Source organism: Puma concolor, chromosome A1 (genome assembly GCF_028749965.1).
Source record: "Puma concolor isolate L17-30 chromosome A1, mPumCon1.1.hap2, whole genome shotgun sequence".
In the NCBI taxonomy this organism is placed as follows: Eukaryota; Metazoa; Chordata; class Mammalia; order Carnivora; family Felidae; genus Puma; species Puma concolor.
The window spans coordinates 193,198,212-193,774,927 of NC_141667.1; the positions used below are offsets into that span (position 1 = coordinate 193,198,212).

General features: G+C 38.7%; 1 protein-coding gene across 30 annotated transcripts; it reads left to right on the top strand.

Moving 5' to 3' along the window:
• Positions 1 to 4,120: 4,120 nt before the first annotated feature.
• On the top strand, positions 4,121 to 457,474 carry KLF12 (KLF transcription factor 12). Of its 30 annotated transcripts, XM_086710577.1 has the most exons (14): positions 25,487 to 26,394; positions 28,484 to 28,543; positions 31,064 to 31,141; positions 46,465 to 46,524; positions 47,614 to 47,709; positions 64,226 to 64,277; positions 151,992 to 152,055; positions 204,612 to 204,701; positions 293,596 to 293,662; positions 306,602 to 307,148; positions 336,005 to 336,140; positions 386,467 to 386,529; positions 429,371 to 429,528; positions 447,572 to 457,474. In XM_086710577.1, exons 10-14 carry the CDS (start codon positions 306,629 to 306,631, stop codon positions 447,751 to 447,753), a joined length of 1,059 nt encoding a protein of 352 aa, XP_086566703.1. In that variant the 5' UTR covers positions 25,487 to 26,394; positions 28,484 to 28,543; positions 31,064 to 31,141; positions 46,465 to 46,524; positions 47,614 to 47,709; positions 64,226 to 64,277; positions 151,992 to 152,055; positions 204,612 to 204,701; positions 293,596 to 293,662; positions 306,602 to 306,628; the 3' UTR covers positions 447,754 to 457,474. The 30 variants fall into 30 exon arrangements, with proteins under 30 accessions (XP_086566533.1, XP_086566646.1, XP_086566639.1 ...); XM_086710407.1 differs by lacking the exons at positions 25,487 to 26,394; positions 293,596 to 293,662 and adding an exon at positions 4,121 to 4,486; XM_086710397.1 differs by lacking the exons at positions 25,487 to 26,394; positions 293,596 to 293,662 and adding an exon at positions 4,505 to 4,741.
• Positions 457,475 to 576,716: the final 119,242 nt, after the last annotated feature.

Here is a 576,716-nt window from a genome sequence, read left to right on the forward strand (position 1 = left end):
AGACAGCTCCTCACACAAATCAAAACATGCTGTTTACCATGTAATCACATAATATCACCAGCTGTTTGCATTCATAGTAAGTCCTCTTACATGCCTTTCTCAGACTTAAAGAGAAAATTCCCCTTTGCTGAACATTATTGCCAAAATAGAACACATGAAAAAAAAGGGGGGGGGCATTGAAACCTAGCAATACATATTCACTTCTGGCCCTAGGACTGTATTTTAAAATATATGAAAGCTTTGGAAATCACTTTTATTTTCACTTTGAATCAGCTCTAATCTTTCAACACAGCTTTTACTTCTGAAAATGGACTCCATTTTCCCCCATCCCTGCCTGGAATTACATTCGTGTTAAATCATCCATGCAATCTTTGGCATCACTAATCCTAAGGCTTAAGAACTTTAAATATACATAGATACTGAAGAGAGTCTTTACCTTAGAGAAATCAGGGTGTGGTGCAAGTAATACTCTTAATATTGTAAAAGAGTTTTCTACCACTGACACTAATTTTTCAAAATGTATCACCACTGGTGAAGTGGAAGTAAGATCTGACAAAAAGTTGCAGGTAGGTAACGTTTATTTTGACATTAGCAACTTAAAATCTCTAGTTGCAAGTTGTGCCTTATCACGTACATTGAGTACATTGAACGAGATAGATGATCTGCTTTGGGGGGTGCTTGTGTTCTTCTCTTTTCTAGGATAAGATGTTAGGTAGAAGAATACCACGGTTAAGAAACTCCGAATACCGACCTCCATCCTCCTCGTTAATTCATTCTTCTTTTAGCATTTGCGACAGTGAACACTAAGTAAAATAGAAGTATATGAATTTGGGGAAATGAGTCATCTTTGACCCAAATTATCCTGGTTTTAAACAGAACTGAAATACGATAAAAGATGGGATTTGAAAGATACTTTCAACACTTTTTTTTTTTTTTTTTAGAGTTTGTGTGTGTGTATGTATGTATGTATTTAAAGAGTGAGCGGAGATGGGCAGAGAGAGAGAGAGAGAGAGAGAGAGAGAATCCTAAGCAGGTTCCACACTGAGCCACCCAGGAGCCCCTCAACATTGACATTTTACAATTTTGTGATTTCAAAAATTTTTTTTTTGTGCGACCAGAATTATACATTCCTGGTAAATTAATTTTGCCATGTTTACATTTCCTGATTTTTCATATTCTTGCACACACATGGAAGTGGAGGGTAAGGGACTACATGTAAAGATATGCACATATTTTTGCTAAACTATGTATGCTATTTTCCTAACTTCTCTCCTTCTGTTCACACCTTAGTTTGTTTTACCCTAAGTTCTATACAGGGAATGAATTGGAAATGTATGCCTGTACACAAACACACACATTTACTCCAGTATCCTAACTCCCAGTGATGACCACCTTCTTCATTCTTTGGTTTTGATCTTCTGCTATCTTCTCCCTTGCCTCTTTATATCTGGAGAATTGCCTTAATCAAACATTTCTATTCTTTATCTGTCAACAATTATAAAAAACAATCTGCAAATATTTTTTCCCCTAACTTGATGTAGTTCATTTTTTCAGCCACATTACCCAGAGTCTGGATATTAACCTTGACTTTCCCCTAATTTCCTTATCTCTCTGGAATGGAGTCTTGTACTTTTTCTATCTTTTGTCATTCTATTAACATGCCTGTGGCTGTTGCCAAAAGGAGGGAGTGCAGCTTGGAATGCTTCTACACGTGCAGAAAAGCGCTGGCTACAGAACATATTTATGGTCAGTCCGCTACTCAGCTCTGAGAAAGAGCTGTTAGGACAAGAAGTGCCACGATGACATAATTTCTTACAGCATCCTTCACTCTTACAGTTAAACTCACTTCCTTCACTCTCTGCCCCACCTACAGGGAAACTTCACAGTGTTTCTAGTAGAGGCAAGTTTTCCATTTAAACATTGTACATTTGTCAATGTTCTACCATTTTTGAAACTTGTCTTTTCATGTTTCATCCAGATGTAGTGCAGTGTAAAGGGCTGTTTTACCTGATTAGCCCAGGGGATGGGGTCCGGAGCCCCTTCCCTTCCCCCCCCCCCAAAAGAGACTCCACCCTGCTACCGCCCTTCTGCGTGCCCGCCCCATTTTGCTCCAGGGTTCCAGATTCTTGCCCCACCCACGTCTTCAGCCGTGGGCATCCCTCGCCTTCCTGCTCTCCCCACAGCTTTCCTGTTCTCAGATGACTTCACTTAAGGAGTGGTCCACGATTTTAAGACACTGTTACACTTATCTCATTTGTTCTTCTTCGGCACCCTAAGAGCCGGGCAGATCCCTCCTCGCAGTCCTGTTTTGTGTCTAAGAGTCAGGCCCATTGACTCATCCCGTGTGGACTGGAAGTGGGCTGCTGTCGACTCAGCGTCCAGGCGGGACCACCTTTCCCATCATTCCTCACGTAGATTGTGGCAGGTGGCAGAGGCCACACCAGGCGGTACCCTGCCTTTGTTTCCATTAATAACGCACACCCGGCCTTTAGAAGTGTTTGGAAAATGCCACACAAAATGTAGAGCACGGCTTTTCCTGGCTAGAAGTCGTTCCTTTGCTCTCATTTCCTGTTTCTCGGCCTCTCCCTTGTTTCTCTTCCCACCCCACTTACTGCAAATCTTGCTCTCCCTAACATAAACTTCCCCTTCGCAGCCTTCCCACCGCCCGGGCGGTTTCCCGCGCGGGGCGGGCTCAGGGGCACCGCGCAGGGGTGCCTCCGGGCTCGGGAGCTCCAGCGCGCTCACCTAGGTTTGCAAGAGAAGTGGCGCACGCATCTCCACCGCTGACCGCAGCGTGCGGCCAGCCCACCCTCGCACCCCGCCCGTCCGCTTCCGCCCCGTCTCCTCCCCGCCCCCGCCGACCCTCCGGCGCGGCGCTGACCCCGCGCCCTCCGAGTCGCGGCGGGAACGGCCGCCCCGCCGCTGCCTCCACTCTCCCGCCCCAGAATCCCGCGGATCCGCTCCCCCAGGCGCGAGGGCGGGGAGGGAGGGGCCGCAGGGGAGAGCGGCTAGGGCTCCGCTCCCGGTCGCCCGCTACTCGTGCCTCCCTCCTGGGGCGCAGGGCCGGGGGCTGGACTCCCCTACGCCGCGGCTAGGAGCCCTCGGGGCCTCGGCAGGGGTCTGGAGCTCCAGCTTCCTACCCCTCCTGCAAGTTCGCCTGCTTTCCCGAATAACTAGCGCGGGCAGGCACCCCTTCTCCCGGGTTTCCCGAGCGAGGCATGCGTCTCCCCTGCCCCCATCCATCCCAAGGTGAAGCACTGGGAGGGAGGACGCCCCCGCTTCGCCCACAACGTGCGCTGCTCCCGAACCCAAACAATGATCCCGCTCCCTTCCTCGCCCAGCCCCCGGCCCGCCCCACCCCCGCGCGTACCCCAGCTCCGAGGGCACCGCCCGCCCGGCTGCCCCTGCTTTGGACCCCATTGTTGCCCGACCCGGGCGATGCCCGGCGCCCGGGGGCGGTCCCCAGGAGCCGCCGCGCCGCCGTGCCCGCAGCCTCGGCCGGCCGCTCGAGCCGGCTCCGCCCACACCTTTCCAAGTTAGCTGGCGGGCGAGCCGCGGGGAAGGCTCGGGCGCCCGGCCCCCTCCCTGCACGCCCCCACCCGGGCCGGAGCGGGGAGGGGGCGGGGGGCCGGGCGGGCTGCGCGCTCGATTTGCCTCCGAATTCTCTCCCGAAGGCTGCCTTGCGCGCTCTGACACAAAAGAGGGGACTTTCTCGCGGCTCAGCGCGAGTCCTCGCCTGGCGAGTTGCAATCCGGGGGTTCCTCCCGCCGCGAGGCCCCGCGGGCCCCCCTCGGCCGGCGGCTCCCAAAGCTCCGTTGGCCATGTGTAGGTTATTTTGGGTGCCGCAGCAAGGTGGTGCAGGTGAAAGGGAAGCGCGGCCGAGGCCGGGGGGCGGGGGCAGGGGTGGGGCGGGGTGGGGCGGGGTGGAGGCTCCGCGGACCCACCCCCCAGCCCGGCGGCCCGGGCGGCGAGGCGAGGGCCGGGCAGTGGGTGTTGCCTTCTACCTCTGCGAGCGGGGAGGGGTTAGTTTCCCACAGGGGATTTCAACCATCACACTCAGAGCCCGCCTCCTAATCCTCGGGCGGAGCGGCTCGGGGGCCCCATTTTATGGCAATAAAGCGACTTAGCGCCTGCTGAGCGAGCCCCTCCCCGCCGCCGCCCCCGCCCTCGGCCCCACCCCGGGGCTCGCCCGCAGCGGCGGGGCTTTGTTTCTGGGGAGGAGGACCCGGAGCTCTTTTGTTTGGGGGTTTGGTGTTTTCACCCCCCCCACCTCACCTCACCCCACCCCACCCCACCCCCCACGCCTCTCCGGTTTCCTGAGCTGCGGGCTGCAAGGGAGGAGAAGCGGCGTCTTGCAACCCCCTCGGCTGGGCCCCGGGGTAATTCGATGCGGGCCTGGCGAGGCTCCCCACGCTAGACCGGGGCTCGCGTCTCGGCAGCCTCCACCCACCGGCCCACCCTACATTTAGCGCATCATGTGATCCGGGTAAGTCATTTGCAAGTACAACAGTTCCCTGGGTTGCCCCCCATTCATTTCCTGAGAACTGCAGAGAGCAGCTGAGAGGCTCTGCCTGTGCGTGTGCGAGTGTGCGTGTGAGTGTGCGCGGGTGACGCCGTGTGTGTGCGAGAGTGAGTGTGTGCGCGCGCGTGTGTGTGCGAGAGAGAGAGAAAGGGAGAGAGAGAGGGGGACTCTGTGTGAGGGAAAGAAAACAATTTCTCCTGCTCTGCAGCTTCTGTTCAGGTCTGTGCCGATTCCGTTTCTTATCAAAATAAACAACCCCCTCCTTTTTTTTTTTTTTTTTTTGCCATCCCAAATCAGACCGTGTTCTCTTAACATGTTTTATTTTCCTTCTGTCATCTGCTCAAGTTAAATCATTTTGGTTGGTCTGTGTTCTTAAAGGGGGAAAGTGTTGGGAAGCGGGAGGGGGCCGAGGGAGGGCGATGCTATTGCAAAGCAAGTAGCGTCGGTCGGATATGTGAAGAAGAAAGAAGGAGGTTTCTCTCTCCACCCCCCCCGCACCAATTTTTTTTTTTTTTTTAAAGAACTTATCAAGTACCGTGAATTAAGCAAATGTTTTTCTACCCCTGGTGGAATTGTTGGTTGCAATGTTTGCCTGACGGTTGCCAAGGATGGGACATAAAACACCCGGGCTGAATCGGGGAGGCGGGGGTGGGGGGTTGTGGAAGTAGTTTGCCCCCAGGAAGAGAGCGAGTTCGGTGAATAGCTGCCGCACCGGGGCTGTGTGGGCTGTGGGTGTGCGCTGGAGAGAGTGGAGGGGAAGGGGTTAAGGCGGAGATGACACTGCTGGCATGAATAGTGGTCCTGGTGCTACATTCATTATTGTCTCTGGTCGTAATGATGTGTAACTGTCACTTGCTACAGTGCCTGGTCCGCGGAAGTAGCCAGGGGCTGGCCCGTGGCTGTTATTTTCAATTACGGGGGAGCCGGCCGGAGTTGACAAGGGGCAACTTTGCACGTCCACCCGAGCCGGGCAGCCCGCGGAGCTGGCCTGGGAGCCCTTTCTAGCCTCAGAAGCTCGCTCCCAGGACTCGGACTTGACCTCCGAGACATGAGTTGGTGTTCGTGTTAGATGCTCTCCTATGGGGAGAATCAATCCTGCTTTTGTTGGGTAGAGAGCTGCGTATTAGAACTTTGAAAAACTTTTATCTTTGGGGAAAAGGGTGGGGTGCACTCAACAGTTCTGTTTCGAAGTGCATTTGAGGCAAACGCTTGGAAAAAGTACCAATTCCTTTGTTATATGCCCTGCGGCTTCCCAGCCCCCCTTCACCCTGCGCTTCGAGTTTTGCATACTTTAATAGTAATACCCTTAATTCAGCTGATAAAAACTGACTGTGTTGAGTTAAAGAGTGTTAGTACAACGGAATGTGTAATCTGGATAAACAGTTTGTATGGTTAATATCGTCAGCTCTCTAATTTAACAGTACAGATGGTTTAAGTATCGTTCTGTATGGATTGTTTTAAGCAATCCCACTGGCTAATAGAATTCTCGGCCGAGCACTGGGATATTTTATTGTAAATCATCTTTAATATTCTCTGTTTCCCGGTCACACCAGGGAGGTGAGCAGGTCTATTTACATTTGGTGCCTGTGCATCCAGTGGCCTCAGTAGACATCTGTCAATCAAATAACGTCATTGTGCAAATCCACCTAGACGCCTCCAGGCCCTTTTCTTACTGGAGGAGAGAGTTGTTTAGATAAGTAAATGCTTTGAAATAAATTTGGTGTCTTTTAAAAGGGAGCCTCTTGTGATGGGAATAGGAGTGGTCACTCTGGAAGAGTGGGTGTATTCCATCATGTAACAAATGCTTTTTGGAATTGGCATTTAATAAAAACAGTGACTCCCCCCACCCCCCCCCCCCCAAAAAAAAAAGCCTGGTTGTGCTGTTTGTAGACCCCATTCGCATTTTGTTTACATTCTTTAAAACCACGCAGAAATTGGTTGCGATAAAGGGGTATACTTTTAGGCTAGAAGATGTTTAACTGTGGAAGCTTAGTAGACATGGGATGGTGAAGGGCAAACATTTCAGTTGCATAAGTTGTATCTTTATCGCTGCAGCCTGGTCAATCGATTGGAGACTAGCTTGAGTATGGTAAGCTTCTTTGAGTTGGGGAGGGAGCAATTAGAGCATAGAAGTATTGGCAGAAATTGGTAATGCATTTAGGAGCGAAGTTTATTATTCTTGTCTTGTAATTCATAACTATTATGAAGTATACCGAAGCTGGTGAAATTTGGAAGTTTCAAATTTATGAACCAAAACCATGTAACTAATATAGTTGTGTGAGATACACAGAACATTCTTGAGGAATTTCTGTTTATTTTTGAGTTGCTTCAGTTATTTATCTATTACTTAGCGATGCCTATTTAAAAGAAGCTTCGGTCAGCTAAACTTTATTTTGGAATGCTTTGTATTACTATTTATTGAATGAAAATTGTTGTGCCAGTGGGCCCTTAACATATATTTTTTTTCTCCAGAAAGTTCTTTTTCAGTAACTGAATGTCATTTGGGAGAAAACTGGTCCTGGTGTAGCATTTGAGACCTTGACCTTAGCAACTTTTGGCTGGTGGTTGTTTACTACAGCTGCAGCCTCTGTGTGTACAGAAAGGGAAGGGACTGCAAACACCAGTGCGCTCACTCTCCCCAGGCCAAGGGAAAAACAAATCAGGATGCGTGATGTTCATTCATTCCGAAGAGGGTGCATCAGGCATAGAATAGCAGTAGTGTTCTGGTCATTTAAAAATATATATGTTCCTCAGGGATTACTTCCCTGCCTTCTGTGAAAGGTAAACAAGCACTTGAACAGACTGAGTGAGTTTTAAATGTTCTATCATGAAGCAGGCTGTTATCAAGTGAATGAAATAATTTGGTCTTAAACATAGGTGTGGTTTTTTTTTTTTTGTGTTTTGTTTTTTTCTTTTTCCTCTGCAAAGAGGACGTAAGTGCTTAGGCCTCTAGGCCTACACTGAGGGCATTTTGAACTCAAGCCAGTGTTGGTTAATCTAGAGTACTGAGTCGCCTTACCAGTGAGGTGATATTGTTAAGCAGTTGAACATACGAAGGTCCTCGCTGTTTTTGCCATTGTACAAAATGGAAAGTGTGGAATTTCATATTTATGTGTGAATTTCATTAAGATAATCAATTAAATTGGAGGTGTCAAATGGTTTTCTTTAGATTGTGAGAGAAACAGTCTTCTTAGAGGGTTTAGTTCATAAATGTAACTAGATGATTTGTGTATTGATACAAACTAGTTGTATTCTACAAAACTAGAGGTGCAGACTTACTTGAAAAGTTACTTGTTTTGGATAAGGAAGTCTTCCCGCTTGTGCTTTCACGCCGATTAAGGAGCAAGAACTAAAAATCTCAAAACTGCTTTATTTAACAGTTTTATTTAACACCCATGGTTATCTTTTTCCTTGTAGAAAACAGCTTTCATTTTTATAAATAATTTCTAAAATAGGTTGCGGTTGCTTGCCTTTATCATTTATGTTTTGAAAATGCTGTATGATAGTAGAGTGGTAATATCTGTATTTTTGCCCCCTGTTCACTTATTTTCTTTTATGTTTATTTTTCAGCTGACAAATTACACACAGCTTTCAGTCTTTAGTATGTACAAGATGTAAGGGTAAAAATATTAAAATTAAATCACTGGCGACACCCTATAAACCACAGCCTTAACTCATCCACCACAACCACAGCTCCCAAAATCAAAACGCAAGTAAACAGATGGGCCTTGCCCTATGCCCAGGAGGTCAACAGCCCTGGGCTCTGTGAGATCTGCTGTATTTCCAGATCCCAAACCCGTTCAGGGAAATGTCTGACTTCAACAGGCCAGAATTCATTTTCAGGGCCTGGACCAGCCACACCCCATCTGATGTCAGCTTTTGAGTTCTTGTGGCTGAGAACACATGCTGTGGATTAAATGGTTACTTTCTCTATATATTCTCAGTAATTATGTTACAAAAGGATTTTTCGGTTTTGGGTGTTTATTGTCATAAAAGTGGCTACTTGAGTAGTCCTGTTGCTCCATAAAAATTTGTTTGGGTCTGGCAGTAGACTATAGGATATTCACCCAGAGAATTCTGCTCTTGGCGTGGTCTTTCTTCCTGTCTTTTTCTCCAGTGAAAGTCATATACTTCGGTTGCTGTTTCGTGGTATATTTTTTTGATTATTAGCATAATTGGACTGGTCTGAAGAGTATTGCTTTTTAGGTACAGATGGGGTAGCAGGAAGCCTTTGCTGCTGTACTGCTGCATGGAAGGTGAGAGAAACCATTGGAGAGCTTTGGGATAGTTTTCTCCGTCCCATCAGAGGTAATAGAAGCCGCAGCTATTACAGTTTACTGGCCTAGACAGCCAGGAGTTGTGTTCCCAGTGCTACAGTCACAACACCTGTGGGTTTTTAGAATTATTCTGGGCGTGATGTATGTGTGTATATTACATGTATGTGTATTTGCTATTTTACGTATATTTTATGTATATATATGCATGCATATAGTATTTATGAACGTGAATTTTTATATTCTGTATGTTGGTATATATCCCCCGGCACCCCCGACGCTACATATATTACGAAAAAGAATTACGGTAAAAAGTCCCCCTCCTCCCACTTGTATACAAAAGAAGGAAAACACACAGTTTGTTTTTTCCAAATCCTATGTTTAGTAATAATGTTCTCACTTGGTTTTGAGTTTAGGAAGCAAACTTAGAACGTGAAAACAGCCTTGCCCCAGAGAAAACAAACCAACATAACTAAATGAGAACCAAGATAAATGATTGTGAAAAAATGAAACAGCTAACTGTAAAGAAAATATTTATTCATTTCACAATCCGGTATCTGCTAAGATTATATATCCTGGAATCTGGACTGATTGAGGTGGCAGAGATATCACAATCTGAAGCAGGGTCTCTTGGTTACTAAAACTGGACGACCTTGGTTAAATTTCTTAACCTGAGTCTGTAAAATGGGAAAAATAGTAGACATCTTACAGGGTTGTGGTGAGGGTAAAAGAAGATAGTGTGGGTACGAATCACTTTGTAAAACTAGAAAGTACTAGTGTGGCAACTGATTTGACAGGAAAACCACTCCCTCTCCATCCCCCACATCCCTACAAGGGATGAACTTTCCAGCCTCTCTAAGTGAGCATATAAATTACACTTATGGAGAAGGAATTTCCGAGTGTGGGTAGAAAACTTCTGGCAGTCAAAGGTCATGAATTCCATTCCTGTCTCACCAGAGATTTGCTCTGTGACCTTGAGAAAGTCATTCTTAAAAAGTTTCTCTGTAGCTGGTATGAAACTTTACCATTAACATTTGTATAATGCAGGTGAAGTATCTGAGCTTTTCAAAAGAATGTACATGAAAATACAGTTCCCATAATCATTTTACAGAAAACAGAAAGTGAAGATCAACAGTGATTTCTTAGAGATTGTAAACCTCCTTCAGTGAGTCCACTAGTCATTAAAAATACCCTTATTTTTTTATAGAATCATTAATTTTGTGCTGTTATTCTATAATTTAGGACAGTCTTATTGAACTGCAAATCCCTAGTTAAGCGAAGATTCTGTTGATTAAGCTATGTCTGATTTATGGCTTAAGCCAGAAATAAAGCGTCTTGGTTAGACTCAAACATTGTTGTAACACAATAAATGCACAGCCAAGAGAGGTAAATGATGGAGATATTACATGGATATTTGCAAATTTATTGAACATATTTTATTTATGCACACATTTTTTTCTGCTGTGTACATTTCTTTACACACATACATTTGAGAAAATTAACAATATTAATTTACATAATTTCTCCCCAGCCACATTTTCTTCAGTTAAGAAACAAAAAAAATATTTTTTCACGCTCTGTGTAAACACTATTCTTGGAAGAGCAAAGAAATTGACTCACACTAGCTCATCAATAGAATTCATTTTAGACTCTCTATGTCACACATACACCTTGCCTAACTCCTGTTCCTGTTACAACTATCACTGTAAACATCACTTCCTCTGGGATTCTTACCATCCCTTACTTTGCAAAGTACTTAATAAGAATACTGAATAAGAATAAGAATTCTGAATAAGAATATTCAGGGTTCCAGGCTGTGTTCTATGGCCCTATAGTACATGCTGTTTTTCTGGTGCAACTGCTTGTTGATTTGCTGGTCCCCTCCCAATAGTAAGCCCCTTGAGAGCAGGAAATGATTCTTCTTCATAGTTACTGTACTGGCTTCTCACCCAGTGCCTACCATGGTGACAGATCACACAGTGCTAAAATACTTGTACAAGGAACAAATTAAGGAGTGCAATCTCTGTGACTAACCCTCCAGTAGCCAAGTGCCATTATCATGGATTTTTCCTTCCTAAGTCTTTTGATCTCTCTCTAGCTAAGCATATACAACTCTATTAGCCATTCCACAATTCACTACCTTTTCCTGCCTTTTTTTTTTTTTTTTTTTCTTTTTCTCTTCGCGAAATGAAGCTTTGTAGTGGAGTCAAAGGGTGCTGGATTTGAAACCTCAGACTACTCGGGTTTGGCTGTCTGACTGGACAAGTTAATTCTCCAAGTCTCTGTTTACGTATAAGTAAAAACAAAAACAAGAACAAATAATGTCAACATTGCAGAATAGTTTTGAAGACTAAAATTGTGGTAATGTCCATAAAGTGTCAGGTGTATAGAGCCTTGTACATATTTAGTGCTCAATAAATATTAGTCTGCTCTAGGATATTGGTGCCTCTCTCTCTTTCTCTGTCTCTTTTTTTTTGTATTATAATTTTTAGTTCCAGTTAGTTAACATACAGTGTTGCATTAGTTTCAAGTGTATGATATAGTGATTCAACGCTTCCATACATCACCCAGTGCTCATCAGGACAAGTGCCCTCCTTAATCCCTGTCACCTACTTAAACCATCCCCCCTCCACCCTCCCCTCTGGTAACTATCAATTTGTTCTCTACAATTAAAAGTTTGTTTCTTGACTTGTCTCGCTTTCTCTTATTTTCCCCCCATTGCTCATGTGTTTTGTTTCTTAAATTCTGCATATGAGTGAGATCATATGGTATTTGTCTTTCTCTGACTGACGTATTTCGCTTATTGTTTTAGTCTTTAGCTGTATCCGTGTTGTGGCAAATGGCAAGATTTCATTCTTTTTTTATGGCTGAGTAATATTCCATTATATATATATACCACTTCTTTGTCCATTCATCAGTCGATGGACACTTGGGCTGCTTCCATATCTTGGCTTTTGTAAATAATGCTGCTATTAGTATTCTTGTATTCTTTGGGTAAATACAAGTAGTGTGATTGCTGGATCACAAGGTAGTGCTCTTAAAAGCAGCCATTCAGAATGAGTAGTAGCAGCAAAATAAAATAGCTACTCTTTATTGTTCAGAAGTTAGGTACTGTGTTTTTCACATGTTAGTTTATTTGATATGTACTCTTTACTACACAGGTATGTATGGTTGACTTTCAAATAATTTACACTTTGAATACTGTATGTGGAAACCCCTAAAGTACCTTCTATACACTGGATTTTGACTTAAGGATGCATTGTTTTATAGCAGTTGTGTGATGGTGCTCACTGCCCAGTAAGAGTTCCCCTCCCCCAATGACTTTGCTATTTTTTTTTTAATTTTTTTTTTTCAACGTTTATTTATTTTTGGGACAGAGAGAGACAGAGCATGAACGGGGGAGGGGCAGAGAGCAAGGGAGACACAGAATCGGAAACAGGCTCCAGGCTCCCAGCCATCAGCCCAGAGCCTGACGCGGGGCTCGAACCCACGGACCGTGAGATCGTGACCTGGCTGAAGTCGGACGCTTAACCGACTGCGCCACCCAGGCGCCCCGACTTTGCTATTTTTGACAGTGTTTTAAAAAATAATTTGAAAATTTGGGGCACCTGGGTGGCTTATTCTTATAAGCATCTGACTCTTGGTTTCGCCTCAGGTCATGATCTCGCGGTTCATGAGTTCGAGCCCCGCATGGGGCTCTGTGCTACTGGTGCAGAGTCTGCTTTGGGTTCTTTCTTTTTCCCCCTCTGCCCCTCTGCCCCTCTCCCTCTCTCTCCCCCTTTCCCTCTTTTGTCTCTGAGAGTAGGTCTCCTTTTTTTAATTTTATTATTATTTAAAAAAAAATTTTAATGTTTATTTATTTTGAGGGAGAGAGAGACAAAGTGCGAGCAGGGGAGGAGCAGAGAGAGAGGGAGACAAATAATCTGAAGAAGGCTCCAGGCTCCAAGCTGTCAGCACAGAGCCCGACGCAGGGCTTGAACCCACAGACCATGAGATCATGACCTGAGCTGAAGTTGGCCGCTTAACCGACTGAGCCACCCAGGTGCCCCAAGAGTCGGTCTCCTTTAAAACATGAGTCTGGTCCCTTGACATATAGAATTTTTTTAAGTTTTCAGAAGTGCATCACATATTAAAATATGAGATTCCTCTTTTTATTCATTAAATATTTGTTGAGTACATATGTATGATATTACGGTTTCTATTTTATAGATGTAGGGGCTGATTTTAACCCAATTAATGCCAATAACCATGGTCAGTAGCCAGTTAGCTTTAAATATTTTTTTTGATGTTTATTTATTTTGAGAGGGAGAGCAAGTGGGGGAGGGTGGCAGAAAGAGAGAGAGAGAGAGAGAGAGAGAGAGAATGAATCTCAAGCAGGCTCCATGCCCAGCGTGGAGCTTAACACGGGTCTCTATCTCACCACCCTGAGATCATGAGATCATGACCTGAGCTAAAATCAAGAGTCGAATGTTTGACTGAGCCACCCAGGTATCTCTAAAGTAAAGATTTGAACGCTGGAAAGCCGTTGTGTTATGCCCTATTCCCTGTATTACTCTTAACTCCCTTCAGCAGTAAGTATGATAGTCCAGATTTAATCTTCTTGTAGAGTAAGAGCAAAAAATGGGAGTATTAGACAGATACTGTATTTACAGGCTGTTATTTTGTTTGTAGATACTGACCTACTGCACTTACTAGCATATTTACCTCAATACAGAAGCCAATTTTGTGATGGTTGATACATGTGCTAAAACAAATTGTGAGACCTAATCCAAAAAATTGCTTTAGAAGGCAACTGCTATAGGGTATGTCAAAGTGGCAGCAATAGACCAGTAACTTCTGGCCAGTATGCATTCTGTCATTTGATAAAGCTGTTACAGTCAGAGGCATCATACGAGTAACAAAAAAAACATTATTTCTATAAAAAATGCCTTACCCATTTGACCTACACTTATTTAGCTCCTATCATGTAATCCGGAATCATGTATGGAAACGGATAGGGCATTATCATTAATTAGCTGAAAATCAAAGAGGGAAGGTGAGACTTATGTGGAAACTTACAATACAAAGTAAGTTGTGATACATGGACCAAGTTGCTTAAAATTCATGGGAAAAAATTCCTTGTATCTGGGAAACGAAAGGTTTTAGGTTTTTAGTGGATATGGCAATAATTCTTCATGGAAAATGTTTACTTTTTATAGAAAAGAGAAAAAAATCTGCAAGAATAAGAAAGCAAATTAAAAACATTATTTTGGCCACTGTGGTGGTTTCACACATCCTTTTCTGTTTTCTTTTAGAGCTGATGGCTTTATGGTGTTTTGGCAAACTTTTATCATTTGCCATAACACGAGAATATTGTGATTCCCAAAATTAGAGCCTGGGATATACTTGGCTAGTAGGACATGCCGTGTTATAATGAGTTTAGAGAAGGTTTATTTGGGCAAAACAAAATAATAATGTTGATCGGTTAATAAAATTTTAAAAATACACTTTATATGGGGGCGTCTGGGTGGCTCAGTTGTTTAAGTGTCTGACTCTTGATTTTGGCACATGATCTCAGGGTTCATAGGTTCAGGCCCATGTCTGACTCTGTGCTCATAGGCAGAGGCCACTTGGGGGTTCTCTCTCTCTCTCTCTCTCTCTCTCTCTCTCTCTCTGCGCTTCTCCCCTGCTTGTTCTCTTTCTCTCAAAATAAAGAAATAAACTTAAAAAAATAAGTTAAAATAATGAAAAAAATATACTTTATGTGAGGCTGTATAGTCAAATTTTTTTCATATTGCTAAATTTAAGCAATGACCAAGAACTTTGAATATAGGAATAAGAGGTTTTGTTTGTTTTTAACATAAGAATAATGGAAGGAAAAACTTGGAAACTGATCAATTTTCTGATCAAGAAGGTCGGAGTCCATTGTAATTTATCAGAGGTGTTGCTTGAAGGCATATTTAGAAAGAAACTTTACATTAAAGTGGTTGGTTATTTAAAGTGACATCCTCTGGAATGTGCATTAGCTTTCTGCTTTAGGTATAAATACAGAACACTTAAAGAAACACAAAATATTTCATTTTGAGATAATACATAACCAGAAAGAAATTCACTCTTAATGAGTCTATAAAGAGCATTGATGGAATTCTTATTGTACGCTGAGCTCTCTATTGAATATATTGGGATTATACCAAGGCTCTGAGCTGAGGCAGTTGTTTTTATTTATAAATAGCTTGGTAAATAAGACACTTTAGAATACTTGAGAAGTATGGGATAGCAAAAAAAATATATATATATATAATATATTATATATATATATTGGTTAGTGCTTTTTGGTTAGTGCTTGGTGGTTTACAGAGTTGTTTTTTGATAATCTTATAAGGTAGATTGGACACATGTTATCATTTTATTCATGAGGATATTAAGGTCATCTGAAGGTAGAATAACTAGAAGGTGGCCAAGTTGAAACTAGAACCTTGATTTTCAACACCAGTAAAATAATTTTTTCCATTTCATCTGATTGCTGTCTTCCTAAGTTTCATTTAGTTTAAGATAGTCTCCATTGCTCAAAGGAGGTGCCAATGTCTAGTGTCTAGCTCATGTGAGATATTCAGTGAATATTGATGAATTCTTTCTCCTTCCAAAATGTACTTTAAAGGGGCATAAAAAAAAAAAAAACCATATAGCTCAGAAAGAGCAACTTAATTGTAGAAGACACTGTGCAAATAGAGGCATGAATACTCTGAAGAAAATTAGGGAGGTGGTTCATCACTTACTATGTACCAGTGCTTGTGCTAGGTGCTGAGAATACAACAGTAAATAAAACCTGGGCTTTGTCTCAGGTATAAACAGATCAGGAGGAACCGGCACAACTAAACCCAAAGAGAGGGCCTTGCTCTAGTATATTTCGGTTTATTTTATTTTCATTTAGATCCTTAGTGTGCCTAAAAATAGTACCTAGATATTTTTAGATTTATGTTTTAGTTTCTTTTAAGTACTTTTTATCTTATCAGAAAATCTGTTTCCATTTAAGCATGTGATTGTCTTAATTTCTTTTCCTTTTGAAAAAAATATTTTGCATTTATTGTACTTAAAATGTGTATGATACACTTAAACGCCGTTATCTCATTTAATGCTTGTAACCAACCCAACGTTAGGTATTTATTTAAATTAATTTATTATTACTTTTATGACTTAGGTTTTCAAAGGACAACAGCTTAAGATCTGTGTTCCCAGGGATAAGCTTTGTTTTGCAGAAACTCACTCATTGAGCAGGGTTTACAAATATATCTCTCTCTAATAAAAGTATGTGTGTGAAAACTTCATTTTTTTCTTTCTTTCTTCCTTTCTTTTCCTTCTTATCTTCCTTCCTTTTTACTTAGCTCCCCTTGTAGCTAGCGGTAACATTCCATTCCCCCGTAACCCATGTTACCGGGACTATGTGTCTTTTTTATTGTTCTCCATATTCTCGGTGTTATAAACACATTCACACAAGGTTTTTTGATCACTGATTATAAAAATGGGATTATATTTTGGAGACTATTATCACCTTTATTTTTGGTTTAGTACTTTCAAAGGGAAATACTCCCACTCAACCACTATAGCTCTACTCCATTTACAAAACAAAAACAACTGTTGCATGATACTCTAAAGTATGGTTATTTCATTGTCTAGTTAACCATTAATTTACTGATGGGCAATACTTTGTTTCTACCTTTTTCCACTAAAAGCAATATTGTAATACATATCTTTATAGCTATACTCTGACAGACCAATGCGATAGATTCCCAGGATGCAGTTATGTTCTGCTTCAAAATGTTGCCACATTGCTTTGAAGAAAAAGGCTGTAACAGTTGATGTTTTTAACAGTAATGTGGGCAAAATCCTTTCCTTGAAAGTCCATCAGCAATGGACTTTTCCAGTCTGATAGTTGTGTAGTAGTACCTCATTGTTACTTTAAATTAGTATTTCCTGACTGTTGGTGACCTTGAAGATCTCTTCCTATTTGTAGCTACATTGGAATTGTTTTCTGAGAATGGCCCTTTCACACTTTTTTGCTCATTTTTCTACTTGGTTGTTGTCCTGTGGGAGTTTATATATTATAGCTATTAACCATTGGTCTGGTACCTGCATTGCAAATATTTTTTTTCAAAAACTGATCTTTTGGGGCACTTGGGTGTCTCAGTCGGTTAAGTGTTCTGTTCTTGCTCTCAATTCATGTCTTGATCTCAGGTTCCTGAGTTCAAGCCCTACATTGTGCTTCACTCTGGGTGTAGAGTCTACTTCAAAACAAAACAAACTGATCTTTTCTGTTTAAGAAATATCTTTTGATGTGTAACATTTTTAAATTTTATGTAATCATTCTGTCTGGTTAACTTTTTTTTTTTTTTTTTTTTTTTTTGAGAGAGAGAGAGAGAGAGAGGAAGAGGGAGAGACAGAGCATGAGCTGGGGAGGGGCAGAGAGAGAGGGAGACACAGAATCCAAAGCAGGCTTTAGCCTTTGAGCTGTCAGCACAGAGCCCCATGTAGGACTTGAAACCAAGAACTGTGAGATCATGACCTAAGCTGAAGTCTGATGCTTAACCGACTGAGCCACCCAGGTGCCCCTGGTTAACTTTTTGTTTTCTCCATTGGTAAAAGAGATGTGTAACCTACACTTAGATTGTATTTTTCTTTCCACTTTGATCTTATCTTTGGTAAATTTGGAATTTGTAGTTATATGTGCTATAGGAGAGGGATCCACTTTTATTTACTTTCAGATACATAACTGGTATCAGCACCATTTTTAAAGTAATGTGTCCTTTTACAAGTAAATACAAATTCCCTAATTGTATTGTCTTATGTTCTAATATATCCTATAATACCAGATTTTTTTCCTTTTAAAATAGTAAAGTGCAAATCTGAGGAATATTTCATCCATTGTTCCAACCTCCCTGGGCAAAAGATACACAAAAACTCTGTTGTGAATCTAATTAGAATTGCATTAAGTTATATATACTCTGGGAACAATTAACATTTTATTTATTTATTTTTATTTTGTTTATTTATTTTTTATTAAGAATACTTTTATTTTTAATTTTTTTCAATATATGATATTTATTGTCAAATTGGTTTCTATAACATTTTAATACTTTTAGTGCAGAGTATCATCCCAATTCAAGAACATGGATGTCCTTCTGTTTGTATCATTTTTTATGTTTCAAAAAGATTTTAGTATTTTATTTGTAATAGTTGTTTCCTGTTTACTTGAATTTAGTTATAAGTAGTTTTATAGGCTTTTAGCTATTTTGTATTTATTGAGATGATATATGGTTTTCTGTTTTAGTCTGTTAATTTAGTGAGTTAATTGTGTTTGATTTGTGTGTGTGTTGCTTGATTTTAAATGTTGTGTCAGCCTTTCATTCCTTGTATAAGTCTTACTTGTTCTTGATGTGTCATCTAATTATATATAGTTGTATTTGATTTTCTTATATTAATAAATAAAAAATATATAAGTTCATGGGACATGGTGGTCAGTACTATTTATTCTTTTTAGTGTCTCTATCTGATTTTGCTTTCAGGGTTATTCCTCACCTCCTAAAATAACTTGGGAAGTGTTTTATCATCTTCTGGGTTTTTTTTTTTTTTTTTTTTTCTTTTTTCTTTTTTGGAATACTTTGTGTGGAATTATTTCTTCCTTAGATGTGGGGAAGAATTCACAAGAGGCTCCATCTGGGTTTAGAGGGTTTTTTGTTTTGTTTTGTTTCTTGTTTTTTTCTTTCCTTTGTAGGAAGGTTTTAAACTATAAATTCAATTTATTTAGCACAGAGCTATTCAGATTATATATTCATTTGTGAATGAAACTTCTTAGTTCATGTTTTGAAGGAATTTGGCTTTTTCATCTGAGTTACAGAATTTATTGGCATAAAGTTGTTTATATTGTCCTATTCTTTTAATGTTTTTAGGATCTACACTGACTACTTGTTATACCTGATGTTGGTGACTTGTGATTTTTCTCTTTTTGTCTTGATCAGTCTGGCCAGAGGTGTATTAATTTTTTTGATGTTCTGAAAGGGCCAGCTTTTGGTTTCATTATTTTTTTCTCCAACTTTTACTTTTTCTAATTCTTTATTATTTCCTTTCTTATGCTTGTCATGGGTTTAATTTGTTCTGTTTTTAGTTTTTTAAGATGGAAGCTTGAGACCTTTCTTCTTATATAAGGATATGATGTTATAAATTTTACTTTGAGCACTGCTCTTTTAAAGTTTAATTCAGTTCAACTACTTTCTAATTTCCATTGTGATTTCTTCTTTGACTTTGGATTGTTTAGAATTGTGTTTGTTAATATTCAGATACTTGATCTCACAGATATCTTTCTGCTGTTGGTTTCTAGTTTAATTCCATGGTTTTCAGAGTCTGTATGATTTTGATTCTTTAAAAGTTTTCTGAGATTCGTTTTATCACTCAGTATATGGTCTGTATTGGTAAATATTACATGTACACTTGAAAACAAGGTTTCCTGTCATTATTGGATAGAGCATTCTATGAATGTCAGGTTTATATTTTATAAATATGATTGAGCCATGTTGGTTAATAATGTCTTCAAGTCTTTGTCAACTGATATTTTTCTCTCTTCTGTCAGTTATTGGGAAAGATGGGCTTAAGTATTTATTTATTTATTTTCAATATATGAAATTTGTCAAATTGGTTTCTGGCTTAAGTATTTAAAATACAATTGTGTGGGGCGCCTGGGTGGCGCAGTCGGTTAAGCGTCCGACTTCAGCCAGGTCACGATCTCGCGGTCCGTGAGTTCGAGCCCCGCGTCAGGCTCTGGGCTGATGGCTCAGAGCCTGGAGCCTGTTTCCGATTCTGTGTTTCCTTCTCTCTCTGCCCCTCCCCTGTTCATGCTCTGTCTCTCTCTGTCCCAAAAATAAATAAATGTTGAAAAAAAAAAAAATTTAAAATACAATTGTGAATTAATCCAGTTCTCTTTTCAGTTTTAGTACGTTTTGCTTTATGCATTTTGAAAGCTTTGTTATTAGGTGCGTACATATTTAGTATTATGTTTTCTTGGTGAATTGACCCCTGTAATATTACTCTTTTTCCTTTATAGACAACATATAATTCTATAAGTTATAATCGTACTATATGTATGTATACACACACACACACACAATTATACGATATATCATGTAACATGTAATTGGGTGTGACTTTTTAATCCACTCTGTCTCCAACTTTTGTTTAGAATGATTTGTTAGTTTACATTAAACATTTTTATGTGATTGGGTTTCTATGTACTAATTTGCTATTCATTTTGTATTTGTCTCACCTGTTTTTTGCTCTTATTTTTCCATTTCTAGCCTTTTTTGGGCTTGATTATTTTTTAGTAGTCAATTTTATTTCCACTAATGGCTTATTAGTTATATTTCTTTGTTTTATATTTTTAGTGGTTATTTCCGGGTTTGCAATATACATCATGAATTTCTCACAGTCAAATGATATAATACCACTTTCTGTATGATGTTAGAATATTACAACAGTATACTGCCATCTTTTCCCTCCTGTTGATGCTATTTTCCTAATTTATTTTAACTTGCACATATAATAAATCATATGTTTCTTAGGTATTTGCTTTAAAGATTTAATTCCTTTTAATAGTGATTACAAATCAGAAAAGAATTTTTTATATTTATGGATTTTTTTTTAAATATTTCAAAGGTTCTTTATTTCTTTGTTGTAAATTTCTATCTAGTATCGTATTACTTTTGCCTAAATAAAATATTTCTTGAAATGTAGGTCTGCTGACAGTGACTTTTCACAGTTTTGCTTATCTGAAAGAGTCTACTTGCCTTTGTTTCTGAAATATTTTAGCTGGGTTTGAATTTTAGTTTGACAGTTTTCTCCCCATTAGTTTCAAGATGTTGCTATATTATCCCCCAGCTTACATGGTTTCTGAAGAGATGTCCTTTGTCATTCTGGGTTTTGTTCCTCTATATGTAATGTTTCTCTTTTTCTCTGGCTGCCTTCAGGATATATATATATATATATTTATTTATTTTATTTATTTTTTTTAATCTTTATTTATTTTTGAGACAGAGAGAGAGTGTGAGTGGGGGAGGAACAGAGAGAGGGAGACACAGAATCCAAAGCAGGCTTCAGGCTCCGAGCTGTCAGCACAGAGCCCAATGCGGGGCTCAAACTCACAAACCTTGAGATCATGATCTGAGCTGAAGTCGGACACTTAACCAACTGAGCCACCCGGGTGCCCCAGGATATATTTTTTTAACTCTGGTCTTCATTGAAACCAAATGTGCATAAGTATGTAGTCATTTGTGATCCTATTTTGGGGTTGTTTTAGCTTTTTTGATTTGTAGTTTATTGTCCCTTCTGATTTTTGATAGGTTTATTTCTGTTATCTTTTTGAGTATTTCTTCTGCCCCCTTTTCTCTCTTCTCTTTCTGGACTATTTTGACAAGTACAGTAGTCTACTTCATGTTGTCCCACAGGTCTTGGATCCTCTGTAGCGGCCACCCCCCATTCAGTTTTCAGTCTGAATAATTTCTATGGTCTAGCTTCACATTTACTAATTCTTCCTGTTGTGGTCAGTTTTTTGTAAACTCAGTGAAAGAATTCTTTGATAAAGCGAATTCTTTGATGAAGCTATTTCTTTAGCATTTTCTTATTAGTTTTTAAAAATTTCTACCTATTTACTGAATTTCTTCATGTATGCATGCTGTTTGTCTTTATCTTTAGATTCTTTTACATTTAATCATAGCTATTTTAAAGTCTCTCCTTGGTAGTTTCAACATCTCTGCCATCTTGGCATCTGATTATGTTGATAGCTTTATATCTTAACAATGTGTAACTTGCTTTGTTTTTGTGTCTTGTAACATTTGATTGACTCTATGACATTATGTATAAAAGAACAGCAGAGACTGAAGTAAATCATTATGCTAAGAAGCGGACATATCTCATATTCTGCAAGCTACTGGTGTCTGTGCAGGGGGAGGATGAATCGGTTTGGTCAGTAGATGTGCTGAGTTTTTACTTGGTCTTTGCTCTTGAAGTCTCTAGTGATGTGATAGTTCTAGTTCCTTCAGGAATTCATTGCTTTTACCTTGACACTTCTGTGATTTCTGGAATGTCAGAATTTTTCTTCTCTGTGTTCCTGCTATACCCTCAACTTTCAGTCAGCTCTGAACTCCAGTGTCATAGGAAACCTCCTTTTGTCCTTTTTCTCTATCCCAGCAGGTAGTCTGGGTAGAGGTGCAGATGGGTGGGAGGTGAGGAGGGGGGGGGGCCTCAGTTCTTTTACACCAACTTCAGCCTTGGGCAAGCCTGGTCTACCTCAGTCTGAGTTGAGACTTTGAAAGCATGCCTGTACCTTCTTTTGGTGGCCAAATTGTGTTGTGTCAATGGCAGGCTTATGTTTGTGTGTGTTTTCTGTATGCCAGTATGTCTGACTTCATTTTTGAATCATTTTAGAATTCTGGGCCTGAGTGAGTTTTCTGCCTTATCCCAGGAGCAGAGGAGTTTTACCTAGTGTTCAGTGCAGGGGCAAGTGTGTGTGAGTGCTCTTACCCAGCGGCTGCTTTTCTTTGAGCTTAGGGAAGGGGATAGTCAGAGAGTCTAGTCTCTCTTCCAGTGGCTTCACCTCCTTCTCTAGCTGTAGTCCATCTTTTCATGGAAGAAGCAGGAGTATTTACTGTCCTGGCTCCTGTGGCAGATGGCTTTTGCTTCAGTTGATAGTAGAGTCTTGGATGAGGCCAGTTTTTATCCTTGTGTCCCAGTGGTAGCGGATGTCTCCCTTTGTACCCCCTTTCAAGGCAGGGCTTTCTTAGGTCTGTTGTTACATTCTTTTGTCTTAGTACCTTGAGGAGACTTGCAAAAAGAGCAGGGTGATGACTGTGGAGCGTCTGTCCTTGCATCAGGGGCTTTCTGGAATACTAATTGACCGTGCTAGCCCATACTGAGCTTTTAGGAATTTGATAAAATTTTAGTCGCTTATATATACGTTTAAAAATTAGAAGAAAAAAATTTTTATTGCAATAAAAAACAACAAAAATACCATCTTAACTGTTTTTAAACCTACAGCTTAATAAATGTCCATTCTATTCACATTGTGTGAAAGATCTCAACTTTTTCATCTTGCCAAACTGAAACTGTATACCCATTAAAAGCAACTCTATTTCCCACTCTCCTGAGTCCCTGACAGCCACCATTCTACTTTCTGTTTCTTACTTGCTTTTAGGACTGTTCATTTTTTTTTTTTTTTTTTTTTTTTCCATTATTATGGCCAAAGCAATAGCCTGTTTCTCTGTGAAAGGGGCTTGTTACCCACTGGAACCTATCACCTGGTTGCCTTGTGACTTTAAAAGTCTTTGGCCTCAGAAGCATGATTTTATAGGATATTTATCCTAAGTATTTTCCTTCTCCAGTTTACCTTAAATGTGCTTGATTTATTTCCTTTTTTTTTTTTGGAATGCTTGTTGAATTTTATATAGGTATTTTTAAAACTCATCTGATAAATCATCTTTCTCATTTAGTTGACTGTTATAAAGCATTTTAAAAATTTATTTATTTATTTATTTTTGGGGCGGGTGCAATTGGGGGAGAGGCAGAGAGAGGGGGACAGAGAATCTGAAGCCGGCTCTGTGCTGACAGGCTGACAGCAGTGAACCTGATGTGGGGCTCGTAGTCACAAACCAGGAGATCATGATCTGAGTCGAAGTCAGACGCCCAACCGAGACACCCAGGTGCCCTTGTTATAAAGCATTTCATTAGAGGATTTATTAACATTGAACTATCTTTGCATTAGGGGATCAAACCCTGATTTTTCATAATTTATTTTTGTATAAGTTTTCTTGATTCTGTTTGATAAATTAGAATGATACTTAGAATATACACATCTGTATTCACAACTGGGATTGGTCTATAGTATTTTCTTTGCTATTGAATCATATTTTTATACAAATATTTTGGTGGAGGGTCACCTGGGTGGCTTAGTTGGTTAAGTGTCTGACTCTTGGTTATAGCCCAGGTCATGATCTCATGGTTTGTGTGTGTGAGGGTTTGAGACCTGCGCCGGGCTCTGTGCTGACAGTGCAGAGCCTGCTTGGGATTCTCTCTCTCTCCCTCCCTCTTTTTACTTAAAAAATAAATAAATATGTTGGTGGATACATAAATTGAGAAAATATTCATGTCTTTCCATGAGCTACATTTAAAACTGTTCCTTATAGGCTAGTATTAGGTGCGAACCATTAGGTCATGGTTTTTACTTTTTTTTTTTTTTTGAGTGGCATATATATATTATTTTTTTCTAATTTCTTCTGTGTACTTGTCCATTACAGTTGTCATCTTCTTTTTTGGATTAAGTTTTGGGTAAGCAATTGCTCATGTGTTTTTTTTTTTTTTTTTTAATTGATTGAGATATAACTGACATAACAGCTTAGTAGTTTTAGGTATACAACATATGATTTGCTGTATGCATATATTGCTAAATGATTAGCACAAGTTAACATCTATCACGACACAGCTATAATTGTTTCTCTTTTTTGTGATGAAACTTTTAAGATTTACTGTCAGCAACTTTCAAATACAATATATTATTGATAACTGTAGTCACCATGCTGTACATTGTATGCCCAGAACTTACTTGTCTTATAACTGCAAGTTTGTACCTTTTGACCATTTTTATCCATGCCATCCACACCCAGACCCTGGCAACCACCACTTTGTTTTCCATATCCATGATGTTCATGTCCGTCTCTACTCATGTGCTTCATAAGCTTTCAAATTTGTTGCCTTAGGATAGCATTTACTATTCCCTACCATGTAATTACATTTCTATCGTAAAGCTTCTGTAACTTTTTAAACTCCTAATATGGTCTTTTTTTAACTGTTTTTTTAAAAATGTTCCATAAGTTTCTTTGCTATTTTATTATGCTTAAAAAAAAAACTTTTGAATTTTGCTTCATTTCTATTGCTTTTCTCTCATGACTTTTAGCTCATATTTTCTTAATTATTTGTCCTTTTTTTTTTTTTTTTTTTAACTTCTTTAAAAGGTAAATCTTGGGGCGCCTGGGTGGGTCAGTCGGTTAAGCGTCCGACTTCGGCTCAGGTCACGATCTCGCGGTCTGTGAGTTCGAGCCCCGCATCGGGCTCTGTGCTGACAACTCAGAGCCTGGAGCCTGCTTCCGATTCTGTGTCTCCCTCTCTCTCTGCCCCTCCCCCGTTCATGCTCTGTCTCTCTCTGTCTCAAAAATAAATAAACGTTAATTAAAAAAAAATAAAAAATTAAAAAAATAAAAGGTAAATCTCCTTTTAACTATGAAGGCATTCAAGTTAGAAATACTGTTCTGACTAAACATCCTTTGCTATATTCTATGCTTTTTTTTTTTTTTTGGAAGAATTATTCTTCCAAATATTTATTTGGAATAATTCCAAACAATATTCATTGTTCCTAATTTTTGTGATTTTTGTTGTAATTTTATTATAATTTAACTTATGATTTATAATTGATTTTTTCTTTGAATCAAGGATTTCTAGGACTATGTTTTAAAATTTCTGAGTATTAACTATTTTTAGGTCTTTATCTTGTATTTATATTTAAATTTTGATTTATATTCAAAGACTTTGTTAAATAGTCTCATTTAAAAATAACTATTTTTCTTTGTATCTATATGATTTGTTTTTAGAAATGTTTCATAGAGATTTGAATAAAAGTATTTTCTCAACTGAGGAATGTGATAACCCATTTTTCACCTGTTAAATGGAGTTTAACAGGTTGAAGTGAGTTGATTTGTTTTAGGTTATTTTAAGTTATACCATTTTTTTCAGTTAAATTGGATTAATTCAAAAGGTGGTGTATTAAATTCTACACTCTGATCTTGTTTTTGTATCTTCATTGGATTTTTAAAATTTATTTTTTATTATTTTAAATTATAAAATATAAGCAACATAAAATTTACCATCTCACCCATTCTTAGCGTATAATTAAGTAGTGTTAAGTATATTCACGTTGTTGTGCTGTGCATCTCCAGAACTTACTCATCTGGCAAAACTGAAACTATATACTAATTACACTACTCCCAGTACCTGCCCCCCCCCCCCCCCCCCCCCCCGGCCTCCCCGGCAACCACCATGCTACTTTCTGTTTCTAGGAGTTTGACTATTTTAGATACTTCTTATAAGTAGAATCCTATGTTGTCTTTTTGTGACTGGCTTATTTTAGTTAGCATAATGTCTTCACAGTTTATTTATGTGCGAGCGTTTGTCCAGGTGTCCTTTTTTAAGGCTGTATAATGTTAAGTTGTATTTATACCACATGAACATGTGTGTACAAATGTCTTTGAGTCTCTGCTTTAAATTCTTTTGGACACATAACCAGAAGGGGAATTGCTGTATATTGTAATTCTGTGTTTAATTTTTTAGGAATTGCTATACTGTTTGCCGTAGCACCTGCACCATTTTGCATTTCCATCAGCAGGGCACAGGGGTTCCGATTTCTCTACATTCTAGCTAATACTTGCTATTTTCTGGAATTATTTTTTTTTCTTTTGATAATAGCCATTCTGATGGGTGTGAAGTGACGTCTCATTATGATTTTGGTTTGCATTTCCCTGATAATTAGTGATGGTGAGCATCCTTTCATTTGCTTATTGGCCATTTGTATATTTTCTTTAGAGACATGTCTGTTCATTTACTTTGCCCATTTTTAGTTTTGATTTTATTGTTGACTTTTAGAAGTTCTTTGTATATTCTGGATATTAACCCCTTATCAGATACGTGATTTGTAAATAGTTTTCTCCCATTCTGTGGGTTGCCTCTTCACTCTGTTGAGAGTGTCCTCTGAGGCACAAAAGCTGTTAATTTTGTTTTCGTCCTATTTATCTGTTTTTTCTTTTGTTGCCCATACTGTTGGTATCATGTCCAAGATCTCCTTGCCAAATCCATTGTCATGAAGCTTTTTACTTATGTTTTGTTTTGAAAGTTTTGTTGTTTTATGTCTTCATTAAATTTTTTATAGCTTTGCTTGTATGTTTATTTGTGTATTGTTTGGTACATATAACTCCATGACATTTCTTAAAATTGCTATTCTTTTTATTGAATGCCTTTAAAATGAAACTTATCCTATACTGATATTCATATTGCCATTCCTGTTTTCTTTTTGAGGAAGAGTTTAACTATATTGGATTTTACTCTATCAATCTATTTATTCTGTCATTAGCTTTTCCTTTTTAATTTGTTTTGTCTTATAAAGTAGTGCTGTTGTTGTTGTTGTTTTTTCAGTATCTAGGGTTTTTTTTTAACTCATTTTCTCTGCTTTTTAATAGTTACATGTAACATAACAACCATATACTTTTTCTCAGTTATGATTTTTTAGCTATTTTTTCTTCATAATTCCTTTTGTGAATTTAATCAAAGTGGATATTTATTTTCTTTTATTTCCTACATGACTCCTATCGATTTGGAGGATGCTCTGTGCTTTACCATTTGACTAATCATGCTTCATGTTTATAGCCACTGTTAGCTCATATAGTGCTTTGTGTGAGAAGGAAAATGCATCATTTCCTTAAGACTACTCTGATTGACAAAAAATTGTTGTAGTATACAGCCATCCAGAACATTTTGCTAACAGATACACAAATCTCCGAGGTCTACAATGTGAAGGACTCCCTCTAAGATGTGAAGCCCTTGGCTGGATATAACTTGCTGTGATAAGAGTAGGGAAAATAGATTTTTTACTATGTTTTATAGCAAGGTGACTGCCATTTTTCTTACTTTTTCTCTTTTGTGAGTTTTCATTATCTCGGTCCCCTGGTATGGTGAGGTATACTAGGGATGCTTTATTCTAAGAATATGAGTCTATGGATATTGTACTGCTGGCATTATTTCATAATTCTCTAGAGACTTCTGTGTTAATAGAAGTTCATTGGTTTCTTCAGTTAATAATATAAGCCTTGGGGTGCCTGGGTGGCTCAGTCGGTTGAACGTTCGACTCTAGATTTTGGCTCAGGTCACGAGTCCAGGACTGTAGGATCGAGCCCCATGTTGGGCTTGGCAGTGAGCATGGAGCCTGTTTAAAATTTTCTCTCTCTCCCTCTACCCCTCTCCCCTGCTTATACTGTCTCTCTCTCTCTCTCTCTCTCTTCAAAACAAAACAAAACAAAACAAACCTGGGCAGAAAAATTATTTCAGTCCTAATTACAGCTTATAGATGTTTTGAACTTGTTATCTTAGTTTTTTTTAAATACATATGCTTTAGATAGCACACTTTTTTGATGTTGATTTTTAATTTTTGAGAGAGTGCACGTGAGCGTGAGTGGGGGAGGGGAGGAGAGAGAGGGAGACACAGAATCTGAAGCAGGCTCCAGGCTCTGCTGTCAGCAGAGAGCTCAATGCCAGGCTCGAACCCACAAACCACGAGATCATAACCAGAGCCGAAGTCGGACGCTTAACCGACTGAGCCATCCAGGCACCCCTTGTTGTCTTAGTTTTTAACCCTAATTTGAAAAGCACAGCAATCTTTGATCTCCATATTGTTAAAATATTTTTGAAAAGTCTTACTATAAAATCATAAACTGTGTGCTCGGAACACTCACAGTCATGGAAATCAACTAATTTTCATTGAGTGTTTATAATGTGCCTAAGATTGTGTTTAGATCTTGCCTTAGTTTGCTTGGGCACTAGGTAGTTTAAACAACATAAATTTATTTTCTTACAGTTCTGAAGAGATCCAAGATCAGGATCAGTTCCTGGTGAGGACTTTCTTCTTGGCTTGCAGGTGGCTACCTTCTCACTGTGTTCCTATATGAAGGTGGGGGGGTGGTGCGGAGAGAAAGGGAGGGGAGGGAGCTTTGGTATCTCTTCTTGTAATTAAAGCCCTATCTATGACCTCACAGGCCATATTTACAAATACAGTTGTTGCCTTGGGGGTTATACTTTCAACATAAACATTTTGGGCAGACAGACATTCAGTCTATAACAGATTCAGAGCCTAAATTCTTGAAAAATAAGGCATTAAGTCTTAAGTTTACTGTAAGAGTGAGTTCTTAATAGTTTGACTTTGTGCCACAGTAATAAAATTACACATTCATGGTCATATGTAAAGAATTTAAAGAGATCAAAACCTCATCCAGAGAGCATCTTGAAGAATTACCACGTATTCAAGAGTATTGGTTTGTGGGGAAGGATATATAACCCTGGACTTTTCTTCCTAGAAGTGAAGAAATGGTCTCCAAACATAGGCTGTTGGGTACCATGTACGGTAATACTAAGGACTCAGCAAGAAAATGCTGTTCAAGCTTCTGGCTGTGCCTCAGTGTCTGCTTTTCAAACAGAGCATTGGCAAAAACGGGGAGGAAATAAAGATTTTCTTTTCCCATTTTGGGGGGATAGGTTTTGTCTAGTATATGTTTATTTTATTTGGATCTAAAGCAGTATGAGCATGTATTTACTGAATGTGCTTGGTAGTGGATTGAACGGTGGTTGTTAAGAAGAGATACGTCCCTGTCAATCTCACCAAGATCTGAATGTTATCTTTTTTGGAAAAAGGGTCTTTGCAGATGCAATTAAGAACATTGAGATGAGATCATCCTGGATTACCTGGGTGAGCCCTAAATCCAATGACAAGTATCCTTGTGAGGGTCAGAAGAGAAGTCAGTATGAAGACTGAGGCAGAGTTTGGAGTAGTGTGGTCACAAGCCTAGGAACACCAAGGAATGCCAGCAGCCACCAGAAAAGCTGGAAGGGGCATGGATTCTCCCTTAGGGTCTTCTGAGAAAGTGTGGCCTTGCCTTCACCTTGATTTTGGGATTCTCGCCTCCAGAGCTATGAGAGAGTGATTTCTGATTTTAGCTACCAAGTTTGTGGTAATTTGCTAGGGCAGCCACAGGGGACTAATCCCTACCCACTGTGAGGAATTCTTTCTGCCAAATGTGAGGGGTCCAGAATTGAGCAAGACAAATCCTTGCTACCAGGAATGCAAACTTTTTTGAAAAGGAAACAAAAACATAATTACATATTACAATAAATTGAATATTCTAATTTTGTATAGGATGTTCTGAAAGCACTGAAGGGTACAGCTACCTTGGTTTAGAAAGTTTGGAGGATTTTTGAGGAAGAGACTTTTGATCTGGGTTTGAGGAGTAAGAGTGTACCTGGACGGAGGGGCTGGAGGGAGAAATGCGTATCAAAGGGTGTGCCCTGTTCCTTTAACCCCCCTGTGACATGAGCACCCCATCTGAAATCTTATTATCTTCAATTAGAGTAAAGCACATTGTCAATTTGAGGCTGCCTTATCTCATACTCTAGTAGTATGCCTAGGTGGTAAATAGAAAAGATAAAAAAAAAAAAAAAAAATCACCCTCCATCCAGGCCCCATCACTTATTCTTCTGGCTCAGTATGAAATCAGTGGCCTACACATGAGGCCACGGGTATAAAGAGCTGCTTACTCTGTGATGGGGCAGGGGAAAGGGTTGGTAAGCTTCTGTATAAAGGGCCAGGAAGTAAATATTTTATTTTATTTATTTTTTGAAGTAAATATTTTAGACTGCTGTCTACATAGGGTCTCCAGGGCTGTGCATGTATATGTATATGTGTGTATATATATAAATTTTCAAAACACACATATATAAATTACAACTTTTTAAAAATATGTATGTTCTACAACATACATATTTGTTGAATATGTATGTTGAAAAACTTTTCTTGGAGATCAGGCCTTACAGAAACAGGTCCTGCGCTCTATGTGGCCTATAGGCTGCAGTCTGCTGACCCTTGTTCTATGATATATTAAACTAGGGCTTTCTTTTTCTTTGTAAAGGAGAGTGAATATTTCTGCTGTAAAGAAGAGATATAAATATGAACAACTTAAAATCTGAGCCAAGGTATTAGCTATTGAAATTTACGACTTTCTAACCTTAAACAAATATTGAACAAGCTTAGAAATGGCCAGGAAATTTTCTTTAACATCTTAAGTTTTCTTTAACATCTTTGCCCCTTTAATAAATGGAACTTAAAAAGCATATTTCAAAGATTCAGAAGAAGAGGAAGCATGACATGTTAATGTTTCTCTAATAACACCACTTTCAAAGGCTACATTTCTAGTTTAGTAACTAATAACATTTTAAAAAGCCCATTTCTTTTTCATTAGCACAGATGTTTTCCTATGCGAGAGGTATTGTATTTTGAAAGATGCTTTAACGACATTATGTTCTTTAGGATGTAATTGGACATTTTTGCTCGTCTTATGAGGGAACTTTGTTTTTTAGGCTTTTTTTTCCTTCTTTTTTTCATTCATAGCTCCTGAAACTTCCCAAAGTGCTGTAGCTTCAGAAATTGCCAACAAATTATTTTAGGATTATTTTCAGTTCTCTTAAGGTAAGCTACTATAGGTATCTCAAAGATGACTTATTTTTAGTTCCTACAAAGCAGTTACAAATTAGGTGTTATAAAAAACTTTACTTTGAGCTTAAAATGAAAAGAATATTAAGGATGTTTTCAAAAGATGTCTTACGGGTCAGACTTTCTTTCAGGCTATAGCACAGTTCTCATCTGTTTTTTTTTTACCCACTGGGTACATACAGTTCAAGTGGATCAATAAAATTTGCTGAGGCAAAAGGTAATTTTGAATACAAATTGTATTCTGGAAGTCAATCTGAGATACAAAATTAGGATGCTTAGCAGTCGGTCTCTTGTGTTCCACGTGGTACTTGTATCTTATTTCTAGGTTACGAGCCACCGATTCCTTGCCCTCCAACTGCTTGCTTTAGCTGCATCTCCCATCCCACTGACCTCCTTTCAGAGAAAGATCTCAAGTCATTTCAGTTTCATTCAGACCAACTGTGATATCGTTGGTGAAGTCTGGCAAAACAATTAGAATTTTTGCATTTGTTGAGTGGATTACAGAAACTGCAGTCCATCTCCTTGGCGTAGACTAGGCCATTAGGTTGTAACACGAGATATTATTTGTTCCCATTCCCCAGTCTAGAGGAAGAGACCAAGCACATTGGATGACCTCTAGAGTTACGCTGTGATAAGAACTGTAGTCCTGGCCATAGAGGGAAAGTCATGGTAACTCCTAAGAATGCTCTGTGGAGGGATGGCCTATGAGCCACACCTTGATGGGTGGGTTGCTTTTGAATGGGTGGAGGGAGAGGAAAGGGCTGTCCAGGCACAGGAAGCAGCTTGAGCTCAGGGTGAGGCAGGAAGTGCTGGGTGTGTATAGGGCTGAGGTCCACTGTGGCTGATTGAACCCACAGAAATGCTTTCTTTGGAAATATACAATGCTTTCATAGATTTAAGCCAACAGAGAAACTTGAGAGACTTCACTTTAAAAATTTAGATTTCCAATTTCTTTTGAAAACTTTGAATATCTTACTTATAACCATTGGTTGAAGCTTATCGTTATTCCTTGGTCCCACGTTATTTTAATTACTATATTTTAGACATTTTAATGTGGATTAAAGTCTTCCCTCCCCGCCTGCCGCCAAATGTCTTGGCTACTATGGCCACTTTATTCCATATCACTTTTTTTTTTAATGTTTATTTTATTTTAGAGCATGTGAGCAGGGGAGGGGCAGAGAGAAAGAGGGAGACAGAGGATCTGAAGCAGGCTCTGCACTGTTAGAGCAGAGCCCATTGTAGGGCTCAAATCCATGACCTGAGCTGAAGTCACTTAACTGACTGAGTCACCCAGGTTCCCCTGTCTTTTTTTTTTTTTTTTTTAAGTTTATTTATTTTGAGAGAGAGGGAGGGAGAGAGTGAGTGAGCATGAGCTGGGGAGGAGAAGAGAGAGACAGGGACAAGGAGAATCCCAAACAGGCTGCACATTGTCCATGCAGAGCCTGAATCGGGGTTCCGTCTCACAGACCATGAGAATATGACCTGAGCCGAAATCAAGAACTGGTGTTCAACCCACTGAGCCACCCAGGCACTCTAATTCCATAGGACTTTTATAATTATTTTATTTTACTAGAAATATGGTATGTATTTATAGTTTACTCAAACTTTGTTTTATGTTGTTTTTCAGTAAAACATAGATTTGAGTTCTATAGATATTTTATATTTGTAGTTGCTATTGTGAATGTACCCCTCGACCTTTTATATTTTTTAACTAGTCATTGTTGGCATGTTTTTGTAGGAAATCCCCATTGTTTGGATTGACATTTTTATTATGTTAAGGAAGTACCCTTTTCTGTTTTCACTAAGAATTATAATCAAGAATAGATTTCAAATTTTATCAAATGTTGGGCATCTTATAATATTCCTTTTTGACATGTTAGTGCTTTGGATCATAGTATGTGGCTTTTTAGTAGTAAATTAGTAAGCTTCACATGTTTTTCTGTGTTCTAGAGTAGTCAGAGCATCAGAATGATCTGTTAAAAGTAATTTTGACATCTATCATCTGTTCTTTGAATATTGGGAAACTTGATGTCTGTATCTTTTTAAAATAGGTAATTATTTAGGTTTATTCCCCCCACTGCATCCCACATAATCTGTTCTGTAGCATTGATCCATTCAGATTTCCTACTTCTTTTAAATCAATATTGATTGATATTCATGGTTACCTCTAAAATAATGTTGTAGTTGTTTTCAGATTTGTTAGCATAAATGTAAACATGTATTTAAAAAATTTCCATTTGGTGGTTAAAAGTAGTTCTTCATTTCATGATTTGTTTATTTTATATCCTTGAAAATTAGTTTATGTCTTACCATTTAAAAAATATTCAAGTTTAGTACTTCTGTTTTCTGTTGCATTTCCTAATTGGTTGTTTGAGTATGGTTAGAGTTTAAATTTCGTTATTCTTTTTCTTTCTTTCTTTCTTTCTTTCTTTCTTTCTTTCTTTCTTTCTTTCTTTCTTTCTTTCTGGAGAGAGTGTGTGAGCATGGAGGGACAGATGAGAGAGAGAGAGAGAGAGAGAGAGAGAGAGAGAGAGAGAGAGAGAGAGAATATGAATGAATGCATGAATGAATGAATCTCAAGCAGGCTCCATCTCAAGACCCTGCAATCATGACCTGAGCCGAAATCTAGAGTCGGATGCTCAATGACTGAACCACCCAGGTGCCCCTAGTTACTCATTTTTAGTTAAAACTGATACTTTCTGTGTTTTGTCACACAGTATATGAGTAGTTTAGATAAAATTGCCACATATATTTAAAAACAATGTGTGAACTCAATGTAAAATTTGATGTAAAGGTGTTAACCTTAGTCTGTTGTTCATAAAGAGTTCTCCTTGGCTTCTGGAAGAAAGATCATATGTAAGTGAACATTTAGAGCTTTTCACAGTTGTAGAGCAGTCAGTAGGAATTCAGCAGCCATCTGGTACCCTAATAGTTTTGAAAAAGTTGATCTACAGAGATTCTCAGGAAACCGGGGTGATGTAGACATAGGTTAAGTTATTGCTACTGTTCTAGAGCACAGTGCATGTACTCAAAGAGATGGGGGGACATACTTCAGAAGAATGTGGAAAGAGCCTTTTGATAGGATCATTACTGGATGAGTATGAAGTGTCTGTGCCATCACAGACATGTGGATGCATTTAGTTTCTGAGATGGCTGATGCTATAAGAAGTAAAGTGTTAAAAAAAAAAAAAAAAAGGCGGGGTGGGGAGGAAGAAAATAGCACATGGAAGATTGAGCATTTTTATCGAATGGAAAGTAAAGGACTATATGTAGAGTGGATAAACCTAAACTTTGTTTTATCAAGACAAATGATCTAATGTATCTCATAACTAAATATTTTTGTGAGAACAATTGCTTTTTCTCTTGAAACTTGTATAAAATGTATTTGTCTCGACTGTTTGCTGACCAGAATCTCAAGGCCTATATGTGGGCATTTCCACTTTGATGTCTTCTCTTTGCTCCTCAGCAACTCATGTTCTGACCAAGTGGATGCATCATTTTTCAGGTACAGGGCAAGTTTTAATGGCTTTACTGGGCTTTCCTTGATTTCTAGTGTCTGATGAGTGGTTTATTTCTCTAAGCTTTTTTTTTTTTTTTTTTTTTTAATTCTTTAAATTGGTATACATACCTAGAGACCTCAGAGTTAAATAGGTAGAACATGAAATGATCTAAAAAGTGATGAATGAACATTCCTTTTTTATTTTTATCTCAATAGGGATTATTATCTTGAAATCCAACATATTTCTTTAACATAGTGGTACTGTAATTACAAATTTTGATTGGAAAGTGTAGAGAAAAATTGCATAGAGACTCTTACCTGGAATATTTGCTCTTGGAAATGGAATCCTGAATACACATGTGTCCCATGTAGCCATCGTTAGCTTCTTTTCATTCGAGTTGTTTTGAATTGGAACTAACTCCCTTGGCGAGGGTGTACTGTCATAATACAGAAAAAGAATAAGAAAGTCTTTCTTGAATTGTTTTGCTTGGCTCTGTTATATGGTCAGTGGAGAGATAGTTTGAGTTGCTACAACACCGTATTGTCTTTATAGATAGAGAAAAATGCCTAACAATACTTGTGTTAGAGAAGATGTCTAATAATCATTTGCTTAGCATAATAAAATTATCTGTTTTCTAGACAGTTTTATTTTGTCGAATGTGACTTAATTTATGGTCTTCATAAACCAGTGAAAAAGTCATAATTTATGTGAGCAGTTTTGTAAGTATGCATTTATTTTAACTCCAGAAAATGTCACTGCTTATCAATAATGCGAACGTTTTGAAAAAATGTTGAAAAAAATTTTCAAATGTTGAAAAACATTTGAAAATTGAAAAAACAATTTATGTCTTGAAATGTAGTGTTGAGTAAAAGAAATGGGAATTTAATTATAAAGTGCCCTAAATTTGTCTCACTTTTATTATGTTAGAAAACTTTTCATTTCCTCTTCTAGTGAAGTGTATTAATCAAGACATCACCAATATTTAAATTAATAAGTGAACTTTTCAGATAATTAAATGAAAATTTTATGTTAAATATTTAAATGCAATTTTAATGTCTAAGATGTCCAATTAAAAAATTGATATAGTTGTTGAAATACCTGTATTATCAAAACAGTCTCAAATATCAGTTTAGATAGCTACTTGTTTAAGACTGCAAGCATTTCCTATATACAGGTAAAGCATAGATGAAGCCTTTAATAGCTAGTAAGCAGCAAATGTGATTATGAAATATAATTGACTATGAGTGCCTTGAGGACAGGTACAATGCTTTATAAATAGCCTTGAATTCTTAGCTACTGTGGTACAAGCTATATAGAGTAGGGGCTCAATCAAGTGTGTGAAATTCAATTATACCATTTCTTTTTAAAGCTGACAAGAAATTGCTATCTCATAACTACCTTAATTTTATTACAATAAGAGGTGATGCTGAGAGCATCAGTGTCTGGACTTGAGTTCCCCTCCCCACACACTGTCCTTACATATGATATGAAAGGCGTTTTCTCCCTCTCACTTTACAAAAGCCTTCTTCCTCCTCTCCTTGGGAGATAATTAGGCACAGTGTGTATTAGTTTTTATCCTTTTATTTTCAGTGCTTGAGTATTGAATTATTTGAACAAGCACTTCATCCTTTTATAGAAAAGGTCCTCCTTCAGAAGCTGTGTTTCTGTTAACATGTTCAGGTTGGAAGCCAAGTAATGCTGTCTCCTGCACTTGTGCCCTTGGTGAGAGAAGCCAAGAAGTCATCCTGTGTTTTCCATAGGAATCTATGAGTTTACTCTTTTGTCAAGGACCTTTTCCTTCTCCTCTCTACTTTTTCCTTCCCCTTGCTGGCTTTCTCAGTACTTTTTTTCTCTTTGCTTTGTGAATACATTTACAGTAATGTCAAGTTATTCTACTCTGTATTGTATGATGCTTCCAATTAGACTATTTCAAATATGGTAATGATGTGATTTTAGTGTTTTTGCTTCTTCCCATTTTCCCTTCATTAATCAGATTGATATTTTTCAAAAAATTTAAACAACTAGTCTGGTAAAGTTGGAGATAATTTGGGACAAAACTAAATTCTGTTTTGGAGATTTAAAATTCATTTAGTTGTAGTATTTCTAGAAAATACTTGAATTTTAAGAAGTCTGAAATGGCTAAGTAAGTTACTATTTTTTTTTTTTTTTTTTTTTGGCAGTATATCTCCTGACCTTATGTTTAGACCATTGGAACTGCATAATTGTTACCAACTTTCTTAAGAGAGTTATGAATACAGTTATCCAGTAAACCTTGTATTTATTTAGTAAAAGAACAGGTGTTTTTGACCAGCATTGAGACAGTCATTTCCTTATGCTGCACTTGGCCCTGGTGATGTACCAAATATAATGGTGACCCAGTCCACTGTGAACTATGCAGCTTATGGTCCAGTAGAAAAGACAGACATCCAACAAATAATTTCAGAAATTAATTAAATTAATAATATGGGTAAAGGGCTATTGAGGAAAAGTATACAGTGCCACTATGGAACCTATACAGACCACAGAAGTGGTCCTAACCTACTTGAGTAATGTTTACTCATCAAGTTTAAAATACGGGCATCTCTTCACCATACTTCATCTCACAGTTTCCAATGTCTGTTAGTTTTGGTGATTCTCTTTTAAGTTATTAGCCTATTGCTTCTTGAAAGCTAATGAATTTAGGAGTCAGTAGATTTAATTAGGAAGACTGTGTGTGGTCATGAACTTCTATGCTGAATGAGGAAAATGTCTTCTTTATAGAATATTATTGACTCCAAAATTATGTATTAGCTATCTCTAGCTATATTATATTTTCAGTGTGTGTGACAGGGAAAATGGTGATGCCATGAACAGAAATAAGGAAGCTGAGACAAATACAGGTGATCTGGAGACAACAGTAAAAGCCATATCTGACTTGACCAAGAAAGTCGGGTCCTGATCACTCAAAACTTTAGGTATATAGATTCACTGAAACCATATGGTATTGAATAGCATGTAATCTTTAGTGATTCAGAGGACATGCAAGTCAAGAAATTTTGGTACCATATTCATCTTTATGAATCTCAATTTATGTGAATGTGCAGAAATGTCAGGCTGTAAAGTTATGGTTGAATAAATGTCGGATAACAGAACATGAGTTTAATCATTCAGTGAATATCTCTACCTGTCCACAGAGGAATAATGATGTAGTACTCAAAACTCTCTGGAAACAAAATGTACAAATCATTGAAATAATGTAACAAAAATATGTTCAACTGTGATGATTCATAAGCCCCCCCAACATACCTCATCTGGGACTTTTCATTATCTGTATATGCTTCTCTGTTTTTGAATGGTGTGTGTGTGTGTGTGTGTGCCTGCCTGCATGTGCGCACGTGTGTTTTAATAACTGGGTAAAATAAATTTTGTGACCCAGTTTTGGAAGGGTAATTACCCCACTGGAAAAAATGGCTCTGAGTTTAAAAAAAAAAAACTTTTGAAAGTTTATGTATTTTTGAAACAGAGAGAGAGAGAGAGAGAGAGAGAGAATATGAGAACATGAGTGGGAGACACAGAATCCGAAGCAGGCTCCAGGCTCTGAACTGTCAGCACAGAGCCCGACCAGGGGCTCAAACCCATGAACCGTTGGGTCGTGACCTGAGCCAAAGTTAGACACTTAACCGACTGAGCCACCCAGGCACCCTGCTCTGACTTTTCTTGTATTAAATTCACTTTTTAGGATCTATTGCAATGTTATGTTTTAGCTAACTCCATTTACTTCTAACAAAACTTCTGTCATTTGTCTTAAACCATTATGTAAACTGGGATGCTGTGATAAAGTAGGTCTCATTTTGTGGTGATGAGTTATTTGTGTAATCATACTTTATTTGATAGTATCATAGTAGATCAAGCCTTTTGAAACTTGGCAGAATTGAATTATGGCTCATCAATACATATTCATAGTGGTTTTGAAATTGTCTCTTTAATTTCAAATCCTTTAAAGGAAAATGAAACATTTCCTTAATTTTGATTATTTATGTTTTTTCCTCAAAAAGATCCACAAAGTCAACACAAATAGCACATTATAGCTTCACCAAATACCTCTAATTAAAAATGTGGACTTGGTTCTTCAGAATTCTCTGTGGGGTGTACTTAGGCTATGTAGGAGATTGTCTGCTTGTTAGTGACCGCTGATAGCCAGCATATCCCTGCTCCTGCTACATTCTGCTATTTTAGATTCAGAGTACCTTCGAATGGGCATTTTTCATGCTGTATTGTTGATATTTCTTAGCAGCTGGGTTAACGTCATTGAAATTTAAATTTTTCAGATCAAATTGTTTTAATTTGACACCATGAAGAAACCCTCAAACTACCAGCTAAAAGGATCTTCCTAGTTAATAATCTTAGAAAATTAAAAAAAAAAAAAAAAGGAAAAAAATCTTAAGTGAAATTTGTTTTCAACATCTGGGGTGAAATTATACAGTGTCCTAGAAGTAATTTTCCAATAGAATTTTTAGAAATAATAATTTTTAAAGTTATCTATTAAGAAATAATTTCAAATTTATAGTAAGTTGTATTATCAGTACAGTTGTTAGCATTTCACCATGTTTGCTGCCTCATATGCCTCTGTCTCCCATTATCATTGGTGTCTTAATGAGACATTTGAGAGCAAACTCTGGACATGATGCCCATCATTCCTAAATTCTTTAGCGTATTTTTGCCCAAAAAAAGAACACTCATGCATAACTACCATACATACGATGAGTTCCAAAGTCAGGAAGTCCACACTGATACAACACAGCCATCCAGTCCACAGATGTCGTTCATGTTTCACCAACTACCCCATTGCCTTTCCATTCTGGTGAGGAAGCCATCCAAGGACATTCACTGCAGTCAGTGGACATGTGTCTTCAGCTCCTCCAGTTGGGAATATTTCCTCAGTCACTTCGGCTTTTCATGTCTTTGACAGTTGTGTAGGATACAGGCCTTACATTTTATAGGATTATCCTGAGCCATTGATGGTGTTAGTTTTGATCATCTGGTCATGTTAGTGCCTGCGATTTCCCTTCCATAAAGGCACCATTTACCCTGTGTAATTGATTAGTGCTAAAATTATACCAGTATCCCTTTCCTCATCATAGTTCCATCCACCAGGCTTGTTTTCCATGAATGCTTTGCCTAATCAGCTACTGCAGTGATACTTGCCAAGTGGTGATTTTCATTTTGTGTCAGTTCTTCTACTGGTAATGTGCTTTGTGGAAGAGCCTTCCCTTTTCCCTCACTGATTTATTTTTTCATGTATCGCAGATTCCTAGTTCTTTCAATGGGCTACGGTATGTTACTATCCTTACTTATTTTGATGCTCATGTATATTATCCCAGGCTTGGCAAATGGAAGTATCTTCTAAGTAGCTCATGTGTCTTTTGGCCCATCCTCATCAATTTTTAAGTACTTCTTTATTTTGGGGCACAGTAGGTAGTGACAGTCTCACCTTGTGGTAGCCCTCTCTTTGTAATACATTATCTCTCTTCAGGCACCCCTTGTTCCTGTTAGTAGAGAATGGTACTTAGACTGGGGTGGGTAGTTGTAAATAAATGGCTTCTGGCTTTTGCCTTCCCTTCTTTAAAACAAAACAAAACAAAACAAAACAAAACAAAACAAAACAAAACAAAACAAAGGCACAAGTAAGTGGACCCACACAGTTCAAACCTGTATTGTTCAAAGGTCAGTTGTGCTCCTGGTTTCAATCCAACATTTCAGAGTTCTTTTTAGTGTTTGCCCTTTCTGTTTGTAAATACTGCTCCAGCGGTAAGAAGTCTAGGCTTAGCTTCAGCGTATGTGATTTATTTGCTCAATCATTTTACCAATTTCCCTATCCTCTCTCTCTGTCTTACTGCCTGATATCACCTCACCCTCCATTACCGGTGCCCTGTGTCCTTGGTCTCCAATGGTCAGCTGCCAGCATGCCTCTGTGCTGCTCCATTCTGTCCCTCCCCTCTCCAGGACGTTGGAGCCACTGCACATGCTCACCTGCACATGCCCTCCCCCTTCCCCCACAGCACTCCTTGTCCTCTAAAGCTGCCAGGCACAAATCGGTGTTTCGAGGTTGAATTCATACCATTGTATGCCGTTAACACTATTGTTAGAATGTGTGTATGTGTTTTGTTTTCAGTTTACATCCACCCTCAGCCCACGCCACATACTCTGTCTGAGGCATCACGCGAGGTATACTACAGAAGTGAAGAAGGTAGACAGTCTCCATCCATATGGAACCATGACTGGGGGGTGAAACCATTGAATTACGGATGATGATAAATGTTATGGAAGTACATTGGAAGTGCTTCCCTAGTACCCCTGTACTTAATGTTATCTTTGTCCTCCAAGATTTACTGAATGAATTACTTGGTATTTGTGGTGTGAGTATATGTATATAGCTAGGTTCAAGGAGAGGCTGGGAGAGGTACAGAATCTATGAGTATAAGGCCATTACTCCCATGTGATGGTCTCACACAGTCTTCCTCTCTTGGTCGGAGGGTACTAGCTCATGTTTCTGAATAAGGTGAGGTTCATATTGTATAAGTTTATATGCTTATGGGGGTTGATGTAGGGCAAAGAGATTTCTTTAAAACCATTTAGAGAATAAGAATTAGGAATATAAGTCCAACAGCAGAACATGAGTTATCAAAATAGCCTTTTCTGACATTCAGAAAGTAAACACGTTAATGAAATGTCGCTCATTTGTGTTGTATAACATGGCCTATGGCATGCAACATTATCATTTTAAAGATCTGAAATATTAAGTGTTCTGTGTGAACTTGTTTACTTGTTTGGTTAAATATAAACCTTTTTATGTTTTGAATACAATTGCATAATAATAGTGCAGAACTATATAAACTGCCTAGGAAAGTATTTTCTAAAAAATGTTAAGCAAGCAATGAAGACTCCTTGCATAAAATTTGAAAAACAAAGGTTACCAGAGTCTAATTTTTATGATGGCTCTTTCCTGTGATGTTAACTAAATAAATATCTGAGAAGTACACATTCCTGTCTTGTGTCAAAACCTACATATGAGGTTTGGTAAAGCCATTCATTATTCAGTCTGAGAACTTGAGGGCAGTAGGTCTGAAGAGTCCCGGAAGCTTGAAGGAAGTTCAGAAATTGTCTTCCGAAGACAAAAGTAAAGTGACTTGTCCTAGGTCTTTGTAGAGTTTGAATGCAATAGTGCCAGGGTCCCAGATAGGAATATAGCTGTTGGGATGCCAAGTCAAAATCTGTATCCCAGGACTCAGTGCTTCTGGAGGTGGTGGTGGTGGTGGTTTAATAATCATGATTATAATGATTATTGTAATTATTATTATTTGATTGGGCTAGCAGTTTGTAACACCAAGCTGCTGCCAGGAGGTAAAGCAATACTGATGGTAATTGCCTGGATCATTTTTAGCACTTAATTAAAATGGGCCCAGTGTCCTCTCATTATCTGATTTCAAGATTCTGAGCAGTGAGTTCAGCATTAGCTGTGAGTGAGAAACTGAAAATCTGAATTACCTTTAGTATTAGGATTGAAATGGTTACATTCCTGGGACCAAGATTTCTGGGATTCTAGGAGGAGGTGAATGCCACAGAGAGAAATTTAGAGCTGAAGTGTCTAAATACCATTTGATAGTAGAAGCTAACTGAGGCTTATAAAATTTAGTTGAGCTGCTGGTTGCTTCCATTTCTTAGTTTCTTTCTTTATTGGGTCTATATGTGTCATGAAGGGAAGAGAATAGAAAATTGAGTTCTGAATATCTGTGTGTAGGCCAACAGATGCACCTAAAAGTCAAAAGGAATATTTTTAAAAAGTACTTGGAGGAAGCAATTTGTGGAGTAGGGGCCTCAGTATGGAAAAATAATGAGTTGCTGCGTTAGAAAAAAGTTGCTTTGCAGACATTTAAATCCTAAAACACATGAATATATGTATAACATTTATATTTTAAAGTATGCTGTGTGGTTAAGTGTTTGTGAAAATACTGGAAACTTAAAAATGTGTTAAGAATGTTGGGATGTAGTGTCTGAGTCTTGTTAGCTCAGCAGCATATGTAATATTCCGTCTTTGGGCCAAGGTTGTGATGCCTTAAACGTTACTGTGATTTAATAATAGTTTTTAGAAATTTGAAACTGTTTAAGCAGACTCTACACTCCCATTTACAACTCATACGTGATGTGATTTTGTGCCCCAGTTTTCCTCCTGTTTTTGGTTGTTAACTAAAGAAAAAAGCCAGAGCGAGCTTTAGTATTACGGATCCAGCAAAGGGTATAGTACACACTAATCACATTCTCACCGTTAAAAGTTCGTCCACAGATGTTTGTAGAAGTGATACTTCATTGTATTTTCTGAAAATGCCAGGTATCCCTGGAACTCTGAGAGCTTGCCAAATTAATTTATACTAGTCATAAAATCCTTGAGAAAACACCTGTTTCACCATCTTTGAACATGGCTCTCGCAGACTCTTTAAGAGCTTTGAATTTGAACTCAGAAATGTCTGACTTGATGTTGCTTATGAATCCAGGTCTTTAACTTTTTTTTGCATCACCTTTCCCATGATGAATTAAGCTTAAGGCCGCAGATGGTGTAGGGCATTTCCTGAACTTGGTCATAAACCCCTTTCTAGTTTTTTAGAGTTCTCTGGGCAGAATTTTATTCTGTTTGCTCCTCCATCATACCATTGGAGAAGAAGCAGGCTGAGAAGGTGGTGTTTTGGCTCCCTTCTTGTTTTGATTTTCAGTGATCCTGGAAGGTAATTTTTTCTTCTAATAAGTGGTAACCGCATGTGTGAGCCAAGGATAAAAGGAAAAATGACCCTGGTAGAGTTTTCTTGCCGTAGGTATAACCTACTTAGTTTCCTAGGAAACAGAAACATGATTTACAAATACTGATTTGAAAAAGCTTGAAGGAAATCCCAGGCCATTGTTTCTGCCTTTAAAATAGTTTCTCTGAAGAGATCAAGTTAAATCATTGAATCTTGAATGATCACATTTTATTTAGAATGTATCTTGTATATTGAGAAATTCTCTAATTTGGATTGAGGTTTGTTATGGTTGCAATATTTGGTACCCATCTCTCATTTATCTGTGCTGGAGAAATCGGCGGGCAGTAGACCTTTTGCTTTTCTGAGCCCTGTACTGAATGCCAATGAAATGATCCAAAGGAAGATAAACTTAATTTAAGATGCACCTAAGAGTTTAGTTAGAATGTTGAACTCTTACAGTCCATTTTGTGGAAAACTTTTGGAGCTGTTTGAATTCTGCTTCTTTCAGTATTACCAAATCAGATGGAATCTTTAAGTTTTATAACTAAAAGGGGAAGAAGAGAGCCACCAGAAACAGCCTCTGAGCACTTGTCAGCAAATTAACGTAGCTAAGAGGAACTGCTCAGGATCTGTGTAAAAGTTGAGCCTCTTCAGACAAAAAAAGGCTCGCTCGTAACATGATGAAAGATGGTAGGAATCTGGGTGGGGAAGCCTACCTTCAGGGGATTCCATGAAGGTGTAAGAGGTACAGGGTGCGTTTTTGTGTGTGTGGAACTGGGTGTCCTTGATGGCATCACAATACCATGCTGAAGAGAACTCAGCACACCCAGTGCTATCCTGGAATCTGATATGTGCCCTGGCAGAGGTCATTCTCAAAGTAACCAGTGTTCAAAATGGTAACCTCAAGTCACTAAGAATAGTTAGTTGTTTTCAGCACATTCTTTATAAGGAATTGGAAATATGCAATATAGTTTATAAACATTTAAAAAATTACAATAAAAATTATAATACTTAAGTGTTCATTGTATCAAAAATTCAGCCATTTTCGAGGACTTATTCCTTGAAGATTCCAAATAATTGAGGTTTTACTAAATACAGTTATATTGTCAGTAACCCCTGATATTTCTTTTTAAAATTTTTTAATTAAAAAATTTTTTGAATGTTTATCTTGAGAGAGAGAGAGAGTGTGTGTGCACACCCTAGAGGGGGAGGGACAGAGAGAGCAGGAGATACAAAATCCAAAGCAGGCTTCAGGCTCTGAGCTGTCAGCACAGAGCTGGGTGCGGGGCTTGAACCCTTGGACTGCAAGATCATGACCTGAGCCGAAGTTGGAGGCTTAACAGACTGAGCCACCCGGGCACCTCTAACCCCTGACATTTCTAATCTGAAATCCCATGTGGGGTTTTTACTTACATCCCAAGAATCTGGGGGAAAAAAAAAAAAGGAAATGAATTGATCTTTTGTGCAACCTGGAGATTTGAAAAAATGTAAACTTTTCAGGCTGTAGAATATATGATTAGAGTCTATAAAATGCAGACCTGTGGATCATATCTCAGAAATCTGTATTAGAACTGAGTTCTCCCATGAAATCTGAACAATATTAAGTGTAAAACAAGTGAAAGAAATAATGCTGCATACAATGAGTAGAATAACTGTAAAATATATTATGTATGTGAGGTGTTTTATATTGAAAAAATCATCAAAAATGCTTTAAAGATATAGGCAAATCAATAGGACAATGAATATAAAAGCTTTTTTGGTTGTAGAAAAAAACATTTACTGAGTCCTTCCTATGTGACAGGCATGGTGCTTCATCTGGGGGTTCCTGGCCCAATCCTTTTCCCTTAGACACACAATCTGGTGAGGAGATAACTTATGTATGTAATATACATGTGATATATGAAGGAAGGCACAGAGTCCTTTGGAAGCCCATTGTGCTCAGATCATTTCTTCCCCTCCATGAAAGTTACGTGCATATGCTTTTTAAAACCTATAGTTTTCTAAATATCTTCAGATTGTATATATTTAGTCATAATAAAACTGTCCTTTTGCTTTCTCAAATGGTGAAGGATTAGAGGATAGATCATTTGAATGAACATGATTTTAAACTTTTCATGCTGTGTGTGTGTGTGTGCTTGTATGTGTGTATGACAGATATTTAGGAGTATAATGTGTGTGTGTGTGTATATATATATATATATATATATATATATACACATATATATATATATGGTGTACTTAAAATATATAAAATTATATACATCAGAATCTATATCCTGATTTAAATTCTGGAACTGCGTACTTGTGTAACTTAAATGTAGAAGATCTCTTCTCTTAGCTGGTTTTTTTTTTCCTCATTGTTTTTCACTTACATACCTAATGAGGTCTGAAATATTTGGGATAGATTGTCCTTCCCCAAGGAGGGAAATTGATATGCAGGTGTTTTTGGTGACTAACTTATGTTGAAATCAAAGTGGTTGAAATAGTGGATTGCTATTTAAGTCAGAGTAATGCACCTTACATTAATTTGTATTTTTATTTATTTTACATACCTAGAAAAATTGACCTGAGGAATAGTGTGTTCATTATAGGCCCTCTCACTATATGTAATTTTTAGAATCCATTCTTGACTACATTTTCTTTTTTGCATAGGATATATTCTGAAAAACCTTACAATTAGAACTTTATAGCTAGAATGCTCTTTAAAAACTAATTTCATCTAATTCCTTCAAGCTACTTACAAGCAAAGGACAATGACTATATTATGGTTATTCATAGTTTACAGAGTTTTTCATTGAATGGAACTCCAGCTTTGCCCAAATATGTGACTTCCATATTTTAATTTCTTTATTCTTTGTTTGATGTTATTTTGGGAACTAATGTCAGCAAAGGAAGCTAAAAAAGTTGCAGTGGAATCTCCATGAGATCTGGGACAGTTTTTAGATTTTTGTAGATGTTTATTTCACTTATATAGATAAGTGGGAAGTAATTGTGAGAACTAAGAGACACCGCATATAATTTTTTCATGTAGATGGGAGAGGGAACAGGAGAGACCTGGTTTTGATGAGGAAAGAGCATGCGCATAGGCAAAGTAAGTAAAATAACAGAGTATTTTGTGTTAAAGAAAAATGAGGAGACAGAATGTGTTACCCAGAAATCACCTTTCTTTACCATGTTTTGGGTATATGCTTGCAATCTATCCCAAAAAGATGATTTTTGCCTCCTAAAGATGTCCATGGTGATTTTTTTTTTTAACAACTTCACTAGCGCGAATGAAACAACCACTACTTTTGCCACCACTATCCACTTTACTTTTTAGCAGGCATTTAACTCAGGCTGGTTGGTGGTGGTAGGTTATGGAGCACTATTTTGTACTCCATGAGGGATCTAATGCAACTTTTCAAGTACAGCAGCAATATGGTGAAAACAGTAATGCAAAAAACTTAACCTGAGGAGCATGCAGATTGGATATAATGGGGGAGAAACTAGAGTCAAAGAAACCAAGTAGAAAGTAAAAATTGTGGTCTGGCCTCAAATAAGGGTGTTTGGGAATGCAAGCAGTAGATAGAATTAACAGCATTTCCTGAAGAGTATTTTGAAGCCAGAGAACTACAAATATAGAGAAAGAGGGAGAGATTGGATGGTGAAGTTTCAGGGCTGGGTGATTTGGAGAATGATGATGCCATTCCCACAGGGTCATTGTGGGAGAGGTGATTTGGGGTTATATTCTGAGTTCAGTATTGCTTAAATATAAGCTGCTAGTGGGGCATCTGAGTGCATGTGTACTCAGTCATTGGGATTAGGGAACTGGAGCTCAGGTAAGATTTTTGATCTGGAAAAAGACTTTTGAGCACAAGAGTTCTGGGCAGACCTTTAAGACATGATTCAGTACAGGGGTGAGGAAGATAGTTTGCCTTTATTCAGAAATAGCTATTTCAGCACTTGCTTCCAAGATTGTATTTCTGGTCCACTTATCCACTGGGATTTCCTAACTGTATGATTCAGGCAATTAAGATGTGTTTGATTATGAGTAAAGAAAATGAATTCAAATTGGCTTTAGTAATAAAAGGGGCTTTGGTTGCCTGATAAGAGAAAGTCCTGAGTTAGGTAGGTCTTCAGAATTAGTTTGGTTTAACATCTCAACAGTCTTTCTATCTCTCTGTGTCACCTTTAACTTCAGGCTGACTCCTGAAGTATACAGGAGTGAGAAGGAAGGTATCTGTTGTTTTACTTGGAGAGTGAGAAGAAGTTGGCTTCTGGCAGCTCTCTTCAGAAGGTGAGGAAGCTTCTTTCTCAGGTGCCCCTGTGATAAAGATGCCCTAATTCACCACGATTGTGGGATATTTTTCCATTCATACAGATCTTCTTTAATTTCTCTCAACATTGTTTTGTAGTTTTCAGAGTATAGGCTTTGTAATCCATTTGTTAAATTTATTCTCAAGTATTTCATTCTTTTTGATGCTATTGTAAATAGAGTTCCTTTTTAAATTGAGGTATAGTTGACACAACACTGTATTAGTTTCAGATGTACAACCTAACGATTCGATGTTTGTATATTTTCTAAAATGATCACCACAATGGCTAGTTAACATTCCTTATCATACATAGTTACAGACTTTTGTTTTCCTTTGAAGGTAACTTTTAAGATTTACTTGGTTAGCGGTGTTAAATATGCAATATGGTATTATTTACTAGAGAGTAGAATTGTTTTCTTAATTTCATTTTTGGATTGTTTATGCAAGTGTATAGAAATAAAATTAATTTCTGTGTATTTATATTATACCCTGCAGTCTTTCTGAACTATTTATTCTAAGTTTTAAAATGGGTTCTGTAAGAATTTCTGATACACAGGATCATATATTTGTGAATAGAGTTAGTTTTACTTTTCCCTTTCCAATCTGAATGGCTTTCATTTTTTTTCTTGCTTAATTGCCTTGGCTAGAACTTTTAGTATAGTGTTGAAGAAAAGTGAGAGTAGATATTCTTGTCACTTTTTGATCTTGGGGAAAGCTTCTGTTTTTTCACCATTAAGTGTGTTATAATCTATGGTTTTTGGTAAATGGCCTTTCTCATATTGAACACATTCCCTTCCATTCCCACTTTGTTGGGTATTTATATTATGAAAGGGGATTGGCTTTTTCGGATGCTTTTACTGCATTTATTGATATGATCATGTGGTTTTTGTTTTTTGTTTTTTTAATTTTTTTTTCAACGTTTATTTATTTTTGGGACAGAGAGAGACAGAGCATGAACGGGGGAGGGGCAGAGAGAGAGGGAGACACAGAATCGGAAACAGGCTCCAGGCTCTGAGCCATCAGCCCAGAGCCTGACGCAGGGCTTGAACTCACGGACCGCGAGATCGTGACCTGGCTGAAGTCGGACGCTTAACCGACTGCGCCACCCAGGCGCCCCTGGTTTTTGTTTTTTAGTCTATTGACATGACACATTACATTAATTTTCACATATTAAACCAACATTGTATATGTGGGATAAATCTCACTTGGTCATGATATGTAATTCTTTTTATATGTTGCTGGATGTGGTTCCACTGGTGTTTTGTTGAGGATTTTTGTATCCGTATTCATAAGTGATAACAGTATGTAGTTTTCTTGTCTTTTTTGCAAATAATTCATTTTTAAATGCCTCTGTTTGGATTAACGGTGGAATTTTCAACAGGTTATTGATATTTTTTATGGACTTATCAAAGTACACACTTATTAAATAACATGGCTATGAATTAACAGTCTACCATCATATTTTGAAGATATATATATACACCTGTATATATGTACACACATGTATATGTGTATATATATGTATATATGTATATATACACATATATGTGTGTATATATATGTATATATACATATACATATGTATATATGTATATATATACGTGTATATGTGTATACATGTGTACACGTATATATATATTTAAGGATTGGGACAAGAACACAGTAACATTTGTTTTTACAGGGGAAATACAGAATCTATTTTATTTATGAACCTAGTGTGTTTTCCACTTTTTTTTTGCGTGGGTGGAAGTGTTTATTGACTGTGTGAGAGAGTGTGTGTGTGTGTGTGTGTGTGTGTGTGTGTGTGTGTTAATAGACTTATTTACCCCATCATATACCTGAAAAGCAATGGATATATTACAATATGAATAAAATAAAAATGAATTTTATGGAAATTAAACTTGGGTTTGTATTTAGAATTTTATTAACTTTTTTTGATAACTAAAGCATGAGAGTTTTACAAATGATAATTTCACAGTTGCACTAGAGGTGGTAGAATAACTTACTGCATATTATTTTTTAAGAACTTTGGACACAATATAGTTGTTTATAGCACAGTCTAAAAAATAAAGCCTATCTTGAAGCATCCTCATATGCATACAATTGAAGTTTGTATCTTTTTTTTTTTTAAATGTTTATTTATTTTTGAGAGAGACAGAGACAGGATGTGAGTGGGTTAGGGGCAGAGAGATAGGGAGACGCAGAGTCTGAAGCAGGCTCCAGGCTCTGAGCTGTCAGCACAGAGCCTGACGCGGGGCTCGAACCCATGAGCTGTGAGATCATGACCTGAGCGGAAGTCGGACGCTCAACTGACTGAGCCACCCAGGCGCCCCTGAAGTTTGTATCTTTAATCATAATTACTTGTAAGTGATTGTAACACTTCAAAGAACTTTCACATTTGTTATCCTATTTGGTCATCATCAAAGCCTTTTAAAAAATAGGAAATACTCTGATTCTAATTTGTCAGACAAATTCCGTTGTTGAAAGACCTTGAGGTTGCAGATCTGTGTAGTGATCTAGAATACCGGAAAGGTATTCGGAATCCCAGCCATATACTCTTTCTTATAAATCAAGTTAAGTCCATAAAAGTATCACCTAAAGACCATATTCTGATTCTGAATGGTCCTCGTCTTTTTCTCTTAGTCCTTTGGCATGCTAGAGTAGAAACAGCAGCCACCAGCATTTTCACTAGTGCAGGAGTCTCTGTGGTGGAGTACATTTCCCCGAAGGATGGTATTCTTAGTGGAGTTTCTGAACAGAAGGTTTGCCAAATACTAAGAGTTGTTTGCTCACCATCTTTCGTGGAGTTTTTAGTAGACCCCTTTCTGCTTAGGGTCCCGTGGTGTCGAGGGAGAACAGGACCGTGTTTTTGTATCTGGTCTGTAGGGTATCACTCCCTCCTATAATCATTCATCCTTGTGAAGTTTCTAAGAATACGGGGTATGCTGCTAAAACTACCCTGGATCATGCCCTCATTAGTGTTCTTGTTAAAAATGCACCTGGGTGTAGTAACAGGCAGTGCTTTCTTTTCTGCTCCTTTACTGTTTGTGCATTCAGCAGGGGCTTCCTGTAGAGCCCCCTTCTGTCTTCCTCTTCACGGTGTACTGGGAACCACCAATTAATTCTGTAGTAGTGCCTTACATTATAGAGGTTTTCATTTGACGCTAACAACTGAAGACCTTACTGCCTCTAATTTACAGATAAAAAACCCCTGAGGCTCAGGAACTTTAACAACGTGACTAGAAGCTTAGAATGACGTGACCAGAAGAGGGTGGCATGAGCTGGTCTAGAAGCCTCACTTCTAGCAGATAATAAGCTCCTTGAGAACAGGGAGTACATTTTAATCAGCAGTTCAGCTGCAGCACTTAGCATGTTTCTTGGCCTAGACATGCGTTCAATAAATGTTGAGTCCCTGGTCCCGGGCCGAGTGGTTGACCCCAACTCTGCTAGTGTGACATTGCTTATGCAGATGATTCTGAACGTTTACAGAAAGTTGAGGCTCTCCTAGGGCCCAGGGGCTTCAGTTACTTTCAGAAGTGAGAACATCCTCCCAGGACTTTTTTTTTTTTTTTAAACCACGTTGCTGTTCTGTCTCTGACCTGCGCAACTTCTGCAGTGGACCTGCGTCAACATTCACATCATGTGTGCTTGCTGCTTGCCAAGCTTCTGGTCCCGTGTGCTTCCGATGGCCGAATTCATGTGACTCCTGCTTCATGTCCGAACTCCCATCTTGGGCTGTGACCTACTCCCTGTCCAAGAAATCGTGTTGTCAGAAACTAACTCCACATGACGTTATTGCCAAACAACATCCTAGTTCTTCTCCAGCATCCCCAGTGGCACGTAAGAAAAACGTGCTAGGCAGTTAAGTTTTGGAAGATGCAAGGAGAAGTTGACATCTCTAGATTTACATCTTTAAAACAAAAATGCTGCTGATCATCAGTCAGCCTCTCCCTATGCCTAAAATATCAGTGATTTCTTTAGCTCGGCATTTTAACAAAAATTGGCTTTTGAAATTTAAACCTCTTTTATATTTACCTCCGTATTAAAAACTCCATATAGCTTTCATAATTTTTTTTTAATTTTTTTTTTTCAACGTTTATTATTTTTGGGACAGAGAGAGACAGAGCATGAACGGGGGAGGGGCAGAGAGAGAGGGAGACACAGAATCAGAAACAGGCTCCAGGCTCTGAGCCATCAGCCCAGAGCCCGACGCGGGGCTCGAACTCACGGACCGCGAGATCGTGACCTGGCTGAAGTCGGATGCTCAACCGACTGCGCCACCCAGGCGCCCCTATAATTTTTAATGCGTAAAAATACAAAGCAGGCTGAAAGATTAGTTTAAAATCTACTTCAACTTTTCCTCATTGAGGGTAATCGTTTGCTCAGATTATGATTTTAGCAGGCACCAACGGTCTCTGTTTCCATACAGACACTTGGCTTTTGGCTTGGATGCTATATGGTAGTGTAGTATTTTTCAGTGTGTGTTCCACTGACAACTTGCACCAGATTTACCAGAAGTATGTGTTAAAATGCAGGTTCCTAGGCCTAATCCAAGGGGACTAAATCAGGACATTTGAAGGTGGAGCCCAGGAATTGGCATTTAAACAAGCCCCCTGTTGACTGTGCTGAATCCCAAAGTTAGAAGCCTGTGGGCCAGCTAAGGATCCAAGTCAAAGATCTTGGATTTAGTCCCTCCACCACTGAAGGCTCTTTGATATTTATACTTTGACCTTTGTAGCTGAAAATAGGAATGATGGTAACAGCTACCTCAAGGAGGTGTGAGGATTCGGGGAATTATATGTAATTAGTGCAGTGTCTGGGATATCACAAGCACCCAAGAAATGCTGCTACTCAGGCTTGTTGTTACCAATACCGTTGCACCCAAATGATACAATAGCTACGAGGATTCGTGATCCCTTCAAAATGAGGATAAGCTTGTTACCAGAAAGACCACTTCTGAGAGTTAAGAAGTCAGTGCCAGATGTTGACAAATGATGGCCCACAGCCTGCCTTTATAAATAAAGTTTTATGGGTGCACAGCCACCACGTTTGTTTAAGTATTGTCTGTGACTGCTTTGGACTCTGCCTTACAAAGCCGAAGATACTTACTTTCTGGCGCTCAACAGAAGTTAGCTGACTCTTGCTCTGTTCTAATGTGGACTTTGGTGAAAGCTTCGACCATGTCAGTCTGTTGTGCAGAGGCAGTCAGGCGTGGGTAATAAGAGAGAGTGCTGGGAACAGTGGCCAGCACCGGTTTCAGTGCTCCTGCCATGCCTGCTGCCTCAGATCCTTAAGAAAAGCCAGCCCTTCATTGTGCCTTTCTGCCACTGCCTTCTTGCTCCACCTAAAAATCAGTGACGGGGTCCTGTGCCATTTTTGTATCTGGGAAACCAGATGGGTGAGTACTTTGGAGGCTCTCAGGACTGTGAGATGTTATAGTCCCTACGAATAATAACACAGAAGCTAAAACAGCATATGGCGAACATCTAGACAAAACACAGTTGCATACCCTGGTGGGCTTCCACCCATCAAGTTTGAATTCACACCATGTGCTAAAAATGTGTTATTGTTCATCTCCCATCACCTATGAATTAAAAGCCAAAACCAAACCACACCCAACTCTCAGAAAAGAAAAAAAAAAGTGACACAAAATTGTAGAAGCATCTTGTAAACAATCACAACCTGATTCTCTAAACCTGAAACTCTAACTGGAGATAAGATTATTGAAATTTGTGGCTACATTTCACAAAATAAGCTAACCTCCTAGAACTTTTGTGAACAAGCTTTGTATCGTGCCCAGGCATACAAGCAGTGATTAATTTATGATGTTTTGATATTTCCCAACACTTTTTTTTTAATGTTTATTTTTGAGAGAGAGAGAGAGAGAACGAGAGAGAGCGCATGAGTGGGGAGGGACAGAGAGAGAGGGACACACAGAATCTGAAGCAGGCTCCAGGCTCCAAGCTGTCTGTGCAGAGCTGGATATGGGGCTCGAACTCAAGAGCTGTGAGATCATGACCTGAGCCAAAGTCAGACACTTAACCGACTAAGCCACCCAGGCGCCCCTTTCCAACACTTTTAATAGGAATATTTCACTTTCCCAAAGGCACTAGTTATATTCTTCTTGCATTAGGGTCTAATGTTGTCATGGGCTCTAGCTGAGAAAGAACCTCTGGACTATGGGTTTATATTCAACTATTAACATAATTTTGTATGGTCTTTGAGGCAATGTATATAAGGTATCCCCATTTTTTCAGTAAAACCTTGGTTTGCAAGCATATTTCGTTTAGAAACATGCTTGTAATCCAAAGCGCTTGTGTATCAAAGTGAATTTCAAGAACCATTGGTTCAGTTGTGATCATGTGACGTTCGGCATCACGTACTACTCATGCAAGACCTCACTCAGTGCAAGACCTCGCTCGTTTATCAAGTTAAAATTTATTAGAAATGTTTGCTCATCTTGCGGAACAGTCGCAGAACGAGTTACTCGTATTCATGAAACTACAGTAGACATCTAATCGTCAGCCAAAATGTTGTGAGAGATCAAACAGAACACTGTTCTGTGTTCTTTTGGGTTTGATTGTAGGTGCTTTTCTATGTATTCTGCAGTGTTTTCTGTTTTTCTCTGTGTGTGTGTCTCATTCCTTCTTCACTTGGTCCCTTAACTCCATTCTTCCCCTTGTCCTGTTCCTTTAACGGGTACTTAGTGCGTCTCTTGGGTCCAGTATTTATGCAGTGTAACTAGCACAGTATCTGACATTTCTCTTTAAAAAAAAAATTGCTGCCAAACAAAAATTTTTTATGTGCCCTTTGATTAATATTTTTATTAGCTTGCTGACTCTCTAATAAGAAAAAAGTTCCCATCCCCTGTTTTCTTGGCTTCTTTGTGTTGCTGGCTCAGAGTGTTTTATTGTTTGATGGAGTAGATAAAATTCCCCTGATGTTTCCTACTCACTCTAAATTTGGAATACACCTACAGTATTCTTTTAGGCTTTATTGTTTCCTAAACCATCTATTTAAATGCAGTCCTAAAGCTTAAACGGAACACTGTTATTGTGGCTAAAAATAATATGTGTAATGGAGCAGTAGATTTGACTTCATTACCGTCTTCATAACCATGCAAAAGCCACCGTTCCCACAAAGCACTCAGTAAGGTCTAGTGATTATTAAATTTTGCCAGTTCCATAGTAAATGGGTTACTTGCAGTGATTTGTAAATGGAATGGTGGGAAGAACTTGACCTTTAAAATTCAGTAGGGCCTTTCCGAAACCCTGATGTTTAGAGCAAAGGCAGAGGCATCCATAAGGACACTAGTCAAGGGAAAAGCTCTTGCCCATTACCGAACAGAATAGTATCTGATACACTCTGTCTATAGCAGAAGGAGGAGCTTTTAGTGTATTATTTTATATTGAGATGTCTGTGAACCTGAGACTGTTTGTAGCTCTTTTATAGGGAATGGTTGATTTGATCTTCTTATTTAATTTTCTTTTTATCATTTTTCAGAAAAAATTTTATATTTATTCTAGAATTAAAAAAAATTATTTATTTTTGAGAGACAGAGAGAGAGAGAGAGAGAGAGAGAAATAGAGTGTGAGCAGGGGAGGGGCAGAGAGAGAGGGAGACACAGAATCCAAAGCAGGCTTCAGGCTCTGAGCTGTTAGCACAGAGCCCGATATGGACAGTGCTTGAACTCATGAACCTTAAGATTATGACCTGATCTGAAGTCAGAGGCTTAGCCAACTGAGCCACCCAGGTGTCCCATCCTAGAATTTTGTTTGCGGTTTTTTTTTTTTTTTTTTTTTTTGATTGTGAGACAAATAAGTTTCTCCAGGTTAATTGAATTTAAATTCTGTTTTTATTTAATTTAAGTTTTTTTTTAACATTTATTCATTTTTGAGAGGGAGAGAGACAGAGCATGAGCAGGGGAGGGGCAGAGAGAGAGGGAGACACAGAATCTGAAGCGGGTTCCAGGCTCTGAGCTTTCAGCACAGGGCCGGACACGGGGCTTGAACTCACGGACTGAGAGATCATGACCTGAGCTGAAGTCGGACACTTAAGTGACTGAACCACACAGGTGCCCCAAAATTCTGTTTTAATAATGAATCTCACATACTTGCTCAATGACATTAAAGTAGATGATTTTGCCATTTGAATTATTCTATTACACTTTTATGATCCTATACTTATGTTCTTGCTTGTCCCCAGTCTAAAATTCCCATCTGCCACTTCTTCCTCACTATATTCCTTCTTCTAACTATTCCAACTCTCAAAACCTGATTCCTCGTTCATATGCCATCTGCTCAAAGAAGCTGTCCTGCTTTGCAAAGTCAAATGAATGAATTTGGGTTTTTTTAAAATCTTAATTTCTGTACTTATAGAGACACTTTGCCTAGACCTGTATTTCATAGTTATTTTGTTGGCTGTCAATGATAGGCGTTATGTATTAAGTTGAACCATATGAAATTACCATTATTCAATTGTTTTTGAGGTACAGACATGTCAAGTTCATATGTCTGAACCTAATACTCATATCAACATTAACTGCACAAACCTCTGAAAATAAAGTATGGTCTGAGTTTATTAAAACACATTTTGGACTTGGATTTATGTCTGTATCCTAGAATACTTACAGAGTTTTGTACATAACAAATGTATTAAAGAATCTTTTTTGGAATGAAATCAGTTGGATTGTCTACATTACTGTTACTCTTTATGAGCTAACTAATAATTGCTTTAGAAATGATGCCTGTTCTCTGGGGCACACTGTTGTAAAACCAGGATATTAGAGGGGTGCCTGGGTGGCTCAGTTCGTTGAGCATCTGACTGTTGGTTTCAGCTCAGGTCATGATCTCCTGGTTTGTGGCTTCGATCCCCATGTCTGGCTCTGTGTAGGCATTGCAGAGCCTGCTTGGAATTCTCTCTCTCTCCCTCTCACTCTGCCCTCTCCTGCTTGTGCTCTCTCTCTTTTTCTCAAAATAAATAACACTTAAAAATTTTTCTAAAACCAAGATATTTGAGTCCACTGTGCAATTTCATCTATTACCCACTCATTTTAGTGGTCATATACCTGAAGTTAAACTTCTTGTCTGAAAGTCACTGTTCCTCATGTTTTAGTTGTACACTATATTGCCTTTGTCGAAACTTTTCTTTACTTGGTCTATACTTGCCTTATTTTGCTTTACTTATTGCAAAAGTAATAATTCTTTTCATTTCTAATTCTCCCCTCTTAAAAATTTTTTACCAACTTACTTCTTGGTTTGAAGGACTGTCAGTGCCCTCCACCTTGGAAAATGTTTCCTGGCTTGCTTTGTTTTATCATGGGAAAAAAAACTTTCTTTTGAAGTTATATTTTGTGCTTGCTAAAGGTCCAGTTAAATCACAGGAGATAAAAGCTGTACTGACAACCTTGGACATTCCCTGTCCTTTGCCAGAAATAGCAAACTAGATACTCATCTTGTACAAAAATATGTGCATGTTCATCCTCACTTAAAAACATCTTGTCTTGGGTCATTCTTGCAGCAAGTGGGAGGAGTCTAAGCCCATAGTGTGGAATCTGGGGGTTACAGGACATGAGGTAGGACTGGAGGGGAACAAAGTATGGTGCTGAACAAATGGAGAAAATGGTGCTTTTTCTTTATTGACAGGCTCTTTAGTTTTCCATACCGTACAATCTTTTTCTTAGCTCCTTACAATACCATACAATTTCCTCAAGATAGGTTTTTTTTTTTTTTTTTTTTTTTTTTTTTTTTATCTCACTTAGGCTTTTTTCCTAACTGGAAGAAATTTTGCATGAGAAAATGAGATTTTGGAATTACAGAGAAAGTTCAATCTGTGAATATGTTGAAATATTTTATAGCATCACATAGAAAGATGTTTTTGTGAATTTCTTTTGTCCTTGAATCGATGACTTTGTAGTAGACTACTTTAATTAGGTAGAATTTGTGATCAGCTCTCTTACAAGTTATGAGGCATGTATAGACATTTTTCACTTTTAGACTCCATTACTTGAGGTGTTTCAACATGAGACTATGGTCTATACAGTTAAAATTGGTAGTTTTAATGATTAACTAAGGTGACTTATTTTCTGATAAGAGTGGAGTAGGGGAACAGGTTATTGTAAATCTATGGGAGGAGTCTTTTTATGCCTGTATGTAGTGATACATATATGTGTGTTTCTGCTGTTCCAATGAATAATTCATTAAAATGGACTAGATCTTACTGAGCATGGATTGTAAACTCGGGGGTAGAGATCAATGTATTCCCCATGCCTAGGATGTTGTCTTGCGTGTGACAAATCTGTAATTATTATCTGTTGAGTGAATGGTTGAATTGATAAAATATCTGTTGGTTGCCTAATACCATGTTTTGAGCTCCTAGGAACAGAGAAAAAACATAACATTAAACATGGTCTTTAAGGTTGTAAATTAGAAGTAGAGACAAACATCAATGCATATTAATAGAGAGAATGATTAGTACTGAGATCTGTAGTGCTCAAAGTAATTTTTTTAATAAAAAAGGAGATAGATGGAAGAGGCAACAATAGGGATAACGTCATTTTCTAATTACCGAACACCTACTTTGTACCATTTATTGCACTAGGTGTTTTATAGGTATTATCTCAGTGCATCTTCGTGACAGATCTGATTATTATCCGTGTTAGTCCTCCATGTGATAATCGAGGTTCAGTATCGTTCTCAAGATCGCCTGGCAGTTAAGTGGCGGTGCTGGGTTATAAGACTTCTGTCTGCCTCTTTAACAGTACTACTGGTTTATTGCTTTGCTAGCTGCCTGGACCAGGAGTGACCCAGGTTGGTAGTTGGGTACCAGAGGCCCTCTGGACACCTGTAGACTAACAGAAGCCATTGAGCTCTTCCTAAACCAAAAATGTAACACAAATTCTGCTGTCACTGGAGCTGGGCTCCACCCATTGGACTGGGTTCCGTGCTGGGAAGAGGGAATACTATGTAGAGACTTTAAGGGGCTTCCTTTGTCTCTGCCCTCATCAATATCAGTGTTAAAATCTACACACTTTTAGTGATATCTTCAAGCTGGCCAATTCCCACTATAGGCAGTATTTTATGTATACATATAAACAGTTGTTAAAAACAAAGTGTGGTATTAATCATGGTTGCCATTGTGTTTGAGTTGCTTATAATTAGAGAACTGGTATAATTGATAGATCTCTGCCAGCTGGTTCTAGATTTCTCACCTGGGGAACTTTTTACAAATACAGTTGACTCTCTTTTTTTTAATGTTTATTTTTGAGAGAGAGAGAGCACATGCTCACGTGAGTGTGCCTGAGAGAGTAGGGGAGGGTGTGGGGGGGTAGAGGATCTGAAGTGGGCTCTGTGCTGACAGCATCGAGACTGATGGGGGGTTCAAACTCACAAACTGTGAGATCGGACACTTAACCGACTGAGCCACCAAGGCACCCCAATACTGTTGACCCTTGAACAACATTGGTTTGAACTGCACAGATCAACTTCTGCATGGAGTTTTTTTTGATAAATACGGTGCAGTTCTGAAATGATTTAACATTTTTCTGTAGATTACTCTGTTGTAAGAACAAACTATATAATATACATAACATACAAAGTATGTGTTCATTGACTATCTAAAATATGTTATTGGTAAGGCTTCCAGTCAGTAGTAGGCCATTAGTAGTAAAGTTTTTGCGTAGTCGGAAGATATACTTGGATTTTCAATTGCACGGGGAGTTGGCTCCCCTAACCCCTGGGTCGTTCAAGGGTCCTCTGCTTTAGTACCTTAGCCCAGTCTCCAGAAAATCTAAGTAGGTTTGTATGGGGGCTAAGGAAATCAGTCAACCTATTTATCTATTCAGATGATTCTTGATTTTTTTTTTAAGTTTATTTATTTTGAGAGAGAGAGAGAGAGAGAGAGGGAGAGGGAGAGAATGAATTCCTAGAAGGTTCCACGCTGTCAGCACATAGCCTGATGCAGGGCTTGAACTCACAAACTAGGATATCATGACCTGAATCAAAATCAAGAGTCAGATGCTTAACTGACTGAGCCACACAGGGGCCCCAGATGATTCTTCTTTGAATTTTTTTTCCATCTAGTGATTTTTAAGCATATAGGTCACATTCTCTCCTGTTTCCTCCTCACACACTTTTTAACATCTCTGAAGACAGCTTAGTATTGTGTAATAGTTTAATTGACACAGTTTTTGTTTCTTGCATATAAGATAGTTGTACATATTAAAACTGCTGGGAACTTCTAGTCAGTGATGGCTGGGCAGGTGATTTCTATAAGGGAAAATGGTCACCTAGAAAACATTCATTTAGGGATGCCCTTACGATTCCCAGTGTGTAAATGTTTTAATTTAACTAAAGAGCAGAGAAGCTATTTCATTTCATTAATCAGTACATTCGAATCATTACACTGAATGATTATGCTTCATTTATTTTGTGTCAGAATGTTTTCCACACAATAATAGAGAATAAAAGTGCATCATTAATTATAGCTGAGCAGCTCACACATGTATGGGTATATATATTTCCATATCATCATGCAATGAAGGAAATGTAATATAAGAAATAATTAATCCTTACCAAAGAATTGAAGATTCAATTAAATAGTAGTATTAAATTCACGGTCATTTGTAATCATGCCTTGTAACAGTTTTAAGTAATGCTTGACAAAGTTTGTAGAAACATTTCCATTTGCCTGTGTCTTCCCCTTCTAAATGGAAAGCTTTTTTTTTTTTTTTTTTGTAAGAACATGGTTATCTTTTGGGGGTAACAGTTACTTGTTTTGGAGAAGAGTGTAACTTTTTTTTGGAAACAGAATTGATTCATTTGCAGAGCTTCACTGGGATGGGATTTCTGAAAGAGAAAGACTAATTACCGTAAAAAAGTTGCAATTCTATGCATGGAAATTTGGATTTGCTCCTCTCTTGTGAATAGGGACCCTTCCTGATAAGAACCTCTGTGTCATGTGCCCTTTTAGTTATCAGAACTTCAAAGCTGCTTAATAATGTTTCTTCTAGTTCTTTTCCTTTCCCCTGGCTGGCTGGGACTCTTGTTAAAAACCCACAAAACAAACTAACATCCAAAATCTGCTTGCCGTATATAATTACGGTATCCTAAAAACCCTCTGTATCTTCCTAGGTCCAAAAGGGGCAAAAGGACTCCAGGCACCAGTCATTTCATTGGCTGCACTTATTTTCCGGAATAAAGTAGAGGACTTAATTTATAGTTCAGTAACTTCTAAAGAGGCAAATATGTCTCTCCTTTATAGATGAGAAAATATGGAGACGGGAAAAATTTAAGCAGTTTAAGAGATGCTACAGGGAAAAGTGGGTGGAGAACAAAATTTTAGAGATTCTTGGAACACGTCATAGACTCTCTGAACTTGGTGATCTCTCTTTTTGCAACAAAGCCAAAATAATTTCAACACTATTTTTTTAAACACCAAACAATTTTCAAATGGTTTCTTAAACATTGCTTCAGCTTACTATTATAATGAATTTCTGACTTACATTTTTATAGCAATTTTATAGTTTGTCTAAGAATACTCACTTCACAAATGATGGGGTCATATCTAGACCTTGGGGGCTTAAGACATTTAGGCCCAATTCATTTCCATCACATCACACTTAGTGATTCACTGATAATCACATATTTTTTTTGAGTTTATTTATTTTGAGGGAGGGAGGGAGGGAGAGAGAGAGAGAGAGAGAGAGAGAGAGAGAGACACGCACCGCAGGAGGGGCATAGAGAGAGAGAAAGAGAGAATCCCATGCAGGTTTTGCACAGTCAGTGCAGAGCCCAATGTGGGGCTTGAACTCACGAACCATGAGATCATGACGTGAGCCAAAATCAAGCATTGGATGCTTAACAGGCCAAGCCACGCAGGTGTTCCACTTAATCACATCTTATCCCCTGCTCCCCAGTTATGACATCATTAATTGCAGTAATTCAATGTGACTTTTTATAATGTCACATTTTTGCTTCAGGCTGTGATTTTTTTTAAAAAAATGTTTAATGTTTATTTTATTTATTTTTTTTTAAATTTTTTTTCAACGTTTACTTATTTTTGGACAGAGAGAAACAGAGCATGAACGGGGGAGGGGCAGAGAGAGAGGGAGACACAGCATCGGAAACAGGCTCCAGGCTCTGAGCCATCAGCCCAGAGCCCGACGCGGGGCTCGAACTCACGGACCGCGAGATCGTGACCTGGCTGAAGTCGGACGCTTAACCGACTGCGCCACCCAGGCGCCCCGTTTAATGTTTATTTTTGAGAGAGAGAGAGCGAGAACACAAGCATGGGAGGAGCAGAGAGAGAGGGAGACACAGAAACCGAAGCAGGCTCCAGGGTCTGGGCGGTCAGCACAGAGCCTGACATGGGGCTCGAACTCACAAACTATGAGATCATGACCTGAGAGCCAAACTCACATGCTTAACCGACTGAGCCACCCAGGCACCCCAGGCTGTGAGTTTTAAAAGCTGTTGAAGCCAAAATTCTTTCAGTATGGCTTGCACCCTTGATTTTAGGAGAATATGAAAAAGAAAATGAAATTTAACATTAAAAATGGATTTATACTAATAAAACAGCCACTGCCCATGTACAATTATGAAAAAACTCATTTCTAATTGAGAAGATAAGTCTACTCAAAAAATTTCTTTTATATGTAGAACTTTATTGACATAGTTGGCATGCCGATTCAACCTATCTAAAGTATACAATTCAGTGGTTTTTGGGACAGTCACAGAATTGTGCAGTGTACCACCATCAGTTTTAGAACATAAAACCTACTTTTAAAGTGGAGGTATTCAGGTATATCCTGGTTCTTTTCAATTTGGGGCTGTTATGAATAGAACTGCTTTTAAAAAGTATAGGTAATTGTAACAAAATAAGGAATCTTCAAATTAATGTCAGAATCATGTGTTTGAAAACTTTTAATTATATTGTAATTATTTCTCAGCTATTTAGAGACATTTTATATCGGTGTGCTGAGCTGGGTATCTAAAGCTTTTTTGGAATTTTTGGTTGTATCAGTGTCTAGTGTTTCTCCATTCCTGTTTTCGGTCATGTTTGCTTAAACAAATGAGTTTCCTATATTACTGTACAAGCTATAAACATACACATGGTTCTTAAATATAGGTTGCATTTTTGTTTTAGCTTGTCAGGTTCATAGTAGACCCTGGTCAGAAAACTTTATCATTATTTATGGAACAGTGGTTCTCATTATTTGTTGCAGATTAGAATCACATGAGTATTTAAAAATAGTAATACCTTTACCTCCTCCTTGACGATTGTAATTTAATTGGTAATTTAATCCCACACGGGACCCAGGTGCCAATAGCTGGCATATTTAAGTTTCCTACATAATTCTCATGTGTGGCCAGGATTAAAAACTTGTTTTAGATTCTTGTTTTCAAAACGTTTGCAGCAGGAGCCTGAAGCTTAATTTTTCTAAACTAGTTTACTTTTCATTTATCTGTCTGATATCTCAAGAAAAAGTTGATGAACTCAAAGCTGGATTAGAAAATGGGGTGAGGCCCTGATTAAGTCTCCAGCTAGCACCTCTGAAGTTCATTTGCCACGTTGTTCAACTTTGTATCCTCAGTTCCAGCAAATGCCTACTCTGCCCAAGTTCCTTACTTGCCTGCCTTCCTTTTCTTTCTTTCCTTTTCTTCCTTTCCTTCTTTCTTCGATATTAAGTGCCTGCTGTCTGTTCCAGCACTGCTTTATATCCCGAGGACATAAACACAATTTGGAATCCTTCTTACATTTGAGTTGGCAAAAGATGCGTCATAAATATTTGTTGAATTGAATAGATTCACACCTGAGCCCTCTTGGCATACTGCTGTGCTGTGCCTCAAATCCTGTGTAGAAATTACGATTATTTTTGATATTCCAGGAACATTCCAAGCATTGTCTGTCACTTCCTCATTTGTTTGTCTGCTTCCCTGTTACATTCAAGGACATCCCAAATCTAGCCAGGCTTAAACCATCAGGATAAAGTTGGTTAGGACGTGTAATTCAGGTCTTATATCTCCACGTATCACAGACTCACATGGAGACTCACAGACTCACCTACCAACAACTGAGTTTTGGGTAATCTCAGAGTCAAGTTAGGTGACAAAGACCAGATGCTGTGACTTGTGGGTTGTAAGTCAGTGGAGGCTGTCCTGAGGACTTGTACAGCCTGACTACCAGGTCTTAGAACCCTGTCGTCTCTTCATCCCCATGGCATGTTTTATTTTCTGGGAGCAAGGTAGAAGGGGGACATGGTGTTATCCTCTACCAGTTTATAAATTCTGACGGGGTTGATTATCTCTCCTACGCTTGGATATTTCAGAGTTGACTTACCCCAGAAAAAGAATACTTACAGGTAGCAAAGTATCCACGTGAGCACACCTGCACTCATGCACCCCCCACCCCCATATTTAAGAATGAGAAAACAGTAGCGGAAGACACAGTATTTTGTTTTAGTTTTTAATCAGTGATTTTGTTTTTACTTATTTGTAGCTTTCGCAGCCTCTCAGCATGTAGAAAATACCTTCTGAATACGATTAAACAGGTATGTGGTGCTGGGTGATGAGTCTTGTGCTGCTGCTAATGGAAATGTAAAATGGGGGGTGGGGAGAAAGATTGCAAAATGTAACAACACATTACTTCTTGTTGAGCCTTTGGTGCCACTCTCGGCATTATTAAAATATACATGAAGTACTGAATAAATGTTGACTAGAGTCATAGCATGCCCCGTGTTCTTAGGAAAATATTTTAAGAAATACATTCTGCCTTTAAAGCGGAGTAATTAAAGCTTAGGCATTGAGGTTTTTCCTTCACACTGCATTCCCTCCTGAATTCTTGCACTTTTTATTTGGGCTGTTTGACTTGTTTATTTCATTTTGCAAATAACACAGTCTCTGGACATGTGTGTATTTGTGTGTGCCTTTTCAAGGATTCGGTTTGTTTGGGAACTATAAGTATACCAAAGGAGCCTCTGTGGCCACCTTTAGAACAAAGCTTCCTAATTTCAGTGTCATTAAGTTAGCAGCTGGTGCAGCTGAATTCAAAGGCACATGCATGGTTATTGACGGTTTCCTCTGAAAACAGCCTGAACAAAGCATTTCCTTAAGCAATGTTGAGCAGGATTTGGAACTTCCTATGCCTCAGAAAAGTCTTAGAAAGGTTTATGGAATTGCAAAGGTCAACATTACTGCATGTGATTCACCTCTACCCCCAATCCATGGTATTTGACTCCTTTAAAAAAATCTTGTGTTTTAAAATCATATGGTCAGAATCCCTAAGCAAAGGAAAAAAAGAGAAAAAAATCCAGTTAAATACAGTTATATCAGTTACTCTTAGATAATCCTTAGTAATTTCATAGGAGTGTGATAACACACATGCTAGTTAGTTTAAGAGCAAGAAAGTTTCAAAAGTTGTAGCTTGCACTATAGCATTGATAGGCTACTCTTACATATTATGTTGTTTAGTTTCTTGTATATAGTTAAGGAGAGTAATCTTTTATATAAATGTGCATTCTATGAGTATCTTGGAAATGGTAAAGATCAGGAGTTGGCAAGAATTCATGCATTTTTATCAAAGTGATCATGCTTTTATTATTTTTATCATGTTTTCATTAATTTTCTTTAAAAATATTGACATATAATTGACATAACATGTTAATTTCATGAGTACGACGTAATGATTCAGTGTTAGTATATATTGTGAAACGATCATCACAATAAGTGTAGTTAACATCCATCGCCACGTACAGTTAACACATTTGTTTTTCTTGTAATAAGAACTTGGAAGATATACTCTCTTAGCAACTTTTGAATATACAATACGGTATCTACCTTTCTTTTTTTTTCTTTTTCTTTCTTTCTTTCTTTCTTTCTTTCTTTCTTTCTTTCTTTCTTCCTTTCTTTTCTTTCTTTCTTGAAAAGAGAGCATGAGCAGGGGAAGGGGAGAGAGAGAGAATCCCAGGTAGGCTCCATGCTGTCAGTACAGAGCTTGATGGGGGGCTTGAGCTCACAAGTTGTGAGATCATGACCTGAGCTGAAACCACGAGTTGGATGTTCGACCAACTGAGCCATCCAGGTGCCCCTACAATACAGTATTTTAAACTATATTCACTGGCTGTATGTTACATCCGCAGGACATGTTTGTTTTATAATTGGAAATTTGTACCTTTTGACCACTTTTACCCATTTCTCCCACCGCCACACCCTACGTTGTGTTTTCAATGAACATCTGCCATATACCAGACTCTGTTAAGTGCTAATAGGTATAAAAGAAAGGCATGATAATATGCAAACATTTAAGTAATAGTAAAGATGGAACGTAATTTTTTTTTTTTAATTTTTTTTTTCAACGTTTATTTTATTTTTGGGACAGAGAGAGACAGAGCATGAACAGGGGAGGGGCAGAGAGAGAGGGAGACACAGAATCGGAAACAGGCTCCAGGCTCTGAGCCATCAGCCCAGAGCCTGACGCGGGGCTCGAACTCACGGACCGCGAGATCGTGATCTGGCTGAAGTCGGATGCTTAACCGACTGCGCCACCCAGGCGCCCCAAGATGGAATGTAATTTGATGAGAAGTTAGGTGGCATGGATCTGCTTTCCTCTTATTTCCAGGTAAATTTGTATTTTCAGATAAAATTTCCTTTATATAGAGAGAACTCAGGTTGAGTGGAGAAGGCTGAACACTATTCCTGCATTTCCATAATGTAGTGTAAGTTTTTGTGGTAGATTGTTCAGTTCTAAGGGGAAGGAAAATTTGGGAGGTGCTATTTATTAGATTGACATTGTATTTTACATTCTTTTGTTTATACATGAAGAGTTGCTCATATTTTTCCATCAGCACCAATTTAAAATCATTATACAGGGTCAGACTCCTGGCCAGTCAGGGAGAGTCTTGTCTCTGATGACGCCATGACGTGGTTGCCCTTTTAACATAGCCCACTGACATCTTAATGTCTTAAACTACCACTTGTTTCTTTTGAGCCCATTTTAGTTCACCATCCATTAAAAATAATTCTCGCACAGATTAATTTTATGTAGGTTTGCTACCTGCCATGTAAAGTAGTGATTTTTCCTTTTGTATGTGTTATTTCTTTTTCTTTCTGGTTTTAATGAAATATACCTGAGTGTATCTCAGCCAGCATTAAATGGTATAAATTGTATTATAAAGTCCCTGGAAATTAGGATCTTATAGATTATTTGGCTTATGTTTCTAGACCAAAACACTATATCATTTTCATATAGCTCTCCCACATCGTCATAATCATTAAATTGTTACGTAGGTGTCGTGTTTAACATGCATTATTTAGTAAGGTCTGGTGGTTAATACTATGCAGAGCATCACAACTCTGTAAAGGTGTAATGCTGTATGTTTTAGTTTCAGTTCTATTTGGATAGTGTTTATGTTTTATTAATATATTTTTTATTTTTTTTAAATGTTTATATTAGAGAGAGAGAGAAAGAGGGAGGGTAGAGAGAGGGAGACACAGAATCCGAAGCAGGCTCTGGGCTCCAAACTGTCAGCACAGAGTCCATCGTGGGGCTCGAACTCATGAACTGTGAGATCATGACCTGAGCTGAAGTCAGACACTTAACCGACTGAGCCACCCAGGCACCCCTGTTTTATTAACATTTTATGTGTTTCAAGAGTGTATTAGAAAAAATATCTTTTTTGAGTTGTTCATAGTGACTTTTGGGTGCTAAGTTTATTAATAACTTGCCACCCATGATTCTATAAACATGTACACTGATAATTTTCCCATCATGAAATGACCTTGTGTTTTTCCATGAGGGAAATGTTCCAGACCCACTCCCAGAGTCTCAGGAGGTCCCCTGTATTGCCCACAGGGAGAGTTTTGAAACTTCACTGCCTTTCTCATTCCTTCTACCAAACAATGCCATTCTCACTGTCACCCGATTAATGTCTGTGTCCTTGAAACAATAGGTGTCTGTAGGTCAAGAACATCTCAGCTTCTCACTTGACCAGTTTGTAGCCCTGTTACTATCTAGTGCTATGCACCTCCTTCCCTCCTGCTTGCAGGCAGGTAAGTTTCTCTGGGTTAGGGGTGCCCTGACATCCGTGCTCTCAGAATCTGGTTACTTCCTGGCTTTTCTGAGGTCAGTGCCATCACCATGTCTCCCATGTCTGTTTTCATCTCCATTGACTAAGCTCAGGCTTCTTTTGCTAGTAATCTCTTAACTGCTAAGTACAATAGTTTCATTGGTGATCTTATTTGACCTTGCTTTTGTTTTTGACATGGTTGGTTACTTCTTTAACTTCCCTTTCCATATTATTCCCACGTTCCTCTTTGTTCCTTTTGGTTACTTGTTAGTCTCCTATATTGGTTACTCCTTCTCTTTTTGGCCCCAAAGTTGGTATTTGGAAGTGTGTCATCTTTCTCTCTCCTTTCTTAGTGTGCCCATTTGTTTCTGCATCTTCAAATTCTATCCATATGGTCATGAGTCCTAGAAAGACACCTTCACCTCTGGATTACTAGACCTGGAATGCCAACACCCTATTAAATATCTCCATCTGGATAATATAATAGCATTTCAAAATCATCATATTCGCAACTGTGCTCTTTATGTTTCTTCAGAAAGCTTTCATTTCCTATTTTTGTTAATACATTTTTCACTGTCAGCTGCTAAATTCCCAACCCTTGATTCTCAATTTTTTTTTTATTAAAAAAAATGTTTTTAAATGTTTGTTTATTTTTGAGAGACAGAGAGATAGAGCATGAGCAAGGGAAGGGTCAGAGAGAGAGAGGGAGACACAGAATCTGAAGCAGGCTCCAGGCTCTGAGCTGTCAGCACAGAGCCTGATGTGGGGCTTGAACGCCTGAATTGTGAGATCATGACTTGAGCTGAAATCGGACGCTTAACGACTGAGCCACCCAAGCGCCCCAGATTCTCAATTTTTGACTTGTTTTCACTCACCCTTCTGTCTGTCATCTGATTTTACCTCCTTAGTATTGTTCCGCTGTGATTTTATTTTTTTTAATAGATTATTTTCATAGTCTCATAACTGGTATCTTTACTTCCATTCGTTTTCTAAACTGCTTAGAAAAGATGCTGGGCTGAAATACAAGTATGACTCTGTCATTCTTTTGTTTAAAATACAATGATTCCCTGTCATTTATCTCTGAAACTTAGATAACTTTGTACCTCACAGGTCAGCTCCTGCCCTACCTTTCCAGCCTCTTCACAATTTGGGAACTTTGGTGTTAGGGGACCCTCAGCACTTTTTAGCGCTGCCCTGCTTTTGCACATGTGCTCTGTCAGAACGTGTCTTCTCACCTAATACATATCACTTGTACTCTCTCTCCTGGCCTCATCTAAAGTCTGTCTGATTCATTGAACTCACTCCATTGCTCTCTAGACTACGTTAGATTTTTTTTTTTTTTTTTTTTTGGACACTTAACATTTACTTATGATGCTTAGTATAATGGATTGTTATTATTTGTTAGCATTCCTTCTACCCCATTAAATTTTGGCTTTTTGGAGGGCCAAAACCTTTTTCTTTGTATTCACAGCCCCTGTTATAGTGCTTGGCACATAGTGGGCATACTAATAAATACAGTGGAAAGAAATAAATGAAAGAAATAAAAATCAATAGTTGGTCAGTTAGTCAAAAAAGTTGTAAGAGTAGAGGAGCATAAAAGTGATATACACATATCAAATATTTTATTCAAACATAAACTTGCAAATACATACTTTCTGACAAACCTTTGATACAAGGCCTCGACTTTTTCTCCCAGTGTGGATCCACAGATGTTTCTTACCAAAACCAAACCCATAGTGGATTGTCTATTTTTTCTGACTTTGAAGTAAAAACTTGGACACGCTCTTGCAGTTAATTATGATTAATTTTTCCCATTGTTGTACAATTATGAGGCCCATACCTTATTCAGTGCCAGTTTTTAAAAAATTGTATCTTTTATGAACTAATCTTTGGAAGTTTTCCAGGCATTCAGCTTGCTTTTTATAGAAACCCACAGGCATCTTTTCATCCTCCTATTTCATTTATCTAAGTAACGCGTCACTTAAGAAAATCACATTATAATAAGGTGTGACTGCATACGCAGGTTTAGGATCCGTGCTATTCTTACTAGAAGTGCGGTTCAGCTGATTGCGGGAGAGGTTCTCAGCCTGCTCAGGAAGGAGCCTGCTGGTCGGACTGTTCCTGGTGCATCAGTCAGTATGACTTAAAACGGGAATGGAGGTCGTTGGTTCATCTGAACAGTTAAGTGGAAGTTGGTTAAAAACATTTTACCATGTTTGTCAGATTGATGCTAAAAAGATGCTTATGTCTGTTGGCATTTTTGTAACTAGAAGAGTTTAATGCAAACTTGCCTGCTTTCCTGTGCATTTTCTCATCCACGTCATTTATAAACATGTTAGATGAGACCCCTTTGAGCGCCTGTCTGCTTGGAGTCCTGCTTCTGCATCTGTCTCTTGGTCATTTGTCTACCGCTTTAACCGCGGCAAAATGTGATTTTTAGAACTGGTCCTTGGTTTCTTCCAGTCTGTTGATTGCTCTCAAGTAGAGCGCTCGACCATGTTCATTAATTCCTGTTTATTTTTGTCCCTCAATACGTTGTTTTCTTCAGTGTTTGGAAGGTCTTCGTTTTGACAGCTCTGTGGCTGGGCACCCTGTTAACATCCTTCTGTGGAGTGGCTGGTTGCAATTAAAATTTTATATTTGAGCCAATGGTTTACAAATTCCACCTTGCGTTTTTAATTCTATGATCATGCCGATCAGATTTTTGTTACATCTAGTTTAATAGTTAGGTTTAGACTGTCCCTTAAGTTAATTACTGTTTGATTTAGTTCCTGCAACCTGTTTCGAAATATACGTTGATATTTTCAGTATTAATACTTCTCCTAATAAAGACCACAGAAACAGTTACTCAGTCTCTCTCTTTTTCTCTCTCATCTAAAATATATGCTTCACAGAAAATCTTACTTTGTTTCCAAAGGTGTTATCTTTTTGAGCAACATTTTTTATTTGCTTTGGAGCACTTTGAGAGGTTACTCACAAATTCCTTCTTGTCAAGCCTAATGAGCAGTTTGTCCTTGACCTGCTAATTTTTGAGGGTTTCCCTGTATTCCTTGATAGGGCTCATCCCAGATTGTGAAAAGCAGTTGGCTATTTATGTCCCCTCCGACCCTGGGCTTTAAACTTCCACGACGGCTTGGTCATTTTGGTCCATAGCGGATGTTTATCTCGGGCTCTGGCTTAGGGCTTTAAGATGGTCTTCAAAATACTTATGGTTTATTTTCTTAAAGCTGCGCATTTCCTTTTTTTTTTGCAACAATGTCCCATTTGTAAGGGTTAACTAGCAACCTGTTACAGCTGTCTTCCAAGACTGGGGTGATGGTTTTATCTGGTTTGGCAGGACTTTTTCCCAATGGGCAGCTGTTTTTGATGTTTTCAGTGATAGATCAAACTCTCCTGCCTGAGACCCAGAGGTATATATTCAGATTGCATTACCATTTTCTTGGTGGTTTTTTCCCCCCCACTATGTTAACTAAAACTGCGAGACTATTATCTAAAATGATTATAAAAGGAGTATCTCATAGTTTGACTGTACCGGCTCTTTCTTTATAATATGTATATGAGTTGGTAATGGCTAGATTTCATAATGAAGGGAAATTATTTATGGATGGAGAAAGCATACTAGACTATTAGAGCATGTAGCTTAAGAAAGCAAGTGTTCAAAATATTCACCATCTGCTTCAGTAGACTTTATTAGAATAACATAGTATGGTCTGAAAACCCCCCAAAGGCGTCTCCATTTCCCCTTCATAGTCTCCTCTGCTAAGTATTTTCTCTGGGCCCACAGGCCTTACTAGACTGTGGATGTGCAGAGGCCACATCACCCCCAATGCGCCTGCCTGCATCTTGCAGGACTTCCAGCCCCTTTTAAAATCTCCTCTGAGGGGCGGGTCCTCAGGGCCGCCTTCTGTGTACTGATGAATCTTTCCATCAGTTAGTTACCAGGAAGAATCTCTTGCATTTCAATCTGTATTTAGGTTACTAGTCTACTCTCAAAAATGAGGCATAATTCCTAAACAGGAAACATGCAGCTTTAAGAAAATAAACCATAGGTATTTTGAACACCATTTTTGAAGACCTTATCCATAGGTATTCAGGGCCATTTAATGTGTACTGATGAATCATTCCATCAGCTAGTTACCATGGAGCGTCTTCTCAATTTCAGTCTCTTGCTCACTTCATAAAACTTCTGAGAGAACTTCTCCATTGCTAATTCTAACTCCAGTAAGAACGCTAATTTTGTATATTTAGAAGGATCATTCAGAGTGCTCTGAATTGTCAACCCTTGAGCAGAAGAGGGAATGCCCCTTGAGGTCACACTCTGTAGCCAGGGTCCTAAGCAATGTGCCTCAGGCACTTTCTCCACATCACTCCTACACTGCTTTATGGTCTCAGAAAGTGGATATTTGTGCTGAAGCAAGGACATACAATACCGTTCTGAGTCTCTGGTGGCTGTGCATATCCACCCCCTTACCCAATAATATGGAGCACAGTACAACACAAACAGTTCTAAAATCCTCACCTTTGAGCCAAGAAACAGAAGTTTTCATGCAAATGGATACCAGAGGGGTCACCAGATTTCCACGTCATCATAAATACCTAGATATGTGTCATTTCCTGTGTAGTCCCTAGACACTGTGATGGAGGTAAATGAGAGTCCAGATAAATTGCTACATAATAGAAATATTAATAACTTTGAAATAGTCCCGAGTGTCTTTCACATTTGAATTTCTCACTTTGAATAGTTTGAATATGAATGTGATTTATTATATATTTTAGTGTATATGTGTATATACTAGGATGTAAGAATGTGCATATGAATTAGATACATGGTGGTATAGTATGTGCGTATGTATATATATGCAGTAATACAAAATAGATTGATACATATATGAATAAGTTGTGTATATGAATCAAACAGTGCGGTGTACATATGTGTATATATGCGTGTTGTGTTTGCATGTGAATCAAACACAGGATGGTATAATGTATATGTGTGTATGAACTCAACACAATGATACAATGTGTGAATCAGACACAGTGTATGTGTGCATGTGTTTTTGTGTATGATTCAGACACATGGTAGTATAATGTGTGTGTGTGAGAGAGAGAGAGAGAGAGAGAGAGAGAGAGAGAGAAAGAATCAGACTCAGAGTAGTATAATTGGATAAGATGCAGGATGTGAAAAAAAACCATATAGATTCCAAAATAACAACATCTATGTGAGTGCACAAATCGTACGATCTTTCTAGACATCACTAGTAAAAACTGAGAGTTTTACTAGCTCTAACTAAGGTCCTTTATGGTTTTGAGATTTGATGGTTAGTGTCGTCACTGTCACAGACTACCTAGCCCATTCTATCACTGTGTGAATCATTATATCTGTAATGACATTTAGAGTTGACCTTTCAGCATTCCGAATCTCCATTGTATCTTTGTTTATTAGCCTCTGCAGGAGAAAGACATAATAACTCTAATTTCATGATTATTTCTCTGAACTATGCCCAAAAAGGTCCTGGTTTTTATAATTAAGGGAATCTAATACTTCCTTGGCTATATATACTATCAAAATCAAATTTTCTAAATCGTTGCATTAACATAAAGAAAAAATGGCAGCGATCGTGTGTCTTCTTGTTAAGGCTACGTGGCTATATAATACCTAACTAAAAAATCTTTGAGTGAGTGAAATCCGTGAGGGCAGTATTCGTCTTTGTTGGCTCTGGATAGTACTTGCCACATGCTGGATACTTAGCAAATATTTATGGAGTAAACAGATCATTGTAAATTGCATTTGAAAAATTCATTCTCATATATGTGCCCCTGTGTTCTCTCAAGATTCCTGTCTGATGTTTAGGTTGGGACTACTGGAGAGAGGTGATTTCCTGCCATCCTGTCTGCAAGAAGGCAGTGCCATGGAGATGCTGTTTGTGACAGACATAGAGGGATTGAGGGGCAGTGGGAGTAGAATGTTAGTGCCTTTCTCTCTTTTGGGAACAGTGATTGCACCCCTTTTAGAGGAACCATCTTAAACCAGTGAACCAAATTATTTCATTAGTTCTATGTCCATACAATCATATGGGGGCTTTTTCTCCAGGCATAAATCTTATGTCCATTGGGCACTGAAGCAGTTAATCTAAACGCTCTCTTTTGGAATCGAAGTGCAGTGTGGACGTAGCACTGAGTTATGTTGCCAGAACATCAGAAGGTCCTATTTTTTTTTTTTTTCTATAGAATATTCTCTTACTAGCATGTGGTTACTCTAAAAGGAAGTGAAAAATTCTATAAGGGAAAATTATCAACATTTATAAGAATATTTGGTGATCTCATAGAGAGCACCTCTTCTGTTGCATGAATGCCTTACACATTTTTCTTTCAATTTCAGAAACCATTGACACATTAATTATTAGGTGTAGTGGTAATTAATTTTTACTTTGATACTGTATGCCAGCTTTCTTGTGGAAAAGGAGCAAACATGAGAAATAATGCTTTAAAAATCTGATTATCGGTTATCACAGACATTCTTCAGGAAGATATTTGGCCCTAAAATGAATGAAATGAGAACATGTTACGTAAGGTTAGTATACCTAGCAGTTTTGATGTCCTTGAAGTTTAGCACAAAAAATGCTAATACAGACTGGGGTGCTCGATACTGGCTATAGGTTAGCTCTTTTAGTTCAGGCCTCTTTGCAGGGTTTTGAAATTTTTGCATGAGGTTTGTACTGCACTTAACCTTACAAAGGAGGCTTCCTCTGGAGTCAAAATGAAACTGAATATTCATATTAGGGGTGGTGGGGAAAGAAAAAATGTCCTCCCGTTAGAAGCAGACTGCATGAGAGTTCTGCCAACTGGCCTGTTTGTGAGAACTAGTGAAGTCATCAGTGCAGAGCTATTTTAATACACTGACACGGTGCTTCAAGGCAGCTGGAGGTGCGGCACAGAGGAAGCTCTGAGAGAGAGGTTTGCAGAAGCAGAAAATTTTCCTGCTGACTGACAGCATCAGCATTTCACACCGGCTGGGACTCTGACATCTCTGGGAAGCATGAGGGCGAGTGTAATGGCCCAGGCAGAAGGAGGGGAAGAGGAGTTTTAGTTATTACAGGTTATCCGAAGCAGTGTCTCAATATCAAGATGCCAAGACTGTCCCACAGAATGGGTTGCCATGGGTAAGGAGAACGGGATGGCGGAAAGCTGGAGATGAAATCTTTTGTTTATAGAGCGAGGTGGTTTCTTTTTCTTTTTTCGTTTACTTGAAAAGGTTGCAGATGCAAAGCCTGCCCTTTTGCTGATGCAATCCTGTAGGAGATTGAGCAAAGTAAAGGAAGTGGGAGAGATATATACATATATATATATATATGTATGTGTATATATGTGTGTGTGTGTGTGTGTATATATATATATATATATATATATATATATATATATATATGTATGTATGTACAATTTATCAGTATCTTGAAAACAAATGGATTACTGTGCTGGACAGGCCCAAAGTGGGAGAATATCCTGTTAAGTTGCATTTTCAAACCCTTAAGAAAAAGATCTATCACTTGTGAAGAAAAAAGTTTTTAACCTGAAATGCATTTTAATTTTCGGATTTTGAGCTCTGCCGTGTGGACCCTGTCATTCAAGATCGTTCAGAAAAGCATAAATGAGTATTTGATTAGAGAATCATCTACCGGATGCTATTTTAACCACTTCCGAAACCATCTAAAAGTGTACACAGAGCCTCATCCCTTTAGAGACTGAGAAAAAGTCCACATACATCAACCAAATGGAGGTAAATTCAGACATAATGAGATACTGAGTTTGAGGGTAAGAAATGAACTCTTTTTCAGCTTCACTGATGCAGGTATTTTCAACCCCCAAAGTAAGGTGTTCTCTGATTAGTAGCTTCTCCTACAACGGGGAGTGAATCAAAGCAGACACTCTTTAGCGTGAGGGCACTCAGGGGTCATGACTGTGAAAAGCTGCCATGATTCAACCCCAGTTGAGCAATGGGAAGCCAGAGACAGGAAGCTGCCTTGTTTATTAGAAGTAGGGTAACCACAGTCTCAGACAACTCAGGAAGATTCTGCTGGCACTTTCATTCTGAACAGCAGGCCCTGGTGCAAAAGAAAAAGAAACAGCCAAGGTATTTGGCATAGGTGTTTCTATATTACTGACACGTACAGAGCTCCTGTGTACTTCTTAAAATTTTTAGCTTCACAGGCACAGCCCTTGACGTTTCTTACTCATTGTTAAAAGTTTAACAAAGCTCTCCTATAAAGTCAGGGTTCAAGACACTGCATGGCCTTCATTTATGCAATGTGAAATCCAAGTAACGTAACCTTTATTTAGGTGACTGCTTCCTTCAGACTATTCCAAAAGACTTTTATCCAGAGATTTCCATCGTGTTTCAGCAGGAAGATCAAAACTGCCTTGGGATTCCTAGGAAGGTGGGGGAAGGGATTGCAAAGTAATTTTTTATTTGACAAAATTTGGGGCATCACTTGGAACTTTTGCCCTTACAGATGAAAAAACTGAGACCCAAAAGTGTCTTTCTCACCTGAAACCTCACAAGTCTAGGAAGTATCTTGGAAATTAGATATATGAATCAAATTACGAAGTACTATATGTCCAATAGTAGACTTGCTGTTTTGGGGGCAAATTAAGAAACAGTGCAGTGGGGTTAGATTAAGGCTTTCTGGGATGTAATTTATGCTTTCTCTGATACTTAGAAGGTACTTGAGGATTCATGAGATTTGGTGTAGTTTTTAAATGTTGGGCTTGAAATCTATCTCACCCATTATTGCTGTGGGACCTTGGACAAGTGACTTATTGTCTGTGGGCCTCAGTTTCCTCATTTGTAGGGTAAACTTAATAATAGAACCTATCTAAAAGGATTGTTGTGATGTTTTGAAAGAATAGATCTTGCATACCTTAGCTTGGTGCCTGGTTTGTAGAAAGAGCAAAAGAAATGTAGACTTGTGATGACTAATACTGTTACTTTGTTGTTCAGTACTTCAAGGCCCTTGTTTGAAAGATGCATTTTCCTTTGTGTCCTCTACACAAGGGACCAAGGTCTAGATTTGGCCCGCTGCCCTCACCCCTGCATCCTGGAAAGTTAGTTTCCCTTCTGGTGGGCTGAAATAAATGCTCTGTAAGGAATAAAGATCGAGAAATTAAAACCTGTGAATAGAGATCAATGAACATTTCAGAGAGAGTAGATAATAGGACTAATAGCCCCAAGTTCATAGTGGCAGGTTTCATTCATGGTCATTTTGTATGTTCAGATTTCCTCTTTCCTTCTACATCTAACTCTGGGTTGTGTATGGGTACGCACATACTTTCATATATTTTTATATGTTGCTTTTAAGTGATCAAATTATGAGAAACATTTCTTTGTATCTGTTCTACAGATGAGAAAACTGAGGCTCTAAGAAACTTAAAATAAATTGCATAGAGTTAGGAGAGGTGGTTCAGTTGGTTAAGTGTCCGACTCGATTTTGGCTCAGATCATGATCTCATGGTTCGTGGGTTTGAGCCCCGCGTCGAGCTCTGTGCAGACAGTTTGGAGCCTGCTCGGGACTCTCCTCCTCCTCTGTCTCTGCCCCTCCCCCACTCAGTCTCACTTGTGCTTTTTCTCACTCAAAATAAGTAATTAAACTTAAAAAAAATTATGGAGGGTGAATTCATCCACTGTTTAATTTTTTTTTTTTTTTTTTAAATTTTCTCCCTCCCTGTGTCCCCATATCTCCTCTCATTTCATTTCTTCCTCCTGAGTGTATATTCTTGGCTTTTTTCCTTTTTGCTCTTTGTCTTTCTCTTTTCCCTTTGCATGTTACCATTCCCCTCTTTTATTTTCCTGATTTCTCTGATGTATAGCAAAAATAACTTTGAAGACGTTGCTGTCTCTAATAATATTTGAATTCTTATGCTAGTCTTAAAAGCAGATGATATGTTTTCTCTCAGAGGTGTTGAATTAAGTTGCAGTTTGTAGCAAATGATGTAACTCATCTCTCTTGTGTGTCCCTGACTAGCTGATAGGAAAAGTAATTTGCTATTCCTCTTTAAGAGGTGGAGGCAAGTCATTGACACAGCTGGAAGATTCGCTTCTTCAGTGATAGATAATTCAACTTACACTGAGTGTTCTGGTTCTAAAAGACATCATAGTAGCCACCCTTTTGATTGTTTTAAATCTGTCTTTTTGGTACAAAACCTGCTGTAACCCGCTCTCTGAGAGTCCAGTGAAATTAGCCCCTTTTCAGAAGTAATGGGAGGAGGTCAGGGTTTTCTCTTGGTCTATGGGGATGGGGCGGAGACTGTGGACAGGAGGCCCCTGAGCTCTGCTTGTGTCTCACCGTCTCAAACTGGCTGTCCCTGTTGCACTTTGTACCTACCCATGCACACACACAGCCCCTTGCCCTGGCTTTTTTTTTTTTTTTTTTTTTTTTTTTTAAATTACAAAGACCATGTGGAATTACCTTTATGAAGACAAGGGAAATAGAAAAGTTAGATGTTCAGGAACAAAAAGCTTGAAATTGGGTCCTAGACCATGTTAGTAAAATTCCCTCATCAGTTTTCAACAGCTTGGGCCTGGCAGCCCAGCATAGTCTGTAACCCTCTTTCTTGCTCTCCTCAATGGCTCCCAGCAACTTGAATAACTCTGAGCTCTTAAGTTATGCAGAGTATTACAACTTTTCTCTGGCTCTGATGACCAGACCCAGCTCTGTACCTCCTTTTGCTCACGTAAAGACCGTATTTTCTGAGTCTTCTGTTTCCTTCTTTACTAGGCCCCACAATGGCAGGGGAAGAATGCAGACTTCTGTTACACGGAGTTGAATTTCACTCCCCTTCCCTCCCAGAGGAGGCAGACATGGCTTCTCAATATTTTTCCACTCCTCTTTTACATGTAGAATTATAGCCAAAACAAATTACGGTCATCTTGGCTTTTTGGTTGACTAGACTTTTGATGAGTTGGAGTTGACTGTAACTTTGAAAGAACATTTTTTAGTTTGACAATATAGCTGGGTAGCCCGGTTTTCTTTTTCGCAGATTACTTTTCTGATCCTATTTGTAGACCAAAGCATGGCAAATACTTGAACAACTTTCACTTCTGTCTGTGTAGGAAACTCTTCATGTTAAATAGGATTCTTCTACAGTCAAAGGGGTATACTGCATAATTTCACACCTAGTGCCATATAAGTTGGATTTCTTATTCATCACACACCATATGCAGTGTTATTAATCTTTACTGTAAGTAGAATGACAAGTGAGCAATAAAAGCAGGCCTTAAAAAAAAAAAAAAACACTACCAACAAACATACAAGAAAAAAACTCCCTAGCAGATGCTTCCGAAAGAAGTGACAGTCAGTGAAATGTGGGTTACATGTATGTTGCATAACTGATGCACTGATGTGTATGCTCAATATGGTCCTCGGTTTTCACTTCAGATCACAGTGTGGTCTCCGTTCTTTTCTCCTTCTCCCTCTCTGCTCTCCCTTCCTTCCTCCTCTGCACTTCCCACAGCTCTTAAATCCTATTCAAGCATCTTCTCTGGGTGGGAACCCCTGGACTCTTCCTCTGCCCTCTTCCAGGCGGATGTTGCATTTGTCTGTCTGTGATCCCAGGCACACTCATCTTTGCTCAACGGGGTTGAGAATAGCCTTTGAAGGTGGTTGGCACTGCTCGAGCGAGATGGTTCCTGTTTCCTCTGCCTTTCTTGTACAACCCAGGGTGGCTCGTGGGGTTGTTTTGTCTGTTGTTATCCATGCCTGCTCTGCCAGCTGCACCTGGAACTTGTTCCCGGGCCTTATGCATGCAACCGTTTATCCTGGCCCTAGGGTTGGTGCTTTAGAGCTACTGCCTCCTGGCCGCCTACTGCCTAGAACAACTGTGTTTAGGGTAAATTGATGCTGTTGTTTTTCTTCCAACTGTCACCATTGCTTATCCGTACCCTTCTCTGTTAAACGAAAAATATTCCGTGGACACATCTTGACTGTTTCATGTGCTGAGGCTTGGTGAGCCCTGCCTACAGAGAAGTTAAGACCAGCCCAGAGGGAGAAGGGCTTTGTTATAGCAACCATGGGGAGTAGGTTAATGGGTGCTGATTATGCCCACAATTTGTTTCCATACTCTGGGGATGAGCATCATATGTTCACGGTGATACAGAAACCAGAGCTGCTGGGGTAAGCCTCGTTGCTTTCTACTGCATCTTGTAAAGAACCAGGAAATTACAATTTACAACTATCTTCAAATACTCTGATGGCAAGGCAAATGCCTTGCACTGATTTGTTATTGTAGCCCATCAGCAGAAGGCATCATTTTTTCTTCTCCTTCTAAATAAATTGTGTTGCAGCCAAGGTTTTGCTTTTTAAAGACATTTAAGTGAATGGAGTAGATTTGAGAAACTGATGTCTAAATTTCCAACTTTTGTGTTGCTAAGACTGCGAGGCATTTTGGTGAGAATGTACAGGGAAGAATTTGACTTATTAAAACTTCAGGTTAGCTTGCCTTTGGTAGTTTTTCTTAACATGATTTTTTCTGTCACTTTTAAAATATTTTTGTAATGCTGTCAGTCGCTGGTATCCTGGGAGTTGAGATGTTTTGTTCATTGTTGCCTATTCTGCTAAATGCTCTTGAGCAAGAAATTTAACTTTTGTCTTAACTTCCCTGTCCATAAGATGTTAGTTACTATGCTTATTCCCCACTTTTTCATAGGGATGTCAGGACGCTTTGGCACCATTGTTATGTGTAAATACAAAGTATAATATTTTAATGGAATTTTAATTTTCTTTAATGTCAAATCTTTGCTCACTGAATTTTAGTCAGGATAGATGTGCAGTGGAAATGTTTAAGCTCGTGAGTCATATTTCTTAGTAAGATCGTAGACCTATTCCTTATGCTTTGAGAAATGGGGCAAAAGCAATTCTATCAAGAATGGAAAGTACACTATCCAGTGAGTGAAAGCCCCTGATGTTAACGTATTCAGTAAAATATATGAGCACACTGATGTGTCCAGAATGACACGAATGGGGAGGCCACACAGCTGGGAGAAAATGTCTAGGCAGGGACGCCTGGGCTCCGATCTTGACGCGGTCTCTCATTAGCTCTGTGCTCCTGGGTAAGTTAGGGGTTGTTTTCTTATTTGTAAAATGAGTCGTTTGAGCTTGCTAATTCCATAGTTCCCTTGTGTCATCTTAAAACCAAGTTTCTATTCCCTGCCCTTCCTTGCCAGCCTCTCCTGTCAGTGTCAGGTCTTGGGGCTGGGCCCACTGCAAAGGAGCTGATGCAGAGACGTCCGTGAGTGCCACACTCTGTGGGACGTATGTTGCCAGTGAAAAAGGAGTCCGGCTCCTGATGATAGTGCCTTTAGTGTTGTTGTTGTTTTGTTTTGTTTTGTTTTTTGAGAGAGAGCGAGCGAGCCAGTCGCATGTGCGTGTGCATGCTCGCAAACAGAGGAGAGGCAGAGAGAAAATCTTAAGCAGACTCCATACCCAGCTCAGAGCCTCATGACTGTGAGATCATGACCTGAGCCAAAATCAAGAGTCGGATGCTTAACCAACTGAGCCACCCAGGAACCCCCTACCTTTAGTGTTCTTTAAATAATATTCTGTATCATGTATCCATTACTTTTGGCCAAAGTGTCTGGAAGCTTACATGATGACACTGAGTTAGTTGCTTTGACTTCTTTTTGTGAATTGTCCTAGCTGCTTTGAGTAGCCTAGTGGTTTTTAAATTTTGGAGTTAGGGGTCGACTTTATATGTTTTGTTTTTAACCCACTTTGGTCTAAGAATTTTGATACTGTGAGTAGTCTGAAATACCCCTTGAAGGTATACTGGAGCAGTTTCAAATTCAGCATACTACCTTAATCGTGTTTTATAAGATGGAATACATGGAAAATTTACTGGGATTGGAATTTTATTAAAAAAAATATGACTCACGTTACTTTTCTTACAACTAATAAAGAAACCTTTAAATGTGCATAGCAATATTCTGTACTCATTAATCCCACAAAGTAAATGTACCTCGTTTCTCAATGAGTATGAGTTTCTAGGTCCCATTTTACCCTTTATCCTGACCAACATGCAGATATGCCACAAGATTTTCTTTTTCCTCCACCTCATTTTCCCTCTCAACAATGTACTAATATGTTTTTAAGCAATATTTTTAGCATTTTTTTTTTGTTCAACGAGATTTATGTGATAATGGTAAGCTTTATAGCCATTCCTTTTACTTATTGAACATCTGTTGTGCTCAAGGTCCAGCATCCAGGTGTATGACCTCCACTTTCTCTAAAGCATTGTCCTGGCTGTTACTGAAGCCAGTGGAGGCAGTATGTTGAGTGAGTAACAGCACCAACCTCTTACTGCTTGCTTGGCTTGTGGCTTTGAGCAGTCTTACCTTCTCTACCCTGGTAGGATTATTGAGAACATGAAATGAAATAGTTGAGAATTCTGTCTATTACAAGGAATATGGGGGCGCACAGGTGGCTCAGTTGGTTGAGCGTCCAGCTCTTGATTTCAACTCAGGTCACGATATCACGGTTCGTGATCTCACGGTTCGTGATCTCACGGTTCGTGATCTCAGGGTTCATGTTGGGCTTTGGCACAGACAGCGCAGAGCCTGCTTGGGATTCTCTTTCCCTTTCTCTCTGTCCCTCCACTGGACAAGCTTGCTCGCTTACTCACACTCTCTCTCTCAAAATAAATAAACCTTAAGAAATGTAAAATATTACAAGGAATATGTATTAAATATATTATGAAGTATGTTTAGATATAGTTTTTCACCACAAATGGCCAATGAAATTTTTTTTGCTATAAATATTTTATTTAATAGCTTATATAAGATAGTAAGTGTACTTTGATACTTAATCGAAAGTGTACTTTGATGCCTTAATTTAGGTGTTGCGGTTTATTTTAGCAGGTATCTGAACATGCTCATTATGAACATATGGCCAAAAAAACCAAAAAAAGTCTAGATAATAGAGTTTCCTGATTGATGCAAGGGCTTTCTCCTGTTTAGGTGTAAGTTAATATACATGAGTTTTCTTACTGATTGCTGGTACGGTGATGGTAGATGTAGAGTATAAGGCAGCCAGGGAAGACTCTGGAGGTTTTAGAGGGAAAGCAAGACTGTGGGTTGGAAGAGGTGATGAGAAAGGCCTAGAGCCAGGGAGTAGAGTATATTGGGTAGTTTATGAGGCAGAAGTGAGCAGAGTACATGCAAAGGAGAGAAAGCTAGTTGCCTTCCAACTTTTCATATGAGCCATAGTAGTGGGAGAAACGGACAGGTACCAGGAGGGCTGACCTTATTAGAGGGGGTACATTTGATTCTGTTTAATTTATTTCTCATGGCTGTGATGTTCAAATAGCATTCACTTTAACACTTTGGAAACTGGAATAAGAACTTGCTTCAGGGGAAGAATTCTTGCTTTGAATCGTGTGTGATGTGATCTGGCCAAGATGGTGGAGTGTGGTGTTGGGCAGTGTAGATAGTCTGCTTCTTTGGAAGTTAACTTGATCCTCAGCTTTGATGGATGGACCCGTTGTTATTTCCTTTCCATGTATCAAAAAACTTATTTTCAGTACTAGTCTTCTCATGAGTGGGGCCAGTAGAAAAGCTTAAAAAAAAAACAACTTAGAATAATTGATTAAAAAATGTAAATTTTCAGAATTACCTGATGGGAAGCAGGTGAGCAAACCATAAAAATGCGTATCTGCGGCACTATTTCCTAGAAAAACTTACACAGTATGTATCATGTTTCTGATATCATTTAATCCTCAAAATTACTCTGAGAAGTTACTGTATCTTCCTTTTTTTTTTTTTTTTTTTTTTAAATACATAAGGAAACCGAGGCATTGAAAGGTAAAATAATTCGTTTTGGGCCACACACTTAGAAGGTTTGAGAGCCAGACATGGAATTCTTATCTTCTTATTCTACTTGTCTCTTCTTTTTATTTGACCTCACTTCTACTTCTTTCTACTTGATCCCAATTCTGTCTTTCTCTTTCTTTCTCTCTTTAGGGGTCCGTTTGGTGTGAGTGGTGATGGTGCTTTTGATCCTCTGATGATAGTGGACTCCATCCCACTCCCAGACCATGCTCCACCTCCCTTCCTGGTACCCTAAGGCTCTTCCCCTGTTTTGCTGTTTCACTTTCTTTTTCTTCCATCCCTCCCTCTGTTCCTCTCTTTTCTTCCCTGGTCCTCACCAGCAGCCAAGCACACACTCCCAGGTCCCTGAAATATGTCCCTTGATATGGAGGAGACCTTGCGGAGTTATCTGTGGTGTTTGTAAGTGTGTGTGTTTACTTTCTACAAGTGGTTTCATGCTATAAAACTCATTTCCTTTTCTTACAGTTCACCCAATTCTGTAAGTTCCGTTTATGTTGCTATTAGTTCTCACTTCTGGGTAGTATTCTGTAACATCCACCTACCATAATTTATTTTTCCATTCCCTAGTGGAAATCTTGAATGCCTTTAAGTCCCAGTACTATAGTCTTGCCTGAAACATTTCCCAGAATGTGTCCTTAGGAAGAGTGACGTTACCTGATCATAGAGGGCATAAGCACACTTCATTTCATTAATTACTGCCATATTTTTATTTTTTCCACAATTGCTGTACTAGTTTAAATATCTACCAGCTGTCTGTAAAGTTTTCCCTTTCCCCAAACGACTGCCCAAACTTGTTATTATTCTCTTTTTTAATTGTCTTCATTCTGATCAGCATAAAGTAATGTGTGGTATTTTGATGTGTATTTACTTCTAGTGAGTTTTCACTTCTCCCTTAGACTGTCTCCCTCATTAGAATATATCTTGCCTTTATTGAAATTCAGACCCTTATTAATTCTTACTTGAATGGTTGAAATGCCATTCTGACTGGAGTCTCTGCCTCTCACTTGCCAACTTCCCTGCTTGCTAAGATTCATCCTCTTAAACTTGTCACATGGGTCCTCTGCTCAGAATCTCTAATGGGTTCACATCCTTTTTGGTGTCAACTCTTCTTGTGTAAATTGCACGCCCCACCACACCATGTGGTTGGACTCAGTGTGTTCTCGGTCTTGACCCCCGTGGCTCCCTGTGACCCCTGATACGTATTAGGTCTCCTCACTGTTCATTACTCCACGTGGAATACCCTCCTGCTTCTTTCAGAAATCTTCTTCATTTTATCTTTTAGTTTTGATGTTCATCAAGATTTTGTTTGCACATAGTTTACAAAGTCAAAATTGACCAACAGAGATTGTGAAGACAAAGCAGCAATTCTTTGCTGCCCCCCCCCCCCCCCGCCACACTGTTTTTCCATCCTCTAAGGAAATTTTCTCAACTTGTACAGGTTCTTTTGATTTTTAAGCATTGTATCTCTAAATAACTTGTTTATATTGCTTTTTTTTCTTTTATTTCCTTTAATGTTAGCCTTATCTGTGGACCTCCCAGTGTGTAACATGTGGATTTAGCCCTTTTCATCTCCATTCCCCCACTAAGCACACAGCTTTCTTGTCTCTCCAACGTAGTTGACTCAGCCTTGATGAAATCAGTGTTAAATGTTTACCTAAGTATACCTCTAGAGGTGCTTCTCACACTTGTGCTATGATGATTACCTTTCCTTTCCTATAGATTTTATCCTCTGATTTTGTTTGCTGAGTTTTCTTTTCTTTCTTTTTTTTTCTTTCAAGTTCATTTATTTGTTTTGATAGGGAAGGTGCAAGTGGGGGAAGATCAGAGAGAGAGCAAAGAGCGAGAATCCCTAGCAGTTTCTATGCTTCCAACGTGGAGCCCGACATGGGACTCCAACCCACAGACCTGAACAAGACGTCAGACGCTTAATCCACTGAGCCACCCAGGTGCTCCATGGTTGCTGAATTTTGAGCATTCTCATCCCTGCTTAATCCCCCAGTTGTCTGATACTTTTCTCTGTGCATTCAGAGTCACAGAAAGTTGTGTCAGATCCTTGGGGCGTTCAGCCCTACTCTGCCTTGTGCACAGCTCTTGGCCTGGGGTCCCACGACCATCCTTTCCTTTTTTTTGTGCCCTCTGTCTCCTATCTTATGGTTCCTCCTTTGTTTGCTCCTTTCTTTGCTATGCCTATCCTCCTGAGGAGCAAGATTGTAGGAGAGATACATTTTTGACATCTAGCATGTTAAGAATATCTTTACCTTTGTACTTAATTGATAGTGTTGTCAGATCTGGGATTCAGGATTGAAAATAATTTTCCTTTGGGGTTCTGAGGGTATTCCATTATTCTGCCTTCTGTTTGGATGCCATTATGACCCCTAGTACCTTTGTTAATGGCCTTTTCTCCTCTGACTCTTGAGTTTTCTGTCTCTGAAAACTTGTAGAACAAGAACAAGTGTTCTTGTTCTAAATGTTCTGAATTTCTCAGTGATGTGCTTCTGTGTAGTCTCTTTTCTTCAAGTTTTGCAGGGTACTCAGCTGGTCCTATCATTTTGTAAATGATAAAACATAAATCCTTGTTTTACAGATTTTTCCCCCAAATACAGAAATCTCTTTTTACCCAAATTCACTCATTTACTGAGTTCAGATAAACAAGCATCTGCATTGGGACATGTCAGAGGACCCAGGGTACTGTTTCCTCCAAAGAGTTCCATCTCAAAATTTATTTTCATCACCTATTCAGTTCTTGAAGTAAGAGAAGGAAAATGGGGAGCAAGGGGGTCTCTGGCTGATGCCGTCCTCATCTCCATTTTCAATTTTCTTTTTAACTCCCATATTCAGATGTTGGATATTATGGAATGATATTCCAATGTTTTTATTATTTCATTCCTATTTTCTTTTATTCTACTTTGTGATAGGTGGTGTCTTCATAGTCTTCCCATCCTTTTATTTATTATCTCCCTTCTTTTACTATCATTTTTAATTTCTAAAACATTTTTTTGTTGTTTTGATTCTTAGAGTAATCTTTTCAAAATGACATCCTCTTCTTGGTTTCTGAATGCATTGATAATTGCTGTCATCTCTGGTTGGAGCACTCGGCAGATTCGTGGACACTCTCAGCAGAGTCACCGGCTGTGCTCCCGATTTTTGAGCCCCTGTGGCAGGAAATATCTGTAGGCTTGATTCTAGGGCTAATTAGTTCTCTACAGAAAGACCTTCCAGACTCCTGCCAACAGGAATAGGCCAGGCATGAGGTTTGCAACCTGAACAAGAAGAAAACTGGACATGTCAACACACTGTTCCCTCTTTCACTGTGTTCTCTACATGATTCCTTCATCCACATGGTGTCCCTCATATCTCAGTAGAGGCCCCAGGTTTTACTCTATACAGAGAATAAACTGCTGGTCTTCTAGGATTAGGAAAGGTAGACATCTAACTGTGTTCACCAAGGTAGTATATCTGGAGATTAACTAATTTTTAGAGGGATTGCCAACCATTCTCCCTTGTTTTAGCTAAATTTTACCGCCATTTTTAGAGTCTTATGGAGCTGACAGCTTCCCAGATTTTGGAAGGTTTTTTTGGGTAAGTCATATTGCTTCTCGGTTTTCCTCACAATTGGCCTAACTGTATTCAGCTTTCTAGGGTCTGTTAAATCATTTACCTTTCTTCCATCTGTTTTTTTTGCCTTTCCAATTCTTTTTTCCTGTTATTGACTCATCTCACATTCTATGCCTAAAGAAAAATCTATTACTTCTCATTTTATTTGAATTGGGAAGAGAGCGAAAGTCAATGTGTATAATCAGTCTGCTTTTTCTTTACCCAAAAGTCATATTCTTGTTGGCCATTTGAATTTCCCTTTCTGTCAATCATTTATCCATATGTTTTACCACTTTTTTCTATTGAGTTTCTTGTCTTTTTCTTTGGAGAATTTCTCTATATAGTCTAGATTTTAATCCTTACTGAATTTGTAACAACTTTGGGCCACATGATAAAGCTCTACTCCCACAATGTTAATTTTCTCACCTATGAAATCAGATATTAATATTGCTGAACTCTAAATGTGTGTCATTGTCGTGTGGGATTTCCAGAACATAAATACTACAATGATTTGATGCCTTAATGTTTCTCTTGCTCCCTTTTTTTTTTTTTTTTTTTTTCCAACGTTTATTTATTTTTGGGACAGAGAGAGACAGAGCATGAACGGGGCAGGGGCAGAGAGAGAGGGAGACACAGAATCGGAAACAGGCTCCAGGCTCCGAGCCATCAGCCCAGAGCCTGACGTGGGGCTCGAACTCACGGACCGCGAGATCGTGACCTGGCTGAAGTCGGACGCTTAACCGACTGCGCCACCCAGGCACCCCTCTTGCTCCATTTTTAAAAAATACAGTCACTGAAAGAATACCTACTATGTAGCCATAGGATTTATGTGAATTGTCTTGGTTGGAAATTATAGGACCCCAGCTGTGGCATAGACTGATTGTCCACACAGTATCTATTCTTTCCTCCTTCTATGATAAGAGTTTTTTTACTTGTGTGCCTGGCTGTCCAAAGTAAAGCCTTTGTATGTGGCCAGGTGAGTCCCAGCCAGTGAGATGTAAGTGGATGTAAGTAAGCATTCTGTAAGCCTCCCTCTCAAGTCACCCAGTGCACTCCCTTTGCTTCACCTCTTCATCCTTTCTTTATTTCTGTTGTGTGGAATGTAGATACAATGGCTGGAGGTCTAGCTGTCATAAACCACCACTGGGTGAGGTCAGACTCTGGGAATGGTGGTGGTTTCTATAGGACTTAGGGGAGCAGTATTGTGTTCCAGCTGTTGACTGCCTGACTTTGCATTCCGAACGCTAGAGACAGAACTACTCCAGTCATGCCCAAGCCACCGTCCTTTTAAGTATGCTGACACTCGCATCTGTATCCAACCTCAGCTGATACCCCAACTCAAGCTCGCTTAATTCAAAGCCAGTTTATTGTTTGTTGGCTCACGGAATGGGTTCATCCAAGAGGTGAAGGTGTTTTTAAGTACTGCATTAGGGAGCAATTGAAATGATGTCACTGGTACTCTGTTTCTGTATTTATTTTTCAGGTTTGTTGCTTCTGCTTGCTTTATTCTCGGATTATTAAAATGTGACAACAGTGTGGCTGCTGATCGAGTCCACTATAGGCCTTTTATATTCTTAGAAAAAGAGCAAGCAGTTTTTTGATGACAACATTTGGCTTGGTCACCCATTCCCTAAATCAACCAAGGTGACCAGGGGGAGAATACTCGGTTGGGTTAGACCAGGGTCATATGCCCACTCCTGGCTTGGAGGGGAGGAGACATCCTTACCCAAACACGTGGACTCAGCGGAATTTCTCTGGGATTAAGGAGAGCTGATCCTGAAAAGATGCTGGGAAGAGACATATATGTCTGGTTGCGTGAGATCCAAGTAAACTTCCTATAACTATGATTTTCTTTTTTTTTTTTTTTTTAATTTTTTTTTTCAACGTTTATTTATTTTTGGGACAGAGAGAGACAGAGCATGAACGGGGGAGGGGTAGAGAGAGAGGGAGACACAGAATCGGAAACAGGCTCCAGGCTCTGAGCCATCAGCCCAGAGCCCGACGCGGGGCTCGAACTCACGGACCGCGAGATCGTGACCTGGCTGAAGTCGGACGCTTAACCGACTGCGCCACCCAGGCGCCCCTATGATTTTCAAAACCAATATGTATGTTAATTTCTGGTCCCCCCCCCCCCCCCCCCCCCGTTTTTTAGTAGTTCTTTCCAAAGAAAGCAAAGAATGTTAAAATAACTTACAGGGGAATCAATGACAGTAAAGAGATAAAAAATGAAATTAATAGCTATAGTGGCATAGCAAGGAAGTAGAAGTATTCTCTGCCTGTATAGAAACACAGTAGTAAGGCGAGGAGATGAAAGTAGCTGTGGTACAACAATCATCATCATGTTTTCTACACAGAGATGATTTCTGTTAGTGCTAACTAAACATTCCTTGGTAGAGTGGTTACAGTGTATCTCTGCACATGGTCTCAACTCTAGTCAAGAAGTGAACATCCTGACGTGATTATTTCCAATTCGTAATTTCTTTTGGGTAACTTCTTTTTCTCCTGTGATCCGCTTTGAAGGACCCGCCCAGTATCTTACCCGACCCTAGTTTCTTTTTTCAGGTGGGAAACAAATCTCTAGTAGCCTTTCAAAATAAAATGCGATAGGTTGTTTCTTTTTGTAGCCTGTGAACAAAGTACTTCCATAAACTTCTTTTATGCCTTTTTTGAGATAAGGTATAAAAAAGTGTATATACTAATTGGATGACTTTGAATATATGCATCCGCCCATGATACCATCACCTTAATCATTGTAATAAACATATTCATCACCTCCGTGAGTTTGTGTCCCTCTGCTTTTTTACCCCCTTTTTTGTAAGAACACTTAAAATGAAATCTACCGTTTCAACACATTTTTAATTGTATTGCTGACTGTACTGTAATGTTGTGCAGCATACCATATTGTACCACACCATATTGTTACTTATATGCACTATGTTGTGCAGCAGATCTCTAGAACTTACTAATAACCTTGTGTATCTGTAACTTTATATCCATTGAACAACAGCTCCCCTTCCATAACTTATTTAAAAATTTAGCCTTGTTTAGAAGGTGGGGCAGGCGTTTTAAAAAATAAACTTTACTTTTTTTAAGGTTTAGATTTACAGAAAATTGTGAAGAAAGAATTTTCACTTTCCCCATACCCAGTTCTTGCTATTACTAGTATTTTACATTAGTATGGTATATTTATTACAGTTAGTGAACCAACAGTGATACGTTTTTATTAATCTGAAGTCTATACTTGATTCATATCTCTTCAGTTTTTATCCTTTGTCCCTTTTCTATCCCAGGATTCCATCCAGCATCCCATGCTACATATCGTGGTCATGTCTCTTTGGCTTCTTTTGGCTGTGACAGTTTGTCCGACTCTCTGTGTGTTTGATGACCTTGATAGTTTGAGAAGTACAGGCCACATATTTTGTAGAATGTCTCCAAGTGGTCTTTGATGCCCTTCTCATGATTAGTCTGGGGTTACAGGTTTCGAGAGGAGGACCACAGAGATAAAGTGCCACTGTCATTACATCAAATCAGTAGTACTGACTGTCAAAATGGCATCACTGTCAATGACCTTGATTACCTGCCTGAGATAGAGTCTGTCAGGTTTTTCCACTGTTAAGTTATTCCCTTTCCTTCTTTCCTTACTGTTCCTTGAGCTTAAGGAGCCCCTATGCGTTCCTGACACTTAAGGAGTGGGGAATTCTGCTCTACTTTCTTGAGGATGAAGTATATACAAAAATTAGTTGGAATTCTTTATAGCTCATGAAATTTTCTTCTTATTTATCTGTCTATCTGTCTACACATTTATGTAAATATGGACTTGTGTATATTTATTTTATACTTTAGGTTATAATCTAATACTACTTTATTTTGTTGTTTAAATTGTTCTAGGTTTGGTCATTGGTAACTCTTAGTTGGCGTTTGTATCTCTTTGACAAACCCTCCTTCCTCCCTCCCTCCCTCCCTCCCCTCATCCCTTCAGTCCTTCCTTTTCTTTCTTTTCCTACTTCTCTACACTCTAGCACTACAAGATGCTGCATAGTCATCTTGTATATCTCCTGTCTCAGTCCTAGAATCAGCCATTTCTTCAAGGAGCCCTGGTTCCTGTCATTGGAGAATGGTTTTAAAAATGAAGATCTGGCTGTTAGGTGTGCTTGTAGTTGATGGGATATTGTAAAGCAGGCATTTAGTTATTCATTTTGTGGATACAGAATTAGAGATCCCAAATAGTACTGCTTGGTAGAGGCAGAGGGTAAAAGCATGTGTAGTCGGACTGTAGAATAAGAGGCCTTATTCCTGGGTGGTTTTCCTTTCATTCCTTTGCAGTTTGTGGACCGATAGGTTTTTCTCTTTCACTGATCTTTTTGTGAGGTAGTTTATTTTCCCCGGGCACTCTGATGAGTCATTTATCTGAGGGCAAAGTATAAGAAGGTTTTTTATTAATGTTTTGACTGGAGAAGTTATTCATTTATTGACCACATCTTTTTTTTTTTCATTTTGCCAAAAAGGCATAGAAATGAAATATGATCTGCTGAAAAGCATTGTGTATTGAATAAGAATGGATGCAGAATTCCTTATAAGATTGTCTATAAACATGGAACACTTAAGGAGTGTTTAATGGATATAATGTTCTCCCACTCCCTTCTTTCAGCCTGAACAGCTGTGAGGACTTGCCAAATTTATTATGACTAGATCCATTGCCCAGTTTTTACAATTTTAGTCTTTATTGAAGACATAAATATTGCCTTGAGTAGAGAAATACAAACCTTCCTCAAGGAACTCTTCCTAAGAGAAAATCTAAACCCACAGTGTCTTTGTACAGTATCTAGTGCTTGTGTTTCTTTGCATTAATTAATTACTCAGTGCTCTTTAGATAAGGGAGCTGGGTAGCTTTTGCTAGTTGTCATGGTTGAGGACCAAGACACTCATATAATTAGAATTTACTATATTTTAGTAAAGTATCAAGAATCACTGAAACCATCACAAAAACCAAGAGTGTACGTATGTACACACACACCCACACACCCACACACCCACACCCACACACCCACACACCCACACACCCACACACACACACACACAAGTAAATTTACATTTTCCCAGCGGTAACTGCTCTGTGTTTATCGGGAAGTTGGAAGGATTTTTGTAGTTGTCTCTGTTTCATTGCTCCTGTGTCATCGCAGAATGGCCCTCGATCAAGCTACTGTAAATTATCATTTCCTTGTCCTCCTTCCCCACACCCGTATTTAGCCATCGCTAAACATATTCTATTCTTTTGAAGCATTTGGGTGCATTAATTTTTGATGTTTGAAATGGTTTAATCTGTCAAAAAATGAGGGTCTTAATTTTATTTTCCTTCTGGCCATTAGTGGGATAATTAGAAAAGCTTGAGCAGCACTAGACCCTTATTTCATCCAATCTTTCAAGTTTATAGACTTAATGAAAAAATAATATTTCATGAAGGAAATCTCAGTTTAACCTTGCGGAGAGGTTTTTCATTCAATTAGTCAGACATTACTTATCATGCATGGAATCTTATTTACCTTTCTTCCTTCTTTTCTTGTTTTTTTAATTTGGATAATCTTGAGAAAGATCTTGACCAATCTTTGCTGCTTTCTTCAATCTCTGATTCGTATTTTACTCTTTTTCTTCTTACTTTGCCGTGTCTCCTGACATACCCATGTACTAGAAAGTCTTCCTGCCAGTGGAGATCATTGTGCTGTCTCAGGTTTAATTTGTGCCTCAGTTAATGCTTTGCTCATATTCATTTAAATGCTTTATGAGTTCCTGTTCTGTGAAGCACAGATCTTATCTGTTTGATTGAATGACACATCGCAAATATTTAATGTTACATATTTATGAGGTCCTTCTGAATTATTTTATTACTCTTTTGGACATACTTATCAGGTCTTATTTAATTGATGTTAAGACTCAGCAATCCATTAAGTCTTTCAGTCAATTCAAGCTCTGGCTGGTAACTAGGATTCATAGAAACCTACCTCCAACATTGTTCAACATAGCTGAATTAAAACAGAGATCCTGTGCTGGGTTTGCTTCTTTTGAGCAATCTTTGAGACTTCCTGACCTTTTGGTATCATTGTTACAGTAAAAACATGGATTATTGCCTGGCAGGGAGAGATGCTACCAGGTCAGATCCATTTTCAGAATTGGGTCCTTATGCTGCTAATTGCACGTGACAGCTTATCTATTAAGAATTAACCAGTAGATAATCTCATTCTAAATATTTAAGTAAGTTATGAATAAACCATTACGTTACAGAAAATAATAATAGCAAACACTTACATGGCACTAACTTAGCACATACATGTTTTATATGAGGAAGATACAATGTTACAATCTTTATTTTGCATATGATGAAATTACAGTGCAGGAAATTTATATACCTTGCATATATTCACACAATAACATGTGTGGAGGCATGATTGGACCAGGGCATTCTGACTCAAGGCTGAAAAACTACTGTTTTGCCCTGTGGACTTCCTACCTCACTTTTGGGATATGTATATACGTGTGTCACTGAGCGATCTGGGGAATTCTGTTACTGTATCTTTGAATTTGGATCCTTTTTCACGAGGTTGAGCTCTGGATACTGGTGATTTTGATAATGAAGGTTAGGAAATCACAGTTGCCGTAATCAGCTGAACTACTGAAGTCCCTGTCCTCCTACTTATCAAAACATTAGCCCCGTTTATATAGTGCTTGCATTTGAGAATAAGTCGGTATTTTAACATGAATATTCAAGGTCAGTTCCATTTGATACATGTTTATTTATTCCTCTGTGTACAGTGCCCCAGCTGAGGCACAGTACTCACAAAAGAGCAATTAAGATACATCCTTGACCTGGGTGTGACAAGGGCAATCTTACCCTTACATAAATACTTCCATAATAAATAGTTAGGCGAAGGAACAACACTGCAAGGCTTATGAATCATACGAAGCATACTGTGGGGGTTCATAGATTAGGTAGAGTTAGGTTTCTTTGAGGAGGTTGCTTTAGAGCTCATTTGTAAAGATGAGATTTCTTTTAGATATCAGGTGGGAGGAACAGTGTGAGCAAAGGTGCTATAAGAAGGAAAGGTGTGCCAAAGTAGTATGAGTATGTTTGTTGGGTAAGATGTGTATGTGGCAGGGGATAACATTCGAGATGCGGTTTGCGTTGTTTTAATTTTTTTTTAGTGTTTATTTTTGGGAGAGAGAGAGAGAGAGATATTGAGCAAGCAAGCTGGGGAGGGGCAGAGAGAGGGAGACACACAACTAGAAGCAGGTTCCAGGCTCCAAGCTGTCAGCACAGAGCCCGATGCGGGGCTTGAACCCACGAACCATGAGATCATGACCCAAGCAGAAGTCGGATGTTTAAGCGGCCAAGCCACCCAAGCACCCCAAGATGCAGTTTGTGTTGTATTGCGGATTTTATTTAATGCCATTCTGGACGTGGTGGCAGTGCAAATAGAAAAGAAAGGCTCAATTTGAGAGTCATTTTCAAAACCTACAGAACTTGGCAACTCGCAAATGGGAAAGATCTGGGTGGAAGAGGAGGGGTCAAGGATGATGTCAAGCTTTCAAAAAAATGTCGGGGAGGGTGAAGGGAAATCAAAAGAGCAGGTTTTTGTTCTGGTCTGCTTTGCTGAGGCAAGGATTGTTAGATACTCGGCATGAACCGTTTTTGACTATCTCAGTCATCTGTTAGAAACCTGGGTTGTATGACTTAATATTGTACGTAGTGTGTGTTTAGGCAGAGAGGGCAGCTCTCAAAGAAATTGTGGAGAAAACGCTTATTAATAACCATAGCTTTGTTATGTAGTGCAGTCAGTGTATCTAAATGAGGTACTCAGAGTGTCTCTTATTCATCGTAAGTGGTTTGAAAACAAGGGAGAGAAGTTGTAGGCATACTGATATTAGCACTGAGTTCATAGTACTGGAAATTGATTTTATTCCCGAAACTGTTCTTGCTTGGTAGGCTCCTGAGGTTCTGGAATCTGACCTGATCCAGGATTGTAGGCGTCCAGTGTATCTACTCAGGCATCAGTTGTTTCCAGGAGTGGTGGGTGGTACAGAGCATGGGGCCTACCTTTCCCTTTTCCTTGTAGGTGTTCTCCATGATGGCAGGAAGCCTGTCGACTCTGGATGACCTTTGAATTTTTAGCATTTGGCACTATGCCTGGTACATGGTAGACTCAAAAAATAATAATAATAATAATAAGTGAAGTGATGATAAGTTGTTCCCATAGTCTGCGACAGATTAAGTTTTCACAGACGTGATATTCTAATGGCCTTTTTTTTAAGGCAAAGTTTATATGAAGGTACCTATATGTCTGGTTTACCATTTATTTATTTTAATATATGAATTCTTTCAACCACAGTGTCTGTTTAGCACCACACTCAGGTTTTGACATTATTGAGTTTGGGTTTTGAACAAGCCATATACTACATTCCTTATATATCAATAGTGGTAAGGCACAGTTTTATATTGAATTTCTGGACGGTAGGTTCTCTGTGAACGTTTTGGGGAATTACAGGGTGGTACTCTGTGTAAACTGACAGTTTCACGTGTAGTATTTCCATCTTTGCCTCCTTCCTTAAGTCCAGTGATCATCCAAGCTAAGTCCAAAGATATATGTAGAATTTTCATCTTTATCTTAATGGTATTACGTTCTTGAAACCTAACATTGGTCCTTTATTTTTTTCATTTTTGCCTATTTCCAAAAGTAATATTTTTGTAATAAATCTTCAGTAAAGCTAAAGCCTAATAATAGCATTATTTTCTTATTTTTAAATTTTTTACAGAATTATGTTTTCCTATGTCACATTTTTCAGATACAACATTAGAAGTGTGGGGGAACCTCAGGATCTGATTACACCAACTTGGCAGAAAGATTGACACATTTAAAGTAAAGTATTGAAATACCGTTAATTCAGAATTAATCAGAATCAGAGAGAAAGTATCTCTTAAATAAAAGATCATATTAATTTAAAATGGAGTTGTCTGCTTTTACAAAACTTGTCCAGGGACACACACAACATAGAAAGTGAATCCATGGCTGTAGTTTGAAAAATAGTGACCTCTATTCCAGGTGAATGTTCTTTCATTAGTTACAGATGTTTAAATTTGAGTATCAAGGGGCACCTGGGTGGCTCAGTTGGTTAAGCGTCCAACTCTTGATTTCAGCTTAGGTCACGAGCTCACGGTTCTGGCCCCAAGTCAGGCTCTGCACTGGGTGTGGAGCCTGCTTGAGATTCTCTCCTTTTCCCTCCGCCCCTCCCCTGCTTGTTCTCTCTCTTTCTCTCAAAAAAATAAAAATAAAAAATATCAAGCATTCTTTCTTCTCCTGGGAGGCTACCCTCCCTCAGTTCCACATGCTTTAAACTAAGCTGTAAATTTTCCTTGAACAATTTTAATAACATCTCAAAGATGTATCTCAAAAAGGAATTGAAAAGAAACATTGAGGTTTTGAAGTCAAACACCACTCCCCTTCTTATGAAAGTATTTACCTTATTGTAACTGAACGTTCTTTGCTCTTAAGATAGAAATACCTTCAGGAAAAACTTCTCTTAAGGGTTGAGATTTTTAATGATGTCAACCTTAATTAATATGACCATTTTATACTGACCATACATAATCATTTATTTCATGAAGGGAACTGTGATTGGCAAATACATTTGCTTTCATGTCAAGCTTGACTATGATCTGGACCAATTACAGACTGTTATGTGTCTTCTTTGTATGGAGCACCATTGTAACCTTCGCTTTCCTTTGTACACAACTTTCTTAGTGGATATCTGGGCTGTGAATTCCTAGGGATCAAGGAATATAATCATTTTAGTGTTTGTAGCTCCAGAATGTAGAGCAGTGCCAAGCAGTAGTATATGCTTAATAAATGTTGGTTGAATGAATACATGCCTGACTAAATGTATGTATGTATGTATAGCAAACAGTGTTTGCAACTGACAGGCTTTCTTCTCAAAAAATTTTATTTTATTTTTAAAAAAAAATTTTTTTTTTCAACGTTTATTTATTTTTGGGACAGAGAGAGACAGAGCATGAACGGGGGAGGGGCAGAGAGAGAGGGAGACACAGCATCGGAAACAGGCTCCAGGCTCCGAGCCATCAGCCCAGAGCCTGACGCGGGGCTCGAACTCACGGACCGCGAGATCGTGACCTGGCTGAAGTCAGACGCTTAACCGACTGCGCCACCCAGGCGCCCCACAAAAAATTTTATTTTTAAGTAATTATAAGTTCACAGGAATTCTTCCCCAATCCACCCCTAAATACAGGGTGATCTCAGATCTTTTCATCCGGTTTCCCCCACTGGTTGGTTGCATCTTGTGGGACTGTATTGTGGTATCCGAGCCAAGATATTGGTACAACCTGCAGAGCTTATTAGACTCTGGCAGTTTTACATGCACTTATTTATGTGTGCGTATGTGTATAGTTCGTGCAGTTTTGTCACAGGTATTCACGTAACCATCACCACAGTCAAGGTACAGAATGGTTCCGTCTCTGTCAAGCTTGCTTGTGCTACCCTTATTGGCTACCCCTGCCCCCAACAGGTTTTTAATAGTGCTGACTTTGTGCCTTACATTTGCTTATGCCTTAACTATGGCCTATAAGAGAATTGTGTTTCCGTTCGGGAAAAGAGAACAACAGGGATAGCATTCGTGACTATTCCCCAGTCCCTGGGTCATTCCTCACCCATGACTAGTTTACACATTTTCTGTTTTAAAGAAACATTACCTTAAAGTTGGCTTCTCCATAATTGTGAACTGTCAACATTATCATAATGTTGTTCTCCTTAGTTGGGACCTAGAGACCACAGGATCTATTCATTACCCAGAAAATGCATGAGGTTGCAAAATGTAAATAGAATGCTAAAAATGGGGGTCTGCAGTGTTAATGAGTTAAATATTGGCAAGTGCGTCTTAGGAAATGATTTTAAGAGCAGAAGTTGATGCATTCTCATGTGCAATGAATTGGTGTGTCCCGTGGGTTTTGGTTGTGGTGACTGGATGTCTTGTGCGTAACTGAGGCTCTGAGGATGAATGCATGCACTTGGCCTAGGGTTTCTGAATGGGACCTTATGTGTTGAGAGGAAATCCATTCCTTCAGGTGAATTAGCAGGTTGGGTCGCAGATATAACCACACATGTTTATGTAAGTATAAGGACACTTTTGATACAGAAGAAGAAAAACAGATGCTTGTGGAAGTTTTTCTTTTAGGAAGTAGTTTGGGGTTTTGAAAATGAACATCTTTTACTCTCACGTCACAAAGATAAAAATAGACACCATGGCAAAATTGACATCTGGGCTACAAATTCATCGACGCGAGAGCTGTCTTGTCTTGGGAGAGAAGGCACTGTCTCTCCTCTTCCCTTACCTCCTTACTCTTTCACATTTCGTTGTGCTGGAAGATCCCATAAGGGAAGTTTTTGGGGATTTCATCTTTGGGAGGGAAAGGGTCTTTCCCAGCTGTCTGCACTTAGCACTTTTCTTCCTTCCTCGCCTCTCCTGCCCCACCCTGCAGCTCCTGCTGGGGCAGAAGCTAACATGAAAAACCTGTTTTGTTAAGAAAGGCCTCCAGGCGCCGCTCCTCTGGTCTTGGGATAGGAAAAATATTGCCACCTCCTCAGGTTTAAAAACCTCCAGCCTACCTTGGGAACGCTGTGTTCCTGTTGGGCGTGTTCTTGTGTTTGTGCCCCATGAGCGGATCTGGGAGCCTGCAGGTGGGTGTGGGGGCACCGGCTCTGGGGTAGTATCTGGCACGGCCTTTAAAAATAGCTTGTTTTCATTTTTTGGAACATAACCTCGTGTTCCAGTTTACTAAAATCAGTTTATTTAACTCTTACATTAGGCACCGTGGGAAGTTAAAAAAGCTTTTATCTTTGAAGAACTAACAGTGTCTTCAAAGGATTTATCTACAAGTGGGAGAAAAAGAGATTTGCCCATAATGCCAAATAATAGACCATGGAGTATTTAGGTACTGACAGAATACATTGGCAATATGGTCTGAGTGCAATCTGTGAAGATTTAGAGAACGTGCATTTCGAGATGGTTCCTAAGGAGGTGATGCATGCTAGGCATTGAAGAAGGGAGCACTCAGGGAAGCTGTTGGTGGGGTTGGGCTGTGTGCTGGGGCAGCTAATATGTGCCCGCCTGGATGAGTGGCACATATCCTGGGTTCAAGTTCTTCCACTTAGTAGATTTGTTAGTTTAGGTTGAGTCCCTTCCCTGACTGGAAAATCTCTGTCCTACACTAACTTGTGAATACTCAGTGTAATAATGTTTATAAAACAGCTCAGAAAACTGCAAACCCTGTACAGATTTGTGTCACTGTTCTTCGATTACCAGTTTTCAACATCAAATGTTTATATCTTTTGTATACAATTTGAAGCTGCAGAGCATCCGAAAGGATGCTGATATTTACATATTTTTAAGAGCATGAAATGATACAGAAATAACACCATTTAGGGGGCATCTGGGTGACTCAGTTGGTTGGGCATCTGACTTCGGCTCAGGTCATGATCTCGCAGTCCGTGAGTTCGAGCCCAGCATCAGGCTCTGTGCTGGCAGCTCAGAGCCTGGAGCCTGCTTCTGGTTCTGACTCTCCCTCTCTGTCTGCCCCTCCCCTGCTTACACTCTGTCCCTCTGTCTCTGTCTGTCTCAAAAATAAACATTTAAAAAAAAAAAAAAAGGTAACACAATTCCGATCATTCTAGGATGAAATATATATTCCCTTTTCAGCCTATCCGGAATGAATTTTTAGAATGACCATGAGCCTCTTCAGCTTTTCTGAAACTGTGTGAGGAAGAGTGGTTACTTCCAAAGCAGGTCTGTATGCCAGCTTTGTTTGGTTTCAATCTGACTTTCCATTTTTGTTTCCACACGTACACAAACAAGACAAACTCCCCTTCCTCCCTTGAGCACCTATTCACGTGTCCTGCAGTGAGGATCAAAAATGGTCATCTCTGCTGTGGGTCAGGGAATCAAATTAACAAAATAAATGTATCTTTTCCAACTGAGGTCTGCTACAGAATAAAGGGGAAAATTCTGAGCGCTTTATAATAGGCACCTTGTGAGGCCATTTTCCCTGAGGAAGTAATTTGAGTACAGATGTAAAGTAAGCTGTGGGATAAATAGGCCTGGAAAGCAGAACAGAGGTAGATGGACTGGGATAAAAGTTAATTGCTAAAAATATGAAGCCAGCGTATATGATGTGCCTTTTTATAGTATTCTCCTCTGGAAGCTTAGATAAAGCCGCTTCTATATCATCCTTAATACAGTGGTTTGGCTCAGCATTATGCTTTGTCCAACCTGAGATATTTTCAGAAATAATACTCTAAGATTTCAAATACATCTCCCTAAATACTTTGCCTCATAAAAACTGAATCAGAGTAATATATAAAAGGTACTAAAATAAGATTTAGGTGATTACCTTTATAAATCTTGTATGGAGAAGAAATTTCTAAAAAGTGACACCAAATCCATAAATCGTAAATTAGAAATAGATATATTTGACTAAAACATTAAGCTCATCTGTATAATAAATATTTGGTAAATTTAAATGACAAGCTATAAACTGGGAAAAAAACACTTTGCAATATATGTGACAATGAAAATTGCATATATAAATTTTTTTTTATTTTTTTAAGTTTATTTATTTTGAGAGAGAGAGTGCAAGCATGTGAGCAGGGGAGAGAGAGAGAGAGAGAGAGAGAGAGAGAGAGAGAGAGAGATAATCCCAAGCAGTCTCCACACTGACAGTGTGTATCCTGACATGGGGCTCCAACTCAGGAACAGTGACGTCATGACCTGAGTTGGGATCAAGAATTGGACGCTTAACAGACTCAGCCAGCCAGGTACCCTGAAAATTTCAAAAATTTTTTTTTAAAGACAAATCTTTTTTAATGTTTATTTTTGAGAGAGAGCGAGCGCGTGCATGAGTGGGAGAAGGGCTGAGAGAGAAGGAGACACAGAATCTGAAGCAGGCTCCAGGCTCTGAGCTGGCAGCACAGAACCCGATGCGGGGCTTGAACTCACAAGTGGTGAGATCATGACCTGAGCCGAAGTCAGACACTTAACCGACTGAGCCACCCAGGCGCCCCTTTGAAAATTTCATATTTTTAAGGAAGAAACCTCTTAACGAGAATAAGGCAGCTGCCCCAGTATAAAGATGGGAAAAGACCTAAACAGGGATTTCACAAAAGAAGACATACAAATGGCCAGTAAACCAATGAATTGATGTTGAATCTTACTGGTAGTCCAGGAAGTACAAATTAGAACCATTTTTTTCTGCTGTTCGAATGCGTAAATTTAAGAGATGGCCTTTCCAGAGTTGGGGAAGCTATGGTAAATATGCATGTATGTGCACTTTTGAAGCATGTTGTAAACTTCTACTTTCCTGTAGAAGTATATATAAACATTTAAAATGTGAGTAACCTTTGGACCAAAAGTTCTATTTCTAGGAATTTATTCCAAAACTGTAATTATGAATATGTGCAACGAATTGGCTACAGTTACGTCCACAGAGTATTGTTGTCATTAAACATTGTGAAGCAAGCAAAATGTCCAATAAATAAATATGGTACATTGATGGTACATTGAAGGAACACTGGTCTGCTGTTGAAAACAAAATCTTGGGGTACCTGGCTGGCTCAGTCAGCAAAGCATGTGACTCTTGATCGTGGGGTTGTAAGTTCAAGCCCCAGGTTGGGTGGAGAGTTTACTTAAAAAAAAAAAAAAATACTGAATTTATTGATGGGCAAGTTAGTGAAGTATTTTCAGTTCAAGGAAGCAGATTACCAAGTGGCATTAATATCAGGGATATACAGTTGATCCTTGAACAACATAGGTTTAGGGGCAGCAATGCCCTGTGCAATTGAAAATCCACATATAACTTTTGAGTCCCCCAAAACTTAACTGCTAATAGCATATTGTTGACTGGAAACCTTCCTGATAATATAAGCAGTCAATTAACACAAACTTTGTATGTTATATGTATTCTATACCTTATTCTTACACTAAAGTAAGCTAGAGAAAAGAAAATGTTATTAAGAAAACTGTGAGAGGAAACGCATGTGTGGTACTGTATTTATTGAAAGGAAATGTGTGTGTGTGTGTGTGTGTGTGTGTGTGTGTGTGTAAGTGGACCCATGCTGTCCAAACCCATATTGCTCAAGGGTCAACTGTGTAACAACATTGAAAATCTGTACGTTGGATACTTTGCCAAGTGCTTTACATGGATTATCTCATTTAATAATCACAACATTGCTCTGAGTCAATAGTATTGGCCCCATTTTACAGATGAGTTAACAGAAGCATCAGGAGGCTAAATACTGCAGGTCACACCAACAGGGAGAGTGGAGCCACGACTTAAGAGTAGCTGCTGGAATTTGTACTTTTGTATATGTGTATACATGTAAGAAAGGGCATATACCAAATATGGTAACATTGCTTACTCTTTGCTACTACTATTTCAAGTGGTTTTAATTTTCTTTTTTATACTTCTAGGCATTCTTTGAAGGTTTTAGAATATGCACATTGTATTTTTCCAATCAGAAAAAGAGGGCAAAACTTTTTTAATGTTTGCATTATACAATAAATAGTAATTTTTAGAAGGGCTGGCAGTGCTAGTTTTATTTTGTGTCGTGCGTGTCAAGTTTTACTCAACGAAGAAGACATAAGAAAAATATTTGAATGGTTAGCATATATAGTTGGCACTTTTAGTAACAGGGCATTGCAGTCTAGGAAATTAGTAAATGATGTTTTCTGAGGCATTATTTAGGGTTGATACAAAAAGTTGAGTTGTTTTTTTTTTTTTTTATAATTTTTTTTATGTTTATTTTTGAGAGAGAGAGAGAGAGTCACAGAATCTGAAGCAGGTTCTAGTCTCTGAGCTGTCAGCACAGAGCCTGATGTGGGGCTCAAACTCACAAACTGAGATCGTGACCTGAGCCGAAGTCGGATGCTTAACCGACTGAGCGACCCAGGCGCACCACAAAAAGTTGAGTTTTAAAGAATAAAAACAATGGAACATTAAACATATATCATATTTAAAATTCAGATATTTTTTTGGAAAACCAAAAAAGAAAAAGCGTCCATATAAATGTAGTTCTCTTTTTATCAATAAGCTATCAAGTGTTTACTGAATGCCAAGAATTTTCCAGGGATAAAGAAGTGTCAGATGCAGAATTAACAGTCTTGTTGTGGAAACAAAACTTCAGACCTAGGTAATCCATATTTATGACAGTATAATCAGGAAGTAAATTATAAGCTTTGGTGAACATACTGAAGAAATAGGTCTGAGTTGGAAGGGTGGAGCTGTTTATAAGATGGATAAGGTTGAACAATACTCAGGTGAAATATGTCGGGACATGGAGAAAGTAAGCATTGAGTTGACCCTGAACACTGGATAGGTGGTAGCCGAGGGTGGCAAATGGCAGGATCCAGAATAGCCCAATGGGAACAGGCAGTTAGTTCAGTCATCGTCAGCTAGGAGTCATGGGCAGTACAGTCAGCTGGTGAAGCATTTCTGTAGAAAATTTGACAGATTAAAAAAGTTTGTTTCAAGACCTTCTCTAAGGCTTAATGATACTGGTTTTCCAAAAGTTTCTCTTCAGTTATATAGATACATTAAGGGAAAGTCCTTCACTCAAGAAGAGTCCATGTTGAACAGGTTTGAAAGTTCCTGTTACACATCACAGGGTTTTCTTTTTAGTTTTCAAACTGTATTTTTAAAATATATTAAAAGTGTTTTGTGGATTTTATGGAAGAAATAAGGAAACTGATCAGTTTGATTGGGGTTCTGCACACTTGTGAACAGAATTCTGATTAAGAAAGTCTGGTCTTGGGGCGCCTGGGTGGCGCAGTCGGTTAAGCGTCCGACTTCAACCAGGTCACGATCTCGCGCTCCGTGAGTTCGAGCCCCGCGTCGGGCTCTGGGCTGATGGCTCAGAGCCTGGAGCCTGCTTCCGATTCTGTGTCTCCCTCTCTCTCTGCCCCTCCCCCGTTCATGCTCTGTCTCTCTCTGTCCCAAAAATAAACGTTGAAAAAAAAAAAAATAAATAAATAAATAAAAAATAAAAAATAAAAAAAAAAAAAAAAAAAAAAAAAAAAAAGAAAGTCTGGTCTTGATGGACCCTTTGACATCATTTTGTTTGACTTCCCACCTCAGTAAGGAGATTACTTGGCTCATAAGCCTCCCCAAAGGTGATCGATTATTTACAACTATTTGCCTGAAGTAATGACTAGAAAGAGGAAGATGAGTACTTGAGTTTGTTGCTTAGCCCAGCATTTAAAGTAGATTTTTTTAATCTGTGGAAATATGTGTATTTATAACCAAATAAAAAATTTCAAAGCACACTTTTTTTAAATAAGATTTGTGCTTATTGGAAAACAATCATGTGGAATACTAAATTACCAGTTAAGTAATTTAATCTTGAAAATGCTTTTTAAAAAATCTTCTAATCTTTTACTGCAACATGGAAGAACATATTTAAATCTCTTAAATTGATCGCCCAAATTGAATATTGCTTTTTTTTGTCAGTGACTTTATATGTATTTTAGTTAATTTTGTTAAGTAACATAAATGTCACCTGATTTTTTGGTATGACTGTGAAATAGTATATATTAAGTAATATCGCTTATATTCTACTGATACTATTTTGCTATTTTATTGTTGTTTTAATGTTCGCTTTATAGATGAAAGAAAATTACATCCGTGACTCAACAGGTAGCATATTAAAGATCTGTACAAAAAGTAATAAATTCTGCCTTGGTAGAGGATCACATTTCTTTTACAGCAATGATTTAAATCAAACTGATTATTTTTATTAATGAATGTTTGTGTGCCTCACACAAGTAGATTATTACCAGTAACATATACACATTCTGTAAGTAAACTAAAAGAGACCTATGATTATTGTTTCTCATAAACCTAGAAAAAAGATTAATCCAGTTCTCTGTACTGGAGATCCCCCCTGTCAAACTGAATTTTATACTCTGCTTGATACTCAATATGCCGTGTATCGTAGGCACAACTGGTCATTTAGAACAAAGTAGAACACACCATGTCAGTATTTTTTGAATGTTAGTTTAATGAACGAAGCCATTCAAACAAAAGAAATTCCAGGAATGAACTTTAAGTCACATACAGTAGGAACTACAACAGCATCGCTGGACTGATTGAGTAAATAAGGAGAATTAGTTATGGAAGGCATTCTGCAGAAAGTGAGCAAGAATTTTGAGAGAGCATAAAGGTGGAGGTTGGTGGACCAGAGAAAGTTTCCCTCTGGAAGGAATGGCGGACTGTGGAGTCTATGAACACATGAAGACTTGAACTCTCCCTAATCCTTTGTAGTTCCAGGAGGTAGCATAGTGCCTTGTACATGTTGGTACTCAGTTCTTCCCTTCTCCTTCTTCCTTTACTCCTTCTTCTCCTTTTTACTAAATATAGTGCTTTCACATATTGAAAGGGTAGAAAGTAGATTTTAACAACTTAAAGTACAATATAGCAGTTCAAAATTTAATTTGGAATTGCGGAGAGTGAAGTTGAGTCCTGCCTTAACCACGTGCTTCTATCTCTGTGATGTTAGGCAAGATTTTTACCTTCAAATTATAGTTTGCTCATCTGTAAGGTGGTCTAACAAGAGTACCTATATCCAGACTTGGGACTTTAATGAGACAAATCTTGCAAAAGTCTTTAGTACTGTGTTAGCTTAAATGTTGCCTCCAAAGAAAAGAGAGGTGGGGATATGGGGGGGGGGTGCTACTTTTGTGGTTTCCATTAACATATAAATGTATTCTTGATGGTCTGACCTAAGTTTCTAAGATGTGATGCTAAGTGGCTTGAATGTTATCTGTAGAATATGATTATTTTCTTGGGGCGCCTGGGTGGCGCAGTCGGTTAAGCGTCCGACTTCAACCAGGTCACGATTTCACGGTCCGTGAGTTCAAGCCCCGTGTCGGGCTCTGGGCTGATGGCTCAGAGCCTGGAGCCTGTTTCCAATTCTGTGTCTCCCTCTGTCTCTGCCCCTTGCCCGTTCATGCTCTGTCTCTCTCTGTCCCAAAAATAAATAAACGTTGAAAAAAAAAATTAAAAAAAAAAAAAAAAGAATATGATTATTTTCTTTAGTTTATATGGATTGGAAGTGGGCCAGATAAAGGGAGGGGGTGGGAGGTGAGCAAATGACAGCCAGGTTTTGTTCTCGAACAGTGGAGCTGTTTGGACTTTTTATCTCTTCCTCATGCAGATGTTTTAAAATTTTGGTAAGGGCCATCTTTTTGTTGTTGTTGTTAAGGGCCATCTTAAGGGAGGGTGAGATATCCTTGTGCTAATGAAAGGAATTGGTATTTCACTGGACACAAAGATACAGAGTGGAAGCAGGTAGAGGAAATATGAGGCAATAATATGGCAGGGAAATCCTACAGTGCTGGGCAAGCACTGTCTACTACTCTCAGTTCTTCTCCAGTGACTTCTTTTCAGAAGAAGTCACTTGTATGCTTTATCCCAAAGAAGCATCCCTTCGATCTTCAGTGGACTCCTGTTGGTAATCTCCTCTTTTGTTTTTGGTTTTCCAGTAAGCCCTCCAGCATCCTGGATAAAGCAAATGCACCCTCTCTTCCACTGTTCAGCCCTGCCTGGGGTTCATTCTAGTGCCAGGGTCCAGATCTCTGAGGGCATCAGTTTCTTTGGGTGATTCAAGACAAATAACGACTTAAAGCATTTAATGTAATATAAAAAGGTCTGTGGAGTTTTGCGGAGAAAATTCAGATCTATTTTTGAGAACGTACAGCATTCCAAATCACTTTGACCCCTCCGTGGATGACTCAGGGTCTATCTGCAGCACCTTCTGTTATGCCCAGAATTCGTGATCCCCAAAGACCACTAGGGAGCCGAGTCCGATGCAAAAGCATAGAGCCTTTATTCGAGCTAGCTCGAGCTCAATTCCCTACCTGCACCGATGCAGCGGTGAGATACCAGGGAAAGAGAGTGAGTTTCAAAAGGACAAAGGTTTTATTGGGGCCTAGGGGCAGTTGGTGAGGTAATGGCTGTGGCCTCAGCCGATTGGCTGGGGAAGGATCCTGGGGAAGGATCCGAGTCCTGTTAGGCAGGTGAGGGGGGGTTACTCAAGGGGAGGAGGTGTGGTCAAGGTGAAGGACACAGAACAAGATGGAGTTGGCCGGCGTAGGCCCGCCCTTTCACTTCCTTCCTTTCCATGCTTTTCCACCCACTGCCTTTCCCGCTTGGCCCTGGTTGTGCATTTAAGTGTGGCCGAGAGCTAAGACTTGGTGAGCCGTGCTTTTAGGAAATAAAGTTACAGAACTGAACTCACAGGGAACTGCATGTTTTACTTAGGAAGGGAGCTATCTGCCCAGGAGATAGTTGGAAGGTGCTGTTAACATTGGAATGCAAGGCCCTTCCTAGAGGCTCAGACTCAGCTGGTGCATAGATGAGACATGTGCATAGAAAACTACTTGGGAACAAATAGTAGGAATGATACTGGGTACCTGAGATGCCCACATCCGTGAATAGGTCTTCCTACATACTTATATATCTCGAGTGGCTTCCACACTAAATAAAAAAATAAAAAGCATATCTGACCCAGTATATTCTGGTGAATTATTCATGACGTAGCTATGTCTGACCTAAGGGGAAGTATGATCAGCAGACGTGCCTGTATTAATTTTATGATTTTGAAGATAAAGTTTCTATGTAGTTGGAAATACTTAATAGGAAACACATTGAAGATGATATAGATGACCAATCATGGTGAAATTTTTTGTCCTCTATATAGTTAAGCAATTCTTCCATTGTAAGAGCTGATTAAAAATAAACTGAGGAGGAGCTGGGAGGGAAGATGGCGGCGTAGGAGGACGCTGGGCTCACCGCGCGTCCTGCTATCACTTAGATTCCACCTACACCTGCCTAAATAACCCAGAAAACCACCAGAGGATTAGCAGAACGGAGTCGCCGGAGCCAAGCGCAGACGAGAGGCCCACGGAAGAGGGTAGGAAGGGCGGCGAGGTGGTGCGCGCTCCACGGACTGGCGGGAGGGAGCCGGGGCGGAGGGGCGGCTCGCCGGCCAAGCAGAGCCCCCGAGTCTGGCTTGCAAAAAGCGGAGGGGCCTGACGGACTGTGTTCCGACAGCAAGCGCGACTTAGCGTCTGGGAGGTCATAAGTTAACAGCTCTGCTCAGAAAGCGGGAAGGCTGGAGGACAAAGGGAAGGAGAGCTGCTGAGCCCCCGGACGACAGAGCTCAGTTTGGTGGGGAACAAAGGCGCGCGCCAGCGCCATCTCCCCCGCCCATCCCCCAGCCAAAATCCCAAAGAGAACCAGTTCCTGCCAGGGAACTTGCTCGCTCCGCGCAAACACCCAACTCTGCGCTTCTGCGGAGCCAAACCTCCGGCAGCGGATCTGACTCCCTCCTGCTGCCACAGGGCCCCTCCTGAAGAGGATCACCTAAGGAGAAGCAAGCTAAGCCTGCCCCTCCTGCCCCTGTGCACCTTGCCTACCCACCCCAGCTAAGACGCCAGATCCCCAGCATCACAAGCCTGGCAGTGTGCAAGTAGCCCAGACAGGCCACCCCACCCCACAGTGAATCCCGCCCCTAGGAGAGGGGAAGAGAAGGCACGCACCAGTCTGACTGTGGCCCCAGCGGTGGGCTCCGGGCAGACATCAGGTCTGACTGCGGCTCCGCCCACCAACTCCAGTTATACACCACAGCACAGGGGAAGTGCCCTGCAGGTCCTCACCACGCCAGGGACTATCCAAAATGACCAAGCGGAAGAATTCCCCTCAGAAGAATCTCCAGGAAATAACAACAGCTAATGAGCTGATCAAAAAGGATTTAAATAATATAACAGAAAGTGAATTTAGAATAATAGTCATAAAATTAATCGCTGGGCTTGAAAACAGTATAGCGGACAGCAGAGAATCTCTTGCTACAGAGATCAAGGGACTAAGGAACAGTCACGAGGAGCTGAAAAACGCTTTAAACGAAATGCATAACAAAATGGAAACCACCACAGCTCGGATTGAAGAGGCAGAGGAGAGAATAGGTGAACTAGAAGATAAAGTTATGGAAAAAGAGGAAGCTGAGAAAAAGAGAGATAAAAAAATCCAGGAGTACGAGGGGAAAATTAGAGAACTAAGTGATACACTAAAAAGAAATAATATACGCATTATTGGTATCCCAGAGGAGGAAGAGAGAGGGAAAGGTGCTGAAGGGGTACTTGAAGAAATAATAGCTGAGAACTTCCCTGAACTGGGGAAGGAAAAAGGCATTGAAATCCAAGAGGCACAGAGAACTCCCTTCAGACGTAACTTGAATCGATCTTCTGCACGACATATCATAGTGAAACTGGCAAAATACAAGGATAAAGAGAAAATTCTGAAAGCAGCAAGGGGTAAACGTGCCCTCACATATAAAGGGAGACCTATAAGACTCGTGACTGATCTCTCTTTTGAAACTTGGCAGGCCAGAAAGAATTGGCACGAGATTTTCAGTGTGCTAGACAGAAAAAATATGCAGCCGAGAATCCTTTATCCAGCAAGTCTGTCATTTAGAATCGAAGGAGAGATAAAGGTCTTCCCAAACAAACAAAAACTGAAGGAATTTGTCACCACTAAACCAGCCCTACAAGAGATCCTAAGGGGGACCCTGTGAGACAAAGTACCAGAGACATCACTACAAGCATAAAACATACAGACATCACAATGACTCTAAACCCATATCTTTCTATAATAACACTGAATGTAAATGGATTAAATGCGCCAACCAAAAGACTTAGGGTATCAGAATGGATAAAAAAACAAGACCCATCTATTTGCTGTCTACAAGAGACTCATTTTAGACCTGAGGACACCTTTAGATTGAGAGTGAGGGGATGGAGATCTATTTATCATGCTACTGGAAGCCAAAAGAAAGCTGGAGTAGCCATCCTTATATCAGACAAACTAGACTTTAAATTAAAGGCTGTAACAAGAGATGAAGAAGGACATTATATAATAGTGACAGGGTCTATCCATCAGGAAGAGCTAACAATTATAAATGTCTATGCACCGAATACCGGAGCGCCCAAATATATAAAACAATTACTCATAAACATAAGCAACCTTATTGATAAGAATGTGGTAATTGCAGGGGACTTTAACACCCCAATTACAGAAATGGATAGATCAACTAGACACACGGTCAATAAAGAAACAAGGGCCCTGAATGAGACATTGGATCAGATGGACTTGACAGATATATTTAGAACTCTGCATCCCAAAGCAACAGAATATACTTTCTTCTCGAGTGCACATGGAACATTCTCCAAGATAGATCATATACTGGGTCACAAAACAGCCCTTCATAAATTTACAAGAATTGAAATCATACCATGCATACTTTCAGACCACAATGCTATGAAGCTTGAAATCAACCACAGAAAAAAGTCTGGAAAACCTCCAAAAGCATGGAGGTTAAAGAACACCCTACTAACGAATGAGTGGGTCAACCAGGCAATTAGAGAAGAAATTAAAAAATATATGGAAACAAACGAAAATGAAAATACAACAATCCAAACGCTTTGGGATGCAGCGAAGGCAGTCCTGAGAGGAAAATACATTGCAATCCAGGCCTATCTCAAGAAACAAGAAAAATCCCAAATACAAAATCTAACAGCACACCTAAAGGAAATAGAAGCAGAACAGCAAAGGCAGCCTAAACCCAGCAGAAGAAGAGAAATAATAAAGATCAGAGCAGAAATAAACAATATAGAATCGAAAAAAACTGTAGAGCAGATCAACGAAACCAAGAGTTGGTTTTTTGAAAAAATAAACAAAATTGACAAACCTCTAGCCAGGCTTCTCAAAAAGAAAAGGGAGATGACCCAAATAAATAAAATCATGAATGAAAATGGAATTATTACAACCAATCCCTCAGAGATACAAACAATTATCAGGGAATACTATGAAAAATTATATGCCAACAAATTGGACAACCTGGAAGAAATGGACAAATTCCTGAACACCCACACTCTTCCAAAACTCAATCAGGAGGAAATAGAAAGCTTGAACAGACCCATCACCAGTGAAGAAATTGAATCGGTTATCAAAAATCTCCCAACAAATAAGAGTCCAGGACCAGATGGCTTCCCAGGGGAGTTCTACCAGACGTTTAAAGCAGAGATAATACCTATCCTTCTCAAGCTATTCCAAGAAATAGAAAGGGAAGGAAAACTTCCAGACTCATTCTATGAAGCCAGCATTACTTTGATTCCTAAACCAGACAGAGACCCAGTAAAAAAAGAGAACTACAGGCCAATATCCCTGATGAATATGGATGCAAAAATTCTCAATAAGATACTAGCAAATCGAATTCAACGGCATATAAAAAGAATTATTCACCATGATCAAGTGGGATTCATTCCTGGGATGCAGGGCTGGTTCAACATTCGCAAATCAATCAACGTGATACATCACATTAACAAAAAAAAGGAGAAAAACCATATGATCCTGTCAATCGATGCAGAAAAGGCCTTCGACAAAATCCAGCACCCTTTCTTAATAAAAACTCTTGAGAAAGTCGGGATAGAAGGAACATACTTAAAGATCATAAAAGCCATTTATGAAAAGCCCACAGCTAACATCATCCTCAACGGGGAAAAACTGAGAGCTTTTTCCCTGAGATCAGGAACACGACAGGGATGCCCACTCTCACCGCTGTTATTTAACATAGTGCTGGAAGTTCTAGCAACAGCAATCAGACAACAAAAGGAAATCAAAGGCGTCAAAATTGGCAAAGATGAAGTCAAGCTTTCGCTCTTTGCAGATGACATGATATTATACATGGAAAATCCGATAGACTCCACCAAAAGTCTGCTAGAACTGATACATGAATTCAGCCAAGTTGCAGGATACAAAATCAATGTACAGAAATCAGTTGCATTCTTATACACTAACAATGAAGCAACAGAAAGACAAATAAAGAAACTGATCCCATTCACAATTGCACCAAGAAGCATAAAATACCTAGGAATAAATCTAACCAAAGATGTAAAGGATCTGTATGCTGAAAACTATAGAAAGCTTATGAAGGTAATTGAAGAAGATTTAAAGAAATGGAAAGACATTCCCTGCTCATGGATTGGAAGAATAAATATTATCAAAATGTCAATACTACCCAAAGCTATCTACACATTCAATGCAATCCCAATCAAAATTGCACCAGCATTCTTCTCGAAACTAGAACAAGCAATCCTAAAATTCATATGGAACCACAAAAGGCCCCGAATAGCCAAAGTCATTTTGAAGAAGAAGACCAAAGCAGGAGGCATCACAATCCCAGACTTTAGCCTCTACTACAAAGCTGTCATCATCAAGACAGCATGGTATTGGCAGAAAAACAGACACATAGACCAATGGAATAGAATAGAAACCCCAGAACTAGACCCACAAACGTATGGCCAACTCATCTTTGACAAAGCAGGAAAGAACATCCAATGGAAAAAAGACAGTCTCTTTAACAAATGGTGCTGGGAGAACTGGACAGCAACATGCAGAAGGTTGAAACTAGACCACTTTCTCACACCATTCACAAAAATAAACTCAAAATGGATAAAGGACCTGAATGTGAGACAGGAAACCATCCAAACCTTAGAGGAGAAAGCAGGAAAAGACCTCTCTGACCTCAGCCGTAGCAATCTCTTACTCGACACATCCCCAAAGGCAAGGGAATTAAAAGCAAAAGTGAATTGCTGGGACCTTATGAAGATAAAAAGCTTCTGCACAGCAAAGGAAACAACCAACAAAACTAAAAGGCAACCAACGGAATGGGAAAAGATATTTGCAAATGACATATCGGACAAAGGGCTAGTATCCAAAATCTATAAAGAGCTCACCAAACTCCACACCCGAAAAGCAAATAACCCAGTGAAGAAATGGGCAGAAAACATGAATAGACACTTCTCTAAAGAAGACATCCGGATGGCCAACAGGCACATGAAAAGATGTTCAGCGTCGCTCCTTATCAGGGAAATACAAATCAAAACCACACTCAGGTATCACCTCACGCCAGTCAGAGTGGCCAAAATGAACAAATCAGGAGACTATAGATGCTGGAGAGGATGTGGAGAAACGGGAACCCTCTTGCACTGTTGGTGGGAATGCAAATTGGTGCAGCCGCTCTGGAAAGCAGTGTGGAGGTTCCTCAGAAAATTAAAAATAGACCTACCCTATGACCCAGCAATAGCACTGCTAGGAATTTATCCAAGGGACACAGGAGTACTGATGCATAGGGGCACTTGTACCCCAATGTTCATAGCAGCACTCTCAACAATAGCCAAATTATGGAAAGAGCCTAAATGTCCATCAACTGATGAATGGATAAAGAAATTGTGGTTTATATACACAATGGAGTACTACGTGGCAATGAGAAAAAATGAAATATGGCCTTTTGTAGCAACGTGGATGGAACTGGAGAGTGTGATGCTAAGTGAAATAAGCCATACAGAGAAAGACAGATACCATATGGTTTCACTCTTATGTGGATCCTGAGAAACTCAAGAGAAACCCATGGGGGAGGGGAACAAAAAAAAAAAAAAGAGGTTAGAGTGGGAGAGAGCCAAAGCATAAGAGACTGTTGAGAACTGAGAACAAACTAAGGGTTGATGGGGGGTGGGAGGGAGAAGAGGGTGGGTGATGGGTACTGAGGAGGGCACCTTTTGGGATGAGCACTGGGTGTTGTATGGAAACCAATTTGACAATAAATTTCATATAAAAAAAAAAATAAACTGAGGAGGGGCGCCTGGGTGGCGCAGTCGGTTAAGCGTCCGACTTCAGCCAGGTCACGATCTCGCGGTCCGTGAGTTTGAGCCCCGCGTCGGTCTCTGGGCTGATGGCTCAGAGCCTGGAGCCTGTTTCTGATTCTGTGTCTCCCTCTCTCTCTGCCCCTCCCCCGTTCATGCTCTGTCTCTCTCTGTCCCAAAAAAATAAATAAACGTTAAAAAAAAAAAATTTAAAAATAAACTGAGGAAAGCAAATCTAGTGGGATTATATAAAGAAATATAAATAAAAGTCCTGGTTTTATGTGGTTTATAAGTTTTTTTTTTTTTTTTTTTTTTTTTTTTTTTCTTTTCAGCTATGGAGAAAGTAAGCAAGAAAGGATCAGAACTTGATTCAAGTCCCAGGTTCACCCTGTATTTTTGGTTGGATGTCCTCCATGTAACCTTGGACAAGTTTTATTTCCTATGGGACATTCAGTTTCCTCATCTAAAAAGTGCAGTTACTAAGAGCATCTAGTTAGTAGTCTTGTATGAAGTGGTAACTGGGTAAAACATTTAGCAAGGTGTCTGGAAATCAGTACTCAGGGAATGTTAACTACTACTAATGTTAGTGAAAATTGTGAACTCCTTTTTTATATGTCATCTATTATTGCGGGTTATTTCTCTAGAGTTTTGTAATTGGTCATGTAACTTACGTTCCTTTTAAAAATTTTTTGAGGGGTACCTGGGTGGCTTAGTCGATTAAGCATCTAACTCCTGATTGACTCAGGTGACTCAGTCATGATCATGACTCAGGTCATGATCTCACAGTTCATGGGTTCTGGCCCCACATCGGGCTCAGCACTGACAGCATGAAGCCTGCTTGGGATTCTTTCGTTCCCTCTCTCTGTCTCTCTATGCCCCTCCCCAGCTCATGCTTGCTCTCTCTCTCAAAATAAATAAATAAACTTAAAAAAAAATTGAAAATGTTCTCACTTTATTTTATATATATAAAATAAGCTTATATAATGATGTGATTCTCATATACGTTGTAATTCTCTGCAGCACCTAGCACAGTGCTTTCTAAATTCCTGTTAGGGGCGCCTGGGTGGCGCAGTCGGTTAAGCGTCCGACTTCAGCCAGGTCACGATCTCGCGGTCCGTGAGTTCCAGCCCCGCGTCAGGCTCTGGGCTGATGGCTCAGAGCCTGGAGCCTGTTTCCGATTCTGTGTCTCCCTCTCTCTCTGCCCCTCCCCCGTTCATGCTCTGTCTCTCTCTGTCCCAAAAATAAATAAACGTTGAAAAAAAAAAATTTAAAAAAAAAAAATTCCTGTTAAGGTGAGGACTAATTGAACATTTTAAAATCTTGATGCATTTGTATGTAAGAACCATGTTTGTTGTATTATTTATCATATTAAGACAAATTCTAGGAGTGACCTTATTAATCTTTATATTCTTTTCAATAAACGTTGCTATCTGAAATCGATTAATATATTTTTTTTTATTACTTTTTAAAGTTTATTTTGAGAGAAAGCGTGTGTGCTCGCAAGCAGGGGAGGGGCAGAGAGAGAGAGAGAGAGAGAGAGAGAGAGAGAGAGAGAGAAAGAGAATCCCAAGCAGGCACTGAGCTGTCAGTGTGGAGTTCAATGTGTGAGGCTTGATCTCATAACTGTGAGATAATGACCTGAGCGAAAATCAAGAGTCACATGCTTAACTGACTGAGCCACCAGGCACCCCTATTAATATTTAAAACTAATATTAGGAAATATGCTCACAAAAATTTATATTGTATCTCTAGTTTCTTAGGGAAACATTACAAAGTTTTATCAGTAATGCAAATTAAGATGGGGAAAAACTTTATGCAGAACACCACACTACACTTAACAAATGTTTTCATATATTTTGTTAATTCTTCTTGATATGCAGGTCATTTTTACTTAATACTGCTTTTTTCCTATTTTTATTGATTGTAGCTTATAAATGGCAACATAATAGTCTTATTACATTGATTTACCATAATTGGCCATTTCCTTTTCATGAACTGGTTCTAGTTTTTAGGTTACAAATAGTGTTTCAATGAGCTTTTTACACATGCGGTTTTTCCTTCCTTTTTTTTTTTAAGGGAGGAAAGAGGATTAATTCAGGAATGTTACTAGTGTGTCAAAGACTGTCAACTATTTTGATTCTTGAAACATAAGTGCTTGTAAAAGGGTAGTTGGTGTTGCCAGAGGCAACCTAGGAATAAGGTCGTTTCTATCACTTCCTATCAATGGATGTAATGGGCATTAGTTTTAAATTGGCTGATTTAATTGATTCCAAGTGATATCTCACTTTTTCTTATTTCTTTACAAAGGACAGATAAATTTTAAAGTCCTTTAAGTTTAAAAACAAAACAAAAACCAGCCTTTAAAAATTCATTTCCGGCTTATAGATCCAATTACTGATTGTTTGACTTAATGTAAAGTTTACTTTAAATTCTTATTATCTAAAGCTCCAGTCACCAAATGAAGAATTGGAAACCGCTGTTTTGGTTTTATGGGCATTTAAAAATAGCCTTAGGGGATCTTTATCTTGAGTTTTACTATTAAAACCAAATATACAGAGTTTTTCTCCTTAGCTTGCTTTGCCTTTTACCCAAGTTGTAGGAGGACAGATCTTAAGTATTTACCTCTCCTCTCAAGCTTCTCCCCTCCCCAGCCCCAAAGGGTGGACTTGGTAAATGAATGTACATAATGGAGTAAGGGAATTTCCTTGAGATGCATAATTAGATGGAGAAAAAGGGGGGTGAGGGTGGTAAAGAGGAGAGTGTGAGAGCTTAAGAGAGAGAGAAAAAAAAAAAGCGCATTAGGGAGGAAGCCCTGAAAGTATGAAGGGAATAGATTTGCTTTGAGTTTCCATTGCCTTCAAACTTCTTGGCATATGCCTCTGTTAGCTGAGAGAAAAGCTATCCTTAGGTTTACTGATACACAGTTGATTTGTATTTTTGGTCAAACTAATTTTCCATCTCTTTGCCATTGCCCATTTCTTTGGTGATTCTTGATTCCATTTTATTTTCAAGTAAAGCCCTGACTTGCTTGTTCTGTCTGCTCTGCTGTGGATGCAGTCTCAGCCCCCGTAGCTTCCCCTCCGTGTGAATTTGCACTTCGGTGTGGCACTGTTTCCTGTCAGAAACCCAAGGCAGGCCCCTGACATTTCTAGGTGGCGTTTCACACAGGAAAGAACCTGACAAGTTTCACAGGGCACCTGACTTCATTGTGGGACAAGCTGATCAACATGGTGCACACATGGGTCCCTCCTTTCTACACCGTTTGGCCTCCCGTGGGTCCTAGAGTGGTCAGGAAATTTAAAAATTGCCTATCCAAGAAAACAAATGACAGAAGATTAGAATTGATGTTTAGATTTACCTGGATAGAAACCAGGGTGAATGATAGTGATATTTGCTTCCAGGTCAAGTGAACATAAAATTTCCTGTTTCAGCCATTTTCTTTGTATGTGTTATTTATTTGGCAGGTTCCAGCTTTCCATATTGTGCAAAGCACTTTTCTAAATATTGGAAATTCAAAGATGAATAAGACCTGATACTCGTCCTCCAACAGCAAAAGTAGAGTTAAATCTGTGTATTTTCACATGACTGTGTCTAACTTGGAAATACGTGCAAGTATATGTAAGTTACAGAGATGTAAACCATTCCTTCCCTATTTTATAAACACATCAACCTTTAAATCTCTCTTTATTTTTATTTTTTAATTGTGGTAAAATATACATGACATAAAATGGACCTTTTAGCCATTTTTAGTGTCTAAGGCGATTCTTATTCACTATGTAATTTAAGCTTCAAGGAGAATTATATGAAGTTTAATTTAAAAAAGCGTGAAGCTAAAAAAGAAGTTGATTTGCAAATCTTTCACTTTTTTTTTTTTTTTGGAATTAAAATAACTGGTTTTCTTTCCTCTTCCGCCTTTCTTTATTTTTTACACATATATTTTGGTAGTTGAACTGATGCCAAGTTCCTTTAAACCTGTTTTTCCTCTAATGTCAAAATCATTTCTTCTTTTTCCTTAAAGTCTTAAAGATAGTTTTTTAAGCTGCATTTGCAATCCATGTGTAATCATTTATAATAATTTTATAAAAATAAAAATATGAAATTGACATTTGTCGAAATGTTTCATTTGACAGTTATTAATAAAGTCATGTTTTGAATAAGGGTACCCAAACTTCAGCTGTTTTACTGGGACCATTTTAGCAAATCTAAATTATTTAAGGGAGTCACATTTGCATTTTTCCAAATACTATTTTCTTTCCTATCATGGGGACTCTGGAAGACTGATTGTATGTGGCGGTAATCAAATTGGATACCTGATGTGCATACTTGATGTCTTCATTTAACTGTTTATCTGTAGACATTTGTTTATCTCCTCACATCAGTCCAGTGCATTTCATTGCCTTATTCATTGCTTATTGATTGATGATATAATCTACATTATCTTGTAGTTATGACAATGACTGTTTATGAAAAGGCAGAGCATGAATTTGTGTGATTCTCAATTCCCGGGAGTATCTTTCATGCTCAGTATATGTTAGTAAATTATTAGGGGTTACATAACCACGTGGCAATGAAATACCAGAACCTTTGCAGCTACTTAGACTATTCATGGATTTTTTTTTTTAACCTATGAAGAAACTGAAATGTCCAACGTGTGTAATTTACTAATGTTTATAGCCTGTTAGTTGCGCAATTAAGAACCGACTTTGAAGCTATAGCAGTAGATGGGGCATCGGATGGATTTGGATCCTTCCTCTGGGTAGGTCAGCAGCACAGATTATTCTTCTTGGAAAATAGAAGTAGTTGGGATGGAATGACATTTGCATAAAGGCACTTCCTTTTGCTGTCTTTGAATTTGTTTTTTTAGACATATGGTTTCAGCTTACTCTAGTTATTAAACTGCTTTCAGCTTCTTTCCAAGTACCAGAGCCAAATTGAACGATTTCCTCACCTGTATTTTAAAACACTACTGTCAAACTTAGCAAAGGCAAGCAATAGAGATGCCTTCTTGTGTTTTCAGTTTATTTGCATTTGCTCATGACTTCTAAGGTATTTTATCCCAAAGGAGTTTACTTGCTTTTTAACTCTATTATATATATAAGTTGTTACCTGAAAGGGTCTGCAAGAGATCAAAGTAAATGTCAGCCTAGTAAACAGAAGAGATTTTTTTCTCTTCGAGCTATGTTATAAAGGGAGATTTCTTTCACCTTATTTATGCTGAGAACTTAATGTAGTTAGACACTGAGTTATTAAAGTTTGGGAAGAGTCAGGGAGGTGGGTGCTGTTTTGTGTAGAGTCTCAAATATTTGAAATTTATTGAAGCTTAAATAATTTAATCTATAAAAATCTAATTACTTGGGCCTTTTACCAATTTCCTATGTTTTAAACTTTTTATTTTTCTTAACGTATTTTCATTCATAAAAAAAATTTGCCTAAAATAAATAATTTCATCTCTTTAAAGTAGTGTTTAAATGAATAGCACTAACTTGTTTATAGTGCCAATTATTTTATAAGATACTTGTAAAGTCAAAGAAGATGAAATACATCTGGAGACCAAAAATTTCATTGGAAACTTTGTACTGCATGTATCGTCTACATGTTCACTCTCTCAAATGCCCATGTACTCTTCCTGCTGTAGGCCAGCTGACTGCTGCTTTTATCACCGGGGCTGTTAGCATATCACAAAGAAATTTTTGAGTTTGACAAAATGATACGTGTATTCGTCTATTGCTTTGGTTATTGGGAAAACAAAAACATCTGTTGCATCTATAGCTAGTGAAAGACAATTAAATGTATAAACCATTAAATGGACACAAGGTGCTAAATCAAGGAGAGTTTACTATCTTGCTGGGTATTGGTTAGAATATGAAGTTGGAATTCAGGAAGTATTTTCTCTGAAATATGGTTGGTGATTGGGTATGAGTTTGTTAGAGATTGTTTATTCTACAAAGCACATTGCCTCTATAATGGCCCTTTCCCTTTACAATATAGTACTATGATTATAATCTTATATATGACAGTGTATCTATTGGAAAATGCTTGGATTTTTATATGAAAATTTTGGGGCATTGCTATAGCACTGACAGCAGAAATATGAATATAAGAATTTCTAAGCCATAGGGAACTTATTATTTTAAAAGCTGGACATTGGAAGAAGGGTTCCATTGGATTGGTGGTGATAAACTGTTAGGGCTTGAAATCTCTTTCTAGATCAGTCTCTTAGGGACACTCTTGACTCTGACTGTATTTTCTATACCCCTTTTATTTTCTTTGAGGTTCCTAGAAACTTGGCTAATCTACCTGCTCACTGTCAACAGCTGATGCTTCTTACCTATAGTTGCTATTTCCCCCCTCTTTTCCACTGTACTGGGTTGAACAGTGTCTCTCCACCCAAAATTCATGTCCTTCTTGGAACATCAGAATGTGACCTTATTTGGAAATAGCGTTGTTGCAGATGTAATTAGTTAAGCTGATGTCGTACTGGAGTAGGTTGAGCCCTTAATCCAATATGATTGGTGTCCTTAGAAGAGACATAGACACATAGGGAGAACACCATGTAATGGTGGAGGCAAAGATTGAAGTGACGTGTCTTCAAACCAAGGAACGACAAGGATTTCCGGCAACACCATTAACTAAGATAAAGGCATGGAACACATTCTCCACTAGAGCCTTCAGGGAGAGCATGGCTCTAATTACACCTTGATTTTGCACTCAAGCCTCTGGAACTGTGAAAGAATAAGCCACTGTGGTTATAAGCCACCTAACTTGTGGTACTTCTTACAGCAGCCCCAGGAATCTCCTCCATCGGCCAATAAGAGGGAAAGTTCAGTCCTGAGTTTCTCTACTACAGGCTTGTTTTTGAGGCAAGTGTTGAATGAAGTAATTTTAATATGTGTTCCTTAAGGGTTAGTACTACTAGAAACAGTATAAAAGTTGAATGTAAAATAGGGAAGGTTATAATAGTTAAAGGAATTCCAAAAAAAAAGCTTATGATCAATAGCTCAGAGAACATTGGTTTTTCAGTCTCAGCTTTAGTTTAGTATCAGAGAAAGTGTTTCCGTTCCCTGGAGATTCTAATTTTGTTGCTTTAGGATGGGGTCTGGGCATTTGTATGTTTAAAAGCCTCCCAAGGGAACCTGGGAGTATACAGCTAAGATTGAGAATTAGGTCTAGAGCAGTGGTTCTCAGTTCTGGCTCCACATTAGGATCACTTGGGTGGCTTTTTAAATTTTTTTTTTTTTAAGTTTATTTTTGAGAAAGACAGAGATAGTGTGAGTGGGGCAGAGAGGGAAGGAGAGAGATAGAATCCCAAGCAGGCTCCACGCCACCAGCACAGAGCCTGATACAGGGCTCGAACTCACAAAACTGTGAGATCATGACCTGAGCTGAACCCAAGAGTTAGATGCCTAACCGACTGAGCCACCCAGGTGTCCTGGGTGGCTTTTAAAACCTGTGGCTACCTGAGTGCCAACCCCACAGATTCTCTTGTTATTATAGGTCAGGCATTCAGATGGCTCAGAAGGAGTTTCAGAAGCTCCTAGTGAATTCTAATGTGTAGTTGAAGTCAAGAAATATGGCTCTACAGGTCTTTATGTTCCACTGAATAGGAGGGATACTTAAGATTTAAGACTTTTTGAGGTTGTGTGTGTGTGTGTGTGTGTGTGTGTGTGTGTGTGTGTGTTTGCGCACGCGCGTGCAGTGGATAGATTTAGATAAAGTTGGTTTCAACAGAAGAGAGACAAATTTATGATCTGATTCTTCCTTCTTCACAATGCATGGCTTCCCTGAACATCTTCGAGAAAGAGGGGGCCAGTGAGGTGTGTGGGGTTGGGTGTGTTGGGGGTTAGAGTTGTCACTAGTGGCTGTATCTGAGTAGGGGTGGGGGTTGGTGTGCTTTTTAGATTTACGTTCTCCCTTTTTTTCTATGTACCATTCATTGTCTTTTCTACGACTGGAAAACCAATCTTGGACCCAGCACATTAAGGAAACAAGAAAGAAAATGTAGAGTTGAAAAAAGTACAGAAGACGAGTGGATTCTACAAAGGGAGAAAACAACGGGAAAAATGTCATCTGGCAGAGGTGGGGACACAGAGAGGTAGTGTAGCCAGGGGTTGGCTATTTAATTAGGAATGTGAGGAGCACCCACCAATTTTGTAGAGAGGTGACTTAATGTGTGTGTGTGTATGTGGACATATGTATGTACGGATATTTATCTGGCTAGGGAATAATATTCTTTTGTATGTAGAAATGGGTGCATACAGTAAGTTGTATTCTTTTTTCTGAAATTCTGTCTGTGGTGAATGTCACCATTGTATTTTGTGATGGTTTCATGAAGGTGCGTTCCTCTTGGTCTTGCAATTCACTGTTTTTAATAGACTTGATATTTGGGTTGTGCTTCTAACGTTGACCGAGAGCTATGTGGTTGTTAATACTTCCAGTGCTTTCTAGCACTATTCCTTTGTGGCCATTTCTTATATAGTGCCAGCGTATTTAAAATATCTGTGAAGACATAAAAACACATCAGATTTAATATAGTTCTATTTCACACGGAAGGTTTGGAATGAATGCCACTGTGTTGACTTTTCATTTAGTGCTGGTTTCCTTGTCAAGTTTGCCTACTTCGCTAGCCTTCCTGTGATCATAACTATGTCCCTTTTTGTTTATTTGTTGGTTTCTAAACTTCACTACTCATCTGGCTGTTCAACTATTTTAGGCCTGTGGTCTGGCTAGTGCTGCCATTAAGGAGACGTCATTACTGGTGAAATTCTTAGAGGTTGGTTTCTATAATTTGCACTTGATGGCTGATTCTTTTTATTAAAAAATTTTTTTTTCAACGTTTATTTATTTTTGGGACAGAGAGAGACAGAGCATGAACGGGGCAGGGTCAGAGAGAGAGGGAGACACAGAATCGGAAACAGGCTCCAGGCTCTGAGCCATCAGCCCAGAGCCCGACGCGGGGCTCGAACTCCCGGACCGCGAGATCGTGACTTGGCTGAAGTCGGACGCTTAACCGACTGCGCCACCCAGGCGCCCCTGATGGCTGATTCTTAAACGCAAATAGCATTAGCTATCTAAAGTTCATGTCCTTTATGCACTTTTGCATTATTGTATTTAATTTTCATATGAAACCTTTGAGGTAGATGATAGCACTTACGTTTTATTGGTACAAGTCTGTCACTTGACATTGTAATTTGGAGATAAGCAGTGGTGTACTGGTAAACAGTATCTGGAATAAAAAGCCCTGGTTAGTCGCATGTGCTGATTTCCTTGATATAAATACACTGACGATGATGGATTTCAGGCTATAGAAGTGCAGTTATGGGACTGTGTAGAGATGTCTACAGTAAGCTCTCGCATGCCTGTACTCACCAGCTCTAAGCTCTCTCACTGGATCTTTTTTTTTTTTTTAAGTTTATTATTATTATTTGGGAGAGAGAGAGCGAGAGCGCATTTGAGTGGGGCAGGGGCAGAGAGAGACAGAGAGACAGAGAGTCCCATTGCGGGGCTCCAGCATGACGTGTTCCGAGATTAAGAGTTGGACACTTGGGGAACCTGGATGGCTCAGTTGGTTGAGTGTCCAACTTCGGCTCAGGTTGTGATCTCACAGTTCGTGGGTTCGAGCCATTGAGCTCTGTGCTGATAGCTCAGAGCCTGGATCTTGCTTTGGGTTGCGTCTCCTTCTCTGCCCCTCCCCCACTCATGCTCAGTCTCTGTCTTTCAAAAATAAATAAACTTTTAAAAAAAATGTAAAACAAAGAAGAGTCAGACCCTTAACCGACTGAGCCACCTAGGTGCACCTCTTTCTGGATCTTACACCAAAGCTAGTGTTGTTTCTATTATCCTTTCTTCTTTCTTCCTTCTTTCCCTCCTTGCCTTTTCTCCTTCCTTTTCCTCTCTTTCTCCCTCCTGACATCCCACCCCCCAACCCCTAGTCATTTTACAGAAATCTCCTGTATCACTATCTCAAGAATACCATGTCCTGTTTGCAGCTTCTTCTGCTAAAAGTTTCTTAGAGACATGGACTTACCATCAACTGTCAACTTTCAGGACCCTTATTTCCTCAGACAGGAGTAGAATTAATAGACTAGGATTTATTATATTAAGTCGTCTCTTTTTTATTCTTGATAAGAACAATGTGAGTATGCTATCAAGTCAAATGCCTGATCATTCCAGATGTGAGTAGCAGTTTTATGACCTTATTAGTAACAAGTCAAAGTGAATATACTCCTGACACTCAACTGATCTGAGTTTAATTCAAAACACTTTTTTCTTTTCATGCCTCCCTTTTCTCTGCATAGCCTTTCCCTGAAAGCACTTTTTCTCCGAGATAGGATTTGCTTGACACAGCTATGTAGTAGCAGACTTGGAAGGTGCTGGATCTTGATGGTAATGAAAACCCATGAGAATTGTCAGTCATCTTTCTTCACAATTGCGAAGGAAGTGGCAGGTGTTAAAATCTTTTTCCCATTCCATGTTTTGATGGAAAAGTCTAAACACTTGTCTAATCTCCTTCCCCTTCTCTATCTCTACCTGATTATAAATCTCAGAAACATGTGTCTTAGAAAGTTTTCATTTATCCTGCTTCTGGCTCTAACACTGACTTGCTTAAAAATTGGAGTGCATTCTAAATCATTGCATTCTGTCATGTGTCCTACCCGTGCGGAGACCTCCGGTGTGATGTATTAGGCGTCCGTAACGTGCCGCTGCCTTTGTGGGATTTGTCCGGTAGTGATTAGGTACCCATCTTCTTTCGGGACGGGCTGAATGGGAGTAGAGTGCCTGCATCCATCACTGGCAGGGACTGTTTGCCTTTTTGTGTTACTTTGACTATATACAAGTTGCTTTAGCCCACAAGAACTGAGCAGTACAAAAGAAATGCTAAAATTTCTGAAATTCCTTCTTGAAGTTTATGTATGCATGAAAAGATATTTTAGCCAACATAAATATGAGGTTTGTAAGGTCTTTTTTTTACAACCAAATTCCATGTAAGAATGACCTCGTTTTAAAGGCAGGCTGTGTTTTTCTTTTCCAGCGTGTCAAACCCCAGTAAGACATGGCCACAGGTCATGGGATTTCCCACTCAACAGAATGTCATTTTATGTTTGATCCCCAAAGAGTTTGGAATTGTTGAGATTTTATGACTGCCTGACACTTGTGTTTAACGTGCAGGCCATGACACTGAGCAAGGAGGGCAGATGGGCTTAGGGACCAGGGATGGAGTTTTTGTTACTTTTCCAGGGGAAGCTGAAAGAAAAGACCAGAGCGTTTCCACGTGGTTTGCAGTCCAGACAGTTTATTCTGATTTTGCTGAGGAAATAGTTAAAGGAGTAGATTTTTATCTTCTTAAAATGTTAAAATTGGAAGCATTTTCCCCAAGAAAAAGAAATTTCCCAGAAAAGAGGAAATTTTATTTTGTAGTCTAATTACACGAAGAGATGCAAAGTTATATTGATCTGTTTCCTACTTTGATTTAAACATATAGATCTTTGATTACTGGGGATGTGTAAGTTAAAAAGACCTGTTTTCCATAATTTCTTGATGGAGAAATCTGATTTTCAACACCAAAAACCCAACTGCATTCTGTGATAGTTCTGTAGTAATTGTACTGATTTATGATGAATATATTTGTCATCTGAAGAGAGTTTAAAATGAAATGGAATTACTTCATAGCCAAAAACCTCTTTTCAGTCTGAAGCCTTCATACAGAGAGTTAATAGTATGGGAATAGAAACATATACACATTTCATGATTCTGTTAGATGAATAAAACATGCCTGACATTGGTTGGTTGTTGTCATTAGTAAAGAATAAAAACATGATGTGGCTTTTCACAGCAATAAGTCTTACTGAATCATCTGTTTTAAGACCAGGATGATGCCTAAATAGTGACTGTTAGAGAGTTAAACATAATTTCCAATGAAACAGACAAAATACCTGGTAAAATCTACATTTCTGAATGTTTTGAACATTGACCCGTTCCCAAAGGAGGATTTGCCTTGTTGAAATTATATGTATGGATTTATTTTGTGTACCTTTTCAGCAGTGGTGAGCTCCCCCTTAGGGCATTTCTGCATATTAAGTCACTTTTGCAGGAGATAATTAGCCATGTATTATGCATAAGAAAGCTGCATAACTGGAGGAAGGGGGAGGAGAGAGAGGGGGATCCTGAAAAATTTCTAGTTAGTAAGGGTTTGGAAATGAAGAATTCATCCCGTAGCAACAGTATTACTAATTTAAAATTGGTAAGAATCCTGTCAAAAGTTTGACTTATTGAGGATGTTGCCTTTATGTTTTTAATTAAAAAAAAAAAAAATGTAAAAGGCGATTATCTTAAGGACTTTTAAAGACTTTCTTATGGCCTCAGTTATTCCAACCCTAATTTCTCACATTTTCCTGCCTTGGCATGTACTGCTAAATAATCCAGTGCCCCGTGCACCCGCTCTGGCTGTAGGAGAGCTGGCCACACCTCCTGGTGACAGCTCTGGGATTGTCTGCCTTGATGGTTTCCTACCTCTTCTTTTCTTCTCCCATCTCTCTATGGAAGATGGGTGGGCCATCTTCCATATGCTAGGGCTCTGCTTTTCCATTTCTTTCACTGGCTCTTTGGCCAGTTGCTTCCAACTCAGACCATTTGTTTGAGACGTATGTGTTTAAGTGTAAATATAAATACATGTATGGGTGTATCAATTTTATCTCTTGTGACAATTACCAACTTATTTTAGGAAAACCTCTTCCCTTCTTTTTTTTATTTGTAATAAAAAGATAATGACCCATTTCTGCTCTCCTATCACTTTTTATGGCAACGTTAGGCCTGTGTGTATATAGTCTATATTTAGCAAATAGATTAAAATAGAATTTCCCAGTAAAGAGAAGAGTTAGAAAATAAGATCAAGATGAGATTTCAGATAGAATCAAGTGACTAACTGGTCAGGATTTCAGATTTCTTGGAGTTGTGGGAGTCATCTGTGTTGACTTATTTTTTTTTTAGGTTGAGGACCTTTATTTATTCATTTATTTTTAGTTCACCTTTTCACCGAAGCGCAGTTCACAAGCAGAACAGTGCACATATCGCAGGTGTACAAATGGATGACCTCCCACAAAGTGAATGTATAAACCCAACAGCCACCAGAACAAGTCAGAGCCACTCCCACAAGAGTCAGCCACTATGTCTCTTTTGTCACCAAAGACTGTGTCTCTCAACCCCACATGAGTATAACATGTACTCTTTGGAGTTAAGCCTCTTTCACTCAACATGTTTTCAAGATTTATCCATAGTGTTCTTTTGCTGCATTGCTTTATAATATTCCAGTGTGTGAATTTATCAAAAACTTCCACAGATTGACTTATCCATTTTACTGTTGGTGAACATTTTCTTGTTTCCAATTTCAGCTGTTAGGGATATTCTTGTGAATGCTTTTTGGCACACATATGTGCATATTTCTGAGTGGCATATTCCTAGAAGTGGAATTGCTGAGTCTTAAGGAATGTATTTTCATTTTAGTAGCTACTGCTGAGCGGTTTTCCTCAGTGTACCAATTTATTTTTTTAAATTTATTGAGAGAGAGAGCGCGCGCGCGAGAGAGAGCACGAGTGGGGGAGGGGCAGAGAGAAGGAGACAGAGGATCTGAAGCTGGCTCTGCACTGACAGCAGCGAGCCTGATGTAGGACTCAAACTCACAAACGGCGAGATCGTGACCCCAGCCAAATTTGGATGCTTAACTGACGGAGCCACCCATGTCCCCCACGTGTACCAATTTAGATGTTGATCAACGGTATATGTAAGTTCCAGATGCCCGTATTCTTGCTATTACCCATATTTTCTTGCTGTTTTTCCCGTTTTGATGGCTGTGTATTGGTGTTTCCTGGTGTCTTTAATTTACAGTTTCCTAACGATTAATGTTGATGCGTATCATTCCTATGTTGACGGCCATTTGGCTATCTTTTGGGACGAGTTTGTCTAAGCTTTTTTTTGTCCATTTGAAAAGAAAAACCCATCTTAAGTGTCTCTTTCCTTTTTGTTCATTTCTAAAATTGAACCAGATTCCAAATCCACTATGATGTTTTGGGGGAAGGTGAGAATCATGGAAATGTTACTCAGATAGAAATGTGTGTTTGTTCGTTCATTAAACAAATGGTTTTTTTTTTTTTTTTTAATTTTTTTTTTTTTTCAACGTTTATTTATTTTTGGGACAGAGAGAGACAGAGCATGAACGGGGCAGGGGCAGAGAGAGAGGGAGACACAGAATCGGAAACAGTCTCCAGGCTCTGAGCCATCAGCCCAGAGCCTGACGCAGGGCTCGAACTCACAGAACGCGAGATCGTGACCTGGCTGAAGTCGGACGCTTAACCGACTGCGCCACCCAGGCGCCCCACAAATGTTTTTTAAACATCTCTTATGTTCTGTACCTTTACAGCGGTAAACAATGGTGTCTTCTTAAAGAGTTTGCAGTCTATTGGGGTATTAAGGCAAGTAAAAAAACATCAGGAGGACTTGGTGTTAACTGCTTTGATAGTTAGAAACAAGAAGAGAGTCCGGTGAGGTGCATCTGGGTGGCTCAGTCAGTTAAATGTCTGACTTCGGCTCAGCTCATGATCTTGTGATTCGTGGGTTCAAGCCCCACATTGGACTCTGTGCTGACAGTCTGGAGCCTGCTTTGGATTCTGTATCTCCCTCTTTCTCTCTCTCTCTCTCACCTTCTCCCACTCGTGCTCTCTCTCTCTCTCTGTCTCTGTCTCTCTCAAAAATAAACAAACATTAAAAAAAAAAAGAGAGAGAGAAGAGAGTCCAGTGAAAAAGCATAAGCAGGTGTGCATAATAGGTTCTCAGTTTAAGAAAAGACTTCCCATAAGAGAAGAAAGGGAGCCAGAACGTAAAGGAAAAGTAGGAGTTAGCCAGTTGAAAATTAGGATGGGGAGTTGTGTTTCGGGTGGAGGAAATAAAATCATGTTTGAGAGACAGCAGTGGCTGTGGAAATAAATATATGGGATAGGGGTGGGGGGCAAGGAGTGTTGTTTAAAAAGTCTTAAAGTATTCTTTAATTTATTTAATTATTATTTACTGAGGACCTCTCATGTGCCAAGCCCATGCAAGTCACAAGGACAAAGGGTGGGTAAAATTGTTATCAACAATAATAATGGTAATAACTAACATTTACTAATTGCTTCCTGTGTGCTGGGCATTGTGCTAAACACTTTACTTACATTTTTGCATTTCATTCCCGGAGCCATTCCAACATAGGCACTGTTATTATTCCTGTTTTATATTTGAGATAACTGGGTTCTAGGGAGGCTAAGCATCTTCAGTAAGCCCTAGAATGCCCCATGCCCCCTTGAAAATGTAATCTAGTGGGAGCTTCAAGAAATTGCACAAAAAATTTTACATACAAATTGTAATTGCATTGAGGGTTACAGCACCATTAAGTTATCATTAACAGTAAGAGTTATAAGATATTGAAATAGATTTTGAGAAGAGTAAACATTTTTTATCATTGTTTAAAATTGTAGTTGGAGTGTCTGGGTGGCTCAGTTGGAGGAGCATGTGACCCTTGATCTTGGGGTTGTGAGTTCAAGCCCCATGTTGAGTGTAGAGATAAATAAAATTAAAAAAAAATAAAATTATAGGTATGTAATACTAGATATACTGTATGTGCTGTATTGATACTATATACAAATAGAAATAAAAATATTTCTATCAACTTATGATAACGCAAAGGCAATAAACTATAATACTTAGGAGCATAGATTTGGAGTGAAAATCCCTGGGTTTGATTCCTGACTCCACTGTTTATTATTTAACGAACTATGGCAAACTCTTAGCGTCTCTGCTTCACTTGGAAAAGCATTGTCTTAAATCCCTACTATATTCATTTCAAAATTTAGTGGTCCTGTGAGGAAAAACATTCAAATTTGCCTTTGGTCTTTTCCCTGAAAGTTTCCATTGCTGAACACTACCAAAAAATCATTAGCAAACTGAAGCCTTATAAAGTACATTACTTTCGGGGCTGGAGAAAATTTTTGGTTTGAACTGAAGGTGCTGAAAATGGAAGGTTATAATTGAAATGTCAGCAAATATAACTTTAACAATTCCAGTCGATGCTACTAGAATATTAAATATACCTGTTAAATACATTTTTTCTTTTCGGTATATAAATTTTAATATGCATCCCATATCTCTCCAACCATATTTCCTATATCAATAGTCCCCTGTGGCAACTTTATCTTTGAATACAAACTATTCTTGTTCAATATTTGAGTAGTGATAATGGGTTTTATTCTATAAATAACAGCCTTAGTACCCTAAACTACAGCCAGCATAACTTTACCATTTGTAAGAACTACAGTATTTTATATTCCAAATAGCAATTTTAATGTTTTATTCATTACTAGTAAACAAACGCAGAACATATGAAGAAAGCTATTTATTGGTGTAGGATGGGTGAATGTGCTGTTGTGTTAGTGGGGTGCCCTCTGTCCACTGGGCTGGCAGGCCTCAACTGCTGAAGTTCAGGCTTCCAGGAGCCTTCTAGAACATTTTGAGAATGCAAATTACATTTGAAGTAGCAATCTAAGCCGCCCAGGGCTGATTAAAAATTTCAAACTCTGGGGGTGCATGGGTGGCTCAGTCGGTTAAGCGTCTGACTTCAGCTGAGGTCATGATCTTGTTTGGGAGTTTGAGCCCCGCCTTGGGCTCTCTCCTGTCAGCCCAGAGCCTACTTCTGATCCTCTGTCTCCCTCTCTGCCTCTCCCCAGCTCATGCACACTCACTCTCTCAAAATAAATAATCTTAAAAGAAAAAAAAAATCCAGTTGAATTCATATAAGGTCTAAACATGTATATAAATATTGATAGTTATAACTACACTGTATGATATAATGTAGAAAAGATTGATTTTAGATATAAAGATATAATGTAGAAAAGATTCTTTTGAAAATAGGCTTTCAGGGGTGCCTGGGTGGCTTAGTCAGTTAAGCATCCGACTTTGGCTCTGGTCGTTATCTCGCCGTCCATGAATTTGAGTCCCACATCGGGCCATGTGCCAACAGCTCAGACCCTGGAGCCTGCTTCAGATTCTGTGTCTCCCTCTCTCTCTGCCCCTCCCCTACTTGTGCTCTCTCTCTCTCTCTCTGTGTCTCTGTCTCTGTCTCTCTGTCTCTCAAAAAACGAATAAATGTTTAAAAAAGAACAAAACTTCAAACTATGGAAGAATCCTTGAAAATCTTCTTTTATTCAGAGCTAGTGTAAGAGAGTGTCATCCTCTCAGATGCTTGTCCAGTAGGTTACTTCTTAAATTTTACCTCAGAAGAGGAAAATAACCCCAGGTGTGTGGTTGAAAGTAGCCTGGCTCAAGTAGGAGATTTATTCTGATTCTCTTGTTTTACTTTAAATCGTATGGTTTTTGAACTGTATTCATCATACACTGTTTTAATACAAATTTTTAAAAATCTACAAGTAAAAATGATGCTTCTGTAAGAAACACCATGTTTTATTATGTGAATTTCTATTCTTGTTGGTTCACCATGGCAAAGACCCAGATAAATCTAGGGGCTCTCTAATTTGTAATTTCCTTGGCCTCCTAGGTGTTTTGAATCTGAAGGTCAAACCAGTACAACACATATCATAAACTGGCTGATGTGTGGCTGGGGTTGTTGTTTTGTCCGGTTTTTGTCAGTCCAGCAGTGCAGCCATTTTTTTTTTTTAACCAGGAAATTTCATAAATGGACACAGATTCTACATTTCATTTGAATGTAACTGTAGGGCAGAGGTCAGAAATTGAGTAGCAGTGGCCTTCTCCAGAGAGGACATCCTTCTGCCTCCCATTTCTATGCTTTTTCGAAAGGCCACACTCCTGTTTCAATCTCCTGGCTCTAGTTAGCATTTAGATTTGTAGCTCCCTCGATAAATTAGCCCAGAGCTTCCCACCTGGTATGCGGTGGCTTGGTCGCGGGTATGCTGAGACACTGATTTTTTTTTCCTTTTTTTTTTTTTTTTTTAATTAAAAAAATTTTTTTTTAATGTTTTTACTTATTTTTGAGACTGAGAGAGACCGAGCATGAGCAGGGGAGGGGCAGCGAGAGAGGGAGACACAGAATCTGAGGCAGGCTCCAGGCTCCTAGCTGTCAGCACAGAGCCTGACAGGGGGCTCGAACTCATGGACTCTGAGATCATGACCTGAGCTGAAGTCAGACGCTCAACCAACTGAGCCATCTAGGCGCCCCGACACTAATTTTCTCAGACAGTTGAGGATGACGTGAAAAGGTGTGGTAAGCACTGAATTTGCCTTTTTGGTAAACTTCACGCTTGGCCTGGCATCTCCAGGATGCCCTAGGTTGTGGGTTCAAGGAATGTTGTCACATGAGGGCCTCCCTCATGTTTATACCAAGCTGTCAAGTACAGTCAACTCTTAATGGCCTTCTGCAGACTTAGAAGAAAGACATCCCTTGCCCTTTACCAGGTAGATCCCCTCTCTGAGGTCAAAGATGTATTCTTCAGTGAGTCAGTTTCTGCTGAGTATAGCCCTGCTTCTGTTGCCTGATAGGGATGGGTCTCAGCTGGTGTTACACTAACTCACAAAGTGCCACCCCCTGGACCCGAGCAGGGGAAGAGTATTTGGTGGAGATCTTGTGACTGAAAACATGGTCTCCATATGCAACTCTATGAAAAAAAAAAAAGAAATGAGGGTTGATAAAAGTTACAATATGTGATTGTTTTTTAGGTACTGTTACAGGTCTATAAAAGAGCTGGAAAGTTCATTAAATGTAGAATGAATTCTTCCACCAATTTATACATAATGAAAATCATAAACTCTATGATTCAAACTTGTTTACTCAGAAAAACGCCTGAGAAGAAACATGGAAGGAACAATAGTAAACACAGAACAGATGAAAATGTTATTGTCAGTAAGCTTGACATTTAGAAATTTAGGAGGATTGTTTGCCCTGAGTTTCCAAATGGTGCTGTAACTTAATATACTTGGCTGTGTTCAGTTTAATGATGTATATATTGTCCAATGCATTTCCCATCAGCTGTGAAGTGGATATGTGATGCAGAATATGTTACATTTTATCTTATCAATTGAAATACAGCTATGTCTCAGGACATAACAGTGGATGCTAGGTTATATTTCTGGTCCTCTGGGAATCTTTTAGTTTTAATAGGCTATGAGGATTATGGAAAGCCCTTGACACTTGAGTGCAGGCATGGCTGTGTGTGAATGACTGTGCATTTTGGAAGACACACACAATACTTTTGAGATCACTTTGCAGAGTTTTCAAAGAACTGAAGATTAATAATCTGGTGAGATAAAAATCAGGTACCAGCAAGCATCAAATACATTCTGCACAATTATAGCTCTCCAAGGGGCTCAAGATTGTGCTCAATCAACAGAACATGTTGTGATACATTTATATCCAGATACATTAAACACTAGATTAAACAAGAAAACATACCTTTTGGGAGTATAATGGACAAAGTAGACATGTCATTAAGGTCTATATAAAATATAATTAGAAGCCAGGAAAATTCCTAGTGTGTTGTGCAAGGCTTTGAAATGTGGGACCTTGACCAGTACTGTCCAATAGAATATAACACAAACTGCTTAAGTAAGTTTAGCATTCTTAATTGTGACATTAGAGAGTAAAAAGACACAGGTGAAATTAATTTTATTTTATTTACCCCAGTAGTTCCAGAATATTACCCTTTCAACATGTAATACATGTAAGATGATAAATGAAATATTTTAGTGTTTATTTTGTTTTTGTTTTTGTTTTGTAAAATCTTTCCAAAATCTGGTGTGTATTTCACACTTACGGAACAGCTTAATTTGGACTAGCCACATTTCAGATGCTCAGTAGACAGACACACATGACTGGTGTAACCATTAAGCAGTTCTTGTCCTTTTGTTTCTATAGTACCGTGAACAGAGATTTTATACTATTTCCTTTTGTGGCAATTGTTTTTATTATTATGCTGAAATCTGCTTCCTGAAACCTAGAGTCCTTTATTTTTAACTAGACTAGGGATTTAGTTGGAATAAGGTGGAAGGAGGATAAGTCCTTGTTGATTCAGTGAATGAGTGATTAAAGTTCATAGTGAAAGAGATCAAGATGTGGATTTCCTAATAAGGGAATAAGACCAATGATATTAAAGAGGCAATAAAAGAGAGACTGTAGAAGTTATTGAAAATCAAAGTCTGACTAATTCTGGAATAGCTATAATATTAAGTAATTAAGTTTTTAAAAATAGAGCCAACTAATCTCCATAAAGAGGAATTCTGGATGATGGATTTTCAGAATGAATTCTACTCGGTGAGTTTTAGTTTATTTGGATCATGTTATTATGAAAAATCGTAAACCCATCTTCTGTCACCTCTCTGTTTGTAGAGGAGAGTATGACATATTATTGTATGTTTTCTGGAAATCTGGTTGACTTTCGTACCTACTTAAAAAAAATTTTTTTTTAATGTTTATTTTTGAGAGAGAGAGAGAGAGAGAGAGAGAGAGAGAGAGAGCAAGCGGGGGAGGGGCAGAGAGAGAGAGAGAGAGAGAGAGAGAGGGAGAGACAGAATCCAAAGTAGGCTCTAGGTTCTGAGCTGCCAGCACACAACCTGATGTGGGACTTGAACCCATGAACCGCAAGATCATGACCTGAGCCAAAGTTAGACGCTCAACCGAGTCATCCAGGCATCCCATAGTTGTTGTTGTTGTTCTTCTTTTTTTAATTGGCATGATTTAATAATATAGGATACCCAGAGAGGTTCATATGACTGCTTATGTGATCTCCTTTGGGCTCCAGCAGATTCTGTGGCTTAATAATATTACTTCTGTGTTTTAAAAACCAAAGTAGTATTTCTAAATTAAAAAAAAAAGGGTAATAATAACTAGTATTTTTCTCGAGTGCCTTCTATAAATTGCATTTCTTAGAATATCCAGACATGACAGATATCCTGCAAAGTGGGCATTAATATCAGCCCTTTTCGTGGTTGTGGAAAAACTGAGTTTTAGAGAGATGTGATTAGGCCATGGCTGTATAACTTGGAAATAGAAAAGGTAAGTTTTGAATTGAGGGCAGCACAGAGGCTAATTTGAGCATCAGGTGAATAAAGTGATTTAAGGAAGTCTAAGTGCCCCTGACGAACTCTGCAGTTAGTGTTCATGGTCCTACGAAAACAGGAGGGTTAACTTTCCAGGCACTTCTAGGCTTCTGGAACTGAAGGAGGGAGTGTTCCTGCATAAAATCTCAGAAAAATATTACATTAAAGACCTACATTAAAGACCAAATGCAGTGGAAAATGAGAACTCTGTTACACTTTAATTTGGATCCTGTAGTCCACAGAGCAGACATGGAGAAATGCTGCCCAAGGAGTAGCAGCCGGCAAGCCTCCCCCCCCCCCCCCCCCCATCAGTGGCTCCTGCTCAGACTGGAGAACACAAACAGCGGTCTCTTCAGTGGCTGCTTGATCCACAAAGTAATGCTGCAGTGACGATTTGTGCCCTTTGAGTGCTTGGTGGCATTCCTGAAATCTGGCCACATCTGTAACTGTATCAGTTTGTTCTGGCATAGCACGTACATTGGGCTCACGGCTCAGAAGCTTCTGAGAAGAGGAACTGTGTCATGAGGAAAAGAGTGTGGACTTTGGGATCAGACACAAGTGTGTTCAGATGCTGGATGTGCAGGTTGATAACCATGAAACTTCATTTCTTCACGTGAAAAGTGGAGGTTAATATCCTTTCTTCACAGTGAGGATCACCTAAGATAATGTGTGTAAAGCACCTGCTGCACCTCCTGGCACATACCTGATTGGTGGATTATAGTTTTACTGTGGAGGCACTATTGTAAATAATACACTTCTTTAAATTATACAAGACAAAGTGGCAGATTGATTTCTGAGCTTTCATTTCTGGCTGTGGTAAAACTGTAGGGAAAGAAATTGTTTACAGTCCCAGATAGACTGCGTTATACTGCGGTGCTTTATGGAACTGTGCTTAGAACAGAAATACTCCCTGCCCACCTTCAGGATTCTCCAAGGCCACCTCCAGATCAGTCACTACTGGTGTGTCCATAGGCTCAGCTTTAGCAATAGTGAAAATACTTCACTCTGTTGTCCCCTTTCGATCCCCTAAGAATTTCTCTTCAGAGTGCCATATAGTAAAGCTAAGTGGCTTGCTAAGTTACAGTTGACAGATTAGTTATCCATTGTATTCCTGTAGCAGGTTTGGAGCCCCTAGGAGGGAGAAATTTGGCTAAATTTCTAAGTTTACCAACTCAAAGTTAGAACCCAAACTCTTTCAACCAGTATTCATTTATTCCAGTTCATAGCTTATGTCTTGTAGACTTGTACATTTATTTATTTATTTATTTGTTTGTTTGTTTATTTATTTATTTATGAGCGAGGGAGAGGGGTAGACAGAATTTTAAGCAGGCTTCATGCCCAGTGAGGAACCTGACGAGAGGCTCGATCTCATGACTGAGATCATGACCTGAGCCGAAATAATAGTTAATGGTAGTATTGCAGTACTATAAAGTTACGGAAGAAGGATTGGATTGTTTTCTCTATCTAAGTTTTTAAAAAAAAATGTTTATTTTTGAGAGCAGGTGATGGGCAGAGAGAGAGAGGGGTACAAAGGATCTGAAGTGGGGTCTGTACTGACAGCATGGAGCCCGATGCAGGGCTGGAACTCACAAACTGAGATCATGACCTGAGCCGAAGTCAGACACCCAACAGCTAATCCACCTAGGGACCCCTCCATCTAATTTGACATAAATGTTGAGTGGTCAGTTACAAGAATTCAGCATATTGCTATGAACAGCAGAAACTCCAAACAAAACACATCATATAATTTGCTTGCATTAAAAACTGCTGCTAGGTGTCAAGGTTATTCGAGAGAGTTGGAGTATCAGGTGTGTTTCTAATTGCTTGCCTCCCTGTGGCCAAGAATGCCTCATGTAGCTTCCCACTTGATAATTGGTCCGTAAGTGCCAGCTCACTTGGGAATGACTGTGCATACACTGGACAACACTCAATAACTTGGATAATCTGACTTAAAATTACACATTGGTATGATCAACTTTTCTCATGTAGGAAGAAAATTTTAAGTTAGCTTTTATGAAATAAAATATGCGCAAAAATTATGTAAGTCATAGGGTGTGCCTGTGTAAATTTTCGTAGTTGGACACACTGATATACCTACTACCAACCGTTACCAACCTTGAAGTCTCCCTTGTATCTCTTACTACCCTCCACATGGAACCACCATCAATTAGTTTTGCCTTTTTTGAATCTTATGTGAATGGAATCATACTTGCCCCATTGTAACTGGTTTTTAAGTGGATTAATTTTATCCCATATTGTGTTACGAATTTTATTTTTCATATTCATTACTTCTCCTTGCTATGTAATATATCATTATTTGAATATGCCACAATTTATTCATTCTGTTGTTGATGGACATTTGGGTTTTATATAGTTTTGGCTATTACACATAGGTCAGCTGTGATCTTCTCATAAATGTACTTTGTGAATGTATATACTTAATTATGTTGGGTATGTACCGAGGGATAGGTAGTGGAATTACTGGGTAATTAGATATGTAAATGTTCAGCTTTAGAAAAACTGATGGCTTTCTAGTTAGGTATATAGTTTACCCTTAATATCAACAGTATATGAGAGTTTTAGTTCTTCCACATACATCATCACTAGAACTTGGTGCTGTCAGTTTTGTTAATTTTAGGCTTTCTGATGTGTTTGCAGTGGTACTCATTGTGATTGAGTTTACATTTGCATGATGACCAAAGAGGTTGAGAATATTTTCATGTGTTTATTGGCCATTTTCATAGAGTCCCGTTTCAAATTGTTTGCTTATCTTTTCTATTGAGTTTTCTGTAATTTTTTATTGATCTGTAGAAATTCTTTATATATTCTGGATATTTTGTCAGATATATGTATTACACATATCTTCTGTGCATGTTGCCTTTCCATTCTTTCTATAATGTATTTTGATGAAGAGAAGTTCTCAATTTTAATATTGTCCATTTTATTAGTCTATAATTTATGATTAGTGCTTTGGGTATCCTGTTTGAGGAAGATCTGCCCCTCACAAGATTATGATTTTCTTCTCTACTTTTGTTTCTAGAAACTTTATTATTTTACCTTTCATATTTGTATCTGCATTTACCTGGAATAGATTTTTGTGTATGTTGTGAGATAGAGGTCAAAATTCACATTTTTTCCCAGCATGGCATTCTGTTGACTGAGTACCATTTATTGACAAAGGCATCTTTTCCTAGTTGCAGGACAGTACCACCTTTATCTCAATTAAATTTTCGGTGATGTGTGACCTTACTGATCAGTTTATCTAGGCCTATATATTTTGAAAATATTTTAATTATTAGAACTTTATTATAAGTCAAGATATGAGAATATAAGTTCCCCAACTTTTTCCTTTTTCTTTAAGATCACCAAGGCTATTCTTATTTCTTTCCATGTTGACTTAAAATTTGGAATCTGGGGGCACCAGTTAAGTGACCGACTCTTGATTTTGGCTCAGGTCATTATCTCACAGTTTGTGGGATTGAGTCCTGCATGGGGCTCTGTGCTGAAAACGTGGAGCCTGCTTGGGATTCTCTCTCTCCCTGTCTCTCTGCTCCTCCCCTGTGCTCGCTCTCTCTCTCTTAATAAATATATAAATATTAAAAAAAGTAAAATTTGGAATCTGTTTCTACTGCGCATGCGCGCACACACACACACACGAATATACACACAAATAGTAGATTCAATTTTTATTGAATCTACAGATCAATTGAAGGAGAATTTACATTTTAATACTGAGTTTTCCCTCCCATGAACATGGTTTAGCTCTCCATGTGTTTAGGACTTCTTTAATGTCTCTCAATAATGTTTTTTCAAGGTAGATGTTTTCAAGGTCTTTCATATTTTTAGTTGTTCAATTCTTTAATGTGAGAAATTTTGTTGGCTTTTAAATTTATAATTATAGGGTTTTATTTTCTGGTGTATTGATTTTTGTGTGTTGACTTTGCTAATAAATTCATGTGTTAATTTTAATTTTGTGATTGTAGATTCTTTGGATTTTCTGTTAGTACAGTCTTTCTGTGAATAATTATCCTGTGAATAATCACAATTTTACTTTTTCCTTTCATTATCTGTATTAAAAAATTATTTATTCTTTATGATACTGGCTGAAACCTACAACATAAGTTGTATTGACATAGTGGTAACAAATACGCTTTTTCTGATTTCAATGGAGGAAAACTTTAACATTTCACCATTAAAGGTGATGTTTGTGGATACTCTTCAAGCACCTGGGTGGCTCCTTCAGTTGGGTGTTGACTTTGGCTCAGGTCATGATCTCAGGTGAGATCATGGTTCTTGGGTTCAGGCCCCGCATCAAGCTCTCTGCTGTCAGCACAGAGCCTGCGTTAGATCCTCTGGCCCTCCCCTGCTTGTTCTCTCTTCCTCTCTTTCTCTCTCTTCCCCCTCAAAAAATAAATAAACATTAAAAAAATAGATACTCGTCAAGTTAATGCAGTTTTCTTCTTTTTCTACAGTCTAAGGTTGATTGTTAAACAATGATTACCGTGTGTTCATTTTATCAAATGCTTTTTTGTGTTTATGTGAAGAGGTGAGCCTGCTGAAGGAATTTGCCTGGAGGGAGTGATGAAACTCCTCCTAGAGGAAGGAGAAGAAACCTCAGCTTCTCTTGAAGGGTCATGGTCATCGACAGAAATTTAGACATTGCAATTATAAATAACAAATTCTTGAGACCAGGAGTAACGTGATGAAATATTTTAAATATTCGTCTGTTTTGTAATGTGTACTGGAAAGAGCAGAGGCTAGAGACAACATAGATTGACAATAATCCAGATTTGTTAAATGAGGGCCTAAGGGAGCTGAGGTGGTGAAGGAAAATTACAGAAGTCAACTGGAAGATTCTGGTTTCGGAAAAAAATAAGCAGGATTGTTGTTATATGTTGGTTAGAAAAGAAACTTAAAATTGATTCATAAACAAGGTCCTAAGGTCTGGATGTTAATGGTTTCACAAACTGCAATGAGAAACTGGGAAAAGGATTTGAAGGGGAGAAAGAATAATGACTTCCATATTGGGTGCTAGTAAGTGAGGCTTTCTGCCTGTGGTTAAGATGGTAAACCAATTGTGCGTAAGGGAGCTATTTTGGCTGCAAATCTCTAGTGTCTCTCACCATTCCAGACATGATAAGAATATCTGGATAAAAATCCTAAGAACCTAAGTGTTTGTTAGATTATTCAGTGATACCTATGTGGAAAAAAGAGTCACATTTTGGTGGGAAGTTAGGTTTAGAGATATTCATTTGGGAATAATAATTGAGTCTCTGGTCATTGAACTTCCTCAGAGATCAAAGGAAAGCACATCATCTTAAAACCAGGGAGAATTTTGGAAGATAACTATCCTCTGTGTGTCATAAAGCATTTTGTGAACCTGAAAGTTGAAGCATATTGAAACTGGAGAGTTATGAGTGAAAATCAAAGAAATGCTATTATGGAAGTAAGCAATCAGCAACCTTCAAGTTGAAGGAAATGAGTATGTTTCAGACAAAGATTGGCATCCAGAAAGGTCTCTTTTGTGACCCTTGTGTTCGTTTAGGTGAATGCCGGTTGAATGCTGTTTGCAAATTAAAGTTGAACTACAGATTTGTGTGTGTACTTCATTTTAACCCTATTCTTGATTACTAGCAAGTTGTCATTTCCTTGGTTCTCACGAACAAAATGTAATTATTTTCATCCTCCATATCATGAGCTTTTGCAGAGATGAAGTAGGTGTCAAACCACAACACCTGGTATCTCCCGTTCCCCAGATTTACCAGTGCTTTTTTAGCAGGCTCCGTGGTTTCTCAAATAGCAGCAGGCCGCCTCCAGCCTTTTTTTTTAGTTTTAACATATATGATATGTGAGGGCTTTTTCATTTCTGAATCCCTAGTGATTGAAAAGAGTATTTATTATATAAATGAGGGAATTAATAACAGTACATATGATTATGTAGGGACTTTATATTATATATTAATATAAAATTTATTTGTTATATTAATGGTATTTTAGAAAATGAACTGTTGAAAAGCATGATTTATTTCTGCTTAGCTTTATGTATGAGCATAAGCTTTTTGTTATTTGGTTAATTTATTGAGATTGTTCAGTATTAGGTTATGTTTAATATCTTCAGAATCAGAAAAGAAACTAATGTATTTAGTTGCATTTAAGGACCTTGAGCTGATGGAAACATATTTAGCCAAGATTAGGATAAATTAATCTTTTTTTTTTTTTTAATTTTTTTTTTTTCAATGTTTATTTATTTTTGGGACAGAGAGAGACAGAGCATGAACGGGGGAGGGGCAGAGAGAGAGGGAGACACAGAATCGGAAACAGGCTCCAGGCTCTGAGCCATCAGCCCAGAGCCTGACGCAGGGCTCGAACTCCCGGACCGCGAGATCGTGACCTGGCTGAAGTCGGACGCTTAACCGACTGCGCCACCCAGGCGCCCCTAAATTAATCTTTCAAATTAAGTATTTTAATAGCTGTTTGAGGTAGCAGACTCTGACACAGGTCAGAAATACTCCTTTGAAATGCATTGTCAGAGGGGGCATTATGAAAAATACAGGTTATTTCTGATGTGAAAAGTTAAGTTTCTTTTGTATCTTTGCATATATTTAGGTATCTCTGGTGAGGAAGAGGAAGAAAAGATTTTCATTCCATTCAATAATCTTCGGTTTCATGTAGAAGAGTGTACAAAAATTCTAAAATCTTAAAATCTCCAAAAACTTAGATGAGTTAATGAATGTGTTATTTTTTAATTAGGCGAAAAACCTTTGAAAACATTGGCTTTATTGGCGTATTGGGCAAGATTTAAAATGACAATCAGATTTGGAATGTATTTTCCCTTTCTTTGATTGGAAAAGGCTTTGAGATTGTGCTTTTAATTCAGAAATACTCATTTTAATCTGTTTAAGAGGAAAATAGCAAAACTATCTTGTTTCAGTTGGCTTGCTTATTTATTTTCCACAAACAGAGATGCCATTGCATGCAGGATAATACCAAGTTTATAAGAACCATCATAGCATAATATTTAAAATTATGAAGACTAAATCTTAACTGCTTATTTTAAAATCCTGGATCTGCTGCTTAGTAAGCAGATTACTTAGCTTGTGTGTTACCACATCTGTAAAATGAGGATGATAATACCACCTACCTCACAAGGGTGTGAGGAATATACAAATAGAGTAGTTAGAAGTTAGAACAGTTCCTAGCATGTGGAAATCAGTGTGTTTGCTGATGCTATAACCATTCTTTCTCCTCCACCTCCTCCTCCTTCTCTTCCTCTACTACTGAGAATTAATACCATTGTACTCAGAGAACAATTTGAATTCAGTTCTTTGGCCAGCAGCTTTCCCTCATTGTATTTCCCAAGATGTAGTTAGCCACCGTTGGGAGTAAAGTTAGAGTATTTAAAGGACTGTCTTTTAAAAAATCAGAGGATTTTTTAAAGTTTTATTTATTTGAGAGAGAGAGAGAGCAAGAGAGGGGGAGAGAGCGTGTGCATATGCAAGTGGGGGAGGGGCAGAGGGAGCTAGGGAGAGAATCCTAAGCAGGCTCTACACTGTCAGTGCAGAGCCCGACGTAGGGCTCGAACTCATGTACCATGAGATCATGACCTGAACTGAAGTCAGAAGCTTAACCGACTGAGCCACCTGGGTGCCCCAGATGTTTTTTTGAATGATACTGTATTTAAATTAAATACATTCCCCATGCATATTGGGGAAATACAGGTGAGCAGGGAACCTGCATACTCATGATAATTATTTGATAGTTGTTTCACTTGTGAACATTTCTTAAAAATTAGAATGGAGGTTAATCCATATATTATTTACTTATAGGGCTAATCCTGGTTTTAGTGTTTTAGTTTTATGTATGTCTCCAAATAGGTTTTTAAGGCTGTACGTGGCCAACTTTTGTTTCGAGAGTATTTTTCAAAATGCTTTTGATACTCCTTGGCTGCTACACCATTATTTTTCAAAATCATTTAAATTTTCTGGAGTGTTTTTTTTAAAAAGATAAACTATGTAACTTCCATCCACTTCAGGAATATTTCTCCAGTCAGAGTTTTTAACTAGTGCTTGGCTCTGTGTGTGTCTGCACACATGCATACACACGTGTGTTTACTCTCTGTGGGCATATTTTCATGGATTCATAATTGAATAAATATTTTGAAATATTTTATGAGTGTTGGAGATGTTTAGAAATACCTTCAATCACAGAACATAACAAAGTTCATGAGAAAAATCTTTTAGAGTCATTTTTTGTAGCATTATGTTCTTGAAATCGCTTTAGTGTTCCTGATTTAGCATACATCATATAATTCCCTTTACACTGTAAGACAGCCTCCCTGAGACACAAGAAGTCACACTTGCAGGATTGTTTTTATTATTTACTTGAAGTAAATCTTTCCAAATGACAGGCTTCTTTTCCATATTAGAGCCCCTCTTTAGGTAGCCTGGGCTGGCTCGTGTAGATACGCCAGTTTCTAGGATGTTCCCCCATAGGAGTGTCCCGAAACTCAGATTGAAATGTACTAATTCCCAGTATCTCCCCTTTCCCTGATGTCTCTGCTTTCCCACTTTTCAAGACTCAACTTTGTTTTATCCTCTGTGAAGTCTCAGTGGGCTCCCTCAACTTCCCAGGATACGTCGTTCTTTCCTCAAAGCTGCTGTGGGGTTCCTCAGGAGGTGACTTGATACAGGTTAGAGAGTATGGACTTTTTTTTTTTTTTTTTTTTTTTTAATTTTTTTTTTTTTTTCAAATTTTTTTTTTTTTTTCAACGTTTATTTATTTTTGGGACAGAGAGAGACAGAGCATGAACGGGGGAGGGGCAGAGAGAGAGGGAGACACAGAATCGGAAACAGGCTCCAGGCTCTGAGCCATCAGCCCAGAGCCCGACGCGGGGCTCGAACTCACGGACCACGAGATCGTGACCTGGCTGAAGTCGGCCGCTTAACCGACTGCGCCACCCAGGCGCCCCGAGAGTATGGACTTTGATCACAGTTATTTTTATTGTAAAACATGGGAATTAAACCCTAGGTCATATGCTTTATACATGAGTTTATTAAATAATAAAAGCACCTAGTCAGTGTTAAACATATGGTAAATATTCAGTGGCTGGTAGCTATCGTTATAATTTTTTACTTATATTTGTCGCACCTTTGTTTTCTGTGAGCTCCTCTAAATCAGGTACTGTGGCATACAGGCAATTTGTGGATGAATTAATAATGGAATTATATTTATATATATGGTATATGTATGTTGTACATATATATATATACAGTATACGTTGTACGTATATATACTATATATATATATATATATAGTAATAGAAATTACTATTAAAAGTCAGTGGATCTTCATCATCTGCTAGCAATTACTTGGATTAGATTTGTGTTGATTTCCAATTTCAGTATTTTTCAGGTTTTAAAGGAGTCTTTGAACCTTGTAAACAGTGATCAACCTAATATATCGTGTCATTCTCAACAAATAGTATTTTGATTTTCTGTTATTATTTAGTCATGAGAGAAGCATATGGTTATGCAGTCCATTTGACGGTTTACTAATTTGGTCATCATTGAGAAATACTAATTGATAAATGTATTTATTATGACAGCTAGCTATCTGTGGTGGACCAGATTATGAGCTATATAGGGTAATGATTGTGATGTCTGAATGCACAAACTGGATTGATGAGTTCAGCTGGACAGAACTCTTGTTCAGTAAGGCACACGGCAAGACCTGTAAGACATTCATTAAAAATACCAAATAAATCCTCGTGTTTCTGTATCACTGTATCAAAATGTCAGTAGCACAGATCTATTAAGTTCTTTGATCCGTCTTTCACATCCTGTTTTAAAATCTGCATATCTTAAATTCCTCTGGGTTCAGATATTTGGAGAGATTACACATAAAAGCACCCTAAAAATATCTCAAGTCTGATATTTTCTAATTATTGTTAAATATTTTGAGATTGCAAATTTCATTTAAATGTCAACTGTAATTAAATGTGTGCCATTTGTTTTTCTACTCAGGTTTTACAGTTTGATGGAATGTTTTCCCTACAATTTAATAAATATTTGTTTTATTTCACATGAATTAATTCAAAACTGGATAAGAGCAACATATTTTAATCAACTATTGTTGTGATGGACTAGAAAATAAATGTACTCCCTAAGCAAACTGTTTACTATGCATTTGAATGGAATTTATCTTGCTTAGTATTGGCAAGTTAAACATAGAAGGCAATAATTAATAGGAAAGCCAAATATGTATACTGCATACTGAATAAGGCAACTTATTTTTCTCGCCTCTGTCAGAGATCCTTAGTGTCTAAAATTTGTAATGAACCCATAATATATATGCCTTGTTGTGGTCAGACAACACCCACTGAAGTGAAATAGTAGAGAAATTCTTAGGCTTGTGTGAATTATGCATTTTTAATTGGTACCAAATATGTGTTTATCATGATTTTCTTTTCATTTGTTTTCAAAATTGTCAGCTTGCTTTTTTATGTATACATCACACAACCACATTATACTTCCATAAAATGTTGGGAAGTGAACTGGCACCCTATTATTTCATTTCTCCCACCAGCCCCTTAAAAACTCCCGGGGTTTTAGTATGTTTAGCATGATAGAAAGGATCCTGAGAGAAAGGATTAAGAGAAGGTTGTCCGTGTTCTTCGTATGGGAATGCAAATGTGTGTGGCCAAGTTACTTTTGGCAGAGTGGCGTGTTCTCTGCTGTGGTTTGATGTGCAAGTACAAATTGCACATGCTCATATTTGCGATGCAGTCTAAATCACGTAAATTAGACATATGAAGACAAAATTTAATCATCTTGTCAGTCCTTTACAATACAAATCAGATTTTTGACTGTGCAGTCCCAATAAAATGACAATTACGCTTGAATATGAGCATAGCACAAATTACTTTTCAAACCATTCTATTGAGCACAATATATGTAAAAGAAATGCTTAATTCATTTGCTATGGTTACTTTCTTTTAAAGGTTTATTTGTTCTCTGCATAGAATGATGCGGTGTAGTGGAAGCTGAAAACAGATTAAAAGAGTAATTTCCATGTCAGTGTGCTTTTTGCTTTACCTCTTCCTTCTGAAAATGGGCTGTTTATTCAGTGAACTCTGTTCTTAAATGATTGCTCAAGCTTTGAGGCATACCTTCCTCCAAGTGGGACCTTAATTCTTAAAGTTTTCTCTTTCTGTATTGTCTGTTCTTGTTGATAGTGAAACATTCTTGGGCGGGAAGCATAATCAGAGAAACATAAAGCTGGAAACAGAGAAGAACAATTTTAAAAGCGGAGAATTTTCAGTTGATTTCTATGTAACTAATAGAATTCCATAGGGATTATTGAATTTAGGTTATTAAGGACCTCAGATGCCCTTTCTCCTATTTCTATTAGCAGTTACATCATTGAATTCTCTTAATTGATGAATTGGAGACACTGTATTGTGAGAGCCTAGTGTGGAGATTCTGTCTTGTGTGTATTCCCAGGACCTTCCTGTAGAAAACGCACAACCGTGGTTGACAGTGGTGTCGAGGAAGTGTAACTTGGATTCCACTAGGTCATTGTTCCTTGACCATTGTTCATTGTTCCTTGACCATTGGGTGCTTGATTGTAAGTATGTGGGATAGGGATGGTATGGACATCTGTTGAGTAACTAGCTTGTGCCAGACTTTCTGGTGTATACATTGTATCCATTCTTGTTTTCAGTGTTGGTAGCCCCTGTCCCCTAAAAAAGGAGATTTTATGATATAACTTGAACAAATGAGGAACAGGGGCATATGAAAGTTAAACAGCTTGCCCTAAGGCACATTTTTGCCAAGTGCTAGCGCTGGTGTTGATTCTGTCTGGGTTCGTGTTTGGATCCTTTCCACAGCAACACACAACCTTTCTCAGATGGAGTAGAGCATGCCGTTTATTCTTGTGAGATCCTGAAATTCTGGGTATAGAAGAGTTCTTGATGTCTGCATATCGTCACTTGAATTGCCTGATGAGTCAAAGAACAGGGGTGGAACTATGTGCTCAGGGAAGGGAGGTAACTGTAGAAAGTAGGTGTGTAATTGTAAAATATACCCAGGAAATAATCTACATTGAAGTTTTTTGTATTTTCTTTTTTAATTCATCAGGTCTTTGCTATGCTGCTCTTAATTTTCCATTAATAAACTTAATGAAAATTGGATTACTTATTATAGAAATAATGCTTTCTCTGTGGACTCCACCTATCCTAGTTGAGGTGATTTCTATTAAAAGTTTGAAAATGCATAAAGTGAGGTACAAAAAATAACGATCACTCTTTAATTACAAATCATGAAAATTATATGTATTTCCTATGTAGACGTTATTTAGAAGGTAAAACCATATACCCCAAGTGGAAAATAAAGAACTGTTTTCCTATTTGTGCTGAGAGGCATCTCTAAAATTGGATATTCATATACACATAAATTGCTGACTCCTTACAGCCTATGTTAAAGAATATCTGAACACGAGTTTGCTTCCATATAGAAAATGATGTTTGTGCCACAGAAATCTGTGTGTCTTTTCTCAGCAGTAAGATGTCTCATGCTGTACAAGTTCAGAAGATACGGTAGATGTCACCTGTCACCTAGCAACAAGCTCCCTGCTTTTTGTCTTCAGCATCTCTTTTCATTTTAAGTCAAAATAGCTATGAAAACGTAGCACTTAGATTTGCATTTATCTCCAGAAATATTTAGATTAACCTTCAAATATTTTTAGTTCCCAAGATAACTCACTGCAGCAGATAAAACAGAAATAACTTTAAATGAAAAAAGGCAACTTATATATCAAAAACCTTGATGCACAGGAAGGCCAGGATGGATCGGTTACATAATACCTTCAACTTAAATGCACCAAGCCTGCCTGTCGGGTTCCCTAATCGGCTTTAAAAGTTATGTGAATATGTATATAAACCTTATTACTTGACTTTTTTTTTTTTTTTTTTTTTTTTTAATCAGCCCTTGAAAACACAAGATCACAGCTAATGAAGCAGTGATTTGTAAAACTGAATCTAGAAGACAGAATCCCAGATGGGATCGCAGTACCATTACCAGAATTCAATTTGCTTGAAACAGAGCAACTAAATTACCTTGGGGCAGAAAGTGAAATACCCTGACAAGTCAGGCATCCATAAACACCTTCGAAACTTGTTTCTCTGTCTCTATTTAAAGATACGTAAAGGGATTTTCAGAGGAACTAGCAACAAGTGTACTTATGGGTCCTGAAGTATTTAGAATGTATTAAACACTAACCTTTTAAGATTGAGAACCTAATAGATCATTTAAGATGTGATGAAGAGCTCGTGGCCTGTTACTACTGGGTAATATAATGCCCGTACCCAGAGGTCATTATTCTGAAGTGTAACTCCTTTTTCATTAAGTTGGGTCGCATCCACTTTCATTCTGGCCGTTTCTGTTGTCCAGGGTCCTTCCTTTGAGTTACAAAGGAAGCTTAGAATTCCTTTTAGGAAATTTTAGGGGAGAAAACAAGAGTTAGAAAGTAACAATTTAGAAAATCATTCTCTTTTGCTACAGTTCCTCCAGACTCACCATTCATAGATGAATATTTACTAATACTATAGGCAGCAGTATTTGTTTTTAAAAGTAAATCTAAACTTTTTTTCCAAAATGTAATATTCTGTGTCTTTTCTTCTTTCTCATTTTTTTTTTTTTTTTTGAAGTAAGTAAGTAAGTATTGAAGTAAGTTACCAGCTCTTTTCTGCTTCTTCACCCGACAATGGAGAATCATTTTTGAAGCTAGGAAAGTAAGGACCGAAACCATGTGTGATGAATTTTTGATGAGGACAGTGGCCTTTAAGACTTCTGTGCTTTGAGAAGACTTACTGGATATATTTACAAACCTATTTGGCAGAGTTAAAGTGATCTTTTAGTTGGGAAATTGATGAGATATTAACTGTTGTTGGAAATGTGCCATTTCCCCATTTTATATCATGGCTTGATTTTGAAGGGGTTTGGAGAACAACCCAAAGGCGCCTGAGCATGAGTAAAAGAGAGAGTCATCTGTCTATTTCGTGGCCTCAATTTTGGGAAATCCTGTTGTTTTCTTGTTCAATATCTGGGCCATTGATTGAAGAGCGGTATTTCTTACATGGATGACAACACAGATGGCTGTACAGACATTGCTTCAGTTGAGGTAGATGGGGTAGATAGAGCAGGCTTTATGGTTAGCATTGCTTCTGCAGAGAAGGGAATGGGGGCTCAGAGAGGTTGAATGAATTGTTTCAGGTCAAATGGCCAGTGGATGACAGAGGTGACTGTAGGGGTGTGAGGTGGGAGCTACAGTGCAAGAGATGAACTTGCGCACTCTTTGAGGAGCTTGGATTAAACAGAAAACTAAGCTTAGCATTATACCGGGATCTCCTCACATTTCAAACGTAGGTCTACGTGTAAGTTGTAGGGGGTTGCAAAGATAAACCACAAAGAGGCCTGCTGAGATGTGGAAATAAGGAATTTTGTAAGGACCCTGACATTATCTAGCTGGTTACCTTGGGTGCAAAATTAATCTCTGATCGTCATTGTCAAGTGGATCTGAAAATAGTCCATGTACTCAAGTCACAGAACTGCCTTTAGTACAAATTACATCACTGGGCTACTTTGTAAATCCGAAAATGCTGTCAAAATGTGGGATAGTGTGTTATGTGTAGTTCGTGTAATTTACTGTTTCTTTAAGTCACCAGATTAATGTTAACTAAAAATACAAATTATATAATGAAGGCCCTAGTTACTTGGCTAAGAAAAATCCACATGATTGATAGAGGGGTTTACTTTATTTTTCTTCCTTTAGTCATTATTACCCTCACTTGCTCACTTGACAGGCGTTTACCGATTCCCCGGAACGTGCCAGGGAGCGTGCTGTGTTTCAGGAAATAAAGATGGGAATGGTGCTATGTTAGCATGTGCTGCTTCTTCTGTTGGGAATGTAAATTGGTATAGTCTACTTTAAAAAAGATAGTTTGAAAATTGGGGGGGTGGACAGTTTCTATTATTTTGATCCAGTAATTATACTTGTAGAAGTATATTCTAAGGCAGTAATGAAAGGTGCAGACTAGAGCAGCCATGCACAGGAGTGTAGGCTGAGGGTGCCTGGCTGAGGGGTGAGTGCTGGTGACAACCTACCCTGGGCTGTCCTTGCCAGGCCCTCCCTGCTGAAGAAAGCCTGTCCGTACGGAATCATAAATTATTAGACAAACACTAGGGAGTAAGTTATCCCTACAGTGGAGTATTACGAATTTTGGATTGATCATTAGTAAGGTGGGTATCATGTGAAAATAGCCAGAGTATATATCAAAGTATGGGAAAACAAATTACAAAACTGGAATGTAAGATTGAAGCCAGTTTTTGACATACCTAATACTTTCTGCTAACTTGGGACTGATGGAGTTAGCTCTGTTTTGAAGACTAGAAAGAACAAGACGTGTTTGATAAGAACATGGTGCTATGGATGACTTTTTAATTCTTTCCAGGGATACCATATTATGATTTCATAATGTAAGATAGAAGAATTAGACACTCTGAATTTCAAGAGAATTTTTCTAGGTTGACACTGTAATGTTAAAATATTGCATTTTTATTGCTTTTTAGTAGTATTTCTAGTAGTAAAAGCTCTAGTGTATATGAGAAGATGCATTTTGAGACATGAGACATATATCTTTTTATATAAATATAAATATAAGCACACACACAGAAGTGGGGAGGAAGAGAGCGGATGGGGGGAGAGAAATTGATTAATTGATTTAAAACTGGAATAAAATTAAAGGCCAGTCCCCTTAGAGACCAAGCCCATAGAAATTCTGAGTTGTGCCACATTTCATTTAAGGCCCTGTGAGTGAGTGAACCCCTTTTCTGTTCAAATGTACGGAATTGCATGCAAAGGAAGCTTGGCCCAGGGCTACACTGATTACACACTGGCACGGAATGGGTGCAGGTAAGAACAGGAAGGCGTGGCCCCTCTTGAGTATAATTCCAAATGAAGAAAAAAAAAAAAGTCAACTATGCCTACTAAGCTGGCTTAACGGAATGCCAGTGAAAATTTGCCTCATGAAATGGAAATTCTGAAGCACGTTACATAATGCTGAGTGAAAATAAATAGGACTTTCAAGATACATCCAAGTGGCGCAAACGGTTTATTGTAATCAGAACCTTCTAATCCAGCAATACTGAATTATATTAGGTGAGATCCACATGATCCTGGGGTTATGCGAGCTTTTAAGAAGCAGCATGTATCAGATCAGTTTTTAAAAAGTTACTTGGGTATTAACCAACATGAAGGCACCAGAAAGTATTCATATTAATTATGCTGCGTATTTATACCAACTGTAAAGAGGAAAAAAAAAAAGATCATTTCCTCTGGAAAACAGCATTACTTTAGAAATCTCTTGATTGCTAAGAATAAGGGAGCAAAGTACTCCAGTGGGGAGTATTTGTGACTTCTTTCATATATTAAATTTGCTTTTAAACCAATTCCTGCCATTTTCTCCTCACCTTTCTGTCTCTGTTACCTCCCTTTCTTTTTCTTCCCTTCCTTTCTTATCTTTATCCAGATCTTCATTATCTTGTGCCCAGGAGCTGTCATAGTTGGAGGTCCCGCTCCTATCCCCTCGTCTCTCCACTTTGCCCTTTACGTGGCTGGTAAAGAACAAGCAGAAGACAACTAAAGACAAAAATATTCTTCACTTATGTTTTCATGATGTCATTCACTAATCAAGAGTGTAAAGAATTGTGGAATAAGTGTTTCACCTCCAGTGGAAGGATGTCCTCAACATGTGGAACTGACTCTCATGATTTGTTTCTGTATTCTTCTTGCAGGATCAATGTGACTCTGGAGACAAATGGATGAATGAATACCCATATGAAGAGGAAAACAATAAAGGTTGGTTGGTCACATTTTCTAACTCTGGTGAAAATCTTCTGTTGCACATTACTTTGGGGCAGTGATTCTCATTAGAGCACTTCTGCATCTGTGTAGGAGACAGAGGTCAATACTCTGATCCGTACATCTGTCTGTAAAGTGTAATTTTTAATTTTTAAACCCTTAAATATTAAGACCTTTGTAAGGAGGCAACCCTCTTTTGTGCAAGTGTGGCTGTCATCAGTTTCTAGGACTTAAGCTGGAATGAGAGAGTCAGCTTGTTGATGAATATTAAGAAATGGAGGACCACTGAATACAACTACTCACTGGGACAGAGAAAAACCAAAGAAGCCAGAGTCTCTGTAACATACATTGGTTCCTACGAGCGTAATCCTGATACCAGCGCCATGTGGCATAGTATTGATTGCTGTCATATGTTGTCCTCTTGCCAGCCCGTCAGCTTTGCTCAGAGGAGGGGGATGATTAGGAAAGTCTTCTCACTTTGGTTCCTTACAGACAGGTGCCACACTAAACTAGAGGGGAAAGAAAAAATCTTGTGAATTTCAACAGTAATCAACTGCTGGCCATCACTTTTTGTGTGGCATTTATTTGAGCTTTTCTCAGACTTCAGGCTAGTTGTAATATAAAAATCATAGGTGATACAAAGAAAAGTACAGTATGTTCAACGATCTCCATTTCGTAAGGTTTTTATACTGAACAGGTTTGGTACACAGACATGTGTCTCATAACCCTTGGATAGCTGCACAACACCTGCAGTTTCATATTTTCCTTTCTCCACGGCTCCTGCTCTTGTCAAGTCTGTGTATATCATGCCATGTCTTTTTCTGCCAGCCTACCCTCACAGTTGCTTCCAAATGATTTTCCAGGTTATATGTTTCGTTTAATGTTCCCTTCTTCCCTCGTCGTGGCTAAAATTGCTCCTTTCTAGTATTTGTATCTGGAAGATTTGCAGACACCTAGAGGGAGTATTGATTCACGGATGATACAAGGGAGACTTCTGGTTTTATGGTGATGTTCTTTTTCTTGACCCTAGTATTGCCTACATGGGAGAATTTACTTTGTGAGAATTAATCGTACTGTGTATTTATTTCTGTGTGGATCAGTGAGGTTCTGTTAAAGGGGCTCTGGGTGGTGGGGTGTGGAGGTCCAATCTGTAGTGCTTGTCAATTCCCATTGTGGCTGGTTTCAGTGATTTAATAACCAGCCTGCAAGGATCCTTAAAATTTAACAATTGGTACTCTTTTTTAAAAAAATGTTTTCTTGGGGCGCCTGGGTGGCGCAGTCGGTTAAGCGTCCGACTTCAGCCAGGTCACGATCTCGCGGTCCGTGAGTTCGAGCCCCGCGTCAGGCTCTGGGCTGATGGCTCGGAGCCTGGAGCCTGTTTCCGATTCTGTGTCTCCCTCTCTCTCTGCCCCTCCCCCGTTCATGCTCTGTCTCTCTCTGTCCCAAAAATAAATAAAAAACGTTGAAAAAAAATTAAAAAAAAAAAATAAAAAAATGTTTTCTTAACATTTATTTATTGTTGAGAGACAGAGAGAGATAGAGCACAAGCAGGGGAGGAGCAGGGAGAGAGGGAGACACAGAATCCAAAGCAGGCTCCAGGCTCTGAGCTGTCAGCACAGAGCCCGACAAGGGGCTCAAACTCCCAGACCGTGAGATTCATGCCCTGAGCTGAAGTCAGCTGCCTGACCAACTGAGCCACCCAGGCGCCCCTAACAATTGGTACTCTTGAGCTGGGCATCAACTAACACCAGCACACCTTTGATAATTCCATTTGTAAAGTTAATATTATGTGCCCCTTAAGACCAGTGGGGCAGAGGTAGTAAATTTAAATTGTCCTGTCTCATCCCTAGGTAAACATGGAAACCTTCTTCCCTCATTATCATGCCAGATGTATTTATCCCTTTTATATGATGTTGATATCCTATCACTTTATGTTTTCATTTGATGGTTATTAAATTTTTATGTTTGAATGGATCAGTATTAACTTTGTGAGTTTATACATTTTGACAGTGTCATTGTTCTGTAACTAATTTTATGACAACTAAAGATGATGGCAAAGAGAATCATTGTATTGCTACTTACCCTGAGGATAAACTCTGAAAATATCATCTTGATTGACTATAACTTATGTGATTCATTCTAAATGATTGTGCCTCTTAGCTTATAAAAGTCTTATTCAAAAGTCTGTATAGGGGAGGGAACAATGAGTATTTCACTTAATGTGTTTGTCACAAAGAATTCTTTCTTTTTTTTAAGTTTATTTATTTATTTTGAGAGAGACAGAATGCAAGCGAGAGAGGGGCAGAGAAAGAGGGAGAATCTCAAGCAGCCTCTGAGCTGTCAGTGCAGAGCCTATGTGGGGCTCAAACTCACAAAACCGTGAGATCATGACCTGAGCTGAAATCAAGAGCCAGACAGACACTTGCCTACTAAGCCACCGAGGTGCCCCAAGGATTATTTTTTTCTTATTACTGTTTTTCATATTTTTGATCTGTATTTTCAGTTACAGATGCCTTAGAACGGAGAATACATTGGTGCTTCTTTTTAAGCCTGCTTAAATCGGATGCTGTTAGTTTTAACAAAGTCTGATTCTGGGAGAAAATTGCAGAGTTTGAAAATTTTTATATACTTTAGGTGTATTGACAAGGTCACTATTAAGAGGAAGTTTTAAAATGTCAGCAGTGGAAGAAACATCGCCACTGTCTAATAATTGAAAAGAGATTTGAATGTGGCTCTTAAAACTATATAGTACATTTCTGTTTTGCCAGTGGTGATAAAATCTTGCCAAGAGCCACAGAATATCATGTTGTGCCTTTCTGCCTAGGTTCTAATATTTAAATGGCCTAAATAGCATTTGCAGAATTCCTTTTGTGGCCACACCGAGAGTTTTATTTCCAGGAACAGATGAAGATCTTCTCTTTCCTTAGAAAATAGATATATTTGCATGAAGTTTTTTCCTTTACTCAGTTTTTAAGTTCTTTTATTCAGTTTCATTGCACTTGATTTTGTCCCCTTACCATCTGTCATTATTAAACTTCAAATAAATTCAGAAAAGATCTCATCCTCCATTATTTCCTGCTCACCAGTATTTTGGCATAAAATATGGTATATGTGCTCTTGAATGTATTTCAGCAGTTGCTGTCCTTGTGAATGAGGTGGCTTGTTTGTGGACCCATCTCCACAAACCTGGCACTGCTCCATTTGTTTTCCAGCCGCTTCAATATGTTTACCAAGTGCTTCTCAGCTGCTGGTGTAGAGCAGGTGTCCAAAACATGCATGCATATACGTTAGCCCAGCTCATCAGAGTTCACAGTAAAACTTTTGCTCTGTGCCTACCTCTGATAAACAGCTGCTTAAACCATCCAGCATTTGTAGTGGATGACTTTTACTTCTTATATTTGGAAACTGTGAGGACAATAGCAAGCTTTTCTGAGAAAGCTTTAATTTCCTACAAAAAAAGAAGTTTATAACATAGTGATGGGCGTATGTAGCGTGGTTGTTTTAAATTTCTTTTCTGTGACGTTCCGAGGCTCTTTCCTCACACAGGATAGAAGAGATAGCAGCAACCTAGTCTTTATTCCCTGTTGAACTAAGTAGGCATAGTTGCTCAGAAAGCTCCAGGTAATGTAAATGTAAACATGTGGTCAGCACTGGGCTCCTCTACGTGTATGTAGAGTGGCTGCCTGGGCAATAAACGTGGAATAAAATAAACAAACAAAACAAAGAAAAACAAGTCTTGGCTCTGCAGTGATCTGTGTGTATGATCATGGACCAGTGACGTCTTTCTGAATTTTAATTTTCTCAACTGCATACTGGAACTAAGAACACGTGTCCTATGTCAAGAGTTGTTATGGGGGGTACCTAAGTATGACATATTCGTGAAAATGATTTAAAGGATAGAGTTGTAAATGTGAGTGTGATGCTGATACTCTAATTTCTGTAGCAGAAGACAGAGGTTCACAGCTTTGTTGTATGACATCACACCACAAAGGCAAACATTTTCAGAACTGAAATGCCCTCAAAGCTCACTAACTCTTAATGTGTGACTGGTGTGTGATCACCTTCTAGAAGAGTTGGTTGGTTACTTCAACCTCACATTGAGCACACTTTGGAATTTCCTACTGTGTGAAGCAGTTAATCTATTTCCAGACATATATAATTATATTTCAAGTTCTTCCTCTTATTGAGCCAAATCAGTAGATTTGATAATGACCAAAACTATTAGTTATATCACATATTTATTAAAATATCATCCTGAATTGGGTCACTGTTTCATCAAATCCTTTCACCTTTGCATGTTTAATTTCTCTTATCTGGGAAATGAGAACAAAATGAATGATATACAAGGATGGGAGAAATATCATGCAATTATTGACATAGAATAACGGCTTTATGATTTGAAAAGATGATGCATTGCTCATTTTTAAAACATTAAAGCAGGCAGAGCCCCATCACCTCCTTGCCTCATACCTTTTACATATGGCGAACATTATTTACTTCTCTGTGTGCATATAGACAAGTAAAAGTAAATACAAGAGATGGTTTTACAAAAAATATGGTATTTATTCTTGGTCTTTCTAATGAGTTATTTTTTCAGTCTGCTTCCAATATAGTAGAAGAAATAGAAACTGAATTTATTTTATTTATTGTGGGTGTATATATATATATATATATATATATATATATATATATACACACACACACACACACACATATATATGTGTGTGTACATATATATATGTATATATATAATTTATTGTCAAATTGGTTTCCATACAACACCCACTGCTCATCCCAATAAATGCCCTTGATGGCCATCACCCACTTTCCCCTCTCCCCCCACCCCCCATCAACTCTCAGTTCTCAGTATTCAAGAGTCTCTTATGGTTTGCCTCCTTCCCTCTCTTTTTTTTTTTTTTCCCCCTTCCGCTCCCCCCTGGTCCTCTATTAAGTTTCTCAAGATTCACATAAGAGTGAAAACATGATATTTGTCTTTCTCTGCCTGATTTATTTCACTTAGCATAACACTCTACAGTTCTATCCACGTTGCTATAAATGGCCAGATTTCATTCTTTCTCATTGCCAAGTAGTATTCCATTGTATATATAAACCACATCTTCTTTATCCATTTGTCAATTGATGGACATTTAGGCTCTTTCCACAATTTGGCTATTGTTGAAAGTGGCTACTTTGTTTTGGCTATTGTTGAAATTTGGCTATTGTTGAAATTTGGCTACTATAAACATTGGGGTACAAGTGCCCCTATGCGTCAGCACTCCTGTATCCCTTGGGTAAATTCCTAGCAGTGCTATTGCTGGGTCATAGCGTAGAACTATTTTTAATTTTTTTGAGGAACTTCCACACTATTTTCCAGAGTGACTGCACCATAGAAACTGAACCTAAACTGAAGGAACTTATTAATTTCAAAATAGTGTCCTTTCACCAATGTGATGCTATCACTTGACGAACTTTTAAAAAAAAAAATTATTGAGAGAGCGCACACATGCTTGCACAAGCAGGGGAAGGATTAGGGGCAGAGGGAGAGAGAATCTTAAGTAGGCTCTGTGCTCATACAGGACTTGATTCCATGCCCTGGGATCATGACCTGAGCTGAAATCAAGAGTCAGAAGCTTAATCAGCTGAGCCACCCAGGCACCTCTAGACTCTTAAATATAGAGAACAAACTGGTGCTTGCTGGAGGAAAGGTGGTTGAGGGGATGAGTGAAATAGATGATGGGATTAAGAGGTACAAACTTCCAGTTATAAGTAAGTCATGGAGATGAAAAGTACAGTACAGGGAATATAGACAATAATTGTAATAACATTACATAGCAACAGGTGTTAACTATGCTTATCACGGTGAGCACTAAGTAATGAATAGAATGGAATTGTCTGATCAATATGTTGTACACCTGAAACTAATATGTATGTCAGCTATGCTTCAATTAACAAAAAAATTAAGGGGATAAAACCCCTTTCAGTTCTGGGTTTTTTGTTTTTTTGTTTTTTTTAAATGACTGAATTTAACTTTAAATAGCATCGTTTGACTTTTTGCTAGGAAAAAAATGGGAGAATTGATGACATTACTTTCTACACCCTTTTTCTCTCCTCTTGTTTTACCACCCTTTTAAGATTAAGGTTATTACCATTTTTTTCTTTATTATTAGGGATTATGAACCATAATTATCAAAGCCATTTAGTCTTAATTCTTATTTTTCTCAGAAATATGGAAACATTTCTATCTGGCATCTGGTGTCACCGTGAAGACTGGAGCAAACTGACATCTTACTTATTCTTGTTTTGGTTTTGTTCAGACGTCTACGGACTATTTTTAGTTTGCTAGAAAGTTCAGTAACTTCATCGATTTTGTCTTAGCTTTTATGATTCTGTGTCGGTTTTTCCTGGATCCTGCCATTAAACTCTGAGAAACAGTCTCTTTTTATATCTTCAGATTTTTAAATTGTATTTAAAATATATTTTCTTTTTGTTTTGTTCTCTTTAGTAATCCTGAAAATACATAAAATGTTTCTCCTTGGTTTTTCATATCTGTAGTTTTCATCTTTAACTTTATATTCAAAAAAATATATATGTGTGTGTGTATATATATATATATAGATATTATAGTTTATTTATTTTGAGAGAGAGAGAGAGAGGCAGGGAGGGGCAGAAAGAGAGAGGGAGAGAGAGAACCCCAAGCAGACTCCGCACAGTCAGTGCAGAGCCTGATGTGGGGTGCGATCCCCGAGACCATGACCTGAGCCAAAATCAAGAGTGAGATGTTCAATTGACTGAGCCTCCTAGGCACCTCTTCATCTTTAACTTTTTGATTTCACTTACTGTGTTTTCCCAGGATCCTTTCTTCTTATAATGCGTTCAAATTCTTCATTAATGTTTAGTTCCCGAGGTGGCTTTTTTTTTTTTTTAATTTTTTTTTTTTAATGTTTATTTATTTTTGAGACAGAGAGAGACAGAGCATGAACGGGGGAGGGGCAGAGAGAGAGGAAGACACAGAATCGGAAACAGGCTCCAGGCTCTGAGCCATCAGCCCAGAGCCTGACACGGGGCTCGAACTCACGGACCGCGAGATCGTGACCTGAGCTGAAGTCGGACGTTTAACCGACTGCGCCACCCAGGCGCCCCCCGAGGTGGCTTTTTAAACAGCATCTCTATAGTGTCATCTCTTAGCATTTTATAGCTATCAGCTGATTTTCTCTGTTTTAGTTGTATTTTATCATTCTAACCCTTGTACTACTTCTTGAACATTTTTTTTTTTTTTAATTTTTATTTCATGGAGTGTTATTTGTCCAAATTCTTCATCTGTTTCCTTGGGTAATTCCTCCTGTTGATGTTTGTCGTTCACTGGCTTTTTACTTATATTTCTCTTTTGCTTTTGACATTTGCTGCTTTTATGCACAGTTCCCTTGTGGCCTGTGGTCATTACCCATCTTTGAATGGGGCCAGCATTTGCTACTGTTGCAGGTAGTGTCATGGGCAAGGTCACCAATAGTTTGGGTATGAGCCAGAGGAGTCCAGATCTTTGACTTGACTTTGTTATTTCATATACTCTTTAAGTAAAGCTGTCATTTCCAGAGTCGTCCCTGTTTCCATCGTACAGTAAAGGACTCTTGAGATAAAGGCTCCTGACTGCCTTTCCATTTCAAGTGGACTCACTTCGTGACCGAGCTGGACTTGGTGGAAAAAAAATAATGCTGTCTGTATATTTGCTCTTTTAGTACGACTGTCTCTACTTTCACTGGATAGGCCGTTCATAACTGTGATTTTTACCTTTAGGAAATTCTCTGTTTTGCTCGAGGTCTGAGGGAGGTGTCTGTCAGCTCCCAGGAGCCTCCCAGATTTCACAGTCTTTGATAGCTGTGCTTTATTTGTCAGTCTGGGTTTCTGACTGTTTTTGCTCTCACAGAAGGTGGAGTTTCTTTTTTCATTTTTTCTAAGTTTGCTTTAAAATTTTTCAGTGAGTGTTAAAGGAAGGGTATAAAAAATCCTTAACATTGTCGTTTCTAGTAAGTAATCGTTTATTTTTTATTTTTATTTTTTAATGTTTATTTATTTTTGAGAGAGAGAGACACACACAATGAGTGGGAGAGGGGCAGAGAGAGAGGGAGACACAGAATCCGAAGCAGGCTCCAGGCTCCAAGCTGTCAGCACAGAGCCCAGTGTGGGGTTCGAACCCAGGAACCATGAGATCATGACCTGAGCTGAAGCTGGCCGCTTAAATGACTGAGCCACCCAGGCGCCCCATCAGTTAGTCATAGTTAGATGCCGTAGAGTTTAAGAGCTTGGCTGTGTCCTCAAGCCTCCTGGTTTTTCACTGTGGCTGTGTCAGGGATTCACCTGGCTTCTATTCTTGATTGTCCTGTCTGTGATGTGGAAATGATGATGGTCATGCCTTCTCTGCAAACTGGTTGTGAAGGCTAAAGGAGAAAATTCTTGTGAGGGTTAAATGAGAAGGTTAAATGTGTTTGCGTATTGCTTGGCAATTACTAAGTGCCCATTAAAATGGCTATTTTTATTATTTTAAGCCATGTTAATTGTATTTCGGAAAATTTGCTACTCAGGCCAGTATTTGTATATATTTTTTCCTTTGAATGAAGATCTGTTGGGATGTAGCAGCACACCTGGGGGGTACTGGGTGTCCTACTTAATATTGTCAGCTTCTGGTTTTGGGGTTTGACTGAGGACTTCCAAATTATTCCTCTCTGTTGGTAAGGAATAGATACATTGGGCTTTTTCTTGGAAGAAATAAAATTCCTGAAGACATTGGATATGCTGTGGTGGTTGGTTCATGTATAGAATGCGAACACCTCCACTCCTATTAATCAGGGTTCTCCAGAGAAACAGCACCAACAGGAGGTGTATATATCCTGGATGATATATATGATTTATTATAAGGAATTGACTCGTGATTATGGAGACGGAGAAGTCCCATGATCTGCCATCCATAAGCTGGAGACCCTGGAAACCCAGTGTACAATTCCAGTCTGAGTCCAAGGACCTGAGAAGCAGGGGAGCCAACGGTATAAAAATCCAGGTCCAAAGACTGAAGGCAGATGTCCTTGCTTAAGCGTGCAAGGACTGGCTCGTCTCTTCCTTCACTTTTTGGTCCTCTCTGGGTCCTCAACCGATTGGGTGATACCCACCCACATTGGGGAGGGCAGGCTACTTACTAAGTTCACTGATTCAAACGCTGATCTCATCCAGAAACACCCTTACAGACACACTAGAAATCATGTTTAACGTGGGCACCCTGTGGCCCAGTCAGGTTGAACAAAATTAATCATCACACCTATCCTGCAGTGTGATTAATCCAGCAGACCTATATTTAGCATTTATTATTTGCTAGACACGGGGCTGCGCATTCAAATTAAATTTAGATTCTGACCTCAAGTCTTCGTCATCTCAGGGACAGGCAGAATAAGTTACTACAATTTGATGTGATTAATGCTATAATATATCTCATGAAACAGAGAGTTGATGTGGGCCACGGATGGGTTCGCACATGAAGCGACGTTTGGCCTTGAATGACAGTGTCACGTTGACTGGAGGAAATAGGCGCAACCAAGAAAAAGTTACAATCTTATATTTAAAAAAAATTCACAGTAAATACGAAGTATATTTTCTTTTCTTTGGCTGAGCATAGAAGTGCCCTGTACAATTTCCTCTTGCGGTTCATGGTAAATGTGATATTCAGTGATGTCATTAAATATTTTGGCTAGAATCTGTTGAAGCTCATTTTTGTGTCCAAATAATTTTCTCTTTCCTTCTCCTCTGTCTCTCTCTTGCCTCATCTGCTTTCATGCTTTCACTTCTTGCTCACACATTTTCATTCTCTGGACACTCGATTATAGTCATTCTTCTGCTCAGCTTTATGTCATCCTATTTAGAGTACATTATCAAAGTCATTATATGATATATTTTACCAGAAAATTTCAAGACTGATCATAAAAATGATATGAGCATCTTTTAAACATGACCATTTTAGCTAAGCAGTGTTGATTTAATGAGAACGTTATAGTATTAAAGCAACATAGCAATTGATTATTAAAAGCATTTATGGAAGTGTAATATCTATGTGGTTAATTTTATATTATCAACATATGTACATTAAAAAAAAAAAAAAGTAACCTCCTTTCCCTCCCCTAAGCTGATGTTGGCTAAGAATTAATTTCTCACTCTTCTCTAAAGGGACTTTTGTTTAATAAAATCATGAATAATTATTGACTCTACAATGAGTGCAGTTCTTTGTCTTATACATAATTTAGTCCGTCAGGATACCTTATAGCCTAATGGAAGTAGAACTCACAGAGATTCCAATTTGGAAGTCCATTGATTATTAACATTCAGCATGCTTTGTTTTCCTGAATTAGTTCTGGTACCAAATTCGGTATCAGTCATGGTTTGATCAGGGAAATGGGGCCATGGGAATGGTACAGAATATGGGATTTAGCATCTGGATTTGACCTCATCCAGTTGTAGCAACTAGTTAAGCATGATGTATATGGTTGCTGTTGCTTCTGTGTATTTGGTGATAGACCTGGAGTCTGCAGGGCAGGAAGGAAGGATGAGCAGGAGAGTGAGGGCACACTGGAGGATGAGCAGACCCCACGTAGATTCTTCATTGTGGACAAGCTTCCAACCTTGGGGATGCTGCAGACTGGAGGAGAAGCTGGCACCCCGCCCCGAGTTACACACATCATGGCCTGGTAATCAGATGAGCTGATGGAGAGATCTTGCGGGAGCTGCGGCAATATGGGCAGACTTGCCCTGGACCCGCAGGGTGCGGCAGCACACCAGCGATCGTGTGTGTGAGTTGTGCCTGCATCTGGAGCTCGGTATTGACCTTCTGCGTGTGAACTGGATGTGACTGCCGCTGCACTTCTCCCTTCTGTGTCTCAGCAGGCCGCCCTGCTAACCCAGGGGCTGGGGCATCGTGGGGGGAAGGGAGTGCTGGGAAGTGCCCGTCGAGCTCAGCTAAGTTGTGGCCATTCAGATCCACTGTCTCCCATTGCTTCTCTCCCTTCTCACATGCTGGTCTCCTTCCTCACCTGCCCTCCACCTGGAGATCATAGATCATACACCTTTTGAGTTCTGCACTCGTTGTGATCCTGCTGGTTCCGTCTGAGGACCTGAAGCCCTGTCCCTGGGATGCAGCCTTGTCATGGAGATGAAGGCCCACACAGAGAAGGCTCATCTGCTCTGGAAAACCACCTGCCCGGGCTCACTGTTCTCCAGATTCGCTCATCTGGTGAAAGAGTGCAGGATCAATGTGGCCTGGTGTGGTCCTTGACACAGTTGTTAGTGTCACTAGTGGCTGAGACTCTGTTAGATTTTGACCGTCCGTCTATAATGCGATAGACTGATTGGGCTCAGGCCAGGGCCCTGAGGCTGCAGGGAGCTGCAGTGGAGAGCGCAGGAAAGATAAAACATAGCACAAGAAAAAAAGGGCGGGGGGCTGATTTATTTGTCTGCCTGGTAGAAACATGTGAGTTGTCTTGACATCGAGGGCTTATCCAGGTACCGAAGGTTGGAGCAAGATTGCGAGTGTGAGTGATATGAAAAGTTGGTATTCAGTGTATGAATGAATACACTGTACAGCAGTAGGTTAGAGGCTAGGTGGGGGGGGGGGGGCAGTAGCTGGCGGTCACCATGTCTGGGGACGGTTAATAAGGAGGTGGGCGTTAATTCAGACCAGGAGGCACTAATAATACAGGAGGGAGATACAGTGTGGGTTGTTGGAGGGCAAAGGGCTGCAGCCTGCCATTTCCGAAGTACAGGCAAGCTGGTGGTGCCCCAGGCAACTTCTCTGCCACAGAGCTGGCCTGGCAAGTGGTTTCCATCCCACCTGTCACCTCTCATATCCTGGTGAGATTTCCTGGAGGTCTGTGTTGAGCCCCAGCACAGGACTAGCAAATCCTGTACAATAAAGGAGCAGTTGATGAAGTGAGTGAAAGTAGAGAACTAGCCTCTGATTGGATTCAGAGAGAAAAAGAAAAGCTTTTGAAAACGACCTGCCTTAAATTCCTAGAACTTCATCTATAACCCCAGAAACGCTCTGACTCTATTTTGCGACTTTGAGCGAATTCAGAAGTAGAATTCTAAACAGAGAATAAGAACGATTAGATTGCTGAAAAAAGTTCAGTTACTTGTGGGGATAGACCAGTTTATATTTACACATGTATGCCGTGTGTGTGTGTGTGTGTGTGTGTGTGTGTGTGTGTGAGAGAGAGAGAGAGAGAGAGAGAGAGAGAGAGGGAAGGAGGGAGAGATTGATTCTAGTTTATGGGTAGACTCTTGCTAGATTATTCTGAGTTTTAACTTAAAAATTTTAATTTAATCATTCGATTACTTTTACACTGAATTGCAAATGTAATTCCTATTTCTTAAACATCAGGATCCTATGAATGAAGATATTTTACCTGGTTATTTCCATTGTAGCCTCTGGTTTTTCCAGTGGCGACCACTTCTGGGGATTAATGTTGCCAAACTATAGATAGGAAGGACAGAAAATGTTACCTGTAGAATGTATCATATTTGTGCTTGGAAATTCCTCTCTTCCCCATCATACCCTCATCCTAAGACGGAGAAAGTGGTAGAAAGAGGTGGGAGTGTGGCTGCTGGCCAGATTTGTTATTGGTGACTGTGACAGCGTTTATCTGTCTCTGAAATGCTGAGGGACTTACGGAAGGTTGTGCAGCAGTTAGTAGGAAGGCTGCATCAGTCTAAACTCTGTATTGTAACATTTATTTTTACATCATTTCTAAAAGTGCCGCTTAAAGTGAACGGCCCCAGTAGGGAGATGATTGTAGAGAGATGGTCCTTGTGAAGCTGTCCGCTTGGGAAGAAAAGAGACTGATTGCAGGTACAGGAAGGGAAGCAACACTTTTTTTTTTTTTTTTCTCTTTTAGGCAATTAAATGATAGATTTACATTTCTAAGTTCTGGTTTCACACCAGGACTTGAATGCATCTTAAATGCTCGCTTGTCTAACTGGATAATTACCACAGCCCCACCTTACCTCTCCTCTCTCCGCACAGAGTTTGAAGAAAATTGGGATATCAGTCAGATATTTGTGGGTGGAGCTGGCATGCACTTTGGCACTTGTGCAGCCCACTGCTGGCCAGTTGGGCGCACATAATCCAGGGGAGGCAAAGAGGCAGAAAAGGCTATGAGATTTCTGTTGCGGCTAAGAGGGAGACAAACTCCTTTTCCCCGGTTCTAATCAATTATACAAAAGCTGTTTGTTTTTTGTTCTGCCGGAAACCATGCATGTGGTTGTAACGCAGGAATTTAATTATAGTGGAAAAGTCTCTAATGCTTTATGAGTGAGAAATTGAATCTCAACCGTACTTTGCCTTTAACTGTCGAATCGAGGTACAGCTAGAGCCCCAGCAGTTGCTCTTTCCACATTGAAATAATGTTGGGAGGGTGAGAGCAAGACCAGGTGGGAGGTGGGACCAGTGGGCTAGCTCATTGTCATTCTTCTGTCATCTCAGTCTTGTTAAGTAGTCCAGGGTGGCATGGCTGTACTTCAAGGAGATGATAATATTGTTGGCATCAACAGCAGCTTCCTTTTAGCTTTTCTTCTTAAATAATGCTGAAAATCTCAAACATATATCTTGGAAATGTAGAAATTTGGAGTTGGACAGTACTATAAGAATTATCTCATTCAACCGGATAACGCATAGGAGGAAAAAGATCAGTAAAAATGAAGTTACTTGCTCAAGGTTACCTAGCCCATTATGGACTGGGAGGTTTGGGAGAAAGAAAGGCAGAAAGGGAACATGGTTATTTGCAATTCACAGGTTCAAAAATCCAGTTGAAGCAAGTACTTTTGCCCGTTTCTGAATTTTAAAGCCAAAGGTGCCAGGTACATATCTTTTTAGTGAACGTCTAAATAAACGGATGGGTGGAGTGTGCATGAGAACCGAAGAAAGAATGTGAGAGGGAACATGAGAATGGATTTCTCTGATACTTTTTTCCTTCTTTGAAGAAAGTGTTAGAGTTGTGATCATGTGTGATGGAAGAGAAAGACAGAGGGGATCCTGAAAAATTGAGAAATGGGTCACACGAAACCTGAAACGTGTCTCTAGTCAGTGGTGGCCGAGGAAAAGGTCTGGTTTACAGACCGGAAAATGGCAAGAGAAGGATTTTCATAATCACACTGATGTTATGGTAGAGATATTCTGAATTCACCGCTTAGGCTATGGTTAAATATAAAAGTACAAAAATATTTATATTTGTTGGATAATGCACCTTTTTTCTTTTAGTTTGGTTAGTTGAGTGTTCTGAGATATTCTGAATTCACCGCTTAGGCTATGGTTAAATATAAAAATACAAAAATATTACTCCTGTACTAAATATATTTATGATTATTAATCTCTGCATTTGTGATAGCTCAATACTTTTATCTTGAGGCAGCTAGCAACATAGCCCATTTGTTGGATAATGCACCTTTTTTTCTTTTAGTTTGGTTAGTTGAGTGTTCTGAGGATTTCTCTTCTACCCTCTACTTCCTATGCTTTCAATAAGTTTCAATTCTTGTGTTAAAACCATTGCTTGAGTTATAGGATGCCTATATAGTCTTAATAAAGCAAATTCTAGCCAACTGTGTCAATTTTTTTCATAATCAGTGATTTTGAAAATTCTTATTTAATCACTTAGAATTTTTTCTAGTTGAAAAAGTAAGGGTAGATACTTTCTTGAAGTTATTAAGTATTTGATAGATATAAAAGAATATACGTAATCGATATATTTTATAAGACATGTAACGAAGAGAAACCCAACTTGAGAAATAGAATGTTCCCTATGTTTAAAGACTCGTTTTAGTCTTAGACATGAACATGATCCTGAATTTTGTACTATAATTTCTTTGCTTTTTATCAATTATTAAGTATATGTCGATGAGCTATATAGTGTTTACTTTTGTTTGTTTTGGAACAGCGTGTAAGTAGTGACGTACTATTTATGTTCTTTTCTGATTTGCTTATGCTATGCAAAATTTTTGGTTTCGATAGTCATGCATGCATACTGGTGAGATTACTGACTTCCACAGCTGAAAAGAATTTTATCTTAAGCTTGCAAACCGAAGATATCAGTCTTTTCCTTAGTCAACCACACCTTCCAAACCTGGCTTATAAGAAGCTAAAAGGCAAAAGTCTGGGAATTGTCTTCATCCCTGGCTCTATTTCTAATATGAATGATACAGAAGCATTGTCAGTTGAAGAGTTTTTCACATTTCTAGGTCATGCCTATACCAGGGGCTTTACATGTATTTTGATAGGCCCACATCCTGGGTTTGGAAGGCAACTGTAAAAAGTGTAGCAAGTAGAGATGGCTGATTGCCCACCAAGGAAGGGAAAAGGAAGACTAGCTGGTGCCTTTCTTCCCTCCTTTCCTGGGTGTACCTTCGGTATTCCTGGATTGAGGAGAAATAATAACTGTGATGGAGACTTCGGCAGCAGCCTTGTTACACAGTTTTCCAAGGGTCCAAAATAATTTCGCTTCATACCTTGAGAAAATTTTAATTTCTTCTTCCTCCAGGATTTATAAATCCCTACAAAAATGTGTATATGCTGTATATTACATATATATGCGGTAAGAATATATATATGTATATATATATATATACATATATATATTCTTACATGTACACCCAAAACACTAGGTTTTATTAGTTTCACCAGATTTTAAGAAAAAATCATGAAAGCTTCAAATTTGAGTAAAGTGATTCTTTTTACTTCAAAAAAAAAAATATGTACCATACTTTATCCCTTCTCTAGCAGTAGGAATTTCTATTCTTTCCACCTTTTTGATATTTATTTTGTTACTTTTTTTTTTTTTTTTAGAAAAAGTGTCGTTGACACACAAAGTGACATTAGGTTGAGATGTACCACATAGTGATTCAATAACTCAGTACGTTATTGTTATGCTCACGACAAGTGCAGGCCCTGTATATTACTGTTGCAGTATCATGGACTGTATTCCTTGTGCTGTGTCTTTTATTCCTGTGACTTATTCCATAACTGGAAGCCAGTATCTCCCTCTCCCCTTCACCCATTTTGCCCATCCTGTCACCTCCCTGCTTCTGGCAACCATCAGTTTGTTCTCTACATTTATAGGTCTAATTCTGCTTTTTGTTTATTCTTTTTATCCCCGCATGTGAGTGAAGTCATAGGGTCTTTCTCAGTCTGAATTATTTCACTTAGTGTAGTACCCTCTAGGTCCATTCATGTTGTCTCAAATGGCAGGATCTCCTCCTTTTTATGGCAGCACAATTTTCCATTGTGTACGTATACCACATCTTATCCATTCATCTATCAATGAACACTTAGGTTGCTTGCATATCTTGGCTATTGTAAATAATGCTGCAGTAAACACAGGGGTTAGCATGCATCTTTTCGAATTAATGTTTTCATTTTCATTGGGTACATAGTAGTGGAATTAATGCATCATATTGTATTTCTATTTTTAATTTTTTGAGGAACCTCCATACTGTTTTCCATGGTGGCAAGTACCAACTCAAAGTCCCACTGACAGTGCATGAAAGTTCTCTTTTCTCCAATTTTTTGGTGTAAAGATCCTGTTAGATTTCCACAGCTGCCATAACAAAATAGCACAGACTGAGTGGCCTTAACAGAAATGTGTTTTCTTCTCTGGGGGCTAGAAGTCCCATATAAGGTGTGATGGAGTTGATTTCTCCTGAGGCCTTTTTTCTTGACTCATACTTGGCCGCCTTCTCCCTGGACTATTCATTGGATCTTTCCTTTATATACCTCTGTGTCCTAATGTCTCCTAAGGACATCAGTCGTGTTGCCTTAGGACTCACCCATTTTACCTCATTTTACATTAATTACCTCTTTAAAGGTTCTGTCTCCAAATACAGTCACATTGTGAGGTACTGTGACTTCACCATGAGAATTTTGGGGGGACACAACTAAGCCCCTAACAAGGATGTTCACAGTTGTCCATTAATTATACACACACACACACACATAAATATTTTTTTTAATGTTTACTTATTTTGAGAGTATGAGCAGGGGAGGGGCAGAGAGAAAGGAAGTCGTAGAATCCAAAGCAGGCTCCAGGCTCTGAGCTGTCAGCACAGAGCCGGATGCAGGGCTTGAACTCAAGAACCGTGAGATTATAACCTGAGCCAAAGTCAGATGCTTAACCAACTGAGCCACCCAGGCGCCCCATATTTATATTACTAATAATACTAAAGTTTTATTTATTTTTGAGAGAGCATGAACAGGGTAGGGGCAGGGGGTGGGGAACAGAGATTCCAAAGGAGGCCCTGTGTTGACAGCAACAAGCCCCGTTTGGGGCTTGAACTCACAAACTGCAAGATCATGACCTGAGCTGAGATCGGATGCTCAGTCTACTGAACCACCCAGGCACTCCCTATTATATTTTTAATCTTGTTTCTGTACTTTTATCTCCCTTTTCATTTTATTTATTTCACAATGATTATTTTTACTTTCTTCTTTTTTTTATTTCCTTTGGTAAGTCTTGCCAGGAATTTATCAGCTTTTGAAAGAGCTCCTTTTTATTAGTTGTTTCTTTCTATTGTGTTTTTGTTCTACAGTTTGTTAATTTTTTATTTGTTTTTATTTTTCTTAAAATTTCTTTGTGTTTATTCTCACATTCTTGTCTTACAGATTTAGTTGCTGAGCTAATTAATTTTCAACATTTTTATACTTGAGACATTTCAGTGTATAATTTCATTATATCATTTGGTCCTATTTATTTTCTGTATTCCATTCTAATTTCTTCTAGAATCATGAATTATTTAGAAGTTTGAATTTCTAAATGTACTCATAGTTATTTTTTAGTTACTAGTTACATAGTTATTTTTTAGTGTTACTTCATTGTGTTGTATTTATAGCGTGTTGTTTACTTGATCATAATTCTGTATGGTCTTGCTATATGGCCTCATTCAAGAACAGTTTTTTGTAAATGCTTTGTATGTGTTTGAAAAGAATGTATGTTTTCTTATTGTTGGGTACATCATTTTATGTTTGTCCAGTAAATAAAGCTTTTTAATTATTTTGCTCAAAATCTCTCTGACCTTACTGATTTTTGCTTGGCTAATCTATCCATGAGTGAAAGATTCAGTTGAAATCTCTAATTAAAATCATGGCTCTGTCAGTTTCTTGTTATTTCTGTTTATTTTGGCTTTATGTATTTTGAACTATGTTAAGTAGGTGTGAATACTCATTTAGAATTGTAATATTCCTAGAAAACTGACCCTATGTCTCATTACGTAGTGATCTTTCTTTTTTTTTATAACCCATTTTGCCCGAATGCCTCTTTTGTTGGAATTTAATATACATACTCCAACCACTTAGTTACTTGTAGCGTTATAAGGATGTGATTCAATTTCACTTTAAATGCCGGCAGATTCTTTGAAAGATTGCAAGCAGGAAATTCACATGGTCAAGAGTTGTGAAAAAATAACATGGGCTTCTGTAATGGAAATGAATTCAAAAGTTGCAAAAAACGAGTCAGTGAGGCTATTGTAGGGCAGCATGAGATGGTGGTGGCTTGGCTTGGAGTGGTCACACCTGAGATGGAGATAGAACGAAGTTCTGTTTCATTGGAAGACTTGAGGGCTATTGGTGAATGGGTGTGAAAGGCGATAGAATGTGTGAAGCTCCATTTTCTACCTTGAGCCACTGTTTCCTTGAAATGATCATTTACGAGGCTTGAAGTGATAGGCATGCTTCTAAGTTCGTACCTGTGGAATTTATTTATTTTTCTAAAATATATTGATACTCTCTGAAACAGTTTTCATCTTTGCTGCTTTGGGGGGATAAGCTTAACACCATATGGGTATGCTGTGAAAGAGCTTTTCTAAACAGTCCTATCCGTAAACTTTTTTTTTTTTTTTTTTTAATGATTCACTGTGTGCCGTGCACAGTGCCAGTTTTTCTGGTCTTCCAGCAGCGAATATGGTGAGAGTAGGATGTGATGGCACCGAGTTTAGTAGTAAATGCGGACCAACACAAAGGCATTTATCAATACAGAGTGAGAAGAGCTTTGTTGGTCAGAGAAGTATGTGGTTCTGTGACAGCACAGAGCAGGGGCACTCGACCTAGATTTACTCGGGTAATTATTGTGAAGACTTCCCAATGAAAATAAAGCATGTGGTTCAACTCATTTACTGTGAAAACAGAGGAGAACTTTTGAAGAGGTTTACGGAAGAAATTGGCATGATCAGATTTGCATTTTAATGAACTCTTGAGGGTATGATCAATGGGTTGGAGTGAGAAATAAGGGAAGACCACCAGATAAGGGCTGATGATGATGCCATCTTGAAGTTGGTCTAGGCTTGTCTGTGGGGATGGAGAAACTGGATGGACTTGAAGGAAATTTAGGAGATAAAGTCATGAAGATTTAGTTATTCAGTATATATGGTGTTGAAGAAAATAAGGCCGTAAGAAATGATATAAAGGTGCAGCATGGGCCACTGGGGGCGGCGGGGTGGTGCTACTAGGAAGACCAAGTTTGCAAAATACAATGAGATCTTTTTAACCCATGAGATTGGCATTTCCTAGGAGATACCCAAGGGGATTTTCCAGCAGATGTATTTGAGCCTGTTGCTCAGGAGAGAGTTCCAGGATGGAAACTTAGGACGTCGGGCTATATTGATAGGCTCGAAGCTGTCAGAGTAAGATTTCATTCTTTTTTATGACTGAGTAATATTCCATTGTATATTTATGCCACATCTTCTTTATCCATTTATCAATTGATAGACACTTGGGCTGTTTCTGTATCTTGGCTATTGTAAATAATGGCTGCTATAAACATCGGGTGCATGTATCCCTTTGAATTTGTGTTTTGGTGTTCTTTCAGTAAATACCAAGTGCTATGATTGCTGTATCACAGCGTAGTTCCATTTTTAATTTCTTGAGGAACCTACAAACTGTTTTATACAGTGGCTGCACCAGTTTGCATTCCCACCAACAGTGCAGAAGTGTTCCTTTTTCTCCACATCCTTGCCAAAACCTGTTGTTTCTTGTGTTGTTGATTTTAGCCATTCTGACAGATGTAGTTTTGATTTGCATTTCCCTGATGATAAGTGATGATAAACATCTTTTCATGTGTGTGTTGGCCATCTGGATGTCTTCTTCAGAGAAATGTCTGTTTATGTTTTATACCCATTTTTTAATTGGATTATTTGGTTTTGGGGGGGGGCATAGAGTTTTTTATTTTCTTTATGCATTTTGGATACTAACCTTTTTATTTTCTTTTCTAATTTTTATTTAAATTCTAGTTAGTTAACATACAGTGCAATATTGGTTTCAGGAGTAGAATTCAGTGATTCATCACTTACGTATAACACCCAGTGCTCAACATAACAAGTGTCCTCTTTAATACCCATCACCCATTTAGCCCATCCACCATTCACCTCCCTCCATCAATCCTCAGTTTGTTCTCTATCTTTAAGAGTCTCTTATGGTTTGTTTCCCTCTCTCTTTTTTTCCCCCTCCCAAACGTTAATCTGTTTTCTTAAATTCTACATGAGTGAAATCATATGGTATTTGTCTTTCTCTGACTGATTTCACTTAGCATAATACATTCTTTTAGCTCCATCCATGCCATTGCAAATGGCAAGATTTCATTTTGTTTGATGACTGAGTAATATTCTATTGCGTGTGTATGTGTGTGTATGTTTGTGTATTAGTTGCCGTGGCCAAGGTCAAAGAGGGTGCAGCTTATGTTCTCCCCTAGGATTTTGATGGTTTCCTGTCTCACATTTAGGTCTTTCATCCATTTTGAATTTATTATTGTGTATAGTGCAAGAAAGTGATTCACTTTAATTCTTCTGTGTGTTGCTGCCCAGTTTTCCCAACACCAGTTGTTGAAGAGACTGTTTTCCATTGGATATTCTTTTCTGCTTTGTCAAAGATTAGTTGGCCATAGATTTGTGTGTCCATTTCTGAGTTTTCTGTTCTGTTCCATTGATCTATGTGTCTGTTGTTGCACCAGTACCATACTGTCTTGATGACTACAGCATTGTAATACAGCTCAGTGTCCAGAACTGTGATGCTTCCAGGTTTTGCGTTTTTTTTGTTTGTTTGTTTTTTGTTTTTTGTTTTTTCCTTTTTCAGGATTGCTTTGGCTTTTTGGGGTCTTTTTTGGTTCCATACAAATTTTACAATTGCTTGTTCTAGCTGTGTAAAAATGCTGGCGGTATTTTAATGTGGATTTTATTAAATGTGTAGCTTGTTTTGGGTAGTATAGTCATTTTAACAATGTTCTTCCAATCCACGAGCATGGATTTCCATTTCTTTGTGTGTGTGCTCTTCAGTTTCTTTCATAAGTATTCTATTGTTTTCAGCGTATAGATCTTTTACCTCTTTGGTTAAGTTTATTTCTAGTTGTCTGATTGTTTTTGGTGCAATTGCAGATGGGATTGATTCCTTGATTTCTTTTTTCTGCTGCTTTGTTATTGGTGTATAGAAATGCGGCAGATTTCTGTGCATTGATTTTATATTCTGTGACTTTGCTAAATTTATGTGGATACTAACCATTTGTTGGACATGTTATTTGCAAGTATGTTCTCCCATTCCGTAGTTGCCTTTTAGTTTTGTTGTTTCCTTCACTGTGCAGAAGCTTTTTATTTTGATGTAGTCCCAATGATTTATTTTTGCTTTTGTTTCCCTTGCCTCCCACATCTAGAAAAAAGTTGCTACGGTCTGTGTCAAAGAGGTTACTGCCTATGTTCTCTAGGATTTTTACAGTTTCAGGTCTCACATTTAGGTCTTTAACCCATCTGAATTTATTTTTGTGTAGGGTGTAAGAAAGTGGTCCAGTTTCTTTCTTTTGCATATTGCTATTCAGTTTAATGAAAATAAATTTTAGATATATTGTATTTATACTTGCCAGATTTCAAATATTAACCAAAAATTGAGGGTGAAAAATAGATAAATTTTTATCTTTTTAAATTTTCTGTATACATTTTTATTAGGATAAAGGAACTTCTGGAGTTACAAGGTTATTTTTGTATTACATACTAAATAGGTAGTTCATTCGAATTTTAGATTTTTAGATGAAAATACTTGTTTCACTAATGGAAGAACTAATTTTTTTTAATGGGCATACAGTGAATTTCCAGTAGAAAATTCATTTCTTGAGTTTCAAGATTTTCTTTTACTGAATGACTGAACAGTTAGCAAATTTATTGGTTATGTAGAACTCTCTACCTGGTCCTCTGGAGGAGAAGACCTGCACTGTGTTCTTAAAGTTCATTGAGTAATAATGTAGCTAAAGATTTAAATTGGTTTGATGTACATCTTGGTTCTTTTCCATGGCTTTTCATTGAGCTATTTCTTATAATTTATCTCCTGGTCAACTAGATTTCATTGTCAAGTGATTTTCAGAAAATATCATATCCTGCATTCCCTAAGATATTTTATACTTGAGCATATTAATTGACTACTTCTATACTCTAAGATCAGACTGATTTAACAAAACAATTGGATCGTGCTTTTCTTCAGAAGTTTCTGGTAACTTAGTACCAAAGTAGTCTTTTTGCCACAACTTCTATATTAAGGATTATGTTTGGCTAGATTCCATTGAGTATTTTGTCAAGGACTCATGGATGCCGTATTCCTTGACCTGTTGCTTGTCTAAATATCTGTTTCTTTTATACTTTAAAGCTATTTTGCTTTGTTGTAAAATTCTCAGGTTCTTCCTCAGGTATCTATAGATTACTTCTTTGTCTTCTGGCATTGAGTATTCCTCACAGAACAAGGAAACTGATCTGATTTCCCCGTTGTTAGTAAACCGCTCTTTCCTGCCTGAACACCTGCAGAGTTTTTTTTTTTCTTTAGCTTGAAGTTCAAGTGACCTAAGGACGTAACTTCTTTTGGATCGTTCTGTATCAATTTTTCCTGGAACACTGTCTGTTATTTCAATCTGTTCTTCCTTCATGTTAGGGAAAATTCATACTCCTATTATTTGAGATATTTTTTCTAGCCAGTTTTTGGGTCCTTTTTACAGGATCAGCATTTTCCAGTTTGTTCTTTATGCCTCTTCTGTTTTCTCCATTAAGAAAAATGTATTTGTCTTCCTTTGTGTTCACTGGATTAATTAAACCTTTATTTTTCTACATCAGTATTTAAATTTTTTTAGCCATATCTCCTCATTTTTAAGCATGTTTCCTTATTCCATTGCTGTTTTTCTTCTATTAGTACTAAATTGATAATTTTTTGCTCTTCAGTACATTTGGATCACTCTGCAACACCTTTAAAATTTTTTTCTATTGTTTTGTCATTTCATCTTTGAGTCCTTTCCCACTAGTAATCATTTTTTGAAGTGCTCCCATGTGAAGCTTTTTGTTTTTAGGTTGTGTGTTCTTTAGGAATGAGAGCTTTTTTTTTCTCCGTTCCATGCTTGTTTCCTTTCTTTCCTCTCTTTTCATTTTCTCCTTCTTTACTTCCATTTATCCTGTGATAGGTTTATACGTTTTATTTCCTCTTGTCCTGTTAGTAGATATTCTATTTGCTAGGATACAGTATTGGTTAATTTTTCTTCCCTTCTTTCTTATAGTTGAGACCTATCTGTTTTCACTTGGATTTTACTTTTGGCTTATTTTTGTTTTTTCGAGATGGGGAGAGTGAGAGCTAGAGCAAGCGAGAGAGTGAGAGAGTGAGCAGGGGAGAGGGGCAGAGGAAGAGAGAGTCTTAAGCAGGCTCCACAGTCAGTGCAGAGCCCGATGAAGGGCTTAATCCCACAACCCTGGGATCCTGACCTCAGCCGAAATCAAGAGTCGGACCCTCAACGGGCTGAGCCACCCAGGTGCCCCCTGGTTTTTACATTTTGAGAATTAGTTATTGTCGGTTCCATTTTGCTATCATTCAAGGTAAGCAGTGGCATGGGGCTTATTCTGGGGAAGTGGAGGAGGAAAGGGCTTGGCTGAATCGTCAAGCTGTATCAAAGTGTCCTCCCCCTTTTGGGCCATATGCGGACAATGATGCCCTTTCAAAGGAGCACTCAGGGATAAAACCACCTTACAAAGGCATGCAAACTATTTCTGCACCTTTCAGCTGAGTGTCATGAAGCTACTCCTCAGGGAGCTTCGTGATATTTTGTTTCCTACTGTGGCTTCCCTCTTTACACACATGAGCCCTGTTGCATAGATTTTAACATAATAAAGAACTGAAATTTTCTCCGTAGGATCATTATTTTAAATATTTAAGGTTGTACTTCGGGGCCAGTAGGAACATCTTCTATGTTAAATAACAAGGCCATTTGACATATTTTCTGGAGCAAACCATATATGGAAATAGTAAACAGGCTTTCCATTTCTCTTTTGTGTATATCTTTCCATCTCTCTTCCCGTTGTCAACACAGAAGCACCTTCCTATAAAGTGTATATCATTTTAAGTGATCTCTCACTGGGCATCCAGATTTTCTGTTGTTCTTGATGTTTTCGTTTAAAAAGATGTAGTATTTGTAAAATCCATGCATGAATTCATTGTGTCCAGTGCCTTGTGGAAACATACTCTTTACTTCATTGTATTTATCTCACACAAGGGGAATAGTTCTTTCTTGGTACTGATATAAATCCACTTCTCACATGGGCAAAACATACACACTCGTCAGTGTCCTCCTGGTGATTCATTAAGTCTTGAGGGTGCAGAAGGGCAGTGGTGGGTCACACTAGGGCAGGATTTTAGCCAGGAGTCTGTCACCTTGGATCGATCTACCAGTTACCGGTTTCATTTATGTTTGAAGTTGCTCTACCGTAGCTGTGATTACTGTGGATTCCATCTGAGACATACAAGATGATAACAGTAAACTGAAATTTATAAAGTTTACAAGTATCTCCAAATTAACCTTGACGTCCAGTGTATTATGTTATGTTTAAATGCTATTAGTGCTATACTTCTTTTGAGACGGCAGTAGAATCTTAAGGAAATTGTCAGTTACAGGTGTCAAAGACTGATTATCTGTGTCTGAGGAACTATGTGTTCTAAGTGATTATTATTAATCAATTGCACTGCTAATTTTATTGATTGGATTAATTATAGGAAGTCAGACTTTGAAGACTATTTTAAAGACATTCCATGATTCTTTAGTGGAACATTCACAGTGAAAATGTGTCAGGATAATGGGAAAAGTTTCATTTATTGTCAGCATTCCTTGTCCTGATATGCTGAAAACTCACAATGTTTGAACAGGCTTAAAATTCTCATGCAATAATTATGTTATCTTTAACAGGTGGCTGTGATTTTATATACTCATGCATATTAACTTTTCTTTCCTTCTTTTTTCCAAAGTATTCCAGCATTTTAAGGTTTTCTTTGCCATTATAACTTAGCATTTATTTTCCTGAGAGTCTTTTTGTACCATTCTCTTTGATTTGGTAAACCTTCATTGATTGTGTAATATGAGAAATGGGATTGTTTAGCCAGTGTAATTGTGCAACCCGTTAATTTGTGAGTGGAAAACAAACTGGCAAACAAACAAAAACTGTTAAAATCTCTGTCAATTCAGGTAAGAAAAAATCTTTTAGCTCTGTTTTTTCATAGTTCCTATTACTATCATGAATGCAGTATTTTCATTAGCATCAGTAGTTATACACAAGATCTGCTGGAAAAATGGTGGTAATGAAACCTGTCTAGCCACAGTTAATTAAGGAGTTTTCTTGTTTGAGCCTCAGGAGAAATATTCACCATGCATTTCTTAAAACATGGCCTTAAAGAAACCAGCTTCCTCCTTACAATTTAGTAACTTTTCTTGTCTTGAGGGATATCTTCACGGAGGTGGAACTAAACTGGAAAAGGGTGATGTAGCCCAGATAAATTATATATGCATTACATCGTTGCCTAAGAACAGGGGTCAATAGTTCTCTTGTCTGTTAGAGTATATAATTGTGCCTGCATTAGATGCTGGCAGCTTATCAGAGGCTCAGGCTGGCGTTTGGTCTCGGTTTATTTTATTAAGGAAGTGCATGTATTTGGATTTCATTATGTCTCTCCCCCAAATTATTAACTTCAGTATAAAACTCTTAAATGTGTTTGCAGTTGATTACTTATTAAAAGATTCTGGCAAGTGAAGGGTTTAATTTATAATGTCTAACTTCTTGACTCCTTGCTTGACTGCATCTTTTTTTTTTTTTGGCATCTATTTTTATTGATATATTAACATATTTCTTAAAATAGCCCAGTTTTTTTTTTATCCCTTGCCAAGTTCTGATAACTTTCTCATTTTGTGGTATTTATGTTTATAATATTTTACCATTTGTAGTTGGTATAAATTTAACTTTGAAAACCCCTAACAATTCTTTTGTTTTTTTAAGGGTACCCTTCCAGTTGATATTAACATTTTTTTTTTTTTTTGCAGCTTATATAATATTGTTTAAAAAACATTCTCTGCCCTTCTGCTACTTCCAGCCCTTGATGTAACCCACTGAAAATGGGTACTTTTGACAGCATCTGTACTGGGAAATGCTTTCCAAATTAAACATTTGTTAGAACACACAAACAGTTTATTTGGATGCATCTAAGATCCTAAATATTTGATTCAGCTGCCAGTATGTGCTTTATTGGCTAATGTTTCTAGAGTGTTTCCACATTTTTATAGGCTAGCGGCCAAGTTGTCCCAACAGTCTGGTACCTCTTGGGGAGTTGAAGTGGTTGTGGACATGGGGAGGTGCTGGCACTAGGATGCTCCTGTGTGTAGTCCGTTGGCATGTTAGAACTCACAGAAGTTGACCCCTTCAACCTGGAAACGTATAGATGCTAATGAGCTTCCTTAGTCTGTCCAGAGTGACATGAGGAAGCCCACTCAGATCCCCGGTGACATTGATTCAAGGAAATCAGAACTGTTAGAGCAACTTAGTCATGTTGGACCTAAGGTCATCAAGAAGTTTAGTACAACTGAGATCTAAACTGTCATTATTGTACAAAGATATATTATGGTTAAAAAAATACTGTGTAGTGCTTATGGTGTATAAAGCACATTCTTCAGTGTCTTCTCATTTAATCAATTAAAAAAATACTTGGGAGGTAGATGTGTTATATCTATTTTACAGATAAGAAATCACACAAGCTGGAAATGCTGGTCTGTGGGTTTAAATCCTCATCATTGAATTCTACCTTCTGTGTTCTCTCACGGTCCTACATGGGAAATAAGGCATGGCCAATGGAAGATGGACCGACCTAATGTGACACAAAATTGCACCCAGTGTATATCAGATTAATGACCTAGGAACTCTGCTTGAGGTACCAGCATCAGAAGGTCAATCAGCAACAAGGATTTGCTGATCCTAACTAAGCACTATGGAATTATAAAGTTTTGATTAAATGAGATCTGAAACTACAAGTAGGTGTCTATACAATGAGAACAAAAAGTGGATAAGTGAAGATGCACATTTGCACATTGTCTACCAACAGGTAGACAGACATAAGTATGTTTCCTCTGTGTGTGTGCATATGTGGCATTAAAAGGAAAAAGATTGGACGGTCGCCCTTTGAGGAAGATTTTGAGAATGGTATATGTTAATTAACTGAGACCAGTTGCAAAGGCTTCCGTTCCTCAAATGCAGAGTGCTTTTTATAGATGTGCTTGGTGGCAAGCAATATGCTGGGGTCTGGGGGATACAAAGGTAACTAATACATAGGGCTCAGCCCTGAGGAGGAATTTATAATCTAGCAAACACAGTAGAGGAAATGACTCCTTCAGTTTGGCAAGGGGAGTGAGTTGTCTCTCCTTAGAATTCATGTGTTGAAACCCTAACCCCCCAGTGTGACAGTATTTGCAGGTGGGGCCCTTAGGAGGTAATTAGATCATGAGGCTGGAACCCTGATGTTGAGATTAGTGCCCTTAGTAGAAGAGACGTGAGAGATTTCTCTCCTCAAGTGACAACACAGCAAGAAGATGCCATCTGCAAGTAGAGAAGAGAGGCGTCACCAGGAACTAAATAGACCAGCACCTTGATCTTGGACTTCTCAGCCTGCAAAATTGTGAGAAACCAATTTCTGTTGTTTATCCCACCCAGTGTATGGTATTTGGTATAGTAGCACGAGCTGATTAATATAGTAGAGACAGAGGAGTCTTCACAGACCCATGTTTGGATGAGGATTTGAAGGATGAGTAGGAGTTCTGCCACCAAATAAGGAAGAAGGGGGTATTCCTCCCAAGATAAACCAAGTGTGGGTATGCCCTAATGTGTACAAGAGAATGTGAAAGATTCTAGTGGTTGTATGTTGTTGAAGGGATTTGAGAGAGGTTAGAACCCAGTCTGCTGGCTTTTGACTCTTTTTTCTATTTCTCTATTTTCATATATTCAACTTAGTTTGGTCAGGATAAATTTTCATTATTTACAGTTGTTATCTAGGATATGCTTTAGAATCTCTGAGAAGATAGGCTTTGTATTCTGATCCTTTGTCAGTTTTGATCCATATTTCTTGGCCACTGCTACCCTTCCCTATCTTCCCCCGCCCCCCCCAACACACACACACACACACACACACACACACACACACACACACACACACACAGTGGGAATCCTAACTCAGCAGCAGCCCAGTATTTCCCTTGGATAAATATCCTCCAGCTCCGATATAACAGAAAAAAATTGAGAACAGCTGCCGTAAGCAATAGGAACACTTTTAAAAATTATATATATAAATGTAAATATGTATTGATGTATATATATATTAATTGTATGTTATAGTCGTATATAGAATTTACATACAATACACATATTTTAATGTTTTATTATTTCTCCCATATATATATATATATATAATATAAATATAAATATGTATAGTAGGGAATATATATATAAAATGGGGAAAAAACATCAACCTTATGTGTTTTATAGCAATATAATTCATTGCTGATGTATATATAAGTTGGAAAGGAAATTTCTGGCAGCCGGGAAGCAGAGGGTATTCAATAGTCAGGAAGAGGTGATGACCCGATATAAGGCTGCAGCGGTGGAGATAACATGAGTGGTGTAGAGAAAGATTTCAGAGGTGGCATCAATACTACGTTGCCACTGTTCAAGAAGTAAAAAGGGTCAAAGGTGCTCCTAGATTTCTCATTTGGTGCAGGTTGATATCATTAACATGAGTAGAGAATAATGGAGAAGGAAAAGAAAGGAGGTTTTTGGAAGTATGAAGTGGGAAGAGAAATGAGGAAGTGAGGAGACTTCATAAACTTTCTTGGACACTTCTTAACTCCTAGAGATGCACATAGAGGTTAGGATAGGGAGTAGAGACCTAGAACTCAGGAGGGAGATGTGAGCCAGAGGTAGATTATCTGTAGAGAGATTCAGTTACAGCAGTGGGTGTGACTTGGGTTTCTCCAGGAGGAAGGTGTACCTGGGAGAAGTGATGCAGCCTGAGGTGTTGCACTCAGGTCCTAATGGTGATCCTGAACATGTGATGGATGCTCTAGGGGCTCCAGGAAAAATACAAGAACAACAAGTCATCTCTTAGAGTTTACACCCAGAAATAGTCTTCCCATCTGTACTTGTTTTATGTTTTATTAAGTATTTTCACAAAACCATCTTTTAGAAAACTTCTGTCATCTAAACAAACAATAAAGCAAAGAACGTCTCAAATTAGAGTATTCATTTTGCAGTTAGGTTACTGACCGGCATAGATGATGACATGCACAGATTCTGTTCTTGGGGGCGGGGGTTGTGTGCAGAAATAGAGGCATATCAGATAATTGTCTCCATTGAGAATACTTGGTAAAGTAGAGACGTATAGGAGCATAGTAACATACCACCATTGAGGTCGTAGTTGTCCAGAAACCATGGCTATTTGGGATTCCACCAACAATTCGGAATTACACAGGTAAGACTTCTGAGAAAACAACTAGACGACACAAGGTATATTTACCTCACTTCTACAAGACTATGTTGCGTGCTCAAGTTTCTTACTACTTTCCATGCAAGTTTAGCTGGCTATTTTTTTAAATTAAATATATACAAAAATGAGAAACAGCACATTTGTAATCAGCATTTTACAAAGGACCTTAAGAATTATCTGGTTGAATTTCCTCATCGTACTTAGGCCCAGAGATGCCAAGTGACATGTTCAAGGTAATTTAGCCAGAATGATAACCTAAATCAACTTGACTGTTGGTCCAGCGTTCTTTCTATTCCACCACAGGGCAGAAGGAGCATCTATAAAAAGAACATGATGGCATGAAGAAGTAAAAGGCTGACAGGCTATAAAATGCAGATACAAGGAGCACAACAGTGTATGCAGTATAGACACACTTCAATGGGCCCTGAAGTTATCTCTGTATGCAGCATTGCATAGCCTTTCAGGTTCATAAGTATTGGTCTGAGTCATCAAGAAAACGTTCACTTATGTCCGTTTCCGTGTATATATATATATTAGGAATATTTCCATCCCAAGTGGTTAGTACTTTGTCTTTTAAATTTGGAGTTAAAAGAGATAACCCCTTACCCATCCAGAAAACTAAACTCTCCAGAGTACAACATTCCAAGAAGGCTGTATATGTGAGGCTTATTGGTAAAGAAACAAACCTTTCTTGTGACCTGCTCACTCTTTCATTACGATGATGAGACTTAGATGTTTGTTGCACAGAATAATATGCCTTAATCGCTTCTCGGCCTTTTGGCTAAGATCAAGTGCAGAATAATATGCCTTAAAAGTTGCATGACCTTATTTAGAACCGAAGTCCTCATGATGCTTACAGGAAGGAGTTGTCTGTGTCTTCTGCTGTGCTTGTAAAGCTGATGGCTTACGGCTCATTCTTGGGGGAAGGCATGAGAGCCTCAGGAGAATTTCTTTTTTCACTTTTGTCTTAGAACCGGGTCCCTTAAACTCTTATTCATATATTGTCCACCTCATTCTTCTGTCTTTGAACACCACCCTACTTGAGTTCTGTTATGTAACCGTGTATTCCAGTCTTGGCTGATTTCTTCATCTTGGCATTCCGTGGCTCTCTGCACTCATTCAAACCTTAGTTTCTCAGTTTGGGTGGCTGGCACGACACTATTTAACCAGTGTTCTTGGTTCAGCCCACTTGGCTGTCAATCTCTGCACCTTCTATCCTTTTCATTAGGCCAGGAAACTAATTCCCGAGTCAAAAAGCATTTAACTATGGGCTAGGAAAATGTTACATTTGTATTCATAGGAAGTTATCAGAAAACAAAATTGGTAGGGTTTTTAAAGCAAAGGAACTTGTTAGAATTCAGCATTTTTACTTGTCTTTAACCATATTGCCACATTATTTATAAAATTTCATCTATAAAACTTGCGGGTAAACACACACATAAAATTTAAATGGACACGCTCATTTTCTTTATCTCAGTTTGGGGTATTTAAGTGGCTGAAATTAGTTAGAATTTTTTATCAAGGTGGAAAAGACAGAAGTTGTTTGTATACTGTGGAATATTTACTAACATTTCACTGTATTTCCCAAGTAAAGTTCTGGAAAATTGCTGGGCGTATAAATTGAGGGCTGTTGAGTTTCGGGGCTGCTGTGAGACCTTAGGGGTTACTTCCTCTTGAATAGGGTGAGAGATTGTGGAGGATTGGGGCAGTGTACGGAATTGACTCCCTTGTGTGTCACTGGGTGAAAATTGTATTTTGGCTCAATCCTTTTGCACATGGCACTGCAAGAGGCCACAGAGGTTAGGACTGCATTCAAGCTATTCTCAGAGGAGACCTGGCTGCCCTTTGCTTACAAATCCCCAGGGAGAAGAGAGTCCATGACCTCCACTGACTGCACATTTCAGGGCCTCACAATCGCAGTTGTAAGGAGTTCTTCCTAAAGCCCATCCCTAATCCTTCCTCTTTCAGTTTCTTTTCTCTGGCATTTTTTTTTTAACTTTTACAGATTTTCCCCCTTTTTAATTTCTTTATCAAAACAGTACATACTTATTATGTGTTCATTAGACAAATAACAGAAAACTTAAAAAAAAGTCAGAGACAAAATAAGTAAAGCTACTATCGTCTTCATTACATCCAAAATAATGAGATAATTTGCGATATGCCATTTGTATTTTGGTTTTTATCCTGAAGGATATATAGGGCCAACCTGTTTGTGTCAGTGGATACACTTCTCTGTGTTTTGAATTGATCCTTCATAGGATTTTATTTTATGGCTTGATAATTTATTTAACCACCCTCTGACTTTTGGATATTTAGGTTGCTTCCAAGATTTCATAATTACAAACAGCAGAGAAATAAATATTCTTTTGCACATCCTTAATTATTACCTTAGGATAAATTCCAAGAGTTAGAATTGCTGGAGCTAAAGGCCATGCGCATTTTATGGCTTTTAATATTTTTGGCCAAGTTGCTCTGTGGTTTATAGTCCCACCCACTAGAAGATGAGAGTGGCCTGCTCTTAATTAGTTTACATTGCAGCTGCATTGCAAGAACTTGGAAAAGAGAACTCAGTGGTATGAGATGCTCAGGTCCTAGCTTGAAGAGCATGCTATAATGGGGCTAAATAACCACCATCCTTTTCCTCTACGGGTGCCCCTTCCTGTCACCTCGTGCCTTACGGTTATAGTGGGAAGTTTTTGTGTATTTGGCCTTTTTTTAGAGAGGAGAAATGAATGGTGAAAAAAGGAAGGGGAATGTTGGATCACGTGTGTGAATGTTCTCTGCATTCCCAGCCCAAGTGTGCAACGGGATCACGAACAGCCGTGTAGATTAAAGGCAGGGTCTCTGCATGGGTGATAACCGGCATTCCCATCTATCATCCCGGTCTGCAAACCTGATCAGTCTTTGTCTGTATGGGACTGTACAGAGGTAATCAGAGGCTGGAAGCCTTGCATCTGTTAGTTAGAAAAATCAAATTAGCACAATTTATAAATTTTGTGGAAGAATGGACAAGTGGGCTATCAAAAATAATTTGTGCTTATAAAATATAGTATTTCCTGTGGCGACTTGATATAAACATACTCCCCTGAAGATTCTTCCATCTGAAGCAAATACATGAGAAATTTATTGTCTTAGAAAAATGTACTTATAATGGTGGTAGCACTTACCATTAAAGTATAAAGATACTGACAATAACTTAGTTCACAACACTGCTTTTCGTGGTGGTTTTGTTTGTAACCTAGTCATGTTGAGAGTATTTGATCGTAAGGCAAAGTCTTTGGACTGGCAAGTCACAGTGGTGTCCTGAGATGGGTTACAGGTGTGCCTGAGGTGTCCCATCACTTGAGCCTTCGGGATTGTCTGCAAGGCCAGCCTTGTCTGATGACCCCACTGTGTAGTAGAGTCATTACCTGTTCTATAGATCCACAATGGAAAAACAGTTGGGAAACACCGCATATAGATCTGTTTTGGCCTTTGGCTTCCCTGAAATATTAAACTTCAGGTTCAGGTCAACGGTAATGTGTCTGAGCATCCTTTTACTCCACCTCATATAGATTACTCTGATACTATTTTGGAAGAATTGAGAAATCTAAAAAGTTTGGGGTATCTAGTAGAACTAGACCTACCTAAGGTTCTCATAGAGTGATTCTGAAATTCTAATACAGACTCCAGTGCTCTTTTGCCCTTGAAAAGCACGCCGAGGTAGGCTTGGTTTTGCACCTGTGAACTGTACCATGAACAGAGATGCGCAGATAGCCGTCGGTAAGAGCCATTGAGGAGCTTACTGTTGCGTGGACCTGCTTATTAATATTTGCGCTTCCTTGTAGACTGTGTTGCTCTGCATCCTTGGCTGCAGTTCACGTAGGTGTGAAAAAGTACCGAATACCTAGGCTTCCTCTTTAAGTTACACCGTAGCACAGACCATTTTCTCATTGTCTCAGCTTTGGGTGGAGGATTCTGAATGATATAAAATTAGACCTCAGATATTTGTCCTGGTAGTTTAGGAGGTGCTATCAGCGCTTTCGAGTTAGTTTCTCTATTTGTTGGCTTCCCTGGTAATAAATCGTAAAAGCAGGCCCATGAGTCGAGCCTCAGGCGCTGTTAACTGCTTATGTTCCTCTTTGTAATTGCACAGTGCCGGGTTTTTCCTCCCATGCATCATGGAGTAGTGTGCTCCTTTTTGCCAACCCTCTTGGATCTTTGCATTTGTCAACCAGGGAACCAGATCTTAGCACTCAAGCTGTACATGGTTTCTTACTTAAAAACTAATAGCCCAAAAAAGTGTAAATGTAGAATGCTGTAGCAGGTGATTACATTTAAACAGCTGTATTAGCATTGTATATTGCTTCTCTGTAACGTTTTCTGTCGAAATGTTAAAGGTGGCCCTATCCAGTATTTTGCATGAAAAAATTATCTATTGATGTTATTGCATCATATCAAGTACTAAATCATCAAAAGACTTTTCCATATAGAGAAATGGGATTATTTTGTTGAATACTTTTTAACTTAACGGATGGCTGGTAGAAGGAAAGTTTCCAAAAACATTGTTGAATGACTTCTGCTATTTTTTGGAAGTAGGCAGACTCACTACCTAAAACTGTTTTTTTGGTGTTCACATAATACATTATAAAATTGGAAACAGATTGAAAAGTTAAGGTTAGTCAAGGCAGAGTGCTGTGACTCAAAACCTGCAATTGTTTTTCCCTTCAGACATTTTTCAGAGACATGCAAATCAAAGTCAGATATGTACTTATAACAGATACAACTTATATATGAACATACACACACACACACACACATCCATATTCTTCTGATATCTTCTGGCATAAAAATAACTTTTATTGCCTTATTTAGTCGTATTTTAATCTTAAATATAACAAATACACTGGGTGACACTTTTCTTTATTGCCAGGAGAAAAATGATTAAATGCAGAATGATCTATTTGCCTGTATTTTAGATTATTAAACAATCCCTTCTACTGGTCTTGGCAAAATGTTCATAGTTAATGTTGGGTAATAGAGTAACATTTGAGTCACTGTTTTAAGCATGTTTAAACAATATATATAGTGTGGGAGACTCGTCTGTTTCTTCAAAACTCTCAGGCTAGCATCTTACTACTTTGATGGTTTTATAGACTTGGCAATAATGGTTGTTTTCAGGAATCACCATTCTTGCATGTATCTAGATATTATTTCTGATGTCCTCTGAATAAAGTAAGCATGCATTCTTGAATTATCCATTTATTTTTTAACTGCTTTTTTGAGGCTACTCTAAAGAATATATTCTTGTTTTCAAATTTAAAACACGCAATTTGAGATTAAACTTAAACCAGAGCATTTTTTTAATTAGCTTTATTTTTAGAGCAGTTTCAGGCTTACAGCAAAACTGAGCAGAAAGTATGGAGAGTTCCTATGTACCCCCTGTCTCCTCCACCCATGCACAACCTCCCCTACTATTGACATCCTGCCCCACAGTGGGATATTTGTTAGGGTCAGTGAACCTATATTGATACATAAGTATCATTCAAAGTCCACAGTTTACAGTGCGGTTTACTTTTGGTGTTGTGTATTCTCTGGGTTTGGACAGATGTATAATGACATGTACCCACATTGTACTTTCATATAGAATAGTTCCACTGCCCTAGAATTCCTCTTTGCTCTTCAAGTTTATCCTGCAGTCTTCCTTCACCCCTAGAAACCATTCTTTTTTTTTTTTTTTTTCTTTTTTTACTGTCTCCATAATTTTACCTTTTCTGGAATATTATGTAGTGGTGATCATGCCATATGTAGCCTTTTCAGATAGGCCTCTTCCACTGAGTGATATACGTTTATGTTGCATCCATGTCATTTCATGGCTTTATGGCTTATTTCTTTTTAGCGTTGATTAATATTCAATTATTGAGATGTACTACAATTTATTCATTCACCTACTGAGTGACATCTTGGTTGCTCTCACATTTTGGCAATTATGAATTAACACTATTATCAACATCCCTTTGTAGGTTTTTCAGTTCATCCCATTTTCAGTTCATTTGGATAAATTTCAAGGAGTGTGATTACTGGGTCCTATAAGTAGTAAGAGTATGTTTACTTCTGTAAGAAAGTAGCTATACCATTTTGCATTCTGACCAGTAATTATGAGAGTTTATGTCACTGTACATTGTTGTCAGTATCTGGTATTGTCAGTGTTTTAGATGTTGGCCATTTGAATAGATGTAGTGATCTTGTTCCAATTTGCAATTCTTTAAAAAAAATTTTTTTTTTTAATGTTTACTTTTCAAGGAGAGAGAGACAGAGTGTGAGCGGTGGAGGGGCAGAGAGAGAGGGAGACACAGAATCTGAAGCAGGCTCCAGGCTCTGGGTTGTGAGCACAGAGCCCGATGCAGGGCTCGAACTCACAAACTGTGAGATCATGGCCTGAGCCGAAGTCGGATGCCCAACCGACTGAGCCACCTAGGCGCCCCAATTTGCAATTCTTTAATGACCATATGATACTGAACATCTTTTTATATGCTTTCTTGCCATCTGTTTATCTTCTTTGATGAAGTATCTTTTAAGGTCTTTGGTCGATTTTTTAATCAGATTGCTTGTGTTCTTATTTTTGAATTTTAAAAGTTCTTTATATGTTTTGGTGCTTGATGCCCATACAAGTGGGGGTGGATCTTTTTTACTCTACTGATTCAAATGCAATCTCTTCTGGAAACACTCTCACAGACACATCTATGAATAATGTTTTACCTGCTATCTGGGCATGCTTTAGCTAAATCAAGATGATGTATAAAATTAGCCATCATAAATATTCTTTGTCAAGTTGAGAAACTTCCTCTCTAATCCTAGTTTATAGATGTGAATTGTATCCAGTTGGTTGATGGTGCTGTTGAATTCAATTCTGTCCTTGCTGATTTTCTGTCCACTGGATCTGTCTACTTCTTTTATCTTTTTTCTTTCTTTCTTTCTTTCTTTCTTTCTTTCTTTCTTTCTTTCTTTCTTTCTTTCTTTCCTCTCTCTCTTTCTTCCTTTCTTCCTTTCTAAAGTTTATTTATTTATTTTGAGAGAGACTGAGTGTGAGTTGGGGGCAGACGGGGAGAGAGAGAATCCCAAGCAGGCTCCACCCTGCCAGCATAGAGCCTGACTTGGGGCTTGAACTCATGAACTGAAAGATCATGACCCCAGCTGAAACCAAGAGTCGGATGCTCAACCCACTGCGCCACCCAGGTGCCCCTGTTCATTTCTGATAGAGGGGTGTTAAAGTCTACACCTGTAATAGTGGATTCACTGATTTCTCCTTGAAGTTTTACTTATGATTTTGCCTTATATATTGTGATGTTCTGTTGGTAGACACATACAGATTAAGGATTGTTTTGTCTTGGGGAGTAGTGACTCCTTTATCATTATGTTATATCTTTCTCCACCCCTTTACTTTTAACGTATATGTGTCTTTGTGTTTAAACTGGGTTTTCTGTAGGCAACATATAGCTAGGTCTTTTTTTTTTTTTGATCCACTCTGACAATTTCTGTCCTTTAGTTGGTATGTTTAGACCATTAATATGTAAAGTAATTATGTATGTAGTTGGATTAAATCCACCATGTTGGTTACTACTTTCTATTGCCATTGTCGTGTTCTTTGTTCCCATTTTTTTCTTCCACATTTTTTCTAGTTTTTGTGGTCTTAATTGAACATTATATATAATTCTATTTTCTCTTCTTTCTTAGCATATTAGATTTCTTTTTAAATTATTATAGTGGTTGCCCTAGAGTTTGCAACATACATTTACAACTAATCCAAGTCTACTTTTAAATAATATTATTCTGTTTCATGGGTAGCGTGAATGCCTTATAATATCAAAGGATGCCTAATTCCTACCTCCTGTTCCTTGTATTAGCCCATCCAAGGGATTGTTCATTTCTGTTACAGTGTTTTCTATGATCACTAGCATTTGTTTTTGAGTCTTTTTTTTTTTTTTTAGAAGTTCCATTTCTCTGCTTATATTATCCATCCATTCTTCATGTTGTCTGCCTTTTTTATTAAAGCATTTTAAACATAGTTTTGGGGCACCTGGGTGGCTTAGTCAGTTAACTCTTCAACTCTTGCTTTCTGCTCAGGTCATGATCTCACAGTCAGTGAGATCAAACCCTGCATTGGGCTCTGCACTGAGTGTGAAGCCTGCTTGGGATTCTCTCTCTCCTCCCTTCCCCCACCATCCCTCTCTTGCTTATGGATGCACATGTTCTCTCTCCCTCAAAATAAATAAATAAACATTAAAAAAAAATAAATCATAGTTTAAAATTTTCTGGTCTCATTACTTCAGACTTCCTGCATATTTGACTGGTTCTGATGTCTGTTCACTCTCTTCAAATTGCCTTTTAGTATGCCTTGTAATTTGTTGTTGAAAGATAGACATGATATAAATGAACTGTAGTAAATAGGCTTTTAGTAATGGTGAGGTATAGGGAGAGAAGTAGTGTTCTGTAGTCCTATGGTTAGGTCTCAGTGTTTGGGTGAAACTGTGCCTCTTGACTATGAACTTCACCAGTGCTTCTCAGCTTCCACCCCCCACCCCTCTTCTATGAACAGAATGGTTGGAGGGGGCTGCAGTTGTGTATTTCCCTTCCTGCAGGTAGGTTAGGTGCTAATAAGACCCCAACAGGGGAGGCTCTGGTAAGGACTTATCCTAAGGGCAGGCCTTGTTAAGAAGAATTTGGTGCTCTGACATTTTTCAATTGAAATGAAGGGATAGTATGAAGGGACTTTTCTCACATTCACTGTAAGAACATGGTACAGCTCCTGGAGATAAAGCTCTCATAACTGCATTCCGTGGGAGTTTTTAACTCAGGCTGTCCACCCTGAGCCTCCAGTAACTCTTCTATTACAGTTCAGTTTTTCTTCCACATTCTTCCACTGTCCATCACTGGGTCCCGCAGGTTTTGTTCAAGGGCTTTTTGCCCTGGTAAGGCGTGATTCTCTACATCCTTTTGTCTTTACAGTTTTTAGGGCAGCAGTTGGCCTTATGACCTCACTTCTTCGATGGATCTAACAAAGTTGTGATTTTTGTTTATTTGGCTTTTTACTTGTTGTTACGACTGCTTGGTGACGTTAAACTGGTTATGTGGTGGCCTGGAAACTGAAAGTCCCTGAGGATACTTTTAGTTCTTCCAAAAATGCAGCATTGAGAATCCAGTTCTTTTCCTCTTAACTCTCTAGGAATTTCCTCAAATAACAATTCCAGGATTGTTATGTAATCAGAGATCTGTACAACAAGCAGAGAGTGTAGTTGTTGGTGGTTATTATAAGATACTACACTTTGTTTCAAAATCTGATGAGTGGAAAGCTTTCTGTTCCTATACTTTTTCACACAAGAGCAGAAAAGATTGATATTTCAAAAGACTAAAATCTTTTAAAATTTACTCACTGCTGCTCTATGTAGTAAAAATAAATAAATAGAAGTATGTGGCCCATAACTGCTTTTTTCAGGATGCTAAATTCTTGGCACAAGATAATAGTATCATGTGTCCATTTTTCTATTGTGGAATTGCCTAGAACATAATTTGCAGACTGAATAGCAGTATAGCACAGATCTCTCTGCATAATGAAAATATTTGCAAACAATTGATAGCCCACGTGAAGCAATATAACAGGATTCAATGCCTCAATTACAAATATAATTTAGACACTAACTTACTTTCAATTTCACTTACAAGTTTTTAGATTTGCAGTAGTTAAATGTTAGCTGTAGCACGAATGTACACATGAGTGACTATGCATGTGTGTGTGTGCATGCGCTTTCCTGGCTAGAAAAATGATGTGACACTTATATACTTTATGAGAGAATCTGAATAAAAACATTGATTTCTCTCCTTTGGTTTCTCTCATCTGTTCTTCTTTTAATCTGTTGCTTTTTTATCTCAAAATTTGAACACTCACGTATTTCTTTTAATTATACAGAAACGTGAAATTCATAAAAAGTGAGAAAATTTGTCAAAGCAAAAATGAAAACTATCTCTCCATGCCCTTTCACCTGTAATTTTGAATGTGTATCCTTTTAGTTCTTTCTGTCCATCTCCCTCCTCTTTTCTTTATCTCTCTTGCACTCTCTCTCTTGGTATGAACTTTGGTTTTAAACATGGCAACATAGTCTTCTGTCATCCCTTTTTTCACTTACGATCGTCCACCAACTTCAAGACAAAAACCTACATATCATAAATTTAATGCATAAATATTCTTCAGTGGTTTGTGTATCTCATCATCCATTCAACTAGTTTCCCATTGTTTGGCATTTAGATGGATTCTTTTTGCTTTTTTGTTTAAATACCGTAAGCAGTTTGGTGTTATACACACTTAACATATGTGCTTGTTTGGTGATTTTCTTAAAGAATAGCATTTGCTTTCATTGTTTGTACAGAGATGCTCATAGGCCTTGATGTTTCTCATCTACTTGTGTGTTTTCAGCTTTTTACAGAGTTTAGTAAGCTTTTAGGTTAATGTTGAAATAGAAAATTGCTTTTTGTGGTATTTGAGGCTGTTGTTCCTATAATTTTATAACATTCAAAAGGTGGTGATGGTTTACAGTGATCTGATCGTTAGGAATAAACCATGTACTTGTGAGCACGATAAACTTTACCTTGCTTTGCCCTTTTAAATCTAGCAGCAATATCTTTAATTTTAAAGATAGCGTTTATCTGACATTATGTTGAAAAATAATGCTTCTAAAATAAATCTTTGTATTTAAGTAATCATACTTGTTAATTATATGTTTAAATATATTACATGATAAATATAGTACATAACCTCATACATATATATAACCACATATATGTAACTTATATATAGTACTTTACCTCTTTTATAAGTCACTTTCAATTCTTATGTACTAATAGCCTTATTTTATGACTTTTCCATTATTTAACTCTCTTTATGATGCAGTTGAATTTTCTAAGGGTTCCTTGTGGCCTTAGAATCCTGATATCTATGAAGAAAAGTAAAGTGTAAAACATGATCCAGTAAACCAGATATAGAGCTAAGAATTAAAGCTCTGTCTTCTAGATTCTTGTTGCAGGTTGCATTGCCATATTTGGGTAATTACAGTTTCTTTGGGGATTTTTGAGGCTACTTGGGTTGGTTCTTACCAGCCATGTCTAAGAATGGGTCAGGAGAGCTTCCTAGAATTGCTATATTAATACTGAAATTCTCCAGGTTTCTTTCAGGCCCTTGTAGCTTGAACTAAAGAGCAGATTCATAGCTCCTTCCTGGGATCTTTGCATTTGTTTAGTGGGAAAATTAGAAAGGGTTTTGGAAGGAATTTAAACAAAATAATAAAACCATCTTAGAAAACTAATTTCCCAGCAGGTGTGTTTTAAAGTAAACTATAGATATTCTTTATATCGGATATTACTTTCTTTTAATATTGCGGTAGTGTTTATATTATTGGGCAATAAAATTCAACATAAAATTAAGATTCTTTCCTAATGAGTTTATAATATCAGTAATTACAAAATAGTGCTTCTTAAGTAGGGGCACCTTCCTCCTCTCACCATCCCCCTCCCTTTGACATTTGGCAATTCCTGAGGACATTTTTGGTTGGTACAACCGTGGGGGTGAGAGAGTGCTACCAGGGTCCGGCGGTAGGAGGGAGGGAGGCTGCCAAACATTTTACAGTGCACAGGAGAGCCCCAACAACAAAGAAGTCTAAATGTCCATCTGGTCTAAATGTCCATCTCGCAGATGTTGAAAAGCCCTGGTCTAGAAGAATATTTGAGTGATGGCATTAGACTTCCTAAGCAGGGCATATTTATTCTCTTATATGCAACATTTATGTTAGCCATATTCAGTAGCAAGTAGCAGAAAAAGGTAATAGAAACTTCCTGGGTACAGTCAGTTATACAGGTTCAAAATTATACTGTTTCTATTTTTATGGGTCCAATTTATTAAGAGGCTGACAGGATATTCAAGGCCTGAGTAAATGCCGTGCACTTCTGTAATTCCTTAATAAAAACGTGTACTTCAGATTTCTGTTGAATGTATTTTGTTTCTTTTTTGACTTTCATTGTGTTACATTTTAGAATTTGGAAAGTACCCATAAAAGGGGAAGAAAAATAGCCCTGGATTTAATTTATATACACATGCACACATATACATACCTTAGAGAATTTCTAAGATGGGATAAGGATGGTTGATAAAATGAGGAAGTACAGGGATGGGTGGGGGGAGGACGTTGATGATGACGGCAGCATAGATAATGACATGAAGGTGTTAATATCACCGACTTCATACATTTTAAACTTTCAGCCATTTGCATTTATTGTATCTTCTCTGTGGTTCTTTTGTTTTCCCCCATATAATTTTGAAAGTTTTACACATTTCAAATTACAGGCGCCTCTGTAGGTATCTTCTCTAGTAACATACATGTGAGATATGTTGTAGTAGTAAATATTTTTCTTTAAAACAGTGTACTTCTGGGCAATCATGTGAAGGGGAACCAGAAAGAAAGGTTACTGTAGCACTGCATCAAATAACATTTGGTTACTGGGAAGGGCTATATGACACTTTCTGGTTGTGTTTAGTAGTTAGAGATGTTAAATGCCCTCATTGGGGTGCCCAGGGAGAGGCAAGTTGTGACCTTATCTAATTGGTGCACATCGTCAGTTTTAAACAGACAAAATAGTTCATTCTTGTCATTCTTCTGAGCAAATATATTTTAATTGTGTAGCTCAGTTATCCTTCAGTTTCCATCATCACTATTTTTAAATAAATTTACCATTTCCATTCTACTTTTATAATAACTATAGAGAATGTACACAGAAAACTGAATGGGTTCTGCAGAATCAAGCAAAAATCAGATTAGAACATCCATACCTAAAAGTAAGTTTGGAAAGAATGGGTAAGATAGTATTCCTATTACTACTACTAACTAAAATTAATTAATATAGCTATTACCATAAAAGACTTGTGCTGAAGCATTTTCTGTGATTATCTCAATGAATGAATCCTTAAAACAGTTCTGTGAAGCAGAAAGTTATCTGCATTTTACATATAAGAAAACTGAAACCATAAGAAGGTTAAACACCAAACAAGTGTTTTGAGTCTAACCCAGGAAGCGTATTCATTGAGCCCGTGTTCTAGGCAATATTCTGTTCTTATTCACACTTGTGTGCAATTATGAAAGCATCCAGAAAAAAAGCGTAGAAAGGAAGAGAGAGTGCTTTTAAAAGGTAAACGATCAGGTAGTGTGAATTCTTGGAGATGGTATTGGGATAAAATGAAAGTAGGTGTGTAATAGTATTGCCAATAACAATGTCGACTTAGGACAGGATTTGGATTATACATCAATTTTAATTATTACACCTGAAGACATCATTTGGGAAATGTGGAAGAATCACAGTTAGAGGTGAATATACTTGGAAACTGACAGATTACGTTTTGAGTTGAGCCTATGCATTTGGCAGTCAGCCAGTAATGTCTTCACTGCATTCCCAGGATCCAGAGTATTGGGGCGGGGGTGCGGAAAATGGAGGAAATGCATGGCCACTTTGTGATATATGTGACATGACTGGCCAGACAATGCAAACTATTGCAGCTTCATTGTTGATACAGTCTTTTAATAGCAATTATTTTTGCTGCATTTTTTGACAACATGGCTAACACTGCATAGTGCTTTTACATGCTTTGACAATCTTTCTTGGATGAAATAACCTGTAAAATTCATTGTTTGCTACCGTTACTTTTTTGAAATGTGTTAAGAACCAATATTGTGCCTAGAGTTTTCAAGTAATATTATATTTGGTACAAAATCTTAATAAATGTTTACAGCATAAAATAAAGGAGTGAATAGTAGATTCTTTGAGAAAAAGACAAAAGCTAGTTTACTTGTTTGCAGTTTACACATCTTTCTGGCCATGGAGGAGACCGCTAAGGTCAAGCTTTCTCTTTTTGTTTTCATTAGAATAGTCATAATAAAAAAAAAAAATTAACTTGGATTTTTAATTCTCCCCAAAATCCTTTTACTTATTCCTAACTTCAGTACTGTTTCTTCAGGCTGTGCTGGAGACAAACACTCAACAAGCCCATGTTTTAATAAGATAATCCATTTGAATTTGATAAGGAGCCTTTTGACATCATTGTAGACCAGGAAAGGTGGAAGTATAGGTCAATAGTCATTTCCCTTGTTTCCTGCAGAAAATAAATGACTCAATACTCGATAGTAATCTTACTTTTCTCTAGACACAGAAGACCAGTGTTGTTATTTCATTACATAATCCAGTCAGTGTTCTGGATGTGTTTTCATAATTATCCATGTGATTTTCATAAAGGGTAATGGCTGATGAATATATTAATGTACGGTCCTTTTAAACTTTCTTTGGCAAATATCTGGTTTTGTTTTTTGTTTTTGTTTTTTTAAGTTTCAGTAATCACAGAAGTCTGGAAAACTTTACAAATCCTGGAGACAGTGTTAGTAAAAGCAGAGTTAGTTCTTGTCTTGAATATATAGCTAATAAAATGATATATGTTTGCTTTATTTCAACCAAACCTGTGTTTCTAAGTTTGGATAAATCTGACTTTCTGTATCTCTTACAAGATCTGAACATAATCTGTCTAAGAGAAATCTTCCTCTGTGTGTAACAGATCTTGAGTATGCAAAAATGTTGAAATTAAATGATATACCCAAATATTCGTGTTTCCCAGAGTACAGTAGGTCCTTTAAGGGATATTGGAGGAATATATGATGTGGTTGGCTTTTCCTATTGAATTTCCTGCCTTCACCTTCGTGAACAGTCTACAAAAATCAGCGCCATTCTTGACACTCCCTCTCGCTCTATCACCACACTCTCTCCTCCTCGTCAGTCATCAAAGGTGGTTCATTCTACCAGTGAACTATTTCTCAAACATTTTTCCTCCTCTCTCTTCCCCTTGCCATGGCCATCAGTCAAACCCTGACCACCTCTCCCCTGGGCTGCTGGGGTAGCCTGTGAACTGGCTCTTCTTTCTGCATCAAGTCCTATATGTTTAAAGGGCATCTTCCAAATGAATTCTAGTGCTGTCTTTCGAAACACAAAGCTTAAACATACCATGTTTTGCGTAATAAGCCTTCACAACTCTCAGTCACATATTGCCCAAACACATTTCTTCGGGAGCTTTTCTGTCTTGTTCACTTAGGCCTCTAGTAGCTAGCATATGTGGCATTAACGAAACACGTTGTAATGAATAAATGAAGATGCCATAACGTATAAGACCCCTTACCACTTGACCCAAAGTTACCTATCTGATCTCCTCTCGAGTTTCTCTTCCGATAAGCAGTATGTTCCAGCCACACCAAATGTTTTACCATTCTTCCTACATGTGGGCATTTTATAGCCCTAACATTGTGCTTATCCTTTTCTTCTCATCTGTCAGGAATCAATGATCACCCAGGCAGTTAGACCCAGGGGAATGAATTGACCTTATGTCTGCCTATAGTTATTGTTTTCATTAGCCCAACAAATATTTACTGAACACATACTATCTCTTAGACACAGTTATAAGTCTGGGGGTAGGGATACTGTTAGTGAACAAAAAGATAAAGTCATGCCCTTTCTGGAACTTACATTCTAGTGTAATAGCAAATCAAGAATTTGTCAGGTGATGATGGATATAAAGATGGAATAGAAGACACAGGCCCAGACGAGAGAGCATTTTTTTTTAATGATTATGTTTGAGAGAGAGTGTGCTTGTGCATGTGAGTGGGGGGAGGGGCAGAGAGAGTGTGGGATAGAAGGCCCAAAGTGGGCTACATGCTTTATAGAGAACCCAACATTTGACATGGTTAAAATGTAGTTGAGGGGAATAGTACCAAATGGGATTGGGTAGTGGGTTTGAAGTACATTGGACAAATAATCAGAGGGACCTCCTGTAGGACAGGGTAAGGGCTTTGGACTGGTCTCAATACTCTGCCTTCAGTGTACCCCTAATCAGCATGACTCTGCCTTGATGCTCCAGCCCTGATTCCAGCCTTTTGTTAGATCAGGAGCCTGAAGCGCACTAGCCAGAGTGGCTTTGGTGGCTCTGGGCTCTTGCAGCTTTGCAGCCAATGTCTGACTACTCAGCAGTTGATGCTCTCTATCCCTGGTAGCAGTGGGAGGTAGACTTAGCCCCAGCGTTAGACCACCTACCATCTTGGGCAGATTCCCTCATCTCTCTGAACCTGTATTTTCTTGTCTAAAATGGACATAGTTTAAAAAAAAAAAAAAAGGCTGTTAGAGGGATAAATGACTAGAATGTAACCCTGTAAAACTTTCTCTCTTGTGTTCACTGATAGACCCTAAATGCCTAAACCATGCCTTGTACTAAGTGTTTTTTGAGTGAATCCGGAAATGTATGTTTGAACCATGTATAAAGCACATGAAACAGCACCCAGTACATAAATGCTCAGTGCACAGCAGCTGTTGTTATTATAGTTGTTCGTGTTTTTATTTTTAAAATGATGTTCCCTGTGATCATACTGTAGTTGTGTTGCAACTGTTTTTCCCATGTGTGGGGCTTGTCTACTGCAATGGCCATTCTGCCTGGGCTCATGGTACCTGCTTTCTGTGTTTATACATACGCCTAGGGAAGCGGGCTTGGGCTGGGCACATGCTTTCTGATTCCTGTTCGCTCTGTTCCCTAGCTCTGACCTCAGAATTAGTTTCTGCTAGCCCTGGAGAGACTCTTGTTTCTGGCTTCCTTTTCCAGAACTGAACTCACTTCTCCCTCAGGTTTGTTTGTTTGTTTGTTTGTTTGTTTATTTATTTATTTATTTAGATATCATTGACAAACAACATTCTATTAGTTCCAATTCTATTAGTTCTATTAGTTCCATTAAGTGATTTGATGTTTGTATATATTGTGAAAAGATCACACAGTAGGTCTAGTTAGCATCGGTCATCTTACATAGCAAAAATTTTTTTTTCTTGTGATGAGAACTTTTAGCATCCATTCTAATAGCAGTCTTCAAATATGCAATGTTTATTAAATATAGTCACTCTGCTGTGTATTACATCCCTATGACTTACTTGTTTTATAACTGGAAGTTTGCACCTTTCGACCACCTTCCCCCACTACACACACATACATACTCTGCCTCTTGCAGCCACCAGTCTGTTCTTTGTATCTATGAGCTCATTTTTTTTTTTTTTTTAAGATTCTATGCATAAGCAAGATCGTTTGATATTTGCCTTTCTGTGACTTACTTCATTTGGCATAACATCCTCAAGGTTTATCTGTGTTGTTGCAAGTGGCAAGATTTCCTTCCTTTTTATAGCTGAGTAATTCTTTTATCTTTACATGACATCAAGACTACTTGTGCGCTCATCCTGATAGCCAAATACCTGCTCCTGCGCTTTAGATCTCTCCCTGCAATGTTAACACCTGTGTGGCTACACTGAAGTTTTGTCGTTCCCCGCCCCCCCCCCCCCCCCCCCCCCCGGCTCCTGGGGAGTTGCTGGTGGGTTGGCACTTCTCTTGCCATGATATTGTCCTGGATTTTTACCTGGTTTCTGTGCTTCCGTCTTTGGCCTGCCCCTGTTATTTGCCCCAGTGCCTCATGATTCACAGATGTGGCGTGGATGGAATGAAGTGACTTTGGCATAGCAGAGACCCTCACTGCATGTTTATGGAGAGATCTGGCTAACTCACAACCCCCAAGTGTGTGCAGTTCTTCAGAATACGAATGACAAAAATAACATTCTACTACACTTTGTATTAATGCTGGGGTGGGGTGTTGTTTGGAATCTCAGTTGACATTTTTAAAATATCAGTGTGAACTGCATCGTCGTGGTAATTTAACACTTTGCCAACAAAGGAAACAGTGTGATCCTTACTATCAGGAAAATATAAGTTGCTGCATGGCAAATACTGTTTTACCAGTCCTTATGAGAGACATAATGTGAGGTATTTATGGAAGGGTTTTGTTTATAAGAGTAAAGACAGATATTTTGGAGTAATGTGTGTATGGATCATTGAAATCACTGAAGGGGATTTCAGCTGAGATTCCACTGGGTCTCTAGTTTAGCTCTTAGTTCTGCCAGTATGGTCATCAATGTGATGTCCTCTGTCCCATGCTACAAAGGAGTGGAAGAGGAAAGGCTGGGACAGAATGGCAAAGTAGGTTTGAACTGATGTTTATTTGGTACCATTTGAGGTACTTTGATTATGCATATGCCTGTACCAAATTGATTAGTCATTGTGAGGATATGTGAGCTTAGAAAAATATACTTTTACACTTAACCTAAGTGATTATAAATTAAATGCCCAGCTATCTCTCTCTTGAGTATCTGTCCAGTGTAGGAGATGAAGTTCCTGTATCATGCAAGTACATGAAGCTCTTGCGAAAATATTGAATGAGCCACCAACGGTATATGAATATTTTCAAAACACTGGGTAGCAGATGAGATTACCATAGATTTTTCTGGATGTTGAAATCAGGATGGGATTGACTTGCTAAATTAATTATGAGATATTTCTAGGATAGGATGTATAATCTCATAAAGCCAAGAAAATATGTTGAAAGTTTAAAGAAAGAAGAAAAAGGAGATAGCTTTGAAACCATGGTTTTATTTAACCTGTTACTGGTATTTCCCCAAATGTTGATTCTCATCAGTGACCAGAAGGTATACATTCAGTTCACCTACTAAATCAGCTCAATTCTGAGAGGAGCTGTGCACTGAGGTCCCAGAGCTCCTGAGGGAGAGATGGCGGGGGAGGGGGAGGAGGGGGCAAGGAGTAAGTATGGGGGAGGGCGGAAGAATTGGTTTGGAACAGAGGGATAATGCTTAATAATCTTGAGACCTTGGACAGTTTAACCTCCTTGTGTCTCAGATGCCTCATCTTCAGATAACACAGCCTTGACCTCTGGGGTTGCTGTAAGGACTAAATGAGTATCTCTTGGTACAAGGCCTCATCCTTAATAAATATGCAAATATTACGTTTTATTGTTATGTTTGGTACCAAGATAATAAGAAAATGACTGTTTTTGTATGCTATGATGTGTTTTGTTGCATAGCGTTAGATATCTGAAACTGTTGGCTGAGTGTAATTCTAATTTCTTAGGTTTGTTGATCCTCACCTATAAAAAGCAAGAGGAATTCACTGATTCTCTAGTGTTTCAGCACAAGTTTGGGGTTGTGATAAAATAGTTGCGTTTTCTCCAAAGAACCAGATGGCCCACGGTCAAGAGGAGAGAGAAGAAAAGACTTGCATTTTGGGAGGACGAGGGGAGATAGATTGTAGTAGTTGCCCTGGGAACGTTACTTCCCCATTCTGTGTTTTTATTTATTTATTTATTTATTTATTTATTTATTTATTAAAAAAATTTTTTTTAACGTTTATTTATTTTTGAGACAGAGAGAGACAGAGCATGAACAGGGCAGGGGCAGAGAGAGAGGGAGACACAGAATCTGAAACAGGCTCCAGGCTCTGAGCTGTCAGCACAGAGCCTGACGCAGGGCTCGAACTCACGGGCCGTGAGATCATGACCTGAGCCAAAGTCGGATGCTTAACCGACCAAGCCACCCAGGCGCCCCCCCATTCTGTGTTTTTATGAGATGATCATTGAGTATCGGTCCCAATTCCTGCACATTCCATTCAAAATATTTTGTGATGTTAGGATCACTGAAGTTTGTGCTTGTACTGGTTGAATTAGGAGAGCTGCTGTCAGCTGGACTTCTGTGTTGCAGATCTTACCTGGCAAACAGGAAGGTCCAGACACAGTTCTCATTCAGTGCACATGTAATTGGTCAACAGCGAGCTAATAAATCTGATGGTAACTTTTGCTTTAATTAATAAAATGTACTCATGCAAAACAAGTAATTTAAGTGTATACGCATATGTGTGTACCTGATAATATGCATATATACACACGTATATAAATTATATAGAGTTTTATAATATTAAAATGCTTATTACAACATAAATATAGGAAGAGTACCATGTTACTAAAATTGATGACTGTGTAATTTTATTTACCTCTTGGGAATCAATTGAGCTATTGATTCCACAGCAAATGTGTTTTGATTAAGATCATGGCGAGATATGTTTGACAGCAATTTCAAATTATTAGAGTTTATTACATATTCAAAGTCTACAGTCAACTGAGATGGTATGTATCTGATTTTAGCTTAGAGAGATAAATCTATTATTTTGTTTCAGGTACTATATCCTCTATACAATTACCATGTGCCTTATAAAAACCCTACCCTTTCTGGGCTGGTCTGGAATATGGTATGATGCTCAGTGTCTATGTTTATATTAAATAGGGTTAGAATCATGAATGTAGAGATTAATGTGCTTTATAAATATTTACAGTATTGCTTTCAGGCATATATACAGATTGAATCTGCACTAGTTGAGTTTAGTAGTTAATGATTGGTTTTTTAGTTGTGAACATAGTTATTTATGGTGTTTATTATGACTGTGGCAGTGGATGATCCTGGAAAATCACGGAAAGGGAATTATTTCCAGAGAAAGCTTAATTCCTTGAAAAACTTTCAGTAGGTTTTATTTTTCCACTTTTGTATGAAACTCAAATGTACATCCTGTCTTTAACACATGTAGAATTATTCAAGAATAACAATTAAAAAATCATGAAAATACAGTGATATTTAAATGTGCTAAATGGAACATGGGCCCAATCAGGTTTTCATGATTTATCAGTTTTTAACTTCAAAGACTCTGGTTAGCTTGCATTTTTTAAACTAATGAGTTTATCACAGCCCGTGAGGAGCGTGGTGAAAGTATATCAGCTGTAAATTGGTACAAAGCACTAAAAGGGACATTAGCCTCTAATCAGATTCCAACAGTTCATTAAACCTGTCTTTCCAGAATCGCTCTTTGTCTTTTCCCTGCCTTTGCAAGGCATCTTCTTCCCTTTTCGTCTGGGCAAGACCTCCTCTGGGGTAGGAAGCAATATCAACTCATTCTTCATTGTCTACCAAGCAAACAGCCTAGGGGATGCTTTGTTAGGGTAGGTGTCTGGCCGCTGTGAAGGGCAGGGGTGTTGAGGGCTGGCCGTCTGCGGGAAGGCTTTCTTGAAACTGGGTGGTTGCAAGCCAAGCTGGCTGCTTCCAATCACGGAAGCAAGTGGCACATTAGGATTTGAGATCCATGCCTGATGTGTAAACAACTCACCAGCCTCCATGAAAGGATTTCAAGCTTGGAACAAATTAACTGAGCTTGCCAGGGATACCACAGTTCTTTCTGCTCTGAGCTATTAGGATGCAAAATGCCTACAAAATATGGACGAGTCAAAAGCACAAATTTAAAAAAATGTATCCTGCCAGTTTTAATAATACTGCACATTTCTAAGAAAAGAACCTGACAGTAATTTTTCTTCTTTTTATTACCTGATAGGCTAGGTAGCATGGAATTTTTAAATGCTCATTAGTTAGCTCAAGAGTAAATTTGCTTTTTCTTCCTGTTGATGTCTCAGAGCAAATATTTGTGATAAGAGGCCCTATAAATTTTATTTCTTCTTTTTCTTAAACAAAAAGGAGTGGCAAGAAATAGAGATAATTAGAGCTTTACTATACTGCACTCTGTCGGTATTATTTGGTAATAAAAACATTTATGATTTGTCGAAGTGGGAGTTGTTTTTATTTAACTGTCTATTTGATAGAAAAGCAGCTATGTGAAGGGCAAAAACCTGCAGGTTTAGAAATGCTATTAACCTTTGTCATCATGTAGGCAAAATATTTGGAAACAGATCTCTTTTTCTTTTCATGAGACCACGTTAGTATCATGTGCTTATGTTCTGTGACTGAGTAAAGAAACCATTCTAAAAACTCAAGTCTAGTCATTTTTGTTTCTTAGTTTGGACAGGATATGAAGGTAAAATTGCCATTCTAAACATGTTTTAAAACATGATTTTGGCCTGAAGCAAGCACTGGTAAGTGTCTTTCTGACTCCCTTCATAGATTATTGACTTTAGAAAATCCCCAAAGCAGTGAAAAGTAGTAGAAAATAACCTTGATTTAATCTGTTTGTAAATATTGTTTGAAATTCTATTGAGTCACAATAGAAATAGGTTCTCCTTTAAAGAAGTGGCAAATTCAGCCAAACATACACCAAAACAGAAAACAAATTTATTTTTTGGTCACGACTTCAGCTTAAAAATTCATTCTGAATCCAAAATTTATACTAGTTGTTCTTGAAATAGATGTTTGGGGTGGATATATAGAAATTTTCATTTGATCTGAATTGTCATATCACAATTTAGTGTCCAGAATTATATTATCTTGGTTTTTAAATTATGTAGACTTTGATAATAATATGAGAGCATCGTCATTATTTTTATTTATTTTCCCTTTTATGGATTTCTGCACAATATAACCTCCAGAACTCAGGAAGAAGGAAACTTGTCTTCTGTGTCCCTCCACTACTGCGAAAGTGTGATGAATTGTTCCAGCCCTATATATATTAATGTTAAGGTTTCTTTACTCCAGTTTATTATAGTCTGACCTCCAACCCAGAGGTCAGCGAATCAGACTGATTAATTCAACTTCTTGGTCATTATTTCAAATGATAGTTCAGAAAGGGGGCATAATTGGTTATACTGCTATTCTCATTTAATTATACTTCATTGTTAAAAAATTAGGTTAGCAGTACTAAACGTACTACAGTGAAGGAAGACTCTACCAGATGTCCTGTTTTGAATGCTGTATAACGGACTTTCCCTCTCTCTCTCTTTTTTATTCTCAGAATATCAACACCTTTGAGAACAGAATGTTAATGCTTGATGGGATGCCGTCAGTCAGAGTCAAAACAGAGCTTTTGGAATCTGAACAAGGGGTAAGTTTCAATGACGCCCCACCCTCTTCTCTTTATGATAGTCGCAGTCATTTACAGAGCATATCGAAGTTTGCAGAACGGTTCTGATTTGCACTTGCCTGGCTTTTCTCTCTTAAGTAAAAATCACCAGAGACTGATTCTCATCCATTTGCGACTCAAATATTCCTAACCTGGAGAAGATAACTTCCTAAAATCAGGAAAGCACAGTGACCTTGTAACAACCATATGGTTTATTTAAATTAGTGAATGTTTTGAAAAGCTATTAAAAAATTCAGAGCAAAGAGGGAAGTATTAAAAAATAAGATGGGACTATAAACTCCATGTCAAAATGGCTTCTTTCTTTCTTGGGAAATTACAGAGTACAGGTATGAGAATGTTACTGTTTGTTGGATTGATTTCCCTTTTGACATTTGTATTTACCCTTTTAAACTTTATGAGGGCTAGAGGATAGTTGAGGAAATACAGGTCAGTGAGTTTGAAATGCGCATAAAAGCAAAAAAAAAGGCTTACTTAAGGATACATAGCGAAATTGACAAATTAACTCATGGCTACTGAAAATATGAAGACTTAAGAACACATCTTTAAAAGGATGTGGGTGATTTTATCATTAACATTTGTAGCTTCGCAAGTTAAAATTATAAGGGCAGTATGACTGCAGCATTGGCTGACCATGTTTTGTATTGAAGTGAGAAAGCATTGCTCCTGTGCCTGGGTACACTGCCTACCTATGCTGCTAACCTACCACCACTGAGACGGTACAGATGACCACAAAAAGTACATAAATTAGATACTTGATCTTGTTCGTATAGCTCTTATTCAAAAAAAGCAGAACATTGGCAATATTTTGTAAGTGAGCCATCAGAAGAAATTTCAAATATGAATAAAATTTCACTTATAAGAATCTGTGTGCATGTGGGACCCCATTCAAGGGGTTAGGATACTATTAAATGTTAAAAGGACTTGGTAATGAGGAACTGAGGTAATGGATCCAGCTGGTAGCATGTAGAGGGTTTCTCCAGTAACTTCCACATTCCTGAGCAATATAGGGCAGGGTGTATGGCATCCCAATGTATATTTCTCTTCCTCGCTCTAAGCCTGTGTCTGAAACAGACCCCCATCATGGGAGGGGATATCATTTCACCTTTATGTTCTGTGTTCGTTGTAGTAGCTCTGCAATGAACTTGGTGGGGTATGTCAACCAATAACGCACCTTCCCAGTTCTGTGTATGACATGATGACTCACCTGGGCTCATCCTAAAACTTAGGCAGTGGAGCATCGTGAAAGAAAGACTGTGTGGCAGCTGTTAACATCATTTGTTCATTGTAGACAAAGCTTCGGAAGAAGTCTTATGTTCATCTGGATTTTCTAGCCTGATTCATCAAGTTAAACTCTCTGTCCTCCCAGCCAAGTAGTTATTACCTTTGCTGTTTACCCTAACACAGGAAGGATTTGTTTTATTTCTTTGGAATTTCTGTTTACTTAATCTAGGTGCATGAGCCAGTTTCATAAAATTTCCAAAACCCCCTCATTTAACACATCGCATAGACCGTAGCATCTCATTCACAGAGGATAACTTTTTTTCATTGTCGATGACAAAATGAAAAAGTGGCATATTGCACATTGTTGCTTTTTATTCCACAATATATTCTTCAACTTGAATAGCAGTAAAGGTACTCAAGTCATGTGTGTTGGAGGAGGGCAGAAAAGTACAGAAGGCAGTCAGAGACCGCTAGTCAGAGCCACGATGGTGCATTGTGGTCACTGGTTCTGGGAATGTTTGGTGATATCAGGATATTTCTCTCTCCTTTATTATCAATTTATAGTTTTATAGTAAGTTTGAAAGATTGAGATGCACAAAAAACAAAAGCCAATAGTTCCAGAAGTTTTACAGTGTGAATAAGAACCTCAGGCCACATCATTTATGGAAAGTATTTCCTGCCCTTAAATAGAGACAGGAAAAATGGTAGGTTCATAGGTTTTACTTAATGCCTACTCATTAAAATCAATTTTTCCTTCTTGTGAATGGAGCTGATGTTAGTATTTTAACCCTAATTTAGATTATGTACCTGGAAGGAAGGGAGAGAAAACCCTGATTTTAGTCTTTTCTTTAGTTTTGTATTTCTTAAATACGTGGCAGATATAATTTCATTCTCTTTCACAGTAAAGCTTCAAGAGAAGTAGCCCACAGTGTTTAAGGGGATGTCTTATGACCTAATTATTTATGGAAAGCAATAATTTGTATTTAGTCACTTGCAATACTGTACATCAGTTCTTCTTTAAAGTTAGAATTAAATCTAGATTTTAGTGAACTTCACTCTTGGTCATTTTACTGGAGTTTTTAATTGGGGATAATGGGATGAGTAATATGCTGTATAATTTCAGAGTCAGAACTCTTTTTAGATAAGGAATGTTAGTAGGCTAAAGATTTCTTTATTTCAATCTTACAGGATTCTTTATTTTTTTAACTTTTAAAAATGTTTCATTTATTTTTGAGACAGAGACAGAGCATGAGCGGGGGAGGGGCAGAGAGAGAAAGAGGGAGACACAGAGTCAGAAGCAGGCTCCAGGCTCTGAGCTGTCAGCACAGAGCCAGACGCGGGGCTCGAACCCGCAAACTGTGAGATCATAACCTGAGCCAAAGTTGGACGCTTAACTGACTGAGCCACCCAGGCGCCCCTCAGTCTTACAGGATTCTTTTCTCATTTACTGATAAAAGCTGGTTGAAGTTTGATTCTTTGTAAGAAAATGTAAAACTTGGTGAAATTAAAATAATCACACGTGTGATTATCGGCTTCTGAAAAAAGATGAGCTGTTAGTTACAATGGACACAAAGTTAGAGGAAACAATCCCCGAATCACAACGATGAATGAGAAAGCATGAGCTTGATGCCAAGGATCGGATCCCATAATCACTCTGGAAAACCTACTTTTGAGGCTGTTTTTTAAGACATGACATTTAACGTCTATCTCTTGGGGAAGTAAAGTTGAGTCTGCCATTCAGGCTCTAGGAGGCATCGCAAAGATACGCTACTTCACACGACATCCTGTTTAAGCGATTCACCACGAAGGCATGTATGCCCTTCTCCCCTTCTGGCTAAAAATAGTTCCTTAGGTCTTCCACTGTCAGCTGCTCTATACATCTCCCCCCACCCCTCCAAGGAATTCAGGACCCAATGACCACATTTCAGAGTGGGAAGACAGACTATGGACTGGGCCTAGGTCAGCCACTCTGCTTTCTCTCTTCTCTGAAAAGTTCTGGCTGCCTTGCCTCATTCTCTTTAAGTGTGTGTGTTTTATAGTGTGCGGATGTGGTCAGATCTCTTCAGTCAGATTGCGAGCTCTTAGAGGACAAGAACTATTTCGCGTATTTTTCTTGTAGGCCCTGGCACATGGTAAGTGCCCAGGAAATCCATGCTTTACATATCTCGGCATTATAACTGGCATGGTGAAGAACTACGAGACCAGTCAAGAGCTTGTTATAAACCTGCTCTTCCTACTTCATCCAGTTGTTGTGAACAACAACAACAACAACAACAAAATTGGAAATACTGGCAACATACATGCTCACTGGTGACATAGTCTTCACCTTGCAGCCATGTGCACTTGGATAGATAGAGGAGCATATTGACACCGACTGTCTGACACCGACTTCTGTTTGGGATTCTAGGACTCCTGCATCCTCAGTTTTGTGACATCTGAGTAGATTATTATTGCAGGCTCTTGAAATGTGACTTCCGTGTTCTCCAGGCTTGTCGGTAATACAGCACACGCTGCTAAGCAGTCCATGGGAAGGGCATGTGCTCTTGTGATACACTTCAGGGGCACAGCAAGGAGTGTTGGAATGACTTTGACTGTGACCTTTGGTGCTTGTGTCCTGCTGTTACAAGAGCTTCCCGAATGCTGTCAGCCTTTGGATGTTCTAACATGTTACTAAGCAAAGGACTAAAACAGGAAGAGGAGGACTGGAACGATTCCACCCAGAGATAAGGCAGTGGCAGAGAAAGGGTACTGCCTCAAAGACATAAAATGTGGTTTTGTTCCTGGCCTTGCAGCTTACCGGCTCGAATGGCATTGGGAAGTTACTTCTGATCTCCAGGCCTCTATGTCCTCATCTGTACAGTGGGGGTATTAAAAGCCTGCCCAGGATCCATCTGACATTGTCTGAGTCTGGTAACGGGCCAGGAGGGAGAGAAAGCATTTCCCATTATGAGTTGAACAATCCTACTACAGTATACTGCCATTATAGGAAGCTACCCGTTTGTGGAAGTAGAAATGCATAGAGTTTAAAGACGGACAGACTGGAGTTCAGACGCTCAGTCAGCCAGGGGCCGGTGGTGTGGGTCCCGTTTGGTCTCCATCCACCTGTTTCTCCTCTTCTGGGAAGTGAAGTGAATCACCCAGCCTCACGAGAGCCTGCCTGCATGTAGTGGGTGTTGAATAAATGTTCTCCCTTTGAAGAAAAGCAGGAATAAAAAGGACACCATTTCCTCGAATTTCAATAGTTGCCAATTTTCCTATCTTATTTAGTAGGGACTAAACATCTGAGTTAATTTATAATTTTAAAAGAACATTTAAGGGAAATCTCAAACTGGAACCCTTATTTTTTTATTTGAATTTCTATTTAAGCATATCTGGAGAAAAATTTCAAGATCTGATTAGATTTTATCATGTAAAAAAAAAAAAAATGGAATAATGACGCCAGAAATCCATTAGTTTGTTAAGACAAAAAGACACCAAATTTTGGTGTGGCAGTGGTATTTGGCCACATTTTTTTAAAAAAGGAATTCTGAGTTTGTATACTTCAGAGATAACTTATTGATATATTTACAGGTGAGATGATTAGTTGTCTGGGATTTGCTGCAAATGAAATGGGAGAGCAGAATGGATGGGGAGAAAGATAAGACTGGCCAGGATTCAGTCATTATTGAAGCTGCACAACAGGGGGCTCGTGTAACCATTCTGCCTGATTTTGTGTATGTTTGAAATTCTTGAAAGTAAATGTTTAAAAAGGAAAAGAAGCTCTCTAAATACAAATATAAAAATACATGGGTGCACAGGTGTCAGAGGGAGACATGAGGGAAACATGCCTCACTCAGTTAGCCTCACTGTTTTCTGAGTCTGAGGGGAAGGAGCTGACCTGAGTCCCTCACCAACCACAGCAGTGCTAAAGCCTGTGGTTCCCCTCCCTTTTCCTTCCCTTGTAGAGGCCGGTGCAATTCTGACCTGCGCGCATGTAGGCAGAGTAGTGGCAAGAGTGGAGCAAAGAGAGAGAGAAAGACGTTCGGTGTTTTGCCAGTTTGAAGTACTCTAAGGGAGTCAGTGACTGGGCCGTAAAAAGACCCTGTGTGTTCCACTGGGGGACGAAGCCTAACACCTCTTTCCGACAGGTGTGGAGTGGGGAAGGGTGCAGGTATGGCAGCAGACAGATTTAATTGTATTCTCCCTGGCTTCCTAACAAAAAAATGCCAGGCCAAAGATCCCTCTGAGCTCCCTAATTTTAGAGGCAGGGCAGAAGGGAATAATGGCCCTTTTCCTAGCTTGCAGTAACTTTTGCAAACCATTCTGCAGGACATTCATAACGAGGTGGTGAAGGCATTTCTGTAACACAAAGAACTGACTAGTACCATGAAGTCAGCTATATTGAGTTTTTGCTTGATGTTTCTCATTATTCCTCATCATCCCAGTACAAGGAGCTTAGAGCTAGTCAGGGCTCAATAAATAGTGATTCAGATGCTATTTATTGTAAGTGAGAGCCAGTGCCAGACTGTAGAATATTGAGAATTTTGAGACAGGTGCTATTTTGGAAAAGACCTCAATCTTTAGGCTTAATAAAGAAATAGAGACAGGTGCAAGTATTGTAGCCAGACGTACCCATGGGCTAGGGAATGTTCAAGACAGGCAGTTACATGAACATTTAGTAGCTTTAGAGAAAAGAAAAAAAAAACAACAACCCAACAACAAAGCCTTTTCTTTACCTCAGTAAAGCGTTATGTTTAATTTAACATAAAAGGTTTAATATATATCTGTGTGTAAAAGCTTAGTAAGACAGTGTTACTTTAATGACTTTATCAGAAGGAAAGAAAAGACATTATAAAAATGCCACTTGCGTTACCCTTTAACAGAGCCTCATTATTACCTCCCCTACTGGGGAACAGGAGCCAGCATAGCTAGTAAATTGGTAGACTTATCTTAGACATATGAATTTGCTTATCATTTAATATTTTCTGATGACCCACTGCTTGAGATCTTTTGATCTGTAGTGAAATCTTTGCATGTCGCTACCTGGCTTCAAAGAAAAACATGCAGGAGCTGTCTTCTTGCTAATACAAGAAGACCATTAAAAAAAAAAAAAAAAACAGGAAAGAATCTCTGTGCTTGCAAAACCCATTTTAAGGAAAAGCTATCCTCCACTAAAGAAGCAGTGTTGGACTGATTTTAATAATGTCAGAATGGCCAATAAATGTATTAATAGAAAGAATTGAAAATCAATGAGCTGTGATGGTAATTACAGATAGTACCCAAGGGAAATATAGCAGGCAGACAAATCCTTTCCCTTGGGGCCTGCCCTGGGCAAAGCTATGAAGTTGATAATTCTGCCCTCCTTCTTTCCCGTTAGCAATGTACTTTCTCCTTCAACTTAATTCTCCTCCACTCACAACCCAGACACTCCCAACTCCCTCCGCTGTGATGGCTCCTGCTACCCACAGATGACCCATTCTAACTGTAGTCTTCTTAATTGAGGAAAATGTAAAGTGCTATTCTCTCCAGGAGTTATTTGCATTTTTATAGGGTCAGTGCTTTGTAAAAAGGAACACTTCTTGAAGAGATTTCATGCTCTGAGTAATTTGGAAATTTTGATTTGGGGAAAATTAACCTCTCCAGAATATTTCAGTTATGTTCTCCCTTGTGAACTAGTCTTTGTGGTAGAGTTTTGTTTTGTTTTGTTTTGTTTTTAAACAAAAAAAGGAAAATCTGTATCCTGAGGTAAGTGTTTCTCTTTACCTAGGTGTGTTTTCATGTGCTAACATTTGCATACTGATTCACAGTTTATAACTGTCAATATAGCTTATTTAACCCTTGGAGGACTTTTGCTTCTGACCATGAGAGATTAATTGCCATGGGAATTGACCTCTTACCATAAACAACTAGAAAACCAGACAAAAGGTATAAAATGTTTTTACATATTGAACAACAGGCAGATAAGGACTATGATCCTGGAGAGTAAGGCGGGAAAGGAGGTGAACTCTACTGGTGCCTTAGCCTACAACCTAAGGGCGAAGCCAGAAGGAAGAGTCCAAATAGGGCCTAGCTGTCACTGTGTTAGGTGGGCAGTGATTGGGATTTGGGAGAGGTCAAGGCAAACTGGTTTCTGAGGGGAACAGTAATAGCGAGGGAGAAGTTGTACAGAGAGCTCTGGAGATCTTCAGAGTGGTCGCCTTGAAAGGGTTTGCCTAAGTAATGATCTACCTATGTGTGGCAGGAGGACAAGGAAAGAATAAGGAAGGCAACAAAGTGGAACAGTTCTTAGAGCTCACATACAGTTCACACATACCCAGAATGGAGAGACCCCTTCATACATGAGGCATTTGGTAGAGGTCTCAGAAGGGTCACAGGTTAGTCATGGGGCTCAGTTAGTCCCACGGTAGTCTGGTCAGGGGCTTGCCATGATGGACACGAGAAGCAAAACCTGAAAGGGTCCAACTGATCTGCAAGTTACACAGTTGTGCTAGAACAAAATCCAGCACTGTAGAGAAAGACACAACAAGCTATAGTCTTCGATAATGCAAAAGTTGCATCATCTGGCATTTGATGATAATTGATTGGATTGAATAGTTAGAGAAAAAGACTAAGAAAATGAACAAAGCCTTAGTGACCTATGGAGCAATCTTAAGTAGTCTAACGTATGTACAATTGAACCATCAGGATGGGGAAGGTCAGAAAAATTATTTGAAGAAATAATGGCCAGGCTGTGATTGTATAGTGGTTAGTACTCGGTGTTGTGAAGAAATAATGGCTGGACATTATCCAAATGTGATGAAAACACATAGATCTAAGAAGTTCAGTTAGCCCCAAGCCAAAAACAACCACGCCAAAGCACAAAATAATCAAATTGCTGAGAACAGGTCTTGAAGAACAGTCTGGAGAAAAGGAGAATGTATCTGATATACAAAGGAGCAAAAATCAGACTTCTTATCAGATACCATGCAAGACAGATGAAAGAATTTACTTAGGTAAAGGAAAAGGACACTAGATAAAAATCTGTATCTACACAAGGACATGAAGAGAACTCAAAATGGGAAGTATCTATGCAAATATAAAAGAAAAAAAATAAGAAAATTATGCTAAGTGAACATAATAATACATTATGGAATTTATAACATAGGATGAAAATGAGTGATGACACTAGCACAGAGACAGAGGGGCATGGAAGGAAGTAGACCATGGAATATGTGAAGAGGTGTATTATTAATTGAAGGTAGATGATGTTAATGTAAAGGTGTATGTTGTAAATCCCAGAGCAACCACACACACGCACGTACACACACACACACACACAATAAAACAACCAAATATAGTTAATAAACCAATGGTGAAAATGAACTGGAAACATTTTTAAAACTACTCAGTTTTATCTGAATGAAGGCAGCAAAGAGGAAGGATGAACAAGGAACAGATAGGAGAAATAGAAAAAAAAAAAGAGCAGGTTGGTACCTTTATTTAATTTTTAACGTTTATTTATTTTTGAGAGAGAGAGACAGAGACAGAGAGAGACAGAGAAGGAGAATGGAAGGGGCAGAGCGAGAATCCCAAGCAGGCTCTGGGCTCTGAGCTGTCAGCACAGCACCCTATGTGGGACTTGAACTCACGAGCTGTGAGATCATGCATGACCCGAGCCAAAGTTGGATGCTCAACCGACTGAGCCACCCAGGTGCCCCAGCAAGTTGGTACATTTAAACACAGTATGTTGATAATTCTGTGAAATGGAAAGAGTTTAAGCACTCCCTTTAAAAGATAGATTGTCAGCTGGGAAATAAAAGCAAGTCCTAACTACATGCTCTCTGTAAGATGTTCTCCTTAAATATAAAGATACAGGTACACTGGACATAAAATGATGGAGTCAAGAATAGTCAAAATCGTGAAATAGAAAAGAAAATGGTGGTTGTCAGGGGTTTGGTGGTCGGGGCTATGGGCCGCTGTTTAATGGTGTAGTGTTTCAGTTTTGCCAGATGAAAAAAAGATCTGTTACAGAGTAATGTGAATGTGGTTAACACTACTGAGCTGCACATATAAAAATGGTTGAGAGTGAATTTTATATTATGTGTTCATTACCTCACTTAAAAATAAGTTTAAAAACCTGCAGAACTGAAAAAAAAAAAAAACCCAAAAACCTGCAGCACAGATGATTCATAACTATACCAGAGAGCTTATATGGATCACTGAACTGAGTGGCTGAAAGAAGACGTTGGCAGCAGTGTTTCAAATGGCCTCACATGGGATGTGACTCTTTTAAAAACATACTTGTTATAGCAGCAGCCACTAGTGAGTAAATGGCCCTATTTTTACCTACAATGGCATACTTCTTAAATAAACGTTGGGTTTAATAACACCCTTCTTCTGACGCTGGAGGAAAAAGTTTTGTGTGAAACGTGAGGTCATTTGTGTGTAATTTGCCCTGCCTTAGTGATTGTGGGCCAGGCTTATCCTTCTGCAGATCAGACACTGGGAATTCTTCTGTCTGATAACATTTTTTATTATTAAAAAATTGAAATATGTAAAAAAAATCCTTTCAAGAAGAAAATGAAAGGCATGATCACGTTACCTTGAAATAACAGCCATTAATAGTTTAAAATATTTTCTTCCAGGAACGTGTAAGTCCATACCAAACATTATCTTAAACAAAGTAAAAGCATAGAAAAAGATACGTATGTATAGACTAAGTCACAACAAAAACAAAACTGTGGTCCTGTATTAATATTAGACAAAATAGACTTCAGAACGAGGAATATAAATAACCAGGATAAAGTGGACCATTTCATAATGATATAGGAATCAATTTATTAAGAGGACATAACAGTTCTAAATGCTTTTGTGCCTTAGTAAGCCCTTGGGTATATGTAATATCATCCCCATTCCTAAGGAAAATCTCACAGATGCTGTGTGTCAAGATCATACCACCAGTAGTAACAGGGATGGAACTGGAGTCTGTGTCTTGTAAATCAGAATCTTGTCACTATTGCAAGCTGTCTCTGTTGCTCAATTTTGATAGCTATTGTAACTAGGACGTTGGAAATGATCTGATCTAAAATAACTCCCACTGTAATATTAATGTTTAAGAAGGATTTAAGCAGATCTTACAGAAAATTTTAGTTCACGCCAATAAATGCAAATTTACCAAGAGAGACTCAGTGGCCATTCTAGTCGTCTACAGTAAGTATGAGCTCTCGGATGTCTCTTTTATCTTAATTGCATAGGATTAAAAAAATTTACTCTGTAACATGTTTATTTTAATATGCAGTAATGTTTGCGGGGCTCCTGGGTGGCTCAGTCGGTTGAGTGTCCGACTTCGGCTCAGGTCATGATCTCTTGGTCTGTGAGTTCGAGCCCCGCGTCAGGCTCTGTGCTGACAGCTCGGAGCCTGGAGCCTGCTTTCGATTCTGTGTCTCCCTCTCTCTCTGTCCCTCCCCCACTCACACTCTGTCTCTCTCTCTGTCAAAAATAAATAAACATTAAAAAAAATTTATTGTACAGTAATGTTTGCAAGCACATAACAATAGGTTAAAATGTACAAAAATATTCCCTGGTTATCAGATGGGCAAGGTTTTATTTCACTGTGTTCCTATCAGTTTCAGAAATCTGATTGAGCAGAGCTGACACCACATATCAGATTCACTTTCTAGAAAACTTCTCTGTCTCTGTCATAGTTTCTTAAGAACCCAGAATCTTATAAATATGTAACAACAGAAAGACGTCAAAGTCGCCTTTTTTTTTTTTTTTTTTTTTTTTTATTGCTTTACAAATTATGTCTTGCTACCAAGGTACATTCCACCTGGTGGCAACTTTGATCAATTTAATACCTTCCTCCCTGGTCATGTCTCTGGCCTGTGGAAAAATGAATCTGTCTCTGATGCACTGGTCAGTCCTTTTTCTTGTCTGGAGGGAATATTATCAGATGATTTTCTTAGTAAAAATAACCTATGTCTCGTCAGTCGTAAATGAACTCTGACGTTAAGATGACTGACTCCTAGTTCTTATGACCAATTCTGTTTCTGACTCTCAAACGTCAGTTTCATTGCTGTGCTTTTGTCCTAAATAATTATATATTTTTCAATAAAGCCAATAAGATGATGATTCATTCTTAAAGCCTATATTTGCTAAATAAGATAATCTTACTATTGTTTAAAGTTAAGAGAAAGAATGTACTCACGTTCTTTTTTTTCGAAAACCTTAGTTATATACTTTTTTCGTTTTCAGCTTGAAAGGAATTAGTACAACTGTAGGTTTAAAACCTCTGACCCTTTGTCTAAGTCAGCTGTAAGAAGATAGAACAAGTCTCTTGGATCACTTCAGGTTTTATTATAAATGTCATATAAAGATGAATGAATATTCAGAGGCGCCTGGGTGGCTCAGTCGGTTGAGCATCCAACTCTTGATTTTGACTCAGGTCATGATCCCAGGGTCGTGGGACTGAGCCCTGCATCAAGCTCCATGCTAAGTGTGGAGCCTGCTTGAGGTTCTTTCTCTCCCTCTCTTTTTCTCTCTCTCTCATTCTTGCTCTCCCTCAGTTTCTCTCCCCCACTCATGCACTCTCTCTGTCTCTCTCTCAAAAAATAAAAAAATTAAAAAGGATGAATATTCAGACATAGATCATCAATATATTAAACGTAGATCATCAGTATATTATCGTATTTACTAAAAAAACAAGCGAAGCATCTGAGGTGAAGTATTTTCTATGAACAGTGCAGTGGCTTCTGGCACATTTTAGGGACCTGACAGTTTGGACATTGTTTTTAGGCCCATACACTTGATCTTAACATGTACAAGATACATTTTCCCCATTAAATATTATACTCAATAATTTTTTTTTTTTAAAGTAAGCTCTTGAAATTTTTTTATGTAAGCTCTACCGCCATCCTGGGGCTTAAATTCATGACCCTGAGAGCCAGAGTCACATGCCAATTGAGCCAGCCAGGCACCCAAGTAAAACCTTACTATTTTGTTGGAAATTTTAGTTTTTTACCTTAACTATTTTGCATGGGAAAATGATTTTCATATACATCACTATTAATATGATAAATGTCAATAATATATCAAAACTCTTAACATCTATTGTTTTATCAAATCATAAGTTAGATATAAAGGCAGTTTTCTCTCTCTGTTCTCATTGCATGGTTGTCTGCTGCCATTTGTTCTCATCTCCCTCCCACCAAATTATATTTGCCACAGTGGCTTCTGATTTCCACATTGACATTCCATATACACATATCAGTGGAGATTTTACCTTCATCTGTCCTCCTTGGATTATTCTGGGGGTATATGTTCACATTTATGTGCGAGGTTTTGAACTACAAAAATATTTCTGAGAAGGATGTGAAACATTTTCCTATATTTAGTCATAGGAAGGGATATAGAATTCACCTAGAATAAATGAAATTGTATACATAATGTCTAACATAGTGCTCTATGTTAAGTAAGCAGTAAAAAGCAACTGCTCTAGGGGCACCTGGGTAGCTCAATGAAGCATTCAACTCTTGATTTTGGCTCAGTTCATGATCCCATGGCTGTGAGATCGAGCCCTGCTTTGGGCTCTGGGCTGGCTGTGGAGGCTGCTTGAGAGTCTCTCTCTCCTTCTCTCTCTGCCCCTCCTGTTCTTCCCTGCTCACTCTCTCTAAAAAAAAACCAAAAAACAAAAAAACCCATGACTCCTCTTGCAATTGTTATTGTAGTCCGAATTTCTTCTTAATTTAATGATAAAAGATAATTTATATATGTAAATTAAGATGCATGCCTGGTAAATTTGCATAGATCTTGAAAAAAAGACAGTATTAGTTACGCTCCAAAGCTACACTGTTTCATAAGACTCTATTATCAATTAAAAATCTTACTGTCAATCTATATGTTTACACAATAAAAATAATATATGTTGATATTATTATATACCTGCCTTTATCAAATTCGCATTTAAAAGTAAGCACCTGGGTGATCAGTCGGTTAAGTATCCGACTTGATTTTGGCTCAGGTCATGATCTCATTGAGTTCTAGTCCTGCATTGGGCTCTGCTCCTCACTGTCAGATTCTCCCTCTCTCTCTCTCCCTGTGTCTCTGACCCTCCCCTGCTTGCTCTCTCTCTCAAAAATAAATAAATAAACTTAAAAAAAAAATAAGTGTCTTTAGTTATTTATTCTTGGTCTTAACTCAGTGATACTGTATCCCATTGTATATAGCTAACTGCCTAAACATAAAGAGCTAAAAACACTTGTTACTGTAGAAAAACATTTGAAATATTATTCAGAAACATACCTGGCCATGATAGTTAAAGGAATAATGCTTTAAAAATTGCTGTTTTATAAAACAAAACGAAACTCTTTTCTAGTGAGTATTTATAAAGGATTTTATTTTAAATTTCTGTTTCCACAAAGATAGTTATATTGCCAGCATTCGAAAGTCTCCATTGTCTTGGAAAATTATCCTTACAAAAATAATAAGAGAACTAGGAGAGGCAAAAAGAGTATACGATATATAACGTGGCTAGTTTCTTAAATTAGTATCTTTTGCTTTTTTTATATAGGAAAAATGACGCATATTGTTATGCTATAACATTGTGAAATAGTTGGGGGGGGGAAGTCACCAAGTAATTGATATCCCTAGTTTTTGAATTACATAAATTATCGTCTTTATGCCCTGAAAAATGACTTGCTGTTTTAAGAGACCTGTGGGCTTTGTTAAAGGAGTAAATTGTTCCCAAATGAAGTGACGTTGTGCCTACATGATCTGACCCTGTTTTATGAAGCTGAAATTACTCACCAAGACTCAGCCCATTATCAGAATATGTATATTCTTTTGTGGTTGCTTGACATCTTTTGTTTATTATCTTGAATTTTTGCCAGCTTCCCCGTATTGTGATTCTAATCCCCCCGAAATAGCATCTTAAAAACTAACGAAAACACCTCCTCCAGTGCTAGACTTTCTTAGAGCTAGGATATGGACCGGGGGCCGGTCAGTTGCCCCACCCACTGGAGGGATGCAGAAAGTAGTGCAGGGCCGCCTGATTATGGCAGGACTGCTCTTTGGGTAAGTGCAGGGGCAGGGATGCCTGGCTGTTTGGAGGAGGCCATGACAGACGTTCTGGCGTCAAACACTGGAAGACGGCAATAGTGGTATTTTCACTGGATGTGGCTTATGTGGTTTGGCTTTCCTCCGCCTGTATTGTTCCTTGCTACTGTAGGATTTAAGTATGGTTCTCTGACCTACCAAGAAGCTTTCTGGACCGATATTTAAAAATATACATATCTCCACTTAAACTAGTCAGAGTGTATTCTGTGGTTTACAACTGCTACAGTGAGGTATATACTCACTTTCCTGCTTTAAATATGCTGGGACTTAGCTCGGTAATTCTCTGGTTAAGTGTGTGGACTCTGGAGCTACACTGGCTATATTTATGTTCTGGCTCTACCATTTTGTCTGTGACCTGGGCAAGCTACTTAATCTCTCTGTCTCAGTTTCCTTATCTATAAAATGGGGATGATAATAGTCCCTGCCTCATGGAGTTTCTGGGAAGATAAAAGAGTGAACATATGTAACAGTTTATTACCTGCTAGCTGTTGCTTCATCCTGATACCCTCTCTGTTCCTGTAGCTTATTTTGGTCGTGGTGCTGCCACACAACTCAGGACAGCATCTCCCTTCCATAAAGCATATTCCCATTGATCTCTCTCCTCTGCACTTGTATTTAATTAACCTGTAGTCACTACCCATCTCATTTAGCACTCAATTGAGTTCAAATTGCATTCTGCTTTCTTTTTTTTAAGTTTATGTATTAATTTTGAGAGAGAGAGAGAACATGCAGGGAAGGGGCAGGGAGAGGGGGAGAGAGAGAGAATCCAAGAAGACTTTGTGCTGTCAGGGCAGAGCCTGAAAGAGGGCTCGATCTCCCAAACCATGAGATCATGACCTGAGCCGAAATTAAGAGTTGGACACTTACCAGCTCTGCCACCCAGGTGCCCCTAACTATCTGATTTCAAGCACATTCATTTGTGAATTCTGTCTCAAACCCCTGGATGGGGATGTAGGTCGGCAATAGCCTAACTGAAGGAGCCCCACAGTTTATTTGGAAGATGATTCTAATATTAAATGTCCCAATAGGACTAGCTGTGAGGGGTGAGGGGTTAGCATTTAAGGACACTTCTATGTGTATGTGTCTGGTCATTAATATCCTCTCATCTAATGCCTTTGGTAATCCTACAGTACTCATCTCTACCAGTGAGGGCAGTTGTAATTAACAGTGGTTAAGTCACTTTTCCAAGATCACACTGCTTTTTATTGTCAGAACCAGCTGTGTTTGAACTAAAAAAAAAAAAAAAAAAAAAAAAAAAGAGAGAAAAAAATAGATTTTTTTCTGTGATAGTAAGTTGCCAGTTAACAAATGCTAGAAATAGCCTAGGTGAAGGAATCATGGGAAATCACTGATTTTTGCAAGTCTTGAAGAATCATTTAATTCTCATGTTTCATGAAAAATTTCTTGAAATAATACCATCCATTGATTAGTTGACTGAGCCTGATTTGGTTAATGTAGCCTTACGTTTATTGGCATTGGAAATGTATTTTCTTCTGCCTTCTTCAGAGTTCATAGTCTGAAGAAAAGTGGTGGCAAAGTACTATTTTGCCTCTGTAACTATCCCCTGCATAATTCAGAGTACTTTATTGTGTGGTATCATTTGAGGTGTGCATAAATTTGGTGAGAAGATAGTAGTGACTACTGTGATCACCATTTTTTCATGTGAAAAATTGGCAACATAATAATGCAGTCACTTGCCTGGAGTCCAGAGATAAACAGTGGCAGGAAGGCCTGGCTCTCACAACTCTTAGCATTCAGCTAAAGGGTTTAACTGTATGCATGTTTCAAGTGCTTTTATATGTACTATATACACTTTAGGATGTTCAGTAGAGCTATGGACAGGCAAGATCCCCAGAAATCGTCACGGACTTAAGTGATATATGTTACTGGGACCAGGAAATGCTGACCTGATGATACAGATGGAAATAGAACTGAGTCTTGATGTAAGAGTTTGGAGAGCAGTTATAGAGAAGGCGCAAAAAGACAGTCTTGGTTAGGTGGAGATAGTGTGGAAGGACATTGATCGGTCTGGGGCTTATCCTTGTTTAAACGACCATCCGAGAGCAGATTTTTCAGAGTAAAAGAGAGTATGATTCATCCTTTTGTTGGGACAGCAGAGCTCCATTACTTGCAATATAAAGGAATAATGTTGGCCTATCCTTTTTTTGGGGGGGTGGTGATCCATTGTCTCTGGGGCTGTCCTCACTCTCAGCTGACATATTGGTGTGTCTCCTTTTTTCTCCCGCCTTCTCATTTGTGCTCTTCCCCACTTCTTGCTGTGGCACTGAATTTTCAAGGCTGTTCGGCTGTTCCACAGTTCATTTAGATACATTTGGGACTATTGATATTTGTTCACATAAAAGCTGTGTTATAGTTAAGTGGTTAGACATTTGAGTTTCATGCTTCACACCCTTTCAGATTCTTTATGTCATTTCATTTATCTAATATGATTTCATTGTAATTCTGTGTAACACTTTGGGAATAATCCGTGGGATTACTTTGGGCCCATTATTTTTATGGACCCAGAGAGTTATTTGAGTGCCGTTCTGTCATGTTCTCAGTTACAGTCTTAAAATGGTGCGTGAGTCTAGAGACATTCTTATTTTACTGAAATCATTCAGTACTGTAGATATGCAGTGAATTTAACCCGATTCTGCATAGCTACCACTACTTGGGTAATTCAAGCAGAGAAACAACATGTTCTTAAAAGTGAATCAATTGTTCTGTGTCTTCGATAAGTTAAAAGTGATTTCGTCTGATTAGTTTTGCAAAATAAGTTATCTTTGTATAACATCTTTCGCCCAGTTATTTGTTCACTCATTAAAATAAAAACTGAGCAAGGAGGGATATGGAACAGATATATATAAGACAGAACCCCGAAAGTATGAAGTTCTATGTACAATTCAAGTTTTAGGTTTTTACACTTTGTTATGCCCTCATGTGGCTTATCATTTAAAGCGTTGGTCATGTGATACCTAAGTACCGTTTTAGGTCTTGTGAATATCCTTTGTGTGCTTCTGAGCATTTTCATGTGCATTATTATTTGATGTTTGTAATAAGTCAGTGAGGAGCTGGAATAGAACAAGTATTGTGAACGTCATTTTTCACACTGGAAAACTGAAAAATTAAGTTTTTACTCAGATGTAGTCTGGTTGAATAATTGTTTCTAAGGAATGGCCAGAGAATGCAGATGTTCTTGTTTGACCTTGATGATCAGATAGTGAACTAGGGGAAGGGTATTAATCACAGGACTTAGAAACCTGAGGTATGGAAAGCAGCACTTTTCCGAGTGTGATCTGCTGACCATGGCTGCAAAGTCTCCTGGGCTCCTGCCTCAGACCTACCTAGTCAGAATCACTGGGAACATAGGGCACCTTGGTGGCTCAGGCGGTTAAGCATCCAGCTTTAGCTCAGGTCATGATCTCGTGGTCAGTGAGTTCGAGTCCCGTGTGGGGCTCTGTGCTTACAGCTCAGAGCCTGGAGCCTGCTTCAGATTCCTTGTCTCCCTCTCTCTCTCTCTCTCTCTCTGCCCCTCCCCTGCTCACGCTCTGTCTCTCTCTCTCTCAGAAATAAGTAAACATTGAAAAGAATTAAAACAAAACAAAACAAAAAAAGAGTCTCTGGGAACAGGAAAAAGCAACCGGGGTGCAAAGCAGATCCCCTAGGCGATCCCCATGCTTCCCACATTTTTAGAACTGGTACAGAGTGAGGTAATATGGACTCTGGTTCGGTAGGTTCCTTTTAACTATGATTTCCAAGGTGCCACCATCTAACCTACAGAACCTCCCTTCTGTCAGGGAGTGATGGAAGTCCTCATGTGGTGGCTGTGACCCTGTGGGACAGTCAGCCCTGGCTGATGAGCTGGGCTCTTCAGGGGAGTCCGTGGCGATGCAGTCTGAAGACATCCTAGCAGTTGTTAGTACTGAAAGTTGATTAGTAGATGCATGTGAATTCTGAATGACACATAATTCCTTTAAAACTCAGTGAGAGTTGTGAGGAAATTACACAAGAAGTAGAATCAGTGTAATACGGATAGTACATGGGCCCACTTTCTGCAGCAGCCTTCCGATTCCTGTGGAGCCCAGTGAATTCCCATTGTCAGGTGCAGTATTGTATTTTCAAGTTCTAAGCCAATTACCATTGAATCGTGAGAAATGTACTTAACTCCACCTTTGAAGAAGTAGTTCACATTTTAGTCATTGACATTTTATTTTACCTCTTCTCTGCTAAGAGAGTGAATGACTCATTTAGAAGTTAAAAAATACTTGAACTGTTTAAAATATTGATGTTATAAGTGCCATAACTTAGAAGAGGAAGCATGAAAATTGGCATTTAAATGATGTCTCTAAAGATTCCACATCTTTTGTGCAGAATGAGAGTCGCTATAGGAGTAAAACGGTGGTGTCGTGTTGGGTTCCGAGTTCACCTCGGAAAGCGTGGCAGCGGGGGCCGTCGGGTGGGGGGTGCATAGAAAGCCGCCCTGCAGAGGGGGGTTCTGGAGGGTCATAGTCACTCTGCACTCTCCTGGCCAGTCAGGAGCCCTAGCATGTGATTCCTCTAGGGGAGTCTTTCCTAATTACCAAAGAGGTGCCTATTCTAATTTTTTTTTTTTTTTCAAGTTTGAACTGAAGGGTCTTTTAGGTTAGCTGAAGACTTACACAACACCTGGGACGGTACATAAAGTAAGTTCTCAACAAATGCTGATTTCGTTTTAATTTACTCAGCCTGACTCGAAGTCTGCGATTCTGTGTTTGTGTGACACAGTGTCATGGGCCTGCTCCATAACATCCTAATCGTGTCACCTCTGGCGTGGAGTGTGCCTCTCTCCTGACTGCATCCCACCCCCTTCCCTCCAACAAAACAGACGAACACATTTTAATATCTTTTTTTTTTTTTTTACATTTATTTATTTTTGAGAGACAGAGAGAGACAGAGTACAAGTGGAGGAGGGGCAGAGAGAGAAGGAGACACAGAATTGAAAGCAGGCTGCAGGGCTCGGAGCTGTCAGCACAGAGCCTGACACGGGGCTTGAACTCACAAACCGTAAGATCATGACCTGAGCCAAAGTTGGACGCTTAACTGACTGAGCCACCCAGGCGCCCCTAGACAAACACATTTTATAAAATCGGACAAGACTCCTGTCACCCCCTTCCTCTCTCTCACTACCCCCTTGTTTTCCAAAACCCAGTCTCTGATTTCTCGTGGTTTATCTGCCTTGGTCCTTCCTTGGCGATCAGAGATGCGCATATGTGAAAGTTGAATTATTGATTTAAAAATCAACTTAATTATCAACTTATTATTTCTGTTATTTCTAAATAATAGCCTAATTCGCTGTTTTACTTTGAATCTCTGGCAAGTGACTTTCTGTGCAGCCAGCATAAAACAGCCCTAACCTATGAACACTCTTTGGAGATAGGGGATAACTGATGGGCTGTCTCCCTTGGTATTATCAAGCCATGCTGAAGTTCTCTTGAGGCGAGAATGATGCTGCTGCTGTCTAGATTTTTAGGAAAATTAAAATCATTGAGGAAAACCCTGGCAAGGCCCTTGCTCATCAAATGCCTTAGAGCTTTTTACACAGTAGTCTATCTTCTTGATTTTACTGGTCTTTTCTATGGATACAGAGATGGTAACCTCATCTTCAGTCCTATGGTATACTTGAAATACACAAGTAGTGATCTATTTTTACAACAGGAGGATATCTGTAGGGTTTCCAACACAGACCGTTAGAGAAAAAAAAAAATGCAAACACAAATTTGAACTTTACTTCATAGGTAAAAGCTTTCAGGCAAGGAAGGTCTGGTAAGAAACCATGAATTTGTGGCATATTTAGAATAGGAAAGTTTTATGCCTTGAAGGTATTACCAGTTTAAATGGAAAGCAATGCAGTTGAAACTAGATAATAAATCCATTCAGTTACATGGACACTAGGTACCAAAAAACAGCTCCATGCAATAGTCCAAATCTCTCAGATTCTTTGCACTCCTCAAAGCACAGGTCTTCCCTCTGGAAAAAAAAAGACTTCACGCAGTTAAAAACATAATGCTATTTATTGGTCCTCCAGGCACATAATAGGAAGCCCACAGATTCTGAAGGTCCTCTTGTCTTTATAACTTGTGGGTGTGATAATAGAGGTTTTATATATATATATAAAATATTATAATATAAATAATATATAATATAATAATATACTTTATATATATTATATATGTGTAAAAAAAAAATATATATATATATATTTTGATCCTTCCTCTGTCCTGAGGGTATGATATAGAGGACAGCTGATACACTGAGAGACATGGTATCCAGAAAGTTTACCTGATGGGTTTGCAATATGTGCGTTATTTAGTCTCTAGGGGAGATTACTTTTAAAGTCCTTGAGTTACCTTAAAACTTTTCAAACTAGGAGGCACCTGGGTGGCTCAGTCGGTTAAGCATCTGACTTTAGCTGAGGTCATGATCTCAAGGTTCATGAGTTCAGGCCCCACATCCACCTCTCTGCTATCAGCACAGAGCCCACTTCAGATCCCCTGTCTCCCCATCTCTCTCTGCCCTTCCCCCACTGTCTCTCTGCCCTTCCCCCACTGTCTCTCTCTCCCAAAAATAAATAAAACATTAAAAAAAAAGAACACATCCAAAAAGAAGGTATATTTAAAAAAATAAAACTTTTCAAGCTAAAAACGTGAGTTTGTTAGGCGATACTATTGAATTGACAGACCAGTTCAGAGCAGTATTCATTAACAGATACTTGCAGTCTTTTAGCATATACGGTTATGTTTGAGTCTTGCAACATTTTTAGTTGAGTTGCAGAATGTGTGTAAGTGTCCATCTGACATTAAAAGTTAGGAACGTTCCTTCTAGTAGGTAATGAAAAAATGGCTATCTTAAGCATATTTTTCATAGGAATGATACGTATGAGATAGGCAAACGTACTAATGTGGAAGTATTGTGAGCCTCTCTCCTTGTTTTTCCAGCGTCTTTCTTGTCGTGGGCTGCTGTCCCACTGAATCTGGACTCTGGGAGAGAGATGACTTTTTGAGGATGGTGGCAGGGGTGGAAGTAAAGAAGCAGGAAATCTAGCATGTTCTAATTTGTTCCGGAGACGGCAGGGAACTGTTGCTCAATGAGAGAATAATTGATTTTGAAAGAGTGTGTGGGGATGGAAGTAGGGAGATGGAACCCAGGAACCGAAATAAGCTTTGGCAAGTTTGGGTGGAGAGGTAAAAAGTTTGGTGGGTGGGGAGGGATAGATCTGCCATGTTTCAGAGGTTGAAAATGGGGAAAAGGGCATTTTAGAATGTAGATTGTGCATTACAGTCACATTTTAATTTTTTGTTGAGAGACTTGACTAAGTACCTGAGTTACTCATTGAACGCTGGTCTGGAATTTTCCTTGAATAACACATTGCTATGCCTGGTCCATAAGGCAGCTCACTTCCACGTGGGTGTCAGTGTATTTAAAAAAAATAAATGTGTACATGTGTGCCTCACACACTACATATACACATATGTATATAGTTACACATATGTAATATAGATTATATACATGTAAATGTATACATATAAATATACATGTTTATATTTGCATATATGTATATTCATAAAATGTATACATACATATTGTTATCTTATGCATAAATAAACTTGTAGTCACAAACACCAAGTACTTCTCACAGCATTTGCAGTGCCGTGTCGTTTAGAACAGGCTTTTTAAACTACTTTTCATTTTGCTGAATTTGAAAGGGAGAAGATGCCAGCAATGTAGCCCCTGAAGGGAGATGAGGTGTATCTTGGCAGTGAAATTCCTCAGTGGAATCGGGAGTTTCTGGTGCTGCCGGCTGGATTTCCCTTCTGGCCACATCGTGAGGAAGCTTGGGGGAGAAAGATCTGTACGACATAAAAACTGATAGTAGCAATCAGCTCGGTGGTCTCTCAGATCAGGGTTTAGAATCCAAGGACATATCAAAGCCTGTTGGAGCGCATCCCTGATGAAGACTAGAACAGGTCTTTGGTGAGGAATGAAAGCGTTTGCTTTTCAACATTGCAAATCCTTGGGGAGCAAATCCTTGTTGCTTTTCATGGCCTATGGATGACAATCCCCAGAATTGTGGTTGCATTCAAATGGGATGTTAAGGATTAATTCGTGACAGTATGGTGTATAATGTTAATGATGTAGCTAGAAATTGAAGATGAGTAAAGTGCAACCGTAAAACAAACAGGATCATTTGGCCCATTAAGGCAAACTGCAGAATGATGCAGCCGATTTTAATTTTAGGGAATTTGAAATGTTGAGGGAATGTAAGCTTCTTAAAAAATAGGTTCATTTAGTTTATAACTACCTTGTTGTAGATTTAGGACGTAGAGAAAGGCAGCTTTCTTACCTATCTCAAGATCAGCAGGGTCAACCGAGAAAATCCAGGAAATCTGTGCAGCCTGGACACATCAGACCCATGAGTCACCATGGGGTAGTCAGTGTTAGGGCATCCTGAAACAGCCAGACAGAACTCTGTCATGGGATCAGCAGGTATTCTGGAGTATTGATCCAGTTTGTGGATAATCATTCTAGAAATTTTCACGGTACTTCGTGAGTGGCTCTTTCTGCATTAGAATTCTTGATTCCTAATCTGTGGTTCCTCTTTCAACTTTGGGTTTTGATAACAGTGACCCTTTGGCCTCTGGGGGCCTCCTTCAACTTGGGCCGCTCTCCTGGGGCAGTTGCCGGGACTTCCCTTGGCTCTCCAAAGCTCAGGGCAAGACCTGCTCCATGACTGACTACCAGAAGTTTGCTTAGAGGGCAGCCATTGAGCTTGAGGCATTTTGCGGGTGTTCTCCAGAAATCTGCTCGGTTCTTGAGAATAGTCCAATCGACCATCTATTCAGAGGCAATGGCGTGTTTCAGATCTTTAGGAGTTTGGCAGCACAACTCAAAATAGAGGAATTAAGAGTAAATCAAGCAGCATTAAAGAGTCTAATAGGAAGGAGTAGGGTTTAGAGCACATCAGTGGAAAACCTCAATAGCAATTAGGGTTCCCTTAACAATTGTGAGGTTCTGGCAGGAGAAACCCTGTGTCTAGCCAAACTCAGGATCAGGTGGTAGGAAATGAGTCCTTGTTGGATAATTCTTTTACTGGCAGTCTTTCTTTTTTTGGTTTTGATTGTTAAGTAGCTCTCTAAATGTTCTCTTTGTATTGGGTAAAGTGCTTGAATCTGAACAAGCCTGAGTCAAATGTAGTTCACATCACAGAGTCTGTGTTTATTTCTTTTGTTATCAAGTGTTAAAATGCACCTAAAATTGTCCCACAGGAAGACTCGTGTCCAGTACAGAAGGCGGAGGTTAGACATGTGCCTTAGGTTGGTAGACATTTATGTAGTTCATATACATCACAGAGGGGAGAATGGAATTTTTCTAGGAGCAATTTAAGAGAGAGAGCAGCAGAAATAGTTGTAGACTGAATGTAGACATTCCAGTGATGGAATTTCAAGGTGGAGACATATTACCATGGAAACAAAAATTTGAGTAGGAGTAAGAAATAGGAAGAATTGCAGAGGGAAGTCTATTTGGAAAAATTGAAGGAAAAATAAGTTTTTAAGTTTAACTCATTTATAATTGTGTTTGCCAAGTGAGCATTCACATTTTACCCTTTTTGCTCTGTTTCGTGAGGGAAATATATGTGCATATGTCTATTTTAACTGGTAACGAAACACTTAAAGATTAACTGCCCTTTAACTAGACAAGTTTTTTTTTTTAACCAGACTACACCCTTTAGGACTTAAATGGAGGTCAGGAGTGCCTCTTCTCCATCTCCTCTTGTGCCTTCAGAGTGGAAGAGCTCAACAGATGTTCTTTGATTAGTATTTTTCATTCAATTTCATTTACAAAATGCTTTCTGAATACCTATGATGTGCCACGCATTGGCCTAGAAGCTTCAGGAACGCAAACCACAAAATACGTAATCTCTGATATGAAGAGAGTTTCACTCAGAAAACTGAATGAGATTGCAGCAGGGAGAGTAATATTAGCTAATGTGTATCGATGATTTATTCGCTGGATTTAGCATTTTAGATACATTATTTATTTATTCTGGCAAACCTAGAGGGTCAGATGTTGTCCTTTTCTTCCTAAAAGGAACTGAGCATCAAAGATATGCCAACCATTGTGGTAACTACATGTTAATGGCGGAGTCTACCTCGGTGCCCAGTATATACCAAAAGCCAGGCTCTTAAATACACCTCTGGGTTGTCATCACATATGTGTGTGATGAGCAGTATTGGCTAGTACAAAAATATGGGTATTTAAAAATAAAAAGAGATTTCTTATTTTTAAAGTTTATTTTTTAGAGAGAGAAAGAGAGAGAGCATGAGCAGGGAGGTGCAGAGAGAGAGGAGAGAGAGAATCCCAAGCAGGCTCCACACTTTCAGCAGCACAGAGCCTGACACAAGGCTTGATCTCCTGAAGTGTGAGATCGTGACCCGAGCCGAAATTCAGAGTCGATGGTTAACAAACTGAGCCATCCAGGCGCCCCTCCAATGATAAGAGATTTCTGACTATGCAGTGATTATATCTGTTTTAGAATGATCTGGGAAAGCTTCAGAGTGGTGACAACTGATACAGACCTTGAAAGGGTGAGTGTAGGTATGAGAGGGAACATTGTAAGCTGAGGGAATAGCACCGGGGAGGTGTTGACATTTAGTACTGTATTAAGTGTCTGTCTGTCTCCGAGTAAGAATGCTATATATTGAATATTTTAATAGCACTTATAAAATAATCATATTTCTAGCATATAAAGTGGATGCTAAGGAAACGGAGTTTTTTTTTTTTTTTTAATTTTTTTTTTTTTTCAACGTTTATTTATTTTTGGGACAGAGAGAGACAGAGCATGAATGGGGGAGGGGCAGAGAGAGAGGAAGACACAGAATCGGAAACAGGCTCCAGGCTCTGAGCCATCAGCCCAGAGCCTGACGCGGGGCTCGAACTCACGGACCGCGAGATCGTGACCTGGCTGAAGTCGGACGCTTAACCGACTGCGCCACCCAGGCGCCCCATTTTTTTTTTTTTTTTTTTTTTAAGGCATGACCAGTCAGACACTTGGTATGCATCCCATGCCGGACTTGCGTGGCATATTTTTGGTGATGCTTGTTCAAATTTGGGCAGTAGTTAGTTACAGAGTTTTATTTAAAGACATGACTATTGTTTGACTTAGTTGGGTGCAGTAATAGCCCAGGGAATATCAGTGTACTTGTTCCTGCCTTCAGAATAATTCCTGACAACACTTTATTGCTTTGAAAATGTGTTTTATACCTGTTAACTGGGGACAGATGAAGTTACCAATTAAAACAGTTATATCATCGCAAGATCTCAAAGCCAGTCCTTATACTGCAGCCTAGAATGCTAATAGCAAGATACAGATATCCTGATACCTTTACCTTCCATTTCTTTGTTAAATATTAATACGTTAATTTAGCTTGTCACTAAAGCTTCTACTTCCTCACTCCTTACATCAAAGTTAAATGATAGTGACAGTGGTTAGGCTCCATTTACAAAGTAACTTGCACATTCGACCTAATTCATCATAATACTTCATAAATGATTCTTATTTAAATATTATGATTACTAGTTCATAAACAGAGAATAGGAGCCAAAGACACTGAGAGTGTTTATTTACATTGACCTTGTAAAGCATTATACCTAGAGTGCTATGTTCAACATAAGGACATAAATTTCATTCACGATTTTATTTTATTTTATTTTTTTACTTTTTTGGGTTTGGGGATCGTGAAGGGTAAATACTTACAAAAGAGATGATCTCTTGTGGCTCTTTGCTATAGCCAGATAGAGGTATTTACTAGATATTTGACAGCTCTGGTCCTTGTGGTCTGTGCCAGTTCTGGAATTCGATAGCTCTGTAGTTTAATTGGTTGTTATTTCTATGGTAATTCTAGCCATTAGGTTAAATTATTAACTTTTTAAAGCTCTTTTTGTGTAGGTAACAGATCTGCCCCAAATTGGAATACTGTTTATTTGCCTGTTTCACAGAGGATTTATGCTTCTTAATTATGGCAGCCAAATTACTCCACAAACATCATCTAAATATCAATGTAGATCAACAAGAACAGATAAAACCGTAAAACTGTGTGCTTCAGGCGTAGCAGGAAGAAAGAATACAACAAACTTCAAATTTTCTGTAAGCAGAAAGTTAAATGCCAATTTCTAGAGAAGATATTTGTTAAGTTCCCCTCAAGCCTTTGTGGAGAACTGAGCTTTTGGAAAAATTATACGGAAGACAGAAGATGTAATTGAACTAAAACTCACCCCTCAACAGAGAAAATCAATCCTAAATTCAAATGTACTGAGTAGATCAGAGACTGACAGCAGGGAAAGGATTTGAAATGTGTGTGTGACCCTTCCAAGCAATCTTGGAAAGGCAACACGTCTGGGGAAGAGTGGGAGGCTGAGTATTTGTCCCTGAAGATGTCCGTGCAGAAGGCCCTGTGACGTGGGCGTGATAACTTGTTACCTGCAAGAGGGACCCTGCAGATGTGATTACTTCAAGGATCTTGAGATGGGGAGATGATCCTGGATTATCTGGGTGAGCCCTAGGTGAAATCACAAATGCTTTTCTGAGAGGGAGGCAGGATGGGATTTGACCACAGAGAATCCCATTTGGGGTTTCTCAGAGAATTCCCATTTGGGAATTTGACCACAGAGATGGGATTTGACCACAGGCAGTGTGAGGACACAGAACAGAGATTTCAATGATGTGGCCACGAGCCACGGGAGACCAGTAGCCCCCAGGAGCTGGAAGAGAGTGAGAATAGATTCTCACCAGTAGCCTCCCCAGAAGGAGCCAGGCCTGCTGACACCTTGATTTTAATTACATGTGACTTATTTTGGACTTGGGGCTTCCAGAAGTATAAGAGAATACAAATTTCTATTGTTTCAATCCATTACATTTCTGGTGAGTTGTTCAATAGCATCAAAAGGAAACTAATACGGAGGGTAAAATTGGAAAATGACTGTTGGGAACTCTCTGGTGAAAGCATAAAGAAGCAAGAGAGGAATTTATGAGTCTGAAAGACATAAAAAGAATAAAAAGTAAATGGAAAACACACATCCCTGCTGCCCATCATACCCCACGAATCGTGTATTAACGAGACTACATTTTGTTTTCTACACTAACCAAAGAGGGCACTATTAATCTCACAATGGAATCAACCAGTCCAAACTGTTACCCTTGCTCATGAAATGCAGTGATAAACTGTCTTTAGAACCATTCTAAGAAAATAAACTGAGAGTTCAAAATCTGTGGCCGATGAAAATTCCCCTCACGGTGCCAACCATAAAGCTGGAGAAAACTATAGCAACACTACAAACAATTATTTGGGACTGAGAATGGGGAAGAATACCCTTAGGCCACGATTTTAAATTTAAGAACAGAAATGGACTAAAAACAAGAAGAAGGGAAATACAATTTTATTTAACTTAGGAAAGAAAGGAAAAGTAGGTAAGCAATAAAGACTAAACTCCAAGATGTTCAAGGAGGGAGTGGATTCAGAGGGAAACTTAATAAGGGTCATTGAAGAAATGTAGGTAAGAGAAATGAAGTAAGACGAGGGTAAAACTGATTTTGCAGAAAGTTGTTGAAATAAAAGACAGGCAGGCAAAGAAGGTCTAGTTTATAGCTCTGTGGGGTCCTTGGAGAAGAAAAACAAAAATGAATCCAAAAACACTTCCTTGAATTAAAAGAAGATCTGCAGGTACATGTTGGAAGAAGTTTCCACCTGAGAGAGGGATGAGAATTCTGTCCTGGTAACAATAGAAGGAACGGATTCTTCCATTCGTACGTAGACTCAGAATGCTTCTTCCATTGGCCTGCTTGCTCATCAACAGCACAGACAGTCAAAAGCTGAATGAAATACAGACCAGGATTTGTAGGTGATGATTAAAATCATGGCAAACCCAAAGAACAGCCCAGGTTCCTACATGTGGGCTCTGGATCTCAAGTGCTGCAGCAGTGGGCTTTTCCTAGAATTATACCCAAGGATGTTCTCGAAGGAAAGCCTAAAATTATTGGCTAAATTCTAAGTTGATGGTTAAGTGATACGTAGGAAGGAGGCAATGTGAAGAAAGGAAAGCACTTGAAAATGCAAGATAGAAGTTCAACGGGGCATCAAACCCCGTGAGCTGAATATTGTTTCGTCCTGGGCCTACCATGATGAGAAACGGTCACTGTGATTTAAGGGCTTGCAACCTAGTGGAGAAGAGGGACGTGTGTCACAGAAGTGTGTGTTATGCTTGAGTAAAACGGGAGCTCAGCACAAAACCCAGCCTGGAAGGAGAGGAAGGAAGGTTACATGGAGAAGATAACTCATGAGGTGAGTATTGAAAGATCAGTCAAAGAAGTAAGGATATTCATGTGACAGAGAGAGAAGGCACAGGGCCGCATACACCTTGGCATTGGAGGAGGAAGGTAAGACAACGAGGAAGAGTTAAAAGATTGAGTGAAGATAGAAATGTGTTGTATGAGTTAGTATATGGACTAGTTTTCTCCAGGGCTGCCTTAACAGATTACCACAAACTTTGTGTCTTGAAACAACAGTTGTTCTCTCACAACTCTGGAGTTTAGAAGTCCAAAATTAGAAGTGTTGGCAGGGCCATGCTCCCTCCGGAGCCTGTATGAGAAAATCCTTCTTTACCTCTTTTAGCTTCTGCTTTTTGCGAGCATCTTTAGTGTTCCTTGGCAGAGGTATTACTTCAATCTGGGTCTCTGTCTTCTCCTTTTGTATGTCTGTCTGCGTCTCATTTTCTCTTTTAATGACGCCAATCGTACTGGGTTAAGGACCTGCCCTCCTCTAGTATGGACTTCATCTCAACTAACTACATCTGAAAAGACCCTGTTTCCAAATAAAATCACAATCTGAGGTATCAGAGGTGAGGATTTCAACGTATCATTTTGAGGGACACAATTCAAGCCAAAACAGCATGTTTAAGTTTGTATTTTTCTCTTGGGATTTGCTTAAAGGAAGACCACTCACTGGGAATTACCCTTGTGGCCTGATAAACCATGGTGAATTTTTAATGGCATATGGAAGAAAAATGAGCAAACTTCAACATAATGAACTGAGAAAAAGAACACCAGACATTAATAGCTTTAATAGCCCTTGTTAATTAAACAGTTAGTAGCATTTTTTTGAGAGGCTATTTTAGAAACTACCTTTAGGGAGTTATTGTGAAGGAACAGTAAGCTGTTGGGCCTTCAGCAGATCCTTACCTGAGGCAAAAAACAAAACAGAACAAAAAAACAACACCCATCCCAGACACACCCTACCCTAAATCATTGTACCTCATAGAACTACAAAAGAAATCAACTTTGGAGCAAACTGTAGGACTTCTGACATACAAACCAGAGTTTTATTTAAAAGCTTTTGTTTGCTTTGAAATAGGAGAGTTACAGAATGAAAGCATGAACACAGTATACATTTCTGTGGTTCAAAGCATAGGGAATGCAAGTTTTGGTAGAGTGTTTGTACTGTGTCTCATTATCTGAATTTTTTTGTTGTTGTTTCTGTAATCCCTGAGATAGATTATAGATATAGATATAGATATAGATATAGATATAGATATTTTTTTTTAACATTCTAGGTACATTTAAAAAACTAATTTTTCAATTAGAATAAATGAATGAACACCTTCCACTTTATATAGAAATTCATTACATATGCACTTTTTCAAGAACATTTCTATGAACTAAAAAAAACATTCTTTTGTGTTTCTCTGTTGCTGACTGTAGGAATGTGGCTGTTAATCTGCTGGGTGCCTGGGCAGTGTTGAGGCCTCGAATAGCATTTAATTGCATCTTCAAAGATTAGCTTACAAGTTCACTAAATTTATATTATTAGACTGGGACCATTACTTCCTTCTTAACATCTTGAATTGGCCTTGGGAACAAAAGTTGAAATAGCTTCCTAATGTAACTTTTTCATTTTAATAAGCCAAGAGATTTGTGAAAAATTCTCATTCATTTATGTACCACCATTATCTTATCCTCTTCTTTCTTATTAACTATTATAAGGTTATTTTTTAAGAGTGAAGAGTTTTAATTCATTGCCATAAAGTTCAGTATTCCCATTAGCTAAAAATTTTGTGGCCAAGATTCAAATCGCCTTACTACAAGTAGCAGAAAAATCTGTAGCTGTAACTCATTAAATAATGTAACATTTGCGTTTTGATTACAGAATTTTGCCCAGTATATTTAGACATTTGTTTATTAGAGGACCTGAGGACCAAAAGGCAGGACTAGATCTACTTTTTTAAAAATTTTTTTTTTCAACGTTTTTATTTATTTTTTTTGGGACAGAGAGAGACAGAGCATGAACGGGGGAGGGGCAGAGAGAGAGGGAGACACAGAATCGGAAGCAGGCTCCAGGCTCCGAGCCATCAGCCCAGAGCCTGACGCGGGGCTCGAACTCACGGACCGCGAGATCGTGACCTGGCTGAAGCCGGACGCTTAACCGACTGCGCCACCCAGGCGCCCCTATCTACTTTTAGTTCTATTGAATGTTCTACCCTGCCATCAGAGGCAAATACACGGATTCCAAAAACTATAGAACGTCTTCATTGTTGTCAGTTCCTGCCAGTTGTGTTTGAAGAATAATAATAAATAGATTGTGTTGATGTGGGGCATGCTCAGTAGCTGGGTTGGCTGGAAGAGACCTGGAACAAATGAGGAATCAAATCCCTTGGGATTTAATACTAGCCACACACCTCACTCACATGACCTGTGTGAGCTCCTGATCCCCCTTTTATAACTGGAGCTGGTGGTTTCTGTTTTTATCACATTGCCAAGCCTTTGGATGCACCCAAAGAAATAAACTTTGAAATCTTTCAACTTAAAAATGTACAAATTACAAAGAACTATACAAGTATAGGATGATGATATATAGAATATTGTGATGGAAAAGATTCTTGGAACAGTAGGTCAAGAAAATACTGAAAGGCTTTTGGAGCAAGCCATTTAAGAAAATCATAAAAGAAACTTACTTTAACTCATTTTTTAAAATTTATTTTATTTTATTGAGAGAGAGAGAGAGAGAGAACACAAGCGCATGAGTGGAGGAGGGGGCAGAGGGAGAGAGAGAGAATCTCAAGCAGGCTCCATGCTCAGCACAGAACCAGACATGGGGCTAGATCCAACGACCTTGGGATCATGACCTGAGCTGAAATGAAGAGTTGGGTGCCCAACTGACTAAGCCACCCAAGTGCCCATAACTCATTTTAAGATAGGAAAATGGAGTCTGAGTGAGAGTAACCTCAAGTAGATGTATAGATAAACATCAGTATTCAAGTTTTTTCTTTTTTTGTTGGGTTTGTTTTTTTTTTTTTTTTTTGGACAGAAGTCAGTTCTGTGTGAGACATAACGGATGCTCACTGCATGCAGATTGATGATGAATGCCGGGCTGGATATCACAACTCAAAAATTCTTTACCTTGTGCTGGAAATGCTGCATCTGTCCTGTTAGAGCAGTCCACTTTACTTTGAGAAAATGGAATCTCTTCAGATACTACAAGTGGCCAGGATGGTAAGGGATTTGAAAATCATCCCATATAAATATAATTGAGGTAACAGAATATTTAGCTCACAGAGAGACAGACATATGAGAAGGTTCAACAGATTTTCATATTTTTGAAAGATTATTGTACATCTATTTTCTGCATATTTCGTTATAAGTAGTTCGGAAGGTAGTATAAGTATGAACTTTGGAAGTTATAGGAAGTTGAGTTTGGCAACTATGAGGAAGCAAAAACCTGGTAACAAGTAGAATTGCTTGAACAACAAGATCCCCTTTCTGACAGGTGCTTTATGCTCTTTCATTGTGTTCAGAACAGAGTCTAGATGAACACTTTGTACAAATTTTACTTGAGATTCTTTGGTCTGGAAAGTTTGAAGGTGATCTTTTAAGTTTATCTCTGAATACTTTGTAATTCCATGAAAGATCTCACATGTAAGTCCTGGGTCTGCTGATCAAGGGCTTACTATTGGTCCATTTTCCCTTGCACCGTGAGCTGTGTAGAAGTAAGCTTTGTGTGATCTCACTCTGTGGTCATGGCCACAGTGCTAGCACAGACTACTGCACCTGTGTTGCCATTCATTCATTTGTTCCTCCAGTGAATATTTTATTATGCTTCTACTATGTCCCAAACATTGTTTTAGGGAGTGAGGATAAAACAATGAAGTAAACAGTCCATCATGAATTCAATTCTTGGGGAGTGAGGCAGACAGTGTAGATGTCAACAGCTAAATGTGTATCAGGTGGTGAGTGCTATAGAGAAAAATGAAAACATTGAAGGTAACTGAAGACTGATCAGGGGGGATGATTTGTAATAAGATGCATAGGCCTTTCTAGCAGTGAGATAATGGCTCTAAGACCTGAAAGATGTGGAAAGAGGTGGTGGAGTCAGCCAAGCAGATGTCTAGATGACATCAGTCCAGGCACGTGGGTAGCTAGTACAAAGGTCTGAAGGAGTGTGTTTTTGTGTTGAAGTAAACACAAAACAGTAGAGAGGTACAGTGAAGAGGTCATTGTGTCTGAGGTAGAAAAGCCATAGTGAGAGAGGTATGGGAAGGGATGTGACCAGAGAGGTTGATGGTTGCTAGGAGAAAGGGAGGGGCCAGATACCATGGGTCGTTGTCATCATTTTGGCTTGCTTTCTTTGGGGAAGCCTTTGCAGAACTCCTGTTCACGGGGGAGAAAGAGGCATTGAATGGCCAGCCAAGTGTAAATGAAGAAGAGCCTTGGATTTGTGATGGGGAAGCAGGTCTTTGCCATCCAGCACCTGGATGTCCTTCAGCACGTTCTTCTGGGTCTTGATGGTTTTTAATTTTAGGATTGAAATAGGTGACCTATAAAGATCTTTATGCTTTAAAAATTCCTTGAAGATCTGGGAAATACCAAATAAAATCTCTAAGAATGGAAAACACTGTTGAAATAAAATACGGAATGGAGAGGTTAAGAAGCAGATAAGTTGTAGCTAAAGAGGGGATTGGTGAATGGAAGAATATTTGTAAAAATTACCTAGAAGGCAATACAGAGAGGAAAAGAAATGGGAATAGAGAACATTGGGTGATTGAATATACAAGTTTTCAGACTTTGCAAAAGGGAGAGAACAGAGATAATAAGGGAGAATCATGTTGGCTGAGAATTTGTAGAGCTGGCTAACCACCTGAACTTAAAGATTCAGGTTATACAAAGTATCCCAGGTAGGATAAAGAAAAATATGAAAATGGCAGTATTTGTCAAGAAAATCTGTGTGTGTGTGTGTGTGTGTGTGTGTGTGTGGCATTTTGGGACTAAAAACTGGAGTTGGTGACAGCAGCTAAGAGTTGGGTTGTCATAGTGTAGTAGGGTCACTTGAATTAATGGTATAATGATGAAAATGCAGTTAGTACACATTTTAAATCAAATTCCAATGTGATAAATAAATGATCTGATATGATGGTAAAAGAAAAAAACTGAAACAGTGACTTTCATTCTGGATCTTATGACTAGAGCAACTGAATTAAGAGAACCTAGGAAGTTGAGACGAAATAATTGTGGGGAAAAGAGATGCTTCACTTTGGATAAATCAAGTTCAGGGGGTTAGTGGCAGCATATGGAAATGAAAATTTCATGAGGAGGATGCATCTTTATAAACATTGAAATTTTTTTCTGGTGTTTAATCCGAAGAAAAATATATTACACAACCCCAAAGTTTGTTTCGTTACCTATCCAGAGTTTAAGATACTACTTTCAGTGGAGGGTTTCAGCGTGTTCTCTGTTTTCTGTATGTATTGCAATGATGCAGTGAAAAGGGGACAATACAGTGTAAGTTCAGCAACTAAATTAATTGTGAATTAAATACCTGGAATTAGAAGTTTCTTTTAAACAGAAATTAACAATGGCAAGAGTACAAGAACTAATACTTGTAGAAATTCTTGGACTTGGGCACAGATAGTTTGGTTTACTCCGCACTATGTATTTCTGAAGCTATTGTACTGTTACCTGCCCAGGTTACTAATTTAGCAATGGAACAGTTTACCATGATGGAAAGATATTTCAGCAGAGCCTCATGAAAATTTTAAAAAGCTTAGGACTGCCTCAGATTTCAGCTAGGTGAAAAAACAAAACCAACCAACCAACCAACCAACCAACCAACCAACCAACCAACCAACCAAATAGAAACCCAAAGCCTTTTACTTGGACAGTAAAATAATTTGGAATTCAGAAGTGACTGAATAACGGAACAATGGAAAACTCCAGGTTAAATGTGAGTAATGATTGGATTCCTTTTGAAGGGAGGGGAAAAAAAAACCCTTCAGTATCTCTAAAATTGTGATATTTTTGTTCATAATATTGCATTACATAAGTATATATTAAAAACAGGCGTAAAACCTTTATGTAATAGGTCTTGTATCACCATATAAATAAAACAGGCAAATTAAATAAGATCAACATTTCAGAACTCTGTGAAATTCAAATAAATGTCACTTCTGTGATGGATGATGATTTTTTGCTGAATGTAAATCGCTGTCAACAAGAATGGCTCCTGACTTCTAAAGCAGTTTGTTTTGAGTCTGACAATCCCGGGCTACTGAATTCTGTGTATTCCTGTTAACGCTCCTCAATTTGAACTAGTGGAAACCATCATTATGACAACCATTATGGCTGTCATTTTGCCTATGCTTGGTCCATAGACATCACTCTTCAGTTTGCCTCCATTCCTTTCCCACTGAATTAGGCCCTGGACGTGAAAATTGTATCTTAACATGTTGCTAGTATAATGGTAAACACCAGGTACAACTCTAAATCACAGGACAACCCTGTAATAAAGTAATCCAGATTATAGTTAAAGTAAGTTTTAAGATCATCACTGAAATGAAGTGACAGAATTTTCTTAGAGATAGTTAGAATTTTTGACCTTATGCCATTTGTCCTCTTTGGACCCAGAATTCACAGGGAGCTCATAGAATGAAAATTAAACTGAGTGAATGATTAAAAAATACAAATGAGAAACTACCTTTCCTTCAGTTAGTGAGGTTGATAAAGTTAAATAGTGCCTTATTCTGTCCTCTCCAAAAAAATCCCCGCATTTCCTATACTGTATATCGAAAAATCCAAAGAAACAGGGTGCTTTAGAGATTTGGAGGAAATGATGGTTACGTAAATTAACTTGTACATCCCAGAAAACAAATTTGTGGCATTTGTGCTAGGAGGAAGTGTAAGGTAGTGGGTTTTATTAATGATCCTTAATAGCTATAATTAATGTGTAGAACCTTTATGACTAGCATTTTTTCCCCCAAAGTCCATGGTTGAGCTTATTTTGTTTATTTCTGATCTATTGAGTCTGCATTTCTAGCTTTGTCTTTGTCCATAACTGCTGTCCAGAGGTTTGCTTGAAGATTATTGATTGCATGTATTGTAATTGTCATTAGAAAATTCCTGGTTGTGGTCTTCCTTAATGTAGACCACTCCCTTATATTCTCTAGTATATCTTTAGCTTGACTTTGTTATATACTGAGTCCAAGAGCAGTGGGAAATTTTGAAACTTCTGGGGCATTAGCTTTTTCACATACCCAATTGTTGAAATCCAGTTGACCTACGTATTGGAGAATTGTAAGACTTGAAATGTGGATAGGAACTTGAAACTTAAATAATTACACAGTCCTATTCTTGAATTTCACTTTAGATACAAACCCTATTATTCTTCATAATAACATGAATATGCTAGAAAGATGGCCAGATTTTTATCCTTTCAGTGTACTTTCAAATATCATGTCAAATTTATCATTCCCTTTTATTTTCTTTGTACTGCTCTACTTAGAGACTTATCATGTATTTGTGGAATGCCATAATTAATACGACTCTAGACTCTGTGGTTAATTTTAGTGTTTATTGCCCATCTCTTGATGTGAAGATCACTTCATCACTCTCTCAGCATGTTCTGGCACACTCAAATGCCACACACAGACAGCATCTCTTTTTAAAAAATGGTATTGCTTTAAAAATTAATGTAGCAATTAGACATTGGCCAAGTGAGAGACTATCTTCTTTTAGATCATGTTACATAAAAACTCTTGTTAGTACAGATAAAAAGTATAAGGTCTTGATTTGTGGGCCAACTTTTTTGTTGAAGAAATTATTAAGATCGTTTTACAGTGGCACATGCAGAAGAGCTGATCTGAAGAAAGCAGCTGTATCCTATTAGGGATAAACTAATGGAAACTGTACAGATGGATGCCTTTGTGGTTTTCCAAAAGCAATGACATTAAAAAACAAAAACCTAAACCAAAGTCAGGGTCATATTGCTGCAGTGCACTTATTTTTAGGTTTCTTTTTGTGTAAGACTTTTGCCAATCCTAGTAATATCATCATCTCCCTGAAAGTAACTTAGGGCTGTATTGATGGGTTGGATCTTTAGTACTTACACAGGAATTATCTGTGAGAATAATATTAAGAGGATAGAAAGAATCTTTAATATTTTTGATTGAACAGTGAATCATTACGGTGTGCTGAGAAAGTTTCCTCACTGTGTGAAGAACATTTTAGAATGACATGTGTGGGTATTATGCTAAATAAAGTAACACCTAAAGTAATACCATAATGAAGTCCTGGAGAGAGCACAGACTAGAGAGTTAGAATTATTTTGCTTCTTGGCAGCCCTGTGTTCACGTCTGTGAACTTGGGCAAGTCACTTAATCTTCCTGAGCTTTCGTATCTGCTTCTGTAAAAATGGAAAGATACTTCACTTCCACCTCCTCCCATGGTAGTATTTTAGAAATGATTGAGAGAACGTATGTCAACGGGCCTGTTGTAATGCCTGAGAATCTTGAATTAAACAGCTTAGCTGTGTAAACTAAGAAACACAATGCCTATCTCCAAGTAGTTCCGGCATTAAAACTTTACACGCCCCCACCCCCCCACTGTTTTTGAATCTTTTACCCTTCTAATGCTCTTTTCCATTCCTTCCCTCCTTACCTTCTCCCTGACCTACCGTCTGCATTTGGGGATCATAAAACTCCCAAGTAATTATATTTTTGTTATTTTGCTTTTTAAATTATCCTTTATATTTCATTAGAATTTTGTGTTCAAGTGGCCTTAAAAATATACACATTAAAATAAGCATTGTAGATCACTCAGTTCTATTTTGTATTCGTGGTTCCAAAAGGTATCCCATACATTTCCACTGAAAGTATTTACAGATACGTAAAATGAAATTGTATCTTTTAGCCATTAGTATGCCTCGGGGAGGTTCATTTGATTCTTTTAAAAACAACCTTTAAAATAATTATAAAACAATATTTCAGTCTCCCCACCCCCAATTAATGATTCTTAAAAGGTTTTTCATGTTTGGCTTTACAGGATGAGATTTAGTTCCCTGTTTTACAGGTGTAGCCGTTACCTTTACTTGAGGAAGCCCCTCACCCTTGAGCTTACAATGAAGAAGGGGGTATGGAGAATTCTTTGTTGATCCTTATTGCTTTGCTACATTATGGAAGTTTTCAATTGAGCCAAGGGAACAAGAACCCATTAGTCAGGGGCTGCTGTCACTGAGAAGATTTGTGTTCTCCATTTTGGGGAATGTTTTAGAACTGAGCACCACATATCATTTATAACCATCAGGACAGGGTGAGTTATCCTATAATTTGGGCTAATACATACCCCAGCACCACACACACACACACACACACACACACACACACACACACACACCCCTAATAGCAGGTTAATGTGAAGGTAGTGTTTCATACTGAGGACAAGGTGGCCTGAAGATATTTCTATGGCAACAGAAAAGCCCCTACAGATATCTGTCTTCTAAAGTTGCTGTCCTTTATTAGAGGCTGCCTGTTCTACAGACTGTAATTATCATTAGGTAGAGAAAAGGTTGTTGAACGTGGGTGGACCGCTTGACTGAAGCTTTCTGACTGATTTGTTTAGCACAGCTTTGAAAAAAATTCCAAAGGAATATTAAGAACCTGAGATCACTGTGCTACTTGTCTCTGTAGGTGAAGCCATAGCTAATTATAGGATGTTTGCGGGCAGACAACATAAACAGCAACACAAAAACACAATTAAGAGTGATCAGTCTATGTTAAACGATTTTTGTGTGTACGTAGTTCTACTGTTCAGAGAAATCCATTATTCCTTGTAGAGGAAAAGAGACTTCAATCACAACAGGCTTTGAATTAATCAAGTTGTCATTGGAGTGTTTTCCCAGGGCTAACAGTCTATGATTCAAAATTTATCTTCTGTTTTTACAACCAGGACTTAGAACTTCCAAGATTTTTCTTGGTTCTTGGCATACAATTTAAGGCAGATGGGCCAACAAAAATCTTACTCTGATTAGGACGTGTGTGGAGTGTTTTGTATGCCTGAGTTTATAGTCATGAGTGGTACATCTTGTAAGCCAATATAGTGTCCTTGCTAAAGGAAGAAAGTGTAGAAATTAGAACTAATTTGGCCTCACAATTGAATTGTCTTTACTTTTTTTTTCAAGAATGAGATTTCAGTTATATTGTTGCAAAACTCAATTTCTTGCTTATGTATGATTACTTTTTCTTAGAAGTCAGAAACTATGGTAGTTTCAGCATCATTAATCTGTGTACTTCCTGAGATTTTTTTCATGAGTAATAATATAGTTGCAGAAGGCCTTTTTTGCATACAATGTAATTGCCTTATTATGATATAAAACCCTGAATGATTTTCCCTGAAGTTTAAAATTATTCTATAATGTAATATTTTGGAAAAAATCTGTTAAAAGATTTAGGAGGTGTTCTCATGTTTTGTAGGCATCTGTTTTGATTGTTGTGACCAGCAATTAATAAAACTTACTGGAAAGAGAGGTGATTAGAAACAAAAGGATTTGTCTGAGGATTAAGGAATAGCTTAAATAAATTTTGTCTTTGATATGTGGAGGTCTAGCAAATCGTTGTCTCTGTTGGGTGGTTTACTTTCACGTGTGTGCTCAACCCCTTACAATGACAGATCTCTAACCATTACTGAACAATCTGAATTTGGTAAAGTATTAACATGAAATTTACATGTTTCCTGAGTCTCCTGGGCTCTCACTCCTATCCCCTAATTGATATCTCATTTTGAATGTTTTCTGTAACTTATTAGTGAATTTTAGTCATTTTATGAGAAAAATCTGGAGTTCAGTGTCATGCTGCTGCCTCCTCTCCAACTTTAAGCTCTTTTCTTTTGAAATGGCTCAGAGGAGGGAAGTAAATTCTGTGTTTTTACTTCCTTCTCATTTGTCACCTTGGAATATATCTCAGGGTGGGGGAAGGAGGCAGTGTGGGCCTCTAGGGCATTTTCATTTCCTTCTTCTAATAGGTGGGAATGGGGGGTAGGAGGAAAGAGGCAATAATGAGAGGTGCTCCAGTTTGACCTGGCTCAGTCTTGTTCTTTACTGCTGGTGGCCTCATTTGACATGGAGTTCTCGATAAAGACGATGATCACTTTTATGGCACCTTCTCAGAGAACCTTCCAAAGCAGGGCAGCCATGTTTCCTTTCAGTCTGCCAATGGCGCATCGCTCCAGCACCCTCTCTGGGCAGGGTGCCGCTGGCTGTCGACTTCCTGAGCAACTCCGTAAAGTGGGACATCTGGTGCTAGCATGACGTTTTCTACCCCACCTCCCTTGACAGCTGCCATCAGAAGCATACCTCATGGCTGCTTCCTGCCGCAGTTGTCCTGCATGGCTGGATAGCTATTTTGAGGTGCTAGTCTGACTTCCTTCTGCATCGTCCCTTAATTCACAGGACTGTCACATATTGTAATGCCCAAAAGTAGGAGGGTAGGCTGTGTGCTCATGCCTCCCCCTTCTCTACCTGTTGGTTTCTCATTTCTATTTTTCCCATTTTTTGGATAGGTAGGAGAATAATCAGTAAGTGGATCACCTAAGTATATGTCTGGCCAAGGTTTGAGATATAAAATTTCCCTTTCTTGAAAGGGTTGTCATATTTACAATAGATTCTGTTTCTGTCCATCCCTTTTACCTCTGGTTAAATTGGTCCTTCTCCTTTCCCTACCCTGACAGCCTAGGCAGAGGACAAATGACTCCATGATTCTCTCCTTTTTCTCCTAATTTTTTTCTTAAGAACTTAAGAAGTGGGCCAGACCCAGATTATGGTTATGAGTAGCAGCGCTTTTTCAGCCACATTTAAAAAAGCCCAGAGGGAATTGTCTGGCACTAGATATTTATGACTCTGTTTAAATAGGAAGTGGTTTATCTTTCTTTGTCTTCAGCTTGGGGTTAGTGGAGAAATCAAGTACAATAGAAAACATCCTACAGATATCCTAGAATAAAGTTCTTTTAAAAAGGGGGGGAGGGAGGGAGAGAAAAATATGTATTGCTGTTATTTGTATCTAAAAAATATTAATCTGATGACCACTTTTTAACATAGGTTAATTTACTCTTTGAACATCTTTTAAGAATTTATTGCATGCCAAGCGCGGATCATATAAAAGAGGAATGAGATTTTTGGTAAGATGAAGGAAAGCACTTTAATAGGAAATATACATTAGGGAGAGCTGCTTAACCCAGATTTCGGAGGTGAAGTTCTTTCTCTTGGTGGAAGTGAAATTTAAGTGGATGACTAGAGGAGGAACAGGAGTTAAGCAGGTGGCAGGAACAGAGGAGAACAGGGACCACCACCTTTACAAGGGCCCAGATTGAAGAGGGAACATGGAACTTTGAAGGGCCAGAATATTCAGAGTTTATAGGGCAAGTAGGAGCCGATAGGAATGGTATAATTCTAGAGAAATAAAAGAAACCAGATCATGAGAAGAGGTTGAAAATTATCCTAAGAGATTTGGAGACCAAATGAAACACTTGAAGAAGAGGCATGGCATCGCGAGATTTGTACTGTGCCATGACTGGTGGTATGTTGTGAGATTTGAGACTGAAGAGGACAAACGTCATGCTACCACCAGATGTCCCGCTTCATGGAGTTGCTCAGGAAGTCGCCAGCCAGAGGCACCCTGCCCAGCTGTTAAGTGAACAGCCTGTGCATGATCCATGTGGGATATGTTGGTGGCTTGGGATAGGCTGTTTTAGCTGGGTGAATTGAAGTAGACAAAGTAGAGAGCAATTTGGGGTGTGACGTAGTCAGCATTTGAAAACCAACAGCATGGGGGGTTGTTGAAGGAGAAGGAGGAGTCAAGAATGAGGCACAAATTTCTGCCCTGAGATGCCAGGTAGTTTGATATTAGTCTATACTGGGATAGAAGACTCTGGAGTGAGGAAGACCTGATTAGGGTGAAGAAGTTGATGGTTTTAGTTTTATACCTGAGTGGGATTGGAAGTACCCAAGAGTACTAAATATGGAGATGTCACATAGGCATTTGAGATACCAGCAGACCTCTGGCCTTCAAAGATAGCTTTTGCTTGGAAAGCTCAGTTCATTCCCAAAAGTGTTTGCTCCCGTAAAATAAGAATAAGGGGCCACTGCTCTTATTGGACTGTACTTGGGTTAGCAAAGTCAACTTTCATTTGAGGCAGTCCCCCCCCCCATAAAAATGGGGGGAAAACATTACTAAATGTTTTCAGTATCCTGCAAGTTTGTTATTCTCTCCTTTCACCACAGCTTAGAAATTTTAAGATGATTTTGCCCTGGGAAACACATTGGGAGCTCAAGTATGAGTATACATAAACTTTTCTACCCCGTGTCGCCGACAGACATGCCAGATCTAAAAGTATCTATTAGTCTCACAGAGCTGGTGCATTTTGAGATTAGATATGAAATATGACACAAGCCTGTGCCCAGGAGAAGTACTTTTTGTATTATCAGCTTAGAAATTTTAACCTGATAAACCATAGATAAAATAAAGTAGGAGTCTTCACTTTTACAAATATTCCAGTCAGTGTCATTCCCTTGGGGAGAACCAACCGTTAGCCATTGTATTACAGCAGGAGAAAATGTGAGTCCATCATTCAGGGTCCGTATTTATGGACTTCATGAATCTCCATGAACAAAAAAGAGTTTTAGAGTTTTAGGGTTTTAGGGTAAAGAACAAAATGTGACAAGAATTGCTAATTCTGAAAAAGAGAGCCTAGATTTAGAGAAATTCTTTTTTTATTGGTAATATAATTTATTGTCAGATTGGTTTCCATACAACACCCAGTGCTCATCCCAACAAGTGCCTTCCTCAGTGCCCATCACCCATTCCCCACCCCCATCCACCCTCAGTTTGTTCTTTGTATTTAAGAGTGTCTTGTGGTTTGCCTTCCTCCCTCTCTGTTTGTAACTATTTTTAACCCTTACCTTCCCCTGTGGACTTCGTTAAGTTTCTCAAGATCCGTATATGAGTGAAAACATGATATCTGTCCTTCTCTGACTGACTTATTTCACTTAGCATGATACCCTCCAGTTCCATCCACATTGCTGCAAATGGCATGATTTCATTCTTTCTCATTGCCAAGTAGTATTCCATTGTATATATAAACCCCATCTTCCTTATCCATTCATCAGTTGGTGGACATTTAGGCTCTTTCCATAATTTGGCTATTGTTGAAAGCACTACTATAAACTTTGGGGTACATGTGCCCCTATGCATCTGCACTCCTATATCCCTTGGGTAAATTCCTAGTAGTGCTATTGCTGGGTTGTAGGGTAATCCTTTCTTTAATTTTTTGAGGAACCTCCATACTGTTTTCCAGAGCAGCTGCACCAGCTTGCATTCCCGCCAACAGTGCAAGAAGGTTCCCATTTCTCTACTTCCTCGCCAGCATCTGTAGTTTCCTTATTTGTTCATTTTAGCCACTCTGACCAGCGTGAGGTGGTATTTCAGTGTGGCTTTGATTTGTATTTCCCTGATGATGAGTGACATTGAACATCTTTTCATGTGTCTGTTGGCCCTCTGGATGTCTTTTTTGGAAAAGTGTCTATTCATGTCTTCTGCCCATTTTTTCTGTGGATTCTTTGTTTTTTGGATGTGGAGTTTGGTGAGTTCTTTATAGATTTTGGATACTAGCCCTTTATCTGGTATGTCATTTACAAATATCTTTTCCCATTCCATCAGTTGCCTTTTAGTTTTGTTGATTGTTTCCTTTGCAGTGCAGAAGTTTTTATCTTGAGGCCCCAATAGTTCATTTTTCCTTTTAACTCCCTTGCCTTTGGAGATGTGTTGAGTAAGAAATTACTGTGGCTGGGGTCAAAGAGGTTGTTGCCTGCTTTCTCCTCTAGGGTTTTGATGGTTTCATCTCACATTTAGGTCTTTCATCCAAAATGGATGGTGTATGGTGTAATAAAGTGGTCTAGTTTCATTCTTCTGCATGTTGCTGTCCAGTTCTCCCAGCACCATTTCCTAAAGACACTGTCTTTTTCCATTGGATACTCTTTCCTGCTCTGTCAAAGATTAGTTGGCCATTCATTTGTGGGTCCAATTCTGGGTTCTCTATTCTATTCCATTGGTCTATGTGTCTTTTTTTGTGCCAAATACCATGCTGTCTTGATGATTACAGCTTTGTAGTAGAGGCTAAAGTCTGGAATTGTGATGCCTCCCGCTTTGGTTTTCTTCTTCAATATTACTTTGGCTATTTGGGATCTTTTGTGGTTCCATACAAATTTTAGGATTGTTTGTTCTAGCTTTGAGAAGAATGCTGGTGCAGTTCTGACTGGGATTGCCTTGAATGTGTAGATACTTTTGGGTAGTATTGACATTTTGACAATATTTATTCTTCCAATCCATCAGCATGGAATGTTTTTCCATTTCTTTGTGTCTTCTTCAGTTTCCTTCATAAGCTTTCTGTAGTTTTCAGCATACATGTCTTTTACCTCTTTGGTTAGGTTTATTCCTAGGTATTTTATGGTTGTTGGTACAACTGTAAATGAGATCAGATTCTTTATTTCTCTTTCTGTTGCTTCATTATTGGTGTGTAAAAATGCAACCAATTTCTGTACATTGATTTTGTATCCTGCGACTTTGCTGAATTCATGTATCAGTTCTAGGAGTCTTTTGGTGGAGAAATTCTTACTAGACATTGAAATGCTTCAAGAAAGATGTGGATTAGATGGGGGTGAAAACTATAAGATCTACTTTATGCTGTTGTAGTGATTTTTATGTCAACTACTTTTTCATAGATTAAGCTGAATATGCCACACTTCTATCAGCTTTTTGTTATATGTTAGTCACAGTCTTGGAGGCTCTTGCTTCTGTAGAAGATTCAACAGTCATCCTCAGCATATTGTATTCAGAAACTATTAATTCCCTTCCGTCACATCTGCTTTGCTTTTGTTCTCGGTGTGACAGTTTGATTTTATCAGAAATTGTATCTCATCCAAAGATTTAAAATCAGCTAATTGGGGACTATTTGTCCACTATAACCTACTCTCTGAGTTACAAGGAACGTAAAAGAGGCAACGCGTCTTGCCTTATAGCAAATAATTTTGATTCTACTTCTTTTGAATGTGAAGTACGCTTGGAACATGATTCCTCAGAAACCCATCTTCTGTTGTAGCCACTTTGTATTCTTCCCTTTTATAGAATCCTGTGGTAATTTCTCACTGACCTATTTCATTATGAAAAAACTTGGGATCTAGGGCTGAAAACCTTGCTACATCAGTGTGCCTTATTCTCCATTCCAATAAGATAGTCCTTTACTGCTTTCTGTCCTTCATTCTTCTCTGGCGTATTCCTTACACTCCTCCTGTGCCCTGGGTACCGCCAGCCGGTCTTTGACACATGGCTCTTAATTCCGTCTGTAACCTTTCTCTTCAGTGTCAGCATTACCAACTGCCTACTGTGAAGATAGTAGGATGGTTGGTATAGATCAAGGAAGTAATTTCCTTTTCTGATATTTCAGGTCTTAATTATACTTTCATATGGGAAGAGTTCCATTGCCCAGACCAAAGAGGCAGTAGAATAATTATGGCATGTGAAAAATATTACCTGGTTGGCAGGATGAGGTCTTGGCCTAAGACTACTAGAGACTTCTGCATACTGTTAGAAAAAATGACTTGACTCTGGGTTTCGGGTGATTTTTTTTTTTTTTTTCACTGTATAATGAGAGCAAAAGAATTCTAAGTTCTTTAGCAGTTCTAGGATATATAAAAATAAATTCCTTTATGACACAGAAGTTAGGCTTTAAGTAACCTCAGCCGTTTAGAATAGCTCTGAATCTGGAAACTGAATAAAAGCAAGGATTTGGCAGCAAAGAAGAAGCTTCTCATTATCCAACGGTGATGGAACTAGTGAAGAAATGTTGAGGAACCACAGATACAACTCAGGCTGTGACTGCGTGGTTCGTAAACAGGGGAATAACCACAGAGAAAGAAAGAAATACTTTTGTTGGCTGACTTTACCATACTGCCAAGACATCTTGGATATAGGCCAAGAAATATAGGAGGATTAAGAGGAAAAGGAGCCAGAAGAATGAATAAAAAGGAAATCCATTGTTAAATAAAAAGAACTATTACTCTATAATCCTCTCAATAAATTCTGACATTTGATAGAATTCAACAGCCATTCCTTATAAAAATACTGAAAAATGGAACTTATTTAATATTAAAACAGGAACTTCTTCTAACCAATAGTCATCATTATGTTTAATGGACGAAAACCAAGAGAGTTTACATCAAAATCAGAAAACAACCTATTAGCATAATAATAGTAGTAATTTTTCTTCTTCTTTTTCTTCTTCTTCTTCTTCTTCTTCTTCTTCTTCTTCTTCACTGAATTATTATTATTATTATTATTATTATTATTATTATATTTTGTTTTAGAAAACCTACTCAGTGTATACATGGAACACAAAGAGTCAGCAGTTGTTATACTTAGATAAATAATTTAATATTTTAAGAGAAAGTGAGTATCTCAAATTGAAGAAAAACAGTGGTTAGAATTAAATGAATTCAGTAAAGTAAGGGTGCTTAAGGGAATAGCACGTCTAAGCTTCATTAATAACTAAATTAAAAATATAATGGCATTTATGGTAGCAACCTATTATGAACTACCTAGCGATAAATTTTAAAAGAATAAAAAATGCAATGAAATTGGGGGGGGGGGGGTCAAGAGAGTCTTTTAGATCCCCCATAAGCTCTAAAGACTATACTCGGTATGCTCCTTATAGGGCAGTATTTCATTGCCAGTGTGGTTAGGCAGATGTATACATAAGTTGTGCCCTGGTACACACTTGTGTCTGTGGTTTGTATACATCTGGAAAGTGAAGGCAGTTTTACAGATTTTTGAGACTTGAAGTGCTAATTAGCCATTACTGAAGTCTGAATGCTTCTTAGCATTATCCATTCTGTTGCAAATTATCTTTTCCAAGAAGTTTAGCCAATGGGAGGCATTGGCAGACAAGTAGAAAGACTAAAGGAATGGGGAAACCAGGGGTTCTCTCTCTCTTTTACTTGGGCAGCATTTTTTAGCAGTGGCTGGCTCTTGTCTCCCAGCTCCTGGGGCAGTCTCTGCTGTTGTTCCAGTTCCATTCAGATGAAGCCAGCCTTGGATACTTAAACATCATCTCTTCCTTTGTCTTTCCAGTTCTTGGGATGAGACTGGCTTTGGGTGCTTTTGTTGTTGTTCACATGGGTTGCTTTACTGTTCTCCTTTTGGTTTCTCAGCTTTCTTGTCACCTGTGTTACATTTACTCTGTTTAAATACCTAGCATGGCACCTGTTTCTTTTTTTTTTTTTATCGAGTTCTTATTTAAATTCCAGTTAGTTAACATATAGTGTAATATTGGTTTCAGGAGTAGAATTCAGTGATTCACTTACATATAACACCCAGTGCTCATCACAACAAGATGGCACCTGATTTACAGAAGTGCATTAGTGTATTCATTTCTTTTTTGTAAAAAAAAAAAAAAAAATCTATATAAAACACTGTCTGGCACATAGTAAACACTCAATATTATTAATTGGTTGAATTCTGAAACAGTGAGGCTTAGGAAAAATGAACTGAGCAAATTATTTTCAGATATTCAGTCAACTAAAGCTAATGAAAAGATCTGTGCACCATACCCATAATTAAATTAGATCACATGGATTGTGTTTGTTTAGTCATTAGAAAAGAGATTGGAAGGTGCCCCTCTCTCTGACCCAGTGCTAATTGGAAGAGTAGTGCAGAGGTGTGGGTCATGAATTTTTTGAAGTGTGCTGCTTCACAATAAGATGTTAGGACGTCAGCTTTGGGGCTGAAGAGCAGTCAGCAAAATAGGAACAACTAGAGTTTTTTGTGTGGTTTATTTTATTTTATTTATTTTCAGAGTTCTTTCCCAAACACTGTATTGTCTGAACACATTTACATTGGCAGCAAAAGTGGTTGATTTCAATTTTCCCTCTATTTTTTATTTTAACAAAAGCAATGTATTCTTATGATAAGAAAAATTCAAAGAAGGTTGTGGCCAAAAATAGTAACTTCACCCCCCTCACTACCAAGGTAGATAGTGCCTTATACTGTTTTTTTATTTTGCAACTTTTTTTTTTTCCTGAAGATTACTTGGACATCTCTCTAGCAATTCACAACCCTAAGCCATTTTCTTTTCTTTTCTTTTCTTTTCTTTTCTTTTCTTTTCTTTTCTTTTCTTTTCTTTTCTTTTCTTTTCTTAAGTTTATTTATTTTGAGAGAGAGCGATACAAGAGCATAGCAGGAAAGGAATAGAGAACTAGAATCCCAAGCAGGCTGCACAGTGCCAGCATGGCGCCTGATGCAGGGCTTGAACTCAGGATCTGTGAGATCATGACCTGAGTTGAAACCAAGAGTTGGTTACTTAACTGGCTGAGCCACCCAGGTGCCCCATAAGCCATTTATTTCAATAGCTGCATAGTACTCTATTGTATGAATGTAGCCTAGTTTGTTTGTCAGATTCGTAGTTGACGGGCATTGAATTTTTGGCAATGGCTTCTGCCCTAGCAGATGGCAACCTAGACAAAATAAAGAGTTTGATTGTTGTTGTATGTATGTGTGTGCTGCCATATTTCCCAACGCTCCTATTTTACATAAACATCTTATCTGCTAGAGTAGATAAAAACCTTCGTGGCTGTGAATTTATATACTTCCCTTTTTTTCTTTCTTTCTCTTTTTTTTTTTTAAGTTTATTTATTTATTTAGAGAGTGAGTGGGAGAAGGGCAGAGAGAGGGTCAAAGAGAGAGTCCTAAGCAGGCTCCACACTGTCAGTGCCAAGCCTGACAGGGGGCTCAAACTCATGAACTGGGAGGTCATGACCTGAGCCAAAACCAAGAGTCAGAGGCTTAACCAACTGAGCTACCCAGGCACCCCTCCTATAGTTTTCAAACACACCTAAATATATATATAGACATAATGTCGATTCTGGCATTTTTAAAAATCTTCACTAAAAGTTCTTTTTGCTGTTCTATTGGTGTAAGGAGTTAGAGCTCATCCTGAGATTAGATCACTATTTTTTAAAATTATACTCTCTTTGTCTTACATTGTTGCCCCGTTATTTTCATAGGTTATTCCAGAGTAATGTTTAGATTACAAAACCATTTAGAAGAGACTTCTGATGATGGAGAATAATTTGTAGATTTTAAAACAAGGCCTTCATAAAATATCCAAGTCCCAAGTCTTTGAATTCTTATATTAATGCCATTAAAACAACAAACTGGGCCATAAGATAAATTCTTGCCACTGAGTTGCTTTTTGTACTAACACAGAAACAAGATATTGTGCTATTGACCAGTCGACCACACATGGTAATAGTAGGATGCTGTATTCTAGAAGGTTAGTGACTACGTGGGAAATTGGTACTTTGGTTTTTGATTCAGTATTTTAACTCAGTAATTCAATACTTTAACTTTTTGTTGGAAGATAATTATATTGCATTGTGTAGGAGTTTGTACATGGTTACTCTGCTTTACTAATAAGAAAGATAAATGAGGGATGCCTGGGTGGCTCAGTTGGTTAGGCGTCAAACTTTGCTCAGGTCACACTCTTCACGGTTCGTGAGTTCGAGCCCCACATTGGGCTCTGTGCTGACAGCTCGGAGCCTGGAGCCTGCTTCAGATTCTTTGTTAAAACGTTAAAAAAAAAAAAAAAAAAGAAACAAAAATTTAAAAAAAGAAAGATAAATGATCCAAAAATGGAGGCTATCCACAGAAACTTCTTGAGAAATGAAACTTAGAGGAAAACTCTAGAGTTTACCAGTTTCTGCCTGTCTAGTGATCTACACGTGTGACAGCAGCTACATCTCCAGAAGATAAAAATTGATGTATACAAATGGGTCCTACCCAGGAAAAGATGATAATATCCCCATTTTGGTTAAGTAGGTGGAGAGATGCAGAAGTATCTTAGAAATGTTTTCTTCTAAAGCTAACTTTGAGTATGATTATTTTGAATGTGTATTTGTCCAGAACTCCTCATTCCCCATGGTTCTTGAAAATGTATTTCTGGACCTTCATTTCATTTTTAAATTTCATTTTTTAGGCCAGAAGCAATTCAGTTACTACATGTATTCATATAAGAAATTATTGAAGAAGTGACCTTTATTTGTCCCCGCTTTAATGTATTCAGCTGTTAGAGGAGAGGAGAGGTTCTTACTCTAGGTCATTCTAGACAAGTGGGATTTTTATCCTTATATAGCAACAGTGTAAGAGGCAGTCTACATTTTCTGAAATATATGAAAATATATTTTCAAACACATACGATTTTTAATATAAAAATGTATATCTTTTGACCATAGTTTATTTTTGTAATCTTTCCTGACTTACCCATCCATACTCATGAAAATGTATTTGTATATATGTGCATATCTCTTAAATAAGCAGAGTGCCCCAGCACAGTATTTTTTGCTTTCAGCTTTCTATTGGAAATATTTCTGTTTCTGTCCTTTCGTTTTTAGTTTTTATTCATGTGTAAAGAAGTCCTGGAATAGTTGAGGAAAATGCATTTCGTATTTTGATGTTTCTGCTAAAAAGTTGTAATTCAGATTCTTTGAGATCTTTAAAGGGTCTTGAGCACTTTCAAAAAAATGTATTATTTCCATTTTCAATATTTTGTCTTTAAAAGTATAAAATTGCTAGTTTGTTTTGAATTATTTTAAGACAGTCCATTGTATTACACATAGTTAAAGTCTATTAAAGTAAGTGTTAAATTTTTTGAAACTTCCATTAAAAAATTAAAATTGGTCTAGGGCACCTGGGTGGCTCAGTTGGATAAGCAACCGAGTTCAGCTCAGGTCATGATCTTGCGGTTTTTGAGTTCGAGCTCTGCGTCCGAGCTCTGTGCTGACAGCTCAGAGCCTGGAGCCTGCTTCGGATTCTGTGTCTCCTCCTCTATCTGCCCCAACCCCACTTGTGCTCTGTCTCTCACTGTCTATCAAAAATAAATATAAAAAAAAAAAAATTAAAATTAGTCTCCCTTCAGTCATCATTGCTTACAATTATACAAAAACAAATCCACTTCAAAGTATGTAACATGATTTTTTTAAAAATAAAACTTGATAGAGGCGCCTGGGTGCCTCAGTCGGTTAAGCCGCCGACTTCGGCTCAGGTCATGATCTCGCGGTTTGTGAGTTCAAGCCCTACGTCAGGCTCTGTGCTGATAGCTCAGAGCCTGGAGCCTGCTTCAGATTATGTATCTCCCTCTCTCTCTGCCCCTCCCCTGCTTATCCTGTGTCTCAAAAATAAATAAAACATTAAAAAATAAATAAATAAAACTTTGAGGGGATTAAGCAAATTATTTTTCTTCATGAGAAAATCCTGACGTCCGGTAAGTTTTTCCCCCTTCTTTTTCTGGAAAGAGTTTGAGGGGTTACTAGTCAGAAAGTTTTAGCAAACACATAGAAACTTTATAAGGTTAACTGCTTAGTGTGTGGTAGATAGAAATGTTTTGGGTGATAATTTTTCTGATTATTCTTTTTTTTAATGTTTATTTTATTTTTGAGAGAGAGCACACATGAGGGAGGGCAGAGAGAGGGAGACAGAGGGTCTGAAGCAGGCTCCACACTTGTAGTGCAGAGCCTGATGTGGGACTCGAACTCATGAACCATGAGATCATGATCTGAGCTGAAGTTGGAGGCTTAACGGACGTAAGCCACGCAAGTGCCCTGATAATTTTCTGAATTACAGCCCACAGTGAGGCTAAAATCCCTGACTCCTGATGCTTACATGAGGCAGAAGATAAAGGATGCTGCTAGTGAGTGGGGATGAGTCAAAGGAAATTTATCATTATTTATTTGATAATAAACTACAAATAAGACATCCTCTTATGGCATGTTCACAGACAGTGTTTCCGTATGTTCTCTGCCTTGAATACATTCATGGTGAATATATGTCTAATATGTCAGATGATCATATTTTAATGTTCCTTTCAATTGAATTCCATAAACCATTACTTAGAACAAATCTTATGAAAAGTAGCGCTAGAAATTCCCTGTTTTAATTAATTTTTTGTTTTGTAATTTTATTTTTTAAAACCTATTTTGAATTAGAAAGATTCCCTCACAACCTACAGTTTGAAAAAGTGTGATTATATTTAGTTCCTTTTTTCTTGCAGGTTTTTTTTTTTTTTTTTTTTTCAGAGGGAGAGACAGAGAGAGGGAAGCAGGGATTGAACTCATAAACCAAGAGATCATGACCTGAGCCAAAGTCAGATAGATCCTTAATATCTGAGCCCTCCAGGCACCCTCCTTGCAATTTTCCAAAGAAAAGTAGAAGCATAGTGACATTTTGTTTAAATAATTTTTTAAATTATTTCGTTCTTGACCTAACTTTTCCACACTTTTTTTTTTACTGTATTAATCCTTTATTTTACATTTATCCTTGCTGATAATTTTAAAATATAAAATGTCTCAGAAAGTTAATTATACTGTTGGGTCTCTTGGATGAAAACTAATCTTTCAAAACTTGATTTCAAATTTTTTTTTAAATGTTCATTGATTTTAGAGAGAGAGAGACAGAGAGACAGACAGACAGAGTGTGAGCAGGGGAGGGGCAGAGAGAGAGGGAGACACACAGAATCCGAAGCAGGCTCCAGCCTCTGAGCTGTCAGCACAGAGCCTGACACGGGTGCAAACCCATGAACCACGAGATCGTGATCTGAGCTGAAGTTGGACACTTAACAGACTGAGCCACCCAGGTGCCTCTCAAAACTTGATTTTTAAATGTATGTTTATTTTTTTAACAAGAGAAAACAAACAAGTTCATTAACATGTATACCTTATGTATACATGGGAGTTACATAGGAACAATGAGTTAACTCCTTGTTTTTTAAACTTAAACCACAAATCTGTCTTTAGATTTTCTAAAGATAAGTTTTAGCAATCAGGCATATAATCGTGGCACTTGGTCATTGAGAAAAACAAAGAATAATTGCTTAGATTCTAAATTTGTACATTGGGAATGAAAAGAAAGTTAACCTCTCAGATTTCTAGTTCCTGTATATGTTTAGCGAACAATTCTCACATGGTAGATGTTAAGAGGTTCTGTACAGCCTGTGTATTCAGGTGTTCAAGAACACCGCTGTCACTGATCCTTAGTGTAATTTGCACTTTTGACTCCTAATGTCATAAGTCACTTTAAAGGAAGTATGCAGATAAAATGGAAACTTGCCTCTGTAGATGTATGTGTGTACATACACATATATACACACTTAAACACATATATCCATACACTGATATGTGTATATATTTACACATGCAGCTTCTGCCTATCTTGTGGCATTCTGTGCCTCTACTCAACCCTCCATCTCCCTTCTAAAACTAGGGCAGAGGTACATCCTTTGATTCGGATCCCATTAGAAACCGTAATGAAAGAGGACTTGTGATATAGAAAGATTCTGACAAGTCTAAATAGATCAGTCTGGATCTAAAATAATCTGTAAAGCCCATTAGCTTACAGGATCAACGTGGCTACTATCCTGCAGATTTATAGAAACACGGTTCTAGAATGTTTAGTGTTGAGTGCAGTTTTTCACTTGTTGACCAGATTTTCTAAGTGACTTTTCCAAATGCAGTGGAGCCTTCATAGTTAAGCTTTTCGAAAATAAAGGAAGAGTTCAAAGCATGACAGACAGCGGCAGAGAAGCAGATTTTGAGTCCTCTGAAGTCCCCTAAAACCTGATGAGATTTCTTACTTTTCAAAAGGCATTTTATTCTTGTAAGAAAGGTTCATAAAGCATAAAAACATTTATTTTCTGTAGATTGGTTGTTTTCTTTCTTGGCAGTTCCAGTAAGATATGTGCATATCTCTTTTCTACTTTTCTTTTTTTGGATAATTACTTTCCATATTTTTAAGAAATTGAAGCACAATAACCTTCTTTTTAACTAATACAGATGAAAGACAAAGAAAATCTATTCTTCTACTGATCAAGTTTTCATGAAACAATAAATGATAGAATTATGCATGCCAAAAGTTGTCTTTAGTGCTTTGAATAGCAGCAAGATCTAATTTCCCCAGCAAAAGCCTTCATAATTAAAGGCAGTGTTAATGATTTAACAAAACTATTAGAATAAAAATATTAAAAGAGATAACCTAAAGTCATTTTAGTCTAAATTACTTTTATCAAAAAATTATAACATTTTCAACAGACATTTAAATTTAATGATCAGTATCAGTGTTTGTTTTATGATAAACAAATTTACAAAAGGCCATCATATTATTATATATGCAGTTACTTGTCATACAATCTCTTATTTTGGTTTGCCTGAGACAGCTGTTTCAGAATTCATGTTTCTATTCATGGAAATAAAATTTGACCAACTGTAGATAAATGTTTATTTGGAGTTCACAAAGGTTTTAAAGGTCAATTAGATGAATCGGTGGATAAGAATAGTATTAGGGGCGCCTGGGTGGCGCAGTCAGTTAAGCGTCCGGCTTCAGCCAGGTCACGATCTCGCGGTCCGTGAGTTCGAGCCCCGCATCAGGCTCTGGGCTGATGGCTCAGAGCCTGGAGCCTGTTTCCGGTTCTGTGGCTCCCTCTCTCTCTGCCCCTCCCCCGTTCATGCTCTGTCTCTCTCTATCCCAAAAATAAAATAAAAACGTTGAAAAAAAAAAAATTAAAAAAAAAAAAAAAAGAATAGTATTAAAAAAAATTTTTTTTTTGTTAACATATATTTATTCAGAGACATAGTGCAAGCAGTGGGGTGGGGGTGGGGAGTGGGCAGCAGAGAGAGAGGGGGACACAGAATCTGAAGCAGGCTCCAGGCTCTGAGCTGTCAGCACAGAGCCCGACCTGGGGCTCGAACTCATAGACCATGAGATCATAACCTGAGCCGAAGTCGGACGCTTAACCGACTGAGCCACCCAGGTGCCTGTATAGTATAGTATTTTTTAAAATCAATTTGAACAAAATGAATCTTTCTGAAAAATGAAGATCCCTTTTTTATTAGCTTTGCTATCTTCATTTTTTTTACATTATTTATAGTGTTGATGGATGGCTTCAGATTATATATCTAGATTAAAATTGGACAGTTACACTTTCTCAGTGGCACATATGTCACCACTTTCCATTTTTGAAGATATTTAGTGTCTTTGATGATGATTAACTGTGTGAGTGTGTGATCAGACCTAGTGATTTTGATCTTGACACTAACAAAGAGTACACTTTGGTTTTCTTTTTTTTTAACATTTTGGCATTTTGAAGGCTCTAATAGAATTGTCTCTCTGTCTTGTGATATGGCTAATGCCCTTATACAAAAGAGCCCTTGCTGTGTGCCGTGTTGCTACTAGTTAATTTTGTCATTTGGGTACGATTAAGCACAGATTTTCCAGCACTCGGCACAGATTTAACGAAGAATTAAAGGATGTCCTGGAAGGTAATTGGAGAAAATCAGAGAGATTCTGTGTGCTCTCTGCTCAGGTATAAAACTGTTAGGCCTCTCTACTTAACCATCTAGCCAGAATGGCAGACCTCCCAGATCCAGAATGTCCATGGCATATTGTAGGTACATGGCATCTGGAAGCTAGAATTTCAAAGACTTTCATCTTTGCGGCACTTCCATAGTTTGGTGCCCGGTGACCTTTGTCCCTCTTTGGAACCTGCCCAGGTGATGTTCCTGTAAACCTTCTACCACCAGCATCCATCTAAATGATTGGCTCCTTAGTGTGCCTTCCTCATCTCTGTAGGTAGTGCCAGCCGTCGTTGAGTTTCTTAAGCCAAAATCACGGGAATTATCCTTGATACCCTTCATTCCTTCATGACTTCTGTGAATTCATGACTTCTAAATATGCACTATATCTAAAGTCCTCTCGACCTCCCCAGTTGCTTACCCTAACTGCACTGACATTCTCCTAATGGGTATCTAACTTCCATTCTTTCCCTTTCAACCCACTTTCCATATAGCAGGTTTTTCTTCTTCTTTAAGACTTTTCAGCATTTTTCCCTTTCTCTTAGAATAAAAGCAATTTTCCATTCATAGCTTTAAGGCCCTTGCTTGTCCCTTTCCCTGGACTTCTGTTTTCCTAGGTATCTGCACAGCTTTTCCCTCCATCTCTTACTTCAAGTCTTCATTCAAATGACCATTGTCACTAAATCCTTCACCTCCTGTTTGAAAGTACATTTCACTTCATTGGCTGTGAGGCTTGGGGGGCTGGCTGGTGATAAGAGCAGCGTGGAAGCAGAAAGACGAGTCTGGAGACTTCTGTAAGACTTAAGACTAGCGACGGTGGTGACTTGGAGTAGGTTTGTGACACTAGAGATAAAGTCATGTAAACCAACTGGTGATGTGTTTTGGAAGTTTGGTTAAAAGTTCTCACTCATAGACTGGGTTTTGGAGCTGATGAAGGAGAGAAGGTTATTTTGTCTTGATCTTCTCAGTAGATATTGATGGTATAGTGACATAGAGAAGACTATAAGAGGAGATGGCCTTTTGCAGAGGAGAGAAATTAAGAGTGTTGTTCTGGATTTGTTGGATTTAGATGCTAAGTGAAGATTTCAAATATACTAGCGGCCATGGGGTCCTTGCTTGGAAATGGAAGTTTCATATTGACATATGAGGTTGCATAAAAGTAGAAACAGAATAGAGGGTATAGGCCTAGGCCCTGAGGAATTTCAATACTGAAAGCTGGAGCACAGTAAGTAGAGCCAGTGCAGAAGACTGCCAGGCACATAGGCAGAAAACCAGGGAAGTATGGTTCTTGAGCTCATAAGAAGCAAGTACTTAAGTGGTTGCTCAGTGGTGTTGAATGGTATGAAACATCAAAGAAGATGAAAATAGGCAAGTAAATAATGGTTGACGGCAAGAGGATCATCTATTGGTAGTATTGGTAGTCTTTTTTTTTTTTTTAATCCATTGCTGGTCCTGAAAACAGTATTCTCAGTGACCAGTATTGTGGTCACTGGCTCCATGTGGCTGTTTAAGTTTAAATGTACATAAAATAAAATGATTAGTCATACTGGTCATATTTCCCATGTGTACCAGTGGCTAGTGGGGCTAGTGGCTACCACATGGGACAGTGAAGATAACTAGCATCTTCATCACTGCAGAAAGTTCTACTGGGTAGTCCTGCTCCAGAGGGCAAGTACAGCTCTCTACTCATCCTCTTTTGGCCTCACGGACTCCCCTCCCTTTGAGGAGGGCTGTGGCCAGAGGAAGACCAGACCCAGAGCCCTTGAAACCCTGGTCCGGATCTAAAGGGGATGCTGCCCTGTAGAGCAGTGAAGATGAAAGCGTGATTGGTTTAGAGGACGATGAAAGTGATTACACAGGTCTTTTCTTTTATTGAGTGTAACTGTTAAATTGTTTTGTGTACCTATGGGAGGAGGTCAAGGACACTGGAGCGAGTGGTTGTGGGGGCTTTTTTTGTCTGAGAAAATTTGAGTAGGCAGTACTTAATGCTAGTCCGAAGATGAATAAAATTCAGATCCACAAAAGGATATTGACGTGTTCTTTAGCTGAGGGAAGAGAAAAATACAGGTACAGTTGTGTTCTACACATAGCAACGCATGAACAAGTTTAGGAGGTAATGCTGTTACTATCCTCATTCTCCAGATAAGAAAGGAGTTGCATGTTATTCTGAGAAATGAGGTGGATAGGTAAACTGAAATGTCATTCTGTAGACCTTTGAAAACCAAGTAGGGACTTAAACTTTTAACATAGTGTTCAAAGAAGACTTTGTTTTTTTTTCAACTGTATTAAATTTGGAGAAGGAGCCCTAGAAAGGCCAGTGCTTTCTCCAGTAACTTGTATCTATAATTAAGTTGGTTGTCCCTCCATTTTCTCAAGTTTATCCTTTAGAGTAGAATAGCCACTCAATGGGGAATAGGAATGTGGTCTGTCTCACACATTGTCGTATAACACAAGCTCAAATTTTAGTTTTTCTGACAGAATTTAACTTTGTTAAAATATGAGTGAATTTATCAATTTTCTCTTGGAGGTAACTATCCTACCTTTTGTCAAATTGTGCCTTGCAGGTGAGTTTGCTATATACATACCTTTTCTTCACACTGGGTTATAAGCTCCTTGTGGTAAAGATGGTTATGGGTTTCTCTCACCCTTGAGTGCCCTGCCCAAAGCTTTGCAAATAATTGGATGTTGAGTAGATATGGGTTAGACTGAACTGACTCCTGTGTTAACTGCTGCTGAATCACTTTTGGGCCCTCAGTACCCCCATGTGCTTTCCTTTGTGCTTAACATTATGGTGTCCTTCCCTGTCACCTCTCTCCAGTTTACAAAAAAAGAAAACTCCCTAACTATTCCACCTTGTATTGTAGCCTTCGACTGAATGTCATCCTGTTTATGTAAGGGAGTTACCAATTTGGCAAGGACATTTAAATTTATCTGTGTTCTGGAGCACTAAGCCACACACTCCTAAGGCTGGTGTGATAAGAATTGGTGCTTTGTCTTCTTCAACAAAGAGAAACTTTTGAGACTTTGATAGAATCAGTCATTTTTTCTCATGCAAATAACTGTTTTAATTTTAATGAATGTACTGCTGTTCTTATTAATGTTGCTTATTAATTAAAAGTTGGGTAATAAGCCATAATCTTTTATTTAAGAGCTAACAACAAACTTCAGAATGTGTTAAAAACAGGAGGCAAAGTAATGTTGATGTTAGCCATGGTAATAATTATTTAGAGAAGGGAGTCTTGATTTGGCGTTCATCCTCACAGTTACCAGATTAATAATAAATTTTGTATTCAAGGTGGATATTTTCTTTTCACAGAAGACAGTTTACAGAGGCACTAATGTAACAATAGAATGAAAAGGAACATGAAGGATGAGTTATGACTCCTGCCAAAGAGACTGTTTGCCTGAGCTTAAGATAGTTCCTTAAGGCAGTCTACACACAATCCTTCCATAATTGTCTCCTTCCATAATTTGCTTTATAGTATACAAATGAACTCTGTTAATGTCCATTAATTTGTACCACTACTGGTTCAAGATATTTGCAGGTCTTTTAAAATGATTATAAGACAACATATCAACACATTAGAAGCATTGATTTGGGGTTTTATCATTGGCTTTCATGGTTCAAGTACCATAATTTTTATTTAAATCACCTCTGAGCAATAAGACATGGGCTGATGCTGTATGATTACTTACATATTTTTTTGTCAGGAAAACAAAAACTCAAAGTCTATAAAATTGAGTTCTGCACTTGACATTTCTCATAGACGATTTTCCAAACACAAGTATTATTAATGATTTTAAAAATATTTCCATGTTTAGTCATTAAATTCATTTGCTTGTATTGTTTTTGTTTTGTTTTCATTTGCTTGTTTTGAAATTCAGACTTTGTTCTTTAAGTCCACATGCATTTGATAGAATAACTAAGTACACATTTATTTTAGTGTATTACTTTTCTGTCTCTATATCAGTGTATTCTGTGTTACCATAATTTGGATGAAAATAAAAAATGGACCAAATGCAAATTATTTAGGAAGATAAACGTCTGAGAAAATGTATTCTCTCTTTCTCTGTCTCTCTGTCTCTCACATGCGCGCGCGCACACACACACACACACACACTCACAAAGAGGAATAGTATTTAGTTAGAAAAAAAAAAAAGAAGGAAATCCTGCCATTTTCAACAATGTGTATGTACCTTGAGGGCATTTTATACTAAGTGGAATAGGTCAGAGAAGACAAATACTGTATGATCTCACTTACCCGTGGAATAAAAAAAAAAAAAAAAAAAATTGAACCCATAGAAACAGAGCAATTTGGTGGTTGTCAGAGATGGGGGGTGGACAGTGGGGGAAATGGGTCAAAGTGGCCAAGAGGTAAAAACTTCAGCTGTAAGTTCTGGGGGTGTAATGTACACATGGTGTCTATCATGAATAATATTGTGTATTTGAAAATAACTAGGAGAGTAGATAACTTAAAAGTTACCAGAGTTAACTATGTGAGGTGATGGATGCTAACATTACTATGGTGTTTATTCTGTATGTATTATGGTGATATTCTGTATGAATATCAATTCATTATGTTGCACACCTAAAACAAATATGGTGTTATATCTCAATAAAACTGGAAAAAATACCGTTCTGAAAATTCTGAAAGTTTGGGCCCTTCAAATATTAAAGAATAGCAATTTTTAGGGTTTCCTGGGTGGTCCAGTTGGTTGAGTGTCTGACTTTGGCTCTGGTCATGATCTCATGGTTTGTGAGATCAAGCCCTACATCAGGCTCTTTGCTGACAGCGTGGATCCTGCTTGGGATTCTCTCTCTTCTCTCTCTGCCTCTTCTTCCCCACTCATGCACACGTGCTCTCTTTCTCTTTCTAAAAATAAATAAATTTTGTTTTAAAAGCCACTATAAGTAAAAAAAAATTTAAGAAGAAAATTTGTGACCTTGAGCTAGGACCATGATCAAATTTCCAAAGTTATTAGTGAAATGGAATGGGAAAGCTAATGCAGAGAATTGTTTTAACTTTTAGCATAAATGAGGTCTTATATATAGTGAGTACTTTCAGTTCTGTCTTAAACATTTTAGATGAACAACACTACTTGCTTTTTCAAGAAATCATAAGGAAAAGCACCAGGGTGTGCAAAAAACAATGCCAATATCTAATGTATACAGAGGAGGCAACGTTTATATGACAGAAGCACTCTTTGAAAATCTTTCTATATAGGACAATAATTCTACACAAAAAATTAGAAAATGAAATTCTCTCTACCTTGCTAAACTATAATTCAGCCTGTATTGTCTAATTTTTTTGTATTAAATTTTTCCTTAGATTCATAAATCAGGAGAGCTTTGAGTATGTTTCGTTTTGTGTGTGAATACATTGGTTGAAATATTTTTTACCTCATCTTAAATTAAGAAATGTACCTTCCTAAGTAGATGAAAGCAATCATTTTACTTCTTTAAACACTTAAGAAATTTTAATGAGAAAATGTTAATTTAAATATTTTTCCTGTTCCTGTAGAAAGTAGCATTTAATGATTCCATGTGAATGCCAAAATACAGACATAAAAATGAAATCTATGGCTTTGTAAACAATAACTTCTAAATCTTCAGTTGTCAAAATAGAATGGTTTCCCCTGATACACTTTCCATTTCCAAAGCTGCATTTTCCTAATTTCTGTTTAATTTTCACTTGGCAATGGCTCCTGAAATTTTACTTTTGTTATCTCTAGAGAGTATTTTCAGGAATTAATGATTATAAATAGGGACATAAAAGAGGTCTAATCTGTTTTAGACCTTAACATTTTTTAGGTATCAGCCTTGCTTAAAATTGGGTTCATATTTTATTTTCTAGCATAATGATAGAACATGTGTTTGCTAATCAAGTCTGCTCCTTTTAAAGGCAGAAGGTCTTTATAGATTTTTTTTTTTTCTCTGAATGGGTCAAGGTGCAGTTTTCCATTCCATAATAGTTTAGTTAATTGTACTAGGTTTCTGATTCAAGAAAAACACCATTTAGAACACAGCCAAGAATCTGGAATTCAGAAAAAAATTATCTTTGGAAGAGCAGCCCTGTTCATACACCTGTGAAAGAAAATCCCACAGGTCCTTAAAAGCTTATTTATTCTAATTTTAGACACTAGTTTTACCACATGTTTGTTTTCTTTTCCAGCTCTAAAAGTAGTTTTGAAGCAGCAAATTAGGAAGGGAATGGGTGAGTCATGGCTAGAGGCATATGGAAGCAGCTGGAAGTGACAGAGCAACCTCCATCACAGGTTGGAGGCAATTCCTCATAAGGACCAAAGACCTTACTTCTATGTTTTATTGGAATAATTCATTATAAGTGTTTTTTCTTAAACTTATGGCATGCAATCAGTTTACCGTGCTGATTATAGTATGAGGCAATGAACTAAATTTGAATTTCCTTCCGACTCCTTTAACTCTCAGAGTTTGTCTCGGTCTAATACCAACTATGTAAGTGGCAAAGTTTAATATTTGTTCATTTGGAGTAGACATGCTAAGTCCATAAAACATTTCCTCTTCTCAGCAATCTAATATTTAATTGGGATGGCAAGAAAATAAACAGTCAAGAGAGCTGTGTGTGAAGTCCCAGGCATGTGTGAGTTGCTATGGACCCAAGAAGGGTCTCTTTGTGTGCACTGGACAGAGAGGAGCATTTTGTTAGACGGATGTCCTGAGCTGAGTTTTAAAGGAGGAAAGAGCTTAGCTGGGCAGAGTAGGTAGGGAATCCTGCTCCGGGCAGAAGGAATAGCACCCCTAGTCACTGAGAACCTAAGGAACAGGATTTATTTAAGAATCTCCAGTAGTTAAGGAGCTTCTGGTAAAGTGGGATAGAGCAGGGGTCAGCAAACCTTTTCTGTAAAGGGCCAAATAGTAAATATTTTAGATTCTTCAAGCCTTACAGGACCATATGGTCTGAAGCAATGGCTTCACTCTTCTGTTGTCCTGCAAATGCAACCATAGGCAATATGTAAATGAGTAGGCAAGACTGTGTTCTACACTTAGAATTTACAAAAATTGTCATCTTGGATTTAGCCCAAAGGCTCCAGCTTGCCAGACCCCAGGTGTAGAGCTTGTGTAAGCCCCATGACCCTCTGCGTCTTTAAATAATTTTCTTGTTGTTTTTGTTAAGAACTTCGTAGACTTATTAAACTGGATGGCATGGTGTTCATGGAATTTTTATGAAAAACTTCAATATATCTCCTCTTAATACCATTTTTCCCCGTGTTTTAAGTATTGTGATTTTACTGTGTGTTTTCATATCTGACATTTGCTTTTATGGAGTTCCAATATTTATTTGTGTAGAGTTATATATGGTAATTGTCTGCAGTGCCTCATTATCTTCATATCTCTTGTCTATTTTCTTTTTGTTCCCAAGTTTGTGTCACATTCAAAGTGTCACGATAGAAGAGTAGCAGAAAAAATATTGAATATCCCAGGATCACGGAGGTAGGCTTTATGAACCAATAATACTTGAACTCACCCTTGAAGGATAAGTAGAATTTTGCCAAGCAACGAAAAAAGGAAACGATATTTTGGGCATAAGAAATAACATCAGCAAAAATGAAGAGGTGTGAATGGCAATGCAATACTCAATGAGCAACAGGTAGTCCAGAATATCAGAAAACCTGGAGGATTTAAGTCTATCCTTTGTTTGAGTGTCTTGATTGACATTCTCAGTAGTTTGGATATTTCCTGCAGTCTGTGAAAAGTTCTCACTCCTCTGCAGAGTCTGTTATTCTCATCACAGCCAAAACAGTCCTTTTCCTGCCCACCCCCACCTCCATGGGCCTCCACTGAGTTTCTCAAGTAGACCCAGCCCATTGCCCTCTCCTGGCACTCACAGATCCTCTGGAGCACTCTTCACCAGTATTTCCCTTATTTTTTCCAGGTTTCACATCCCAATTCACTTAACCAGGCAAGCCTTTTATGAACACCCCATCTAAACAGAAACAGAGGCTTCTTCCATGCCGCTCTCTGGCCTCTTCCCCTGCTTAGTTTTTCTGGCTAGAAAATCTGTCTTGTAGAAAGTTAAATCTGATGTCACTGTAGAAGTTGGACTGCAAAACAGCAGAGGACTGTAAGTCAAATGAGATAACAAGAACTGTGGCTGAGGAATTCTGAGAAGTACATAGCACAGAGTATTTCAGGCCAGAAATATTTTTAAATAATTAATAGAAGCTCTGCACCCTTTTTACGTTTTTATTGTTCTTTGTTCCTCTTTTAGTTTTGCCTGCTTAGAATAGCTCCCACAGCATGTCCAAATGAGAAAGTCTGCTTTTTATGCAAGAAACATCAAATTTCTAAGGTTAAATTTTATGTCTATTTAGCCCTTATAGGAAAATGAAAAAAAGATTTTTTCCCTTTTTTATTAGCATCTGTATAATTTTATGTGATTATCTGTATAGAATGTAATTTTCCCTTGTGAATAGAGGTTGTGGAGTAGGTAACTTAATTAAATTTGCTTTGAGTTTATGTTTTTCCAAAACCAGGTAGAAGGTCAGTGCAACTCGAATGATCCATGAAGAGCCTAAGATTCATGAGAGATCTCCATTAACACCTTTTCAGGTTTGAAGGTCAAGAGAAAATACCAGTAGAGTTATTACGATTTTATCATTAAGTCCTTTATGACAGCTGAATTACGAAGAAAAGTAACAACTAGATTATATAATAAGGATTTATTAACTAGATAAGCATCTGTTTGCAGGGAAAGTACTCCAGATCCAGGAAAGGATATACCAAACAACTATTTTGTATCAACTAAGCAGTTCTAACACTTGGGCACAGGATGAGATGTGAGAGTACCAAATGAAGTTTAGAAAGAAGTGAATTTGTAGTAATTTCTGACTGAGAGCTTAGCAGACTTTTTTTAAATTTATTTTTTTATTCTGTACGTCTATCCATAAAGCAAACAATGAACCATGGTAGGGAAACATTTGGGGGAGAATACTACAGCAGCACATTACTAACTATAAAGTAGTGATTTTTTTCCCCCTGCCTTTGTTGCCTGAATTACATAGTTTTGCCTAAAGGAAATTTTGCCTAGGATCACTTTAATGTCGCAAAGGTTGCTTTCATGACCTATCTAGCTCTATCAGGCAGGTGAGATTCAGTGTGCCGGGTCAACTGGATTTTGTAATTGCATGCACTGTATTTGAAACTGGGAAATAACTTAGTGTTGTGAGAAATTGTATTACTATGGTACAAACTGTAGTAATAAAAAAATCTCCGAGAGCAATGAAGGAAATAACTTTCAGAAACACCCACGGTTAATGAAAACTAGTTGATGAGTTGTTGTTTGTGGACAATGCTACTTCTAGCAGTATGGAGGACTGGATACTCTGAAAGGTCATCCTGCCACAAAACAATTAGAGAACAGGGAAGGGGGATCTCGAGTTCCTTCCACCATTCCCAGTTGTTCCCTTCCCAGCCAATACCATGACAAACGCACGTGTGCATGTGTGCACATACACGCACGTGTTAAAACATCATGGGGCCATAAACTGGAATTAACCTGAGAACAGTGTCAGTATTAGAGCTAGGGCTAACCAAGAGCATGAACCAAATAGAATTTTTGAAAATAAAAAAATATAAGGGATTCAGTGGATAATCTACACTTTTGTTAAAATGGAAAAATGAACAAAAAGAAAACCTGAAAGATGACAAAGACAAAGAAGTTCCTAAGAATTGCAGGATAGAAATATGACTGTACAAAGAAAACACCAATAGACTGACATCTAACTTCTTAATATTAACAGTGGCAGCTAGGAGAAAATGGGATAATATTTTCAAAGTGCTGAGAGAACATGTCATCATAAAGTTGTGTGGCCGTCACACACCATAATTCTGGGAAACATCATTCAAATATATGAGTAGAAATAAAGATATATTTGAGTGAACAAAAGCCAAGGACTTAAGTAAAGGAAATTCTAAGTATTCAACGGAAAGATTCTGACGTATTAATACTTGAGGAAGAAATGAATATCAAATGGATTACCTGAAATGCCAAAAAGAATGGTGATCAAAGAAATTGGTAAACATTTCATAAATGTACACATTCAAAAAATAACACTAATATTTGATCTGTAGGATTGTTACTAAGTGACAGAACTGAAATATTGCATTACAGTAACATTTAAGTTTGGAGAGAAAATTGGGAGTTAGTTTCTGATGTTTTTCGTCCATGACATTGTTAATTATGCTTGGTAAGAATTCAGGAGTAACTACCCAAAGAACAGAGGTACAGTACATAATTTCCAAAACTACTAGAATGGGGGGGGGGGGGGCATATAGAAGACACAGCAAACAAAAAAAGTGTAAGCATCTCTTTTTCTTTTACTATATATTTTTTCACATTGGTACTGAGACCAAATAAACAGAAAAGACAAATAAAAAGCAAACAGTAAGATGATAACAAAAAAGATGATTTTTTAAAAAGTCAAATATCACTAATAATAAATGTAAACAAATGTGGTAGGCTGAATTCTGTCTGCCTTCATGATTTTCTGTCTGGCTCCACCCTAAGGTACATGCTAGTTGAACCTATAAATGAGAGCTTAATCAACTGAAACCTTGATTTTAGCCTGTGAGCCCCTGTGCAGAGCACCCAGCTAAATATGCTGGATTCTTGGCCCACAAAAACTGCAAGATAATAAATTTGCATTGTTTTAAGTCACTGAGTTTGTGATAAATTGTTAGGCAGCAATAGAAGACTAATACTATAGACTAAACACAAAAGCCAAAAGATGGAGATTGTTAGTTTGGATTTAAAAGCCCAGTTATATGTGGTTTATCAGAAACCCATCTAAACATGAAAACAAATATTGAAAGTAAAGGAATCATGACAGGTTTACAATGGAGATTTATCCATTTTATTTAAGACCATTTAGACTTCAGTACACAAAATATAATTAGATAGGGAATTTCCCTGCATATTTTATTAGGATGATATAACAATTCTAAACTTGTAAACAACTAAAAAATGAAAATATGTAAAGCAAAATTGATTGAACACAAAAAATTGAAAAACCTTTTCCGATATGCAGGGAGATTTCAAGTATCCTTTGTCACTTGTTTTGATGTCAAAGAAAGAGCTAGTAAAGATAATGATGATTTATGTAACATAACTAATAAAGTAAATGTAATAAACATATATAGATCTTTTGATCAGCAATTTAGAAAATAAGCATTTATTCAAAATTTTCAAAACTGCAAAAATGTGCCCAAAAAATGCAATAAAAACAAGTCTCATCAAGTTCCTAAAAGTTCCTGTCACGCCAACTGCATTTTCTGACTACTGTATTTAATTTGAAGTCATAATGTAAAAATACAGATTTTTTAATTTAACATATTTATAAGTAATTCATGAATCAGACAAGAAATAATGGAAACTAAAAACATTTAACACTGTATGATAAAGGAAATTCTATGTATCAAAATTTGTAGGATGCGTAAAACTGTTATTTATAACTCCTAAGGGAATAGATGCATATGTTAGGAAAGGAAAGCTAATTATGGGTATCTATTTTTATTATGCTTTATATAAATTTATTTACTAAAGTATTTAAATTATTGCTTACATATCAAGCTTACCTATTAAATATTACAAAAGTAAATCTGATCACAAAATTTTTTTTAATATTTAATATTGAGTAGTTAGTGGCCATTTGTCAATAATTACGATATTCTCTTCAAGTAAGTATTCTTTTACAAATGATAAAGATTTTACAAAAGATTAAGATGAACAAGTGTTGGGGCGCCTGGGTGGCGCAGTCGGTTAAGCGCCCGACTTCAGCCAGGTCACGATCTCGCGGTCCGTGAGTTCGAGCCCCGCGTCAGGCTCTGGGCTGATGGATCGGAGCCTGGAGCCTGTTTCCGATTCTGTGTCTCCCTCTCTCTCTGCCCCTCCCCCGTTCATGCTCTGTCTCTCTCTGTTCCAAAAATAAATAAACGTTGAAAAAAAAAAAATTAAAAAAAAAAAAAAGATTAAGATGAACAAGTGTTGAAACAGAGATGGTCAGTTTTGAGACAGCAGTAAACAATAATCAAATTATTAATAATGTTTTTATTTTATCTCTTATCATTGAAATTCCCAACTCTAATGTGATATTTATCGATAGCTTTAGATGTTTCCAGCTTGATAAGGAAAAAGAGCCATGTTGTTAAAATTTTTTTTAGTTAATATTTAATCCAAGACATTTTTATGAGGTCTTACTTAAAGCTTTCACTGGAAACTCAGAACTAACACTTGATACTAAAGGAAATAATATAATGATGAAATTGTGATGTCAGTTGTCCCACTTTCCTTAGTTCCAGTGACTTGAACTAGTGTCAGTTAATGGTTTCGCTGAAAGTAGCCATTTGCCAACTTGGTGGGTGGTATAATAGGGAGTGTCTGTCTGCTTCCCAAGCGCTTCACTTGCGCGTCAAGTCAGTGCTCTGTGCTGACGAAAGCAACAGTCCATTATTGAGCAGATTATAATTCAGAATAGACTGGTATGGCTGCAGTTACATTGTCCTAAATAACTGACTTTATCAGTACTAAATTTTATTGTAAAAAGAGCATCATGTCATTTATTTGACATGACTATACTGCTTCTAGGAAGATTGATTAATTGATTTATAATCTGTTCTAATTTACTATAGTGCATAATTGCTTAAACTTATTGAACAGACATGAAATGTTTCACAGGGGATATCCCCCCCCCCTTTCTCTTTTGTTAATCTGGATGATTTACCTTTATAGAACTGCCTATTTTCCCCCATAAAAAGCAATATATCTAGTATCCATGAAATAGCCCCAAGGTCAAATACTCAGGCAATTCATAAATACCTTACCTGATATCATCACAGTGTGAGCAAAGCTCAGTAATAAAAATTCAGAACTGCTGCTTCCTTAATAAGTAGTGCACGACTCTGGAGGCTGCACTTGACCTCATCAGAATTCTCCCCTGTGAACAGTCTTCAACCTTGCCTTTTCCTCTGCTGTAGTAGCCTTTGGTTCCCTGACATGACTTCTCTAACCAAGTTCACTTGTGTTCATTTGCATTGTTAATGAATTATTTGCTTCAATGCCTTTTTTTTTGAGAGGTGCCATATGTTTATTATTCATATTATAAATTCTGAATATCTTCCTGATTTAAACACTATAGTTGGAGTTTGAATACATCCTCACTGTGAATTATTTCTAGATATTTTGAAATACATTACTGATACTCCATAACCCTACATTTTCTTTCCTCTGAGAATAGTGTATTAAATCTTTTCATTTCATTTATTTTTACTTGGAACAGAAATAGAACACAGTCAAGTTCGTGTAATATTAATTATTATTATTATTATTTTAATAAAATAGTACACTAAGGAGTTCAGGCTGAACAAAGGTTTGTACAGTTTTCAGGAAAATCTTCAAAACAAATGTGGACATAGGGAAAGAATTATCAAGTAGGGTTTTAGTAACTCATTTCCTAGTGCTTTGATACATGATATAATTTTCATCAGAGCCTTACACTGATTTTAAGCTGTGTTAGACGCAGGTTGTTTCTAAATAGTAAGAGCACAACAACCACATCAAAACAAAAGCAAAAGAAAATTTGACAAAGAGTATTTGAGAATTGCCATCTATTTTAAAATTAGGCTAAAATACAATGGTAGAAATCTCAGACTGTATTTAATAAAGCTTTATTAGGAAGTCGTTCCTCACTATGTGACGGATGATTCTCTTGGCTCATTTCATGTATAGGCTTTTTCTCTCTTGTGCTTATTTTTAGAGGTTGAATCTACTAAAGCGATTTCTCTCTTTATTGAAGTTCTCACTTAACAAGGAAGCAGAGATGAGAGCAAAACAGGTCAAACTGATCATTGATTAGATTGTTTTAGCGGGCTATTATCAAATGGCCAAAGCTAATAGAATCACTCATTTAGATCACTTGCTGAATCCATTAGAATGTTCTTTGGTAAAATTATGTGATTAGTTTTTCACCTTTCATTTTAATATGATTCAACTTGTATTTGTTATTAGACATGTGTGTGCACACAGGCGCACAAACACAAAGATCTGACATAATGAAAATTCTTGCTTTAGGCTTAAAACCCTGAAAATGTGATTGGTGCAGTGGTCATTTCAATGAGTGAAGGAGATAATCAAGAGAGAAATAAGCAAATAGGATAAAGAAACATAACAGCACCAGCCTCATTTCATTCATTTATTCAGCAAATATTCTGGGTACTGGGGATATAGCAGTGAAGGAAGTAAAAGTATCTACTCTTAGGAAGTTTCATTCGTTTCTTCTGCCTCTGACTGTTTTGGTTCCCACAGGTGAACGTTTCCAGAACGTTTCAAAAATTTATCAGACGGTGATTTAAAAAAAAAAAATTTTTTTTAAGTACAGTTGACCTACAATGTTACATTAGTTTCAGGCGTACAAGTGATTCAGCAACTCAATGCATTATGCTGTGCTCACCACAATTGCAGCTACCATCTGTCACCGTACAATGCTGTTCTAATACCATTGGCTGTATTCCCTGTGCTGTACATTTTATCCCCATGACTTACTCATTCCATAATTGGAGGCCTGTGTACCCCACTTTCCTTCACCCATTTTGCCCATTCCCCTACCTCCCCTTTCTTCTGGCCACCATCATTTTGTTCCCTGTGTTTATAGGTCTCATTCTGTTTTTTGTTTGTTTATTCATTTTTTTCTTAGATTCTACATACGAGTGAAATTGTATGGTATTTGTCTTTCTCAGTCTGACTTATTTCACTTAGCGTAATACCTTCTGGGGCTATCCGTATTGTCATTAATGGCAAGATCTCATCCTTTTTATGGCTGTATATCATTTTAGTGTGTGTGTGTCCACACCACATTTTATTTATCCATTCATCTATTGATGGACACATGGGTTGCTTCCATATCTTGGCTGTTGTAAATAATGCCAATAAATAGGAGTACATATATCTTTTGAAATTAGTGTTTTTGTTTCCTTTGGGTAAGCACCCAGTAGTAGAATTACTGGATCATGTGGTATTTCTATTTTTAATTTTTGGAGGAAACCCCATTCTGTTTTCCACAGTGGCTGTATCAATTTACATTCCCACCAAAAGTGCTCAACAGTTTCTTTTTCTCCAAATCCTTTCCAACACCTGGTATTTCTTGTCCTTTTGATTTTAGCCATTCTTTCAGAAAAATGTAACTTCCCTCTTTTCCTCACTCCACTTACCTCTCTCATACCCACTTACAAGGATATCTTGGCCAAGCGGGATACCCAGTAATGGCCAGTGGCTTCCTAGCTACTCCCAGATTTATATCTCTCCCCCTTTTTTTCATCAGTGGAGTCTGACCCATATTCCCTATTCTATCTTGGACCGTGGTCCAAGTTCCTGGGTCTAATCTCATGATCTCCCCACTACCAGTTGTGTCAACAGTAATTGCCCGCCTGCCTTATTATACCCTGTCTTCAGGTAAGGCACTGAGGAGTCTTGGCAATCTGTAAACTGTCTGCAAAAACTTGAGCATTCAGAATACTGAATAGATAACTTTATTCTTCAGACAGTGTACACATCATTTTGTTTAAAGGATTAATGTTGACCTGCAAAAGGATCTAAACTAAGGGGTTGGCTCATTCATTTGAGTTATTTCTTAATCACTTCATAATAATATGTTTGAAATAACTAATTCATGAAGCCAATCCAGGCCTGGAGTTTTTTTAGTCAGAAGGTTAAATCAGTTTCTGAAATAGACACAGGACCCTTCAGATTTTCCTTTTTTTTTTTTCTTGTATCCGTTTTGGTAAGTTATACTTATTAAACAATTTCACGATTTTATCAGAATATTAAAATTTGTTAGCATTAATCTGTTTATAACATTCTCTTATTATGTTTTGTCTGTGGGCTTAAATCCCTCTTTTTCAATCCTGATATTGGTAGTGACTGCCTTCTCTCTCTCTCTCTTTTTTTTTTTTATCAGTTTTGCTACAAGTTTATGAATTTATTAGTCTATCAAGTAAGTTTTGGGTTCTGTTGAGGTTCTCTGTTGTATATTTGCTTTCTGTTTAATTAGTTTTGCTGTTATGTTTATTATTTATGTTCTATTTTGGAATTTGCTTTTTTTGTCTGACTTCTTTAGATACTTAGATCATTGATTGTCAGCCTTTCTTCTTTTCTGATAGTATGTTGTAAGGACAAACATTTTGGGGATGTTTTGGCTGGCTCGGTTGGTGGAACATGTGACACTTGATCTCAGGGTGATGAGTTCAAGCCTCACATTGGGCATGAACTTACTTTAAAAAAAACAACTAAAAGTCTCTCATTAAAAATCTTATTAAAAACTACAACTGATTAAAAATGGCAAAATTTTAATCTAATCATGCCTTTAACTATATCCCACAATTTCACATACCATATTTTTGTTCTTATTTGATTCAAAATTAATTAATTGATTAATTAATTAATTTATATTTTAGAGAAAGGGAACATGAGAGTGGGTGAGAGGGACACAGAGAGAGAGAGAGAGAGAGAGAGAGAGAGAGAGAGAGAATCTTAAGCAGGCTCCACTCTCAGCACAGAGACCAACATGGGGCTCAATCCCATGACCCTGGGATCGTAACCTGACCCCAAATCAAGAGTTGTATGCTTGACTGACTGAGCCACCCAGATACCCCATGATTCAAAATATTTTCTAATTTTTGTTGTAATTTCAGCCCATAGACTAACTTCAAGGTGAACTGCCTGATTTTTCCTTTCTTTTCCTTCCTTCCTTCCTTCCTTCCTTCCTTCCTTCCTTCCTTCCTTCCTTCCTTCCTTCCTTCCTTTCTGTACCACCTGATTTGTAAGTATTGAGGAATTTTCTAGTTATTTTTTTGTAACTAGTATTTAGCCTAATTCCATTGTGGTCAGACAACATATGCTGAGTAATGTTAACTCTTTGGATTTAAGACTTACTTTGTAACTCACGTTATGTCCAAATTCTGATAAATAGCTCGTATTTGGAAAACACTGTTTATTGGGAGATATTAGGCAACTTTTTTTCTAAAAGGGTCAAGTGAAGTAAGTTTATTAATTATATTTTCTTTTTTAATCTTCTATATTACTACTCATTTTTTTGTTTTCTTGTCATACTAGTTATTGAGAGAAATTTGTTAAAATCCCACACTTTTTTATGGATTTGTTTATTTCTCATTTTAGTCCTTTATATTTTAAGTATTCTCTTTCTATCTTCTTTTTTAAGTTTGTTTATTTTGAGAGAGAGAGAGAGCAAGAGCAGGGGAGGGGTAGACAGAGAGGGAGAGAGAGAGAGAGAGAGAGAGAGAGAGAGAGAGAGAGAGAGAGAGAATCTCAAGCTAGCTCCACACTATTAGTGTATGACCTGAGGCAGGGCTCAAACTCATGAACTGGGAGATCATGACCTGAGCCGAAATCAGGAATCAGATACTGAACCAACTAAGCCACACAAGCGCCCCAGTCCTTTATATGTTTGCTTTTTGAGGCTATTTTTTAGGTGTACAAATTGAAAATTATTATATATTTTCATGTTGGAAAAGTCTTTTCATCATTATGAAATGTCCATCTTAGTTCATAGTAATTATTCTATCAATTTTTTCTAGTATTCGTATAGCTATACCAGCCTTTTTGGCTTAGTATTTGCCTAATTCTTTTCATTCTTTTAGTTTCATCTTTTATATTCTTACATTCAAGATTTGCCACGTTTTGGCTGTTAAAAAATCTAAACTATAAAAATATGTAAAAACCTTAAAAAGCTACACTACTTAATTGCAGAATGTAGGATATTTTACATTTAAATATATGATACTACTTTCTTTGATCTGTCATGTTTTTTTATTACCCTTCCCTTTGTTCTCTGTATTAATCAAGAAACATTTTTTGGTTTATTTTCCACTTTTATTAAGTTTTTAGCTTTTTAGTATAAATACTGTTTTATTGATTTTAATGGTTTTTCCTAGAGATTGTATTGCCCCTTTGACTTGTTAATGCCTACCATAGACCTTTTGCTTGTTTCTAGACAATGCAAAGATGTTGGGACATTTTTTTAAAAGTTTATTTATTTTGAGAGCGTGCATGTGTGCGAGTGTGAGTCGGGGAGAGGTGGAGAGAGAATCCCAAGCAGTGTGGAGCCCAAAGCAGGACTCCATCTCATAAACCGTGAGATGATAACCTGAGCCAAAATCAAGAGTCAGACATTTAGTTGACTGAGTCACTCAAGCACCTGGAACATTTTAATTGTCTGTATCCCTCTCTTTCTTTGTCCTACATTTAAAACCCAACAAGGTACAATTATTGATATATGGTCATTATTCAGTTAGATTTACCTACATATTTACCTTTTTCTTACTGTTCCTTATTGTTTTCCTTCCATATTTTTATATCTGAGATTATTTTCCTCAGGCCAGAAGAATTCTTTTAGTATTTCTTTTGGTGTGGTTCTGGTGGCTATGAATTCTCAGTTTTTGTCTAAAAAGTCAAGTTTATTTTGCCTTGATGTCAAAGTTGTCAGCTATTTAATTTTTTTTTTTTCAACAATTTAAAGATGCCCTTTTGTTGTCTTCTGGCTTTCATCATTTTTGGGGAAAAGTAATTCTCTAGTCAAATAGTAACTTCTTTGCAGGTCATTCTTTCACTATTTTTGAGTAGTTTCCCTTGAACTTACATGGGTTGTGATCCATAGAGATTCTTGAATTTACAACTCAGTGTCTATCATCAGGTTAGAAAATTCTTGGCCGTTATGTTTTTCAGTGTTACTTTTTGCTATTCCCTATTCTCTCTCTGCTCCTTCTGGCCCCCCAGTTGCATACACGTAAGATCTAGCCCATATGTCTAGTCCCTTTTAAAGTATCATACTACCTTGCACACTTTTCCATTCCAGACTTCATTTTGGCAAACAATTTCTCACTCATGTTTCAGTTCATTAATCCTTTCTTCTGCTGTATCTTTTCTGCTGTTAAACACAGGTATCAAGTTTTCAGTGTTAGGTATTGTGTGTTTTTTTTCCTCCTAGAATTTATATTTGGCTTTTGTGTATATGTGTTAGATTCTGATTCTGGAGTAACATTTTCTAGTATCTAGTATTTTCTTAAGTATGTTGGTAGTTATTTGAAAGTTTGTGTTTGAGAACCATAAAAATTCTAAATCACATGGTGAGTTTGTTTTCATTGTGTATCTCTCTCCTTTTAGTTTTAAGTGATTTAGAATAGTGTCCTACAATATTTTATAATATTTAAGTGAGTACCAAACAGTGTGGCCATACATCAAAAGATAGTGTAGACAACAGCTGCTTTCACTGTGTTTCTTTCTTTCTTGGATCTTGGGCCTTCAGATTGCTTGGTTGCTTTATTTACTCTCCAGAGTTTTAAAATTGTGTTTTTTGAAGGTTAATCCAACTTTTTGGGGTTTTGTTTGTTTAATTCTTACTGTTCCTAGTAGGAGAGTTGGCCTTATACAAACTGCTCTGTCTTAGCAGAAATGAAATTTACCCCTTTCTCTTCACACATTTTATCTGCTATAAATTATCTATATTTCTTTAGATTATTTTTTATCTCATCACTTTGAATCTTCCCCACAATGCTCCTCATGAAACAGTTTTGCAGTTTAATGCATGTTTTGAAATAGCGGTGGAAAATGTATGCCATCCTCTTTCAAGATCATGTGCTGTGTAGAGCTACTCAATATTACTTTATTATTCTAATAGCAAGCAGAAAGTCATATTTAAAATTCACCTATCAAGTTGACTTTAACTTGCTTTATTTATAAATTCCTCTTTTTTTGCCTTTAAAAAAATTTTTTTTAATATTTATTCATTTTTGAGAGGCAGAGACAGAGTATTAGCAGAGGAGGAGCAGAGAGAGAGGGAGACACGAAATCTGAAGTAGGCTCTAGGCTCTGAGCTGTCAGCACAGAGCCCGATGCAGGGCTCGAACTGAAGAATCGTGAGATCATGACCTGAGTCGTAGTTGGACGCCCAACCAACTGAGCCACCCAGGCACCCCTGTATTTTTTAATTATTATAATGTAACAGTATATATGTCTGTCATCCTCTGTTTTCTATCATTGTTACCTTATATATGAACTTGGACAATTGAACCTTTTAAACCTGTTAATTCTCATTACTCCTTAATGTTGGATTGAATTGAAACTATCGCTCATAACCAAGCTTATTCAGAGTTGCCAATATTGTCTTCTTCGGAATCCTTACTTTTATTGTCTTTCTTTATATAGCACTTGTATTACATGCATATTCCATCATTCCTCTGTGAACATCTCATGTCAGATACTCTAGAAAATTTAGCACAGCCTGAGTGATCGACTTTGGGTTGATTGATGTTCTGTTGGACAGAATTTTTAGCAAGTCTTTCCTTGTCAGTCAGACCAACTTCTGAACTTCTTTGTGATTTAAAACTCTTCTGATTGGATATATCAGATTTATAGTCAATAATGTTTTCCTTTACTCATAATAAAAATCAGGGAACAGTATAAAAACCCTTTCCTTTAATCTTTTGCAAATATATATCAAAATGTCATCTTCCTACTTAATCCCAGGGTATATTTATATCCTGGTAGTTGCGTGTTTTTGTGGGAAGATACAATGTTGGTTATGTTTTTTCCCTAAGAATCAGCCCCCTTTCCTATCATTGCTTATAGTCTACCTCATCTATTCCCTGGTGAAAGCATCAAAAAAAAATTAATAGCTTTTTAAAACTCGAACTTAATAATTCACTCATCAGTGATGTATGGTTTTTAAAGAAATGAATTCCTAATTGAACTACAAGGGGAAAGGGACAATGCCATCTATATGTCACCTTTCTACCAATCAGCTTATCTGCTATATTATAATTAAGGAGCAATTATTTGAGCTTGAATTACTGTTCAGAGTTGCATTGACAAGAAATTACCCAGGACCATTTTATGCAAACCAAGAGGATTTTTGTTTTTATTCTTCAATTATCTTACCCCTTATAATTTTGTGATAGGTAGCATAGTATTAATGAAACACTATAGAATTGATATTATTGGTGTTTTACTCTGGTCTCACAATCTCTTGTCAGTAATTCTAAAATCCTTAAAAGTTCTGAAAAAATTAACTTTTATAAAACTCATTTAAAATTGAAACCTGGGGGCACCTAGGTGGCTCAGTCGGTTGGGCATCCGACTTCAACTCAGGTCATGATCTCACAGTCTGTGAGTTCGAGCCCCGCATCAGGTTCTGTGCTGACGGCTCAGAGCCTGGAGCCTGCTTCAGATTCTGTGTCTCCGTCTCTCTCTGCCCCTCCCCCACCCATGTTCTGTCTTTCTCTGTCTCAAAAAAAAAAAAAAAATTTAAAAAAAGAATAAAATAAAATTGAAACCTGGACTAAACTGATATGTGGATATTTACAGTTTTTATGTAAGCACCGTGTAAATGCTTGTTTACTGCACAAATATTCATGTGTCTGTGAACGCAGCTTCGCCTCCAACCTTATTGGCAGTGTGCTTTTTACCTTCCCCAAATCCTCAAGGTTTGAAGTCTGAAACATGTAGCCTCAGAGGGTTTACAACAAGAAATTGTGCATCTCTAATTTTTTTCCAGTTAGTTTTGTTAGTTATAATATAAATATATCCCCAAATGTTTCCTGCTGCAGCAGATGATGAACAGATTTTAACATTTGACCTGACAGTGTGTACTGTAATTTATTGAATAATAAAGGCCGTGTCATTTTATGGAAGGTAGATGGATATAAACTATCCGATGTAAGTAATCTCTAGTTTTAGCACTAGAATAAAATAGGTAATAGCTAGAACAAAAAAAAAAATACAACCCCAACTAACTTTAATTGAATGCTTTGTGTCCGAAAGTGGGCATTCAGCAATTATTCTGCAGAACTCCCTTCAAATGGTACAAGTAGATACAAATATTAGTACCATTTATAAGTGACGTTCTGACATTTAGAAAGGTAAGCAACTTGCTTGTGGTTACAGAACTAAGACAGAGCCAGCGCACAAACTTAAACCTAAGTCTCTTGACATCTATAACCTATACCCTCACCCCTCTGCTATTGTGTTGTAATATATCTTTTAAAATTAATCAGATAAGACATTTAATAAATGTGGAATACAATTTCATGATCAACTCTTGATTATCTTTGTGTTGATTACAGGGAAAAAATGCTAATAGCAAATCAACTTCCTTTTGTCATTCACCATGTATCTGGGATCCTTTCTTCTGCTGTCACTTGGCTTATGCTCAAGAAATACAAATGAATTTTAATATGAGCCTGAGAAAAAGAATATAATGATGGCGGTAAATCTGCTGGAATCATATAATGAATTTAAAACCCAACATAAATGCTTTTGGGATTATCTGCCAGTTGGGATTACTTACTCTGTGATCCCTTGTAAGACTGCAGATAATTGAACGTTGGCTATTTTACTGCAACTGAAAGTACTGATGCTGAGAAGAAAATGAACCATCTGAATGTGAGCTCACTTATTTATTTAATAATTAATTTGGGATTTCATCACGGGAATCATTTAAAGCCAAAAAACACAGAATAGCTTTACGTTATGGGAATCAAGGTTCTATTATTAGAATCAAAGAAGTAATCAATGTGCCTGATTTTTTTTCTTTTTCTTATTTATTCAATAAATAATCAAGTAATGTATAGTTAATGCTTTCTTAGAGATATTATAAGGAAAACTAATAAAGGAGAAGCAATTCTGCTAATATATGTTCGTGAAGTCCATGAAAGCTTTTACTTCACCTTTTTGACTCTACTTCATGAAACAATATGGTCTTCAAATTGCACAAAATAAAAGAATGTTTTAAGAGGGGGTGATTACTGAGATTTTAGTCTTTCCTGGTCTACTATAGGCATACATTATAAAATCAGTCATGGGAATCAGTATTGTATTATAGTTGAGACCAGGGCTTATGTTGTCAGAGATTTGCTAAGAATTATCTTGACATTGCCATTTGCCACCTGTGGAGCCATTAGCACATTTCTTAACCCCTCTCTGTTTCAAATTCCTATCTGTAAAATTGATTAATAATAATTTCCTCCATTGGGATGTTGTGAGGTTTAAATGAATATACCATAATGCACATACCCATGTCTGTTAGGTATACATGACTTTACACCTTTTTATGTGGTGAAGGTGATTCAGGTCCAAGGCTTATTAGACTTAGCCAGCAGTAGCCACCCTTTAGCTGATATCGAGAAGCCTTACTGGAAAGGCAGATCCTTATTATATTTGGGACCGTCAGTTGACTTAAGCTCTCTGAGTCAACCTGAGCTCCCCGTTGACTTTTACAAATATAAACATATCTGTATTCTTCTGTTCACTTAAGCACAGGTATGAAAGCTAACCAATATTAAATACAAAAAGAAGACACATGAACTCACACATATACACACATCTAATATATAGGTCATAAACTCCTCAAGTAATTTTTGTCTGTATGCTCACTACACCCACCCACACACACACCCACACACACCCACACACACCCACACACACACACACACACACCCACACACACACACACACACACCTGTAATTTTTAAGTGTGCTGCATGCTAGGAAGTCACAAGAATATATACATGCTAACTAAGATTTATACCAGTACATAAGCCACACCCACAGGGATGCACATACTAATGTTTGCACGGTACAGATACATTTACATGATTAACACATATGGAAGAATTTTTGGAGGAGAAAATGAAAACAAAGGAATCCAAAGAAAAAGGGGAAAACAGGGAGGTAGAAGAATAGAAAAGGTAAGAAAGAGATGATAGCTTAGTGTAGAGTTTCTCAACCTCGGCACTACTGATCTTTTGTCTTTGTTGTAGTCTTTTCCTGTTACCCATGCCCTCATTTGTGATCATCAAAAACGTCTTCAGACATTCATTTCTTGGTGTCCCCTGGGAGACACAGTTATCCTGGCTGAGAACTCTGTTAGTGTAAGAGAAAACGTCAGATATGTAGATGGAATTGGGGACCGTGGAATGGAGGTAGGCAAAAGTTCTAGTCTTTTAAGTTTAAAAGAAAGTTGGGGGGGCAGTGCCTGGGTGGGTTAGTCAGGTAAGTGTCTGACTTCGGCTCAGGTCACGATCTCACTGTTCTTGAGTTCAAGTCCACATCGGTCTCTGTGCTGACAGCTCAGAGCCTGGATCCTGCTTCAAATTCTGTGTCTCCCTCTCTCTCTGCCCCTCCCTTGTTCGCACTCTCTCTCTCAAAAATAAATAAAACATTAAAAAAATGAACGTTTAACAGAAATGAACTGAGCATAATAAACAAATAGGAGGAGAAAGGGGAGTAGAATGAAATACATGGAAAATGTACCGTGGAGTTTGGAAGGAAGGAGTAAGTCAGGTTTGCTGGTTTAGGGCATCACCACAGAAGGAATTAGAGTAGTGTTTTTATTACTGCAGGATGGAAAATTAGCCGGATCAGACATACGCATTTATCATTGTATCTAATTATAAAATTTATAGCCTGCCTTTCATGTATTATTTCCTAATGGACAGAAAAAAATGCATACAAAATCATAACTAGCTTTGTGGAATTTAATAGACATTAAAACTAAATTTTACAACCAGAGAGAACTTTATCTTTTAACTGTTACTGTAATATATTTAGCAATTCTGTGCATCTTTTAGTTGTCCAAAACAAAAGCAAAGCCCCAAAAGTAATGTACTTCAAATGAACAAAAATAGAAAGTGTGACTCAGCCATTATTAGGTATTAGGCCCACTGAAAGTGTGCGTCTTTAATCTCCTCTTAAAAATTATTTTGTGATATCTGGAAACTGCTGCCCTAAAGTTCTGTAGTGAGAGAAATTACAAAAATGGCAATTAATGAATTAAATTCTTTTTAAATGAAGGATTGAGCCAATAGAAATGTTCAACTCTAATGTTTGTATATATGTTATAATTAAGTTAATGTATTTACTGTTTGTTAAGTTTTAGACATGGGGTAATTTCATAGATTTATTCAATTTCAGAGTTAATAAGGGCTTTAGAGAGCAACTGGAGCTTTACTAATGAGCTTTAATTAAGAGCTTACTGTGGACCAGGGACTGTGATACGTGCAGGGCTGCAAAAGAACTAGAAGAAATGGTGTCTTCACGGGCACACAGCCTCATTAGACAAGGACCCGGGAAGCTCAGAGCGCTTGGAAGACTGAGGGTGGGATCTCATTCAGGACAAGTGGAATCTGATAGGGCTGGAGGAGGTAAAAGACCCAGGAAGTATGCAAAAGCATCATCAGAGTCATTTCATTAGACATTAAAGGGAGAGAGACAATAAGTGAACTGGTTGTGTAAAATAGAACCCAAGCTAGAACCTAGGTAAGGTTGCCTTTTATAAAACCCCCCTGCCTCTCCTTTATTACTGTAACTTTTACAAAAGTTACACTTTATGACACTGCTTTTATCAAGAGACATGCATCCTTGATCAAAAATAAAACATTTATTTCTTTATTTCTGAGTTGTGGTTTTTTTTTTTTTTTTTTTTTGGCTTTTTAAAGAAAAGGAACAAGAAAGTCAGTAAATGGTGAACTGATTTATCCACTTACATTTCTAATGGAACTACTTACAAATGTATTTAGGCTTTTGGCTTTCCATTTTATTTTTTTTAATGCTTATTTATTTTTGAGAGAGAGAGAGAGCACAGGCAGGAGAGGGACAGAGAGAGAGAATCCAAGCAAGCTCTGCACTGTCAGCCCAGAGCCTGATGCAGGGCTTGATTTTACCAACCATGAGATCGTGACCTGAGCTGAAATCAAGAGTCAGATGCTTAACCGAGTGAGCCACTCAGGCGCCCCTTGGTTATTCCATTTTATTCTCCCCATCTGTCTCATTTCTTTCAAACTTATGTAACATACAGTGTGGCCAAGGCACAAAATTTGGATGCTATTTTTGTTAAGAATGATTGTTCTAGTTGCTCTTATCCTAAGGCTTAATGTGAGAACAAACAAGAGCTAAAGAAGAAATAAACATCGTGATGCGGGTCACTGATGCCTGCCTCATGCCATTAAATTTGTTATGTGCCAGGCGTATAGGGAAAGTGGGTAAGTACTTACTGACAGGTATCCAAGTAGTGCTCATTTTGCCCTTTCTTCAGTTGGATATTGCCATATACTGATTTCACATGAGCTGCATAAAAACGTTTCTCAAATAAAGACACGAGCTTGCTCTCTCCCTGTTCTAGGGCTCCCATAGGAAAGCACTGGGGAGGAAATTTAGTCTTAGGAATTACTCTTGGGCTTAGATCACAGATCCATATAATATCCTGGCCTCAGATGACTCAAGTTCTTTGAGAGTGAATTTCTTCATTTAATGTACTGCAGGAGAAAATTCTGCCAATTATTGTTGTACGAAATATTATAGAAATGTTTATTCTTCTGCATTCTTAGAAATTATTTTAATTAAGTATTTGATTTGTGGTCGTAAGGTCTCTATACTTATTTGGATGTGTGCTTGTTTTGTATGTGCACTCTGAAGAAGTTGATTTAAAGAGCACAATTTTGTTTCCTCAGATTCACTTTTAATGCCCTCCCGTTTACAAGGCACAATGCTTGAAACATTCCCCACTCCATATGCATTTCGTGTTTTCTGAGTGCAGTTCGCTAAAAAGTGATGACGCTTTGATTACACCTCTGGGGTGGGGGTGCGAGAGTGGCTTCTTTCAGGGTAGGCATTAAAATCCTTTGTGGCATCCTCACATTTGTCCGAGTGCAGTGCTGAGTATATAGTAATGTGCATAAATACTTATTGATTGAGTGAAAGCTTTTCATCAGAAACATAAAAAGCTTTTTTTGTTCCCACATACTGGCATATAAGTGTTTTCAATAATTTCTCAAGTATGAAAATGTTTTTCCAGTAAACTGTAATGCAGCAGCTTGGGATTTCCAGAGGAATCCATAGTTTCAACTTACCAGGGTTACTGCAGTTACATACCTTTAAATATAATTGTTACCAATTGTATTTAGCTCTTGTCTTTAGTTTCATTCTGGCTATACAGATCAAGACACAGTTACATAGGTAGAAACACGGTTATACAGGTGGAGACATTAATTTCTGTAGAATAGCCATGTGGCCCATCTAAAACTGATACCGGGAACACCATTGGCAGATCAGCTTTTAACAGAATTTGCTATTTTCTTCTAACAACATTATGGTTCACTAGAATCTAGGGAGAGCCAGATTAAAAATTAGAAATGCCTCTGTTCCTTTTTCAGATTTTTTTCTTAAAATATATATTCTACACTCCTCATGTGTATCTTCCCAAAATATAACACATTTCTTTTTATTTTAAAAGTAGCACAGGTTCACTGTAGAAAATAAGGAAAACTTAGGGGAAAAGGAAATCTAGATCGCCCACAAATTTTCCAGATGGAGAAACCATTATTAACATTCTGGAGTAGTTTTCTACCTTTTTCTTATTTTCATATGTAAATAAAAACGGGATGGGGGAGACAAAATGAAACGTATTCTTTATATGCAGTTTTGTATCCTAACATTTTTTTTTAGCTCAACATCATATAGATAGTATTCTTTCATGTCATTGAATATTGTTTCTCAAACCTGCCTGGTCATTGGAGTCACATGATGCTTTTTAAACTCCTGGCATCTGTACCATTTCCCAGACTTACTGTGTCTCTTGCCTGTGTACTTTTGAAATGTTCCAGGGTGGGACTGGGGCGGGGGGGAGGATTCAGTTTATCGTCAGGACTAAGGCCTTTGTTGCAAGCTTTATTCTGTTTTTATGCCCGCCTTGTTGTGTCTAATGTTCACTCTTATAAATAAGACAAAAATGAGGATTCGTGTATACTCCTTTGTCAAAATCCCAAATTGCTGTCTTTGTCTACATACAAGTCCCTGCATTAACATATCCCGTTTTCTCAGGAGGAGATTTTTTATAACCAACTTGAATATATAAACTCAAATAGCTTAATGATAGCAGTATAATATTTTAATATGTTAAACTACTTATAAAAAATCATACTTTATGTTAAATACTGTATACATTTTAAAATATTAAATTTTTCCGGACTCCCAAATCTTATATTTCATTCGTTGTCTTCACATGCAAGTTCAACGTCAATGGCATTGTCCTCACTAGAGCCACTTTTTAAGTCATCGTTTTCTCAAATACGTCTTCTTGACTCATGTCTAATTTGCTTGATATACAACATAGTTTAAATCAGTGATGATGATGTTGCTACTGGGATTTTTCTCCAAAGCCACCTAAAGTACTTACGTGAAATTGAGATGGTTGGCATATATGTAATCTTCCTAATAGAAAACCATCTTTTGGAAGCTTCTTTACAGTGTCAGCACTTTGAAATCGTGAGGTCATGCCACATCCACATCCATATTCCGAAGGAATCATGACTCAATGTGTTAAGTTTCCTTGACTCCCTCCCCTTTTATGAAGCACATTCTGTCTGGTGATTGCTGAAAGCCAACACTGGTATTGGTTGAAGATTTTAATTCCAAATGTTATTCTGTTTTTACAATTAGGGTACTTAGGGGTAAACTGATCCTGAATATAAAGGGTAAATAGATCCTGAATATATGGTCCCTCTTCAGCATTAAGAGAGAGAGAGAGAGAGAGAGAGAGAGAGAGAGAGTGTGTGTGTGTGTGTGTGTGTGTGTGTGTGTGTGTGTACACATGAATATATATGGGAGTGGAGGGAGGAAAAAAGAGGGGGGATAGCAATGCCCTAGAGGCTTCAAAATGTTATTAGTTGGGGTGCCTGGGTGGCTCAGTCGGTTGAGCGTCCGCCTTCAGCTCAGGTTGTGATCTCACAGTTTGTGGGTTCAAGCCCCACGTTGGGCTCTGTGCTGACAGCTCAGAGCCTGGAGCCTGCTTCAGATTCTGTGTCTCCCTGTCTCTCTGCTCTTCCCCCACTCATGCTCTGTCTCTTTCCCCTTCAAAAATAAATTTAAAAAAATTTTTTTTAAATTTAAAAAATGTTATTACTTGTTTTAAAGTGTTTTAAGACTCAAGACAAAGTCCAACAGTATTCCTGAAAGTATGTACCCATTCACCGTGTTAGCCTGCAGCATAATACAGTGTCCATTTTACTGCGTTCTTGACAGCATTACTATTAACATTTTTTTAAAACTCAAGGGGCGCCTGGGTGGCGCAGTCGGTTAAGCGTCCGACTTCAGCCAGGTCATGATCTCGCGGTCCGTGAGTTCGAGCCCTGCGTCAGGCTCTGGGCTGATGGCTCAGAGCCTGGAGCCTGTTTCTGATCCTGTGTCTCCCTCTCTCTCTGCCCCTCCCCCGTTCATGCTCTGTCTCTCTCTGTCCCCAAAATAAATAAATGTTGAAAAAATAATTAAAAAAAATAAAATAAAATAAAATTCTTATGTCTTATAAATAAGTATCCCAGCCAATAGGAGTAGTGAGCTGAGATGTCCCCTGTCATTGTAAGTCTCCTCTGATTTGCAGGGGTCTTGGCTGGCCGGCAGCTTATCTTTTTCAGTCACATGAATTGTCCTTTCTGCTTTTCCTGTCCCTGCCTTTGTGGTCTCTGGGGCTCCAACCTGCCCCTTCTCCCCTTTTCCTCGTATGCACTTCCTGTTTGGTAGAATCAACAGGGGGCATGATTGTACAGGCCATACTCCATGTAATCGTGTTAATTATGTACACCTGAGCGTGCCTTGTAGCGATTGTGGTTGAATGGGGGACCACTTCCAAAACCTAGCCACGCTTTCATCCTTTCAGATCCTTAGACCTGCATGCATCTATATCTCACTTAATAGGAAGCCAGAAGATGAGGCTAAAAGTGTTGCACAAGAGCATTTTAGTGACTTGATAGTGAGCTGAGCTAGAATTAAATCCTGGATAAGTTCTGGGGCATTTAAACTCTGTTGCCTTTCTACTTGTGCCATTTTCCCATTGCAGCTGCCTTCGATGCCAGGGCTAAGTGGGAAAAGGTAGATTTCTGTCTTTGCCATTAGTCTTGTTTTGTCTGGTTGTTTATCTCTCTTTAAAGGCATTTTCTCTGAGAAGAGAAGCATATAGAGGCAATTCTTGACTACTTGCTTGCTTAAAGATCCCACAACGACCTGCATTTTGCATACACACCTCCTTATACAAAAAAAAAAAAAAAAAAAAAAAGATTGCATTATTGCTTTATATGTTGTAAGGTGTAAGGGTTTCCAAATGTATCGTTTGACTCTCTCATCCTCTTTGGGTCAAGTTTTCTTGTCTCTGCAATTTGATGTACTCCACCACTGTGAGCTGTCACTGTAAAAATAACTGGGGTGAACATTTTGTGAAATCAAAAGCAAGATCCATCTGGTAGCAGAGAAGATTAATCTGTTTGAGAATGGTAAACATTAGTGCATATTTTAAAATCTGTAATGAGCACAGGGAGAACATTCTTAGGATGAAGATTCAAGTGAACTTTTTTTTCCATAAGAGCCTATAACACATGCTTTCCTTTAATATATTGCGAATGTGAAATTTTATCATTAAAAAAAAATTTTTTAATGTTTATTTAGTTTTGAAGGAGAGAGAGACAGAGCACGAGCGGGGGACGGGCAGAGAGAAAGAGGGAGACACAGAATCTGAAGCAGGCTCCAGGCTCTGAGCTGTCAGCACAGAGCCTGATGCGGGGCTTGAACTCACAAGCCCTGAGATCATGACCTGAGCTGAAGTCGGACGCCCAACCGACTGAGCCATCCAGGTGCCCCTAAACTTTATCATTTTAAATCGGTCACTGAGGGGCACCTGGGTGGCTCAGTTGGTCAAGTGTCCAACTTTGGCTCAGGTCACGATCTCACAGTTAATGGGTTCGAGCCCCCATCCAGCTCTGTGCTGACAGCTTGGAGCCTGGAGCCTGCTTCAGATTCCTTGTCTCCCTCTCTCTCTCTGTCCCTCCCCTGCTCATGCTCTGTCTCTCTCTGTCTCAAAAATAAATAAAACATTTAAAAAAAAATCAGTCACTGAATAATAAAAAATAATTTAAAACTAAAAGATAAAAAATTCTAATGATGAGATAGAAAAACATAAGCCCGAAACAGTTATCCCCGGTTTTTTATTCACAAGTGTTGTGATAATAGTTTTGGATTATTAACTTTTGTGAAGAATGATAAACAAAATAATAGACAAAATTGGATCTCACTAACATCATTAATACCGAATTCAGTTTCCTAAAAATAATTAGAGGGATTTATTTTTTAGTACAAATTTAGGTTTACAGAATAATTTAGCAGATTGGACTCAAACATTCCATATTCCCACCTCAGCCTCCCTCCCCCCTGCACGGGTTCCCCTAGTGGTGAAGTCTTGCATTACTGTAGCACTTTGGTCACACTTGATTTAATGAACCTATATCAATATGTTGGTATTATCTTCGCATTAAGGTTTTCGGTCTTTGTGTGGTACAGTTCTGTGGGTTTTGGCAAGTGCATAGTGACATGTGTCCACCACTGCAGTAACATGCAGAAGAGTTTGCCTCAAACATCCTCTGTGCTTTCTCATTCTTCCCTCCCCTCCCTTTCCCAAGCCCCTGGCAACTACTGATCTTTTTACTGTCTCCGTAGTTTGGTCTTTTCCAAGATGACATATAGTTGGAATCATAAAATTTATGTTTAAGACATCTTTGTATGCTTTGTAAGGTTCACTGTGACAGCAGTTGTAAAAAAAAAAATAATAATAAGGAGCAAAACTAACTTCCTAGACTTCTTTTCGACATTAGTTTTAGTGACACTGCTTCTTTACATCATTTGGTCAGGTGAATGGGATGTAAGTGGCTTCATATCTTCAGCACAGTATTCACATCTCGCAAATGTGATGAGTATTCACTGATTATGTTATATGATAAAGTATTACTTGTTTGCTAAATATCTGTATGTTTATATAACATATAACACATTGTGTTTGTGTCCACACATTTCTGTCAGTCTTTTCATTGCTTAGGAATGTCTGCTATTAAAAAAAAAAAAAAAAAAACACATAATCCCCTCTATCCTTCACCAGCCTATACGAGAGGAATCCTTGCCATTTCATACCACCCCAACTTCGCCACACACACGTGCCAAACCAGGGTTTCGGGTTTGCAGCGAACTGATAACGTAGATCCCGAGTGCTTTGGATAAATGATACCATTCGTGAAAATCCTAGGAAATAAATAGGTCATAGAAAAACATGACCACTGGGAAATAAGGAAAATTTGGGATAAATGTAAATGTGTATTGAACCCCTTTTGAAAGGCTACCATTTTCAACTCAAGTGTGAAAGCATAAAAATATAAATGTAAAAGCACACAGTCCATTACGTTATGCATATGTTGTGAATTTTCTTAAGGAATCAGTCGTTTCCTAAACTAACTCTTGAGATATTGAGATAAGACAGTTGAACTAAATATTCATTCAAATATCTTCCCCTTGAAGGCAGGAGATAGTTCATTTAATGCTTTTCAAGTCAAAGTCATTGTAGCATATTTCTACTTTTTTGCTTTTATTCTCTCATGTGTACTTTTCTCTCTCTCTCTCTTTTTTAAGTATACTTTGCTTTAATTTTTTTTAGCGAGTTTTATAAATGCACACTCTTACAGTATTTGTATTTAAGAGTTTGCCCTTGAATATGTAGAGTAAAATCAGAAAATCACTGGGCTGAAAGTAAGACAAATGATGACCAACCGGGCCCATGTAAGACAAATCTTGAAAAATTGGTTTTCCTTTTTAGTAAAATAAAACAACAGAGAAAAAAGTACAGTGCATGCTTTGTTCACAAGTACTTGTTTGGTGACTTTTACACTTAGAGCAAAAATGACCAGAGTTGTAGATGGCTTGCTTTCGGGATGGTGCTCATAGCTCTAAAATTCCATTTACTTAGGAGGGAAGCGAAGGCACAAAAACTAAGCATGTATCTACTGTGCACTTCGTGTAAAAACAAAGGAATTTTGTTCTTTAAATGTACTTACATCTAAAATAACGCTGTGTAACTTAAAAGCTTCTGTTATCACAGGATATGGGTTCATAGATATAGTTTATTTCCTTTTTTTACATGACGTGCACAGTAAGTTTCCTTAACACTGCCCATAAAAAATAAATGTCAATTAATCACCAATTCAGACAGTGAGACTTATACAAACCGATCTCTGCTGAGGCATAAGAAACAAATAATGATCTGCTTTTTCATCCCATGGTAAGACTAGCGAAGAATGGTCAACATCCCAAAATAATTATTTTAACACAATATATATTGTGATAATGGGTACAAACTGAACTATGGATTGATGTAGGTTACTTATTTGTGGAATTAAGAAATCAAACCAATCAATTAAAATGTTTTCCATTGTACACATCATCCTATGGGTCAATCTAATTAAGCAAGAAAAAAACCACAAAATCAAATTTAACAGTGTCACATGACTGTCTTTTGTATTTTAAGAGAAGATGTGTTTGTTTAAAATCACATGAACCCTAAAAAATATGCATAATGTTTTGACTTGTAGCTACTTTTGTAGTGTATGTATCCATTTGATTGGTTAGCAAACACAGTACCTCTACAGTAGCTGTATTTATGCAATCCTTCATCAGAATATTTTATGCTCAGTGCATGGAATCAAGTCTCTTCTGAGAGTTATAGTCATAGATGAGGTTGTATTGGAATTTTTAGTTCTGAGAGGGGGAGCTCATTTGCTTCTATCCCATACTAACCAGTATTATTTAAAAGCTGTTAATACCCTTAATACAATCTATAAAATAATTGTATGAGTTTGGAATCGTATTACTCTTTTGTAGGTAAATAAATTCACTCCTAGAAAATTTTAATGATGATACCAAGACGGCACAGCTAGTAAGTGACAGGGTAAGTCATGAATTCTTTGCGTCCAAATCAAATTTTCTTTCTATAATGACCAGACTACAGGCTATAAAGCAAAGATTATTGTAAAAGTTAAACCACAAGCTGTGTAATGTTAGGTCACTTTATTATTTTTTTTTTTTAATTTATATATGAAATTTATTGTCAAATTGGTTTCCATACAACACCCAGTGCTCATCCCAAAAGGTGCCCTCCTCAATACCCATCACCCACCCTCTCCTCCCTCCCACCCCCCATCAACCCTCAGTTTGCTCTCAGTTCTCAACAGTCTCTTATGCTTTGGCTCTCTCCCACTCTAACCTCTTTTTTTTTTTTTTTGCCTTCCCCTCCCCCATGGGTTCCTGTTAAGTTTCTCAGGATCCACATAAGAGTGAAACCATATGGTATCTGTCTTTCTCTGTATGGCTTATTTCACTTAGCATCACACTCTCCAGTTCCATCCACGTTGCTACAAAAGGCCATATTTCATTTTTTCTCATTGCCACGTAGTATTCCATTGTGTATATAAACCACAATTTCTTTATCCATTCATCAGTTGATGGACATTTAGGCTCTTTCCATCATTTGGCTATTGTTGAGAGTGCTGCTATGAACATTGGGGTACAAGTGCCCCTATGCATCAGTACTCCTGTGTCCCTTGGATAAATTCCTAGCAGTGCTATTGCTGGGTCATAGGGTAGGTCTATTTTTAATTTTCTGAGGAACCTCCACACTGCTTTCCAGAGCGGCTGCACCCATTTGCATTCCCACCAACAGTGCAAGAGGGTTCCCGTTTCTCCACATCCTCTCCAGCATCTATAGTCTCCTGATTTGTTCATTTTGGCCACTCTGACTGGCGTGAGGTGATACCTGAGTGTGGTTTTGATTTGTATTTCCCTGATAAGGAGCGACGCTGAACATCTTTTCATGTGCCTGTTGGCCATCCGGATGTCTTCTTTAGAGAAGTGTCTATTCATGTTTTCTGCCCATTTCTTCACTGGGTTATTTGCTTTTCGGGTGTGGAGTTTGGTGAGCTCTTTATAGATTTTGGATACTAGCCCTTTGTCCGATATGTCATTTGCAAATATCTTTTCCCATTCCGTTGGTTGCCTTTTAGTTTTGTTGGTTGTTTCCTTTGCTGTGCAGAAGCTTTTTATCTTCATAAGGTCCCAGTAATTCACTTTTGCTTTTAATTCCCTTGCCTTTGGGGATGTGTCGAGTAAGAGATTGCTACGGCTGAGGTCAGAGAGGTCTTTTCCTGCTTTCTCCTCTAAGGTTTGGATGGTTTCCTGTCTCACATTCAGGTCCTTTATCCATTTTGAGTTTATTTTTGTGAATGGTGTGAGAAAGTGGTCTAGTTTCAACCTTCTGCATGTTGCTGTCCAGTTCTCCCAGCACCATTTGTTAAAGAGACTGTCTTTTTTCCATTGGATGTTCTTTCCTGCTTTGTCAAAGATGAGTTGGCCATACATTTGTGGGTCTAGTTCTGGGGTTTCTATTCTATTCCATTGGTCTATGTGTCTGTTTTTGTGCCAATACCATGCTGTCTTGATGATGACAGCTTTGTAGTAGAGGCTAAAGTCTGGGATGGTGATGCCTCCTGCTTTGGTCTTCTTCTTCAAAATTACTTTGGCTATTCGGGGCCTTTTGTGGTTCCATATGAATTTTAGGATTGCTTGTTCTAGCTTCGAGAAGAATGCTGGTGCAATTTTGATTGGGATTGCATTGAATGTGTAGATAGCTTTGGGTAGTATTGACATTTTAACAATATTTATTCTTCCAATCCATGAGCAGGGAATGTCTTTCCATTTCTTTAAATCTTCTTCAATTACCTTCATAAGCTTTCTATAGTTTTCAGCATACAGATCCTTTACATCTTTGGTTAGATTTGTTCCTAGGTATTTTATGCTTCTTGGTGCAATTGTGAATGGGATCAGTTTCTTTATTTGTCTTTCTGTTGCTTCATTGTTAGTGTATAAGAATGCAACTGATTTCTGTACATTGATTTTGTATTCTGCAACTTTGCTGAATTCATGTATCAGTTCTAGCAGACTTTTGGTGGAGTCTATCAGATTTTCCATGTATAATATCATGTCATCTGCAAAAAGCAAAAGCTTGACTTCATCTTTGCCAATTTTGATGCCTTTGATTTCCTTTTGTTGTCTGATTGCTGATGCTAGAACTTCCAGCACTATGTTAAACAACAGCGGTGAGAGTGGGCATCCCTGTCGTGTTCCTGATCTCAGGGAAAAAGCTCTCAGTTTTTCCCCGTTGAGAATGATGTTAGCTGTGGGCTTTTCATAAATGGCTTTTATGGTCTTTAAGTATGTTCCTTCTATCCCGACTTTCTCAAGGGTTTTTATTAAGAAAGGGTGCTGGATTTTGTCAAAGGCCTTTTCTGCATCGATTGACAGGATCATATGGTTCTTCTCTTTTTTTTTGTTAATGTGATGTATCACGTTGATTGATTTGCGAATGTTGAACCAGCCCTGCATCCCAGGAATGAATCCCACTTGATCATGGTGAATAATTCTTTTTATATGCCGTTGAATTCGATTTGCTAGTATCTTATTGAGAATTTTTGCATCCATATTCATCAGGGATATTGGCCTGTAGTTCTCTTTTTTTACTGGGTCTCTGGTTTAGGAATCAAAGTAATACTGGCTTCATAGAATGAGTCTGGAAGTTTTCCTTCCCTTTCTATTTCTTGGAATAGCTTGAGAAGGATAGGTATTATCTCTGCTTTAAACGTCTGGTAGAACTCCCCTGGGAAGCCATCTGGTCCTGGACTCTTATTTGTTGGGAGATTTTTGATAACCGATTCAATTTCTTCGCTGGTTATGGGTCTGTTCAAGCTTTCTATTTCCTCCTGATTGAGTTTTGGAAGAATGTGGGTGTTCAGGAATTTGTCCATTTCTTCCGGGTTGTCCAATTTGTTGGCATATAATTTTTCATAGTATTCCCTGATAATTGTTTGTATCTCTGAGGGATTGGTTGTAATAATTCCATTTTCATTCATGATTTTATCTATTTGGGTCATCTCCCTTTTCTTTTTGAGAAGCCTGGCTAGAGATTTGTCAATTTTGTTTATTTTTTCAAAAAACCAACTCTTGGTTTCGTTGATCTGCTCTACAGTTTTTTTAGATTCTATATTGTTTATTTCTGCTCTGATCTTTATTATTTCTCTTCTTCTGCTGGGTTTAGGCTGCCTTTGCTGTTCTGCTTCTATTTCCTTTAGGTGTGCTGTTAGATTTTGTATTTGGGATTTTTCTTGTTTCTTGAGATAGGCCTGGATTGCAATGTATTTTCCTCTCAGGACTGCCTTTGCTGCGTCCCAAAGCGTTTGGATTGTTGTATTTTCATTTTCGTTTGTTTCCATATATTTTTTAATTTCTTCTCTAATTGCCTGGTTGACCCACTCATTCGTTAGTAGGGTGTTCTTTAACCTCCATGCTTTTGGGGGTTTTCCAGACTTTTTTCTGTGGTTGATTTCAAGCTTCATAGCATTGTGGTCTGAAAGTATGCATGGTATGATTTCAATTCTTGTAAACTTATGAAGGGCTGTTTTGTGACCTAGTATATGATCTATCTTGGAGAATGTTCCATGTGCATTCGAGAAGAAAGTATATTCTGTTGCTTTGGGATGCAGAGTTCTAAATATATCTGTCAAGTCCATCTGATCCAATGTCTCATTCAGGGCCCTTGTTTCTTTATTGACCGTGTGTCTAGATGATCTATCCATTTCTGTAAGTGGGGTGTTAAAGTCCCCTGCAATTACCACATTCTTATCAATAAGGTTGCTTATGTTTATGAGTAATTGTTTTATATATCTGTGGGCTCCGGTATTCGGCGCATAGACATTTATAATTGTTAGCTCTTCCTGATGGATAGACCCTGTCACTATTATATAATGTCCTTCTTCATCTCTTGTTACAGCCTTTAATTTAAAGTCTAATTTGTCTGATATAAGGATGGCTACTCCAGCTTTCTTTTGGCTTCCAGTAGCATGATAAATAGTTCTCCATCCCCTCACTCTCAATCTAAAGGTGTCCTCAGGTCTAAAATGAGTCTCTTGTAGACAGCAAATAGATGGGTCTTGTTTTTTTATCCATTCTGATACCCTATGTCTTTTGGTTGGCGCATTTAATCCATTTACATTCAGTGTTATTATAGAAAGATACGGGTTTAGAGTCATTGTGATGTCTGTATGTTTTATGCTTGTAGTGATGTCTCTGGTACTTTGTCTCACAGGGTCCCCCTTAGGATCTCTTGTAGGGCTGGTTTAGTGGTGACAAATTCCTTCAGTTTTTGTTTGTTTGGGAAGACCTTTATCTCTCCTTCTATTCTAAATGACAGACTTGCTGGATAAAGGATTCTCGGCTGCATATTTTTTCTGTCTAGCACACTGAAAATCTCGTGCCAATTCTTTCTGGCCTGCCAAGTTTCAAAAGAGAGATCAGTCACGAGTCTTATAGGTCTACCTTTATATGTGAGGGCACATTTACCCCTTGCTGCTTTCAGAATTTTCTCTTTATCCTTGTATTTTGCCAGTTTCACTATGATATGTCGTGCAGAAGATCGATTCGAGTTACGTCAGAAGGGAGTTCTCTGTGCCTCTTGGATTTCAATGCCTTTTTCCTTCCCCAGTTCAGGGAAGTTCTCAGCTATAATTTCTTCAAGTACCCCTTCAGCACCTTTCCCTCTCTCTTCCTCCTCTGGGATACCAATTATGTGTATATTATTTCTTTTTAGTGTATCACTTAGTTCTCTAATTTTCCCCTCATACTCCTGGATTTTTTTATCTCTCTTTTTCTCAGCTTCCTCTTTTTCCATAACTTTATCTTCTAGTTCACCTATTCTCTCCTCTGCCTCTTCAGTCCGAGCCGTGGTGGTTTCCATTTTGTTATGCATTTCGTTTAAAGCGTTTTTCAGCTCCTCGTGACTGTTCCTTAATCCCTTGATCTCTGTAGCAAGAGATTCTCTGCTGTCAGCTATACTGTTTTCAAGCCCAGCGATTAATTTTATGACTATTATTCTAAATTCACTTTCTGTTATATTATTTAAATCCTTTTTGATCAGCTCATTAGCTGTTGTTATTTCCTGGAGATTCTTCTGAGGGGAATTCTTCCGCTTGGTCATTTTGGATAGTCCCTGGCGTGGTGAGGACCTGCAGGGCACTTCCCCTGTGCTGTGGTGTATAACTGGAGTTGGTGGGCGGAGCCGCAGTCAGACCTGATGTCTGCCCCCAGCCCACCGCTGGGGCCACAGTCAGACTGGTGCGTGCCTTCTCTTCCCCTCTCCTAGGGGCGGGATTCACTGTGGGGTGGGGTGGCCTGTCTGGGCTATTTGCACACTGCCAGGCTTGTGATGCTGGGGATCTGGCGTCTTAGCTGGGGTGGGTAGGCAAGGTGCACAGGGGCAGGAGGGGCAGGCTTAGCTTGCTTCTCCTTAGGTGATCCACTTCAGGAGGGGCCCTGTGGCAGCAGGAGGGAGTCAGATCCGTTGCCGGAGGTTTGGCTCTGCAGAAGCGCAGAGTTGCGTGTTTGCGCGGAACTGGTTCTCTTTGGGATTTTGGCTGGGGGATGGGCGGGGTAGATGGCGCTGGCGAGCGCCTTTGTTCCCCACCAAACTGAGCTCTGTCGTCAGGGGGCTCAGCAGCTCTCCTTCCCTTTGTCCTCCAGCCTTCCCGCTTTCCGAGCAGAGCTGTTCACTTATGACCTCCCAGACGCTAAGTCGCGCTTGCTGTCGGAACACAGTCCGTCAGGCCCCTCCGCTTTTTGCAAGCCAGACTCGGGGGCTCTGCTTGGCCGGCGAGCCGCCCCTCCGCCCCAGCTCCCTCCCGCCAGTCCATGGAGCGCGCACCGCCTCGCCGCCCTTTCTACCCTCTTCCGTGGGCCTCTCGTCTGCGCTTGGCTCCGGCGACTCCGTTCTGCTAATCCTCTGGCGGTTTTCTGGGTTATTTAGGCAGGTGTAGGTGGAATCTAAGTGATCAGCAGGACGCGCGGTGAGCCCAGCGTCCTCCTGCGCCGCCATCTTCCTCCTATCTATCTCCCGAGCTCTGTTAAGTCACTTTATAATCTTTCCTAAAAACAACCTTGAGACTATTTCTCAACAAGTTTAGAAAGATAAAATTAAATATACTTTATTTAAATGCTGGCTGGCTGGATGAATAGATGAATGGATACATAAATGGATAGTTGGGGACATCCCGTTTGTGTGTGTGTGCAGGGGGGTGTAAATGCTCTACTTCTCTGAAGATCCTTGGTGCCATTAAAGACAAAACAGATGACATGTAAATCTTGGATAACATGTAGCAAAATATTGTCTGAGCAGTCCTTAACCATGATTACACATAATCTCTGGAGGTATTTCCAATGATGTGATTGCGTCCAGACATTTTTTGTCACTTTTTGAGATTACGAAGTGATTAAAAGATACGACCAATATTAAAAGCACTTTTTATTCATTATCAGACCATAACAAGGTTCAGCTGATGATAATGGCTGCCTATAGGAAACACGTCTAATACTCTGGATACTAACATGTAGGAGGTTTTAGATTAATTTTTACATTCATTCAACAAAATGCCTAAAGCTAAAGCTACATTTTTAAAATGTTTATTCGGGAAGAAGATTATCTTATTAGGAAAGTTCATATGTGATCCCCCAGATCGCCGAAAGGAACATATTCATTAGAATATTATGTATAATATTTTATCAAGTGGATTATTATGATTAAAACTGGCTTTCAGACTTTTTAAGAAAATAGTATATGACAATATAATCTTGTCCGTATTTATCTTTAGATTTTCAGATACACATTTTATTAAATATATTGTTACATTTACCTTGCTGCATTTGGCCTGTATTCAATAATTTGTTAAGAGATTTTTAAAATTATTTTATTATTACCCTTTCAAGGGATATTGTATAATCCTCTGGAAAGATTGTGTGTAATCATTTACATTATAAAATGTTTCTGCAGTGATGAATTATACCTCGGCCCTTGGTTTTGTCTAAGTGAGAATCTTGTGTCTAACTTTATATGTAGGAGGAGAAAGATTTGTGGTGGAAATAGTCGTGATTTCCCAAATTAGAATTCTGGATTGTCTAATAGAAAAAAGAAAAAGAAATTAAGACCATTTTTAATGATAGCATATGCTTAAGGACATATTTTATAGTTTCACTGATAAATCAGTTGAGATATTTTATGGCATTCATTACTCTCATTCTCTTTGACAGAAATCCAGTATTCCCTTAAAATCTTACACATCCTTAGAAGAACATCAGCAGCAAAATTTAGCTGAAGTCACCACTCCCAGACAAAAATCTTGGTGGACTTTTATTTAAACAAGCAGCAACAGCAGCACTCAGTTGACAGTGCAGTGAATATTAATTAGTGTTGTATCAAGAATTGAGTGGTTAGTAATCAAAGGTAAAATTTTAGCACGGAATCCTTTGTTTTTGTTTTTGTTTTAAATATTTATTTATTTTGAGACAAAGAGAGTGTGTGCACGCACATGTGCATGGGAGTGGGGGAAGGACAGAGATAGAGGGGGAGAGAGAATCCCAAGCAGGCTCTGGGCTGTAGAGCCTACATGTCGACCTGCACGTCAGGTCATGAGATCAGGACCTGAGCCGAAAACAAGAGTCAGGCGTTCGAACCAACAGTCAAATAGGTGTCCCTGTTTGTTTCTTTAACAGAAGTTTCTCTTCCACGTGGTGCTTAAAATTTCCAACTTTTGTTCATTTCTAATCTTTTCAGCATTCTTACCCCTTAAATGTTTCCTGGTGAAATACCCCTGTCTTCTTTCCCTTTTTCACTGTCTCAAATACTTGTACAAGCACACCTCATGTTATTGTGCTTCACTTTTTTGCACTTCACAGATACTGCTTTTTTTTTTTTTTTAAACCAATTGAGGTTTATGGCAACTACATCTAAGCAAGTCTGTCGGCACCACTCCTCCAATAGCATTTGCTCATTTTGTGTCTCTGTGTCACGTTTTGGTAATTTTCATGATTATTAAAACTTTTCATTATTATTACATTTGTTATCGTGATCTGTGGTCAGTGATCTTTGATGTTACTATTGTAATTGTTTAGAGCACCACGAACAGCATCCACATGGGACAGCAGACTTAATCAGCACAAGTTGATTGTGCTGTTGATTGTTCCACCGACCAGACATTCATGGTCTCTCTCCCTCCTTGGGTCTTCCTATTCCATGAGGCACAACAATATTGGAATTAGGCCAGTTAGTAACCCTACTGTGGTCCTCTTTATGTTCAAGAGAAAGGGAGAGTCACCCACTGTAAACCAAAAGCTAGAAAGAAGTAAGCTTAAGTGACGAAGGCATGTGAGAAGCCAGGATAGGTTGAAAGCTAGGCTTCTTGCACCACACGGTGAGCCAAGCTGTAAATGCAGAGGAAAAGTTCTTGAAGGGAATTCAGAGTGCTACTCCAGTGAATACATGAATGATAAGAAAGTGAAACAGCCTTATTGCTGATATGGAAAAAGTTTTAGGGGTCTTGATAGAAAATCAAACCAGCCACAACATTTTCTTAAGCCAAAGCTTAATCTAGAGAAAGGCCCTAACACTTGACTTTTGCAAAAACTGACAGAGGTGAGGAAGCTACAAAAGAACATTTGAAGCTAGATTGGTTCTTGAGCTTCAAGGAAGAAAGACGTCTCCATAACATACAAGTGCAAGGTGAAGCAGCACGTGCTGATGTAGACGCTGCGGCAAGTTGTCGGGAAGATCTGACTGAGATCACTAATGAAGGTGGTTACACGAAATAACAGATTTTCGATGTAGACAGAACAACCTTGTATTGGAAGAAGATGCCATCTAGGGCTTTCATAGCTAGAGGCGAGGAGTCAATGCTTGGCTTCAAAGGACAGGCTCACTATCTTTTTAGAGGCCAATGCGGCTGGTGACTAAATTGAAACCCTGTGCTCATTGACCATTCCAAAAATCCTAAGGCCCTTAAGAATTATGCTAAATCTACTCTGCCTGTGCTCCATAAATGAAACAACAAAGCCTAGATGACCATCCATCTGTTTACAACATGGTTTACAGAATTTTTTAAGCCCACTGTTGACACCCGCTGGACAGAAAAAATAGATTCTTTTCACAATATTGCTGCTCGCTCACAGTGTACCTGGTCAGCCAAGAGCTCTGATGGACATGTACAATGAGATTAATGTTGTTTTTGTCCCTAACACAACATTTATTCTGCAGCCCATGGATCATGGAGTAATTTTAGCTTTCAACTCTTATTAAAAACTACATTTGCAATGTTGTACCTGCCATAATGATTCCTCTGATGAATCCGGGAAAAATAAACTGAAAAACTTCTAGAAAGGATTCACTGTTCTAGTTGCTATTAACAGCATTTGTGATTCATGGGAAGAGGCCAAAATATCAACATTCGCAAGAGTTTGGAGGAAGTTGGTTACAACCCTCCTGGTTGACTTTGAGGGATTCAAGACTTGAGTGGAGGAAGTAATTGCATATGTGGTAGAAATAGCAAGAGAACTAGAATTAGAAGTGAAGGTTAGCAATTTTTTAGCAATAAAGTATTTTTAAATTAAGGTATGTATGTTGTTTTTTTAGGCGTAACGCTTTTGTACACTTAAGACTGCAGTTCTAACGTAGACATAACTTTTATATGCACTGGGAAGCCAAACAATTCACTTAGCGTGCTTTCTTGCAACATTCACTTTATTGCCATGGTCTGGAGCTGAACCCACAAGATGTCTGATGTATGCATGTGGTCCTTTCGATTTCTAGCTTCTCCAAACACTTCTCATTCAGCGTTTGCCTTGGTTTCTCAGAGCTTTTGTTGTCGCTCTTGGCTATCTCCTGTGTTCCCGTCACCTCACTACAGCTATACATTTATGGATTCTCACCTTAGAACCCATGCATTTCAATTTTCCCCTTTCTGAAAACAAGGAAATAAATTCCATATGATGATTTCAGGATCAAGTCTTCAGGTGTTTTTTCTTTCCAAAAAGGAGGAGCAAAAGTATGCCACAGATGTTTTGAAACCATATTTAGGTAATATGGCTAGCTTTCCATATATGTACGTGCAGCCTGAAGCAACAATCATGGATGGCTTTACCTGCCTCATTATCCCAGTAGAAGAGGTAAGTATGGCTGTAAGGATATAATATTATGTCAATACTGTAAACAGGTGAATGGTAAAGTAAGGATTTTGTCCTCTTTATACTGATGAGGCATTGCCTGGAGACATGTTGGCTACATTTTTACCTGCTACATATGAAGAAGGAACCAACATGTGTCTCTGTGATGGTGATGCTTATAAATTCATGCATAATGTGTCCAAGGTCCCAAAGTTGATGTGTGCGGTTCAAAGATTTGGTTTATCTTTGTGATCTTTGTGATCATTTTCTGTATTTTGGTTTAAGCTCATGTAAAAGCTCTGTAGTTCTCACATATTTGAATATACCTAGCGACTCCTAATATTTGGTCCTTCATAGCTTTCCTAGTATATGCAACAGAATTATAAGAGGAACACTGTTTATTTGTTGTTATAAAACAGGGTTTAAGGAGTAAATATTTTTCTTAGTGGCGGATTAAGCAGATACCTACAAAAGATGGACTCCTGTTCATAATCCAAAGAAGTCGAAGTCATTTGCAAAGCTTAGTAACACTTGAAGTCTCAAAAGCCATCTCTACAAATAAGCTCCATATTGACTACCTCCGTATTGCTGTAATTTGCTAAAGTAGTCTTTTGTTTACGGTATGAAATGTCTCTACGGTGATGACTTACACCTCAGTCTTTGGTTTGTAAACCTATGTAGAAACCTTATATCTGACTAGATAGGTAGGAGGAGAAAAATTTGTGGTGGAAATAGCCTCTACTTCCACAATTAGAATTCTGGATGTATCTAATACAATTCTAAGAGAGAAATTAAGACTATATTTGAAGCCAGTGTTTCATAACATGTACTTCGTGACGTATTTTATAATGTTAATGACAAACCAGTTGGGATATTTTGTGAAAGCAGCCTCAACAAAGAATTTCTATATGGGTCTAACATACTAATAAGAAACATCTTATATTGTTCTAAAAAGGAATTAAATGATAATGCTGAGAACCAATTAAAACACTGTTCTAGTTATAATAATAGATAATGCTAATAGCTTTTTTAAAAGTAGCTCAGTGTTTGTGGTTTTTTTTTGTTGTTGTTGTTGTTTCTTACTGTCTGAGAAGATTAAAAAAGTTACTTCTCAGTTTCAACACATAGAGTGAAATCTTGGCACTGAGAATTTCATGCAGTAGATATTTTGTTTGTATGGTTTATTTTTATGCTTTCTAATTCTTAACTTTTTTGTGGGTAACTAACCATCTTAGCTTAGAAACAAATTTAAAAAAACGAATAAAACATTAACCCATTTCCCTCTTAAGATGATCTGGTACCATTGTTGACTTATTATCTTTCTTTTTTCATTGCTGTTGGATGGAAATCCCTTGCACTACTGCTTATTGTATGTTTTGAATGGAGCTCTAATTTCTTTTCTGTAAAGAAAGGTTTTAAAAAGCATGTTTTGTTCCTTTAAGTGTATGCTCAAATTTTAGGGGGAATGGCAAACAAAAATCTTTTGTTAAACAAAGAATGAAATGAAACAATTTAAGATAATTTCAGACATTGTTGTTTCGATACCATAATGAAGCTGAAAAGCAGTTTTTCGTCTTCATATAATATTATAACAGTGCCCATGTTACCCTGGTCAAATTAGATGAAATCAAAATAATCTGTCACCGTCTAATTCTCTCTCATAAGGCTAGCCTGACATATAGTAATAGAATCCTTAGGCCATTTTAGGCCTTGGAAGTGGGTATTCAGTGACCACTTGTTGAATTTATGAGTGAATAATCTAAGAGTAAATTATATTCATGCCCAGTAATAAAATGTTAAGTCCATTAGTCTGGGTAGAATCTTGGATTTTTTATTATTTAAAATTTGCTCATTAAAACTGAAAAGAATGAAAATGAACTTGTACAAAGTTATCTTTATCATACATTTTTTAAAATTCATAAACAATTTAATATTTCCAGAATAAGTTTTTCCTAAAATTATTATTTCCTAAAATGTATGCTATAGTAGTTATGTACATTATTTTGAGAAAAACATGTTGTCGTAACTAAGAGTTAAGATATAACCCAACTGTTAAAAAATATTTATATTTAATAATTTAACAATTGTGCCCTTTTTCTCTGCTGGTAATGAGAATGGTATGGGAGCTCTTGCACCAAATATGAAGTTGAAATGTGGTGATTTTTCCTGACTTTGTTGCTAGGTATTTTCACTCCTCCACATTATGACCATGTCGAGTAAAGGTTGGAATCATGAAATTGTAGAATCGTGGGGCTGGAAAGGATATTTAAACTAATTTATTCAAAATCTCTTTGCTTTATAGCTGAGGAAGATGAGACCCATAAATATAGGATGGGTCAAGCCAACAAAATGAATAGTTTTTTTTTTTTTAAATTAAAAGAATTGTCATTTTAGATGAATAAGCTATTGTATTTACTCAGTTTTAAGTAGGTAACGCATTGCATACTATGCTTGTCTTTTAGAGATTTTATGTAAAATTGCCATTCATTTTTGGGTTCTTGTGGCCTCTTTTGTGCTCCATAAAGCACTTGTTTCACTGGATTTTAACAACTGTGTCTGTCTCTCCCAATAGGATGAAAATGTCTTTCTAGCAGAGGCTTTGTCTTACACCGTTGTGTACTTTTGTACTCTCAACTCTAATCACAGTGACTGTCACAGAGCACTCCTTCAACTACTTGGGGAATGAGTAGTATCTCATAGCAATAAGAGAAAAATTAATAAGCACTCCAGGAATAAATCTTGCACCTACTAAATGTATGATTAACAAAGATCAATATGTGTTCCATTTTTCTCCCCACAGTCTCCAAACGTCCACAACTACCCCGATATGGAAGCTGTTCCCCTGTTGCTAAATAATGTGAAAGGGGAGCCGCCGGAGGACTCGTTATCTGTAGATCACTTCCAAACACAAACTGAGCCAGTGGACTTGTCGATCAACAAAGCCAGGACATCCCCCACAGCCGTTTCATCCTCCCCAGTTTCCATGACAGCATCTGCCTCCTCGCCTTCTTCAACTTCAACCTCTTCATCGTCTTCTAGTCGTCCAGCCTCATCCCCAACTGTTATAACATCCGTATCTTCAGCATCATCTTCGTCAACAGTATTAACTCCAGGGCCCCTTGTCGCCTCCGCGTCTGGTGTGGGAGGCCAGCAGTTTTTGCACATTATCCATCCTGTACCGCCTTCGAGTCCCATGAATTTACAGTCTAACAAACTGAGTCACGTTCACCGCATCCCTGTGGTGGTACAGTCGGTGCCTGTTGTCTACACAGCTGTGCGGTCACCTGGAAATGTGAACAACACTATTGTAGTGCCGCTTTTGGAAGATGGGAGAAGCCATGGCAAAGGTAAGGGACACAAGCGAAGCCTTGATTTATTTCAGCGCTAGAGGTAACTATTCTTTTATTTAGTGAGCAGATCCTAAATCGTATACAACTACACCATATCCAGAGAAGTTCTGTGCCCAACACCACAGAGACCCAGCTGATCAGCCATTCAGTAGAGCAGTTTAAAAGAACTAACTGCATGTTTGCATAAGTTTTTGCTTCAGTATTATTGAGTCTGTATTTTTATGTAGCCGGTCGTTTAACGTTAGAATTCAAATATCTTAATTTGCAAAATAATGTTTACCTTCAAGTGCTCAGATGGAGAGGACAGTCTGTACTTAGCGTAAGTGCTTGTAAGTTGAGTTGCCATTAAAAGAATTCTGAAGTTAGGCGTTTGACTCCAAAAGCTCCATGTAGCTTGAGTTCTTACCTTAGTGTAAGTTATTGTCATTTCAAGTAACAGGATGATTTGGTATGATGGAATATTTCAAAATGCAGTATTAAAATTCCCTTCTAGGATTTAGAAGGCAGGACGATGCTTTGTGTCTATTTAATACTCTAATAATACCGACTTACCTAATTCTATATGGCTGTTAGGCAGTTGATCATTAAATCACTTTCCTATTGCTGAGCTTTTATTTTTTCCAATTTTTACTAGAAGGAATTATAGTAACATCATGCTGCTGAGTTTATCTTCCTTTGTCATGAATCTGAAAACTAAGTCACCCTTCTGTAGAAATGTAAAATACTGATCACCATTGACTCATTCCCTCTTAAACTAAGTATCTATGTATGTATTTTGTCTATAGGACCAAGAAACGATGATGAGTTAAGACTTAATGTTGTATTACTTTTTGCTTTGATACCATATTACTACTAAATATACGTTGATACCATATTTTAGCGCATAATTAAAAAATGACCGATGACTACATAAACACCGCCTTCTCATAAAATGCTAGTAAACATGGATTGTTATAGTTCTTATAGAAGGTAGGATTCAGTGCATAGAAACAGCAGTTGATTGCGAAGTTAGAGAAGTTTTTACAAACATTCACTACAAAACTGTGCATTCATCTTTGGCAAGTTATTGTTTTATCTGCATCGAGTTTCTTCATAGCCACAAAATCAACTTTCCCTTCTCAGTATTACCAAGTGAGAAAATCACATGATTCATAGCACTCAGAGATTTTAGATTGCAAACTTGAGATGCAGACATTCTGATCTTATCTGGCAACCTCTGTCTTTTGTGCTGTTATGGGGAAAGGCCAGGAACTAGTCCCACCACTATCATAGTGAATAGGTAGATGAGGGAGTCTTTTCTTGGATTTTACTTTAGTTTGACCCCCCTCTGGTGTTACTAATACTTCTGATCTAAAGGAGCTAACCAATTTGAATAATAACATAACTGAAGGCCACATTAGGTATTTATTTTCTTTTGTGGTTTAAAGATGTGTTTATAAATTATTTAAAAATCAGGAATTTTTAAATAGAACCTTGCACATTGTATTACTTTATATTACTTTATATGTGTTTATGTGTATACCATAGAATCCAATCCTTGTGCCATACCCATTAAGGGAAATATTTCTTTAATTATGAAGTTGATTGATGAGGATTTTAATTTTGTTCATGACTTTTTTTTTTTAATAATTTTCATGTACTAATGAAGGAAACAAAAGAGAGATCTCTTTTATTTGATATTATCCTTTTATGGGAGAGGTTATTTTTATTTTTATTTAGGGTGATTAGTATAGAAAGTATATTGCCAAAATTATTTTCTGGAAACTGTGTCTCTGCAGAAGAATTTGGTTAAGACTCATGGTATAATTTGCTCTCAAGTGTATTTGTTAGTTTCATGCAGTGTTTTTTACTCAGTAGTTTTCTCATGTCAAGGAGAAAAATTGATACAATCATAAATCCCCTGGACTGTGATATGGACATTAGGAGCATGAGATTCCAGATCAGGAATCTAAAATCTTAGCACCATCACTTACTGCTTTAGATGGGAAGTTTTCTTCAGTGATTAAATGGGGATAATAACATGATCTATTCGTGAAGATTACTGGGGAGATTCAGTAAGAGCTTAATGTCTAGATTAATCAACTATCAATAAAATGTTTGTAATTATATATCATTATTACCTCCTCTCCAAAATACTTGAAGTAGTAATATTGAGAAATTTTTTTTCTGTCTTATAAACGTGAAGTTGGAAGGAAAAAAAAAAATGAATTTACACATGAAAAACTGCTCCCAAGAACTTAGTATAGAAATGCTTCTCAAAGTCATTACTACAGCAGGTTATAAGGGATGAGAGTTTACTATGAGAAATTATCTGGAAACATCCCCTATTTTCTATTTTTATTAGTTTGTATTAAGTTTTTATAATCACCATATTATACAAATATGGCTGTGGCATTTTCTAAGTTTTTTTTTTTTTTTTATTGTTTACCTGATTAATTAGATGATGGTAAAACTGTCTAGTGGAGGAGGCCTGCCTACCTCACAGAATGAATAAAAGAAAGGGCATTTCAGTAATTCTTCAGGTCTTTATTTTGCACATTTGCAGCCGGGCACTGGGCCAGCATTGAAATGGCTGAGTGATAAAGGGAGCCCTTTTCCATTCCCACGTAGGACTTGTATATCTGGTAGGGATAAGCAAAAGAAAATACGGTAGGGGAGTTGGGTATGCAAAATGCTAATAATACAATTACAAAACTAACTCATATAAATGCAGATGATTGTACTGGCTAATTATTTTTAAAGTTGTTACAACACATCTGGTCTCTGATAGAGAAATAGTTTACCTTATCATATGTTACATTACACAAAGAACTGTGAATGTACCCATCCATGTTATAAGTTGACGTATTATAAACCGAGTCATTTGTCCATTCAAGTATTTATAGAGCATCTATCATGTAACAGGCGTTTTTTGGTACCATGGATGCAGTGTTGAACAAAACAGATGCTGTTTCTATCTCAGAGTGCTTATAGTTTACTGGGAGGTATCGACATTAAACAAAAAATCATATAATTGATAATTACGGACATTCTGTGCTTAAGTTGGATTAAAACATAAACCACTCGTGGATTTGCCCAGGGGAGAGAGTTTAATTATAATTTCAGGTAGAGAAAGGTGTATTTGATGAAAGTATTTTCACAGTGGGTGTTATATATGATTAGAAATGTTTCTACCAGGATGCTCAGAGGGGGTGGTTAGGGTTTAGGGATATGGTAGGGTGAAACCTCCACCCGACCTTGCTTGACTGACAACAGAAGGATGTGAGAAAGCTTTCCAGTGAGGATAAAAACCCAGCCCATGCAAATATTTAAGGAATATTGGTCTAAAAGAATGGCAAGTTGTTAGCTAGCCGTAGGCACTGACATATCTCAGTTGGGCCTTGAATGTGATGTATGATCTGAAGAAATATGGCATGCTATCTGGAAGGTATAGCAAATGAACGCAGGTTAGGCTAGAGAAGCAAGATGTCGGAGCAGGTCTGAGGAATGTCTGGGGAAGACATTTTTTCTCTTAATACCAAAAGGACAAAGAAGTTAGCCCCCAAAGCGATTGTACGGAGAAGGGGGAGCTCTCTATGTAGAGGGAATAGCCAATAGACTGATCTCACCCGAGTTTTGTTACTATGTTAATTTGAGACACATTATTTATAAACAAGACCCTAAAGGGATTATTTGACCTCATAAAGGAATTTCAGTCCAGCCTGGAGAAGTTGTTGGTAGATTTCCCAGGAGATTTTCATTAGTTTTTACAGATACTTAGTAGCAGAAAAACATAAGGGTCATAACAAATCACAAGCAAAGTTGTTCTTAGTTTGTTATTGCCTGGATGAAGGCAAGTTTAGGATTGTTTCCTTCCCTCCCTCCCTCCCTTCCTTCTGAAAAAACTACATGCCAAGTAAAATTCTGAGAATTGGGGTTCCAAGATGAGCAAGTGCCTACTGTCATGGACCTTACTTTCTAGTGCAAGAAACAAACAATGTATGTCAGATGGTGTAAGAGCTATGAAGAAAAATAAACCATGATAAGGGGATGGGAAGTCAAAAGAGAGAAGTGCAGTTTTAGGTGTAACCACAGAAGGCCTATCTGAAATATAAACCATGATAATAGTACCTGGGGAAGACCTCTACAGAAAGAACTCCTAAGTGTAAAGACCTGAAGCATGAGTGAGCATGACTGGTTTGGGGAGGGAAGTACAAGGCAGCTGGTGGAACAAGAGGGAATGGGCAACAGGAGAGCAGGCCATGGGCAATTGAAATAGCAATAGGCCAGGTCATGTATGGCATCAAAGAACATGGTAAGGTCCTTGTTTATCTTCCTAAATATGATAGGAAGCCATTGGAATGGGAGCTTTGAGCAGGAAAGTGACATGACTACTTTTTACATTCTTCCTTTTATAAGAATCACTAAGACACTGCTTGAAGAGGACTGCGAATTGCACATTTGGCAAGGATGGGGTTGTTGACACAGACGATGTGTCATTGGGAGTGGTGGGGACAAAGGACTGAATGAAGTGAGTTCGCTTTCAGATGGGAGGTGAGGGGGTGAGGGAAGACTGAAATTCTAGGCAGCTCTTTGCAGTAGCTCTGCAGGAAACAGTTGTAGAGAAATGGATTGATGGCTGAAAGGCTTTTAGGCTCTCGAGGGAGGGATTTAAAAAAGGAGATATTATAACCTATTTGTGTACTATCAAGAATAATCCAATAGAGAGTCGAAAACGGGTAATTCTAGAGAGGGAAGAACTGTAGAAGCAAAATCTTAATTGCATGTTAGTTCCTTATATTATACTGTGGAAGTAACCTACATCTTGCAGTAATTAATATGAATTCTAAAGTCACCTTACTGGATTGGCTGAATATTTAGAAAAAAAAAAGATACATGATGGAAAATGAAAGGAAATGCAAAAACAGCAGATAATGATCTAGGGTTGACAATGAAAAGCAAACGAATGAAAGTTCAGTACAATTTGGGTTCATTGAAAATTATAAAAACGATACCAGAATTAAGATCAAACATTTCTCATTCATCACCTAGTGGAAAGTAAAGAATAATTCAAGACAAAATATAAACTCCAAATAATTTGCATTTGTCACTTAAAAACTACTTTTTATATTTGAATATTAATAGATGTTACACTTTAGAAATTCACAATACTTAAAGAGCAATACCATAACCAGTCTGTGAAAACCCAGCTAACAAGCCAGAAAAAAGTGGACGTATCTCCTCCCTCCCTTGTCCCAGCTGGTCCTTTTCTCCGTGTAGCTGAAGAAACAGGTAATAGCACCGTGATGCCCAGGAATGAGGGTCAAGCGAGGGCGTGATTGATCCGGGGCTTTGGAATAATCAGAACTGAAAAAGCCTCATGCAGCAAGGTGGGTACTTCACTGTTGCCCAGTTTTTCTCCTTGACCACTATCCCATTCTTCTGTCCATGTGACCATCATAAATAGATTGCGTAAGGACCAGAGTTTGGCTCCAGTTTCCTGTGCAGCCACATTTTCTCCCATACAAATGCAATCCCAACAGTGCAGTCTGCCAGAATTTTACACAACATATTTACTGCGTTAAGACTATTTTTAACGGTGTCCTACTTGAAAAACAACTTATTATGGGTTATGAGCACATTATTCCTGACAAAGCAGTTATGCTATTAGATCCTTGAGTAGAAAGTACTTTTTTCCCTAGAATATCTGAGTAGATTGTGTTGATACTGCTGTAAAGAAATCAACCCCATTTCGGCATGTACTTCCTTTGGTCATCTTTTTTAAGAGTGGGTTTTTTTGTTTTTTTGTTTTTTTTTTTTTGGATGCAGTGAAGAATCCTCCAAAAATATACTGTATTTTCATAGCACTCATTCAGGAGTTTCAAAGGGATGTGGTCGTGGGCAAATTTGAAATACTCACACCCCATTTTCTTCCCTACAAGCTGTTGCTTTTCTCAGCAGCCAACAGGAAGAAGCCACAAGTGTATTTTTAGTCCTGTGCCATTTCTATTTGTGAAAGGAAATATGGTCATTGCAGTGATTGCTGCGAAGCTAGTTGGAGAGGATGACTCTACTTCCCCTGACCATTGAGTGTGGCTATAGTTTTGCTCCCATGAAACTCGCCATTTTCAGATCTCCACATCTTTCATTGTCTGCTGCTGTCACCTCTCTCACTTGGTGGTGTTAAAGATGTCTTATTTCAGGTGATGATCCGTCCGTCATGGACTCGCTTCCTCTGTCTCCCGTACACATGCATGTCCTCTTTTCGTTCACTGTTCAGTGGAATCCGGTGTCATCTGTCCATATGACCAGAATAGTGCCAGGCAGCTGACCTATGCCTGTGTGTATGGTTGTCTTCTTGAGTGATCGAACTACCACAGCGTCCTTTGGCAAATGTGTTCTTCTACTTATGCTTAATTACAAGCACTTCTAGATAGAGATTCATAGTTGAGGTCTGCATTTGGTTTTTGTTGACAAACCATTTAGTTACTTATATTCTTTCATTAATATATATTTTTTAATGCTGCCTTTTGGGAAGTGGGACTGGAATGTCACTGACTTTGGTTTATTATTCTTAAATATAGACTTTGATAGGACTTGAGTGTTTCACTACTGTTATTAAAAGTAAAAGCAGGAACTTGTTAAAGTGAGAAAAGCAGGCAGCTAATACTAATGAAAGACTGAGTTGTAAATAGGAGTTCAGAATATTTTATACAGATGCATAGGTCGTTGTGTTTATGTGATTTTCAACAAGGAGTAGAAATTTGTCTTTATCTTCACTTCTGGGCATGTGCAAGAGCTTGAATAGCTTCCTTCAAAAAAAAAACTGGCTTCTTCTGTTCTTGTTGATCTGAAATACTGCAGACTTCTAATTCCTCTGCTTGTTCTGGCATAGACTGGTTTGGTTCTAAGAGTTGACAGTAATAACTAGGTCAGAGAGAAGGCAGAAATTGTCTAAACTATTGAAAGAGAATTAGCAGAAAAGAGAAAACTCTAGGTAAGCTCCTTGTAAACTGTAAAATGTCGAAGAGTGAGTTTGATTGGCTTCTCTGCGCCCCCCCCCCCGCCCCCAACCTGCCCCCACCACCTCAGTTAAATAAAAGAACAAAGGGGAAACAAGAGAAAAAGGAGAAAGTAAGGAAACTGGGTGGAATCCACATTGAGAGAGAGATGAGACTTCACTCAGAGGTCGATATTACCTAGGGAGGGGAAGATCTAAATCAGAAAAATCATCTATTAGATAAAGTAGTTAAAGCAAGAGGTTAACAAAATGGTCTTTGTATTCATTCTATTACAAACTGTTAGCTACAACAGCGTTTTTAACCTGTTGGATAAGGTCGTTTTTTAATACAAAGATTGAATTTATGTTGAAATGAATACATGCTTAAATATGATATTTTACTAATAAATATTCTCATGCAGTTGCTACATTCATTTTTCACCACACCTGAGAAGCTGCTCAGGTGATATTTAATACGTTGAACATTAGGTATTGGGTTTTGAAATATAATAGCTTTCATTTCCTTTGCGGTTTCATTTTTTAGAAACAAATTTTTTCTCTTCTGAAACATACGAAGTTATCATATATAATAAATATAAAAGTATAGTTCTCACTTAAATATAAGGCTTTTGATTTCAAATAGTACAGGTGCTAGCATGCCAGAAGGAAATTCTTACTTTGCATATTAGATTGCAGGTATTTATAGAATTATTTTGATGATTTTTGAATGTATATACTCATTGCAAGAGACCTTTGGAAACCTATCCAGCCATCTAAATATATCTGCATATCAAATGACTCTTAAGACCTATAGTAACAAATGAAGAAGGAACACTGTAAGATCTAAGAGGGAAACTTGGCCTTAAAATTATTGCTAGCACTATTGTTAATTGGCCTTTTAATTATTTACAACTCTCTCTGGCTGTAGTTTCTCTTCCTTATTTTTTCTTATTCCCTTAATAATACTTTTTCTGTTCCAAGCTCTGTAACTGTTTTCTCAGTTCTTTCTCCTTGCCTGTTCTCCATTGTTAATTGAGAATTTGATTAACTGATATTCTTTGTGTTCCTTAGAAACGAACAAGATGATATTTGCCTATCTAATAAATAAAAGAACTACCAATTTACAGAGTAATAATCACATACTCGATTTTTCTCCAGCTACCTTAAAATTTTTTTTTAATGTTTTTATTTATTTTTGAGACAGAGAGAGAGAGCATGAGTGGGTTAGGGGGAGAGAGAGAGGGAGACACAGAATCCAAAGCAGGCTCCAGGCTCTGAGCTGTCAGCACAGAGCCTGACGCAGGGGTCGAACTCACGGACTGTGAAATCATGACCTGAGCTGAAGTCGGACGCTCAACTGACTGAGCCACCCAGGAGCCCCTCTAGCTACCTTTATATAGAGGGAGATATGCTACCCTGATTGACCAGTTGTATGTGCTCTTCATGACCAGTGGCTTCACCATCTTTTTTCTTCTACCTGTTAATTCATTTATTCAACAGATTTTTATCGAACTGATTATATGGCCAAGAATATCCCCTGCTCCCAGATATCGAGGTTTTTCAAATAACTCCTCTTAAAAGCCAGCTCTACTTTACAGCACACTGAAGCACTATTGTTCATACTGTGGGTGTTTTTCCTGTTGATGAATCTTGAAATCAATTTGGTAGTTCATAATCAGCAGTTTTAAAGAAATAAAATGGAGATTTCTTAAAAATCTGAGCATATCACCCAAATAAGTATTATATCATGAAACTTTGTTGAGTAATCTATTAATTTACATACATGTGAATGTGGTACTGTAAGAGTGTATGTGTGTGCACTGGGTCATGTTGAAATATGTATTTCTTGCTGTGGTTGCTGTCCAGAAAGCTTGAAAAACCCTGCAGTGGATTTCTCACCTTTGCCTCAGCCCCTTTCTTCTTCCTTTCTCCTTCCTGCACCTCCTGCATACTCTCAAAGTATCTGCCATGGCTCCAAATTTTTTCTCTGCCTCTCACTCTTCACTTCCTTCCATTTACTTATCTTCCTTCTCCCTGTTGGTCTTTTATGTCTCTCCCCACTACTCACCATTCTACCTATTTCTGAATCTCTATTCCTTTTTTTCATCTGTATCTCACCGAATCACCAATCCTAGAACTGTAAATGATGGAACTAAGCCACTTATGTTGAAAATGACAGTCTTTGTACTGCCATCTAGTGGTAGAACTTAAAAGAAAAGCAAGAGTCTATAGCCTAATTATTTTCATTGCTCCCAGATTTTCCCGTCTAGCTTAGGGTTGTGAGGGAGTACAGTGAACATGCCCTTTTCAATTAAAACTTGAACCTAAATTTGAAACATAATTTACCTACTTCATTCTCAGAGCTCTAGTATATGAAATACATACTTTTTAGAAGAGACTATATTTAATTTGGACAAGGAAAAAAAAAAGTGTGGCTCCTACCCACTTGTCCCACTTTCCGTCTTGTATATTTGTGTGTGACTTCTGTTTAGTAGAAATAAAATGTTAAACTTTCTGTGTATCTATGCTTGTTTTTTTTTAAACTATGGTTTATGTTTGTTGGATAAATGGAAACATACATATGCCAACTTGTGTGCTACTAACAAGTTTTGTTGAATGTCATAGAAGAAAAATAAAAGATAAGTGGAGAGTTATTTCTGAGACAGCAAGAACTCAAGAAGACAAAAAATAGAATTTGGTGAAACTGGAATAACTTGGAGAATTCATCAGAGGAACTTCCTCCTCAGTAACTAGGGGCTTAGAGGAAGTTCAGTAGAAACAGGGTAGAATTAGAAAGATAATCTCATGGTTTATGGGTTTCTCAGTTTCCTGGGGGAAAGATAGACTTATTGGCACGTAATGGGGGTGAACCACACTAAGAATAAGCTCCTCAGTTGACAAAAACAAGTTGTTTGTATGTGTATGTATGTTTATGTAAACATAAGTTTATATGTGGTATATACTGCTAGATTAAAATAGGTTGGGGTCTCCCAAAATCCATGTAAGCTTCATTAGCTACTGTTTTCCCAACACATTTCATTGTGCCTAACACTAGTTAGTGCTCAGTAAATATTTATTGAAGATATGAATGAACAAATGAATAAATTAATGTAGTCTGGCATATGTACAGTGTTTTATTTGAGATGCTAAGGAGTGCTGTGGCAGTGTTGGTCTATAGTCCTAAACCCTAACCATAAAAGGATGTCTCATGTCCAAGAATGGCTCATGTCCCACCTACCGTTTCCATGGCTTTCCGTGATGACAAATCTACCTTTGTCCATACACTTTCCTTTCCCTGGAAGACGCTTTCTTTCTCTGGCAAAAGACCTGGCATGCAGAAAGAAAGAAAGAGAGAAAGAAAGGGTGGGGAGAGAAAGGGAGGGAGGGAGGGAAGGAGGAAGGAAGGAAGGAAGGAAGGAAGGAAGGAAGGAAGGAAGGAAGCCAGCCAGCCTTTTTTTCTGGAAAGGTACATACTAAATTATAAGGCAAGTATATATATGTGTAATATATATAATTATATGTATATATTATACACATATATACATTATATATGTACATATATACATATGTACATATATACATATATACATTATACATATATATATATGAAGTTTTATTTATATGTGTGTGTATATGTGTATATATATAGGCTCAATATATTTGACTCAATATATAACATAACGTATAACTATATTATAATGATATCTGTATCATTGTGTTACTGCCTTATCCAGTGTCTGGCGTCCAATAAACAGTTAAGTGTTTGCAGACTGAATGAAAACCATTCCCAAAGCTGTTACTATTTTATGTCATTGGGCCATCTGCAATTCCCTGGCATTCTTGAGCATATTGCTGTTTCCAAATTTGTTTTATTTCATGGTACTTAATGTTAAAGAATGATATTTGGTGTACATTATAGATGCTTGCTGTGATTTTGATTTTAATAGTTTCTAGAATCGAGGCCCCGTGGGTGAGAAGTATTCGTATGACTTCAAAATGTTCTTAATGAAAAGATATTGCCGTGTGAAAATTATAGTCAGTTCTTATTTATCCTTTTACCCTCAGGTAAAATATTTTACCTGTGAAACTAGGATAAATAGTGTCTTTGATTGGAGCCAGGCAATTAATAGAGTCTGCTATCGGTTTCTTATATAACAGTAACACCAATTTCATTTCCTGGTTAGGAAGAAACAATTATACCTCCTACCCCACTGCAGTTAACCATGTCAGCATCGTAGTACCATAAAATCTCAATAAAATCTGAAAACTGTGGAGTATGGATAATCCCACTATAAATTGTAATAAAAATTACCCCTCCAGACTCTATATTCTCTCCATTAAGTTCATAGACACTGTCTCTTTGTACATAAAGTTTTATGAAATAAATCGACCAGTTCCCCTGTCCTTACCAGATAGCATGCTGTTTTGATTTAAAAGCTGATAATGGTACAATCAGATTTTGGTGTTCGCAGTGCATTTTAAAAACATAAATTTCATCTAACGAACCTTAAGTAGAAGGAAAATACCACTTTTATTTGCACTACGCAGTGAATATCTCTTGGTGAGAAAGACTAAATGACATATTTACCGTGGTGGGCCTATTTGTTGCAGCCATAAAACAAAGATTTGGTTTCCTGCCACAGATCTCTAATCTTAAAGGTATATTAAGCAAACCCGAGCACAAACCTGAAACAGCTTTGTCTGAATTGTTTCAAATCTGTGTTGAGAAGGAATTGTCAATTTTGTGATTGCATTTTTGTCCCTCTGTGCTAAATCCAAGGGCTGCCTAATCATTTCTGGTGTGGCCTTTGTCAGGAGTGGATGTTTTAAATCAGTCCTTTATAAACACAGAGCCCTTTAAGACAGAGGAACCATTCGAGAGACCCAGGTTGTAAATCCCCAGAGAACATGAATTAGACTCTAGACAAAGTCATCTGTTATAATGAAGGTAGAGTAGGTCGCATTTGAGGTCGAAAGTTAAAGAAGCATAAGGTTTTGCTACTCAGAGTAGGTGGAAGTGTTCCAGACCAGGAAAAGTGAACAATGAGGGCAGAGAATGGAGGGGACATAAAGAATAAAGAATCGTGTGGTTTTACTGATTGTAGGCTGTAATGCACTCATACACACATACGTCGCCTAGAATATAAAGCACGTACCACTTGCATGATATATGCTACGAATTACTTACAGAAGAGGATCTGAGATCCTTTCTCTGAAAAGTAAAACCTTTTAGCTCTTAGTTTAGATAGACTTCTTACATCCTTTGTGAATGTGATTTTCCAGCTGGGCATAGAGAGAAAGTAGCGAATAAACTGCAAAGGAAAAATAGCTGAGAGGAATTTCTCAATTTTTATTTTTATGACTTGGATCCCCTGAAATGTTGTCTCAGTAGATGTTTTCATGTTTTCCCAGTGGCCACAAGAATGCTGTAGCTTTTCAGTTTCTGTAGTTCCCCTTAATAAAGGAAAATAGACCGACTGGTTTTGCATTACCAGTCTACCAATGCTCCATACCCTCTGAGATTCTCATATGCCAGCCCCCTGCCCAAATTAGGAAACTCCCTTTAGTAGGTGAGCTGAGAGCAAAAAGTGGCACCTAACAAAGGTGTGAAAATTATTATTAAAATAAGAACTTGAAAAATCCCAGCAAGGTCTTTTGGGATTAGAGTAAATAGGCTCACACAGCTCTTTAGTCCTTGGAGATAATACTTTATTACAGCACAATAATTGCTTTTGAAATAATGACCATTAGTAATGAAAGAAAGGTTAAATTATGGTCAGTCTGTTTGAACTAGGCAACAAAGAAAGTAGGTAATAAATCTTATACAGATATTTATTAAAAATCATTTAAATAATTAACCTTTATTGAATGCCTATATGTTCTTTGGGCTTTACATATATCATCTTTAAGTCTTACAATAACTGATGTATGGGTATTAGGGCCTGTCTTTTACAGATAAGAAAACTGAGACTCATGTCCCTTCCTCTGCTCCTTATAAGGAGCACAGCTTCTTAGTGATAGAGCCTTCAATAAAATCAAAATATCTTAATGCCCTCAAGCTACTGGCCATAGTTGGACTTGATGCTTAAAGAGGTATGCCTGGGTTATGTAGAAAATTCATCAGTATAATCCAATTCTATCTTTTTTCAAGTTAGATATGTTGTATTTTTAAGGAATGTTAACTTTTGTCAAGGCTTAAAATTTGTTATGTATTAAATCTATAGCTCTATATCTGCCTATCTATAAGTTGCATGAAGTAATTCCATGTTGCTAAATATTGGCATTACCGTATTCTGTATTTTCATTTGTCCAGCATCTCGCAACATTGAAAACAGCCTCGAGCTGTAGGTTAACATTTCTAGGTGTGGGGGAATTTTGTCAAAGTGTGGTTCACTGAGTTTCAGAGATCGACATCTCTGTCACTTTTAGACATATCTGGTCCCTGCCTGGAGCTCTCTTGAGCAGAGAATTGGTTCGACAGACATATACAACACAGACATGCCTGTTCTGTCTTGCCTCATTTGGGGTCATGGTTATTTTCTGAAAAACACAAATGGAAGCCACAGAATAAAAATGCAGCCAGCATTTATTATTACTGTTATAATTATATTTATTTTTCTTAGATTAATGAGTTCAATAAAATTCCAAGCGCTAGCCAATAGCTAATAATCATTATAGCATTACAGTTTTAGAATTATCCTAGCTTATACAGCAGATGTTCCAGAATGCCTTTTTTAAAATTGGAAAATAAATTCCATAAAATGTGTGTTTGGTTACAGAGAATAGCTTCATAGTAAGATCTGACGTTTTCCCATTTTCGTTTCTCTTCAGAGTCTCAAATAGTATCTTTTCTATGTTTTTTGTAGATCTCATTTTATTAGGTGTATCAAAGAGTAAAGTACCTTATATGCTGTCCAGAATTGATTGGTATCGTGATATGGGATAGCAGGTATTTTCCAACACATTCTCAAAGTGACGGTTATAATGGAACAGAATCCATTTATCATCCAACAAATGAGCACTAACTGGTGAGGCACTGCTTGCTTAATGGCGTTGTTGTACCCATTGGTATAATCTACAGTAATCAAGGTGGTATAACCTCCAATTACATGTTTTATCGTCTCATTATCCACCTTGCAAGTAAAATAACTACTAACAGGCCCATTTCTCTCCTTCCTTGGCCACTTGTGATCATTTTTTATAGTAATCGTCATCATAAGCCCCTCATACTAAAAAATAACCCCCTTTCAACTGTAACTTAAATCAGCTTTAACTGTGTAATTTTCTATATCTGATATAAATGGAAGATTACAGCTTTTTCAGTTTACAAGCCTAAATAAGCCACTGAATGGTTTATAGCTATTTTTCAGGGTTGTGCTCTGTATTTCTAACTACGATAAACATTGGGAGTAGAATTATCCTTCCTAACAGCAGAGTAAGCCATCACAGACTCCTGTTCTACTTGATAAGATTATACCATTGCTTTTCTCACAGAAGATGTAAGGAGCATCAGCCATTTTGTTACCATTTAGCCGGTGGGTGATTTGTGTAGAGGTCTTGAATATTTGTAGGTACAAGATGCAGTAGCCATCTCCTATCCGGGCATGCTAGAGTAGGCTCAAAGAACACCTTGGTGTACTATACCTTATTTACGCATGTACATATAAATGCACACACGTGAACATGCACAGACATGTGTATTTGTGTGTACATGTTCACACGTTAAAACTGATACCACCTAGAAACTATTGTACTTTATAAACTAAATGAAATTGGTTGGCTTATCATAAACTTATTTATTGCCTATGGTATGCCATTTATATGGAGGAAAAGTCTTCATATTTATTATTTAAATTATTTATTATTTAAATGGGATGATTATAGCACCGATTTGTGTTCTTTCTTGCTTTCTTTTTATCAAAACAAAACAAAACCAAACCCTGAACTGCCAGTAGTGTTACCGAACGGTAATAAAAACATTTGAGCTGCTTTTATTAAAAAACAAAAACTTAATCCCCATTTTTTTAACCTTTTGCCTTATACAGGAATTGTTCCATGTTTTCCTTTTTGTTTACTTAGCCATTTGATTCAGTGCACATATATGATTCAGCCACGTTTACGATGCACAGATGATGCCCACAAGAAGCTTATAGCTGAGTGAATGGAGGAGGCAAAGCAGCTATAATGGGAAGTTCTGTCACACAGATAAGTGTAGACACACAGAGGCAGGTCACAAAGGAAGGGACACAAAGCTCAGTGGTTGGGAGGGGTGGTGATCATTTCAGAAGGATTTTTCTTAGAGGACAGTGTGTACTTGCATTATCCACATAGGTAAAAGGAAGAAGGAAAGGCATTAAAAAAAAAAAAAAGATACAGAATCCTGGAAATATGAAAGAAGGAGTTATTGTGTGCCAAGCTGGGGCATCTATATGAACAGGATGCTACAGGGGCGAGCGCTTGTAAGTCGGTGGGTTAGCATATGGGGGCAGGTGAGAATTTGCAAAGGCCCACCCAGAGGCAGTGCCAATGCAAATCCAGTGGACAGAACTTGTTGCCCAAATGGATGTTGAGGACAAGGGAGAAGATAAATGTAGAGAATTCCCAAGTTCTCGTTTTGGCAACTGCCACATGTTGAGAAAGGTTAGTGGGAAAATGTATGAATTGAAAGATGGTACTGAGAATTTTACCCAGGAAACAACATAAAGTGGAAAAATCAACAAAAACAGCAACAGAAAAAGATGCGAGATATGAATTGACGTGTTCCAAAGTTGATCTAAAAGGATGTGTATAAAATAGGAGTAGGTAGAACCTGTTACTCAGAAAGCAATATTCAGAGAAATATGGGGATTTGGAAAATTAGGGAAGCCATGAATCTTAGAGTATAGTTGAATCAGTAAAGATAAATCCGCATCTAGACACACAGCCCTGAAATTGGCAGGCATGAGTCCCAAAGAAAATCTCAAAAGTTTATCAACAAAGGAATTAAAGAAAAACAAAGATTGTCAACAGCAACAACTGTCAGAGAGCAAGTCAGTAGTCTCTTCAGAGGACTGAGTGAGGGATCCTGGAATTCTCTTCTCAGCGAGATTCACTTGCCAGCAAAATAAAATTTATTTCAGGCATATGTTGGCTAAGAGTTTACCACGCACACAAATTTGCTGAAAGAATTTAAGGGTATGCTTTTGAAGAAAGAAAACCCAGAAGAAGAGGTGAGCCTAGAACTGGTTTTAAAAGTATAAGTTGGGGCGCCTGGGTGGCGCAGTCGGTTAAGCGTCCGACTTCAGCCAGGTCACGATCTCGCAGTCCGTGAGTTCTAGCCCCGCATCAGGCTCTGAGCTGATGGCTCAGAGCCTGGAGCCTGTTTCCGATTCTGTGTCTCCCTCTCTCCCTGCCCCTCCCCCGTTCATGCTCTGTGTCTCTCTGTCCCAAAAATAAATAAAACGTTGAAAAAAAAAAATTTTAAAAGTATAAGTCAATATCTACAAAAAAGAGAAGAAACAAATTTCAGTTAGCTCTTGGAAATGGAACATGAATCAAAATTCCAAATTGTAATGAAGAAGAACATGGGGGAAGGTAGGAGTGTTCACTGGGTAGTGCTAGCATGCTAAGTCCTGCTTGTGTTTGGGAGGAGAAGAGATGCACAGACTGACTTGAGACTTTAGAAAAATTTTAAATGAAAGAAAGTAAAGAAATCTCAAAAGCAATTTTAAGTGAACATAAATTGTAGAATATGATCTCCCTATATACAGTTTTTCAAAGAGCAAAACTGTATTCATTTATTGATATATATGCAGTTAAAAGATAAAAACTTAAATACACCAGGATACTATGGAAGAAGGAAGCGAATTAGTAAACAACAACAAAGAACCAACTTTTTCTGTAATATTTTACTTTTTTTAATGACCTGAAATACTGAAAATGGTAGGATTTTTTTAAATCCGTTGGGAGAATAAATAGGTGTGGAATTGCATATTTGTGGGGAAATTTCTTAAATAAAAATGATGTGAAAGCTATAAATAACTCATAAGCAAGTTTATGAGAAAGAAAATAATGGATCGTATGGTAAATGGTTCTTAATGTTTTATCTTTCACACCAAATGTTGTTGGCTGTGAGAGACAATGGAAAGAGGAACTTTTCAGGATTTGGGGTAGTTGAAAGAGAAAAAAGAATATAAATGCTGAAGAGTTGATTTGGCCCCTGACATCTTTTTTAATTGATCGTATAAATGTGGTAGACACCAAGGAAGATCTCCGTCATTAGCATGCGAACTTGCATGGATTATAACGAACCATCCTGGCCTCTCAGATCTCTGCTTGGCCTCAGGGACAGCTCATGCTTAGTGCTGAGGAGGTGACTTGGCAGCTTTGATTAAGGAAATCAGGGTAAATGATGTTTGGAATGCATATTATTAGAACATTATAAATTTTAGAAGTAATCCAAACATAAGTGTCACTGGCTTTTACCAATTAAAAAAAATCTACATTTCTTTATTACCATGTTCAAAGAAAACACACTATCACACTTTGTGTTTAACACCTAAATATACCATCCTCAAGCATAACCCAGTCTACCAGACATTTGCCTTGGAAAACCCAAGACCTCACCTTCTGTGATAGCCTGTGTCTTCTTCAGAAACTCTCTTTTCACAGAACCTAGATGGACTTTCATAGAGAAGTTAGTTGTAAACCCAGCTTAAAGTTAAGAAAGCAAAAAAGACTAATGTGTACTTTCCATGTCCTCTCTCAACATAGCGTATAATAGTGTTCTCAAAATATTTGTCACCTGGCCCATCTCTAGGCAGAATTACAGCTTTGACCTTGTTCTTCCAGAGTCATTTCTGGAGTCCACATCACCTGCCTGTATGGGCTTCTTCCCTACCCCATGTCTGAGGGTTGCATCTCTGGACTCAGAAAGAGGTCTGAGCAAATGAGCCCCAATGTAATGGATGTACCTGAGGCCAGAGGAAGTATGATCCATTTCTTGGTGTAGGGATCTCACCAAAATCCTCCGAGACTTGCTAATTTATTATCTCAAGGGGAGGGGAATGGTTAGTAAAGCGTCAAAATAACGTCTCTAAAATCAAACAAAACAAAACAAAAAAGCTTGTTAGGGATCGGTGGAAACTAACAGACTTATCCTTTCTTACAAAAGCATACCAAACATAGACATGACACGGAAAGCACCTTCCATCCAGTTTTACAAGGCAAATTCCTCTCTTTGGAGTTGGCATAAAATGAGGACATGAACAAGCACACGCTTCAACCTAGATGGAAACAGAGGAAAATACGTAGCAATACTTCCTTTTTGGCGCAAAGATATATACAGGTCATTTTCGAATACAAATTCACCCCAGGTTAGGACAATGCAAAGCCATAAATTAGAAAGAGAAGAGTCAGCACCTACGTTTGCCCTCATAAAGCAAATTTACCTTCCATGATTTTAACACAGTAGACATCACAGTAGCATTCACAGAGAAAACGTCTAAGATTTCTATATTTCTCAAGTGTCCCCCAGAAGTCTGGTATGCAGTATAGATATTTTGCTAAATTACAAGTTTGAGTCATGGGAACATGGGAGTCTGTTCATGAGTGAGCCTCCCAGCTACGGGACTCGTCTTAGTGGTGCTTTGTGCCCTCTGCTTGTGCCCCACAAAGCAACTCTTGTGAGTTGTTTGTGGGGAAGAGTATATGCATGGGCATGTGTAAATTACCAATCAAATGAGAAAGAAAACGCTCATATGTATTTTTTAATGATTGATGTGAGGATGAGCACAAGAAGTCTAAAACTAGATGGAAATGTGTTACAGGGTGCGAGGACAAGTGTGACCATTCCTGAAGCCAAGGAGAGAGAATGTCTTTTTTTGTTGTTGAGGGAAAGAAAGCGTGTGTGTGCGGGAGTGAGAGCATAGGTGAAGGGCAGAGAGAGAGGGGGAGGGCAGAGAGAGAGGGGGAGAGAGAATCTTAAGCAGGCTCCATGCCGAGCGTGGATCTCATGACCATCGCTCTCACGACCATGAGATCATGACCTGAGCCAAAACCAAGAGTTGGAGGTTTAACCGACTGAGCCACCCAGGTTCCCCAGGAAAGAGAAAGTCTTAAGAAGAGGCCAGAAGTGACAGTGAAAAGGGATAACGGGCAGCCTTGGAAGCCATAGAAAGGTTCCGTGGCATGTGTAAATAATTCACAAATTTGAGGATTTTTGATGGTTTTAGAACACATCTTGAAGAATTTTAAGGGTCTCCCACATGTCTAAGAGGACAGGTGAAATCACTATTATAGATTATGACTTATTTGTAATCTAGCTGGCTTAAATATATCCTAAAATGAGGCATGGAGAGCAAAGTATTTGAAAGGTAGGATGGCAACAGCAACACTGATTCTCAATGTGCCATAGTAGTTGTGCATGCCAACTTTGTTGGTGTTCTGCAGGCCACAGCACCTAAGACAAGGACCATGACTCAGTGGTACTTAAAATTATTATAGCAGATCTCAGTCTGTTTCATGAAAGATTTAATTGTATCCAGTCTACGAACCAATAGAGCAAAAAGACCAAGTGAAATAAGAAGAGTGAATTAAAAGGCCATGGTATAATGCCTAAAATCTCTCCGCATTCCACATGAACATGAGTTTGGTGATTTCATTATCTACCATACGCGCTCACCACAAAATCACTTTTTTAGTAAGCGTTTAAAATCATCCCTGCTTAAAGTGGATTCACTTGAATAAATTGATGGAAGCTGGTTAGCTTGGGTTTTGAGCAGTAATGAATTGACAAAATGGAAAGAAACAGGAAATGGTGGTGCCGTGATTATCTCAGAGGGCTCCTAGAGTTCAAGGCTCTTAGCCGACTCGGGAGAGTTGTATAAGGTTACCAAGCATAGTGTAAAAGCCCACTTATTAATGGAAAATTTTATGAACTCTTTAATCACAAAAGCCTTTTGTGCTCTAAGACATATTTCCAGTGAACACAAGACAGTTGTAAATCTGTGTTCATTTTCTTTTTACAAATACGAAAAGTAGTTTTAGTCATGATTCTTTAGAAAAATGAAACCTAGTCGCTGTTGTAATAATCTCAACAAACATTAATTTTTAAGCTATATTTTAAATGATTAAATTCCTTCATTGAAGTTTCCAAGCAGTAGCTCATATTATAGAAATGATAGGTATGTTTAACTATTTAAAATATTTTCCTGAAAGAAAAGAAAAGCCTGTTAAATGTAATTTAGGTAAAAAGTGACGGAAAGTTATGAACATTTCCATTTCTGTGTCATTCATTGGCCTAGTCAAGCCCAAAATATAATTATCTGAGACTTTACCGAGTAATAGAAATTTAATGATTGTGACTTTCCCCCCAACAATGTTAATATTAGAATAGAAGCCAGAATGTGATTTTTAAAATAAAATGTGAACTAGACACTTTCATCGTTACATTGCAAAATCTTTGCCAACTGAGAACCACTGTGACCATTTCAAATAGGGACCTGCATTTATTACCATCATCATCATCAGTCAATGTTATATTTCACTGTGTACAAGAGAGTATAATTGATATGGCTCTCCTCTCAAGGCGTAGACAGAATAATAAGGGATGTAAAATAACTATACTATGCTTAGGTATAATTCAAAATGGAAAGTGCAATGGTTCCATAAAAATGTGGAAGTACAAAGTATGCGTGTTTTTTTTGAAAAGGAGAGATTATGTACCGTTAGAAAATGAAATGAAGTCTCATGAAGAAGACATTGTTCTATAGGAAGGGTAGATTTTTGTTGCCTGAATGTGGATGGAAGGGAATAGCCAGATAGAGCTGATTAAGGAAGGAGCCTTGAGGATAAGATTCATCAGAGTTCCAAATGAAAAATCAATTGTGGAATAATTGGGGAGGGCTCTTGAACTGTATTTGTTAGATCGTGGGAAAATTCAAGGTTTTTAAATAGGGAATCTTTTGAGGAAAGCCCTGCATCCATTCAGTTACTGGAAAAATGCTCTATGAGACTTATGTATATAGCGGTACCTTGAGAAAGTTCATTGGGAAGGAGTACGAAAGGGAAGGAAGCAGTTCCAGAAAAATTTAGGGGTAAAAGCAGTAGCAATTAGTTGCCTTAAAGGAGTACAAATGAATGAGAGTTTTGAACCTGGGTGACCAAGGGAATGATGGGTAAAATCAAGACTCTAAAGAAGAATAGCACTTAGTCTGAAATGACTGGAATAATCAGGTGGAAGTAGGATGCCAAAAATAGAAGACTGGAATTTAGGGGAAGGATCAGAGGTGGGAACGCGAATTTGGTATTCATTTCCTCGGAGATAGTCACTGAGATTGTAGGAAGTATGGAATTGTGGGGAATTAATAAGAAGCTCGCCCATAAAGAGAGGCAGAAGAGGGTAGGTAGTGGAAACTCCGGAGGAAAATGAACATTTGGATGTATGCAGAAAGAGGAGATGAAGAGGAAGGTAAAAGAAAGAGGGGGAGGTGTGGAGGGAAAGAGGGATGTGGGGAGGGGGGGAGGGAGGAACTGACTGACTCAAGAAAATCAGTGTACAATAGAGTCAATAAATACTTTCTCTGAAAAGCCAGATGGTATTTTATGGTGTACCATGTGAGTGTCTGTGATGGTTACTCAACTTGGCCATCGAGTCACTAAAGCAGGCAGAGATCAAATAAATGAGCATGATTTAATAAAACTTTATTTACAAACACAGTGACAAGACCTACAGGACTTAAATGTGCCCATCATGAAACCAAGGGAGGAAAGAATTTTAAGAGGCTGAGAGTGAAAATGAAGAGCAATAATCGACAGTCTTGAAAGCTGTAGGGAGGTCCAGTGGCATCATAACTGAGAAGTGGTACTTGCAACTAGAGAATTATAACAACATTAGGAGGTTATTTTTTTTAATATAATGGGAGCAGAAGCCATTACTCTGTCAAGTGCACAGATAGGAATTGAGAAAAAAAAAATGAATAAATTGCATACTGTATCTACACAGTGCCAACATTCTAGAATTTACATAATTGATTACGTTTTCAAATCTTCATTTGGGGTGATGTAGACAATCACAGTTGCCACTGTGTAGAGGCATACCAGTTCGTTAGCAATAGCAAAAGTAAAGAAAACAAGAAAGTGATTTTAATCAAAACTTCGGTAAGTAACATGGGACCCTGGAGAGCTGGTTCTGGTCTTGGAGTTCACCGTACTTGAAGTTAAGCTTTATATACTAATGAATTCTTCTCTCATCGTATATCTTGACCTGCTAGAAAGATCAGGCATCTATTTGAACAGTGGGTATTCTGAAAGCAAATGAGGTCAGGATAGCAGTCGGACAAACATATTAGGAAAAGCATACCTCGTAGGCCTTCAGGTAATGAAGTCCTGAGTTTTCGTTGAGTGTTCTATGTGCAGCCAGCATGAAGTGGCCAAAGAGAAAAAAAGCTGGCGAGGTTTTCAGAGAATGTTAATGTCACTGGATGACTCTTGCGCCTGTACCCCTGGTTGGATGTCCCCCTGTGCTCCAGGTGCAATAGCCAGGGTGATTCTTACCAAATGGCTTCCCTTCCCAGTCAGAGCAAAACCCAGAATCTTGACATGGGCTGTGCATTTCTTCATCTGTCCTCACCCCTTTTTCAGCTTGAGCAATGGAATAAACCTCCTTGTGGGTCCTTTGGCACATAACACACTTTCCCACCTTCGAGTTCTTGCACCTGTTGCTTGCTCTGCCTGGAACGCGCTGCCTTCCCTCTCCAGTCTCTATCTGCTAGCCTCCCCTCAACTCCTGCAGGTCCTTGCTCAGCTGCCATTCTCTCCATGAGGCCTTCCGGGCCACCCTCTCTAAAACTGTCCACCTACCTCTCAGCAGCCTCTAGCCCCCTCACCCCCTCTTGCCTACTTTATTTTTCCTCCATGGCACTTATCATTATCTGACTGAGTATATGTTTTTCTTGTTTATTTTTTATTGTCTGTCTCCCCCCAGGGTGAAAGCATGAATTTTTATCTGCCTTGTTCGCTGCTCTCTCCACAGCACCCAAAAGACTGCTTGATTTCTCATAGGTGTCCAATAAATATCCGTTGGCTGAATATATAAATGAATGTTTGGATCAAGAGAAGTAGTGGTTTTATATATTATCCAATATGTACTCTGCCTCTGTGACGGCACTTTCAGTTTAGGTACATTTCAAAAGAAAACTGCTTACTTCGAACAGCCCAGGAGATGGGAAGGGATTTAGCAGTAGTGTCATATAAGGGGTGGTTGGAGAAGCGCTACATTGACGGCCAGGGTAAAACAGAGTGATGCTGGGGCGCCTGGGTGGCTCAGTCAGTTGAGTGTTCACCCAGCTCTTGGTTTCTGCTCAGGTCACGATCTTGTGGTTCGTGAGTTTGAGCCCCGCATAGAGCTTTACGCTGATGGCCCCCAAGCCTCCTTGGGATTCTCTGTCTCCCTCTCTCTCTGCCCCTCCCCTGCTTGCTTTTTCTCAAAAATAAATAAAAACATAAAAATTTTTAAAAAACAGCAGAATGGTAACGTGCTACCAAATTCCAGGCAGGGTAACAAGTGCTTTGCATGCATCATCTCATTTACTGGCACATCAGCACTGGCAAGGAGGAAACTGAGTTTAAGAGGGTGGGAAATCTATCGCCCAACATCAGAAGGCTGCCAGTGATGGGGCCAGAAGTCTCACCCATGTTCTCTGAAGCCAGAGCTCTGTTTTTATCTAAAGAAACACCGCAGCTGTCCTTCTTAGAGCAATTCCTGCATAGAATGTGGTGCAAGAGGACTCTTTTAGCCTATAATGCTCTGAGTGTTCCCTCTGCACATCCCCCCCCGACCACCATGTGGTCGTTTTCCTCCCCTCAATACTCCCCATTCTCCCACTCCCTTCTTTCGAGCAGAAAGCAGCAGCGCTTGTGGAAGCCAGTGTTTCTCTAACTGGGACATGCTTCAGCCTTGGTAGGATGAACAGCGAGGGCTTCTGCAGGCACCAGGCAGCCTAGCAGTGGCTGAGAGAGGGGGAAGGAAAGTCTGGCAGCGCCACAGCCTCTGCTCACCAGCTGCCTCCTGCCCTTCCCTCTGCGGGTGTCCCCTGTCCTTCAGCCTGGGCAGGCCAAGCCGAAAGGGATTGAATAAATCCTTCTGTGAGTCACTTTTAGGACATGTTAGTCTTAAAGTTTCAGTGTATGTTCATAGATTGTTGTATTGTTTGCATTTAATATGGTGCCATAAGGAAGAACTTCCTTTCCTTGAAGAATAGCTGAATGGGCCAATTTATTTCTGCGTAAGATAGAGCATTCAATCTTTTGTCCACACCTAAGCTGAGTTGGGGGAGGTGAGAATGGACATTGGTGTCTCTGTGTCTATGTCAGTTTACTGTTACTGGGAGGGGAAATAAAGTTCAAGTGCCCCATGTGAGTTGAAGAGAGGCAAACGTATGAAACTAGCTTTGGCTAGCCCCTTACTTGGGACGATCTACCCATATGACCCTCCTATCACTAGGAGTTTGAGAAAAGGGATAGAAAAGTTTTGTTCACCCGAATAGTAATACCAACTGATGGACCCTTCCAGTAGAACCCTGCCTGAGGCAGGTCAAGGATCAAAGATACCTCTAAAGCCAAAGTAACTGTAAATACATTTTGAATATTTTGGATTGAGAAGTAAATAATACAGAATATGTGACTTTTATTTTCCATACTTCTATTAATAGCCGACTTAAATTTATGCTGCTTAAGTCTGGGTTACCTCCTGAGAGGAGATTAGAGAGGAGTGTGATGGGCTCACTGTAATCGTAGTTACACATCATTCCACATCATTGTCCGGAAACCTCTGGAATAATCTGGGAGAGTGCATTGATTTTGTATTGCCATATAACAGAGCACCCCCAAATCTGCTAAATTGATACAGCCACTATTTTATTTGCCTACCATCCTGTGAGTCAAAAATTGGGGATGGGTTTAGCCAGGCGGTTCTCATGCTAGTTTTACCGGGGTCACTCATGGCTACAATCATCTGGTGGCTGGAAAGTCACCAGTCATTCTAAAATGAGTCACTTACCTCAGGTGGTGTTGGCTTCCAGCTGAACAGCGTGTATTTTAGGCTTTCTTGGGTTCCTTCACATGGTGGCTAGGTTCTAAAAACAGTAACAGATCCAGGGGAAACCCAATATGCAAGTGCTTTACAAGCTTTTGCTTTGTGTCGTGTTTGCTAATATTCCTTTGGCCACATCAAGTCATATAGCCAAGTCTGGAGTCATTATGGGAAGCAGCCACACAAGGGCATGGATATATGGAGACATGATTTATTGAGAGGATCTTTACAGGAATAGTTTATTGTACATGCATATTAGAAAATTAGAGTGAATATGTTCAACTACAGGTGTTAGGGTTCTGAGGTTCCCTTCTTAGGGATTTGTCACATGGTATGAAACTCACACCCTATTCCACAGCACCTCCAACTCAGCAATGACGCCACCATCAACAATGAGCTGGGATACCCAAAGCTATATGATCCCTTTATCACTGAAAAGGAACAAAATCTCAAATGTAAATCATTTTCAGATGTTTATAGTTGATTTGCTGCTCTCTTACTTAGAGGAGTAGATGGGTTTTTAGTTCTGGTGCCCAGGTAACTTTTCCGTTTTCTCTGAATGGGTGCCTCAGAGAATCTGTGCTTCTGAAATGAGCTGAGGAACTGGAAGACTAATAGAGGTGAACTAGGGTAGATGTTCCTATCCCACGTTTAATAAAAATAGAGTAGAATTATGCAAGTATGTAGATAAGCTAATCATCTGACCTAATCAGCAATGCAGATTTTAAAAAGCCTTTCTAATTACTTCCTCAGCTTGGCTGAAGGTATGGGTAAAAAAGAGTTTCCCAGCATGATGGTAGCAGATGTATTTCATAATATTTATTGAAAATATTGGAAAGAAATCCTCAATTATGATGTTCCTGAAAAGTACATCAAAAGAGATACCATGTTTAACATATTTTAAACTTTCATTAAGTTATAAACATAACATAATTGAGATGATCAACTCTCACACCAGTTGTCTGGAATCATTATTACAGTCAGGCTGTCAGAGCCAGAGAGCTTATTGGTGAACTGCCCGTGTCTTCCCTGAGTTGTATTACTTCTCCACGGAGGCTCTAGTTCTCTTGGGCAAAATGGGACCACCAGGATATTCTCTGTTCTTTAGCTGTTTGTTAATTTGGTATCTTGGCACAGGCAAGATGATGTTTCAACAACTTTAAATGTTAAGTTGCTGACATTTACAGGCATATGTAACACCACACAATATGTGATTTGGAAGCCTAGATAGATCTGAAACTCATTTTCTTGGCTCAATGTGAGTAGTCATGAATGACTGTCAAATGAATCATTCTACTCTAGGGCTGCCCAAAAAGACGCTGTCTATGAATTCCTGTTAAATGCCTATATCATTCCTGTGTGCTGTGCTGCTTGAGTGATAGCTGTTCATCTTTACCTCCTTACCTTCCATTCTGTGAGCTGCTCAATGGCTTTCCAGTGCATTCTGTTTAATATAGGTTGGCCTGAGTCCGTTTCTGCTGCCTTCAGTCAAAATAAATCTTAAATGATTCGGTGCTTTCAGTGCCTTCGGAGTGACTGAATGCTTAGGTGGCTCTCTGTTGTCAGATGCTTGTGGAACTGGTTACTTTCCTCCCTGAAGAGTTTCCCCAACATCCTTCATTTAGGGAATCTTCTTTAGAGATCAGATGGAAAATAAACAGTGTTTTTGTCCCACTGTGTATCATACAAAGAAAACAGTAACTCTTGATGAGTGTCACTGCATGACTCCTGGCATTTGAGAAACTGAATACTGCATTTGGAGAAGTTGTGAGTGCTGAGTCACATGACCGTGACTTGATTAATTTGAGGACAGGACTAGAAAATATGAATAATCCAACATATAGTGTACTTCATTGGATAGTGGCTTTGAAATTACAATGTAGTTATACAACCAGAAGTCATAAGATGTGACACTTTTATACATCCAAAGTTTTTTTGTAAATGTTTGTTTATTTATTTTGACTTAGAGAGGAGGGGGGACTGGGAGGGACAGAAAGAGAGGGAGAGAGAATCCCAGGCAGTCTCCACACTGTCAGCACAGAGCCCAACACAGGGCTCGGGGCTCGATCCCAGCAACCGTGATGACCTGAGCCGAAACCAAGAGTCGGACGCGTAACGGACTGAGTCACCCAGGCACCCAAACTCTTAAATCTCTGGATCAGAGTTTCTCAATTTGCATGCTATTGGCGTTTTCAACTGGATAATTCTCTGTCATGGGGGACTGACCTGTGTATTGTAGCGTATCTAGCACTGTCCTTGACTTTTCCCCACTAGGTCCCCTTACCCTTAAGTCGTGACAAATCAGAATGTGACAAGCCAGACATTGCCAAATGTCTCTTAGGGGGAGTGGGGGGCAGTTTTGTCCTTGGTTGAGGACCACTGCTTTAGATTATTTGAATTGATTATTTTCTCTTTTAACAAACATTTACCAAGCCCTTCCTTTGTTCAGAATATATTCTGGTGTGTTTATATTTACAGGCAGAATGTATGTCACATACACCAGGGTAATGGATTTAACAGATGTAAGTTCCTTCCTAGCCAAGTTTAGTTAGAATTATGTTGAAACTCTCTAGGTTTTTCTATTCATATTGTAAGTATTAAGTAGACTCACAAGAAATGGTCTTTTTGTGGGTAAAAAATGGTGAAATATCAACATTTCCCAGTGGTTCTACCTAACGTACAATTTACAATACAAAAAAAATGATTTAAGAAAAAAAGAAATTGTAAAAAGATGTCATTGTAACCATGATGTGAAGTTCATTTTGTTTTTCTTTGCGAGCAGTGGTGGTTTTAGAAATCTCTTGCAGGCAGGTTTGAAGAGCAGAAGTCTGGCTGCAGCTGGCTGGGGCTGAAGTCATGTATTTTAATAATGCAGTTGTGTAGCTAGTCCAATACTTTTAATTTAGAAGGTGTGCTTATTTTGTGCTTGAGGTGAGGGCTGATGGAAATCCTAGACAGTGGTGGATGCTAAGGTTGTTCATAGAGAGGAGGAAGTGGAAATGAAATCTAACTTTTAAAAATATGCATTCACATACTAAATGCTGATGGTAATCCTCTCATTTGAAAGGATCTGATGGTCCCGGTCAGCAGGGGTCACAGAACATAGGGCTATTTCTTGCTTTGCTGGCAAGTTCACGGTGGGAGGAGAATCCTATCTGGAAATGCCTTTCTGAAAAATGAAATCAGTGTGGAGACGAACACTTTCTGGCACATAAAACATACACTTAAAATGCTGCTACTTCTGTCATTTTGGGGCACTCAGATCTCCACTTAGAGCAGTAATGAACTGTGAGACAGTATTCACTGAAGTATGAGAAATACCTACAACTTTTAGTCTTGTAAACCTTGTTCTTCTTTAGGCTTATTAAGAGAGCTATATAGGCAGGTAAAATCTGTGCTCCCCACCTTCCAGGGAACGTGCTAACGAGCAGTGAAATGGCCTGAACTCTGGCAGCAGAAGCAAGAAGGAAGAGCCAGGGGGTTGTACAGTAACTGATGAGCTACCTAATCAGCTTCTGACCACTCAGGAGTTAATAGTATTGTGGATTTTATAGTTTCTGTTCTGTAGTCATCCCCTGAAACTGTTGAGAGCTGATTGAGGTTTTGTAAATCAAATGAACAAGGGAAAAGTCAGTGAGCGCTCTGTCCATTAAATGCACCACTTTCACTAATTCCTGGGATTTCTAGAGAGTTCCATGTGCGCGATAGGCACAGACGAGACATGCCATGCTTGATGTTGGTCCAGGACAAGGTTATCTTTCTGCACGCTAATTTTAATTCATTATATATGCCTTTTTTTCCCAGCACAAATGGACCCCCGAGGCCTATCTCCCAGACAAAGTAAAAGTGACAGTGACGATGATGACCTGCCAAATGTGACCTTAGATAGCGTTAATGAGACTGGATCTACGGCCCTTTCCATAGCCAGAGCAGTACAAGAGTAAGTACCACATTCTCAGGATGAACTAAGAATCGCCACGGTATTCAGTGGGTAATGGAAGCAGCAGCATCTCTGGTCCCAGGGCTTGTCATTCTAGCTCTGAATGGGCACACGTGTCAGCACCCTTGCATCCGGCCTGACGTTCTTCGGGAGCAGATTAGGGGAAAACATGGAGTATTTTACATAGCTGAAAATGTGTGCTTGTATTAGAAATGAGACTTCTGTGCATCTTTCCTAATATCTCTAACCTCTTCTCCTTAACTCTGGAAAAAAATATATTGTTCTTTTTGAATGTCAGTTATCATCATCATTGTTACTATTCACACACAACAGTCAAGAGAAATAAAATATGGCAAGTATTATGTACTTGTTTTGATAGGAAAGTACAGAATAGCTTTTTTGAAATTTTAAATATGGAAGATGATGTTTCATCGCTTTGAAAATTCAGAATCATATGTAATTTTTAAAGAGATCTTGTCTCCATTTTTTAAAAAAATTGTATTTATTTATTTTGAGAGAGAGTGAGAGAGAGCACAGGCGTGCACACACTTGAGTTGGGGAGGAGCGGGGGTGGGGCGGGGTGGAGAGAAAATTCCAAGCAGGCTCCGTGCTGTCAGCACAGAGCCCGATGCGGGGGCTCGATCCCATGAACTGTGAGATCATGACCGGAGCCAAAATCAAGAGTTGGATGCTTAACCGACTGAGCCACCCAGGCACCCCTAAAGAGACCTTGTCTCTCTTCGTTTATCTAGACCATAAAGTTAGGTTTCATCCCTTGCTTATGGAAGATAGTTGCTTTTCCATCATTGGTAATTCTGTATCTAGAATTGAACCTGTGACCAGTCTTTGTATGTTTTTTTCTATAGAATAATTTTAAAAACATAATCTTACATAAGAATGGGATTTAAATAGCCTCTGTTATTGCTGATACATGATTAACAGTTCACTCAAAATGATCTTAGTCGCTTCCCATATTTTAATTCCTTTTCCCAAATATTGACTAAGTACTGACCCTGCTCCATGCCTTAGTCTTTGTAATCTTTAACACACACACACACACACACACACACACACACACACACACACACACTAGTATGGCATTTTAGAATTGAAAACGTGTATATATAAAATAATATGTTTCTGTGTTCTATAGGTAATACATATTATATGTTTATATTATATATGTTTGCATACACACAAATATATATGGTATATTAGGGGAAACAGGATATAGTGGATCTAAAATGAATTTGGAGTCAAAGATCTGAATTCAAATTTATATTTAAGCTCTTAATAGTTGTGTGGCTTTTGGCAAGTTATTTAACCTCTCTAAGATGTTTCTTCATCTGTATAAAAAATCAGAGCACTTACCTTATAGGACCATTGTGAGGATGTGATATAAAAATATATATAAAGTTATATAAAAGTTATATAAAAACCGAGCCATAAAGTTTTGGCACATAGAAGGCTGTTCAGTTAATTAAGGAATTAGGAATGTAATTATTGATGGTAATAGTAATAGTGTGTAGTATACGACAACTAGGAAATTAAAATGTTGCAAATACTGTTATTCTAATTGTACAAATGAAGGCACTCAGGATCCTGAGAAGTTAAATGACCCCTACAGAGTCATCTGATAAATAGTAACAAGGCAAAGTTTTGGACTTCTGACTCCAAAAATGGATCTTTTTCTAAGAGTACTTGTAATGTTTGTTTCCAATGATATTCTTGCATTTCAACCCCTATAAAAAAAACTTTTTTTCACTCATGTGTTCAAATAACTGGTTGTAGTCACTTAGTTTCTCCAAAGCAAATGTTCATTTGAGCCAAGATTGGTATTGAATCAAAGGGGTTGATGAAATCCTGTTTAAAATGGTGGCATGCTTAGTCACCACTAAATCAGTGATCAGGCCTGGTTTGTGTAATCTAAGTCTTAAGATCCATGTCTAAAATTGGACTAAATAATGACAAGTTTCAATTCTAAGGTGAATAGTAGGTTTCATAGACATTTTAATCATATCGTTTTCCTGCGTCATTATGAGACATTGTATAGTTTGTGTGTACGTGTGTTTATAGATGTGGGTATGTTGCTTTTAATTCAAACTTTGAAGTTCGGAACTATGATTATGAAGATCTCAATTGTGCTTACTTTATTAAGGACTTAACAGATAACGGTATTAACTTGTCAAGTATAACTGTTTCTTTTAATATCATGAGCTTATAACATATAGCATATTTTAATGTGAAAATTTAACAGCAGCTTCAAAACCTGGAGCTTCATTTTCAGCATAACCTCTCTGACTTGATTTGTGAAAACATTTTCAAGCCACAGTATCTTGTTTAACTGCATATGCCTGCCTTTATTACTATTACAAAAGTTGCATGTGTATCTAGGGAAATGCCAGATTCATTATTCATGTAAGTGTTTTCATTAAACGATTAGTAAAGAATACGGAGCCGTCACCTGGGAAGCCCTAGAATGCCAGGACCCATCAATAGTTAATTAACCATCGTTCAAGACGGAGTATGTGTGTGTAAACACCAGGAAGTACAAAGAAAGTGTTAGAGGAAGCACTAAGTGTGCTCTGTAGAGACCTCTTAAATACGGGTGTATTTCAAAACTTACAGTAATATACTGAGACCAATTTTATTCTGGGACAAATAAATATATAATCCTTGTTAGACACTTAAAAAATCTGTACTTAGGTTTACCTAAAGTTCACTTTCAATGTGTACAGTCATAAGCACGTCTTTCTGCTCCTCTCTTAGTTTCTCCTTGATTCTTCAATGCATGTTGCTGTCGTTTATTTTCTGTTTTCTCTCTTTCTGTTTTGCCTTTGGATCTTGATGCCTTCTCAGAAGCTATCAGTTATTAACTCAAAAGCTGTCAAACAAGCAAAGATTTCAGTGTACTATGATCAATAAAATAACATGTTAAATAATAAAAGTCTAAAACATCAGATTGGCATATGTGAGATGAGAGGATTCCAGAAGACACCAGTTGACCTATTTCCTGTGCTTGCAAAACTTTCTTGGGAGAGTCATATTGAGAAGCATGTCTACAGGTAGAGAGACAACAAAATGAAAGATTTATGTTTATTAGAGATCGCATATTATAAATTCTTGGGCAACCAGTACACATTTGACTTTCCAATCAAAGGCAAAAGGAGTCATGATTTAAGACGATTCAAAGGCTGGCCTCTTAATTCATTGGCCACCAATGCAGTGGTGCCAATGAATTTCTTGTCAATCAAGAAAGAGAAGGCAAAGGATGAGAAAGGAAGATATTAGGGAAGATTGACACTAGAAATGGATGAAACTGCCTTGTCCTTGAGCAGTCCTTACAAGATGGTAACCCACAGGGTAAATACCTCCAACAGAGATGCTCCTCTTTCTCTCCCTTCCCATTCAGGTTCATAGTCTTGCCTCATGCCATAATCATCATAGTTTGAGTTTTCAATATGGTGCCTTACTTTATTGACGCTGTATATCTACAACAGCATAAACCTTAATATACTAATAAATGTTTTCCTAATGTCTGGTATTCTGCATTTTACTGGTTTGTAGAATGAACTTTTAAATCTTCATTTTAAGAAAGGTTTCCTTTGCTTTGAAATGCAGTTGTTAGCCAGAATTGCATCCTCCTCTCTAAATATTCAGGTATTCCTGTCTGTAGATAAAAAAAGCATTGCTTGGGATTAGAGCGGAAACTGAGGTTACTTCAGTGTGTATAGTTTGAGAACTGCGCTTGAACTTATCATTTCTACCACCTTCATTGGTTCATTTGATTGCCATTCATCAGCTTAGGATCAGCAAATTCAGATACATTGGTAAAAGCCACAGAGAGGCCCACAGGCAGGCTCTGCCCTTTTCTCATTTTAATTGCGGAAATACTGTCCAAGTCAGAAACCATGTGTTCAGTAATTGTGACAAAACTGACTTCCAGCATTTCATAGAACATCTGTTTTGTTTTGGTCTGTTTTTTTCCTCGGATGGTAAAATAGGGTTGTTACCCTTAACAACTTGACAAACGTAATTATGAAATAAGTGTTTGGAAAAAGAGAAGTACAGGCGCATGATTAGAGCAAATTATTGTAATTAACTCTAACCCCAGGCAAAACAATGATATTTTTAAATAGGTACAGTTTGGCTGTGTTACCCAGACCCTCTAATTTCTGTACCCCCTTTTTTTCTTTTTCTCTAATTCCAAACATTCATACCCCTCATTTGTTACTGGGAGTAGGATAATCAACTTTGTTCAGACTAAAGTGTAAATGAATTAGAACATCTCCTGAGAGAAATTTCAGCATAACCAGGAACAGACCTTAAACTAGAAGAATAAGGATCTAGATACAGGCATCCCCTGCTTTCAAAAGTTCCCATTATGCCACTTTGCTTTTATGAAAAGGCCTATGTTAGCACCTGTTTTTGCTAACTGAAAGGAATCCAAAGAGGATTTTCATCTTTACAAAAAACCGGTGAAAAGCAAAAATGGTGTTCAGTATTGTTGGGTTTTTTTTCCCCCCAGTACTCTTCAGCAGCGAGAGCAGCTCCACCAGGCTCCCTCCCTGGGAACCACACTCAGCATCTCAGCACCAAGCTTTCAGAGCTTTGAGCTGTGTCTGTGAACAGCTGTGCTTTATCTCCATTAATTGTGTGCCTTTGTTAGCAAGACATGCCCTAAGGCATCACAAAGGCCTAAGAGAGGTTATTTTGGGGGTCTGGGAATGCTCAAAAACTTTTCCATAAAATTTACTGGTCATTCTTCGCTCTACACCATTTTGTCTTACCAAAGGTTTCATAGGAGAATGTTCTACTTTCTGATAGTGGCGGAAACCTGTATAGTAACTCAGTAACAGTGATTGAGAAAGGGTAGGGTGGGGGGTGAGGGAAGCAGATGACGATTTTAAGGAGACAGACGTACCTGTTTCTCAGTGTCAGTCCTTTGAGAATTGGTGCATGCACGTGACTGTTGAACTCCTACCATATCTGAGTAGTCTACCCTCACTGATCTTCATTATGATTCTCATAGGGAAGAAAAGCAACAAAATTAATAGCATTAGTAACTTTTTGCTTTGGCTAGCATCTCTGATGTTGGCACTTGATAAAAGGATATTCTTTTTAAATGGTTCATTGTCAAGTATATTTAAGCTAATTAAAACACTTCACTGTCTTCCTCCCCGTTTTTATTGCAGTTGACCCTTGAACAACATGAGTTGGAATTGTACGAGTTCACTTATACACAGATTTTTTTTGATATATACAGTAGAATCCTGTAAATGTATTTTATCTTCCTTATGATTTTCTTACTATTTTCTTTTCTCTAGCTTACTTCATTGTAAGGATTTAGTATGTAATACATATGCAAAATAGGTGTTAATTGACTGGCTCTGTTATTGACAAAACTTTCAGTCAGCAGTAGACTATTAGTAGTTAAGTTTGGGGAGAGTCAAAAGTTACACGTGGATTCTTTACCACAAAGGGTGTCAGCCTCCCTAACCCTTGTGTTGCTCATGTGAAGGTACCTTCTTAAAAATTGCTTGAATTTCTGGAAATGAAGAGCGTTATCTTTAGCACATTTTCACCTAAGTGTTCTTTGAAAGAACCGATATGGTAGCAAGTTAGATACCCTATTCTTATTTCAAACTTTGCTGCTAGTTCAAACATCATGGTTCTTCATTTAGAAAAGTGCATTTAATGATAAAAAAGGGTCAGAAATCTTGAGTGGTTTTTGTGTTTTTGTTTTCATTTTTCTCATCCTAAACCGTTTGAATACCTCCTCTTGTTTCTCTTAATCTCTTTCTGTATGATTTTGTTAATGTCTTTTAAATTATAGTAGAGAACAGTGCAAGAGATGAGGAAGAAAGTGAAAACAAAGGAATTTTAACTGACACCCTACTTTTTGGCAGAACTATGAAAATGCCATACGCTGGTCCTACCAGCGTAATTTGCTGGTCATTTGCAGAGCTCAAGTTCAAATCCAAATGTGTCTTTCTATAAACCCATATTCCTTTATGAAGGCAGCTTCTGTCTTTATGCTGTGGTTTTAATATCTGTAAACCGCCAACTATCTAAAATTAGCAGTTTTTTGAACCTCGAATCCCACGTATCCAACATTTATGAAATAATTTCAAATGTTTTATCTTTAAACTCATTGTTAAATATAATCTGATAGAGGGAAATAAGTCTATCAAGTGCCTTCTCAGAGTTTTTTTTTTTTTAAGCTATCCCGTTTCTATAAATCACATACATTATATTGAAGTGTAAGAAAATAAAATACAAAATTAGTGTTTTTCATACAAACTTCACTGATACTATTTTATTGAAAGAAATTATTGTCGGGAGAAACATGGTTTTCAAGTGTGTTTTAATATAAACATACGGGCTGATATTCCCAAACCTCAAAAATGAACATTCCTTGTAGAATTGGCTTTTTGTCAATCTATAAAAGGGAAGTTTGTCCACGGCTTAAAATGGTACTGTGTCATCTTGTTTTGCACCCCTTGACTGAAAGATTTGAGAGTATTTGGATCATGTCTCTCTTCTATCTGCTGATGAGAATGAAACCAACTGAGCTGATTGTGCCCAGAGAAAAAGCCAAAGAGCTCAACATGTCAAAGGACTTCTCAGATCTTTCCTAGATTCTTGTCTCATTAAAAGAAGCTATATTTTTATTTAGTAAGCCTAACACGTTTGGGACACCTTCAGATCCCCACTTGTGTCCTACCAAAGAAACAGCTATGATTCACATCATTAGGTAGAAGTTGAGATCTCTGATAGTGACCGTCATGGCTACTGACCGGTGAATCCGAGAGGCATTCATTCTCTCACCAGGGGAGATCAACGCTTTCGGGTTGTTCTTCTTTTGAAGGAGCTCAGAAAAAGCTACTGACTTTCAGTAAATGAACACAGATAAACCTAAAGTATATGCTTAGCCTGAATCAGCCCTTCAGTCTCCCAACCCTAAAAAACAATTAACTCAGTTTCTGGGTGTTTAATACCAAGATGGAGACGGTGTATCCACACATAATCCCTTATATCTGCTTCAGTGGGACACTGTTGCTCCCTCTTAAAATTAAGAAAAATGTGCTCAATGGGGCGCTTAGGTGGCTCAGGAGGTTGAACATCCGACTTTGGCTCAGGTCATGATCTCACGGTCTGTGATTTCCAGCCCCGCGTTGGGCTCTGTGCTGACAGCTCAGACCTGGATCCTGCTTTGGATTCTGTGTCTCCCTCTTGCTCTGCCCCTCCCCCACTCATGCTCTGTCTCTGTCTCTCTGTCAAAAACAAAATAAACATTAAAAAAAATAAAAAAAAAAAAGAAAAATGTGCTCAAATTTGCTCAATAATTTGATATTTGAATTGTTTTATGGATTACCAAGTTAAGTGATGTGTTCATTTGTTGAGTAGTTAATTGACTTATTCGACCCCGTGTTACATGCTGAGGATACAGGATGAGTGATGCAAAGTGCCTCAGCACAGGGAGCTCAGAGTCAGAATAATACAAGGTGAAGTAAAGCACGGTAAGATTAAAGCATACGAAGGGCTGCAGTGAGAGAGCAGAGGGGTACGCATAACTCAGTCTGGAATATGTAAGAGCACTGATGGGCGGTAGGGGTGCACAAGTTCATAATGACTGCTGCATGGGTGAATGTAGCAGGGAAATGGAGATGAGGTTGCTTGGGAAGGCAGTAGGGACCTGATCAGGAAGGATGAATTTATTCTGTAGATAATCAGGAGAGGTGGATAGGCTTTCAGTGGGAACAGCATGATCAACTTTGTGTTTTGCAAATACCAGTCTCAAGGAAGCTGCACATGATGGTGCAGGGTGAGCACTATACATCCCAAAGGCTGCCGTTTGCATTCTTGTGGGTGTGTGGATATGACTTGTGCTGCCTAGATGTCCACAGTTTCCGTGGTTAGACACAGACTCTTGTGGTATGAAGGTATATAGATATATATATAGACAGAGAGATAAATAGAGATACATGTAAAGTAGAGGAAGCAGGATATGGATGTTAGGCTGTGTGGAGGTGGAAGAAATTGGTCACTATTACATTAAGATGTTCTGGGAAGAACTGTCTAATGAGACTGTGTTTTAGGAAGAGACCTGAAGAGGTATGAGGTCACATCATCACAAGGAGATCTAAAGGAAGAGCGTTCGAGAGAATAACAAGTGCAGAAAATCTAAAGACAGGAATGTTCTGGAATGAGTAAATAGGCAAACAAACTAGCTGACCAACTAGAGAACATTGCTTAGAATTCCTTGATCTTGCAGAAGAAACTGAGCTCCATAGATACTATTTATTCCAGCATTCCATCCCTACGGGGCAGGGGGCAGAACTGAACCTTTTTATCCACTCATACTTTTCCTCTGGGCTATGACAAAAATTCTCTATTCCTAAGGGAATCTGCAGTAATTTAACCAAAACAAGAATCAAAAAGCAAACGAAAAGTGCAAAACAAATTTTCCCTTTCAAACATTTGTTTATTTCTTTTTGGCCTGGGTTCTTGAAATCTAGTTTTGTAGCCCCTGATCATTCAAAAATTTCTATTATCCTAGAAGGTCTTTAAAAATATATTATTACTGTGCCTACTAGTAGCCAGTAAGTACTTTTTCTCTAAAAATGATGTAACTATTTTTCTAAGTACGAGCTTATTATCATCAAAACTTTTTGTGCATGAATCTTTTTGATCATTAAAAAAGTAAAATAAAATAAGGTATCATATGTGAAAGCCACTACCCTGGTGTTGCTGTTTTGAGAGTGATTTATATCTCTCATTTCTGTGGTAGGCATTTTCGCCTTCATGTCTAATGCTAAATCATCAGTTTGAACTCCCCCCAACTGAATTGAACATCTTCTGTATGCTATAGATATACACTGGTTTGCTTTCCTAACCACTTGGAAATGATTGGGTTAACTGTGTATTGATTTATTTTTTTAAACTACCATGACTCATTTTAATATGAATTTACTACTTCTTGGTGATCAATTTAAAATTAGAAATCAGGCCTTTTAAAACCAAACTTTTGGTTTTTATTTTTTAAGTAGGGGATTCCAAAGTTACATCATGGATAGAATTGATGAGCCACTTTTATTTGAGAGTGGCTACATAGTTTTGCTACTTTTATGTTTAATTTTTTTTTTTTAGTATTAGTAATTTCTAAGGTGATTCATAATTTGAAATATGTTGGTATTTTATGTGGTCATACTGTATACTCCAAACTGATTGCAAGTGTTAATTTGCTTTTAATTGCTTGACATACTTCTCCATGTGAGATCTTTATGTAGCTTTTTTTTTTTGCTATACATTCTACCTATACTCACATTGCAAATTTATGTACACCATTTATATTTCTCATATATATTCCTAATGGGTGTAACTTGTGAGTGTAGGTAGTCATTTCTCATGCATTTTTGATGTGTGTTGACATAGATACTCAGTGATAATGTTGAAATATTAATAAGTTTCGCTACAAGTTCCCAGAACTATTCATCACTCTTTCATTTATTAATGTAGTCTGAGAGAGTACACATGATAGAAAACCATACTGTAATATATTTGAAATTAACTCAATTCACCAGGATATAATCTTTTCTATTTTCAGTCAAATGCTCTAGACAGTCTCTCTTCTTATTACTCTTTATGAGTTATAGCCATTGTACCATAATTTTCCTTTACTTTATAGCACTTTCCCACACACTTGAATCTCCTTGAATACATTTACTTACATGCATCAAATGAAAATAAAAAATTGAAGGCTACATTTTCATGGAGAACCTGCTGCTATATAGGAAAATCTAATACAGATAGAAAAAGATAGCTTGGATAAGAGTGAATCTTATCAGGTTGACGTTTGACTGTGATATTTTGCCATCCACTTACACAATTGCATCGCTGAGGATCACCAGCCAGCTGAAATGTAATATGCATCATAACTTATCTTAAAAATTAAACCTCTGGGGCGCCTGGGTGGCTCAGTCGGTTGAGCGTCCTACTTCGGCCCAGGTCATGATCTCGCGGTCTGTGAGTTCGAGCCCTGCGTCGGGCTCTGTGCTGACAGCTCAGAGCCTGGAGCCTGCTTCAGATTCTGTGTCTCCCTCTCTCTCTGTCCCTCCCTCGCTTATGCTCTCTCTCTCTGTCAAGAATAAATAAAACATTAAAAAAAATTAAACCTCAAACCATGCGCAGTTAGTATTGTAAAAATGCCGGCAAATTTTGAGAATATTTCTGACTATCTGAAAAATTATTAGTGTGCAGGAAAGAATTCCAAACTTTAAATCATAAACTAAAGTTAATTCCATCAAAGTGTAGTCTGAAAATTACCTGATACATGATTAATGTTATTTTATTTCTACTTACAGAAAGGCAAACCTAAATATATAAAAACGGAAGCTGTGACTTAATTTAAATGTAATCATATATTCTTAGCTAAAATGATCATTTTATCAATGTGATTTTTAATATTAGACTGAGTCAAATACTACTTCTAGATAGAAGTTTGGATCTTTTTAAAATAATTTGAATGAAATTCTTTATGTCAGTCTGTTTACTTACCTGCCTATCTATCCATTTACATATCTTTCCAAATACTGGTTACTTTTGGCTGAAAATGACAATAAGCCTGACTAGAGAGCTTAAACGTGGAATATGGAATTACTTTCCTGGTAGCAGAGGAAGTCTGAGGTAAACAGGACAGGTTAGTGGATATGCTCAGGATGTTCTGAAGCTGTCTTCTTTCTTTCTGTTTTGTTGTCCTTCAGTTGTGGCTTTCTTTCTAATGGTTGTGTGAAGTAGGCTCCATCTCCAGGCATCTTGCCCTTATTCGAGTCAGAAGGGGAGTCAAAATGCAGAACAAACTAACCAGAGGAACATACCAGCCAACTGTGTCACTTTTCAAAAGCTTTCTCGGGAGTCCCCACCCTGTGACTTCTGCCCATACCCCATTGGCCAAGACTGGTTCGCATGGTCCCAATGACCGGGACATGGCTAAGGGGGAAGAAAAATATGGACATGACTGAGTCAGTAAACTAATAGTCTACCACCAAGCTTAAAAGTGAACACTTAAGAGAAATATGTCTTCTCTTGTCAAGGTATGTTTGTTTTTGCTTTCTTTTTTAAAAAATTCATCCTCTGTTACCACTATGATGCTGTGTAGACAGCCATTCCAAAATTCAGTGGCATATTACCATAAAACATTTACTTTTCTTCCATGCATCAGCTGGTCAGCTGGGGCAGGTCCAAAGGTTGTTGGAGTAGCACTATTCATGTCTCTCCTTTGTCTAGACCCAACAGACAACCCCTGGCATGCATGCATTTCTCACAGCAATGGCTGCAGTGTAAGAGGGCAACCCCAGTTGTACAAACACATTGTAAGCCATTGCTCGTGGCACTCATCTGCCAGCATCCCATGGCCAGAGCAGAGTCATATGACCTAGCTCAGCATCAGTGTGTGTGGAAGCATATTCCTCTCTGAGGCGATGGGGGCTCTAGGAGAGTGATGACTAACATACTAACATTTTAGAAAAGAAAGGCTGTTAATTTATAGAAGCAATTGAATTTAACTAACATACCTATTTTAAAAATCGAATTTTCTAAGTCTTGGTAAATTTTAGTCATGTTTTCTTAGGTGGTTCTGGTAGATCTCATAAAATTTTCCCCCTAGATTCCTTAATGATGTATTTTTTTTTAATCTGTAATAACAGGTACGTTTACTATGTCTTAATATCTGAATTTCACAGTGTAAATTCTGATCTCCAGGGTTTATACTCTCAGAAGTGTTTCATTTTGCTAAATGTAATAAAGGGTATTACTAAAACATATTGATTAAGCAGTTGATTCCAGCTGAATAAGCAAAATCTGTGAAGTGTAGTTATGGTCAGTCTTTAAACTCAAATTAACATTGATTAATCTTTTATAGCGTACAAAATAGCTAAAAATAACATCAGCTATTTGCCTTTTCCCTCTGAATTCTGGAATTATAGAGCTATGGGCTACCATAGTGACAAAACCCAGGTAAAATTTTACAGATAATTGAAAACAAAATCTTTGAGCTAGAGTTTTATAACCTTTTAGCAAAATGTGTATCGCTGTCCGATTCTGTATCTATTTTCCACTTTGTCCTGTATGTGTGATCACTGTTGCAACTGAAAGACAACATGGAATTGGTTCTGATACTTTCCACTTTCTAATGCCAATAGAAAACTAATTTTAAATTTTACATTTAGAGGAACTTTTCTAATCCATGATAGGAAAATGCAAGCGAGAAAATTGATTAGAAAACATAAATAACTGGGGCGCCTGGGTAGCTTAGTTGGTTAAGTGTCGGACTTCAGCTCAAGTTATGATCTCATAGTTCATGAGTTCGAGCGTCACATCAGGCTCTGTGCTGATGGGTCAGAACCTGAAGTCTGCTTAGGATTCTGTGTCTCCCTCTCTCTGTCTCTCCCCAGCTTGTGGTCTCTCGCTCTCTCTCAAAAGTAAATAAACATTTTTTAAAAATTTTAAAGAAAAAAATAAATGACTTTTTTTAATCAAGGGATTAAGATATCTTCTTGTCAGCTTTTTTTTTAACATTAAAAAAAATTTTTTAATGTTTATTTTTGAGAGAGAGAGGGACACACACACAGAGTGTAAGTGGAGGAGGGGCAGAGAGAGGGAGACACAGAATCCAAAGCAGGCTCCAGGCTCTGAGCTGTCAGCACAGAGCCGGATGCAGGGCTCGAACCCACAAACCGTGACATCATGACCTGAGCTGAAGTTGATCACGTAACCAACTGAGCCACACAGGTGCCCCTCTTCTTGTCAGCCTTTATTGGGAAGGTTGATTACATTGTGCAGTTAAAATACTAATTTTTTACTATAGCTTTATTTATTTATTTATTTATAACGTTCATTTAGTTTTGAGATAGAGAGAGACAGAGCATGAACGGGGAAGGGTCAGAGAGAGAGAGAGGGAGACACAGAATCTGAAACAGGCTCCAGGCTCTGAGCTGTCAGCACAGAGCCCGATGTGGGGCTCGAACTCTTGAATCTGGAGATCATGATCTGAGCTGAAGTCAGACGCTTAACTGACTGAGCCACCTAGGCACCCCAGGTGCATGCAAGCTTCTATTCCGATTTACATGCTTGTGGAAAATAGGTTTAGGAGTCTGTTGTGGGGCATATGAAACACCCTTCGTTGGATGCAGGAGCGTTTAAATGTTGCTGACCAGCAACATTTTAAGAGTACAGTTCAAAGGGTTTAAAAGTTGTATAGACTCATGTAACTGCTACCCACATCAAGATCCAGAGCATTTCCATCAGGTGGAAAGTTGCTTGCATCCCCTCACCCCCATGGCCCCAACCTCACTCCTGCCGTCAGTTCACTGCTTCCTCCCACCCTGGAAACAACCACTTTCTGGTGTCTGTCCTCTCAACCTTTATTTATGAATTGTGTTCTGTGTATTCTTTTGTTCAGTCTTCTCTCGCTTGCTCGATGTACTTGAGATTCTTGCACATTGTTGCCTTGTTAAGTAGTATTCCATTGAGTGGATGTAACATTTGTTTATGTGTTCACTTACAACTGATGGATATTTAGGCTGCTTCCAGTTTGGGGCTATGCAGGCTGTATGAACATTTATGTGCGACTCTTCTGTGGACATAATGCTTTCATTTCTCTCAGGTAAACACGTAGGACAGGAATTGCTGGGTCAAAGGAAGATGTGTATTTATCTTTATCAGAAACAAGCCAGGAGTTTTCCAAAGTAATGTGTCCTTTTATATTCTCACCCGTGGTGCACAGGAGCTCCGGTCACCCCAAAGCTTCAACTACCTTTGGTATCCATAGTCTTTCTTTTTCAAGGCATCTATTGATTCATATTTAAAATAGGATCTATTCCATTCTTCACAGTCAAGAATAGGATGCCAAGGACCCAGTTTTGTGGGAAGATCTGCAGCGAGGTGGCAGATAAAGGAAGAAGAGTTCATTGAAGGGACAGAGGGGCTAAGAGAAGCATCAAGAGAATAGGGGACAGGCTGATTTTCAGGAGGGTGAAAAATGCGAAGTCTAATCAATTTAGCAAAAAATGAACTAGAGACCGCACAGATCTGCTTGAATTGTGAAGAGGACATACAAGTCTGGATGAAACAGGTTAATAGGAAGGAATCATGAGCACTTAGGGAGTAGGTACCTAGGATTTGGGGGACGCAAATGTAGAAATGGAGCTGTGAGGGAGATGAGAAAAATAAGATGATAATCAGAATAGTGACAGTCATTTGTGTAGACTAGAGATCTGCCCAGAGTGAAAATAAAGTTTGAGACAGTTATTCAAATGATTGTGTTGAAAAAAATCACTTTAATTACAACATATTTTTGTCTACATATGTAAAATAAACTTGCTCATCTAATAATCATCCAGATAAACCAATGTAGGTAACGATTATGAATTTTTATCCATTCAAAATGTGCTTCCTAAAGGCCCAATATATGCCAGAATCCTTTATCTTCTTCCCGTTTTCATTGTAGGTATACCTTTGTCTTCTTATCCCCATGAACTCTGAAACTTTTTCCTTTGATCTTTCAACTTTAGACATGAATAAATATTTGTAAAGTGTAAACCCAAAGTGTATTTTGGGTCTTGGTTCATTCCAATGGAAAAATGAGCTTTTCATTTAGTAATAGCCCTTTTATTGGCTAACGCCATAACATCTGATAACTCTCTAACCTTGTACCTCTTATGGATTAGAGATATGAAAATCTTTTAAGTACTTTCCAGATTTCTGTGCTTATAAAGTGCCTAGCAACCACAGAGTTACTTCTTTATTTTTTTAATTAAAAACAATTTTTTTTAACATTTATTTATTTTTGAGACAGAGAGAGACAGAGCATGAACGGGGGAGGGTCAGAGAGAGAGGGAGACACAGAATCCGAAACAGGCTCCAGGCTCTGAGCGGTCAGCACAGAGCCTGACGCAGGGCCTGAACTCACGGACGGGACCGTGAGATCATGACCTGAGCTGAAGTCGGACGCTCAACCGACTGAGCCACCCAGGTGCCCCTAAAAACAATTTTTTTAATGTTTATTTATTTTGAAGGGAGAGAGAGTGTGTGTGAGTGGGGGAGGGGCAGAGAGAGGGAGACACAAAATCCCAAATAGGCTCCAGACTCTGAGCTGTCAGCACAGAACCCGACGTGGGGCTCAGACTCACAAACCATGAGATCATGACCTGAGCCAAAGTCGGATGCTTAACCAACTGAGCCACCCAGGTGCTCCTAGAGTTACTTCTTTATATTGCATAGAACTAAGGTCATAAAATCAAAATTGCAGATAAACATCACTGGTTCATCATGGTACTCCTCACAGCTTACTTTGAGTGACTGCATTGTTCTACATAGTGACATGACCAACATCAAAGGGGAATTACTTCATTCCTATCCGTCACTCATTCAATACTTATTAAACATTTGCCATGTGTAAGACACCATGCTAGACTTTATGGAGGAAACAAGTAGAGAATATGCCAAGAAATCACTCTTTAACATGCCAAGAGTGACTTCATTTTCTGTCTGCTACAATATCTAGGATATTTGTATTCAGGGAAGATTTCAAGTGAATTAATGTTTTTCCATGCATTGCGGTAATTTCTGTTGTCTTTCATGGAAGCTCACACTTATTGAACATTGAGTCTCTGCCAAAAGATCAGCAGTCATTCTGGAGGGTCTCTGGGGGTCAGGTAAAACCATCCTTATCACGGGGAAAAAGTGATTCAAGATGGTCTCAAATGTCTTCCCAACTTCAGGGGAATAAAAGCATCAGTACTTTCTTTTTAGCACATCTGATGCTTGTGAAACCCAGACTTTGTTCATTTTGAAACCAGTTTTAAAGAAGTAGAGCAAAGCAGAACAGCGTGGCTCTGACCGGAGACAGAGTGTACGAAGATGTTTACCACGCAGGGCAGAGTGTAGAGCAGGGAAGCAGTCTAACAAGTTGGTTAACTTAATTGTTTCTTAATTTTGTGGGCTAGTTAAAAAGAAGGTAAACTCTGCATAGGACAGGTCAATCTAAACATTCCTGTGTGATCCTTATAATATGCTTTAAGGAATATGGGGGATTAGAGATGGTGTAAAGGTCATAATGACCCACTGACAGCGTCAGAAAGTCAAAGTTTTTGAAATTGCTTCATCAGAAAAAGGAGAGCCTAAGGATGTTTTCAAAGTTATATTTAAATACAGTGGACATTATCAGACAACAGGCATGGTTGAACTGTTTCTATTTATAAATACATAGAGAAAGGGGGAGAGAGAGAGGACTTCCAACTGAATGCTTGAATCCTCTTTACTAAATATATTCATAGGTGTGTATAACTATGCACTTGGAGTTTTTTTTAAGGGTATTCCAATATAGGGCCAAAATAGGTTCGGAGGTGTCTTGAGGAGCTGAGTTCCGCTGCTATTAAGTGGCAGACCTACAACATGTCACCTAATCTCTGTAGATCTTTTCTCTAGCCAGAAAACAAGGGGTTTAGACTAAATTCTCTCTCAGGTCCTGTTGAGGTCTATTGTGTACTGAGTGAGTGATGTATTAACATGCTTGAAAGACCTGAGCCCTCCTCGGTAAATGCAACTTCTGGTAACCATCCAATATCTTTTGCCATTTAATTGTGTGGCTTTCCTGTTAAGTTTGCATTTCTGTAATGATGCGTGATAACTATGCCTCGAAGGATAGCTTCACCCTAAGTTGGAGAGCATGTTGACTGTGGTGTAGCACAGTTTGATTCACATGTGTATATATTTGTTCTTCAATAATCGATCACCTGAATTTAATCAATTTAGAGTTTTAGGTCTAAAAATGTCAAGGGAGATTTAATTTAATGATAATAGGTGATTTATAGGGCATACAATAAAAAGTGTCAAGAACCTTACATGTGAAAAATATTAATCATGAAGACAGTAGTTGATTTAAAAAAAAAAGCAAGCCTGATTCAGGAAATTCATTTACAGCACAGCTGCAAGCCTATTCACTATTACCGCCAGCTAACAAAAGGAGTTTGTGAACTACCAGCCCAGGATGAAAAGATACGCATCCACTGTCGGAAAAGTTGCCTGGGTGGTGCTTTTCAAGATGGTACTGGCAGAGCCTTCCGTTTTAAGTGTTTAGGGTTTGTTTTAATGAATTTTAATTTCTTAAAACTGCGGTTACAACAGAATCACACAGAGGTGAACTGCCCACCAGTATTGTCACAAACTTAGAGCCGAGAAGCGTGCTAACTTGTACGACCAGATCGGCTCATTTGAGGGCAGGTCGCAAAGCAGATCTCCTGCCGTCTCTGCTCGTACGCGTACAATCCCCACGCATGCAGCTCTCGAGACGGTGAACGCCAGACCCCGGCACGCGGCCTGTAACGTAGGAAAACCTCAACACGTGTCCGTTGTCGCTGCTTCCTGTTACCACGCTCTTTATTATAGATCATTGGTTATAAAGGTTGTCACTTTGCACTAGTTCTTTTCAAATTCCTGTCTACAGATGTCTGCTCACATAAAATTGCCCAGCTGAGTACGTTACTAAAGCTCACATGTGCCACACTCAATTAAACGTCAGGCAGAGTCAGGCACATGTGTCCAGCATGTGCCCTCCCCACAGCCTAACAGTCACTTGTATGATGACACGTGAATGTTTGGCATATGTGGCCACGGTAAGATATTGGAAATCATTTGGGTTCTTATTTCCTAAGTTTAATAATAATGAGAAACAATACACACATTCACTAGAAATTTGTGTTAATTCACTTTGAAACAAAAATCTCCATTACTCTTTATTAGGCTTCTGGACCATTGTTTCAGTATGAAGGTGTGACACAGATGTTGTTACACATACAGATCTTAAGTGTACAGCCTAATATTCTCATAGGACCTTCGCACAGATCAAGATACAGCGTACTTCCCTTGGAAGATACTTTATTCCCTTCTGCCCAATAAGAATATAGGTTATTTAATACTTCTCCACCCAGGGATAATCCCAATGATTCTACTAGAAGCAATTCTGAGATTGCAAGAAGCCCTGTGAAGCACTCTGACATCTATCACCAAATTTCAGTGGGTACAGATTCATTCATACTCTAATTGAAACAGAATGCGAGATAATTCGGATGCTGCCATTGTCATTACAAAAACCGTAAGATTTTAATATTTATCAAAACACATCATTGTTCTTTTTATATTCGCTTAATAATTAAGGATTTTCCTTTATTCTAACTAGTAATTGCTTTTATCACTTTTATACTTTGGAATTCTATGTACAATTTGATTGTAAAAAGACCTCTAGAATTAGCAGTTTTCATCTAAGTAGCAGGTACGCTGGGGGGGGGGTGGGTTAAGACTCACTGGTATGTTGGAATCGGTGGAGAGAAGAGTGGAATTATAGCTAAATAGCTGGAAATGTATAACCTGCTGTCTGTCCCAGAGCCACAGTGAGTGACCTAAAGCTGGGTTTATTTATGCTTATTTGGCTGTGTCTGCATAACTGTGATATGAACGTGGAAATTACGTGGAGAGTAAAGCAGTTGAAAACAGCTGATTTTGGTCAGTGGCTTGCCATGTTAGTGCATTCTACTAAGGTAGCAAATTGTGAGGGATAATTTTTGAGACACTACTCCAGCATGGTGCCAGGAAACTGGAATCCTGCTTTGATGATTGTATTCCTTAGTCCACAAGGATTATAATTCCAGAGCAATAGCCATAACATTTGATCTGACAACAGAATTAAATATCTTATTTCTTTACTTATTCCTTTTCCCATTTCAAAAGAAACTTGGGGATAATTTACATAAATGTGTTAGTATAGTATAGTTGGAAAATTAACAACTAGGCAAACCCAGGTATAGGAAAAGTAATGCAAGAACAATTAGATAAGGTGAAGGAACTGGGTGCCTGCATACGCAGGGCACAGGGCTCTGCATAATAAATAGAGGCAGGAGGCTAATAGGATCCATATATACCTAAAGGTCACTTCTGTAAGGCTTTACTCTAGGAGAATAGCCACAAAATTGCCCTAAAGAAGACCATGAATTTTTGTGACCTGACAGCTTATTTGGAATGACAGACATTTAATGTGGCAGGAAAAAAATGTCAATCCAATGAGGGAAGATGAAAAATTGCATTGAAATTCTGGTACAGTATCACTTATTTATGTAAAAATACTCTAACTTTAACTGCATCATTAGACACTAGTGTAATAAATCGTAGCTTTTGCTCCATGAGTAGACATGTGAATATACAGTTGCATTAATTAAATCCAGAAAAAATGTCTATTCGGGCTTTATAAAATGTGAAATACACATACCTCCTCCGTCTGTCATAATTTGTTTCTATTTAAGTTTCAGATTACTTGAAAAAACAAAAAAAAGTGAAAGTGGAGCTATTTTAGGAATCTTAAGGGGAATGAAAATGAATTCTTTTAAAATTTATTTCCAGTAAATTTGAAACGCAGAACACATTTTCCCAGGGGCAGTTCCCCCTTTTCAACAAAAATTTCAAGATCAGAATACAAAATGTTTCTATCCATGCAGTGTGTTTTTTGTTTGCTGGAAGAATAGCAAGGACTTCCATTGAAGAAAGAATGTGATTTCATGGAAACCCGGGAACTGGGTGTCCTTACTCCTGAATTTCAGTTCTACCTCTGTGCTCTGCCCGTTCTGTACACAAGTTGCCCAGCCTCAATGCTCATGTCTGCAAAATGGAGATAAGGACTCCCCCTTCCTCTCCCATTAAGACTGTGAGGTGGAGAGTTCTGCTTCTTTGTCAAATTGGTCTGCAGTGCCCTGTCGCATTCCATGAACATTCCCTAAGGATGCTTTTGGTGCAGTATTTGACTCTGGGACCATGCCGGCACTGCACGCAGTAGACGGAACGCACTCTACAATGACATGTATCTGCGTTACTTGGTTGTGACCACCACCGCCCTGGAGAGCATTGGCTTTTTTTGCTGCAAAGTAGTGTCAGCACAGGTCACTTCACAAAATACTTAATAATTGGAAGGATTAACTTCCATTCTAATCACTAAACAGTGCAATTAAACGACAGTCACGAAAATAAAGTTGTAACAAATGTATTGGCTGGAAAAGACTGATGAGAGTTTTCATGTACGTTTTGAAAGCGTAAATTAAAACAATAGTAAATTTTACTGTTTGATCTAGTACTTTGATGAAAAGGACTAAATATAATGAAAATTTTGAGCAATTAATTTTTTTAAATTTGAGGATTACCTGTAGAAGTCAAACGAAGACACTTAAAACCTGTTTTTGTAAGCGACTGTGGATCGCTAAAGTGTTTTTAGTTTATGAAATGAAATTTGAAATGTAAGTACCTTCATGTAAACAATGAGTTGGAAAGAAGCAAGGAAGGAGAATAATATGTGCCGAGCAGTGGTTATGAGCCAGGTCTGCCACAGCTCTTACCCTCCCCGTAACTATGTAAGGGAGGTATTAATATTCCCACTTCAAGGATAAAATCCTAAATCCTAAAGTTGAATGAGGTCAGGCAACTTACACCAAATCACAGGTAGTGTGTTTTGGAACTGGGGTCCACACCTGACTGAAATCTCTTTTCCTTTACATTCTGGATGAACACAGGAGTTCGTAGTCCCTGTGTGGGCAGAATCTCACTCAGTGACTCTGCACAAGTCATGCCTCAGTCTGGTTGGGGGTGAGGTGGGCATGGACCACACGACCTCCGAAATGCTTTTGGCTCCAAACTCTGTTTGGGTGGTAGAAGAGGAAACTCGTTTAGGATGGGTGCTCATTTCTGACCAGCACTGGTGACACCCAACAAGCTCCCACACCCCTGAGAGTGCTCATTTACAGGGTATAATATAATCGTGCCTCTGTTCTTGCTGCAGACTTCTATGAGGATAGGATGAGATAGCACATCTGAAGGGGTTCCATGGACTCTAACGTGCTTCCCAAATGTAAAGTATCACATGACCAGCAGTCCTGGTCCCACTTAAAGACCAACAATAGAGACTTTGTACAAAAACAAAGACGTGCAAACCTTCCCTTTTTACGGTGCAATTTATGAAATCTCTGTGTTATCAGGAGCATTTTTTATACTCTTATATCACCATATACTCTTAACTCACCATGTGAAATGAAATGTCATGCTCAGTAGTTTTGAGTTTTTTTTAATGACTTGAATTGTTGCAGTTTCATGAAAATGGAGTCTTAATGGCTTTCAAAAATAGTAGCAAACTATTTTGAAATGTACACAAAATATGAAAGGAACTCAACAGTTTGGTGAGACTACAGTATAATATTGACTATGAAGGCATGACACTAGTCAGTTTTCACTGAACTATGACTTTTATGCATATTATAATTAGCAGAATATGTAGGTGTAGGGGTGCCTGGGTGGCTCAGTCGGTTAAGCATCCAACTCTTGGTTTCAGCTCATGTCATGATCTCACAGTTGGTGAAATCGAGCCCTACATGTGGCTCTGCACTGGCGGCATGGGGCCTGCTTGGGATTCTCTCTCCCTCTTTTTCTTCCCTTCCTCTGCTTGTGCTTTCTCTCTCTCTCTCTCTCTCTCTCTCTAAATAAATAAACTTGAAAAATATGTAGGTAGAAATTCCACATTTTATAAGAAAATTAATTGCAGAGAATTTCCATTTGTCTAGCTGGTTACTTAATTTTTAATTTAATATATAAAGTTGAAATGTTCTGAAACAAATGCAAAAAGAGATCCAACCAATTTTATGGAAGGAACAGAATATTTTTTAAAAGAACTGGAAAGCAGACGTGTACACAAAGAGAACATGATGTTTGTTTGATACATGAGCACAAAGGTGGTTTCTCCATGCTCATGCAGAACCGTCCTTGACAGAATTGTTCTTAGCAGCCACTGAGGACCTCCCTGTGTTATGGCACTGAATGTTTGCTCCTAAAACACCTCCGCCTTCACCTGCATTTGAGATGTAGGTATATGTGGGGTTTTTTCTATGTAGGTCATCATTTTGTGTCTTCATTGATTTCCTGAATGACAAAACTTGTATAGAGAAAGAAGGAAAAAGACCCTCATAAAAGGATGACAAATATGGATTGAACTAGAGCTAACTTCTCAAATTCTCTGCTGTAACTTCTAAATCAGTTGCTTTGAAACCCAAGATTTAAAATAAGTTTAATTACGTGAGTTCCCAAAAGAAATTAGAACCACCTGTATTTTTGCCAATTACACGTAGCGATAATTTTACAAAGGAAAAGGTACTACAATAACAAACAGACTGAAAATGTGCATATTAAGACTAAGTTAAATAGGGGAAAACGTGGTAATTATTTTTAGTAAATAAAATGTATGTGGGCTAGTAGGGGGAAGGCTAACATGTCAGTTGACATCCTATCATCTTTTGAGATTATTTAACCCCAGCTTCCTCTTGTTCTTCCCACCCCTCTCTCTTTCATGACTTCTCATTAAATTTTCAGTCATTGGCTATTCCTACCTCTTGCAAATGAGAAATTTTAAATTGTCACAGTAGTCATGAGGGGTCCTATATAAAGAAAACATACTGTGATATACCTAATTTTTACTATTTTTTGCTTAAAAATACATTTTCTATGAACCATATTATTGAATGGGCTCCCGGTAAAATCACCATTTCCTTGAGAATGGAGGTGTTAGCTTTGTTACACAGGGCATGCATACTGGAGCCAAACTCTTGGGTTCTAGTCCCAGAAATGCCATGTATTGGCCTGAAGATCTTGGCAAGTTAACTTAATTTTTCTATGTGGCAGTGTATTTGTTTTCTTCACCTTTTTTTAAAAAATTTTTTTCATGTTTATTTATTCTTGAGAGAGAGACAGAGACCGAGTGTGAGTGAGGGAGAGTCAGAGAGGGAGCCACAGAATCTGAAGCAGGATCCAGGCTCTGAGCTGTCAGCACAGAGCCTGATGCGGGGCTCAAACTCACAAACTGTGAGATCATGACCTGAGCTGAAGTCGGATGCTTAACCAACTGAGCCACCCAGGTGCCCCTGGTTTCTTCATCTTTAAAACATGTGAAGTATTTGGGCATCTGGGTGGTTCAGTTGATTAAGCACCTGACTTAGGCTCAGGTCATGATCTCACAGTCCATGAGTTCAAGCCCCACATCGGGCTCTGTGCTGACAGTTCAGAGCCTGGAGCCTATTTCAGATCCTGTGTCTCCCTCTCTCTCTCTGCCCCTCCCCTGCTCGTGCTCTGTGTCTCTGTCTCAAAAATTAATAAACATTAGGAAAAAAGAGAAACATGTAAAGTATCCAAGTCACATGCTGGCCTAGTAGATTAAATAAAACAACACTTATACTTAGCAGAGAGCCTGGCAAATAGAAAGTCCTCAAGAAACGTTTCCTTGAAAAACTGGTTATTCAGTCAGTAGTTGGATAAAGTATCTATGAGTGCCATCTTTGTGAAAGGGACTATATTTTGCCCCAGAGAGATGACAGCTTGGGCATCCACCTAAGATTAGAAACCGGATCCTGCCTCTTCACTAACTATGTGACCCTGGACAAGCTATATAACTTGTTGGAACTTGTTTTGCCATCCATAAAATGAAGCAAGGTTGTCCCATGGTTGTTTTAAGGATGGGATATGAAAAGTGCCTAGAACACCACCTGCCAAGTGGTAGGTGTTCAATAAATTAGCTGTAACGTTGTTAAGTGTGGATGATATAACTTAAGGCTCCTCAAGAATGAAGACTAGAGAGATAAATCTTCTGAATATAAATAAGAAATGATGAAGAACACAAAACATTAAGTGAGAAAAATAAATTCTAATAATAAATATATCCTGTCTGTTTAGAGGAGGTGAGACAAAAATCATGCCTGCCTAAGTGGTCATGGAGGGCTTCATGGCAGAGGTAGGGTTTGTTTAGTGCTTTGAAAGATAGGAGTTTTATGTGCGAGGTAGAGAAAAAGCATTCATAACAAGTGAAACGGGGTTAGCCAGAGCATTGTAGGAGAAAATTAGAAGCCTAGAGGGAAGGGTTCTGTTAGAAAGTGGTGTGAAATAGTACAAGTGGGTTAGGGCCAGAACATTGATCAGGGTCATTCATGTGATATCAAGGAGTTAGAATTTTATTATTCAGACATCAGAGACCCCCCTTGATGGTTATCGAAATGAGGGTTGATATAATGAAGAGAGTGGTTTAGGAAGGTGTTTTAGGCTTCTTAATTGCTGATAATAGAATCCACCCTAACAGTTTATGGTGAAAAGGAGCTATGATATTGTGTCAACAGAACAATCAGAGGGTACTTCTAGCAAAAGACTTCTGTTACCCTTCCACTCACCAGTTGCACCTCTGAATTGGAACCGGTTGCCAAAATCTCCCAGCTGCCCCAGAAGAACGAAGTCATCTGCAGTCATGATTGCCAGAAGACTCCACCTCTTCATATTGGCCTTGCTTTGCATTGGTGGAAGTTCGCTCACACAGAGATCCATAGTTACAAGGGTCTCTGGGAAATGTAGTTTTTAACTTTCCAAACTATTTTAGGAAGTTAAAAAACAAGGAGCTGGAATGGATCCTGAGTGAGCCAGCTTCCTTATCTGGCTGGGTGGCTCTGTCTCAACAGTATGTCAAGTGCATTAGTAGGGACGGGGATTGATGTATAGCATCCGTCGGATACAAGCGTACTAAATGTATGACAATGACTGCGTCATTTAGAGGGATTGCAAAAGCAGTAGAAAATAAAGATGAGTTGAGGCATTTCAAAGTCAAACAACAAGTGTTATTGGCTATACGGGATAAGAGAAAAACCCTTATCAAGAGTACTGACACACCTCTGAACTCTGGTAACTTGAAAACCATTCATCTTACTAACAGAAGTATAGGTGGAGAATTGGTAATAGGAGATAAGTTTGCTTGCAGGTATTTGAGTTTGTTAATAGTGAGATATCTCAGTGAACATATCTAGTAAGGAATTGGAAATACAAGATTAGAATTTGGGCAAGATTAGAAGTAAAGATGTAACTTGGAAAGAAATGAGCATGATGAACCTTGAGAAAACCCATGGAATCTTTTTTTTTAATGTATGTTTATTTTTGAGAGAGAGAGGGAGAGAGGGAGAGCACGAGCAAGGGAGGGGCAGAGAGAGACAGAGAGAGAATCTGAAGTAGGCTCCAGGCTCTGAGCTGTCAGCACAGAGCCCAAGGCAGGGCTGGAACTCATGAGCCATGAGATGATGACCTGAGCTGAAGTTGGACACTTCAGGCACCCCCAGAAAGCCTGTAGAGTCTTAAGGGGAGAGGAAGAGTGAAAGGAAGTAGCACAGAGACCAGAGCACCAAGAGAAGTTCAGATTTCAGGCCTGGTGTAAGGGAAGTGGGGGGGGTGGGGGGGGTGGGAGGTGAGTGTCAACAAGGCTAGTTACTGAAGCACCCTCGTACTGAATAGAACCAATACTGAAATTGTAAAGGTAGAAGCCAGATCACAAGAGGTAAGAAAAGAGTTACATAAGAATTTAGGTCGGATAGAGATCACTCATTGCAGAGATTAAGCTGTCGAAGCAGCAACAGAATTGTGATTTCCCCCTCTTTTTATTGAAATCAGGCATTTCTTATCAGGAATAAAAATGTTGACGTCTGTTTTAAAAAATGCAGTTGGTATTCCAAGTAAATTGAGCAGTATTCTGTGAGCTTGTTATATTGAAGGTGGTTTGGAATTAGCATACGTATACATGTGGAGATTTAACACATGATGGCCAATATTAAGGATATGTCTGTGTTAGACTTATATAGGGTTTACAAAGCAAAGTACGTTAAAGTTCATGAAGATGTTAAGGTTTTATAAAAGATAATAGGAAGAACAAGATGGCATAATTTGAATTTAATACTGTGCAAATGTATTTCCAGACTGCATACTTGTGGATTAATTCATGGTCAAGATAAGAAGGTAGGGCATATACAAATCCTAATGAGACTACGCTGGCTTTCCATAGAATTCACATTGGCAAAATAGAAATAATTCTGTTTCTGAAACCCTTGAACCCTTATGTTGGTCATGCTGTCACCTAAAAAAGCCATGATTTAATCCCCATCCATGATTTGCTTTGCACGGTATGAATGATTCAAACACGGGAGCAGATATGTTTAGCATAATGATACATATGTGACAGGAAGAGAATTTTAAGGCCTCTGCTCTTCAGCACTGCTCAGTGTACAGAATATAGTAAATCAGTCCAATTGACTGTCCTGTTTTGCCCTGCCCTAACTGATGACACTTTTAAAAACACAGCCACATTTAGGAGATGGCTTGGCAAATGAGGGTCCCTGACACCAGTAAACTGCCTTGCTTCCCGTGCCAGCCGCTCATCTGAAATGAAGTCAACACCAAACTTGAAAATGAGTACACTCAAAAGTAAAAAAAAAAAAGAAGCTGAAGTCACCTCGCAACCACTGGGTCATACTTCCTAATCAGCAGATAATTTGTGCCGTTGGTTTAACATTGCACTTCTAAAATTCTGGTTCTTCTGGGATTCACGTAGAATGCAGTCTACTACAGCTACAATGATTTGCATTTTTCTTGCTATTTAAAAGGATGGTTCAATACCTTCATTACTTTTTATTCAAAAATTAAGCTTTTACATTTCTTCATGATGAATTTCCTTTAGTTATGCACAAATTGAGAGCTGACTCTTTTGAGATAGTCTTTATTGTAGTCTCTTAGCATTTGGCCCATACTGAATACCCAGAGACATAGAATCCTCTCACTAGTTACTGCCCTCGCTGAAGAGGAAAATGAGACACCAAGTCACGGGGCCCTTGAGCAGACATCACCACTCCAACGTGGGGACTCTAGTAAGCAAGGATGAGATCATCATGGCAGCCAAGGCTTGTCTAGCACATGCTGTGCTCAGGCATTGCTCTGAATGAGAGGATGTAAGTACCCCCACTGTAAAGATGGCAAAACTGAGGCATGGCCACTGACCATGCAACGAGTAAGTGCTAGAACCGGTAGTGGTTGAAGCCAGGTAGCCAGCTCCAGAGTCTGACCTTAGCCATGCACTATGAAGCCCTTCGATACGGTCTCTGAAATGTTTGAACTCTTTAACCTGGAAAGTTCCTCAGGGTAGAGGCAATATTTTACGTGTTTTTACCTTACTATCAATGCCTAGCACTGGACATGGAAAACAATAGAAAGTAATAAATTATTTAATTATTATTTTTCAAATATTGGACTATAATTTTATCTTTTGCATAATTAACTGAATCATAATGCTTTTTTTCTTAAATCTCCAAGGCAGGAATGCAAGAGTGAAAACCTCACTTAGTTCTATTTTCATTTTATCATTTGTTTGTTTTTTCAGTCATGGTATTTCTACTTTACTGTTTGGTCATGTGCAGTTTTTAGGCCTGTACTTTGTGTGTTGTTTAGTGCAAGCATGTGATTTTTATCCTACTTTTTTTTCTAGCTTGATTATTTTTATTTCTGCAGGGATCTCAGGGACTCTGGGAAGATGCTTTCCTTCTTTCTTTCTTTCTTTTTTTTTTAAAGCAAAAAAGAATGCTAAATAATAAGGATGTACTTGTGGGCAGTTTCCAGACCCAGCCTGTTTTGTATAACATTTGTATTTAATCAGGGATTACAAATTTAAGCAAACTGCTCTAATCGTATCTTGTAAATTCAGTTTCTCATGATTATTTAAAAGAGAGTATCATGATCGGTAGATTAAATGTAGGGTAATTCTATTTTATGGCCATTCATCCTTCCACATTTGCTAATAATAATGATTGAGGGAAAATCGTTGAAACAAAAATTTTGTGGAATTTTTCAAAGACACTTTAATATACAGACTTCAAAAAATCTTAATCTCACTTGTTGACCGTGGTGCTATATGCATTATTCTCATATCTGGCCAGCACACACGGGAAATATGAGGATTAAAGCCCAACGTAAAATTGGATAGTATATTGTGTGCTTTTTTCAAACACAATCCCCTGATGCCAGTGAGGCGTCTATCACTTTAGTTCAATCCGATGCTAAGTATCCCAAGTTAGCACAGACTCTACAGGTCAGGGACTCCGTCCGTTAGGACTGCCCCACTGCAGGCTCCAGTCGCATAAGGGGTCCCCAGACTACCCACACTTCTTCGTAGCCATCTACAAATTTGATGGTTCCCATAACCCCTTCTCAAGTTCAGTATTTTGCGAGAATGACTCAAAGAATTTAGGAAAATGCTTTACTTACTATTACCAGTTTATTGTAAAGGATGCAACTCAGGGACAACCAAATGAAAGAGATGCATAAGGCAGGACATGCGAAGTGCGAAACGTCCTTGCCCTGTCCCAGTCAGTGCACCATCCTCCCAGCATGTGTGGCTGTTCACCGTCCGTCCAGCGAGGCAGCTCTCCAGATCTTGTCCTTTAGGGGATTTTAAGAAAGTTTCCCCACGCATATGTGATTGATGACATCATTGGCCATTGGTTTGAACTCCGTCTCCAGCCCCTCTACCTTACACAGGGTGAGGCTGAAAGTTCTAACCTGATCACATGCTTGGTCTTTCTGGTGACCAGCCCTCGTGCAGAAGCTGTCTGGGGGCCCCGCCATAAGTCACCCCATTAGCATAAACTCACATGTAGTCAAAGGGGCTCATAACAAAAAGATACTGCTATCACTTAGGAAATTCCAAGGGTTTTAGGAGCTCAATGCCAGGCACTTTGCGCAAAGAACAAATGCCTATATTTTTAACACATCATATATATGAAGATATACAAATTAAATTGCCATTTAAAGAACTCAGACTACTTCATGACTACTTACAAATGTAATTCTCAATTACAAGTAACATCATATGGTAAAAACGGAAGTATAACTAACTTTTTAAAAATTTTTTTTCCTTAAGTTTACAGCCAAATTAGTTAGCATATAGTACAACAATGATTTCAGGAGTAGATTCCTTAGTGCCCCTTACCCATTTAGCCCTTCTGCCTCCCACAATCCCCTCCAGTAATCCTCAGTTTGTTCTCCATATTTATTTTTTTTTAAATTTTTTTTAATGTTTATTTATTTTTGAGACAGAGAGAGACAGAGCATGAACGGGGGAAGGTCAGAGAGAGGGAGACACAGAATCTGAAACAGGCTCCAGTCTCTGAGCTGTCAGCACAGAGCCCGACGTGGGGCTCGAACTCACAGACCGCGAGATCACTACCTGAGCCGAAGTCGGACGCTTAACCGACTGAGCCACCCAGGCGCCCTGTTCTCCATATTTAAGAGTCTCTTATGTTTTGTCCCCCTCCCTGTTTTTACATTATGCTTGTTTCCCTTCTCTTATGTTCATCTGTTTTGTCTCTTAAAGTCCTCATATGAGTGAGCTCATATGATAGTTATCTTTCTCTGACTGACTAATTTCACTTAGCGTAATACCCTCCAGTTCCATCCACGTAGTTGCAAATGGCAAGATTTCATTCTTTTTGATTGCCGAGTAATACTCCATTGTATATATATACTACATCTTCTTTATCCATTCATCCATCAGTGGACTTTTGGGCCCTTTCCATACTTAGGCTATTGTTGTAGTGCTGCTATAAACATTGAGGTGCATGTGTCCCTTCGAAACAGCACACCTGTATCCCTTGGGTGAATACCTAGTATTGCAATTGCTGGGTCGTAGGGTAGTTCTATTTTTAGTTTTTATATTTTTAGTTTTATATCCTGCAACTTTCCTGAACCTCCATACTGTTTTCCAGAGTGGCTGCACCAGCTTGCATTCCCACCAACAATGCAAAAAGGATCCTCTTTCTCCACATCCTCGCCAACATCTGTCATTGCCTGAGTTGTGAATGTTAGCCATTCTGACAGGTGTAAGGTGGTATCTCATTGTGGTTTTGACTTGTGTTTCCCTGATGATGAGTGAACTTGGGCATTTTTTCACGTGTCAGTTGACCATCTGAATGTCTTCTTTGGAGAAGGGTCTATTCATGTCTCTTGCACATTTCTTCACTGGATTATTTGTTTTTTGGGTGTTGAGTTTGATAAGTTCTTTATAGATTTTGGATACTAACCCTTTATCTGATATGCCATTTGCAAATATCTTCTCCCATCCTGTCGGTTGCCTTTAGTTTTGCTGATTGTTTCCTTTGCTGTGCAGAGGCTTTTTATTTTGATGAGGTCCCAGTAGTTCATTTTTGCTTTTGTTTCCCTTGCCTCCGGAGACGTGTGGAGTAAGAAGTTGCTGCGGCCAAGATCAAAGAGGTTTTTGCCTGCTTTCTCCTCAAGGATTTTGATGGCATCCCGTGTTACATTTAGGTCTTTCATCCATTTTGAGTATATTTTTGTGTATGGTGTAAGAAAGTGGTCCAGGTTCATTCTTCTGCATGTCACTGTCCAGTCTTCCCAGCATCACTTGCTGAAGAGACTGTCTTTATTCCATTGGGTATTCTTTCCTGCTTTGTCAAAGATTAGTTGGCCATACGTTTGTGGCTCCATTTCTGGGTTCTCTATTCTGTTCCATTGATCTGAGTGTCTGTTCTTGTGCCAGTACCATACTGTCTTGATGATTACAGCTTTGTAGTATAGCTTGAAGTCCCGGATTGTGATGCCTCCTGCTTTGGTTTTCTTTTTCAAGATGGCTTTGGCTATTTGGGGTCTTTTCTGGTTCCATACAAATTTTAGGATTGTTTGTTCTAGCTCTGTGAAGAATGCTCGTGTTATTTTGATGGGGATTGCATTGAATATGTAGATTGCTTTGGATAGTATTGACATTTTAACAATATTTGTTCTTCCTATCCTGGAGCATGGAATCTTTTTCCATTTTTTTTTTTTTGTGTGTCTTCTTCAATTTCTTTCATACGCTTTCTATAGTTTTCAGTGTATAGGTTTTTCACCTCTTTGGTTAGATTTATTCCTAGGTATTTTATGGTTTTTGGTGCGATTGTAAATGGAATCGATTCCTTGATTTCTTTTTCTGTTGCTTCATTGTTGGTGTATAGGAATGCAAGTGATTTCTGTGCGTTGATTTTATGTCCTGCAACTTTGCTGAAGTCATGAATCATTCTAGCAGTTTTTTGGTGGAATCTTTAGGGTCTTCCATATAGAGTGTCATGTCACCTGCAAAGAGTGAAAGTTTGACCTCCTCCTGGCCGATTTGGATGCCTTTTATTTCTTTGTGTTGTCTGATTGCAGAGGCTAATATGAGCAATACTATGTTGAATAACAGTGGTGAGAGTGGATATCCCTGTCTTGTTCCTGACCTTAGGGGGAAAGCTCTCAGTTTTTCCCCATTGAGGATGATATTAGCGTTGGTCGTTCATATATGGCTGTTATGATCTTGAGGTATGTTCCTTCTATCCCTACTTTCTTGAGGGTTTTTATCAAGAAAGGATGCTGTGTTTTGTCAAATGCTTTTTCTGCATCTATTGAGAGGATCGTATGGTTCTTGTCCTTTCTTTTATTGATGTGATGAATCACATTAATTGTTTGCAGATATTGAAGCAGCCCTGCATCCCAGGTGTAAATCCCACTTGGTCGTGGTGAATAATTTTTTAATGTATTTTTGGATCCGGTTAGCTAATATCTTGTTGAGAATTTTTGCATCCATGTTCATCATGGAAATTGGTCTATAGTTCTCCTTTTTAGTGGGGTCTCTGTCTGGTTTTGGAATCAAGGTAATGCTGCTTCATAGAAAGAGTTTGGAAGTTTTCCTTCCATTTCTATTTTTTGGAACAGCTTTAAGAGAACAGGTGTTAACTCTTCCTTAAATGTTTGGTAGAAATCCCCTGGAAAGCCATTTGGCCCTGGACTTTTGTTTTTTGGGAGATTTTTGATTATTAATTCAATTTCCTTACTGGTTATAGGTCTGTTCAAATTTTCTACTTCTTCCTGTTTCAATTTTGGTAGTATATATGTTTCTAGGAATTTGTCCATTTCTTCCAGATTGCCCATTTAATTGGGATATAATTGCTCATAATATTCTCTTATTGTTTGTATTTCTGCTGCGTTGGTTGTGATCTCTCCTCTTTCATTCTTGATTTTATTTATTTGGGTCTTTTCCTTTTTGATCAAACTAGCTAGTAGTTTGTCAATTTTGTTAATTCTTTCAAAGAACCAGCTTCTGGTTTCATCGATCTGTTCTACTGGTTTTGTTTTTTGTTTTTTTTCCTTTGGTTTCAATAGCATTAATTTCTGCTCTAATCTTTATTATTTCCTGTCTTCTGCTGGTTTGGGGTTTTATTTGCTGTTCTTTTTCCAGCTCTTTAAGGTGTAGGGTTAGGCTGTGTATCTGAGATCTTGCTTCCTTCTTTAGGAAGGCCTGGATTGCTGTATACTTTCCTCTTATGACTGCCTTTGCTGTATCCCAGAGGTTTTGGGTTGTGGTGTTATCATTTTCATTGGCTTCCATACACTTTTTAATTTCCTCTTTAACTGCTTGGTTAGCCCATTCATTCCTTGGTAGGATGTTCTTCAGTCTCCAAGTATTTGTTACCTTTCCAAATTTTTTCTTGTGGTGGATTTCGAGTTTCATAGCGTTGTGGTCTGAAAATATGCACGGTATGATCTCGATCTTTTTGTACTTACTTAGGGCTGATTTGTGTCCCAGTATATGGTCTATTCTCAAGAATGTTCCATGTGTACTGGAGAAGAATGTATATTTTGCTGCTTTCGGATGAAATGTTCTGAATATATGTTAAGTCCATCTGGTCCAGTGTGTCATTCAAAGCCATTGTTTCCTTGTTGATTTTTTGATTAGATGATCTATCCATTACTGTGTGTGGGGTGTTGAAGTCTCCTACTATTATGGTATTACTATTGATGAGTTTATTTATGTTTGTGATTCATTGATTTATATATTTTGTGCTCTCACATTTGGCTCATAAATGTTTACAATTGTTAGGTCTTCTTGGTGGATAGACCCCTTGATTATGATATAATGCCCTTCTGCATCTCTTGATACAGTCTTTATTTTAAAGTCTAGATTGTCTGATATAAGCATGGCTACTCCGGCTTCTTTTGTTGACCATTAGCATGATAGATGGTTCTCCATCCCCTTATTTTCAATCTGAAAGTGCCTTTAGGTCTAAAGTGGGTCTCTTGTAAACAGCATATGGATGGATCTTGTTTTCTTATCCATTCTGTTACCCTGTGTCTTTTAATTGGAGCATTGAGTCCATTGACGTTTAGAGTGAGTACTGAAAGATATGAATTTATTGCCATTATGATGCTTGTAGAGTTGCAGTTTCTGGTGGTGTTCTCTGGTCCTTTCTAATCTTTGTTGCTTTTGGTATGTATGTATGTATGTATTTAATATTTTCATCTTTTCTCCCCTCACAGAGTCCCTCTTAAAATTTCTTGCAGGGCTGGTTTATTAACTCCTTTAATTTTTGTTTGTCTGGGAAACTTTTTATCTCTCCTTCTATTTTGAATGACAGCCTTCCTGGATAAAGAATTCTTGGCTGCATATTTTTCTGATTCACACACTGAATATATCCCGCCACTACTTTCTGGCCTGCCAAGTTTCTGTGGATAGGTCTGATCTGTCTTCCCTTGTAGGTTAGGGGCTTTTTTCCCTTACTGCTTTCATGATTCTCTCCTTGCCTGAGTATTTTGTGAAGTTGTCTATGATATGCCTTGTTGATGGTCGGTTTTTGTTGAATCTAATGGGGGTCCTCTGTGCTTCCTGGACTTTGATGTCTGTGTCTTTGCCCAGGTTAGCAAAGTTTTCTGCTATGATTTGCTCACATAACCCTTCTACCCCTATTTGTTTCTCTTCCTCTTCTGGGACCCCTATGATTCTGATGTTGTTCCTTTTTCATGAGTCACTGATTTCTCTAGTTCTTAAATTGAGCTTTTTGGCCTTAATCTCTTTCTTTTTTTCTGCTTTGTTATTCTCCATAAGTTTGTCCTCTGTATCGCTGATTCTCTTTCTGCCTCATACACCCTTGCTGCTGCCGCATGCATCCGTGATTGCAGCTCAGTTATAGCATTTTTTATTTCATCGTGAGTAGTTTTTACTTCTTTTAATCCCGCAGAAAGGGATTCTAGTCTATTTTCGACTCCAACTAGTATTCTTATTATCGTGATTCTAAATTCTGGTTCAGACATCTTGCTCGTTATCACTGTTGGTTAAATCCCTGGCTGGCGTTTCTTCGTGCTCTTTATTTTGGGGTGAATTCCTTCGTTTTGTCATTTTGAAGGGAGAAAAGGAATTAATGAGGTAGAAAAATTGAAATTAAAAAAATTAAAATTAGAAAAATACTAAAATTAAAAAATTAAACACACACACACGCAATTGAATAAATGATGCTAGATCCTAGGTGTGTTTTGGTCTGGGTGTTGAAAGTGGTTTGATAGTTTAGAGAGAAAAGGAGGGGAAAAAAGGAAATCACTTGAGAATTTGAAAAAAATGAATACACTGGAGTATACAAAATGAAATAATAGAAGGAAATAGAATTTGAAAATAATTACACAAAAGTAAAGAATATAGTAGAAAAAAATTAAAAATATTTGTAATAAAAATTAAAAATAAAAATGAATGTTTTCTCTATTCAAGAAAAAGAAACAAAAAAGAGAAAAAAAGAAATCGTTTGAAAATTTGAAAAAGTGAATACACTGAAGTAGACTAAAATAAAATGGAAGTAAGATAGAATTTGAAAAAGTTTACACAAAAGTAATAAATATAGTAAAAAAATTAAAACTTTTTAATAAAAATTGAAAATAATGAATTTTTTCTCTTTCTGTGCTCAAGAAATGGAATTGAAAAAGAAAAAAAAGAAATTTGAATAGATGGACTTGTTAACAGATTGAAATACGTCAGAAATTCCTTCGTTTTCTCCTAGAAGTCAGACAAGAAGTGCTTTATAGTCCATAAACTAAGCAGGTGGTGAAACTTGTGTTCTTGAAGAGCAAAGTTGGACCAGTTGGGCAGGGCTCAGTGTAACATCTCCGCTCTCCACTAGATGGCGCTGCTAGCCTACTGGGGTGGAGTGTTTCAGTGCTAGTAGGTGCGTATGTGCATGCGCAGGAGTGGTGAAAATGGCATCACCCATCTTACCCAGTCTCTAGTATCCAAACTCTGTTCTCCCCTATCAGCAATTGCGCACCCATCTTCTGTCTTCAGCTTTCATCCACTCCCTGCTTTTTCACTGTCCGTGACCAAGCCCCAGGCAGTACCTCTCTCCTGAGTTTTGTCTCAGATGCAGCTATTTTCCCCGGCCCCTTACTTCTGAAGGACTGCAGCTTTGACCCGTTCCGCCCTTCTGCGGGAGGGTCTCACCGAGCAATGGCCGAATGAGCAATGGCTGAATGTCGGCTGCACCCAGGAATGCTTGCTGGACCCTGCTGCTGCCGGTGCCCCGAGACTGCGGCCAGGTGCCAGCCCGCCCCAGAAAAAGTTCGTGAGACAGTGTAGTAGCAGCTTTTCAGGGATTATGGAAAATCACAACACACATCTGGCACCAGACTTCACCCTTAACGACCTAGCCCCAGCAACAGTGAATGTAGCCACCTTCTGGGGTCTGCTGGGACCAGGTGGCTTCAACAGTCTCTACCAAATGTCCTTCCAGCAGTGGAACTGCTTTTCCCCGTGTGGCCCGAAAACCTCCTGGCCCCCACTCTGTTCCTGGGGATTCGTCCTTCCCACCAGAGCACCGCCAGGTATGGAGCTGGGGAGTTGCAGCCTTTGCGCTCCCCTTGTTTACAGTCTTAAGGAATTTAAACCGTCTCCTTTCTCCTTTCTCCCTTTATAGTTTAGTCCCTGTGGCTGTTTCCAATTTTCCACTTTCTCTCTAGCCGCTTTTGGGGAGGGGTCTTTTCCCGTATTCTCCCCACCATCTCCGTCCTGTCTCCTCCCACAAAAGAACCTCTCTGCCCTCCACAGCTTGTCTCCCCAAGTTCAGCTCTCCGTGCTGCGTACCTGCTGAGTTCTGTGTTTCAGGGTGTGCAGATTGTTGTGTTAATCCTCAGGTCAGTTTTCTAGGTGAGCAGGATGGTTTAGTGTTGTTCTGGCTGTATTTCATGGAGTGGAGACACAGAAAAAACTTCCAAGCTGTTCTGCCATCTTGGCTCCCCTCATAACTACTTTTTGATACATATTCTATTCTAGCTAGCTCATCTATACTTAACATTTTTTGAAAAACAGAGTTACTTCCTTGGTCGTGAATAAACAGCAGAACATTGTTTAAGAGTGTGATGTGGGGGCACCTGGCTGGCTTAGTCAGTTGGGCTTCCGACTTTGGCTCAGGTCATGATTTCATGATTTGTGGGTTTGAGCCCCACGTTGAGCTCTGTGCTGACAGCCCAGAGCCTGGAGCCTGCTTTGGATTCTGTGTCTCCCTCTCTCTCCCTGCCCCTCCCTGGCTCTCACTCTGTCTCCGTCTGTCAAAAATGAATACATGCCCAAAAAAAAAAAAAAAAAAAAAAAGAAAAAGTGTGATGTGGGAGTCTGTTAGGCCTGGACTTGAGTTTCAAATCTGCTGTGTGACCTTGGGCTGGATAGAACAACCTCTCTGAGCTTGCTGTTCTCATTTCCAAGGTGAGAGTGATGATATCTTCCCCTCGGTTGCTGTGTGGACACGTGAGACTGTCTCGTAAAACTCTTAGCACAGCACAGAGTTCACAGCAAGCTCGAACTTTGAAGCCAATACTTGCGTACGTGTGACTGCTAAGTGTCCAGGAACACCTTCTAGGACATGTCACCCAGTTCTTCCTTCTTGAGCATTCCAGGGCCTTCTTTTCAGTTGCATCTTACACCTAACATACAGAATTAGTTTCCATTTTCTTTTTTTTTTTTTTTTATTTTTTTAACGTTTTATTTATTTTTGAGACAGGGAGAGACAGAGCATGAACGGGGGAGGGGCAGAGAGAGGGAGACACAGAATCTGAAACAGGCTCCAGGCTCTGAGCTGTCAGCACAGAGCCCGACGTGGGGCTCGAACTCACGGAGCGCGAGATCGTGACCTGAGCCGAAGTGGGCCACTTAACCGACTGAGCCACCCAGGTGCCCCAGTTTCCATTTTCTTAAGAAAAAACGAAAAGGAAAAATCAAGTTACTATTTTGTCCCAGCTGGTTCTTGCAGCGACTTCTCTTTTTTCATGGGGAAAAGCTTCTCAAACACGTTTTCCAACACTGTCTCCTTTAGCCTCAGTTTCAGGCATTAACAATCAAGGGCCTGGCTCCCACCACTTCTGTAGCAAAATCTGTTACCAAGAATCTGTTGTTATGTTGGTCCCTACCTGATCCGTGTAACGGTCTTTTCTCCATGCTTGTGCTCACTCTTTTTACAAAATTTGACAGTGACTCTGTTTCCTTCTGATAGGATCTTTTTCCTACTAGTTTTCCTCTTAGCTCACCAGCTTTCCTCAATTCTTCCTTTCCCACTGGCCCCCCACCCTTAAGGCACGGCAGACTGAGTACCCCCACTCCTCCACCTCTAGCCTTTCTTCAGACACCTCAGCTGCTTTTTTCAGCGGCAGCTTTTTTCAGCGGCAGCTTTCAGTGCCACGTTTATGAAAATCAGATCCATTCCTGACATCTGCCCTCCTGAATTGCAGTCATTCATTTGCAGCTGCCTAAAATTAAAACCACATTTCCCTCTGATCCTGTAGTCTCTCAAAGTGTTAGTATTCCCTTCACTTTCTTCTATCGAGCATCGCTAGGCTGTGCCCATTCCTGTTATCTCATCTCTTCTTTTCATTCCACTCCCTAAGGACCTCTTTGGCCCAGACTTTTGTCCCTTTACAGGCAAGCCATTGCAGTATCCCCAAGATTATCTTGACAGGAGTCTTCCTCATTTTTAGTCATTCTGCACACCACTTGCAGATGAGTTCTTACGTGATAACGTTACTCCTCTCACGTGAAATCTTCCAGCAGCTCCGCAACTTTCTAGAGAGGAAAAACCCCAAAACATCTGTCACCAGTCATCAGACATTCCCCTTTCTGGGCTGCACCCTTTTGCATGAACTCAGGTCACACGCTCTGCTCTTCTTCCCACCTCATCCTGTTTGCTCATAGTGTTTTCCTCACCTGCACACCTGGCCGCTTCTCCATACCTCCTCCAAAGTCATATCCTGTGAGACCTGGGCCAAATCTTATATCATCAGCTTGAAGCACTATTTCTCTTCTCTGCTCTCTTGAAATTTTCAGTGTTTCCGTTATTCCATCATCTACTTATTTTGCAGTAACTCTTCCATTTGGAGAACTAGTGTTCTTAATCTTCTGCTGTTATTACTTAATCTTTCCAATTCTAGTAGATACTCAGCCAATTGGGCAGTACTCTTTCCTTAAAGGTCATAGGCCATGTCTTAGATTACTCGACTGTTGCCCGATTTGGTTGGCATAGTAATGCTACTTTTCAATCAGTTCTTTTCTGTTTATCATTTTTTTCGATCACAATAGGGTGCTTCATAAGCAATCAGAACAGTGATGTTGGGATCTGTATCAAATTCAGAAATAACCAAGATAAGTAAACCAGCTCTGCGTTGATTTGACCCTTTTGTTAATAAAATAATAGCCAACACATGTCTCTGTAGGATGAACCCTGTAGCCTCTTGGGCCAGCACTACGTGAAACAGAGAAAGGAGAATACTGGTGGCTGAGAGTGGGGCTGAGGGAGGGAATAGTGAATTTGAACTCACTAGTGTAAATGATGTTGATCAGCTGTAGAGGGCCTGGTGCAATTTGGAAGTGCCTGCATGGTGGGCACATCGCTGTTTGTCCAGTTCTGTAAGTGAGCTGATGAGCTGATACTTCATGTACTCTTTCCCAAATCTGCACAGGCGTCTGTAGCCCGTGGGCATTGATTGATGTATTTGGCAGCCCTTGGCCTCAGATGCCAAATTCTAAAATGAACTGTCTCTGCATAAGCTAGTAGGTCAGTTCCTGGCTCCTTTGCCTTAAGTCCTCCGAGCTTCTTGACCATCAGTTCTGGCAGTAAGGGGACATCCTCTACAACTGTCTACAGATCAGACTGTTCTGTGATTAGTATAGAATCCATCTGTTGAATACCATTCCCTTTGATTTATTTGATGTTCACTTAAAAGCATATCAGGATTTACACATGTATGAATACACAAATCCATTTCTTTTAAACACATTATTTAAAATAAAGATAATGGTTACATAGAAGTACCAGATTGGAGTCTTTCTAGCATTTAAAATTTTATTGTAAATGAAATGTAAGCTACATTTTCTCCTTAGAGATGACTTATCATCTTTAGATTCTAGTTTATGCTGTTTTCATCATGCTTGTGAACGAACTGATGTAAAATTGTGTCCTACTCGAAAAATGGTATAGCCCGGTGAGCTATAACACCTTCTTGAGACAATGCTAAGTTGTAATAGATCTAATTAGGGGTGGAAAAAGATCCTAGTACATATTTTAACTTTGCCTCTTTTTTTTTTTAGCCTAAATGAGGTATTTCAAAACTAATGCAGCTGGAGGCAGTAAAAGCATTTGAAGTCATTCTTTGGCTGTTTACTATAGTTTCTTGAGCACACTAAATAAAAGACATTACCAGTGTGACAAATAGAATAACTACCAATCAGAATGTCTTTCAGTTCATGAAATTCCTTCAACTCAATCCACTCTAACGAGGAAGTCAAAGGATTTCACTTCACATGCAAATGAAGTGGAAAATTGAAGCAATTATTGGGGTATCTCAGGTGAAGGCATGAATTTGGGGTCTGTATCACCTCAATAAATGTCAGCTCCATAATGTAAGTCGTTGCTCTCTAGACATAATCTAAATTTCACCCCCAGAATCTCATCATGGCATTATTTCTCTTAACCTTTTAATGTGTCTTCGTCTTTTTTTCTTTTACTCTTTCCTCTCTACCACTTTCCACCATTCCTGTTATTAGCAATTCTTTACCCAATACATACAAAAACCATGATGGTAAAGTGGAATCGGTTGATGAGTTTATTTGCTTTAAAAATAAAAAAAAGTGTGCAAGAATACACACACATGTACTCCGTTTGTAAATGCATATAGAATGCATATTATCAATAGTAACTAACTGTTGAAAAGAATGAAAAAAATACATCACTAAATAAAACAGAAAAAAAGGAGTTTTTAGACAATCTGAATTGTTTATATTCTTATCCCAGCAAAGCAATAACACTTCAAAATGTTTTATTTTGAAATGATTTTTGGAATTAAAAGTTGCAGCAATACTGTAGAGAGTTCACAGATACCCTTTACTTGGCTCCCCTGTTGTGTATATCTTCTGTCATCATGGTACCACTGTTCAAACTGAGAAATTCTCACTGGTTCAACACTAAACTACATACCTCAGGTGAATCTCTCCAGTGTCTTCACAGTGTCAGCTGCATTTCCACAGATTTCTCCAGAGGAGAAGCGATGGTTGCATCTCCTTTGGCCTCCTGGCCTAGGACGGGCCCTGTGTGCAGACAGTGCTGGACATGGGCTGATGTGGATCTAAAGAACCCATCTCCTGTGGGGCCAAAGCTTTTTTTGGGTGACACTCAGGCCACATCACCTTTCACTCAGCTTCCCTTCCACTTTATACTTTATCTGTAATATATATTAAAGATAAGTATAATAAAAATTAAATGCTAAATTATTATATACATTTACCTATTTATTTTTCTCTATAGTGCCAGAACAAACCTTAAGAAAAATTAGAAGGCCACTACTATGAGTTTCCTTTATCTCGTTTTATTTATAGAGCAACATTTAATATATTCCTGCTTTGTACCAGGTGTAGGGCCTACTTCTGGGCATATAGTAGAGAGCTAAGGAGAAAAAGTTCCTGCTTTTCATCAAATTATCATTTCTTTTTAATTTTTTTAATGGTTCATTTTTAAGAGAGAGAGACAGAGACAGAGTGTGAGTGGGAGAGGGACAGGGACAGGGAGACACTGAATCCAAAGCAGGCTCCAGGCTCTGAGCTGTCAACACAGAGCCCAACATGGGGCTTGAACTCACAGACCATGAGCCGAAGTCGGACGCTTAACCTACTGAGCCACCCAGGCTCCCCAAATTATCACTTCCGTATTTAACTGTATATAACCCTGATAGGTGCTGTGAAGAACAAATGGGGAGAATAACACAAGTCTGTAACATAGAGACATGGTGCAGTTTGGTCAGTCAGGGAGATGAGACTGAGGAAGAGTTACATAGGTGAAGGGGTGGTGTTGGAGGTTCTGTGCAAAAGGAAGAACACACACAGAGGCACTGAGCTAAGAGAGGGAAAGTGAAAGAAGACCAGGCCGACTGGATCACAGAGCAGGATGTGAGGAAGAGTGATACTGTGGAAGAGCAAAGCTGGAGAGGTCAGCGGGGGCCAGATCATTGGCATGTAGGCCAACTTGAGATTTAGGTCTATTTCAAGAGCAATGGAAAGCCACTAATGGAAGAGTGGAGTGAGAAGAACAGATCTGCTCTTTTAAATGTATCATTGTGGCTCTAGTGCAGAAAATGGACTGAAGGAGAAGATTTGGGGAATGGTCCTGTGAAGAGACAGGTAGGAGTTAAAATAGGTCGATGACTGTGGAAATGTAAAGCAGATAGAATGGAGGTGGTGTAGTGGACAGGCCTGAGAATGGGCTGCAGGTGGAGAGAGAAGTTCAGTCAAGGGTGACTCCTTATTTTGAGTTGCTTGAGAGAATTGATGTTGGGGCCATTTACTGCCAAGACAATACTGAAGGAAAAACAGATTAATTTCAGCTTTTCTGACATCAAGGGAAGGGTAGAAGAGATCATGTCTTCCCTCTCTTAATATTGGTTATGAGATCTTATGAGGTTAAATTGAATCATGCAGCTCCAACTTCCCATCAATAAGTGGGGATTTCTGGCGTTCTCTGAATGAGTAGGAAGAGAGGTTTAAAGTCATGCAAGAAGATGTACAGTTTCCTGGTGTCTTGACCTTCGTCTGCTGGTTTTCTCACTTAAATTCCGCCTCTGGGAAATTCAGGACTCACTGACCATTTATCTAGTAAGGGTGCTCACATCTCCATCTCTTGTCTTAAAATTGTCTGCTGAACCCCAGATCTGTATATGCAATGGACAGAAACTTACTGTATTTTTTTAATCCCAAAACATAAACTTAATTCCTTATATTGATTCCTCTGATCAACCAATTCACAGCCCTCATTGTTAGCCATAAATTGTTCCCTTTTTCTGCCTTGCCTCTCGACATCTTGCATATATTTATACCAAGCCCCAGGGATAACACCTAATTTCGTGTGTATCTGTCTTCCTCTTCCTCATTCTCCATTCCCACTCCACTATGTCTACTGCTGCCATCTTAGATCCTGCTCGGCCAAAGTTTTACAGTCGGCCTCCAATGGCTCTTCCTGTGTAATGATGCATTCTCTTCAGGCCACTCTCAATACTGCTGCCAACATGACTTTTCTAGTACACAAATCTGATTGTGTCAATTCTAACCTTAAAAGCCTTTGGTCATTGTCCTTTAACTCTTTTTGAGTTTACTACTTAGCACACTACACAAGACCATCCCTGATCAAGGCCCTGTTACTACATAATCTCTTGCCCCTGTGACCTGCCAAATCCTTTACTCTAGTTACCCAAAACAATTTGTAGTTTTTCTGCTGCCCATTTCTATCCTTCATTGCCTGTCCATATTATCTTAGGGAAACTTCTGGGTCTACTCCAAAGCTTAATTAATGCAGACATGCTTTTATTTGCTCCCATAGCCACTTATCACATTGCACATGATGGCCAATTGAACAATTATTGAACAATTACTGTTCAAACTCATGGTTGTACTGTAGGCTCCTTGAAGTCGAAACATTTCTTTATAGGTGTAATATTCCATCATCCAACACAGTTCACAGGACTGAAGAATCTAGAATAGTGTCTGACACAATAGATGTTCAATTAAGATGTGAATGAATGAATAAATAATAGGTATACAATACATAAATTAAAAATGTGAGTGATGCATATATGGTTCTGACGGGTAGAGGAAAGATTGATATTATTGTTCCCCAGCTGACTGCCCCAGTGACTAACTCCTTAGTCCCGCGTTTATTTGCTAATAATAATGATATGCTAAGCTCTGAGGATGCAGGTGTGACTTAGCCATGGCTGTTGCCATCCGTCCTAGAAGTTACAGTCTAGTAGGGAAAGAAGGCTCATCCGGCAATAATTATTTATTGAGTGCCCACTTTGTGGCAGGTAAGAGAGATACGACAGCAAAAAGAGAAAAGCTCCCTTGTCCCCCTTGGAGCATACTGTCTATTTGGAGAGACAGACAAAATAAACATAAAAACAAAATTATCTTCAGTTATCCTGTGCTGAGTACCCGTGCTGTGAGAACTTACAGTGAGTTAACCTAGACCTGGAGATTGGGGTGGCTTCTTAGAGTTGAACGTCTGCTAACTAGGTAACGAGAGAAGGAGGAGGATCTTTGGTGTCACTGACACAGAGAGAGTAGTTGGAGATGTTGGGAGATGAGACTGGGATGAATTAATATGATGTAATTGTGCAGACCAAATGGTTTCTTACTAGAATCATTCATTCTGTTGATGTATGGCAGAAATGCATGTTGTTCCCTGCAAAACACTGTATTTTTAACAAATTTTATACTGTTAGAGTAAACAGTGAAAACCGTTATCACATCCACTCAGTATGTTTAAGGTTAGACCACTCTTCTAACAATAGTATCAATGGCTGCAGGAGAGAGAAAGACTACAGTGTAATGAGAAGAAAAAAAAAAAACTTTTAAAAACTATATGTCATTCCAGGGGCAGCTGGGTGGCTCAGTGTGTTAAGCATCCGACTCCTGATGTTAGCTCAGGTCATGATCTCACGTTTGTGGGATCAAGCCACACATCAGGCTCTATTCTGACAACGTGGAGCCTGCTTGGGATTCTGTCTCCCTCTCTCTGTCCCTCCCTCACTCACTTGTTCTCTCTGTCTTTCTCAAATAAATAAATAAACTTTAAATATGTATATATATATATACATATATATGTATGTATATATATATATATACATATATATGTATATATATATATGACATTTCTAATGTTCATCTAATCACTAGCTTGATAAAAGCTGAGAATAAATAGGGCTCACTTAATGTAAATGCTGGAGTCACACACATATCTTTATTTGGTCAAGCGTAGTATATATATTTTACAATAACAACATCCAAACTAACCTGAGTAATCATGAGAACTTGTATTCAGTACAATTATATGTAAGAAGGAAGCAATACCAAGAATTACTTTAAAAGTGCTTTAAAATTATCTTTCATGTGATTGTGTATAAGAAAATTCTGAGATTTACAAATAGTTGTGGAATTATTTCTAGACTAATCTTTTCTTTCACAAATGTAGGAAGCTGAGGTGTTACAGTGTGTATTATGTTGAATAATTAGAACAGTTTATGGATGAAAATATGGGACTAATAATTTTATTATATAATAGGACAAAGTGGACTGAAGAGTAGAAAATGTACATTATAATTTCTCATGATCTTGATAATGAAAATCTATAATCCTGCTAGATGAGTAATTACCTACAATAAATATTTTATTGGTCTGTGAAATAATAGTTTATTCTGATTGTCCTCAGTATTAAGCAGGCTGCCTAACATATGAGGCATGAGAGCATGAAGGAACTCAAGTATTATTTCAATGTTGCAACTGTGTGAATGATGCTGGCATTTTTATGTCTGGGAAGATATGGAAAGAAATACGTTAAAAAAAATTTTTTTTGAAAGGGGTAGATTAATATTGAAAAACCCAAGTCTAATATTTAGAGAAGATCTAGAGATTGGGCTGGAGATAGAAATTTGAGAGTTATTATAATATGGATGGCATCTAAGGCCCATAGAGGGGATGATGTCATCAAGGAGGTGAGGGTAGCCACATTGGAGACTCTTTCAAGTAGGGAGTGAGTTGAAAAAAGAAAGAGAAAGGTCATAGGAAGATTATCCCCAGGCCACACCAACAGTTGTGGTGCAAAAGAATGAGAAAAGGAGGTTCAAGCAAAGGCAAAAGGAAGAGGGAGGAAGGCAGAAGAATGTCCCTGATGCTGAGCAAAAAAAGCTTTGGAAAGAAAGTGATCAGTTATAGCAAGTTGCTACCAAGAGTTTGAGAAGATGAGGACTGAGAATTAACCATTAGATTTGAAAACATGGAAGCCGCGGATGACCCACAAAAAGATGGTTTCATCTTTGAAGTTAGATTGAATTGGGTTCTAGAAAAAATGGGAAGGAAGTGGATGTAGCTAGAATTAATTATACCTATTTATAATTAATTTATATTTAGATATACATGTATATCTAAAACTTACACGTGGGGGCGCCTGGGTGGTTCAGTTGGTTAAGCATCCAACTCTTGATTTTGACTCAGGACATGATCTCATGGTTCGTGAGTTTGAGCCCTGCGTTGGGCTCTGTGCTGATGGCATGGAGGCTGCTTGGGATTCTGTCTCCTTCTCTCTCTGCCCCTCCCTCGCTTGTTCTTTGTATCTTTCTCAAAATAAATTTAAAAAAATAAAAAATAAAACTTACACTTGTCATATATAATGTATTTAAATAGCAACACTGATAAGAAATTTTCATAAGCAGCTGAAGGATGATCAGTGGTAAACCAATATGATTTTCTTGTGAGTACCTGAATGATTAATATTTCATTCAGTGCCAATTTTAGTCCAGGAAAACTAGTACTTTCCCTTTGCATTTACTTACACTATCAAATATTCAGTTGGCCCTAATTAAATGCACAATCTCTCATAAAAGCCCCTAGTACTAATTCACTTTATTAGCATCCTTTAGGGTAGTGTGGAGGGAATATATATGAATTCATAGGATTGGTTCACACGGAATAGCATAAGTCAAACATAACTGTGTTCAAGCTCTGATTTTGCTGTCACCCTGGCAAGTAACTTAACTCTTCTAAGTCAGTTTTCTCAACGATAAAATGTGGATAATAAGGATATGAGGATAAAATAAATGTGTCTGATGAAATTAGCATGGTGTTTGGCACATAGTTAGGGCTTAGTTAATGGAGTGATTTCGTCTTGGTGTGATTACTGACTTGTTCTTGGATGGGAAATAACTGAAATATTACGAAATTTTAGTGAACAGAAGATAGATCTTCTAATAAAGAACAGAAAAATTAGATGCCAGAAAGTAAGCCATACCTTAGAAACCACAGTCGTTGGTTCTTATTACTCTATATGTATTCATTTCTCTTTGTTACTTTCTTGCCTTTAGTGAAGTCAGATAAGCATAGTAGTTAAGACCGCAGGTCCTTACAGCACATTTGTTTTCTCAGTCCCCTGGAATCAGTTAGATATTCTAGGTTCATCTTCCAGTCTTTTCCAATCCAATCAATACTGCTAGTGATAATAGGCAATGTGTATTCACTGCTTCCTGGACACCACGCAGTGTCCTAAATGCTTTACAACTATTAACATTTTAGTCTCACAGTCTTCGGAGGTGGCCATCTTTTCTGCCTCCATTTGTACAGATGAGGGACGTGAAGCTCAGAGAGGTTAGGTCGCTTGCCCTAAGAGGACATGACTCTCTTGATAGGTAGTGGAGCTGGAATTCCATCCCAGGCAGGCTGGTTCCACAGTTTGCACTTTTTGTTTGTTTATTTTGAAAGAGACAGAGCTCAAACAGGGGAGGGGCAGAGAGAGCAGAGGAATCCCAAACAAGCTCCATGTGCTTGCACAGAGCCAGATGCAGGGCTGGAACCCACAAAACCGCGAGATCATGACCTGAGTCAAAATCAAGACTTAACTGACTGAGCCACCCAGGTGCCTCCCACAGTTTGTTTTCACATCATCCTAATTTCATTTGGGACTGTAAGATTGGATTTAAGCTGCATGGCTTTTCCCTGGTGGGGAGAGTAAAAAAGTAGATGGTATCTTTCCCCAGCAGTTCATTAGTAATCAGTAATTCATGTTGAGTATTGGATTTCCTATCCAACCTCCAGCCACTAGCCATTCAGGAATGTTCATAAAAACATTGAAAAGCAGAGTGATCATATTCTCTTGATTTACAATAAATATTAGTCATTAAAATACAAGACTTGAGGGTCAGGTTCTTTGCAGCTTATACCCAAAGAAGAAGAACCATTTTTGTATTAAGATATTTAAAAAGTTCCCACATGCGTAGCAAGGAAGCTAAATTAAGCCCTGAGTTGGGCACAATTATAGACATGCTGTCTGCCTTAGATGAGTAAGTGTATGTAAATAGAACAGTTGCTATACATGGCCTTAATGGTATGGCTTCCCTTTTTTCTGTGTAATGTAAATCACCAAATGTGAGCATTTCCATCTGACAGTAACTGTCAGTCTCAGAAGAGCACGTTGTAGGATTCAATACATGTTGCACAACAACCAAAATTGTTCTTTTCTTCAGCATGGTGATTTTTTTTTCTTTCCATATCCAGCGGTTAGTACTAAGGCCTGAAACCCTTAGTTACAGAACAAAGTGGCTTAGCAGTAATCGAGCCTGTGTGAGGCTAAAAGAAGAATAATGAACATTCCCTGCAAGCTTCCTGCCTAGATGCAGGTGCAGGAATCAGGAGGTCATGAATAATGCATGACATGCAGATGAGGTGGTGGTTTCTCCTACCGGGGTTTTGACTTTGCTACCTTGCCTGGCTGCTATTTGTGGAAAGAAGGGAGGTGGTGGCCAGAAGTGCCACAGTGTAGACTGAGCTCACAAAAACACTGTGTATCCTTTTAAAGAAATAAAATTTGGGGAGTAGCTGAAATGCAAACCTTTTATGGTCTACTTCATCAAATGAAGCAAGCTCCAGGTTATCAATTTACTCCCTTTCAGAAAGGAAAAAAAAGCTTTCTTGTTTTACTATTTTCATTTAAGAAACTTTGTAATTATTTGTCCATACACACACTGTCATGAAATTCTTTGTAGACCGCTAAACCATGATAGAAATTATCTACTTACAGTATTTGAACTATGGATGAGTGGGATTTTGTTAAAAGATCTAAATACCTAGGGAATATTTTAATTATAAGTTAAACAAGCCCATTTTTTTCCCACTGATCTATGAATAAGAAGCTTCAAGAAGAATATACTTCTGTCATGAAAATTCATCTGGTCAGAGGATGTGGAGTGAATTAAAGAATTGTGAGTGTTTGGGCTGTTACTCCTTAGAACTTTATTTAGGCAATAGGACTCTGGCACCCTAGTGGGGATGTGGAGAAGGTTAAGAGGACTTAGGTCAGGGGGGATTTAACTGAGGAGACATTTTTTGGCTCACAATTCCATTACGATGTTTGTATTTCAAACAGACAGAATGAAAGAAAGAAGAAAAGAAAAGAAATGAGTCTTGCTACCTTTTGTATAATTCTTATGCATTTCTGTGGCGTGTTTTTTTCTCTCTCCCCAATTTGGGGTGCTGGAATATGAGCTGGCTTTCATTTCTAGCTGAGTCTGTCATTTCCGCCAGGCCCCAGTTTGGCCAGATGCCAAGACCAACAGGTGATCCTTGTAGCTGCAAAAACAGCAGGAAGTGGGCCGTGCTTGAATGAGACAGTTCACCAGAGGGGCTGTCTGGCCTCTCTCCATCTTTCTGCATAATTAACATCCCCTCCCCCATGCAGAGCAGAAAATCTGTGCTGAGCCGCCCAGCTGCAGCAGCCATTGAGAAGCGCTGTGAGGAAAAGAATGTTAATAAGGGATGTTGGAAGAAATAAGCCTTCCGAGTGCAAAGTGCAGTCTGCCTCTGGATTTACAGGAAGTTTGCATCTGGCCCTTCTCAGGGGCTGGAACAGTACTATCTGTTTGGAAATAATTTTCACGTGCTAAACAGCTATAGAGAACTGGGGTTCTAATGAATCGTGGAGCCGCTGGTTCTGACTTAAAGACCAGCTTAAAATTTCTGTTTGCTGTCTTGCAAATAAGAGAAATGTGTGGGATGTAATAACACAAGCCAAAAGACTGCTTAGATCTCACAAATCCTAGTAAAGATAGAACAAAGCAGGAAGTTGGCCAGAGGGAAGCAGGAAGTAGGGCATACTGTGTTGCCAGTGAGTGACCCACAAAGAGGTGGAGTTTCAGCAACTAGCTCCTGATTGGAAGATATCAGCAGTTCTTGGAAATACAAACTTCCAGCAGATGACTCTAACCCTGAAAGCTTGTACAACAATAGTTTTTGCTTCGCCATTATTTAGCTAAAGTTTCGGATTGACTGCCTTCCTCAAAGCCCAGCTGCAGAGCATGACACCTAGAAAGCTTTTCTCCTGGAAATAACTGCTCACCCTTCCTTCTTCCCCCATTCTCAGATTCTGTTCCTGGACACTTGGATGAAGTTACTTTGGTGGAAGGAAAAAAAAAAAAAACCAAACCCTTTTCTTTTATCTTCTCAGGTTCTAGGTCTGAGGACCTGGAGATTAAACTGACAAAAGACGAACTGACTAAATACACACACATACAAACTGACAAAAGACAGATTGGTGAGAAGGGGGAAAAAACCTGTTTATACACATAACATGCATGCATGCAGGAATACTCTGTGAGTCGTAACTCAAAGGGGTTAAAATTTGGATCTTATATACCGTTTAGCAAAGAGTGAAAAACTGTGAAGTGATGAGTCAAAAGAAAAGGTGGGGTCTGAAGTTCTAGTCGGGTAGATGGTAGGAAGGTAACTAGGAAACAGATGGGGGAAACTCATGGCAAATAAGGATTGTTGACTCAGCCACATCTCAGTACCATCACAGGTGAAGAGTTGTGTGTTGCACTTCACGGTAGTAGAGGTGGGGCGGGACCCCTTTACAAATGAAAATTTCCTTTACTAAAGGGAAATTTATGTCCTTATTTTTAGGCATATAAAGGGAGAGTATAGACCTCCTTCTGTGTCTGCTGTTTCTTGTCTTCAACTCAAAATAATCCTTCTGCCAAAGTAGCGTATTTGAGGGTAGCATATTCTGACCTTCATTATCTTGCTTCTTAGGGTTTGAATTCTACTAGTTGACTCAGCGAATGTGCACGTAGAGTCCCCCTGATATCCCTTGTGGGAGGACGTAGCAGACGGGACTCACTGAAGGCAAACATCAGACCTTTCATTACTTTTACCCACTTCTAAACCTGGCAAAGATTAGCTAGTCAGTAACTTTTTTGTTGGACCGAATGAATCTGTCATTCAACTAAAACTGGTGGTTCTGCATTTGGGGGGTCTTCTCAGTGAACCTTGTGGCAAGTCGTTGTTATGTCAAAAGTGCTACAAGAGGAAAGAGAGACTGCAGGTGTGAATGCCTAGGAATGAACTGTATTCATTTACTAAGAGGTGATTATGGGGCATTGTGCAATAAGCATACCTACAAGAGATCATTTATAAATAAGATCTTTTTTTTCTTTTGTTCATTTGTAATCAGGAATGTGCTTTTTTAATGACTGGATTATTCTCATCTGCCTACAGAGTACATCCGTCCCCAGTATCAAGGGTCCGGGGAAATCGAATGAATAATCAGAAGTTTGCTTGGTGAGTATATATCTAAGTTATGAAAATTGGCGAGTCTTATAGGAAGTTTCAATAGGGCTATGTTAAAACTAAGAGAATTTTTTCCGCTTGTCTGTAAAGAATACATTTCTGCCAACTGGACCAGAGTCTCCTTTTCCTTTGGAAAGTTCTAAATAAAAGCGATAAAGTTCCTTCTCAGCCAAAACTCACCAAAACCGGAGTGCAACATTTTTCTCCTAAAAGATATGGTATATTTTCTAGGATTATTAACTGTTACATTTTTAAAGAACGTTTCCCTTTTTTGGAAGATATTGTAAGCTTTTTAGTGATATATAGGCAACAACTCAGATTTTTCTCAGGTACCAACTTTCAGTTCTTATAAAGATTTTCATAGTAAGTTCATCTATTATATTAATTTTGATGATTGCTATTTAGATGATTTTTTCCCTGATCTTAGACATAAATATCTAGGGATTTTTTTTTTTTTTAATTTAGGGCGTATGAAGGCCTTTTTGTCTTCTTTGTCTTTCTTTTCTCTATCTCTCTCTCTGTCTCTTTTTTTTTTTTGGCTTAAAAGAATATACATTTATTCTCTTAAAGTTTCAGAGGTCAGAAATCCAAAAGGAGAGTCTAATGGGGCTAAGTCAAGGTGTCAGGTGGGTTGATTCCTTTTGGAGGCTTTAGGGGACAATCCATTCCTGGTGTTTTCTGTCATCCAGAGGCCATTCTCATTCCTTGACTTATGGCCCCACATCACATGGCTTTCTCCACCTGCTTCCCATGCCACCACATTGTCTCCTTCCTTTCTGTAGTCAAATCTCTTTGTGCCTTCCTTTTACAAAGACACTTGTGATTGCTTCTCACGCCCACCTAGATAGCCTAGAATAATCTTCCTATCTCAAGATCCTTAATCACATGTACAGAATTCACTCTTCCATGGACGGTAACATTCATGAGGTCCAGGGATTAAGACATGGATCGAAGATCTTCTTTCACTGAATAGTTCTTGAAAAAAAATAAAAATAAATGGAACTTAGAGGAAATGACCTAAAAAGTTATTTCAGTCACAAAACTTCAATTACTAATTCTTTAAAGAAGTAATTTAAAGTGTTTCACAAACGTTTCATGTGAAACAAAAAATTAATGTACTTTGTTTACATGACTCCATTCCACAAAATTAACCTTTCTACACATCGTGTAGCTTCAAAAAGGAAAGAAAAGAGAAATAAAAAATTGATCCATGTACTGTATTACTTCAAAAGTCTGTGGAAATTCACAGATCTCCACTTTTACTTCATTGGATTGTGCTTAGAATGGGATTGTGAATAAAAACTTTTTTCTAAGTATGGGAAGATGATTACCAAAGATTGAGCTTCCAAATTAATTTTGTTCCTAAATCAGGATTATTTTTAGACACAAAATAATGATTCTTTGAATTTGAATAGTGCGTAATCAGCTCACCTCCCTTCCCCCATCAAATCTAATTAACGCTCACAATAGCCTGGTGATGTTGTTAAATATTGTGCTTTTCTTTTTCATGGAGGGGGAAATAGAGCACAGGGAACATGCTGTCTAAAAGCTGGGGCATCCTCATGGTCTCTCTCAGTCACTAAAGCATACTGTCCCCTGTCAAACCTGGAAAGCTGAGCAAATAATGATGCCGATGCCCATTACATAAAAGGAAAGGGAGAGAGCACGTTCTTTCTTGACCGCACAGAACTGATACTCCTTCTCAGTACAAGGCGTACTGTACTAAAGGAACTTTACAACAGACAGAGAGTATGAGATGCTCCAGTGAGCAATGTGAGCTAATGGGTAGAGTACAACATGGATAGTTACCATATCCACGTTCTAACAACTGATTTCTCAGCGGCTAAGTGGCGATCGCTGAGTAAATAACAAATAGTCTTTCCTTCACTCTTCCTTTCTGAACTATTGGAGTAATGGTAATTCGTTCCTACATAATTCATAGCACGTTATTTGGTGAGTAAATTTAAACCACTTTTATCTCCAGAGAAGTAATCCATGAAAAACAAAAAGGATTTTTACTACTAGCCTTGAGAAAATTCAACTTTTATTTATTCAGCAGCATTTATTTACAGTCCCTGGCACTATGAAGAGCACTAGATTAGAAAGATAAATAAAACCTGGTTTCTGTCCTCAAGGAGCTCACTCTCTTGCAGGTGAGGGGTGTGTGTGTGTGTGTGTGTGTGTGTGTGACATATATATGATAGATCGGAATTAGTAGGAAAAGCAGAGGGTTGAGTTACTGCTTTCATGTATATTGAAATTCATATACAAGGACCTGGAGATATTTCTAAATTAACTGTAGTAGGAGCATACGTGGATTTAAAATATGTGCTTTATTTGGTCACGAGTTAGTTAAAATCCCTATTATATATAGTACCTTGAATTTTCCTTAAGTAAATGCTGTGAGGCTGGTAGATGGAAATAAATCACCTAGTTAGGAAGAAGCCCAGCGAATCACCCAGTGTCTACATCTAGTTGAGTGATAAACACTTCCTATTTCTTTGTGAAAGATTGGCTCTGGAAATTCAGAAAGTTAAAATACTCACGCTAGCAATGGAGATAAAGGGAAAATGACTGTTGATCTTCCCCGAATAGAAGTTTGGGATACTTATTAGAATTATGAGGTATATACAACACTAGCTTGGCTCTGGCTTGAGTTAGATCTGCAAACACCGTTTGTGAGTGATGTTGGGTGATGTTGTGAAGTTGGATTAGCAAATGCTCCAATCAGTTAAAAAATATTGTTCATTAGAAAAGCAATTAAGCCTGACTAAAACATGAAAAGGCTTGAACTTATAAGCTATGCACAGGAAATGCATGACAATTGGTACGTTGTAAATGCCAGGGGCTGTGGTTGAGCTATGAAACCAGTGTTTATTATTGAGTGAAGATGGTTTAAAATTTTAAGTAGTGTTTTCCTTTGCATAATGTTAGTCTGTGAGGACGCATCCACTGACCTCATTCCTGTGGCAGCATTTCTTCTCTCTGGAACTGAAGAAATGTGTGGAAAGAAAAGAACGTCTGTTCAAGGCAAACAAACCTGCTGGAATGGAAAGAGGATGTGGTAACAAATGTAGGTATCCAGGGAGGAGATGAAAGCACCAGGATGTAAGGGGTGCAATGACAGATGTTAGGATGGAGCCAGGTTTGCTGTAGCTGTCTGCTGACCTCCAGGGATTAAAGAGTGATGGCAGTAAGAACTTCATGACAGGTATGTTCGCACCCCAGTGAAGAACATGAGATCAGTGTACAACTCATTTAATATTCACTTAATCAAAGGTAGCAGTCCAACCAGACATAAACTCTGTCCATCAGAACAGCTCTCCCCTCGCTGCAACTCCACTATAGGAATATTTGTGGATTCCAGGATTGATGAAGCATTTGAGGTTCAGCATGTGGATTTCATTCTGTATTTCATGTGCATATCCCTTCTCTTTCCCTCTTTCCTTCCTCATTGACACTAAGTAGAGGTAATCATACCTTCCTTTGTCCAGTAACTACGAAAACCTTTTTTAGGGCGTTTGCTACTCTCTTGCAGGTAATAATGCCAGGAAAAAAAATATTTTGCTCCACTGCGGGGAAAGGAGGCAAGCTTTGTTAAGAGAATTCAATGTGCAGAGAGACTTGTTCTTTACAGATTTTTGGGGGGTAAAGGTGGTATATTCTGATATCAAATGCACAGAGTGGCTGCTTCCGTGTCATCTTCCAGTTGTTTTATACTCAGAGATATGATAGAGATCTGGAATCTGTGTTTGGTGTGTATGTGTAGGTTGGAACAGGACAGGGAGGGGTTTGGTGGGGAATATCTCTGAGCTAAACACCGGAGTTGATATACAGCTCCAGAAATTCCCAGGATCAGCTTGAGTAGCCCAAAGGCATATGTATGGATACATGCTCATTTTTATCTTTTTACCCTTTCTTCCCTCCTCTTCACTTCACCCTCTATCCTGCTGCATTCCTGAAATTATAGGGGACTTGGGTATATATCGTTCTTTGGTGATTGTTGTAATGGTAGTTATGCTTGGTACCCAAACATGCATCCAGGGCTCTTAATGCAAGAGTAGCTGTGAGCATTACATAATAGAGATTTTATGGGCTATTTATATAATGACAGAAAATAAAGTATTAACAGGAATTATCATCAGTATAATAGAAGTAATTTGCTCTAACCAGTTGGATGCTGTCACCACCCGTCTCAATTATGGTTTATTTCTTACCAACATGTCTGAGATGTTATGTAGCTGTATACACAAAGAAGTCCCAGTTTTAATAGTGTATGCAAATTATGACACATTCTGAGTGTGAATCACATTTCACATTTGGATATGAGAAAGTTCTGTGTCACAAATTCTTGTGGAGAGCAGAAAGAACCTTTTCACACTGTGATGCTTTATTATTGGCTGTATAGTGCTACAATGAGCTCAAATATTTAAATGCCTCCAGTTGCAAATGTTAGATGTGATTCCACAGAATCTTCCTGAAGGCTATAACTAGTATGTACCTTTTTCATAAAAGTAAGAGCACTTCTTGTTTAAACCTTTTGCCTTAATAGTTAGTGGAAGACACTGAAGTTGTTGATACTGGAAACCTCTCAGAAAGCTGACGCAGAAACCTCTCAGAAAGCTCCCCTTTAGGGAGGGACAGAGCATTTCCAAATATAGTAGTTATCAGTTTCAGAGTTGAAGGAAACGTAAGCAAGTTTATTTCAGCTTCTCACTTTCCACATGTAGAAATGGAGGCCCAAAGACAGCAAGGTAACATGTCAGACGTGGGCATAAACCCAGGTTTCTTCAAACCTGTCCAGTCGTCTTTCTGCTACATAGCAGTTGCTACCTATGGGTACAGCAAGAGAAATGCTAATGATTAAGTAAGATAGATAGCTAATTCATCACTAATTAATAAGCAGGAAGCTTTTGGGAAGTTCCCATGATGTTGGTATGATGCCTGGAGAGAAGGGGGCCATTGGAGAGGCCCTCATGAAGACAGTGCTGCCCACTCTATGTGGCAGTTACTTTGCCAAAGTGTTTATGCAGCATCTCGTGGATCCTTGCATGCTAATTGTTTATAGATAATATTGATTATGTTACATTAATTACTAGAGCATTCCACTGTTTTGCTTCTTGACTGACAGAGCAAAAATTGTGGTAATATGTATGGACATGAATATGTGTAAATTTTAGTTCCCAGAATGCCTTCCTGGCCTCGTGGGTTTTTTAATCCATACATGTTGGCAAATAAGTGACAGCAGGTTGCCTGTAGATTTAATTTGGAAGCATACTCTCTCCAGTGTTTGATAACAGATTCGGAAAATGGGCCATAGTTCATGTAATTGTGAACCAGTTTGCAAGTTCTCTGTATTCATACTGAATTGCAATGAAAAGAGTGCCTCCAGGGTGTTGCTACATTTTAATTCCCTCCAAATTCACATCTTTTTGTACTTCATAATCCAGTCTCAGCTATTAAGTTCTTTAATTACTTCTACCCCCTCGTCATAGCTTGGTGACGATTATGTATACTTCAAACCTGTGTACCATCTTTCAGATTGACCTTATTAAAGACCTTTGTCTAATTTTCCTGAATTCTCCATTACCCATAATTTCAACAAAAAACCTCACGATAAAAGTGTTTCACATTCCTGTCAGTATCAGCTGAGTTTTGTCTCTCATATTGCTTCAGTCACAATAAAGATGGTTTGGGAAAAAAAAATAAAGAAGGTTATTTTCTGCAATTATTTCCTTAATTATGGAAGAGTTTGGCTAGAAGATCATGCTGGGCCACAAAGGTCACCACTTCTGAGACATTTTTCTATTTAAAATCCATGGGCATTTTGTTTTTACCAACACGCTGCTCAGAAACACATGAGTGTCTTACTGAAAACCTGATAGAAGACCCTGTAGGGACTGTCATTATACGTTTGTTGATTCTAGCATCTTCTCAGCTAGGTGTGACCCTATCATGTAATAAAACGTCTCCATTCTGTTAACTAATTTTTTTTAATTTTTTTTAAAGATTTCTTTTAAGTCATCTCTACTCCAACATGGGACTTGAACTCATGACTCTGAGATCAAGAATCACATGCTCTTCCAACTTAGCCAGCCAGGTGCTCTTACTAATTAATTTTAGCATGGCCAAGAGATATTACTTCAGTATTCAAATGGACTTGTTTGGAAAATCCAAAATTTGTGGAGTCTGAACAACTACTTCTAAATAGCACATGGGTCACAGAAGAAAGCTCAAGGGAAATTTAAAAATATTAAGTCGATGAAAGTAAGAGCACAACTTACCAAAATTAGTGAAATGCATCAAAAGCAATGTTTAAAAGGGAATTTATAGCATCAAGGTATCTATTAGAAAAGAAGAAAGATCTGAAATCGATAATCTAGGCTTCCATATTAGGAAACCAGAGGAAACTAAATCCTAAGTAAACAAAAAAAAACACAAAAAAACAAAAACAAAAAAAAAACAGGTTGTAATTCTGGGATTGATAACATTTTCCATGTAATTACTTTTTTAGGTTGGTTTTATATACTTAAGGATATTTAAAATTATGCAATCTGAAGTCTTGAGTTACTTTGGGAAAGCCACTTAAACCATAGCTTTTATTTTTTTTTTAAATTTTTTTTTTTTCAACGTTTATTTATTTTTGGGACAGAGAGAGACAGAGCATGAACAGGGGAGGGGCAGAGAGAGAGGGAGACACAGAATCGGAAACAGGCTCCAGGCTCTGAGCCATCAGCCCAGAGCCCGACGCGGGGCTCGAACTCACGGACCGCGAGATCGTGACCTGGCTGAAGTCGGACGCTTAACCGACTGCGCCACCCAGGTGCCCCATTAAACCATAGCTTTTAAAGAGTTTTAAATTGCACAGTGTGCATTATTCTCTATCACATTCTCCTCCCTGTTAAACTTGTTCTTGCGTAGAACTTTAAAATAATGGTTGCATGGTAAGGAAACATGAGGAATAGGGAACGTAGGGAGTCGTTAATGAATAATGCAGAATAAAGCCATCCCAGTATGAAAAAAACTATGCATCTCTGAAAGTACCAGCACAAGGCATGTTATAATTAATACATAAAATTAAAATGAACACTTTTTTTTAAGGTTTATTTAATTTATTTTGAGAGACAGTGAACAAGCAGGGGAAGAACAAAGAGAGAGAATCCCAAGCAGGCTCCGTGCTGTCAGTGCAGAGCCCCACACAGGGCTTGATCCCACAAACGGGTAAGATCACAACCTGAGTGGAAATCAAGAGTTGGACTCAACTGACTGAGCCACCCAGGTGCCCCAAAAGGTCTTTTCTTCGTTTTAACTTTAAAATTGGTAATTCACTGCCTGTGTATATACAGAGAAATCACCGTATCTTAGAGATGCATTTGTTTTTAGTCCCTCCATAAGTATTTTCCAGTGAATATATTTGGAATGAAAAATTGATTAATCATAGTTGTCTTCTAAATATATATTTGAAAGATAAAATGACTAATATTGGGTCCCAATCAAAAATCCTAATGTGTTTCCTTGAGTATGCTGGAAATACTACTGAGGCTAATATATCATAAGGGGATTTCTTTGTGAGAATGCAGGATGTGTCCATAGTTTTATTCTGATTTTCATTTATCATGCAAATTTGCAAAGTCATCTTTCTAGCCATGGAGATTTCTTCGTCTGCTAGTGGACAGTGAACTAGCAATTTTGTTTAGTTAAGTATATTCTCACCTTACTTTAATTTTTCTCAATGACCATTAGATTTTCATAAAGTTTCCTGGTAATTTCCTTAAAACTAGCTATTATATTTCTTTCTTAGTACAGCACTAGGTTTTCTAAGGTAGGATCAGTATCTTAATTAAGATATTTCTTTTAATCAGTTTCAAGAGAGCAGTAGATGGTATGTGACGTATTTATCCAAAAATTAAAACCTACCAGTATCGCAAAGGCTTTTAGTCACAGCTGCTCCATATAAGCCCACAGCTGAGAAGTAGCTGGAGGGCCCCAGACGCTGCTGGAACCAGCTGTCTGCTTGTAACCATTTGCCTCTGCTGCACCTTCATTCGGTTGAATCTCCGTTATCAGGTGAGGTTCTTTTGTCAGAAGCAGTGGAAGCTGACGGAGTCTGGCCAACTTGAGCAAAAGGTAATTTCGTAGACAAGGACATGAGGTGGGTTACGAAGTCAAAGGAGAAACAGCAGAGCTGGGCCTCGGGAAACACAGGAAGCAGGACAGCACCTGGGGTCTCGGAGCAGGATGTAATAAGCAGGTGCAGGCTTAGAATGACTTAGCTCCGGCTCCTTGATGTCACCTCCTCAAAACCACAACAGAGCGAGGCAGAGTCTGATCAGCCTGAGGCTGGCTCAGGTGCCCAGCCCTTGGCCGGGGGAAGAAGGGGGCCTTGGTTACCAAGTCCATCATGATTCGGTGAACTAGAAGCTGCCGTTAAAGGCACTTAATGGACGTTAAATGTTATGACTTGGCACCCAGCTCTTCTTAGGTTTTGGACGATGAAGATGATCCACAATTAGTCACTAAAAGCAGTGGCTTGTTTTAGGTCATATTGGCGATTATTGAACTGGGCGAATCATAACAATGTTCAGTCAAACTAGACTCCATTTACCTTAAAACTTTTAATTTTTTATTCTAATCCCCCCAAACCATCTCTTTCCTCAGAAAGCCTACTTTGAATCCCGTATATAAAAAGGTAGTGTTTAAAACCAAACACACACAGTCACTGTATTAAGATACAGAGAATAGAGGAACCCCCTGTGAAAGGAGGAAAGCTTACATCTACAGCTTGGGTTCTGGTATAAATTTGTCACTCAGCCTAAATTACTCTTTATACTTTTTCCACTTAAGCATTTCTTTTTTTTTTCTTTCTTAATTTTTAAAGTTTATTTACATGTTTTGAGAGACACAGAGACAGCAGAGTGGGGGCGGGGCAGAGAGAATGGGAGAGCGAGAGAGATTGGGAATGAGAATGAATCCCAGTCAGGCTCCTCACTGTCAGCGCAGAGCTCGATGTGGGGCCCGAACTCACGAAGCCGTGAGATCATGACCTGAGTTGAAACTGAGAGTCGGATGCTTAACCGACTGAGCCACCGAGGCACCCCTGCACTCAGTATTTCTAATTAAGTGAATGAATGAATGGTATCTGACCCAAACTTTTCAGATGAGGTCTTGGGAAGAGTGCAAAAGAAGTAATACTCGTTAGTATCACCTTGGATGAAAGTGTTTCGTAAACCCTAGGTATTAGCGCACAGTCCGCTGTCAACCTTACATAAAAGGAATCTTTCCTACCACCTGGGTGATTCTCTGACACACCCAGCATTTGTTCTACCCTCAAAGAAAGCTGTAGTTGAACTCAGCTCTCTTTAGTCCCTCTTAAACTGTAACCATTTAGAATCCTAGGGTGTCTGGAGTTGCCCAGTCAGTTAAGCATCCAGCTCTTGATTTTGGCTCAGGCTGTGATCCCAAGGTTGTGGGATTGAGTCCCACATTGGCTCTGTACTGAGCATGGATCCTGCTTAAGATTCTCTATCTCCCTCTGCCCCTCTCCTGCTTGCACATGTGCACACACATGTGTGCTCTCTCTCAAAAAAAAAAAAAAAAAAAAAAAAAAAGATTTTACAACCCTGAGCAGGTAAATTTATGTGGGTAGGACTGTGGTTCAATGCATTAGGTAAATATGTACTCCAGAAAGCCCACATACTACATCTAAGCAGAAATGGTAGCTTTTTAGGATAAAGATGGAACTTCGGTTTCTGGGAAGGCCAAATAAACAGAAAGGTAATTCTCTGTATGTTACCAATTTTGTGTGATCATTGAATCTTCTCCTCATCCTGTGATATATTTGGAATGCCCTCATAAATGGACGTCTCAGGTTACATCCTTCAGAAAAGCAGTTATTTAAAAATCACCCATAACATTAAATTAGCATTATTGTAAAATTGAAATGTCTCCAGTTCCATCAATTTGCTCATTCCTCTACTCATTGCCTTTTTTCCTCAGAGGACCGTGAAGAAAAACATTGCTTTCCTTAGAGTTTGCGGTTGATAGATATGGAGAAAGAAAATCGCTTTCTATTATTTTTTCACTTTAGACCTGAATTATTTTGTACTCTTTGAAGAACCCTGTAGCTTAACGGCAAGAATGGACTGATTTCTTGCAGGGAAAGTAGCTTACAGTAATCTTCCCCAAAGTTTACAGGCTGTGAAGTATTTATTTGGGAAAGAGAAGGAAGTGTGGAATTACAGTGGAGGTAGGAAACAAAGGCCAAAGGCGACCACGTTGAGAACAGCAGGAGGTTGCTGCCACCTAGAGGTAGGAGTTGATAAATTCTGAGCCTGCTGTAAACACTCAAAAGGATCTGAGGTAGGCGTTGATGTAATAGTATCATAAAACTGAAATGCAGCCAGTGTGTTCAGTCTCTACATCTAAATGGGACTGGGCTCATTCTGTCTCCTTCCCTGTTGGTACTGTGCCAATATTTCCTATGAAATACTGCTGACCCTCGTGGGTTTTTCTACTTTTGTGGACAGTAACCTTGTTTTCGATCATAAAAACTTACGTTAAATCATCAGAAGTCCTCCTCCCATACAATAAAAGCTCAATTATTTGAAGGTCACGATTACCCTGGCTAATAGATAATGTGTTTCCCATAATCCACACCCCATCTCTTTCATATACTACACCAGGAGTATACATTCCCTCTGAATTGTGTGGCTGATGCTCTCCTGTCTCTCGGGGAAGCGTGGGTAGGAGAGACACTTTTGAGAGGAGAGCGGAGAGTCCCTGGGATACCATTCAGAGGAAGGGACCCTGAGACTTAACCCTAAGTTAAGCTAAAACCTAAAACTGTCACAGCACCAGCCTCAAGAATAATATGCCGTTTGGCTCCTTTTCATCTTGGTTTTATTAGGAACTGACTGTACATAGCAATGCCATTTTTTTTTCATTGTATTGTGAAGACATTTTTACCAGAAAAGCACCCCTCATAAAGAAGCCTCCACAGCCACAAATGTTGTGCTGCCGCATTTGGCTTGTGATTCTCTCTTTTGAGGACTGTCATAGTGCACAGCCCCAGGGGGCACTACTCACATGGTCATCTGTGTGAAGGGTGCCTTCTGTCGGACTAAAGAAACACAAAACCAGGGGTGCCTGGGTGGCTCAGTTGGTTAAACCGCCCACTTTCGGCTCAGGTCATGATCTCGCGGGCCGTGAGCTCGAGCCCCGCGTCGGGCTCTGTGCTGACAGCTCAGAGCCTGGAGCCTGTTTCAGATTCTGTGTCTCCCTCTCTCTGACCCTCCCCCGTTCATGCTCTGTCTCTCTCTGTCTCAAAAATAAATAAACGTTAAAAAAAAAAAAAAAAAAAAGAAACACAGAACTGGCTTGGAAAGGTGAGAAAATATGAAGAGAACGTGTGTGAGTTTACGCGTCTGCCCCTCTCTCTGCTCCTGAATAGGAGACTTGATTGAATGTGGTTGATGATTGTGATGATGGTTTTCAGGGGCGAAAGGGCTTCAAAAAATACCAGAACATATTGGCAATACCTTCTAGAAAATGAGGATGGCAATCAGTGCTCCTTGTTTATTTTAAATCCTACTGCTGCCTTAGAACAATTAACTGAATCTATTCTTTCCCTTAGCCTGTATTTGATTTTCAGTTGCAATTTAAATATTTACATTCTCTGTCACTTTTACAAACCTGAACACTTTTGAAATTGCCAGAAAAAATTTTTTTAACTCAACAGCATCATCACTTTTCCAGAATATGTGTGCTCATTCATCGGTTCCCTCATTCCATAAAATTACGGCACCCACAATGATCTGGCCACTTGTCGGCACTCTGGGGATGGTGTATTTAAAAAGACAAACAGGTCCTCTGCCTTCCGAGAGCTCAGCGTCTGGTACGGTGAGGCAGACAACTAACAAACGTTTGGTAGCGATGAGTACACCGATGAGAAGTGTAACCAGGATATGAGTGGAGATGACTGGAATGCCATCCGACAGGCTTGGGCACAAAGAAGCCTCTTGAAAGGAGTTGACACAGAAGCTGGGAGCTGGATGGGAAGGAGCCAGCTGCGTGAGGATCTGGGGGAAATTATTCCAGGTGCTAGAAACAAGGGCCCAGGGATGGGAACAAAACTGGAACATTCGAGGAACATTAAAAAGTGAGTAGGGGGTGGGTGTAACAAGATAAGGTCGGAGAGGTTGGCTGGACAGAAGCACACAGTCTACAATCTGTGGGTGTCACAGGAGCCACGGAAGGAGAATGAAATGATCAGGTACATATTTTTAAGGCTCACTCTGGCCTCTCTGTTGGAGAAAGGATTAGAAGAGTAGAAGCAGGGGAATGAGGAAAGGGGCTGGACCAGTGGTTGAGGAGAAAGAGGATGATGGTTTAGGGTGGTGTCGGTGGAGAGAAGTGGTGTCAGTGGCACCTAGTTTTTGTCTGAACAAGTTGTGGTTATTGCCCAGAGCATAGAGGAGAAGGCAAGTCTATAGATACAGATTGGGCAGCACTGGCATATGAATGGTATTGACCGACGGTGTGTGCACATCTCTCTTTGATGGCGAGGGACAGAAAAGGTTTTGAGATGAAGAAAATCTGGAGGTAAAAATTTTTGGCAAAATACAGGCCGGTGGCTCTAAAGTACAGTGCTTGAGCCACAGATACCCACAGGTAAGTCAGACAGAAGCTGTAGTAGCACCCGTAAGGCATGTGTCCTCGTGGTGCATTTTAGTCCATTTTTAGTCCATTTTTTTTAGTCCATTTTAGTCCATTTTTTTGCCCCACCTCTGCATGTGTCAACTGCCCATCGTAAAATGACACCTGCACCATTATTTTTCCAGCCCAGGGCTGCCTGTAGACATCCAGCCCCAGCTAAACAAATAGGTCTTAAATACAGGAAGGCATCTTTTTGCCAAACACCAAGTCCCCTGACTTCTGAAGACCAGCACTGGAAAAGAGTCTATTTGTTCATATTTTTCAAGCCCAGTCTTCTTCCTACTTCCCATCCAAACCGGAAGCCTGAGATGAACCCTTGCTCTGTCAAAACCAGCATCCATTTGATTACCCAATCTAGCATCCTTCCACCTAAATATCTCTTGGCCATGTTGGCTCTTCATTCCACATGCCCTCATCATCTCTTGCCTGAAATACTAACCTACACTCCTGACTGGTCTCTTTGGATTCAGACTCCTTCAGCTCCCTCCCATATCCAATCTTTGCCATGCCTGCAGAGATGCCTGTAAAATGCAAAGGGCATTGCTCCTCTCTTTACAGTTCTGCCAGACCTGGCCATTGTTTACAAGTCCAAAGCCCTTAGCACAGCTCATGAGACCCTTTGCAAGACGACTCTGTTACTGCTTTCCCACCTCCACGGACCCCGCGTTCCAGCCACGCCGAATGTATGTTTTCCAAAGTACACTGTTCACTAAGAAAACCATTCTGAAAGACTCAGCTTAAGAATGCTCTCCAGTACAAAATCTTCCCTACAATCCCCATTCTATCAGCCTCTTCTTCCTCTCTGATCATACACCACCGTATGAACCAAATTTTCACCTTCATCATGATTTATGGTCATCATTTTTTTTGCCTGTGTCTGTGAATTAGCACAGCATAGCACATGTCACATTGGGCTAGGGCATATATACTTATCGATGAAATGAATCCTCTTTCAACATCCCCATCTTGTTGTGGTGGGAAAACAGGCCCGGTTTTCGGCTTCATTTGCACAGTGAATTTAACCTATAGGATCAGAACTTTGATCTCTGGACTTTGGTGGTTTCCCCTTCACTTTTTCATGGCTGTTTCCCACCCCTTATTCAGTATTTTAAGACGAGTAGAAATATTCAGATTCCGAGGACAACAAGAATTTTTTTTCATGTTAGCAACATCTTTAAACATTGGCTACATCATTTCTACCCTTTTCTCTGCTTCTAACTATTATATCTGACAAAATGTTTAAAGGATAATGGTAGAACACTGACCTGAATTTCCGAGATTTGGGACCTGTTCTGTCACTCTCTAATTATGTGATCTGGGGCAAGATTGAGTCCCTCATGCCTGTTCTTGTCTATATATTTCACAAGAATGGTATGAAAATAAATGGAGGAGATTATGTAGGAAAGTTCTTTATGCTCTACAAGGCAAGATGTTACAAAATGCCTCAGTGGTATTATTTTCACTCTTCACTTTCTTCTTAAATGTAGCCTCCTTTACTGATGCTTTAAAAATGTATATTTGATGGCTTTCCTTTTCTCTTATTTCCACAAACCATATAGTATTCTATGGGATTAGGGTTCCAATTCTTACCTCCACCTGACTTTTCCATATGCCCTTCCCTCTGATCCACTCGATTCTGAATTTAATTATCAGGCTACATTAACACCCTGTCTCTTTGCTTTCTTGCTGCCTAGCAGTTCTTCATGGCTGAGTGAAAAGAGCTTGATTAATAAAAGCTTGCCCTTTTATATTTCCTTGTAATTAGTCCTATAAAAAAGGGTCACCTCCTGGATGGGCTTTGTGTGGGCAATTTTGTTTTAATTCTTTGTCCTTTGGATGTGCTAATTCGGTGGCTTTTTTTTTTTCTTGTGTGTGTATTGATGGATTTGAAAACCAGTCTTCTAGTTTTTATCACCATGCTTTCCAAGACACAAGTACCCACAAACATCACAACTCTAGAAATAAGATTTGGAACAAAATTTAAATGCGGGTCTGTGGTTTGACAGCATTAAGGCATATGACATTCTCAGATGAACAGAGAATAAATATCTTTTTCTCTTTAATCTGTTGGTTGACTCAGCGGGTACTGAATTTTAAGTGGCACTGTGCAAAGTGTCAATCCATGTTGGTGTAAAAAGTTAAATCATTTACTTTCTAAGCACTAAGGAGCTGGACCTCACCATGAGCATAGCAGCCATGGGCCCATGGGCCCAAAGCACACATCGGAAAGCACCTCCTGATGAAAATAAGGGAAGATCATTTACTTTATAGGAAATGTCCATCAAAGCAAATCTAGTGGTGTAATTGGCCACAGAGGGAGATGTGGCCTCTGAAGTACTCAATGTAGATTTCTGTTCTCCAGTAATTTTTTAAGGCCTTTAAAACTGACCCGGGGTGAATAAGTATTAAAAAAACAGAAGTCTGAGGAACTCCGTGGAAAAGCAGAAGCTTTGGGATCAGGGGATGCTAGTTCAAATTCTGTCTGCTACATTTATTGGCTGTTTGGCTTAAGGGAATCATCAAACTCCTCATCACCATTTTCCTCTGAGGTACAATACAACAAAAATGTCTCTTTCTCAAAACTCAGCAGATTGAAATTTAAATGTGTTAATTCAGGTTAAAGGTCTGGACGGGGAAGGATCATGTATGTCAGCCATTATTTTTATTAAAATGCCAACTCTCTAATTAGCCATGTCCTCAAGGACAATCATCCAAGTGTCATTTGTGTCTGACTTTGCCCCGTGTGGGTTCTGTGCCACCTGATGACAGAGGGAACCAGATATGGAATTAGAAAGGGGCGCTGAAATCAATAATTTGCTCCTAGGCATGCCTGGTTATATTGCTGGTAAATAATTCATCCTCTGGTGGGAGAGGGAGGTCTCCAAAGTGATTCTCCACAAACTCCTCATTTTTAGTACTTCTCTCCAAAGGGAAACACTGAAGTCTGATTTCCTCTGGAAATGGACAGTGTACTTTGGTAGAGTCACCTTTCAAGATATTTTACATTTTGAAGCTTTTTATAGTTCCATGCAGTTGCATGCATATTGTTTCGTTTATTCCTCATAATGAAAACGTCCTTCTCCACAATGTAAGCCTCCCCGCCCCAGTTTTTGCATTGATCACTTCCTCTTCTGGGTCCCCATCAAGCAATTCTGTCACAATCCTTGAGTGTGTGTGTGTGTGTGTGTGTGTGTGTGTGTGTGTGCGCGCGCGCGCGCACGTGCGCATGTGCACACAGCTTTCTCTTTTAGGTTCTAAATCCTCAGTACCTTGCAAAAGGCCTGGCCCATACATAGTAGGCACTCAAGAAATGTGTGAAGAAGGAAGACTAAAAGGGATGGGACATAGTTTTAAACTGAAGTGCTCAAATTCTTGTGGAATATTTTCTGGAATGTTCTGGAATATTTTAAGAGTTTTTTCCAAATTTGTTCGATTAAAATAATCTGTATTTGGAAGTCTGACATATTTTGAGCACCTACTCTGGGCCAAGCACTATACTGAGACTGGGAGCATAAAGGTACCCCAGAGGGGCTTCTGTCTTTAGGTGAAGAGTTCAAACTCGGGAATGAATTAGCAGTGAAGTTGCTGCTGTGTGTTGTTGGTCTTTTTTAGAGAGACTGTCACCTCTTTGTCACAGGTAGGGCTCTCTGTGCCTCACCAGTTTAACATTTAGATATTGCCTCATGTGTTGGCCTTCAGAGTTAGCATCGCTGGCGATAATGGAATTCATGAGTAGAAGTTATTTGCATTTTCACTTTTAATTTATAAGTCTTAAAAACATGTGTCTGTCTCTATTACTTTTACCCCTTCAGTGCTTCTCCTAGTGTGGTTTACCATGTATATCAGTTGAAAAATAACTGAACTAATGGGATCCCTTCATCATTTGCCCATGTGCATACACACACTTTTAATTGTGGTCATGCAGTGTTTTTGTTTGTTGTTTTCATCTGTGGATCGTTACCAACCTGATGCTACTCCACTGTGAAGTGTCACTAGGATGCGTATTTCTCTTTGGGTTTAGAGACCCATTTTGAAGGTGTCAGACATTCAACAACAACTTTTTACGCGGTATAGGCAGCATGTACTATGGGCTTAGTAGGATATTGCTTTCCTTGAAGTGTAGAAATGATGCATCATTTATCACAGGACCACTCGTATTTTCCCCTGTTGTTGATTCAGTTGTGTAGTGATATGCCCTTGACTTGTGTGCTTTCAAACTGTTGGGTATCTTGAAAATAGCATTGAGTGAAATCAGAATCACGGTGCTGTTCTTGCTCGTCATTGTCTGAAGCAGTGCCTTGCGCTTGCAAGTTGGTGCTTATCGATACATCTGGACCCTGTGATTCTAGAAATTCTAGATGTGCAGCACAATAACAAGTGTTGGCAAAGAAGCATTTTCTTTTTGTCTTTGCACTTGGTAATTTGACTTAGTATATGAAATATAGTAATTTTCACACATGCTTTCACACACTATGAAACCAGTCATTGTCACAATCTGGGTTTAATATAATAATTACATTTAATCATTTAATATTGATAAATGTGAGTGATTGTAGTTATATTGGTTAGAGTATATCCTTCAGCCTTAATTCCAGTTGGCCTAAATATCACATGATGTAGTACACTGGAGGAGGAAAGCCAGAACCTACGGCATGGCTGTTGACAGAGCCCCATTCATGATGAGCTCTTTTATAACTGCTTGACTCCTTACTCACAACTGGGTAGGAGTAGGGTCATCTGTTTCCTACAAGAAACATATCATTTAAACGAATGTGCATTTGCAATATGCATTCTCTATTCCCTTATGTCCCCAGGGGTCAAAGAGCACATGTACAAAAATAATCCCATATTGTAGTTGATTTATGATAATGAGCGATGTTTTTAAAATGAATACAAATGCATTAACCCCAACATCTCTTAAGGAATAAATGAATAAGTTGTTTCTTCTAATCCATAAATAATTGCTATAATTGTAGGTACTCATAAAAATGACTGATTATATTAGCAGGCCTTGGTCCAGAGGATGTAGCTGGCTAAAGCTAGCAGTCTGTACCTCTGGGGTGCAAATGTCATGTCAGGATTTAACACCAGGATGCATACATATCAGCATTCTTCATTTCTGAAGAATCAGCCTTGCTTGAAGGTAAACCCTCAACCGGTGGCACTCAGAAATAACAAGCTCAAATATGAAAGTGGAGGACGCACAAACATTCACCTGTGTGTGTAGATCTATATCTGTATTTGTATCTGTATCTCACACTGTAGTTTTATTTCATAATATCCTGATATAAATTTTGCAAGTGATGACCACCCTGGTGTCATGCTAGCCATAGGCAGCACGTGCTGCTCTCCTTTCCTTTCTTACATGGTTCTTCCATGCTTGCGCACCTGCTCCTGTAGCAGATCCCCCTCTGTTCCCCCTCTGGAGTGGCTCACCAGTGCAGCCACCACCCCTCCTCATACCAGACAAGCTCCTGAGTAGCTGAGCCAGCCTCCAGGATGTCTACTACCCAGATCCCTGCCACCTGTTCTCCACTCCTACCACGCATTTGCCAAGAAGGGTTTTATAAACACCTGTCTTGACAAGACCCCTACTAGAAGGGGCATGCATCTATCCCTTTAAAATCCTATTTCAGCCATTCTTTTGCGGGAAATTCACAACCAACCTTTGGGACGTTAACATCAGGTATTACTGACCCCATTTTGTCAGTGATGGAACTAAGCATCCAAAATAGAGATTTGGTGATTTCATGCTATGTCACGAAGCCACTGTGCAACAGAGCTGGCACATGTAGATCTTCTCATTCCAAATTTAGCCCTGGATCACCTAACCTATGCTGCCCAAAGTCGGAACTGAATTACTATTTCTGTAAGGAAAATTTAAAAGCAGACAAACTGCTCTATTTTATTTCAGTACAAAGATGCCTTAGATCTTGGCATTTGGGTTTTTTTGTTTTGTTTCATTTTTTGTTTTTTTGTTTTGTTTTGTTTTTTTGAAGTAAGGAAGCATATATGTAGATGGAGGAAAGAGGAGTTTCCAGATAAACATGAGAGGTCACAAAGGTTCTTGATACTGCTTTTCAAAACGTTTTAAAAGTATAGATTGATTTTCCCTCTGGAATGCTTGAAATACAATTCTGCCTCAAGGAACTAGCGACTTAGAAGAACTCTCAGTGCACTTTCTAGTCATGAATTCTCTCCTTTTCTTGAACACCACAACCTTCTTAGAAACCACCTTGGTTTTTCTCATTAGCGCAGCAGGACCTTAGGGAAAAAAAAGTGATTATTATGAACTTAACAGTGGTTCTAAAGCAAGCTGTTACCAAAATGATTTTTTAAATGTGCTTCTAGGGGCTCTTAGGTGGCTCAGTTGGTTGAGTGTCCAAATCTTGATTTCATCTCAGGTCATGATCCCAGGGTCATGGAACTGAGCCCAGCATCAGGCTCTGCACTGAATGCAGAGCCTGCTTGAGATTCATTCTCTCTCTCTCTCTCTCTCTCTCTCTGCCCCTCTGCCCCTCCCCTCGACTTGTGCATGTGTACATTCTCTCTTTCAAAATAAATAAAATAAAATGTACTTCTAAGATCAGCTTTTTCCAGACACACATGAGTGCACATAAATTATGCATACAACATAATATCACACCATATCTTTTGATAGGTTTTTTAGAAGCCATTTCAAAGGAAGTTTCCATGTAACTTTAATCAAATGAGAAAATGTTTCTCCTGGTACTTTTTTCCCCTCTTAATTTCTAAATACAATATTTAAATTGTTAAAGAATTATGTAGTAAGTCCTTAGGCAAAGCTAAATTCTCTGGTGCTTTCAGGATCTGAAAACAGTAATCTATTTTATAGAAGATAGCACTGATCAGACAACAGAATTTAAGACTGTACCTAAAAAAGAGCCGATCCTGAGGGAAGTCCTGGCAAACCCTTTCTGCCAGTATTCTGCAAGAGTAATAGTAACACCTGGCACAGGCAATTTGTAATTCAGAGATGAATAGGCCTCTTCGAAGTAGCTCATCTTCTAAGCTCAGACTTTGGAAATAAAGTGCACCCGGAGCCGAAGAAAGAGGAATCTGCTGTCATATAAGGGTAATGTCCTCAGTCCATTGGAAATGTAACCTGCTACTTCCCGCCTTCTGTCTGGGGATTTTTCTCATTCATAAGTGGAGAAACTAATAGAACAATATGGGCTTTTCTTATATAAGAGAACAAAAGAGCAGAGAAGGGATGAGACTGAAGGCTGACTCTTTTTCTCCGTAGTCAGGAGAATGCGACTAAACTGGCTCTCCCTGACTTAATAAGAAGGTGATGTGAAAGAACTAAGAAACAATCACTCCTTTGAGCAGTTGGGGAGCTGAGCCACATCAGGTCCCTCACAGGAATAGCTGACTATTGTCTTTTCTGGCTGAAATGTCTCCTTAAAGGAAATATTAGATTGTAATACTGAGCTCTCATTCAGAAGTAAATGCTCTGCCATTTCACATCCTCAATGCTAAGAGAATTGATGTTAATTACTAACATTCTGTTTGACTTTATTCATTTTAAGGTCATGCCTAAGCTTTATTTTACTCATCTGTAAAATGGGAATGATAATGTTCTCATCTTAGAGTGTTGGAAGAACTAAATAAGATGACACATGTCAAAGATTTAGCAAAGTATCTGGCAAACGTTAAGTTGCTCCATCAATGTTAGCTGCTGTTAGCTATTATGATTTGAATATCAAAAAGTTCAGAGAATGGAAAATTACTGTTTGTCATGCTCTAAGTAGAGAATGAAATCTGTATATGCTCTATCTTTTGAACTCAGATTTGACTGGAGTAAAGTTAGAAAGTAATTTCAGAGATTTGGTTCAGTTCTTAAAATGTTCTGCTTTTCCAAGTGAAAAATTGTGCATGTTCCACAGAATGCCTTAAGTATTCAGGAATCTTCCCCAAGTCTAATGCTGATAGCAACACTAGGAAATAATAAGCACTGTCCTTTGCCTCTATCACTTTTTTTTTTTTTTTTTTTGCTTTATCTTTAAATACTCAGCATTTTATTAAATTGACTCTTTTGGTTCTGCTCAACACCAGAAAGCAAAAGAATTGTGGGTGGGTCGAGCTTGAAACCCACTACATCAATAGGCTTTGCAACCTCTTTTAAAAGGTCAATGTAAGTGGCTATAGGAACATGAAGTTTTTTGTCACTGGTCTATGTGTATTACATGTGTAACAGTGCGTTTCTCATGGCTGAGTCGCTAGAGTTTAGTGCTGTGCTCAGCCATAGTAGGTGTTCAGTAAATGCTTGTGAAATACTAAATAAGTAACAAATCTCATGATGACCTCTTCTTCCAGAAATCTGTAAAAACTAAACCTTACAGGGGTGCCTGGGTGGCTCAGTGGGTTAGCGTCCAACTTTGGCTCAGGTCATGATCTTGCAGTTTGTGGGTTCGAGCCCCACACCAGGCTCTGTGCTGACAGCTCAGAGCCTGGAGCCTGCTTCAGATTCTGTGTCTCCCTCTCTCTCTGCCCCTCCCCTGCTCCCACTCTGTCTCTGTCTCTCTCTCTCAAAAGCAAATAAACATTAAAAATTTTTTTCTTTAAATCTAAACCTTACTTAGGAATACTTAAAGAGATCAGAGTGGTGCTTTGTTAGTATAAATTTACTTTCCAAAAAATAAATTTAGATTTCTAATTTATTGTTTTAAAATAAAATTTATTGTTTTAAAGTCTAATTTATTGTTTTACACTGAGAGTAGTGAAGCTATTGATAAGTGAATGAAATTTATAATTGGAGGTCAAAGATGAGAGTTATAGTCTTGTTTTACTGGCCTTACATACTTGAAATTGAAATAATCCAAAATAATAACCCTGAGGCTCTGAAAGTTCCACGGTATACGGCTTAAGAGAGCTACCATGGAGTTAAGAGGGAATGTGTTGTTGGCCTAAGAATCATAAGAATAACTGTGATCCAGTGGGCTGCTGTGAGAAGTCTTTACTGTTATTCTTTGTAAATCTGAAAGCAAGGTTCTTGTCCTGCAAGGAAACCGGGGCTTAAGGCTGTGAAACCACAGTTCTATCTGACCAACCCAGAGCTTTTGTGGGTCTTCGGAGCATTGATGGTACAACGCATCTGAGGGCCAGCCTTGCAGGCTGCTAATTGCACTTTGGGTTTTCTCTCCTATAAGCTTCTCTCTGTTCCGAGGAAGCATTGTCAGGATGAATTGGAACATTACAAACAAGTAAAAGATCTTTAGAGGAAGTTTAACTTCTCAGAGGAAAGATGCTGTGGCAATGGAAGGAGTTATTATAAACTTGAAAACAAATGAGATATGTAAAAATGTTGTTAACACTTGAGACTGTGTCCCATTTTACGCCTTATGTTTTGCCTTTGCTCCTGGAATTTTTAGGCCTGTTTCACGGATGTGTAAATCGCATTAGCACTGGGGAGGATTTCGTACATAAGTTGTACTGTCTGTCAGAGCAGATTGCTCTGCTGTTTTTCCTGCATTTTCCTAAAAGTCTGCCCACACACGGATATGCTACAGAGGCTCTCACGCTCAGACATATGCTAGGGCACAAAATGCTTTCCCCTCAGGACTCATAGAGGGCGTTTCAAGAATGCTTTCCCTAACTCCTGCTCCTTGAGACAAAAGAACATTTGGCAAAGAAAGTCCAACTGGTTGCTTTGAAACAGTAAATCAGGAATTGAACTCACTTAATAGAACTAGAGGGTGCATGACACGATGAGTTCGAAATCATCTTCCGTGCTAAGGCTGAAACAGGTGTGCCTTGCAACTCTCAAAGGTAGGAAAGTTTTGTTACTTTGAGAGCATGCGCACAGGCCACAGGTTCATGGTCACGCAGCCTACCAAATTGCATAATTCTAGAAGTGCTGGGCCCCTGTAGCTCACCAGACCATCTCCGGACTGTCCATTCCTGTGCATCGTAGCAATTTTTACCCGCCTCAGAAGGTAATGTGTTTCTGCTAAAAGGAAAAAAGTATTATTTGACCCTGAAATTTAGCTTGTTTAAAAAACAAAATGATCCAAGAAGGTGCCAACCCCAGATAAATTTACAAATGTTTTTATCATTGGCAAAGCTACTTTAAAATGTTTTCTGATTATGTATCATCATCTCTATGTAAATGTAATAATGATTCAGAAATTAACAGTCTACAGTGGTGCCAAAGAGTCTCTGGAGAATATCAGATAACAATAATGAGAAAAGAGGCATAGATGGCGTGTTTATTCTCCCAACCGTTGCTCCCAAGCACGTGCAACCTTTTTAGAAATATAAAGCTCCTTAAATTTTTCCTGACTTTGTGCTTTCACTTTTATATCCTCTATGGGCTATATGACATACATTTCATTATTTTTTATTGAGATTTAATTGATGTATACGGTGTGTTGGTGTGATACATTAATGTATTGCAATATGATTGCCATCTTCGCATTAGCTAATACCTCTATGATGTCATATAATTACCATTTCTTTTTTTTGTGGTGAAAACAATTAAGGTCTAGTCTCTTAGCACCTTTGAAGTTTATAATACAGTATTGTTGACTATATTGACCTACATCCTTTTAACTGAATTGTATTTGAGCACTTGCACAATTTCCCTTGAGGTAAATAATAATATTTAGTATATTCCCAGCCAAAAATTGAGAGTGAGGGAAGATTTACTGGGGCCAGCCAACTAGCGAAGACTAGGCAAGTAGCAGGAACTATCTTAAATGCTTTACATGTATTAGCTCATTTAATGCTTCCAACAGTCCTATAAGGCAAGTACATCATTTGTCCCGTTTTATAGAAAGGAAAGTGAGGTATTGAGGCCTTCAGGTACTTGTCCAGAGCTGCACAGTTAGATGTGTGGGGCCAGGTGATGTGACTACAGCCCCAAGCATTTAACTACAAACTTCCTTCTCTTGTAACAGATGACCAGCCTCCAGAGTTAAAAAGTGGTAAGCATCATAAGTGGTAGCTGCATGAAAACCATCGTGACTGAGTTCATCATGGTCTTGGTCCTCTATGGCTTGTCAACTGTGCATCCTTTCAGGGTGATCTGAATTCTTCTATCCCTCGGCACTGATAGATTTTGTCTGAATCACCCCGTAATTGCTCACACTTGGTCTTTGGATTACTTTTGTTATCGCTGTTGTTTCCCAATCAGAAACAACACCCAGATTTTAAGTTCTAAAAATCAGAGACAGTATCTTTTTCTATTTGCCCATTTTACACACACACACACACACACACACACACACACACACACGGAAAAACATATAGAGTGAGCATTTAAAAATGTGTGCTGAGTGAAGTGGACTTAAGAAAGTTAAATAATCTTAGGGTGCCTGGGTGGCTCAGATGATCAAGTGTCTGACTCTTGATCTCAGCCCAGGGTCGTGAATTCAAGCCCTGCATTGGGCTCCACACCCAGTGTGGGGAAAAAGAAAAAAAAAAGTTAAATAGTCTTGATTGATTGTAACAATTAAGTTATTCCCCACATCCACCAAAGTGTAATTTTCAGATATTTTGGTATCCTTGGTTTATACTCATATATTAATGCCAAGGTACATTTGGCCGATTCAGTCATCTTCAAATTCATACAGAAATTTTTCCAAAGAAGATGCTTAATTAGTTCCCACTGATACATATTCTTTAACTAATCTTCTTGCTGTGAAAAAGAAAAATGGGTTTCAGATAAAACTGAGACAGTTTCATTTATTTTCACAAATGCGTAATATTCATGGACAAAATTAGAAAAAGTCAAAGTCTTGCTGTTCTACATTAAAGTATGTTTTAATTACCCAATAAACAAGAAAAATTAAAGTGGTAATTAGTATGAACTTTATATCTGATTCACAGATGTTTTCTGATAACTCATACTTAATCCTTCATTGCCAGTAACAGATACACTGAATACATTGAATACATTAAGAGTGATTTATTAGGTTTATGAACACATCAGCTTCTTGAAGGGTCTCAGAAGTTGCTTTCAGGTAGTCTAGATAGAAGACAAAAGAAAAAGAAATATATTGTATTGACTGGAAGGAAAACTGGGGAAGAAATCTCAGAAATCAGTGGTACATAACCTTTTTATTAAAGCATCAATTTATTTTTAGAATTTAGTATATAATAAAGAGGTTTACTAATCAAACAAAATGTTTCATTTATTGCTCTAAGTTTTTTTTTGTAATGAAAGCTAGAAACTGTGATATATACTAGAGTATATTCGTCTGTAATTTTCTACCGGGAAGCACTTCTGTTTGGGTCACTCTTTTTTCATAACAAGCATTAATACTTCATTTTTCTGCCTTAACTGCTTTGTGAATGAACCTGAAACCTGCACTGATGACTATTATCAGGCACGTTTGAACAGTTGATGACAGCAGACCCCATTAATCGTTCGTGCCATCAACCTATCTAACAGTCATCCTCAGTGTTCTTCTACAGAAGCCATGCTATCTATAACAGAAGCACCACAAATGCTTGGTAACACAAGTGCCTGCTTGACAATATGATCTTCAACATGTAGACACATCACCTGATATAAATGTGTGGAAATTATGAGATAATGGAGAAGATCATAAAACACTGATTTTTTAAATTTTTTAAATCATTTTATTTTCTCTCGGAGCCAGATCGTCGTAAAGTACTACAGTTTATTTTGGCAGCTGGTAGAATCAAATATTTATTATATTGATAATTAACTCTCTAAGTTAGGAGGAATAGATTATAATTCACAGAAACTCTGGGCTTTCTGGAAACAAGATCCTTAATTAATGTCACTAGTCCATGAAACAGTTCTCAAACTGCACACCCATCTTCCCTATAAATGAGTTACATTATATAGGTTTTAATGACTGGAAGATAGGTCTTTGAATGAAGGAACCAGGGAGAATGTTAGGGGCAACTAAGGAATTTCAGTTAATAATAGGGCTGAAGGGTGACAATCTAGAATGAATGGAGGCCAGCAGACTTAATGAATGCATGCTTAGTGGGACATTCAGGATAGGATGGCTTTGGGAAGGAGGGAGGAGATCATGCTTAAGGCCACACCTGGGTAACACTGTGGGTGATGAGTGACGTTAATCACTTCCTTCGCAATGAATTCTACCTTCATAAGCCGAAATTCTCCTCCTAAAACAAAACAACACAACAGAAATCCTGATATTCTAGGACCTACAAGATGCAGTTCTATAGAAGAGAACCCTCACAGTTGGTATCTGGGCCTGGTCATTCTGTTCTCTTCTCTTCTGCTTTCTCTTCGCCTCTCACGTGGCTGCTTGTCCGTATTCTGCAACACCCACTTGTTGGTATCCTCCATTAAGCTTCCCTGATCTCAACCAGAATGAAATACTCCCTCCCATTACTCCCCTAGTACTTTAATTCCTCTCTTTTTCTGGCTTGCGTAATGTGAATATACTGAATGCCACTGAAATGCACACTTAAAAATTATTGAAGGGGTAAATTCTATGCTACATATATTTACCATAAAAAAAAAAAGTGTGGGGAAAGGGGAAAGGGTATGGAAGGACAAAGGATTCTGGTTAGATGCTACAGCAGGAAGCGAGATAAGAGAGGAGTGTGGTGGTGAAGCTAGTGAGAAGTATCGAAGTCTGGATACATTTGGAAAGTTGAGCCGTTCGGTCCTATTGGCAGATTGCAGATGGGAGATAATGAGCCACCAGGAGAATAGTGGTCATCTCCTCTGATAGAGAAAACTGGGGGAGGAGGGAGTGTGGGGGAGAATGTCATGTGTTCAGCTTTCACCATGTTCGAGATGTCTGATGGACACACAAGTGGAAGGTCAAAAAGATACATGAGTCTGGAGCTCAGGGAAGAGGGGCTATAGAAATAAAAATGGGTAGCATGCAAAAAGATGGTATGTAAAGCACACTGTACAAGACATAGAAGTGAACACGATCAGCCGGAGAAAGAGTTGAAGCAGAAAAGAGAAGTGGCCAGAAGACTGAGCTCAGCGACCCTCCAGGATTCAGAGATCAAGAGAAAGGGAGAAACATAGATACAAGATACTTTTCATTAATATTCAGCAAATTTCTGTCGAACATCCCCTCTGCCAGGAAGTGTTTTTAGATGACTGGAATAACAATTACTAAAAAAAAAAAAAAAAAAAAAAAAAAGTCGGCCCCCCACCTCTTAACCCTTGTGCTCTCTGGTGAGTTACTTAACTTGACTGAATCCCAGAGTCCTCATCTGTAAAATGGGGCTAATAATCGAGGTTAGCACAAAGTGAAACAACAGTAACTTCTGTTGTCCTGAATATCCCCCTGTTTGTATACAGGGTTTTATTTTCATAACCCTAATCTTTCTTATAACCCTGCAAGGTAGGTATTACTGTCTTATTAAAAAAAAAAAAAAGGGGCGCCTGGGTGGCGCAGTCGGTTAAGCGTCCGACTTCAGCCAGGTCACGATCTCGCGGTCCGTGAGTTCGAGCCCCGTGTCGGGCTCTGGGCTGATGGCTCAGAGCCTGGAGCCTGTTTCCGATTCTGTGTCTCCCTCTCTCTCTGCCCCTTCCCCGTTCATGCTCTGTCTCTCTCTGTCCCAAAAATAAATAAAAAACGTTGGAAAAAAAAAAAATTTAAAAAAAAAAAAAAAAAAAAAAGGCAAAGTTTAGGGAAGCTACTAAGTTTTTCTAAGACAAAGGTAAAATTTCAACAGCAAGATTCTTACCCTGGTAGTTCTGAACTCTTGTCTTTCAGTGCATCCACTGTTTCAAGCTCTTCTTCTATGCAAAACACCCAGCAAGCTGCCTAAGGCAATAGCGAGAGCTTCCAAATGTGTTTCTTTCATCCTTGTGCCCCCTTCCACTTAAGTGGATCTCTTTGAGGTCCAGGAAAACAAACTCCTATACTTAAAACCAATCAGAAAAGCAATCACCTAGGTCATCAAGTATTTAAACTGCCAACTATAAACTTAGTAATATCCCCAAACAAATTTAATGAATGTTAATTGACTGAATAAACAAAAACTATGCATTTTTCGCCTAATTTTCTCTGCAAAGTACCTGGCCTTTACAATTACAGATTGGACAGCACTTAATGAAATTCCATTACCATTAAATTTGTTTTATGAGCTTTCTTTTATGAAATCCATTCAAGTTATCCTTGAAAATACTTCTTTATTACCTAGTTTCTACTCCCCTTTTAATTTATTACTTGCCTAGCAAGTGAAAAGAAAGTGCCACTCTGTTGTCTTTGAAACATGTGTCTATTGTTTATATGTGCATTAATTTGAATCATTAGCTTTTCCTATCTTGCCACTCTCCGGTGGACTCTCGGTTAGCTAATGACATTGCTCTTATCCTGGTCACCCAGGCTCAGCCATTGGGCTCACCTATCATTCCTCTTTCCTTTATCCACCATTTTCTAACCGGTCACCAAGAACTGACAGATCTACTCCTGAAATGCCTTGGAATTGGTCCTCTTGTGTTCAGATTTAAAGACACTAGTTTGGCTCAGGGAGAATCTACTTCTTAGGTCATAGCAATTAATGGCTCTCTAATTGATAAGGGCCTTGACTTTAATCACTTCCTCACCAATAAATTTTACTTTCATAAGCCAAGATTTTCGTCAAAAAAAAAAAATCCTGATTTTTTCTAGGACCTACAAAATGTAGTTCTCCATAGGGAACAAAGTCGATGGTATCTGGACCATGGTCCTCATCTTTTCTGTTCTCATCTCTTCTGCTTTCTCTTCACCACGCACATGGCAGCTTGTCAGTATTCTTCAAGACCTACTTGTTGATATCCTCCATTAAGTTTGTCCTGATCTCAACCAGAATGAAACACTCTCTCCCTTTAATCCCATAGTACTTTATTATTCTTTTCTTTATCACAAATCATGTTTATGCCTTGTGTAATTATGATTTGCATATATAATAAGTTGAAGAAGTTTTTATTATCTTAACAGCTGGCACCAAGTTCCTCCAGAACAAAACTCTCTCGGTATGGGAAATGTGTCCTTAGGAATGCTTGGAGGTGGACTTTAAGCTATAAACCCTGTTCTCACCTCCCAGCCAAAGACTTGTATGTAACTGGAACCACAAGGCTTTAAGTAGGGGCAAGCCACTCTTGCATGCACAAAGGGAAGGAATTTATTGTTTTTCTTCTAAATAAAGATGAGCTAGGGATGGGAGCAGAAACCAGAGAAGAGAGGAAGGAGAGAGAAACTGCCAGTAAAATGAGGGATTGCCTGAAGCCAGATGGGACCAGTGAGCACCACAGAGGTAGCCCAAGGCATTTTACCAATGCTGAGAACACTAGAAAAAGAGCGCCAAACTCTAGGAGCCTATAGTAAAAAGGGCTACTAAACCCTCAGATGAGTTTATGTGGTTGTTCTTGATGTGAAAATTGAAGGTGGTGCTGGTTTTAGCATCAGGATTGATGCTAGAGATCTAGGAGGCCCTGAGAACATACACCTCCCAGAAATCCACATACATCTTGACTGGTTGGGGGCTATATTTCCACATGCCATGGAATTGGCAAAGGTTTGAGTCTTTTTTCACCTACCTGAGGGAGATAAATCTTCAAATCCTATACCTCACCAGATTATAAACTTTTTGAGGATGCCCACTTGCTTTGCTATGGTGAACTCACAGAAAATATTTGTTGTTTTATTTTTTGTAATTTTTTAAAAGTTTTATTTATTTGAGTAATCTTTGCACCAACGTGGGGCTTGAACTTGCAGCCCTGAGATCAAGAGCCACATGCTCTTCCGACTGAGCCAGCCAGGTGCCCCTGTTGTTTTATTGTATTGAATCAATAGAGTTAAGATGAAAAATATGTATATGACAGACTGCCACTGATTTAAACTCTCTTATCTTACTGATTTTCTCAGCAGGGAAAACCTGGTTAAAAAATATCAACAGTACAAATGATATTTAATCATCAATAAATATATGCAAGAGATTTAGTATTTCCATCATGATATATTAAACGTTCTTCATCTTTCTGTAGGAAAGATGTGATGTAGAAAGAGGCATAGACTACTACTCTTATTATTTCCCAGGCATTTAACTGTCCTGAGCTGCTTTTCTCTATTTGTCAGCTGTCAGACTGCCCATGTTGATCCTGCCTACCTTTCTGTGATGATCTTCTAAGTTTACATATGACAATATATAAGCCGTTATTATGCCACCTGTAGTATTTTACAACACACAGCAAGTTTACTAAAACAATACCATACACATTAAGAGACTACCAGTAATAACGAACAATACTTTGATCCTGGGAACCATAGATAGTGCTATACCAATAATGGAGAAAAGTGAAATTGGGAAAGTAATATTTGCATGATGCTCTAAAGCTTGCAAAGCTTTTTGTTTTGTTTTGTTTTATTTTGTTTTTTTAATCTAATCCTCCTTCTTAGGGGAATAGGGATAGGCCAGGATTGTGCATTTGGTGACCCCAAGACTTTAGTTGCATATGAGAACTTCTAGGTGAGAGTAGGGCCAATAGCTTAGAAATGTCAGAAACATCAGCTCCATAGAAGCAGGCTAACAGCAAAACTGAGGCTGAAGAGAAAGGGTATTAGCAAAGAGGAATAGTCAACATAGTAAGGAATGGTTCTTGGTGTAAATATGGTATCATGAAACCCAAGGTCAAGAAGGGGCACAGAACATTCTCTTCCCAGCTTCTTCAATGAGGACAACATTACTCTGATACAAAAACCAGATAAAGACATCACAAGAAAACTACACAACAAAATCCCTTGCGAATATCAACTCAAGAGCCCATAACAAAATACAAGCAAACTGAATCTAGCAACATATAAAAGTAATTATATACCATGACCAAGTGAGATTTAACCCAGGAATGAGGCTGGTTTGACACAGGACTGTCAATCAGTATAATACGTTATATTAATAGACTAAAAGGCAAGACCACGTGATTATCTCAAGAGGTACAGAAAAGGCATTTGACAATTCTAGCATCTTTTCAATGATAAAAACACTCAGCAAACTAAGAATGGAAAGGAATGTCTTTAACACTGAACATCTTGGAACATGAAAACTATGAAGCATCATTTAAAAAAATTAAATCTTAAATGCAAAGATGTCCCATGTTCATGGATTGAAAGACTTAATGTTGGTAAGATAGCAGCATTCCACAAAACGGTAAATAAATTCAATGAAACCCCTACTTAAATTCTAACTGCATTTTATTTTGCAGAAATTGACAAACTGACCTTGCAATTCATTTGAAAATAATCTTGGAAAAAGTCTTGAAAAAAAGAACAAATTTGGAAGACTAACAATGTCCAATTTCAAAATTTACCTCAAAGCTATAAAACCTAGACAGTGTGGTACTAGGGTTAAAGTGTACACATAGAAATGAATGGGGCAGAAGCAAGAGTTGAGAAATAAACCTTTTCATTTATGGTCGGTTGATTTTCACAAGGGTGCCAAGACAATCCAATGAAGAAAAATCTTTTCAGCAAATAATGCTGGGGCCGCTGTATAACCATATGGAGAGAATGAAATTAGACTCCATACACAAAAATTAGCCCAAAATGATCATAGATCTAACTGTAAGAGCTAAATCTATAATGCTTTTAGATGAAAACAGAAGAGTAAATCTTCAAGACCTTAATCAGTTAGTTAAAGCCTTCTTAGATATAATAGCAAACACACATAATGGCTAAGGAAATATTAAATTGGACTTAATCAAAATTTAAAACTATTATGCTTTAAGGACACAAGAAAGTGAAAAGGCAGGCCACGGATTTGGGAGAAAATATTTGCAAAGCATGTATCTGAGAAGAGTCTTGTATCCTAGAATAAATAGAAATCCCACAACTCAGCGATACAAAGGCAGCCCACATTTAAAATAGGCAACATATTTGAATAGACATTTCTCCAAAGAAGATCTACAAACGGTCTATGAGCACATGAAAAGATCCTCCACTTCGTTAGCCATTAGGGAAATTGTGAAGCAAAACCATGATGAGATACACACGCTGGGATGGCTAAAATGAAGACAACAGACACAATGTTTGATGAGGATGATGAGGGATTATAACTTCCAGTGCTGGTCAAATTACAAAATGGTGTAGTCACTTTGAAGAAACAGTTTGAAAAATCCTCAGTATTAAACGTAGACTTACCATATAATCTAGCACTGTTAATTCTGCTCCTAGATATATACCTAAGAGAATATAAAACATGGCCACCAAAAACGTGTACAAATGTTCATAGCAGCATTAGTCATAATAGCTGAAAAGTTCATCAGCTAATGAACAGGTAAGAGAGTGTGCCATATCTCTATAATGGAATATGATTCAGTTGTAAAAAGGAATGAAGTGTTGATGTATGCTACAATATGGTTGAACCTTGAAAACTTGATGCTAAATTTAGGAAAGAAGCCAGGCACAAAAGGACCCATTTTGTATGATTCTGTTCCTCCTAAATGTGCAGAATAGGCAAATCTATGGAGATGAAAGTAGTTGAGTTGTCCCCCAGGACTCAGTGGGGGAGGTGGATTATATGGAATTTCCTTTCCGGGTGATGAGAATATTCTGGAACTAGACAGAGGTTGTGGTTCCATAACATTGTGAATATAATGAATGCTGCTGAATCGTACATTTTATAGGTTGAATTTTATCATATGTGAATTACGTCTTTTTTCTTTTTAATTCATGTTAGTTAACATATAGTGTAGTATGGGTTTCAGGAGTAGAATTTAGTGATTCATCACTTACATATAACACCCAGGGCTCACCCCAACAAGTGCCCTCCTTCATGCCCACCACCCATTTAGCTCATCCCCCCATCCTCCTCCCCATGTGTGAATTATATCTTAAAGTTATTAACCAGAAAAGGAAGAATAAGGAAGAGCCTGAAGTTAAGAAGTGTTAAAGATATATTGACATTGAGTCAGGTTTACATTACTCTTGGCAAATCGTTCTGATGGCTCCACATTTGAATTTTGGGAATCTGAAAATCAAAGAGATTAAATGTCTAAAATACCATCACTAATAAATTATAATTTATGATTCATATTTAGATTATCAGGTTACAGTCTATGCTTTTTCTGAAGGAACAGCAACAAAAAATAGTCTTGTTTTCTCTTTTTTTCTTAAAGATAAAAATATGAGCTTAGAATACAAAACTTTAATTTAGAGGTCTGCGTGTTAAAACTCAGATTCAGATTTCACATGTTTTTCTCCATTTTTAAGTAAATGCTCTTTTGTTTTGTTTTCCTTGTTTAACATAAATATTCCACGTAGTGCTGAAAGTAATTCATGAGACATACATTTAAAATTACTCTATAGGATAAAAACTGTATAGTTTTAGTTTGGGAGTTGTGTAATTTGAATAGAAAACAAGCACCAAATCCTAGGCTATCGTGGCTGAGTTTCCTGGCAGCCAAAGCAAAAAAGTAAATAGGGTGGGGAGTTTTTTAGTCTATTTGATGAAAGAAAAAAATGACTATCAGTGTTGCCAAGCAGATTTGCCTTCATACTAAGTAAAAATTATGACCCAGCTCTTTCTACAACCTTATTGGAAAATGGAAGAGTCCTAGCTTGAGGGGCCAGGAACTGGGCATCTGGTTCCAACTCTGCCAATATTTAGCTAGGTGGCTGTGGCATAGTAATTCATTAACTTTCTGAACCTGTTTCCTCACCTTCTGCATGTCTTCCAAATACGAATGTGGGTCACATTAATATATTTTCTTATTTTTTTTCAACATTAGTTTGGTGGGGTATTCAAAAACTAAGTGAAATTTTCAGGAAAGGAAGTACAAAACAGGTAAAATATTCCCTCCGTAATTGGGAAGATTTTATTTTTTTCCTCAAATACATGTTGATTTGATGGTAGGAGAAACGCCTATCTGTGGCACCAGACAGCCCTTTTGGCCAACAAAATTCAAGTGGAATACCAATGAAATCTACTTGGTTTTGTTATTGATATATCCCCATACGTGCAATAAAAACTGCTTCAATAATTTATGTAAGCTTAAGTACCAGATAGTTAACTGATATAATTTCAGTGTTAATAAAAGAAATCTCTAGTGTAACATAGACCTGGTTAATGATCAGCATAAAATAGATGGAGGCCTGTTTTGGTGGTCACTTCAAAAGTTTATTTATGATTTACATTATACTATCTCATTAGAACTGTATGTTTGAAACATTTTATACAGGTTTTATTTTTTTAAGTTTATTTATTTAAGAGAGAGCGAGAGAGAGAACGCATGCATGAGCCAGGGAGGGGCAGAAAGAGAGAGAGAGAGAGAGAGAGAGAGAATCCCAAGCAAGCTCTGCACTATCGGCACATGGAGCCCAACATGGAGCAAGAAATCTCATGAACCGTGAGATCATGACCTGAGCCAAAATCAGGAGTCAGACGTTTAACCGACTGAGCCACCCAGGCACCCCAAAACATTTTATATATGTCTTGATATTTAAAATACAGAGCTTTATATCCTGCCGTTGCCTGGAGTACATCCATAGGGCTATCTTGTTAGTGAATCTGCCTTACAATAAGACCTTCTGATAGAGAAAAACTAAATTCTTTATATAAAATTCTGCCCTCGAGCAGTGTTAGGGTGAGACTCCAGTGTCCACATTTAATAAAGTCCTCACAGGCCTGACTGTGTTACCCAACCTCCTATCCCTTCCTTGTTTGTTTCCTTCCTCCCTCCTCTCATTCCGTCCTCCCTCCCTCCCTCCCTCTCTTCCTCCCTCCCTCCTTCCCTCTCCCCTCCCTTCCTCCCTCCCTTCCTTCCTTCCTCCTTCCCTCTCTCCCTCCCTCTCCCTTCCCTTCCTCCCTCTCTGCCTCCCTCTCCCATCCCTTCCTCCCTCTCTCCCTTGCTCCCTCCCTCCCTTCCTCCCTCCCTTCCTTCCTGCCTCCCTCCCTCCCTCTCCCTCCCTCTTCCCGTCCCCCCTCCCTCCCTCCCTCTCTCCCTTCCTCCCTCCCTCCCTCCCTCCCTCCCTTCCTTCTTCCTTCCATTCCTTCCTCCCTCCCTCCCTCCCTCCCTCCCTCCCTCCCTTCCTCCCTCCCTCTCTCCCTCCCTCTCTTCCTCCCTCCCTCCCTTCCTTCTTCCCTCCCTTCCTCCCTTCCTTCCCTCCTCCCTCCCCCCTTCACACAGGCACCTGTTGATAGGCCAACTTCAAGAGAGGCATGCATCAGACCATATCTGCATTCTTGACAAGTTTAAAGTTTTTCTTTAAGGAAGTAAGTACAACTTATTTATTTTTAACCTAGCAGGATTCTAGAGGATCTCCAAATCAGATGGGTTCATGGACAATACCCTGAAGATTAATGTAAAGCACTGCCCTTGTAAGGCAATAGGTAACAGTAGGACTTATGGCAACTGGAGAGAACAGGGCCTGCCTTAAAGGCTTTCAGGTTTAAATAATTGCTCCTTTTTATACCTAGCAAGTTTAAGATTCAGATGATCCATTAAGCTACAACTCCTGGCATAAAACAGAGTTTCAACCCTGATGTTTTCTGAAGAAATTCTGCGGAAAGTTCATTGGAATATTTCAGTACATTATGTGTCTTCTATTCAGTGTCCAGTGTAATTCAGAAATCCACACTTGTTTCAGCCGATATTATGAATTGATTTGATGGGGTAAAGTCTTTGCAATGCATACAGCATTTCCCCAAAGTAACTTTTTAAATTTTTTTTAACGTTTATGTATTTTTGAGAGAGACAGATAGTGAGGGAGGGAAAGAGAGAGAAGCAGACAAAGAATCTGAAGCAGTCTCCAGGCTCTGAGCTGTCAGCACAGAGCCCAACGTTTGGCTGGAACTCTAGGAACTGTGAGATCGTGACCTGATCTGAGGTCAGATGCTTAACTGACTGAGCCATCCAGGTGCCCCACCCCACCCCACAGTAGCTATTTTGAATAGATACTGCCCTGTGAAATGGATCTCTTTTGTTAACAAACAATCCCCTCTCAGCTTGTAATCTAAATTCATCCTAAATTTGATGATAAAACCAACCACAGCTAATGCCATTAACTGGTTCCTTTTTTTTCTGTTTTATCTTTAAGCCTTTTGTTACTGCAACTTATGATCTTAACTTGCTAAAATGTGATGAATCAAAAAAAGGGCAGAAATATAAGCCCATAACAGTTTTGAGTATTTTAATGGTCTAGCAAGTGATGAAAAAGACTTAGTAACAGCTGTTATATTTAAGTAAAAATCATGATATACTGAGTCTATCCACAAACCCACCTCCCAGAAAACCTCATTCATAAATTTATTATCTGTAATTAGGAGACTTTATTTATTAACATAAAACAATAATTAGAACTACATTTTGGGCATATTCTGTTCATATGAAAAAATGTGCCAAGTTCTAGTTGAGTATATGCTAAGATTAAGCTTGTTGACATATTTTAGCAAATGTATTACTCTTGCTTTATACATTTTGTGAAAATGGATTTATTTTTATTGAATCCAGATTTGAACATGAAGCGGTATAATGCCTTAGTCACAGCTTCTGGAAAGGTTGGCAACTACTAATCTTACAATTTCAATCTGTTATCAAAAGTAGTTTTCCGTAGGAATCTGCAGGCAGCAATGAAAGAGGAACTTCATGCTGGTGAATCTGCACTGCCTTGGGATGTAGCTTCTAGGGAATAGATAGTGAGTGTATCTAAATAGCACCTTTTCCCCAATTAATATCCTAGGAAAACACTGATTTGGTTTGATAGCAGCTAGACAGAATCTGTTACAGTATGGAAGGACAGATACAAAGATTCCTGCTCCTGAGAGCCATCTAGTGGCTGAGAGAAAGCCTGCAAAAAAAAATGTGAATATCTGGCTTGTCCAAGTGAACAGAAGCTCTATTACTAAGATTTATGTAATGTCTGGTTAACTGAAAGTCTCATCAACTTCTTTTTTGGCTTATGGCCTCGATATTTCATTCCCAGTGTAGTGTTTGATTTACTAACAAGGGAGTGGTTCGTTCTTACTTGTATTCTGTGGCAGAAGCTAATTCACAATCCCAGTAAGTAATATTTAATGCCCCATTCAAAATAATTTTAAAATAAACTTCCGAAAATGGCATAAAATGTATTTTTAAAACTGAATGTTCTCCCTTCCCTTAAGGTAACTCTATCAGTGCAGCCAACTCAAAATCATTTTTGGTACAATTGTAAATAAACTGGAATGTCAAGGAAAACACTAGTTCTGTGGCCTTGGTGGTCAAGGGAGACATAATCACATACCACTGCCAGGCTCAGCCTTCGAAAAACATCTCCCTGGAAATAAATATTTTTTCCACAACAACTTAGGAAAGTATTTTCTTAGGTAGATTAACAGTAAGTAATTATAGTGAATACCTCTACTGGCAGTATTTATAAAGCTGTTTACCTTAAAATTCTCAAGAGAAAAGTATATGTCTTACTACAGCAGAGTACATTTAAGAATGCTTTTATGTGCTGTTGTTTTCTATAATTGGGCTAGAGGGAAAATTTAATTGATACAGATTATTTTGTCGCATTTTCACATTTTATCCCAGGCTGGTTTATGTTACCTGTATCTATCCGAGTCCGAAGAAGGTAATCATTAAGATTGGGTTCTAGAGTCACCCACTTGGGTCTAATTCCTAGTGTGGCCACCTACTTTGTTTTGGCCTTGGCCTTCTCTATGCCTCCGTTTCCTTACCTTTAAACGAGGGGTAGTAATAATATCGACCTCACAAAGTTGCTCTGAAGCTTAAAGCCTTTAGAGCAGCGCCTGGAGCATGGTGAGCCTTCTGTAAATGTCAGCTATCGTTGTTATCCACAGCCATGCTCCTTGGAGGTCTGTTGAGACTGAACCTGTGAACTTGCTAAAGCACCTTCTACGCCACTGTTTTCTGTTCTTGTTTTAAAATTTGGGATGCATGTGTCCTCTTTCTTTTTTCAGCCTTAAAAGAATGTCCTGGCTTTCTTTTCTTTTCTTTTTTTCTTTTTTCTTTTTTTTCCAAACACCTATAGAAACTTCAATTTCAGTGAAGGGCACCTCATCACACTAAGGTCACACGTGACAAATGGTCTTTTATTACCTGCTGATTACAGTTAACCTTAATTTCTTTCATGGCAGGCACGCGGTGCCTTCTATTTAAATAGAGCTGTTCCTGGATGTGACTTTTCGAGCCTCTCTGGGTTTAATTCTAATTTAACTTGCCATTCCAAGTGGGACTGTTGTGCAACCGAAGTCATGATTCACTCATTTGTTCTCTGTAGATCTAATTATTACAACGCAGTGCCTGTGAGGCCCCCTCAGGCGCTCATTCACTACTCCAAATGGTCTAACCTTCTGGGGAAGGGAGTGGGCCTTTAGTTATTGTTCTTTTGAACTGTGCAGATGCCTTTCGTACAGTCTCTGGGAACACACTGGCAACCGTTTTACCTCTACCATTTTCATCATACCAAGCTTATTACTAAGGATTATTGGAAGAATCCTGTGCTGGCGCAGGCTGCGGTGTATTTGCGCATTTCCATTCTTGAGAACAAGACCAACTTTCGAAGCGCAGGACCAATTTGCATGTGTTTGGGGATACCTTACGGGCCTTCTCAACAAAGGGCACATCGCTCAGAAAGCGTAGAAGGGGCAGAATAGAAACACCCAAAGCATAACTACAGCTGTTCTGTTACCAGATGCCCCTGCTGGTGAGCCTCAGAGTAGGACAGGACTGGACGCTACTGCTGAGGAGGAAGGTCACTCACTATTCACCCTCCCGTGTTCAATACATGCTCACCAGCATCAAAAGGAAGATTTTTATTTCATTCACCAGCATCCTAGACATGTTCCGGGCGGTCTCAGTGTGCTTCCACTGAGAATTTTAATTGTAAGGAATGCTTTAGAATGCTGCCATTCTCTTGACTTTAGAGCAAAGAACTGAGACACCTACATACATGCGGTTTTAATGGTTACTCAGACTCTTCTGATATTCAGTAGCCACTTCGTAATAGTGTTAAAAATATGAAGTTTAAGGAAATGAGAATAAGAGTAAAGAATTGAATGACCATTAACCAAAGACTTGAAATAAAAGAATCCTAGTTAGGATTAATTAGCCAAGTAAGGATTAATTGATTGACTATTTTAATTTAAAAATTAGGAATGCCTGACTTAATACACTCATTCATTCATTCATTCATTCATTCAATTCAGGAAACATTTCTTGAATGCTCATAGTGTCCTAAGCTCTAGAGATGCTTGGCACCAGTGCCTTGACTGTCCCATTTCCTGCCACGAACTTGGCTTGGCCCAACCCCCAATCTCTGGTTATCTTCCCCCTCCAGTGCCTGCCATCTGTGGGTTTGTGCATGAGCCCCAGCAGAGCAGCGGTCCTGCATGGAGTGGGACTATCCTCACGTCTTGCTGCGTTCTTGAAGTCGTTTTGCTCTTTTGATCCCTGTCTACTCCAGCCCCACTTCTTACTTTTCCACAAAGAGATCCAGCAAGTGGTTCTGAAAGGCACAGCCTAGCCAAAGGTTCTTCAGAATCTTCGGAGGATGCCTCTGCCATTTGAAAAGGGGAGCCAGGAGAAATTTTCCCCACTGGATATCATTTCCAAGCCAGCTCAGCCTGGTGCAGCTCTTCATTCTACATACTTTTTAGAAAATTCTTTCTTTTTTTTTTTTTATTTAAAAAAAATTTTTTTTTTAATGTTTATTTCTGAGACAGAGATCGTGAGTGGGGGAGGAGCAGAGAGAGAGGGAGACACGGAATCTGAAGCAGGCTCCAGGCTCTGAGCTGTCAGCACAGAGCCCCACGCGACACGGGGCTCGAATTCGAAAACTGTGAGATCATGACCTGAGCCGAAGTCGGTCGCTCAACCGACTGAGCCACCCAGGCGCCCTGAAAATTATTTCTTATTTTCATGGCATAGATACCTTTAGGGGGTGGTTCTTCATAATGGACTACAACAGGCCATTTCCTAAACGAGGAAAAACCAGGGGGTGAAGTTTTTAGCATTAGGACCGTCCGCCTAACATGTCTTCATTTTGATTTAAATTCAGGACTCTTGGTGTAGTAATATCGTGCCATTCTGTGGCCTCTGCTTTGCTTACCCACCTGCCACATAGTTCATGACTGACAGGATTGGAGAGCAGCATGACACCATTGGTCCCTTAAAGACATGCTTGGTAGTTACCTGGTTTTAATTTCAGATCTATTTTTTTACTTGTCTCTGCATACATGAATACATCGCAAGATAAATAGCTAAAATAAACTGCGGGCATAACGATATATGTGTGTGGTTATGCATAGGTACATTTACCCTGGTGCTTATGAGTGTGTAGCAAGTATAACTTTAAGTTATAATTTGAAGGAAACAGATACCATATCATTTTCTCTTGATTTAAAAGACGTCAAATGTATCACAACACAGAAGTTTCTGTTTTTGAGGTCCCCGGTGCCAAGATCCATATTTATTTTCATGACCTGATATCCAAGAAATGAATTACTGTTGCCCTGTCATCACACATACCATTTTGTTCATCAGAATCGCACCTTATGCCAGAGCGTACCTTGGCAGGAGTGACCGAAGCTGTTCTTTCATGGACAGGCCAGTCACACTATTTTGACTCTTTTCACAATAGGCTCCAGTCACCACAACTGAGTCGGTTGTGTGGAAAACCACAAATCCACACTGATTCATGGGAAAGCTGGAAAAAGTGGCTAAGCCACCCCATATTTTCTTTCTTCTACTAATAAAGATCTTGCATAAAACTTTTTAAGACACAAGTAGATAAACACCACTTATATTTTGTCTTAGCTACTAATAGAAGGCTTTGGCTGCTGAATCTGTTATTTGTAAAAGGGAGAAGACACATTGAAAACTTAAAAGGCAATTACCATAGAAGGAAACATTGGGGAGCAATGTTACAGTGAAATACTAGAAACAATTTGGGGGCTCTTGGGTGACTCAGTTGGTTAAGCAACCAATTCTTGATTTCAGCTCAGGTCATGATCTCATAGTTCATGAGTTTGAGCCCTGCATCAGGCTCTGCGTTGACAGTGGGGAGACTGCTTAGGATTCTCTCTCTCCCTCTCTCTCTCTGCCCCTCCCCCCTCATTCTCTCTCTCTCTCTCTCTCTCTCTCTCTCTCTCTCTCTCTCTGTTAGATAAACTTCAAAAAATAATCTAAATGGCCATCCCTTAGGAAATAGATTTTAAGACTCTGGGATAAATATTCACTGGACCATATTTCATCTAAGTCATGTGTCAACCACTGGACCCAAGTGCAACCCACTGTTTTGTAAATAAAGTTTTATTGGAACATTAGCCATGCTCTCTTGTTTATGTATTGTCTATAGCTACTTTCATGCTACAAGTGCGGAGTTGATTTGTTAAATGTATGCCGTATGGCTCTCAAAGTCAAAACAAAATATTTACCGTCTAACCATTTACTGAAAAATCTTACCAACCCCTGAAATAAGTTTAAAATACCACATATTGTAAAATGCACCATTACTTATGTACCGCTAACAAAAAAATTGTGCCAGTTAAACTATGACAAGCTATCAAATTGTAAGAAGCTACTGATTTTAGAGACATTAAACTATAAAAAGAAGGGGTGCCTGGGTGGCTCAGTCAGTTGAGCGTCCGACTTCAGCTCAGGTCATGATCTCACGGTTTGTGAGCTTGAGCCCCGCATGGAGCTCTGTACTGACAGCTCGGAGCCTGGAGCCTGCTTCGGATTCTGTGTCTCCTTCTATCTCTGCCCCTCCCCCCACTTGTGCTCTGTCTCTCTCTGTCTCTCAAAAATAAATGAATGTAAAAAAAAAATTTTTTTTTAATTAAAAAAATTTTTTAAATATAAAAGGAAGATATCTTAGACTAGAGTCGTGGTGGTACGTAACACTACAAGTATAAACTCCAATGTTGGCATCAGCGTGGATAATCTCAAATGCTTCGTGTTGAGTGAAGAAAAGGCAAGTGTAGAGCACTTTGCAAAATGATGTGAACAACATGATATTTACACGGCTCTTAAAAAACCAAGCAACATTATGAATTTCTATGACTGTAGATATGTATAGGCAAGGATCATTTGGAAGAATTGGAAGAATTCCGAGGAAACTGGTAGCAGAAGTTTGCGCAGAGAGGAAGCGGATGGAAGACAAAGGCGGGGTCAGTCTTCATCTGTGATCTTCTTAGGTAAAGCTTCAACTTCACTTCAAAGAACTCTTGCTCAGAGTCATTCAGCTTTTTAAAAAGAGGTGATTTACTAATAAAAATGAATTTTAAAAAGCGTCAAGACACGAAAAAGCTGGAAGAAAATATTAACGGTGTTAAATTTTGTGTGGTAGAAATATGGATGATTGCTTTTGTGTTGTATTTCATAATAATAGTAAAGAACTCCATGGATAACTAAAGACGATTAGTCATATTCTTCATTTCTACCTCAAGCAAAAGAGATTAAGGTTTGAAGAAGTACATGTTAATCAATTACCTGACGTTACAAACTAATCCTGTTTTTCTACTGTGGCATGAAGATTAAACAACGTGCAAGTCAGGGCCAAATTTCATAGTTAAAACTTTTTCTCATAATGGTGGTACAGCTAATCTTTAAATACAATGTACTTTATTCCTCACCATGAAAAACCACCAACTGGAAAAGTTAAATGTCAGGTGCATGTTAGTGAACAGAAATAGCTCGTCGTGAGTCATGTTATTGACGTACTGATGTCATTTCTTTCAGCCTGACCTCACTTGTTTTGAAATGTACCTTGTGATTTTACACAATTTTATATGTTTTCACGTGCAATTCAGACCCTTGTGTTACTTATTAAATGCATTCATTTTGTCTGTCTATAGCAGGGCTTCCAAAAATATTGTCTGTGAGTGTCATTCAGAAGTTCCAGATTGTTTCTTTTGATAACAAGGATCCTTACCACTGCTTTTACTCCGTTTTTGTTTTGGTCTTGTTGTTTTAGCATAGCTTTCTCTCTAGAGGAGTGTTTCGTCAGAAGTAGGTCAAGCTACCTGTCTTCGAGATTAAGAAATAAAATATGTCCAAGCAAGTGACAGTGGGAAGTGGGGACCTGGGGCTTCGAGTTTATATGAAGCTATAGACCATGAGACGGAGGTCTCGTGCCACTAGAACAAACCAGAGTGCTGTGTGTTTCTCACCACTTAACTCTGGCTTTTCTTTTTCCAGTTCAATTTCACCATTTAGTATTGAGAGCACAAGACGCCAGAGACGGTCTGAATCCCCAGACTCCAGAAAACGGCGTATCCACAGATGTGACTTTGAAGGATGCAACAAAGTATACACAAAAAGTTCTCACCTGAAGGCTCACCGAAGGACACATACAGGTACTGTGTTACAGGGCTTCTCACTGGGGTGGGGGTTCAGTGAAAATCCCGAGGGGGCCACTGATTGCTTCCGGGGTTGTGAGCGTTTTGGAATGCTGTGTTGCTTCTTACCCAGCCATCTCAAATTGGCTTCCTTTCTGAGTGGAATGATCCCCTCTCTCAGCTGAAAAAGGTTTAAGTCTTAGTGAACTTTAGCAACCAGTGAAGTAAGTCTTCTGTGTCTTAAGGAGGTTTACGATGGTATGACACAGGGATCTAGCCTTCTTCTATGATCAGTGTTGCCACTTAATTACTGTCTAGTTTAGCGGGTTTTAAAATATCCACAAAGCACATTGAAGAACAAGCTGAACAAAATTGTTCTGTTTTCTTAAAGTTAGCATTTTAACCACCACTTAGATCACGCTTTTCTCCCCCCCGGTCTCGTCCCCCAGATAACCCAATAAGTAAACCAAAAAAATAAAATAAATCGACGTACACATAGCACTGTAAAGAGTTTAAAAAATATTTCCACATGATTCCATTTCATCTCACTGGCATTGTAGATATAGAGAGAGGAATTTTAGGAAATTGAGACCACATGTGATTTACTGACTTTGTCACCATCCACTCATCCACACACCCACCCATCCCCCAGCTGTCGCCCTCTCCACCCGTCCATGTATTGATCCACCCACCCCTTCCATCCTCTGCCTTGTGTGTCCCTTAGCTGGCATCCCCTGGCTTCCTTGGCTCCTGAATCCTGTTGGGAGCCACCAGTGGAAGGCGGAAAGCTCTGGGAAGAGACTGGAGGTATAAGGAGGGCCCCGCAGTTACACTACCATTTCTCGGAAAAGTGGTGACTAGAATGTGTGAAGCTCAAAGAAGCAGGTGGAAGAGGGAAACCCATTCACACACATTCCTGGCAATTCCTGGTAGCAACATGCTACATGTGGAGTAAGGGGAGTCCAGTGACTCTCCTCAACAGGAATCAGACACCGGCACCTGCCTCTAGCTGGAAACTTCAAGTGTAACAGACTCCCATTGGGCTGTGTGAATAGTATTGCCATCTCAAATATATTAAAATAACCACACTATGAAAACCGTTTCCCAGCTGAGGTAGCAAAATCGTTTAAGCCAGCATTCTTTGCCATTTATTTACTCATGTTATTAGATGGTTTCCAAAGGTACTTTACAGAATCTGCTCCATGACTCTGCAAACACTGAGACCGGGCATCGTGTGTGTGTCTGTGTGTGTGTGTGATGAAGTTATGGCATAGGAGGCTTGCCTGAGGTCAAAAAAGCATTGTAGAATCTGAAGCTTACTTTTGCTCATCTAACATATAACATATACTTTTAATACTTCCAATAATTCAGCATATTTTGCATACTTCTCATCTTTCATCCCTGTTCCCAATCCTTTTCCTTTTTGTACTTAATTCCAGATTCTTGCCTCTCCATTGATTCCGAGCTTCCCCAGGAGAGGTTTTTATTTCATTTCTTAGACATTATTTTTGAATCAGTTTCTTTACCATTTAGGCAAAGAATGAATATAAAAACATGAAAATCAAATAAGCATGTTCCATCCTGTCCGTGGATAATGAACATAAATCATAGTCGTTAAGTATGATCAGGTCATAATACTGAGTTTTAAAGGGAGCATTTCTATTATTTAAAAAAAAAAAAAAAAAGAAGGATCTATCTACAGTAAACCACCATATATTTCAAGTTATTTCTATTTTCCTTGCGCATACTGAAATACATATTAACGTCATTTGTACACAGACGTCTCTATTCCGTTTATCCGAATGATGAACAGTGAACGAGGGGAAATGGTTTAATTAGGTGCTATTAAAGGATCTAACTTCATGGCATTAAGGGATTTGACATAGACTATGAAGGTAGGGGAGACATGATGTATAGTTCAAAGCATTATAAACTTTGAATGTTGAAGCAGAATTAATTAGCTTGGGTTATTAATAAGATGAAATCATAGACTCCTAGGGTCCAAATGGACCTTGTACGCCACAGAGTCTACTTTGTTCCCTAACTAGGGGAATCCCTTGGGTGTCATCTCTTACAAAGAACAAGTCATTCCGATGCAGTTTTCTGCACACGCACACATCTTTTCTTTTATTGGATCGTCACAACACCAGGTGGTTGCCGCTGTCGTTACCTTCTTTGTGTAATGGTGTCTCCTGGTCAAGTATTGTTCCCGTAGCAGTGGTTTTTAGTAACTTCCAAGTGGCAGACGGTTGATTGTTCTGCAAGACAAGTTGGGTGACATTTCTGAGGACCAAGTCCTCCCCTCATACGGTATTGAATTGCCTGTTATGACACTGTTCGGCTCTCAGTACTTTCGGGTTAAATGGAATAGCTGCAATTATCATGCTCTCATTTCCGCTTCCTGGCCCTGGTGCCCCTCGAAACCCCATCGTCAACGACTTGCATCTTCATTTCTCCAAACCAGGTGTCCTCAGTCATCTTAGCCACGTCTTTCTAGCTGTATTCCAACATGTCACTGTGTCTTTTAAAATTTCCACACCACAAATTGAGGAAAGAGGTTTTGAAATGCAACAATTGTATTGTCTTCTAGCAATTGACTCTCTTTCTTAAGTCAGCTAAATCAAAATGTGCTGAACACTACATCTTGCCCATCCCTTGTACCTATAACTGGTTTCTTTTAAAACCTAAACATTCAGGGGCTCAGTCAGTTAAGCATCCGACTTTGCTTCAGGTCATGATCTCACAGTTCATGAGTTTGAGCCCCACATCGGACTCTGTGCTGACAGCTCAGAGCCTGGAGCCTGCTTCGGATTCTGTGTTTCCCTCTCTCTCTGCCCCTCCCCCGCTCACACTCTGTCTCTCTTGCTCACAAAAATAAATAAAAAATGTAAGAATGTTTTTTTAAACCCGAACATTCAATGTTGTGTTTGTAGTTAGACCTCTCCCTCAAGGGATGGCTCCCTTGGGAGTAGTGCCTTTCCTCTCCCTGGACACTTTTCACTGCAGGCTGGCTGATCTCTTGTAGGAGATACAGGCCAGAATTGGTATTCTGAGGGCTGCACCTGCCCTTTCAAGTCTGGGAAATAATTATTCTATATCCATTTGATATTGGGGCCCATTCTCCCAATAAGTTGAAATGACATTGAACTCTCTCCCTGCCCGCCTTGCATTTAGTATTTTAGTTCTGTCCTTCAGCTTCTCCATATCTGCCAGGTATTAAGTAGGACAGGTTCAAGGACAAAGCCCTGAGATGTGATCTCAGAGACTTTCATCCAAGTGGGTCTTAATTCATTAACGAATAGCTAAACATCCACCTAATCGTCCTACCTCCAACCCATCTTTCTTGGTCTCACAGCTACATCAGAATGTCCTTGTGAAATCCCTGCTCCAAACCAAGGCATCCCAAATCCATTCATCGACTTCACAAGGAGATTCTTACTCTGCGAGACATAGCCTCCTAAATTAGCAAATAATAGTACTTCTAAAAAGAAAGAATGGGATTTGGTTGATTTACTGCCACTTGGTTCAGAGGGAGCCCATACTTGTTTCTGATTTATAATTCTATGCGAGATTTCTCAACTTTGCGTTCAAGATGAAATCAACACTGGCTGTATAGGGATTGAGGTTGGCTTGCTTTGCTTTTAACAAATATCTTAGCCTTACCTTTGCTCCAGGCACATTGAGTAAGTTATTTGTGTGTGACCAATCACAATGAGTGTAGCGTGTGGGATTATAACATGACTTATAAGATCTACGCACGCTATAGGAGGTGAGCAAGTAGCCATGAGACATTTTCTTTGATAAAGTCACATTAATTTTACCTTTAACACTTGATCTTTTGTTGCATTATTAGCACATGACCAGTCATCTATTTAGGACTCACGCAGTAAATTGAACACATTGGTAGAAAAGAGGAACATTTTCTAGATAATAGCAATTTAGAGTAAAAAGAGAAATTCTACAGAATGCCTTTTTAAATTTAAAAATGATGTAAGTATATTGTCATGACTGTGCAGTTTAGATAATAACATAAATACTTGCCCGAACATTTTTAAATGCCTTTACTAACACTCGCCTGTGGTAAATTGTTTAAGGCACAGTAAAAAGGAGGAAAAAACTATCTCAGCAATCCTATACAGCAATCCTGTCAGCAGGTACATTGTTCCCCTTCACTGGTATAGATTGTGTCTCCTCTACGTGAAGCAGTGGACAGTGTATTTAAAATGAATGTGCAGTATAATGAAATTAATGGCCATCTAAGCCTTTGTTATACATAACTAGCATGTTGCTATGATTTTCCCTCAGGTCAAGAATTTTATTACTTATTAAATGATCTAAATATAAGTTTTAGAGGGAAATAGTCTTACAAATCTGGAATTGCTATTTACAATTCTCTTACTTTCTAAATATATCTATCATAGTGTTTTCGAAAATGCAGTACAAGAAACATTCAGGCATCAGTGATTCCTTCAGCCACTAGATGGTGCACTACAACCAGCTGTTGGGTCTACTCTAAAAGGGTCTGAGGGTCCCCTGGAACCCTCTGGTGGTGTGTGGAACATGACGTCATTATCACTGTTCTGCAGAATATTGCAATTTACTTATGAACAAAGGAAAGAAAATGTAAAGATACTTTTTAAGCCAGACTTTTTAAAAAGTAATTTTAGCATATAAAAATGCTCAGTTTCAGATGAATCTGGGAATACTTTATACTCCAACTCGATATCCTACTCTCCAGTAAGTCCGTGAGCCTCATTTAGCCGTGTTGTCCAATATTCATTTTAATTCATATGAAAACTATCTGCCTGAATTTTAATCATCAGTAAATGTAAAGCAATCACATTTCTTATCTATCTGGCTTTATCAGAAGTAACTCATGTCTGAATTTTACACATCAAAGAAATTAACTTACATGGATGCTTTAAAATTATTAACCAATTGCGATTTAAGTCTATAAAATGTGTCCTTCCCCACCTCCACAGATGAAGGCAATGATACATTATTTACCTCTTCCCTTGAGGGATGATGCTTTTGTAATTAATATCATTCTATAATTAACATCAGATAATGGTTGTGCATTTGGAGAACACACGTGTGCATGCACACACATTCAGACACAACATCTATGCTAAATGCTTGCAGATTCCATGCTTTTTCACCTTTCTTACTTGCCTCATCACTTTTCACTGCTATTCCCACATTTCTTGCTTCTAATTTGACATCGGGTTTAACTGCGTGAGATTTCGAAATGGGTTCATGATATTCCTACAAAGACATTCGTGAGTTTTGTGACAGCTGTGCACTTGAGTGGCCTTTTGTTCAGAGGTCTTGTAGTTGCCAGATCAGGTAGTGGGGTGCTGCTTAGATTTTCACATCTATCTTCATTAATTAAATAACTCATTCGTATAAAGCTCTGTGTCAGGTCCGCTGTCTAGATTTGTTGTTAGATAAAGCATAGGGTTTAGTGATGCCAAGATCATTAATCACTGAAGAGCTAACCAACATTTTTCAGGCACAAATCCTTTCCCAACAAGTTGTTGGTAAGTCTCAGGCAAACAGCTCACAAGTATGAGCACATTGGTACTTGCTGAGAAATAGGAAACTATAATAGAAATAGAACTAAACTGAAGTCAGGAGACAACAGTCTGAATCTGTCCTTGGCCCCTAACTGAGAGATTCACTTCACTCTGTGAGTCTCAGGTTTTCTGTTTCATTTTTGTCTCTGACCATAAACATAGCCCATTGTTGCATAATTACCATAGGGGGCATTATTTTTATATCCCCAGTAAATACAGTGACTAACACATCTCAAGGGCTCAAGAATTATTTGTTGAATTGAAATTGTGTACGTATGAATATTGACGTGGGTATATGTTGTTATTGTAATCATAGGTTCAAGGCAAAAAAGTGTGCATCATTTAGTATACAGTCATCATAAGCAGCTATAATAATGTCATCTCTGTACTTCTAACCTCTCCTAATTTAAAAATTTTGTGATTCAGAAAAAGTTGAGTGAAAGCTGTTACTTAATAAGTCCTCTTTATCATCATTTTGATAAAATGATAATGTAAATAATCCTATAAGGAATATATATATAATACTTAGTAAAACATAGTTTTTCATTTGTAACTATGTCAAGAAGCATATGTACAAAAAGCATATGTACAAAACAGATTCAACATGACCCATGTTTATTGAGCATTTTCCACGTCTAAGGCATTATAGATTTTTATCTTGAAAAAGGCAGAAGGAGGCATAAGCCCCCATCTTCAATGAACTTGCCCTTAAGTGTACTAGATAAGAGTTGCATGGATAGTCATAACAGAGGTCAAGTGTGCAAAGCCCTATAATAAAGGTCCAAGCAAAAGGACAATAGAACGCAATAGGAGCTGTCTATGATGGCCAGGGAGTTTGGGGACACCTTTGTACTCGGACATAAGGCCCTTCTCCTCTGACTCGTGTTAAACCTCGTTTGCTTGACCCTAATCCCAATCTCCCCCTTTCCTCAGGCAAACAAAGGAATAGCTCTCCAACTGTGTTCAGTGTGTGGAGCTCATTCACACATTTTCTCCTACCTGAAATGGCCTGCCTGAGGGGCCTCCTTTCTTCCTGCTTTGGTAGAAATGCTATTAATTTTTCAACGCTTATCTCAGTGTCCCCTTGTCTGTTAAGCCATCTGACTACCCTCCTTCCCTAGGCAGGTAGAACCTTCCATGACCATAGAGCGCTGGGGCATCTCTGTGTCACACAGAAAGGAGGGTATGTGGGAAACACTGTGGCAGTAGAAACAACAGGGCCTGGCATCTGATTGGACAGGAGGGGAGGGAGAGGGAGGCTTTGAAGACCGCCAGCGTGTGTGGTTAGGAGGGGGAAATGCTATGAACAGACATGGAGACCACAGATGGGAGAGAGCTGGCATTTCCTGAGGACCTGCCAGATCCCAGGCACTGTGCTCAGCTCTAGGAGTAGTGCCTTCCCTATTCCCTATTCTAATTGTATCTCTAAATACCCTGAAAGGTGAGAGTACTTACCCACTATCAGCAGTGGCTGAGCAGTGGAGCTGGGATTCAAACACCAGTTTCTCTAGAACCTGTGCTGTTGTCACGACACCCGCTCTCAGGCAGGTTTGCTAATAACCTGCCAGCCTCACCACTCAAGCCACATTCTCATGCGTGTCTGGCCAGCACTACCTGGGTACCTGTTTAGTGACTGTCATTCAGGTGCTTTGAAGTAATAAGATAACAAGTGACTTCATATTTTTAAAGCTTTTCATTAATGTGAACTGGTCATTCTTCGGAGTCTATTAAAATGTTACTTTGTTAGAAAGCCAGTGAGAAGGCAGGACCAGAAGCATTAATAAATAAATAGGCAGCTTCTGAGTACTTGTGCAGTGCGCAGCACTGTGCACAGTAATGGGTACGCTGTGAAGATGTGGACGGCAAGGAGTTTTAAGTGTGGTGGGGGGGAGACAGCCATGTCTGCAAATATCTGCTGGTGTGAAACAGGACAGGAAAGCCTTGAAGTGAGCTTGATACAAGTTTCTGCAGCAGCACAGCCAGGGTGATGGGTCCTGATGGCACGGGTGTGGTGAAAACCACCTACCCCAGCGAGCAGGCATTCAAGTGCCGTCTGGAAAAAGGAACTGGAATAATCTGGATGGATAACAAAGTGCTGTGAAAGTTGTACTTGTTTTCATTTATGGAGGAGTTACTCTAACCTGTCCTGGAGAGTTACCATGTGGAAGCATGCTGAACCTGATCATCTGAATCTGAATCAGATTAATGATCTGAACACGGGTACCAGTGCTGTACTTACTGTATTTAGGCATCTTATGACCACGCTCTGCATTTTCCTTCTTTTACTTTTGGGTTTATTTTTTATTTTTATTATTTTTTTTAATGTTTATTTATTTTTGAGACAGAGAGAGACAGAGCATGAACGAGGGAGGGTCAGAGAGAGAGGGAGACACAGAATCTGAAGCAGGCTCCAGGCTCTGAGCTGTCGGCACAGAGCCCGATGCGGGGCTCGAACTCACGGACCGCGAGATCATGACCTGAGCCGAAGTCGGATGCTTAACCGACTGAGCCACCCAGGCGCCCCTGCTTTTGGGTTTATTTTATCCAGATACCAATGAAAATTGTGTTGTAGGCAGGAGTGGGATAATAATTTTCCCAGCCCTTGTACTTTCTTGTGTTCTATCGAAGAATGGCTAGATTGTGAGTTTGGGTCATCTTATCCTGAATGGCAAAATTAACTATTACTGATACAAAATTGGTGGGTTTAATGGAACGATTAAAGATAATGAGGAGCTGTATTTTTACAGAAAATATATCCACCACTAAAGAATATATATAAAAATAATGTTTATTTATTATACTTATGATAATTCAATAAAAAATCTTCATAACTAAGAATAGAAAGAATTATAAAGTACATACATTGCTTTAAAGATTACAATAATTAATGCTCATTTGAGTAGCAAAATGGAAGGCTCACTCACAGGTCATGTTAGTAATTTCACAGGTTTAAAATGAGATATTTGTAGACCAACCCTTTATTTATTTTTTTTTTTTTTTTTAAATTTTTTTTTCAACGTTTTTATTTATTTTTGGGACAGAGAGAGACAGAGCATGAACAGGGGAGGGGCAGAGAGAGAGGGAGACACAGAATCGGAAACAGGCTCCAGGCTCCGAGCCATCAGCCCAGAGCCCGAAGCGGGGCTCGAACTCACGGACCGCGAGATCGTGACCTGGCTGAAGTTGGACGCTTAACCAACTGCGCCACCCAGGCGCCCCGTAGACCAACCCTTTAAATAGCACTAGTTTTAGATAAAATCTCCCAAACTTATTTTCCTTCTCAAAAATACATACTCTAACTCATTAGAATAGAAAAGATGGTAGAATGAGTAGAATGCTAGCAGTGGCTCTCCGCCTCACAACATAGATTGCTCATTTTTTTTAAGTAAGCTCTACACCTGCTATGAGACTCGAACTCTTGAGATCAAGAGTTGCACACTCCACCAACTGAGCCAGCCAGGCACCTCCCTTAACCCTCTCTTAAGTTAACTGTGGCAAGTTATATTTTAAGGGAATGTGAGCTCTTTGAATTAAAATAGTGTCATTCATTTAAGCAACAATTACCAGCAAGGAGCTGCTGCCCTAGGCCCTGGGGATACGGTAGTGAAGAAAGCTTGAAGCCACCCTCAGTACTCAACCGCTGAGGGGCGGACAGACAGTAAAACCAGCAGTCCCAGGGGGGTGTGAGGAGAGTTTAACATGGGCGTGTCCAGGGTACCGGGCAGCCACGTGACCAGATTGTCTTTGAGAACATTTTCCTTCAATGTGTTGCAGATGTTATTGGAGAGGGTAGGACATGAGACAGGGACACAGAACCATTAGAAGTTGGTGTCAGTGGAAGGTGGCAAGAACCTAAAGAAAGGCCGCTCACAACTGGGGGGTAAACTGGAGAGGACAGCTGGACAGGCATGTGGAAGGCAGAGCTGGCAGGTGTAATGATCAGGTCGGGGCAGGCAGAAAAGTCCAAGAAATCCCTCCAACTAGAGAACTTTATGACTTGACACCCGAGTAGGTAGGATTGCCTTTTTCTCCAGAGAGCAAAGCAGAAGGAGCAACTGGTCTTTTTTAGGGGGTAGCTGCTGAGTAAAGTTTTGGTCATGTTGAAATAACCTTTGGACTACCACCTCTGTGGTCGATCTCTCTGTGGTGCTTAGGAGAGAGACTGAGATGTAGAGACTTAGGAATCTTTTCCGTACGAGTCGTGGTGGAAGCCGTAGGAGCCAAGGAGAACTTATGCAGGTGAGAAGAAGTCAGAGTCAAAATCTTGGTAAACATTTCAGGGACGGGTAAAGGCAGAACTCTCTGCAAAAGAAACTAAAAGGAAAATGTAACCAGAAACATAGGAAAATAAATATTGTCACTACATGGAAAAACAAACTCAGAATAGCCAAATAAAGTATTACCCTTAGACCTTGAACATTTTACTTTCAGTAAAGTATGTTTTTATTATAGGATATTTTAGGTCATTTATATTTGATTTCTGGATGAGAAGGGCTAGCTAGTCGCTGTGTTAACACATTGTCCTGCAAGTACTAATTCACATTTTCAATCTGCACATCCGGCTCTGACCAGATATCCTGGTTTATTAAAGCAGTGACTTAAAGCGTTGAGAGGCAAATATAGAAGAGAGGTTAAAACTGAGCTCTGGAGCACCTGGGTGGCTTCGTCGGTTGAGCGTCCAACTTTGGCTCGGGTCGTGATCTTGTGGTCCGTGAGGTTCGCTGCTGTCAACGTAGAGCCTGCTTCAGATCCTCTGTCCCCCTCAAGCTGCCCCTGCCCCACATGTGCTGCCTCTCAAAAACAGATGAACATTAAACAACAACAAAAAAAAACCCCTGTGAGCTCTAGTATCCGATTCCCAGAATTCAAATCCTACCTCTATCACATACCAACTCGGGGTGAAATGGAGTTGGTTACTGCAAAGCGTACGTCCGTAAAGCTCTTAGAACAAAGTGCTGTGTGTGGAAAGTGCTATATGCTTTGGCAAATATTGTTTTCCTCAAAGATACGCGTTATGGAATTGCATGGGGAAGAAAGAACAAATCCACTTTGTCTCATTTACGCATAATGAAAAAAGACAGTTAATTCAGTCCAGACAATTCAGTGGGGCAGAGACTAACATTGATTACGTGTTTAATTAAATTGACAAGATCAAATGGATCAAACAAATTATAAAATACTAAATTATAAGATACTACATTGTTCTGTTCGTAGTTTTATAATTAAAATGTTAGGAAAATCAAGATCAAGATTGGCATCCAATTACCAGAAAACTCTTAATTCTTTTTTTTGTTTGAAACCTAGCAAACAGGATCTATTTTTAACTTTATAATTTATATTTCCTAGCAAAAACAGAAAAACCTTGAATTTCATAACTATAAAATTAAATATTTTATTGAGCACCTGTCATTTCTCAGGCACATGCCACGTGTACTTTTAGTTTCCCAAGTGTAGAAACAGTGTTTCCATTTTACAGATGGGGAGACGATGTTTCAGAAAGCCCAACGCTCTAGCCTGAGATCTGATTGCAGATCGATGACTGAGCCAGCATCTGACCAGGCTTTCTGCCCGATTTCAAAGCCTATGCTATTTCAGGCCACCTTAACACCACCAATAAGGAAGGCAGCCTGGTCCACCCTGAGGACAAGTCAAGAGCTTTGTAATCTCAGCTCCAGGTTTCTGTTTCCTCATTTTAAAAGCACCTAATTTCCTCCCAGATCTAAAATTGTGTGAACTTTTATGAACTAAGGTAATAGAAACCAGAAGACAAGATAGGAATCTTGATTCTGCTCCCCCTCCCCCCCGCCCCCTGTCATATGCAAATACCATTCCTCAAGTGAAACAGATTGTCACAGCAAATATGTTGAGCCTTGAGTGTAATGAAGCTCATTTGTCAGCGTCTGGGGCCCCATAACTTCATAAAAGTTAAACAGGGACACATTTCAGAAATGCACTTCTGAACTGAAAAAAAAAAAAAAAAAAAAAAAAAAGCCTGTGCTTCCTGCTGCAAAAGGTGTTCCTTTTCAGTTGCTTGAGAAAATAGCAGAGAGTAGCTGATGTGAGAACATGGGTGTTTTGTTTGACCCAGACTTTTCAAACTGCACATTCCTCTTATGTGTATTGCTTACACGTCATTTTAATATGAAAGGGCACCTGTCTTTTGTCTCAGTACACATTTACCTTTCAGCATTTCAGATGGGAAGATGGGAGGTACCTGAAAAAGTTATTTTTGTTTCGTGGGTTTTGGGAATCCATTCAAGACCTGGTGTTTTCTTTAGACTTTATTATGCTTCTGCTGGGTAAATGTCATGGAAGTGCATTTAGTGACTCTTAATCCTTTTCTTTAACCAAAATTGAAAGAGACAGGGGTTCTCATAATAAATCAGTTTGTTGACTGTTTCCAGAAGAAAACCCTGACGTGAGTTTTCATTTTCTCTGGACACTTAATTAGACTTCTGTTTAAATAACGCCTGTGAATACACACACACACGCACACACACGCATATAAAATTGTATTTAGCTTGAACTCTGAAAGCGGAGTTAAAAAGTGTTTCATAACAAAACTTAACGAACCCCCTTCCTTGTTCTTTTTTTTTTTTTTCTCTCTGTTTACTCTTTATAGGACTGTTCCACTTTAAAAAATAGAAGCTTTTTTGCTATTCGTTTTGGTTAACATTTTCCTTTTTCAGAGGTTTTCATAGTTTAGTCCAGGTTTTTTAAACAACAGAGGAGGACGGATTGTGCTCAGAAATAGCCGCATTCTTTTTTTTCAAATACAAAGTGTGGAAATGGCTTGGATTTGTCATGGGACATGGAGAACTTCACGCTTCAGAACTGAAGACCTGAAAGTTAGTAAACTCCCCAAGGTATGGCATGGGATTAAGCTACCAATTAATTACCTAGTTCATGTCCTTCGGTTTTTCTTAAACATTAGTAGCTTAATGTCTCAACTTAGCAAAGAAAAATCATCTAAACTATGACTTATTGGTAATGACATGTACCATGTCATTTTCTGTCATTTCATTATTTCATGGGATGAGGAGAAGAAACAAAAATCACAGGTGATCTGATGGTGGAATCAAAACTTACAGGTTTTTTTTTTTTTTTTTTTGAAAAATATTAACTATTCTTTCAAAGATTTTGCCACTAGGGATTCAAAGTGTCCTTGTGAGTTAGACAAAAGAAGGAAGAAGGTGGGCATGCTGTTTTTCTTTTTAGCTTATTTCTAGAGAAAACAGTTTTGAATAACACATTTGCAGAAATCTAATTCAAATGAGTGTAAGGACAGTTCACGATTCCTGAAGAAATTACTGGAAATAGTGTTTACTCTCCCCATCATCCTCCTGATGCACAGCAGCTGTGTACGAAGCATAGACCCAGGGAGATGCCTGACTCCTTTCATTGTCCAAGCCAACGCTTTCCATAGGAAAATTGTCATGGGACATACACTCCCTATTCTGTGCCTACCACTAACTTCTTAGTAAATTTAGTTTTCTACTTTCCAGCAAGATTTTGGAGGAAAGAAGACAGGATGGAAGAAAGATTCTGTCTGTTCATTATATCCTTTCAGGGCTCATGTCTGCATGCTACAATATATCTTACAAACGTATTTATCATTTTAATAAGCTTTTCCTCACATCAAGAAGTTTCTGTTACCCTAATTTGCTTACAAGATTGTATCCTTTAAATTGCTTTCAAGCATAAGCATAAAATAAAATACAGAGTTTAATACAATGCAGTGGCCACTAAAATTGTTCTTCTATCCACTTCTGGAACTGACTAGTCCAAAAAGAACATTTATTGATTTAGTTTTTAATAAAATCCTAGGCCTTGGGCAGGTATAATCAAAACCTAGGTCTCTCTCTCTCCCTCTCTCCCTCCCTCTCTCTTTTGCTAATATATATGAGTTTTGTTCTTACAGGTTTAAATATAATTTATTGTCAAGTTAGCTAACATACAGTGTATACAATGTGCTCTTGGTTTTGGGGGTAGATTCCCATGATTCATCGCTTGCATACAACACCCAGTGCTTATCCCAACAAATGCCCTCCTCAGTGCCCATCACCCATTTTCCCCTCCCCCCACCCCCGCATCAACCCTCAGTTTGTTCTCTGTACTTAAGAGTCTCTTATGAAAACCTAGGTCTCTGGAGTGAAGGGCAGAAGCCAGGTCTCTGCCTGATCAGAACAGCCATCTCCTCTTCTCACCCCCTATAGCTCAGCCTCTAATTTTTTTTTCTTTTTATTGTTTTCTTTTTCCCTTCTGTTTTTTTTTTAAGCATGGAGAGAAAATACTCAAACTCTAATTTTATTAATGAGGCAATAGGCAAAGAATATTATGCTTAAGTTTTCATGGATATTAAAAAGAAAGTATACCTTTTTATAAGAAATTTTCAAGAAAAAACTCACTTATTGCTCAGACAATTAAGTTTACTATTTTCAGACAATTAAGTTTACTACTTTCCCCCTCCCCACTGCCGAGTAGAGAAGGTTTGCATTCTTCATTATATGCCTTCATTCATCACCTAGCCCTTAATAACTTAAAAACTTTTATCATTTTCATTGGTTTTATTCAAGAGTAGGGACATGTCTGCCTCTTGTATTTTTGAGACCTTTTCCTTGACTTCCTTTTTCTTTTTGAGATATAATTGGCATACAATATTAAACCGGTTTCAGGTATACAACATGATTCGATATTTGTATATGTTGTGAAGGTATCACTACGGTAAGTGTAGTTAACATCTATCAGCGCAGAGATACGATGGTTTTTTTGCATGACAAGAACTTTTCATTAAGATCTACTCTCGTAGCAACTTTGTAATATATAATACAGTATTCTAACTACAGTCACCTGCTGTTCCATTACATCCCCATGATGTATTTTTTCTATAACTGGACATTTGTGCCTTTTGACTCACTGCACCCATTTCACCCAGCCTTGTCTTTCATGATCACTGATTGTGCTTTGATTCCACCTCACAGAATACTTCTCAGATTTTGCACAAAGTTTTCCTGCTCCAAGTCTGTGGGCTCACAGAAATTCTTGCTACCAGTTACTGCCTTCCTCAGTTATTTTAGGCCCCACCCCCTAAAATAGCCATGTCAGGAACGATGCCAAACAGCTAAGCTACTTTCTGATCCTTCCCTATCAGTGTTCTCTCCCCCAGACTCAGTAGCCAGTCATAGAAACTCATCATGGTTCACAATGGCCTTGTAAGACGACTGTAGTGAAAGGGATTGGAGAGGAGCCTCCATCATCATGTAGAATCACTGTTCTACACTGTAGAATCTCTGTAAAGTTTACAGAGACATGCCTGGCCCTACCCCATCCTGACTCTCCTAGGAAGACCCTCCTCATTTTTTAATGAGCAGAAAAGACCCTAACGATATTTTTAAAACTCAGATTGGATTGGGTGAGCCTTTTCAGAGAGTCACTCAATCCAGAACTCTCAGAGTATGTGGTGTGAAATATCATGTGTTTATTACTGAGTGTGCTGTTAGAATTTTAGTTGGGGTCCTTAATGGAGTGTAAGTGATTATTCTATAGCCAAAATAGTCCCTCACCCACCCATCCCAAGTTAACAGTGTGTATTATATACCCCAAGTCAGTAAGTTAATGTAATCAGGAAGCCTATGCAAAGTTCAGGTGCCTTCCTAACATCAAGGATCAGTAAACTTTGTGTAAAGGGCCAGATAGTAAATATTCTAAGCATTTCAGGCCTAGATGCTTTATTACATTATTCTCTCTTGCAGTGCTCAATTCTGCCATCACTGGAAGACAGCCATAACCAATATGTAGACAAATGAACATGATTTGTGTTCCAATAAAAAACTTATTTATGGACACTAAAATTTGAATTGCATGTAATTGTCATGTGCCATGAAATAGTGCTCTTGATTTTTTTCAACCACGTACAAGTGTAGAAACCATTGTAAGCTCAAAGTTTGCACAAAATACAGGCCAAAGACAAGATTTAGCCGGGGAACCACAGTTTACCACCCTCTGCTATAGATTTTCAAGTGTAAAGGACATAAATGCCATAATTCAACAGCCAAAATGAAAGTAAAAGTAAGACTATTATAACTGCGAGGAAGAAATTAGAGAATATGAAGTGCCTACTTTGGAGGTGCAAGGAAGGCCAGAGAGCACCTGAGACAAGAAAGTGTCCCCAAGGCAGGCCATCCAAACCTCTAACATCCCTCCTGAGATGAAATTAGAAGCCCCTGTGTCCTCCTTGCCTCTGCTTATTTTCCAGGCTCATCCCAGCTGTGGGCCCTCTTCCCCTCACTCCATCTGGAACGGCAAGGGGAGTCGGACACACATGACCCGTCTCCATCCATCCTTCAATTTAGAAAACGCTGTCTTCTTTCCTTCATAACTTTACACTCTCTGTGGCTGGTTCCTGGTGACACAGGAGAGAGCTAAGAAGTGCCCGTTGGTGACTGAGTCCGCTAGCTGAGCTCAGTGCCCCAAAGATGGATGCGTTTTTGAAGACACAATTTATATCAAGCTCAGCTCCTTATCACCCATGCTCGTGATATACACGTCACAAACGTCTAGGGATGGCATGTAAATAAAAGCATGTTAACAGTTGCCAGTGATATACTATGGAGGAGACACTCAATCTTTTCCACTTAGGGGTTTTGCTGATTTTTATTATTATTTTAATTTCTGTTCAACTTTGGTCAATAGACACCTGCAAATGAAGATTTTTGTCTCTGTAGGACATCCAGAATGTGTCAGAGGGTAAGGTTTTGGGTTAATCCACTCAGTAGGCTTCTACTTGAAAGGAGTTCTTTCAGAACAACCTGGAGCTTTCTGTGGCCCACAATTAGAGCATCAGCATTTCTAGATTTAATGGGTCTGTGCCGTTCACTCACTTCTGAAAGGATCTCCTGATCCTGAAAGGGCCCATAGGGATAGCATTTGTTTCAGGGTTGAGTGGAAAATGTTGGGTCCAGTTCAAGCTAGTTCTCCCATGTAGGTGTCCCTTGTACTCTCATGTACAGAGCCTCATAGTTCTGTGTGTGTGTGTGTGTGTGTGTGTGTGTGTGTGTGTGTGTGTGTGGCAGTTTTGTTGATTCATTCAAGAACTTGTCTGATATTTATTCTATCCTTTACCCCAAGGATACTGAAATGGTAGCGGCCTGGTCCTTGACCTCCACGTATTCAGAAACTGGTTGAGAAAAAGGCACCTAAATAAAATCTTTATGATACCTTGTGATAGATGATATAATAGAAGTAAGAAATGAATAATTTGGGAGTTCCTGAGAAAGTAGAACCAACTTTGAGGATGTGACAAAGTTTACATGGGAAAAGAATTCTACATGCCACTGTAACATAGTGAAAAGCGCTGGATTTGGAACCAAACGCTTCTTTTTTTCCGACATTGGGCAAGTTACTTTACTACATTGAGCCTCAGTTTTCTCATCTGTAAGGTGGGGTTAGTAATACTCACTTTGCATAGGAATCAGCCAAAAACTCCCTTCCCTGTCGTAGGTCCTTTTCACCAAAGACTGTGTGTGGCCAGGAATTCTGTTGACTATTGGATGGAAGGAACAGAAGGAGAGATCACTTTTTGTGGGGTTGCATGGGGACAGGGCATCCATTCTGAGTGAGAGCCAGGAAAAAACACACCTGGGTCAACCATTGTCTCTCTCCCCCTGGGAGTTCGTTTGGACAATGGGTAGTGTATCTTTTCCCAGCAAAGCCTTTGCATATTTTACTGTTCTTACAAGTTGACTGAAGGACCTGGTCAAATTACATACTTCTTCAGACTGCTTTTCACCATGAGTTTCAACACTAAAACCAACTTGATGATTCCTCAGGGCTCACTGTAATTAAATCACTGAAAAGGGTATTTAAACTTTACACTCTTAGCTATCTAGGATTCCTTTCCAGTAGACAAGCAAAAAGTAGATGGTTTATGAACGATAGGTACTTCATACCTAATTTCTGGGGAGTGGTGGAGTGCTTTACCTTTTAATGAGACTCTGCTTATTCTCAGTGACTGATAAATGGACATTGTGTCCTGAAACAGCTTTAAACCATCCAAGTGGTATACATTTTGGGAGGAGTATTGAAACAAAACCTAACTAATTACCCTTTATAATTCTTTGTGAGTCCCAGCATTAGAGCCCAATCAACCCTAAGTAGAGACCTAAAATGCCTCTTTAGTCACCCAGTCGAGATGATATCCAGTAGTGATCAGTTTACGCCTTTCCGTATTTTGACCGGAAAGTAACTCCCCAGTAATTGAGGGTGCAAGCGTTAACTAAGTCTGCCAGATGTCCCAACAGGAGAGACGGGATTGAAACCCCTACCTGGCTGACCCCAGATACACTGGCAGGATGGTAAGGTTTCCGGACAGAAAGGTTACCAGATGGAAAATCCCCCGAGAGCCACAGTTGCCCCACCCCTAGTGCTGGCTTGGTTGTTATGGAAAAGTGATGGAGCACCAAAGCGTGTGTCCCTTTTTCTTCCAGGAGAGAAACCCTACAAGTGCACCTGGGAAGGCTGCACCTGGAAGTTCGCGCGCTCGGACGAACTGACAAGGCATTACCGCAAACACACGGGAGTGAAGCCATTCAAGTGCGCGGACTGTGATCGCAGCTTTTCCCGGTCAGATCATTTGGCACTGCACCGCCGGAGGCACATGCTGGTGTGAGGAATGCTACCCGTCCAGCTGAGCGTAAGAGCTGGATCTCTTAGCGGCACCCAATTCAGCAGGGCTGAATCCCCTTCACAGTGTTAACACAAAAGGGCATCACCATCCCACGATGTCTGAAACCAGAGCAGGAAAAAGAAGTAACACTTCTCCTTTCGGTCTGAAGGTAACCCCCATCACGACTACACCAGAAACGTCTTCTCACTGGCCTGGGAGATCCGTGACACAAATGCTGAAGAGACAGGCATTGTTTCCCGTGCTGTGTACTCTGCCATTTCAAGATGTTTGTAGCTTGTACGTTTTCTGAGCTGTCAGACGTTTTGTTATCGATACCGTAAAGGTCGTCTACCACAAATTGATGGCTAGCGCAAGACCTTTTAAATTTGGATTCTTCTCCCATCATCCCACCCCTTACCCTCTTTTTACTGAAATTTTAGTTACTGTCTCAGTAAGATAGAACACACATCCAATCTGTTACCAGCAAGCAGCATGAAAGTAGAGAAGAAGAAGCCTGTTGGAGAGGTTCCATTACCTGAAAATAAAGGGGCGCTCAGGCAGCCCTTTGCAATAGTGATGACGGCAACTAGATATCACCCGCAACTTGTCATTCTGCCATGCCCTGAAGAAAACCAACATTGAATCTCTCATTTGTTTGTCGTTGATTGTTTTTGTTTTGTTTTGATTCTGTTTTGTTCATCTGTTCGAGCAGAGGGGCAGCGACATTTCAGTTGGAGCCTAGTCTCGGTGTCTGCCCTGGCATGGACTGGCACAGAGGTGTTCTGTAGTTGAATAGGAAGAGCCTGTCTAAAAAACTACTGCCCCACTTCAAATTGCAGTGTTCTGTCACCTAGGCATCATCTCTTCCTGCCCCTAGTATTTGATTACAAGGAATCGGGGGGAAAAAAAAACAACAAACTTTCTTAGACACACTGGCACCAAGGTAAGAGGTGGGGCTGCTCGGGCAAAGTCAGTGAACATGAAAAATCAGACAAAGCAGAGATGGAATAATGCGCCTCTTGAGGAGAAAAGCAATAATGAATAAAAGGACTTTCCTACAATAACTTCACTGAGGACTCACGTTACCAATTTTCATACTTACTAAAGGGATTGTAAAAAACACCCTAGCATTTTAGATGTCTTGGTTACATTTAGAGCCCTGAGGTAATCTTTCTGCTGTTTGTTGTCCTGCTTGGTTGAGTACCACAATTAAAGATTATGCTCCCCTTTTCTTGTTTGAAAACAGTTATTTGGTGACGAGAAAGGCCAAGGAGGCATAGCAGGGAGTTAACCCTTGGGTTAATGGGTCAGTTCTCCTTGGAACCGAGTCAGTGGAAAGGGAGCGCTCCCCGAGGAAAGCCTGACATGGTGCTAGTTTCCTCACTTGGAGAGCCAAGGCCAAGTGACTCTCCAATAGGTTCTTCTATATAGACTTCATTTTCTAAACTGTATCGGAACCCAGGGGTTCTGCGCTGGCATCTACAGGGATGTTGAACCCACTCATCCTGTGCTGAGGGTGAGAGGAAGGAGATGATCATCCCGTCAGCCCCCTAAACTCACGAGCCTTTCTTGCAGCTAGCGAAGTACACAGGAAACAAAGCAATACATCACCAACAAGCATTCTTTCAGAAAAATTACCGTATTTTGTTTCTCCACTAAAAGCTGGGTTGTTGTTTTTTTTTTTTTTTTTTTTTTCAGCTTTATGTGGCTAAGGGGCTTGGTGAAGTTTTTTTGTTATTGTTGTTGTTGTTGTTGTTGTTAAGATTTTTTATAGCTTAGATATAAAAGGTTGCCAGCATAGGCCTTTGCAATATATTTTAATCACCAACACTTGATTTGGGGAATTGCACAAATTAACCTCACAATATTCCTAGCTCATGTTTAAATGTTTGAACATTCTGAAATAATTTCCGGTTGTAGAACTATCCTTTTTGGGATCATCTTCTTACTCAGAGAAACTTTAATGATGAAGCAAGAACTATAAACATTGAAACAAGGACAATTCGTGTTGGATGGTATTAAAAGGAATTTGTTTTAAATGTTCAAGCAACAGCATAATGATTTTCAGGTCAAATTCTGTCTTCAAAAATACGTGCTCTGCATTTTCTGCCAGGTCTGAAAAATTCATCAGGCAATTTCCTTCGAACAAGGGCTGCGATTCTGTTGACAAACAGCTCCTTTTGCTATACAATCTTACTACCCACCAAGCACTGGGTTTTTTGGTTGTTGTTTTTTTGGGTTTTTTTTTTTTTTCTCCTCTTTCGTTCTTTTTTTTCTTTTTTTTCTTTTCTTTTTTTTTTTTTTTTTTACCAACTGGAAAGTTTTGTTTGTTTTTTTTTTTTATCTGTACTGTATACAATTCCTACTTCTCATTGCTTGTGACCATTTTGGATAGAAAAAGGTTTCTTGCTACACACCGGCGTTGGTTACTGGTCAGTGGCAAAGAACACAGAGAGTGGCCAGCATGGCCTATGATGTCCTCACTGCCGGTCCTAGAACCTGGTTGGCTGTTAGTAGGTGAATCGCCCAGGCGCAGTGTAGACTTGATTTCACTCTGCCTACTCTCATAAGAGGGGCAATCTTTTCTCTGCGGAGAGATATCTTGAGAGTGTTACAAGTAGAAATGGTTTTTAGAATTTGTAGAACTGACAGGCAGTGGGAGCTTCCTGAGTGACAGCTTGACTTAAATTTAGCACAGAACTAAATGAGCTGCTCCTCTCTGATCACATCGGAAAGGTTCAGGGAAGTGAGCTCTTTCTCCACCCTCTGAAAGTAGAAACCAGACTGAGATGGAGATGGTAAGTTAACTGATAAAATCTGTCAGCGTTATGACATTTCCCCCTTTCGACATAATCGATACTTCTAAAGAGAGATCCGAGCACAAGCAGTGAGTGAGTTGCTGATCTCCCCTTCAGGACGGAAACTTACTTGGGGCTCATCCCGGGACATAGCAAATTCTTCCTGGTGAGTTTCCTACCAGTGTTTCCCCATGGAAAGGAAAGTGATTTGGGAGAGAAGGAATTGGATTTTTAAGTAGGAATATCTTCAGGCATGGAAAAGCCTCCTCCATTTCATCTATATCCATTCTAGCCTCTTTTAAAAAGCACAGTAGTAGACGATGAGCAACAGACAAGGGGCAGAATCCAAAGGATTTGTCAGTTGCCTAACTAGAAGCATTCTTTGGTTTTAAATTTGGAGCTGTTCAGTTTGCACTTGGACACATGTGCGTGTTTGAGAACTACACAGACAGCTGGAGTGGCTTGAGGAGCTGTAGTAGACTTGACTATCTCTTTGTGGTGTAGAGATGGGAGCTCAAGAGACTTAACATTATTTGAAAGAGTTACAAGTTACTCGGAGGTTTTAATAGATGCCCTCCCCATATTCTGATCATAAGTTGTTAGGAAAAAGATTCACGCTTCCCTATCCACCTCCAGCCCCATCCTGTCAATTATGTGTGGACTCTGAGAAGCCTGCTTGATAACTTGTCTTAAGTTGTATTAAGACATGTAGACGAAAATCCCTAATGGCTTTCCCATAAAGAATGTACTACTGCCTGGCATTACTTCGACAAAACACTATAGGACATTGATTTGCAAAAGCAGTTGACAATAACACAAACTGCATTTTTAAAAAGAGCACTTTTTATTCACTTTAAGTGGAAAATAGGAGGGGAAATTGTGAGGTGGGGAGAAAACCTTACAAAATGCTACAGTGTTTACAGATGCCAGTACTAGGGGATGAGAAAGGCCATTCTCACTCTGGTTGAAATTTGGAACAGCTTATACAAAGATGGTGTTCATTTTTATACAACTTTTTTTAAAACTTCAAACTTTGCCATTTCTGTTTTAAACGTAAATCTAATTCTGCACTTTGAAATCAGTTCATTAGAATAACATGTATATGGATAAAGATGCAGTATTCCTTATTCTGTACTTTATTTATTTATACTTACCAAAGCTGCAAATGAATAAATCTGGTGAGGTGAGGCCTTCAAATGTATTCCTACGCCTTTGTTATGTGGTTATGACTGCTAAGAAATGTAGCCATGATGTTGTTAGAAAGGTGTCTTAACATTTATAGCGAGGATTGACAGAATTTAAGCAGTGTTAAGAACACCAGCACCCATAATACACTGAGCTATAGTCTTCATGTAAGGGACTGAATGAGAGAGAACTCTCATGCGTCCTTTTGGGCCCAGGAAGCCTTAATACTCATACCGCATAGTCCCGTCTCAGATTTTGCTCTGTACTCACGCCTGTAAATCTAGGAGGTTCTATGTATTCTGTAACTTCGTTGACCAAATCTCTTCCTTCAGTTTTTCTGAGGTAGTGCATCTCATTCAAAAATCTTTCCATTCAATATGCTTTTGTTCTGAAAAGGGGTTTGGTAAGTCACGTCTTCCATATTACATTTCTACTTACCCCCACACTGCCTTCCACTTACCTGTACAGGCACCCCCACCACATACACACCTGTATATGCAGCAGCCAGTGGGCTCGTAAATATCAACAAAGAACTTTTTTAAAAGAATGAATTTGTAATAATCCATGCTGTCTAGAAATGTAAGTTATTTACCTTATTAGGGAATCAGCTTATAACGCTATGTATGACTTTGCCTGCATTTTATAGTTAAGAAGTGTACATAAAAATTAAAAATGCTATATTTTCACAGTTTCATTATAGAGTAATGTCTGTTTAGCGACCCATGTCCATTGGTACTTTAAATATGCTGAATACTGTGCAGTTGCAATAGAAATTCAGATTTTCGTAAGAAAATGACATAGGAGGATACTGCATCTTTAAAAAAAATAGAGTGAAAATATTTTGCTGTATTCGTAAACGTATGTGATAGTGGAAAAGTATTTTCAAACTCACAAATTTTACAGAGGTTGTAAATAGTTTGATGAAGTATGTTGGGGAAAAAAGAGCTTCTAGTTTTCATCACAATAAAAAAAAAGAAACTTGTTCAGATATGCCTTGTATATCGTACAATTAGCAATATTGCCATGGGAACTGTGTTCCACTGTGTCAGAGCACATTCTTTGTGCTCTGACCAAATGGAGTGGTCACTTGTCTCAATTTAGCCAGGACGGTTTAAAACACAGTGAAGTCATTTTAAGTTGCAGACAACTGATTCCAAATTCAAAATGTCTTTGCCTGAAGAGGAGAAAATAGCCGCATAGGATTTTACTTGTGCTAAAGAGAAGCATCTAGCAATTATTCTCTTTTCTCAATTATCTTCCTCCTCAGTGAACTAGTTTTTGATACCAAACAAAAAGCAAAAAAGCAAAACAACTATAAGGTGTTGGCTGATTCTTGTTTAATTCCAGAGGGAATGAATACTTTTAAGAGTAGCTACATGTTGACAAGATGAAGTGCTATGGATATGGCCACATGTTCAACGAATCTGTACTGGCAACAGGAATAAGCTAATGCCCATTTTCAGAAATGAATTAAAAGCTGAAAGTGCCTGTCAATAGACATTATGACCAATGAGATATTCCTATGCTTTTACACAGCAATAATTCTTCATTAGACCGGGTCTTTCCTCCACATTTGGGAAACACATGCACACACACACACACAGAATAAATATATGCACATCGTAAATTGAACAGGTTCTAACACCCATGAAAATTCTTTTGTGATTTTTAAATATACCCAATCTTGTTTTACGCTAGTATTTCTTAATTTAATCTTACAGAATGTAAGAATGCAAATCTGAACATTAAGGTTATCTTCAACGTACACTCTGGAATATGGCAATTATAATCTTAAGGTAAAAACTTCACTGATTCGCCCCAAACTTGCAAAGCACTGTGTGTAGCTCAAAAGGTTTTGCTCAGTTAACAAAAGTCAAATTATGTAGAGCAAAACACTGGAGATACTTGTTTGTTTTACTTTATTTTGTCGACTAATATCAAACGCACAAATTCATCTTTACATTTCTTCATTTTCTTTTTCCCTAGTATTTTCTGTTATCCTACAAGAACCATTTTGAAATGAATATCGACACAATCATTTCTCTCTAAAAAAGTCTACTGAAGACTGCTGACAGTAAGCCTAGCTTTGACCAAGGTTTGCAGTTAGTCCTGGAAATTACCAGATTTACATTCAGAACTTGCCTACTTTTTCCTGTAATTATTTTACTGCTAGAAGTGGAGTCATGAATAGAAATATACAATGAGATTATACGAATAGACAAGAGCCCTGGAAATTCTCCAGCCTTACCATCTCAGAGCACAAATCCACCCAAACAAGCTATTGAGGGCTATCAGCAAAATTATACTCTTTCAGAGCCAAACATTTGGTAGGAGCAATTTTAAAAAATATAACTGTGATTAAACACTCAGGCTTTAGACAGTGAAGGCTACCACGATGGACAGTGGTCTACATATTTCTCCAGAACCAGACCACAGGCCTAGAAAACCATTCACTATTTCCTTCTCTAAGTTACAGAAAGAACAAAAAGGAGAAGGAAATGTGCCAGGATAGGGTGTAAAAGAACCAATTAAGTGTCCAAGGAAAGCTACTGGGTTCTGAAATCTCGCTGAGGTCAAATCTTCTAACTGGCCTGTTTCCTACAAGTTGTCTCAAAATACTGAATGAAGTTGAAAGGTCAGAAATTCAGCAAACCGTGGAAACAACAGCTGTCCTTTACTAAACCCTTACTATCCACCAAGCATTCTAGTAGACAATTTTTGGACACGTTGCCTCTATTCCATAAACAGGTCTACATTTTATAGTTGGGCAAATGGGGCACAGAGAGTGGCTGAGTCATTTGCAAACACAGAAATAGTGAACAGCAGAGTGGGAATGTGAAGCTACCTGTCTCTAGTCTGAAGGCCGTGTTCTTCCGACTGCACCACACTGCAGGTGGCTTCCCTGCAGCCAAGTTTTCATATTTCTAACTCTGAAGTAGTTTTATGGCTGGGTAGTCCTATTTTCCAAGTAGGATACAGCACATGATATGACAGTGGTACCTAATATCTGAAATCAGGCTTCTCCTGGGAAGTCCTGCATTAAGGATCATTATAAACCAACAGCACTGATCAGCTGTCTCCCTGAATTTGTCACTTTCCTCTGAAATGTTTGGCCTAGAGATCCCAAATCCTGAAAACTCTCCCCTACTTGGTAGCATTTTAGCCAGAGTGGGTTTTCTCAAGTCTATGTATTTATTTGTAGGTATAGTAAAAGCCTTTCCGCCTGTAGACCTTCTAGAATCTGCTTAAATTGCTTTTGAAATGTACACCTCCATAGAACTCGTGAATATCAGCCCACTCTTGGCAGTTGTTAACGGGGCGGCAATCACAAACATTCAGATGACAAGCAAGGAGAGAGAACGAATAGTTCCTTTTCAGATTTCTCACCTGAAAGTACCACCTTGGAATGTTTTAAATAATCCTATGAATAATTTGTTTATGGTATTGTTAGTTTAATTGAATTTTATGTGAGAAGCTGTCCAACATCAGAGAAATCAACCACCACCCCTTTTCTGTGTAGAACAAGGTCTTTGACAGTATTGATCCATGGAAACACTAATGGGCTTAGAAAACATTAAGAGAATGTCATTTCTCATGGTGTTTCTTTTTTCTGAAAATGAATCCCCTGAATTATGATCTTTCTCCCTGTTACTTGGCTGAGGGAAGAGATAAAACCTGTATAAACAAATTCCCTTCCGTGCTGAAAGCAAGTGTTCTGTGTGCACAAGCCACTGCGGGAAGGGGCTCTCTTCTCCGTTAATTGGGTTTCACAAGCAACAATTTCTCAACAACAAAACCACAACTTTAAGTGAGTTGAAAAGAGATGAATAGCGGTAATAGTCACATCAGTACTTTTTTTTTTCTTTCTTTCTGGGTTTCATCTCTAGAAATTTTAGATGTTTGGGACAATAGTCTGCCCTTTGTGCAAAGCAAGAACCAGACTCTGTGAATTATATCTTGCTTTTACCAAAGCAGGCCTGCCAAGACGTTCACAGAGATTCATTTTTGGTGAAAAATGAGGGTGCATAGGAGGGTAGAATTTGGGTCACATTCTAGTAAAAGTGCTCAGGTAATCAAAAAGTAAGACATTTTAGGGACACACCGACATCTTCCCCTTGCTAATTTCGTGCTCCAAAGATACAGTGTAAAACCTTATAGAAAATGCTTTCTCCCTACTTGTGTTTCTAGTTTTCCTATGGCAGAGTTTTTTAATTACACCCAGACTGCAATATATATTTTGTTCCTCAGGCTTCATCATGTTGGATGGGTATTGTTGAACTGGGGCACTGGTGCCTATATTCAAGGCTCTTTCCTATCAACTTGTCTGTCCACAATTTGTTGTGTTTAAAAATTCATTTAAAAAAAATCACCATCCCCCCCCTCCCCGACCCCTCACAGAACGGTAGTTGTATTGTTTTGTCCATGTCTATGTGGGACACGTTGCATCCCATGGCAAACCAACTCTCTGTGGATGTGAGATAACTACTTACAAAACCAGCTTGAAAACATCGTCTTACGTATTATGTCATCCTGCATCATAATGCAATTATGTGTATCATAACATGCTCATTTTAAAAAAGAGAAACCAGCAAATTCATGTTTGTCCATTGAAGAATGTACTCAGAACTTTCTGTGTTGTGAAACGATGAGAACAGACCACCTTTAAGATACCCACCTGCCACTTAAAATGACTTAGTTATAATTAGTAGTAGTCTAGACATTGCTCTTGGTGTGTGGGGGTCAGTTCAAACGTCATATTCTTTTAAATAAATCTCTCACTCGTATTTGAAAAATATATGGGAATAAAGAAAAATATCATCTTTGGCCAAATCAAGCAGGCATCTTTTTCCTTTTCCTTGACACTTAGCTCATTATACATGATGACTGGATCACAAGATCCATCTGTGTAAAAATACAAAAACATCCTTTGGTTTACAAAACAGTTATTCTAGGCTTGAAGCCTCTGAACAGCAAATTGAATAGATGTGCTGCGTCTGACTCACTTTACAGATGTAATTTTACAAAAGACTCTCGGGTCCCTGACCCCAGAGAGTTACAATGCCCAGAGGAGGTCCTACTCATTAAAGGATAAAACCCCCCAATGATGCTGGCAAGCAAATGTGTTAATTTCTTAAATCTTCATTTGGTTTTCTGTTCAGAGTTTTAATTGCAAATGAATTTATTTCTCCAGCTTATCTAAAGATCTAATTTCCCAATAGTTTCCTCTGCATTTATATACTCTGTAGTGTTTAGGCAACCCCTGTTATAAGTTTATTAATATTATGTAAGTGTTGTTCTTGTATTTATGTATAGTGTATGTATTGTAAATATACTCAGAGCTTTTTTCCTTTTACTGTAAAATGGTGATTTTTTTTTTTTTTGCCCTATGATAATGTAAAGGGAGACCCTCCTAATGAGCCTCTCTCAGAGGATGATTATTCCAGTCTATTCTCAGAGATTTAAATGAACAAGTGTTATCGTTTTTAATGGTGTCTCAGACATATTCTGTTGGTGCATTGCTTTTCTGTATTCAACTTTCCTATGAATTGAGCTGTGAACCGAAATAGAGTTTAAACCTTTAACTGTATGCATTTGTATAATTATCTGAATGAAGGCATGAAGGTTAAATAAAGCATTTTGTATGGAACAAAACTCCCTAATTATTACTAAGGGTGACTCAGACACTTTGGAAATCATGGTTATTAACCATTCTAATTAAACCTTTGTTATGAAAAGTTTTACCACTTGTGTACAGTGATTTGAAACACAGAACGAGATATACTTGATACTAAAAAATGAACAGGGTTTTTATCTCATAACAACCGGCACCCAAAGAAGGATTCCTAACAATACTGAATATAAAATTAAAAAGTGGTCCAGGAATATGAAGTGATATGGAAAAAAAATGCATCTTTCCGAGCCTAGAATGGACTCTATAATTGAATTCTTTTTTTCAGGTTTTGTGTATCATTTAAGTATAGAAGGATCCACCTGGCACATGCCAGCAAGTTTATTTCTGTACGTTTTTAAGAAAACTGGATTATGAGGTTTTTGAAAATAAGACCGGTAATGAGGAGAATGTCTTTTGAATAATTGCTAAATTAAGCACTTGAAAAATCTATTTATCCTCCAGCGTAATGTCCTTCAGTTGAAGATCTACTAGGTAAATCCACTCTATGACGAGAATGGTAGTGAATGCTACTGATAATTATATAGAATGGTGATAGATGATAGGTGGTAATTCAAATAATAATTGAGTACTTCATAGATGCCAGGCAGTATTCTAAGCATTATATCTGTTCCTTTTAATTCATTACAAAAATTCTGAGTTAGGTCCTGTTATTATCCTAATTTTTATAGATAAAAAAGAGTGGCGCTGAGTTTAGGCAATTTTCCCAGTCAGTCTGGTTCCAGAACTGGTGTCCTTAGCCACTAGGGGGTTGTGGGTTAAGAGACTGGAGAAAGGATGGAAGGTGGGGATCAGGGGCTAAGGTGGGAGAGTTAAGAGCAGTGAATATCAAAAACATTCAACAAATACTTTGATTATGTATGTTCGCACCGATATAAACCCAACAATACTGCCCTTCATCTCATACTCAGCAAATCATAGGGTAGTTGAATCACTCATAAAAATGAGAGACTAAAATCGTTTGAGGCTTGCTTTATTACAGACAGAAATCCACTTCCAAATGAACGTGGTGTTCTGCAGAATCACTCTGTTCCACTCAAAGACACTGTGGAGAGAGCCACGGGGGTGCACATTCCAGCCGTCCCCATCCAAACACGCTTCTTCCTCTTCAGCTGGGAGGCTCAGTGCACTGTGGCTCTGACTTTCCCAAACCTGGCTGTTTCGAGCACTATGAAGGGGGTCCCTCCCAGGGGGGAGTGATTTTCTCTCCCAGTCAGAGCTTTCTTGGTATTGGTGTGGTGATCACAACCCCCAATTTACGAAGGAAATCACTCACTAAAAGATAGCAAGGTATTTTTTTGAAAACTGAGGCAATAAACCATAAGTACATTTTTACTAAATTATTTGTGAAGATTTTCGTTATGCCATCTTAGAAATACTCGGTTAAGGCAGAGGCCAATAAATTAAGGAAGTCCGTCTTGTTCTACTCTGGGTGAAGCATGGTAGCAAATTGTAAGGCTGAACTTAATTCATTCAATTACTTCATTTTGGATATGACTTTGTAACAAAATGTAAGTTGGAAATTAATTTTATATGTCTCTGGCCTGATTTTCTGAGAGTGCTCGTTAGGCCACGCAAACAGCCAAACCAGCCCTTTAGCAATGTTTTTTGTTTGTTTTTCAGTTCATCCCAGGAGGCTTTATCATAAAGATAGACCAATGGGACAAACCTCAAGGAATAGATCACATGCTATTGTTTTACTCTCAAGGTAATTTATTTGTTAATATTTCTTTTGCTGAGTGATTCCTGGATACTTCAACAATAGGAGGAATTATATGGGGGCTAGATAATCCTGTAACTTTCTCAATCCTCTCCTTTACTCTGAGTGTTTCATCACAGCTAAGATTTCTAATCTAAATACCGTTGGTGTAGCTGTTTCTTACTCTGTCCAATATAATGACTAGAAAACAACAGCACGAAATGGTTAAAAGTACAAAAATGGCAATGTGCTTAGGATTAGAATACCCTGGGGCTTTATCAAAGAAGAAAACATATTTCAGTGCTAGAACAAAATCATGCTCCCTAAACAATTATTTTAGTCCCAGATGGCCATTGATGGTTTTCATACCATATAGTACATTGTCTTCCCACCAAAGTTGCCTGGTTTCCTTCAACACAATGAGTTCCTTGTACTTTGTTTGAGTGCTGTCTGGATTTAATATATTTCTCTCCCAGCAGTGTAATAAGTATAATTTACATCACTTCCTGTTTAGTCTGAATTCACCAATGAACGCCCACACAGCTCATATACTTGAGTGATTATCTATCTCTGAAATAAATTATATTTTCCTTATACAGGAGCAACTTTTACACAATCGAAATTTGTGTGTGTGTGTGTGTGTGTGTGTGTGTGTGTGTGAGTGTGTGTGTGTGTGTGTGTGTGTGTGTTGGAGAGAGAGAAACTCAGCTTTATGAGGCAATGATGACATCAGCAACATTAGACTTAGCTACCCTTTATGTGAATATATTGTAATCCGTTACGCTGGAGAGGTTTGCCAGGCACTGCAAGTTTGTGTCATGAGCTACTGTGATATCCAGTCCATAAGAGCTGTCAGACTGTCCCAAAGACTCAGGTCAGTTCCAGCGTGTAAAGAGTAGGCTTGCTGCAGCTCCAGACTCCTCTGAACTCTTAAAGCTTGATCAGAGACCAAGTTGTGAGGTAGATGCGGTCATGAGGATTAACATTATTGATCATCCTCAGGGCCCTTTAAGCTGGCATTAGTGTGGCCAGTACATTCTGTTGCTGAACTCGGTAGGGTCTACGGACCCTGCTTCACCTTTCATTGCTGATTTGGAGCCAATGATTTGTAATACGTTTAGCAGGAATGCGCATAGTCACTTAGGCATTGATGTTGATTCTTTTGTAATCTATCTAATGTTATTATGTGTCTTAAGTAAACCTGTAAGTTATATTTGATATGTCTAAAATATGGGCAAATGTTTAGGAAATATCATCAAGTTTTTTATTCAGCCACTCATGCATGACAAGTCAGTGTTACTATGTTTACTAGTAATAATTTTTATATGCATAAAATAAGGAAAAACACATAATTGAGTTACTAGTCTGTGTAGGTATTGCTAATTGATACAGGACATAAAAATTGTACCTAAGATATAATCTCTAACCAAAAGTCCTACTAGGGTAGGTAAATACAGTTTCTATGGTAGAAAACATAAATGGCTTAGCACCACTGGAACTGGCTAAGGTGTCATGGAGGCCTACAGGTAGAGAGAATAGCCTCTGTAACACAGGTAATGAGCTGGGCCTCCATGTCCCCTGGAAGAGATCCCCAGAATGTATTTAAGGTTTTTTTTTTTTTTTTTTAAGGCATAGCTCTGTTCACCTTGCATACAGATAGATGCTCAGATTCCTAATTCCACACCAAAACCCTCCCCAAGATTTCTGTGAACTTTGGGGATGTAAGCAGCACTGGGGGAAAAGGAGGCAGGGCTGCTTATATAATCACTATCAACTCTCTCTCTTAGTTTAGGGATCATTTTAAGGTCTGACGTATTTTCTGACCTGTTAGCCTCTTCCTTGATTTACTACACAAATGCACATGTACACACACACACACACACACACACACACACACAAGTATGTGTAAATTGTATGTTTATTGTTTGCAAACTGAAGCTTTGTGCCAATTAAATTCATTTAGTGGGTCAAGATGAACATTTTCAAAAATGAGGTATAGGATGGAATGGAATAGAATGGGATGGTATAGGGTGGAATGGGATGGGATGGGATGGGATGGGATGGCAGAGAAGAGAAAAGAGAAGAGAAGAGAAGAGGAGAAGAGAAGAGAAGAGAAGAGAAGAGAAGAGAAGAGAAGAGAAGAGAAGAGAAGAGAAGAGAAGAGAAGAGGAGAAGAGAGAGAAGAGAAAAGAGAAGAGAAGAGAAGAGAAGAGAAGAGAAGAGAAGAGAAGAGAAGAGAAGAAACAGCAGAGAAGATGAAGAGTAGCTTTTTTTCAGTTTTGTACACATGGGCATGCATGTAAGGAGGCACAATGTAAAAAGTTAAAGTTGGAAAAGCCTCTGGTTGGCTAGTCTATCTCTCTCCTTTTCTCCTTTTCTCCTGCCCAACATCTCTCCCAAGGCAAATCCCAGCATATTCATTTCTCATGCTGAGCAGTTTATCCATTGTAATGATCAATTTTATACATCAAATTGGCTGGGCCATGGTGCTCAGATATTTAGTCAAACATTATTCAGGATGTTTCTGTGAAGGTAGTTTTTTGGATAAATGTAACATTTAAATAGTGGACTTTGAGTAAAGCAAATTACCCTCCTTAATGTAGATGGTCCTCTTTCAATTGATTGAAGGCCTTAATAAAACAAAGAGTCACTGCCCCTAAGAAAGAAGGAATTCTTCCAGTACATACCTTTGGATTTGAACTGCAACCTTTCCCTGAGTCACTAAGTCTGTAGCTTGCCAGCCCACCCTATGTTAGACTTACCACACCTCTACAATCGTGTGAGTCAAGTCCTTAAATAAATCTCTCTGTCTACAGATAGAGATATAGAGGGTAGAGATAGAGACACACACACACACACACACACACACCCTGTTGGTTTTGTTTCTCAGGAGAACCCTGACTAATGCCTCCTTCTATTTGACTGCTCAGGCTAGGTTTCATCTCCCTGACCTCAGAGTCTCACCTTTCTCCCTACAGGGCCAATCAATCAAAATATTTTGCTAAATAAAGGTAGTTCCTTCCTCATGAAAACTCTGCTGTCAGTTGCAGTTTGGAATGGAGATAGTGCAGTCACATCATGAGTGATGTGGCTCATATCAGATAATATGTTTTGCTGCAGTATTTCAACTGGCTTAAATCAATTGATTCCCAAAATTGGAAGACCAAAGGAACCATAATCTTGCCAACATTGATTTATCCCTGAGACTTTTGTCATCCCTGTTCCTTTCGGTAGCTTCTACATCAGACTGGCAGTGAGATGGTTGCAAAAGTCCCAGGCCTCATACACATGTACAGGTGTAATAGAAGGAAACAGAAACTTGCTCCTGGAAGCAGAGAAAGGAAGGAAACCTGTGGCAAACCACTCTTCTTGTTTCATTGGTCCAAATTCAGAAACAAGCACATTCCTGATCCAATTCTTGGCAAGAAAACTCTTAGACAAGGCCAGTTCCCTTGTGCTGCACCTTCCCTTCCCTTCCCAGCACCTCCCTTGTGCTGCAGGTGGGGGTCTACTTATCCTGAGAATCATGAGCACCATAAGGGAGTAAAGCAGGTTCAATGTGAGTTGACATTTTTATTCAATTGGGTTTTTTTTGACAATTTACAAACCTACAGAAAAACTCAAAAATAGGACACTGAACATCTGTATACCCTTCAGCCAGATTCCCAGGACGCTGTGTATACACATTTTTTAACTGTTTAAGTGCAAATTGTGGACATCTTTTAGACTTCTCCTCTGAACATTTTACCACCTATTCCTTAAGAACAAGGATATTTTTTTCCCATGGAGGTTGTAAAAATGTCTCAATAGTGCCCTTTACAGATTTTTAGTTTGGGGATTCAGATCCAATGAAGGTTCACACAATCATTAGCCTTCCCCACTATCCTACCCCTTTTTTTCCCTATTCATTTTGTTTTTCTTTGTTGGTGTTTATGTTTGTTTAGTTTTTTGTTTGTTTTGATGGCGGTCTTTCATGATTTTGACAGTTTCAAAGCATCTAGGCCAGTTGTTTTGAATGTGACCTTCAATTTAGATGTGTTTGTTTACTTATGATTAGATTTAGATTAAACATTGTTTACCGGGGACACTACCCAGATAACATAAACTCAGTGCATTGCACAGGAGGGATATGGGGTGCAGGTTTCTCCCATAATTGGTAATGTGAAGTTTTTTTCACCATTATAAGATTATTTTATTCTTCTATGTGGATTAAAAAAATTTTTTTTTTAATTTACATCCAAATTAGCATATGGTGCAACAGTGATTTCAGGAGTAGATTCCTTAGTACCCCTTACCCATTTAGCCCTCCCCTCTGCCCACAACCCCTCCAGTAACCCTCAGTTTGTTCTCCATATTTAAGAGTCTCTTATGTTTTGTCCCCCTCCCTGTTTTTATATTATTTTTGCTTCCCTTCCCTTATGTTCATCTGTTCTGTATCTTAAAGTCCTCATATGAGTGAAGTCATATGATATTTGTCTTTCTCTGACTGACTAATTTCACTTAGCATAATACCCTCCAGTTCCATCCACAAGTTGCAAATGGCAAGATTTCATTCTTTTTGATTGCCGAGTAATACTCCATTGTATATATACACCACATCTTCTTTATCCATTCATCCATTGATGGACTTTTGGGCTCTTTCCATACTTTGGCTATTGTTGATAGTGCTGCTATAAACATGGGGGTGCATGTGTCCCTTCGAAACAGCACACCTGTATCCATTGGATAAATGCCTAGTAGTGCAATTGCTGGGTCATAGGGTAGTTCTATTTTTAGTTTTTATATTTTTAGTTTTATATCCTGCAACTTTGCTGAATCTCCATACTGTTTTCCAGAGTGGCTGCACCAGCTTGCATTCCCACCAACAATGCAAAAGAGATCCTCTTTCTCTGCATCCTCGCCAACATCTGTCGTTGCCTGAGTTGTGAATGTTAGCCATTCTGACAGGTGTAAGGTGGCATCTCATTGTGGTTTTGATTTGTATTTCCCTTATGATGAGTGAAGTTGGGCATTTTTTCATGTGTTGGTTGGCCATCTGGATGTCTTCTTTGGAGAAGTGTCTATTCATGTCGCTTGCCCATTTCTTCACTGGATTATTTGTTTTTTGGGTGTTGAGTTTGATAAGTTCTTTATAGATTTTGGATACTAACCCTTTATCTGATATGCCATTTGCAAATATCTTCTCCCATTCTGTTGGTTGCCTTTTAGTTTTGCTGATTGTTTCCTTTGCTGTGCAGAAGCTTTTTATTTTGATGAGGTTCCAGTAGTTCATTTTTGCGTTTGTTTCCCTTGCCTCCAGAGACATGTGGAGTAAGAAGTTGCTGCGGCCAAGATCAAAGAGGTTTTTGCCTGCTTTCTCCTCAAGGATTTTGATGGCATCCCATGTTACATTTAGGTCTTTCATCTATTTTGAGTAATTTTTTTGTGTATGGTGTAAGAAAGTGGTCCAGGTTCATTCTTCTGCATGTCGCTGTCCAGTCTTCTCAGAATCACTTGCTGAAGAGACTGTCTTTATTCCATTGGGTATTCTTTCCTGCTTTGTCAAAGATTAGTTGGCCATACGTTTGTGGCTCCATTTCTGGGTTCTCTATTCTGTTCCATTGATCTAAGTGTCTGTTCTTGTGCCAGTACCATACTGTCTTGATGATTACAGCTTTGTAGTATAGCTTGAAGTCCCGGATTGTGATGCCTCCTGCTTTGGTTTTCTTTTTCAAGATGGCTTTGGCTATTTGGGGTCTTTTCTGGTTCCATACAAATTTTAGGATTGTTTGTTCTAGCTCTGTGAAGAATGCTCGTGTTATTTTGATAGGGATTGCATTGAATATGTAGATTGCTTTGGATAGTAAGGACATTTTAACAATATTTGTTCTTCCTATCCAGGAGTATGGAATCTTTTTCCACTTTTTTGTGACTTCTTCAATTTCTTTCATAAGCTTTCTATAGTTTTCAGTGTATAGATTTTTCACCTCTTTGGTTAGATTTATTCCTAGGTATTTTATGGGTTTTTGGTGCAATTGTAAATGGGATCGATTCCTTGATTTCTCTTTCTGTTGCTTCGTTGTTGGTGTATAGGAATGCAACTAATTTCTGTGCATTGATTTTATATCCTGCAACTTTGCTGAATTCATGAATCAGTTCTAGCAGTTTTTTGGTGGAATCTTTAGGGTCTTCCATATAGAGTGTCATGTCACCTGCAAAGAGTGAAAGTTTGACCTCCTCCTGGCCGATTTGGATGCCTTTTATTTCTTTGTGTTGTCTGATTGCAGAGGCTAAGATGTGCAATACTATGTTGAATAACAGTGGCGAGAGTGGACATCCCTGTCTTGTACCTGACCTTAGGGGAAAGCTCTCAGTTTTTCCCCATTGAGGATGATATTAACGTTGGGTCGTTCATATATGGCTTTTATGATCTCGAGGTAATGATCCTTCTGTCCCTACTTTCTTGAGGGTTTTTATCAAGAAAGGATGCTGTATTTTGTCAAATGCTATCTCTGCATTTATTGAGATGATCATATGGTTCTTGTCCTTTCTTTTATTGATGTGATGAATCATGTTACTTATTTTGCAGATATTGAAGCAGCCCTGCATCCCAGGTATAAATCCCACTTGGTCGTGGTGAATAATTTTTTAATGTATTGTTGGATCCAGTTGGCTAATATCTTGTTGAGGATTTTTGCATCCATGTTCATCATGGAAATTGGTCTATAGTTCTCCTTTTTAGTGGGGTCTCTGTCTGGTTTTGGAATCAAGGTAATGCTGGCTTCATAGAAAGAGTTTGGAAGTTTCCCTTCCTTTTCTGTTTTTTGGAACAGCTTCAAGAGAATAGGTGTTAACTCTTCCTTAAATGTTTGATAGAATTCCCCTGGAAAGCCATTTGGCCCTGGACTTTTGTTTTTTGGGAGATTTTTGATTATTAATTCGATTTCCTTACTGGTTATGGGTCTGTTCAAATTTTCTACTTCTTCCTATTTCAGTTTTGGTAGTGTATATGTTTCTAGGAATTTGTCCATTTCTTCCAGACTGCCCATTTTATTGGCATATAATTGCTCAAAATATTCTCTTATTATTGTTTGTATTTCTGCTGCGTTGGTTGTCATCTCTCCTCTTTCATTCTTGATTCTATTTATTTGGGTCCTTTCCTTTTTCTTTTTGATCACACTAACTAGTGGTTTATCAATTTTGTTCATTCTTTCAAAGAACAAGCTTCTAGTTTCATCGATCTGTTCTACTGGTTTTTTGTTTTTTGTTTATTTTTGGTTTCGATAGCATTAATTTCTGCTCTAATCTTTATTATTTCCTGTTTTCTGCTGTTTTTGGGTTTTATTTGCTGTTCCTTTTCCAGCTCTTTAAGGTGTAGGGTTAGGCTGTGTATCTGAGATCTTTCTTCCTTCTTTAGGAAGGCCTGGAGTGCTATATACTTTCCTCTTATGACCACCTTTGCTGCATCCCAGAGGTTTTAGGTTGTGGTGTTATCAATTTCTTTGGCTTCCATATACTTTTTAATTTCCTCTTTAACTGCTTGGTTAGCCCATTCATTCCTTAGTAGGATGTTCTTCAGTCTCCAAGTATTTGTTACCTTTCCAAATTTTTTCTTGTGGTGGATTTCGAGTTTCATAGCGTTGTGGTCTGAAAATATGCACGGTATGATCTCGATCTTTTTGTACTTACTTAGGGCTGATTTGTGTCCCAGTATATGGTCTATTCTCAAGAATGTTCCATGTGTACTGGAAAAGAATGTATATTCTGCTTTCAGATGAAATGATCTGAATATATCTGTTAAGTCCATCTGGTCCAGTGTGTCATTCAAAGACATTTTTCCTTGTTGATTTTTTGATCAGATGATCTGTCCATTGCTGTGAGTGGGGTGTGGAAGTCTCCTACTATTATGGTATTAGTATTGATGAGTTTCTTTATGTTGGTGATTAACTGATTTATATATTTGGGTGCCCTCACATTTGGCACATAAATGTTTACAATTGTTAGGTCTTCTTGGTGGATAGACCCCTTGATTATGATATAATCCCCTCTGCATCTCTTGATACAATCTTTTATTTAAAGTCTAGATTTTCTGATATAAGCTACTCTGGCTTCTTTTGTTGACCATTAGCATGACAGATGGTTCTCCATCCCCTAATTTTCAATCTGAAGGTGTCAGTAGGTCTAAAGTGGGTATCTTGTAAACAACATGTAGACAGATCTTGTTTTCTTATCCATTCTGTTGTTACCCTATGTCTTTTGATTGGAGCATTGAGTTCATTGACGTTTAGAGTGAGTACTGAAAGATGTGAATTTATTGCCATTATGATGCTTGTAGAGTTGGAGTTTCTGGTGGTGTTCTCTGGTCCTTTCTAATCTTTGTTGCTTTTGGTATGTATGTATGTATGTATTTAATATTTTCATCTTTTCTCCCCTCACAGAGTCCCCCTTAAAATTTCTTGCAGGACTGGTTTAGTGGTCACAAACTCCTTTCATTTTTGTCTGGGAAACTTTTTATCTCTCCTTCTATTTTGAATGACAGCCTTCCTGGATAAAGAATTCTTGGCTGCATATTTTTCTGATTCACACACTGAATATATCCCGCCACTACTTTCTGGCCTGCCAAGTTTCTGTGGATAGGTCTGATCTGTCTTCCCTTGTAGGTTAGGGGCTTTTTTCCCTTACTGCTTTCATGATTCTCTCCTTGCCTGAGTATTTTGTGAAGTTGTCTATGATATGCCTTGTTGATGGTCGGTTTTTGTTGAATCTAATGGGGGTCCTCTGTGCTTCCTGGATTTTGATGTCTGTGTCTTTGCCCAGGTTAGCAAAGTTTTCTGCTATGATTTGCTCACATAACCCTTCTACCCCTATTTGTTTCTCTTCCTCTTCTGGGACCCCTATGATTCTGATATTGTTCCTTTTTCATGAATCACTGATTTCTCTAGTTCTTAAATTGAGCTCTTTGGCCTTAATCTCCCTCTTTTTTTCTGCTTCGTTATTCTCCATAAGTTTGTCCTCTGTATCACTGATTCTCTGTTCTGCCTCATACATCCTTGCCGCTGCTGCATCCATCCGTGATTGCAGCTCAGATATAGCATTTTTTTATTTCATCCTGACTAGTTTTTACTTCTTTTATCTCCATAGAAAGGAATTCTAGTCTATTTTCAACTCCAGCTAGTATTCTTATTATCGTGATTCTAAATTCTGGTTCAGATATCTTGCTTGTATCTGTGTTGGTTAAATCCCTGGCTGTCATTTCTTCGTGCTCTTTCTTTTGGGGTGAATTCCTTTGTTTCATCATTTGAAGGGAGAAAAGGAATTAATGAGGTAGAAAAATTAAAATTAAAAAAATATTAAAATTAAAAAATTAAAAACACACACACAAACAAAATTGAATAAATGATGCTAGATCCTAGGTGTGTGTTTTGGTCCGGGTGTTGAAAGTGGTTTGATCCATTAGAGAAAAAAGGGGGAAAATAAGGAAATCATTTGAGAATTTGAAAAAATGAACACAGTGGAGTAGACTGAAATGAAATACTGGAAGTAAATAGAATTTGAAAAATTTACACAAAAGTAAAGAATATAGTAGAAAAAAATTAAAGAAAAATATTTGTAATAAAAATTAAAAATAAAAATGATTTTTTTCTCTTTATTCAAGAAAAAGAAAAGAAAAAAACAAATCGTTTGAAAAATTTGAAAAATTGAATACACTGTAGTAGACTAAAATAAAATGATGGAAGTAAAATAGAATCTGAAAAAATTTACATAAAAGTAAAAAATATAGTAAAAAAATTAAAGAAAAAATATATTTTTTTAAATCTTGATATTTTTAAAATGTTTATTTATTTTTGAGAGAGACAGAGAAGAATGAAAGTGGGTTGGGGCAGAGAGAAAGGGAGGCACAGAATCGAAGCAGGCTGCACGCTCCAAGCTGTCAGTAGAGAGCCTGACGCGGGGCTGGAATTCACGAGCTGTGAGATCATGACCTGAGCTGAAGTCGGACGTTCAGCTGACTGAGCCACCCAGGCGCCCTAAAGAAAAATATTTTTAATAAAAATTGAAAATAGAATGAAATTTTCCTCTTTCTGTATTCAAGAAAAAGAAAAGAAACTATAAAGAGAAAAAAGAAAAAGAAATCGTTTGAAAATTTGAAAAAGTGAATACACTGAAGTAGACTGAAATAAAATGGAAATAAGATAGAATTGGAAAAAATTTACACAAATGTAAAAAATATAGTAAAAAAATTAAAAATATTTTAATAAAAATTGAAAATAAAAATGAATTTTCTCTCTGTATTCAAGAAAAAGAAAAGTGAAAAAGAAAAAAAAGTAAGAAATTTGAATAGATGGACTTGTTAACAGATTGAAATACATCAGAAATTGCTTCATTTTCCCCTAGAATTCAGACAAGAAGCGTCTTATAGTCCATAAACTAAGCAGGCGGTGAGACTTCTGTTCTTAAAGAGGGAGTTGGCCCAGTTGGGCGGGGCTTAGTGTAACGGCTCTGTTCTCCACTAGATGGCGCTGCTAGCCTACTGGGGTGGAGGGTTGTGGTGCTCGTAGGTGCGTATACGCATGCGCGGGAGCGGTGAAACTGGTGTCATCCAGCTTACCCAGTCTCTAGTATCCGAATTCTCTTCTCCTTGATCAGCAATTGCGCACCCATCTTCTGTCTTTAGCTTTTATCCACTCCCCGCTTTTTCACTGTCCATGACCAAGCACCAGGCAGTACGTCTCTCCTGAGTTTTGTCTCAGATGCGGCTGTTTTCCCCCACTCCTTACTTGGAAGGACTGCGGCTTTGACCCGTTCCGCCCCTCTGCGGGAGGGTCTCACCGAGCAATGGCCGAATGAGCAATGGCTGAATGTCGGCTGCACCCAGGAACGCTTGCTGGACCCTGCTGCTGCCCGTGCCCCGACACTGTGGCCAGGTGCCAGCCCGCCCCAGAAAACGTTTGCGAGATAGTGTAGCTGCAGCGCCTCAGGGTAATGGAAAATCACAACACACATCTGGCACCAGGCTTCACCCTCAACAACCTTGCCCCAGCACCAGCGAATGTGGCCATCTTCTGGGGTCTGCTGGGACCAGGTGGCTTCAACAGTCTCTACCAAATGTCCTTCCAGCAGTGGAACCGCTTTTCCCTGTGTGGCCCGAGAACCTCCCGGACCCCACTCTGTTCCTGGGGATTCGCCCTTCCCACCAGAGCACCGCCAGGTATGGAGCTGGGGAGTTGCAGCCTTTGCGCTCCCTTTGTTTACAGTCTTAATGGATTTTAAACCCTCTCCTTTCTCCTTTCTCCCTTTTTAGTTTAGTCCCTGCGGCTGTTTCCAATTTTCCACTTTCTCTCCAGCTGCTTTTGGGGAGGGGTGCTTTTCCCGTGTTCTCCCCACCATCTCCGTCCTGTCTTCTCCTGCAAAAGTACCTCTCTGCCCTCCACAGCTTCTCTCCCCAAGTTCAGCTCTCCGCGCTACGTACCTGCTGAATTCTGTGGTTCAGGGTATGCAGATTGTTGTGTTAATCCTCAGATCAGTTTTCTAGGTGGGCAGGATGGGTTAGTGTTGTTCTGGCTGTATTTCATGGACGAGAGACACACACAAAAAACTTCATGCTGTTCTGCCATCTTGGCTCCCCCCCACGTGGGTTTTGTTATATCCTTGAGGTTTTTTTGGTCCTCGAGAGTGAGTTTATATCCTTAGAATAGATTCTGCAGAAGTTATTTCACTTTTAAAATATATATGTAATTTTTAGGGGCGCCTGGGTGGCGCAGCCGGTTAAGCGTCTGACTTCAGCCAGGTCACGATCTCGCGGTCCGTGAGTTCGAGCCCCGCGTCAGGCTCTGGGCTGATGGCTCAGAGCCTGGAGCCTGTTTCCGATTCTGTGTCTCCCTCTCTCTCTGCCCCTCCCCCGTTCATGCTCTGTCTCTCTCTGTCCCAAAAATAAATAAACGTTGAAAAAAAAAATTTTTTTTTAAATAAATAAATAAATAAATAAATAAAATATATATGTAATTTTTAAAGAATCCGAAGCTTAGTTCTTCCTTAACCTTTTGCTTCAACATCCAAATAATTTTATATTTATAAATCTAGCAAATGTAACATTTGTTTGTAAGGGGCTCAAAACATTTAAATTCTTTTAAACATTAAAAACTGATTTTGTAAATTTAATATATATGCCTTCTCTTTTAAGAACTTTAATGGATTAACAACGAGCCATCCCAAGAACTAAATATTTTCATAAACCTATTAAATTTTAGATATGATGATTCTTAAATTCTCTATATGTCCTGATTTTGCATATAAGTTTTATAAGATTTCAACTTAAAATTAAAAAAAGTTTAAATCATTGCTTAAATCACATATTTCCAATTAGATTCAGCTTCTAGTAGGACATATTCTATTAGTTATTCTCTTAATTATAACACGTGTATAAACTACCAAATAAGCACAAATCTCTTGAACAAAAATATTAACACCATGATTATGATTCTCATATATTTCCACATTTAATTATAAATTGTCTTGGAGTTAAAAGGAAACAATTAGAACATTTCTAATAGTTTGGGGGTTATCTTCTCAGATGACTGAATTTGCACTAGACTAGAGATCTCATTTGAGACACTGATACCGAATTCTCAGCATGGATGGGAAACCTATAGGGTATTAACACGGACCTCTATTTATAACATAGAATAAGAAAACTATAATTTAGCAAGAGTGTTTAACTGGATAGTTGTGTACTCCACGTCCCTAGGCTAAATTTTTTTATTACCTAATTTTTCCACATTCTCAGGAAGTCTGTACATAGTCCTCTACATACATGTACACTCCCAATGCAGTTCTCCTTGACTTGATTTGCATTTAGTTGGCTCTTTATACATTTAACTACACCCAAAGTTAACTACCTCCAAAGTCTTAAAGACTTTGGAACATGATGGGTTTTTTCTTATAATCATTCTTATCAAGTAGGGCTATACCCCTTACCAATATCAAAGTGACCATATGAACACATGGATCCAAGACAGTGGTTCTCAACAGGGGAGGGACTTGCACACCCAAGTGACATTTGTCAATGACTGGAAACATTTCTTATTGTCATGACTGGGACAAGGGGTTCTACTGGCAACCAGTGGGTGAAATCTCAGAACACTACTAAACATCCTACAGTGTTCAGGACAGAGCCCCCCCCCCCCCATGACAAAGAATTCTTCTGTCTAAACTGTCAGTAGTGCTGAGGTTGACAAACTATGGTCTAAAGTCATAGGTGAATGTCATTAGGTTCCCATGAGCAACTGACGTTCTCCACTATAACCTGCAGAAATGGCAAAATGAGTCATAAATAAAGAACTTAATAGGTGGATGATATTGGGGAGATGGTGAACTCCTGCACTCAGTGTTCTACAATAGTCAAACATCTATAGTGGAACAGACCTTCATTCCTATCTCCAACTTTCATGCCTGCCTACATGCTCCCCTAGCCTAGAACATTATTTTCTGTGGGTATATTTAGTGAATTCTAATTTATTTATTACTTCCCCTATGTAATCTTCTGTGAATCTCTTATCTGTCTGGCTAGGAAGTGACTATTTCCTCTTGTGCCTTAAACATACATCAAATATTGCACTTACAATACTATAGATAGCTGGTTATATATCTTCTTCTCTGCTAGACTGCGAGCTGTTTGAGAGCAGAAATTGTGCCTTAGTCTTACTCATCTTTGAAGCTATAGAACCTGGCACATGGTAAGCACTCAATATATATTTGATGACTCATAAATGATCCAATTCATAGATAGGATTTTCATGAGGGGAATAGAAACAATAAAATTGGAAGGGTACTTTTGAACTAGATCACAGAGGGCCATAAAGGCTAAATTGTAAAATTTGGGCTTTATTATGTAGGTAATAGAGAGCAAGTGATATTTTTATTTCTGAAAATGAATGTTCTGGTAATTTTTTTGAAAATCAAGTCATATGTTAAGTACACTATACATACACGCACACGCACACATACACACACACACACACGTATTTGATTTTCTTAAAGGAAGAGCATAATAAAATAACTAATAATTAAAAATTTGAGGGGTTGCCTGGGAAGCTTAGTTGGTTAAGTGTCTGACTCTTGATCTCAGCTCAGTTCTTGATCTCAGCGTTGTGAGTTCAAGCCCCACTTGAACCTATGGTAAAATATTCATTTTTTTAAATTAGAAAATACAATTTTATCAACATATCAAAGCACTTTATGGGTAGTGAATATTATAAAAAGTTCAAAAATTTTTAAAATTCTAGGGTGCAAATTTACCTGAAAGTTTCTGCTCACACTCCCTGCTAGTGCCTATCCTCTTTTAGCATCCGAATTTCTTTTCATGGTTTCAGTCCACACAGCTTTATGACAATTACCAAAAAAAAGTCTTTTTATTTCTGTTACTTTAGTACTTTTGCATCTTTCCAAAAAAACCTTCTAGACAATTCACATCTGGAAAGCCTTACCTTGGTACTATACCTTAAATATGAGTCTTTGTTTAGAAATAGATTTCAGGGTGCCTGGCTGGCTCAGTCAGTTGAGCATGCGATTCTTGATCTCAGGGTTGTGAGTTTGAGCCCCACATGGGGTGTAGAGATTACTTAAAAATAAAATCTTTAAAAAATAGTTTTCGTTTGATTATTTGCTTATGATTGGGTTTGAAAGACATATTATATGGTAAAGAATTCAGAATGACAGCTGGTACACAAAATTCACTGCAATCAGAAAATAGATTGTTTTCTTCAAGTAGAAAAAAAATGTGTTGACTGTCGCTCTTGCTGAGTAGGTAGAACTGTAGACGGGAAGCTTAATTTTCTAGTCAGAAGTGTTGATTTCCCTCAAGTCATAACATTCACGTGGCTCAGTAGCTTGCCCCTGTGACAGTAGGCACCTCAGGAACAAGAAGCCATGAGCTTACAACCAAGGCAAGTGTGAACAGGCCACCTCCTCACCCTGTTAATTGATGTTTCTTTCTTCTTCCAATATTACCGTAATTTATTCTAACATTGTCAGTTCCTGTCTTTTGTGAAGGATTCTGTGATAGTGGAATCATTCAGCCCAGATGGGGCCTAAACCCTTTTGCATTTTCTTTTTAAAAATTCATCTTCTGGGGCACCTGGGTGGCTCAGTTGGTTAAGTGCCTGACTTGATTTCAACTCAGGTCATGGGCTCACAGTTTGTGGGTTCAAACCCTGCATCGGGCTCTGTGCTAACAGTGCAGTGCCTGCTAGGGATTCTCTCTCTACTCTCTCTCTGCCCCTCCCCCCCCTTAAAAATAAACATTAAAAAAAATCATCTCCTGTGTTGACGTGGCTGCCTTTATTCACATCTAACCAAGCAATAGTCCCTTTTGTACAATGAGTAACCGTGATGTATTTATTTACCAATATGTTGATTGCATCACATGAGGTATTTATTTAGATTTTGTGCATGTGCAATGGGCTGCTAATCCTAATCATGGGTTAGTTATTTTCCACCATAACCCTGGAGAGCTACTACTTTGACATTTTCTTTGCCTTTATCTGGAGACTGTGACTTGTGAAATGGTCATCACCCTTGTAGGGGAGACGGGTGGCATTTTCTGTGGATCTCTAACTGGTTGAAGGTGTGGCTCTCTCTTAAAACCTTTAAGACATTAAAGATGACAAAGGAAACTTTTTGGCTCCTTTTTCATTGTTTAATCTCTTGGCATTCTGTGTATATAAAGACTATCACGGGACAGAAAGCAGTAATAAAGTCCAGAAGTAGATAAAAGCACAAATAGTGAAACCAAGGTATTTGTAAAGCTCTATAAATCTGTTAACCAGGAGCTGCAGTTTAATCTTTACATACAGCCACATCTCAAGGTTAACTGCTCCATAAAGCTGTGAGGCACTGGTATTTGATGTCTCTTCGCTTCCTTATCAGCTAAAGGGCTCTCCCATCCTATTTCGTATAGTCCCTACTTCTTTTGAATGTACTACGGATGAGAGATTCCTCTACCTTAGATTTAAGATAATGCATCCATTCACAAATAGGACACGTTGGACATAAACGTAAAAAAGATTGAGAGTGGCCTCAGCCGGTTATTGATAAATGGTGTGATTATGGCATTTTTGGCTTTATGATGAGAGCGAAAAAAGACTTTCTACCAAAACTGGAAGTGGATTCTTCGTCATTTGTGCCAAAGGATCTAGGCAGAATGTTGTAACTGTGAATGTTTTCAGGACAGAGGTTAAAAAAGACACTTCCGATAAAATACATCGGTAGAGCTACAGTCTTAGTCTTTGTTATAGAAAGTTGAAGATATTTAAAGTGTTGGCACCATGAAAGAGCATTTGCTTTAAGGCCAGAACAAACTGTTTTTAGATGGTTGTTATTCATTTTACCAGCAAAATGATGCCTACAAGTTGCTTGCCTGAGGAGACACCTCTTTATACAGAGGGTAGTCACACCGCCTTCCCAGACCTTGTGAGCTATACAGAGGCGAGCATATGCAAAGTGCACAGTGCAGAGCCCGTCCTAAAGTTGGCTTTCAGGAAGGGATTTGTTGTGATTCCTGGCTCCCCAAGTCCATAGAGGGAAGGGATTTCCACTTTACTCCATAGGAGGGAAATTTCAGGAGGATCGGCTCCTGCTATTCTACCCTGCTACGTATCTTCCCCAAAGGAGCAGGAATAACTTGTGTGTTTTGTGAACTTGAGTGAGTGAGCACACAGTGAGTGGCTTAGTCCCTCTATCTGTCTCAGAACACCCTGCCCTCAGGGCCCCCAGGTTCTTGATTGGATTGAAAGCAGAGGTCCTTCTACAATCCTCATTGCCTTACGAGGAGTGTGGGGCCATCTCCCTGTAATTTCCAGGAACATAAAGGTGATAGTTTTCTTTGTGAGTGTGGGATTGAAAAGTTGGAACAAAGATCATAATTACTTAAGTATGAGACAGTACCTGCCTCAAGCATACACAGATTAGTAGCTACTTTACTGTGGCTCAGCTACAAATGCCTCTTCTAGCCCACCTCCCCCGTAAATATATTCCATATCTGTGCACTTAGTGTTTGAAATTACACATTAGTCTTCATTTATTTGCCTAAGGCTTCTTATCACTTACGATATACACCTGGAAGGGCAAAAGTGGTAGCCTTATCAACAGTAACACCTGAGTGTGAAGGAGTCTACCAGTGTATTTAGAAGAGCAGGTTTGGGTTAAGAGGAAGAATGAAAATAGTACCAAACGCTGCCCTCATGTGATTGTGTTCTTTCTATGATGGTGGTTGTGGTTGCTGGCAGTCCTTGGGAGTTATAGAAGTGGCAAGGGGTAAAGCAAAAAGTGTACAAAGGTTTGTGAAGGAGAGATAAGAGCCCTGGAAAATAAGCTTTACCTAGTTTATGGTTTTGCTCAAGGAAATTCTGCCTAAGAAGTAAAGGACATGTCACTCAACGGCATACTTCCTGTTGAGTAGGAAGAATTGTCAAAACACATGTACATGCACAAGAGTCCACACTATGTAATACCCAAGTAGATTATTCCGTACAATGCCTAGATGGAAAATGTTTAGAAAAGAAGTTTCCGACAAATTGCTTTGTTCAAGATTTACCTCTTATTTGAAGGCTGTGAGCAAATCAAACCTATTTTGATACTAGTTTTCACTACTCAATCTGCTGTTCAATTGCAAACTGCTATCAAGTGAGGGTTTTTTGTTTTGTTTTGTTTTGTTTTTTAAGAGCAATGGGAAGGAGACTAAAAATGCAAAAGCATAAGTTTGGAGAAGTGTGGAGTACTATTATTATTTTTTTTCTGTAGACTTCTGTTCTTTCCTCTAGGAGAATTGAATGTATCTCAGGTAGGGTGTGGTTGAGAACAGGTCAAGGCAGCAAAAGGATTAATAAAAACTTTTTTAAAAATTTGCTAATGTCTTGCCAGGAATATTGACATTAAAATGTTGCATCATGAAACAGATTTTAGATTATATATTTTATCTATCGATCTACCTATCTGTCCCATATATTTATTTATTCTTATATATGAAGAATAAATTCATATTTCTGAATTTATAAATAAATTCACTCAGCGTCCTTCTTTGCTTCCTCAACCATTCTGTCTGTCATTTGGGAGACACATTTGTTTTTTCTCATCCTTAAACAGAATATCTGTGTGATAATATTAGTGAGCTGAAATTCAATGGGATGAATTTTAATGCTGTAAACATTCCATTTTCTATGGAATGATGATTTTTTCAGGTATGTAAAATACACATTTACTCAGCATACAAAATCCAATCCTTCCAAATGTCTCTTCTCTGTATTAACAAAACCCCTAAGCTATATCTAAAGGCATGTTCTCTCTATCTTCTGGCCAATTTCCCCAAGGACAATAGTCTAGTTCAACTTTTATCCTCTATAAGCACCTTACCCAAAGCCTTGAGCACAGAATGCACTGATAAGCAATAGTTAACATTTATCAGGCATTTATCATTTGCCAAGCATTCTATTTAGGGCTTTGCATAATGGTTATTTTTCTCTGTTCAACAATCTTTCTCCTAATATTATCCCATTTTACAGACAAATTTTGCGATTTGCAAAATTTAACAAATCTGCCAAAGGTCACATGACTAGTAGACAGACCTAGAACTCAAACTCTTGTCTAGACCCTAGATGCTAGTGAACTCTTCTACAGGTGTTGAGTGGTACAATGAATAAAGAAAACACATAGATGCCCACAACATGTTTGCTTCTGAAGAAACAAACGAAAAATATCATATTATAGAGGACAGCTCAGGGTTTGACCAGACTGATAGACCCAAGCTTGGTGATAAACCAGAGGCTTACTAGCTGGGTGGGTCTTAAGCAAATAAGTCAGGCTTACTGATCTTCAGTTTCTTTTTTTTTTTTTTCCAACGTTTATTTATTTTTGGGACAGAGAGAGACAGAGCATGAACGGGGGAGGGGCAGAGAGAGAGGGAGACACAGAATCGGAAACAGGCTCTAGGCTCTGAGCCATCAGCCCAGAGCCTGACGCGGGGCTCGAACTCACGGACCGCGAGATCGTGACCTGGCTGAAGTCGGACGCTTAACCGACTGCGCCACCCAGGCGCCCCAGCTGATCTTCAGTTTCTTTATCTATAAAGTGGGGATAATGCATAACAACAGCTTCATAGGGTGATAGTTTAATAAAATATGATACCCAAAGTTTGGGGTTCTGCCCTTTTTCTTCTCACTTTACTCCCTTTTACACCCTCTACATGCATGCAAAAGTCCATCTCTGTGGCTCTAAAAAAAGCAGAGGGCACACCACTTGACGGTTCTGCTTTTTTGTCGTCGTTGCTTACATAATTGAAATATCTGCTCTTTTATTTGCAAGGTGAGAAGCCATTTCTTGTTTCAAGACAATGGATTTTTTTTTTTTTTTTTTAACAGTGAAATACGTTGGTCGACACTTGCCAAAACTTGCCATCCTTGTTTTAGGTTAGTTCCTGATTTTTACCAGTGACCTTTTATTCAACATAGGAGTGAATAAGCCCTGGACTTTCCCAGATTAAAAATACACATAAACCTGGAAGCAGCCGTCACAAAATATCACTGTGTAAACATGATAAAATGCAGAAGTAGATCATTTACATTCAATGAGTAACAAGGTATTTGCAGGAATTAGCTGGCCTTGACCAGCTCAGTTCTGTTCATGCAACTTATGCTTTCACTTTATTGATGCCTATAAATGAACAGTTCTTGTCTTAATGTGCCCTGGATCAGCATTCAGCACACAAAGGGCTGTATTTTATAGCTGAGGGCTGTAACTCAGCCTCTAGGGAAACTGTATGACTCCTTTCCTCTTGATAGCTTGGTATCTGCTGTGGAGGCCGACATCCTGGGACTTTCTATTCAAATCAATAATTTGTTGCTTGTGAGTCAGTATTCCACAAATGAGCCCTCCCATCCTGCTTTTCCTTCTGGCCATCTTTTGGGAGTTTTCATTACTTTGCAATGCACCTGTTGTTTTGGAGCAAGAAGTGGAACTAATATCTATAAGAGCATAGGTTTGTGAGAATGGCAGTGAAGGAGAAGGTGTGAGACAGAGTCAGTTTTTGCTCATGGATAATCAGGAGTTAAATGGAAAATGCAAAGAGCCTGAGGAGACCAAGCTTATATTTTAAGAATAATTTGGGGGCGCCTGGGTGGTTCAGTTAGTTAAGCGTCCTGCTTCAGCTCAGGTCATGATCTCAAAGTTCATGAGTTAGAGCTCCATATCGGGCTCTCTGCTGTCAGCACAGAGACCACTTCAGATGCCCTGTCTCCCTCTCTGTCTGTCTGTCTGTCTGCCTCTCCCTCCCTCCCTCCTAAAAATAAACATTAAAAAAAAAAAACAAAACACAATTTGATCAACAAAGATGGCACCAAACTCCACCCACAAGTCTAAATGGAATTTAGAAATATTCTATTAGCTTTTAGCTTCCATAGGTGGAGCACTTATTAGGTACCAGGCATTGTGCTACATGCCTGAAAAATATTGTGTCATTTAAGCCTTACATGTCCCTGTGAGGCAGACATTACTATGCCCTCTTTAGAGGTAAGGCCCCTGAGGCTGAAGGAAGTCAAGGAGCTAAGGAGAGACACACAATGGGTAAATGGCACAGCTGAAATTGTCTGCCCCCAACTCAGGCTCTTAACCACATCGGTGCTATATATAGTCATCAAGCAATCCAGTCTTAGTCAGAACCCACATCCTGGCCCCGGTGAAAAATAACCCAATTTACACAATGTGCAGCGCTCATTCAGCAGTCAATCGATGGCGTTATCCAAGTTTCCTTAGTTTTATTTTCCCCTAATTGTCCTGTATCTATAACATTTTCTGGCTTTATTTGGGGGCTTTTAAATGAAAAGAGTTCCTTTAAGAAGCAATTATAGAAAACTCAGTTAAGCATTTTTTGAGGAACTATGACAATCACCAAGAAAGTAGAAGACACACTACTTATGTATTCTACCCTCATTATGTATTCAACAAATGCTTGCTGAGCCCCCCTCTTGGTGCCAGGTCTTGTCAAGACACAAGGAATGAAATAGTGCATGGCTGGCTTACCACACTCAGAAAGACTATAACTCCATGAGGAAGACAGGTCAGGAGAAATAAAGTGGATGCATGTGAGAACCGCTCTGGTTCCCACATAGGCACATGGCAGAGGCATTATTCCAACTTTGGCCGTCAGAGAAAATCTCCAGCAGGAGGTGATACCTGTGCAAGTTGTAAAAGGCAAATACCAGTCAGTCGGTGAAGAAAGGAAAGGTGAGAGAGGGGAAAACAAGGGGTTTGGTTCAGAAAAGGAGATATCTTTGTAGGTTTGGGTATGGTTTGGGTGTAGATCAGCAGTCTCAAATGTGCTGAAAATTAGAACCACCTGGGGAGTTTGCAACCTCCCCAGTGCCCCGGTCCTACTCCATATCGATTAAGTCAGAATTCTCTGGGAGTGGCATGCAGACATCAGTCATTTCTAAAACTCTCTGAGCTATTTCAATGTATAGTAAGTTTAGGAAACTGATATAGACCAGTAGTTCTCAAAGAGTGTTCTAGAGGTAGATAGTATCTGCAACACCTAAAATGGAAATGCTGTGCATTGTGTTGGAGGAGAAATGACAGAGCCATTAAAACACAGATTGCTAGGAACACCACCCCCAGAGTTTCTGATTCAATAGGTCTGGGATCCTGAGCATGTGTATTTCTGATGAGTTCTCAGGTGATCAGTGATGCTGATGCTGCTGGTCTGGGAGCCATCTTTGAGAACCACTGTCAAGACCAGCATTTCTTGTGGGGCACCTGGGTGGCTCAGTCAGTTACGTGTCCAACTCCTGGTTTCAGCTCAGGTCATGATCCCACAGGTCATGAGATCGAGCCCCATGATAGGCTCTGTGATGACTGTGGGGAGCCTGCTTGGGATTCTTTTTCTCTCCTCTCTCTGCCTCTCTTCCCATCCCAGGCTCACACATTCTCTCTCTCTCTCTCTCTCTCTCTCTCTCTCTCTCTCTCTCTCTCAATAAGTAAATAAATTTTTTTTAAAAAAGGCCAACACTTCTCAAACTCTAATGTGTATATGGTCATTTAGGAATCTTATTGAATGCAATTCGATTCAGTAGGTCTGGGTGAGACCCAAGGTTCTATATTTCTAACCAGTTCTCTGGTGATACCAATCCTGCAGGTCCTCAGATGACACCTGAATGTAAACAGACAAATAAGGAAAAGTGCCACTGGAAAGGTAATTAGGGACTAGATCATATAGGGAAGAGCCTTATAACGTTTAGGATGATTTCAAATCAGCTTTAAAAAAAATAAGTCCCAGCATGTTCAGAGGTGGTTGGTTCCTTCCATCATTTTGCTTTGTTTTCCACAGTATAAACTTTAGCCTACTAAGATAGCAGCCAAGAATAGTCAAGAGTAAGGTAGCAGCAGCCTATTAAGATAGCAGCCAAGACTACATTCTTTTTTTTGTTTACTGCAACATGGGAAGAGAAAGAACTCTCCTAATTGTGGAATGAAACTTTTCGTTTCAGTCTTAGATTAGATCAGCTTAGTCACCATATCCACTGCTCCAACAATAAATGTTACCAGCAGGATGCCCAGCATCAATTGTCTCAGCCCCGGGTTCCCAAATCAGTCATTGACAAGGGAGATGGGATCATCATTTTGGGGTAGACTAAGTAGGATCTACCTCTGAAGTAAGTGTCAATTCCTAAAATCACTTTGTTGTGTAAGAGAAGGTGTCAAAAAGAAAACCACAGGTGCAAAATGGAGTCACTCATGCTAGGCCGTGTCCCAAACCAGGACTTGGTACCTAACCTAGTTGCAGTTTCAACCTCTCCAGAAATATAGTCTTAACCAGTCAGTCAGAAATTTTCTGGGCAGTACCAGTGAGGTAATCTGTCACAGGGGCCCTGTCTATCTCCCCAAAAGAAGATGAGGTAATCTTCATAATAACCCCTGCTTGCTCTTCCTCCTTAGGGAGTTGTCTGGAAAAAAAAAAAAAAACCCTTTCTTTTCTTTAGCCAGTAATTCCCTTGCCCACCCTTCTTCCTATAAAAACCTTCCATTTTGTGCAACTCCTTAGAGAACCTTTGTATTTGCTGGATGAGATGCTGCCCGATTCACATACTGCTTAATAAAGCCAATTAGATCTTCACATTTACTCAGTTGAATTTTTGTTCTTTAACAGAGGATAGGATTGGAAATGGATGTTGAGGGGTCACAATTAGCAATACAGACCATGGATGTCTTGCTAAGGTATATTTTTTTCTGAGCACTTTTGGAAATCATTGAAGGATTTTAAGTAGAAAGGTGGAGATATCAGATGTGCCTTTGCATAAAGAACATTAGGTTTGGGGGCAAATAACTTATAGTGGGGCAAGAAAGCCAATGAAGAAGATACTGCATTCACCAAGAGTTAATGGTGGCTTCATCTTAAGCCATGGGATTGCAAATGGAAGAATCTGTGAGAGTAGGTGATAATTTGATGTGAGTTAGGGGAATAAAGGGCTTGAAGACCACTTACATGGTTTTGGTTTTAATAAGGAACATACAAGGAAAAGAAGGTTTTGGCTTGGGAAGACAGAAGAGGGGAGGGGGCGGAGCAAGGAGTAAGATGAGTGGCAGGTGCGAGGTTCAGTTTTAAGCATGTTAAGTGTGAAGTACCAAGGAGACTTCCAGGTAAAATTACCCACCCACCTCCCCCACCGCCCGTCCGTCCCCCTCAAGAAAAAACAGTTTAAGCTACTTGTGTAGCTCTGGACCTCGGTGGAAAGAACAAGGCTGAAGATATAGATTCTAGATAGTTGTGTAGAGTGCCAAGAGAGACCAAGATGGAGCCATGGGGAATCCTGGCATTCAAGGGGAGGACAGGAAAAGGGAGGTTTTATAAAGGAGACTGAGAAAGACCAGTTGAGAAACAGACCACTGAAGAATGTGGCATTGCAGACACTAATGGAAGACTTTTGTGACACAGAAGTTCGTGGTAGAAAATGCTACCATAGGTATGGAAAAGTGTTCTGGGCATGCAGCCACCACAACCTAATTAGATAATATATATTGGAGTGGATGGACTTAGGGTCAAAGTGAGGAATGAATGACTTGAGGCAGTGGAGTTAGCAGGTGTAGACAGTCTTTCCATTATAAACAGCTGTAACTAAAGGGGAACAGGGATTTTTTTGTTGAAAAGGAGAAATCAAGCTTGTAACGATCATACTTCTTGCAGTGGTGTTCAGGAGCCAGCACGTACCAACTCATGAGAGAGGATTGAGTTCATCTTTTCCCAACTCTGTTAGAAACATCACACTGGTAGCTTGAAATTCAACATAGTGGGATACTTTCACCTAGAAATTGGCAAATGCTACAAATCAATGCCTTTTCCCTCTGGAGTGCCAACTGGTAAACATTTACTAGCATGCTACTGCCTTTTAGTAAAATTTTAGAAGCTACAGTGTTTTTTTTTGTTTTTTTTTTGTTTTTTTCATGTTTTTGGCTGCCCAGCATCTGAACTCCCATTGATGTTTGGGGAGTTCCTGATTTCAAAAGTCCTGGTAAGGACAAGAGCCCATCTCCCACTTCCAAAGCTAAAAAGATCCATGCCTGTGACAACCAGGATTATAATACGTGATACTCCTTTCTGGACTTTAATTTTGAAATATAATTCTGAAAATATAACTTTATTCTATGCTATGAATAAAAAATAACAGTGGAGGATTTCTTTCAGCAGGAAAGACAGCAACATGTGGAAACTATAAATTCAGAGGCATTAGTGCAAATGAAGTTGCCCATTGCTATAGCAATGTCCTCACCATATGTTTGAGTTTGGCCATGGCCCTGGCTTCCAAATCTCCTTTTATTTTTTTCTGCTCTTCCAAGCCTATGTCTTTTGTTTTCCCTATCATTTCTTTTTAAAAAAATTTTTTTAAATTAATCTCTTTTTTTAAGTTTATTTACTTATTTTGACAGAGAGAGAGAGAGAGAAAGAGAGAGAGAGAGAGAGTGTGTGTGTGTGTGTGTGTGTGTGTGTGCAAGCAGGGGAGAGGGAGAAAGAAAGGGGGAGAGAGAGAATCCCACCAACACAGGGCCTGAACCCACAAACTGTGAGATCACTACCTGAACGAAAACCAAAAGTCGGACACTTAACTGGCTGAGCCACCCCAGGCTCCCCTTCCCTATCATTTCTGAGCTAACCTATATCCCCTCCACATATTTTTTTTTCCCTTTGTACATGAATACAGTACATTGGTAAGTAAAAGAGATGAATATCCCCATGTTCATGGAGCTTACTTTCTGGCCAGACAACCCAGAGGCATACTCTGTTGCTCGTAACCCAAATTCTGATTGATGGTGAGGTACTCCCTGCAAAGCTCAAGGATGCCCACAGTCACTGTATCATAGTTGGTGTTCTGGGAATCAGATTCTGAGATGGATTTTGACATGCCAGATCTTTATTAAGAAGTGCCCTTGGAATCAATGCCAATGAAATAGTGGTGAAGGAAGCAGGATTGGGTGAGGGAAACATTGAACTGTGAAGTAGACCCAACAGCCACAGCCAATCCCCAGAAAGCTATGGAGCTAGAATGACTCTTCTGAGCTGTCCCAAACAGGACAGATCTCATCACCATTGGATGTGGGCCACCTAGGAAGAGGTTTGACCTTGGACAAGGTGGCTCGGCAGCTGAAGCAATTCTGGAAGGAAGGGGCTTACCAACTGAAGGCTGCCTGTTGACAGTGCTCTCAGCAGGTGGTAAATAAAACTCAAGTTGTCATTTGCAGTCAGTAGGATCGTGTGTCAGTACACACATGCACACAGACAAAATATTCTAGAGGCAGCAAGACTTTACAAGACTACGTGATAAGTATCAACATATAAAAATTGATAGCCTTCCTCAGCGTCAGTAATAGCCAAGTAAAAATCACAATAGGAGGATCCAATCTGCAACAGCAATAAAAGCTATAGACGCATACCAAGGAATAAATCTTAAAATATTAAAATGATGTGAAGGATCATTGTGAACGAAGACCTAGATAAATGCAGAAATACCCCATTTTCAAGAAAGAGAAGACTCAATATCATAATGATGTCAATTAGTCTGAAAATTCAATGCAATTACAGAGTCTCAACAGAATATTTTCATCAGACTTCACTAATTGATGGTGACATCCATAGGAAATAGAAAAAGTCTAAGAATAGTCAGTTCCAGTTCTAGAAAAGAAAAACAACATAAGGAGTAGAGCTGTAAACTGAACCCAGGTAGTGTTGCCCAAGAACTTACAAATTCAAAAGACTAGCAACAGACTATATTTACTTTGTAAATATAGAAAAAGATTGCTATACAGAATATAATTTGAACAGCATCTATAAATCAATAAGAAAAATACAAATACACAAGCAGAAACATAGACAAGGGATGTGTACAAGCAACTTACAGAAGCAAAAACCAGAAGGGGAAAATAGGTGAAAAAATGCTCCACCTCGCTACTAATTGGGGTAAAAACAAGTCATTTGAAATACAATTTCACACCAGATTGGGGAAAATGGAAATGTCTGACAATACCACATGGTAACAAAAAAGCAGAAAAAAAATATCTTACCATACTGATAGGATAGAAGACAGGTACAGCTACACGGGAGAGCAGTTGTGCAATGTGCAGTAAAGTGTGAGATGTGCATTCCCTCTTACGCAGATTTTCTCCTCCTCTCCTTGAGCCACGGTTCTCAACTGAAGCTGCTCATTAGACTTGTCTGCAAGGCTTTTAAGAAACAGCCTTGGAGGTTTTATCTTAATAGGTCTGGGATAGGACCCTTGAGGACCATTGCCCTAGAGAAACTGTCACACTTGTGTGCAAGGAGACAGGAACATGTTTATAAGAGCAAAAATTTGTTAACGAACCAAATGGCTATTGACAAGGGAATATCTAAATAAGTTGCAACATACATGGGTTTGTGTATATAATCATATGTATATATGTGTCCACACACACACACATGCTCCCATCAGAGGAAAGAGCTGAAGCATGTTTGTTAAGGGGAAAAATGGAAATTGCCAAGAGAGATGAAAGTTATAGGAGGGAATGATTTACTGGTGGAACCAAGTCCCTGATGAGGGAGGGTCCAAGAACTGCCTTGGAGGATGGAGCCAAAGCACAGGTGGAAGACTTGGTCTCCAGAAGGCTTAGTTAAGCAAGAGGAGAGGCTTTTTTCTACTTGACGGAAATAAAGGAGTCAAGAATGGAGCTCGGCATTCACCCGTCCATTCCTCTTCCAGCAGCCATTCACGGAGCACCTTCAGGTAAGGTTTGGGAAGTGAGTTTGAAGGGATTTTGCCTGGGGTGGTCTATTTTTTCAGTGAAGTAAGGTAAACTATCTACTGAGGGCTGGGGAGGAGAAGGGAGGTAGTTAGCAATTCTATTTCTAGAACTCAAAAGTGTTTTAAATTAATTTTTATATCGAGGTGCCATGAGTGGCTCAGAAGGTTAAGTGACTGACCCTTGGTTTCGGCTCAGGTCATGGTCTCATGGTGGTGGGATTGAGCCCCACTATGGGCTCTGTGCTGGCAGTGGGGATCCTGCTCGGGAGCCTCTCTCTCTCTCTCTCTCTCTCTCCCTCTCTGCCCTTCCCCCACTGGCGCTTGCTCTCTCTCTCAAAATAAACAAACTTTAAATAAATAAACAAACAAATAAACAAACAAATAAATAAATTCTTATTGTTTTCGATTTACTTGTTTGTTAATCCAATAAAAGTGCTTTCATTTTTAAAATTAACCTTCTGTTTTTAATTTTTTTCACATACAGAGCCAAGTTTTATTTTGTTTTGTTTTGTTTTGTTTCACTGGAGCAGCTGGCATTTTGTAAACTGTCCATGGGACAATCATTTACAAAAGAATCCGTTTCTGCATGTGGCTCGTAACATTAGACACATATGCATTTTTAAATAATGCTACCCAACTAAACTTCATAGTTCCTAATATAAGGACTTCACAATTAATCTTAGGCAAAAATAAATTTATTTTTGGAACGCTATTTATTGATATTTTCAGTTTTATTGGCATTTAAAAACTGAACCAAAGCAATTGAACACAGTCGGAGGCAGAGTCATGTTGAGAAACTACACTTCCTGATTCAAAACTGAGGCCACACATCTTTTCCCAAGGGCATCTACAAAGGTTTGAGATCTCTGAATAGGCCAGCCAACAGCATATGGATAGAATGTATTAAACAAAAGAACCAATAACATGACTGCAGTTTTGGAAGGCTCCAAAAAAGAGCAGTTACACTAATTTTGGCATCAGCTACTTTACAAGAAAACAAACTATGAGAAAAGGGAGATCTAAAAATGTTCTTTCACTGGAGACCTATTATCAGTTGCACATACAGTTATTGAAGTTGCTCTTACATTGTACACCTGCAGCATTGTGTGAGATAATTATTTTATTCTTTGCTCGTTAGTACAAGCAGACCTCCCAGACAGTAATGTGCATTCTTATTTTTTTAATGGATTTATGGACTCAAAGTATTGAATACCAAATTTTCTGTGGGTTACTGAAAAGGCACAGAGGGATTCTAGAACAGACTGGTTGTCAGAGTCCAGGCGCCTTGTATCCAAGGAAATGGACTTAATTTAATCCAGGTGACTGGCTATTCAACACAATCTTTTTTTAATTAGTGATACCTTGACCTCTTCTTGTGGAGTCTCTTTCATGATCTACATTTCTTGCAGTGAACTAGTCTTATTTTCCCACATGACTTCCCACAGTTTAATTGTCACACAAAGTCTATTTAAAAAAAAAAAAAAACAAAACAAAAAAAAACCAAGATCCTGAATTTGAAGAATATCCAAGTGGCTACAAAGAGGCAACTTTTCTCTGCACTGGTTTTGTAAAGATAATTTTTCCCCAAAATGGAAATAGTGAAAAGCAATTCTTGGATCTTCAAAGAATCTCAGCAGCAACACTAGTAGGAACAAATATTTAAATATGGAAATGTTGGGCGCCTGGGTGGCTCTGTCAGTTGAGCCTCTGACTTTGGCTCAGGTCATGATCTCATGGTTGGTGGGTTCCAGCCCTGCATCGGGCTCTGTGCTGACAGCTCGGAGCCTGAACCTGCTTCAGATTCTGTCTCCCTCTCTCTGCCCCTCCCCCACTAGCGCGTGCTCTCTCTCTCTCTCTCTCTCTCTCTCAAAAATAAATACACATTAAAACAAATAAGTAAATAGGGAAATTCTTTCTATTTCAAGTGTGGGGGGTGGAATTCTAAGATAGCCCCCAAAATTCCTGACTGCTAGTATTTACACATTATCCCAGTTATTCAAACAATAGTCTAGGTACGGCTGTGAAGAAATTTTATAGATATAATTCAAGTCCCTAGGAGTTAACTTTAAATTGGGGTTATGCTAAGCCTGATCTTACCAGGTGAATCCTTAAAAGAAATCAGAGAGAGTCTCCTGTTGGTCTTGAAGAAACAAACTGCCATGACATGGAGAGGGTCACATAGCAGGGGTCTGTGGGGGGCTCTAGCTGCTGAATGCTTCAGTTCCAGAGGCACAAGGAACTGAACTCTGCCAATAACCAGCGAATTTGGAAAAGGACCCCGAGCCTCAGATAAGATCAGAGCCCTGGCCAACACCTTGATTTCAGCCTGGGAAGACTCCAAGCAAGGACCTAGCTAAGCCATTGACCTCTTGACCTGCCAACATTGTGAGATTAACAATTTTGTTTTGTTTTAAGCCACTGAGTTTGTATGAATTTGTTATGTAGCAACAGAAAACTAATATGCTAAATAAAGAAGTGTCAGTCTAGCTTCTTGACTTAAAGATAGAATATTCACTCTTTACTGGCCTTCTAGTTTCCAGAGCACATGGATCCAGTCGCCGTATGAAATATGCTTCTTAGTGTAACTTCCAATTGTCATCTTCATGGTCCTGTCCAATGCCTGAGTGAGAGAAACAATAGAGATGATCATCTAAGCCAGAATTCTCAACCTCTCTTCTCCCATCATGCACACAATGGATGCAACTCACCGTACAGATACTCTCCCGTGACTGTATTCAGTTCAATTCCCACTCACGGCTATAACTACACCTCTTCCTCTGCTTAAAGAAGCAAATGATTGAAAACAACATCATAATAGTGATAATCATGAATTCATTCTGATTTAATTTTTTGTTTTCATTGTTTGTGACAGACCTCTCAACTAGTGTTTCTTCTTCAGAACTGAAAGCTTCTTTTTTAACATTCAGTGAAGAATGAGAATTTATGGTGAAAGGACTGTATTATAGAAGTGGCTTCCTATGTTTGCTACCCAAAAATATCCTTATTAATAGAGTCAGGGAGATCTGTGATTACCAAATTCTTTTCCACCTATCAATACCTTCTTTAACTTTTTTAACTTTCTAGTCATTTCTTGTCTTATCAAAACCCAAGATGAGGCAACTACAGTCTGCAAGCTCCTTTAGGCTTCTCTTATTTGTTACTGGAACATACACAGCATTTGATAAATATGGTTCTGAATGAATGAGTGACTGGTGGCTAGTGGAAAGTGCTTTTTCCCCAGGAGCATCTGTTCTGACATTTTTGTTTATTTTACAGTTTTTATTAATATTTAAATAAATATATACATATATTACACTATGTACACTCTTTTGTTTACAGATTCATATGCAAGAGCAGAAAAGAAAAAAATATATAGTCACTAAAATGCAGTAGAGGAGTGGCTTCTGAAACCCAAAGAAGGCATAAGAGTATTGTGTTTTGAAATTAAAGGTACTCTTTAATATCAGGGAGTGAAGTTGTAATGCCATTAAAAGCTTGGATTGTATACAGGTATTAGGTAATTGAACTGAGTTAAATTAATGTTTAGCCTTTGGCATGTTTCATTAACTATTTAATAATATTCTTCTAAAAAGCAAACCATTCCAGGAGAACAATATAAAACAGAATAATATTTCCATTCATCACATCCAAAGTAGCAGTTCTCTCCTTCTACTCATTTTTGTGTTCCATTTCTGTTTTTTGTGAAACCAAAGGGAAAAGATGAAGAAAGAAGTTTGGGGCAAACATCAAATTTATTTTTATTGCAGAACTTTGAGAAAATACCCTTCTCAATGACAAATATTTTGGATCCTTCGTGGAGTACTTAAGAAAAAAACAACCCCTTGGGGCGCCTGGGTGGCGCAGTCGGTTAAGCGTCCGACTTCAGCCAGGTCACGATCTTGTGGTCCGTGAGTTCGAGCCCCGCGTCAGGCTCTGGGCTGATGGCTCAGAGCCTGGAGCCTGTTTCTGATTCTCTGTCTCCCTCTCTCTCTGCCCCTCCCCCGTTCATGCTCTGTCTCTCCCTGTCCCCAAAATAAATAAACGTTGAAAAAAAAATTAAAAAAAAAAAAAGAAAAAAACAACCCCTTTTTTGAGGTATATAATTCACCTACACAAAGCTGTACACATTTGAAGTATACAGTTTGATGAGTTTGGAGGTAAGTATGCACTCATGAAACACCATCAACATAAACATATCCATCACCTTCAAAGTCTCTAATGTATGTGTGTATCCCCTGTGTGTATGTATGTAACAGAACACTTCTCAGAAGATTTGCTTTCTTAGAAAAAAACTAAGTGTGCAGGATTGCTAACTGCAGGCACTGTGCTGTAGGGTACATCTCTAGGGCTTGTGCATCTCCCATTACTGAAATGTTGAACCCTTTGATCAATACCTCCTTGCTTCCCTCTCCCCCTCACACCACCCTGGACCTAGTAATAACCATTCTACCCTCTGCTTCTGTAAGGTTATTTTAGATTCCTCATGTAAGTGGGATCATGTAGTGTTTGTTCTTCTGCGTCTTGCTTATTTTACCATAATGTCCTCCAGGTTTATCCATGTTGACACAAATGGCAGAATTTCCTTCTTTTTAAAGGCTGAATAATATATTCCATGTCTGTAAATACCATATTTTTAAATCCATTCTTCCATACATGGACATTTAGGTTTCTTCCATATCTTGGTTATTGTGAATAATGCCGTAATGAACATGGGAATGTAAATATCTCTTTAAGATCTGGATTTCAATTCCTTTGGATAAGCATCCAGAAGTGGGATTGCTGAATGAAATGGTAATTCTATTTTTACTTTTTTGAGGAGCTTCCATACTGTTTTCTATAGTGGTTGCCCTGATGTACATTACCACTAACAGCATACAAGGGTTCCCTTTTCTCCACATCCTCATCAACCCCTAATGGATGTAAAGGACCTGTGTCTATTCAGGTCCTTTGCCCATTTTTAAATTGGGTTATCTATTTATTTATGTTGCTATTGCATAATAGGAGTTTCCTATATATTTTGGATATGAATTCTTTATCAGATATATGATTTGTAAACACTTTCTCCCATTCTGCAGGTTATCTTTGCACTTTGTCAATTGTTTCCTTTGCTGTGCAGAAGCATTTTAATCTAATGTAATTCCATTTGTCTATTTTTTACTTTTGTTGCTTGTGCCTCTGGTGTTATATCCAAATCTTGTCAAGGCCATTATCAAGATTTTCCCCTATGTTTTCTTCTAGGAGTTTTATAGTTAACTCACATTTGAGTCTTTAACTCATTTTGAATTAGTTTTTGTGCATGCTGTAAGATAAGGGTCCAGTTTCATTCTTTTGTATGTGAATATCTAGTTTTCCCAATACCTATTGTAGAAGAAACTATTCTTTCCGTATTGTATATTCACAGCACCTTTGTCAAAGATCAGTTGACCATACATGAGTGAATTAGTTCCTGGACTCTCTATTCTGTTCCGTTAACCGATGTGTCTGTCTCTATGTCAGCACCATGCTATTGCTAACTGTAGTTTGGTAATATAGTTTGAAATCTGGAAGTTTGATGCTTTCAGCCTTGTTTTTCTTGCTCAAAATTGCTTTGGCTATTCAGGGTCTTTTGTGGTTCCACATGAATTTTGGATTGTCTTTTTCTATTTCTGTAAAACATACTACTGAGATTTTGATAGGGATTGCACTAAATCTGTAGATCACTTTGGGTAGTATGAACATTTTAAACATATTAATTATTTTGACCCATGAGGACAGGATATCTTTCCATTTATCTGTATCTTTTAAAATTTCTTTCATCAGTGCTTTGTAGTTTTTTTAATGTTTATTTATTTATTTTTTGAGGGAGATAGAGAGCAAGCTGGGGAGGGGCAGAGAGAAAGAAATCCCAAGCAGGCTCTGTACTGTACGTGCAGAGTCTGATGCAAGACTCGAACTAATGAACCGTGAGATCATGACGTGAGCTGAAACCAAGAGTTGGATACTTAACCAACTGAGCTACTGAGGTGCCCCCATAGTTTTCACCTATCAAGTTCAACTATACAGTTTTTACCTTGTGATAAACAACAAGGTCTCCCACCACCCTAGCTAAATGTATTCCTAAAAATTGTTCAGGGAAGAGAGTTGGTAATAATATTTTCATGGTTTTCTTGTGGAACTAGAGTTATAAATGGAAGGCGTAAGGATAACTGAGTGATTTTAGGGCTCAGAGCTACAACCAGGGGATCAGTCTAAGTGTGGTTTTGTCCTGACAGACCCTAGACAGCAACAGGGCATGAGATGCCTAGGAAAGGCCATCTGGATGAGACTCAGGAAGTAGCAGAGTATTCTTACCACACACATCTGCCTAGCATTTAAGGTCTGATAAAGGCCTGGAAAGAAACAGTCTACAGGTTTGGTTAGAAGGCATGAAACCTTGCTGGAAGGAACACAGATTTAGTGCCTTTGAAAATTTGTTGGAGGGAACACAGCCCACAACCCATCTGCTAGTTTTGTTTCTCCGATGAACAATGGGGTTTCTACTTACCAAGTCGTGGTGTTTGGAGCTGAGAGAAACCTGAAGAAAGTCATTTTTTTTTAAGGCAAGGATCAGGGTTCCACAAGACTCAGTTCACTGTACAGATGCCACTTGAGCTAAGCTCTGGGCCCAAGTGGATTTTTCAGGAGACTTGGGAGCCCCGCCCCTCCAGGGTTTCAAAAAAAAAAGGAGGCATGGCCTTTCACAGTAGTAGGGGCTGAGCTGAGACAGAGCACACCTAAGTTTTTAGGGACTGGATGTGTGTAGATTGCAGGGATGTGGCATTGGTGGAGTGCAGAGTCATGGCTGAAGTGAAGAGAAGGGCTGAAGGAGTGTGGCAGTTATGAAGGAGCAGGAGCATGGCTAGATGAGAGGAACAAGACCAAAAGGAAGGAATGGGGTATGGTTATGGTGGAAAGGGAGTGACCATGGACAACACAGGAGCTAACCAGGAAAGTGGTCTTAGAGGGAAAAGAATGGTGGGTGAAGGAGGGGACATGGTTACGAAAGAGAGCATTTGCCAAAGCCCAGTAGGTAGGGGCATGGCTTTATGATGTAATGGGTTGGAGAAGGCATGTTTATGATGGAGCATGAGGAATGAAGCCCAAGGAGCATGGATGTGAACACAGCTGAGTTCAAGAGACCCAGCCTGGCCACAATAAAAGGACAGTAGGAGGTAGGAAGCACCTCTGAAAGAATGAAAAAACCTTGCCTGGGAGACTGTGATAGGACCAAGGCAGAGTATGGAGAATTGGTCTGGAAAAGAGAAGCATAATGGATGGGGGAAAGGGGTGTATCCCACTAGGAAAAGCGTAGGCCTGTGGAGCCAAGGGGTATGACCTCAGAAGGTTGGACATAGCCATGAAGAAGCACCAGGGTAAATGGCTGGGTAATGCCGAAGCTCAGAGAGGAGTGGGATAGGGGCCATGAGGGAGCATGGCCCAGTTTAGTGCAGGGGTATAGCTATAATGGAGGGGATATGGTTTCCACAGGAGGGACCAGAAAATCCCCGAAGGCCATTTATCCATATCTACAATTCCTTCTCTTCCCAAAGCCTGTGCTTCTTCCATAATTCTTCTTACCCACAGTTCTCTATTGTCTTCCACAATTCTCTCCCCAAACAAAATTCTCTGTGCTCTCCCCCAAGTCCATGTCTTTCCTGCAATTCTCAGTGGCTGTGCCAGAGGGCTAGGTCTGGCCATGGAAAACTACTGTATGTAGTCCCAGCAGAAGGAGTTGTGGGGCTGGAAAGTAGGTGGTGTGGCTTAGGAGAGAGGTACATGACTCACAGACTGTGAGGGTATGTGTGTGAAGGGGTGTGGAAAAGAGGGCAGAAGACCAGCAGGTAAATTTTTTAATCTCACCCACAATATCTTCTTTTCTGTAATTCCTTCTCCCACAGTTCTCCGTGATCTCCCACAATCTTCCATGTTCTCCCACATTTCTCTTTTCTCTCCGAAAATGCTCCATTCTCTCCCTAAATTCCCTACTTCTCCCAGGATTGTCTATTCTCTCTTACAGTTCTCAGTGGCATCTCAGTAGGAGGTGTGGTTTTGATGCTGCACCACTGGCCCTAAATGGAACATGTGTCTATCAAAACACCTGGTGGAGTGGCCCTAGCCGGGGAGGTAGGTTTTCAGAAATTTTGGTCCTGATGGTCATGAAGGACCCAAGATGGCATGGCAATGCAGGAGAAGTAGGTCAAAATACCCAAAGCTGAAAACTTCTAATTTAGGATTCATCTCTTCCTTTCTCTCTTCCTTAAAGTATATATTTTTGTATTTGATCTTAAAAGTGTACACAGTTAAGTAAGAGGGTCCCTTCCATATTTAATGTAATTGGGTCCACAGTTGACAGAGAAGTTGAGGTGGTTCTTTAAATAAGCTATCTGGGGTCAGCTCCTGCATTTTTGGGGACTACTGCTGTTGAAGACAATTTTTCTTTCTCTCAACAAGTACTTATTGAATGATTCTCTGTGACAAACACTGGACTAAGTGTTAGGGACAAAGTGCTGAATAAGACACACTCTCTAACTCAAGAAAGTATGACATGGTATATGATATAAGTTTTCCAAGAGGCACATCCAGGGTGCCATGGGTGGCCTCGTTCAGCCTGGGCATCTCAGAGATGTTTGAGCTGTATTAAAGAAGCAGTATCGGGGCGCCTGGGTGGCTCAGTCGGTTGAGCATCCGACCTCAGCTCAGGTCATGATCTCGCCGTCTGTGAGTTCGAGCCCCGCGTCGGGCTCTGTGCTGACCACTCAGAGCCTGGAGACTGTTTCAGATTCTGTGTCTCCCTCTCTCTCTGACCCTCCCCCGTTCATGCTCTCTCTTTCTCTGTCTCAAAAATAAATAAACGTTAAAAAAAAATTAAAAAAAAAAAGAAGCATTATCAAGTGAGAAAACTTGAGTGGGGTGTGGGAAGTGAGAATGGACAAAGGGAATTGGAAACACAGAGCACAGGGGAATAAAGATGGCGTCTGCTCAGGCACTGGCAAATGAGTCAGTATGGCTGGAGAATAGGAGAAGCCTACTGGCAAATGGTGGGAAATGAGACTCAAGGCATGGATAGAAGACTGTGATCTTTGAGATAATGAGGAGCCGTTAAAGATTGTTTACTAGGAGCTGACACAGTCGTATTCGAATTTTAGAAAAGTCAGTCCTACAGAAGTGTAGAAGCAAGGAAGGAAGGGGTAAGATTGGATTGAGAGAAACTGGTTATAGGTGGGCCCCACAGTGTATCTAGACAACGACCAGGTCTTAAACTGAGGCAATAATGTATGTTATGAAGAAAAGAGATATTTAAGAGATTTAGAGTATCCTTCATTGTCCCCTATGTCACATTTTAGAAAAAAGTTTGTCTGCTTTGAGTTGGAATTGGCATGGATTTTAGAACCAGACAGTCCTTAGTTTAAATTTCATCTCACCACATATTATCCAAGTAGGGAAATATCTCAAGTCTTCAATTTCCTTATGCATAAGATTGGAATAGTAATATCCAGCTCACAAAGCTGTAAACATTAGTAACAAGTATAAAATGCTTAGCATGTAACTGGAACTTTGTGGTTGACCTGTCTTAGTTACTCACATATTTTAATTTTTTTTTTTTTTTGGTTTAGATTTCAGGAAATTCAGAGTTAAATGTACAGGCATACCTCAGAGATATTGCAGGTTTTGTTCCAGACCACTACAATAAAGCAAATATTGCAATATAGCAAGTCAAATGAGTTTTTTGGTTTCCCAGTGCATATAAAAGTTATATTTACACAATACTGTAGTCTGTTAAGTGTGCAATAGCATTATGTCATGAAAAAATGTATATACCTTAATTTAAAAAATACTTTATTGCTGGGGTGCCTGAGTGGCTCAGTCAGCTGAGCATCCAACTCTCAATTTTGGCTCAGGTTGTGATCCCAGGGTCATGGGATTGAGACCTGCATCAGACTCTGTGCTGAGTGTGGAGTCTGCTTAAGATTTTCTTCCTCTCTCTCTCTCTCCCTCGCCCCCATTCACAGTCTCTCTCTAAAATGATTTTTTTAAATATGAAATTTATTGTCAAATTGGTTTCCATACAACACCCTGTGCTCATCCCAAAAGGTGCCCTCCTCAATACCCATCACCCACCCTCCCCTCCCTCCCTCCCCCCATCAACCCTCAGTTTCTAAAATGATTTTAAAAAATACTCTATTGCTAAAAAATGCCAACCATCATCTGAGTCTTCAACATGTCATAATTTTCCTGCCCCAAAGTTGATGGCTGCCGACTGACCAGAGTGGTGGTTGCTGAGGTTGGGGTCGTTGTGGCAATTTCTTAAAATGAGACAACACTGAAGTTGCCAGATTGATAGACTTTTCCTTTCATGAGCTATATCTCTGTAGCACGTGATCCTGTGTGACAGCATTTTATCCACAGTAGTACTTTTTTCAAAATTGGGGTCAATTCTCCCTGCCACTGTTTAATATTCTAAATTCTTTGTGGTCATTTCAACAATTTTCACAGCATCTTCACCAGGAGTAAGTTGCTCATCCACAATAAGGGAATCCTTATCTGTTAAAGCTTTATCATCAGATTGCAACAATTCAAATACAATAATAATGAAAACATTTGAAATACCATGAGAATTACCAAAATGTGACACAGAGACATGAAGTGAGCAAATGTTGTCAGAAAAAAAAATGGTGCTGATAGGCTTGCTTCACATAGGGTTGCCACGAACCTTCAATTTGTAAAAAAAATGCAATTATCTGCACGGTGCAATAAAATAAGGTATACCTGTAATGCTAATCAACAGAATTCATATTAGGCCTCATGACCAGGATATATGCTTTCTCTATCTTTTAATATTTCTATTATATTAACTTTATTGAATAGCCAATCCTTTGTTGTAAACAATCTCATGTTCCATTTGGAAATAAAGGTGAATAAGAAATAGGGGGATAGATAGATAAATGGATGGATAGCCAATCTGTGGATGTCACTCAGTATAACCTTGATTATAGACCAATCCCAAATTTAGTGGTTTTTTTTTTTAAATTTTTTTTTTTCAACGTTTATTTATTTTTGGGACAGAGAGAGACAGAGCATGAACGGGGGAGGGGCAGAGAGAGAGGGAGACACAGAATCGGAAACAGGCTCCAGGCTCTGAGCCATCAGCCCAGAGCCCGACGCGGGGCTCGAACTCACGGACCGCGAGATCGTGACCTGGCTGAAGTCGGACGCTTAACCGACTGCGCCACCCAGGCGCCCCAAATTTAGTGGTTTTAAAACAGCAACTCTTTTTTTAGCTCATAACTCAGTGGGTCATCAATTTGTGCTGGAATAGCTTCAACTAGGACAGCTCATCTCTGTCCATTTGGTATTAGCTGGAGCCGATCATCATTTGTGGCCGGGTAGTAGCCAATGTCCTCACTCACATTTCTAGTTGACTGTTGGCTGTTGGCAGGGACAAAGAAAGTAACTGGGCTAGCCTAGCATCTTGCATATGGTGGTTGCAGTAGGGTTCCCAAGAGTAGCATTCGAGAACTACTCCCGCTGAAAGCCCTTTTTAGATCCTTTCGTCATGTTTGCTGCTGTGGCACTGGCCAAAGCAAGAAATATGGCCAATTCCAAACTCAAGGAGTAAAGAAAAGAAAACCTTTCTTTGATGGGAGGAGACAACAAGTCCTACTGTAAGTAGATGGGAACAATTTGTGACCATTCTCTGTAATCTACCACCATCTGGGCTAGCTTCAACTCTTTCACGTGGTGGTTGTTGAAGAGTTTCTTAGGCTAAATTTCCCTGGCTATTACCCAGTTACTTTTGCCACTTGTATCTCTGCCACGTGAACATATCCAACTTTTTGTAAAGTCCTGAGGTTCCTTCCTGGAGTCCCCAAAGGGTATCTCATTGTTCCCAGTTGCCTCCTACCCAAGGATATTTTCCCCTTTGCACCAGCACTTTGTCTCATTGGGCATCCCAGATTTACCAGATGCTGTTCTCCTCAAGTGCATCTCATCTTGCTAATAGCAGGTCCTCTGCCACTGATGCAGCAATCTTTCAGGCATAAAGCTTCCCAGTGTCTGTGCACTGCTGGAGGTACTATACTTCCCTTTCCACAATGCCACTCTTGGCTAGTGGGATACTAGTACTCCTTGTGCCTCAGTGTCTCATAGTGTTTTGGAAACACATTTATGGAGTTTCCATGTAGCCTACCTCTCACACTAATCACAGATCCATTGGCTGTAGATGAGGAGCTATAAGGAACACTGAATCAGAAGATGCATCCAGGTTTATGACCAATTGATCTTCAGGTCACCCCAACTAAGTCTTGTCCACTTGACTCCTTGCCTTATTGTGAAGTTTTGTTTGTTGCCTATAGATTCCTTGAGATAATGTTATCAATTCACCAAACACAGTCAGACATGTCTCACACTGTCTCCTCAACTTGTAGATGAGGAAACTGAGGCTTAGCAAGAAATTCAGAAAATCGCCCTGGGTGTCATAGCAGGTCCAATGCACAGCTGAGATTTGATTCCAGACACTATGACTCCAAAGTTCATTCAGTTAATGGCCTCACGATATTCTGTTCCCTAAATGTAAATCATTTCATGAGGTAAACATTTCAGAATTTTTGCTTTAAAATTTATGTCCAGGGGTGCCTGGGTGGCTCAGTCGGTTAAGCGGCCAACTTCGGCTCAGGTCATGATCTCGCGGTCCGTGAATTCGAGCCCCGCGTCGGGCTCTGTGCTGACAGCTCAGAGCCTGGAGCCTGTTTCAGATTCTGTGTCTCCCTCTCTCTGACCCTCCCCTGTTCATGCTCTGTCTCTCCCTGTCTCAAAAAAAAAAAAAAAAAAAGTTAAAAAAATTTATGTCTGAATATAATGCAGACAAGCTATTATTTCTTTCTGCTAAAAGATGATACAACTGAAACCCACCTGAGTAGACACAGGAAAGTTTAAAAGGAGAAATTCAAATATAGCTATTGTAACAAAATAGTACCTGTCTGGCTTTGTCTCTGTACTTTGTAATATAGTATAACAATTTTGAATATGCTGCTCTGCCTAGCCATGGATGAGACAGCCTTGCCAGAAAAGAGAAGGAAGAAAAGGAACTACTCAGGACATGCCTCCAATTTTTAAAAAATATCTATTTATTTTTGAGAGAGCAAAAGCAGGGGAGGGGCGGCGGGGGGACAGAAGATCCAAAGTGGGCTCTGTGCTGACAGGCTGACAGCAGCAAGCCTGGTGCAGGGCTTGAACTCATGAACATGACCTGAGCCACAGTTGGATGCTCAAATGACTGAGCCACCCAGGTGTCCCCATGCCTCCAAATTTTAAAGGCCTTATGTGGTGTGATTAAAAGAGCATGGGACATGGATTCAGATTCTCATGGGTCCAAAACCAGATTTGCTCATTACTAGCTGTGATGTTAAGCAAAGCACTTAAACCTCGTTTTTTTTTTTAACTGAAAAATGGGGTTACATCGCCTTCTGTATAGGGTTCTGAATATTAAGTTAAAGTATAGAAAACATTTTAGCCCAGTATCTGGTCCAGGATATGTTCTACTCAAAACCCACAACTATTATAATACTTAAACTTTTTGAAACAAGGTGGAAGAAAATAAGTAATTATTATAATACCAAATAAAACTAAAGAGTTTCCAGCCAACAAACACAGCTTTCTTTCTGCTTTAGTGCTCATATAATCAATGTGTTCTTAGCCCGTTTCCAATTTCTTTTCCATATTTTTTTTCTGTCTTTGCTCCATTCATCCATGGGTTAGTTCTTATTTACCCTAAGATCAGTAGAATTATTCTTTTACTTTCCCTTTTCTTTTTCTTTTTTCTCTCTTTTTCTTTCTCCCCTTTTTTTCTGAGTACTATCCCATAAAGTCCTTCTCTTGATGGTGACATTTACACTGGTTCTTGAAGAATTTCAGTGGGTAGAGAGCACAACAAATCTGATCATCTATGATATTTGCAGAGACTAGTGATCAGTTTCGTGTGTCTGGAACACAGGATATTACTGGAGAAATTTTTTGTAAAGGTAATTAGAGGGAAAGTGATAAAGGACTATGAATCCCAAAGCAAGAAATGCAGATTTAATGTAGTCAGTGAAGGCTTTTGAAGGTCTCTGAAGAGGCAGATGACATGACAGATGTGCATATTAGGAAGGTAACTTTGGCACCTGTGTAAAAGTTAGATAATAAAAGTGAATAATGGATTCTAGTGAAGAGAGGCTGGAAGTGGGGAGATCATATAAGATCATTTGGGGTCATGGCAATGGTCCTGACAAGCTACGAAGATGACCCCAGGCAAGGCAGAAACAGTGGGAATGGAGAAGGCACCTTGGATCCAAGGGGCACTTGCCAGATTGAATTCACATTCGTCAAATACTTACAAGTATCCACTCCATTGCAGTAAATGTTCTAGGTACCAAAGTGAACACAGTTGCCAAAGGTCCTGCCCCTTGGGGGCATGGTAATGAACAGTGCTGGAGGGTAAGATAGCTGGGAAGGGGGACTGTGCACTGTGCGTGGGCACCCAGAGTGGGGATCTCTAACACAGTGACACAAAGAGTCCATAAAGGAGCAGGCTTATAGACTCCCAGCAGGGAGGTGCTTCCAGAAGAGCAGCCGGCAGGTGCCAAGCCAGGAACTTCAGGGTGAACTCTTGGATAAGCAAAATGGTCAGACTCTGGGACAGAAAATAGGATGGTGAGAGCACTAGGACATAAGTAAGGAGGGATGTCTAGAGGCTAGTTCTTGGAGGTCAGTTAAAGGCTGTTTGGGTTTTTACTCTTGGTGTGATGGAAGTCGTTTTGTATGTCTTATAATTTCATTTATTATGCTAATTAGTTTAGCCATACTTAGGTATGTAGCTTGAGCCTTTCTGAACCTTAATTTTCTCATCATTAAAATGGGTATAACACTAGGGGCGCCTGGGTGGCTCAGTCAGTTAAGCATCCCACTTCGGTTCAGGTATGTGAGTTCGAGCCCCGCATCAGGCTCTGTGCTGACTGCTCAGACCCTGGAGCCTGCTTCAGATTCTGTGTCTTCCCCTCTCTCTCCTCCTCTGCTGCTCTGTCTGTCTCTCTCTCTGTCTTTCAAAAATAAATAAACATTAAAGAGTCTATTTATAAAAAAAAAACAAAAACATGGGTATAAAACTATAAACCTCATATGGTTTCTGTGAGCATTAAGTGACTGTTGAAAGGCACCTGAGTGTTGCCTGGATGTGTGGCTTGAGCGGGTGGGAGAGTGACAGTTTCTCCATTTCTGGCGGACACAACTAGATTATGGTGATAGTTTCTGGGAGGAGAGACATAGGAAGGAGCTAGCTCAGTGAACAGGAGAAGGAAATAATGAGACCGTTTTGTATGCCAAGGTGCTGTGTGACATCCAGGTGGCTCTGTGGGTGTGGATTCAGGAAAGAGGCATTGCCTAGCGCTGTGGATTTCAGAAAACAAAGGCAGAGAAATAGTACATTTTTTACATAACCTCTTTCTAACTGTTTGCCTTATGCTCAGAGGCCATAAAACAGATGTCCCCGTGGCGACCTGGTAGCAGACAAGGCTTGATGGACTTTGCTCTCTTTTCTATAGCAACTTCCAAGTCCCCCCACCATGAGGTTCTTTTCTAGTTTGTTTGTTTCTAGTTTCCCAGTTCTCTGCATCTTCCTCCCCTTTCAAGTGTGTGGTAAGGAACTATATATACTTTCTCCATTCTTCCACTTGCGACACTACTGTCCCTCATTTTGATGGACTTGCCTTATGTTTAATTGATTCCTGGTCTCACAAGTCACTGTCATTCAAATACACATCCAGATGTATTTAAACATTGCGGCAGGACAACACCGGCCAAAGAGACAAGGGAGTGGTGTCCAGGAGAGAGTCCCTTACTTTATCTTTCTCAGGCAGCGCCCTTAGAAGGGCTCTTGGGGAGGATCCACAGAGTCGGGAGCTGGGAGGGCTGAGTCCTGCACTCCCTCCTCCAAGAGCAGATGCACACCCACTGTGTGATCAACATCCCCTGTACTCCTGCAGTTTAAGTTCTCTACCTGGAAAGCCTTAGTTTGCCCAACAGGCATTTTTTTGATTGAGCCATAATAAATATCCATTCCACCTTTCTTATTTAAGTAGACCACATGATTTTCCCTAAACCTCCATCTCTTGAAGTGACATGTCATGTCATGATTTTCTAACCAAAGTCTATCTGTTTCTCTTACGTGCCTTCTGTCCTTGTCTAACCCTCACCCCCAGCCAGAACTCCACTCCTGATACCAGGAGGCTGGTCATTTTCATTTTTCTCCCTTTGCCTTTAAAAAGGTGGATGAAGCTGTGGACAGGTAGGCAATGCTTCCAGGGGAATTGAACACTGGTGTCAGCCAATCCAGGAGTCTGCTCCTTTGCTGGGATTTCTGCTCCTGAATCATTTGCTTTCTCTTGTCTATGTGCCTTTGTTACAAGATTGAATACTGAAACACTTTCCTCCCCCAACCTGCCTCAATCACTCTTTTCTTTGTTGGGCTATCTCTTCCTTGCTCTCAGGTTTTGCAACCTCAAAGGAAGCTTTTGCTGGTAAGTTCAACATCCACTTCCTCCCAAGGCTGGGATAGGTGCTTCTGCCCGTGTGTGAAGAACACTGTGTATGTGTGTGTGTGTGTGTGTGTGTGTGTGTACACACATATCCTCCCCAGTTGCCCAATATTATATTGTCATTGTCCTTGGGCTTGTCTGATTTCCCAGGCTCCTCAGCACTGACCCACTGTTGAACCTGAGTGGATGCTGAGTAAACACTTATGGAATGAATATGTACATTTCTTGATCCTTTCATCCTAATATTAAATAAAATGTTGTATGTTAAATATTCCACGCACACAAGACTTTTTTTTTTTTTTTTTTGAGAGAGAGAGGGGGCACACACTCAAGCATGCATGAGCAGGGGAGGGACAGAGGGAGAAGAAGAGATTATCTTAAGCAGGTTTCATGCCCAGTGTGGAGCCCAATGCAGGGCTCTTGATCTTCCAATCTGGAGATCATGAACTAAGCTGAAATCAAGAGTCAGATGCTTAACAGACTAAGCCAACCAGATGCCCTGAGAATTTTCTTTATTCTTACCTTTACCTTCTGAATGTCATTCTCCTTCCCCAAAATCATTTCTTATAGGAATTTTCTATTATATGAAATTTCCCTCTCAATGACACCATAATTTGTCTATCTTTACATGTCAACATGAGCATCGCTTTTTTCTCTTTTGTTCTTGCATACTTTGAAGTGTTTTGAGGTGTGCCTTCATCCTCTTGCCACGAGGAAACCAGTGTCCTCAAGCAGTATAGCAAGTTGTCTCAAAATCATTATGCTTTTTTCAAACCGCATATCCTCCTCAAGAAACCTGAAAGTCTCCAGGACTCCCCCACCATTCACTCCACCCGAGTCATATGTTAGAGCCAGTCACCAATTTCAGATCGAATTTTGTTATATCTATGAAGTGTGCTGGTACTAGAAAAATAAAAAAGTTGACAGCTACTCAGGAATGTATAAATGTCTCCAAACTGGACTTTTATTTTGTGAGTGATTATGAAACTCAAATCACAAGTTCAATTTGCAAAGAGGGAAAACTTTCTTTGTTTAATCTAATATTTCTCACCAGGGATGGTGGGAAATCAACTGTAATCTCTCTCATCCTCTTTTTTCCAGAATTTGAAGTAGAAGGGCTCTGGGTCCTCTGACATTATCCCTACATTTATTCATTCAAGAAATATTTATTCAGCACTTACTGTGTGGCAGGCAGTGTCTTGGGCTCTGGGATATAGCAGTGAACACAACAGTTTCTGTGTTCATAGAAACAAATACATGCACATGCACACATACATAAGTTAATATTGTTAAAAAAAAATTCAACTGAGGAAACCTAAAGATTTAATTGGCTTTGTTCAGTGATTCATGGATTGGGCAGCAACTCATCCAGCAAAGAGAAGAGAGCTCGGAGGGTTGTAAAAAATAGAAGGTTTTGAAAGGCAGAAAGAGGGTAGGTCAAGGAAGTCATAAATAAAAGGATTATTTCAGGCAAAGTACCTTCCTTTGGGAGACCGATGGGGGTCTATCACACACATTCCTTCACTAGTGCTGATCAAGTCATTCCAAGTTGACTGCTTAAAGGTTACATTCCTAGGAGTGGCTGAAAGTGCAGTTTAGTCTTGCTTTGCGGGCTTTCATAGGGGCAAGGAACTCCATTTGGGGCTTGTTGTTCTGTTTTTAAGCAATGTGTGTATATATATGTGTGTATCTGTCTATCTATCTATCTATCTATCTATCTATCTATCTATCTAGATATGTGTGTATAGATATAGAAATAGATAGAGAGATAGAGAGATAGATACTGTTAGATGGTGATAAATGCAAGGAAGAAAATAGCTCAGGGTATATGGGTCCAGGAAATCCCAGGTGGGGGCTATGGTCCCACATAGGTTGTCAATTCTATCCCTAGAGAAGAAATTCTGATGTGGGTCTGTCTGATCCCAAGACATTAAGTGGAACATGTTTTTTAAGGGATAAGTATCGTGGCCCACATCCATACAGCCACCTTCTCTCTCAGTTCCTTCCAGCCAAGGGCCAGGGCTGCTCACTTACAGGAAGATACAGGATCTTCTGATCTTGCTCTGGTTCTGGGGCTCTCTCCTTTGATGTCTTCTCTTCCTCCAGTTTGGTAGCCAATCTAAGACTTCTCATTCCCAGCTTAAGCCAACTTGGTCCTGGACATTAGGTAAACATACTGCTTGTATATTCAGCTTTCTTTTTGTCATACTGTTTTTTGTTTGTTTCTTTGTTTTCTGATTTCATTTTTCCCTGTTGCTAGCTGAAAGATATGACTCTAGTGTCTCCTTCCATTATAGCAGTAGAGCTGAGCTGAGTTTTGGCTTTGGAATGGGGACAGAGAAGAAAATGAAATAGCTTCTGAGATCTGCTGTAAACCAAATCTTTTACTTTTTAAAAAATTTTATTGAGATATAATTCACATAAGAAAGCTCACCGTTTTAAAGTGTGTAGTTCAGTGGTTTTGACTATATTTACTATGTTGTGCTACCATTGTCACTAAGTCCAGAACATTCCCATCACCCCAATAAGAAACCTCTTACCCACTGAAAGTTGCTTCACAATTTCCCATCCATCCACCCTTGGAAGTCCCTAATCTACTTTATATCTCTGTGGGTTTGTCTGTTCTGGACATTTCATATACACAGAAGTATACATATGTGGCTATTTGTGTCTGGCTTCTTTTAGTTAGCATCATGTTTATGTCTTATTAGTTTAGGGCAAAGGAGTCCTCTCTGCTTCACCCCGTCCAGCTCATTGGAGGTTGGTGTTGGACTTCAGAACCCAAGACTCAGCGTGTCAGGGTACAGTACTCTAGCTTCTGTGGGGTTTTGGCCTTTACTCTATCAATATCAGGGAACCTGCAGTGAACGCTGACTGGGCCTTTGGGTATTTGGGTATTTGAGGGCATCTTGGTCATAACAAGAGATACCCCATCCTGACAGAAATGAAATGCTTCATGCCTCCTGTGGAAATCACTTATGAGACGAGCATAAGTACATATCTTTTGAACATTTTCTTGTTATGTATTTTATGTGTCCTATTCTAATAGGATTTTCTCATCTTCCTAAATCTTGGCCAAGGTACTCAGGGTTAAAAATAAATTAGCATAATTACAAATTTGGAAAGTGCAGTCTTTACTACCTTACATTTTATACAACCTTGATTTTTCCTTGCAGCTCTTCAACAATGCTGGACCACTTATGTATGTAGTGTTCCTGGTGTATATGTGTGCAGGTGTGTCCCCGTTTGAATCTACGCAGTATACATTATTGATTTCAGACACGTCTGGTCACATGTGACACACTGGTGGGAAAATCCACGCCACAGAAATGTCTCCTTACATGGAAGCATGAGGTACATCATGAGACCGATGTTAGCCATGGATTTGGTCTACGAAGAATGCCTCTGGTGGACAAAAGCCAGCATGTTCCTGCTTCCTGGTAGCGGTCAATCTGGTCCATGACACAGGAGTCATGCCAGAAGCACTGGCAGCTCTGAGGGCACCGGAGAGCCATCTGTGCCCTCCAGGTAGGCCCGGGTGCCTGTGAGAGAATGAACCCAATTCAAGCAACTCTGCGTGTAGCATAGAGGACCCAACCGCTAACATCACCAGAGCAGGAAAGAAGAAAATAGCGGATATCACACAGTGGATGAGGAGAATTACTTCCTAGTGAGCCCACATGAGATACCCTTGGAGACTCCTAAGAACTGAAGGAGGTCGTGAGGGGGCCTATAATAGTACATGAGTATGAAAGCCAAAAGCCAAAGAAGAAATTGTCATTATGATCTCATTTTTACCTCCAGACAGATACTTTTCAGAAACACAGAAGGATTCATGTGTATATTATGAATACTATATAATAATATGCTCTATATTTTATTAATATAGTGATTATCTAAATCCATAGGCTACTTTTATTATTATTTCCAACCAGAGATGTAATCAGACTCCAAAAAGATCACTTAAAAAAGCAATAATTCAAGCAACTGAAGAGGTCTAATCTCACTCAAAAGTTTCCTATTTAGTCTGTGGAAATAGCCCTATTCCCTAAAACTCCCTATTCTCCTCTCTCCTTCCCATCATTTTAAGAGATGGCATCTCATATTAAAAACAAAAAAACAAAACAAAACAGAATCAGAGACATCTGAGTAGCTGTACTTCCTACCAGCTGATGATCCTAAACAAGTTAATTAACATCTCTAAATCTCAGGGTAAAATAGATATTTGGGGAAGTTCTACCGGATTAGATCTATAAAGTGAGTAGCAAAATGCCTTGCACTGTAAACACTCAGTCAACGTAGCTCTTTGGTCTTTCCAACTGCCATGGGGGCTAGGTCCCTGGAAGAGACCCCCTGGGATGGTGTGGAATAGGCAAGTCCCCAGGAGAGCTCTCAGAGGAAGCCACCTCTGTTAGGACAAATTCTCCTTGGGAGCTCCATCAGCTGTTGCCTCCTGAGCATGAGCCATCTGCTTGTCCTTGCCTTTTGTTTCAGTAGCAATCATGCTGCCACAGGTGCCATTTAGCCTCAGACTTCTTCCACCTAGTGGAGTAGATAAGCTTCCCCAAGGGCACACATCCAGTTCCAGAGCCACCACTGGCACCTCGACTGCATGCTCTCTGCTGAGACTCTGACCAGGTGGATCTCAGTGTGCCTTCCTGCTCCTACACCTGCAGGGAGAAGACTGAGGACCAAGCACCAACATCTGAGGACCAAGCACCAACATCGGACACATTTCCTCCGCCTCCCTTCCCAGATCCTGCCTTAACATATTCCTCTCTTCCATTTTCTAAGCTCTCTTTTGAGATTGATGAGGGAGAAAATAAATCTCAAGAAACAATGGATACCATTGTCTAAGTATTTCCAGAAATGACTGATTAGTAGCAACTCTGCCAAACCGAAAATGATCATAGTTTTTGGCACTCGCCAAAGTTTATGTGGACAACACTAAACAATTTCACCCTTGCATGAGAAAAGATCCAAAGATAATTCTTAAGGAAAAACCTGACCTCAACATCAGGCATCCCGTGACCCTTCTCCTGGGAAGGTGCTTCACTCTCTATGTGAACGTGGAGTTGGGTCAGCTGCATAGACTTGCTCACACGTGCCCCTCATTGTATGGCTGGGATTCAAAACTTAAGGGGTTTACCTTCAGGCAGGGGCTTGCCATTGAATCTGTCTCACACAGCAGTTAAAAGCCCAGCTCTGGCATCGGGCTACTGAGATTTCAAACACTGGCTTATTGACCGCAGGAAAATATAATAAAATCCTGGTTTTCTGACGTATGAAATAGATAAGACAATATTTTTTGCTAATAAGTTTGTAAGAGGCTTCTGGGCTACAATGAAGGCCTAGGACATAGTAAGTACTCAAGAGCATTTACTCTTATTGTTGTTGTTGTTGATTTGATTATTATTTTCTAAGATGAAACTGGAGAACCTTGGGCTGACTATATTAAGCTAAGCTGAGAGACATAGAAGACATGATACATAAAGAAGAAATGTGAAGACAATTGTTTGAGACAGTGGTTCTCAAACATCAGTGTATATTAGAATTACCAGAAGGCCTGTTAAGATACAGATTGCTGGCCTCCACTCCCGAGTTTCTGTCAGTAAGTCTGGGGTGAGGAAAGAGAATTTGCATTGCAAACTTGTTCTCAGTTGATGCTGTTGTGACTGGTCTGTGCGCACAATGCTTCGGGCAGCACAAATTTAGAGTATTTCTCTTTTAGAAAAGTTTGATTTTTTTTTTTTTTTTTTTTTTTGCCAACAGTTCATTCAAAACATGGCCACATATTTCTATATTTTTCTTCTGAGAAAGCAGGGTTGAGGTGTTGCCCATGTGTAAATTACCCATGTTAGGTTGAGGCTTCTCACTTAATAGATTTATGAATTGAGAGTCTGTAACGTTCCAGACACTGCACTAGGTCCTGGAAAACATCAGTGGGTAAGACAGACACCCTCCCTGCCCTCATGGACCTAATGGCCTCCTGAGGTGATAAACGTTAAGCAAATAATTACATGAATGCAAAATTACATTTGCTTTTGAGTAAAAAACAAACAAACAAAACAAAACTTTAATTCCCATATCAACTCTGAAATAGATAGTACAGATATTATGGTTCCTATTTATGGCTAAGGAAAAAGGACAGAATCAAACAATTTTCATTTAAGGCTAGCATTTGAATTCATTTAAATTATTTAAAAATTTTTTTTTAATGTTTATTTATTTTTGAGAGAGAGAGAGACAGAGCATGAGTGGGGGAAGGGCAGAGAGAGAGAGAGGGAGACACAGAATCCCAAGCAGGCTCCAGGCTCCGAGTTGAGCTGTCAGCACAGAGCCCGACGCGCGGCTCAAACCCATGAACTGTGAGATCATGACCTGAGTGGAAGCCGAAGTAGGTAGCTCAACCAACTGAGCCACCCACGAGCCCCTGAATTCATTTAAATTCTCAATGCAAATAGAGTTAAAAGACTTTCTTAAAGTCACAGGAGTAATTGGTGTCAAGGCTGAAATTAGACTTTTATTTGGATTTTCTTTTCATACTGTCTGAAAACTAAAAGCATGGCCTTGGTGTTTTATAGCACATATACTATATATAACATCCCAGCTATGTTAGTAGGAACAAAATAATAACAAGGGAGCTAGCAGGCAACATAAATAGACTTTCTGCCACACTGATGTAGAGCATTGTGTGGTATTTATAATATAACTTCATTTCTCCTTCTCTTGGTGGCCTAGAAGCCAGTCATTATTCTTTTATTATATTACTTGGTCGCTGTTTTTCTTGCTGGATTTTAGAATGTATTGTCAGAAGTACACTTGACCGTGTCTGATGGATTAGTGCAAGTCATTTATTTTTAAAATTGGAGACTTTGTTTAAAATAGTTCACAATTTCTGAAAGCAAGTCACTTTTCAAAATGTTCATAATATAATTGTAATTCTTCTGCAAAACACCTCTCAGTCAGGTACTCACTGACCTTGTCAATTTTTTTTCTCAGTTCTAAAAACAAGGAAACTAAAAAGTTCATAGAAGTAAATAAGGAATATTGCTAATAATACACATTAAAAGAGCATGATGAGAAAGCTATATTTAAAGTCAGATTTTAGGGAATTAAAATTTTAAGTTATATAAGACATATCCATTATATGAATATTTTAGCTCTGGAAATTAGATACTAGCCTCAATTAAATAATTCTGAACCTGGGTGCCAGGAATCCTACTTCTAGATGGGTGGGAGTAAGGTGCAAATCATGGTGCCCTTCATTACCATGAATATATGATCACAGAGTTTTAAAGGCACAGAACCAGATTAAAAACTCAAGTTAAAGTAGCATTTCTAGAGTCCAAAGAAAACATGGAAAATCATCTCCTCTTACTTCTCATTACATCAATGAAGAAACCAAGTCCCAGAGAAGAAATGATCACATGGGCAAACTCCCAATCTCCTGACTCCCTGTCTGATGTTTGTCTCCGAACTATGGCAGTGATGTAATGTTTTGTAAATTTTAAGGCATCCCTACCTCTTCTTCACTCCTATGGCTATTCCTTTAGCCCAGGCAGATTGGAAACTTCTTGTACACAGTGCCAAAAGAGACAAGAAATTATCAAGTTGAGAAAGTCTATTCTTGGCTTTGGTATCTTATAAACCTAGACCCTAGAATGAGACAAAAGATTTGGAACAACGCATAATGATGTAAGAGCAAGACTTCTTGACCTAAGCTAGATAAAGATTATCTGGGATGAGGAAGGAGAAATTCAGAAAGTAGATGCAGAGAACTTACATATTGTTGGTTTCTGAGGGGGGCCAGTGATCTGCTTTTCCTTAGTCAAGCATCTAGCAAATGCCATAGAAACCAGGGATGCAGTTGGAACGTCCAAGAGCAAAGTGGATCTGAGTCCTCTGCCATTGGAGAGGGAGAAAGTTTCCAGCATCTCTAGCTTTCATGACTGGATACAGAAGCAGTGTTGGGCAGACAGGCCCCAAACAACCTCACCAAGTTCTCCATCGTCCTGTGGAACAACAAGGCACAAGTTCAATTGTAACAAATAGAAATAAACATTAAGTTCACTTACAGAGAAATTTCTTGTACAAAAGAGTCTCTGGGTGACTTTTTGCCCACTCTAAATATTACTGCTTATTTGGCATAAAATGTAGTTTTCCCAAATGGCAAAATAGTTGGTTTTCTGAATTCCACTAAAAAATAATGATTTGATCCAATAAGTTGACATGTAAAATGGCCTTAAATATCATTTTAGGAAACGTGGCATCTCCTCTTTTAAATGAAACACTGTTGTGAAGAACAATTTATGTCTTGAAACATTTTAATGTAAAACTCGTGTTGGTATTACATTTTGGATTTGAAGACCAACTCAGCCCCCATACATTCCCATCTTACATCCTGTGTTATGAAGCTTCCAGAAATTCTACTGTAGTGAGGGCCTCTAGACAGGACCTCCCAGCTTCCTTAGGGACACACCCCCAGCTCACTTGCAGCAGAGTACATTATCATTTCCTATTTTAATCCAAGTTTTTCTTCTTACTTTGCAGTGTTATTATTATTTACACATTTCAGATGTTCCTATATTTATTCCCGAAGTACATGCAATTAATTTCCAGCTAACATTTACACATGCCCTTGAAGGCTACCTTTGGTATCCTCTTTTTTTAAAAAAGGCACTGTGGGTCTACTCTCTATATGTGTAGGAGGCATCAGGAAGCAGCATGTCCTGATAGTTTAAGCTCAGGCTTTGGAGTCCCTCCAGGCTCTATCACCGACTGGCTTTGGGTCTGCAGGCAAGTCATTTAACCTCTCTATACCTCTGTTTCCTCATTTATAAAATGAAGATCATTATAGTTCCTACCTCATGGACTTGCAAGAGTTAACTGTAACTGTAAAATAGTGCAATTTCTGGCAAATAGTTAGTGTTCAAGAAATGTCAACTATTACTATTATGTGACCTAGGAAGATGTGTTTGCCACATCTGTTCCCCTACCTACCTACACACTACACACACACACACACACACACACACACACACACACACACACATATTTTCTTCCCCACTTTGTGATATTTTATTCCTTAATAAATACTTGTTGAATGTGTTATGAATGGACCATTTGCTTTCAGTTTTCAGTTCAATAAACCTTAATTAAACCCACACCATGTACCAGACACTATGGTAATGAGACAACAAAATGAATAAAATGTAGTCTCTGTTCTTCATCTTACAGTGTAGGAGAGACTTAATTAATAACTTCACATTTGCACACGTTGACAGGGAAGGGGCACTTGAGAATCACTGGAGACTTCCTGGAGGTGGCAATCACTGACTTGAATCTTGAACCATGTGTAAGAGTTGGGCAGGTGAAGAATGGTGAGTAGGTCCTCCACAGGAGGAAACAACATGAAGACATGGTATGGGGGGGGGGGGGGACATTTGCAGGGATCAAAGCAAGGGTAAAAATGGAGGCTACATACCTTATGTCTAAATATATAGAAGTAATAAAACATGGTAACACCCTGCTACATATGTTTTATCCTCCTACCTTGACAAATGTTCCTTCATAACATCCTAGAAGGCCAAGCTATATGTGGGAATACTGGAGCTTATTGGAATTCCAGGCTAGAAATGTGACTGTGAAGAGAGAGTCAACCCTTAGCCTGTAGCCTACCTTTCTCTTTTCTCACCCCTGGCTCCATCTTCCACCTACCTCCCTTTCTTCAGAAACAGTGGTAAGATTTGCCCCCAGCCCACCTACCTCAGACCTGCCCAGGGTCATAGTCTATTGTTTGGAGCACAAACCTTGGGTAATTTGTCCAGGGAATTCAAGAGAGCAGACATCAGTAGTCTGGTTCACAAGGAGGAAGGATAGACTGTGAGTGAATTCTTCCTTAGTCACCTGGACAGCTCATCTGTGAGGAAGACCAAAGAGCATCAGAACCAGGCCCCTGGAAAGCAGAGATCGTAAAACAGATACCCTGTGTGCCTGAGTCTAAGGGTTATACTTAAGGAAAATCACACTTCTCCATCATGAAAGCATAAAGAATAAGGCAGAGAGTGGGATAGGACACTGGAGGGGTTACATAAGAGCCATGCAATGGACATTCTTTTTATTCCATGAAGACTGAACTTGAATCTGTTGGTTTAGTAGAATTATGGAAAGATTTTGCAAAAAAGAAATGTCATGATTACATTTTTAAAGTAAATTTTAAAGTAAAAATTTGGAGGTCAGATTGGGGATCAAGAGTCAAAATAAGACAGAGGTAGAGGGTCCAGTTCTGGGACACTCCAGTTGAGAGATGAAGTTAAATTTGTGGAGATGAGAAGATGGGTCAATACACATTTTGGAGGTAAAATTGATATGAATTACCAATTGTCTGGAGTTGAGGGTGGAAGAGAGTGAGAGACGGAAGATGAGAGAGGGTAGAGGTTGACTCCATGTTTTTGCTCAGTGGCCGTGTATGTTGGTTTTCTATTGCTGTCACAACAAATTATCACAAATTTAGCAGTTTGAAACCATACCCATTATCTCCCAGTGCATCTCACCTAGGTCCCCTGCTTAGATACTCATAAAGCTGGGTTCCATTTCCTTCTGGGAGATTCCGTGATGAATCTGCTTCAGGTTATGTGTTCAATTTAGTTCCTTGAGTTATAGCACTTAGGCCCTCATTTGCTTGCTGGCTATTAGCTGAGGATTGGTCTTTGCTCCTAGAGGATGCAGGGATTCTTTCTCATGCTTTCCCTATGGGACCCTTCCAGCAACAGGGGATAAAGTCCCCCACCTCCAAAATAATTTTTCTACTTTTAAAACTAATGGGATTAGACTGTGCCCATTCAAATAATCTAGGATAATCTCCCCATCTCAAGGTCCTTAACCTTAATCACATCTGCAAAACCCTTTGCACCCTGTAACACAATGTATTCACAGGTTCCAGGGATTAGGGGAGCCTGAAGATTAGGGGATAATATTTAGGGGGGCCATTCTGCCTATCATAGACTGTTAAAAAGCTCCTGGATTTAGTCTAACCAAGCTTCTGATTTGACAGATGTTTCTTGTCTGAGGCCAACCAGCTGGTTGGTGGCAGAAGTTGGGTAAAAATCCAGCCTTCCTGATTTCTGGGCCAGGTCATCCATGACCATGCAATTAGTAGCCCCTGACTCTACCTCCTTCAACCCCACCCAATTGCTCTCTATCAAATCACCTTGTTTATTTCCTTCGTTGAGTCCATGAGACCCTCAGATTACATTATTAAGTTTATTCATTTATTGACTGTCTTCTTTTACAAGTATTTAAACTCCCTATTGAGCTAGAAGTCTAAAGTAGGGATTTTTGTCTGATTTGCTCACCACTGAATCTTCAGTGCTGCAAATAGTTTTGGTACACAGTTGAATCAATAAATGAATGATGATGATAAGATTTGGCCTGAGTTTGTGAGTCTAGAAAAACAAACAAAATTATAGTTCAGAATATTTTCAGTCGTCACGTTGTTATTCCAAAACATGTGCAGTTATCCTCTAATTCATTTGGCAAACGCTCTTGATTTGAAATATGCATTTGCAGTATAGCCACTCAAATAAGAATGTCAACATCCAAGTCAGTTGAGATGGACTATGGTTGGATTTTCCTTGACTGTTGTATTGAATTGTGCATCCAAAGAGGCCGTTTTAACCTTCTACAGTAATGCATCTTCCATGAGTGGTCTTATGAAAATAAATCAGCAATATTAAGGCATCATTTTGCTTTATATTTAACATATTAATGAGTGTTACTGGGGCCAGTTGGACATTTGCATATGTTTGTATTTCCTATGGTGTTTTTTAATAAATTTTACCTCTATTTAAACCTTACTTGTCACTGGGGCTTGGAAATAACTCAAGAGGTCATGTTGCCCACCATTACCCTTAAATCTTAAGTATATGAAAACCATAAAGTCAGCTGAGTTGCTATTTCTTAAATTGCCTCCAAAAAATAAACTTCCTTACTAAAAGTTACAAGTTGCACAACTAGTAAAGCAAGTATATTCTTTATAAGGCTTACCCTTTTTTTGCACTGCTTTTTAAATTGCATTGACTTAATTATCCTCTTGTATTTATTTCAGTGAACAGAGTAACATCAAAATAATTTATATCCTTTATTCTTCTTCAGGCTTCCAGCATAGATGATAGCAATAAAGTTAGCTTTTATTCACTGAGAGTTTTTTTTTTTTAAAGGAATGCCTACATAGTCTTCCAAGTTACATCTCATTTATGAGACTTCAAAGTGAACACAGTATTTAAAATTTTTTTTTAATGTTGATTTATTTTGAGAGAGAGGGAATGTGTGGGAGAGGGGCAGAGAAAGAGGGAGAGAGAGAATCCCAAGCAGGCTCCACACTTTCAGTGCAGAGTCCCACGTGGGGCTCAAACTCACGAACGAGGAGATCGCAACTGGAGTGAAATCAAGAGTTGGACGCTTAATCAACTGAGCCACCCAGGTGCCCTGTGAACATAGTATTTTAATGAAGCCCGAATTAATGATGTGTGTAGCAAGTGAGTGCCTTCTCCTACCCGCATACGTGTTCCTCAAGAAACACAAGCATTTCCTTTCTGATCTCTGACTCTTCTTTGGGTCTACTGTGGATTAGAAAGTAATGGTGCCACCTGACATGAGTTCTAAGTGCACTTAGGTAGGAATTAATTTAAAATACATTCCAGAAACATGAAAACAGTCAACACAGTAAGCTCATCCATATTTCCTTGAATATCTGATCTCTGCAGTCAGTTCTTTGCTTGCTTATAGGCCAATTTTTAAATCTCATTACATACGAGTTTTCTGCCGTTGTCATTTCACACATTTCTGATTCACTTTTAGTGGGTGTGTGCTCAGGCATGGAAACTCATTTTATTCAAGAAATGTACACAGCTTCATGTAGGGTGAGACCTCACTACTGAGGGGCTGCTAGGGGACAGCAAACATGCGGCTCTGACGCTGGGCATTGCTGGTGGTGTTCCTTGGATCCTGCATGGTCTTAATGGACAATTGCAAGAAGGGTTGTACAAGCCGAATTTAGGTTCAAGGTTTTTTTGTTTGTTTGTTTTATGGGGTACTTATTTATTTATTTAGAGAAAGAGATAATGCAAGTGGCGAGGGGCAGAGAGAGAGAGAGAGAGAGAGAGAGAGAGAGAACCCCCAGCAGGCTGCAGGTTCTGCATTGTCAGTGCAGAACCCGATGCGGGGCTCAAACTTAGGAACCAGGAGATAATGACCTGAGCAGAAGTTGGAAGCTTAACTGACTGAGCCACCCAGGCACCCCTGTTTGTTTGTTTTTAATGAGCTATTTTAGAAACAATTTCAAGCTTGTCTAGAACTATAATTCCTGGATACTTCCCACCCACCCTCCACCCCCATCTGGCTCTAATTTTCTTTCTTGTAGCTTTACATTCTGCAGAGGTAACTTTCTACTCTGTACTATTAAAGATAGAACTAGAAAGCAAGCAATGCTAGGTGTGGAAACAGCTCCACAGTTTGCTAGTCAATATTATTGTAACCTGATTTAGGAATAATGCACAGAGGAAAAGGGAGCCGAGTATCACAGCACATAATCTGCAACCTTAAGGTTCTATCACTGTTGCTTCTTACTGCTACACTTTCAGATGTCCCTTAATGTGGATTGTGACCACAATAGGATCAGATGCACATTTTGGCTTATTCTCACTTTTCACGTGTAATTAATTCAGATTTCATTAGATTTCACAATTTTTTAAATATGAAATTATGACTTCTTTAACCCTGTGTCAATCCTTTCAGTGACAGTTTGCATGGCTACCATTATGGACTAGGTAAAACATTGTCTGACCCAAAATATAAGGAAACCTGTGCCTTTATTGCATAAATATTCTAGATTCTCCTTACTCCACTTTGATGAACGTTTCTAATTCAAAGACCTAAAAAAGGGTGTATTAATTCTATTCCTAAATCCTTACATTTTTCCCTCTGGGAAGTCAGTGAAGTTTTTCCTGCATTTTGCATATTGTTGAACAATTGCTACTTGGAAGTTTTGCTTTTGTTCCATATGTACAGCTTTTCACAACTAATGCCAAGACTCACTTTCTTTTTATATCTACAGGGCTGTGTGCCCAGAAGTGGAGTGGTTACTTGTTATCAAAAATGCCCCTTAGGGAAATATATGATTTCTTTGAAAATAATATCATCACCTTCAAAACCAGGTTCTTTCCTATATGACTAAATAAAATATACATGTGCATTCTTTTTACACCCACAATTGGCTGGTTTCTTTAATGGATAATAAACCGGTCCCAACCTTCCCAGATCAAAGGAGACACAATGGATAAAGATATTACAGACACAGAAACATATCATAACCCCCACCCCACCCCCACAATTTGGCATATTACTAGTTACATATCACTTATTGCTATACTTTTTTCTCTATTTCACAGCTTTCTCATACCCTCATGCCTTATCAGAGAGTCTGGTGTAAATTAAATCAGATAGAAAAAACTACAAAAATCTAGACAATTGGATAAATAGGGCAAAATATTTTCACCCTGTTGACTGAAACATTGGGAAAATGTACCTCTTTCTGAACCAACTCATATTCTAGTAGTGTTTTTAAACATTTTAAAACATAAAATAATTAAATTATTAGAAAGCCAAAAAAAAAAAAAAAGCTCACCTTGAGTAAGGAGCACAGTTATAGGAATCATTTTCCAAAGAAGACAAATATGTGTGGATAAGTACTGCATAAAAAAGAGAAATAGTTACTTTAATAGCACTCAGGCAAATGACTGAAAGAGTAAAATCTGCATCTTGCTCTCTCTTGTGTAATTCTTAATTAACACATGAAAATGAGCTGCATTAAGAGTGCAAAAGTCTGGAGAGAGAAGAGTGGGGCTGGATCTTGGGAAATAGGATGAACTGGGCTAATATCTTCTAGTCACTGATGATACCTGTGGACAATCAGGAGCTGGGAGAAGGAGAGCCATATGGATACTAACACCTGGTTGACTGAGTCCTGGGTCTTTAGCACTTGGTTTGTGAGTCCCTCCCAAATCAGTCCCTCCTAAAGTAGTAAGTAGACATCATATCCTAAGCTTCATAAGGCCGAAAACCTAATGGTCACAATCCACACTGGCAACAATATTATGGATGAGTAAAAAACAGCACTGAGACTGTGAAGTGTCAACACACCCACAACTATTAGCGTGCATCTCTCATGTAAATGTGGAGGTCATTGGATTATGTTCTGACGTGGTTCTTCATCTGAGACATACAAGGGTCCAGAAGCCTCACCAGTCAGAGTTGGGAATGGATCTCACATTTGAAAGAATAATAATGAGGTTATTCTTTCTGTCCAGCATTAGGGGGAGTTGGATCTGCAGATAGGACATCAGGTAAATGAAAGAAGTCAGACTTTAGGGGGATTTGGAATCTCTGACTATGTTTCCAACTACTAGGAAATCCTCTACCTTTAGGAATTATGTCTTTTTGAGTCCTGGGGTAAAAACAAACAAACAAACACAGAGATTTTCCTGAATTGAAGATTCTCAGGAGATTTTGTTGACTTAATTACATCTTCATACATTCTAGGAGCAGATCATGAATGTGTCAAAAATACTTCTACAAGTTTTTCCTTCCCTTCCCTTCCCTTCCCTTCCCTTCCCTTCCCTTCCCTTCCCTTCTCTCTCTCATGCATATGTGGGCACACACATATGCAAAACAATAACCCTTCCCTCATTTTAGCATATTCCAGTTTCTCTCAGTTCCTCACTCAGCCGTCACCATTATAGTGCACATCCCATAATAAGCAGCAAATTATCACCAGAGATAACAATGTGATATTTACCACCAATTTGGCCCTAGAGATCTTTCTTATCATTTTTCTTGTGAGCTTTCAATCTTATTACAGAGAACACATGTCCTTGACCACTGAAGTTATTTCCAGATAAATCTACACCTGAATGAATATCTGTGTACTAAAAGTATCTCCTGGATTCTGCCTTGTGTCCCACGTCAGTAGGTCAAGTGAATATCCAAATTACACTGATCTTTCATGCCACCTAGGCAGAATGGGAAGGCAGCCGTTCTCGGAAGGAATGCACCTTATCACTGTTTGATAGATAAGCACAAGTAGTGTGGAAACCAGCTGTTACAGTGCTGGATCTGAAGAGCATAAGGAAGAGAAACCAATTCAGATCTTCCTGCTTAAGTAGCAGACCAACAGAGCTCCTCCAGTTATAATAGAAGCCTACCCTCAGCACTGCTCCAGCATGGGAAGGGGTGTCAACCACTGTGTCAATGGGATTAGAAGCTCGGGGGAAGGGGAGCCAAGCAAGATGTCCTTTTGCTTCCTGGGGTCTCATGAATAGGACAGATGCAGCATACCTCTCAACCAGGAGAAATTTTTTTTTCAATAAATCACTTTATTAACATACTTTCTGTTTTGTAATATTAGTATTTCTGATAACTAATGAGACTCTTTTTAAATGTATTTTTTATTTATATTGAAGTTAGTCACCATATAGTGTAGTCTTGGCTGCAGGAGTAGAACCCAGTGATTCATCTCTTACATATGACACCCAGTGCTCATCCTGAAAAGTGTCCTCCTCAATGCTCATCACCCATTTAACCCATCCCTCCACCCCACCTCCAGCAACCCTTAGTTTGTTCTCTGTATTTAAGAGTGTCTTATGGATTGCCTTCCTCTCTGTTTTTATCTTATTTTTCCTTCCCTTCCTCTGTGTTCTTCTGTTGAGTTTCTCAAATTCCACTTATGAGTGAAATCATGTGATACCTGTCTTCCTCTGTCTTTGATTATTTCACTTAGCACAATACCCTCCAGTTCCATCCATATTGTTGCAAATGGCAAGATTTCATTCTTTTTGATCACCAAATAGTATTCCATTGTGTGCATGTGTGTGTGTGGTGTGTGTGTATATGTATATGTATACACGCATATATACATACTCTCTCTGTATATATCACTTTTTTAATGCTTATTTATTTTTGAGAAAGAGAGAGTTCATGCACAAGCAGGGAAGGGGCAGAGAGAGAGGGACACAGAGAATGCCAAGCAAGCTCGGCGCTGACAGCAGAGAGTCCGATATGGGGTCTGATCTCATGAACCATGAGATCATGACCGAGCCGAAGTTGGTCACTTAACCAACTGAACCACCCAGGTGCCCCATACCACTTCTTCTTTATCCATCCATCAGTTGATGGACATTTGGGTTCTTTCTATAATTTAACTATTGTTGATAGTGCTGGTATAAATATTGGGGTGCATGTGTCCCTTTGAATCAGCATTTTTGTAACCTTTGGGTAAATTCTCAGTAGTGTAATTGTTGGGTGGTGGGGTAGTTCTATTTTTAGCTTTTTGAGGAACCTCCATACTGTTTTCCAGAGTGGCTGCACCAGTTTGCATTCCCACCAATAGTGAAAAAGGGTTCCCTTTTCTCTGCATCCTCGCCTACATCTGTCGGTTCTTGAGTTGTTCCTTTTAGCCATTTGGAGTGGTGTGAGGTGGTATCTCATTGTGGTTTTGATTTGCATTTCCCTGATGATGAGTGAGGTCAAGCATCTTTTCATGTGTCTGTTTGCCATCTGGATATCCTGTGTGCAATTTCACCTGACTTCTACAAAAATAGACTGCACTTACAATCCTAAATTTCTCCTCCATTTGCAACCAAGTTGACTCCAGAGATAAAGCTTAAATGAGACTTGCATTGGTTTCCCAGGGTTGCTGTAACAACCTATCACAAACTGAGTGGCTTAAAAAACAAAAGTTTGTTATCTCACAATTCTGGAGGAGAGAATTCAAAAATCAAGGCATCAGCAGAACTAGTCCTCTCTGAGGGCTGTGAGGGAAAGATCTCTTCAAGGTCTCTTTTCTTGGCTTGTCAATGACTGAGCTTCCAGAGTTGTTCATTTTAATCATTCTGACCAGTGTGAGGTGGTATCTCAGTGTGGTTTTGATTTGTATTTCCCTGATGCTGAGTGAGGTTGAGCATCTTTTCATGTGTCTGTTTGTCATCTGGATGTTTTCTTTGGAAGAGTGTCTTTCATGTTTTCTGCCCATTTCTTCACTGGATAATTTTTTTTTGGGGGGAGGGGTGTTGAGTTTGGTAAGTTCTTTATAGATTTTGGATACTAGCCCTTTATCCGATATGTCATTTGCAAATGTCTTTCCCTATTCTGTCAGTTGCCTTTTACTTTTGTTGATTGTTTCCTTTGCTGTGCAGAAACTTTTTATCTTGATGAGGTCCCAATAGTTCATTTTTGCTTTTATTTCCCTTGCCTCCAGAGACATGTCAAGTAAGAAGCTGCTGCGGTTTAGGTCAAAGAAGTTGCTGTCTGTTTTCTCCTGTAGGATTTTGATGGTTTCTTGTCTCACATTTAGCTCTTTCATCCATTTTGAGTTTATTTTTGTGTATGGTGTAAGAAAGTGGTCCAGTTTCAACCTTCTGCATGTTGCTGTCCAGTTTTCCTAGCACCATTTGCTAAAGAAACTGTCTTTTTTTCATTGGATACTCTTTCCTGCTTTGTCAAAAGATTAGTTGGCCATACGTTTGTGTGTCCATTTCTGGGTTCTCTGTTCTGTTCCATTGATCTAAGTGTCTGTTCTTGTGCCAGTACCATACTGTCTTGATAATTACAGCTTTGTAATATAGCTTGAAGTCCGGGATTGTGACGCCTCCAGCTTTGGTTTTCTTTTTCAACATTACTTTGGCTATTCATGGTCTTTTGTGGTTCCATACAAATTTTAGGACTGTTTGTTCTAGCTCTGTGAAGAATGCTGGTGTTATTTTGATAGGGATTGGAAGAAAATGTTAATAGTACCTGTTCTAACGTCTAGAGGCAGGCACTGTCTGTGTTTATTTCTCTTATTTTCATCCCTTTGCCAATGGTCAGTTCTCAGTGAAGCCTGAGTATCAGGATCAAATCCCAACTGAGATGCTTCCTAAGCATCCAAGAGTTCTGGGCCCCACCACAGGCTTATACTATATCTCAGTTTCTGTAAAGTGTGAGGTTAAATTCTGTTATGGATTGAGTTGTGATTCTTTTCCAAAAACGGATATGTTGGTAACTCCTAGTACCTCAGAATGTGACCTTATTTAGAGATAGAGTCTTTACAGAGATAATCAAGTTAAAATGCAGTTATTAGTGTGGGTCCTAATCCAAAATGACTTGTGTCCTTATAAAAAGGGGAAATTTGGACAGAAACAGATGTGCATAGAGGAAAAACAATGCAAAAAACACAGGGAGCCTGCTAATTGGATCCATCGTGTATTTTCTAGCTAAGTATATTCAAGAAATGATTTTATTTCTCAGAACATTAGTCTTCCTGCCTAAAAGAGGGTTAAAATACCTTCCTCTAGGTACTTGTTTGGTTTCAACTGAACACCAAGTGTAGTATGCCTCAGTGTACTAAGCACTCAATGCATGTCAGTTCCTTTTTCCTTCTGTTCCACTTTTCCCACCAGTCAAATTTAGTAAACACTCAAATGTCTCTGTGACGCAAATTCCTCATCTAAAAATGAGGAAATTAATAGAACTGATTTTAACTTTGTAGCATGGTTGTGTGGATGCATGAGTAACTAAAAGCAGGGAGCGCCAACTGGGTGCATTAGAGCAGCCAAGAACCGTTAGTACGATTTCTAGTGTACCCTCAGAATGACTAGCTCCCAGCGGGAACAATAGCCACCATTTAATGACACAGCCATTCATCTGAGAATAAAAATGTCAATAGGCAAAATCTAACCAGTTAAACAAATTAATTTTTTTTCTCTAGACGCTTATATCGGCAAAATCTAACCAGTTAAACAAATTACATTTTTTTGTTTTCTCTAGACGCTTATATCCTTTACCTATTCATTCAGCTAAACTTTATTTTCCTGTGTCAGGGACTGAACCCGCACATGATGCCGATCCAAGATATACAAGGTATCCAATATTCCACTTTAGCAACTCTCCCAAGTCCTTTTTACACAATTTCACCTTATACATAAAGAGAAGGGAAAAGTCCCTGATGTAAAGGATATGGGGATCTCCTGATTTCTATGGAAGTAGAGTGTGTTTACGATCAAAATTTCTCCTTGATTTGGAACCAAGTAGGCTCCAAAGATAAAGATTAAATGGAACTTAATATATCCAATGAGTCTAAGCACCAGTAACTGAAGCAAGACCGTCAAAATTAGGTCTCACCTTAGATTTCAGGTAATTCTTTTAGAAAATAGATAAATGTAAACATCATCTGTCAGGTGTGAAAAACTTCCAGGTAAAAGATTTTTCTTCTTTCTTCTTGATTTAATTCTATTAAGTAGTGTGGTTCAGAAATGTCCACATAAATGTACTAATTTCCATAATAAAATTAAAATGGGAAAGAGGAAAAATAGACAGTCTTGAATGAAGAAGAAATGGAAGGGAAATGCTTCCACAGTTTTAATCTCAGGTCTATCTACTTTTGCAAAGTTACATGGCTTTGAGGAAACACTCTAGAAAAAAAAATGAAAAGTGTACTGGCTTTTGTTTCAAATAAGCTAAATACTAGCCAGAATGATTGGGTAGTTAACTCGATTCTCCATTTTTTGGTTTATATTTAGTTTGTATTTAGGCAGGCATCAATACAGTAGGAAATCTTTTTCCTAAGTAAAGCAAAGAATGTTGCCCACAATCATGAATGAGCATCATTGCCAAGGGATGAAAATCCCTCATGGGCAGTGTTATTTAGGTAGTTCTATCACCATGGGGACGTCAGAGTGGAGAACAGTGGGCATCTTGTGAGATCCTCACCTGAGGGAATGAAACTTGCCAGCACCTCTGCAAAGGAAAACATTTAGCATTCTACTTGCACAGGTCAATTGTGGACACAACAGAGTTTTATTCTTTTTTCAAGTCTAAAGGCAGCTTCTGTGTTTGAGATCTTCCATACATCACTCAGTAACTTCAACATAGACTCTGCTTCCTCATGGAAACTTCTCCTCAAGTTACAAAGTACACGAAAACAAGAGGGAGGGCGCCAGGGGGGAAATTGCACTCTATAGTTGGTTCACTTGTAGAATTTCAACAACAGTGACATTGATCAGATTTACTCCTATGGGAAAATTACAGGAGATGGAATTATTGCCCAGTGGTATAGGCTGACTTCCACTTCTCTATTTTGGGAATAAGAACTCTTTAAGAAATCCTTGAGGTGAATGATTAACACATGCAGATTGCCAAACAACAAGACAGAAGATTTGCAGACCTGGGCAGTGGAACTTGCCATCTGCTGGCTCAGGTTAAAGGGGGCAGAGTCCCCTCCAACTCGCACAAAACATAATTTCCCCCATGGAGCTCCAGAAGCACTTCTGTTGACCTGAGTTTTCTACTAGTGGTCTAAAGAGACATAATGCTTTACTGTTTGTTGGAATTTGTCTCTAACTTTTAAAAGAGCAATTTCATTCCCACTAAGAGAGCATTTTCTAGCGCACTTAACCAAACGGGGGGCAAGTTGGACATAAAAAACTCCAGAAAGATCACATTTTATAGAATATTACTGTGTGAACTTCCTTATGAGATATTTTCTTTAACAAAATTCTGTTCTGCAAAAAATGTAAGATGAGCAACAATGTGAGAATGACTAAGCTGAGCCTAGAAAAAATGCAGACACAATGATGCCTATTTAAAAACGATGTTTAAGGTAAAATTAAATCAATCTAGAGGATCCCTTTATAGACTGGGTATGTAGCCATGGTATGTGCTCTTGGTGTGGTCTTGGGTAGATGTTTAACCTGTCAGGGTACCCATTTCTTCAACTGTCTATTGGGGGCAACAAAAGCACCTCTCACCTGGGGTTGAGAGAATTGAATGAAATGATGCCTGTAAAGGACTCAGGACAGTGCCTGCTGTATGGAAGGTGCTAAATAAAGATTTGCCCATATTATCATTTAAAAATATGGGAATCAAGTCTATTGAGAATGCTATCGACTGCCTGATAGAAATATGAAACGTGACTAATCTTGAGGGAATACAAAAATCTAGCCAGTGATGCCGTGTGCACGTAGGATTGGGCAAACCTAGACATGTCTGTGGGATAACAGAGGTGAGCCCTTTAAAGTTGATTGAAGGGCCAAGGGGAACCCTATGAAAAGACTCATTCTAATAGAGAATGACTCAACAACACAGGGCTGGTGTTTGGGAGGGAGGATTGTGAGAGCCACACCATGCCTTCCATACAGATATTTGGCCTAGTTCCTAAAGAATCCTTGACCAAAAGGCATGGCGTCTCAACAAAAAGGTCAAAAAATCAAAACAAAACAAAATAATTGGGGAAGGATTTCCTAAAAGATGCTTGAAATGTTAGGAGCGCACCGTGGCAGCCTCAGTGTAGCAGCATTGGCCATGATGAAAGACATTGCCGGGAGCTCTGGAAAATTGAGACAGCCTTACAGAGAAATCAATGTCGTGGGCATTCACAGCTTCAGGACAGACACCACAGACAGCTGCAGTGTGGGCACGAACAGTGGACCCTGGTGAGGGATCATTCTAAGATCATTGGTAGCATAACTGATGCGGTTGGTGACAGTAGCATTAAAGGTTCTCTCTCCAGGGACCCAGAGCAGGGAAGGAGGATATACTAGGCGAGTGCTGGGTTTCACTGCAGCCATCAGTACAGAGAGCTGTGAATCGCCAGGGGGCTTCGCCTGTGCTCAGTCAGTTGGCCCTCTTTTTTTGCCACATACATCTATCCAGGTGTTAACACTCATACAACTGTGCGTGAAACACTGAATTCCACTATTATTTTTTTTAATGACATTTAAAATTTTTCGGTGAAATGCTCATCAGTGTTCTTGTAGCCACTGCTTCATAAGTTTCTAAATGATGTGTAACTTTTTCAGAAAATAATTAACATAGTAAAACACACAAATCTTAATTGTTGTCGGTCAACAAGCTTTTACAAACAAAACAGATGCGCAACTTTTGGCATACAGTTCTAGATCTGTTTCTTTTGAGAAACGTACACGTTTTGTGTCATTTTTTTAAATCATGAATGCTATTACAGCACATCTCAGTGTTGCGAGGACATCTTATTTTCTTATGATTTTACGTTTATTTGTCCTATGTACTCTATCATTTATTTATTTATTTTTTAATGTTTATGTATTTTGAAAGAGAGAGAGAGAATCCTGGGCACTTTCCATACTCAGTGTGGAGCCCCCATGAACCGTGAGATCATGACCTGAGCCAAAATCAAGAGTCAGACACTTAACCGACTGAGCCACCCAGGCGTTCCTGTCCTGTGTACACTATCATTTAACCAAGAGTAAAAGGCAATAACTTAGTCTCAGTTAGTCCATCTCACCTGAATGAATTCTTTAAGGTAGTATTTTACTTTTTCTTGTTTCATCCACAATAAGACCCTACATTTTCATTTTATTTTTAATACAGTAAATACATCCACATTATATTAATTTATAGAAGTTTGGAAGATTGCATTAAAACTCTATAAGCTCAGTGTTCACCATAGATCTGAGATGGTAAAGCCATCTGTATAAGTATAATGGAACATAGTAAAAAGCCTTTCTTATATAAATATATGTCAAAAAAGAAACTTCTCAATCATACTACATTTATATGTCTATGATGCTTTCAAATATATTGGTAGAACATTAAGTTTTTTACTCAAGATAGTTATAAAAATATACAAAAGTTTTATAACCAATAACTTTCAACATGGTAATATCTAAAGCATGACCCCCCCAAAATCTAACTCGATGGCCAAGAAAACCGTAAATAAACGTTGGAGCCTATTTTAGCCAGACTCAAATGGATTTGTAGTCAGAAAACAGATAATTAACTTGCTTAAAAAGAACATAAATGGAAAAAAATAAATTTTATTCAGAGATAGTGAGAACTAAACAGGAGCCCATTCAGATAAACCTAACTGTTATATACATTTTTTCACATTTTTAACCCTGAAGAAATCCAGGGACAGGACCAAACCTGTTCTTTAACCAGTCAAGCAAGTAAAAAATATGATCGATACTGTAAAGAGAGTTTCTAACCCCAGCAATTCTTGGCGAACAGGCAGGACTTCTCTTTGATCGATAGTTTAACACTTCCCAGCATCTGATTTAGCACTTTCTGAGATCTAGTGTTAACCTGACCAATTAACCTGTTTGCCTATTCACCCCTTCTTTCCAGATTCAGAATGGGCTGAAAATGAAGGGGGCATTTCTAAACATGCAGCCTCTTCTTAGTTTCCTGGGAGCATAATATAATTGGGTCCCTCCTCTGGCTTCCTTCTTTTAATTTATCCTCCAAATAAGACAATGTACATACACGATGAAGTATTCCTGAATGAGCTTGGTTCAATCAGGTTCTGTAAGAGGGGCCCATTTCCCACCCCTGAATCCTGGCGGCTGTCGTTACATGAGGTGCCCCTGGCCTGTTCACGCTACTGCTTTGAAAACACCGAAAGAAGTTCCTTTATTTTGGCACTTTATAAACAGAACAAAAGTAATTAGTTGATTGAGTGAATCTCTTCTTTGAGATCAATATATGGTACATTAATCAGTTTACCTAAGTGTTAGTATATTTAAAATAAAATAGGAATCACATATAGGGCTGTTATTATTTTAACCCTTGTCCCTCTCTGCAAAGGAGTTAATGTCCTAAGTCCTCAGGCAGGATGGTGCAGGGAAAGGTCTGTGTTCTGTTCTTGTCTTGACCCTCTTTGTTTTCAGCCATCCTGCTTTTATGACATATGTTAATCGTCTTCTGGGGACTATATTGTTTAATTTGCCATACTGACCCTTTATCAGGGCCTTCCTCCTAATGGCAGAGCAGTATCAGGCTCTTTGCAAATAATCAAGGTTCAAACTTCAGGTTCTCTATTCCTTGTGCGAGACCTAAAACAAAACAAAACCCTCTTTGTGCCTCAGTTTCCTTGTCTGTAAAATGGTGATAATAGGATCTGCCATATAGATTTATTGTGGAGATTTATATATAAAAGGTTACAACAGAAACCAGCAGAACATGGGTACCACATACATTTTAACTACTTTTTTTTTCTTTCTGCCAAATTGTGGTCCACATAAAGCCTATTTATAACTAGAGTTCTGGGTAGCATGGGCCCAGGGAGGAAACAGGATATGGAATAGAACTCTGTGGTTCAAATTTTAACTCCTAATTTCTATGAAGAAATTTGTCTGCTGCTGGGAAGATGTTTCTGGACTCTCACCTTATGTGTTACTTCAACACATAGGAGTGACAGCAGAAGAGGATCTTACGAAGCTTTGTGTCCTTAGTCCCTAAAACAGGGCTGAATATATAATAAACACTCACTAGATGTTCCTTGAATGAAAGTTGCTGACAGTATGGGTGGGACACTGGCCATGGAAACAATGATCCTATTCTTGGGCCCAGCTCTGCTCTTTCTATAATTGGGGGAATGTTAAACTCCATAGACAGGATCAAACTGAGCAGTTGTCGGAGGGGTAGGAGCCTGCCCACAGAGGTGTAATTCCAACAAGTTGACCAAATGAAAATGTCACAAGATGCAATCAACACAGGATCCAGCTTGAGAGGCTGTTGACATTCTGTGTAATTACTGCAAGTGCACCCTAGGTAGTCCGCATTATTATAAACTGCATTTCCAACACTGTATGACATTAAATTAAAAAAAAAAAAAAAAAAGAAAAGGCAATGAAGTTATAGCCATTAGCAAAGCTGAATTGGAACTCCTAGAAAATGTCAAGGAGATCTTAATTGTACTTTATATAATGGTCTCCTAGGCTAATAAGATATGATCTAAAACCATTAGGTATGAGAAGGTAAACATTTTAAGAGCCCTTTTTTTGCCAAAAGGCTCTTCATCTCTATTTGACAACTCTGGCTTGGCCTTGAGGTAAAGCATTACAGCGTTCCAAAATAACAGATATTGTTCGTGACAGAGGCAACGAGGCCCTGTGGTGGGGGAGAGTATTCAAAGATAACGTATATAGAGCAAGGGTGTCTTTAAATCTGATTCTGAAGTCCCACATCAGTGTTCCCCACCTCCCACCCCGGCAGCGGGGGGAGGCAGGTATGCTCTAAAAGTTACTCCTCTGTCACGTACATGCAATTCCAAAATGCTGGGAAACACCTATTATGCTGACAAGCTCCCGAGCACATAAATCTATTGAAGCTTACAGGTGACTGAGACTCATTCTCTCAAGGTCGGAATCTCACACACAGAAAGCTGTATATTAATGTCTTGTTTTATCAATGAGCTTCTGAGCTAAGGCTGTAGTAGATCCATGAATCCCTGTAGCCGCTGGAAATTTTATAGAGTCCCGGCTCTCAATTATTGATGAAAGTCACCAGCCATCAAATCTAGAGGTCAACGTTACTCTGCCCTGGGAGCGCCACAGTTTGGTCTTCTTAAGTCTGGTTCAAGGAGTACACTGTTTAGCATCATTCTTACTTTTAATTAATTTAATGTTCAAGTCACATGAAGAAATACTATCTACTCCTCAATAAGACGTGTGCCTGAGTGAGAGACAGTCTCTTCCACCTTCTTCACCGTGCAGTTAACAAAAGGGACTGTTGGTTACCCCTAGAGAGGTAAATACGTGAAAATCACCAAAAATTAGTGTGTTTTAATTTTACGAATGTGTCCAATTAAAATTCAATAAATGAAAACACAATCACCAAGGCAGAACTTCACTTAAATAGATACTTCAGTTAGAAATGAGTGGCTACAATTTGCAATTCGGTTCTGTTTGTAAACACAGCATAGAAATCATTGTTCAGACATGGGGGCTATGGTTCCAGTTTGTCTTAATCTTGTGTGTATTCTGGCAAGCAACCTAATGCTTCTTTATACCTTTCTTTCTCTATTTGTACAGGGAGAACATTACCATTAAATGAAATTTGTATAGTGCTTTGGGACACCTGCACAAATTGTGCTGTTTCAAACTGATACTAAGATGGCATTTGTTTAATCTACTGCAAAATCAGATTAATACTTTTTTTTTTTTTAGATTAATACTTTCTTTAATGCTAGTTGGTAGTGTTCACTAAAGTGTGTTTGTTTCATTAAACATTAGGTCTTCAGGATTAGATGTTACCTGAAACGGCCTACTTTTGTTAAATTTATGAAACCCTAAGGTAAACAAATTAAACAAAGGCCTTTGCTACAGGACTTCTCAGAGCCTTTAATATACTGATGAGCATTATGAATCTCCTGGATGGTATGTGGTATTTCCCAAACTTATCTAACAATAGCATTTTTTGAACTTTTCTTTTGAGGCCAAAGGAAAGCTTTTATGAAATGCTCAGTAGAAGGATAAACACCCTTAACAAGTGTAGTCCAAAAATCTTAAAGGGGAAGCACAGTGTTGAAAAGAAGCTCTGTTCTTTTTATTTATTTTTTTTTTATTAAAAAAAATTTTTTTTAACATTTATTTATTTTTGAGACAGAGAGAGACAGAGCATGAACAGGGGAGGGTCAGAGAGAGAGGGAGATGCAGAATCCGAAACAGGCTCCAGGCTCTGAGCTGTCAGCACAGAAGAAGCTCTGTTCTTTTATCATATATTTATTTATTTTTTGTATTTATTTATTTATTTATTTATTTACTTATTTACTTATTTATTTATTTGCTTTTGTAACATAATTGAAGCTGCCTTAGTTGACCTGCATCACTCTGTAAAATATACTAGTTAGAACACTAGTTAAACTGCTGGCTTTGTAGGTCAGAAAATGATGGCATGCCCGAATTTTCATGTATTTTCACCTAACATCCATGTCCCTGGTCAGTTGAATCCTTGAACCCAGCAGGCTAAATTCTAGCGTGCCTGCAGACTCTTCCACTTCCACTAGTTGAATTCTATGTTGACCAGGATCAGTTGCCTTTGTTCCCATTTTGTGACCATTGTGCTTGTTCTTGTTGTTACACAGCTTAACTAGATATTATGTAAACCCATAGAATGTGAATATGAGTATGAAAAGAAAGTTTTTGATTCTGTGAAAGCTAGGTTGAATGCTTCATCAAGACTCATCATGGTGAGATTCAAGACTTGCTGTTAAGTGAGATCAGGGTGAGATGTTCTAAAAGTGGGGGGGGGGGAGTGAGTCTTAAAATTGTGGATGTCTAAGCTGCATTTTAACTGACTTTTTATTCTCGATGTACACCAAAAAAACTAAAATTGGAAATTCAGGACGGTATGTCATGGGTGTGGTTTATGGGAAGAAAGAGACAGAATTCCTCTCAGAAGACCGATACTCAAAGAAATGGTTTTGATCCTATGTCAAAAGATTGATGAATATAGAGGGGTTATATCCAAATAGTTTAATAAGCAGTATTGTTTTGGCCCTGACCAATTAGTACAGATTCCTATCCCACCAGAAAGGATGCTCAAATGATTACACAGCCATGGGTGCATGCTGGCTGAATGTCAGCTATGTCTGCAAATGTCTCAGATTAAAATGTAACATTTTGATACTTTACATCATTTTTAAAACAATTCCTTGTTTTAGACAAATGTTCTGATCGTCTGGCCAAATGCCACTCCTGATCACTTCAGAAGAAGACTTCTCTGGAATTACTACTACCGACAACAATAAGGGTTACTGACTAGTAACCTAATACGGTTACAAGGTACTTTCCACAGGTATTATCCCCTTTAGCAGTCAGGAACTGAAGAAAAGAAGGTTGGCTCCTTCCTGTAAGCAAATGTCCTGGAAGAAACCCCATTGAAGCCACCACACAAGCAGGCGGGCGTTGTAGAAATCAGAATTTAATTATATAAATAATTTTCATGTTAATCAATCATTTGCTGAAAGGAAGACACAAAGAGAAAGGGGAAAAAAAAGTTTGGGAATCTGAAATCCAGGTTTGGGCAAAATAATCAAATATCTGCTGCCAGAAGACAGTTCCTGACCAAGATGAGAAATTAAATGGTGAAAACAGAGAAATCTAGGGATAATTGCACTGATTAGGAGAGCGCCCTGATGTCTTTTACATTCTAATTATTGTGAACCCACAGTGGTATGTGGAAGGCTGTCTAGCTGTGTCTCAGAACCACCACCTGCAGCTTAACCAGCACCCTGGGAGGCTCAGAAACCAGGAATAAATACAAAGACGAAAGATATCACACTGAATTCTGACTCTCAAATGACAAAAACATAAGAAGGTCTGTCTACAACTGTCACTTGTTTTTTAATTGATTTTTTTATTTGAGTATGGTTGGCACACAACGTTACATTAGTTTCAGGTATACAACAGTGATTTGACAAGTTTAAACATCATGCTGTGCTCACCCCAAGTGTAGCTCCCATGGGTCCCCACACAATGCTATTACAATACCACTGACTATATTCCTTACGCTGTACTTTTTCTCCTGTGACTTAGTAGCCCATTTTGTGCGTCTCTGCATCCTCCTCCCCTCTGGCAACCGTCAGTTTGTTCTCTGTGTTTACAGATCTGATTCTGTTTTGGGTTTGTTTATTCATTCGTTTTTTATCTTCAGATTCCACATATGAGTGAAATCTTATCATATTTGTTTTTCTCAGTCTGATTTTTTTACTTAACATAACACCCTGGAGGTCCATCCACCTTGTTGTAAATGGCACAGTCTCATCTTTTTTATGGTTGTGTAATATTCCACGGTGTGTGTGTGTGTGTGTGTGTGTGTGTGTGTGTGCACGTGCATGCATGCATGCACACGCATGCATGTGTGTGTGTTTACCACATCTTCCCTATGTATTCATCTTGAATATATCCTTTGAAATCAGTGTTTTTATTTTCTTTGGGTAAATACCCAGTAGTGAAATTATTGGATCATACGATATTTCTATTTTTAACTTTTTGAGCAAACTTCACACTGTTTTGCACAGTGGCTGCACTGATTTACATTCCCACCAGCAGGTGTACAGGGCTTCCTTTTCCCCCACGTCCTCACCAGCACACAACCGTTAGTTTTGAATGAGCTGAAAATAATAGAGTGGGGAGTAATTCCAGTGCTCTTTGAGGCAATAAAATCATTGTAATTTTTTTTTTATTTCACCCCTTTGAAATTAGTCATCTCTTCTTTTGAAATATCACTTACCATTAATCTGTGCCTGGAGAAAGTCTGTGAGTTGGAAGCCACTATTTCCACTGGCAATGGCTACTGGCTTTGTAGCCTCGCACCTAGCTGTGTACTGGAATCACCTGGGAGCTTTAGAAAAATACAGGTGCTAGAAAAATACCTGCTCTGTGATGCTCCTGAAGCACTAGATTTTAAAAGCTTTCCACCTCAAGTGTTGCCAGTGGGCCATATGTGTTCACGTCACCTGGGAACCTGTTAGAAGAGCTAAAAATCAAGTCCCGTCCTGAACCAATAGGGAATCAGAATCTGCATTCTAATAAGACTCCATGTGAATCATAGGCACGTTAACGTTCGAAAATCTAGAAAACTACCTCTCAAAGTAGTGCCAGAGAACTTACATTAAAATTACCTTAAGAGCACCTGAGTGGCTCAGTCAGTTAAGCGTCCAACTCTTGATTTCAGCTCAGGTCGTGATCTTATGAACCATGGGATCATAATAGGAGCCAAAATCAAGAGTCAGATGCTTAACCAACTGAGCCACCCAGGTGCCCCATAAGCATCCAAGTCTTGATCTCAGCTCAAGACATGATCTCACGGTACCTGAGATTGAGCCCCATGTCAGACCCTGCACTGTGAGCACTAAGATTCTCTCTCCCTCTCTCTCTCTCTGCCTCTCCCCTTGGCTCGTGCTCTCTCTCTCTGTCTCTCAAAATAAATAAACATGTAAAAAACATGCTCAGATTATCAATTCTGGGTCAATCTGTGTCCCCCCATTTTTAGGAACAAGTCAGATTTCAGGGTATAATCAGGTACTTTCCTCAAGTGCTAATAGTTAAGTTTGGGACAAGTTCCAATGTTTTTGTTTTTCATCTAAATTTAAAATAGCCATTCATATAAATAAAGTTTATTGATAGGGACCTAAGAACTTCTTATAGAATATATTGCCACAAACTTGTCTAAACAACTTTTTCTACTCCTACCCTGATGAAGCAAGTTGGGGCTATATTTCCAAATACAGAAAGAGTACCCTTCTATGGTAGCTTTTCTTAGCTACAAAGGCAGCATAAATCAGACCACAGCCCTGGCAAAGAGAAATTCTATGCAGTACAAGTCTTAGCACAGTATTGCCTTCTCATATGGGTGTTAATATTGTTCCCCAAATCCAGAATAAAACAAAATTCCACCGTAGCCTCTATTTTAGTAACATTAGCTCATGGTCATTTTTGTGGGTCTGGGCGGGACTTTTTGTTTTTGTGTTAGTTTGCTAGAGCTGCCTTAAGAAAGTACTACAAATTTGGTGGCTTAAAACAACAGAAATTTATTGTCTCACAATTCTGGAAGGCTAGACATCTGTAATCAAGCTGTCAGCAGTGCCATACCTTCTCTGAAGATTCTAGGTGAAGATCCTCTTTTGTCTCTTCCTAGCTTCTGGTGGTTGTCGGTAATCCTTGGCACTCTGTGTGTAGGTACTCCAGTCTGCCTCCATTGGCAAATGGCATTCTCCCTGTGTATCTTTGCGTTGTCTTCCCTCTCTGCATGTCTGTCTCTTTGTCTCTACTCTTTTTTTATGGTTTTAGTTCATTGATAGTTTAGTTCATTTTAAAACAATTTTTAATTTACATCTAAAAGTTAGCAGATAGTGCAATAATGATTTCAGGAGTAGAATCCAGTGATTCATCCCCTACATATCATACCCAGTGCTCATCCCAACAAGTGTCCTCCTTAATGCCCCTTGCCCATTTAGCCCATCTCTAACCCAAAACCCTTCCAGCAACCCTCAGTTTGTTCTCTATATTTAAGGGTCTCTTCTGTTTTGTCCCTCTTCCTGTTTTTATATTATTTTTGATTCCCTTCCCTTATGTTCATCTATTTTGTATCTTAAATTCCACATATGAGTGAAGTCATATGATATTTGTCTTTCTCTGACTAATTTCGCTTAGCATAATACCCTCTAGTTCTATCCATGTTGTTGCAAATGGCAAGATTTCATTATTTTTGATTGCCGAGTAATACTCCATTGTGTATATACACCACATCTTCTTTATCCATTCATCTGTCGATGGACAATTGTGTCCCTTCTCTTCTTAAGAGAACATCACTCACATTGGGTTAAGGGCCCACCATAGTTCAGTATGATCTCATCTTAATTAATTACATCTGTAACAATCCTATTTTCAAATAAAGTCACATACTGAGGTTCTGGGAAGGACATGAATTTAGAGAGGGTACTATTCAACAAAGTACAATTTTGATGTTATTTCATTATTTATTATTGATTTTCTCTTTTTATCTTCCTTTCCATTCTTTTCCATCCCTATTGATAGCAACTTCTAATTATATTTAACATATGTCCTTTCATTCCATTTTCCTTCTTTATTTAGATAAATATGCATCCTTGAAAATGTAGTGTTACTGAATGTACAAAATGTTGTTTTTAAAATGGAAAATAAATGGATTTTTGCTACAAACTTCATTCTGTTCCATTCTTATATTATGCTGTATTTTATTTTTGTGATCTCCTATGTTGACAAGTGTCCATTTAGTAAATTTCTTCTCACTGCTACATACTCCATCAGGAACTATGACTTTTCCATGCAGAATCACTTATAAAATCAGTAATATCATATATTCAGTAATTATTTCTAGTTGCACAGTACACTGAATAGAACTTTTTTTTTCTAAACAATTATACAGTATATTAGGAATTTAAATTTTCCTTGAGAAAAAAGGTGAAAGAAGAGTATGAGGTATTTGTAGTGTGTGATTTGTAGTGTGTGTATCCGTGTGTGTGTGTGTGTGTGTGTGTGTGTAGGTACAGGCTGTGGTGTTAACTAGGGTAGAGTAGGCTTCATTGAGATGAGTTTAAAGCAAAAAGTTAAAGGAGACAAGGGAGTTAGCCATATACATATATATATAAATTTCTGTCTCTCTGTCTTTCTGTCTCTGTCTCTCTCTCACCCTCTCTCTCTCTATATATATATATACATACACACACACACACACACACACACACACACACACACACACACATACACCCACACACAGTCATTTAACATGGCCTAATCCACAAATAATTGTGATTTATTGGATTTGGTGTTAGGGATAATACTGTAGACAGATATACAGGACATGTAGAATGACAACATGGAAAAACAAAACTTCCTATTGTCTCAGTAATAATAAGAGTTTTTAAATTTTGTTTTAATTCCAGTGTAATTAACATCAGTATAATATTAGTATCAGATGTACAATATAATGATTTAATAATTTAATATATTACTCAGTGCCCATCATGTTTATCAGTTCTAGCAGATTTTTGGTGGAGTTTTTCAGGTTTTCTATGCATAGTATCATGTCATCTGTGAATAGTAAAAGTTTTACTTCTTCCTTATCAATTTGGATGCCTTTTATTTCTTTTTCTTGTCTGATTGCTGTGGCTAGGACTTCCAATACTATGTTGGATAAAATAGTGAGAGTTTAGGGGAAAATTTGTTCCTGATCGTAGGGAAAAAGCTCAGGTTTTCACCACTGAGTATGATGTTTGCTGTGGGTTATTCATATATGGCCTTTATTATGTTGAGTTATGTCCCCTTTAAACCTATTTTGTTGAGAGTTTTTGACATGAATGATGTACTTTGTCAGATGCTTTTTCTGCATCTATTGAAATGATCATATGGTTTTATCCTCTCTCTTATATAATGTTCATTGATTTATAAATTTTGAACCATCCTTGTATCCCAGGAATAAATGTCACTTATGATTTATGATTATGGTGAATGGCTTTTTTAACATATTATTAGATTCCATTTGCTAATATTCTGTTAAGGATTTTTGCATCTATTTTCATCAGAGATATTGGCCTATAGGTCTCATTTTCCCTAGTGACTTTATCTGGTTTTGATATCAGGGAAATGCTGGTATCATAGAATGAATTTAGAAGTTTTCCTTCCTGTTCTATTTTTTTGGAATAGTTTGAGAATAATAAGTCTTTCCTCTTCTTTAAAAAAAATTTTTTTAACGTTTATTTATTTTTGAGACAGAGCATGAACAGGGGAGGGTCAGAGAGAGGGAGACACAGAATCTGAAGCAGGCTTCAAGCTCTGAGCTGTCAGCACAGAGCCTGACCGGGACTCAAACCCACGGACTGTGAGATCATGACCTGAGCTGAAGTCAGACGCTTAACTGACTGAGCCACCCAGGTGCCCCAAGTCTTACCTCTTCTTTAAATATTTGGTAGGATTCACTTGTGAATCCATCTGGTCATAGAGTCATGTTTCTTGGGAGTCTTTTGATTATTGATTCAATTTAATTACTGGTAATTGGTCTGTTCAAATTTTCTATTTCTTCCTGATTCGTTTTTGGGAGGTTATATGTTTCCAGGAATTTATCCATTTCTTCTAGATTGTCCAATTTGTTGGCATATAATTTCTCATAATATTCTCTTATAATCCTTTGTATATCTGTGGGGTTGGTTGTTAGTTCTCTTTCATTTCTGATTTTGTTTGAATCCTCTCTTTCTCTCTCTCTTGTTTTGGTTAGTCTGGCTAAAGGTTTATCAATTCTGTTGATCTTTTCAAAGAACCAGCTCTTGGTTTCATTGATCTGTTCTATTTTTATATTTTATATTTCATCTATTTTTGCTCTTATCTTTATTGTTTCCTTCCTTCTACTTATTTTGGGTTTTGTTCTTCTTTTTCTAGCTCCTTCAGGTATAAGGTTGGGTTGTTTATTTGAGATTTTAATTGCTTTTTGAGGTAGACCTGTGTTGCTATAATCTTCCTTCTTAGAACAGCTTTTGATGCATCCCAAAGATTTTGGACTATTGTGTTTTTGTTTTCATTTGTCCCCATGTATATTTTGTTTCCTCTTTGACTTCTTGGTTGACCCATTCATTATTTAATAACATGTTGCTTAACCTCCATGTATTTGTGTTCTTTCCAGATTTTTTCTTGGGATTGATTTCTAGTTTCATAGCATTGCAGTCAGAAAAGATGCATGGTATGACTTTGATCTTTCTGAATTTGTTGAGACTTGTTTTGTGGCCTAACATGTGATCAATTCTGGAGAACATTCCATGTGCGCTTGAAAAGACTGTGTATTCTGCTGTTTTATGATGAAATGTTCTGAATACATCTGTTAGATCCATCTGGTTCAGTGTGTCATTGAAAGCCACTGTTTCCTTATTGATTTTCTGTTTGGATGACCTATCCATTGATGTAAGTGGGGTGTTAAAGTCTTCTATTATTGTATTTTTATCAATTATTTTTTTATGTTTGTTATTGGTTGCTTTATATATTCAGGTGTTTCCATGTTGGGTACATAAATATTTACAATTGCTATATATCTTCTTGCTGGATTGTTCATTTTATGATTAAGTAGTTTCCTTCTTTGTCTCTTGTTTCAGTCTTTGTTTTAAAGTCATTTTGTCTGATATAAAAGTATTCCTACCCCAGCTTTGCTTTCACTTTCATTTGCATGATAAATGCTTTTCATCCCTCACTTTCAATCAGCATGTGTCTTTATTTTATGTATGTATGCATTTATTTATTTATTTTGAGAGAAAGAGAGCATGTGTGCACATGGGAGGACAGAGAGAGAGAAAAAGAGAGGGAGAAAGAGAATCCCAAACAGGCTCTGCACCACCAGCACAGAGTCCTGCATGGGGCTTGAACTCACAAATAGTGAGATCATGATGCGAGCCAAAGTCTGACACCCAACCTACTGAGCCACCAAGTTACCCCCACCACGTGTCTTTAGGTCTGAAATGAGTCTTTTTTAGATAGCATATAGATGAGTCTTGCTTTTTTATTCATTCCATCACCCTATGACTTTTGATTGGAGAGTTTAGTTCATTTACATGCAAAGAATGTACTTACTGCCATTTTGTTACTTGTTTTATGGTTGGTTTTGTAGTTCTTTTCTTCCCTTGCTCTCTACTCTCATGGTTTGCTGGCTTTCTTTAGTGATATACTTAGATTCCTTTGTTTTTATTTTTTGCATATCTATTACTGTTTTTTGACTTGTGGTTACCATTGGGTTTATATGTAACATCTTATGCATATAGCAGTGTATATTAAGTTGATGGTCGCTTAAGTTTAAACCTATTCTAAAAGCGCTAAATCTTTATGTCCCTCCCCATTTTAGGTATATGGTGTTATCTTTTACATCCTTTTATTTAGTGAATCACTTGACTGGTTTTTATAGATATATAATTGTACTGCTTTCGTGCTTCTTACTTTTCTTACTCCTGCTTATGATCTTTTCTTTTCACTCACAGAGTCCCCTTTAATATTTCTTGTAATTTAGTGGTGAAGAATTCCTTTAAATTTTGTTTTCCTGGGAAATTCTTTATCTCTCCCTCTATTCTGAATGATAGCCCTGCTGCATAGAGTATTCTTGGTTGCAGGTTTTTTGTTTTTTGTTTTTTTTTCTTTTAGCATTTTGAATATATCCTGCCTCTCCCTTCTGGCCTGCAGTTTCTGCTGAAAGATCGGCTGATAGCCTTATGGGGTTTCCCTGTATATAACTGTTTTCTTTTCTCTTGCTACTTTTAAAATTCTCTCTTAAACATTACTTTTTTTTTTTTTTCTTTTTGCCATTTTAACTATTTTGTGTCTTGATGTAGACCTCCTTGGATTGATTTTGTTTGGGGCTCTTTGTGCCTCCTGGATCTGGATTTCTGTTTTGTTCTCCAGATTTGGGAAGTTTTCAGCTATTATCTCTTCAAATAAATTTTCTGCTCCCCTTTTTCTCTCTTCTCCAACTGGGATCCCTATAATGCAAATGTTATCATGCTTGAAGGTATCACTGAGTTCCTTTAATCTATGTTCTTTTTTATTATTCTTTTTTTCTCTCTCCTGTCCAGCTTGATTGCTTTCAATTACTCTGTCCTCCAGGTCACTGATCCATTCTTCTGCTTCCTCAACTATTCAACTATTTATTCCCTCTAGTGTATTTTTTATTTCAGATATTGAGTTCTTCATCTCTGATTGGTTCTTTTTTATGTTTTCTATTTATTTATTGAGGATCTCACTGAGGTTCTCCACTCTTACCTCAAGTCCAGTGAGTATGTTTAGGATGATTACTCTAAATTCCCTATCAATCTGATTACTTATCCGTATTTCATTTAGCTCTCTTGCTATAATTTTGTCCTGTTCATTCATTTAGGAAATTTTCCTCTGTCTCATTACTTTGTCTAACTCTCTGTCTCTTTTTCTATGTGTTAGGAAAGTCAGCTCTGTCTCCTCTTTTTGAGAGTAGTGGCCTTATGAAAAAGAGGTCCTATAGTGCCCTGCAGTGCAATATCCCCTGTCCACCAAAACCAAGCACTTCAGGAGTGTCTCCTATGTGTGGTGTGTGTGCCCTACTATTGTAGCTGAACTGCATTTGTTTTCAGTCCAGTCATCTGCAATGGCTCTTGTAGGCAGGATTTGGTCCCTGTGTTGCTAGTGGGCTAGTCAGGGGCCTCCTTGGGCTTCAGTTGGGTCAGATAAGGCATTTGTCAGAGATGTGGTAGCACTAAACTTCAGGGCACTCTCCCTGTGTTGTCCCCTGAGAAGCTTTCACTGGTGGGCAGGGCCCAGTTGTCTGCTCCCAGCCCACTGCTGGGGCAACAATCAAACTGGTGTATGTGGTTACCTTCCCCTCTCCCTGGGGCAGGAGTCACTTTGGAGTGGTGCTGGCCTCTTGTGGGGCTGCTTGCCCGGTACCAAGTTTGTGGCATCACTTTGGAAGGTTTCCTGCCACGGGCATGTTGGAGGGTGGGGATCCACAGGAGAAGGTGGGAATGGGGTATGAGGTACTGAGCATGTAATATACAATCAATACACTAATTTATTGAACTAAGGAATAAAACTTTAAGCTCTATAGGCCTTGACACTTGTTAGTTTTGTTAAAGATTTAATGAGAAAGAGATAAAAGAATAAATGAGTAGAATTTCCACTAATAACTAACAACTTAATTTATCTCTTTCATCTTCCCCCAAATGGTTGTAATTAAGGGTTGATGATGTCACATCTATAATAATACCTCTATTTGTATCTCTCTTTCAAGTTTGCAAAGCCTGCTACATCTATTATTTCACCGTATCCTCATACCATACAAGGTATGGTAAGGCAAGCATTATCCTCATTTTGCAGATTAGGAAATTAGGATGCTGTGATGTAAAATGAGCCACCTAAGGTCTGCAACCAGTCCTGATGTTGTCACTGGAACCGGATCTCCTAACTTCCTGTCCTATATTTTTTCCCCAACTAGAACATAGAGGTTCTACAAATGGAAATCATCCATAGAAGCAATAATAAAGTCTACTTTTTAACCTTTAACATAAAAAAATCCAAGTTGGTTATAATAATGTAATGAAAGCATAACTTTCTTTTTTTTTATTTTTAAATTTTTTTTTTCAACGTTTATTTATTTTTGGGACAGAGAGAGACAGAGCATGAACGGGGGAGGGGCAGAGAGAGAGGGAGACACAGAATCGGAAACAGGCTCCAGGCTCTGAGCCATCAGCCCAGAGCCCGACGCGGGGCTCAAACTCACGGACCGCGAGATCGTGACCTGGCTGAAGTCGGACGCTTAACCGACTGCGCCACCCAGGCGCCCCGAAAGCATAACTTTCAAAAATTTCATCCCAATGACTGCAGTTTTATAAACCATTCTGGAAGCAAATGGAGGCTTAGCTGTACAAAGCCATCTATACAAGGATCAGAAAAGTTTTTCTGTGAAGGGTCAGAGAGTGAATGTTTTAGTCTTTGAGTCATATGGTCTCTGTTACATACTCTTCTCTGTTATTCTTTTATATTTTTATTATTTAAAAAAATTTTTTTAATCTTTATTTATTTTTGAGAGAGAGAGACAGAGTGAGAGCAAGGGAGGAACAGAGAAAGAGAGAGACACAGAATCCGAAGCAGGCTCCAGGCTCCAAGCTGTCAGAACAGAGCCCGACATGGGGCTCAAACCCACAAACTGTGAGATCATGACCTGAGCCGAGGTTGGACGCTTAACCGACTGAGCCACCCAGGCGTGCCATTCTTTTATATTTTTAAAATGTAAAAATCATTTTAGTTCACAGGCTTTTCAAAATAGGCTATGGGTTGAATTTGTCCCAAAGGCCCTGAATTTTTAGGTTATTTGTCCATTAAAGGTAAGCTGACAGTGACCATGAAACTGACTACTTGTTGGTCCTGCAGGCATTCAGCCTACCTTGCATTACCTGCTTGCCAATTTTCTTTAAGGTCACAAATTACCCACTTTCAGTAATGTGAGATATGTAACATTTTGCCTCTGAATTTCTTGCCCTGCCAGCTGACATACAGAGTGTCCCTTCTGGTACATTGCTGGATCTGTGACTTGGCTTCATGGACTATCTTTTGAGTTCCACTTGCCATTGGGAACCATGGAGCATGATGCCCCCTTTCTTCTTTAAAGAGCTAAACTCCTGCTGCCTGTTTGCTCAGGTTGGGCCTCTGCAAACTGCCCCTCCCACCTCATTTTCTAAACGTGTCCCTCTTTTTACCCTTTTTATTTTCTCTTGGTAAAGCCTATGAAGGTGGAGCTTGGGGTATCTAGGAGGTCCATCAAGGGCACTGAATATAATACAGGTGATCAGAGAGCCTCCCAAAGTCTCATCCTCTCTTTCCCTCTGGAGTCCTGCAGTAGCAGAAGGCAAGAGCAGTGCTAGAAGAGGAGGTCACTAATCTTGGGCAAACTAGGTACGCCTATCAGAGACGCACGAACTGCATTAATGTTCAGATGCTCTGTGATGGAAACCAATCACTTCTTTACAAGTTTATCCTATGACTCTTTCCATTTTGGCTATTTTTCGCCCTCTGTGCTACAAGTCAGGCACTGCTATACTAGCTGCCAGGGCACAAAGAGAATCGGTATGTAGCATCTGCTTAAGGAGCTTACATCCTTGAAGGAGACAGATGCATACATGAGCTGTGAAAATACATAATAAGTACAAATATAGAACTTCGTACAGAGTGCCACAGGAGCATGGAAGAGATTCTTAACTCTTTATGGGAAAAGGACAACTAAGAAGGAGTCAGAAAGGAAGCAATGTCTGAGCCGAGTAAAAGACAGAATGGGAAAAAATGGCCAATATGGAGCGAATAACATAACACAAAAGTGTGGTAGAGGATGATGTGATTGGGAACTATTTGATGAATAATGTGACTTTCACATGCGGTATCTGAGGTACAAATATAGAAATGTTCCAGAATGTACTCCGTGCCAAACTGTAAAGTTTGTTTGTTAACCTGAAGGCAGGGGTGAGCAAGTGTGGCAGGGCAGTCGCTTCATAAGGTTTGTGTTTTTGAAAGATCTCTTGGGCTGGGAGGCATAAGATGGACTGATGAAATCTAGGACTGGAGCAGGAGGTTATTCCATTTGTCCAGCAAGAGATGGTAAGTATTGGAGTTATAGCAAAAGGGAATGAGTTTGAGATGATTAGGAAACAACCACACTTGGTGACTGATTATGAGTACGAAATAAGGAAAGTCCAGAACGATCTCCAAGTTAATGGCTTGGAAGTTGGGAAATGATGTTGTAATCCAACAACGTTGGCGACACTGAGAGAGAAGTAAAGAGGAAATTAGAAGACCAGATGATTCATTCCATTTTAGGCACGTGGGATCTGAAAATCCTCTGGGATGTCCAAATGAAGATGTTCGGTATACAGTCAGAACAACTGGTTTGGAGGTCAGCGACAGTGACTCAACTGTAGATATTTGGGGAACATTGGTAACTAGTCTTCAGGTTTAGATATGATTATCTAAGGAGAAATTGGGGCTTGAGAAGTAAACAGGACCAAGGACAAAACCCCAAAGAGCCCCAACTTTTTCAGATGCAGAAGAGCCTGTAATGGAAATAGAAGATCAAGAAGGAATGGACAGGGCGGGGAGGGAAATTATTGGAACTGTGTGATGTTATGGAAGGCAGCGTGGGAAAGAGTTTGAGTTTAATGAGATAGGATGAAAAAGCATTGATTTTATGTAGAAAGTAGGAGGTCACTTATTAAAAACAATTTAGTAGAGTACTGGAAGTAGAAGCTGGATGGGAGTGACTTTACGAGGGAATAATTAAAGGAGATAATGTAAACATTAGATGTACAGTCTGAAAAAACACTTTGTATACTGTAAATATACAAATATACAGAATTTTATTAATTTACAATCTTGGGCATAACCTCTAGTTTGAACTATCTTTTGTAGAATTGGTAGATTCATAATAGAATCTACAACAACCCTTATCCTCAACACAAACCCCTCTATAACTTTATTCATCCTATGCAGGGAACACGTTACCTTAAAAATACTCCTGTCCATTTATTAAATAAAATAATTCCAGTTACAAGAGGCTCTGTCAGGATTTTCTGTTTCCATACTCTGGGTGCCCCCTTCCCAACTCTGGACAGTCTGTGGACCTTTCTTTCTTGCCTGCAAGCAGACTTCAGACCTCAGACCCTTGGCCTCAGTCACCGGTCACTCTGTTTCCTAGGATCTTTCCATTACCCCTGCCCCAGAATTTGAGGAAAAAGAAGCCGTATCCTCAGCACATCTTTACTTGCTCTTTTCATAGGCTATCACATAGATCCTTTGTGATCTCAAGGGTTTGGGACTTTTCCTGCTGATGACTACAAAGAAATAAACAAGATTTTTTAAAAACAAGAAAATTTCAAAGATTCTAAAGTCTTCGAGTTAAGATTTTTGGTTCACAAGTGAGGTGTTAACTTGGCCTTATCCCTCTATGTCTATATTGGAGTTTCCTAAGTCACCTCTTTCATATCTCTTCCTTCTGATTCCATGTCCTCATGTTCTTCATGACCTTTCAACCAAGAGGACTGGAAGGTGACATCAAGACAGACCAGGAGACCCCCCTTTGTAATGCCCCTGAGAACCCACAGGCTAAGTGATCCTCATTCCACTGGCAGCATTGTGTATTACCTCACAGTTGTTTCCCACATAGAGTTGAAATACAAATTCTAATTCTAAGATACAAATATTTTCCATCTTTCCCAGTTCCATCTCATTTGTTCATTTGATAATCTTGCTTGTGTATGTTCTTATGTAAATCACTGATTTAAATATAGACTAGAGTGGGACCAGGGAAAGAGGCCCGTGACGTGAAAAGTGGAAACCATGTTTCCATGTTGTAATCAATCCACTAGCTAATGTTCTTTAGGAAGAGCCATTCAAAATTTATAGACCTACTTAATTGTTTTATAATTCAGTTTCTATTATATCATTTTGTTCGTGAGGCATTCTGAGAAGTGCTTTGCTGAACTTCAGATATACTGTGTGGAGACAGAATGGTGCAGTGGTTAAGAACATGGAATCTAGAGCCAGATATGCTGGTTTTGAATCCTGGCTCTTCAATTTACTAGCTTTGAGACCTTGTGCAAATTACTTAACCTCTCTGGGCCTCAGACTTCTTATCTATAAAATGAGGATAATATCTTATAGAATTGTCCCATTAGATTTTCATGAGGATTAGATAAAATAATCCACATAAAGCACTTAACAGTACTTGACAGATAGAAAGTGTCCAATAAATGTTAGCTTTTAAAAATGTCTAATGGTAGCTCTCAGCTGGAGCAGGGGGAGAATATTGAATAATCAGAATCTCCATGTGGGTGGTGGGGACAGAGAATATACTTTGGAAAAATATTGCAGTTGATTCTAACACACCTCTCCTACATTTTGGTTAAAAACCAGTGGTATTTAGTTTTCCTCTTTTTAGCTGTATTGTTATTAAGAATGAAAAGAGGGCGCCTGGGTGGCGCAGTCGGTTAAGCGTCCGACTTCAGCCAGGTCACGATCTCGCGGTCCGTGAGTTCGAGCCCCGCGTCAGGCTCTGGGCTGATGGCTCAGAGCCTGGAGCCTGTTTCCGATTCTGTGTCTCCCTCTCTCTCTGCCCCTCCCCCGTTCATGCTCTGTCTCTCTCTGTCCCAAAAATAAATAAACATTGAAAAAAAAAAATTAAAAAAAAAAAAAAAAAAAAGAATGAAAAGAAAAGTCTGACTTAATCTGTAAGGGGCTGAATTGTATCCCCTAGAATTCATTTGTTGAAGTCCTTACCCCCAGTACCTTAGAATGTGACTGCATTTGAAGATAGGACCTTTAAAGAGGTAATTTAATTAAAATGAGGTCATTAAGCTGGACCCTAGCCCAATATGACTGCTATCATTACAAGAAGAGGAAGTTTAAACACAGGCAGTCTCAGAGAAAGGACCATATGAAGACATAGGGAGAAGATGGGCCATCTATAAGCCAAGGAGAGAGCTCTCAGGAAAAACCAACCATGCCAACACCTCGATCTCAGATTTCTTGTCTCCAGAATTGTGAGAAATTCGTATAGCAGTCCCAGCAAACTAGTACATAATGCAATTGATTCCACTCTGTGACTAGGGTATTCATAAGGATTTCTAAGCTATTCGTTATTAACCCTTTCTAGAATTGTGTCTAGAATCAATAGCTTAGTTTATGGCACATGGTTTGCAAGATCAATTTTCTTCATCCCTTTAAAGATCAGGTATGTACACATACACAGCCTCTCAGCACCTCTGTTGTCTACCATCCATCACTAGCACAAGCTCTTTTTGTATCTTGGATGTAATCTGCATGGGTAATGAGATCCAAGCTCATTGAGAGTAATTACATACACTCTTTTTATCCCTTAACCAATCTCAGGCTTCAGTGAACCCTTCTGAAGTGTGTTCCCTCTTTTCAGCCAATCATGTTATCATGTTGATGATAAAAGCAAATTAGAATGTGGGCAAGCCCATCTTCTCTCTGTCATCTTTCACAAGCAATGAGCTTACGAAATTCTTGATCTTCTTATAAATATATTTAATTTTGCAGTCTTCTGAATTTTTGTTAGCTTTATCTTAATCAGGACTTTATTCTGTCTACCTTATTATAACAAGTTAGAGACACTCTTCTGTACTTTTCTGGAATGTCTCTCCTGCTATCTTTTGTAAGATACAAGCATTGAACTCAGAGTCAAAACATTAGGGGCCATCTATTGCTTGTGACCTGGGCCAAGTTGCTTAATCTGTTTCTTTATCTATAAAAATATAGTTAAAAAATACTACATCTTATAAGGGAAGCCATTATAGAACTATGGTTAAATTACAAAATATAAGCAAAAGCATTTTGAAGTTGTGTATTTCAGATATATACAAAACCTTCTTATTATTGTTATAACAATTATTAAATATACCCTCTCATGTCTGAATTCAAGAGATATTTATGAAGCCACATCAGCCTCTTAATTTAGTTACTTTTTATTTTTATTTTTTAAAGCAAACTTTAATTTTATAAAACCCAAAACGTAAAGAAAGAATATATGGTGAAAAGTCTCCTTCCTTCTCTCTCCCAGCACTCAGTGATCCTCTTTGGGAGCAATGACTATGACATGTAGATGCTTCCAGAAATATTCCGTGCATATTCATATATATCCTTTCTCCTCTCTTCTTCTTCTGTACCCAAATAGTAGCATCATATCGGTCCCTATAATACCATATTTTCTTTCTCATACTGCCACAGTTTCTTTGCCAGGAGTTTCCTCTCTTGCTGAGTTATCTTCCCATCTAAATTCTCTAATTTGAGATCAGACTTAGGTTTTTAAACAATCCTTTCATAATCTAGAGTGCACACTTAATTTTACATAGTATGCTGACAAGTTGCTTTCCCCTCTAACCTTCAATGGAAGAAGGTTACTTGCTACTTTGGCAGCAAGAAATATCATTCACTTCTTGCACAACAAATGAAAGATATAATTTTATAGAGAGGTTTGTGTTTTAATGTTTTCATAAAAGGAAGCATGGCACAGTGGAAAGGGGTTATGCCTTGGAATCAGACCTAAAACCTGGCTCTACAGCAGTTAAGTCCAAGCTTCTGAACTTTGCCTCACTGAGTCTCCATTTCCATACCGAAAAGTGGGAACTAATAAATAACTACCTCAAGGGTTCCATTACATGCTGTATATCTAGTGTCTAGTATATCATGCCTGTTTCATAAATACTGATCTTCTTTGCTCTAATACAATGTTGCATGAATTACATTAATTATTTTCTCCTTCTGATTTTGTATAATCTTCATTGAGCAAGCTCCAAACCATAATCGATAAATGCTTCTTGCTTATCCACTGCTCTGAGGGACTGGGCTGTGCGGTAACAATACAAAGAGGGTAAAACATGCTCCCCTTTCTGCCAGGGGATTATAATCTGGTTGGAGAAGCAAAACACATCCAAAAATTAGTAAGGGGCAGAACATGACTATGCTTAGGCTAGGAATGAAATAATTTAATGAGAAAAATAGAAAGAAAAGATTTTCACACGAAGGAATGAAAGATAAAACCATGCTAAATACAAAATGCTGTATTATAATACCTAGTGCTATTATTCCAAAATTATGAGTAGCTCAATATTTAGAGAGGAAGGCAATAAATAGAAAATCGATGCAATGAAAACAACAATTTGAACATGTTTTTATTCTACTTTTCTCATATGAGAAATATCCTCTGAAATCTTATTATACTGGAACACAATTAATTTCCTTTCAACATGAATTTAAACTATTTTACTTTATTGTACTATATAGAATGTTTGAAACTTATTAAAGATACAGCCTAAATTTAAAGACTTTGTTCCCTCCCAAGTCTTTAAATATGAGACATAATTATACTAACAGTCAATGGAAACTCATTTCTTGTTGACACAACTACATTTCTGTAAACTCTTTCTCATTATTGAAGTTATTTATCCAAGGTCTTAAAAAAAATAAAAAGCCAGCTGATGAGTAAGACAGTACTTACTAAAACAAGAACCAAATAAACCTGCCTTGATCACATTCATGAGGTCATTCCATTGAACTATGTTGCATGAAACCTGGAACACAATAGCCCAAATCTCTGAATGTTGCGGGATAATCAGGGTAGAGAATTTATTGTGGGGGCGATTAAAATTGCATCAGAGAAATAATGATCTGTCCTTTAATTACTTTCCTTTGTAGTGAGCTTAGATCAATATCAACTGTTTGTTTTGTTCAAGGTCCTTTATTTTTCCTTTTTAAAGAAGACATTGCGTGACGATGCAAGCAGAAGAACTAAGAGAGACTCCTGAGCACTTGGCAGGCAAGGTAGAAAGCATGATAAAAGTTTCATACATTTGGTCCCTGCAAAGGAAGGCTTGTGCTGTGGCAAAAACTTAAGTCATCCTGAATAAGTGTCAGAGTCAGATCATCATCTTTTATCTGATTGTTACTGAAGTATGGTAAAATCATGATAAATATATGAAAATGGAAAAGTTTGGGACTATGTATGGATTGGTGTTTTTAAGTGAATTTTCTGTGTCCTCTGGAATGCTATCCAGTGGAGTAGCCTAATTCATTGCCACTTTTAATCTTTCTCTGTGTTCTCATTGTTAGTACCAAGTGTTAATATGATTATTGTTGTTTTATTTTTTGCCAAGAAAAATGAGGAAATACGTATTAGCTTTTTAAAAACAAAGGATTCTCCTGAAGCAAACCCAAAGTTCCCATCCCATGCCAAGTTGGAAGGAACCTATGGAAGTGAAAGAAAAGATCCTTTGAGGGTGGCCTCCTTGAGGACACATCTTGTGCTCTGCTAGGGACATTGCACCTGGTTCCCAACACTGATGCCACAGACAAATAAAAGCACATACTTCATTTGGGTGTGGTATCATACTGAGGCAAAGGCTCCTTTAAATTAGATTCCTTTGAATGGGAAAATTTGTACATGACCTGGCAGACTACACAGAAACAATCTAGGTGCTTTTGCTAATGCTATAATGTACGTAATTCCTCCCTGCAATGGCAATAAAAGTGTCATCTTCTTTAAGGGGTTGTGTACTGCACTGGAGGAGCCACTCTCTCATCCAGACTAGTGAAATAGCTATGAAAAAAGTTACACAGCCATATTGTTGGGCCATTGCTGTCCCATCTTGTTCCAGCCTGTGGTAAATTTACACAAGGGTTTCTCTTGTGATTTTTGTGGCCTCACATTTTCCACCCTTTGGGAGGTAGTACAGTAAAGAATTAACATGGGCTCTGGCGGCCATGGATTTGAGTCCTTCCTTTGCCATTTACTCTGAGACTGAACCACTGTGTGCCTCAGTTTCTCTATCATTGTCTTTCTCATTATGTTGTTACAAAGATTAAATAAGACAGTATACCAAAAGTGGTAGAATACTAAGTGCTCAGTAAATGTAAGCATATAAGAAAGATTATAAAATAATGTTTCATTTAAATGTTCAGACAATGAAGTATTTTGTAGATAATCAAGAATTAACTGGAAAGTTCTTTTTGTCAAAATCCCTGTAAATATTACCCCAATCCTTCTAGAAATGTACTCATGACATTTCCCAAGACTAATATAATAAAAATAATGTAATCGCTGATGATAATCTCGCAATGCCTCAGGACATCCTTTTAGACACAATTGATCATTATAAAGAATTGAAAAAGGTATGAGAATTTGGAATCAACATGCAATGACCCAAGTAATCCCCTTGAAGGTTTTTAAAATTTTGATATGTATCTTATGTAATCCTGCCCACCTATAATGCAATTTGCCTTTAAAAGTGGAAAATAAGGGGCTCCTGAGTGGCTCAGTCGGTTGAGTGCCTGTCTTCAGCTCAGGTCATGATCTCACAGTCCGTGAGTTCAAGCCCCATGTCAGGCTCTGTGCTGACAGCTCAGAGCCTGGAGCCTGCTTCAGATTCTGTGTCTCCCTCTCTCTTTCTGCCCCTCCCCTGCTCATGCTCTGTCTCTCTTTGTCTCAAAAATAAATAAAAACATTAAGGAAAACAATTTTTAAGTGGAAAATAAGACACAAATCCAGCTGATGGTTCCAGTTAGTTGTTATAGCTAACAGAAATTTCACTGTACTCTGAGATTGTTCAAACTTTCTTGCATATTCACATCCTTTAAATATGGTCTTTTTAGGTACATTTCTCAAAAATGGCATTTAAAGTTCTTTTTTGCATATACATGTACAAAGGATGGATGCTTATAATACACATTCAATATATAAATATTCAGAAATTTAAAGACCTCATTTGATAAATAAGAAAGAATGAAATTATATGAATTAAAACTTCAACCCAAGATGCTAAAAATGTAGCAACAAAATAAACCCAAAAGAAAGCAGGAGAAAGGAGTTTACAACCATAAAAGCAGAAAATAATAAATTAGAAGCTACAAATAAATAAGATTGGTAAAAATCTAAGATCAGCTTCAGTAAAAACTCTAGAAAAAATCTGGCCATTGGAATTAAGAAAAACAGAAAAGTTTGTAAATACAAACAGTACAAGAAAGTTGATGTAACTTTAGACCCAGAAAACTTACAAAAGGGCACTATCCACAATTCTTTGCTAATCTATTTGAAAAATTTGATGAAATATATAATTTTTCCAGGAAATATATGAATTAAAAATCGTAAACAGAGAACTTAAAACAACAAAAACAAAGGAACAAGTAATCACAAGAGAAATCAACAAAATTGTCAAAGAATTTATTCTTTTTCTGTACCTCACATAGGTTTTATTATAAATTATTGGAAAACCTTTTTAGAATAAATTATGCTAATGGAGCTATTCCAGAGTATGTAAAACTATGGACATTGTAGTTCATTCATTGCATGTGGCTAGCATAATCTGCTACCAAAACTTGACAAAGATGGAGATAAGATTATAGGATACAAAAACCATAAATGAAAATACATCAGAACATTAAAAAATAGCACTTATTTTAGGAATATGGTGATAGTTCAACATTAGGAAATATATTAATATAATTTACCACATTGATAGGACAAAAGAGACTATAAACAAATAAATTTATAATAAATGTTAAAAATGACTGATGAAATTAAACACTCTTAAAATTACATCTCAGTAAACTAGAAATAGAAGGATGCTTATATAATGACAAAGCATATTTATCACAAATCAAAGCCAACATTATTATATGTACGGTGAAAAAAAAGAAACAAATATAATAATGTTTACCATTTTTCAGTATTATTCTGGAGGTTTGCCTGATGAAAAGCAAGCAAAAGTAATAAGAAGTATACCTCTTAGACAAAATTATCATTACTTAACAGAGTATAAATTAACTACCTGGAAAACCCAAGAGAATTCACTGAAACCTACTAAATCTACTAACTGAGCTTAGGAAAGTGGTCAGATACAAAATAAAGATACCAACACAGTGATGATCTTTCCATGTGCCCGTAATAATCAGTGGGCAGGCAATAAAACTGGGAGCATCTAAGATTTGCTAAATGTAGGAAAATGTGAGTGAAGCCAAATACAGTATGAAACGATTGATGATCCATATTAGTAATCAGTGAAATATAAATTGAGATTTCAAAGAGTATTTTATTTTCTAAATCAGCAAAGATCAAAATATGATAATTATCTGTGCTGGTGAATACAACAAAATAAGCACTCTAGTAGATCATTTGTAGGGATATAAATAAATACAACTTTACTGGACAGCAAATCTAAAATTTATTTCAAAATCCATAAAACAAGTATATTTTTGACATAGAAATACCCTTCTAGACACCTGTCCTTTGTTTCAACAAGATGTTGTTCTCTTGTTTTCCAGCTTCTCTTATTTCTATTAAAAAATCAGACATCATGTTATTGTTTTAATGTAGCTTCTTTATAGCTTATGTTTCCTTTTTCTCTGGTTATCTCTACAATGTTTGGTTGGTTTTTGGATTTTAGTAGTTTTCGAAAATTTAACACCATTGTAATGGTGCTGCTCAGCTTCTAGGCCTTTTGGAAACCTTTAAAAGAGAAAGCAGCACCAAATGTTTAACTCACCTTTTTTGTATCTTTTTGCACTTTTCTGCTGTCTGAGGTCTTTTCCCTCTACTCTTGGCTGCTCATAGCCTTGAACTCCAACTTTGTCTCTTTAGCACCTTGATGCTTCTTTGCCAGTTAGCATCATATTTCTGCTTGGCTTCTCAGCTCTCAGACATGCCCCAATTATAAACCAGCAAATGACCCAAAAGAGAAAGTAACATGAAGTGTTAGGTTCACCTTCATGAGTTTCCTTTCCCTTTGGTATCTTAGATCCTCAAGTCTTTTCTGTCTGCCTTGGGATCCTTCTTCTGCCTTTAAACAAGTGTTTTTGGCTGTGTGTGTGTGTGTGTGTGTGTGTGTGTGTGTCCACGCACACGTGTGTGTATTTTATTCAATTTTCTAATTGTTATCTTGGGGAGAGTTTGATAAAAGCCATGTTTAGAGCGAAAGGATACCCTCTTTGGTATCATTCTTGACTCTTCTCTTTCTCACACACCCTGCTACTAATCTCTTAGCAAATCATGTTGGCTCTACTTTCAAAATATGCTGAGTCTCCCCACTTCTTACTATCTCCACTGCTACAACTTTAGTCCAAGTCACATTCACATCTCACCCTAATACACCAGTAGCCTCTTTACTATACCCTATTTCAGCCCTTGCCATCATCTATTTTCTTCCTATTTTTAAAATTATTTTTGAATGTTTATTTATTTTTGAGAGAGAGAGAGACAGAGTGCAAGCAGGGGAGGGGCAAAGAAAGAGAGAGAATAGAATCTGAAGCAGGTTCCAGGGTCTGAGCTATTGGCACAGAGCCCGACATGGGGCTCAGACTCACAAACCATGACATCATGACCTGAGCTGAAGTCAGATGCTTAATTGACTGAGCCACCCAGGTGCCCCACTATCGTCTACTTTCAACACAGAAGACTGAATGACCTGTTGAAAACTTAAGTCACTTCTCTACTCAACGCACCATAATGGTCACTCTATTCACTCAGAATAATTCCAAAGCTATTATTATGGTTTGACAGATTGTATTTTCCAAAGATGGCCACACGATATCTCCTGTCCACATGCCTTTTTTTTTTTTAATGTTTATTTATTTTTGAGAGAGAGAAAAAAACATGAGTGGGGAAGGGGCAGAGATAGAGGAGGACATAGGATCTGAAGCGGGCTCTCTGCTGACAGTAGAGAGCCTGATGCAAGACTCAAACTCACGAACCATGAGATCATGACCCCAGCTGAGGTCGGATGCTTAACTGACTGAGCCACCTAGGTGCACCTGTCCCCATATTTTTATAGAGCCTTGTCATTCCCCAGGCTCTGCACTGACAGTACAGAGCCTTCTTGAGATTCTCTCTCTGCCCCTCTCCCACTCAAGTTCTCTCTCTCCCTCCCTCAAAATAGGTAAATAAACATTAAGAAAATAAAAATAAAATACTTTAAAAAGAAGAAACCATACAAACCTTTTAGGCTGACCTGACTAGTGAGGTACATCAGCAGTGGTACTCTATGACTTCAAGGCTAGGTCATAGAAATACCATGCATTTCTTCCTTATTCTCTTGGGATGCTCACACTTAGAACCTGGCCATCATTCTGTGAGGAAGCCCAAAATACCTAAGGAGAGAACATGAAGAGAAGAAATAAGGCATATGGCCCATAATTCTGACTGTGCTCCCAGCCACCACTAACTTGACAGGCATGTGATTAAGCCGTCACTTAATGTGGACACTCCAGCCCCTCATTGAGCAGCACCCTTTGATGTTGTGTGGGGCAAAGATTTGCCGTTTTCATAAAACTCTCCCTAAGTTGCATGTTTGTAAGCAAAAGAAATGATGACTGTTGTTTAAAGTCACTAGGCTTGAGGGTAGTTTGATATGTGGAAACACATAACTGCTATTGATGACCTCCCAGATCCATCATAATAAGATTCCCACTTACCTTTTTGACCTCAGTTCTACATTTCTCTCATCTAGTCTCTGAACTTGTTTGTCCAGCATTTCTTTACCTCAAGGCCCTTTTGCTTGTTCTTATGTCTGCTTGGAATGCTTTTCCATAGCATTTATCACCAACTTACTTATCATATACTTTGTTTATTTTAATTACCTGTCTTTTCTGATAAGAACATAAAATACTTAAAGGAACAGGATTTTCTGAGTGCTTAGAATGAATGCGTAAGTAGTAGGGAATCAATAAAATGTCTTGAACAAATAAATTTATTTTAAATTTTGCTGTGTTGACTATTTCAGTTATTCATCTTTTTGCTGTACATATGCTCATTAAATGGGTAGGTTACATATAGATACTGAGAATTCCTGAGACATCTCAGTCTGCAAAATACACTCACCACACTCAAAGACAGTTCATTTGTTTTCTCAAATGTGCACATGACCTTAGGATACGTTTACTTCTGTGTTCAGCCCGCCAGTTTCCCAAGACCAAACTACATTTGATTAAGAGTCAAAGTGGCCCAAGATCTTCCTTAAGGTCCTTTCTGTCAACTCTCTTCTCTTCACTGGTACTAGCCTTCTCTCCTTCCCTGCCAGTCAAGTACTAGGATAGCTTCATTTCCTATCTTTTAGGAAAACATAGATTGCACAACAGTTCTTGCCTATATAGTCTACTCCACCAGAGTCAACTCTCCCCACCTCTGAAGCTGCCAGGATGAAGGGAAACCTAAATCCTTCCCCAGTGTTGCTGATATTCTCTCCCTCTACTTTCCACCCACTTTACCTAACTGGGCCGAAGTGTCTCTTCCTTTTTCCAATGAATCCTAAAAGTGTCTTTCTCTCTGCTTAGCTCTAAAACCTGCCGTCTCTTTCTTACAACCATATTATGTAGTCTTGTTACCATGTGTCATTAGAATAGATGAAAAATACTTTCAATTTCTCCCTTGAATATTGAGAAGTAAGAAGTCATTAGGAGTCACTTGATTGGATCAAGTGTGCTTCCATTCTACATGTAACTCATTGATACAAAGGGAAAGAGGAAATTGCACGAAAAATGGAATTGTTTTTATTTGCCCTTTCTAAAAATTATCCTACTAGAGAATGGATGCCATTGGTGACATACTATGAAGGTTACTGTCCCTGGAGCTTAAGAGCCAAAATAATCACAGACTCCAATCACTCAAGTCCCAGAATCATAGTCCAAAAGAGTTCCTGTTTCCAGTTTCTTTATTTTCCATAAGACATGGGTAATGATTTATCTTTCTTAGGAGATTCTGAAACAGAAATAAAGAAACCTTCCAGAATCTGATTCTGATTCTTTGCTTACTCTCTGACTAAGGGCCTCCAAAAAAGACATTGCTCTTGTGCTGAGATTTCTCTTTAAGTCAATTTGTCCTCCTAAAACTAATCTATTAGGTCAAAAGATATTAAATACAAAGAAAAAAATTACGGGTGCCTTGCCAGGAGTCTAGACTGCCTATCTAGTGGCAATAGTGCTACCGTACTTAGCCTGAGCCTATCATTTTTTTAAGACAGTTATCATTGAAATTAACATTTGAAAAACATGTATCTGGAAAATGAATTTGGGAGCATGACTAATTTAATGTTTAAAATATGTGAAGGTCGAGGATGGCAAAATGGATAAATCAAAAGGTAGAGATCCAGTGTAGTTGAAGACTTGTGGTTATACCAAAGAACAAAGATCAGAGACACAGAGAGTACTTCTAGCAGATGAATTTCATACCTATTTAAACCTTAAAGATCAAATAAGACCCAACATATTATTTGAACACTCCCATATGCCGGTCGCTTTCTTTTTTTCTCAATGCTTTTGGGGCTTCTTAAACGATTGGGGAGCCTGCTGTTATTCTGCTTCATTTTGGGAGCGATAGTTTTGAAAACATCCCTTCACAGGTGCCAGCAATGTTCAAAATAAGCCCTTCAAATGCAATAGTTTTGCAGTTTTGTACCTCAAACACAGAAGAAAAGGACTGTTAACTGAAGTTCTGTTGCTTTTCATACGAGGTTATAAGAGCCATCCTTTACCACTCACCCCCTTTTGTGAATATAGTACTCTTTCCTGAGATGACTCTCAAGGCTGAGAAGTCTCCGTGCTGACGTAAGCTCTTACTTGGAGTTTCTGAAGTTCCAACTCCACTACTTTTCTCGTAAGAAAATTCACTTTTTTCCCCCCTGTGATGATAATTAGAAACTGTGGATTGACTTCCTTCTTTCTTAAGATAAACTCACCCTAAAAGGAGTTACAGGGAAGAAATCCTCTCTAGTGAACCTCTTTTTGTGATGCTCCTTAGTCACTTCCGTTGGCTCCCACTTACAGCTCCTGTGGCAGCTGTTCCCTCTGAGTGGGCTTCTTTCAGTAATGGTACTTCTCTTCAGCTAAATCTTCTGGAGGGTAAGGGGGTCACTGTTTCTTACTTCCTCATGTTCTGAGAACTGCCAGAACTATCTGGGAGTATGACATCAGCATACAAAGAGAACCATCCTCACAAGAACAGACACATAGACCAATGGAATAGAATAGAAACCCCAGAACTAGACCCACAAACGTATGGCCAGCTAATCTTTGACAAAGCAGGAAAGAACATCCAATGGAAAAAAGACAGTCTCTTTAACAAATGGTGCTGGGAGAACTGGACAGCAACATGCAGAAGGTTGAAACTAGACCACTTTCTCACACCATTCACAAAAATAAACTCAAAATGGATAAAGGACCTGAATGTGAGACAGGAAACCATCAAAACCCTAGAGGAGAAAGAAGGAAAAGACCTCTCTGACCTCAGCCATAGCAATCTCTTACTCGACACATCCCCAAAGGCAGGGGAAATAAAAGCAAAAATGAATTACTGGGACCTTATGAAGATAAAAAGCTTCTGCACAGCAAAGGAAACAACCAACAAAACTAAAAGGCAACCAACGGAATGGGAAAAGATATTTGCAAATGACATATCAGACAAAGGGCTAGTATCCAAAATCTACCAAGAGCTCACCAAACTCCACACCCAAAAAACAAATAACCCAGTGAAGAAATGGGCAGAAAACATGAATAGACACTTCTCTAAAGAAGACATCCGGATGGCCAACAGGCACAGGAAAAGATGCTCAACGTCGCTCCTTATCAGGGAAATACAAATCAAAACCACACTCAGATATCACCTCATGCCAGTCAGAGTGGCCAAAATGAACAAATCAGGAGACTATAGATGCTGGAGAGGATGTGGAGAAACGGGAACCCTCTCGCACTGTTGGTGGGAATGCAAACTGGTGCAGCCACTCTGGAAAACAGTGTGGAGGTTCCTCAGAAAATTAAAAATAGACCTACCCTATGACCCAGCAATAGCACTGCTAGGAATTTACCCAAGGGATACAGGAGTACTGATGCATAGGGGCACTTGTACCCCAATGTTTATAGCAGCACTCTCAACAATAGCCAAATTGTGGAAAGAGCCTAAATGTCCATCAACTGATGAATGGATAAAGAAATTGTGGTTTATATACACAATGGAGTACTACGTGGCAATGAGAAAGAACGAAATATGGCCCTTTGTAGCAACGTGGATGGAACTGGAGAGTGTGATGCTAAGTGAAATAAGCCATACAGAAAAAGACAGATACCATATGGTTTCACTCTTATGTGTATCCTGAGAAACTTAACAGAAACCCATGGGGGAGGGGAAGGAAAAAAAAAAAAAAGAGGTTAGAGTGGGAGAGAGCCAAAGCATAAGAGACTGTTGAGAACTGAGAACAAACTGAGGGTTGATGGGGGGTGGGAAGGAGGGGAGGGTGGGTGCTGGGTATTGAGGAGGGCACCTTTTGGGATGAGCACTGGGTGTTGTATGGAAACCAATTTGACAATAAATTTCATATATTGAAAAAAAATAATAATGTATACTTGAAATTTGCTAAAAGCGTAGATCTTAAGTGTTCTCACCAACACACAAAGGTAACAATGTGAGAAGGTGATGGATATGTTCATTAATAATGGTGGTAATCATTTCACAATGTATATTATATTGTTATTATGTTGTATACACTAAATATATATATATATTTTGTTAATTTTATCTTAACAGAGAGGAAAAGTTAGAGGCTTATTTCTTACACATACACATTCTAGGGTAATGATTGGTTGGAGGTAAGATAGTGTTTCAGTTTTTTATTGAAACATAACATTATGTCAAAACTTAGTAGCTTGAAATAGCACTTGTTTCTATTATATTTCATGATTTTGTGAATTCAGAATTTGAAATGCTGCTGGTCAGTTCTCTCCTCTACATGATAACAGCTAGGGCAGCTCGACGAGAGCTAGAAGACAGTATCCCAGGATAATTTACACATATGGCTGGCAAGTTAAAACTAGTTTCCAGGAGCCTCTCCACAGGACCCCATAGGCTTCCTAATAGCATGGTGACTGAGTGCCAAGAAGCCTTGATGAAAGCTTCAAGGAAGTCTCATAATAACATTTTATTCTATGAAACGGTCAAATCAATTAAATTAGCCCAGATTGCATAAGACTGGAGGAATAGGCTCTATCTCTTGATGGGGAACAGCATGTAAATGTGGGTAAAGGAACTGATAGTTGCCATCGTAGAATATGAGTTGCCATGTGCCCCATGCAGTCATTCGGGGATTCAGTGTGGTAGTTGCTCTGCTGTGTAGCTTGCAAGATCATCTCGGAAGTGACGTTCATCCCAGAAATCTGTCAGAAGAAAGAAGCGTAGGCGGGACATCTTTTAACCTGGTCTGGAAATGGCAAGCAGCACTTTGAGTCGTCCGTGGCCTAGAATTTAGCCACGTGGTCATGCTTACCTGCAAGGAAGGCTGGGAATGCAGCCTCTCTGTGGACCCAGGACAAAGAAGAGAGGAGGTTATTGGTGGGCAAAGATCACCACACACTCTAATAAGATCAGCTGGGCCCATCTGTTGGTATAGTCTGCAGGAGGACCTGAAATAATTTATAAAGTCTACCTTTCTTGGCAATGACGGACTTTCAAGCCCATTTTCTCATAGCAAGATTTTTTCTTTTTCTTTTCATTTATTTATTTATTATTTATTTATTTATTTATTTATTTATTTATTTTGAAATTCAGAACACTTTAATGTTGGTTTGTTTCTTGGCCTCCCAACAAAGAACATAACAGGAAAGATGGTAGGAGGTAGATCAATTATAATTAATCTATAAACAGTAGAAATATATCTAAAAACCATAGACTCTATAAAATGCTTGGGTAAAATATGGGACACAAATGTACTTTAGAAATTAGCACAGCCATGGAATTAAGCCTAGGATTTTTCTAGTTTTAGACAGTAAAACTGTGCATATGCTTTAGGAAATAAGAAAGCAAATATAAAAAACATGACTTCAGAAAGCTATTTTGTGACGGTCAATGGCTTTCTGTTCCTATTTAACTCTCAGTTAGCTGTTATATAATAGTATTAATATTTAAAAAATCATTTTATTATAATGTATAACACAAATATTTATGAGTGTTAAAGCGTGGAAACATAAATGTACAGCTCAATGAATGATCATCAACATATATGTAACTGCCATCTTGGCTAGCATTCCACAAACTGCTGTTAGTGATCCCTCCAGTCACTATTTACCTCTCCTCCCCAAAAGGATCTCTAGCTTGTCTTTTTATACTGGGTGTTTTGGCAGTTTTTGAACTTCATATAAATGAAGTCATATAGGAGATATTTGTTTCTGTCTTTCTCTATTGCTGAATACTATTTTTTTTAACTTGTTTTATTTTTTTATTTTTTTTTAGAAATTTACATCCAAATTAGCATATAGTGCAACAATGATTTAGGAATAGATTCCTTAGTGCCCCTGACCCATTTAGCCCATCTCCCCTCCCACAACCCCTCCAGCAACCCTCAGTTTGTTCTCCATATTTATGAGTCTCTTCTGTTTTGTCCCCCTCCCTGTTTTTATATTATGTTTGTTTCCCTTCCCTTATGTTCATCTGTTTTGTCTCTTAAAGTCCTCATATGAGTGAAGTCATATGATTTTTGTCTTTCTCTGACTAATTTCACTTAGCATAACACCCTCCAGTTCCATCCACATAGTTGCAAATGGCAAGATTTCATTCTTTTTGATTGCCGAGTAATACTCCATTGTATATATATACCACATCTTCTTTATCCATTCATCCATGGATGGACATTTGGGCTCTTTCCATACTTTGGCCACTGTTGATGGTGCTGCTATAAACATGGGGGTGCTTTGAAACAGCACACCTGTATCCCTTGGATAAATGCCTAGTAGTGCAATTGCTGGGTCGTAGGGTAGCTCTATTTTTAGTTTTTTGAGGAACCTCCATACTGTTTTCCAGAGTGGCTGCACCAGCTTGCACTCCCAAAGATTTTTTCTTCTTAATTTTTTTTTTCAACGTTTATTTATTTTTGGGACAGAGAGAGACAGAGCATGAACGGGGGAGGGGCAGAGAGAGAGGGAGACACAGCATCGGAAACAGGCTCCAGGCTCTGAGCCATCAGCCCAGGGCCCGATGCGGGGCTCGAACTCAGGGACCGCGAGATCGTGACCTGGCTGAAGTCGGACACTTAACCGACTGCGCCACCCAGGCGCCCCAAGATTTTTTCTTCTTAAATGTGCTTTGCCACTCAAAGCTGAGTGCTTGCACTAAAGCAGCCTGCCACAATGGGTGGGAAACAGCAGAGCAACACGATTTACAGAGTATGGGAATGCATCTGAAAAGACTTAAAATTTTCCTATCTTCACTAGGTATGTTTTATATAAGAGTGTCTCAAAACTAAACTAAAATCATACACATTATTTATAAGATAATTGCATACATACAAAACTGAGTTGGTTTAAAAAAATATAAAATGAAATATTTATTTTGAAAATTGATTTGCTCCTAAATATCACTAGTAGAACACTCTCCAAATGCTCTTCAGACACCCTAAAGAGCACATCATATTCATCTTTCCATCCCTCTCTCCCTCCACAGAGAATTACGTATTTATACAACAAATATTTATTGAGCACCTACTATATTCTAGGCACTTTTTAAAATATTGACAGTCCATCAGAGACAGTTAACTTTCTTTATTTATGTGGTGACATTCTGTTGTGGGACTTAAATTTTGGTTTACTTCCACTCCACTATCTAGTCCTGTGTTTAAAATTTATGAATACTTGCAAAATGGGATAGAATTTATTTTCTATGAACTATAAAATGCAAGATGACTTTAAGCTTTTTAAACTTTAGAAACAAAGGAGCATGTTCAACTTGATAAAATGAAATTTGAAATAAAAGTGTAAACACTTAGCACTTGCTAATTATGCACTTTCTACTTATACACAAAGTTATTGAGATAATTAATAGCTATCAGAATTTTGAAAATACCCCCTAGATTGAGTACTTTTGTCATTTTTTTCCATCCAGTTGCTACTCAATGATAAATTATAATTGTTAACAACAGGTAGAGTGTACCGATGAATTAATGAATACAAACATATACTAGGAAAGACTATTTTTTTAATTTAAAAAAGTAAAATATACCCATCAAAATTATTTTGGTTGTTTGCAAAATTTCCAAGGAAAGTCTTAATAGTTTTATGTACTTAATTATACCTATGGTCATAATCACTTTTATACAAAGCAATTGTTTAAAAAAATATGTGAATACTAGTCAGAGTTGGTGAACAATAAAACAATCAGTCCATAACTCTCTATAGGGCACTTTTAATGCTATTCTACACATGCATATGCATCTCTCATTTTTCTTTGCTATTCCATGATTTGTAAGAAAAGTAAGGCAACTGTAAATAAACCCCAACTCAGATAATATTAGAAGGTTTACCACTTGAACTATAGAAAGTGAACATTGGGAACACTCAGTACTATTCCGTCACTAAATTACCATGTCACCTTGAGCAGGCTCTTTAATTATCTTCTCCTTAATCATTTACCGTCTGTTAGATGGGAAAACTTCCTCCATGGTTTTATAAAGATTAGATAATAACTATAAAGTAACTTCTGGATAAAAGCTCTTGGCAGAGGTGTAGCAGGCATAGATAATAGTTTATCATTAACCGACAAAATGGAATCAAACAATCCAAGTCATGGGAAGCAGTAATGGCTAAGGGGTCCAGAGCATTCGATTGTGTGTAGTAGGTGTGAATCAGTAAATATTAGGATGAACAAAGAGAATGTGACACACAACACTGACCCCAAACTTCTTCATGCCACAGAGATATCTCCTACTTAAACCTGATATGAGTCTTTTGGCAGTCATAGAGCAAGAAAAAATATTGAAAATATGCTTTCCAAGCATAAGCATTTAAACTTCTTTGGGAAGCTAAATACACTTGTAGAATGGGAGGTATAAAAGTGTTACTCCTCCCACTTCGAGCCAGTATTTCTAAGCAACAGCCTGGGAAGGAGGTATTGAGAGCAATGCACAGTAGGGAATTGTGTGCTTCAGATTTGGAAAATTTGCCTCTGTAGTAGGTAAGTCTCCAGTGTGATTTTCCAATGGCAGGCTTTGAAGGAAGAGTAGGTCCCTTAAAGGAGATGAGGTCACTGAATCAGAAACAAGCTGAGTACATCTGACCTGAAAGTGAACTTAGATTAGCAAGTGAGACCATAGATTAGATCACCCCTCTGAGAGCCAACCAGGAAGTCTCCATCGGAAAAATGAAGATATGATATTATTATTATAAGGCTGGTATATTAATTGGCCTTTATATTTACTCCAAGAGAATCCCAACAAAAACATGGTATTATCCCAAGAAGTAATAATCCTGGGATGGCTGGTGGATACAGGTGCATGTTGTAGGCGTGTTTTACAAAATTCCATGCGATTGTGTTTTTATTGAAACATACTGGCTCACTTCCCTATTGAAGGAAGCCTACTGTGAGTTCTTTTATAAAGAATAGAAACTTTTGGCAAGGAGAGAATTATCAGCCAATTGACTTTTTTAAGTATAATATTTGTTTAAGGTGTGGTATACACTAATGAGTAGTAAGAAGCCCTCTATGTAGGCAAATTTAGTCAATAAATAATCTATATGAACACCTACTACATATAAGTCATCGTGTTTGATTTGTAAAGTACAAAAGAATGATTCGGACAACACCTCTTGTTCCGCTCACAATTTAATGTGGAAGATAGTCTTTGTATAATTAATTGTGTGAAATGGAACATAATTTGAGGTGGCCTTTAAAGAATGAGTAAGGTTGTTAATAAGTGAAAGAAGGAAGGAAGTGTATTCAAGGGAAAACAAAAAATTGTACCAGCCAAGTCAAGTGATCTGAAAGACCATAGTATATTTTAAACTTGAGGAGTAGTGCAGTGTGGCTAGATTATAAAATTTTGTAATGGTGAGTGTGAAGGCAAGGGTGTGTCCACTTTGATGAGTAGCCGTTACTTTCCTTTATTACACAGAATTCAGAGGATCATTAAATGTCCTTGAGCATGAGAACGGCATCATTAGATTTGTGCTTTAAAAAGAATTAAATGGCAGTGTGGTGGATGGATTGCAAGATAGAGGGTGTGTAAACAGAGTAAATGAAGTATTTATTAATTGGGTAATGTACATGAAAACATCAAGGAAATGTATAAAGGGCCAAATTAAGTGTAAATTGCTATTATTATTATGTGGCCCAGGAAAGAAATGATGAGTACCTACACCATGGAAGTGTCAAAGGCAATGGAAAACAGCAAATATTTGAGACATTTTAGAGGTAACACTAATAATTTAAAAAGTGAATATTTGCTGGGATGCCTGGCTGGCTGTCAGGAAAGCGTGTGACTCTTGATCACAGGGTCATGAGTTCAAGCCCAATGTTGGGTGTAGAGATTACCAAATATATAAATAAATAAAACTTTTTAAAAAAGTGAGCATTTGTTGAGCATTTACTATGTTCCATATTCTAAGTGCATTGCATGCATTAATTTAATCCTCACAATCCTTTAATTTAAGAAGGGTCAACCATTTTAAAAACTTGGAAACTGAATGAAGAGATTAAGTAATTTGCCCTGATCTCACAACTGGTAAGTGATGAAGTCAGGAAGGAGACTGAGGCAGATTCTGGCTCTAGATACACCGCAGATATAACTACACAAGGAGGTGATGAATTTTACATAGTGATTAAGGGATAGAAGTGAAAAATGATCTACTGTTTGGCTGTTCTCCACGTATCTTCTGTAAACTCTAGTTTCTCAGAATGTTAATAGGTGTTATGCATGAAAGATGTCCCACATCAAATAAAATACTGAGATAAACAAAATAACCATGTTTTCTACTGAGGGAGAACTAAGTTCCTTTAGAACTTTAATTTTCATAGAGAACCTCTAAGAAAGTATGATAAATTATGTAGAATTTATAAAATTTATTTGACCATAAATCTCTTTTTTAATTTAAGCTTTTTGGGGATTAGTGTTTCTGGAACACAATCTAGCAAATACTGATGTGGAGGTCCTACCTTGTATATCAGATTGTGGATACAATGGTAAATGTGGTTTGGACATATTGAGTATCAGATGCCTGATAGGGAGATGCATAATAGAATATTGTAGATTTGGGTCTTGAGAGATAGGTAAGAATTGGAGATGTAGACCTGCGAATCCCTCATATGCAGGTGACAATGAAGACATGAGTTAGTGGCAACAGCTGAGCTCATTAAGGGGAAGAGTGAAAGAGAGTAAGACTAAGGGAGATATCTTGGGTGCTGGTCACATGCGATGTCAACTTGTGCACGAGTCAGCTGAAATTTAGTTGATATTTAAATGTGATAGTATTTTTTTAAATTATTTCTAATGGTGAATGGTCTATTTAATTTTAGTATATTCCTCATAAAATTTAAGCCATAGATATTCTTCTAATAACCATATTCTTTCAGTACAACTGACCAAGTAGGAGCATGAGTTTATGAATTCATAAAAACATTAACCTGGTTGGGGTGCCTGGGTGGTTCAGTCGGTTAAGTGTTCAACTCTTGATCATTCTTGGCTCAGGTCATGATCTTGTGGTTCGTGGGTTCAAGCCCCGCATCGGGCTCTGAGCTGATGGCACAGAGCCTGCTTGGGATTCTGTCTCTCCTTCTCTCTGCTCCTCACCTGCTGAGTGCTTGCTCTCTCTCTCTCAAAATAAATAAACCTAAAAACAAACAAACATTAACCTGGTTGATCTCTCTCCTTGAGAGAGATGGTCTTTAATTTGAATACAAAGTAACTCAACCATAATTGCAATGGTGTGGAGTTATAGGAGTGTTCCACGTGTTACTTGTCTCCATGATGGCCTTATATACATTTAAGGAAATACTATTATTTCCTAAATTTGAGCACAGCCTTGAATTTTAAACAAGATCTCCTATTAATTTAATCCATGGTAACAGAGATTCTCTCAAACTAAATAGTTCCAGGAGAATCTATTTTAGCAGCAACATCTGTGAACCATTCCAAAGGCTTGCAATAAAAAAATAAAATCATATAATATCCGACCAGAAACAACAAAAGCCAAATTGGATTCTTCCTTGGAAAATGAACTTCAAATTATGTTTTAAACCTACAGGCTTTGAAGGGAAAGTTTAAAGAAAATCATATTTAATTCATTTAAAAACAAGTAGCTTTAGGCAAATACACTATTGAATCCTCAATTTCAACATGTTAGGGACATGTTCACAGTGTCAAGGCCAATGTTAACATGAAAAGAGATAGAATTAAGGAAAGAGAAACTGGGCTTAGCTTTGTTTTTGTTTTTTTTATTCTCCTAAACTTTCCTCAGTTCATTTCATGTACTTTTGCTACGTGAATATATCCAAAGCACAACTTTCGGTCCTGTAGTTTCTCTGCTCAAAAAATCTTTATGGTTGTACACCCCATGGGAAATGAAGCCCATTTGGGACCTGGTGGCCCAGGCCTATGTGTGGCTTCCTGGTCCGATCTCCTATTGCTCTACTGCTTGCCTAGAAGATTCCAGAACTCTACTGTGCCTTTACCAAATACAAACTCTGCATTCCTCCTTTTGTATCTGTGCTTACGTCGTTCCCCCTTCTTAAGGTAATTTTTTCACTTACCAACTCCAGCTAGAGGTAAATCTCTATTTTTTTCCTTGCTTATCTCAATTCATACAGAGTTCCTAACACATTTAACCACTTCCTAACTTGCATTACTGCGATACAGGAAGACCACACGGTGTGATGATAAAATTCATGCAGCCTTGGGGATCAGCCACATGCCTGCTTTAAATAAGTCTCTGTGTCTTATTAGCTAAGTGGCCTTTGGCAATTCTCTTGACATGGCTGATCCTCAATTTTCTTATCTGTAAAATGGAGATTAAATGTCATGTGTAAGATTCTTCAGTACTCTGCTTGGCACACAGACATAAATATATATTAATTCCATTTTCAATAGATCGTAATCCTATTTTGGCTTTCCAAGTGGTTATATGTCAAATCCACTAAAAGACTATAGAACCAGATAAAAATTACCTACTTCATTAGGTTGTTAAAAGAATAAAAGAGATAATGTGTATAAACGACATGGCATAGTTTCTGACACAGAGTAATAAATGGCAGATTTATTATTATTATTATTATTATTATTATTATTATTATTTAGTTATATAAACTTTAGTAAACAATGGCTTATGTGAAATTCATCTTTGAATTTCTGCCAGTGCTTAGCAAATAGTTGGTGCTCAACTATTATTCATGGAATGTGTATTTCCATATTGTTGGGATCCAGTCTGTGAAGTAAGAAATAATGATTTGGGCAAACCCAGAGTTGGGTCCTATTTCTAAAAGATTCTATTTCTGGGGCGCCTGGGTGGTGCAGTCGGTTAAGCGTCCGACTCCAGCCAGGTCACAATCTCACGGTCCGTGAGTTCGAGCCCCGCGTCAGGCTCTGGGCTGATGGCTCAGAGCCTGGAGCCTGTTTTCGATTCTGTGTCTCCCTCTCTCTCTGCCCCTCCCCCGTTCATGCTCTGTCTCTCTCTGTCCCAAAAATAAACGTTGAAAAAAAATTTTTTTTTTAAATAAAAATAAAAAAAAAATAAAAGATTCTATTTCTAAAAGAATTCAGGGGCGCCTGGGTGGCTCAGTCAGTTGAGCGTCTGACTCTTGATTTTGGCTCAGGTCATGATCTCATAGTTCGTGGGTTTGAGCCCCGCATTGGGCTCTACGCTGACAGTACTTGGGATTCTCTCTCTCTCTCCCTCTCTCTCTGCCCCTCCCCCTGCTCACATACACTCTCTTTGTCTCTCTCACAAAGTAAATAAATAAAAATATTTTAAAAGAAAAGCATTCCGGTGAATTAACGTTTGATTACATTTAGGGCCTAATTCGATACCCTTTAAAAGCATAAAGAACAGAGCTTAGGAGAAAAACATTTTTTTAAAATTCCCGTCTTTTAAAAAAATTGTGACCAAAACAACATAACATAAAATTTACCATTTTCAATTTTGTATGTTTAATTTTTTTTTTAGCAACCTGTACACTGAACATGGGTTTCAAACTTACAACCCCATGATCAAGAGTCACATGCTCTCTGACTGAGCCAGCCTGGTGCCCCCATTTTAATCATTTTTAAAGTGTACTGTTCGCTGGTGTTAAGTATATTCACATTGTTGAGACCAGACCTCCAGAATTTTTACTTCTTGCAAATCTGAAACTTTATACCTGTTAAACAGCAGCTTACCTTTCTGCCCCCTGTCCCTAGCCCCTGATAACCACCATTCTACTGTCTCTCTGTAAGGAGAAAACGTTTTTAAAAGGAAAGAAAAGAGAATTCTATCATGAGTACCTCACCCAGTGATTATCAGAGGAAGTGAAAAAGAAAAAACAAAGAAAAATAATGAAACAGAGAGATGTCCCTAGCCTAGGGAGCCTGTCACATGCTAAGTTAATAGGACTGAAACTTGGAGCAGGCTGCTCCTTGGCTGAGAAGCCAGGGATGAATATCAAGTCCTGTCTGAGAAGCCAGAGGTGGAGTAGTGCAGCAAGGCCAGAATCAGTCTCTGCACATTAGAATAGAGAAAGGCCAAGAGCTGAAGTAGGGGAGGTACCAGAAAGAACTATAGTCTGAAGGCAAACATGAGATGCCAACAAGAAGACAGGCAGGAAATGGGGAGGAGAGATGGAAAAGAACAGAGCAACAAATACCCTTAATTCCTGTGGCTGGGTCTGTCTTGGGCATCTTTTAAAGGGCCAAACATGGGTCTCTAGAGCAGGGTTGTGAGGGACTTATGGCATGTGCTTCAGGCTGGCTGAGGGAAGTACCAACTGAGATAGGCGCTCCTTCCCATCTCTGCATCCTAGCCAATTGGTGCTTCTAAGAACTGAGGCTCATAAGTCACCTGACTTCACCAGCATAAACACATTTTTTGGAGGAGTGGGGAGAAGTGTTGAAAAAAAAACAACCACCCAGATTTGTCGGGGTCCCACCCACTTTCAGATGGGCCTTCTGGGGAAAGATGGTGCTTAAGGAAAATAAGAAAAAAAAAACCTCAAAAATTCTAAACTGAAAATCACGAGTCCTGGATATTTTTTTCTAGCTCCACCTAGTCTTTTTATATATGACCTTTGGCTAGTCCAATCTTCTTTTTTTGGCTCCCCTTAGATCAATTTCCTCATAACTTTCAAGGACTTTGTGTGTCAAGTTGGTTCAGTGAATGAAACCAGATATTTTCTTGTTGTATGGTGGCTATTTTAGTGTTTTCATTCTCAAAATTGTTCCATGATCACGTTAAAAGTTAACACTCAACGGCTTACATATCTGAAAATTAAGGTTAACCCCAAAGAACAAAACAAAATGCACTTTAATAAAGGATTTAGCTGCTGCAAATAAATCAATTCCTTGACCATGAAATACTGAAGGACAAACTTCCTTCTTTATTCATGACTAACTTCCTTAGAATCCCATGAGAGACTGTGGGCTAAGGGGAAGGAAGAGGTCTGGATGGGACAACATCCTCAGAAGACAGATGGAAATGCCCCCCTTCATTCACCAGTGAATGAGCAATGCAAACACAATGATGAATAGACACATGTAGTCCTCCTGTTCTTGGAGCTTGCAGTCGAATGTGCAGTGAGGAAGCTTACATTCAAATACAAAATCAATTATGACACAAGTAATCTGGAAAAGGAACAAAATGGTGACACCTCATGAGAAACTCTAGGAAAACAATAAATAGCAACAGTGATAAACAAGAAGGAAAGAAATCTTTAGAGAAGAATTGCCCCAGGGTGGAGAACCAAGTTCTCTTAAAGTGAGCAAACGTGTGTACAATGACTTGTTACATTTCAATACCCAGCTTCTGGTTTTTGTCCATAGTCAGCCAGCGTGGTGCTCATACTGGATAGTCTCTGAATCAAGGAAGGGGATTGACTAAAGTGAGCTTCCCACTGTTCTGCCTTAACCACCCCCTCCTCTTCCTCCCTGCTTGCCTAGAGTCCTCACTTCCGTGTTCCCCTGCACCTTAATTTTCTGCTGGTGCTGTAACAACTTACCACAAACTTAGTGGCTTAAGACAGTACGAATTTATTACTTTGTAGTTCTGTAACACAAAATTCCAGCATGGGTCTCACTGAGGTGATATCAAGGCATCAACATAGCTATATCCCTTCTGGAGATTCTAGGAGAAAATCAATGTATTGGCCTTTCTGGCTTCTAGAGGCCCCACACATTCCTTGATTCCTCCTTCTTCAAGGTCGATGTAGCATCTCTCTGACCCCGAGCTGGTTGTCACATGTCTTTCTTGAAGGTTCTCTGTTTTTATTTATTTTTTTTTTCAACGTTTTTTATTTATTTTTGGGACAGAGAGAGACAGAGCATGAATGGGGGAGGGGCAGAGAGAGAGGGAGACACAGAATCGGAAACAGGCTCCAGGCTCTGAGCCACCAGCCCAGAGCCGGACGCGGGGCTTGAACTCACGGACCGCGAGATCGTGACCTGGCTGAAGTCGGACACTTAACCGACTGCGCCACCCAGGCGCCCCTAAGGTTCTCTGTTTTTAAAGAACTGGTATGATTACATTGGCTCACCTGCATAGTCCAGGATAATCTCCCCTTCTCAAAAGTCTTACCTTAATCACATCTGCAAAATCACTTTTGCCATGTAAGGTAACATGTTCACAAGTTCTGAGGACCAGGACCATCTTTTAAGGGCTACTCTGTCTACCATACTGAGGTAACTAGAGCTTTTGGGCTCCTTATAGGAGAATTAAAGGTTGTCATCCCCGGCAAAATGCATTCCCTCTGCTGTTGGCTAAAGGAATTATGGAGAAAGTGATGAAATAAACAGATTCACACACTAAGCTTGTAATAGTTGACAGTCTATCATTTCTTCTGGCATTGGATTATAAACCTTAAAAAATTGTTAACAGATCGAGTTTCTGGATGTATTAAGGGTAGGAATATATACTTTTTGATTTGCACTAGATTATTTCTCTTGGGAGTAGAATTATCTCATAATGGGGACAGAGGAGGGGGACAAAAAGCTTTGTAGACTTTTCTCTGCCATTGGGAAGGAGCAGGAACTGCTTTGCTTTCCCTTCCTTAGCCAGTCAATTTTGTTTGGAGCTCAGATTCAGGCAACAGTTGGTGGGGGGTGCCTTTAGCATTGAAATGACTCTTTAGCATCTAAATGACCAGAGTCAAGGCACCAATGAAAATAAGAAAACTGCACAAAACAAAAATACCTGTTTTAACTCTGCCTGGTGTTGGGTTCATCAACTTTATAGATGCTGTGATTTTTGATAATCGTGTTGTAGAAACAGGAATATCTGGCTCACCCTGTAAAGCAGCTGAGAGCAATTTTCTATGACATTCCATGTGTTTTCCTCAATTCCAGTTTCCATAAGGTTGTAGGGAAAGGTAGTTAGTACCTTTCCCCCCACGTGAGGAAGAGTCTACAGCCCAATTCAGCACTTCAGTGCTTATCTGTTAGTATGTGCACAATAAATATTGGTGGAATAAATGAGTGTTTTCTTGTCTAGGTACCATATAATCATAGAAGAAGCTGTGTGACAGCAACCATCATTTTTTGAATACCTGCTTACTGTATGAGGTCAGCTTTCACATATTTTCTAGGTCTCTCTTTGATCTTCCCCGTATTCTATGAGCTTGGGGTTATTGTCTCTGTATAGTCAGGGACTTTAAGAAACTTGCCCAGGATGATGCAGGTAAGAAGTTAAAGAACCAAGAGTCTAAGCCCTTTGTTCGTTGTGACTCTGCACTGCTCTCCCTCCTCCTCCTGACCATCCTGGTCCAGTGAGAAACCCAGGATCAGCCCTGGCCTACAAATCTCCAGTCTCAGCCCCATGATAACAGGGTGCAGAGGACAGAGCTAAGGGCGAAAAATGGTCCTGGGCATAACTGTGAGCAAGACTCTTTTGGGAATCCACCAACATCTTGCACCATCTCTATGCTTAATACTTTTAATAGTGTTCTAACAATTGTGTGTAACGTTCAGTATGGATCCAATTAGTATTGGGGGGCAGTTTTGACTATTCTTTTTATGGCTATGTGGCCTATCCATTTTTGCTCATGTGTATGGTTATCAGCCCCGAACACAAAATATTGAGTAAACACTCTAGAAGGGAATCAATGGCCAGGCTTTTTAGCTGGGTCCTGGCCAGGTTGGCTTTTTAGAGGTTTTATCCTATACCGTGCTACATCTCCACTACCCCCGGCTATATATAATTCAGAATGATTTTAATCCCTAAACTATAATATAACAGAAAGATAATACCCCAAAATTCTGATTCTTGGGTGTCTATCTTGAAGTTCTTTTTGAAATATTCTTTCCAACATAGTTTTTGTACTTGTGCTTTGCTATTGTTCCGAACATGTGCTAACAACGTCAACTGGGTAATCCAGCACTGGGCTTTGCTGTTAAGTCTCTGTGCCTTTTTAGTTGTCTACAGGGGAACTGGGAGAAACGTGGAGGGTCAAGTGAACTGGGAAAATCCAGAGACATTTTTCGGTCATTCGGGGTTTCTTCATTATTTATTTTCCCGTTCATACCATTTCTGCATGTTCTTTCTTAGAGAAACTACGTTTGTAGAATGTCATAACAGATCATTTTCCTTTAGGTTTTGAGTATTTTCTTAAACTAGGCAGAAAATTGTCCCTTGTGAGGATCTATATGCTTTTTCCCCCCTTGGATTTTCCATCAGTACATTTGTAAAAATTCTTTTTCCATACAGTTTTTATGATGAATAGCCAGTTGTGAAAACTACCAAGTGGCTTGCAATTGTAAATGGCTATTCAAATGCCAAGAAATAATTCAGTCATGCTAATCTTTTATGTGCAAATTTTGTTATTTGTTGCAAAAGTGGAAGTATGCAGTCATTTGAGACCCTTTCAGTTATGTACTTAGGGACCCCAGGAGGATACATTGGATGGAAACCAATATTTGTTTCCATAAGCACTTTCTGAGATTCTCCTAGACACCAATAACTGTGTTAGGTACTGAGGATACAAAGATGAATGATTCCCCAAACCGATCAGCCAGAAAATTTTTTCCCTTTGAAATACAGGCTAATCATTGGCCTTTAATTTCTTGAGTCACACATAAATAATTACAATTTTCATAAGCACACACGAGTATCTAAATGTTCGTGAAATAGTCATGTTGGTAACTGAGGTATAGAGCTCTGGTGAGAGTTTCTGGTTTCCTAGCTAAGCCAATATTTAACTATAAAATAATAAAAAACATAGCTGTAAAAACTGCATCGGGCAAATTCATGATAATGAATCTCTGGAGTATTATCTGAAACATTATCTGCCTACACAAAAAAGAAAATAAATACATTTGCCAAAAGAGGAGGAGGCTGGGAACTTCATGGAGCACAGACCCTCATCTGGATGATGTTTTTGTTTTATTAATGTTCATCTGTTTTGTTGGGAGCCTTGCTTGTTCTTATTGGAATGGTGGCCTATATGTTGCCGTGAGATGAAGAGTAGAAACATTTCAGAAAAATGCTAAAGGGGTGAGGGACTAGGGTAGAGGAAGAAGAGAATATGGAGAAATTAGTGGAGTTATGAGGACACACCCAGACATTGAAGAAAATAAGATAGGGAGAGGTAGCAGAGGATAGAAAAAGAGAAAAGGGGGATAAGAAGGAGAGAGACATACAGGAAAGAAAGAGAATAATGAAATGGCGTGAAAATGACAGGAAAAATGTACAAATGAGAATGAGAGAGAAAGGAGGGGTAGGTAGAGGAAAAAGATAAAGGAAAGATGTTTAACTGAAGAAGAAAGAGGGTTTAAGGGGAAAGACAGAGGGAAATGCTCATAACACTCTCCCTCAGTGTTCAATCCTAGTATCAAATGTCTGTCGCTGCCACAGTCCATGGGCAACAGTAGTCAGGGACCTATTAATAGGGGTCGAGTCCCAATCCTGAGCAAGAAGAGACTCTCAGTTGTGTCTGTGAGCCAAGCAGAAAACCTCGATCGCACCAGCTATGCCGAAGCCCTGCTGCCATCTTAGCCTTGACCGAAGGCTTTATTTGGGAGGCTAAATGAATGCGATGGGGTTCTTGATGCTAATGCGGTTGAGGCTGACATAGACCATTCCTGACCAGAAGCTCCTCTGCTCCTCACCAGGTAGAAAACCAGGTCCACACAGAGAAGTGGATCATCTTCAGCTTCTGTGACTACCCAACATGGCAAAACAAAATGAGTCCCTCCCTTACTTTGAGAGCAGGGGTGAAGCAAGTATGCAGCAAATCAGAGTAGGAGAGTCAGCAGCAGCGATGGGAATTTTATAATCCTATTGGCCACCAAGACTCTTCCCTGACTAATAAAAACCACCCGAAGGAAATTTTGCCCAAAGAGTGTTGTATATTGTCTTCAGGCTGTACATCACACTGTCAGTATTTGTGAAATGTTACCAGCAAGGTCAGCTGGTGAGGGGAAAAAAGTGCCCTCAATTTTTCAGTACCTACTTAGAAGTGGACACACTTTAATGTGGCTTTTGTTAATACTATTTTAAATATAAAAAAAGAACAAAGTAAATGTTTGGCACTGGTTGTTTCTAAGGCAATAAATCAGAGAGTGGCCATGCTTTGCATAATGCTATGATTGCCTTATGAGAGAATTGACATCATTTTTAATATTGATTCTTCTTCCTTCTGAACACAGTATATCTCTCTGTGTAGTTAGAGCTTCTTTAATATCTTTTAGTAATTTCATAATTCTTTCTGAGAAGTATCACTGTTATGATACTTAGATTTATTCCTAGATTTTTTTTTTAACGTTTATTTATTTTTGAGACAGAGAGAGACAGAGCATGAACGGGGGAGGGGCAGAGAGAGATGGAGACACAGAATCGGAAACAGGCTCCAGCCTCTGAGCCGTCAGCACAGCCGACGCAGGGCTCGAACTCACGGACCGCGAGATCGTGACCCGGGCTGAAGTCAGACGCTTAACCGACTGAGCCACCCAGGCGCCCCTATTCCTAGATATTTTGTTCTTTTTAATCTCTTCTCTCTCTCTTTATTGTCCTGGATGACCTCCAGTTTAAAATGGGCATCATTGGGGCGCCTGGGTGGCGCAGTCGGTTAAGCGTCCGACTTCAGCCAGGTCATGATCTCGCGGTCCGTGAGTTCGAGCCCCGCGTCAGGCTCTGGGCTGATGGCTCAGAGCCTGGAGCCTGTTTCCGATTCTGTGTCTCCCTCTCTCTCTGCCCCTCCCCCGTTCATGCTCTGTCTCTCTCTGTCCCAAAAATAAATAAACGTTGAAAAAAAATAAATAAATAAAATAAAATGGGCATCATTTTCTTGTTCCATATTGTCATATTTTAAAGGAGTGTTTTAAATTTTCCCTAAATTGTACATTTGTTATAGTCTTTTTTTGAAGGACACTCTTTATGAGAAGAGGGAGCCACTCTTATTCCTAGTTTGCTGAGAGTATTTACCAAATCAAAAGTTGCTAAAATTTATCCTTTTTTTCCTGTATCTAATAAGATAATCATATAACTTTTAGTGTTTTTTTGATCTGGTAAGGTGGTGAAATGTGTTCAGTTACACGCGTGGCCAGATTTTGGCTTACTCTATTTAAAAGAAAGTTTACATTTATGAAGACAAAAGAGATCAATGTATATATTTTTTCTTGTATTACTCTTCACTTGCTAAATGGTCAAGTTCTACATGAGCCCATATAAAGAATAGAGGGACCTACTCTCTGTTAGCACTCCTGGAACAGTCTGATGTGACGGACATAATCTGATTCAGGACTGTTTGGTAGAACTTGTAAAATGATCTGGGTAGTATTTGGTGTGTGTGTGTGTGTTGAGGGGTATACTATTTAGATGTATTATTTTTTCTTGAATCGGTTTTGGTAAGTTATTTGTTTTCCAGGAAATTGTCCATTTATTAAAATATGTAGGTTAGTAACACAAAATTCTTGATAGCATTTTTAAATTAACTTCTACATAGGCTGTATCTGCAGATATGCCTGCCTTTTTTTACTTTCAACATTATTATTTCTTTTTTTATTCTTGAAAATTCTCATCAAAAATTTGTTTCTTTTATTTGTGTTTCAAAGAATAAGCTATTGATTGGGTTGTTTTTCCTCTAAGGTGCTAAATATATTTTAGGTAATTTTTTTTGTTCTCTTGTGTCTTATATTCCTTTTTTCTTGAGTTTACTCATTTGGATTTTTTCCAACTTCTTGGGTTGGCCATTTGACTCATTAATTTGCATTCTAATATATACTTAACTAAAATTTTCTTTCATTACTGCTTTGGTTTCTTATGACAAATTTTAACATATAATTTTTAAAATGTTTCTCTTCTAAGTATTTTCTAATTGACGTTATGATTCCCTATATTTATGTTATATGCATTCATTTCCAAATGTATG

Excerpts from the sequence above, each read along its gene's own strand:
- KLF12 (XM_086710407.1), top strand. The coding sequence starts at position 152,023 with ATGAATACCCATATGAAGAGGAAAACAATAAAG. Across the intron at positions 204,702-306,601 it reads TTTTGGAATCTGAACAAGGG|TCTCCAAACGTCCACAACTA; the intron begins GTAAGTTTCAAT and ends TTCTCCCCACAG. Across the intron at positions 386,530-429,370 it reads AATAATCAGAAGTTTGCTTG|TTCAATTTCACCATTTAGTA; the intron begins GTGAGTATATAT and ends TTCTTTTTCCAG.